The 562773-nt window shown below is 39.5% G+C and overlaps 18 protein-coding genes and 2 long non-coding RNA genes across 34 annotated transcripts in view; 10 read left to right on the forward strand and 10 right to left on the reverse strand.

Moving 5' to 3' along the window:
* gramd2b (GRAM domain containing 2B) overlaps positions 1-2923 on the reverse strand; it is a 12519-nt gene extending 9596 nt beyond the window's left edge. The window contains exons 1-3 of one of the 2 annotated variants that reach the window (XM_085178943.1): positions 2694-2916; positions 2001-2123; positions 329-416 (exon numbers count right to left, since the gene is read on the reverse strand). In XM_085178943.1, the coding sequence (XP_085035069.1) occupies positions 329-416; positions 2001-2123; positions 2694-2785 (303 nt within the window). In that variant the 5' untranslated portion in view covers positions 2786-2916. Of the gene's footprint in view, positions 1-328; positions 417-2000; positions 2124-2693 lie in introns of both variants that reach the window. The other variant, XM_085178944.1, reaches the window with a different exon arrangement.
* A 7539-nt stretch (positions 2924-10462) lies between these two features.
* Positions 10463-89703, forward strand: znf608 (zinc finger protein 608). Of its 3 annotated transcripts, none has more exons than XM_085179924.1 (9): positions 10465-11625; positions 46932-47202; positions 66127-66214; positions 71915-74354; positions 75296-75773; positions 77033-77109; positions 78744-78891; positions 80297-80353; positions 86734-89703. In XM_085179924.1, exons 1-9 carry the CDS (start codon positions 10711-10713, stop codon positions 86751-86753), a joined length of 4494 nt encoding a protein of 1497 aa, XP_085036050.1. In that variant the 5' UTR covers positions 10465-10710; the 3' UTR covers positions 86754-89703. The 3 variants fall into 3 exon arrangements, with proteins under 3 accessions (XP_085036051.1, XP_085036050.1, XP_085036049.1); XM_085179923.1 differs by having other exon boundaries at positions 10480-11625; positions 77033-77202; XM_085179925.1 differs by lacking the exons at positions 75296-75773; positions 77033-77109 and having other exon boundaries at positions 10463-11625.
* A 1634-nt stretch (positions 89704-91337) lies between these two features.
* On the forward strand, positions 91338-126774 carry cep120 (centrosomal protein 120). 3 transcript variants are annotated; one of them, XM_085179579.1, is made up of 21 exons: positions 91338-91988; positions 92869-93025; positions 94125-94239; positions 94334-94478; positions 98211-98359; positions 101753-101950; positions 102029-102253; positions 102544-102766; positions 102848-103037; positions 104678-104827; positions 106975-107157; positions 107237-107333; positions 107957-108133; positions 108270-108359; positions 108465-108557; positions 109489-109650; positions 109741-109863; positions 110422-110520; positions 123999-124144; positions 124695-124961; positions 125976-126774. In XM_085179579.1, the coding sequence occupies exons 1-20, from the start codon at positions 91940-91942 to the stop codon at positions 124909-124911; spliced, it is 2988 nt and encodes a 995-aa protein (XP_085035705.1). In that variant the 5' UTR covers positions 91338-91939; the 3' UTR covers positions 124912-124961; positions 125976-126774. The 3 variants fall into 3 exon arrangements, with proteins under 3 accessions (XP_085035705.1, XP_085035707.1, XP_085035706.1); XM_085179581.1 differs by having other exon boundaries at positions 102854-103037; XM_085179580.1 differs by having other exon boundaries at positions 102547-102766.
* Positions 126775-133696: 6922 nt separating this feature from the next.
* prdm6 (PR domain containing 6) lies at positions 133697-257064 on the reverse strand. 3 transcript variants are annotated; one of them, XM_085179585.1, is made up of 9 exons: positions 256665-257064; positions 254140-254885; positions 239822-239970; positions 238929-239087; positions 216950-217077; positions 176402-176526; positions 163185-163560; positions 147066-147242; positions 133697-137602 (listed from the first exon to the last, which is right to left on the reverse strand). In XM_085179585.1, exons 2-9 carry the CDS (start codon positions 254867-254869, stop codon positions 137488-137490), a joined length of 1959 nt encoding a protein of 652 aa, XP_085035711.1. In that variant the 5' UTR covers positions 254870-254885; positions 256665-257064; the 3' UTR covers positions 133697-137487. The 3 variants fall into 3 exon arrangements, with proteins under 3 accessions (XP_085035711.1, XP_085035710.1, XP_085035712.1); XM_085179584.1 differs by having other exon boundaries at positions 254140-254882; positions 256417-257063; XM_085179586.1 differs by having other exon boundaries at positions 147056-147242; positions 254140-254882; positions 256417-257063.
* Positions 180166-190573, forward strand: LOC146506263 (GTPase IMAP family member 8-like). Its single transcript, XM_085179582.1, has 4 exons — positions 180166-182805; positions 183291-183365; positions 183977-184030; positions 185168-190573. The coding sequence occupies exons 3-4, from the start codon at positions 184021-184023 to the stop codon at positions 187969-187971; spliced, it is 2814 nt and encodes a 937-aa protein (XP_085035708.1). The 5' UTR covers positions 180166-182805; positions 183291-183365; positions 183977-184020; the 3' UTR covers positions 187972-190573.
* Positions 190616-198669, forward strand: LOC146506264 (GTPase IMAP family member 8-like). The gene is made up of 3 exons (XM_085179577.1): positions 190616-190804; positions 191694-191755; positions 192933-198669. The coding sequence occupies exons 2-3, from the start codon at positions 191743-191745 to the stop codon at positions 195956-195958; spliced, it is 3039 nt and encodes a 1012-aa protein (XP_085035703.1). The 5' UTR covers positions 190616-190804; positions 191694-191742; the 3' UTR covers positions 195959-198669.
* LOC146506265 (GTPase IMAP family member 8-like) lies at positions 198789-205788 on the forward strand. The gene is made up of 2 exons (XM_085179588.1): positions 198789-203414; positions 204374-205788. Exon 2 carries the CDS (start codon positions 204589-204591, stop codon positions 205765-205767), a length of 1179 nt encoding a protein of 392 aa, XP_085035714.1. The 5' UTR covers positions 198789-203414; positions 204374-204588; the 3' UTR covers positions 205768-205788.
* Positions 205972-210854, forward strand: LOC146506266 (uncharacterized). Its single transcript, XM_085179583.1, has 2 exons — positions 205972-208191; positions 208716-210854. The coding sequence occupies exons 1-2, from the start codon at positions 208149-208151 to the stop codon at positions 210677-210679; spliced, it is 2007 nt and encodes a 668-aa protein (XP_085035709.1). The 5' UTR covers positions 205972-208148; the 3' UTR covers positions 210680-210854.
* A 9380-nt stretch (positions 257065-266444) lies between the features above and the next one.
* ppic (peptidylprolyl isomerase C) lies at positions 266445-274520 on the forward strand. The gene is made up of 6 exons (XM_085180777.1): positions 266445-266712; positions 268400-268513; positions 269907-270000; positions 270109-270176; positions 270294-270410; positions 272954-274520. Exons 1-6 carry the CDS (start codon positions 266608-266610, stop codon positions 273080-273082), a joined length of 627 nt encoding a protein of 208 aa, XP_085036903.1. The 5' UTR covers positions 266445-266607; the 3' UTR covers positions 273083-274520.
* Positions 270417-271097, forward strand: LOC146506268 (uncharacterized). Its single transcript, XR_014877270.1, has 2 exons — positions 270417-270881; positions 270914-271097. It is a non-coding gene; the product is annotated as an uncharacterized LOC146506268 (long non-coding RNA).
* A 70910-nt stretch (positions 274521-345430) lies between the features above and the next one.
* On the reverse strand, positions 345431-374324 carry snx2 (sorting nexin 2). Of its 3 annotated transcripts, XM_085180170.1 has the most exons (18): positions 374208-374324; positions 372589-372613; positions 372288-372471; positions 367543-367642; positions 367092-367252; positions 364908-364974; positions 364204-364247; positions 363732-363873; positions 362603-362681; positions 359657-359732; positions 357255-357368; positions 356499-356592; positions 356059-356264; positions 355496-355639; positions 350720-350731; positions 348785-348865; positions 348620-348691; positions 345431-348045 (listed from the first exon to the last, which is right to left on the reverse strand). In XM_085180170.1, the coding sequence occupies exons 3-18, from the start codon at positions 372384-372386 to the stop codon at positions 347995-347997; spliced, it is 1542 nt and encodes a 513-aa protein (XP_085036296.1). In that variant the 5' UTR covers positions 372387-372471; positions 372589-372613; positions 374208-374324; the 3' UTR covers positions 345431-347994. The 3 variants fall into 3 exon arrangements, with proteins under 3 accessions (XP_085036296.1, XP_085036295.1, XP_085036297.1); XM_085180169.1 differs by having other exon boundaries at positions 372288-372613; XM_085180171.1 differs by lacking the exon at positions 350720-350731 and having other exon boundaries at positions 372288-372613.
* rnf214 (ring finger protein 214) lies at positions 373409-377391 on the forward strand. Of its 2 annotated transcripts, XM_085180167.1 has the most exons (7): positions 373411-373531; positions 373620-373759; positions 374240-374469; positions 374583-374716; positions 375184-375412; positions 375505-375714; positions 376065-377391. In XM_085180167.1, the coding sequence occupies exons 2-7, from the start codon at positions 373630-373632 to the stop codon at positions 376887-376889; spliced, it is 1758 nt and encodes a 585-aa protein (XP_085036293.1). In that variant the 5' UTR covers positions 373411-373531; positions 373620-373629; the 3' UTR covers positions 376890-377391. The 2 variants fall into 2 exon arrangements, with proteins under 2 accessions (XP_085036292.1, XP_085036293.1); XM_085180166.1 differs by having other exon boundaries at positions 373409-373759.
* A 9264-nt stretch (positions 377392-386655) lies between these two features.
* Positions 386656-410188, reverse strand: sncaip (synuclein, alpha interacting protein). Its single transcript, XM_085180165.1, has 12 exons — positions 410015-410188; positions 402421-402508; positions 400999-401071; positions 400367-400920; positions 398397-398565; positions 398043-398314; positions 397762-397941; positions 396469-396582; positions 394979-395104; positions 394121-394290; positions 393427-393516; positions 386656-392720 (listed from the first exon to the last, which is right to left on the reverse strand). Exons 2-12 carry the CDS (start codon positions 402475-402477, stop codon positions 391730-391732), a joined length of 2796 nt encoding a protein of 931 aa, XP_085036291.1. The 5' UTR covers positions 402478-402508; positions 410015-410188; the 3' UTR covers positions 386656-391729.
* A 3824-nt stretch (positions 410189-414012) lies between these two features.
* Positions 414013-421199, reverse strand: lox (lysyl oxidase). Its single transcript, XM_085181313.1, has 7 exons — positions 420604-421199; positions 419898-420006; positions 418963-419094; positions 418662-418818; positions 417675-417770; positions 417400-417515; positions 414013-416164 (listed from the first exon to the last, which is right to left on the reverse strand). The coding sequence occupies exons 1-7, from the start codon at positions 421103-421105 to the stop codon at positions 416158-416160; spliced, it is 1119 nt and encodes a 372-aa protein (XP_085037439.1). The 5' UTR covers positions 421106-421199; the 3' UTR covers positions 414013-416157.
* Positions 421200-434038: 12839 nt separating this feature from the next.
* ddr2l (discoidin domain receptor family, member 2, like) lies at positions 434039-476602 on the reverse strand. 4 transcript variants are annotated; one of them, XM_085180437.1, is made up of 20 exons: positions 476173-476581; positions 452826-452924; positions 452545-452647; positions 452240-452309; positions 451011-451163; positions 447769-447916; positions 447297-447402; positions 447037-447217; positions 445762-446002; positions 444865-444942; positions 444488-444630; positions 443907-444018; positions 443617-443733; positions 442984-443058; positions 442331-442575; positions 441496-441623; positions 440815-441012; positions 440454-440688; positions 438402-438551; positions 434039-438133 (listed from the first exon to the last, which is right to left on the reverse strand). In XM_085180437.1, the coding sequence occupies exons 2-20, from the start codon at positions 452884-452886 to the stop codon at positions 437999-438001; spliced, it is 2679 nt and encodes an 892-aa protein (XP_085036563.1). In that variant the 5' UTR covers positions 452887-452924; positions 476173-476581; the 3' UTR covers positions 434039-437998. The 4 variants fall into 4 exon arrangements, with proteins under 4 accessions (XP_085036563.1, XP_085036564.1, XP_085036565.1 ...); XM_085180438.1 differs by lacking the exon at positions 476173-476581 and adding an exon at positions 455598-458937; XM_085180439.1 differs by lacking the exon at positions 442984-443058 and having other exon boundaries at positions 476173-476532.
* A 26147-nt stretch (positions 476603-502749) lies between these two features.
* Positions 502750-503983, reverse strand: ier3 (immediate early response 3). Its single transcript, XM_085180371.1, has one exon. The coding sequence runs from the start codon at positions 503918-503920 to the stop codon at positions 503225-503227; it is 696 nt and encodes a 231-aa protein (XP_085036497.1). The 5' UTR covers positions 503921-503983; the 3' UTR covers positions 502750-503224.
* Positions 503984-507979: 3996 nt separating this feature from the next.
* Positions 507980-520057, reverse strand: LOC146506275 (uncharacterized). Its single transcript, XR_014877216.1, has 2 exons — positions 511352-520057; positions 507980-511306 (listed from the first exon to the last, which is right to left on the reverse strand). It is a non-coding gene; the product is annotated as an uncharacterized LOC146506275 (long non-coding RNA).
* Positions 520058-521836: 1779 nt separating this feature from the next.
* LOC146506276 (uncharacterized) lies at positions 521837-536071 on the reverse strand. The gene is made up of 4 exons (XM_085180372.1): positions 533529-536071; positions 531998-532074; positions 530855-530974; positions 521837-529877 (listed from the first exon to the last, which is right to left on the reverse strand). Exons 1-4 carry the CDS (start codon positions 533762-533764, stop codon positions 529723-529725), a joined length of 588 nt encoding a protein of 195 aa, XP_085036498.1. The 5' UTR covers positions 533765-536071; the 3' UTR covers positions 521837-529722.
* A 4061-nt stretch (positions 536072-540132) lies between these two features.
* LOC146506277 (uncharacterized) lies at positions 540133-545251 on the reverse strand. Its single transcript, XM_085180370.1, has 2 exons — positions 544757-545251; positions 540133-544482 (listed from the first exon to the last, which is right to left on the reverse strand). The coding sequence occupies exon 2, from the start codon at positions 541431-541433 to the stop codon at positions 540306-540308; it is 1128 nt and encodes a 375-aa protein (XP_085036496.1). The 5' UTR covers positions 541434-544482; positions 544757-545251; the 3' UTR covers positions 540133-540305.
* Positions 545252-545343: 92 nt separating this feature from the next.
* On the forward strand, positions 545344-553412 carry LOC146506278 (uncharacterized). Of its 2 annotated transcripts, none has more exons than XM_085180368.1 (9): positions 545344-545543; positions 548117-548388; positions 548844-548997; positions 549104-549350; positions 549612-549700; positions 549885-550035; positions 551572-551732; positions 552094-552186; positions 553227-553412. In XM_085180368.1, the coding sequence occupies exons 1-9, from the start codon at positions 545461-545463 to the stop codon at positions 553366-553368; spliced, it is 1392 nt and encodes a 463-aa protein (XP_085036494.1). In that variant the 5' UTR covers positions 545344-545460; the 3' UTR covers positions 553369-553412. The 2 variants fall into 2 exon arrangements, with proteins under 2 accessions (XP_085036494.1, XP_085036495.1); XM_085180369.1 differs by having other exon boundaries at positions 551575-551732.
* The last annotated feature ends 9361 nt before the right edge of the window (positions 553413-562773 follow it).

Below are 562773 nucleotides of genomic sequence, written 5' to 3' on the forward strand. Positions count from 1 at the left end.
CATTGTCTTTGTGAACAAAATTTAAAGCAGCAATTCAGTGATGTAACTTTCATTCCTCACATTGGTTTGTGGCACCGTGTCAGAACACTGGATGTGTTAATGTTGGCATCATGAAGTAAAGGAAGGACCAATCAGAAGGAGGCCTGACCCACAAACTGTTTATAACCTGTTACATTTCTAAGATAATAAGGTTGCTTGGAAAAAAGCGAGTCAGCAGAAATTTTATCTGATATTACTCATTTGGAAACCAAGTGAGCGAGAATGGCCTACATGTAACATTTATAGGTGTAATAAAATATGCATCAGAGTTTACTTAATGACCTCTCACCTGGCTGTAGTGAGACTTCTTCCTCTCGATCTTGGAGTCTGGGTCTGTCTGCACCTGAGTCAGGAGAGAATGGTCGAAGGTCTTTGACCTGAGGACAGAGAGAACTTTCAGAGAGAGGATTTAACATATTACATAACCAATAAGACAGAAGATAAACAGAAGTCAGCAACCTTTGGTAAACTAATTTTAGTTTAGCAGCCTGCTGTCGATTCCTGACATCATACTTTTATGAAAACCAGGAAATATTCAAATAATTTTAGGCTGGAGAAAAAAAATGTTCTAACCAAAATATGAAGTTGAAATGATTAAGATTATGCTCTTTTTTTTTAAGGACAGCATTATAATTAAAGCTGGAGCAGATTAGCACCATCATATGACTCCTTAGTTCAAAAAATTGGATTTTCTTTGAATTTATGCTTTCAAAAAACCACAATTCAGAAGTCAATTTGTTCAAATGGTTCAAAACAACCTGCAGTCATTGTTCCACTGTTACACATTTTGAGGTTAGGGAAGATTGCTGCCTAAAATAGTGGGAAAGAGTCAAAGGTCAGATTATTATTCTGAACAATGAGGAACCTTCTGAGAGTCAGATCATGGTGAGATTAAAGGTTTCTGTGGGTGCTGAGCATGAAGTCAAACAACACTTTGTGGAAAACTGATCATTCATCAATCCATCAGTGCATTTTCTTGTTGTGGTTGCAGCAGGTTTAACAGGATATTCCAAATGGTCTCCAGCAACATTTTCCACTTCCTCCTGTGGGATCCCGAGAAGCTCTCAGGACAGATTAGATTATCGTTCTGGGTCCACCGCCACACCAACTTATTTCAGTCGTATCATTTATTCAGTCATTACCCAGAAGTCATGATCATACGTGAAGGTTGTAACATGAAATGATTGGTAAGGCAAAACCTTAATTTTCACACTTAACTGACTCATCACCACAATGATCTGGTACAACGCCTGCATTGCTGTGTACGCAGCAACATTCAGCATCTGACGCTCTGCTGTCCCATCACTCTTGTATAAGAGCCAGAATAATTAAACTCCCTGAATGGGGCAGCAAGTTCCTCCCGATCCAGAGTGAGAAATCTACTGTTTTCTTGATCAGCTGGATTGTAACACACAAAGTTAACACACCACAAGGATTACGATACATCAGTGTTTGTCCAAAAGAAAAGAAAAGAAAAGAAAAGAAAATCTTTATAGAAAACATCACACAAGATATAGAATTTACTCTAATCAGCAAAAGTCCCGTTTACTTTCAGAGGATAGAAAGTGTCTTGGAATTGCTTCTCAGGAGAGAACGAGGAGTGGACTGAGATATAACAGCATTGCAGAGGTCAAGAATGGAAAATGTGTTGTTTTCTGGTGAATCCCAGTTAACGAATAAGACCAAAAGGAGCAAATATTATACCATAATGTACCTTTAGTCGTGTCACAAGGTTATTTAACTCAACCTTGGACGTGGGTAACTATTTGTACTGTGGTTGTTTGAACCTTACAGACTTTGAACCTCTGGTGACCAAAGGGCAAGCTAAAATTTCAAGGTAAACCTAGATTCATAACTGGGCATATTTGGACCTAGCATGGCGTCTGAATTTCATATGCAACAATCTAAACAATACGAAGATATTTATGTATAAAAACCAGAGAAAAACGTTTGTAACTTACCTGACTAACACTGGCTTTCTCCTCCCTGTCAGCTCCTGCTGCTCCTGATCAGCAGCCTGCAGTGGCTCACTGCACATCCTGCTCAATCTTTGCTGCTCCTCTGCCACAGCTTCTGTATCTGAACTACACACGAAAGGAAAAAGGGAAATAAAACCCAAAATCATACTGTCCAAGAAAAGTGGGAATCAACACAACATGCAAAGATTTTTTTCTTAGTTTTTTTGTTTTGTTTTGTAACTCTCTGGAGTTTTATGTAAGTAAAAATCCTGCAATAGCACATCTTTCTTTCTTGTCCAGCTGCAATGCAAAAGCCAACCAATTAATAGATAAAGGAGAAGTCAAGAAACCCACCATGGTGTCAGTCAATCACGAATCCAACAGTTTGGTAAGTAAACATAAAGAATCCAGACAGCTAATTATGAATAAAAGTCAACCTTCATAAAATGTGCATCCCTCATTATGCATTTTTTTTCTCCTGTCTCCTGGGGACCTAAAGACTCCATATTCACCATGTGGTAAATTCACGACTGAATCATTTTAATTCATGCAATTCCAAAAGCTGACAAGCCAAGAAGATCTGTCAGTTAATCAGTCAGTAATCTGAGTGATTGTTCTGCTATTCAAAAAGACATGAGTACTGCTATAACTTTTTGTACTCTAGAGATGTTTTTGTTTTTACAGCCACAGACTCACTGAGAATCCCTTTCTTCATGCTTTGCAGCTCCTCTGCTACATTTCCTGGCGTCCTCCTGCGACGTCTGCTGGTTCCCACACTGTTCTGTCATTACGCTCGGCAGATATTTTCCAAGCAAACGCTCAGCTAGACGTCCCGACTGCTGCCGTGAGAACTGCAGCCTGATCCGCTGCTCCCTACACCTACCTGCTTGCCCGTCTGTGGGAGTGTCCTTTGGGCCCCTCGGTTTCACATGTCACAGCCAACCAGATCACAAAAGGGTGAAGTGTGTGTTTGTGTGTGTTCGAGATGTGCGCATTTGAACCTTTGATCAGTGACATTTTACTCGGCTTTGTTTGTGTTCCTAAACTTAAAATGGTCTCATAATCAATCTAGTTTTATTTACACAGGAACAAGACTTCTACCTTCCACTTCTGTCTAAACAGGGTGAAATCTGATCTGGTTCCCTTTGCTGAGGGGAAATGATTTCACGTGTTCAGCCTGTTGTATCCCCGTATCCCTGCCGACTTTCTTCATGTTGAAATGTGTATGTTTGTTTTCCAGTGGGGAATTAGATCGCTGCACGGAGAAGCCCCTTAAAGATTTAAGAAAAAGCTGGATTGGATTGCAATAAATAGACCCACATCTTAATTTCTATAATTTCTAATCCCATTTTTATCTCAGAAAATGTCCTGTTGGCATGATTTACTGCATTCAATCTTTAAAACATCTGTAGTTGCATGACGAAAAACGGCGGTTATGCAAGTAGTATTTGCACGGGCTGCATGCAGCCTGCACTCAAAACTACGTGTTGTTGCACAAACTGTAACTCATTACATTACAGTTAATCTGATTAAAGTGCTGGTAAGAAAAGAGGACCCAACAGTTCAGGTTCAGATGGTTTTTTTAACATGTTGATATCCTCACTCAGCCGGAGTGAGGATACACGATCCAGCTGTTGTTCTCGCAGTGTGTGTGTGTGTGTGCACGCACTGCAGTGTACGTGTGTAATGAGAGCTCTCAGCCAAGGATTGGTTGGTCATGAAAACAGTCTGTCTAAACACGTTTTAACAATACTTGTTTGGATTTAAAGTGTTTAGCTTATATATGATGCTGCACAGGAAATGTGCACCAATGACACCATTTTAATTATGGTAAATGGTAAAATGGCCTGTACTTGTATAGCGCTTTACTAGTCCCTAAGGACCCCAAAAATGCAAATCATCCACCCATTCACGCACACACTGGTGATGGCAAGCTACATTGTAGCCACAGCCACCCTGGGGCGCACTGACAGAGGCGAGGCTGCTGGACACTGGCGCCACCGGGCCCTCTGACCACAACCAGTAGGCAACGGGTGAAGTGTCTTGCCCAAGGACACAACGACCAAGACTGTCCAAGCTGGGGCTCGAACCGGCAACCTTCCAATTACAAGGCAAACTCCCAACTCTTGAGCCACAATCGCCCCGATAATTATGGCAGAAAATACTTCCTGTATGGAGCTAAAAGTGCAAGTAGCTTGGAGAAAGGACCAAAGTGGCTTCGGTCTTTAACATTTAATGTTTAAAAACACACGCACAAAAAACTAGACAATTCATAGTCAAAAAGCTTCAAGATGGTGTATAAAAATGTATGTTGAACAAATAAAGATGACTGGCTCTGGGGTGTCATACTCATCTCAAGTGGGCCAGACCATTAAACTGATGGTAAAATGACCTTTTTTGCATAAAGAAGTAAAAGTAACCATGCAGTTACAAAATGATGAACTGCCCTTAAAAAACAGTACGTGTCATTTCATGTACATTACTAAATAATTATTACATTTCGCTTTTGCTGATCCAAAGAATTTGTCAAGATCTAGAAAAATGTGAACTTGTGAAAATGTGAACTTGCAAGTATTCTTAAGTAGATCATTTGGAGGGCCAGCTGTGGCCCCTGGGCCATATTTTTGACACAGATAGACTGATCACAGTGGACGCTGTACCGGTCCGTCATGGTGAACAGGTGAGCAAGAGAGCTGAGTGTAAAAGCGAAGCTCTCGATTTACCAGTCGATCTGCGTCCCTACCCTCACCTGTGGTCACGAGCTGTGGGTAGTGACCAAAAGAATAAGATCCTGGGCAGAAATGAGCTTCCTCCGAATGGTGGCTGACATCTCCTTTGGAGATAGGGTGAAAATTTCAGCCATCCGGGAGGGGCTCAGAGTAGAGCAGCTGCTGCTCCACATCGAAAGGAGTCAGTTGAGGTGGTTCGGGCATCTGACAAGGATGCCTCCTGGGCGCCTCCTGGGTGAGGTGTTCCAGGCATGTCCCACCGGGAGGAGGCCCCGGGGCAGATTCAGGACACGCTGGAGATATTATATCACTCGGCTGGCCTGGGAAAACCTTGGTGTTCCCCCGGACAAGCTGGAGAAGGTGGCCGGGAAGAGGGAGGTATGGGCTTCTCTGCTTGGGCTGCTGCCCCTGCAACCCGCCCCCGGATAAAGTGAAGAAGATGGCTGAATGGATGGATGGATCAGTCTATCATTTGTGGGTTTTGATAATGTCTTGTTCCCCTGCATAACAAGGCGTTCTTACTTATTCTACAAGGATTTTTTTGTAATAAGATTGTCAGGAACATTTTCTCCATACTTAGGAATGCTCTGATTCTGAATTTAGATCAGATATGGGTCCAAAAGTGAATCAAAGACACATGGATCTAAAGGGCCAGTCTATTGTTTATATCAGGATGCATCCGTGCATTGGATGCTAACTGGAGAGCTACCATGGGTAACAGCAAAGTGTTACCATTTTATAAACAACGTTTTCTCTGTTTGTGCCACAAAATAATTTGAATTGAGTTGACAAGACTCCCCAGCTCAGAAATATTTTCCTTGGTGGTCATCATTGCTTTACCTGCGTCTCCTCAGCTCATTATCTAACCCAGTAAAGACTCTCACACTGAGCTGAAATAAATAAAAGAGGCGAATGACAACAACAAAAATCATTTATCTTGGTTCTATTTACAATTATTATTTCACTGATAAATACCATTTTAGTACATTACTTTTTGGATGTATTTATTTCTGAAACTTTATTAAAATCATATTTATGTCATGTCTTACAGAGAAAAGTCAGAGTGAGCAATACAGTCTTATTAGTTTAACACTGATAGTCTGAAGTAAAAACAACAACTCTGGACTCTCCAACAGTCCTATGAAGAACTGTTCGTCAGTCTGTTAGCAACTGCCAGATTTCTCCAACATTTGTTGTTGTGTCTTTCTATTTGTTGGCTTACAACTGACTTTAGCCCTCTTTAGGGAACGTACACACAGAAACAACGTGGTGCACTTTGAAATACAAACAGAGCTGAACTGTTTGCCAAGTGTTTTTTTCCCCCTGGGGTCTTTTAATAGCTGATTCAGCTTTTCCTTCATTTTTAAAAGAACTGATTACAAAGATAAGGTGAAGACAGTCTGTGATCCAAATGCTGACTTTCTCGCGAAACTCTCACGTGGCCCATGTCGTGGTATGAAATAACCAAAATTATCTGTTTTTGGTTTTTAGTACTTTTATGGCCAGTTTGGGCAGTTTGCTTCACATGAGCTGAGAAAATAATCTGCATACTGAGAGCACTGGATCAAAGGTGTGTAAACAGACAAGATGTCCTTTGAAATGCAAACATAAACCAAACGAACTGCAGGTTTAAAATGCTTATGCCTGATATTCCATATGAATTTTAACATAAAGTAACAAACTGATGTACCAAATACTGTATGTGTCAGTCAAATAATAATATTTAAAATGTTTTAAATAGTTTTGTATTCAACATGAAGTGTTTCAACTGCATTTATTCTCATTATGAAAAATTAAACAGGCTCAATTAGTTGTTACTAGTTTCTCTATTCTAAACTGTGATAATGTAACACAAAAAAAAATTGCCACTTTTTGGCGTTCCGACGCATTAGACACAATTATGAGATCTTTTTATTACATATCAGACTAAGTTTTTAGGCCTGCTGTTTACATTGGTGACTACTGGCATGACACACAGTTTGCCATCACTCAAGCTGTGTGCATAGACTGTAAATAAACAACAGCTTTAAGTGAGACTGGTTAGCGAGGTGTCATCTTGAAGCTGTGAGCTGAACAGTTTTTTTGCCATCACAGCCAAACTTTGCTTCCTGTTTAATATAACATTAAATTGGCGATCGTGGCTCAAGAGTTGGGAGTTTGCCTTGTAATCGGAAGGTTGCCGGTTCGAGCCCCGGCTTGGACAGTCTCGGTCGTTGTGTCCTTGGGCAAGACACTTCACCCGTTGCCTACTGGTGGTGGTCAGAGGGCCCGGTGGCGCCAGTGTCCGGCAGCCTCGCCTCTGTCAGTGCGCCCCAGAGTTGTTGCTGTGGCAACAACGTAGCTTGCCATCACCAGTGTGTGAATGGGTGGATGACTGGACGTGTAAAGCGCTTTGGGGTCCTTAGGGACTAGTAAAAGTGCTATACAAATACAGGCCGTTTACCATAATTAAATAAATTGAATATGCAGGTGGATGACATGCATGCATAGGTTTATGTGATGCTTTATTTATACATGTTTAGCCTGACCCCACAGTTTTGCAGCTGTCGCTGATAGAATCGCCGATGCTTTTTAAAAGATGGAAATTTAAAACAAAACAGCGTAGCCCTTAATGGGCTAAGATTACGAGCATAGATATAGAGGCATGACACCAATTTACATATCTGAGCAAATGTGGCTTGTTTTAAGTAAACAAGAGTAATAGTGAGTACTCCCAGCTGGATGTAGTGCAAACATCTGGGATGCTTTTGTTGCTGTTGTTGCTTCAAAATTTTACACTCCATAAAGAACTTTTTTTTTTTATCTCATGACACCCAGTTTCCTCTGCACCAAAGACAGGTGTGGACATCACACCTCTTCCTTTAATAGTGAGCAGTCTGTACTGAAGCTCTCAGGATCACCAAGTGACACTTGACAGGAGGCACAGCTGACTCTCGTCTCTGCATCATAAACTATTTATCACTGCTGTCTTCCAGTTCATGTTGTGTTGGATTCGATGGAGTGTACTCCATTCTTCCTCGGGTATACTGCAGGGCACAATGAGGTCAGATATGACATACCTGCTGGATCCCGGCAGGGATTTTATCTGCTGTCGGTCTATGCTTTGACACTGTTTGATTGATAGGCTTCCTTCTCCTGCAATCCTAAACTTTTTATCTCTGGTTACTGATTGACACACTCATAAATGTGTTTTGTACAAAATTTCACATTTCACGGGAGCACTCCAGCATTTTGCCAAATATATTTGTTTGTGCTCGCTCTCAGTCAGATTGCTTCATTTCTATTACTGGAAGCAGGTGCACACTGCAAATAAAGGAAGCCCGGTCTCATTTGCATGTTGTGTTATGCTTATTTAACGCATGTAGGAACAGAGCAGCATTTGTGCAAATATGGGGAAAAAACTTCAGGAATTTACATAAAGGAGTTTCTGCAGTGAAACCAAATTTGTCTTCGCCATAAACTGTAAAGGAAAGTTGATATACACCTAAGTATTCACCAGCTTTTGTCTTTTAAGTTCTCCGTTTTGAATTTGTGTTTCCCTTAATTTACATTTTGTCTTTACACACTTAATGCGTAAAGATTGTGTAACTCAAAACTGCTGTTCCACTCTCATTAACAGACACTGGCTATGAGTTTATCTTGTTTGATTGTTCAGATTTGCAGAGTACTATTTCTTAATCACAACCGATAGAAACATTAAAAAATATCTTCACACTAGAAGCACTGAGCAGAGTGACAATATTACTTGGACATACACACTTGTCATTCATGCCATTTCAGTCCTCCTCGGCCTCTTGATTCGTTCATTTATCTGTCAGTGAAGATGGTTTCACTTCCACACTGTGAAGGAAACACAGATGATGCTCATACATCATTCTTACGTCTCTAACATGTTGGGATGATGGAGGTTTTTATATAGTGCTAACTGCATGAAGTTATGATTGCTTTGGGTCTTTAAACCCTGTGAGTGTATTTGTGTGGTTTTTGTAACTAGTTTTGTTCATTTGGGTCTAAATGTGGCTATCCATCATTATATGATCGTTTTGAGTCTCTTTAATGTTATTTTGTTGTGTGTTTTTTTTTTTTTTTTTGGTTCAATGTCATATATATATATATATATTTTATATATATATATTTAAGGGCATTTTAAGCCTTCCCTTCAGAGTTTCACATTTCTTTGTGGTAATCTTAAACTATCTGATTAAGGTCTCTAATAGAGTCTCTTGGTGGTGTGAAGGGTCTTCTGTCCTGGCCAGGTCTGCTGTGTGTTTCCGCCTGTTTGTCCCTCTGTGCTGCCTTGCAGGTTTCTAGAAGCATAGTTAATCATAGCAATTGGAAACACCTGGACAGTCTCCCAGGAGCGTGTACGCTCTCTCTCCACTCACCCAGCGTTGTGCTATTTGTTTAGTTGGCTGTGGCTTGGTTATTTTAGTTTTTGCACCACACAACACCACACACCTAACATACAAATACTCATCCTCCTGACACGCTGTTAACACTGCCTCACACATCCCATAAAGATTATCACAGTTTCTGCTTCTTATAAATTAGAAAGTTCTAGTTAATTATGTGTCTCTTGCACCATTTCCCATGATTACAAAGGCTTTTCTGTGCTTACCATGAGTCTATTTGTGCTTAGTGTGCATGTGATTAGATCACTCTGCTCGCTGCAGAGCTGCAGAGCTCTTATCTTTGCTAGTTTTCATTGTGCTCTTGCAACGTGGCCTGGAATCATGCAACCTTAACTGAAGGTTATCTGGTGCACTGTAACAGATTTACTGTTAAACTCGGGTACATATGTTTTCAACTGTGGTGACAGTAAACAGCATTTGGGCAGAAGCTTCAAATAGCAAGGTATGTTTATGCAAAAGAAAGTCAAAGGCTTAGGCTTCACTGCTCTAAACACTCAATTTCAGTAATTTTTTTCTAATCGTAGGTCTGTGTGATGTCAAGCAGAGAGGGTTTTCTTTAACATGGTCATTGTTAAAGGCCATTGTTTGGGCCTGTTTGTGAAGGGCAGCCAATTAGAGGAATGTTACCTTAAAGAGAGAGTGGCTGTAAAGAGGCAGAAGCTGAAAAAAGGGGGGTTATTTCAGAAAGAGAATGAAGATAAAAAGTGTAATTTTAAAAAGTTAACAAGAATAACTTAGCAACAGTCTCAAAATGCAACCAAGCAATAATTTGGGCAGCTCTGCTAAAGCAGTCTCTAATAATAAACTTTAATTTCATACATAAAAGCTGAACATACAGAAACACTGGCCAGTTTTGATAAAAACAGCTTAAAAAATACTGATATTTGCCTTAAAAAGTGTTTTCTTTTTTAAACTGTCATAACTGCACTAAGTTATACTCTGTCATCATCTTTGTAGTCACTGAATTCAACAGCAATTCAAATTTTCTTTGAAGTTTAAATAACGGAATCATGCAAAGCAGCGATAGCAGTCCAAGAACAAAGACATCGAGCTGGAATTTAGTGGGCATGCAATCACTGACACTTGAGCTGATGCATAAACTATAAAACAAACACGGCAGCGCCCTCCTGCGGCCAACTAGTTGCATTTTCTGACAGTAATTAAGTGGCATCTGAGACATTGGGAAGAGGCATTCACAGTCGAAGGAAAACAAAACCATCTATTCTCTCTTTGAAAATAAACAGTAATATGCTACATATTCATATATTACTGGGGCATTTTATTGTTGGGATTGAAATAAACCTTCCAAATGTGACTTTATGAACTTTATTCGTATTGTTTATATTATTTTATGAAAACATAAGTGTTATTTGTGATTATCGTGTTTTACTGTGCTGCGGGTGATGACAGCTTCAGATATTGTGAGCTGTCATTCAGTCTGTGTGGTAGTTTGTGAAGGAGCGGGCCTGATGCTCCGGTGCTCTCCGCCACACTGCGGCTGGCTGGCGCTCTGACAATGACTTGCATGCTGATTATTGTGGAGATCGACAAAGGAGACAAGGAAACGAGGAGATGAACCGTTTCCTGAGAGCTGGGGAGAATGGAGGGCTGCTGACAGACTGCAAGGAGCTGTCACCCAACCACACCGCCGCCTTCTCCTCCTCTTCCTCCTCCTCTGTCTCCATCACCTCCTCCTCCTCCTCTTCCTTCAGTGCCGCTGGCTCAGCCGACAGACACGCGGCCCTGCCCTCGCTCCAGACCCGGACACCTGGCGGCGGCGGGTCGGAGCCGAGGAGATCCGCTCTTAAGCGTAAAGGAGTCGGCCGGGAGGGACGGGAGGAACCGGAGGCGGCTTCGGCGGATCACTCATCAGCGGCTGCTGTCGTGGTGCGAGGCGGCGGAGAAGCGTGCTTCGGGATCGGCAAGCAGCAGCAGCAGCAACAGCGTCGGGAGGCTCAAGGACGCAGCGTCGCTGGAGAAGGTCTGGAGATGATTTCAGCCGTCAGCAGAGAGACGGACGGTGGCGGCGGGAACGGAGTCTCCGAACTGACCGCTCCTTCTGCGTCATGCGCCAAAGGAAAGGAGGAGAGAAAGGGGAAGAACATGATCCGGGGCTGGAAGAGGGAGCGAGACAGGGAGAGGGACGCCGCTGCTCCTCCTGCCCGAACGAGGAAGGAGAAGCCCGGTGGTGATGGCTCGTCTCCTCCTCCTCCACCTCCTCCCTCCGTCTTCCTCCCGTCGTCCGCCCTGCCCGCTCCCGAGCATCATCTGTGCCGCGACGGCTCCGGACACTGCCTGTGCGCCGCTCCGGACTCCAGGCTCCCGGGAGATATCAGCAACGTAAACAATAACAACAATAGTAACGGTGCCGCCGCCGTCAGCACCGGGAAAACCGCGCTGGAGTGTGGAGTTAAAACCGGCGCTATTGTTGTGAGACGGCAGCAGGACGACACGCCGGCCGCCAAGAAGCACAGAGGAGCCGAGAAGGTGAGCCTGCTTTTATTGTCTGGGGGGGGAAACAACAATGCAACACGGCAACAAAAGAAGAAGCACACCTGCAGGAAGCTGCCTTTAATTTAGCCTAACGCGGAAATAAAAGGAGGGAGGCGGTCAGTCAGATGCAGGTGTAGAGGCCACAAAGGAGCAGCAGACACTCAGAATGGTTAAATGCTGCCACATGATATTTATTTGCCATTGTTGTTGCCCAGCTGGTGTCATTGTTCCCGCTCTCTGTGTCTGTGTTGATGTTTACCAGGCTGAGATTTCCTTTTTCTTTTTGGAGGGAAGATGAAGAAAAAAGGAGGAGGAGGAGGGAGGAAGCAGCAGCAGCAGCAGCAGTGTGTCCTCCATCTCCATCCTCCTCCTCCTCCTCTTTCTAGAGCCATTTAATCCAGTGCTCCTTGTTTTTCCTGGAGATTAGAGGAGAAGGCATGTGCATCAAGAACTCAGCAGTAAAGGGAATTAAAATGTGATGCTGTAATATAACAAAATGGCAAATGTCATTGTCCATCATGGTGAGAGCAACAACAAAGTCACATTATTTCATTCAAGTGGACTTATTATGCTTTTCACTATATCTGTCAGGTGTTGACTGCTTATATGCAAAAGTTTCAGATAATGACATCACTGTGTTTACAAGTAGCTCCTGTGAGCCAAGAGCTATAAATGCTGCATTTAAGATACTTTGTTTTACTGTTTCTGCATGATGTCATAAAGAAGGGTCCTTAATACCACTGATTTAGGCACACAAGCACAACTCACCTTCTGTTTCTGAAATGCAGCCAATCGGTTGAAAGTTGTCTTAAAGGGGGAGGGGCTAAAACAACTGGTTAAAGAAAAGGCATAGTATAAGATAAAGAAGGCTTAATTTAACCTTCCAGAAGCATGTCTTTAAGTCTGGCAGCTTCTAGGCAGCTATTGTAAAGCTTTATCTAAATCAACTTGAATTTCAGTGGTCACCTCAAGATAAAGCCTGCACGTCGCACCAGCTGTCAAATGTGATGGATAGAGCTTGAAGAAGTTCATTCATTTTACCTGAAAGTACTGGTTTTAAATAATCCTTCCCGGGTGCACCACCAACTTAGGAAAACACAGAATAAAAATTAGCCTTGCCTTGACATCCTCCTTTTTGTTTGCTTAATTCATTCAGGAAGACACTCAGGATATCAAATATAATCAGGCTTTAGAGCGAGGGTCACATCCTTTTAAAATAAGGCGTAAATACTGCGGGTTGACAGGTCGGATTGCTGAGGTTTAATGAGCCACTCCCGAGCCGGTACAGCGACCTAGCGGGAATGGTTGGGAAATCATTTTTTGGAGGGTTTTGAATAAGTCATCCAGCAGAGAGGAGATGGAGGGATGGGTGGAAAGGTAAGATGGGGACAGAGATGTCTGATAGAGAGGGAGGAATGGGATGTAACAGCAGAGGACATGCACTTAAAGACAAAGACACACAAAAGAAGCAGATGGAGTATCTCCAGAAGGTGTTTTTTTATTAGTTTTTTAGAAACATACATGCAGGATCAGCTTTATGAGGCAGGAAAAACTGAAGCTTCCTCCTGCTGCTGGCAGATGCTGTTGACAGGAGGAACGCTGGTCTGCACTGGCTGCTTTGTTTATTTGTTGATCTGAAGGATTCCCATTCAGCAGTGAAACACACACACACACACACACACACACACACACACACACACACACACACACACACACACACACACACACACACACACACACACAATCTGTGGAGGCTGTAAGTCATTTCCTGTTAACAAGAATCTGGACTCCACTCGGCAACTGTTGGGTGTCCTTTGATTATAGAGAGGCTAAAACCCTGAAAATTGGGCTAATTTGATATTATAATGGAAATCAATCAAGTTTATTTCCACGAATGGGTCTCTGTGGGTCATCCTGAGTTTGCACTCTCCACATCTGCTTTAGAGAATCAGGGAAATGAGAAAGTCACACTATGCACAAATTAGTCATATCATTAAGCACGTCTGACCTGTCGGGGCAGGGCCATTGGACCTCTGCTGGCACCGGATCCTTTGAGTCCTGCAGGTTGTAAGGTGGGGCCAATGCAGATCACGCTCACTGGGAATGGGATGTGAAGAGTGTGCAGCCAAACTGTATGTAAAGATGGACATAGCCACTGTGAGGTCACACATAAGTTCGCAAAGTCCTGTTACTGAAGCATTGAGCAGAGCATTTTCACTGTTCTGCGTGTGCTTCGGCTGGAGGTTTCATCCTGTTAAAAGGGAGTTTTTCCTTCCCACTGTCGCTAAGTGTTTATTGGAGTTTTCCCTGTATTATTTTCTCTGTCTTTGCCTTATAATATAAAGCACCTTGAGTTGAACTGAATTGGACCAAAGTAAATTTAATTATGATTGTGCATTTTTGATGGTGTGACTTGTCAATCATAAGATAAGAACATAGCTTCTGGTCCTACTAGACGCTAATGGTGGCAATAACATATAGAATAACATGACTGTAGTGATGTCACCCAGGAGTTCCTCATTTGAACTGACTTCATTTTTCTAGGACTGGAAAATAATGTCAACACAAGTGCTAAAAACTACAGTACCATTAATGGCCACTTGAGGCTTGCTCCGAAACAATCCATGCCCTCATTGACTTTCATTTGAAAATGAACCCAAAAAACACACATTCACAGCCTGATACAAAAACCGGTGTCAGCTTCTATGGATAACTTCCCCCTTCAGAAAACAGCCTATGGGTCATACATTTGGGTTTTGTTAAGGTTAAAAGTTAGGGACATGGACTATATGACTGGCAGATGTGCTGACACAGGTGGCTGTGTCTACTAGCTGTCTGTCAGGCCTCACTTCTGATTATTTGAGTCACTGGACTGGACTTCTTGACTGCATTTGTGTGGTTGGTGCCTTTGGAATCATTTTTGAAGCCTGCTGTGAGGTTTCCAATAATTGCTTTATGTTTTGTTTTGGGAATGCAATTTTATTAGTCTGATACTTCCAGCAGTACTTCTCAGCAGATATTTGTGTCTTTGCTTTGCATCCATACAGTTTGTGGATGCAGTTTGCTGCCCTATAAAGTTCCACCCTCTTATCCGACACCAACACAGCAGTGGGCCACACGTACAGCCTATAGATACTGAACTAAGCTTCAAGTCTGACATGATGGATTCCTTTGTGAGTCTTGTGTAAATTCAGCGGCCTTCTAATGATATGAACAAGCTGTCATTTATGTACTATTTTACAGTTTTGATTAAGAAGAAGTAAAAAAAAATTTCACCCAGGTGAAAATTTCACAAATTAAGCTAAAGGTGCTTAAGGGATTACAGACTGATTGCACAAGAGTTTCAAGGGTGTCTGCAAAGCTCAAATGCAATTATTCATTAAAATATAACTAACATGTGTTCTCACAGCTGTATGACAGATGACTGACGGTTTTCCCCTTAATGTCGTCTACATGAACCCTTCCTACACCTCAGTGGATGAATGCACCACTAGCTTCGGTGTCATCATGGTCTTTGCATATGAATTTAAAGCCGAACAAAAAAACACCACAGCCACTGCAGAAATATCCAGTTTCATTCACTGCAGTCCTCCTGCTCTGACATGTTTCCCTCACTTGAGCCCCACAAACTGAGCTTTTGACATCTGCGGCTTTTAAGTTTAGCCTTCAAATCAAATGTCTCCAGTATCTCGAGACTTGGTGTTTAATTATTACTCTGGAACCAAACACAGATTTTTGGGCTGCTGCACCTTTTGGAAGTTAATCTGGTTAAAATTAATGGAGGCACAATGAGAATGAATGATGTATGATGCATCTAATTTAAATGGAATCAAAATTGGATTAAATAGTTACGCCCTGCTGACGAGAACAACTGTGGAAACAGTGCGTACATGGAAGAGCTTGTACTTATGCATAGAGCTAATGAACTACAGTCAAATGGAAGAAGATTATACAGAACCATACATTATGAATGGTGACAGTACTGAAGAGCCTTCTTTTAAACTTGTTTTTGAAATATGAGTATTGCTGAAGATTTAATTAATTTAGTATTTTATTTTCTCTTCTCCAATTTAGAGCTGGCTGAATATCCTGGAGGTTTTTTCTGAGAATTTTTCAAAGTTCAATATTCTAACATAGCAACTGATATTTTCGTTTTTCTTTCAGACAAACGAAACATGAGCGGATTTCCTAAACCTTTGTCATGTGTAGTTATGCAGTAATCTATTAGATACAAACCTGACACTTTTCATAACAACTACACTGGAGAAAAGTTATTTATAAGGCTTTAAGGTAGGGTTGATTAATATGTGGCTGCAGACACAGGGAGCTGTAGCTAATAGCTATCTGGTAGATGTCCCATCCACCAGTGACTCTACTGGACCTCCTGCTCATGTTTATGCTTCTTTATGCAACTGTCTGATCAATAATAGAGCTTGTTGTCTGCTTAATTTTACAAACATATTGTACATGATGTTTTTAATTCAGTTTTAGGGTGTAGGATTCTAGTATTTTTTTTAGTCTTTTTCTTAGCTTACTAATTAGCAGGTATATAAGAATGCACATTGCTAGTTAGCTTAACACTTCACTCTCTGTCCAGTAGTCACTTTTGTCTCCAAACATCCTAACATGGTTGTGGTCTACACGACAATGTTGAGGTTCCAAAGTACAGAGTCCAGAAAATGATTGGTCTATAACAGCGGTCTCCAACCTTTTTTGCGCCACGGACCGGTTTACGCCCGACAATATTTTCATGGACCGGCCTTTAAGGTGTCGCGGATAAATACAACAAAACAAAACTAGTACCGGTGTTGTGCCAAAAAGTGATTGTCTGCCAAAAACTGATTTCCGGTATTTGCCAAAAACTGATTGCTCGTATTTAAATTGCTATAAGTAACTTGTTGGGCTATAATATATGAAACAGATGTCAAATGCATCCCTCATGGATGACATAAAGTCATCTTGAGCCACAAACAACATTCTTGTAACAAGGTAGAAGCCGCAATCAGTTTTTGGCAGTGACTTTTATATAACCTTTATTTATGCAGTTAAAAAAAATCTCATTAACATTAAAAATGTCTTTAGTAAGAGTAAGTTGGCCAAGAGAACAGCAGAAATGCCAGCAAATATTACAATAGTTCTGTAAAAATATTTTATGTAGGGATAAAGGACCGGATTGGTTATAATGTAAGTACAATAGCACAGAGTTGTAAAGATACTTGAAAAACGGAAATTTTTTTAATTCTCTATATAACCCCTTTGTAAACCCTGTTCACCGAAGTCTATTTACGAACATACGTAAAGATATTACACATAACAAATACACAGAAACATTGGAAATCAGTTTTTGGCAGACAATCACTTTTTGGCACAACACCGGTACCGAAAAAAAGAAAATTTACGTGAAAAGACCAAGGAAAACCGAGTAAACGATAAAAACAATAACAAAATAACGCTGAAAACTGATAAAAACCCTTAAAACCATACATTTCACACCTGAGCTTCAACTCTCGTGGCCCGGTACCAAACGACTCACGGACCGGTACCGGTCCGAGGCCCGGGGGTTGGGGACCGCTGGTTTATAATGTCTATAATGCTTATTAGCATCCACCACTCTTAAAAACTGCAATAGCTGGTAGAAACAAGATTCCATTCAGAGCTAAGTGATCATAAACTAAAGTATTACTTTGATAATCAATTGCCAATTTTGATGTGATGTTAGAGAAACATTAACCATCAAATGATCACTTTTACTCATCATCCTGAAGGGAACATAAATGCCAAAATTTATGGCTATTCTTCCTGTCATTAAAAAAAGAAAATCAGCACAAAGTCTCCAGAAACTACTAAGCTGAGAGTCCAAACCTCTCCAGCTTTTTATTAGCACTCATTTTATATAACATATTGTTAAACAAAGGTTTAAAAACCATGACAGCCCAAATATTTGAATCCTTTAGAAAAGAATCCCTCTCAGGTTGTCTGAGACTTTGGAAGAAATCTAAACCATACAGCATCATATTGATGACTAATCCTGTTTTGTGGATGGTCTCATCGCAGATATTCTCCAGGCAGAAATTTGGTCTGCTTTTTATGTCTATTTGCTGCCATACTATAGCATTTGTCTCTGCCCAATTGAGACGCTCAGCATGAAGTTTGATCACAAACAATTTAACACTTCACCAACGCTTTTGAGAGCGGCTTCTTTACTCTCACAGTTATAGCTGAGCTGCTTTGCTTTTTGCTTTTTCTGAAACTATTGGCATGCTACTACCTCACATCTTTAGATGTCATCCAGCTAGCTAACTTACTACTTATTCCGGCTCTGCTAAACCTCATAATGCATTAACGTTTTGGAGTTAAGCTGTTTCACAATTGTTTGCTTGCGGGAACTGAAAGAGCATTTGGACCCAGAAATGGCTAATGATAGACTTAACACCACGATGAGAGCGCAAGGAAACTGCAGAAACGTGATTCTTCCTTGGTGGAGCAGATATGTTGTACTGAATTTTGTGAGCGACAGACTGACTAACCGAGACCGTATCATAGCAAAAATTCTTGCAGAAAAATGCTCCAATTTACCTTCAAGAAGCTACCCTCTCGCTAAAATATAAATCTGATCTAGCCACACTGGCAGAAATAAAAGCAGTTCTGCTGCTGCTGCTGAGGCTCAGGCTGTCATCTGCATGACAATAAGATGCACTTGAGTTTCTCTGTGAATGACAGCGGCTGCTCTGCTATCACTATCTGTCTGTCAGTCTGGATCCCTGCAGGCTGAATGAGGATGAAACAAAAACACTCGGCTCCTGACGGATCCTATCGCCTAATATTGAATTCTGATCACCTTGCAGCAGCAGCATCAACGCACCCGCCAATATCCGGATATTCCATTTTCTTTTTTCAGAAGCATCATTTCCCGTTGTGCTGTAGTCGCAGCTTTTGAGTCGTCACGTTTACCTGGTGGGTTTTAACAGGTTTGTGCAGGCTTGGTCTCCGTGATGACGTTGACAGTGTTTAGTTTATTCAGGAGGAGTTGTAGTGTCGCATGTAAACAGCTGATCCAAAGCAAGCGAAGCAAGCATGATGAGGAGAGTGATGAGGAGAGGCCAATGTAGGGCAATGTTCCTCTTTAATGCACCATTTCTTCTTTCTCATCCGTGTACAAATAACCAGATCGCTTTGCCCAGCCAGCTTTTTACGGGTCCATTACGCACTTACTTGGCTTTTTAAGTTTTCAGCGTTTTAAGCTGAAATCCTCCAAAACTGCACCTTTAAGAGTGAGTGATTATGAAGGATAATAGGCTGAGACGCTTGATAAGTGTTTTTCTGACAAATAAAACTATTGTGCCGTGTTTCACTGCCTGAAAGCTTTCATGATGACAATGAATGTATTACATTTTCAGCTGTGGCATACATTTTATTAAATAGGTTGCATTAAGGCTGTAAAATCATAACCATGATTATTCTGGTCAGTAATCGTAATCTTGATTTTTCTCACTAAACATCATGCTTTTATTAAACATGAAACCTTTTCCTATCATTTCAGCTTAAACTGTATTATACTGTAAGGGATCCTGAGCTTTTTGGGAGAGGTGAAAGCAAACGACTCTAAAGGAAAAGGTTTTGTTAGTAGGGCTGGGCAGTCTGCCCGTAGGCCAATCATTCTTTTGTTGGCAGGGAGGACGTTGAGTTCTACTATCCACTTTACAAAACACACAGTGTGCTCAGTAACACATAGTTTAGTTTTTATTCTCACTTCTAGCATGAAGAGATGTCGATGCAGTGACGTACAACGATGAATGATTCAACCGACCTTAACTGGTAAACCGTACCACGTCATAATATTTGCTGGCTCTAAACACGTACTTCTACTAACACATTCATCACGTCCACATACAGCAAGTTTGACCATCATCGATCATCATCCACAACCCTTTCTATATATTTATATTTATATATAGGAAATGGAAAATAAACATAAAAGAATTCCAGCAAAATTATCTGTAAAACAAAAACAAAAGGTGTTTGAAAAGGAGCAGGAAGAAGCAGCGGCTTATCCAGACCTGCCCCAAAGTTTGCCAACAATTTCTTAATCCAATTGGTAACTATATATATGTACATATGTATAAACACACATCTGTGTACCTGTGCAGACAAATGCTCTCTCATATCAACAACATAACAATATTCTCATTCTGTACAATAGAACAGCTATATAGCTATATGCCCATCAAATATGTATTGCTTATATTTATTCTTATATTGTGCAATATTTTTACCTTTTTTGAAATTTGTTTGTTTAGCCACATTCCACAAACTGATATGTATGTGCTGTGAACACATGACTGCTTTATATTGCATTTTCCTCTCAGGTCATACGTGAGAGGAAAATGGTTTATTCTTAAATAAATTATTACTTGGAAGCATATTATTTCTTGCTTTTCCTGATACCAAACATTATGCATTATCCTTCTTGCTCTTTTTTTGCATTGTGCATAGAGAGAACTCTTGTGTTACCCCAGAGCACTGTTATTCTTATTATCTGTATCATTATCCTCCTTATTAGCTTTTTGAAAATAATACTAGTTAATTTAAAAAAAAAAGATTTTTTATCCTTTTGTTCTGTCTCTTCCACAATCCTTTGTGAATTAGCTTGACACCAGGTTAATGGTTTGTTTTTTCCTTTAATGCAAAACACTGAAGTTGTGCCAGGTTGTGTCCCACAGATACTCAAAAACACTGAAATACTGGACGCTGAGATTTAATGATTTAGTTTTGAGACTAACAGAGTTGCCATTTGGAGGGCTGGTGATGGAATAAGTTACAAGGTGGCCTGACAGCTGAATGCAGTGTCTGTTAGGTGGGACTGAGGTTTTCTATATATTTTAATTTATCATTTGTATGTGCTTTTTCTTTTTGTGGTATTTTTCTTCTAATCGGGTTAGATTAAGTTGCTAAAAACTACTTGGTTAAGTTTAGGAAAATTGCCTACATGTTAAAAATGTGTCAGGGGAGGAGTGAGGACCCAAAGACTGGATGAGCAAATAAATTGTGAGCGATGAAATATCAAACTCAAAACAAAAAACTGAATACAAAAATCCACAAGAGGAAAACAAAGATGAGCTGGTGAACACAAAACACAAACTGGCAACCAACACAAGGAAATGCAGCATTATAGAGCATGAATTATGGGAAGACAAAGACACAACATCATGGATGAGACAGAAGGCACACAGAGTGAATCACAACAGCAGCTGCCTCAATGCACTTTATATTGTAAGGTACAGACCTACAATAATAGAACCAGAATGACAATGAAACTCTAAAACACAACAAAACGTTGAGACTATGATAAAATCTGAATAATTACACACACCCCACTTTTCAGTTATTCATTTGTAAAAAATGTTTGGAATCATGTATGATTTTCGTTCCACTTCTCACGTGTGCACCACTTTGTGTTGGTCTTTCACGTGGAATTCCAATAAAATTGATTCATGTTTGTGGCTGTAATGTGACAAAATGTGGAAAAGGGGTCCGAATACTTTTGCAAGCCACTGTAAATTGTGGTACTTTTTGTGCAAATAAAAGCTCTAACTGCTGATTGTTTTTAGTATCAAGGGGTTATTTTCTGTCTTTTCTCGAAAAAGTTTACGAAGCATTTAAGGCCAGTGTTTTATTAGCCCTTGGTCTACCCCGACCTCCTCCCTATGCTGTCTTAGTGACTTTCGCTTTAACGTAACATTGTTTCAACATTTTCTCTTCTGAGGATTCCGTTTGAGTGGTTAAACCAAGAGAATAGCTAAAGTAGATTTTAAATCAAATAGATCGCTTCTAGAGCTTGGAACATCTTTTAACTATCAGCATGGAAAAGATAAAACTGAGCAGCAGCTGTGCAGGTTCACCACCTTACACCTGTAAGGCGCTAATGATGCTAAAAAGGGGGGAAAAGGTGTTAATGAGGACTGGAAGTGTTACAGTGTGATACAAAGAGAGAATCTGTCGTTTTTTCACTAGTGACAGTTATATAGCACTAAATAAAAATATTCACTTTTATTGGATAATTAAATTAATCGTCTCAAATATTTATTAGCATTTCTTTACCCTCTGCTGATCACTGACCGGACTTTATGATGGGCCCTGCTTTTTTTATTTATCATCACATAAAGGTCACCAGCTCTCAGCAGGATTCAAACTTGCGTCATACAGTATGTGTCCAGTTTTCACCCGAGGTTGATAATCAGCAGAGCTTTGATGTTGTTTATCCTTCCTTTTTCAAAGAATATTGGCTGGAGCCAGCATGGACACATAGTTGTCTAACAGCCAGCCAGATGTCTTTCCAAAAGACTGAACATGTTTTCTAAAGGCACGAAATGTCTGATTGTGAAGTCTTGATGTGGATTTCTAAAGGGTGGGAGGACAAACCACCAGGGATCTGACACGTGTTTGCTAAAATGTGCAAAGACTAAAATTCACAGCTGTTAAACTCTTGAGTTTTATTCCGGGAATGTTACAAGGAGGAAACACTGATATAAAAAGATGTCTGTGTAAAACAACGTCAGTGTTTAAAGCATTACAAACAGAAATCCATCATTTCCCACAGCGTTGGGGTACACATGTTGGTGGGCATTAAAAGACATGAAACCACACCTTTTCCAATGACTTATTAAGTAACACTTGACAATAAATAGAAAGATTATCAGCTGCCGCAGTGAGCTGATGGACTACAGCGATACCATCTTGGACTACAGACTCACAAGAAATAAATGGGCGACCCAATAAAGTCTTTGTGTGGAAAGGATGGCATTAACGCTGAATTCTGGGTGGGAAAACGCAAAAGACAACATTTTAATTCTTTTAAATATTTGTTGACATTGCTCTGGCTATGAAAATTAGCTTTGGTTAATGTGTTTAATATGGGCAGTGGTCAGAGTGATCAGGACACCAGTCAAGGTCATTTTTGACTTGCAGGATGGGATTTGTATTTCATTTAATCTACCTGACTCTAGTTTTATGTAGGCATCCCTGCATATAACCAACAATGTGTGCAGGTACATGCAGCACATACAGAATTTCATGAATGTGTGCAGAACAGCTACACCATCATCATCAGAGAAAGAGAGAATGGGGGTGTTTGTGTGTGTTGGGTTAATTTTGAATTCGAGCGTAATGCAAATGTGCATTTGCAGAGACAGGGTACTAATTTTTCGCCTCATCTTTTTGTTTAACTGGGTGTGTGTGTTTGGTGGTGAATGACTGCTGTGTGTGAGAAGAGGCATAACAAAGAGCAGAGACGAAGCAGACTGACAATAAGTAGAAGTACATGCCTAAAGGGGGAAAAAAAGGCATGATAGCGGCTTCTGCACAAAAGTAATGAACAAGAATTAAATTTACTGCATTAGTACACATCAAATGGTCTGATTGATAGCGCACCGCTTTAGGGAAACTGCAGAACAACCAAAATTATTGGGGTCAGTTTGGTAATTGCATGCAATCTATTTGTGATAATGCTGCAATTAACTGTGATAAACTGGTGAAAATCCCAAATCAGATGCCATCTGTTGCAAATCTGTAAAACTGTTGTCTTCTACATACAAAAAAGAAATCACATTAAACAGAAATTCACATTCATTTAGATTCAGAGTTCAGCGAGGACGCCACAGATTTCAAACAGAAATTCAGAAATCTCTTTACAAATAATGATGTAGTTGCTGTCGGATGGCAATTTAACCACAAAGTGACACAAATGCTCAGTAATGTTGCTTTTATATAAGAGTATAACCAGAATACATCCATTTGACAACCTGCTGAGTTGAGTCCCCTGTTGCAAAGAGACGTGTTGTGTTGCAGATGAGTTGCGCTTACTGCTGCAGACTGAGACTGTGCAAAATTTCATCATCGCCCATTTGTAGAAAAGACTTTGATATGTTCACCCTGTTGAGAAATATTTATTTTTCCTTCTTTTGTTGCGTAAAATCCAGCTGTAATTTCAGTGCTTTAGCAGAAAGCAGTACTGGCAGGAGAGTTTTACTTTGGTTTTGTGCGTTAGCTTCACGAGGCTGTGATTGACGGGAGACTATTGACTGAAAACATGGAAATCAGACAGGCAGAAGGCAGAAGAAGACCCCTTGTGAATATGAGGAAAATCTGAAGCTTTAGAAGCTTTTGAAAATAAGCGAGTGACCTTGGAATTCCTTTTTTTAAAATTTTGCTTTCTTTATTTAAACACATACTTACATTAGTATGCTTCAGTTCCACTCTCCAGCCTTAAGTTAGGTATATAATACAAAGGAGTTTAGCTGTCTAGTCCTTAAAAATATCAGCTTTTACCCGTAAAACATGGTGACTGTGAAACCACAAGAAACAAAACCCTCAGAGTCTAAATGAAAATGTTTTGTGTCAAATATTAAAAGCTATTTGAAATTAAAGGTTTGAGGTTTGAATCTGTTAGGCTGGAATAAATCAGTGAGAGTAAGAGTGGCAAAACCTGGAAGCATGTTTGAAATGTAACAAACATGTAGGCAGAGTCATCAGTGTCTTCAATAACGATAAATTAGCAAAGCTGCACTTTCATTAGATGTCATTATTATTATTCAACACCAAGCAAATGAGCATGTCAGCAGAACTAAACGGTTTTTGTTACGCACCCCAATCAGACATTAACGCACAACTCACACTGACACATTAGTACATTGATAACCTCTTTGCTTTCATTCTGTTTACTTAGGCTTCAGTTATGCAGGCCTACAGACCAGTCTGGTAACTACAATTTGCTTGGAAAACATTTATACTACCCAACAGCAAACACTTGCCAACTACTTGCTAAGTGGCAGTGAAATTGTGGGAAACTGTGCCTTTCTAAATGTGTTAATTTCAGGGTAAGGGAAAACATACTTTGAAAATGAATGGTCTCCATTTCCAGTTTGCTTTTTCAAGTTTAGCTACCCCTTAGAGTAGGGGTGTCAAACTCAAATACACAGTGGGCCAAAATTCAAAACTGGAACAAAGTCGCCGGCTAACATTAATATTTATTGGGAAACAAATCTTCCACCAGATATGAGAATAAATCTTTTCTTATGGACTCAAACAAATTTTGCTGAAAAACTGAATATGGAACAAGCAAAGTTTAATACTAAACAATATATATATTAGCTGTATAATACCAGTAGGCCAGCTCTAATAGTAATTTGGTATGGCTCCGCGGGCCAAATGTAATTAGGCTGCGGGCCAAATTTGGCCTGCAGGCCAGAGTTTGACACCTATGCCTTAGAGGTTAGTTAGCAAGTGTTTGCAGACAAGTTGTCATGCATGTGAACGACAGGAAGCTGCAACAATCTGCTATCAACCAAAGAAATCGCAAGGGAGTTATTAGTACAGCATCCTCTTAGTGACCAGGTTCACCGTAGAGCTGGCAACCTTTAGCAACCACTCACCAGCCAACACGGGATTTTCACCAGCATCCTGTGATTGAGGCATAACTTGTTGAACTTCCTCGTCAACTCCTTTAATTTCTATATTAACTTCTTTCCATCGAACAAGACAAGTTCAGGATCAAAAATAGGTCAGAAAATGGGGAATAATAATAATAAGCCCTGAGGCTTAGTTTTATTGGTTCAGTTTCTTTTCAAAATGTAAATATTTTATGGCACCTTTAAAATAAATGTGAAAAACGTTTTGTGGAGAAAGTCCTGTATGATTCAAAAAGATAATTTTAAAAGAAAACTTCCAGAACCACATCCAAAAGAATGGGTTCCTGGGATTGATTTACCCTTTAAATGTACATTTTATCCTCTAGATTTATTTATTTATTTATTACACATTTATTAGGCATTTAAAATATGATATTGTGGTCATATATCTGTTATGACTTTACATCCCCTATGACCGGCCAGAAACTGAGCTTTGGACAACGCAATATCATTGTGGTTACAATATGATGACAGAGGCGTCCATAGATCCACAAAGCCAGCACGCAGAGCCAGAGTGGAGAAGCTCCAGCAGTTTGTATTTTGTCTTGTTTATCACAGGCCATGACTTGTACTGCTGCATCTTATATCCTTGCCTCTAGCAAAAGGTAGTACATCGGTCTGTTAAACAAAGATCAACCCACAAGACTTGAATGCATGACTGCAAATAGAAAAACTGCATGATTTATGAGATTTAGGTGCCTTCGGTTCTTCTTTCGTACAACTCTGACTTTTTACACAAGGTCTATGAAAAAACGCAATTTCAGGAGTGTCACTTAAAAAAACAAACCAAAGCAAAGAATCACGATTTCACATGATTTTGTTTGCTGTATTGTTTTTATTGAAGCCTTACCTTTGCTTTAAGAACAACAAAACTGTTACTGTGAGCTCAAACTGTCAATCATTTTGCACAGCCGGGGTGCAGCTCCATCGCTGTCGTTACTGTGGGCATTACTGCAGACAGAAATTTGTGGAGTGATATCACAGCACATGTTTATTTGCTCTCCTTTCCCAACGAGAGAGGGTTGACAAAGATCATTGATCAGCTTGAATAAATATGTAATCAATCAAAGCTAGGTAAGTCTGACTACATGCCAATATTGGCTCAGTTTATCGGCATTTTGATTAATCAGCCTGATGCAGACCGAAGGAAAATGATTTTCTGTTTTACTTGATTGGACAGAAGCTTGAATAGAAGAGAAGGAGAGCAAGTGGACGAGCAAACGGCAGTGTGAAGGGTGTTTTTAGAACAGCTCATGTGGAGGCTGGACCGAGAGTCCATTAGCTATCAAAGTATCAGTGCCAACAGAGTGAAAAAGGCTTCATGGTATGACAGTACGCCCACGTGCTCTGCTCTGCAGGCTGGCAGGTTTTCCTTTGCATCCATTCATCAAAGCCTCCAAAGCCACAGGAAACACAGAAATAAAACAGCATCATAATCTCACCTCCCACCGTCTGTCATTACCTGAAAACTCGTCGAAGAATCACCTCACATCGTCTTCTTCTTCGCTTCCTTTCATATTTTATTTAACTGCAGCTTTCCTAAAACATCTTGTAGCGGCTGCACTCAGGGGGATGCTTCAGTCGCTCTTTGACTCAAGCAATGAGTGTCTCATATGTGCTCAAATCCAAATCAGATTAAAGCTGCTTTCATCTGACTCAAACAATATGATGGCAAATCAGGGGATGTGGTTTTTGGAGATGTGGTTTGTGTGCTCTTCCCTTTTTCTAGTCGTACATACTATGTAAAGAAAACGTCTTAAATGAGGTCAGCATATATACTAGTAATTTCCATCAAAAGGTCAGGCTTCAGACTGTTTCGGGCACTTTTTTTCTACTCTTGGCTCTCTATAAAGAGTGAATATCTCAGGCAAACAGATCCGGCTGTGAGCACAGAAGCCACACCCATCTGCTGCTCAAATCGTATGTTTACGAAGGGCAGCGAATCACAGCTCTGTGCTATGAAGCAGGATTTAAGGTTAAGCAGGGTAATGTCAACGTTATTGGTGTACATCACCACCAAAACAGGGCAGCTAGAATAGGCAAGTAGACTAACTACACTTAATGTCCCACTGGCTGCAGCTAAATTGCTTTTCATCTCTATTATGTGTTTATCTCACATAATATGCACAGCTGTACTTTTCTTTTCAGTCAAACAACATCAGTGAATGCTTCAACTGGACGTCTTTAAATTTCCTCCATCGCAATAATGGCAAAAACTGGGGTGCTCGTTTTCGGCTCAAACAGCTTCTCAAGTAGGGCTGCCACGATTAGTCGACTAGTCACGATTACATCGACTATCAAAATCGTCGACGACTGATTTAATAGTCTACGCGTCCTTTGAAGCTTTGTAAGATCACAAAAGACGCAGGAATAAGTAGTAGGATTTAAGAGTGTAATAACGGACTGAAACAGAAGATGGCAGCACTGCATGTACAAGGATGCCAGCTGCCGTTAAATCCCGAAGAAGAAGAATCTGTGTCCCAGAATTCATAGCGCAGCCCAGCTCTGTTTCCAACAATGGCGGCAGCTAGTTAGTTTTAATATTACTCTTATTATTCTTTCTGGGTCACAAAATAAACGTTTAACATATTTTCAGGCGAGAATGTAGCTGTGTAAACATCAAATATCTGCTCAGTTTATCAAGACACCACATATTTTCAAAAGCGCTCCGACGTTTTCGGAGACGTCTGTTACCCACTAGCTCGATAGCTAACCGGGGTTCAAGCCTCACTAGAGCCGTGAGAACATCGGACTCTCAGCAAATCGTTTTCAAACCCACCCCCGTCTTTGCTACTCAGGTTAAACATATATAAGTCACTTAGATAACTTAAAAATGTTATTGTTTGGCTTTTTTAGTATTTTATTTGTTCCTGAGTAAATCGGTTTGGCTGAGAGAAGTTATAGTTTTTACACAGCTGAATAAACCTCAAGCAGACAACTGATTATCAGACGTGTGAGATGCTCGAGAATTTACTCCGGTGTCCTGTTATATTTTAGATAGCAAGGAGTTTATTAAACTTCACAGAAACAATCTGCAAATTTCATTAAAATTTAATAAACTATCATCTTGTCTTTATTTTTAGTTAGCACATACCTTAAACACTTAAAGCTGTAAGCTAATGATAGTTATATAAGAGCAGATGCTGCTGGTGCAATAAGCTGGATGTTTTACATCCAATGGATGCATGATCTGATTAGTCGACTAATCACAAAAATAATCAGTGACTAGTCGACTATCAAAATAATCATTTGTGGCAGCCCTACTCTCAAAGCATGGCAATTATTACATCGGCTCCATCAAACCCTTTTGCTAAGAACCTTGACATTATTTGTGACCAACATTTGAATTTTGAAACTCACATCTCAAAGCTCATCCAGTCTTGCTTTTTTCATTTAAGAAACTCTGCATGAATCAAACCTTTGACACTCAGTAATGTGGAATTTTTAGTACACACTTTCATTTTCTCTCATCTTGATAACTGTTAGTAACTTTTTAAGTGCCTGTTTTAACTGGTCCAGAATGCAGCAGCTCAGCTGCATTAAAAACAAGCCAGCACACAACACATCACCCCAATTATCATTTCCCTTCATTTCTTTTTTCTAATTCATTTAAAAATGTTATTAATAACATGGCTCCAGTCTACACAGCAGACCTGCTCAGACCTTTTTCCATCAGTTAGCCTTCCTGGTCTGGTCTGATCAGGGTTTTTTAACTATTCCTTGCTCTAACCTTTTAAACCAGAGGCAATCACGCTTTTGAGGCTCCTGAACTTCTGAGCAGCCTGTCAGGTCAGCTCAATCAGTGGTCTGTATTAAATGACCACTGATTCAGCCAACCAGTGGTTGCCCATTATTTTTGGCTCTCGTTCTCCTAATGTGTGTTTGTATGTTTAGACACATGCACGTGTCTTTAATCTGTGCTTTTATTGAAACTGCGAAGCACTTGCACAAAATGTTATACAAATCATTTTAGTTAAACAAAACCACAATGTTCCTCTTACTGTAACTAACTCTTAAAAACACAAAATGCTGTGGATGCCAAAGGATATCATAGAAACCACCAGGATTATTCAACAGTTATATTTTTGTCGACTTGTTTATGCTCTACCATTGTGCTCTTTTTTTAATCCAGTGAACCACTATATTTATATCCTGTTACAGAGCTAACAAGATGTGTTTTATTGGTGTCTAAAGCACTAGATGTAATCCGCAGAGGCCTTTGATAGCTACATTAATGCAACAAAAGCAGTGTTAGTCTGTAAATTTCAGTCCAACAATAAAATGATAAATTGCACGCATCTGCAAATGCGGTAATTAATCTTCCTACTTGAAAACAGTGCGGTGGCCGTTGGATTTCCTTTAGTTCATATTTGCTTTTGCAATTCAAGGTTGGCAAGCCACATCTGGTTGTCACATGTGGGGTTGCCATGTTATTACAATCTCTTTTTTGAAAGGATAATAGCTCCCATGCACAGGCTGTTTACTGAGTTGGAAGTAATGGTTCACTGGCCAATCATCTTTGCCATCTTTAAGGTTTCACATTTCCCCCGATGGAGTCTCTCATCAGCCGTCACACTGAGAGCGTGTGATGTCTGCTTCACTTCAGATGCTTTATAATTACATCATTATGAAAACGCTGCTTGCAAACACTGCAACTCGGGGAGATTAATTTATGCAGAATTGTGCTAATGTAATTATTGTTAATGGTTGATTGTGCAGCAGCAGTGTTGAAGGAAAGAAAGAGGTTGAGATATTTTGGAGCAGGAGTTATTATAGCGGTGAGTAATGTCCATTGTTTTTCACTCGGTTGGTTTAAATGCCATTAGGGCTTGTCATTCAATAGGAAGGTAAGTGGTTTTTGTGTGCGTGTCTGCGTGTGTGTGTGCTGAAGAGGGACTGAAAAAGGAAGAGCTGAGATGAGCAAGGCTGGAGAGAGAAAATGGGAAAAATGGCTACTATTCGCGAAAACACACACACAGTCACGCGTGAAGCACAAACGCAAACACACACTCGATAAACCACAGATTGTCTACGCGCGCACACACACGCCTCCTCTTTCAGCAGCTTGACAATAAAGACAGAGATGATTTTTGTCTGCGAGGAAAAAAAACATCAGTGAGGCTGCTCACCGAGGGATTTAATATGAGGGGAGGAGGGAGAGGGGAGGAAGGACACAAAGAAAGCAGAGGAAAAGGAAGAAAAGAAAAAGGGATGAGAACGAAAAGGAGGTAAAGGAAAAAGGAGGATTGATGGATGGGCGGAAAAAGGAAAAGATGGAGGGATAATTGGATTGATTCAAATTCTTTTTGGCATTTTTGAAAAACCGCATTGCTCTGTGGGCGCTTAAAAATGCGATTCAAGATTCAGAGGAAAAAAGAAACATGAAAACCAAAGATGAAAAAATGTCTCTTTGTTTAATTATAGATTTTAGAGCGAGAATTAATGGAAAACTCAGTTGGCTCCCTTGACTCTCACCACCCAGCCTCCCTCTCCTGATTAATTTGGGTAAATCCAGCTCTGCATGCCAGTTAGGACAGCTATTTGTGATTCAACCTCGACACAAAGCTCCAGTGTGTCGGAGGAAACATTAAAGTTGAGTCTGCTTTATTTGAACTGCAGCAGATTTTTCTGCTTGCTTTCTCCTCTTCTCCTCCTCATCCTCTCCCTTTCACCAAAGTGGATTTAAAGGGTGAAATTGACACACGGCTTTTATTGAGATCCCTGAAGCCCCTGAAGCCTCTTTTACAAGAGGCAAGAACAATATAAATTTAGGCATAATCTCATAGAAATTTATTAAATTTGATTTGGGATTTTGATCGAATGAATCAAGTCATTTGATTTGATTCTGTGATGCTGTGATTGGCGTATTTCAAGAGGCGGCTGAGGTTGCGCAGGCCGTCCACTAATTGGAAGGCAGGTTGTTGAATCCCTGGCTTCTTCGGCCCACATGACGTGTCCTTGGGCGAGATAGTGAACCGTGTCTGATATGTATCGAAAGTGGTGCATTTATGCAATAAAATATATGTGGATTTGTGAACATGGTTTGCCGTGTTAAGCACTTTGTGTGCCTCATTTGCCTAGAAAAGCATCATTAAAATGCGATTATTTATCATTTGTTTCAAGTTTTACTTATAGATTACTGGATAATTGACTATCTTGATATCATCCCTCATGAGACAAACAATACAGTAAGGCTCAGGCAAGGATTATATCAGGGGTACCAGAAATAGGAGAGCAGGGGAAACGGGTAGGAGGCAGGATAAGGAGAACCTTCCTACCCCACCACAAACACACAAATCCCACAGTACCCACTAATCAGATGATCTGATGTAATCCAGCACTTGGAGATGGTGGTGAGGAAGAAATTCCTTTTAAACAGGAAGAAAACTGTGGCAAGGCAAAACACAAAAATGAATTACACGCAGGAGTGGCAAATAAACATAAGGGAGTGAAAGGAGAAGAGTGAAGGGTTAGAGAAGAAGTGCTCAGTGCACCATGGGAAGTCCCCCAGCTGCCTAAGTCTATAGAAGCATAACTACGGGATGGCTCAGGGTCACCTGATCCACGCCAGGTTTTATCAAATAGGAGGACTTAAAAGCAGAGATTCAGTTTGTCTCTTGAGTCCAAACTGGGAGATAGCTCTGCCTCCCATTCTACTCTTGGAAACTCAAGAAAACATGCAAGCGTGCAAGTTAGCAGTCTGAGAGAGGGGCGCAGTATTGGAATAGTCTTAAAATGAGTTTTAACATGCGATTTAAATTTATTACGTGACAGAAAGGAGATGAGTATAAATCTGGTAAAGAGTTTTAATAACACCCCAACAGTGTCAAATGTCACAAAATTAAAGGGGAATTGCTCTTTTTCAGATTTATGCATGACAGGTTAGCTTTTAGTGTTTGAAACATTCAGTTTAGTTTAATCTTTATTATCTTCAGTGTTAGTTTTTAGTCTTTTTAAGTATTATTGTGTAACTCCGAAATGACAACACAGGCACGGCTTCTTCAAGACGGGTGCTTCGCTGCATTTATTGAACGCCGTGAAAACTACAAACATAAAACACAAAGGCTTTAAGCGCTTCAGTCTATTAAAAGTAACACTTGTGCTTTAACAACAACAAATTACCTCGTGGCCGCCTGCCACTTCGGAGGTCTTAGAAGAATACCTTTACAGTCTTGTTCATTCTAAATTAAAACATAAAATAATTAGAACACCATACATTACAAATATTTACAATATTACAATACAGTTATGGCAAATGACAAATACCTTATACAGCTGGTAGACCAACCACTCAGGCCTTTGCAGATAGCTCGCTGAACTCCTTAGCGTGATTATTAAACGTGGGCTCACAGCCTATACTATCACGCCCAAACCTCGCGATAATAGCGGTGTAACAAAACTTGTTCTTTGTGACAAGATAAACACACCCTTACAATATTGACCACAGAAATGTACAAGCAAGAACATTTTAACTGCTGGAACCATCTATTAAACTTCTTTATACATAAGCCATTTCTGTGACACTTACATATTGTATTTATTGTATTAAAATAAGACATTTTTGAAAGCAGGTGTTATAGTTTTGTATCCAAAAGTCTCAAAAAACACGCCCGTCAGATCCTTATTAGGCAAACAATATGAAGGATATTTTCTCTATATTTTAATTTTGTTTCACTTACTTAGTTAACAAAGTCATTTCATTTAGTGTTCATTTTTTTTAAAAGTTTAATTTTTACTAAGTTTACTAAAATGTTTGTGCATACCTAGCTTTAGTTTTTAGCTTAGTTTTAGTTCACCATAATAACCTTGCACATTAACTGATCATGGACGTTAGCAGATATAAGTGTAATCAGTACTCTCTGAAATGTTGGCCTCTTGCTAACAGTCATCACAAAGCATTTTCTAAACCAGCTCAGGGTTTCAAGGCAACAGCATGTCACCTGAATCATTTCCTTTCTTCATAAAAGAGCCCAAAATATGAAACCTCATTGTTTTTGTGTCAGCTTTTTACCATTTCACGTCTCACTGTCACCTGCTTCCTTTCACAGAGTTGTACTGCAAGGCAAATTAAAGCATTAGGGTTAGGTATGTAGAGTTGAATCCTGAGTTTTCATTGTGATAAAAGTGTCTCTCTTCTTAACTTGCTAAATTATTATGCTAATTTATTTTGGTCATGTTACAAATAACAAGAGTTTTGGTTTAAAAAGCAGCTAGAAATGCCACTTTTAAAAAAAGATTATTTTATCAACCATCTGCTCAGCCTGTTGAGCCTACCTCGATAACAACAATGAAGGAAGCTGTGCAGTAACGGTTTGCATGACCGTGTCGAGAAAATTTGCATGTAGATAAAAATAAAAAATAAAAAATGTTTGTGTTTGGTCCTAATTTGATGCCAAGTTTGCTTTACAGAGCTGAATGACACTGAATCGATTATAGACTGAGTAATTGTTTAGTCTATATTTTACTATATTACACAAAATCTCTCAGACAACAGAATCTGTCTGTTTGTTTATTTCTTTGTCTGCAAACTCCTCCTAAACAGTCGGGAGTTGAGGAACCAAACTACGTCTCGAAGGCTCGTGTATCTGTATTACAGTATCAGATATAGATATCAGATATTATGAAGTCACCGTGTTGCCTATTGTGATCAATCAGTGGCTGCAGTGGAGTTTTTAAGTGAATATTTATGTTGCTTCACTCTCAGAGTGGAAACAGTTTGTCACCTTCAAGTTAAACATTTATAGATGTGGCATGCTGTGTCACATTTGTTAGAATGTGACACATTAGATGTCTGTGAAGGTTCTCAGTCATCCAGGTCATCGCAGTCAAAGGAGCTTGCAAAGAAAAGCGTCTGGACTTCTTTAAGTTGCTTGAAGACGTTTCACCTCTCATCCGAGAAGCTTCTTCAGTTCTAAGGTCAAATTAGAATTTATTAGAATATCTTATCAAGAATAATTCCTCATTTATATGCACAAAAATTTAATTATACAAGCAAAGTGAACAACTAACAATGCGCTAAAATGGTCACTTCTTAACATCTAAATAACATCTACCACCCACATTTTTTTTTTTTACCAACAATGTAAACACAAAAGGAATATTATAGCATGGTCATGCTATAATATGACCATGCTACCATGCTACAATGTAAACACAAAAGGAATATTATAGCATGGTCATGCTATGATATCATACAGAGTAGCCTTTAATATTTAATTTTAAAGTTTAAGGTACTCGTTGTCTCTGACTGGGTTCGTCTACAGTTTGTGGAACCAGCTAACTCAAAGCTCAACCCCAACTATGTGGAAGATGCTTCTTATTACAACCCTCTGGTAATCTCAAGATAGCAAATATTAAGAAGAAATAATAAGAAATGCTTAAACATCCCTTTTAATGGTTCGACACTGTCTGGTGATTTGAATCTGACTCTTAGAGGAAAAACGAGCATGGGCATCATCTGAAGGAAAGTGAGAACTAGAGAGACTTTGTGTTGTGCACAGCTCCAGGGTCCATGCATATTTTAGTGTTATTTGGATATACTTCGTGCTCCTGTGTGGATTAGTTCAAGCAGCAACACTCGGGCTTCGCTTTCTTTTTTTTTCATATTTTATTTATTTATTTATTTTGATCTTTGTTCTCTAAAGACACAGAAGGCATCACAGAAAAAGATACTGGGTACTTACGAAAAAACACAAGCGAAATCAGCACGTGCGGGAGCATGAGGCAGTGGCGGCGATGCAGTTTCAGTCAGTTCCTGGGAGGAGAACAAAGACTTAAGAATAGAAGAAAGGAACCGGAGTGGATTCACAACATAAAGTCTTCACAACCAATCAGCATCATGAGCGCAAGCCATTTCATCTACAGGTCAACGTGACTGCTGTCATCAACAATACTCTATCTTACTCTTTAATACAGAAACATCACACTTTTTAGAATTTCTTTGGACGCAATGATGCACTGCTATGCTGATTTTCAAGCACCGAGGCACATCCGCTGTCAACAAAAGGAGCAGCATATGTTTCTGTACCTTATTTTTAATTTACTTGCATTATGTTAACAGAACTCCGGGGTCAGAAAACCGAATGCCACACGAATGCCAGTTTTGGCATTGATGTGGCACTTCTCATCTCAAAGCACCACTTAAAGCACTCTCCACTACTAGACACGTTCAACATTTTCACGCACATATTCATACAGCACTTTATCCTTTGCACTTAAGTGTGTTATCGACCTTGCATTCATGTCCAGTTTTAAAAAATGCACACCTGAATTACTCAGAGGAAAGCCATGCATAGCTGCAATATGACTGCAGGAAGATGAACGCTTTATTCAAATGAAATTCACTTATTTTAAATGTAAAATGTTACAACTTTGACCTTGACACATTTAGCGTGACCCGTTACGCTCATTAGGTGATTGTTCTGTGTGAGTTTGATTAAATTCTGACCAATAGTGAATGCAGAGTAGTGAAGTGAAGGACAAATGAAGTGACGCTTCACTGTGGCATAAGCTCATTGATCTTTTGATGAATTAACAACAGGTAACAGATATGTCTGCATTTTCTATTTCCCAGAGGTACTGTATGTTGTTGTATTGTTTTTCTACTCTTAGTACTTTGGACGCAGGCTTTTACCACTATAGAGTCATTTTTTATATGCTGTTATGGAGCAAACCAAAAGCAAAGTCTGTCTAAAGCAGGGTTGGGCTGATTTAGATACAGTAAGTAAACTGCCACAGACTGAGCCAAGTGCAGAAATGTGTGAAAATCCATAAAACTTTGGCAGACAAGCTGGTGATGTAGAAAATGCCTAACTATTGTTTTGCTCGCCCCTAATCTGTTACTAAGTCCTATTTACAAAACTTGAACTTGTGCCTATTTAAGACAAAGAATATCTGAAGAGTCAATAAAATTAATTTGACTTTGACCTTGTAACAGACCATTTCCAAAGCGCCTCAGAATGCAGCTCTCCTCTCTCAAGAAACTCTGATATTACTGGACGAGTTTCTTATTTTTTGATTGCTTGATAAGTGTTTAATAACTCAACTTACAGAAAAGGCTACTGTAGGAACCTCTAGTCAAGATATGTCTGCATTTCTAGTTCCCAGAGTTGCTGAAATAATCCTGCCTGACAATAAAACATATACGTTTTGTATATAAAAATATATTTTTACATTCACACAGTTTTGCAAATTTTATGATACATGAAACAGTTTGTTTACAGTCATGTGAAAAATTCTGAGAGTTACTCAGGTGCTGCTAATCAAATGGACTAGATTAACTGATCATCAGCAATAGGGGTGCAACAATACTCGTATCGATATTGAACCGTTCGATACAGTGCTTTCGGTTCGGTATGCATATGTATGAACAATACAAAATTTTTAATTTATTTTACCAACTTTCCTTCTGATGATGCTGTCTGTGTTGAGAGCTCAGTGGATCTGCGCTCGACAGTGCAGCCTAGGCGGAGTAGTCGAACGCAGATTCACTGAGCGCAGGGCAAGCTAGCGAGACAGAAGTTAAGCTCCCCTTGCAATAGGGATGGGTACCGGTATCCGGTGCCATCATGGCACCGGTTCTGACATAAACGGTAGTAACCAGACCGAAAAGCAGCGCGCATTTCGGTGCTTTATTTCGGTGCTTTTGTTTCCTGAGCTGTGATACACTTTCTTCTTCCTTACATTTCTATTGGCGGTTGGCAAACAACTGAAAGGTGCATTACCGCCACCAACTGGTATGGAATGATACACTTTAGATTCTAGCCAATCATTTTACGTTTGGAGGATAGTAGGCGGGTCCAGGTACGTATGTTCTTTTAGAGCAGCGCTACAGATTAAAAATGCCCAAGGCAAAGCGGTCAAAAGTCTGGCTGTACTTCACAGCAAAAGATGCAAACTCAGCAGCCTGCAACAAGTGCTTTAAGCTGATACTGTCAAAGGAGGTCACACTTTAAATCCGATGAACCTAGCCCTGCCAGTGTAGCAGAAATGATGATGGCAGCAGCAGCCGTTCTTCTCTGCGTGAGTAGCTTAATGTTGTTCGTGTGTAATTTACGTTGAGTAAGCTAACCGGCGTTATTAAATTAATGCATGTAACGTGAACTAGCAAACACCATCATAGCTACATGCGGCTGTCTTCTTGTTTGATGGCAGATACTCCCTTCACCCTGGCCAAAAAGGCTAAAATGACCGAAGAAAAAGTGGAAAACAGCTAAACATGAGAGGTTTTTGGACAAAGTTTGTGTTTTTTCCATTGTTTAAGCACTGCTTCCAGCCCAGAGTGATACCATATATGCCCTATACCTGCAGAAAAGACTAACATTGTTATCTTTTTACAAAAAAACAGCTGAACATGAGAGGTTTTTGGACCAATTTTGTGTTTTCCATTCTTTAAGCACCGGTTTGGGCACCGTTTAAGCACCGGCACCGTTTCAAAAGTACCGGTTTGGCACCGGTATCGGATAAAACCTAAACGATACCCATCCCTACCTTGCAACATGGCAAATTGAACCTCCCCCACCCTAATTCAGATGTGGCGTTTGGAACTATTTTGGTCTTCATGTGAGGTATGACCCTGAAGGTAAGCGAGTCATGGATAAAACTAAAAGTATGTTGGATGTGCCACGCAGTAGCTCGTTAACGGAGATTTGCCGTGTTGTGGCGTTAACGTCATTTCAGATTAACGCTGACAGCACTAGTGGGAACACAACGAATATGACTGCACATTTACTCCGACATCATCCTAGTGCAAAGAAAAGTGGAAGCAGACAAAAACAACAAGCACGCATGCTACAAACTTTACCGGAGTCATTTAGACAGCCGTTAGCACATGATTCTCCTTATGGGGACCTGATATGTTTAATATGCTGCTGAGAATATAGCCCAGAAGAAGCGTATAGTATAGCTTTTATTTTGGAAAGAGACATTTCTCTGTAATAAACTCTCTTTTTTCCAAAGATGAGTGATTTCTCGATCAGATAGATTTATTTTTTTTATTACTTTGTTGTTTCAGCAACATTAAATTTAAAAACTGTACTTTTGAGTTAAAATATATATTTATAATTTTAATAAATGAGAAATTAAAAAGGCATGAATATTTTTTTGTATCGAAAAAATATCAAACCGTGACACCAAAGTATCGAACCGAACCGTGAATTTTGTGTATCGTTGCACCCCTAATCAGCAAGTGTGACCATTTCTGTAAAAGCAGAGGTTTTAACAGTTTGCTGTCAAATACCTTTAAAGAAGTGCAGCTCTAGAAAGACTGATGCATTAACACAACGCTTCAATCTTCTCACAAATGCACATCCCAGCAAATTTAACCCAAGGTCAGACCTAGCAATGCACCAAGAAACAATACAGGCCTCAGTTAGCATGTTAGCTGTTAAAGGTCATGACACTGCAATTAAAAAAAGACTGAACTACTATGGCCTGTTTTCAAAGGTTGTCAGGAGCTTTCAAAACAGACGTAGCAGCACGACTTAAGTCTGCAAAGTTGCATCTGAAAACAAACTACTAGACTTATAGAAAAATGTCTTTAGGACAGACAAAATTAAAGCGAAGATTTTTGAACAAACTGCCATATTTGGCAAAAGCCAAGTACAGGATATCAGCAAAAACACATCATACCAACTGTCAAGCATGGCGGTGGAAGGGTGATGATCTGGGCTTGCTTTCTAGCCACACGACCTTTGAAATTTTTAGTCGTCCATAAACTCCTCTGTACACTAAAGAAATTTGAGGCCATCTTTAAGACCAAAGATGGGAGAGACTGATTAGGTCATACAGAAAATGACTGTGTTGCTGCAAAAGGTGGTTCTATAAGCTGTTCCATTTCACAGATCCTATGAAAGCTTTTGTTTTCACATGAAAACCAGTGTTGTATTTTATGCCATTCTGCACTGTACTGGACGCAACTGTGTTAATGATATTACCGAGACATTTAAAAGGATCCCTGTTCAGTGCATTTAACAGATCAGGTTCTATGAACAGAACAATCATCTGACTAGAAAAATAAAGCAAAAGATAACCTGGTGTTTAATCTGGGAAATCACAGCAAAATCAGCTCATGACCTGAGCCGAGCCACAAACTAAGAAAGAGCCCTGAGTGAATTTTCATTATTATTTCATATTTAATTAATGACCTTATGTATGTATTTATTTATTCACTTAATCTTAGTGTACGGTATTTTTGAATAATACCAGCGCATTAAGTAATATCATTACAGATCATATGAAACTAAGCCAACCTGCGATTTAAACTGAAGCCTATATTTTTATTTAATAGATTCTCCTGTTCTGGTGTGTTATATTTGTGTGTGTGTTGAAGGATTTTTTTAATTAAGAAACAGTGTGAGAAAGGATAATTTGTTCGAAGCGTCTGACTCACAAGGGAGCAGGCCTGTGTTTTTATTGTTATTTTGCTGTGTGAGTCTGCAGCCTGGTCGACTGTAGCTGCCGTGTGATTTGCAACCAAGCGTTGTTATTCTGGGTATCTGAGGGAGGAAAAAAAGGCGTTAACGGCAGAACAGAAATCACCGGGGATCGTGATTCTTCTTTTATAGTTAATTTGCTTTGTGATTTGGTTGAAGAAGTCCTGTGTGGTCTTTGTCAGCAGCTGTGTGGGAGTTAACAGACGGTTTCAGAAAGCACAGAGGATTATCTGCCTTTTGTTTTATTGCTATTTTGCATGATAAATTTGCATTGTTTATCAAGGTTTTAACATAAATGCTGTGCAGTACGCAGCCGAAACAAAGCTTTTCATACTAGCTGGATTACAGATACTGCAAGGGACGCCAAGAAACTAAACAGGCAACTCAAGTGTTGGTGAGTTTCTTCTACTTATTAATCACTCGGGTAGTAAAGGAAGGACGAGTAATAAGTGTTTGTGCCACTTTAATATATGCATGTCACAGTTTGGCTCCATGTATCAGCCTTTGTCCTCAACAGTGTCCCGCTTCATGGAATAATCGATGTATATCACTGGGAACAGCAAACGCTAGATGATCAACCCAAAGGTTGAGGGAGAGCTAACAGGGCATTTCTCAAAGGAGCCAGCCCACCACGTTTCAAGTTTGTTTTCTAAACTAATAAAATATGTTTTGTTTTAAAATATTGTTAAATCTTCTAAAAGCAATCAGCAGACTCTTAAGAAAGAGGTGCGAGTGCTGCATCTCTGTATTATATTGAACAGATAATAAAAATATTTGTATATTTTTTAACATTATAATCTGGTTTCTTCTTATAATCATTGCCTTGTAATATTCATAGTAAACCATGGCTAACAATCCTTGAGTACCAAGGTTTACTGCTGCAGAAGCATGCGTAAAGTGATGATGAAAACAGCTCTGTTGATGAAGACACATTGATTACATTTTTTGACGTCTGCAATAGATAAAAGAAACTTTATAAGAATGAAAAACACAAAAGCAACAATTAAAACAGGCATAAATGGACCAAATCAGTCATTTTAGCCACTTAAATAGTTTCTATGTTCTTGTTTCTAATGTTAGTCTGAGAGACTGTGAAGGCTCTTGAGCAAATGGTGACGGTTAAAAAGACGAATACTTCTCAACATCTCAACATGGAGTTTCAACTTGGGAAAAATGTGTATTCCCTGAATCGTTGGTCAGTCGCTGCTGGTTATCTCCAGCTGTTGTAGTACCACAAACCTCCCGTTGGTATCTTTAGCCACTGGCAGATTGTCATGCTCATACATATTTTTTTCCACAACAGAGAGAGTTCGCCTTCATTTTGCTTTACCACTCCAACCAACACATTTCAGAAGCTTAACTTTGCTGGTGAATGATGTCCAGTGTTGGGAAGGTTACTTTTAAAATGTATTCCATTACAGATTACAGAATACATGCCCCAAAATGTATTCTGTAACGTATTCCGTTACGTTACTCAATGAGAGTAACGTATTCTGAATACTTAATATATTATTATGCTGTTTACAACTACGTGAATGTACTATTGCTGTGATTTATTACTGTTACTGAAGGTTCGCGGCTCCGAACCGTAGTAAAGGGACCTCTGACTAATACGGTGGGTTCTGTGTCGGGCTCGTAGCCGAAAACTAGCTATACTTTGTTGTGTGGGTCAACTTTGCTAGCGAGAGACAGAGAGAGGCGTTGAAAGGCTGCTCCAACAGAACTTATTGTTTCGGAGGAAAACACGAACACGGTGTACAGTCGAGTCTTAATAGCTTACTTACAACTGGGCTCGTCAGGCGCTCTTCTTGGCTGCAGTGGTTATTATTATATTTACATGCTTCCAGCTCCCGTTTTTGCTCGATGACAGCTCGTACTTTTCCTTTTTCTCCCTCCCTCGGTCACAGACACATAACGGGTATGGCAGTCCATTCTCCCTGCAGCACGGACTACACTGCCTATGATGCTACATTCTTTAGAGCTATACAGGTAGCATTCTGCCTATTAGCTTAGCACAACAACAACAAAAAGACGCTCTCTCACCTAGGAAACACGTAGAGAGAGAGCGTCACCCTGTAACCATGGCAACCGTAACGCTGCCGCCTGGAACAACAGAACGTAGCTGTCAAACAAAACCCAAACAGTCCTGACCCGCCACAATATGAAACAGGGAAGTACCGCCGTGTAATCCATCTATTTCAACAAAGTAACTGTATTCTAAATACCACCTTTTTAAACGGTAACTGTAACGGAATACAGTTACTCATATTTTGTATTTTAAATGCGTAACGGCGGTAGATGTATGCCGTTTCACAGTCCCACTAATGCTTGTCGAGTAGTTTGCAAACAAGCTGGCTTCTTCCATACAAACCATGTGGGACAAAGGTAACCTGCTAGCAACCAAAGCAATGATTCTAGTTTTTAGTGCAGAACCGTAATCTTGGAACCAGTTTCACTCTAGTGACTGGCAGTAACCCCCGGGTCTCTAGCCTTTACTGACTGAGGCCTAATTAAAAAGAGAACCTTTAATAAGGCCACTAATACTTTTTCACACTTTATCCCAAAGTATGAAATTCTTTTTATTTCTATTTCACATTTTTTACAATTAAATAACATTTTGTGAATTATAACCTTTGATTGATAATCAGGGAGACTATTTCCTTCAAACACTAATGATCATATTTGACTATGGATTTTGAAACCAGTAGTTTTTGGCCCTGATTCCAAAGTGAGTCTTTTAAAATTGAATATTTGCTGACATTCAGTCCACAGCGCTGGAGCTGCAACAATAAACTTGGCAGTATCGAAGTCTGCTGTAGAAGAAAAAGTAGAGGCATTTCTAAAAAAGGTGCAGGGCACCCTCGAGTCTTTTGTTTTTCTCTCTAAAGAAGTAAGAAAAATCTTCTCTTGTCAGATTTTAGAGAAACCTGCAAGGAACTGATTGATCTCCATAATAACACAACAGCAGCGGACCTCCTTTGTCTGGGAAACCAAACACTACAGAAAAGCTCCGTGTCAGACCTGACAAAGTGCTGCTGTTTTCTCGGGCACTTCCAGACGCAGCGTGGTGAAGAAGTTCTTTTGAGCGTTAAATCACTCAAGAATATCACGCAGTGAGATATCTGTCAAGCCCGTAATCTTTATTGAGTCATAATGGCGAGAAAAATCCTTCACTGCTGATTGCTGCAGCTCTCTCAGCAGAATTATTTCCCAGAGCTGCTGTAATTGGGACTATAATAAGTGGTGAAGATAAGAGAGGAGCTCTTAAAGGCACCGTTGACATGGGTTTCATTACATCGAACTATGGTGATGATAGTAGTTAAGATCACTCACAAGCCATGAACTTAAAAACATGTTCTTGGGTTTATGAAACATCACTGGAGCCTGGAATCAAAGAATGAATATGAAATGACTCGTAACATTTCACAAAAAATTAATGAGTTGTTTTTTTGAGTTTGAACTAATTTAATAATAATAATGGATTGCATTTATATAGCGCTTTTTGGGACCCCTCAAAGCGCTGTACAATTCCACTATTCATTCATTCTCACATTCACACACTGGTGGAGGCAGCTACAGTTGTAGCCACAGCTGCCCTGGGGCAGACTGACAGAGGCGAGGCTGCCATATCGCGCCATCGGCCCCTCTGGCCGTCACCAGTAGGCGGTAGGTGAAGTGTCTTGCCCAAGGACACAACGACCGAGACTGTCCGAGCCGGGGCTCAAACCGGCAACCTTCCGGTTACAAGACGAGCTGCCAACTCTTTGACAATTTAGTATTGATTAATATAGTGGGAAACAATGGTGATGTTGGCGTTTAACCAGACCTGAAAATAATCTTTTTCAGGTCACTGCAGAACTGGCAAAAGTGCAGAATTGTTACCTAAGTAGAATTATGATACATGTGTTAAAAAATACTCCTATTAAAGCTGAAGTACTCATTAAACTTCTTTATTCAAGTAAAAGTGAAAAAGCTCTGAAATATACCCAAAATAGTAAAAAGCAGCTCTTTGAAGGACATTTCTACCAGCTTTTTTTCGTGCCAAGCTAACTGAAGCTCTTGTTCTTTTAATTATATAATGATAAAATGCAGCAGTCCATGGGAATACAAACATTTTTTGTTTTTCTTTGCCTCTACACCTAAACAGAAAAAAAAGTCAAGGGTTAAAGTGGGATTTGGCACATGGGGGAACGCTAATATTGGTGACAATGGCTGAGTGTACGGAAAAGCACCACAAATCACAATAATTCCTGTTGTGAGGTCCAGTAGATTTCTTCTTGTACAGGTGATCAGCTGATCTTACACAACTTAATCCATTAGCTATCTTGGCTGATTTTCATCCCCTACACTGACAGACAGTTTGCTGCCTTTATATCAGCTTCAGTTCAAATTCATCTGTTCTGTACTTGATGTAACCTAATCTGACCATGAACATCACAGCCACCGTGCACCAGTCCAACACTTTATTGTAAATTTGCAAACAGTGCTGCAAACGAACCTGTTTATCCCGGGTTTTTTCATGGATTGCTTAAATAACATAAAGTTAATACCTCAGTTTGTTTCGAAGGACGTTTTGTGATATGAACAATACGCAACTATAAGTCATAGACAATCAACATGATGGCAACTAAGCTTGAAATTTCCAGTGTTTCAAATGCCGCTGATCAGTGCAGTCGTTTGTCCTGTCTTTTTTACATCTTTCTCCATCTCTGACTGGAGTTCTCTCAGTCTCAAGTACAGCAGCTATACTTTTAGCTAGTGACACACTGTGTGACACACTGCACAGAAAAACGTATTTATAATTGCCTGACATTTTAAAACATGTTACTCCCTTTATGCTCCCTCTTTTTCTGCAATTAGCAGACCTAAAAGAAACGGTTTTTGATTTTTTCAGCCCAATTTAAGACTTGAGTTCAGAGCTTTAAACGATGCATAGATTACATGTTACTGTTTCTTTCATCTGTTTGTATACAATAAGCCTTGGTGATGGATACACCAATAGGATTGTTTTTTCTGTGTTATTGTTCCTACATTTAGACTCATATTGGTTTGATGTTTGAATGTGCACAGTGATGTGAAATATAAACTTTCCTCAGATCCTTTAAACCCAAAGTAGGCTAAGAAGAAGACCTAAGAATATTGGTATTGTTCTAATGCATGCTGAGTGGTCATGAGGGCGCCCCCTCATGCTGCCACAGGTTTCTAAATGATAATTAAACATCAGAGGTGAAGTTAAAGCCCATCAGAAGCTTCAGTGTGTGTATAAGAAGCAGCTGGTTGATGTGGATGAAGGTGATGCTATTGGGAGAAAGCTGCTACAAGTTCTCTGCTGCCGTTCCCTTCATTCCTGAAATCTGAATAGCTGATACTGTATGTCATGATCCAAGCAGCCAGGAACACACAGGCACAAATGTAATCTTCAAAAAAATGGGTTTTATTATACCCCAAAAAGGACAAGATGGTTACAAAAATTCAAAATAACAAAAATAAAGCTTTTAAGAACCAAGTGGGCCCATAAAAGAGGTTAACTTAACAGAACGCTACTCAAAAGTCACTTAACAAAAACATAACTCAACAAACTGACCTGCCCAAATGAGAAACAGCTCCAGTTATATAGCAAATGAATAAACCATTATATACACCAAAGGTAAAAACTAAAGAGATAACAGCTAACCATCATTCAAGAAGAACCCCATTCCCCCTGCATGATCACAATAGATGGTCCAGTCCACTTTATTGGCTTCTGCATTTAAACCAGCTCCACCCTCAGCCTCCTCTTTCAGCCAAACCAGGACGGACTGGAGCGGGGGTCAGGTAACTCAGAAAGAGCAGAAATATAATCAATATAACATATACCTATATAAAATAACAAACAATGCAAAGCAAAGTCTATGCCACCATTTGGGCTATAGCTTAGTGCTGTCATGCATTACAGGTAAACTCAAAATATCAAATTAGTTAACTTATGATCACAGAAGCTTTAGAGCATAACGTAAACATAAGACAAAAGACCAAATGAATATTACCTAAGTATCTCAATTGTGTGGTTGCATGCAGCCATCACACTGTAAAATGGCACTATGTCTTTAATCCCTACAGGAAATTATTTTACTACAATCAAAACACTTAAAAACACCTGAAAAGAAATCCCTCTGCTATATCAAACCCTCATCTTGAACAGATGAAATTCACGTTTTTGTTCGACAGCTCCGTAATGTCAACCAGTGCTCCCAGTGACCCAGAGAGCAGGAGGACTCAAATACATTAAAATCTACAGACAATCTATAAATGTTAAAATATCTAATGTGTTCCTTTTAACCTTTTCACACACAAAAAGCTTGAAAGGGAGTGTTCCTCACAATTATGTCCACATTTAACATTGATTAATATTAAAATAGAACAAATCCGGTGTGCTGTGAATTTGAATCCAGCCCTCAAAGGGTCGATGATGTTGGTTACACTGACAGTTGTCACACAATGAATATTAATAAAGATTCTGAATATGTCATGTGTGATTTCCAAATATTTCTGAGCAGTTACTTTTGTCCTGATGCTGAGAGCGTGAAATAAACTCTCCTGCATCTCTCTCCGTCTCATTCTGCCTCCTTGTGTTTGCCGAAATGTTCGCACTGCTCCACAATTAGCAATTAGTGGGTGGATAGGCTACACGGATTGAGTGCAACATTAAATTGTCCCCTGCCCTGCTGGCCCCAGAAGCCACAGGGTCCAAGCACTTTCCTGGCAGAAACACTTCTTTTGTTGTTGTTATAATCACACTGAATGTATCCATTGTTATCTTCTTGCACTACTGTATTATTGTTCTGAGTCACTCTGTACAAAAGCGGAAGCTAATTATAATGTGCAGCTTCTGTGCGTGTATGCGTTAGCTGGAAACATTCATCCAAGCCTCTGCTCTCAAAAGCTGCTCAACGAGTGTGAAATGTTTGCATTTCACAAGGGTGAGGACTCCACCAGCCAGGAAAGAGAGATGAAGATGAATCAAACCAGACCGAGTGAGAAAAAATGATTTTTTTTAAAAGTCTGGATACAGTTGAGAGATGATTAGCTGACACTCAGTATTAGGAAGCTGGTAACTGCAGACTGAGGGTGGAATAATGAATAGTGTGACATTTGGAGAAAATGTCTCCTCTTCTAAAATGTCCTTCCGATTCTTGCCTCCATTATGCAGCATTATCCAACACTGAAATAATCATCTGTCAGCTGGATTCACTCCAGTAATAATAAAATGACTTTAATAATCCTTTTCCTTATTTTTCTGCTCATCTTTCTCTCCCATTAATTTCAGCAGAAGCGGAAGCTCAATCATGGAGATATATTTCATTAAATATATTGAAACTAAGCTGAGTGGCATAATCTGATCTTTAATGAATCCTCTTCTCTGCAGGTGGACCCCATGTTCACAGTCCCAGCTCCCCCAGCTCCAGGCCACCCCGGGGCCCCTGGATGCTCGCTGCCCTCGGCCCCCTCGTTTTCCCCTCCGTCCCTGCCCACCTCAAACCCTAAGCAGCTGGCGGTGAGGACGCGGTCCATCGGCACCAACACCCAGGATGGAGCTGCGTCAGGGGCGCTGGACGGTGATTCGGCCTGCTTGGGGCCCTGCCAACCTGGGACTAGCGTCAACCTGGAGGGTATCGTTTGGCACGAGACAGAGGAAGGTGAGCATTCTTCCTGAAACCTCACACTGGTGAACACACAATTTTAGCACATCAAGCATTAAAACCCAGGTTACGTTCAAGAATCTGCAGACTTATGGGGCTATTAAATACTCCTTTCTCCTTTTGTAGCAGTGGCTGCCTTGAAGGTAGAAAAACCATAAAAAAGAAAACATAATGGATACAGTGTTTGGCATTCAGTGTGTGTCGGAGCAGTAGTATTGTTCCAACCTTTATACCTTCCTCGCTGTGTTTTGATTTGACACAAGAAACAGTCTGAGGTAGAACAAAGTCATTTGTTGTGAATGGGTTTAAATAAGTAGAAATATGAAGAAAACCTCGTTTACAGTGAGTCAGAGCGTTTCCAGGAATGCACTGAATGACGGTGAGAATGTGAAGAGGCTAAAGTGTCAAGCACGGGCAAATGAAATACCTTTGCCATGCTTCAGTAGAATTTGAGATGCCTGAAACGCCCTGGCAGCTTTTCTGATCCTTAGCGAGACATGAGTTTACTTTGACAAGTGGAAAAGTCTAAACTCTCTTTCGGGGATGCTTTTCTTTTATTATCGTTTCCATTTGTTGCAGCTATCCTGCCTATTTAGTATCCAGTTTAAAGCATTCTTCGGAGGCAGGGTGGCCTCTTTACAAAAAAGGGGTTTATGCTTCCAGCAAATTGTTGTTTTAGTCTGTCTCATTAAAACTAAAGACGGCGTTTTCAGTGAGATATAGTCAATCACACTGTAACTGGAGACTCTTCATTTAAGGACCGTTTATACATTTCTGACAGCTCTAGGGAAACAGACTGTTTTTACTTAGAGCTGAGGAAATATTTCTACTTTTATTTATTGCTTTGGCTCGTTGGGATATTTAGTAATTCCATAATGAGTTCTTATCAGGAAAACACAGCACAACATAATGCAACTTTCAAGAGCGTTAATTATTTTATGGAGCTGGTCCAGTTATTATCAAGTGACCTTAATGTAAACGTGTGAGGTAAACGACGACCTTATTGGGTGGGTGAATGGATTTTTGCAACGTGGTGAAATCTGATTTGAAGAGAAGCTGATGTGACTGTGAGGTAGCTAATGCCTTTGGCACCAGGCGCTGATTTAATGTGACTGAAGGATCTGCGCTGTAGGGTTTGTGTGTTTAACTATCTGAGAAGATGTATTGGCTTATCAGTCATAGGTCATCATCCAGTAAGCATGTCTCTGGCTAATCCTTTCTGAAAATTAGCATGATCAAAATTTAGAAAACTGACTTTATTTGTAGTCACCAGGATCCAAAATGAGTCAGTAAGACTATAAACTCAGCAGGAAATGATTACTGAGGTACAATTTTTCTACAGACTTTGATAGACAGCTTCACTTTTTAGTCTCTGAAGCGATGTACAACTTCATCGCTCTATGACTCCAGCTCGATGAGTCCTTTTTTTTCGTTTGTTCAACATCCTCTTCTGAGAAAGCAAACAATAATTCTCCTGTGCTTTCAGCGTCTTTGCATCTCGGCTGTTGCATGAAATAATGCACCGTGTTCTGATTTGAGCAAAGATGGGAAACCATCAAGGTTTAAGCAATAAACGTATATTGCAATCCTTGCAATATAAGTTGGATTGTAAATAGGGGGCAGGGTTTAATAAGAATATTTTCTTCTTCCTGCTCCTTTTCACACATGGTTGCAGTGCTTTACTGATAGAAAGTGTGGTTGGTTTGTCTGAAAAAACTAACCGTGGAAACTGTTGTACTAAGTGTGAAATAAATAAATACAGTGGGGCAAAAAAGTATTTAGTCAGCCACCGATTGTGCAAGTTCCCCCACTTAAAATGATGACAGAGGTCAGTAATTTGCACCAGAGGTACACTTCAACTGTGAGAGACAGAATGTGAAAAAAAAATCCATGAATTCACATGGTAGGATTTGTAAAGAATTTATTCGTAAATCAGGGTGGAAAATAAGTATTTGATCAATAACAAAAATACAACTCAATACTTTGTAACATAACCTTTGTTGGCAATAACAGAGGTCAAATGTTTACTATAGGTCTTTACCAGGTTTGCACACACAGTAGCTGGTATTTTGGCCCATTCCTCCATGCAGATCTTCTCAAGAGCAGTGATGTTTTGGGGCTGTCGCCGAGCAACACGGACTTTCAACTCCCGCCACAGATTTTCTATGGGGTTGAGGTCTGGAGACTGGCTAGGCCACTCCAGGACTTTCAAATGCTTCTTACGGAGCCACTCCTTTGTTGCCCGGGCGGTGTGTTTTGGATCATTGTCATGTTGGAAGACCCAGCCTCGTTTCATCTTCAAAGTTCTCACTGATGGAAGGAGGTTTTGGCTCAAAATCTCACGATACTTGGCCCCATTCATTCTGTCCTTAACACGGATCAGTCGTCCTGTCCCCTTGGCAGAAAAACAGCCCCATAGCATGATGTTTCCACCCCCATGCTTCACAGTAGGTATGGTGTTCTTGGGATGCAACTCAGTATTCTTCTTCCTCCAAACACGACGAGTTGAGTTTATACCAAAAAGTTCCACTTTGGTTTCATCTGACCACATGACATTCTCCCAATCCTCTGCTGTATCATCCATGTGCTCTCTGGCAAACTTCAGACGGGCCTGGACATGCACTGGCTTCAGCAGCGGAACACGTCTGGCACTGCGGGATTTGATTCCCTGCCGTTGTAGTGTGTTACTGATGGTGACCTTTGTTACTTTGGTCCCAGCTCTCTGCAGGTCATTCACCAGGTCCCCCGTGTGGTTCTGGGATCTTTGCTCACCGTTCTCATGATCATTTTGACCCCACGGGATGAGATCTTGCGTGGAGCCCCAGATCGAGGGAGATTATCAGTGGTCTTGTATGTCTTCCATTTTCTGATGATTGCTCCCACAGTTGATTTTTTCACACCAAGCTGCTTGCCTATTGTAGATTCACTCTTCCCAGTCTGGTGCAGGTCTACAATTCTTTTCCTGGTGTCCTTCGAAAGCTCTTTGGTCTTGGCCATGGCGGAGTTTGGAGTCTGACTGGTTGAGGCTGTGGACAGGTGTCTTTTATACAGATGATGAGGTCAAACAGGTGCCATTCATACAGGTAACGAGTGGGGGACAGAAAAGCTTCTTACAGAAGACGTTACAGGTCTGTGAGAGCCAGGGATTTTCCTTGTTTGAGGTGACCAAATACTTATTTTCCACCCTGATTTACGAATAAATTCTTTACAAATCCTACCATGTGAATTCATGGATTTTTTTTTCACATTCTGTCTCTCACAGTTGAAGTGTACCTCTGGTGCAAATTACTGACCTCTGTCATCATTTTAAGTGGGGGAACTTGCACAATCGGTGGCTGACTAAATACTTTTTTGCCCCACTGTAAATGAAATGAAAGCATTAAACAATGAGGCAATTTGTTGGTCTGTGTGGATGCATCTGGTAAAGCCGTGGAGATAATGCAGCAGAGTGATGACACTGTGCCACAGAAAGGGATCGGGTTTAGAGAACGTGACATATCATGAAATGTCCTTCAAGTAAAACAATTTTGACACCCAGCAAACAGGGTCTAGCCCTAAAAAAATGTTTTTCAGTAAAAAAGAAAGCAAAGATCAGCGAGGTTTTCTTTGGTGTGTTTGTTTGTTTTTTGAACCAGCCGTCCACCGACAGCTTCTTGATGTTGTATGCACATCTGCACAGCTTGGCTTCTGTACTATGGGTGATGAGCCGGGCAGATAGGAGAAGTAGCAGGATTGCCTTCCACTGAAGCACAGACAGAACTGACAGCCCCAAGTCGCAGCTGAATTTTGGATGATTGATCTACATTAAAAAACTTTTACAGTCCCTGATTTCTCTAATATCTTGTAAAGATTTGGAGGTTGTTTCCCTTTTGTCACATGAAAAATTGAAAATTCAATTTACTTTGTTAAGCACCTTTCTGTTTTTTGGGGTGAAGCTTAAAACAAAATCAAAACCACTGCCAAGCCTACCAACCATATATTTGTACACCTAATATATCACCAATATTCTTCAGTGAGCTCTACAGTCTGCGCCCTGAAACCAGCAGTAGTAAATTTACATTTTTTGGCCTTTTATTTTCTTCTGTCTTGTACTTTCACATTTTACTGGATAATATATTTTAGATTACCTGGTTTATAGGCTCAGGGCTTCACCGCAATACACTGCATTCATTTTAGATTCTATTTTAGTGACTAAGATCTTATTCACAAGGCTCAAGCCTTTCATCGGCAACCCAGAAGAAACATTCCTTCATTTTCCAGCAGTAAAGATATTAATTTAAAATTATAAATATGTTTTCTGACAAAAGACATAAGAAACAGGCAGAAAAATGTCTGTAAATTTGCACCAGGAGAACTTCAGTGCTACAAATATGAGTTGCCGTTAAAACCCAAATTCCAAAAAGATGGGATGTTGTATAAAGGTAAATATAGTGTAATGAGGACTTTCATTGCATTATTATTATTTACATTTTATTCAGGGTCTCAACATTTTCAGAACCGGGGCTGTAAATCACCAAATATCAGTATTGATCAACTGCAGCCGTCTTTCTCTAACCTTAACGATGTGCACTTCCTCAATTTGGTCCTGTCACTGCAGATCAGATTTTATTTTAGCTTCTCCTTTTTACTTTCAGCCATCTTCGCAACCCACAGCCAGAACATCATCTGCCAATTCTTCCTCTTTGGAGTGAAAATATGCATATAAAAAAAGTTGAATATTTCAGCTGTTTGTGACCTGAAAAGATACGCTTGGCCCAAATAAAGCAGGCATTGCTACAATCTGTGTGGGTTTGAAAAACATATGTTACAAGAAAAAGTAGATGATAGTACTAATTTTTTATTATCCCAGACCTTTCAGTCCCACAAACAAAAATAACCGTGATTCTTTTCAAACAAGGCTGGACGTCCTCGTGAGAGCAGTTTTGGCGTTGCACCGTGCGCTCATGAGTCCAAATAACGCAGAACTAGAAACGCATCCAACACTACAAAATGATACCACGGGAGTGCTGGGCTGTAGATCAGACGGCCCGATGATTCACCCGCCGATTTCTACGCCACCGCACTTTGATAGGCCGTTAACGAGGACAGCATTCAGCACTGCAGCCTCTCAGCGGAGGTGTAATAACTTACTGCAGGCTTTTAATGAATAAATCCAATCTCTCACTGCCCATCTCGCTCTGCCAGCCGCTGGTCCTCTGAAGCTGAGTGTTGAGTTTGGCGTAGAAGTGCCCCAGTATTAATTAACTGGTGCTTTTCGCTTCTGCCCAGGAAAAAATAAAGAAGAAAATACAAACACAGTGCAGGGCAATATAACCCTGGCCAAGACTGCTGCTAAACAGGAAAGAGATGGAGACGAGAAAGAAAGTGAAAAATGCATCTCCCACTTCAGACTGTTTGTAACAGGGCCCAAAGAGGCAAAGTCAGAGAAAACAAACTGTAGATAAAACTTTTGAATACACTTAGATGTATCCTCGTGGATCTTGACGACCTCAAATAATTAAAAAGAAGGAACAAACTGCAGGTAAAAAATTAAAATGAAGCTTGAATGTTTTAGAAAAATGAGAAATCAGCGTTCAATCCTCCTCCAAGGCTGAGATGGGAGTGGGGGTGTGACACAGGCTGTATATAAAAACTGAATGTTAAAATTTAAGCCAATGTGGAAGTGCCATAAACCTGATTGTTTCTAATTGCCAATAGGAAGCAATTATGTTGTAGACATCTGTAGAAACCCAAATCTAGTTTGAACAAACGCTTTTCTGATGAGTTCATGTCTCTGTATTGAAACCAACATGATGTTCATTTTGTAAATTATTGTCCTCATTAGAATAAAGAAAGGAGAATCAGGACATAATTGTGTCCAAACTAAAACCCTCAACTTCAGGTTTCAAAGCTAACTAATGAGTGACAACATGTAGCTATGGGGTGTGTTAGAGTATTGAAAGAAATATCTAAGGTTTTCTTTTTTTAATTACATTTTTCCCAAGAAATGTAGGCCTTAATCAGTAGATATTGTAAACTTTACCTTATTTGCATATATGTTACCTTACTGAAGGAGAAAGCAACATCAGCTTCTTTGTGAACAGGAAATGAGTTTTCAGTATTAAAGGATATACAAAAATCAAGAAGCTAATTCAAACACGCAACACTACAGACGAAAACACTGTGATACAGACTCAACAATATTTAGTGTAGTACTGATCAGCTGATCTCAGTATGAGTCCACACCCATCATGGTTCAGCTGGTACACTTCTATAGTTCAAGCAGAGCCTGCTATGTAAACTGTGCATTTGCAAGCTGCTTTGCAACCCACTTTCACTCCAGCCTGTCTGATCTTCTTTTGACTATAAAGGTTCTACTTTGGTATTAAATGCTGTGATGTTACATGAATTTAGAGATGAACTCTGCAGACTTATCCTGAATAGTTTTTTTTCTCTGGTCAGCTGGTAATATCTCAAAATATTTTTCTGTAAACTGTTAAATTCTAAATTCCAAATATTTCTTCTCTCCAAAAGTGAATATTTGTGTATTTAATTATTTGTTTATCTTGACTGTTTAAAGGAAATCTGATCAATTTGAACCCTCTCAACAACTCACCAGCCCAGTGCAGTCTCTCCAGAACAACTTGGGAGTCAGCCCCTAATTTTTCTCATTTGTGATTAGCTCTCTAGCTTCAGCACAGTAGTGCGGTGGTTAGCACTGTTGCCTCACAACAAGAAGGTCGTGGGTTCAAATTCACCATCTGGCTGGTGTCATTCTTTGTGGAATTTGTGTGAATTTGCTCATTGATGTCAGTGTCTCAGGGATTAGCAAGCCTTTTCCAATTAAATTTTTTAAAAGAGTCTGAATTTTAAATTTGCTTTGTGCTCGTAAAATTCATGTTTTAATAAGGCAAAAATACTGTTACCGAGTTCACCACCAAAAGCTTTTGACTTCCCACCAATCTCGCACCGATTCTTCCCTGAGATACCCTGCTGAGTAGAAAACAAAGAAACAAACAAGAGTGACAACATCCTCCAGCCCGCCACCTTCCCCCACCCCCACCCCTCAGTGGAGGCACTAAATGAAAACATCAAAGCATTGTGTTTCCAGGTTTGTGCAAGTAAATAAATAGAAACAGCATCGGAGAGATGATGCGTTACGTTATTATATTAGGATAAAGTGAGTCACACACTCTAATGAGCAAATAAATAATGATATAGAGACATAAACTGCAGTATATCACCAGATAATAAATAATACACAGAGAGGGAAAAGGATGGAGGGTGGCTGCAAGAGGAAAGAAAAAGAGCAAGAAAATAGATTCGGTGCTCAGTCTGTCCCAACAGGCTGACAGATGGATGGATGGATGGAGCGAGAAGTGGGGAAATGGAAAGAGCTGTAGCAGAGGTTTAGTCTGTATTTTTAAACTACCGCAGGGATAAGAGGAGATGGAGAGGAATGTAAAGATGGAGGCAGGAGGAGACCGACAGAGGCACGAAGAAGAAGCCTTTCATCAGTGATGCAGACTGAAAGCGATGGACAATGTCAGAGTCAAAGAGAGAGACACAGAAAGACAAAGAGAGATAGTGTTTTTCTTCCTGCCGCTCAGGGAGTATTGTTCGGGAGGTGGAGTGATAACTGGAGCCCCCTCCTTGTGACGGCGGAGGGATACGGGAGGGAGAGATGCAGGTTGCATGTTAATTAAGCTGAATACTAATTGGAGAGACAGAAAGGAGGAGAAGAAGAGACCACCATTTCAGCTTCAACCCTCCTCCCCGTCTTCTTCCCTGTGGGGGACCAGACTCTGATGAGCGCTAATCAAACAGTGATTGGCTCGATTCTTAACTAAGCTGCACAAACTCCATGACTTCGGATCTCTCAGTCTGTCTGTCTGGATTCTAGACATTAAGTCAATTACAAGTACTGTAAATAATTATGCTCAGCAAGTGATTTGCATTTCAATGAACACACAAAATAATCACATGTAATAACAACTAAGTAGCTCCTTCATCTTATTGGCCATAAAATCTAACTATTAAAATTTATTTTAACACAAACACTGTTCCGATCTGGATGCTCATACTGATCGTGGTTAAAGTTTCAAATGATAACCTCATCATTTGATATCAGTGCATGTTCAGCTAATTCCTGTGAGCCAAAAGCATCACACTGCTCTTTTAATCTACTCTTTCTTGTGTTGGATGTCATTAAGGGTGGATATCCCATCCATCCATCCATTTATCCAAAATCTGGTCACATTCGCAGCAAGCTAAGTGGGGTGTTCCAAACATCTTTTTCCCCAGAAACACTTTCCAGTTCCTCCTGGCAGATCCCAAGTCATTCCCATGCCAAATGAGATGGGAAATCTCTCCAGTAAGTTCTGGTTCTGCACCAGGGACTCATCCCATAAGTTATGCCCAGAAAACTTCCAAAGGGAGGTGGCCATGAGGCATTATCCCTTCAGATAGCCAAGCTCCTCATCCCAAGTCTTATAGCCCTTTTCCACTAGTACCTACTTGGCTCGACTCAACTTGGTTTTGGTCGTTTCCATTATGATCGAGTACCCCCTAATGTGCGTGGAGTCATTGTAGCAACATGAAAGTCCTGTGATCGTTCGAATGTGAACTGAACACCACAACAATGGGGCGATATACCTGCTGCTCAGTGTATGGCTTTTTGTAAGACTCGAGGGCTACAGTGTTGTTTTTCTGTAGTCATTTCCCTTGTTGCCAGGTTCGAAAAATGGCGGTTTCGATTTTCGTGAAAGAGGCACTCTCATGACTCATCAAGTGGCACCACTGACTAACCTGCTGACATCACATTTTGGATCAGATCGCTTGGAACCCCGGCAGAGTTGGTATTAGAAAGTATCTGATACCAGGTACGGCCACCTAATTGAAAACCCTAAAAATTGAGTGCAGCCATGTTGAGCCGACCCGAGTAGTTACTAGTGGAAAAGGGCTATAAGAAAAACCCTAATAAGATTTAGGCTACGTCCACATGTACCTGGGTATTTTTGAAAACGCAGATTTTTCTATGCGTTTGCACCTTTCGTCCACACGTAAACGGCGTTTTCGGTCACTAAAAAAGGGAGATTTCTAAAAATTCTGGGCATGGTGGATATTTTCTAAAACTCTGCATTTACGTATGGACGAGGAAAACGGAGAAAACGCAGAAAACGCAGCGTCAAAGATGCGCGCCTTTTTTGACGTCACAGTGTGCGCCACGTTATTGTTTCGGTGAAATGAATTTCTACAATACTATTACTGTTAATTGTGCTCTCTGCAGTGTTTAAATGCTTACATATACACACACAGTTACGGTCCCTCCACACATACGACTCGGTTCTGCTTCTATGCCCCAGCTTTCTTTAATATTTCCCACAGAGGCTTCTAGACTTCTGATTGGCCAACATTTCTACACGGTTAGGAATATAGCGCCACCTGCTGCTTTGGCATGTTCCTAGCAGTGTTTTCCTTCATTTCTGCCTTTACGTGTGGACGGGATTATTTTTTTAAACGAAAACGGAAAATCTCCGTTTTCAAAAATACCCGTGTATGTGTGGACATAGCCTTAAATTCCAGTTTAAAGTCATGTTTTCATACACCCTAGATCGTTTTCAGTTCAGCTGCTATTTTTGGATAGCTTAACTGAAAACGACCACATGCAAATAGCACTCTGTGATTTCACCACAGACCTCAAACTTGTACAGACGAGAAACATCAACTTCCGTTTCAAACTGATCCGAATTTCATGTGGAAGATCGTCAAGTGATGAGCTTAGTCTTCAGCTACAGCCGAGCAGTTTGCAGTGGGAGAATCCACAGTTTCCAAGCCTGGAGGCAATGTGTCAGGTGATAAGTGAGACCAGGATAATACTCATCATTTTTTCAGCATTCAAGGGATCCTACACAGTTAATTCGCCCCTCAGGATGAGGCTGTCAAAGCAAAGTTTTACTGTAACATCCTGAGGTGTCTATAAGGGGACATTCAGAGGAAATGATCTGAACTGTGGCATCGCAATCTTTGCTTGACAGGTTTGCTCTCCTGCAATGTTCTTCAGGTACCAAAAATAAAAATCAAGTAATACGATCATTGTTTGGAAGCACTGGAGGAGACGCAGTGTCCATCACAGGGGCACTGATTTGATACAACTTTATTAGCACTGTTATTCTTTAACCTTATCTAAGCTGCTTTTGCTGACTAAGCAATTACACATATAGGACTCTGAACCTTCTTGTCTGCCATTATTCTAATAACCTCCTGACAAATCTGACTTGATACATAATTCCTCATTCTCTCAAAAATTCCCCTCCAAAATCTCACGAAGCAGTAATTAATCACGTTAATTTACCAGCACTTAAATGAGAAAGTGCCCATTTTATTGCTAAATACATGTGATTCTGTGGACTTCAGTGACTGTGACTGGCTCGGGTTTAAGGATTGCTGTTGACAGTGCTCACACAGCTGCAGAGGAGAAGTCGGGGGGATGCTTGCCGAGAGCTTAGAGCAAATCAGCAGAAAAATATGAAGCAGCAGCGACACAAACACAGGCGAGGCAGAGCTGGGTGATTCTGACAGCCTCGACAGACACTTAAACTGCACTCAGTGCAGTGTGGATGTCACATTTGGATGCAGCAGTGCAGCTCGAGCGTCTTTTTTCATTTCGTTTCACAGCAAAAGTAAATGCAGGTTCAGACTGCGAGGGAGAAAATGAACAGAGAGTCAATGCAGGGTCGGTGTGAACGAGGGAAAGACATTCATTTTTAATTTCTCCATTAAGATTTTGTTATTTTCAGCAGTGCAGAGGATAAAGAGAGGGCGCACGATGCGGAGAACATTTTCTTTTTCCCTGACTCATAACAAACAAACCCTGAAGTCCCTCAGATAGAGATGCTTGAATTCAGGGCCGTTTAGTTCAAGCACTACTCAGCCATTGCTCACTCTCTTTTAAAAAGCGGTTGCTTGTTTGTGCGAAGCCTCTGTGAAGCAGTAAAATTGAGTCAGGGCGTTTATTTCAATAAGTGTTAGAAACAGACTTTGAGGGATCTCGAATGCCACACAGGTTCTCTAATAGCAACAAAAACGCCCACGTTCATGACAGCGAGACACAAACTGACGACCTATTGAGTGTTTTGGCTTCTTCCCAAGAAGAGACTCGCTGACTAAAAATAGAAACGCTGTCACGTTTCAGCCCGAGCGAGGCTTCAGGGGGCACGAGAGTGAAGAGGAAAACCTCCTCTGCTGCACTTTGGACTTTGTTTCTACATATTTCATCTACTTCATCCTACATCTTGTACCCTTTTATCCTTGTCCAACTATTATTTAACCGTCAGTTTGTTTTACTGTCTGCTTGACTTGTTCTATTACTTTATTGCTCATTTCTTTATTGCAAGCAATGCAGCACTGAAGTAGATTTTTCACATCCACGTGGGCCTGCAATAAGATATCAAGAAATTCATGAAAGATTAAACTAGAAGTGACATTAGCTTTTTTAGATATGGTTTTAAAAAAGAAGATAATCTTTTGTTTTCCTTTGAGATTACAAAAGTATTTGCAATATTTCTTTTATTGGTTATCAGGAGCGGTACAAAATGTTGACGCAGCAGTATCGTATTGCTTACTCCTCCATTGTTCAAGCGCTCATCATCGTCATCATCAGGTCTCTTGCAGTGTATGTGTAGACTTGATGTGAGACGTGTTTCTACTGTAGATCATCCTGATGAGGATTGCAAGATCCACACCAAGGATCTATAAGTCATCAGCGCTAACGTTGGTCCATCGGGTGCATCGTGGTTGCTTCTGTTCATTGACTTCATGCTAATGACTTCATGCCTTCGTTTGCGCTGAGTACTTGAGAGCTGAATCCATCCAATCAGTCTCTGGAGATTTGTGGAATTTGGCATTTCAAACAGATTCCTCTTCCAATCTGACTCATTGTATCACTGTATGTAGCTGACTGACTGTCTTATAATGTACTGAGTAGAGGTGGGGATCACCATACATCCCACGATACGATATTATCACAATACTTAACGCACGATACGATATTATTGCGATTTTTAAAAAAAATATTTTGCGATATTCAGATTCTGTACATAAAGGTAAACTTTATCAATATTCATTTTCTCTAATATCAAAGTCTCACACTCAGTCTTTGTCTCATTTCAGTTTTATTGTTGACAAACTGAACGGTTTGTATTACAGTCTAGTCCAACTTAACTGAACGCAACCATCTGGTACAATTATAGCTATTCTGAACTATGCAGTTTATGAAAACTATGCAGCCCCTTCAGCAACTGAAGAATTTGAAAGTAAATTAAAACAAAATCTAATTTTACATTAAATAAAAAAGTTTTAATCTTAATTAAAATAAAACATGTCTTAAATTAAAATAAGTAAACTGTCATGTTTATTGCTGCCAATAACAAGTTAAACACATTTGGACAGTGAAGGAATGTCAGGATTCTTGCTCAGAAAAAGGATCAACATGCTCTGAAGTCAGAGCACAAAAACCTTTTTGTAACAAAATATCGATTTCTGCTGTCCCTGTATCGATACATTATTAGCAAACAAAATATCACGATACTACACAGTATCCATTTTTTCCCCCACCCCTAGTACTGAGTCACTATATTGTGATACAGTCGCATCATCACTGTATCGTGATGAGTAGCTGAGATTCTTGCTTCTGCTATTTAAAGTTACAAATTACCAAACCAGCTCATCACGGCTGTTTCTTGACTCCGAGGGCCGCTGCCTGCACATTACAGACATATACTGATTTACAGGAAAGCCCGTTTAAAATGTCTGTTTATGTTTTTAGGTCAAACAAAACCCTTTCTTTGTACACAGTATGCGTCAACCTCCCTGTATTGACCTCATCATCTCAGCTGTCTTATTAGTCAGACCAGCTGTCAGAGACCCTCTGACTTTTTATTTTGAAATTTGGCTCGAACGCCACCTTCTTGTCTTTGCGCACGGCTCGCTTTAATCAGTGCTCCTCAGCTGCACACCAGGGGCCAGATGTATAAATGATGCATACACACAAAAATCATGCAAATGCCATTTATATAATGCATAAACCGGTATTTATAAAAGAATGATGAGCAGCGAGGATGCACCCTGCAGGTAAGATAAGACAAAACCTGATAGAAAAATAATGTCTTGTGGTATTGTTTTACAGCTTACAGAGATATCTTTAAAATTTCATCCCAAAAGGTTCATTTATGAGCTTAATTTTTGTATGATGAATATCGCAGTCAAGTTCAGTCAATTTTATTTATGCAGCATTTAAAAAAAATAAATGAAGCATGAACTCAAAGTGCCTTTCAGTTGTTTCAGTAAAATCATAGCACAAGTCTCTGAGCCATTTTTCTATTTAGAGAGGGCGTCACATCCAGCTTGTAGCTGCTTTATTTACCACCGACTGTATTAAAGAAGATAAAAATAGCCTCTGTGATATTGCACATTTGAAAAGTCCCTTTTTTCACTGCTATTTTGGTGTTTTGAAGCCAGATGTGACAAACTAGAGATGGATCTGACTGAGAAAACAAGGAACACTTCACGCTAATGCAGCAGCTACCTGTCAGTCATGTGGTACAGCATACCCTGCTTTATTCTCCATTTTGACTATAACGGGGTCCCTAATTTTTAAATAAACATCGTGCTGTGTTAAATAAAACTTATTTAACTAAAACTAAGGACATAAACTTATTGGGAATATTTTTAATGTGGTCATTAATCAGGGAAAGCCAAAGGGTCATTTTCCTATAGCCTTTATGCCACCAGGCTAATATCTGCATCCACAGGAAACGCCCCCTGTTGGCCACTCAAAAGAGTGCAGGTGTAAGACTAGTGTTTTTAGGTAATGTTCCTTGTTGACGCCTGTGATTTGAAAACTGTGAAGCTTACACACATCTTGTTGGCGTCTTTGAGATGGCGTCAATTAGTTTGTTCAGTAAGTTCAGTAAATTTAAATATAATTAAGCCAGAAGTCAGTTATGTGAAAATACCTCCTGCTGCCAGTAATGGACGGTCCTGCTGTGCGTTTTTTATTGTGAATGTAAAATTGCCAGTTGTCCAGCCAGTGACAGTTTAGTCAGGTGGGAGCATATCAAACACTGGACCACTTCTTTACATTTTAGTCATTTTTTCTTTAATTTGAGTCTCATCTGCTGAGCCTATTTCAGGATATGCTTCATAAATGTATTATTGAGCACGATTCTGATGTTACATTTTGATAATTATGATAAAATAACTGTGTTCTGCTGTTGAAGAGAGTCGTCAGTGTTGCAAATTGGTTAAATTGCATGTCTTCTTGTCTTTTTCTCACTAACACAACTAATGAGTGGTGATGTGCCCTCAAACCATGTTGTTTTTGGGCTGTTTGTGTACATTTGTGATGAGAATTTAAATGAGGCTTATACATGTTGTCCTGCAGTTCTACAAATATTGACTTTTACGCAGCGGAGCCATGTGTATATGTAGCTTTATAACTCTATAATTTAAAAAGCTGCTTTACTGGTGAGAGCTTTATGCAGCTGCACCCCTGGGCCTTACACAGCTTCCAAAAACCCACACCTGGCCTCTAAATGAACTTTTAGTGACTGAACAGAATCAAGAGAGGATTTTATTTACAGCTATATCCAAACCTTTATAGTCTGAGAAGATACAGAGGCATACCGAGGAATGCACTCACCAAGCAGTTTCTCACATATTTGCAGTGGTTTGTTTCCAGTCCTCGGGGAGCATCTGCACTTGCATTACCTCCATTTGAGGCTCAAGACTGCAGAGAAAGAATCTCAGCTGGCAGTCGAAAACTAGTTTCAGTGTCATTATGCTGCACGGATAACAGACTGCGTTACATGAATACAAACCTTTCAGTGTTCAATAAGACTTGAAACTCGTCACTGACATAAAAAAATCATCGGGATAGTGTTTACATATCAGAAGCAGTGGGATTATTTTCGTCTATGAATTCAGTTTTTGTTTTTCTGGTTTTTTAACCAGAGGAATCGGCCCCCGCTGACCACTGTTTTTCCATCTTTGAACTCTTATTGCTAAACCATCTCTTATATACACCTTATTTCAGTGGGCTTGAGTCCAAGTGACTGTGGAGAAACGTCGGTATCGTCATTTGTAACAGCTGATAAATAAAAAACCCATCCATCCATCCTCCAGCTCATGGTTGTGAGGGTCGTGGAGTCTATCCCAGCTGTCACAGATAGCTACGTTGACTCCCCAAAGGACTTTTCTGAGTCTCTGTGAAATCTGCATGTAACATGCATCTTACGCATCACTCCAGTGCTCAGCTTAGCTGCCCAGCTTGTAGAACACACAGTCCACTTCCATGCCGAGTTGAACCCGAGAAGTGGGAGCGAGCTTTGCACAGTTTTTCTGGTAGTTGACCTTTTGTCTGCTCATATTTCCTGCATACATTACACATTGCCTGTACAGCAATGTAGCCAATTTGGGCAGGTATGTGGATGTTTGTATTTTGCTGACTGATGTCCATACTCAGTCGCTCGGATACAGCATTCTCCTGGGAGTTGGTGCTCACAGACCCAGGTCAGTCCCATTACTTCACAGAGAGTCCAGAGTTATGTCACAGCTATGTTTGTCAACCTGGCCTACCTTCAGTAGAGCAGTTGCAGAAAGGGAGGACACTCTATCGCTTGGCTAAACAAGAAAAGGAAGAACCATTGGAGACTTTAAGCGACACCGTGGTAGCAGGGATGTTTGATCGTTTCCACAAGGCTCTGCTGGCCATTAGAAGGTTCCTCACTTTTATGTGTAAATAAAAATAAAAAGTAAAAAAAGGAGAAGAGAAACACCCTTCAGCCATGGTAGATGTGTTAACATTGCATAGTTTGTCCACCAGAGGGCACTCTGTAACGTCCTGCAGGTTTTAGATCTCACCCTGGGTCTACACACCTGAATCAAATGATTAGTTCATTACCAGGCCTCTGGAGAACTTCAAGACAAGGGCTGTATCCCAATTCAGGGTCTGCTGCCTTAAAGTACGCAGCCTCAACGGTCCTCAAGGGCCGCGTACTTAAAGACCGCTAAGGCCGGAAGTGCGAGGCTTGTGAAATGGGACGGTCTAGCCTCCGTTGCGCTGCCCAGGTTGCCTAGCAACCATGATACTAACAGCTGGAAACGTTTCATACAGCTTTGTTTGACAGAAATGAAGGAGAAAATCTTTTGTTCATTTGTTTGTTTCTACATGAGCTTTGATCATTCTCTGTAAGATTAAGGTCAGCTATTGAACGGCGTATATTTTAAAGTAAAGGCTTTAAAACCAAGTTAGTACAAACGTCACTAATGTCACATAACTTTGCCGACATGTGGCCAACAGTAATGTTTTAATGATCTTCATTATTAAACATTTGCACATAAATAAGTGACATAATATTCAGTACTTACTTAAAGTTTACTCTTCGGGCGCCCCTCATCTGCCGTTTTTTTCGGCAAAAATATCCACACCCACCGCCGCGCTATGCATTCTGGGATATGTTGGGCCACGAAGTCTACACCACCACGTCCTTAAAATTCAGGGAAACGAAGGACTCATTTGAGGGCCGCATTTCGAGCAGCCTTCGAACTTGGACAGCCTTCGTCGCGTCGCTGTGACGTAATCGGCCTTAAAATGCGGCCTTTAAGGCTGCAGACGCTGAATTGGGATACAGCCATGTTGAGGAGGTAATTTAGCCATTCAAATCAGCTGTGATGGATCAAGGACACATGTAAAACCTGCAGGACACCGGCCCTCGAGGCCTGGGTTTGGACACCAATGCATTAAAGTTTTAGGAAAATCTGTTTCATGTGTCTGAAAGAAACAAAAAAAAAGAATCAGTCTTAAAACCCCCGTATTGGTCATGCTCTGATGTCTTTTTTTCCATTGCTCACTGTGAAATCAGCGGCATCTGAGCCAAATCTGAGCGTTTGCTCTCCTAAGAAGTCATTTAGAGACTGAGACCATGTCTAGAGAGCTTTCTCTCACAGGACTTCTGCTGATTGGAGTCTGAGTGCTCCTTGATGTATTGATCTTCCGTTGATGTGCTCTCTTTTATTGCTTTGAATCCAACTGCACAGTGTGAACACAAGAAGATAGAAAGAAGATAAACGTGTTCATAGTCATCTGAATGTCAAGATGAGAAGACCGGTTTTTACGACTGCCTTATACTGCATGAGCGAGATGATGGAGGCACACTACAGCTTTAGCAAAACAGTGAGCTTTTTATTGCAGCGTTGGATGTTTGTCTGCAACACTAAAAATGCTTGAAAAGTCATTTGGTGTAGTAGTCAGTCGAACAACCTCTGATAGAAACCACTGAATTTCTCATTTGAAAGCTGCTTCAATTGGAGGATACAACCTGAGGAAATCTGACTTTTATTACCAACGAGTTAATGTGGTCGATAACACTAATCTGTTTCATTTTACACGTCAGATCTCCTCGTGTTTTTAAACGTTCCTGCATTCCTAAACATTCCTTTTCCAGTTTGGCATGAAAATGAGACAGGACCTGGCTGAACAAAGTAGAAAATACATTTGATCAAAGCCTTGTTGGAGTATTTAAAGTGGAAATTATGAGGGTTTAGTTCTTGACTAATGAAATCCATCCAGTTCATTAAGTGGAGATTTTAACTGGAGATTTTAGGGCCTCTGCCTGATCACATCCACCTTCTTGGCTGCGTTTCCTGCCTCTCATTTATCTGCGAGAGTGTTCTGTGAAGGTGGCGGCTATCAGACGTAATTGAAGAGCGGGGAGTCGTGTGTTGCAGTCAAGCCTCGTTTTAAAGCTGTAATGCGTCCAAAATTTGATTTGCCTGGCGTTGCCGCTGGCGCATCACAAAACGGAGGTTAATGGTTTTCAAATGTCAGTCTGGGAGCGAGAGAGAGGAGAGAGGCATTTATTTCAGATGGCTAAAGCGTCTTCAGATTAGAGTTTAAACCTTGAAGACTAAATATTTCTTCCATACAAAAACCTGACAAGAATGTAAGACTGTATTTTGCCTCCGAGGATGTTCCTGAGTAATATCAGACCGAGTGATTTCACAGGCTGTAGCAAAACAACGTGAAGCACTTTGAAAACAATTCTTAAAAGCATGAACTCCGTCCTTCAGGTTGCCACGGCTTTTTATTTCCACACTATTAACTGCGGCTGTTCTCAGATGTCTGCTCATCGCAGCGATTTTTCTCTCCTCTAAAATGCGGTCTGCTCCATTTTATTGTTTCATCATTCATTACACGTTCGTCTTTAGATAAAAGCCAGAACAGAAAAATGAGAATTTCCGTGGCTCCACAGAGGGCCTGGAAAAGGGTGGAAAAAGGTGAACGCTTCTTTCAGACACAGTTGATATGCTGTAAAATCACTTCATCAGATCTTTTAACACACCTGTGTCACTGTTTGATATGTCGAATGTCTGTATAAAAATCACTTTTGAGATCTTATTTCCTCTAAATGTGTGCATGTGAGTGTGTATATTTCAGAACAGCGTTGTAGCTGAACACCCTTGTAAATTAAAGCCTTCGTTCCAGTCACATCTGGGTTTGATCTGGACTCGCTTTGGCAAGTACGACTTAGTTACAGCACTTGCAAATATTGTGTGAGCCAACAGTAATGAGGCGAGCATAACATAGTAACATGGGTTGTGACAATTGTGGTGTGTCACAACAGACTGAACATCTGGCGCGTGTAAAGTGTAACTGTGGCTGAGTCGAGGCAACAAGTCTCTCCCTGAGCCAGTGCAGTCAATCAAAGCCAAATGGGGTCCAAAAAAAACTGCAGATTTGCGACACTTTTGGGCCAAACAATTATTTTTATCTAGGATGCTGAGTGGGAGGGGTTGTGTTCTGAACTCTATGCCAAACTCTGATATATGGGCTTGTCAGTGAATCCAATGCTGACTGCCGTCCCTTTCCTCTGCGGCTGACAGGTGTGCTGGTGGTGAATGTGACGTGGAGGAAGAGAACCTACGTGGGAACTCTGTTAGACTGCACCAAACACGACTGGGCTCCTCCAAGGTAACATTTACTATTTACTTTCTTTCCTTGCCTCTATCCAGCACTGTAGACAGGCTATTGGGGTCCAGGCCCAGCCGAAAAGGTTGCTGTGCTCCTTCAGCAAAATTCTGCTGATCTACATACAGTGTTGGGGAGTAACGGAATACATGTACCGCCGTTACGTATTTAAAATACAAAATATGAGTAACTGTATTCCGTTACAGTTACCGTTTAAAAAGGTGGTATTTAGAATACAGTTACTTTGTTGAAATAAATGGATTACACGGCGGTACTTCCCTGTTTCATATTGTGGCGGGTCAGGCCTGTTTGGGTTTTGTTTGACAGCTACGTTCTGTTGTTCCAGGTGGCAGCGTTACGGTTGCCATGGTTACAGGGTGCCGCTCTCTCTCTGCGTGTTTCCTGGGTGAGAGAGGCCTTTTTGTTGTTGTTGTGCTAAGCTAATAGGCAGAATGCTACAGGTATAGCTCGAAAGAATGTAGCATCATGGGCAGTGTAGTCCGTGCTGCAGGGAGAATGGACTGCCATACCCGTTATGCGTCTGTGAGCGAGGGAGGGAGAAAAAGGAAAAGTACGAGCTGTCATCGAGCAAAAACGGGAGCTGGAAGCATGTAAATATAATAATAACCACTGCAGCCAAGAAGAGAGCCTGACGAGCCCAGTTGTAAGTAAGCTATTAAGACTCGACTGTACACCGTGTTCGTGTTTTCCTCCAAAAACAATAGGTTCTGTTGGAGCAGCCTTTCAACGCCTCTCTCTGTCTCTCGCTAGCAAAGTTGACCCAGACAACAAAGTAAAACTAGTTTTCGGCTACAAGCCGACACAGAACCCACCGTATTAGCCAGAGGTCCCTTTACTACGGTTCGGAGCCGCGAACCTTCAGTAACAGTAATAAATCACAGCAATAGTACATTCACGTAGTTGTAAACAGCATGATAATATATTAAGTAATCCAAAGTATTCAGAATATGTTACTCTCATTGAGTAACGTAACGGAATACGTTACAGAATACATTTTGGGGCATGTATTCTGTACTCTGTAATGGAATACATTTTAAAAGTAACCTTCCCAACACTGTCTACGTTATGGGGTGACTGTTGCTCAGGAGGTAGAGCAGGCTGGAAGGTTGGTGGTTTAATGCCTGGCTGCTCCACTCTGCATGCCAAAGCGCTTCTGGGCAAGATACTGAACACCAAGTTGCTCTCTGGAGTGCGAATGTGTGCGAATGTTAGATAGAACGCACTTAAGTGTGGGAAAAAAAGTGCTTGGGTGAATTAGGCCTGTTGCATAAAGTGCATTGAGTGCTCAATTACAGTAGAAAAGCAGTTGCTGCAGCTCAAGTTATTCAGTTAACAGCTTAGTGTTTTTGCAGCGACAGCGCTAACCAGCATGACTGAGGAGGACGCTGACTTTGGAGCAGATGGTCTTAGGCAAGAGATTTTGAGATGCACCCCTCTCATTGCTTCGGAGCTAAGAAGAGATCATTCATCAGCTTGTGAGGCTAGCTCTGAAGCATCATATCACTTAACAATTGCAAAACAAATGGAAACATGTTGAGAATATTCTGTATCTGTGAGGAAATGTATCTCCTGCTTTCTACACTTTGCAGTCTAAGAGAGATATTTTGCACTTTGTCTCTGTGGATACATTTCTGCATGAGCATACTGTGTGCGTTTGTTTGTGATGTGCTTTCAAGTAGCTTATTTATCCCTAACAACAGTAATTATAGTAGTCATGTGTATCTATTTGCTGCGTGTGGGAGTGTTTTAATGAAATAGCAAAGTGAGTTGATGTCTCCCTGTCAAAGTTCATATGCTCTGGTGCCGAGTCTTCCTCTAATATGTAAGACAAACTTTACTCACATTGAAACACACAAGACTAGTGGAGCTCAGACAAATCAACTGGGAGGTTTGGTTGGAGCTGCTGACCGCTATAAATCATGTCAGACCATTCTCCTTTCCAGGACTTATATCACATTAAATTTTATACTTCAGTTTGGTACTGGTCCCACGCCACGGTGCATTGTGTGGGTTGTTTGCAATGGCAGTGAATTGATTTTTCCAGAGAAAAGTTTCAGTAGTCTAGGCCAAAAAAAAAAGACAGACAGACAAAGAAAAAACTAATCAATGAAAAATGTGTTGGACCTTCTTTACTTTAAGTTTCTAAAAGATGGTTCCTTACTCAAGGATGGCATCTGTGGTGAAATAACTTTCATTAACATTTCAAAACTAGAAGTCAGGTGTTTAGGTGGAAGCTCATTTTGATCTGTCTTTCACTTTCACTTAGACAAAAAAGAAAGGTATTATTAAAGATTAAATAGAGAGCCTTGCCTGCTAATGTGGTGCTTAATACAGTCACCAGGAGGTTTTTGCAGCAGTTTTTTTCTCTGCGCTGAAGGTTATAGCAATCGTTTAGTTTGAATTTCGGTTTTCAAAACATCAATTTGGTTTGCTAAGTTGGGTTGTGAGCTTCGCAGTGTGTTTCTCTTATAAGCTCTCAGACATTTACTGTTGAAATCAGGCCCCAAGCAATTCATATTCCCACTGTAAACACACTTAAGGGCATACTGCTGCCTGGTTTATTTCCCTGTGTGATCCACCGCGTTTCGTTTTTATCATTTTATTGTTATTCTTATTGGCTTTTATTTGCTGCTGATTGTTTATTTGATTAACTGGAAAGAGCACCTATTTCTTCAAAGTGCTTTAATGTTGCTAAAATGATAAAAAGGCTCAATTGGCTTTGGGGCTGTCAGCTGTTGTGATGAGCTTTAACAAAAACGCTTTCCACTCTACATCTCAACCGTTTCATAAACGACGAGTGGTTTTTGTAATTGCTGAGTGGAAAATGTGACAGTCCCTCCTCGCTCCGATGAAACCTCTCAATTATCGGCCCTGTGTGTAAGTGATTGTTGTCATGGCAATTACTGCTTAATCTCAGAAAACGGGCACCAAATTCATTCGGGTTCTCATCAGTGTGGACGTCTGTCAATGGTGACCAAATGCGGATTTTGTTATATAATTCAGTGGAATAAAACCCCTTCCTCCTCTATGATTGATTCATCCATTTTTGAGTGAAAACGCAGCTGAAAGATTTAACTAAAATTGGCTGAAATATCAAAAATAAGTTTCAGATTATTAAAAAGTTGAGTGGTCGGAAAGCATCATCACTCAGTTGATTAAAAAAACACGTTTTAAATAGAAGAGATATCCTTGAAATGTCAAAGGAAAATGCATAAAATTTCAGTTGCATGTTCCGGCTGCTTCGGTGACATTCAGGGACACACTGATGGAGAAAAAAGCAATTACAAACATCACAGGAAATGTGAGATATCATCGTTTTAAAATCACAGAGGGAGACGAGAAAGTCTAGTCTCAACGTGCTCTGCAGTCCGTTCCATTAAGAAGGTGATTAATACCCCAAACTCTTTTTCCAAGGTCAGAATTTATTCACTGGGTATTTAACACAAATCAGTCCTGTGATAACGTGTCATAATTAATGCATTAGAAGGCCAGCCCCGATGCAAGGTTGAGAGTCCGGCGTCTAAAGCCAAGCTTTACACTGCGGATAAACATAAAGTGAGGCATTTTTCTCATCACAGCAGACAGGTTTTTGATATGAATAACAATATCCGAGTGTGGAAAAGCATCTCCAGTGTTAAGATGCTAGGCACCGAGGTAAACAGCATCAAAAGACTTCAAAGTAGAAGGGACGGCAAGTGAATACAAAATGTCTCCATATCAAATACAGAGATAACTGTGGATTGTACAGGATTTTTTTATGTTATCAAAAGAGGAGCAGGCTTTGTACAGAAAAAAGTCGATTTTTATGCCTGACGACTGGGTAAATTGGTTCAGATGAGCCTTGAATGGTAATATGTTATCTCATGGGGTCTCTGTCTGATTCTGGAGTTCAGTTTGGGTAACGATATGAACAAGCTGTTCTTGGTATAAAAAATGAAAACCTTTCAGGAACAAAAGCATGGACATGAAAAAGAGAATCTTGTTTTCAGCTTAGGATTTAAGGACGATGTCATGACCTCAACAATAAATAATGGAATACATATTCTACAAATACAACAACACTAGGGCTGTCCTGAATAGCATTCAGTTCGTTCAGTTTTGTTTATATAGCGCTAGTTTATAACAACAGTCACCTCAAGTCAGTGTTGTAGGGTAAAGACCCTACAGTATTAGATGGAAAACACCAACAATCAGAGGACAACCCCTCCTCATCCTCATTAGTAAGCACAGTATCTCGCAAAAGTTTTGCGAGATCTCCAGGAGGTCGAGACACGATGTGTCGGGAAAGCGGTGTTCCTCCCGGCTGTAGTAGGTCTCGACCTCCCGTTAGCTTCGAGATGGTGGGTGTCAGATCTCCGAAAACGTCGGAGCACTTTTGCAAATATCGATGTCTTGTAAGCCGAGCAGATATCTGACGTTTACACAACTACATTCACGTTTACACAACTACATTCACGTTTACACAACTACATTCACGCCTCAAAATAAAATTAAAATTTTATTTTGTTTATTTTGTGACCCAGAAAGAGTAATATTACAACTAAGTAGCTGCCGCCATTGTTGGAATTCAACTTTTGCGAGTTAGTTTTGCGAGATCTCGCAAAACTTTTGCGAGATCCGTCCATCTTAATTTTTTTTTCTCCCATGTCCCCTGCAGGGCTCCGTAAATTTCCTTGTGTGGAAGAGTAAAATCAAAGCAAACTGTTTGGAAGTACAATGTTGAAAGAATTCCACAACAACAATTAACAACAACAACTAAATTAACTAACCCAAATTGCACTTTCCACAGTTACTTTTTAAGTTGCCCAATCCCCCGCTCATTCTCCTATTTGTGTTTGTCTATTATTCAGAACTTAAAGACTTACCTTCTGGATAACCTTCCCTCTCTAACTCACACAAAGGCTGCTTTCGCAGAGCAGAATGAGTTTAATTATTTTTATGTATTTTGTGGCATCAGAGTGGGTTGTTTTTGGAAGTGCACACTGTCCTCTCAAATGTCTTATCTGATTTATTATTTGACACTATATTTTTTTGTTGTACTTAACATGCCCAAGATTACTCCAGTCAAATGATTTGAACTTTGGGACAAGTCAACCAGAAGTCCTTTTATCAGTCTTTCACATGACTGTCTAAAAATGTTGTCCCACTCTTTTTTACATCGTGGCTTCAGTTAATTGAGGTCTTAAAGTTCAGAGCCTTTCAGACTTGTCACAGTCTGGACTTTGAGTTGACCAATATAACACCTTGATTATTTAACATGTTAACAGAGACGTGTAGAAGTAGCTCTTGTCTTTTGGCAGTATTACATTGTCTGATCTTAGGGTGAATTTGCTGGAACATCCTTCTTTGGGACTTTCCCAGGAATGTTTTTCCATTTGTGAACAATCTTTCTTATGGTAGAATGATGGGCCTCAAATTGTTTGGGAATGGCCTTTTAACCATTTCCAGATTTATGGGCAATAACTGTTGGTTCTCAAAGATCTAAGATCAGCTGTAGAAGTCTTTTCTCGATTGAATTGTGTTATTACCCACCTCAAAATTGTCAGAACCTCTGCTTTTGTAGAGTTAGTCACGCTTAAAGATGATCAATTAATCAAGGGCTTTTGATTAATTGATTAGTATGACTGTTATTTGACCAAAGGGAATTTACTTAGTTCATTGTTTTTCTCCTCCTCTGTCTAGGTTTTGTGAATCACCCTCCAGTGACCCTGAGTTACCAGGTGGTCGTGGCCGGGGAAAGCGTATGCGAATTGCCATGGCCGATCGACCCTGTGTAGAGCCGACCCCTGCTGCCAAAGTCCGTGGTCTGTCTCAGCACAGGAGCCGCGGAGGTGGTGTGGCCGGAACAGCTGCACCTATCCACAGCAAAGGAAGAAGAGGCAGTCTTAACCTCATCAACAGCAACTGCCGAGCACCTCCTTCTTTCTTCACTGTGGAGGAGGTGAAACCAGCCTCTCTCTCATCTGGGAAGCGAAAGAACAAGCCACCATCTGACTTGGATCTCAGCCTGGTCTCCTCAGATGATGTTAAAAATGGCAATGGGAAGAGGATTCGTGCAAAATCCCGAAGCGCCCCGTCCACTCCACAGGGTAAATCTGACCCATCGTTTATGGATCCAGGAGGAGGCTGTGCTTCATCACCACCACCACCCATCCTCATTGACTGCCCCCACCCAAACTGCACTAAGCGCTATAAGCACATCAATGGCCTGCGCTACCACCAGACGCATGCACACCTGGAGGTTGAGGAGCAGCGGAAGCCTGAACTGGAACCCATGAAGGATGGAGAGAGCGAAGAACGGCTATCAGACTGCGAGGACAGCATCAGCAACATGACATATGACCTCTCAGAGACAAACAACAGCACTAATACCAACAGCTCCTCAAAGAAAAATGCTCCTCTGTATAAGGTGACCACAGTGGGGTCACCTAAAAACAGACGACTTCTTCTCAGTACCGACCACAGCCCCACAGCCAACTCCAAAACCAGAAGAACCTCACTGCTAAAAGATGGTCTAATTGATGACCTTAGCAATCTGCCAATCATATCTAACATGACTGTGGTCCTGGAGAACTGCATGGTCCCAGACAGGAACTCCTCAGTCGAGATGCCCAAACTGGAAGCTGAAGGTTTGATCGAGAAAAAGGGAAGTGCCTGTGATAAGGGCAAGAAGGCCAACGGGAAGGTAGAGAAGCTGTCCAAGTCAAGGACCAACCGGCCAATTGCTCCAGCCCCTGCTCCCCCTAAACTTATCGCCATACCCAACACAACATATCCATCCAGCACAGCAGATGCGGTTAACTCACAGCAGCCATCTCCTATCGCAGCTGTAGGCCTCACTAGTAAAAATCTTCCTTTGAAACCCATCAAGCCAAAGTTAAGCATTGTTGTAGAGCCAAGCCTGGTCAAAGCTACGCTGGTCAACTGCAAGGAGACCAGGAAAAAAGAAAAGCGGAGACTTAAAGACAAACATAACAAAGATGCAGTGAGAACACCTAATGGAGACAGCAGTGGGATAAAAATGGATGATGGTGTTGGGTCTAAAATTGGGGTGAAAGAGAATTCTGGAAGCCTTCTAAAGGAACACCTCAGCAAGCAGGATGTAATGAATGGACTCAGTGAGAGCCAAGAGAGCAGGATGGCCAGTATTCGTGCTGAGGCCGACAAGGTCTACACCTTTACTGACAATGCGCCCAGTCCCTCTATTGGTAGCTCATCCCGCCTTGATGCAAGTGGTAGTTGCCTGGGTACAGCAGACAGCAGCAGCAAGAATAACAGTCCCGCCTACTCTGACATCTCAGATGCTGCAGATGATGGGGGATCTTCCGAATGTCGGTCAGATGGAATCAGATCCAAGTCTGGCTCCTCGACTTCTTCCGAGGTGAGCTCCAACAGCAACCATAGTAACTCTGGTAAAACTCCACCCACAGCATGCACCCCGTCATCAAAAGACCCCCAGTCCCCGTACTACCACAGTTATGAGCCCTACTACCTGTCAGGATACATGCAGTCAGATAGGCAGAACAGCAGCAACATGACTTTCCACAAAAGCTCAGCCCACGACTGCAAGGGGAAAGACAGAAAAGAAGAGATGAAAGAGGATGATAAAAACTCCTCCCACGAGTTCTCTGATTCCAAGAAAGGTGACGGACCACCTCAGTCTCAGCTACAGCTGGCTATGAGTCAGACCCAGACAGCTTTGGCCCAGTCCCTATATTATGGCCAGTATTCAAGGGGACTGTACATGGACCAAAAACTGTTATTATCTTCCAAATGCTGTGACCAGACATCCAGTGCCAAGCAGAGGGCACAGACTGTGAGAGACGGTGAGGAAGTTAAACATATGGTTGGGTGTTCAGCTGGTGGACCCATGCTAGGTAAAGGTCCGGACGGTGCTAAAGGTTGCTGTGCCAAACCTGTCCTGTCCTATGTAGAGATGAGTGAGAGGGGAGAAAGGGGACAGAGCCTGGGCATAAAGGCAGTGCACGGTGGCATGGTGGACCAGCACCAGGTCTCAATGAAAGACTGTGATGACATCAAGTCACCCTCCTCTTCCTCTTCTTCATCACTCCACAACCCAAACAGTCAGACAGATCTGGACTCAAATGTTTCCTTTTCCAGTGTAAGTTTCTCCCTGTGTCTATAACCTGCCGCCGCCGCTGATGGTGTTGTTGGTGTGCTTTAATGACTGCTGTTGAGTGTCACAAAGAGATTAATCACACAGTGTGTACAGCTAAACCAATAGGTGCTAATAAAAAAAGACCATGTGGCTTCTGTGGTGGTGTAGCTCTACTTTGACATGCTACTTCGTTCAAAATTGTTTGATTTGATGGAGGCAAACGATTTTGATGTTTAGAGAGAGAATTACCACCTTAGCTGTAAAGAAGCTAAAAAAACCCCTTTCTAACCCATAAGCTTGTACAGATTTGTAACCCATGTCTTCTCACAATGCGATTAATCGCTGACTCTAGCCATGCTGATGTAAAAAAGAAAAACAAACAAAGGCTGTACAAATCGAGCGAAAGCTGCGTTGGGGAGGGTAGGTTCATTTTTTTTCTTGGCCTAAATTCTGCACTTGATCATGTGTGAGACGTGTCTTGATTCGTGTCATTGAGAGGGACGCCACAGTCTTCACATCCCACTTCTGAATGGCCGCCTGCTGTTGAAACGTCGTCATCCTTCATCAACATCACACCCAGAGCCAGTGATAGATGGTCTGTCTATGGCTCTGTTCACTCAGTGTTTCCTCTATAGTCATTCAGCAGCGGTGGGCCGCCGCAACAAGAAATTCTCCACCCAGGTTAAAAAGAAAATGTGCAATGAAAGTCATAAATTTGCTTTGCTTTTCCTCCAAAAATCCCAAGAGACAAAGAGATAACATTTAGACTTAATCCAAAAAAAGGCATTTAGTTTTAGCCCCTCGACTAGCCGTGTAAACACAAACTGGGACAGACGTGGACTGGAGTTGAACCAACCGCAAAATGACTCCCACCCACCACTGTTAACAAAGAATTATAGGGGAAACACTGCAAGTAGCACCAACACTTGTCCCCATCGATCTAGCCCTCAGACGGCCCCACCTGGGCTCACCGCCTCGCTCACAGCAAATACTCAGAGCTACAGAGTCAGCATGGGGAGGAGGCTGAGGAGGGCGAATCAGACAGTGGAAAAGAATGGGGAGCTACCATGGAGCCTGCCGGAGCCAAGATGACTTCAGGAGGAGGAGGTGGAGGAGAAAGAGGAGGAGTTGTGGGTGCAGATGCTAAAAAAGCCAGGGTCCATGCATCGCACGATCTCCCGCCTGCCATCGACACGGAGGATTCAGACAGGCTGGAAGGGCTGGATGATCAGGGCCAGGAGCCAATGGGAGGGCTGTCTGAGGAGTCACAAAGTGCCCGGGCGGCAGTTTCTCCTCCAATGACCCCTCAGCAGCCCTACATTCAGTACCAGCACTCCTCCTATCCACCCTACCTGGCAATGTGCGAGAGCAGTGGGGGCTCTTACAGAGGGGTGTCCCCAACCCTGGTCCACAATTACCCAGGTAAGACTCTGAGTGACGGTCGGAGTTAATGTTAGTAGTTCAACATTTTGGTAAATGTTTGGTAAATGTTGGTAAAAATAATCTAGGGAACTGTTAGCTATTTACCTCTGTTTCCACCATTTAGTCTCGGCTCAGCTAAGTCGTTTAGCTAAAGTTCTTGTTTACACTTATACTTGCGTATTCACATTAAAATACAGTAGAGTGCTACATCTGAAACATTCAGCGTCAAGTTTAAGCTGAAGCAATAACAAGAATTGATGTGCTAGTTGAAACTGAATCACTGAAAAGCTTTTAAATGAGTGAAGATGCATAGTTACATAGTATTAGCCATCATATGAGTTTTACCTGCTGTCATTGGCCATTCAGCAAATAAAATACCCTTCACTGATGACAGAGGCTGGTGTCACATCAGGTTTGTGCTCAATAACATCCTAAGATGAAGATGAGCTGACTATAAAACAGTCAAGCATTTCTTCTTTGTTCTCCTCACACAAAAAGAAGTGGGTTGCCTGTGCAGTCTGAAGTGCGTACACTTGCACACATCACATACGTTATGCAGTGCTCCGCTGCATATAGTCTAATCTCCCAACACTTTGTGAATACTGAGAATATCAGTGAACATAACTGAGCAATACATAAATTTGCTTCTCCGGTGAGTCACTCATTCTTCACTCACAGCTGATGACAGCTCAGCCTCAGCAGGATGGCTGGGGGTCCTTTGTCTGAAAGGATATTGTCACACAATGCTGCCCCCTATACTGGAGTATAAAAGGCAACTGCAACAGCAGGCCTTTACTTATGAAACTGAATTCACAACATAATCTCTCATATATATTGCGTCTGTTCATTCTCCTCGTTCATGTACAAAAAGATGAGTTTGCTTAACATGCAAAACTATATTAAGAAATTTTCTTGATTATTTTTGGCTTAGTTAACTCTTTAAAGCCTGAACCATGAAATAACTGTCAGAAAATTCAACGTTTTTGAGTATTTGGTGGCAAATTATAAATATATCAATTTGCATATATGAGTTTTAATAGTGTCATATAGCTACGTTGTGTATTTCTTAAAAATGTAAAGTGCAATTCATTTAGATTTATAATAAAGTTTAATAAGTGCAAGTATAAATATTATATATATCATGTTAAGTATTGCAAATGAATGTACTGGTTTGGAGTTGGTAATATAATTTGTATTTTTTTATAGATATGTAAAGTTACTGTGTGCCTGTTTCTTTGTTTCTGTGTTTGTGGTCATAGGTTTTCATTATCCTCTGTACGGTAAGACGGCAGGCAGGGAAGAGTCGGAGGTGACACCACCCGGCAGAGGAGGAGCGGTGAGCAGCAAGCAGAGCAGCGACTCATCCTCATCCTCAGCCATGGAGCTGCTGCAGCAGCAGAGCCATCAGTATCACGGAAAATCACCTGCTGTGAGAGGCTTTACTGCCACATCCACACTGCAGCTCACAGCGACACACTTCTGATGTTTGTTTTCCTTCACACGACACAGATCTGATATCTTCCTCAGACAGGAAAAACACCTCAGGGAAAGATAAAGATGGGGGTAAAAATGGTAGACTGCTTTGATTCCACTCTGCATTTAAAGCAGTCACTCATGAAGACCATCACATAACATCAGCGTGGCATAAACATGCCTTATAAACCCCTAAATAGGAAACTATTGTGATGACCTCAACACATACATGTGCAAAGAAAGTTTTAGGATTATTTTTAGAATCAGGTTATTGTTTTGTTTTTCCTTTGCAGACAAAGCAACAGAGAGTGAGAGGAAAAATATACTAAAAGCCCTGCATGTGGGTGTCCCGCAAATGATTTGGTTCGTAAAGACTGGACTTATTATATTAATAAAGTTCAGCCTGAAAGCCGGCAAAATGTTGACTGTATAAGTTAACTGTCTGATGGATTATATTTCTATTCCATTAAATGAGTGTTTAGATGTAAATGGTAAATGACCTGCATTTGTATAGCGCTTTTCTAGTCCCTAAGGACCCCAAAGCGCTTCACACTACATTCAGTCATCCACCCATTCACACACACATTCACACACTGGTGATGGCAAGCTACATTGTAGCCACAGCCACCCTGGGGCGCACTGACAGAGGCGAGGCTGCCGGACACTGGCGCCACCGGGCCCTCTGGCCACCACCAGTAGGCAAACATGGGGTTAGTATCTAGACATGGGCCCTAGACAGTTTTAGCCTTTGTGAAGTTTAACAGTTAAAGAAAAATAAAATAATTTAAATATTAGCACACTTACAAATCTCATTTTTTAACAAGTTTAAGGCGCATATATTAAAGCTTAAAGAACCAAAAATGTGTTACAGTAGCCTGCAGGTAACAGGAGAAAAGCAGGAATCAAGTTGCTTCTAACACAATGTACGCAACAAAACATGCACAACTTTTGACTTTATTTTCGACTTCAGACTGACACTAAAACCTATAGATGCTCCTCCTACATCATGGTTTGTGGTCCACAGGCTCTTCCAGGATTGGTAAGGGTATTTTGGCTAGTCTGTAAGTGGTGGCTGCTTATCTCATATATAACATCTCCCAACCTGAACTTGGATTTTACTCATTAGCTTCTTATTATAGGCCTGAATATGTGTGTATTTAAACACTGTCACCATGCAAACTTGTTAACAAAGGCATGACTGTTTCAGGATGTCTTGTCTTACATGGGTCACTTCAGAAGGCAGAAACAAACTTTTTGCTGTTCGCTGAAAAAATTATAGAGATACAATTTTGCAATTTTTTCTTAAGCTTGGCAAAATTGGCCAAGACGATTCTTGATTTGATTTTATCAATATAAAATAACTTCTCTTGGCATGATGTGAATGTAATAGATCAAAATAGTGATCACATCTAAAATCTTATGGGGACAGAAAAGTGAAAGGCACAGTGTAAGTGTGTGTGTGTATGTCTGTGTGTGCGTGCGTGTGTGTGTTTGTAGCCTGGTGAGAAGGGATCCCCCGAGGGAGAGAGAGAGACGGAGAGAGAGAGGAACCATGTGTCATTCGCCCGACACCTCCACACACACCATCACACACACCTGGGTATGAGCTACAATCTGATGTCAGGACAGTACGACATCTACCAAGGTATGAACCTGCAAAGCAAACGCAGACACTGTTTAGATAATGAGATATGCTATACAAAGTAACATGTTACTGGAATCACATTACATTTTTCTGTAACATAGTAATCACATTACAGTTATGGTGTTACTTGCATTAAGAAAGTTCTTCAGTTACCTACAGCAGCGGTCCCCAACCTTTTGTGCACCACGGACCGGTTTATGCCCGACAATATTTTCATGGACCGGCCTTTAAGGTGTCGCGGATAAATACAACAAAATAAAACTAGTACCGGTACCGAAAAAAAGAAGATTTATTCATAACACACATGAAAAGACCCAGGAAAACTGAGTAAACGATAAAAACGATAAAAACAATAACAAAATAACGCTGAAAACCGATAAAAACCCTGAAAACTATACATTTCACACCTGAGCCTCAACTCTCGTGGCCCGGTACCAAACGACTCACAGACCGGTACCGGTCCGAGGCCCGGGGGTTGGGGACCGCTGACCTACAGGATTGGTGGATTTCAAAATAAAAAAATCAAACGTGCATTTTCTTCCTGCACATGCTACAATTAGACGACTTCACACCATGTGCAGGGAGGCAAAAATTAGTTGAGCGGTTGCAAGTTTTCAGGAGTGGACACATCAATAATACTTCTACTCTAATTGCACAAAACGGGTGAGAAGCTAATATTAAAGTGGAAACAGACTAAAAAAACAAAAAAGCTGCTGCTAACGTGACTCCTTTTGCTGATTTTCAGCTTTGTTGTCAACCTGATGTTTGCTCTTAAACACTGAAAACACATCTTGTGTGTTTGTCCTGGTTAGGATAGAGATTTGTATCATTGTGTGGGGCTCTAGCCTAAAGTGAGATTTAAGCTTCTGTGATAAATCTGTGCCATAGATGCTCCACAACCACAAACCTTTCTGAATCCCTGTGCTTTAACTTACGCCATAACCTCACATGCATCTCCCTAGAAATGTAACAAGATGTCACATTAACAGAGATTGTAATCAACTGTGATTGGCTCATCCTGTAGACAATGGATCAATTCAAAGAGAGAATCTTCAGCACCAAGTAGTGTATTGGCAGTGGAACTGCAGAGCAATGCATGCACACAACACACACATGGTGGCAACAGTGTCGGCCACTTGAGTGTACTACGACGTAGGCTCTAAAAGACTTAAGTCACACATTACTCTCATACTGTTAATTGGTAATTATCTGACAGTGCATCTCAGGCCATGCAAAGCATACGTGATGTCACAAAGGAGAAGTATTAGATAAATGACTTTCCTCAGGTACCAGCTGAGGAATGTAGTTCATTACCTGTTTCAAAAAAGTAAAGCACTGTGTAATACATTACCAACATTGATCACAGCTGACTTTCTCTTCATGTTCCTATTCCTATGTTTTTAAGGGTTGAGCTCCAGGTCGCTGGTCTCCAGTCAGCAGGTGTCAGGGCACTCCTCAACTGGTACGTTTGAAACACACTGAAATTATGTTAAAGCTTCACTGGTTCCACCTGGGAAACCAGGGTAAATCTTTAATACATAGACTAGACATCTTTGTTGAGACTTCCTTGTACAGCTTTGATTGAAAAGGGTGGAGCAGCATGGACTCATTGTTGGGATACTGCTCTTTAGTCTCTACTTCACTGTCTTGAAAGATCCTGATATACTGCACGTATATTTATCGTTTCTGCCTGTTTTTATTGTTAGACTTTATATATTGCTTTAGTTCATTTTTTATTATTTCTTTTCATGTACAAGTTCTTAAAAGAAAGGTTTATGTCACCCTAATAAGGAGACAAATTAAGCACAACTGCTGCTTAGATTTTTAATGCAGATTGCCTTCAAATCATGGAAGCATTTTCTACGTTAGCTTGGATATTAATACTGTAAAAACTAGGCCCATTTTTGTATTAAAGTTCTGGCACACAGAGTACTGAAGTGGCCAGGGTGTTGTTTTACTGCTGAAATTACTCATCATTTATGTGCAGAATATCCTGTTCTGCTCTCAGTGTGGCTCACAGACTCATAAATTATCCACCAGGTTTTCATATCATGAAATGAATTGGCTAAAATTTTCTCTCATAAAATGCAAACTGAGAGCAAAACGAGCTGGACAATTGTCTCATTTTCATGCCGTCTGCCAGGTCAATAAATCTAATATCTGAAACTTCTCTGCTGGGAATAACAGCTCTCTGCTTATTCGACTGTGCGACACTCGTACCTCGTTGCTGAAATTATCCTCCAGTAGATCATTACCCTCTCTCCAGTGTTTTCCATATACTTTCATAAACCATATATCACCATGTTTGCTTAAAATTGTGAAATATTCCGGAGGGAACCTGACAGGCAGTTAAAAAGCTTAATGTGATGATTACAGTACTGCTGCAGAGACTGCAGTTGTCTATAAATGTAAATTGCTGTGAAATAGAGGAGATTAACAGCAGTGATGGCAACAGTGGAGGCACACAGCTGCAGAGAAATTAACAATATCCACGTTTCTCTGTAGAATCCAAAAACAGGAGCAATTTGTAATCTTCCTGGAGTGATATCTGCAGATCATGTACCAATTATCTCTGTTTTTCCTTCAGGTATTAAAGAGTTGTCTTACAAAAAAACTACTTGAAAGAACAAATAATAAAATGCCCCTTAAAAGAGATCCTATTTCGATTTTACTGGCTTTCTGTTATATAAATATACTGTTGCAAGGAGATCCTTAATATGGCCATCTCAAGCACATATGTCCCACCCACCTGATGTTTAAAACTTCTTTTTGTAAGTGGACAGTAATCAGGAGAAGGCTGGCTTAAATGTGCCTTTTCTAATCATCTTTTCAAGAATTTAGCAAAAAAGTTCCCGCCAGTATCGGCATCTTATCAAATGCTGTATTAAGTTGTATTGAGATATTTTCAGGATGTGTGCTCCTCGTTAATTTATTTTTAGCCGCTCCCACAGAAATGGGTGTTGCTTCAAGGTTACACTGACTCACGGTGCCATCTTGTGGTACAAATTGGTACTACATGAAAGTAGAGCACAGCCCCAGTTCAGCTTCAGTTGATATCTCTTCAGCATATATGTGTGCGGGTCATAAAGATGTAGCAGTTGAATCTTAATGTTCTTTTCAAAGCTTTAGTTAATTCTGAAAAGTTTGAAGTTGGTGTTAAGCACAAGAATTTACAATAAGTACCTTTAACGGGAGAGTCACCTTCAATGAACAGGAGTGAAAACATCTTAATGTCACACAGAGGATGAACTGAGAGGGCTGCATCAACGCCTGGTATAATTTAAATTTGATTAAACTAGGATTTTTTTTGAACCACGAACTAATAGTGACTCTATTAGCTTAGTGACTCTAAACAATCATAATCTGTCCTATTTATAGTTTACATGATTCAGTGTCCTCTGAGAGGAGGAAGAATTTTCATGGACTATAACAGCTATTCATGCAATGTTAGGGATATCATTAACATGAGATAACAACAAGTAGATGTAGCCAGTTTTATGATATGTTTACACATTAAGAAGCAGGTTGTCCACCCTGGTTCTTGAAAAACATGACAGAAAGCACAACAATTAGGGCTGCCACGATTAGTCGACTAGTCACGATTACGTCGACTATCAAAATCGTCAACGACTGATTTAATAGTCGACTCGTCGTTTGAAGCTTTGTAAGATCCCAAAAGACGCAGGAATAAGTAGTAGGATTTAAGAGTGTAATAACGGACTGAAACAGAAGATGGCAGCACTGCATGTACAAGGATGCCAGCTGCCGTTAAATCCCGAAGAAGAAGAAGTAGCTCTGTCCCAGAATTCATAGCGCAGCCATGCTCAGTTTCCAACAATGGCGGCAGCTAGTTAGTTTTAATATTACTCTTATTATTCTTTCTGGGTCACAAAATAAACGTTTAACATATTTTCAGGCGAGAATGTAGTTGTGTAAACCTCAAATATCTGCTCAGTTTATCAAGACACCACATATTTTCAAAAGCGCTCTGACGTTTTCGGAGACGTCTGTTACCCACTAGCTCGATAGCTAGCCGGGAGCAAGACTCACTAGAGACCTGAGAACACCGGACTCTCAGCAAATTGTTTTCAAACCCACCGCCGTCTTTCGCTATGTAGGTTAAACATATATAAGTCACTTAGATAACTTAAAAATGTTATTTTTTGACTTTTTTTAGTATTTTATTTGTTCCTGAGTGAATCGGTTTGGCTGAGATTAAAGTTATAGTTTTTACACAGCTGAATAAACCTCAAGCAGACAACTGATTATCAGAAGTGTGAGATGCTCGAGAATATACTCCGGTGTCCTGTTATATTTTAGATAGCAAGGAGTTTATTAAACTTCACCGAACAATCTGCAAATTTCATTAAAATTTAATAAACTATCATCTTGTCTTTATTTTTAGTTAGCACTAGGGTTGCCAACCGTCCCTTAAAAAACGGAATCGTCCCGTATTTAGAAACAAAAGTACACGTCCCGTATTGAGCTGAAAAGGGACGCACTTTGTCCCGTAATACAGTGAGAATCAAAAGTATTCTATAAGTTTTAATGTAATTAACGCTTTGTTTGAAAACATAATTCCCAGCCCCGCTCCTGCTTTGTGACCAATGAGCTGACAGCACACTTATGACAATTCGAGTATGACAATTCAGATTACCGCTCATCTCATTGGTTGAGGAAAGGTCGCTTGCGGAGAAAATACCGGAAGACAACAGATGACCACACCAAAAAGCATGGCCAACAGGGAAACAAACGCCGACACTGCGGTGCAAGTCTCAGACGACAGTGCACCTGAAGCTGGGAAACACTGTGCGATTTTCAAACTGCACGATTGGCTCGCATGGGTTAGAAGTTCGTAGGTGACGATGCAGGTCTCACACTATACCGCCCGATGCTCTGATGCGACCTGAGTCACACTGTGCCTCCATAAAATGAAGGTTATAACAGAAAATCTGTCGCTCGCTCTCCCTCTCTGTCTTTCACTCACACAGACACACACCACCATCAGCTTTGCTAAATTGCTAATGAAAAACATGATCAGGCAGCTGTGATTGAGCATGTAAATCCAACTATTTTCACGGTTGTTGTGGTCGTGATAATTTGGTGATGCCACATCGAAAAGGCTCGGATGAGCTTTCCAAAGTTCTACAAGTTGTGCCTCCATCGCTTGTGTCCAGATCACACGCTGCACAGCCGTGCTGCTCCGTCTTTTTCACCGACGTTTACGTGTTTGTGCGTGCTCAGTGTGAGCGGCTGCGGTGACACCCTCACGAGCGATTGATGAACGTGAGGTGTTAATCGCTTCTCGTTACCCCACGTATTAGTGATGTGCGATACCACTGATTTCCTTTCTGATCCGATACCAAGTAATATTCAGGGTGGTATCGACGATACTGATCCGATACTGATACTTTTACAAATCTTGTTTTATTTATTGTATCTCAAATTATAGCGTCATAATGATTACAGGACATCAGATTACTTGTTCTTATCACTTAATAGTGCAGAGTTCATCATATAGAAATAAAAAAAACTGAAGTTGTGCTATTTGGACACCTTGCCTGCCTGCAGCACTAAAGGACTCCGTGAGAGACGTTTGTCTCGCCCTAGCAGCACTTGTCCCTGTCCTCCCCTTCAGTTCACCTCAACATACGCTCGTCATATTCTGTGATATGATTTACTCTGAGGTGTTTGACAAGGTTAGTGATGTTGCCACAACCATACATGCCAAACCTCCCGATTTTTCCGGGAGAATACCGAATTTCAGTGCCCCTCCCAAAAATCTCCCGGAGCCACCATTCTCCCGAATTTCTCCCGATTTTCCAACTGTGACGTACTACCCGGCTTTCTTTAGACCGCGAAGGCCGGGTCCTCAGGTAGAAGCAGCCTCTGAATTTGGACACCCCCGCTGTTTCCAGGCCGGCCAATAATAACGATGACATTTAATGTATTTTATCCGATAAATAAACATTGTAAAATGTATTTATCCCCCCCACCCCCACCCTAACAGCCCTTTTGAATACCTCCCTAATTCTGAGGTCTCAAGGTTGGCAAGTATGGCCACAACACCTCACTCTTGGAGCACTTTTTTGCCACATGTATCCAAACCACGTCTCAGCTGTTTGTGGAGGTAAAATACGTCCGCACATGACTCCGATTACGCTCAGCCATTGTTGTGAGTGCGCACGCCAAGAGGCTGCGAGACATTTATACAGCCGTATTTCGCACATAATTATGAAAGGCGGAAGAGGAAGTAGTTCCTTTGAATGTAGACAATCCGAATGTTATAGTTTCTTTCCACTGTGTTCCTGTTAGTGATAAACTACAAATTTACTCGAAATTACTAAAATATCGATATTTTAATGTGAGAATCGATTCTAGAACATCAATGATTGGTATCGGAGGAATCGATATTTCAGGATCGATCTGCACATCACTACCACGTATACTACACGATGCACGATGAAGGCCAAAATCGGGCCGATCACCAAATTGGTCGCACGACTCAAAAATCGGCTCAAAATGGGCCAAAAATCGCAGAGTGTGAGCCCAGCATTAGACCAGCAATGTTTGTTCCTCTCAGAGAAAGAAAAAAGGCTTCAAAAGAACAGGGAGGAATGGGAAAAGGAAAACACCTATAAAGCGCACTGCACTGTGTGCCGGCGCACTTTTTCCATAGGCGTGCTTCTAATGGTGGGCACATGAAGAACAGGAGGGGCGTGAAAGCTCGGGGAACCCTTAACCAATTTTTGTCCACCAGGCCACGGCAGAAGCAGATATGGTAAACACTGGTTTGTTTGTTTTTAAACCCTCTGGTTAAGGTTAAAATGGGCATGTGCAGTGAATATCAGCGCTATGTGGCCAGAAGTGTGATAATATAATTTATTTTGTGTAATAAACAACTGCAAGGATATATTGCAACAAATAGATGAGTAATACATAAAAGTAATACATAGATGAATAATGATGATGAGTTATGATGCGTAATCATGGGAACAAGTGGGTTTACAAACGGGAGCAGAAGCTGAAATAATGCCTCTGCTGAAGCCAATTGCACTAAATGCACTAAATGTGAACTGTTACAAGAATATTTTTCTTTCTATTGTTTTCTATTAATTTATATAATTTTAGGTTAAGCAGGACAGAGTTCTTTTAAAGAAAGATTTACTTTTATTCTCAAAAGTTAAGCATGACAGGCTTCTGTTTAAGAAAGAGACCTGTTTTATTGTGTTAATGTTGTCATTTTGAGCTAAAAATAAAGGGCTAAATGATTTTTGTTTCCCATGTCTTGATATCACAAAGAATACGCATCTACTTAAATCAAATTCAAGTCAAATGGTTAAAAAAATAATTTCACACACAAAAAAAGAGCTAAAAAATTCACCACACTGGGAAGGGTGAAGACAACTGGGTCGCCCGGCCCTGGCCACGAGGTGTCCCTTATTTATTTCTCAGGGAGTTGGCAACCCTAGTTAGCACATACCTTAAACACTTAAAGCTGTAAGCTAATGATAGTTATATAACAGCAGATGCAGCTGGTGCAATAAGCTGTACGTTTTATGTCCAATGGATGATGATCTGATTAGTCGACTAATCGCAAAAATAATCGGTGACTAGTCGACTATCAAAATAATGTTTGTGGCAGCCCTAACAACAATGCTGCATTAATTTCAATCATAGCAGTTAATAGGCAGTGTTTGTAATTGAAATTGTGTTGTCACCTGAGTGAAATCTAAACAGGAGGCCTGACTGTTTTCACCCAGCACAGATGCATCTCTACTTCTGTTCAGCATAAATCCTAAGTGTGGTAAAGTTTACCTTTTTTTCCCCCTGTCTCCACAGACAGCGAAGGGAAGAAGTAGGACCATGTGACCACGTCTCACATGAGGAATGGCAGATTTATCAGACATCAATTCCATGGTGTTGAATAAGCTTCGCCTCGCTGAGAGGCAGAGAACAAAAAAGAAAAAAAAAATCCAGAAAAAAAAACTTCTTTCATTTCTTACTAATAAAAGAAGAACCACTTTTATAACTCATCACAGAGGAACTGATGAGCTGACAGCAGGACGGGAAGCAGGACCAGGACCTGTTTGAGGACGAACTACCTGTATAAATCCAGAATCACTGACTTTTAGAGCTTTTGGTTTTGCAGAGTTTTGACAGAAGCAGGCGGCATGTACGAAACAAAACATCCCAGAGCGCCGTGCACTCAGCCCAACCAGGGCTGTGGTACTTAACTTTAGAAATGCACAGTTATTGTCGTGTATTATGATGATGATATGACTGAATGTATTGATGATGACTTACACTTTACCACATTAGTGTGGATCTGTTTTTTTTTTTAATGGGACAAAAACAGCATTAGGAAGCTAAAAAGTCTATTATTATCCTTATTATTCTTATTATGATTATTGAAGTGGAAGTCCTCCTCCCTCCATAGTGCTGACGCTACATTTGTATTACTAACCTGTAACTTGAGCGTAACCATGTTGATTGTATTGTCTTTATGTGAGAGTAAACCTTCACATTGACCTGCCCAGTGCCATGTAGGAACCCAGTGGTGTATATATTCTGTACAGATTCATGGCAGAGCACTAACATGCTTTATCGTACACTATGTTGATCTCCATCAGCCGTGTATGGGAGCAGAGGGCAGAGCGGGGACGACCGGCAGGAACAGAGCCGCTGTTTATCTCGCTGACTTCAGTTTGTCTGCAGCACATGTGGCGATGTCATTGGTTAGACTGCATACGTGATGAATACAATCAGTTTGTGCTTCTTATGAGTGGCAGTGTGCCTGAGGGATGTTAGCATCTGTGAAATATCTTCACACCTACTGGATGCACTTTCATTATTTGCGTACAGATAGTTTTTCGGGTGTGCTATATTTAGGCCACTGTTGAGTGAAGTATAAGTAGCAGATGATTTCTTTTGAACGCATTGCAAATCTACATCTCATGCATCTGAGATTTGTACATCAGAGAAGGACATGGCCACTGTGACTTCCTTTACTTTTGAAGCCTCACCTTTACCATTTTGGTCCCCACCATGTTAGTCTGTTTGGAGTTCATATTTGGCCTCGGGAGTGGGGTGCTAAGTTATCAGCTAGCTAGTTACATCCATAGACTCTAACAGTGCAATGCACAGACACAGATATCTACTAATTAGTGCTATATAAGAGAAATTTACATAGCACTAATTACTAACTATAACTTAAGCACAATTTAATTTTTTTTGCACGAGCATGTCCTGCACAGCAGGTCATACAATGTAGAATGTATATAGAGTTTTGTTAAAAATGTTTCAAATGGCACCAACGGCACAAACACAGTTGAGAGAGGAGAAGAGGTGAAGGCTAGCAGACAGTGATCAGGTACAGCTACCTGGGTTGGCACACCTGCCCCCCTTAACAAAATCCAAAGCTGAGCAGAAAAATAGATTCATCCCTTATAGAGTTCTTATGAAAGAGCAGAATTAACTAATTTTATAGCTAATGTTTTTGCAGGAGCATTGATTTTTGGAGCTAGCCTCCAGCAGCTACTAGAAAGTTAGATGGACCCTGAGCATGCTTCAAAAAACAATTCAGCTTTTGAAAACACGATCCCTATATTACTCATAGCCGCTGCTAAACACTGTTGCTTTCGCTGGTTTTATCAGTCTGGCTTGCTCGTGCATGCAAAAACATGCATGCGATGCTGCTGTTGAATTGCAGCTCGCAGTCATGTCAAATACAGATTACTCTAAAAGTCTATAAATAGACTAAAAAATGCAAATTAGAACAGTTATAGTTTGATCTACTGTGAAAGATCATATGATATGTGACATGATACGTCTAATCTGATGAGCTCAAGTTAAACAGCTGGGGCTGGGGCTTATAAATTCTGTTGTTAAAACACCTCTCTGTGAAGGATAAGTCCAGTGAACGTTTTCCTTTCTAATGGAAATTATTTACAATAACCTCGAGGCTGCCTGAAACATGGTATTTTCACTCAGGTAAAATAGTGAGTTGATGGCAAAAAACCAAAAACAATAACTGGCACCGATTTGTTTATCAAAGGGAACGACTAGATGCAGACTGTGAACTTGGGGTTGACTTCTGTTTTATTGTTAATCTTTTGTTTTTTCACATTGTGCATTAAATCATTGACTTGCATGAGATTCTGCTCAGTTTCGATTACAACATTTTACCAGCTAAACAGTTTTTAGATGCATACAACAGAATATTTTAAGATTCTTGGGCTCTAGGAAAAAACTAGTTGGTTTGATTACAATATTTATTTTCAATGACATTTACAGTGATAGAAAAGTTGCCAGAAATATCTAATGAGATCAAATCTGCACTCAAATAATGAAAAGTGGATGCACACTGGAATGATCCTTTTGTTGAAATGCCCACATTTGTATTGTCAGTGATGACTGTGGGGACATACTGTATATGTGGAGTGCCACAATCCTTCGCCCTGCTCATGCTCTTGCTCCCATGCTTTCTACAAGTTAACTAGCTCACAGCAGAGTCCCTGATAGACACAAAGGTCTGACTTTACCATTGGTGTTGTACCACTGCCAGCTTAAATACGGTTCGGTAGATGCATGTATGTTTACGGATGATCCAAAATTTGTTAAAAACTCACTGGAGAACTACTGTCAGAGTCATAATGTTTATATCTGGCATATGTGCTTAAAAAAAGACCAACAGTAGACCTCTAATAGGCTGTTTCCGCAAATATAGTTTCAGGTTGTCAGTCAAGCAAATAATCCAAGGCTTATTTCACCAGCCCTCTGATCCAAAAGCCTCTGGATGGTCAGCTATTATCAATAGCCCCCATTTCAAGAGGATTATGGCCGAGAGTGAGGGCCAGTTAATAGTTTCGATATCAGCTACAGACCCCAAACAGTTCCAAGTATGACCAGTATGATCTCCAAATATTTGGAAGCACTGACTAATGACTATTGGTTTAGGCTAAAGACATGAGTAGCTCAATATCACAGTGCTGCAGTATGTGTATTTGTGTGTATTAATTAGACAATAGCCTTTATTTGAAAGGTGAATGAAATAGATCAAATATCACAGAAAATTGTAGATCACAAAGTAGACACAGCCATTAAATGGCCCCCCTATATAATTAACAGAATAATCATGTTTTAACAAATGAGTACTAAACAAACAATTGTGACTATAACCTCGCCAGGAAAGTGTGCACTGGGGTTATAACCCTACTGAACAGTAGGGGGCTTCCTTTTTGTATAATTGTATTTATTATAAATAACCTCTTGTGGCCCCTTGACTGACGACGTCATCCCAGTGGTCTACCTTGTCTATGAGTAGCTCTGCCTCACTCACAACACCTTACCTGCATAGTATCAGTGATCATTCTATTACTTGAATATAGTGCTATGAACTCTGTTTACAAGATGCTGTCAACTTTTGGGAGACACAGTGTTGTCTTTAAAAGGCTGCTTGGTATGTTCAAATCATCCACCCTGTATATCCAGTTATTCACACACTGAAAACGTACAAAAACATGAAACCTGCTGTTGCTTTTTTATACTGTATATGCCTTAATTCATATGTTTGGCAATCATGATTAAAGGATGTTTATATACATTTTTGGTTGGTGAAGGTTTTTTTTTGTTTGTTTGTTTGTTTCTTCAGGATATTTGTGTTTCAGCATGTTGACCATTGGCTTTTTAAATGTTTGAAAAATAACTACGTGAAAAACTGTTTTATGTGATGAAGTGTAACACCTTGCATATGACAGGCAAACATCTGTCCTCTGTAAGGTACAAGTGATTTATAGGGTCCTGTAGGAAAACGGTTAGAAGATGATACTAATATTAATAATACAAGAAAAAAAAAAATTCAGTTAATTCATATTAATGAACAATCTGTCAGTCATTCAAAATAATACATGATTATTTGACATGGTTGAATTTAGAAGTTCGGTTTAAGTGTGTTGCTCTTTGCTTACTTGATAGTAGTAATCAAGGTAATTAATACTAACTAAAATGAAAACTAGACTTGAAAAAAATAATTTAAAAAAAGATTTAAAAAAAATAAGTGAAACGATTTTGTGAACTTGCAAAAGTAACTTTGTTTAAATTCAGCATTAATGTTAATTAGGTTAAAAATTTGTTATCATAACCTACCTGAGGCCTTCATGTACGGTGGCCCTGAGAGGCCAAACGGACTGCAACTTAAAAAAACACCAGCAATAAGAAAAAAGGTTGCAAAAGCACACAAAACACAACGGAAATAGGAAAAACGACAATGGAAATAGGAAAACTGAAAGCAGTAATAATAAATTCCTGCAACTGGTCCATCGGGTTATTGTCTCCCCAGAAACACTTCCCTTGTGCTTTTGGAAGTCTGTTTTCTGTTTTCGCTTTTCCTATTTCCATTGTCGCTTTTGCAGCGGTTTTTTAAAAAAAACATTTTATTGCTGATGTTTTCTTAAGTTGCACTCCGTTTGGCCTCTCAGGGCCTCCATATTCATGGCTGTGGTCAACAAGGACTGTCAAAAACATCTTCTTCAGCACATTCCCTCCATGTGCTAACATAATGCTTTCAAAATTAACATTTTCAAACTATAGAAAGTAAATTTAAATAAGTAAACCCACACTGGAAGCTAAATGAAAATCAGTTATATTAGAATTAAAAAAAAATCTAAACTAAATTACAAAATACTCAGAAAACACAAAACTATAATAACTTTGGAAGTAATAGCAGACGTAGCAGTACTAGTGGTAGTAGTAGTAATAGTAGTAGTGGTTTACTTTTACTGCAGTTCCACCTCCAACCAGCATGAGGTGCTAAGAACTCGGGTGCCTTTATCATCACTTCCTCTTTGAAAACAAAATGGGTGGCGCCAAAGCTTGACAACAAAGCGGCTGTTTGCTGCCTGTAACGGTCGTACAGTTATTCTTTATGTAAACTACGTTTCTTTACCTTGACATCTTCGTCAAAATTCAGCTGAGCAGCGGCGGGAAGGAGAGTTTTCCCATTTTGAATAAAACTTTTTTTTCACTTCCCTGCTGTACAAATGTCAACATGGCTGCGAAGACTGACCAACTTCTCATCGTTTTGTCCATTCTGGAAGGTGAGCGATTTAAAGAGCTGGATATGTTTGCTTATACGTGACGTGTTTGAGTCGTTGGTACCACAACCGCAGCCGTTTAACGGGTGTTGTTAGTCCCATGGGGAAAAGCCGAACCTGTTGCTGCTGCAAGTGTTGGTGGCGATCTCAGGTCGGTGAATTAAATCCAGGCTGAGGAGGCATTAAGTGTTTGCTGTTCGAATGACACGCCCTAAGCTGGTGAAGCAGCTATTCCTGTCACAGACAGTATAGAAGCCACGTTAAATGTCATTTATGCTGAGAAAGCTTCTTACACCTATGACTTTCTATATCATCGTTGAATTTGCGAGTCATCACATTGTGTTGGTGTTTTGATGAATTTAGGCTTTCAGTGATAATGCATCAGTATTCTGATTTGTGACTCAGCACACAGCAGATGGGGTGTTGCACCTGGCCACCCCATGTGGGAGTTCACTGCTTTCTGTCTCTTGTCCACCTGTTTGGCCTTTGTTGGCCTTTATATGATTTCTTTAAACTATTCTTTTTACAAGGTGGAGTAGTTATACAGCATACATCTTTAGTGACATTCACAAACAACAATTGAATGCAAAAGTTTTAAATTATTTCGAATTAAAAGGCCAAATTTACCATGACATTAATGGCCAGCTCAATTAACGAATAAGTCATAGTCACATATTGATTTATACTGATGTCATGATCATTTAATACAGCTACTTAGACAGATGGTAAAAAGTAAATGGACTGATTCTTATATAGTGCTTCTCTACTGTGTACATCAAAACCTTTTGATGTACACAATAGAAAGTGGAGAATTGATCAGCATCTGTGTAACCAGTGTGTCGGAAACACAATTAGGAAAATAACACTTTGTGTCAATCCCTAGGTCGTCACTTCCCCAAGAGTCCTCGGCTCAGTCTGGTGGTTCAGGCGAGCTTTGATGGAGAGCAGCTGGCCACGGATCCTGTAGAGCACCGAGAGCAACCGCAGTTCAGCACCGAGCTGGCCTGGGAGCTTGACCGCAGGACGCTGCACCAGCACAGGTTAGATATCATGTGTTTTTGAAACTTTTTAATCACATCCTGGGCTCTATGAGCAATTTAATATTTTTGATCTCATGATACAGCTGTTATTTTCATCATATCTTTATACAAAAGGTCTTTGTCGTTGGATAAATTTTTCCAGCCCTGTCCATGTCTATCTTTTATATTGTCTGTTCTGTCAATACACACCTTGTCTCCACCCACTGTGTGTAGCTGCGATGCTTCTTTGCTACATGTTTGTAAACAGTGGAAACATAGCACATTCTACTGGATGTACTATGTGATGACGCGACTGTTTTTTTGAAAATTATGTTGAGGTTAAAGTTGTGGTCATCATGTAAAAATCTAATTATTATTATCTAATTATTTAATTAAGAACCACAAAATACTAATATTAGAACAATTTCCATTAAATTACAGTAGGCTGAAAAGATTGACTGTAGAGCTGCAACCGCATGCTTCCATAGACTGTATATAAAAGATGGACATAGCCAAGTACATGTAGAGTTACTTGGAACTGCAACCTTGGAAGAAAAAAACAACAACCAGGAACCATAAAAGGTTTTTGATGTCTGTACCTAACGCTCTGCCTCTTCACAACTGTACAGAGGCTGATTATTGTTATTAATTTTCCATAATTCACATGTTTGGACTTTCTTAAGACTTAAGTCAAAGAGGTTTCTGTTGAGCTGTAACAAATGTTTATTTGGCAACTTCATGATTCCCTGGTTATTTTCTCATTTAATCGTTTGGCTAATTATGTTTTGTCCTCGTTGCTCAATGTGTCTTTTTTCTTTTTTCTCCTCACCTCCCAAATTGTTACAATAGGTAGCTACTCCTCTCTGAGCATGGCCCTGGTGGAGGTCTTTTCCTGTTGAAAGGAAGTTCTTCCTTCCCTTTGTCCCCAGGTGTTCGATCACAGCAGTTTGTCTGACTGTTTGGATGTTCTTTATAATACTTTTGATTTGTTTGGCAGCTACCTTTTGAAGTATTACAGAAAACAAATTTTCTCTCAAACCACAAAAAAACTTTCTAAAGTAGGGTTGTGACAATGTTAGCCGAGTCACACTAATGCTTCTTGATGGCCTTGTCTCTTCAGACTGCAGCGAACTCCCATCAAGCTTCAGTGTTTTGCTGTTGACCCTGTCAGCAAGAAAAAAGAAAGCGTCGGCTACATTGTCCTTGACCTTCGATCAGTTCAGGAGGTCAAACAGGTGAACGTCTTCTCTATCTGTCTGCTCAAAGTTGCGCTGGTAGAAGATTCGATGTGCAGGGCTGATGTTCTGATAAATCTGTTGTGTGTATCAGGAGCCGCGCTGGTATCCACTGCTCAGCAGTAAGTACACCAAACAGAAACCTTCCCTTCTGCTCAGCATGGTGTTGGAGAATGACAACAAGCCCTCTGAACCTTCACCTGATAGGTTCAAAGCCAAGAAGGCCCCGCCCCGACAAGGTGAGCTCTCCCAGCTCTCTTTCTTTTGTTTTCACCTATTGTTGGTTTTATCTTTTCTCTATTTAACTGTATCACTTGTGTTTGATGGTGATGAGCTGGAACAGTCTACATTCTAATAAACAATTTTTCTTTCTGAAGTCCAGTCGGACTCTGTGCTGAGTCGTCACTGCTGTGCTATATTCCCGCCTTAAAGAAACTTAAAAGAATCAGGGCAAAAGACAAAGCTTGGGTTTTTTTTTCCTTTACCATCCTTCTATAAAGTTACTGCTTACTGTTTAGGTTTTGGTCACCCTTAAATATAAAGTGCGAGTAAGAAGAAAAAGGTCCAGATCTTGGCTCAGATGTAGAGAAAACACTGACTCATGTAAGAAGGGAGAATAGTGGGTTGGCAGCATACATGAGCCTAAATCCAGAGTTTTAATGTGTAAAATCCGCCTCTATTTAAACCGGGCATACTTTTAACCTCCTCCAGGGTTCTAGATGTGAAAAAAAAAAAATATTTTTAGAAATTCTTGTCTTTTTTTCTGACAATGACAGACAACTCCAGAGTTTTTATCCATCATTTTGACAGATTAGTGCACTGATGGTGGATGTGGTGTAACTTTTACTGACATTGTAAAGAACAGTGATCTGATGGTCTGTCTCTTTCATAACATAACATAGCATTAGTCATGTGTTATGTTAGTCATTACAGGGTCATAGCTGCAGAAGGAGCTCAGATCGTGGGATTTCCTTTCTGTGAAGTGAGAACTTGTAAGATCATAAAGTCGCACATTCAGAAAAATCTCATAATTTCTCTGGGAAAATATTCCCAGTCTATAAAGTTGAGCCTTGAGCTGAAGTTCACTTAGTTCATATTTGCCTGTTAAAGTGCACTGACAGGGCTTTGTGTTTCGGCTGTTACTGCAGGGGAAAAATCATAAGGGAGCACTCAGTCTATGTTTCTGTTTACGATTTACTTATGAGGGTGAAGAACTACTATTCTATTACTCATTACATTTAAAACAAATATAATATTTTCATTAACTCCTAAGACCCGAACTCTTCCACAGCATGCATTTTTAATTTCTCTTTGATATTTGGGCATATTGGGGCCCGATGAATGTAAAAACAAAGAATTACCAGATTTTTTTTTACCTTATTTTTGTTTTTAAGAAAAATAAGAGCCACATATGAGGATATTCGTTTAAAATTTTGATAGAACAGTAGCAGTATAATGTCCTCGTAAGTGGATATCAGGCCCTTGTAGAGCAAAATTGACTATTTTGGTCTAAATAACCCAAAATGTGATGTCCACATATGTGGACGCCAGGTCCTAGGAGGTTAAGATTATCACAGTTTATACTTAGTCTAAATGCTATGTGCCGCTTTTTCGCAAGATTGCATACACAAGTGGGTGATTCAGAAAATATTTTTACTGAGAATGGTTGCAGCTATTGATTATTTTACTAATCGAGTAATCAACTTATTATTCCGTCGATTAATCGAGAAGTCAGATAAGAAATGCTTTTGTTTTATTAATAAGAAATAATAAACATTCAAAAGACAAAAAGCACGTCTTTCAGAATGAACTTTTCATTGTTTTCTATTTTAGAAATGCTTTAAAGTTTAACTGCATATAACATCTGTCAGAAAAAATAAATCCTTTGATTGTATTTATGCGCCATATTAAAACGTAATTTAAAAAAAATAAAATATATAAATATTAGATATTTTGAATAAATAAATACTCTCAAGTGCAGTCAAAGCTAAATAAAATAAGATATGTAAGCAATTTGTACTCTTGCTTCTTGGAAGGTTTTATGACATTAATATGAGACAAGTTTTTGTGCTTTTGACAACAAGATAATGATGTAGACGTAATAATAATTCAGCGTTCTACGTAACAACCCTCAGGTCAGTGGTTCAGAGTTTATTGGTCCATGTACATTTTTATTGGCTTGTAGGGCGAAAAAAAGCTTTTATTTTTATAAATATGTTATATTCATTTTTCAAAATGTGAATGCAGTTTAATTAACACAGTATTTTGTATTATTTCATTTTCAATCTGAGGAATTGAAAATACCCCCCCGTAGACTCACCCCTGTGTGCTGCAGGCATCGCGCCACGTAAAATAAGACGTCTGTCGTCAGTCTTCAGGAAGCTGTGTAATTTAAACATCCTTTCAGACCAAGTTAACATTCTGCATATTTTAATACAACCTCTGGAGACTTATTGCAGATTTATTTGCTGTGTAAACCAAACGGCAGTGGATGGAGCAGCTACAAAGTTCTTCATGTCAGAGTTTGTTGACCAGGTGGTTTGATGAAGGACTTTAGCTTTTTCCCAGGGAAGGTTTTAATGGTAATTCCAGCATATTTTGGATGCTAGAAACACGTTTTCTTTCACTCAATCTGAGCTCACCTTCTCAGTCACGGTGGTGTGTGTGTATGTGACAGCATCATCATCACTGCTGTTGTTGTCTTATCAGTGTTTTTGTTGAAAAACTGGGGGCTACATGGGCTTAATGTTGTCAGATGTTTTATTCATGCGTTGCTCCTAAATAAGGTTCAGTTGCAGGTCTGTTTTTAGTAACAAATGTGAATGAAACGCTCGCCTGCTTATCGTTTAACACAACGGCGTGCTAAAGAGCCGTGCTTTTACCTAAGCATTTAGTTTATTGTTGCAGCCCAAACTCTGAGTCCTTTTTGCTGCCAAGTTACTGTAACAACCTGTTCTGACATCTCAGTTTGTACACTTCACATCTGAAAATGTGTCTGAGGTGAACATTGCTCGATTTAGAGTTAAACTTCTGTTCACACAGTTCCTGGTTTGCAGCCATGATGTCTTGCTTGTGGTTTTGTACAGTCTCACTTCAGGCTCAGCTCCGGTTCTTGTGTAAGCGTTGCTCTGCTACCAGCAAACATCGGAGAGGAATAATTGGTGGTTTCAGTGAATAAAAATAAAACTTGTGGTTTCTTCACATCTGCAACCTGTAAGATTTTTCAATTCAATTCAATTCAATTCAATTTTATTTATATAGCGCCAAATCACAACAAAAGTCGCCTCAAGGCGCTTCATAGATACAGAGAAAAACCCAACAATCATATGACCCCCTATGAGCAAGCACTTTGGCGACAGTGGGAAGGAAAAACTCCCTTTTAACAGGAAGAAACCTCCGGCAGAACCAGGCTCAGGGAGGGGCGGCCATCTGCTGCGACCGGTTGGGGTGAGAGAAGGAAGACAGGATAAAGACATGCTGTGGAAGAGAGACAGAGGTTAATAACAGATACGATTCAATGCAGAGAGGTCTGTTAATACATAGTGAGTGAGAAAGGTGACTGGAAAGGAAAAACTCAATGCATCATGGGAATCCCCCGGCAGCCTACATCTATTGCAGCATAACTAAGGGAGGATTCAGGGTCACCTGGTCCAGCCCTAACTATATGCTTTAGCAAAAAGGAAAGTTTTAAGCCTAATCTTAAAAGTAGAGATAGTGTCTGTCTCCCGAATCCAAACTGGAAGCTGGTTTCACAGAAGAGGGGCCTGAAAACTGAAGGCTCTGCCTCCCATTCTACTTTTAAATACTCTAGGAACAACAAGTAGGCCTGCAGAGCGAGAGCGAAGTGCTTTAATAGGGTGATATGGTACTACAAGGTCATTAAGATAAGATGGGGCCTGATTATTTAAGACCTTTTTGTTTTTGCTCTTTTATTTACTGCTTGTTTTGATCTCCTTGCTATGCTGGTGTAGGTTCCTCCTTGGTGACCGATCTCCTCCCAGAGAAGCTGGAGGCCACACTGATCCCAGACCAGGGATACCATCAAGTAGGGCCGGCAGATCTTTGCCCCGACATGTTTGTCCTTTCTGTCACCGTGGCCTTCGCAACCAAACTAGAGCAGGTAAAGACCGAACTCTGACCCTGATGCCTGACTGATCACGTCAGACCTAAATGTCGAATTGTTATTGCTTAAGATAATGTAGCCAAAGTGATGTCACACCCACGAATTTCCAGTATCTGGACTAAAGTTTGATAACAGAAAATGGAGAAACACTCTTTTTCTTGGCTCGCTCGTATGTTGTCACTGCTGCATGGGTTGTTTCTGTTTCCACGTGTCAGATAATGATGATAAACCCAGCTGACAGCATCCCCAGGCCTGCTATTTGGGGTCATCTAAAGGCACTCTGGGAGAAGCTGAGAAACGTATTAAAGAAATAAAAGCACAGCAGTTTTCTCAGAATGACTTCTAAAATATGGATGAAGAACATCACAGGTGGTTATTGTTGTTGAAACATTATTGCTTCATCTCTTAACTGCTCCTACAGGGACTGCCTCCTTTGGAGTGTCATAATAAGAGAGCAAAGACACTGAGTATCTCACTGCCAAATTAAACCAATCTCTTCTCCAACCATTGCATTTAGAATTGTTTTCACATTACACGCTGCGCAGCATTAGTTATAAATCTTAATTAATGTGTAGTTGGGGTGTTTTTATTTTATAGCTTAATGTGGCAGTAATTCTAATCTTGAATGTTTAGTATAACTATTAATTAATGTCATGCGTATATTAAACATACTAAAACTAATAAATAAATTGAAAAAACATGGCTGTGGTGTCAGGGGCCCAGATTAGCAGTTGCTTTTAAATGTAAAGCCAATCCCTGCTGGCCTACAGCCTCTCCCACAAGATGTCTGCAGGTGGCAATAAGAAACGAGGGAGAGCTGAAGCTGATAACCAAATGACGTCCCAGAAACCTGAAAGCAGAGCGGGTGAGAGAAAACAAAGGAACCTGGAGGCACCCATTAATTATCTCTCTACTGGTTCACCAATGGGAGCCATTTTCAATTATTTCATGCGCTGTAGATTTTTTGACCAAAAGCTCTGGTTTTTATAGCAAAAATAAAGGCAGAAAAGTAATCGTTTTATCCCCAGAAGCCAAAAATGTAATTAAATGGAAATCCAATTAGTCGACCAGCCCTGCAAAGTAGAAAGGAAGCGCTGCGTGGCTCTGATGGCTGATGTGCTCTTCAGTGAAACAGATAAAATAATATAAAAACAGAATTCAAGAAGTACTAGCAGTGATTCTCTATAAACAAATAAATGAGTGTCATATTGACAATAACTCACTGTTGAATAGACTAAATGTAATCAGATTTTTAATTTAAATTGACGACTGTGTTGCAGTGGTTTGCGCTTCTACATCAAGCAAGAGGACCATGGGTTCGAATCCAGCAGCTGTCTTTCTGTGTACAGTTTGCATGTTCTCTTTGTACTAGAGATGGACCGATCCGATATTACGTATCGGTATCGGTCTGATACTGACCCAAATTACTGGATCGGATATCGGCGAGAAATAAAAAATGTAATCCGATCCATTAAATATCAAAAAAGCACCTCAGAAAGCTTGCTACACGGCGTAACTCTGCTCATAACCGTAGCACGTCGCAGCAGTATGCATCACGTGATAGAGCAGCTGTGTGTATTTGTAGCGTCGCTACCAAACCAGCATTTCATCTCCGAGGAAGTTTTCCCAGAGAGAAGTAAAGCAAGTGTGTAAGTTCATCTCTGAATGTCTGTAAAGCATTCCCACCTTAAGCTTAACAACAGATATATGGAGCGACTGCCTCTCTCTCTCTCTCTCTCTCTCTCCTGCTGCTACTTCAATGTGAAACTGATCAATGATCAGCTGATCTGCTTTTCTGTCGCGAGTCCGTCTCTCTTCTTAGTTTTTGGCCCACTTCTCACCAGACAGAGGAAACCAGCGACTGAACAACAGCAGCACGTTTAAGCTTGATAAGCTGTTGTTAGAATTTATTTAATATTACTTTCTACACCAGGATCCTTTTCTATGCAGCTGACGGCTGGTAACTGTGCAGGGGCGGATCTAGCAAAGTTCAGCCAGGGGGGCAGATAGGGCATTAACAGGGAAAAGGGGGCACAAAGACATACTTTTCTTTCTTATTCTCATTTAAAATGTCTAGTTTTTAATAAATAATTATCTGACTCTTACACCCAAAGTTTTAATCTGATGTAAAATATATAGAAGTCCATTACTGTATATAGTAACTGTTAAGTCTAATATACCCTAGTAAGTTATACTACTTTTTCCTTTGGGAAGATACCATCTGTGCAGTCTGCAATTCTGTTGAAGAAAGATGTTGAATCTATTTAATTATTCTTGAAAAATAATTTATTTTTGTGCATTTTCACTCTGCATCAAATTAAATTTGATTACGTTGATTAAGCATCATGAGGTGGAGGGTGGTTCCCTATTTTTTTTTTTTTTTTTGCTGGGAGTTTGCAACCCTATTAGTTAGGTTGCTTAATATTTCTGCTAAGTACTCTTTAAAATACCAGAATAGGGAGGATGGAGTAGGTTTAAGTTTATTAGATTGATCAGTGTTGCTGAACTATGAAATATTTTGGGCGCAGTGTATTTTTTACATACAGGTATAACAGAATAGCTTTAGTGTTGTTATTTATTTAAACTTGAGTATAAACTTATACAAAATGCAGCAAGATATTAAAAAAAAACGTTTTATTGATTAAAAAACACACTATATCGGATTCATATCGGTATCGGCAGATATCCAAATTTATGATATCGGTATCGGACACAAAAAAGTGGTATCGTGCCATCTCTACTTTGTACCTCTCTGGCTTCTCTCTGGCTTCTCAGGCTTCCTCCCAGTCAAAACACATGACGTGATCCCAAATTGATCATAGGTGTCTCTTTGAGCCTGAAACTGTCCAGGGTGAATTCTGCCTCTTGCTGGATGACAGCTAATTTAGGCTTCTGCCCTCCACAACCTTGACTTGTTTAGCAAGAACCACCATGAGTGAAAGAAAGACTCTGGTCATTGAAATATATCTAGAGAAGTAAATCTTGAGAAATGTTCTGTAGCTGTTCAGCAGCTGCCCGTTTTCTCTGTCAGTGTACTTCAGGGTCACGCAACCGAGTCAAGTCGTTTGACTTTTGCTAACATTTTCTTAAAAACTGTATGTTTGAGTTAACTATCGATTAATTAAAAGTGAACTTCAAGTATTTATTCATATTTCACTTTAAATGAATGCTTTTTATGAAAATCTGCAGCTTCTGTGGGAGTTAAAATTGTTATAAAACAGTTCTTCAATAAAATAGTAAAATATATATAACTCTATAATGTTATCACACACATGCACACACTTGTATTTTACCATCATGCTGACTGAAACTGAAAAATCATCTTCACATGTACATGTAGACTTTAAAAGCGAATCCTTTAAAGCCAGAAATGTTTTTGTTTGGCTGTAGTTGGTCCCCAGCACCATGAAACTGTCAGCGGAGGGCTCAGAGTTCTTCTTCTACTATTCTTTACTGGGGAACGACATAACCAGCGAGCCTTTCCACAACCTCCTGAGTCCTGACTTTGAGCCAGAGCGCGCATCTGTGCGCATCCGCAGTAGCAAACAGATCCTCAAAGCCTTCCTGTCTCAGCAGCCCAGTTTACAGGTGAGTGCCTGACTGGGAGCTCCTTACTCCCAGTTGCCTGCTGTGTACCTGTATGTCTTAGTCCTTTCTCTTCCTCAGATCCACCTGTGCTGTGGGAATCACTCTTTGGGCAGCACTGACATTTCTCTCTCAGCTCTGGCTGGTATTTCCACGGATCTGGATAGCAAAGCAGCGACACTAGAGGGAGCCTTCCTCCTGCAGCCTCCGAAGCGAGTCAAGCAGACGCTGCCTGCTCTGCCCACCGACCTGCAGCCGACTCTGGGAGTGGCTGTAACCCTGAGGAGGGAGGAGGTCACGCTGCAGGTAAATGAAAACAAGTACTCAGAGTTTAATTTCTAAAACATTTATGATTGTGATGTTGTCAGCTCTAAATTACATGAGATGAATGAAGGATGAATCTTTGCACTCACAGCAATTTGGAGGGAGAGCAGAACTCTGCAAAGAGCCTCAGACTAGATTCCATGTGTTTTTTACCACTGTGGTTTTATAACTTTCTGATGCATTGGTTGTTTTTGTTATGCTTTATGATGGACCTGAGTTGTTGTCTGATTATCACACTACATGTCCTGCTGCATGGTCTTGTGTCCTTTCAGCAGTCTGTGGGGAATAAAGAGGCTAGTGGAGCGCTGTCTCCTGCTGTTCCTCCTGCTGAACAGAGACCTCGAAGCTCTTCTCCAGTCCATAAGCCTGCAGGGTCTCCTCCACATCCTGGTCCTCGCGGTCCTCCCCTCCCTCCTTCTTCATCTCATACAGAGAGCGAAGCAGAGAGTCTGCTGGATGAGCTCCGGCACGGCAGAGAGCCGACAGGATTGGCAGGTAGGACTTAAAATAAGCAGCTGTCATTTTCACACGAGAAGTTTGAAAGGTTTAGAGCTGAGTTTGTTCACTGGTGTCCAGCTACAGATTTGGAGGCTCCAGCATCGCTGCCCAGACAGCCTGAGGCTGCAGCGGATGGTGGAATGTCATCCGTCAGTGTTTCTGCTCCCAAAGTCTCCATCCCCCCCTCCGCTCATCACTACTGCTTCTCTCTGGACCTTCGCAGCCTGGGAAACCTCAGCTTACCCCACCCCATTGCTGCTACGCTCAGGTGAAACACTTTATCTGCTCTCAGCTGTCAGAATGCTGTGCAGAGATTTTAGGGAACTTTAGATGTTCACATTAATATCTGTCAAACACTCAGCAGCACTGAGCCTGAGTCAGGAGGAAGCATTTTAATTTCCATTCAGTTTTATTTACATGGTGCCAAGCATTAGAAATTGCAGCTTGTTTACAACAACAATTAAAAAAAATTAAGTCAATTGAATTGATAAGAATTTAGCGATTCTGATGCCATTATTGATATTACTTGTTAATTCATATCCTTATCGATTCTCACGGGGTTCTCATTGACTCTGCTTTGAGAGTCACCACCATCACTAAGCAAGATATCGAAGACATTCGATTCTTGCAAATTAATTGCATGCTGTGGGTCGAAGGTTTGTTCCTCTTTTTTCTGAGTCATTACTGGTTTTACTTAAGTATTTACTGGAGAAATTAATTAATTACACAATGTGATGCATTAGTTTCTTGTTTCTCCGTAAAGTCGCCTGAAATGCATTTTCTCATAGTTACATTTTACAATATACGGCAATAGGCCACACCCCAACATACCGGCACCTAATGCACTATCCTAATGAGCACACACATGATCTTTCTCTTAGTATGTAAGCACAACACCGGCAACACAAAACAAACATGAAAACCAGCACAAAGCGATCGCCACAGTGATTCTACTTTAGAAACATTAACAGGTAGAAACTGAGGCTGTAGCCTGAGTGGTCATCTATTTGTTAGCTGTTGAGGTTCAGAGTCTGGCTGCTTGACTGGGGCCTGCATTCACTCAGCTGTGGGGTCTTGGCTAGCTTAGTGTTAGCATGCTGTCTGTGCAAGTGCTTGTAAACAGCCAGATTCGTGTTAGCATCATAATGCAGTTGTTTCTGTCCTGGATGCAGTTTGCACTTTACCATCTCGCTCTAGTCTTTTTGACCAATTTTTAAAAAAATAAATGAAGCGGCCATATCCACGTTACAGACTATACCACTATTTCTCTTATCTGGCACACAAACTGAAATCAGCTGATTGTAGTGCATGTGGAACCGATAAGTGGAGTTGATAAGCAACCAGCCTAACAATTACAAGGAACTGAACTATTCCCATCCAGCATAACTAAAATTTCTGGGCCTAAAGTTGTTATTAATGAAATACACAAATTATTTGCATTAAGAACCTACAAATCCTGTCTGCCATGATTTCGTTCCCATATAAAAAACAAGCCCAGTTGCGACTTGCAATCATGCAATGCTATCAGTGCCATTAAACCTGTTTAAATGTAGTTTAAGATGTAAACTACCTGCTAAGTATCTTGAAAACTGGGTTAATGGGGCCAGTAACTAAGTACTTTTAGCGCTTTAAAGATCTGTATAGGTGTGGATGGTTAATTTATCTACTGTTCAACATAGAGGAAGTAGTTTTCCTGTATTTTACTCACAATCATCACTTCTAACAGTTTATTTTAACAAATCAGTTATAACAAACATGCCTTTAAAAAAATTATTATCCTAAGATTTCATGGACTTCTGTCTGGTGTTTGATTGAGATAATTTTCTATTTAGGAATCCATCCAAATATTTAGTGCAGTGGTTTTAATTTTATCTGTTCATTGATGGTTGTATATTTGTCACACTTCAGGTACTCCTACCAGTTCTTCGGCAGTGCTGCTCCGATCATGACCAACCCTCCTGTGGAGCTGCAGAGGAACACGGAGGTGTCTCTGCCTCAGTCCTACTGCGCCTTCGACTTTGCTGCCCTGCCGCAGCAGCTACAGGAAACCTTCAGCAGGTAGGGAAAAAAACTTCATTCTTCCATCAAAATTTAAAGGAGTGCAACTATTATAGCAACTGATGGACCCTGTTTTTAATATCACGCTTTAAACATATGGAAGGAGATCAAATGTTGATCGCAGTTAAATAATTCACTTTCATTCAGTATCAGTAAATATTATCAGGAAAAAAATATTCAGTGTAACTTACCTTGTATATTTATAAAGGTCCAGTGGTGATATTTTTAATGATAACATAGTAAAACATAAATAAGTGCAAAGAAACCATCTCACCTTCATACATTATTTAAACAAAGCTGAGCTGTCGGGTTTATTTTGTCCTCCTGCTTGAGCGATCAGCTCTCTGACTCTGTGTCAGCCAACAGGCACAAAACTCTTCTGATGGAAAAATAACTCCAGACCTATTATAATGGCAGCTCGAATTGTGTTTCCTTTTAGGTTATCATCTATAATTATCTTTTCCTTTTACTTCAAAGTTTGTGCTTTATGACAGTATAAATGACATAAATGGGTGAAAAATTAAAGGAAAAACCTGAACGATTGAACCCTTCAGTGATTTCCTTTCTCTTAGTTCTGCTGTTGAGAACATTTTGCTGTTATGTTTTGTGACACCTTTCAGGGAATGGTCACTGCAAATGAACATGATGCCCTTTTTTTTTATTTTTAAATCCTGTCCTGTCTGGCAGCTTTTGCAATCAGAGTTGTGATCTGAGTGCACTGTGGTGCCAAACACATTTTGCTTTTCCAAAAACAGCTATATAAAATCTTTATAGCCTCCTTGTGTTCATGTGAATCTTTTATCTGATTATTTATTCATTTCCTTTTGTGTTATTTCAGTTATTACATTATATGTGATGAAGTATGACAATGTGTAATTATGACAATGTGTAAGGTAGGACAGGGAAGGGGAAAATGTGTGTGTGTGTGTGGGGGGGGTATAATAATAGGATGGAGCACAAATAGAAATGAACAATGTATCGACACCTGCTGCACCTGTAAGAAAAACAAACATACAGCACCTGGAACACAAAAATGAGAAAATACACTAATCACCTGAGAGATGTTTATGTGTATTTGTCATGAATTGACTTGATAATGAGGGTGGGAAGCTGCAGTAACAACCCCACAAGAGCAACAGACAGATGGAGATGGAACCACGAAGACCCCGAAGAGTACTGAGGACCCAAGGCCACACATCACTGCGACATCCGCGCATCCATCCAAGGAGGAGAAGAATGGAGGCCCCAGATGGGGTGCCCACAGCCAAAGGGTGAGACTCCCAGAGGCAATAGGCAGTGGACCTGCTAGAGGCCGGCCACCCTGTTACAAGTTGATAACACAGCCACCCAGCACGCAGCAATCTCCCCCCCCACCAACGAGAACGACCAAGCTACCCTGACTCACGAAGGGAGCGGGCCAACGGCCACACCAGAGCATCCAGTCACGCAACCCGGAACCAACAAGCACCCACATCCCAGAGAGAGGCATAAGCGTCCAGCAGGGAGCGGTGACCATGTCCCACAGGGTCCGGGGCTCAGCCATGTACACACACACTCATAGACCACTCACTCACTGTCACATGCACACACGTTGACATCCCACCTTCGAGATGTCACCGATGACATCGCCCCGCACCAGCAGCAAACAGAAACACCATGCATGCTGGTAGTCACCTGGTTTTTCTTTCTTTCTTATTCTTAGAGGAAACATTTTGATCCTGATACATTGTTTCCATAGAATCAGATTGTATTTGTGGCAGTAGTGAGGCTGTGAGAAAGATGGCTCACTCGTACTTAAACTGGATTCATAAATAATGTTGTGAACAGACTTCAGCTCCACAGTTTTGAATTGCAGCTGGCGATAGTTGTCCTTGTTCTCTTATGACGCCTCATTGATCTCAGTGTAGCGGCACGAGCTCTCCTGCTACAGCTCATACTCCTGCAGCTTTGTACATGAATACCAGCTATGCTTGATGAGATGAGCTCCACTTTTTAAAGTGAACCGGTTGGTAACAAATGTCCTAAAAAGTGGTTTAATAAAACCACTAAAGAAAAAATGCAGGAATGTTCATTAGTTTGATGTTAGTTCAGAAGAAGTGTTAAAAAAGCAGCAGGGGGATTTCATGTGTTTTAACTGTGTGTTGTAGAGTTCCTCTGGTGGTGGAGGTTTGGCACAGAGATACAGCCAGCCGTGACCAGCTGATTGGACGAGCCTCCATCCAACTGTCTCAGCTGTTGAGCACTGAGAAGAGCAGATTCCTGGGATCAACTGGAGAGCAGTGCTGGAGACAGACTCACCTGGACAGGATCCCTGTGGTCCAAAAACACCGGTAGAAACCAGACTGACTGATGGATCACGTGATGATGATTAACCTCTGTTTAACAGCTGCATTTCTATCTGTCTCTCAGGCCTGGTGAGAAGGTGGCAGAGTTGGGTTACATGGCAACGCTAGAGGACCTGGGATTGGTTAAAGCCACAGAGGTCATTGTGTCTGACTCATCACAGGTGAGAGAGCAGCGCAAATAACAGCCGGTATGGTGCATCTTCCTTTCAACAAGATAAAGAACAAAAATATTCTGGATTTAGATGACCTAGGTGTGTTTTAGTCGATCCCTCCATGCAACATTTTTTACCATCAGTCAGACTGAAAACTGACTTCTTTTACTTGCTGCACCATCTGTGGTACAGAGTGCTATTCTATAAAAGCTGCTTTCAGTTCATAACTCTCCAACATGATACACGAAGTATTGGATGTGGAGTCACAGCTTTAGTTGATTTTATAAGGTTTAAATGATTTTTAAGCACGTCATCTACAATAAGTTCCTTTTAAAGAAACAGGATGTAAACCTTTGTTTCAAAGGATAAACTGAGTGCCAGGGTTTGAGAAATATGTTTTTAACTGAGTCATGTTCCAAAAATAAAACTATATAAACACTGGAGAGCTGGGAATATGTTCTGCTCTAAAAACAGCCTTTTTCTGTCCATGCTAGTTTTCTTTTAGAGATTTAAAAAAAAGTCCCCTGGTCTTTCTAGTCTTCTATCACCACGGATTACTTGGAGTAAAATGTTGTTTGTTTCTAGCTCAACTAGATCACTTTTGACATGTTTATTTTCCTACATATCTACAGAATGAAGTTGTACCTCGCTCGCAGCCATCCTTCCACCCCGCAGTGCCCAGACCTGCAGCTTCCAGCCTCCACACAGCGCCACTGGGTCCTACAGTCCCCAGAGAGACTCTGGAGTACCGCACAGCCCTGGAGCTGGAGATGTGGAAGGAGGAGCAGGAGGATCTGTTTGATGATCAGGTAACCACTAGCTCCATGCAGTTTATTGGATTCTTACGGCGCTCAGATATTTTCTTACTTTTGCCAAAAATTGAACAATTTCTTTCCCTGTAGGAGTCGACTATTATATAACGTTTATAAAATATGCTTGTTTTAGTTGAGGAAGAAGGAGCTGAGCCACATGCAGGCGTTAGCAGAAGAGTGGAGGAGGAGAGACCGAGAGAGAGAAGCTCTGGTCAAGAAGAAGGTGGAGAGTCTACACCCGCCTACACAAATTCACATATCAATATATGCTTAAGTTTTACTGAAAGGTCCCTCCTGCTCACTTCTCCACATCTGTGTGTGTTTGCAGGAGGTGGAGTACAACCTGCTGGAGGAGCAGCTTCAGAAGACTTTGTCTGATCTGGAGAAGAGAGAGAAACAGTTGGCTGAGGCTGAGCTGGAGGTCTGATGCTAGCTGATGACACAACATACAGTATCGTAATTAATATTGTAATTCTGTAAATGTGTGTTTTAGTGTGTTGTCAACAGTTAAGAATTGCTTGACAGAAGGAGGACTGTAGACAGAAAATTGATCATCAGACATCACATGAAGTGTTTGGATCATTGCATCATTCAGTAATTTATCAGCATCTGTCATCATCCATCACCTGAACCGCTTTATGACTTTTATGCCACACATTGTAGCACCATCTTGTGTGCAACGTTATATATAAAACCGATTCTTCATTCATTCCAAATGCTAATAGCTCACACTTCAAAAGCAACTATCAGTAAAACTGTACTTTTTGTAGTTCTTGTTTAACATAGACTAGAAATTATGTGGCCATTTCCAAAGTGTAATCTTGCCCCTTTATAGCAGGTTTTGTTATTATAGAAAATGTAAGCATAACAAAGACACTTCAATAAATCTAAAGATACAAGTGTATGTTTTAGATTTTTGGCTCTTTTAAAACACTTTTAGTCAGAACATCGGCTGTGCTGATGTTTAACATGTAGATTAAAGATGAAATGCTACACAGAAGTCTTCATTAAAGCTTCTCCACGGCTATTTTGACCATAGAATGAATGTAAAAGCCTTTTTCTTAACGTTTTTAGTATTATTATCAGAATAATAATTTTTTTCTGAGACCTCTTAAAGACCCCATTTAAGCAGACCCTTTGACTCTTGCAGTCAAAGTGTTCATTGGTAGATTGTAGATTTTAGCTCTCTGCGAAGTGTAATATCTATGTAATATAAATGTGAAATGCATGCAGTCTGCGTATATTTCACACATACAAAGGTAGAGGGAAGTGACCAGGCAGTGACATTCACTCAAGATTATAACTGACCAAACCGTTTCTCTACAGTAAAGTGAGTGCATCTCTGTTTTCAGACTCAGAGGCTGCAGAGGGAGCTGCGGGCCGAGCATGAGCTGACCCAGAGGGAACTGCAGGAGAGCAGCAGGCGACTGCGACAGGACTGCGACCACCGGGTGGCGCTAGAGAGAGAAAAAGTCCGACTGATGGAGGAGGAACGAGCCCGTTTACTGCAGCAGGTAGAGATCGAGGGTTAATCTGTTTGACTGATTCTGATTGTAAAGTAAAGTGACTTCTTCTATTCTTTTCTTTGTGCTCATGTTGTGCAGATTGCAGATGGTGAGTCTCGGTACAAACAGCTGGAGAAAGAGTTCCAGCTGTTCAGAGAACAACAGAACATCAGACCCGAGTTCAGACTGCAGTCAGAGATCAACCTGCTCACCCTAGAGAAGGTAAAGCAGCTGCTTTAGGAATAGTACTACCTGGAAAGACGGTACTCATTATAAGGAAATTAAAGTCAAAGTTACAGCAAAAGAATTAAGAAATAAAAAATTGACAGACCTTATTTGTACATCACCTTTCTGTGCAGGTTTCCAGGTTTTCTTCACAGATATACAATAAGCTGATGGGACAGAGCAAATGTAATATATTAAAATATTACAAGATGAAATTTAATGAAACTCACAGAAAATTACACAATTTGCACTCTACAGGTTAGTTAGTGAAATAAAGCAATATTAGAGAAAATGCTAAAAAAGCTGCTAAAAGTCTAAAATAATAAAAATTATTATACAACATGTAATACTACAATATTACATAAAACAGTGCTGTATAACCTTTTTAAGCTAAAAGGGTTAAATAACATTAATACATTTTTGCAATAATAACTCTAAAATAAGTAAAAATAAAGCAATACTGAAAGAAATAAACTAAAAATGAAAACAAAAAAAAAAATGCAACACAATAAATATGCTATTGAAAAAAGCACAAAAGGTGTTTTTCGTTGTCAGGTGGAGCTGGAGAGGAAGCTGGAGTCCGCCACTAAATCCAAGCTACACTACAAGCAGCAGTGGGGGCGTGCCTTAAAGGAGCTCGCTCGATTCAAACAGGTATGGTTCACCCATTCTTATAGGAGGTGTTTACTGCAGAGTGCTAAACTTTTATACCGGGGTTACAGATTTAAAGGATGGGTAGTCTTAACAATGCATGTTTGCATGTTAGTATGGGCTGTAAATGTATGTTCATACTAGTTGTCTAAGTATAAAAATATGGGCCAGTGGTTATTCCTGTTAAGTATGTAAATGTGTTTAAAAACTCATAACAAACCAAACATAAAAGGGATTTTTCAGCAAATTACAGTTACTTATTTTTGTTTTTAGAAAAGCGCAATAACATCTGAAGCTAAATGTTGCAAGTTGATATTCATAGACTATTCCAGTATGTAATGACATCAGTAACCAGATGGATGAAAACAAGAGTAGTAGTCCAGAATCTCCACAGAACAGGACAGAATGATGACAGCACTACCTGAAACTGACAAAAACAAAACCCAAACTTTACCATTAAAACAAAGCGAGTGAGAGGAGCTGACCTCGGACCGTCTTGACAGCGGTCATATTTCACAGCAGATAATTGTAGTTTTCCAGTGAGGGGATGCTGCAGGTTCAGATCTGCTGCTAGAGATGAGCTGACAGTGTTAGGACATGTAAGTGCTCTGTTTAAAGGCATAGAGTGAGCAGAGGAAACCAACCATAGCTCCACACACGTCACATCATACTGAGGATGCAGCAGCATGTAGATGTGTGATTGAGTTTTAAGGCAATTTAAAACTTACTGTAGACTTTATATTGCTGTCACCTTTTTTGGTGTTGTCTTTTTATTTCCTCAATCTAAACATGTTCTTTTTGAATGTGAGAGTGAATGTTTGGTTGCCATTCAGTGTGTTGTCCAAATGCTGCGACAGATTTCATCACCCTGCAGTTGGTCGCCAAGTTGAGTAATTCACTTTAGTTTAAAGTTTATAGCTTAAACATAATCTCAAAGCACTTTATATTGTAACATTAGGACCCTAAATAAAGCCCCAGATATTAGACGGAGAACCCCAGGAAGAAATTTCTATTAGAAACAGTCTCATTGAGCGGGAGTGACCATCGATGACCAGCTAGGGGGTAAAAAGAGGGGATAAAGGAGCGTAGAGAGATGACAAACAAAAAGGCCAGAACTTAAACTACAAGAGAAACTGGACAAAAGCTGAAGGTGTGCAAAGAGTGAAGAAGTAATGTTTGATGCATCGTGGGAAGTTACGTGAAAGCATCAACAGCAAAAGATGGAAATAGAAAAGCGGAATTCAGCTTTTGGTTAGTGACGTCTGCTGCTGCTCTACTCTAATAGGGACCATAACTTAAAAAATGACCATGACGTTGTATCTTATAAGGCATGAAAGCAGTCTTTTTGAAAACGGAGGAGTTGCTCTCTGCTGGTCATTAAAAAGATTTAAGGCACTTTCACGTTGCTACATGCATCTTTTACAGTATACAGTCTGTGGTCAGAGGCCCAAAAAGCATCAAAGTGTATATATCTATGCTGTTTGAGGATTAAGAGTGGATTTGTGTTGGTTTTGTGTCCTCACAAGTTTGGAAAGACACGTGTGTGTTTGTATGTCTGGAGGAGAAAGAAAACGGGAGGAGAACGAAGTGTGTTTTTACATCGGAGTCAAATATTTAGCAGAGTTGAAGTAGACAGCCATCAGTCATCCACCTATCTTTGTGAGGACTCTGATTCACATATAACTACTAAATGCCTAAACCTAATACCAACCCAAACCCTGAAACCAAACCCTTTGAAGGTCTGTCACAAAGTGAGTGAGCACGTCATCACTCCACAGGCCTACAACTGAAACTTGTCCTCACAAGGGTAGACGTTTACGTGCACACACACAGCACTAAGTGGGGCTTTAGTCAGACTAAGCCTAATGTAAACACACGCAGACGCACAGACCTTATCTGACAAACTAATAACTGTTACCGACATTAACCAGCTGGAAAACTGGACGGACATTTTTCCTCCCCCTCGCTCTCCGTCTCTCTTTCATTTTTCCTTTTTACAGCAGCCTCGCCTCTTTTGTTTCCTTCTGTCTCCTTTTTTTTCTTGTTTGACAGTTTCTCCTTCTCTTGCGCCTTCACTATTTATCACGTTCAAACTTCTTCCTCATTTTAGTTCTCCTTTCTTTTCTTAATTTTGGCATTTGACTTTCTTTGTAACCTTCACTCTTGCTTATTTTGCCTTCTTTCTCTTTTAGTTTCTTCGTCTGCCTCACGTATCTTTCCTTGTACCTCCTGTCTGCCTCCTTTTGGTTCGCCTTCCTTTTCGTTTCCCATCTTTGTTCTCACTTTTTTTTCTTTTGGTTTTTCCTCCCCATCCCTCCTTCCTCCCCTCTCTTAAGTGCCACATCATTGTAAAGAAAACACAGAGTGATTTATGCACCTCTAAGGGGGTTCAGCTCTGAGTGTCACCCCCCACCTATTAATCATTCCCTGGGTTTGTGTTGAGCAATAAGCTAGTCAGGCGCTAACTATTCAGATGTCACACTCTCGCTTTTTATAAAATATCAGGCCTGTGTTTACACGACCATCCGTCTTGGTGCGCCGCGGTTTTTAAAGCCGCCGCTTGTTTGGTTTTTCTCGGCCTCTCCTCGCCTATTTATTCTCTCCTCTCAGCGCCTCGCATGGCGTGCTGTTTAGCTCAAGTCAGATCATAAAAATTCTTGTCCAAGGAATAATGTGCTTTTCTACCCAGGAGGTGCAAGCGGCTGGAGAATTAATACCCACACAGGACTGTGGTTTTAGATCAGAGGGTCGGCCCCTGCCTTTTTGAATTCAAAATATTGGGACAAGGAGCTTAAGTTGGTCTTTTCAAAGAAAAAATACTAGGGCACAAAGAGATTAAAGTTTTGGGACGAGACGCTAAATGTGGTATTTTTAGAAGCTAGGTGTTGTGGGACAGAATTACACTTGGTCATTTTCTTGAAAAGAAAGAAGCAAAGACTTCTTGGCCAGTTTATTTCAGCAGATCCAGCAGTAACAAAGGCTTTGATACAAAATCCAAGTTTATGGAGGAAAGAAAAGGGGCTGTTGCTGTTCTGATGGAACTGAAGTCCACCATAGAAGTCAAATATAATCATAGGCCACAACATTAAAACCACCTGCCTGCGTCTGATGGACAAATTATGCAAAAGTGGGTTATTTTTAATGTCTTTTTTTTCCAGCATTTCTAGGCCACTCAAGTACATTTTGCTTCACATTTTAGCAGGTTTTGTTTTGTTTTGTCCCGAAGAATCTATTGTTTCTAGCTTTGGGTACCGCTCACATTTGAACTGCTACTGAGGCCGTTGCTGGAATTTGCAGATGGCCATTTTAAAAACCATGAATCTTATATTTTTAGAATTCAAGTAAATAATTGAATATATACAATTATTTATTGTTATTATTATTATTATTATTATTATTATTATTATTATTATTAAGGTACTTTTTGTACTTTTGTGAGCTTAAAATGATGTAAAACCTTGGGAAATTAATTGAAACTATAAACAGAATATAAAGAAATGCCCACTATGACTTTGTGTCAAAACATCAGTGTATTGTGATGAAGAGACATCAATTGAAGTTGAGAAAGATCCAGGTAAAAAGAAATATTAAAGGTTAAACGGAAGCATACGTTCGGAAATATTTCAGCGGTTTTTCTATAATCATACAGTCTGTTGTGTATCAGTTTTGCAGTCGTGTAAATCTACTTATATAAAAGTGCACATAATGTACTCAGTAGTGCAGTTTTTAGTACATTACATGTGGAGATTGCGCGTTCTCTCCAGATACTCCTACAGTCCAAAAAGATGTGTGCTTCTAAATTGGCTGTAAGCGTGAATGGTTGTCTGTCTCTCTGTGTTGGCCTGGTGACCTTTCCAGGGTGTACTCAACCCTTCGCCCTATGATACCAGAGACACGTTCTGACCCCCAACCACCCTGAGTTAGATAAGTGGGAAAAAAACTTGATGGATTAGTGTTTCATTCAAAATGTTGTGGACCACAAGAAGAACACAGGGTAGCATTATAGGGTATACATATACAGGGTAGAATTACTTGATTACAATGTGGCGATGCACAAACTTCTGTCACACAAGATAACATTCTTCACTCTTCTGGACCTTTTGAAGATGTAGCAGTAGAGTTGGAGTTGGTCAATACAGAGTATTTATTATTTTATTGATTTTAAGTGCAGCATCTTCCATGTGCCCACATACCTGCAAATGCTTTTTATCTTACCACGTAGAAAAATGCAATCCTGTTCCATGGGAAACCAAAGACTTCTGTGGCAAAGAGTCTGCCGGGGGTTAAGGTTTTATAACAGGTTGTTGAAGGTCCATACTGATCATTCTCTGCTTGGACCAGTTAACCTCGATCATGTCTTGGTTTCATTGGTCATGTGATCTTGCTGGTGAGTTCAGCTCCCCTCGGGGCTATCCAGACTAAAAGTGTCCTCTCTCATGACGCCGTGAGTGTGTTTGTATAAAACTGTCTGTCAAACAGCAGATGTAACATGTTGTCTGAGGGTATTTCAGTGTTACTGGTCTCAGTGGACACTCTGATGGTTCCCACTGGTCATTCCTGAAATATTATGGAGTCCCAGTGTGAGGGGTGTTGTCCCAGACAGCGAGGGTCAAAGGGTTTGATCGGTACTGAGAGATTTTAAGGAATATTACTCTACACATGATGAATTTTTCAATTTCTTCCACACAGTTGCTTTGCTGGATGGTTTTCAGGCCATCTGGAAGTAAAAACGAGGCTGAAAACACATAAGCAAAGCAGGAAAGACAAACAGTGGTAGTTCATAGAAGTTTAATATAAAGAGCCAAGCAGCTCCACTGGGAACCTGAATTTAACACAAATTGCAAACAGTTGGAATAGAAATGATGTTTTGACCACTCGTCGGTCAGAGAGCTGGTAATGAACATCAGTTATTTCTCAGGAACAGAAACCTCAAACAGAGCCAAAAGAATGTGTCAAACAATGAAAAATGGGAAAGACTCTACTATAACCATTGTTAATAAATGCTAAATTGACCGTTAATTAAACTTCAGTTGCCTCTCGCCCTGCGACAGCTGAGCTAGGCTTCGGTCCAGCCCCCCACCACAACTCTGAAATGGAGTAAGCTGTTAGGAAGCTGGTTGGATATTAACAGTGAAAATTGGTTTGTAGAGCATTTTCTGGATGGTTATTATAAAGCTGAGGCTGATTTTTTATCATTTTTGTTTTTTCTCTTGTCGTTTTCTTGCATTTCCACTCAGATAGGTTTAGTTTGGTTAAGTCCAGGAAAACATTGCTGTTTAAAGTTAAGTGCGCCTGGTTTTGCCCCAGGAATAGACTAGTGCTCTGTATTTGCCTTTGTGCACCAGGCATGCTTGAGGCAGGGTTGAGAAGACATGGGTGCACAAGCTTGTTTATTTCCATGCAGTAGTACAGAGATTCCCAGATGACAGAGGAAGATTTTGTGACAGTTGGTAAAGATGACTTTCTCAGATCATTTGAAAACCCTTCACGATCACTTTGTTTGCCACTTTGGCTTCTTGCTCTACAACAACACTGATGGGCTTGATTTTTATTTCTGGTCTTTACTGCAGTGAGTCTTAAGCTTAGGCCTGTTTTGACATCACAGTTTAGGTGAACGACTAATATGTCGGGCAGAGCTGCAGTTTTTAGTGATTGACATGGTTCAGAGTTGGTCTTACAAAAAGCCCAATCACAGCTTTACACACTCGTCTGCATGTTGTCACTGTTTGCGCCGTTCTTTCTTGAGCTCACTGTGGTGACTGAAGTTATAATATGCAAACAACCAATGTGAAACACTGTGAATTTGAAAGCTGATTTTGGTCAGATTATTGAGCTTTTGGTCCCATAATTTATTTTTAAACCATTTATTTTGTGTGTCGCTGCTTGTGGTAAAGATTGAACAAATAAGAACTTCAGCTTTAACTAGGTATCACAACTCCGATATTTCAGTGCTACTAATACATTGAAACTTCACTTCAAAGAGTGAATACAAACCCAGTTCTTAATGTTAAATGTTTCGGTCTCCATTATAGACGGACGACTTTCTTCAACTCTGCTCCTGCAGCTTTTATCTCCTGCTTATTGGTCTTAAACCTCCACTCTGCATGTCCCTGCAGCCTGAACATACGGACCTTAACCCTTCAAACACAGCAGATATAACAGAGCTGCAGGGATGTTTAACCCTCTGTTGCAAAGATCTCATCTGCTCAGTGCTACATTTAATTAGTGAGATTGAAAAGCCTGCAAACATTACACTATTTAGGCTGCTGGTTGTTAGGGGTGGGGGGAAAAATCGATACTGTGTGGTATCGTGATATTTTGTTTGCTAATAATGTATGGATACAGGGACAGCAGAAATCGATATTTTGTTACAAAAAAGGTTTTTGTGCTCTGACTTCAGAGCATGTTGATCCTTTTTCTGAGCAAGAATCCTGACATTCCTTCACTGTCCAAATGTGTTTAACTTTTTTTTGGCAGCAATAAACATGACGGTTTACTTATTTTAATTTAAGACATGTTTTATTTTAATTAAGTTTAAAACTTTTTTATTTAATGTAAAATTAAATTTTGTTTTAATTGACTTTCAAATTCTTCAGTTGCTGAAGGGGCTGCATAGTTTTCATAAACTGCATAGTTCAGAATAGCTATAATTGTACCAGATGGTTGCGTTCAGTTAAGTTGGACTAGACTGTAATACAAACCGTTCAGTTTGTCAACAATAAAACTGAAATGAGAGAAAGACTGAGTGTGAGACTTTGATATTAGATAAAATGAATATTGATAAAGTTTACCTTTATGTACAGAATCTGAATATCACAAAATATTTTAGAAAATTGCAATAATATCGTATCGTGCGTTAAGTATTGTGACAATATCGTATCGTGGGATGTATGGTGATTCCCACCTCTACTGGTTGTGATATTGACTTAATAATTATATCAGTATGATGGTAAGAGTTCTCAAGATGAAATTGATGACTACAACTTGTTGATCCGTCTCTATATTCAAAAACATTTTATTCCAGTTTTATTTCCTAAAATTGGCAAATTTCTCATCAGTCCACTTCTTGAATAAATAAAACTTGCTGATATATATTTTTTTCATGTGAGGAAATGGTAAATGGCCTGTACTTGTATAGCGAGTTGCACATTTTCTAAAAACATCTGTGAGTCCTTATTACTTAAACTCCACTTTGTTTTTCTCCAGACGGCCAAAATGTGGGTTAAGTGATTTACAAAACTGCTCTTGTGTGTGAAGCTCACCCAGCTTCTTATGGAAACCAGAGATTTTGTATATGAAGCTAGGAACCCTCGTTTATCTCTAATCATCCTCATTTCCTTTGTGTTTTATCCGTCATGTCTCTAAACAAGCTCACAGAGCGCTGGTGAAAAACTCCCCCTGAACTCCCACAGGTGGCGAGCTGCTCAGAAAACTTCATGTGATTATAGAAAAGTGTGTCCACATGTAAGCGATGGGATGAAAGTGTTTGTACGAGGCATCCCCCCACCCAGCTGCTCAAGACTTCTGACAGTACAGGCGAGTAATGGAGGGTCAGACAGCGGGGGAGGAGAAGTCATTCTCGGAGCGTCCATCCCAGAAACCAGCATCCAGCCTGGTCTTCATCTCCAGGCTCACAGCCGTTGATAAAGGAGCAGTGAAGGCTGGATGTTGTGGTTCACAGTGGTCGTGGATGTCGTTTTATCTCAGTTTATATTTTCGGTCTGTTTAAACATTTCATTTGAATGTGTTTCAGGAATCAGGAACTTAAGATGGATGCTCTTTTATTCAAACAGTCTGATATAATAGACACAGCTATCTATTCAGAGTACCACTAATGTTGAAAAATGAAAAATAGGCCAATACAACATCTATGAAACTGGAAATTCCAAGTCCAACTTTCTTTCTGTTGTGATTTTTGATTGTTTGACTTTTTGTGATTTGAACCACACCAGTGGGCTTCACATGCTAGATGCTCTACACAAGATGCTTGTAGTCTCTCGATTACATCAAAGGATGTAAAAAGGCCCCAGGAGGAGGCTTCAGGGCAGACTCGGGACACGCTGCAGAGATTACAACTCTCGGCTGGCCTGGGAACGCCTTGGTGTTCCCCCGGACACGCTGCAGGAGGTGGCCGGGGAGAGGGAGGTCTGTGCTTGAGCAGTAAGGTCGTGTTTATACACCACGGACAAGCAGTTGTGCCTATTATATTTTATTAAATGCACCTGAAGGTCGTAGTTGATGCATCATAGATAAATGACCAGTCACAAAAAAAACTTGAAGAGCAGAGTGAAGTCCACTTGGACGCTTGCATATTCATGGAAAAATATAAATATTATCGCTGCATGATTGTGGATTTTGGAGTAATATTATCTGCAAAGAGATGCCACTTCTGAGTAGAGGCTGAGATTAATTTCATTAATTTAATCGCTTTTGGTGACTGAAGCTTTTTTATTTCTTTTTTTATTTAATGAACAATACCAAAAACTTCCAAAAATTGGCATTTGCCCCTAGAGTCAAAGCATACCTTGAGCTTTCTTCTACATGGGTTTTGTTAAGTGAAGTTTCTCCTTTGGTTACCTCAGCTGATGCGAAGATTTTCATTGGGATTAGAAATGAGTTTAACAGAAAGATAGATGGACAGATCAAATCAACAAGACATCAGGACAGCAGAGTGAACGGGAAGGTTTACAAGATGGTAGCGAGACCTGCTATGATGCATAAACGACAGGAAGTCGAGCTGCAGGTGGGAGAAGTTGAAGATGCTTAGATTTTCACTGGGAGTGACCCAAAGGGACAAGATTAGAATATCAGAGGGACAGCTCAGGTTGAGGTTTGAGGGGCATGTTTGGACATGTGCAGAGGAGGGATGGTGGCTATATTGGGGAAAGAGTGTTGAAGACGGCTCTGCCAGGTTGGAGGAAAAAAGGAAGACCACAGAGAAGTTCATGGATGTCGTGAAGGAGGACATGATAGTTGTTGTGATCGGGTTGGGTGCTAAGGATAGGGCGAGATGAAGGGAGATGATCTGCTGTGGCAACCTCTAACGGGAGCTGAACAGAAAAAGGAACCAACGGAATAATTTTATACAGATTATTTTCTTTTCATAATTGGTGGAAGCCAAGATCAGATTAATTGTGTTGCCTTATATTTAGTTTACAATCCGTGGCCACTGGTCCCCCTTCATCCAGAACCATGTCTGTCCTGTCAAATACACTTCTCAGGTAGGTGACCACATTTTGTTAGAACTGTCCATGTGGTTATTTTGATGCTGTCAGCTGTGATTCAGAGCCTAACTGTGTAATATCTGCTTCAGAGTCCTGACTTTTAGCTACTTTTCTCGGTGCCCCCCGTTCCTCCTACCCCCCTGTTGAGGCCTCGGTATCACCTCGTCCTCTGATTGTTTCAGGACTCGGCCTCAGGTTGTCCTTGGCAGCGGGCACTAGAGAAAATGTTTAGCCTGTTTGTTTTTCTAGTAATTAGCCCTAAAACGGCCTGTAATACAGACTGTTAATGGTCCACAGAGAGCTGAGCCTGTGTCAACACACGTGTGTGTGTGTGTGAGTGTGTGAGAGAGAGATGGTGTGTTTTTTCTGTGAGGAGGCGATCAGCCGTGTGAAAGTGGAAGCTTTCTGTGTGTGTGTAATGTGAAAATGTTGGTTTTCCCATCCAGAATGAGCCGGCTGCTCGATCTGCTCTCTATCAGCCGAGCGCACAGACAGATTCCAGCCTCTCCGATCACCTCCCCACTGCCGGCACTCTGCTGCTCGCACTCTTCCTCATTATTGCGCCGTCAGCTGAGTATGGGATGGTAACGTTGCTCAGCCTATTAAAGATATTTTAACAACTGCTTTTAGTGGTTAAATTTAGAGGATCGCCTTCGACCTTTCATGCGCCTTCTCCATGAGATCATGGTCAATCTGCACTGTAACTAATGGATACTAAGAAAATAAAGCTGCAGTTAGTCAGTAAATCCATTAGCTCATCAATGGAAAGTTATTGTCCATTATTTTGATACATGATTACATATTAACCGTCAAGCTTTTGTTCCCATTTTACAATTCCTCTCAACTTTCTGCTTTTTGGGCCTCATTTCTGTAAATTTAAAGACTTTTGGAGTTTGTTCTCTAAAAATGTAAACTGTCGTCGTCCAACGGAAAAACCAAAACCTCACACCAGACTCCAGTGAAACTCTTTCTGCTGGGGAAAAACAAAAGAGTTCATAGTTTGAGTGCATCAAAAACAAAGTGCTTAACCATCACGTAACCACACACTGCCATTCGCTTTAGGGAGAATTAACAATTGTCAACGTTTGCTGCTTTTATTTGCCTGTCAATTATGATCAATTTAATATTTCGGAAGTTAGACAAAACAGCTTTCACTGTTTTCATAGACCTTTGATCCATCTGTTGTCTGAACAGCTGATCTGATTCAGGGCTGCAGTGAGATGGAGCCTGTCCCAGCTCATTTTGGCAAGCTTGGTCAGAGATGCAGGGTAAACCCTGGACAGATTGCCGGCCCTTCGTAGGCCGAACACAGAGAAACATTCTGGTTCACATTCATGCCTACAGTCAATTTTGAATCAGCGATTAATCAAATGTGCCGATCTGTGGATAGTGGGAGGCAGCTGTCATACCCAGAGAGAGCAGGGAGGTGCAGCAAGAACATTAAGCTATTTATTTAAAAATATTTTTAAAAAAATCAGTTACATAATAAATCAACATATTTTTTAGTTTAAGCTGTTAAAGAGAGCATCTCAGTTTTTTCATGATAAGAAAAAAGAAGGCCCCCACCCCCACCCCCCCAAAAAACAAAAACCCCCAAAGTGTTAATTGTCATAACTTCCTACTGTTTGTTTGCTGTTCAGCCATCAGATATTAAATATTTTGGTCTGTTTGTCAGACAGTGGACAACCTCCAGATCTTCAGCACAGCATGAAGATAAGAAACAAGTTACCACATAAAGCTAAAAAGCACATAAAGCTGCCATAAACCAAAACCAGTGGCCAAGTGACTTAAAACCTTTGTGCTGAAGCCCAGACAAACTTCATCCTGCAAGTAACCCAAAAAAACCTAAAACCCAATTGGTTGATTTGATTAATTGTTTACCTGTTAGTAAAACATGTAATATTTTGATATTAAGTGCTGCCATTCTTGATCCTGACATATGACAGATTAAATATTTTGGACTGTTTTTCAGACAAAATATTTCTACTTTAAGAAATTCCTGCATTTTTTGGTCTCACATTCTGTTAATGTCACTGAAGCTGCTGGTCAGCTTGCCTCTGTGTTTTATGCAATCCCTTCAATATTTCAGTTCTTTAAATAATTTTAAAAACCAATGTGCCAAATATTCAGCTTTTTCTGTCTTTTATAATGAAATAAATTATTTTCAAATTCAAATTTTACTTGTCACACACACAACCCTACACAGTATGATATGAGGTGAAATGCTTGTAGCTGTGCAATGCCCGACCATTAAATGACAGTGGTTTTACAGTATTTACAATTTACAGGTTATACAAAATTTACAGATTTAACTTAGAAATTTACAGTAAAAAAATGTGCAAATAGCAGAAAGAGATTATAAGTTATAGGAAGTGTGCATGAATAAAAACCAGAGTGCGTGTGGTGATGTGATGTGTGTGAGAGTCCAGTCCTGCACCTGGTTCAGGGCCCAAATAGCCTGGGGGAAGAAGCTCCTCCTCATTCTCTCTGTTTTGGCCTTAAGGGAGCGGAAGCGCTTCCCAGACCTCAACAGTGAGAAGAGTCCATTGTTGGGATGGGAGAGGTCCATCATAATCTTCCTAAAAATCTTCCTATTTGTTTAGATTTTGCAAATGCAACTTTGCAAGCAAAACATTAGACATGAGAAGAATGTCACAGCTGAGTAGCTGCTAACCACAGCCCTGTTTTCAAAGGAAAAGGGCAAATATTAGATGTTTCTAAATGACTCATTACTCTTTAGTTCATTCAGTTTAATTTAAATCTTTAAATTTGTTTTTGGACTTTTACACAGATCAGACTTCACTGCTGGATGTTTTACAGACCAAACAACAATCACATGATCATGAAATTAGTCATCAGATTAATTAATACATTTAAAAAATGGTTTAACTGATTAATTAACTATAACTTTAAACCTTCAGCGGTAACTAATTACCAAACATGAGAATTTACTTTAACCACTTTTCTGGATCATCATTTCTAACCACATAATTCGTTCTCAAATTTGCTTAATAACAAAAATAAGTGTTAGCGGCAGCCCTCGACTGGGGTTATGAGTGATTTTGATGACTTGCTGACCCTCTGCTAGTGCTGGAAACATTCACACAGGGTTCACGTGTAGCCAGATATTTGTCACTTTTAACGGTGACAGTCAGAATAATGAGAAATACCCCAGTAACTGTTTTCACCAATCACTACATAGAACGTGAGCTGCAATGATTAGCCAATCGATGATTCATCGGCAGTTGTTTTCATATTTAGTCAACGTTTTCGGTCATTTTTAATAAACTGAAAGTAAAAAATTCTCCCAGTGAGCTTTTCTGCTTCTCTTGGTCTCATGTAATATTTGTCTAATTTAAAAGTAAAAAGATATTTGGTAACATCACTTTATGCTTTTGTATGTTCAGATTTCGCATTGTTTTTCTCCCATTTTATTATTTTATTGACCAAAAAAGACTTTGTACTTTTTTAATCTAGATTATTTGATCATTTCTTTACATTTAATTAAGTCTTAAATACCGTTTGAAAGTGTGAGGTTTTCACACACATGCTCTTTTTATCCCTTCTCGTAGGCAGTAGGTTCATATGTTGGATTCATGTCATCACCTTCAATCTTTTATGTTCTTATATCAGATTTTTTTTTGCAGGTTGTTGGATGTATAACCTGCAGCCTTTAAATAATAACTCTTTAAATTTATAATTAAAGGTCTGAAGGAACGCCACATTTGTTTTCTCCCTTCAGACAGTTTTGTTGATTTATGAGCGTCCAGCTGACTCGGCTCAGATTGCTGTTCGGGACGGTTTTGGGAACTCTGAGCTGGAGGCCCGAGCAGCTGAGAGAAATACGGCTTTTGGACATTTTTTTTATTAAGTTTCCTTTGAGTTCTCACCGCGTTGCTGTTGGTCTCCGTGTGAATTCTCTCGAAGCCCTGCGGCATTTTTCTCAGGCCAGCTTTATGAAAATGTGAAACCAGACAAATTTATCACCACAGTGCTCTGTGTGCAATTTGGAAAAACACTTTCTTGGCATCTGAACTCACACAATTCAGCGCACGGGTCAGAGGTTTATTTTCAAATATTCTCAGTTCAGATCTGATCAGTTGACCAGTGCTCGAATGCCAAGGTTCAAGTCAAACGTGTTGGAAGTCACAGTGAAGATCTTGAGGTTACTTGAGGCGAAAGAGAACCTGATTCTGCTCACATTTAACGAACATTCACAGCTTCATAGTTCCTCTTGTTTTGTTTTGTTTTTTGCAGCGGGAGCAGGAAAACGCCATGACGCGTCTGAAGAAACAACAGGCTGAGCTCGAAGCCATGAGGCTGCGTTACCTAGCAACAGAGGAGAAGGAGGCGGTCCGACAGGACAGACAGGAGCTGGACAGCATCAGGAACGAGCTCAACAGGTGATGGTGATGATCAAGTTCAACAGACTCGGGGTGTCTTTCTGTTACGTGGCTGCACTTATCCCAACATCAGCAACCGCAAAGTGGTCGCAAAAATCAGCTCGGCCAACCCAGAGTTTCCCGATCTAGCTGTGAGCACGCTCACACAAAACAGTTGAAACATCATAGAGAATGACAGGAGTAAAGCTGTCTGCACGCTTAAGACTGGAAATGCCTCTGTAGACAAAATTCACTATAAGCCAGCAAACAGCTGTGAGCAATTACTTTTTTTAATTACAGCCAACAGGAAAAAAAATAAAGTTGCACCTAAAACATGAATGATTAAAATTCAGCTTCTTATTTACACTACTTTCCAGAGGACTGATGCATCCTTTGGCAGTAGCTTTTTCTCGTCTTGAACATAAAAGTTCTGCAAATCTGCAGCATAAGTTACCATGGCAACGTGCCTCATTTGTAATAATAAAATCTGAGCGTTGAACCTGAAAGTATATTGCCCCAAACCCTGCTTCACAGTACAGACTCCTGCAAGGCATTTTGTTTTCTTCAACAGGTTAAAACAGCAAGATGACAGATTATGCCCCACCCCCTCTGTGCTTGACCCCGCCCCCGGTCTGGCTCTGAGCGAGAGCGCCGAGGAGCACCTGAGCCGTCTGTTGGAAGAGAGAGACGCGTTGCTAAGGACTGGAGTTTATACCCACGAAGACCGAATCATCGCCGAGCTCAACAGGCAGATACAGGAAGCCATGACGGACAGAGGGAAGCTCTGACCGCTGCTGCAGCCGTCCAATCAGAGTCTGAGTCACACCTGAGGCTGCAGGTAAATCGGCTACCTGTTTGAATTCAGTTCGAAACCTGAGTCCGATTTGATATTTTTGGAAAATACTACAACAGCTTTTCATGATTTACAGTTCAAAGTAATCCCTGTAACCCGCATCCCCTCGGCTCACCTGAAACGCGCTGTTTTAGCTCCTCCCCTTTCAGGACCACCCTCACTTTCAGACACACACGGGCGAAGCAGAGCCTGAGGGCTCCAACCGACCACAGACCACGTCAGTCTGAAAGATGTTTATTCAGCAGATCCCGACTGCTGAATAAACATCTTTCCTCTGTGCTGCACAATCAGGCGTTAAATTTTTCATTATTATGGTATTCGTGTATAACATATAAATAATTAATGTTAACCTAGACCTTTGTGCATTCGTGCAGATCTGTGCTGTGTTACATTTTGATTAAATGTAAAACAGTTTGCCTCTGTATTTATCACATAAAGCAATGAGACGTGCACAATGGTCCTTATAAGACAATTACCGAGCAGCGGGGACATTTTTAAAGTAAATGCAGCATATTATTGAATTATTGCGCTCTCTGTAAGTATTTTTATTTTTTAAACAAGGCCTTGAGCCTCCTGTGCTGGCAGTGATATGTCACATGTACCTTAATCATGGAGTTTAATGTAGTAAAGTTCGATATCAGCAGCGTCTATATGGAAAAAGGCAGCTTTCCTACGATTGGCTTTCACTTTAACGCAAAGATCAACAGCATGTAGCTTCTATGGCTTCTGTGTCTGAGATAACTGTATTAGGGATACCGCCTCTCTGTGACATCATACAGAGCAAGCAGTAAAAAAAAACCCTGTGATATTAAGTATTCAGAGCAGTCAGAGGTTTTAGCCCACAGAGAGTACTTGTACATGCACTGACCTCCTTATTTAAAATTTTTACCAACCTCATTATGAACGTGCACCAATAGAATAGATATGATAGAAAATACAGCTACTTAGAACCTGAATGAGATCTTTTTCTCATGTGCGCCAAAATCTGTCTCCAAACAGAACTCAAGAGCATGATGGTGGATGAACTCTCCCGGAGTCCTGAAGCTTCGACAGCGTCTGTTACATAAATCGACCTCTATTTAAAATCTGTGTTTATCTGTGAACGAGTGAGTGTTGTATAAAAACTCAGAGTTTTGCTTTTAAAGCATCATCCTGCTGATTTTCAGTGTTTTACCTTTAAAATGACAAATGCATAACGTTCAAGGACACTGCAACATTCACTGAGTGTCTGTTAGTGTATTAACTGTGTAAATAGACTCGTCCTACATTTATTGTGTCAGTGAACGCACCACAGACTCAAACAATAATTAGTTAATTGTTCGATTTCTTCCTTTATTTCATGTTTTGTGAATATCTGAAAAAGATACTTGGTTTAGTTTAGCAGAGGATCAGGAAAACTTCCTTTTTTTTCACTCCATGCAGATAAATTTATTTTGTTGAAGTTATTATGCTCATTTTTACATAATGGCTGCTTAGGAAGCAGAGATTAAATTATAATATAATAAAAACTAACTTTTGGATCTTGTTAAAATCAACAAGATTGGACGTTTCTTTACTAAAAACAGGAAACCAGCAGAGTGATCCTTGAGAGCCTGAAGCATTACTGAGTAAATGATCTTTTAAGTTATTAGAGACTCTGATGAGCCTGTGTGCAGTGTTGATGAGTTTTTCCGTCTGACAGCAGGTGGCGCTGTAGCCTCAGAAACTCTCCTGCAAACACTGAGATCTAATTTATTTTTTAATGATCAGAGATGACTGATCTGTGTGCACGTGTGGAATAAATTATTTTGAGAGAAAAGCTGCTGTGTGTCTTTCATTAGTGTTTTTTAAAGAGCAGATCAGTATGTTTACTCATCATTAAAAATGTTAAATTCTCATGAAACCGTTAAATAAATTCATTTCTCTGTTCGCCAGTAAATGTAAATATGAGAATATTTCATTGGAGTCTTGAATGTGATTTTATTCTAAACCAAATGAGGAGGAAGATGATTTAAAAATGAATCTATAACTGCTGTTGCTTATTGGACTGTTTGGAGCTTAAGTACTCGAGTAACTGAGTGAGGTCATTTATGATCCTAGCTGCACACTTCCATGTGCCATCGGGATATTTCCTACAATCCATCCAATTGATTATTAAACTGTAAGTTTCTGTTAATTACAGCTGTTAGAATTCTTTTTTTAAAAGCAGTAAATATAAAAGAGTAAATCCTAAAAATGCAAAACACTTTTAGGTCCAAAGTGAAATGAAACAAAAGCTGAAGGTGGACTGCGCTGAGCAGACAGATGACATGTGTTATAACATGTAGAACATGTTCTCTCCGACACGCAGATGCATTAGTGTGTGCTGACGGTGAGCAGATGTTCCAGCTCATCCATGCAGACGAGGACGAGAGGAAGACGTAAAGAAAAAGTCGAGTGAAAAAATGTTGATGTTTAAAGCGAAATCCTTTCAAGTCTTGTCGGCTTTCTGCGTTTTTACCTCCAGCTTTTAAAACTTCAGTTCAATTTGCTGCATAACAAGGATGTAAAATGATGCTCAGATGTCACTGTTTTTATTCTAAAAGATGTTTTTACTTGATAAGTTTCCAAAGAAAGCCAGAAGCAGCTGTGATGCAAAAGTGATGTTATTTACAAACTGAGTTGGCACCTCTTCTCTTTTTGATTCTTTTCATATCAGACATCATTGTGTCATAATTACACCCAATGAGACAATTGAAACAAGAGGACTTTGAACTGAAACAATGGAAAGGATGATCCAACTCCTTCAAGTCTGTTTCAAGGGATGGCGGTTGTTTCCAGTTGTCTTTTTGTGTCTAAATTTTTGGAGCAAGTACAACCAAAATGGAAAAAAAATCGGGTTTTAAAATCAAAACATACGGACAGAAGACTCAAAGAAAAATGCTTTTGAAAACAGAAAATGCAACAAAACAAATGAAAAGCAGTCAGTGTTTACAAGAGTGGGACAGATGAAATGAGATTCACATACAGCCTTTAATTATTTTCTTCCTTTTTTTTAAGCCAGAATGTTCACTTATTAACCCTCTGAAGTCGTCATCAGTGACAACCTGAATCCAATAACCTGAACTCTAAAATCTAGGCAATCAGAACCTGTCATTTTTGGTTTCACTAAATTGTCCTGCCTTTGCAAACAGCCAACAAAGAAAAGTGTCAGTGGAAATGCAGCACAACAAATGCACCTTACACTTTTGCTCCTAAAAGTCCATTTAGTCTTCCTTCAAAATATAGGGTTAGGGGTATAACAAAAGTAGGACTGTGTTAGCTGCTGCTAGCTGAATGGTCAACCTTCAAATATTGTGATTCCATTTTTGCCAGATGTTGGATATTGGAAAGTCTCAAAAGCCATTCACTGATGTCAGCGGGTCATTTTTAAAATGTTCTGCTGCTACTTTGTAGTGACTCACAGAAAGTCTTTGATACAACAGATTTTCAGAGTGTTCAAGAAACTTGTGAAGTACAGGATTGGAGCTATGGCTCGCATGTGGATGAAAAGCAACATGGAACAGACACCAGAGAATTAATGATACAGTTAATAGTCAAAGGCCATTTAAAGTAATGATACTATAATTTTATCATTTAATATTCTTAGGAATGGTTTTAATTATTGTATCTTCTTTTATATATTTTCTTTCCAAGTAAACATATTTATTGTAATTTCTTATCCTTGTATATTGTGGATATAAAAGCCCAACTAGTCACAAGGGTTGGAAATTACGAATAGCTATACAATCTGTGCAACATACCACTTTTATTGCACTGCATTGCATTGTCTCTATCAAATAACATTTAAACTGTGATAATTAGTAACAGTAATTTACTCTCTTATTTCTTTCGTACAAACGATTCAAATTTATTTTGTTCTGGGAAAAGTCAATAGTCAATATATGTCCCTACCCTCACCTATCGTCGTGCGCTCTGGGTAGTGACCAAAAGAATGATGGAGATTGTAGATACAAACGACCAGTAGGGGAAATGATCTTCATCCAAAGATCCTCCTGTCAGGATCCTCCTCCATCCTGTCAGATGGAGAAGGATCATTCAGGAGCCATATAACCACCTCTCCACCGCACTGAAAGGAGCTAGTTGAGATGCTTTGGTCACCTGACCTCCTGGATGAGGTGTTCGGGACATGTCCCATCAGGAGGAGGCCCAGAGTAGAGCCTTGATTCTTGCTGGTTATCTGCCAACATCTCAAATTTCTTCAGCAAGAGTCAAATCTGTCTTGCACACAAGTTTATTCATGTTGTGCATTTTAGCATTTTAACATTAGAGTCTATGGGGATCGTCTCACTTTTGCAGTCAGCCTCTCGTGGCCATTAGAGGAACTGCAGTTTGGGGGACATTTCCAGCCTTGAAGGTTGCTGATCGTCTTTTGAGCAGAACGTTGCTCTGTGCTGAGATAAATCTCATCAGCTTCACCTGACAGCGGGTTTAATGTTGTGGCTGCCGTGCACAAACGGACTCTTTCATGTGATATATCTGAAGCTGTGGTCGGGTTACCAGCAGACACATTTTCTCACAGTGAAACTTTCTCCTCCAACATGTTTCCAATTAAAACTTAAGAAGAAAAAAAACTCCAAAGCTTGATGTCTAATTGGTTTTGAAAGTGCAACCTCTACTCTGCTTAATATGCTCCCAGTCTTCCGAACAGGAAATTCCACTCAAAGCAAAGCATTATAACCATTACACCCATTACACACACACACGGTGGGGGAAACCCCATTCTCTGAAGTCTTCTTCTCTTGTATCTGCCACTGTGGAGTACAACCGAGCTGACCCACAGTGTTTGTTCTAAAGTGTGTGTTTTAGTTCCCATTAGCCATACTGTCGTTATTATTATGTTTCTGTTAATCCACCAGTATGTGCGAGCTCTGAAACTGAATTTGCAACTTTACTTATTCATGAATGAACAGTTACTTTTAGTGTTTGACCTGATTGATGATTGATTAACGTTTGACTTCTCGGTGTCCAGGATGTCGGCTCAAATTTGGACATTTAGTTCAGTGAATGTAATTTTTAGTTTTACATTTAAAAAAAAAAAAAACGCTGAACAAGTACAGTTTGTCTGGAGAGGTTGCCAGTAAGAAGAAAGCTGCTTCCCTTTATAAAGAACACGGCAGTATAGCTTCAGTTTGCAAAGTCTCATCTGCAGAAACCACCAAACGTCTGCAACAGTCCATTGGACTGATGAGACCAAAGTGGAGATCTTTGGCTATAATGCTCAGTGCCGCAAACAAAACACAGCATATCAGCACAAACCATCATCATCATCTCTGAATCACTGTGGGGGACGGGTGATGATGCGGGCTTGTTCTGCAGCCACATGACCTGTGCACCTTGCAGCCATTGAGTTGACCATGAACTTCTCTGTAAGTGTTTTAGAGAATGCCATTTCTAACAAACGAAGCTTGGCTGACAATGGGTCAAGCAACAGGATATTACCCGTTACAGTTAAGCACAGAAATCTACAAAATGACTGAAAATAAAAAGAATCAAGTTGTTCAGTGGGACAGACCTCAACCCGATCAAAATGCTGTGATGGGACCTCAAGAGAATGGGCTGTTAGCAAAATGAGTCACAAAGCAAACCAGATTGTCATTTGATTGCATTAAAAATACTCCAAAATGAATCAACAGCACAAACCTGGTTTAAAAGTCCAATTCAGTCACTCACTTAGCAAACACGAAGCGCTAGCAGCTGCAGCTACATGTCTCAGCATTCACCTGCCTGTCAAAGAGGACACGCCCCTAAACTTAAAACTGGACATTTATGACAGGAGTCTGTGGAGATGGACTCTCTTTGGGAGTCTAAGCCAGCGGTCTCCAGCCTTTTTTGCGCCATGGACCGGTTTACGCCCGACAATATTTTCACGGACCAGCCTTTAAGGTGTCGCGGATAAATACAACAAAATAAAACTAGTACCGGTACCGAAAAAAAGAAGATTTATTCATAACACACGTGAAAAGACCAAGGAAAACAGAGTTAATGATAAAAACGATAACAAAATAACGCTGAAAACCGATAAAACCCCTGAAAACCATACATTTCACACCTGAGCCTCAACTCTCGTGGCCCGGTACCAAACGACTCACGGACCGGTACTGGTCCGAGGCCCGGGGGTTGGGGACCGCTGGTCTAAGCCCCTGTTAGAGCACCTTTGGTTTTCCAGCCCTGAAGGTTGTGATGCCTAAACCTGCAATGCTTAGATCCTGTTTTGTAGTTTAGTGTTTTTATTTTCTTCAGTGTTGTTTTTTGGTAGTTTTCTCTCTGTTTGTTACATGTTTTGTTTATTATCATTTTATAATAAAAAAAAAAGTTTAATATTATTACCTTGTAATAGTAAAGTTTCATTATTGCTCATTAAGTTATTCTTGGGTCACAGTAACCTGATTTCTATAAGTACTCTGTTTATGGTCTAATTTACATCCTGTTGTACATTAACAACTTTTTCTCTTCATTTCAACTAATTTCAAAATGAGCGATTGCTATAATTATTGTGCAATTTTCCTTTTTTCTGATTTTCCTCATTGCATAATCTGGATTCTCTTTCAGCTGATGTTTTAAATTATTTAGGTTGAGGTCATAAATCAGGCATTCTTGTCTTTTTTTCCTCTTCCTGGGAATTTAATGTCTTTGTTCATTTTTCACTTGTTCAAACAAATGAAACTGAACAGTTTTCCTTCTCTCTCGTCTCTCAGTCAGCAGTTTCTATATGTTTGTTTTTCTTCCTTCACACTAACTGCTTCTAATTAAAACTATCGCTGCCATAATCTCATTACGTGTAATCTAATCTTGACTCACTCATGTGTCTGTCAGACATTTAGAAAGTGGGGGGGGGAAAAAACTTCTCGTTGTGGGATCATTTGTTTGGCTTCGGAGTTTGGATCAGTTTCCCACGGTGAAAAAAAACCCCTGTGAGTGATGTCTGAAGGCTCGCCTTGTGTTTGTTTTGGTAAAATTTTGTTGAATCCTCACAGGAATAATTTCAGAAATCAGACTGGAAAGTTTGAAAATGCAGCTTGCAGACTGACAGAGAGGAGGTCAAGGCAGGGCTGTGTGTGTTACACCTTATTAGCAGTAAGTAGAGGCAGCTGGTGATTGAGGGATGGACCATCCTGTGTGACAAGAAGATAAAATATTTAAGCCGTGTGAAGGTGAAAAACTTCAGGGAAATCATTTAAAAATGGAATTTAGGAACAGGGATCGTTTTAATCTGATTAATATCTGATTCTCGTCTGATCAGCACCTCTGTGACCACTTAAGGGTTTGACAGTGACAACTGACAGCACCAATACATGTAGGGTAAACACCAAAGACTGTATATAAAAGATGGCTGGGGTCTTCGTGATGTAACCCTTTTCTTTCTAGATACATTTTGAAGGCTCAATGTTACCATCATGACCACTGATCGTGCTGTTTTTGGGAGTTGTAAGTGATCATATTTGTTAGATACAGTAAAAAACTTTTCAGCTAATGATAGCAAGCTAATAACACCTTCAGTCATTTTTTTTACATTGCTAAAGCTACTTTCATAAACAATTTAAATTTAATTAATGGAAAAGAGAATTTTCCCCATCAAGGACAAACTTTTTGGACTCCTTCACAAGTAAATCATCTGTAAATATAATGTAGCAGCAATAAATCCAGATGGATGAGTTATAAAAAAGACAACAAAGAAATTCTATAACGAAGATGTTACAAGAGGCTAAAATCATTTTCATATCAGACCAGTTATTTCTGCTCTATAACAGGACATTTGGAGAGACTCACTTCTGGAAAGAGCCTTTAAGCCAAGTCGGCTCACAGTAGTAATATTTTCTGTGCAGAGATGAAAGCGGTGTCAATTTTTGTTGTAAACAAGACAAATTTCAAGTTCAACAAATTGCCGTGGACATAAAAGTGGTTACATTTTTCTGTCATCACCAGAAAGTTAATGTCGTGCAGGTGATTTCAGCAAACAATGTAAGACAATAAGATCACAGAGAGCATCATGGGTAAGAATCAAAAGTGGATGTCAGCTTTATTTTCCTCTGGAACAACGTCTTTTTGCTATTTGAGCTCATTTTGTCAATCTTTTTAAAAAATGGGAATGGGAGAAGGGAGGGGAGCTGAGGGAATCATGCAAACAAGATTGAGCTGAAATTGGAGACTTTCTGTTTGACATTACAGAGCAAATGATTATCATCATCATCATCATCAGAGGCCCCTTTTTTTCTCAGGTTATAGTGTTAAAGTCCGGCTTCTGGATTCTGAACAAGAAGTGAGTTTGGTCAAAGTTTCACTTTAGTCCCAACTGATCCATAGTTTGCATCTTTCTATATACATCGTTGGATCGAGCTGCATTCTGAGTAAAGAGATATTTCTCTCAGGTGCAAAACTGTTTTACTTTTAAGAACACAAACGAGTCTGTAAGAGTTTGAGGAGCACCTCTGTCCAGATGCTCGACTGCCCAAACATCTGGATTTATTATCTTTATTGCAGAGGCTGGAGGCTGCCAGTTGCTAGGTGAAGTTGGATGCTAACAGCTAATCCTCCTCATTGCTTTGGTCACTAGCAGGTTGCTTCTGTTGCCTGCAGTTTGCACTGAAGATGTGTCTGTAAACACAGTTGCCAATCGGTAGTGAAAGAAATAGAGCCATTCACCTGCAAAAATAACAGTTTTCACCTTTGGAAATATGCCGTGTCAGCACTAATTTCATGGGTTTCTTTTCTAGTTTCTGGTTTGCATCACGCCTTTTGGTTTTCTGCACAATTTACAGCTGAGAGCAGTAACCTGATAGAGGCCAGAGGAATCCCAAAGACGTGTTTGGTGTAGCAATGTCCACCAACCAGTGTGGGATTTTTCTTTGGTAACCTGTGGTTTCCAGGTGGATTCTCACTGGTTTCTAGGCCTGTGTGACTTTAGCGATGATTCTGTCGTCAGCCTTCACCAACTGGTTGGGGAATAAACATTTTTCCAATTTCTCCAGGCCTGTGTGAGGTCTAAAGGTGCTCCTGACCTCTCTGAGACACGCATGTGATAAAAAATAAAATAGTTTCCCTGCAGTGAAACGTCTGTTTGAGTTTTGGTTTGGACAGCAGAGTTACATCCACTCGGCCGGTCTTTGGAAAGAGAAGCTACAGTTTTCAGATTATTATCATTATTAAAGCTTTTTTAACGCTCAGGCACAAAAACCTATTTGGTGTTCATCTGGTATTAAATGTGCTTTTTTACCCTCAGTCGTTTTAATAGAAAGTGAATCGTTATGACACAGAACTATTTACACATCTGAGATCTGAGTGGATTCAAACTTGCATCGCGTAGCAAATATACTCTACCAGACAACATGATAAACTATTCTTCAAAACCCAAAATTTGTTAACATGTTTGTGCCTCATCTGAGATTAAAAAAAAAACAACCCATGAACTTAAGAAATGTTTAGCATACGAAAAAGAAAATAAACACATGCTGTCAACTTCATATTGAAACTTTTTAAAAAATGATTATTTCATCAAGAAAAAAGAAATTTCAAGAAATCACATCCATCATCTCTGCACTGTTTCCCTCCTTTCTTCATCATCTCTAATATTAAATTATAAACATTTTAAAACAAAAGTGCCTGAAGCATGATATGAGGAAAAAGATAAATATAATTTGTTTCCTTTGTCCTTTCTTTTTTTTTTTGTCTGTTTTTTGTTTTGTTTTTGTTTTTTTACAGTACATACTCTTTGTATTGTGTTCATTTTGTGATGTAAAACTCGAGCGTCATCCTCAGACGTTCGAGTCGTTGCTCGGTGTTTGCTTTGGTCGCGCCCTCCTTTGGCATCACTGTTGCAAAAAGAAAAAAAAAAAGAAGTAAAGCTACAGACAGACCATTAGTCTTAATATTTTTGGTATTTCATTGTTATTGTCCCGGTTTCAGGAAAGAGTTTTCTTTGGAGGGAACCCTGTTGTGGATTCCAAAACGTCCCCAATAAATATTCAAAAGTTTGTTAGTCCGACTCCTCCGTCTGAATCTCTGCTGAGAAAAAAAGAAGGAAAGAAAAGAGATCTTTGGTTTGGTTGAATCAGGAGTTTCTCCAGCAGGATGAATGTGGCTTGAATGCTGCTCCTCTCCAGAATTCTCAGTCAGTCAAGTCAAAAGTGTAAACAGTCAGACAAACGTTCACACCAAGACAGATAAAGCTGAAAAAAGTCTTAAGTAAAGACCCCCATCCACACAAAAACATCGGGAAAGCATGAAATCTGTTCCCTCTCTTCCTGTGTGCTTTAATAAAGAGCATTCAGTTTGTTTGCAGAGACATGTGACCTCTACTGTGTGTTTTCAGAAACACTGGACATATCCTGATATAAATCTGGTGACAGTTAAAATAACTGTTTTTTTAATGGTCACCTGACACTGCATCACTCAGCAGAGAGAGAGGCCCAAAAATGAGCCCTACTAAAAAGCAATAGTTGGTATTTATTCGGGAACCAACACATTTAACTCCCTCTGCTGGCATCAGCTAAGACCTCCAGGGAAAACCATCCCGATCCACAATCAGCTACAAAGTGAGGATCTGATATTAGGAGCTGGTTATTTATCATATACTGACTCTTCTTCCCATCATCAAAAAAAGTCTGCAATGGTCACGGCAGACAGCACCTGCTCCCTGAGCCAGAGGTGTTTTTCCTGTTTAAAGGGAGTTTTTCCTTCCCACTGTTGCCTTTCTCATAGGGATCATCTGATTGTTGGGGTGTTCTCTGTATTATTTTAGGATCTGTACCTTACAATATAAAGCGCTTTGATGCAACTTTTGTTATGATTTGGTGCTAAATAAATAAAACGGAACTGAATTAAAAAGCCGTATCGTGTCCATTAAAATGGGCCGATCTATTCAGCTAATAGATGAAGGAAGCTAACAATGACTGGTGGAGAGTTTGGACATAAATGCCACAACCAGCAGCTTTTCTCTGTGTGTTTGCAAGTTTTTTACTTCAACTGCAGTCAGGTGGGTCAACACTAAGGGTGCAACGATACTCTTATCGATATTGAACCGTTCGATACAGTGCTTTCGGTTCGGTACGCATATGTATGAACAATACAAAATTTTTAATTTATTTTATCAACTTTCCTTCTGAAGATGCTGTCTGTGTTGAGCGCTCAGTGGATCTGCGCTCGACAGTGCAGCCTAGGCGGAGTAGTCGAACGCAGATTCACTGAGCGCAGGGCAAGCTAGCGAGACAGAAGTTAAGCTCTCCTTGCAACATGGCAAATTGAACCTCCCCCACCCTAATTCAGATGTAGCGTTTGGAACTATTTTGGTTTTCATGTGACGTATGACCCTGAAGGTAAGCGCCTCATGGACAAAAGTAAAACAGTATGTTGGATGTGCCAGCAATGCTCAATTACATTGGTGGGAACTAGTGCGTTAGCACAGTTAGCTCGCCCCACGCACGGGGCGATCCGCAGTAGCTTGTTAACGGAGATTTGCCGTGTTGTGGCGTTAACGTCATTTCAGATTAACGCTGACAGCACTAGTGGGAACACAACGAATATGACTGCACATTTACTCTGACATCATCCTAGTGCAAAGACAAGTGGAAGCAGACAAAAACAACAAGCACGCATGCTGCAAGCTTTACCCGAGTCATTTAGACAGCCGTTAGCACATGATTCTCCTTATGGGGACCTGATATGTTTAATATGCTGCTGAGAATATAGCCCAGAAGAAGCGTATAGTATAGCTTTTATTTTGGAAAGAGCCATTTCTCTGTAATAAACTCTCTTTTTCCAAAGATGAGTGGAGAGAGATGTATTTTTTTTATTACTTTGTTGTTTCAGCAACATTAAATTTAAAAACTGTACTTTTGAGTTAAAACATATATTTATAATTTTAATAAATGAGAAATTAAAAAGGCATCAACATTTTTTTGTATCGAAAAAATATCGAACCGTGACACCAAAGTATCGAACCAAACCGAACCGTGAATTTTGTGTATCGTTGCACCCCTAGTCAACACGACTGAAAAGTTAAAACAACCATGACACTTCCTCTCGTGTTGTTTGGTTTAAAGCTTGTTGGAAAGCTGTTATTGCATTACTGTGGTAACTTAAGGTGTTGTCATCAACTTAAAAGCAAGGAAAGGTGAAACAAATGTGATTGTAAATAACACCAAAGTGACTCTCACACTACACTGAAATGATACTTGCCCAAATAAATTAACCATACATTCCCGTTTTGTTGTTTATCCCTGGAAACTCCTGGAATTTGCAAACTTTATTTTTAATCCACACGTTTAATTTAGTGCAGGTTGGACCCAATTAACACAGTGATGCTCCTCAGCTTTATTTCTGGAAAACTGAATTAGGATTAATATAATGTGAGGGTCTTTTTTGTGGCACAAAGCACCAATGATATAAAAAACATAAGTCTTGGTGTGGATGGAGGTCCAAAACTGAAGAAAGAGTCACATTTTCATATTGAACTGTCTTAATGTGGACGTGGTCTCAGTCGGGAAACAGTCGGGGGTTAATCCACCTCGATGGACTCGCTGGTCTCGTTCACGGGTTTGCACTCGTTGGGAAGTCGCTGATGGCGGCTGAGCTGAGTGGCCTGTGTGAAGCTGCGGTCGCAACGCTCGCACCTGACGCACAAACAGAAAGACGCACAAAAGACGGCGATTAGAGAAGCCTGAACAGAGCTGAGGAGAAATACACTTTAAAAGGCAAAACCTTAACATCTGCTGACGCACATGTACACAATCACGCGCACACACACACCTCCCTGTTAACCCTAATATCCAGTGACAGTATAAAGTGTGTGTGAGGCTCAGCGGAGCAGCAAGCTGTAATTGTTGCCCTGATCCTCACAACCTGACCGACAAATTACACACAGTCCACCTGTCAATAATCTATCAGGCGGGCTGAGGAGGGTATTCCCATCTCACACACTTTAACACACACTCAGATATATCCAGGCCCGATACGGCAGTGTCACTGTCACTTTCAATAGAAGTAAAGAAGAGAGGGAGCTTTTAGTGTGCGCTGGAGGGGGTTAGGGGGTAATTTAAATGTATATAAATGTGTGTGTGTGGGGGGAGGCTCTTCAAAGAGAAAGCTGTGTGGAGATATTGGACTTAACAGCCCTGAAACAAGACTAACGTGCTCTCGGATAGATAGATAGGTTGAAGGGGAGGGAGGAGGTGTTAGACACAGGAGGGGAAACAGTGTGGACTGGACAGCGGTCGTTAGGAAGCTCTTTAACCAGAGCTTTTCCTCAGTAAACCTCATAAACACGACACAGTTTTGTGATACAGCTTCTGCCACTACATTCATCACAGGGCCTGACTTTCTGTCTCGGACATACGGTGATCACTGCCTCCATAAGCTGGCAGCAGGATTATTGGATGCAGGGTTGCTCAACTATAGCAAAAAACACTCATTATTTAGGTCAATATTTATAATAATGAACTGATCAGGTTATTTATTCCTTAAGCTTTGTGCATTTGCTGAACTTTTTAAAAGAGTATTTATCAGAAATTACATATAAAAGATGGATGTAGCCACAGTGAAGTCAGCCGGTGTGTTTGTGTTGAAGTCAGTTCACAGCTAAGACACTTGTAAGCTGGATGGGTGCAGCGCACAAAGCGACAGCATCAGCATTATTGCCTCCGAAATGTTACTAAACCCACAAACTCTGTCATGATGTCTGGTTCAGTGGCTTGACTGCTGCCTGTGTCAACATCCTTTCAATTCAAGTTGCCACAAGCATCAGTGAAATCCAGGTTAAAAAAGAAGAAGAAGAAGAAGAACTAAAGAAAAACCTTATTGAGCCCATTCAGTTATTAAAGCTTTCTCCTTCTGTGAAGGTGGACAGTTTAAAAATGAAGTCTTTAATGATTATCTCACTTATGGCCTCAGCTTCAACTGAAGTATTTCTCAATTTCCGAACAGGGAACGCAGGGACGACATGGGTGTTCAACCATCTAGCGTTGACACCATTAATGTGGTGGAACTGCCAAGAAGAGCAGGACAGGTTAACTGAACTGATGTCTGACGACGGGTCGCATTTGTAGCTTTTTGGATTTGGTGGTTTTATGGTTGCTCTAATTCAAATCAAATGTTTTTAAATGTGTTATTTAAACGGTGTAATTTTAGATAATGTTGCTGATCTGACTGACCACTGTAAACCGAATTTCATCCTACTATTTTGAATAGATTACTGTCAAACATGTTGCTCATGGGCAAAGCTTAACCTTAAGGTCTCAGAGAGAAGCATTTACCATGAAGGATCCTGTACTTTGCATTCAGTTTTATTCCAAAACATCTGCAACAGCTGAGACCTGAACTGGTTCTCCCTGTAACGGCAACCTTCGGTCCTTCTTTGCCGTTTCTGCAGGACGTAAAGTTTCTGACTCGTGCTGTTGTTATGTAGCTTGGATGCCTTCCGGTAGCAAAAATGAGGCGAAGGAAAAAAGGGGCAAAACATTTATTTTCCATATAAATCGAAAGGTACAAAACAAATGCCTCTGGTGAGAGCTCCGTTTACATTCCCTTTATGTTACAACAAAAAATAACATTAAAACGGCGACGGTCAGAAAACTGTTGCTCCACGTCCTGCTTGCTTACCTAACCTTTTACCCACACCCCTCCGCATGCGGGCCAAATAAACTCCACCTTTACGACATCTATCAACACTTTACAACAACAGACTAACAAAGCACGATTAATTTATGGAGCACAGCCGATTACATTATAACATAAAATGATCAAGATTATAATAGAAACTTAAAGATCATGACAAATACTTAAATATGGCATGATGTAACTGAGTAAAATATTTGCCTGGACTTGGCTCCAACACTCCCCATTTTTTTGACACATTTTGTAAAAGCAGCTCTAGATTGAAAGTACATTAAAACAATGAAGCTTATTAAACACGTTTTCAGTGGGTTCCACCTATCTTAATCTGTTTGGGTCCCTGTGATGTAAATTTCAGCATCAGTCAGAGCGTGCAGCGGTCTGCACAGACATCCACCCGCTTGCCTGTTTTCATGTGTCCAGCTGTCTGAATCGATGTCCACAACCATTTATAATCCAGGTTCGGGCAGTTTGCGTTGACACACGTGTAGGGAGACAACGCTGCAGCGACTTCTGCCTTCTCATTACTTTGTCTGTCACTCTTAAATAACCAGTTTCTTTAAAAAAAATAAACACAAACTTCTGTTTAAGCTTCACCAAAATTAGTTTGACAGAAACTGTTAGTTCGCCCCATCACATCACAGGATATGAATGTTTTTCTGTGATCACATGAATTTAAAGAAGTCCTATATGTTTATATATATTACATATACGTGTGTGCGTGAGGACCAGACTTTGAGCTGATGGATCTGAAATGATTCTCATTTTCTAAATTTTCTTGCAGCACAAGAAAAAGAAAACAGACTGCTCTGCCATTAAGGTGGATGTTCCTGCTGTCATTCGTCTGTAAATTTACAAAACCACAACAGCTACGGACTTCAAAGCTCCTCTGAAGCTTCTCTGTCACAGCGACTTATCCAGGCACGAAGACGGCTGTCCTGCACAACAAAGAGCAGAGCTGAAACGAGGCAGCTGCGGGCCGCTGGCTATCGACCAGCGGGCGTCTGTTAGCGGCCGCCGCCTCCATTTCTCAGCAGGGAAAAATAATGTTGAGCTGTTGTCCTGACAAAATGACAGAGGCCGCTTTAATCACTTTCCCTCAAGGATCAGTGAAGTTTCAGCTCACCTCTTATCTTAATCTCATCTGTACGGATGTGGATCGAGTGCGAGATAAACAAGTACAGACTGTGTTCAGTCACAGACTGATAGAAGCTGAAGGGCTAGAAGAAGTACAGACGAAGTCTTCATTTACAACAACGTTCACATTTACTTCCGAAGCACCGAGACCGAGCAGTTCAGACAAACTCTGACCACACCTTTACTTCAAAATCAAAGGCTGTGTTTGTGGGAAACGTGCAACTCTGGTTAGTGAGATCTCTTTCCTGAAGGAATATTTTTGAAAATAAATCATGATCTAACCATGCATTCATGTGGTGTTGGATTAACTGGAAAAGAGAATTTCCCACTGGGGAAAATCCACATGAACACCACCTTAAAGTTGGAACACTAACTGGGAAAGTCTGAGAGATTGTTGTTGAGCTTTTGCAGTCACACATTAAAACATGGAGGATGAAAGACAATATTTTGTTGAGTGCAAGAAACTTTTTCAATTATTGGTGCAAAACGCTCAAAACCTGTTTGGGCAGCACCATCGAAATGGAATTTCATTCTAATGGACACAACTGCAATAATATCTGCATGTGGAGAATTGTGTTTTAAAAATGTGTTGATTTTGTCCCAAAATAAGTTGTATCATCTTCTCTGTTTTGAAGAATTTCTCCAGAGTTGGGGATGATTACACTCAAACCTTCGCAACCTACACACAAGGTACCCTTAGGTTTAAATATCTTGACATGTCTGCTGTGGCAATAATACACACGGTTTAAGTAGACTTAAAGTATGCAGAGTGAGCCAGGAGGTGACGTCCTGCTGTTGCAGCGTCAAATCACTGCCTTCAAAGAAAAAAAAAAAGCATTAATTGATGCATTGAGAATCAGGAGGGGCTAGAAGTACCTTTACATCTTTACATCCATTCAATGTAAATGCTTTGCGGACTTCTGTGAAATTTCAAAGTTCAGTCTCCCTCGAGTCTATCCATCATTTTATGAACCTTCTACTTGGAAAGGTAGCTACATTTGATCTGAAATGCCCTCTGTAGCAGCGCTCCCCAAGCCACGCGTTTAATGTCAGACAATATTTTCACGAACTGGCCTTTAAGGTGTCGCGGATAAATACAACAAAATAAAATGATACGACCAAGACAAAAACGGTGGTGTTTTGTAAATATAATAATAAATGCAAATTCACTGTGTAATTGTGTAACTTTATTAGCAGCGTCCTGAGAGTAACATCCTCCTCTCTGCCCCTTAATGGTCGCTGTGGTAACGCGTAAATATTTCTTTCAAAATAAGACACACAAAGCTACGGAGCCCCGCAGGGGACATGGGAGAAAAAAAAATTAAGACGGAGTCTTAAGACTAAGGATTAAGACTCGCAAAGGTTTTGCGAGATCTCGCAAAAGTTTTAGCCGCATTCTTCGGAGGCTGCCAGCTCAAAGCCGACCGGGAGGTCGAGGCACGATGTGCCGGGAAAGCGGTGTTCCTCCTGGCTGTAGTAGGTCTCGACCTCCCGTTAGCTTTGAGCTAGTGGGTGTCAGATCTCCGAAAAAGTCGGAGCACTTTTGCAAATATCTGATGTCTTGTAAACCGAGCAGATATCTGACGTTTACACAACTAGATTCACGCCTCAAAATATCTTAAAAGTTTATTTTGTGACCCAGAAAGAGTAATATTACAACTAAATAGCTTCCGCCATTGTTGGAATTCAACTTTTGCGAGATCTCGCAAAAGTTTTGCGAGATCTCGCAAAAGTCCGTCTTAATTTTTTTTTCTCCCATGTCCCCTGCGGGGCTCCGTACAAAGCGCATGAAAATATATAGGAAATTTATTCAGAACACGGGAAAAGACCCAGGGAAACTGAGTTAACAATAAAAACCCTGAAAATCATAAATTTCACACCCGAGTCTCGCGGCCCGGAACCAAACAACTCGTCCGTGGCCCGGGGTTGGGGACCGCTGCTCTGTGTCACAGTCCTGAGTCTGGCGACTCATTGTTTATGTTTATTATTATTCTTTGATTCAGTTAGTTTCTGCTTAGTTTAGTTTAGTTAGTTTCTTATACTTTAGTAATTTTTAGATCTCAGGTTTTGTTACTGTCCTTCTCTTGTGTTCCATGTGTCACATCAAGTCATGTCAAGTGTTATTGTCTGTTTTTTCCCAGTCTCCATATTCATGCACCTCCCGTGTCTCCCCAGTCAGTCATGTCTCCGTGTCGCACTTTGTTACTCTTGTCTCTGTGCTCCATGTTCTCTCCGTCTTCCCTGTCAGCCGTGTCTCCTTGTCAAGTCTGCGTTCCCGTGCCTGTGTTCAGTATTTCCTGTTTTACTTTGACAGTCTGGTGTTCGGTGTTTTCAGCTTTGCTTCCGCCCTTTCTCGTTTGGTCAGATTAGCCCCAGCTGTGTCTCACTCCTGTTTCCCATTCCCTCGATACTCCCTGGTGTATTTAAGCCCTGTGTTTTCCTCTGTCCGTTGTCACGTCTCCTGTTTAAAGTGCTTTATAAATAATATTGAATTGGATTGGATTAGATTGGATAGCTATCTAGTTTCCAGTTTAGGTTAAGTTTCTGTGAGTTTTGGGTTTTGTTTGATTTCTCCTACAGTGCAATAAAGCTGCTTTTTTATTTCATCTGCATTTGGGTCCTTCATCCTGCCTGCCACACAGCGCTGCGTGACAAATAGATTCAACAAATGTTTAAAGAAACATTGAAAAAATGTTTAGTTTTCCTAATTTATTACAAGAGGTAATGACTCCACCAGCATCTACTACACAAAAGCATAATCTCTGTGTGCTGGCTATAGAAAAAGGCATTTGTTAGTCCTAAAAAGCATAGTACATATTAGTGTTTTGGGTTTTTTGTCAGTGTTCGCTCACTCTGATTGCTGTCTCTATGCAGCTTCACAGTAATAGGATCATAAATATAATGCACTAAGTCAAACAACTTTCTTTGGTCTCCAGGATGACATTTAAAGCTAAGACGTTGCTTCTCTGAACAAAATACAGAAGAACAAAAAGCGGAGCCGAGAAAACAGCAGCATGCTTTGACAGCCTGCACAGTCCAGTGAGCATCAGCACCGAAAAGCTGCCGACCACACAGAATCGCGGCCTCCGTCTCCTCAGCGGGAAAATAAAGTTGAGCGTTTTCCTCCTGACAAAGTGACAGTGGCAGCTTTAATCTATCCGCCGCACCGTCCGAAAGGAGATAACTCCCCGAGGCCATCGATCCGCTAAAGATTTCTGACGCACGTCCGTGATTGTCTTTGTCCCGCTCTGCCTCCACCGAGACTCTGAAGTGCTGATGAAAAGGTTCGGGGGTTTCCTCTGATTGCTTATTAAGAATGCTGATTTGGTTTAACTGAATTTAATCGCCACCGCTTGTCGTTTCACTTTTTACACCATGATCTCTTGTTCCTCCTTGCTCTCTCTCACTCATCCTTCTCGCCTCTTCGCTCACCACGTCAATGATGACTTTGGATTTCTCTGATTGCTTATTAGGAAGGTTAATTCGATTCTACCCCCGTGTTCCCCTGATGCCAGTCCTTTAGATTTTGCACAACTCAAACATCTTATTTTGCTTTCTTCACTTTCTTTTATGTCTCTTACTCTTTGGCCCTTCTGGCCTCCACTTGAATGCTGACCTCTTGGTCCACTGGAGGAATCCTTATTGTCCTCTGTTGCTGATTAGATGACAGGATGACAACAACAGCATCCAGAAGCCTCGAATTGCAGCGTGGCATGCCCTCTAATTATATTAGCCTTAACCAGCAGAAGAAAATGGAAATGAGTGTGGGGAGATTCATTACCAGGCTGCTAACAGATCCTGTATTTACACTGGACAATCTGCTGATGCCCTCTGATTTACAATGAGGAACAAACAAGAGAATTTCCTCATAGTTTAACGTTACAGGCAGCCAACAGTAAGGAATCAAAGGTCAGAGGTCACAGCAGACATGATGGAAGTGAATGGAAGCAAATATTATCACAAATCATGAATAATAGAAAAGTGATTGAGAAAGTACTAAGGGATATAAAAGCAGTTTGCAAATGACTCTTATTATGATTTTGTTTTTTAGGACCAGAGCTAAATTTAGAGCTGAAGACCAAAAAGAAAAATGTAGACAACAAATCAACTGGTTTCTAAACTTCTGAAGTGTTTGGTAGTTTCAGAGAAAATGTGTTAGCCACCATCATGTTTGATTTTTGGAGGCAGAAGTGATGCGTTTGGATGGAGTGCTAACTTATCAGCTAACGCTAACTAGTTTGGCGAGCAAGCTGGATGTAAGTGTGTAATGCACAGACAGATATCGGCGTATTAGTGCTTCTTATTAGTGCATCTTAGATGGTCTTTTCTCATATTTAAACTCCAGTGTCTCCTTCACATACCTTTAGATCAGGGGAGGGGAACTCAAGCCCTCAAGGGCCGGTGTTCTGCAGATTTTAGACGTGTCCTTGATCCAAATGGCTAAATTAGCTCCTCAACATGTCTTGAAGTTCTCCAGAGGCCTGGTAATGAACTAATCATTTGATTCAGGTGTGTTGACCCAGGGTGAGATCTAAAGCCTGCAGGACACCGGCCCTTGAGGCCTGGATTTCCTCACCCCTGCTTTAGTTGGTCAGTCCTGGTATGTTAACAGCTGCCAAAGTAAAACTGTGACTCAGTTGGAATATTTACCTGTAGATAATCTGAATGGCCACTCTAGAACCTGCAGCACCATTGGAGGACGTGTTGATGTGTCTCTCCAATATTCAAGAACAAGAACCTGAGTTCCCGCTGCTTTAGTGCATATTATTTATTAATTTATTTACTAAAGCATATCTGTGTACATCTGTTGACAACAATGAAATCCCAACCCATTTGCTACCATTTTATATTTTTTTTTCTTTTGTGCAAGCTAAAACCTTCAGGACTTCAAGCCCTCGGTGGCTCACTTTAGTTTTCTTATGGTGACGTAATTAGCAATGCTAATGAGAGAAAGCGTTGGTTTCAGGAGTGCTGGGGGAAATTGATTCAGCATGCAGACAAAGCAGATGTGACACTCTTTAAAAACATATTAATCATTTTATGATTCTACAAATTTGATGTCAATGACATGAAATCATTCCATTGATCTGTATCAGACTCATATGGGAATATACACCATGATTGCTTTTATTACTGATTTAAAAACCTGAATAATTTACAAGCTGGTGTAACAAAATATTTAGATTCACAGTTTATTCTAGTACCTGCTGTTAGAGAAGTTCGGTCAGAGCTTTATTTGGTCTAAATCGTCCTCTGCTGTACCAACATGGGTCGCTGTTGATAATTACCAGTTTATGGGAACATCTATTGCCCTCCACATTAAAAACAATCCATGGTGCCTTTGACATTTTGAGCGGTTTAGCGGATCCCTGAGCGTTATATTGTCCTCTGTGCAGTTTATTCAATGACCTCAAAGACATAATTATGAGAGACACAGAAAGACAGAGACAGCGCTCAAAGATATGGAAGTGAAATTATTGGTGTCAAAAGTATAATTTTCAGGAGAGGAAAAACTTATTTGGGACAAAGTCACCCAATATATCTAAAGGTGAGACTTGCTTCTAGGGATGCACCAATACCGATACTGGTATTGGGTATCGGGGCCGATACTGTAAAATGTGTGTGTACTCATACTCGTAAAAGTTAACCGATACCATGAACCGATACCAACTTATTTCATTAATCAGAGGGTGGCTTGTCATTTCTGTTGTAGTTTTTTAGATTGGCCACTAGGGGGCCAATTATTATTTTATTTATTATTTATTTTATAATTTTTTATATTTTATTATTTATATAATAATAATTATTTTGTTTGTTTACAATATGGACACTCTGCAATAATTTAAAAGTTTATTTTATTCGCAAACCGAATTTGTATTTATTTTATTCCAAACAGAAGTGTTTATTTATTATTCTGAAAGCTCAAGACAATAGTTCAGTGATATTTTGTTAAATTACAATGTGGAGACTGCAATAATTTAACAGAAGTGCTTATTTTTCACTTGAAATTGTTTTGTGGTTATTTTTATTAAGATTTTATTTTTTATCGGCAGGGAATATAATAAAACCTGTCTTCCAATTAATTGTATTTGTGTGTGTGTGTGTGTGTGTGTGTGGTAGAAGTATCGTTTTTTGTACTCTGTATCGGCAAGTACTCAGATCCAAGTATCGGTATCGTATCGGTTTGAAAAAATTGGTATCGTTGCATCCCTAATTTTGGTGGTGACAGTTAAGAGCAAGTCGAGTGGTATTGTGGGTTGTTTGTTGCAACAGGTGGCAGGTAAGGTGGGTGGATTTTATGGGTGTTTGGGGGTACTCACTGTTACTTACTTGAACGGCTTCTCTCCTGTGTGTGTGCGGATGTGGTTGTTGAGCGTCGTGGCGCCAGCGAAGGCCCGGCCGCAGTATCCACATTTGAAAGGTCGGTCGCTGGAGTGCGTCACTACATGGTTCCTCAACTCTGACGGCTGAGAGAAGGACTGGGAGCAGTGGCCACACTGGTATGGTCTGAGGACAAAGAGAGTCGGATGAAAGAAGAAAACAGAAGGTGTGTGCGTGCGGGGATGGCTTAAATATTCTCCCTGCAGGGGTCTGATTTAATAACGAATAAGTACAATAAAACAAGTGTAAAGAAAACTTTTACATTAAGATAACAGCACGCTATGTATTTTTGTTGTTGTTGTTCTTTTTATGGATGTTGCTGAAATGAAAGGCACTGCCTTAAATTTGCATTCTTTCTAACTGTCAGCAGGGGGCACCATTTGTAGTTGCACAAAGAGGACTGCTACTAGTGCTCACTTTATCGAAAATAAATTTAGAATATTATTGTAAAAGGCGAGATTTTAAACTAGTGATTGAGGCGAGGTCATAGAGGATGTGAGCTGAAGCTTAATTTTCTCATAGACTTCTACACATTCACATCCTCTTCAGTTACCCGAGATGTCTCCCCCTACTGGCCATGATGTTACTTACCCTTAGGTCTATTGGTAAGATCTTATTTTATTTTGTCAGCTCTGTTATTATTATTATTTGTGACTCTTGTGCTCCATGTATTAATTTACCACGACATGAAAATTCATCAAAAAAAGAATTATTCCCCATGAAAATTGTTCATTTTTATGGGTTTGTTCCACCTTTTCTGTTGTTCTATTATCACAAAGAAACAATGATGCACAGATGAATTTTTCTGGGTGCTTGTAACTGGAGTGGAGCAACGTGAATTAACACAAAATGAAAATTTGGAGACATTTTGTTTACATACAGAGAAACATGAGCCTGCACACATTACAGCTCACTAAAAAGCAATACATATGGTCTATAAACACACGCAAACAGGGGGCGGGGGAAGTCGGACACTGCTCCGGTAACCATGGCAGCCTGACCCTCATCAACAATGCAGGCCTAGATCATGACTGGACCATTTATCATGGTGTGTGTGTGTGTGTGTGTGTGTGAAGAATAGCAGTTACACAGAATGAGATAGAGACAGTAAGAGAACAAGAAAAGAAGAGATATATTAGGTTATTGTGTGTCAGTGTGTGTGTGTGTTTGGCCCAAATGGGAGTTAAACAAACAACCAAACAGAAGCTGTGTGTCTGCTAATAGAGTGTCCTGCTTCCATACAGCAGCAGATCTAATCTCACACTCCTTCCATTCGCTGAGCCGAACACGCAGCCAGCTGTGAACATTATCGAGGTATTTTGTTTTCACTTACAGGACACTTCAGCCTCTGCTCATATCTTGCATCTCCTCTTTCTTTTTTCCCCATTATCATTTTCAGGTTCTGTGTGCAAACCTCTGTTTCCCACATACAGACTTTACTTAGGCAGCCAGCCCAAGCATATATGTTGATGCTTTTCTTTATTATCTTTTTGAGAGGATCATTTAGTACTGCTCAACCCTCTGCTAAACAAACTCACATGTTTTCCTTACAGGCCACATTACTATCTGTGTAGATTTCTCGATATCATTTAGCTACGTCTTCAGAGAGGATCTCATCGTCCACCTCCCTGATGGCAGCAGTCCCTTCATCTAATCTGAAAACTTACTGAAGTGGAGAGTCAGTCTAACCAGAACACAGCAGCTGATTATATTGGTCCAATATACATTTATCAGTAGGTATTTTGAAATGTCACTATTTACAGAGCAGAGACTTGTAGCAGTAGTATTTCACATGCCTTTTTCCTCCCACAGTTTGGTTTGCATATTGCATTCCAGTTTTATGGACTGCTTGTTTAAAATCACTAAAATTGCCGAGTGAGACCTGAAACAAAACCAAGCTTCGAGGCACTCCATGGCTTTGACACAGCACCGCAGGAGGATGTGGGGTTAAAGTACATAGAAAGTCAGTTAGTGGCGTGTATCAGTCAGTGTGTATTGATGAGCCGGGAGCTCTGAGGTGATTAGCTGCCGTGTGTCTTCTGTCAGTCACATTAACGACCTCAGGAGTACACTGAGGATCTCGTTTTTAAAGCTGCTTTAAAGACAGGGATCAGGGACGCTCTGGTGATTACCATTGGTACTTTATCTGCTACCTACGGCCAGAGATGGGCAGTAACACGTTAAAGGTAATGCGTTACTGTAATCTGATTACTTTTTTCAAGTAACAAGTAAAGTAAGGGATTACTGTCGCAAAAAAGTAATTCGATTACTGTTACTTTCCCTAATATGGAGTGCGGGAGAGAGTACGACCATGCAGTGTTTAAAGCTTGGAAGCACTTACATTACTTCGAGTTTGATTCCATGAAAAGTGACAAAAACATCAGCGTCCAATGAAAATTTCCTTCTACAGAGAAAAATTAAACTTCTAATCTGAGCAGGCACGTAGCACGCCGCCACAGGAATGTGAAATTTACAGAGAAACCCCCGGATCACTGACATGACTGCTGCGGCACTGGGCAAACCTCCACCTGCCTCACAGGACTCAGTGCTGCTGGATCTTTGAATGTATTTATGTGTGTTTTACTTGCATCTATTTGAAAGAGTGAGTGTAAACACAAAACACTTGATTTTATATGACGGATTATGCAGAAAAAATTGAATTGGGCTGAAAGGGTCTATGCTTTATTATGCATTTAGGTTGTGTGTCATGTTTTTGAAAAGTATCTAAGTAATAAAGTAACAAATTCCTTTTCAAAAATAAATAATCAGCAAAGTAATGGGATTACTTTCTTTGAGAAGTAATCAATAATTAGTAACTAATTACTATTTTCAAGTAACTTGACCAACACTGCCTACGGCCAGTTTAAAATCACCAGTTAATCAGGCAATCGTGGAATACACTGCAAATGGATTTGCAGCTCTCTCAGCTGATTTCGCTGAGAGGTGTCCTTCTTCTGTGGTTTCTTTCTTCCTCTTTTTCTCAAATTTATGGATTAATGTAGTTTATTTTATCCTTTTATGAACCAGGCTTTTAGACCTCTCTGAGACACACTTTGATTTCTTGTCTTTATCTCTCTGTAGTCCAAAAACACCTCATCAGACTTGTATATCCATCCATCTTCGACCACTTATTCAGGGCAGCAGTCTAAGCAGTGAACCCCAGACTGCCCTCGCCCCCTCCACGTCTTCCAGCTCATTCAGGGAGCACACCAAGTTTATTCAAGACAGCTCAGAGACATAACCTCTCTGGTGAGTCCTGGGGCTGCCCCTGGTTCTCCTCCATGCCCGAAACACCTCACCTATGAGGCACTAAAATCGGTTGGCTCAACCACCTTAAGTGGCTCCTTTCAGTGGAGGAGGAGTATCTCTGAAGGAGATCCCCTTCATGATTTCCCCCTGGTAGGATCTCCCAAGGCAAATTGGACCTGGGTGAGGAACCAGACAATGAGAAATTCTGACAACCGCTATGATGACTAAAAAAAAACCCCTCAAAAATCAAGGGTCCAGTTTACACTGTCCAGACAAGGTCACCAGAAGTAGAGGCTGAAGGTGCGAGCCTCTGGTGGCCCGATCCAACTAGGCTTAGCCTGAAAACCTACATAAATATATAGAAGCCGCCAGGGAGGGCTTGAAAAGTGTTTAGTCATGAAGGAAATGGAAAAATGATAGTTTTTTGTTTTTCTTTTCATATGGGTCACTTGGTTCTGTATTACTGTGTAAGCTGTTAAACTGACAGGATAAACTCCCATGTGCTGCCTGAAAATAAAGTGATTTTCATTCTGAAACTAATAAGACAAAACTCTGACATCAGTTCCTTACAAATGGGCAAATACCCCAGAACTAGAATAAAACAAATAGACCAACATCTTCACCACTCTAATAAATCACAAACACCCACAATACCCCGAGACGATGTAGACACACACACACACACACACACACACACACACACACAGGAAAGTAATAAGAGTAAAATAGTGTAATATAAAATCGAAAAATTCTCACTTGCAGTTTTCCACATAAAAGGCGTCTCGCCGTGGGGGTCGGTTCATTTATCAGCCGGCCGGTCTATAAGTTCACGCCTCAGTGGGCCGCACCACTATTTATTAGGTGGGTTTTCTATGAAGAGCTGCATTGATTGTGAATAGTTTAAGTTGATGAATGTGTGGATATTATTTATTAAGGCAGCAGGCCGGGAGATTAATGCCCGGTTATTGTTTATTACAGGGAGGAGTGGAGGAGGAGGAGGTGAAGCATAAACACCTCTATCATGCACATAAACACACATGGACACGCAGGTATGTGCATATGCAACCAAAATATGGGAACAGACAGGCACATGCAAATACGATCATTTATGCATAAATTACAGCACATACTGTACGGTCTGGGTTTTATACCAGAAACACTGAACTTCTTTAACATGAAACACAGGGGTGTGCGGATAACACAGAGAGGGGAAAAGCTTTAGGAAACTTTAGTTTTTAACAGATTTCACTGGTGAATGTGACACTGAGCACTGAAATGCAATACAGATAATATTTCAAAATATCAAGGTTTTACCTGGCTTTCAATGGGTCTAGGTCTGCCTATAACTGCCTTTAACTAGGTCTGCCTATAGTTAAAACAAGTAGTCTGTGTTTCCACGTTTAAAATGACCCTTTTCCTGTCAATTTCATAATGAAATGTAGCTAGCAAGCTTTCTACTCTTGCTGAAGTAATTAAGAAAAGTGATAGATTGACATTTTTTGCATGCGGGATAAATCCTAATTAACTCCCCAAATAAGTTCCCAGAGGACTGTTACTGAAACGGCACATAAAATTTGTTTAGAAGGGGAAACAAATTTCAAACAAATTGTTTTACATTTTAGAATAAACTCATATTTTGATGGAAAAATACGTTCTAGGCAAAACTGAGAGTCATTCTAAAACCATTTTAAACCCAAAGTCAAAAAGCATGGGGAGAAAATATTCTCACAAAATAGGGTTGAACTCATCTTTATGACTCAGTGACTCAGATCATGTTCATATTATCAAATCAAAGCACTAGATGTCAAACATATGACACATCATCTCCATTTTCGGGATGCTCCTCGTGACTATTTTACTAACAAACAGGATTTTAAAAAAGTCTAAAAGTAAGAAAACACTAATGAGGAGAAGTGGAAAGTGTATCATGGGGTCTACAGCAGCATAACTAAGTGAGGCTCAGGGTCAGCCGATCAAGCTCTAACTATAAGCTTTATGACAAAGGAAATCTTAAACAAAGACATGGTCTGTCTCTTGAATCAAAACTGGGAGCTGATATTACAGATATTACAGCCTGATAGCTGAATCCCTGCCTTCCATTCTACTTTAAGAAACTCTAGAAACCACAAGTAAGTCTGCAGTCTGAGACTGATATGTCTACTTGGATATACATCATAACATCATAGATGGAGCCTAATAATTATGTGACAAGAAGGATTTACAATTTGGTAACAAAACACATTTTAAATGTTGCCAATGCCTGAGAAGTCCAACCTTTATATACAGTCTATGTAAACAGTTGGACATGCTTTTTACAAATATGAGACATTTTGACTGAGTAATATTTTCACAATTTTTATGTTTTCCAAATAGTGTTCATTATAATTTGTCAGAAGCCTAAGCTCATGTGTCAAAAAAATAGACACACTGGAGAGCATTTGACATTTATGTTAAAAAATTCCTTATTTTACTGTCAAATTAATGAATTAATTTGGTATTAATTCTTGTAAGAAGTCGTTATTTCAGTCTTTTCTTCATCTTTCTTACAGCTAATCTCATGAATCTCTCCCCGTTTCTCTTTTTATTGCTACAAACGAAGCTGCTCCATTTGGACTGCTGGCTAACTGTATCACGTCTCTCTCGGTGGCCGTTAGCATCAAGTCGTTACTCAGTCCGATTGTGTCGACAGCACAGACAGCCAAATATGTCTAGAATCAACAACGCAACAAGTTAATAAAAACACCAAATGGACAAGTTAAGAATGCTTAGTTTGGATACTCGATGAGAGCAACATCAGCTGCTGTGTTTTTCACGCTTAGCTTAGCCTGTGTGTGTATGTGAGATCTGTAAAATTAGCCATTTTCAACACATCCATGTAATACGGTTCAGGACAATAAACCTCGTGTCAGCTTTCAACACAACATGTGGTAGGAACAACAGAGTCAGAGTCAACATGTCGCTGTGTCCACACCTTTAACACATGAGCTGATGAAAGAGGCAGTGTGTGTGTGAGAGACCCGACTGCATGCCGACCAGACCTCACTACTGAGACTACATGGGAATGAAACGTTCTGGCTCGCATACATGTTTTCATGGCATCAGAGAGAGGTCAGAGGTCAAGAAGGTGGACAGGAGAATGGAAAGTAAGAGCGTTGCCGATCAGATCTCTCGTAGACTGGAGGGAAAAACATTTAAACGGTTTGTGGTGAAGTGGGAACTTCACACGACGACAAAAACATGTAAATGACTGCTCTACTGCAAGACAGCAGGCAGTGAAATTATGGGCTCAAATTGTGGTCATAAATATTGTGAATTGAGTTTTGTAACCTCGTAAACCAAAATATCTGAAAATTTTACATTTGTGCATCTATTTGTATGTTTGTAAAACATATTTACACAAGTTGCTTTTTTTTGTTAAGGTCACGTTCGCTCGCTTGCGTGTGAAATATTCATGACCACAATTTGAGCCCAGACAAAAAGTCTGTCCATCATATTGCTTGTACAGATTACTATGAAACAAGGGCCTGTGGGTTAGAGTTTTCCCTTGTGACTTCAAAATAAAAGCCTGGGTAAATATAATCACTAAGACTCTAGACAACCTGAAGTTTGCAGTAGCGGTGGAAAAAACTTACAAAAACACTATTTGAAAGTCTATTTTCTAATCAGTTTGTAACATTTTCTTTGTCATTTTTAAAAAATGTACAGATGTTGTAACATCTGTAGAAATTGTAAGATTTTCAAATGTATGATCAGTTGCCATTTAAGGCTCAAAAAGTGAGTTCATCCAAAAAAAACCCAAAACCAAACACAATGCATCATTAGCATTACCAGGGGTGCAGCTGGTCTGACTGACAGGTGGATGTTCTGCTTTGACTGTAGGTTTCACCTCCACTAATTGGAGTCAGTGAACTGGACCTTTTCACCGTGTCTCTGCTGCTGCTCCTGCTGCTTTTGGACCTTCTTCAATAGAATTATCTTAGAGTTTGTGCTGTTTTATAGCAGTAGTTTGCAGGTATGCATTTGTGAGTTGCACTCATGCAGTTTCTGGATGTGAGCAAACAAAGTGAGCGTGACAAGTGTTAGCGTGTAAGCTTATTTTTACAGAAGGACAAACATATCTGCTTCTAGATTTAATAAAAACAATATTTAACCACTACATTTCTGACAGCATCACATTCATATTTTTATGTGTTTGGGGGTTAAATCGGTTGCTTCTAGATGATGTTTTCATTTTCTGAGCTTTTAATTTGATTTAGGACCTTAGTGACTCAGTGAATATGTGTGTGTGTGTGTGTGTTTATTTGCAGCGTGCAGTGATGCAGAGTGAAGTGTGTCGATTGACCCGCATGGACTCAGTCTAATCCATATGGAGTTATATCTGTGCTGTGAGGACGTCTCCTCTGTCTGCCTCATATGAAGACATTATTCCCTTGAGACCAGCAGCTATAAATCACTGCTCCCACATCGTCAATACAGAATCAATGGCCCTCTGAACACACATAAAAATATGTATGTATGTGAGTGGAGCACGGACATCCTAGCACAAACAAAATCACCGGAAGACAACCGTGAACACACACAACTCCTTCTTTTATGTGCTGTTTTTTATCCTCCAGTATCCATGTCTTTTTGTTTCTCTCTGTCTTTTCTTTTTCTTTCAAACCTTATTGACTGATCTATTAGAGCAGAAAGCTCACATAATGTCCTCTCATCAGCTAGCTGTACTCATCAAACCAACCTCATAAAGAAAACTAAGCCAATATTGTGTCATTGTAGATAATGCCTTTTGTGTCTTTTGTCTGTTTTTGTGTGTATGTGGTCAGGGGGTACTGAACATACATTATCGGTATTGTAGTTTAAAAGGAAAACATAGTTATTAAGAAGATCTACTGATGGGTCCCAAACAACACTGGGTGATTTTACCAATTTACCATTTTCTGTTTATACTCAATAATGGATTTCCCGCCATTGTAATATCTGCAGTAAATGTCAGCTTTGAATGTGCATTTTGCAACTTTTTTCACTGATGCATTTATGATCACGCCCTGAATGAACAGACCAATTTTATGTTAAAGACTCAGGATTGACGTGTATGAGTGTTTGTTTTCTCTCAGCAGTCTTTAAGTCTGACGTCATTAGCCGTGTCTGGGCCCAAATCCGCTGCAGGTCCATAAGTCAACGATCACTGCGGGATCGCTGAGAGTTGAAAAACTGTCCAAATTCTTTCATCTGTAATAAAATTATCAGTGTGGCTGCTCTACCAGTTGTAACAATTAAGTTTAACATCCAGGCATCCATGGAAATCGAATTTATTATCTCTCTGTAGTTAGAAGTTAGCAGGGAGGTAGCTCGCTAGTTTCCATCTAAATGTAATATACCATGTCCTGACTGAAGGATTTCTGAAACAAATTAAGATGTACAGCTGTACAGCTCTGCTATCACTTCCGACATAAATGAAGACAGGAAAGTAAACAGCAGTGGCGTTTGTAGGGTTACTGAAGTTTGGCTAACTGGTATAGAACGATGTGCTACGTAATCGGTGGCGACACAGCTAGCATAACATAAACAGTGAAGCTGGAGGATGAACGTTAACTTTTTTCCTCCACTCGATAAAAGTTAATGTAAGGATTCTTGATGGTCATGTGCACAATCACATGACCACGTTTACTGTGTTTGTAGTGTGTAGTTAATGTGTTGTCTTGTGTAGTTAGTGTGTAGTGTTGTGGATAGTTTTGTGTTGTGTGTCAAAACAAGACTGAAGACTGCTGTCTTCAGGTAGAAACAGGAGTGATACACCTGCTGTCAGACCTGTAGGCTGTGATTTTCTCCTTTATAGTGGACAGAAATGATTTTTTTGGAGTGGCACAAATAATTTGTGTGGCATCTTATTTAATGCAGAACACCTGATTGTTATGTAAATAGTTTGAAATGGTTATAACAAAGGGTAAAAGGTAAATGGCTGCAAATAACTTTGTTTGCAAAACTTGTGCATAGGATTTTAAAATTGACAATTTATATTTGCATTTAAAGTTATGAAATATGATTCAATAAACAAGTTTGTGGTTGTTACAGTAAAAAATATTACTTTTTCTACTCGGATTTTATGTTTTTTGTCTGATTTTAGGTCAATTGTGTTAATACAGTATATCAAAATGAAAACATAACTGTAAATTCAGACACGTGAGGTTGTGCTGAAAAGAATGACATCAATTTTCAACACCAGTTTGTAAAGGTATGTAGAGGAAACATCAAAAATAGTTAAAAATGGCCATTTATAACCTGGACCCCAGAAGGTTAAACATTTTTTTAAAGTAACGCAATAGTTACTTTTCAAGTAATTAATTACTTTTAGAATCTTGCAACTCAGTTACTAACTCAGTTACTTTTTTGAAGAAGTAACTAGTAACAATAATTACTTTTTCAAAGTAACTTGCCCAACACTGGTCACATCCAAGCTAATGCTATTGTCATTATTCAGGTAGTATTCAACATAGTGATACATGACAGAGCAACTTAATTGTGCAAGGCAGTCGTGTGCATGTCTCAGCAATGTTTTTGTCAATGCCAGCTGACAAATGTGAGCAGCGGTTTACTGACTGCAGTTCACTTAACAGCCACGGGTTTCATTTATATGATGGTCTGAGGGTACCCTGAGCTTTCTGCTTCGGTTTTCAGAAATGGTGGCTGAAAATGTCCCAGGCCTCTAAGCACTGTAATATGACCAAACTACATTAAACAAATAAAAGCGATTACGGATAAGCACATGGGAACGTTGGTTCATTTTAAACTGGAAAAAGTAAAACCACCTGAGACTTGAGAGTCTAAAATTTGCTCCAGTGTGCTCTGCCAGCCCACAGAGCTTCACTTACTGATACTAAACAAAACCCACTCGCATGCAGATGCAAAACAAAGTAGGTGTTTATTATAATGGCAAACATGACAGATAAAAATAGACTTTGAAGAAATTTCTACAAGCCCGTCCATCACAGTGATGAATCATTATCCTGCGGCTACACATTGAAAAAAGAAAAAAGCTATTTTTCAACACATCTGCATGTCCAGCAGGGACAACACACATCTGTGTTAGTGTTAAATGCAAATATGTCTTCACTGCCGGGTGATAAATCTCCTAAATGTCAACTGTTTAGTAACACAAAGGAACAGCCTCGTTATAGACTGGCATGCAAACATTTTGAGTTAATTGTGTTTTGAGAATTTTCTCAGCTCACAGAGCAGCAAGTGAGACCCAGCTGAAAACATGAACAAGTGTGTTGGTTTTAACACTGATAAATCCATTACACTTCTACAAAACATCTCTGAGCATTGCTACAGCATCAGATTCTTCAAGACACAACTAAGTTTTAAACGTGTAACCAGTTACAGTCCAGAGGTTTTATATTTATATTTAATTCACAGAGAAACACTTTCAGATGTTAATTACCACCACTGGTCCACTCCCCCCAATGCTCCCAGTGAGCTATGGTTTACTCCACTAAGATAAAGGAGTGCAAAATATAATTAATTAACTCCATCACGTGTCCCTCACCATCTAGCATTTTGACCTGTAGCTGATGACAGTAATACTTGTTTTGCTTACAACAAGCTGGAGAACCAACTGCCAAGTTGATTAGTTCTAACCAGAACCTGACGCAAGCAGAGAACTGGTTTGATGCTGCACAGCAGAGCAAGGACTATTTACACCAAGATAGTGGAGGCGGAGTCTGTCCATAGGATGACGAGCTTAGAGGAATGGTAGCTGATTATTGCTCCATTTTGTATTGGGATGGTATTATTCTATAATAATTATTTATTCAAAATGTGTACTACTCAAACAATGTTAGTGTTGGGAAGAGTTTAATTAGATCATTAGAGAAAGGTGATTGGACAAAACAGCAGAAGCTTAATGCAATGAAAAGTGACAGATGAAGCTCCGAGAATTAAGGCCAAACACAGGCTGATATATTAATGAAGAATAGTCTACCAGAGTGCTAATGTAAAGTCAGTGGCAGGTTTCCCAAACTGTGGGGCAGGCCCCACTAACAGGACTTTAAATCATTGCAAATTGGGTTTGGCTGACCAGGAACAGAGTGTGGGGGTAAAATTTCAAAAGATTACAAACTGATTGTTAATGCTTTGGTGATCTTTATTTTACTAAAATTGAACATTTTTATTTTTGATTTGCAAAAATTTTAGCTATTGAGTATGCTGGTTGGGTATCCCAGAAAAATGTTATTGTCTGTAAAATCAGCACATTTACGTCAAAAATATTTGAAACGCTTATGTTTTTACCATTAAATTAAAAAAAAAAAAAAAATACATTTGTAATCCTAAAAAAATGGTAAGACAAAATAACACATTTTGGATTATTTTGGGGTTAAGCTAAATGAAGCCACCAAAAAAGGAGGAGCTTGGGTGGAGGTGGGTTGGTTAAGGCTAAATTTTGTATTTTAAGTAAGCTATATTGGATATGTCGACGATTATCAGAGCCATCAGTTGACCTGGACTGACATTTGATCAACATTAACATCAAATATAATATATAAAATACATAAATAAAAATCAAATCAAGTGGGAATTAGGGTTTGCCATATATACTTGTACATATGATAAACACGATGATTAAAAATGAAATATTGCTGTCATATTTATATTTTTCCTTTGGGATGCATGTCGGTGTAAAACAGACGTAACAGGTGCTAAAAAAAAAAATCACTATTTGATTAGCCTGTAACACCCAACCCATCAAAAAACAGCCTGAAAATTCTTATGTTTTTGGAACTGAGATGTTTATTAACCCTTATAACAAAATTCACAAAAGCTTTATTGCTATATCATGTTGTTAATGATATATTTATTATATATTTTTTGTATCACATTTGATACATTGGGCATCTTTGGCAACTTTTTGTTAACAACAATGTTAATTTTAGACAAAAAAAGAGTTTTGTTCATAACATTGTGAAATTATGACAAGCATCAATCATGTTGATGAGCTAGAGGTCTCAGAAACTCATGTATCAAATATGATGCAAAAGCATTATAGGGTTAATAATCAAGTGGAGAATATAATATCATGATGTCCCTCCCCAGTGGTATTATAATCAAGGAAAAAAAATATCTAACACGATTAATGTCTAGGAAAACTTCTCGCTCTATCAGTTATCTCGGTTCAGGGTTTTTCGGCTTTTCCACTGAGAAACATTAAACCTTAGAACATTTAAATGCCTCAATGCTCTCATTATTGTAGCGCTTACGTGAGTAATGGAGAATTTTAAATGTTTAACTGGGCTGCTGGAAAGCCGGAGAAATCAGGCCAAACCACCAACAAGGGATTGTTAGATGCCAGAAACAAATGACAGAAATTAAAATTTAATTCCTCCATAAAGTCGGGCTCTGTGATGATACACTTTCAATCGGCTGTAAACCTTCTGTCCTCCGATATACAAGCGTGATTGTGTCCATATACAAATACAGGCCTTACTCATAAACAACATCAGCCACCAGAATGAGACCTGAATCGTGAACTGTGGAGATCAAAGTGCTTAGCAAAAATATCCAACTTTCCCTAAAAGCACTAATGACTCTTTTAAACACCAGTATGGTAAACACATCAATCATAAAAGCAGTGGTTATTAATTTAGTCCATTGCTGTGGTTTACACTGCACTGCTTTTGTAATATGTCAAGGCTATAAGTGGAAACGCAGGCCATTTATGATCTGATTTTTTCCTGATTCATCACTCATTGCCATCACAAAACTTAAACAGTATCCTGTATCTCGACACCAGTTTAAAGCTGAATCGAAAGCACTTCCAAGGCCTCGCTGACATAAACAAACTGCTCCTCTGATGATGGATTCTGTTGAAATGACACACAGAGGGGGAAAAAAATGACAGAGAAGAAGAAAAAGTTCAGGAAAAGAAACAGTCAGCAGAAAAAAGCAAACCGGAAAGAGATGGAGCTCAGAGGAGGTGTGCAGTGTTTTTTCTTTCCCTTTTTTTTAGGCTGATATAAAGAGCCATCAGTCTTCAGCTCCAAATGTTCCCATCAAGTAAACATCAATAAATATGTATGAAGGGGGAGAGGGAGGCCAGGAGAAAGTGAGGGAAGCTGTTAGAAATCAAAGTGAGAGATGAGCTTTTATTACTAGTGAAACCATACTGGAAGAAGAAACTAAACCTTACCATACTGGTAGTAGAATCTAAAGACTCAAATCTGCAGAGGAAAAACAGAAATCTGTAACTTACCAATCAAATATGCATCTGTCATTGGTGGCTTTGTCAACATCAAAGTCAACTCTGTTGTCATTACATCGATACTGATAATTTGCTTTTTTTTTGAGGCAACGAGTTTCCATAATTATTAAAAGTTAAAACTATCAAATTCAACAGTGTTTGAATGTTGTTAGGGCAGTACAGCTGTTGCACCAGATGGTGGATTTAAAACAGGGACCTTCTTGCTGTGAGGTGCAATGATCAGCACTGTGTTGTCTCCCAACAAGAAGGTCCCGGGTTAAATTCCAACATCTGGCCAGAGGTTTTCTGTGTGTTTAGGTTGTTTCCAGGTACTTCGGCTCCTCTCCGCAGACCAAAGATATTTAGTTAGTGGAGTTAAATTATGATTCTAAATTGGCTGTAGGTGTGAATGTCAGTATGAATGGCCCTGTAGGTTGTACCCCAACTCATGGTCTATGATAGCTGGGATAGTCCCCCTGCAACCCTGAATTGAATAAGTGGACAAAAATGGATGGATGCTGTTAAACTTCATTTCAGAAGCTAACATTTTAATCAAATCGATATTTAATCAAACATTTTACTCTTCCCTACAACTTGCCTTAACCCTACAACACTAACATGAGTTTTGTAACACTATCACTTTTTAGTGTTCTACGTTTAATCTTGGATATTTGATGTCAATGAAAAATTTCACACATGGGGTATATTGAGTGCTTGTTTACACTTTAAAGACCTTTACAGGATGTAAGAAACTAATACCAGTTTTGCATTATCAGCATGTCATGACTTGTAGGGATAGTGGTAGTTCATAGAGCGCATTTTTGTGAAACACCTGGCCAAACAGAGCCCACAGTGATACACTATGATGACTTATGAGTTTGTGTCCAACAGAAGCTTTTCTGATTTGCTTTACTTTCCATTATCACAACTTCATTCATGTTATGAACTTAAATATAAAAGATAAGAGATGAGATAAGATAAGCTTCGTTGTCCTCGTAAGCACAAACATGCAATGGAACTGGAAGCACTGCTGAAATCATTCTACTTCAATGAAAGAGTAATAAAATATAAAAATAAAGTAATAATTACATAGCTAATAATCCTAATGACAGCAGCTTTGACAATGGCACAGGTAGAAAGCAGAATAGATAATATTTAGAGGTAGTTTAGCTATTGCACTTTGCACTTAAGGGGGATATTGGAAATGTTCAGTGAATGCTTAGAGTTTAATTTGGGTGTTGAATAGCCTGATGGCCCAAGAAGCTATTCTTTAGTCTTCTGGTACTGCTTTTAGAAGGTGGCAAACTAAAGAGCTGACGGCCAGGGTGAGAGTGAACCTCTTAAACATACAGATTGACAACTCTTGTCCTTTGTACAATGAAGAATGGTGCAGCAGAAAAACATAAATGTCATCATTTGACGCATATAATAGTCTGGTTAGGTGCAACTTTAAGAAAAAGATTAGTGCTTATGTTGGGGCATGACTTTGCCTCATGGGCATACTGGTATAATGCCAGTTCACCTGAACGGTACAGTATGGCCTTGGAGGTCCAGGACTGTTTCTGTTTGGCTTGTTCAGCTGAATTTTATCTGCTCCTCTGTCCCATAAAACCTTCCTATTGACAGGCAGCTCCCCATCGACTCTCCCTCCCTCCTCCATATCCAGCCCACATTTTTCTTCCCTATGAGTATTAGTTTATTGAATAAGTGGCATCTGTTTTCCTGGCCCCGTCACCGTAAGGCGAGGTATTTCTCAGTGACGCACAGCGCTGATTTATACGCCGCTCTGACTCTCCCCACAAAAATAAAGCTAAGCAAAAAATTTCCAATACATCCTGTGTCCCCCCCTATGCACACACATACACACACTCCACGCATGCTGTATATAATTAACTTGGCAGATGTTATACACACTCAAACACTTTTACACACTCTTCACTCTCATCCCCAAACTCCCACTTTCTGTCACACACAAATAGTGCCATGATGGAACAACGAGAGTCATAAATCACAGCAAACGCATCAGATTTGCCGGCTTCCTCTAGGAAAACAGCAACAACTATCTGACACTTTGTCACTTTGAGGGTCCTATTCTTTTTCTTTTTATAGTATTCTACACTATAATACAAAAGACATTGATGTGGTGAAGTGTCATCTTTGTGCCAGAAAAGTATTTCTTTTCAAGCTGCCAGTAGGTACAGACCAAAATCTCGAAGGCAAATTCTTGACTAAAAATGGCGTTTCTGGACATATGAGCACTTGGCACTTGCTACTTATGTTGTTTATACACGTTATCTCTAGATCATGCTTTGTTTACAGTTAAAATCTTCGCCTTTATTCATTTAAAACTCATTTTAAATTATGCCAAAGTCCTTCTACCTTCTTTAAGGGCTTTGGTACAACACAGTTGCTTACAATGTTGATTGTAAGCTATCAAAAGATTTTGATCCCCTGAGGTTTCAAACATAAAGAAAAGTTTTTGGAGTCATTCTCAAACCAACACTGTGTCCATTTAGTGTCAGTTTATCCTGCATTACAACAGCCTTGAGACAAACTGTCAAGCATCTAAAACCACTGTGTCTCACCGGTCAGGATTTTGTGGACAGACATGCATCTGGAGCAGGATCCTCTGGGTGAAGGTCTTGAAGCACTGGCCACATTTCCACAGGTGCCAGTCGCTGAACTCACTGCTAAGCTGGCTGGTGGATGTGGGACTTGCCAGGACTCTCTGGTTCTTTGACCCCAACTGGCCAAAACTGGAGTCCGATTGAACCCCAACCTTATCCAACAGGGAGAAACTCCGAGGGCAGGGGGAGTGGGGGAAGACCATGGAGCGCATGAGGGTGGAGGACGGAGTGGAGGACGATGAAGAGGACGAGGAAGAGGGTTTGCCGTTTTTGCTGAAGGACTGGAGGGATTCCTGCCTCGTCATGGCCTCCACCACTGTGGCTGGGACATTTACTGGACACAAGAAAGACAGAAATGATTTGGGTTTAAGTAGAAACAAGAGAGTCCAACAACTGCCAACAACTGAGGAAAATGATGCAAGTTAATGATGATAAAGATTTTCTTTAAAATTTTGACTTGGAAGAATAGCTGGAAGGCACTCAGAAGACTAGCAATGCTAACATGGACTGTTAAAGTTTTCAAAACTGCAGCACAGGGTCAAACAAGGGTGCAAGATTGGAAAAATATTCTTGGCCTGAACACAAACAAATGGATGAAACCATTTATTCTTTCAGGTGGCCCTTAATGATATCTGTCCCAATAGGTTGGATTGTTGTCAGTGGGCTGGGCTTAATAGATAAAAGTATGGTTTAGCTGTTTTGATGGGAGGAAAGGAAAGCCAGAACTTTATTGTCCTAACTGAGACCAGAGCCGGCTGACCAGCCCGGGGCAAACTGCAGCTCCTGGTATCAATGAATGGAATTATGGGAATTATGTTAGTACAGCAACTCACTGTTTTCCTCTCAGGGAAGACAGAAAGCTGCAAAAGCTACGTTTTAGGGTCAAAAAATGGACCTCCAGCATGATGCAGCATGATGCAGATGAGTTTTAATTTACAGAACTACTAACATTTCTACTTTAAACTTTGCTTTCATCCCAGAGACTCGAACATTCTAAAATGTTCCCTTCACTAGTTCACTGTTAAATCCAGAATTAAATCTACCAGTCTTTTTCATATAAAAAGTTATCATATCTGAAAGATCTCATAGTCTTATACTGTCCCAATAAAGCATTTTGTTCTCAGACTGCAGCCTTACTTTTGGTACCTAGTTTGTAACAGAAGAATGGGACAACAAGCTTTTAGCTATCATGAAGTTCTCCCACAGAACCATCTCCAAGTTTAAATTTAGGAGACAGACACCCTCTTTACTTTAGAGATTATACTCAAAACTTTCCTTTTTAAGAAGGCTTACTGTTAGTGCTGGTTGAGTTGATATTGAAGCATCCTTTAGTTGTGCTCCTATAGACTCAAACTGCTGTGGGACTTCCCATAATACACTTAGCACTTCTCCCACACCCTTCCCTTTTTACTGTTGCCTATCATTAACTTTGTCTACTCTCTGCCATAATTGCCTTCAGAGCAGAGGTGAGCAACTTATTTATTGTTTTATAGAAACTCACACAGATTTAGATCAAATAAGCAAAGGGCCCTAGAATAGAATAGAATAGAATAGCCTTTATTGTCATTGTACAAAGTACAACAAAATTGGAGTGCCACTCCCTTGGTGCAAAATGCAATAATAAATATAAATGTAAAATATAAAAAGTACAATAAAACAACCGAAGTACTCAGACAATAATAAGTACGATACATACAGGATAGCAGCATAATATAATGATAGTATGAATAGCAGCATAATATAGTGACAATGGCAAGTGTGGTATAGTTAAGCAGGTTCAATTGTTTTGTGCTTATTTACTACGGTGATAGCTCTGGGAAAGAAGCTGGGTTAAGGGTGAGAGTAGTCCTTAATGATATTGTCAGCTCTGCTGAGGTATCGAGAGTTTGCAATGGCCTCCAGACTGGGCAGAGAGCAGCCGGTGATCTTCTGGGCTGTGTTGATGACCCTCTGCAGTACTTTCCTGTCTGCAACTGAGCACCCTGCATACCATGACCATGACCAGAGTCATATTGCTAGCACTAGCATGCTAATAATTGCAACCATGGTTGCAGGTTACAATGAAAATAATACATTCTATGCAAAAAAGCTACCTCAACATTTGTATCGTGACATTTTTCGGTTATACTACATAAGTGTGTCACTTGAATTGAGATTCCTTACTATAACAAGGCCTCTTCTTGATTTTGTGGGGTTTGTTTGGTTTTACCTTTACCTTTTTCTGGTCAGACTGACCAGACTCGTGGGCCAGTTCTGGTCATTGGAGCTTTTTTTCTGATGTTGTTGGGCCCTTATGTTACAGTACAAAATGATTGCTTTGACATGACTGCTATATGGTGCTATATAAATAACACTGAATTGAATTGAATACAGTAAGTGCTTCAGAGAGAAAAAAAAATGAACACAGGAGCTGGCATAATAAATCCATTAGACCGATAGGAAAAACAGATTCTGGATAAAGTGTTGCTGGTGAATACAACAGTCAACTACAATGAGATTAACAGGAAAAAACACATTATATAAAAGTGTGTAAATTAGATTTTGGTTGATGCCAGCTGTCCTCACTTGACCCAGAAGTCAGCTGTGTTCTGTTTCGTGGTCAGACCAACTGACAGACCTGGAGTCCATAACCCTTCATCATGTTTGAAATTGCATTAAGGGGGTTGATTTACTTTAACTCACTGTGGAGGGTTTTGCTTTTCATTCTGTAAAACTGGTTTGCTTGGGAAAACTTGGCATGCAGACTGGGAGGAAGGAAAACTATTGCACAAGTTATTTTACATCCTTAAACTTAACCAGACAAACCAGTAGATGCTCATAACGTGTTATTTAAGAAGACAAATAGCTTATTTTGTGACTTCTTTAGTTAGACTCATTTGGGTAATTTGTGAGTCCATTTTGTTATTATTATTCTTGGGTACATTTTTCCTTCTCTACCCACGCACTAATGCATAAACGACACTTCTGGCTTTCTTAGTTTTCCTGAATTTCTTCACATCATTTTGATTGCATCATTTTACATGAGTAAACACCCCTCTCTCTGAGATCTGCTGCTTCAGTCGTCATAACCATTTTCCATCCCTCATCAGCTCACCTCTGCCATCAGGCCACCAGGCTCGATTGATCCTCTAATAACCTGATGAGGAGATAATTACACCATTTGTAAGTTACCCGATGGTGTTATTGACGCCCGCGTTATACGCCGCTCGCCCACACTTAATTCATTTTGCAACCAACATTGCATATACAAAAAATGCAGGTCAATACGGTTTGGATTGCGTATGAAATGCATCATCAAAATGAGAGAATTATGCAGATGCAGCTGGCAACATTGCAGAGTTTGTATTTTCTTTCTTTATGAGGGGTGTGTTCTCTCCTACATGCCCCTCATAAAGATACAAATGGAGGAGATGCTGGTCTTCATCGCACAGAACAGAGTTTTAAAAGCAACTTCTGACACCTAAACTTGGAGTTTCATCCTCCTCTGTATTGTCTGCCTATCCATCAGTTCTGTGTATTCATTCAAACATTTTTCCATGTCATCTTCATTACGAGAACCATCTGAGGCCCTCTCCTCATCCTGTCCTCTTTTCCCCCTTTTTGTATCTCTCTATTTGTCATTCAGTTTTACAGCACTCAAAATGTATTATATATAGAAGTTCCCCAAAAATCAAAACTGCCCCCACAACCAAAAAAAAAAATCACGACACTCATTTGTCAAAAGAGTTGGTGTTATCTGTTTGTAAATGTAAATGCAATCTATTTGTGGAACTATGGTGCTTAACAGTGATATAGTTGCTCTATTAAAGGATGAACTGATGTGTCCATATTCTTAGATAACAAATTAGACCATCTTATTTTGTAAACCTTCACCAGTCTATTTGAGATGGATTGCAGTCACTCCAAGTAAGACCCCAATTGTTTGGCGACAATATCCCTCCCACCAAGGGCCTATCCAATTACCATACGTTAAGGTTGTTCCGCCATCCTTTGGGTCACCAGAACTACTTGCTCTTGGTAGTTGGCAACAACAACAACAAAAAAAAAAAGGAAAAACACTGAGCAACCATTGTTTATTGTGATCAAACTATGAAAGGACTCTTTATTTTGATCACAAGAGTTTCACTTCCTGCAGACCAATTAGATTGTCCAAGTTGTCCAGCGCCTCCAGGACGGCATAATTACAACCAACGTCATATGTGCCATTGTAAGTAGGTATGCTGTGTCTCTCAGCATAGTGTCAAGACTTAGAAGGAGATTCCAGAAGATGGGCGGCTAACATGTGGAGAGTTGGCAGGGCCATAGATTGCCAACAAATTGCAGTCAATCTGTCTGTATTAATCAGTGGAAGGACAATTATTTGGAAACTTTCACCAATGCATTTGAGTGTAAATACAGTCAAGTCTGAGTCTTTGGGGACAGGCTGCCTGCTATCTGCGAGGCATCTGAGAAGGATTGCACTCCACAGACCATTGCCTTCTCCTTATCCGTCTCAACTGACTGTTCTCTGGTTTTGTTTTTTAATCAGTGTCCTTCTCATGACTGGTAACATGAGACAGTGACTGGAGGCCATTCAGGTCCTCCAATAGTTAAGCTCCTCCACGGTAACCACACGTGCTGCCACAAGAAGATGTGTTATGTCTCCCAGTATAGTCTACAGAATGAGGAGATACCAGGAGATGGGCTGTCAACATGTGGATAGTTGGACAGGGCCATAGAATTGAATATTCTTAGCAGAAGGACGGTTATCTGTTCCTTTGTGCAAGGAGGAACAGGCGGAGCACTGTTACAGCCCTACAAAATGACCTCTGGGGGCTACTTGACTTCATTAGGGTGTCATGAGAGACCAACATCCATGGATTTACATGAAACAAGTTAAAAATAATATGAATATGCTTCAGTCTTGTACATTTCAATCATACTGAATTAGCAGGAAGTTTGACTCTTGAGAGGCCACCGTTCGTCTCAGAGTGTCTTCCTCTCTTTACAGGAATGAAGTACAGTTCTGATTATGTTGCCAAATCTTTGCTGGGTAATCAATAACCATAACGTTACAGCGATTATAAAGTTTCATAAAATCAATGGAGGCAATTATAAGACTGGTAATAATAATACGTCACATAAAGAAGAGAAGTACGGAGGAGTTTACTGCAGAGGTGGACAAAATCAAAATCATTCTTCCCTCTCCTTTCTTTTCTTCAATCTTTTGCTTCTTTGACTCCTCCAATTTCCCTCTCAATTCATCTATTTTCCTCTGTTTTTTCCATCATTTCTCACAGTTCTAGAGGATGAAGGGAAGTTGAAAAACTAAATAAAGAGCAGGAGCAAAGAAAAGAAAGATAAAGCAGAGTCTTTCTGAGATGTTTCCTCGTCTGCTGGTGCATATGTTGCTGTGGAGCGTCAAGCCGACAGGCTGTGATTGGATGGAACATGTATGAGTAAACAACCATGGGGTGTGTGTGTTTTCTTTGTTGTGTGGTTTGGATCTTGATTCATCTTTAATGTGTCTGTGAGTGTTTGAGCTCTGCACATAAGCAAGAGTATAGAGAAACGTGCGTTTAATGGTATGTGCGTGTTTCCTGTTGTTTGTTGTTTGCCTTTGTGTATATGACTTTACTTTAAGGGGTCCTATGATGTTTTTATTTATTTTCTGTACTACTGTTACATACTGTGGTGAACGCTCATATTTAACATGGACAGAGTTCCAAATAGTGATCAGTAGCACGTGTAACGCATTGCAAAGTAACACGTTACTGTAATCACACTACATTTTACAAAAATGCAGTTAATATACTAGATTCAGAAATCACAATACAGTTAAAATTATGTTATTACTTGGTTTACAAAGGGTCTTAGGTTATCTGCACTGCAACTGGAAATAATGAAAGAAAAAAAACATCACATGCATTTTCCTTCCTGCACACTTCACCTACAAACAGCTGATTTCAGTTTGTGTGCAGGGAGGAGGAAAATAGTGGATCAGTGTGCCGCTTTTTTGAGGAGAGGAGATATGGATATAATTTTTATGTGCGTAATAGTAAAATTAGGACAGAAATAACTACATTATACTGCTAACACAACACTGCCTCTCTGCAAGAATATGCACAGATAGCATGCTAGCACAGAGCTAGCCAAGAACCCAGAGTGATGTTGTAGCTGAGTGTATGCCGACCAGTCCAGAGCCTGATCTTCAGCAGGTAAATAAGGCAGTGATGAGCAGCCAGGCTTGCAGCCAATTCTGCCCGTGCATGCTTTGAAAGTAGAGTCACTGTGGAAGATCGGTTTGAAGTCTCTTTGGATTGTTGTCAGCTTTGCATTTTTGTTGGTTTTATGTTCATACGGAGACAGCAACAGAACGACTGTATGTGTGTCCTACTGTAGCCTCAGGTTTATATAACGACCTGATAATTGTGTGGCAGTGCATTTCAGGTCATGTTATGGGATAGCACAAAAGTAACATAATGCCTTCTTTCTCTAACATATAATTAAGTAACATGCTGCACTGGTTTCAGGAAAAGTAACAAGTAGTGTCTAATCCAAGACTTGTTTGTAGCAATGAGCCCAACACTGATAACGAGGACAGAGTATGTATGAGTCAGTCAACTCAGATTGCTCTAAACAGTTTTAGACGTTTTTTTCCTGCTCTTTGATATGTATTACGTCAATAAGAGGGGATGTCCTTATATGGTCACCACTTTTAAGAGTTTGAACACTATTGTACCCAAACACAGCAGATAGAGCTGCAGGACAATATGACTGCACTGGACATTTCCCAGTCTTATTGTGTTCAGGCAGCCTTTGGAGCATTAATAAAGGTCAAAACTTTAAATGTCTGTTCCACTGAGGACAGCCTACTGTCTCCAGTGCAGTGTTTTGACGTCACAGTTGTCCTTTGTGGGTACAATTACAAGATAACAATGCCACAGAAACTAACTGCTCCAATGCAGTTAGAAGCAAAATGTCTTTAATTTGGAGCAGAACTGCTGCTTTTCATGTTTGTACAAAAGAAGCTTAATCTAATTTCATTTAATTTTCATGTGAACAAACTTTTTTCACTGCAGGGTGGAACAAAAGCAAATCCTCCGGTATTTGTTTGTGCGATGCCAGGGTGTGTATGTGTGTGTATGGATGTGTGTTTGGTACATCTGGACTGTTGAGGACCAGATGCCTTCACATGAATAGAAACCATTCAAAGGTCTCAATTGTCATCCCGTAAATGCTGACAGTAAATGGTCCATGTCAAACCGTGAACACAGAAGAGGATTTTTTAATTTTATGCACTTCATTTATACTAATTAAGTCACTCTAATTAGCAGAAACATATTTCTGTATAACACAATTTAACAACGTTGCTGACTATGTTTTTCAGACTGTTCATAGAGCTGAATTAACACCTCATCTCTAAATCTGATACTATTTCAATAAAACCTGAACAAATAACACCGTGGCTTTTGCAGGGCTTTTGAATTTAACTCATTTCATAAATCTGAGGGCATCATGTGAATAAATTAATGAGGAATCTGAGTCTGAAACAACCTTGGAAATAATGTTTTTGTTGTCCTAAAACTAATACATGTTTCTCATAAATGAATCCCATTTTCTTTCAGTATTCATATTATTTTTATTTAATATTTAATGAAAATCTGAATTTTTTGGAACAAGACAAATTTTCTTATATGTAAAATCCATACATGCATAATTCTCCTGCTTCCTTCTCCAACTCACTTCGCCCAGTGTTGCCAACTTAGCGACTTTGTCACTATATTTAGCGAGTTTTCAGACCCCCTTAGCGACTTTTTTGTCTAAAAAGTGACTAGCGACAAATCTGGCAACTTTTTCTGGTGTTATTGGAGACTTATGACTTTTTACGTGAAAGCACGTATCGCTCTTACTGTCAACAAGCAGAGGATGCTACTGTTAACAATGTTATAGTTAAAAATATTCTTCTTTTACTGTTACTTTTTGTGGATCACAAGGTTTAAAACTACTTAAACACACACACACACATAAAGAGTGCCTATTTTGGGTCACTTTTGCCAGTACCAAGCCTGGATAAAGGAGGAGGGTTGGAATTGTGACATTAAAAAAATAATTGCTTAAAGAAATTAAATTTTAGTTCTAAATATATTCAAAATGCATTTAGGGTGTTCTTTACTGACTTTGTGTCTCTTCCACGATGTTATTTCTCTCTCTCCTAAAGCGTCAGTTAAAATTACATAAGCATGACCAATTATGCAAATTAGGTGATGACATCATTTTGTGACTTCTAGTGACTTTTAGGATAGCCAATAGCGATTTTCCTTCCCGAGGAGTTGGCAACACTGCCTTTGCCTACCAATCAGGCTTAAACTTCTCTATGTGTTTGTTAAAATGTCTTAATAATAATAATAATAATAATAATACATTTTATTTGAAAGCGCCTTTCAAAACACTCATGGTCGCTGTACGCTGTACACGCAACATAAAAGCAAGAAGTTTACAGAATCATAAAAGCATAAGACATAAACAAATAAAATAGGAGAGTGGAAAGGTTATGTGGGATAAGCTATTTTGTACAAGTGGGTTTTGAGTTTGGACTAAAGAGAGAGAAGGAAGAGATGTTTCTTAAATCAGGAGGTAGGGAATTCCAGAGTCGTGGAGCAGAGCAGCTGAAAGCCCGGCTCCCCATGGTTGCAAGACGGGGGGAAGGGACAGAGAGTGAAAGGGAAGAAGAAGATGTGAGAGATGTGAGACAACGAGATGGGGCGGTGATCTTAACCAGGTCAGAGAGATATGGAGGAGAGAGATGATGAATAGCCTCAAATGTGTACAAGAGTATTTTGAAATTGATGCGATATTTGACCGGGAGCCAATGAAGCTGCTGCAGGACAGGAGTGATGTGGTGGGCAGAAGGGGTCCTGGTGATGATACGGGCAGCAGAGTTCTGGACGTGTTGGAGCTTGTGGGTGGATTTTTGAGTAAGACCAAAAAGAAGTGAATTACAATAATCAATCCGGGATATCCGGGTCTTATATATTATCAGAATTTAAAAGACCATCCTGAACAGATGGCCAGAACAATAAAAGTCAGGTTGTTTGCCTGAGGCTCCCTAAAGCCTGCGTTACTCGGCTGCAGACACGAAAAGCTGGAGACCTGACGGTGGAGTGGGGTCTGCTTGAAAAGTCTCCATGAACTAGTCAACATAGTCATAAAAAGAACAACAGTCAGGCTCGTGGATGTCCACGAGTCTAAAATCCGCTTCACATTTTTCACTCAGTTGTTCACAAAGTGGGATGAAACGTTCATATCTTCAGTGCACAATTCCTCCTTCAAACCACGGGGATAATGGTCTTTAGTTTCTTTCTCCCCCCTCTGTCTCTTTTCTATCCATTCTCTCTTTTTCTCTGTCACTAATTTGTTTTTGTTTACATCTCCTCCAGTTTTCTGCTCAGTCAGCCTGTTTATATCTGTTCCATTTAAACATTTTTTTCTCCTGTGGATTTGACAGAGCAAGCCCCTGCAGGGGGATAAAAACAAACTTTGACCAAAAAAACCCTCCAAAAAACCAAACATGAAAAAAGATTTTTAATCTGTGGAATCTAAATTGAATTGAATTGAATTAGAGGCTCGTCTTTCACAGAGTCGCAGTGAAATGAGATCGTGCTGTTGATTGCAAATTAGAGACGTTTGGCCACAAACTGGTTTTACAGATGGAACAAGTCTTTTACATGCCATCGTTCATCATGGCGGGACTGTGGCAGCAAACTGCAAACGCACACAGTTGTATTACTTGTGTTTACAAAGACCTAAGCTGCCTATGCATTATTTTTAATTTCACCTAATTTAATCAAAACTCAGACATGAAACCTTTTAAGTATTTTAGTAAAATGCATGAAATAACTGGCTAGTATTTGCCCAAAAAAAGCACCTATAAAATGAGGATGGGTGTTGAAGTTTTTCTTGACTTTATTATAATCGTCAATTTTGCTTTTTGATGAATTCTTGTATTGATTCCTGAGCAGTTTCGTGCGTTTGTAGGAAAAGTAGATCTGTAGAAACAGAAACGAGGCTTGAATATGATTCAGCAGGGTTTTTCCTGGCCCACAATGGCCATTTGTGGACTAACTACATGCCAGTAAGCATGACTCTTGCATATAGTAAAGGATCTGAGTCACTGCTACCTTCTTGATAAACATCTGTTCCAATGAGTTCGAAAGGATAGACACAAGTGTCTACATAAGAGGCAGGTGTAACAAACAAAACTAATGATCTCAACAAACACTTATGTAGTGACGGGAACTAAAGCAAAGAGAGGCAAACAAGGAAAGGCCATTACCAAAATAAAACAGGAAGTGGAAATAAAAGAAGACAAGGAAACTAAGACAAACAAATAGTAAGAAAAAAGGAAAGAGTTATCAAAGACACAAGGTTAAAGCTAAATATAAAGCGCCTCGGGGGAATGATCCAAAAGATACTGAAACAATGACATAAACCCAATACTGTAACAATATTTATGCTTTTTCTTGATAATATGGCGATAATATTAATACATGCACTTGTGCTTTGAGTGAATAAAACCTATAAAAATGGATAGTAAGGATTTCTTCGTAACACTGTCAGGGAGAGGGGATTTTTCACAGTTCTAACAAAAACAAAATCCTGCAAAGGTGTGCAACAGCTCCTTTGGTATGAGTTTAACATCATTGTTTTGCAATGTTAAGGGAAACGCCTACACTGATAAAAGACACTGATAAGCTTGGAGACAGACAATTACAAAAGAGTGACTATGTGGAACAGGTTCTCAACTGGTCCTGGTTCTCATGTTTTTGTGCAACAATTCCTCACAGTGTTTTCTTATCTCATGGGGGAGAGGTGAACTTTTGATAAAATGGTGTTCTGCTGCTGCTAAAAACACAAGATTTGGATAACAAGAATATTTAAATTACAATATATAACCTTTACTCTGAAGGCAAACACCCTCCACTTTGGAGACCACTCTTCCACTTTTCTGAGTTTCACTGCTACTCGCCAAGTGGTTTGAAGTAGTTGTTGCGTAGGTGCAGATCAGTCAGTGCCCCTGCCCTGAGCTATCCCTCAGGGCAGGGGCTCTGACTGATCTGCACCCACGGCTCAGTAGGTAGAGTGGTTGCCCCATGATTGGAAGGTTGTGGGTTCGACTCCACTGAACGGCTACCCTGAGGTACCCCTGGGCACTCCCTACACACTGCTCCCCGGGCACTGCTTCACTAGGTGAATGGGTTAAATGCAGAGGAGTAATTTCCCCCTGGGGAACAGGTGTGTCATGCATGCATGACAGGTGTGTTTACCAGGTAGCTTTTTTTCACTAAACACCTGTTACTGGTCTTTAAAAAGATTGTTTTTTATTTCTGCATTTGGTTGAAAATAACCGTGAGCTGGTCGTTTATGGTGCTTAGTTCATAGCTTTCAGGATTGCCGGATCTTTGCTTTTGTATTCACACTATGTTTGTGCTTTACTTTTATATTCTGGTTTTTGTTGGTGCTAAGATTTATTTATATCTGTTTCTTTGTGCCTAGATTTTACTTAGCCTCCCCAGTATCTCCTGGTATCGATGTCAAGTGTTTGTCTCTCTGTTTCCCTGCTATGTTATTTCCTGTTTTATTTTGATACTCTGTCTCTTGTACCTTTTCTTTAGTTTTACTTTACTTCCATTCCCATGCTTTCTTTGAAGCTTATAAACTTTGTTCTTCCATGTCTGTTTTTGGATTGTGTTTCCTGATGGACTTTAGACTTTCTTGGAACTGGGTTCTTTACTATGAAGCAAGTTCAGCTTACCCAGGGTATCATTCTGTTATCTGGATTCACTAACTCTAACACTGGCAATAGAGATAAATGGTTACACGAAGTTGGTTATCAACTGGCTAAGTTAACCCAGGATTTCTTATGTGCATAAATAAAATAAAATAGTAATAAATACCTGTAAAGAATATAAAATCCACATTGTAACAGTATAATAATGCTGCAGGAAACTGTTAGTCTAGTAATTTAGTGCACAGAGTGGTAAAATAAACATTTTAATTCCAGGTAATTCATTTAGTGCGTGCTCAGTGCTCAGTGCTGCTATTTATTTCTAAGGTGAAGGCTGCGTATAAAGGTTACTGGGCCACAGCTGTGCCATGCTTTATTCAATGTTTTTAGCACAAATAAAAAGTATACCCCAGTACACAATCTAAATTGCGCCTAAATAACAGACAGTGTAAACCTGGCCCTGCTACGCACTTTTAAATCGCAACTCAAAACACGACCTGCTCCCAGCTGTTTCAGTTGTTACCTTTTCAGCTGCAGATTTAGTGCTATTCAAGAGTTTGACACTACTGGTTAAATATAAAAACAAATTCAATATGAGGTCAGTAAAAGTAAAGAGTAGGTGCTAGTAGTATATTAATGCGTATAGAACTACATTAATTTTCTGTTGTCAACAAAAGAACAGCTGACCTCTGATCGTTGAACCTAACCTGCTCTGGAGTAGAGAGCGCTTTAGAAATGTGGGTTTTCAAAGAAGAAAACAATGAGAGTCTTGATGGAAAACATCCTTAGTTTCATTTGACTTAAGGACAGGAAAATAGGCAAGTGTGTCAACACTAACCCACAGTGTGGCCACATTTTAGCAAATAAAAGACCTGCCCCAGTCCTGTTTTGGCTGGCTTGGTTTTTCAGACAAATAAATCCTTTTTTTTTTTTTTCTTTCTTTTTTTTTAAGAAAATGCATTTGTATCATTGTTTTTGTGGCAGGCCAAAAGATTTCCTCCAGTTTAAATACTGACAGTAATAAAAGTTGAGGAATGGCCAAAGAAAACAGCTGATTTTAAATGCAGGCAGGCCAGTTTTCAGGGCAGAGGTTTGGCTTATGTTCGGACGTGTCAGACATTTAGATATCATAGTCAAATTTACATCTGAGTCCATTTTTAGTGCTTGAGTTTAACATAGGGCAGCTGAAGAAGGTGAACCTATTGCTCCTAGGAAACAGATGACCTTTAAACACATTTTCTTAACTATGTAAATAATGTTGTACTTCAACAAACTTGGAAGGTGTGACCTAACAAAGTTTGGACAGAAAAACACATTCAGTAAATGTCTTCTTGTTTTGTTTGTGTACATATATGTACATATACATACACTAGACAGGTCAACTTAGATTATTGGGACATTTTCTCACAGTTTTCATCCTGGGCGATGCACTGCAGCGGGATACCGAAGAACGAGGTGTAGGAGTCGTTGTACCAAACCAGCAGCTCTGTTCCTCTGGGGATGTCCATACATGCTCTGTAGAAGATGCAGGATCTATAATACAGACACAGGCATTTTTAGTTTGAAAAGTGCATTAAAAGTAAACTTCACCACTCTCGCTGGTCATGTATGGACATTTGATGAGGACTTGTCACTTTTAAATTACAATACTGGGTAGACATTTAGTGCAGTTTATTTATTTATTTATCCCAACGTGAAGTGACATTTCATGGGAGTTGCAGGGAGTGCATAATTCAGGCATTCATCCTGAAAAAATAAGGTGTTTTACCTGAGAAGAGCTGAAGGAAAACCAAAATATTCTCTAGCTGAATCGAAGTTAAGAAATAAACACTAAATTGATAAATGTAACCATTTTGATATATAAACAGCTTCATTTATTGGCAAACCTGAGAACTGATTTGTGGATAAAGTGTGATGTTTCAAATATATATAATTGAGCTTTGCAAGAAAATTACAATTTAAAAAAATAAAGACTACCTTTGAACAAATAAAACTATAAAAACTTTAAAGTTATGAACACACAAAAAACACACCAAACTATATGCAAATGAACACAGATATCCACATTATATGCATTAGAATATTGAGGTCAACAGTGGTTCAGTTAAAACAAACAAACAAGCAAACAAAAAACTTTAAGAGTAATAATGCTGAACAAAAGTGAAAAGCATTAATGTTAATCTATCCCTCTGTGGATCGGCACCCTACAGGTTACAGATCAGGTCACTGAGGTCGCCTCCCAGCAGCTTCTCTCTGTCCCAACCTCACATAAAAAAACTAAAGGCGTGCAGGCTTTCTGTTATTGCCAAAGCCTCTGGAATAGTTTGCAATTACACAAAGTCCACAAAGACTCACCTGTTGCTGTTTACTTTGAGTCAAGTCTGAGGTGTCTCATCATTTTTCTCAAGCTGAGTATTGTTTCTACAGACTTTTTATTCACTGATTTTTTAAAATGAATATGATTTTAACATTGCCAGCAATCAGTGCAAAGATTTCTTTCAATCTATACGTGTTCATCTGCACCATAGAGCGCAGCTTATCTGCAGTGTGTCTCTTTTCAATATGGGACTCAAGCGACCTCCAACGTCCTACATGCTGAACACAGGTTTCAACAAAGGGTGCAGTTAAATCCATGACTTCTTGCAAAAGCAACATCAGTATATTTATGGAGGAATGTTTAGATTTCTGCCTTAAAATGTGGCTGGAATCCGAATGTGATCATTCAGAGTAAATTTCTGTGTGTGGACAGCAACAGGTTTGTCATTTTTCCCGGTTAATCACAATATCATCACAAACAGATTGGACGTAACTGCCAACTTTACCACATTCAGTCACAACGTGATAACAGACTGATGCTGTCTTATCACAGTTTATCACCACTTTGACCAAGGTTATTATCGTTAATGAAAACTAACGAAATAACGAAAACTAGAAGTGAAAAAACATTTTCGTTAACGGAAATAAAAATAAAAACAAAAAAAGGAAAACTAACTAAAACTATAATGAGTGTTCACAAAACTAACTAAAATTAACTGAATTTATAGCAAAAATGTGTTTAGTTTTCATTGATGTGTGCGTGTCATACAATAGTCAAGGGTGAAAATGAAGTTTAGTTTCCAGATTTTTTTCTTGCTGTGTCTCATTATGCCAGCAGGTGGCAGCACGTTAGTCGAGTCGTCTGTGTTGCTGCTCCGTCCACGCGCAGAATCATGTCAGGAAAAGTCGGGAGCCAGAGTCCAATTTGGGATTACTTTGAATATGACTGTGTTTTGGATAAAGCAAGTGTCTTGTAGTGGAAACAGACAAATTATGAGGGACATTTCTAAAGGGAAAAAATCCCACAAACCTTAAAGTGCACTTGAAAAGCTCACACAAGAAGACTAACCTAGCTTACCTTGAGAAGGTAAGGGAGCACACTCAACCCTCATCCCCAGAAAACAGAAGCTAACCCCAGGCAAGGCAGCGTGATGCATCCCGAGACAACAGGACGGGGATATCTACACAACTGTGAGTCAATTTCCTTCAAAAAGTTTATCAATTCACTTGAACCAAAATTACGAACACCCAGTGCTGCGAGAGTTAATAGTCTCATTGGGGCCAAGATATACATTTTATAGTTGCCTGATATCAATGGTTGTTCATCTGCCTTTATTTATTTATTTATTTATTTAAAGAACCCATAGGTGGGAATGTGAGTTGTCTGTCTCTGCATGTTAGCCCTGCGACAGACAGGCGACCTGTCCAGGGTGCAGTATGGTAGCTGGAATAGCAACATACCCAAGGATGAGCAGAAGAGAATGACTGATATGATGAAACTGTTAAAACTTGTTACACTTAATTATTGCAAACACAACTAAAACTATAACTGAAACTAATCAAAACTAAACTGAAACTAAGGATTTTCAAAAAAATAAAAACTAAACTAAAGTAGCAAACAATTGGTAAAAACTAATTAAAACGATATAAAATTGAAAATCTGAAGTCAAAACTAAATAAAAATAAAAACTAATGAAAATCGCAAAACTATTAAAACCCTGACCTTGACACACCAAATATCTTTAAAGATGTGGTCGCAGACCTTTCCATAACTTTGGTTGTGCAGAAGTCTTCAAGCAGTGGTGTGACTCTAGCATTAACTGTGTGCTGACTCTGGAGAGTGAAGGCCATTGTATGTACCTGGTTAAGAGGAACCCACCCTGAGGAGAGGTTTATATAGACTGCAGAGGTTTATATATAAAAACATACAGAGACAGCCACAGACCATTAAGTGTAAAGCACATCTTAAACATATTTTTTTTTTATAGGTACAGACCGCTGGACTTCTGGAAGGAAATAACTTAATTTTCCCTGCAAGGAGCCATGTAATTTTACTCTTTACCTAGAAGTGAAGCAGCACCAAAGCTCTTCAAAACAATAAAGAAAAGACGTCGAAGATAAATGCATGCCTGATTTATATTATTTATTTATGTGTGGATAACAACTTTGATGAAAATATTGAACAAACTGTCCTTAAACCCTACTTCGGATAAAAACAGTCCTGGAAACAAGATGATGTGAGGTGGTTGGTGACTCTTTCCAGGTCTGATTTTACAAAAGCTTCCCATCTGATAACAGCTTAATTTCACATCGGACCAAATCCAAATGATTTATGGGAAATATCTGGTGTCTCTCACTCTGTTCAGACCAACTAATGACCAGGATATTGTTCAAACATGCAGCAACTGAGCTGTCGGTTCCCGGGTCACACCACCGCTAAAACAAACACCTCATCCACCCAAAAACATCTTTGTAACAACATGAGCGAAATCCACATTCAAAACCACATTTTCATACCCAGACTATTTTAAAACACTTTCCCACATGTTTTTCTCCCACCGGGGCCGTACAGTGTCAGACAGACCAGATTGTAACAGAGGTCACAGGTTCAACTCCCTCACGACTCCCTTGTTTTGTTTTGTTTTTGCCAAAGTGCCTTTGAGCCAGAAAACTTAGTCTGTGCAAACAGCTTGTGACAACCACTTAAAGTGAAATTAAATTTAATACAAACCAGAACTCCTTTTTTAAAATTTTTTTTAAATAATGTATTCATTTTAGATTGTTTTTTGTATCTTGAAGGAGACATCAGTTCTCCTGAAAGTATCTATAGAAAGATACTCACAATCAGAATTTAGGCAACTTTATTTTTTCTGGTCAAGTGACTCTCTGGGGAAAAGAGGGTTGAACAAACAATGAGAGTTGGAGAATTTAAGGAGGACAAACATTAAAGCAGAAACACACACACAAAAAAAAGTTAAAGATGATACAAAGCAAAATCAGACAGGCAGGAGAGGGAGGTGGGAGTCAGCCAGTGACATTATGCTTAATTAATTAAGTTACGACACATAAAACTAACATATTAAAAGGGAGGAAATGGAAGAAAATGTAAAAATCAAACATAGAGACAAACAAATTAAAAGGAGGACTTAGAAATACAGAAATATACGTTACATTTGCACTTAACATTGGGGGAGACAAAAATAACAGAAAACAGAAGCATCATAAATCTCTTTAAAATGGTCTTCCTCTCAGATTCATCAGTTTATGTTGTCTGAAAAGATTTATATGATTTTTTACAACATAAGATACTGAAACACACTGATGGCAACAATAACATCTAGAGCTCCCATGAGCACCATGCATTCCTGCAAAAGTTGCACAATTTGAATGCATGATAACACTCAGCACAGCAATACTTTATTTTAGTTTAATAGTAGTAGTACCCCGGCTCCGTCCCCCAAAGACACATTTGTAGCTGTAGTAGTCTAATTTGTAAAAAAACAAAAGAAAATACAAATATTACTACAAATATTAACAATAATTTTTAAATTCCATCTATCTCATTTACAAAATAATTACCCAGTAAGCATTTCAAAGACGCCTATCAAGTGGCAAGATGTGCGTTTAGAAAGATTTTTATAGGACTACAATAATTAAATTCACTTCGGTTTATTAACAGTGCACACACTCTATTTATATTACAACACCTTTCCCATTGTCTACAGTGATTTACTATTATCAACTGACACTGAGGGATTGAAATGGACCTTCCAGGTTACGTGAGTACTAAAAGATCTGCTTATGTAAATGTTCATGACTATGATAACAGGAATGAGGCATTTCCCTCTTGTAATGTGTTATAATGTCAGAGAGGAGTTAATGAAGCCAGACAAGTCCTGAAGATCTGCGTTTAAGAATGTGTGTGTTTTATTAATTCTTTCCACACAGTGAGAGGAGTAAGGTGTTTTTGGATCCATGTGAAAACACAGCTAGGAGGGACCAGGTTATAAATCAAACACACCCAATGACCTCCCAGGAAAAAAAGGAGAAAGAGGGGTGCACAAACACGCAGAAGCTTGTATGCATTGAAACAAATGTATGTATTGAAAACATGCGTATTGAACACATGCCACTACTTTCAGGTGGGGCTGTGTTATAAATCAAACACGCCCAACAGGCTGCGGTATGAAAAATAAAAACCCCTGCTGCCTTACAGCAGCCGACAGAGTTCAAAACGATTCGTCTGGCAGATCAGTGGGGCAGCATCGTCAAGCGTCTGATCTTCTTCTGTTGTCTGTTTTCATAGAAAGCAAAAGTAAAAGCTTTATAATCAGGTTTTCAATAATAACACATGCCAGTCCATGTGCGCGGTTCAGGATTATAAATCACACAACTCCAACACCTCACAAGGAGTGCGAATGTGTCTACATTTGCTTGAATGTGTTAAACCATTCGAGCCGACAAAATGTCATAAAGTCATGACTTCAGACTGAGTCTAAAGGGTCAAAGACCGACTTGTAACTCGAGAATCTCGAGCACGAACATGAAGGCAGGAATCCTGCTCAGTTGCCTCATCAGTCTTTTCAGATAAAAGCCTGTTTGTCTTAGAAGAGGATAATTTGAAAGCATCTCCAGGAACTCAACAAGGAAGTGAACTCATGTCCTGACACACCTTTTTTTAAAAATAGATAGAGGTTATTAAATGTGTGGTTTGATAATGTGGACATGTCTTAGCTTGGATCAGTATTACCAGTTTTTCCAGCCCTGCACCATGCAAGCCCATTAAGCTAATTTTAGACTCTGCTGTGTTTTTAATGGAAGGGCCCTAAAGTTGGAGTTTCACTTCAGTCTTGTTTTTCTGATGGGAATCTAGCTAAACCCAATATATTACTATAAACAGAGACATTTTAAGAGACAGGCATGGTGCTCAATGATACATGACTTTTCTGAAAGAGCAGCACTGGTGGTAGAAGAATAATGCCCAGTAGAAATTAGATTTGACTGGTAATTCTGCACACAAAGTGTTTAGATTTTCATGACCAAGATCAAGTTAAAGTTATTTTAGATAATGCTTTAAAACAGATGTCCAAATAAGTGTCTATTCAGGATTTCTGCTCAATGGGAAGACTTTCTTATAACATACAGTAGACATGTTAAGTTTACAACTTTCACTACATGTTTTTTCAGTCGCACGTTAGCATTTGACTTTTGAATCTATCAGGAAGATGTTAGTCACTTGGCCCAAGGCTCTTTATAATACTGTGTCAGTAAAGTATTAGATATAAGAATGTATTGCTGTAAACATAATTGAAACTGAGCGGCTGATGGGAACCCTGGCAGGGTGTCAGGTTTCTGTTGTCAGGCTGAACAAAAACATTTCATACTTTTTGGAATTTGGCAGGCGTTTGTCAGTGCACGTATCCTGCCGTTTAGTTCTCACACAAACTCTTCCTTGACATTATTCTATTTTGAAGCAGCTCTCCTATCTGGTATCTGGTAAGTATAAAACAGAATATCTGTGTTTAAATGCATATTGTTTGTGTATATCTGCAATCCAAATCTTGTTTAGTCATACGTAACTTTCAGACAACTGGAAAGAAAGTGTGTCGTAAAGCACTTTTGTGGGGTCAAATAAATACCTGCTGCATATTTAGTGACAAAAAAAAACATAACTTACATAGGTCTATGGTGATGTCATGTTTAGAAGTAATGATTATTTTCCAATAAAAATGTACAAAACTCTGTAAAATACATTTTTAAATCCAGTTTGTATTTCTGTCTATATTCTATTTCTACAGAGGGGTTAGTTCATAGATTAGTAAGACCTAATGTAATGCATATTTGTAAATTTTTGAATACATTTGCAAATTTAGCATTATCAAACATGAAACTTTAGTAAAATAAAAAAAAAAAAAGTTGTCTCTTTTTTCATTATTTTGATTCAACATATACTATGTTCATCCTGGTTTCCTTAAAAACAGACAAAGCGACATGACGGTGACTTCAACCAAAAATATGACAGAATGATGTTCCAGTAAAATATACCACAGCCTCAGGTAAGTGCAGCAGATTTTTACCTTGCGAAGCAAATTCAGTATTCAGCACGGAAGCTGTAATTTGGAATTTTTGTTTGCATTATAAATTAAATATTTGTTTGTTATCACAGTTTCTGTCAAGTTAAAGTTTGCAGAAAGTAAAAATGTTGATACTCGTGCACTTGTTGAGTGTAATGATTTTGAATTATTTCATGTATGTGTTTAAGTTATATGTTTATTGTATTTTATAGTATGGCTTGGTGCATAGTAGTTGATACTTTGGCTACTATTACTCACTATTCCACATAAAAGTGTAAATGTTTCTTTTTCTTTACAGCTCAGGTGAATAATGCCATTCTATATTTGGCGACATCTATGTTTAAATTCTATACATTCCTATCTTGAATGGTTAAACATGTGAACATCTTATCCTTAATTACATTTGTTTATGAAACAGTTTTTTTTTTGAGAAACAAATTCTTCTCCTTATACTATTTACTTCTGAACATTTGTGCTTCTAGTAGGAAAATATTTTAGCTATATTGCTTGCAGTAATGAAACAATGAATTAATTTTGCTTTTAATCTGAACTGAACTCTTCATAATTGTATTTAATTTTTTCAAATTTAACAGACACTGAACTGAACTTCTGTGTGGTGGAGTTTTATTTGCACAAGATGGCAACTGGTAGGTCCAGATGATTTTTGTGTGCAAGAAGAACATAGGTCACATAAAGAAGAATAAAGGCAGCTCTCTCTCTCTCTCTCACACACACACACACACACACACACACACACACACACACACGAAGAGAGAGACAGAGTATGCATTGTATGCAAACGGCTACTAAACAGACATCATAATTCGTCATACAATGAGAACAGGACAAATCAACAATTGACACTGACTAATTAATATTATATTATTGTATATATTGTTTGGAGTTTAGTCTGTTACTGTTGCTATTTTTACCATTTCTTCTTGGAGGAACTGTAACTCACATCATTTCCTTAGGGATTAAGAAAGTATCCTGATTCTTAATGTTTTAGGATACAGGACCTGCCATTATCCAATGACACATCTGCTTACCTGTATCTTTTGCTCGTTTCTCCTTGTAGGAGTCATAATTAAATGTATTGAATTTTAATGATCACTGGGTTTTCATTTGTTTGGTTGCTATGGTGATGTGTAATGGGAGTCACGTGGGTGCTAGCGGCGACATTAAGAGGGCGTTGTCAGTCTGTCGTAGTATAGAGCCTGTGATGTTTTAAGAGTTTGAATCGCGAACCGATCACATTGCTCTGTAAACTTTTCAAGCACTTTAATAAACAAGCGAGCAATTCCACCTCTCGCATTATTGCTAAAGTTGGCAAATCCTTAAAGGCAAATAGGCAGGCTCAGTCCCCGGCCTCTACTCCTCTTCTTTTCTCTTTTTTTAGAGTTTAAAAACGGGTTGTGTGTGAGACTTTAAATCAACGAGAGTTGGAGAGAAAATAGAGAAAATGTACACTCTAACCTTGGCCTGTGTTACCATAAAATACGACAAGAGGTTCGTGTTCTTATAATATGAAGTTCCTTGACAACTGTTTTGATTTGGCGCCTAATCAATAAAATCAAATTGAATTAAACTGAATAAAGAGCAGACAAATGATCTACAATAGTGTATTCTGCAGCACACAAAGCATTACTCTTTCCTGGGATAATAGCAATCCTGTTCTAATCTTGATATTAATAGAGAAGGGCTGATAATTTCCTGTTATAAAATTGCAGCAATATGTAATGACTTTGTTTTCTTTTTTTGTCCTCTGTTTTTGTCTTTTACAGTATCTGAACTCAGAATTGTGATTCTTGGAAAAAACAATGACGATAAGACAACGCTGAGCACTTTCATCAGTGAAAGATATGTCTGTCCTTATCAAAAGACAAACAAGCAGTTTACTGAAATTAGAGGAGCGTGGAGGAGAACTCCATTCACTTTATTGAAAACATCAAATATCTTCATTGTGCCTGAAAGAGTGCGATATGAGATAAAAATGTGTATCGCACACTGCCAACCCGGACCAAATGTTCTGCTGCTGCTAGTTAATCCTTTGGATTTCACCGAGGACGATAGACAAAAAATGAAGTTCATCGTGAGTTTCTTTGGACGAGATGCTTTTAAACACTCATTGGTCATCACAACACGTAATGACTGGCGAGGGAATTCCTCAGTGAACCAACTCGTCCAAGACTGCAGACAAAGACAGCACAAAATCAGGCTTGATGAAAAATATTGTCCTGAACACGATCTTCAAGAACTGATGAAACAAATGGAGAAAATAGTAAGTGATAACAGAGGGTATTTAACTTTTACTGAAGACGCTGATCCCATTGTGGTGCCTGCAACTACAAAATCCCCTCTAAACCTGATTCTGTGTGGGAGAAATGAAAGCTTGAAAACTTCAGCTGTTAATGCCATTCTGGGACAAAGAAAATGTATTTCATCTAAGAGCTCATCAGAGCTGACCAAACACCAGGCAGAGGTTTGTGGCCGTCGTGTTTCTGTGCTGGAGCTGCCTACTTTGCACGGAAAATCTAAAGAGATGGCGAAGAATGAATCGCACAAGTGTGTCTCTCTCTGTGAACCTGAGGGTGTCCACGCCTTCATGCTGGTCCTTCCACTGGACCATCCTACTGATGGAGACAAGAAAGAACTGGAAGCCATCAAGAATACTTTCAAGAGTGCGATCGATAAGTTCACTGTCTTGCTTTTTATTGTTGAAAATCCAAATCTTGACCAGTCTTCAGCAGTGGAGAAGATTCTAAAGGACAACAAAGACATCCAAGACCTCTATAGGCGCTGCGGTAAACACATCGTTTTTGACATTCAGGATACGCATCAAGTCGCTGATTTGTTGCGTACCGTGGAAACAATGAAAACTGTCGGTTGCAGAAGCTTCACAAAAGATATGTTTCCAAAACCTCCACTGAAACCAGTTTCAAGACATGTATCCCTTTTAGAGCCAGAAAATTATAGACATCGCTGGACACCACCTATTAGGATGGTGCAAAGCAGAGAGCCTCTCAGGATGGTGCTGATTGGGAAAACTGGTTCTGGGAAGAGTGCCACTGGAAACACCATGCTGGGCAAACAGTGCTTTTATTCAAAAGTCTGTCTGAAGTCTGTGACAAGTGTTTGTCAGAAAGAAACAGGAGTGATTGACGGGCGCCCTGTCGTCGTGGTTGACACGCCCGGCTTGTTTGACACGATTTTGTCCACTAAAGAAGTTCAACAAGAGCTTGTTAAATGTATCAGCTTACTGGCTCCTGGACCTCATGTGTTCTTACTGGTGGTGCAGATTGGTCGCTTTACAAAGGAAGAAAAAGATACCGTGGAGCTCATCCAAAACTTTTTTGGTGAGAAGACAAAGGACTATATTATTGTCATATTCACCAGAGGAGATGATCTTCGAGATCAAACATTTGAGAGTTATATAAAAGAAGACAGCGAAGGATTATTAAAAAAAATGTCAGCTGATTGTGCAGGGCGATACCATGTCTTCAATAACAACGATCATAACAATCGTTCTCAAGTCAGTCAGCTTCTGACCACAATTGAATTGATGGTGAGGAAGAATGGTGGTGGCTACTACACCTCAGAGATGTTTCAAGAAGCAGAGGCAGCAATACAGATGGAAATGCAGAAGATCATGAAAGACAAAGCAAGAACGATAGAGAGTGAAAAGAGGGCTCTTATAAGAAAATATGAGGAGGAAATGCAAGTGAAGAGGAACACGTTAACACACCTAACAGCCAAATTTGAAGAAAAAATAAAAGCAAACGAAGCCCAGGTAGCCAAAGAAATGGAGGGTCGCTTTAAGAAACAGCAGGGAAATATGAATAGAGAAAGAAAAAAGAGAGAAGAAGAAGAGACTGCTATAAAATTGGAGGAGAAGAACCAAATTTATAAGTGGGATAAAGAAGGTGAAGCTCTGCAGAAAGAAATACAAAGACAAGTGATTCCTGATGGGATTTTATTACAGAACAGAGAAATAATACAAAAAGAAAGAAAGGCTTGGGAAGAGGAAAGAAGAGCATGCTGGGACAAACAATTTTTTGAGGAGGAAGAGAGATTTTGGGAGGAACAGAGACGACTTAAAAAGCTCAGAGAGGAATCTATGCAGGAACTAGAGAGATATGAAATCGAAAGAAGACAAGAGGAAAGACAACTGGAAGAAAACTGTAGGAAGAAAGTCGAAGACATGATGAGGAAACATGAAGAGGAGGCCAGAAAACAAGCTGAAGAATGCAATGAATTCAGACAGAGATTTAACCAGGATATATCAGCTGAGATGGAAAAACATAGAAATGAAACAGAAGATTTGAGGCAGTGTCAACAAAACCAAAATGACTTCATGATAAGGCAGCTCAGGAGAAAAAAGGCCTATGACAAAGACTTCAACAAGCTGCAGAAAAGACAACAAATTCAAATGACTAACCTAAAACAATCAAGTTTGCACTTTGACAGTAAAGAGCAGCTAAACAAGCATATTGATGAGCTGAAGAAAGTGCATCAAGAGGAGATAAATGAGTGGATTCAGGAACATGTGAAGAAAGCCACACAAAATAGCGCTTGTAGAATTTTATGAGAAGTTTTTGCGTTTCAGTGTTGTTCAGTTTTTCAGTGTTAGATGTATTATATGTAAAGTCTGTATAAATAAAGGGATCACCATAGGTAATGGGTTTTGCACATGCAGGTCAGAGTAGCTGTAAAAGAGAGCCAGGATGGCAAGTTTCACTTTGTAGACATTTTTGGATTTCTTTTCTTTTTTGCCATTCGACACAGGTCAAATGAAGTTTACTTAAAAGCATAACTCTGTTAATATATATGTATTATTTTAAGACAGATTGGAAAAGTAAGATGTAGAATTGCTGACAAAGCACATTTATTTTTATTTCACAGGGAGCCTTTTATTCTTGAAAATTTTGACTCCAGTGATACATTTATGTACAAAAATAGGCAGAGACTGCAACAACACTTTTGAAAAAATATTGTTCTTATTTTCTTATATTTTCTCTTATATTCATATTATTAATCACCACGGACGATCTGATATCTTTGTGTTGGTGTTGTTCCCACATCATCATAATAAATGTTGTTCCAGGTTCAACATTGCAAGTGACCAATCACATTGTTGTGACGTCGCCCTTTTGTGCCTTAAAAAAATCTACTTCACTTGCGAGGAGAGAAACTTCGCTTCTGTCCGCCGATCCAGGAACTTGAATTCTTTGCATTTCAGGATACTTTTCTTTAATAAACGGTAAACATTATACATATTGTCCTTACAGAGGCGGTTTCTCTTCTAGCAAGTGAAGAAGATTTTTTGAAGGCGTTTGTTTTTTTCGAGGTCGCGGATGACCTCAGGAGAAGGCGATTGGTCACTTGCAATGTTGAACCTGGAACAACATTATTTATGATGACGAGGGAACGACACCAACACGAGGATATCAGATCGTCCAATCACTGGCAGAGAAAGCATGTCTTACACTGCAGTGCCAATCAGCTGGAGATTGATACCTGTCACTTTGTTAAATTGGTCATAAAGAGGTGAAAATAAATAAGTAATGGTGCTGCACAGAAAACCACTTTGTGATTATTGATTTTACTTTTTAGTAGGTGTTTCTAGCAGATTGCCCTAGTTGAGCTCTGCACCAAAGGACAGCTAGGACGAGGACGGAACATGTATGTGTGTCAGCTCTGTTGACTGTCAACATACTTTGACACAACAAACTTTACTTCAGTGTGTTATTACACTGACTTCTTCTTTTTGGCACACTCCTTATAAATGTTCTGGTTGCTTGTTTTGTTGTCTGTTATTATCAGCTTATTATTCATATGTAAATCTTCACTTTAAATCTCAATAGAATATGCTACACAAATTAAGCTTGACTGATTAAGAAAAAAAAATCTTTACAGAAGTGAACATAAACATTAGAGTCCAGTTTGAGACTTTTCTCCGATTGACACTTCATTACAGTAGGTCAGAGTTTTACTGCGTCCTTGTATATTTTTACTGCACAGTAACTTTATATACTGCCAGGTAGGTTTGTGTATCACAAAGAAAAATAATTTATTAGCAGATTTGACATTAATGGATGAATATGATCTTATACCTAAACAATAACTAACCGTAGGAGACTAAAAGAAGAAAAAAGTACTATGTTACATTCCACCACTTTCTGATAACGCAGAACATTGTCAGATTGAAAGGAAAGGGTTGGGCAGGTGCATAGTTTGACAAGGTGTTTCATGTTTCAGGCAACATTACTGAAGAGAGAGAGAGGGGAGGGGGGGGCAGGTTGGGTGCTGCCAAAGTTTGTTTTACCTTCAGGGAACCACACCACTTTACTTGTTGAGTCAAAATCGAAACAAAACGAATCATACTACAGATGTCACTAGCAAACAGGAAATGTCACCTGAACATGCTTTTTTTTTTTTTTTTTGCTTTGTTGCAAAATTTCTGTAAGCCAACAGGAAATGCTGAGAACAAGTCCAACAACTAACGACATGCTGCAGAAACCTACAAATCACTGACAGTGACACCCAGGAAGACGAGTCTGTGTTTCAAATACATTTTGATATATATCCTTAATGGATAATAATAAAATACCTTAGGTCAGTGAGAAGGGTTAAACTCTTTTATTTGAACTGAAGTACACTCAAAAAACTGGTACAATATGAGTGCATACATGGGATTATTATTTTGTTCCAGTTACACACAGATAAATGGCCTGCCTGCCTGCATTTGTGTAGTGCTTTACTTAGTCCCCAAGGACCCCAAAGCGCTTTACACTACATTCAGTCATCCACCCATTCACACATACATTCACACACTGGTGATGGCAAGCTACATTGTAGCCACAGCTGCCCTGGGGCGCACTGACAGAGGTGCCGGACTCTCGCGCCACCGGGCCCTCTGACCCAAAGTATAGTTAATTGTATACGGCAACCTGTTTAGGTTTCTACTAATTAAATATAAATTGGTGTATGAAGTCTCAGCTTCAGTCTCAGTATTTTTTTGCCCATTTGAAGCTGTGCTTTTAGAAATAGTTTCACAACAGCAGCAACATATCTTGACTGTTTGCATGTTTCAGATTTAATCCCAACATTTCATTCTCATTTCACACTAAAGTTATGAACATCCTCCTGTGGACAGGTTATACTAGTTTTTAGAGCCCCAAACATTTGCCTTATGGTTGTGGAAGAACTTGAAAAATAAGTGTAGAGAGAACAAGTAAAGTCACAGTCATAAAAATCCAGTAGCTGTTTCCTTGACGTACCACAGTTGTCAGTCATCGTTATAGGTTAAGTCGTCTGTCTGTCATAATAAACACAGCTCCGCCTTAGTGAAGTACGTGAGCTGCTTTCCTTTTAGGGTGCTACCTTCATTATTAGCTTTGACACCATGAGGAAGTCATCTGGTGAGTACTTACATTAAAGTATATTTAACAAAAATTCAAAATACATGGACGTATGTGGAGTTCAAATGGTTATCCTTAAACTGTAAAGAGACCAAAACAACAACAACAACCTTTTAATTGTATTTTTGCTTAGGTATAAAACTAATATTACCACATGCTCTGACAAAGGGACAATTTCAGTGCAGCATCTTTAAGTATGTCAATGCAATTCGACTCAAAATGTAATTTACATATATTTAGGTTATTTATGCTGAAGCCATTTAAGTCAGAGATTATTAATTGAACTGTATTCATCATATACATGTACTAATGCTTAATTATTGCATTTGCCAAGATACGACAGAAATATAGTTTTATGCCAGAACACTTTATGTATTATCTAAGAATACATTTTACATTATTTGAACACTTGTTAGCTTCTTCTTGTGTGACAAAGTCAGCTGATTTAAAGAAAAAAACTGCTCCATCCCACCGAACAAAAGGAGAGATACCTTAGACACACCCTGTTAAATGAGTCTAATAAGTCAGTGAGCAGATACAGAAGGACCTCTAATTCAAACTCTAATCAAATTAATGTCTTTAGTTCACGGTTCTGAAAAGCTCTGAAAAATTGTAGAAAACACTCCCATAAATACCATAGGTAGACACTCCTGTTTCATAAGATTGTATCTGCTGAGTGTATATATACACACACATACATACATACATATATATATATATATATATATATATATATATATATATACATATATATATATATATATGTACATATATATATATATATATATATATATATATATATATATACATATATATATATATATATATATATATTGTGTCACAAGTTCATTGTTAATCCCTTGTTGTTGCTTTAATTTAACCCCAACAGATTCCAACATTTTGTCCAGCTGAAGTTTCCAGGTCAAAAAGGCGAAAACATGACAGCACGTGGTGAGTCCAGCAGATGGCCAAAAATATCCCTGCATTCAGGATGGTTGCTATTTGAGAAATTAAATACAAGCTAGCAACACTTAAAGATGTTTAAGTAACAGATCCATGAGTTTGAATATTTATTAAACACTGAAAGACTTCCCAAAAGAGTTGAAAGACGTTGACATCTTTCATTCCACACATTATCCAAGTAGCAAGTAGTTCACAGGAAAGTCATTCACCAGGAATGTGAGCTTACAGGTATTTTTGGACCACCAAAAGACACTTTACTGTGTGTATGTGTGTGTGTGTGTGTGCGTGCGTGCGTGCGTGTGTGTGTGTGTGTGTGTGTGTGTGTGTGTGTGTGTGTGTGCGCATTATGTTTAGCAGCTCTTTTTTTCCCTGATGATCCTTGTTTTTTTTTCACCAGAACCCTCTGAACTTTTCAATTCTGTTTTATTTATATAGCACTAAATTATAAAAACAATGTCCTAATAGCGCCTTATATTGTAAGGTAAAGACAGCGAAACAGAAACCAAACAAGCAGATGACCCGCTATGAGCAAACACTTGGGTGTCAGTGGGAAGGAAAAACTCCCTTACAATACAAAGAAACTCCCTTACAATACAAAGAAACTGCCAAAAGGACCGGCTCAGGGAGGGGCGGCCATCTGCCACGACTGGGTGGGGGTGAGTGGAGGAAGACAGGACAAAGACATGTTGTGGAAGAGAGTCCGAGATCAATAATAACTATTGATTACAATATAGAGTGGTGGCAACCTTACTGTCCCACAGAGCAATAGGTATCTATGGAGTGTTATCCATGGGTTAAATTTGATCATCAATTAAATCTTTGTAAACCTAGTAACGGTCATTGAAACGTGGGTTGTGTTTACTGTACAGAAAAAAACAATCATGTATTGCTGTTATTTAGACATCTGCAAACACATCTTTTCAACATCTTATCACCGTGCATTTGCCATGTTGGGATTTTTCATGACTAGCTGCAATTAATTAAAAAAAATGAAAACCTTAAAGTGACACCAAATGCAGATACAGACTTAACAAATGCAAGCCCCTATCATTAAACAGCTTCACTAGATCAATGCAAGACAAAAACACAAAATTAAAAGACAACTGTGACACTAAGCAAATTGGAACAATATGGCATTTAATATGTCTTTTGTGTTTTTCTACAGCATCTCAATTCAGGATTGTCATATTTGGGAAGAATGATAATGAAAAGACTGCACTAAGCAACTTCATCACAGGGAAAAAGAATCCTATTCGTTTAACATTATCGAAGAAATCTATAGCCCAAGGAGAATGGAGAAAAATACCTGTAACAGTGGCAAAAACCACAGACCTCTTCAGTCTGCCCGCGGAAAAAGTGAAACTTGAAATGAAGAAGTGTGTGGCCAGTTGCCCCCCTGGACCAAATGTTCTCCTGCTCGTACTCAATCCTTCTGATTTCACTGAGGATGACAGACGCACACTGAAGTCCATCCTGTGCTTGTTTGGTGGTGATGCCTTTAAATACTCTATGGTCATCACAACACAAAAGGGTGAAGCAAAGAATACAGCAATAGATCAGTTTATCCAGAACTGCAGAATGATGCATTACACACTTGACTTTGACAAAAAAGACTTTTGTGACTCAGATCGTGAAACACTGATGGGAGAGATGGAAAAAATTGTGGCTTACAACAGGGGAGGACATTTGAACTTTACAGAGACTGCTGACCTAGTAGAAGAACCACAAGAAGAATCTGGACATGGAACTGAAGAGCCTCAAATTCCTAATCTAAGGTCTTCTTTGAATTTGGAACTGTATGATAAGGAAAACCTGCAAAGTCCACGTTTAATTCCTCCTTTAAACCCGGAACAGAATGAAAACCCTCAGGCCAGTACGGAAGTACCTCAAAGCCAAAAACTAAAACCTTTGAATTTGGTGCTGTTTGGGAGATTTGGAGTTGGCAAAACTTCAGCTGCAAATGCCATCCTGGGAGAAAGAAAAGTAGAATCTGAATCATCTCAGTGTATTAAAAATGAGGCTGCGGTGTGCGGTCGTCTGGTTTCACTAGTGGAGCTGCCTGCTCTCTGTGGAAAACCTCAGGAGAAAACAAAGAAGGAAGCATTCAAGAGTATTTCCCTCTGTGATCCAGAGGGTGTCCATGCCTTCATCTTGGTTCTACCGCTGGATCCTCCAACCAGTGAAGACAAGAAAGAGGTGAAGACTATCAAAGATACACTGAGATCCCAAATTGACAACTACACCATGATTCTTTTTACTGTGGAGTCAGATCCTACACACCCAGATGTTGTTAACTATGTAAAAACTAATAGAGAAATCCAAGAACTTGTTCAGAGCTTTTTTGGCCGATACATTGTCTTCAACATCAATGACCAAGAGCAGATCCCTCAGTTATTGGATGCTGTAGAAAAGATGAAAGGTAAGGCATCAACAGGCTTCAAAATAACAATGATTCCAAGACCTCGCCAAAGACATTCACAGCTCGGATTGAAACCTGAAGTAATGTCTGAACTGAATAAGAAGATACATTTTGAAAAAAATATGAAAAAAGAACAAATTCCGAAAAAAGAACAAATTCCGAAAAAAGAACAAATTCCGAAAAAAGAACAAATTCCGAAAAATGGACAAATTCCACAAAAAGAAATTCAGAATCATCTCAGAATCGTGTTGATTGGTAAGACTGGAAGTGGAAAAAGTGCCACTGCAAACACCATATTGGGAAGGGACTGCTTCGACTCGAAAGCCAGTATGAAATCAGTAACCAAGCTCTGCCAAAAGGAAACAACAGAGATTAATGGGCGCCCTGTTGTTGTGGTGGACACACCTGGTTTATTCGACACAAGTCTGTCCAACGATGATGTTAAACAGGAACTCGTGAAATGCGTCACAATGTTGGCTCCTGGACCTCATGTGTTCTTACTCGTCCTGCAGGTCGGTCGTTTTACAGAGGAGGAAAAAAGAACTGTGGAGCTCATCCAAAACTTTTTTGGCAAGAATTCAAATGACTTCATCATTATCTTATTCACCAGAGGAGATGACCTAAAAAATCAAACATTTGAGAGTTATATAGAAGAAGACACAGAAGGATTCCTAAAAAAGCTGACAGCTGATTGTGGAGGACGATACCATGTGTTCAATAACAATGATCCAAGGAACCACTCTCAAGTCAGTCAGCTGCTCACCAAGATTGAGTCAATGGTGAAGAAAAATGGTGGCGGCTACTACACCTCAGAGATGTTCAAAGAGGCAGAGGCAGCAATTCAGAAGGAAATGCAGAAGATTATGAAGAAGAAAGAAGAAGAGATAGAAAGACAGAAGAAGGACCTTGAGAAAGAACATGAAAAGAAACTCCAAGAGGCACAGCTAAAAATTCAACAAGAAAGAGCTGCAAGAGAAAAAGCATTGCAAGAGAAGGAAGAATTCATTAAGAAAGAGGAGGAGGAGAAGAAAAGGATGGAGGAAAAGAGAGCAGAAGAGGAAAAAGAGAGGAAACGGAGGGAAGAAATTCAGCAACAACAGTGGGTACAGAAAGAGAAAGAAATTAGGTCCAAACCAGAAGAAGCTACATATGTAAACCAAAGGAGCAAAGAAATACAAAAAGAAAGAGAGGCTTGGGAGAACGAACAAAAAGAGTGGGAGAAAAAACGACTTCGAGAAGAACAACTGAGACTGAAGGAGCAAGCACGACTGAAAAAACTCAGAGCTGAATATGAGCAAGAAAAAAAAGAACATGAATGCAGAAGAAAAGAAGAGGATCGACTCAGAAAAGAACAGGAGGAAAAAGAATGGAGAGAATTGCAACAAAACTTAGAAAAGCAAGTGGAGGAGATGAGGAGGAAAAATCAAGAGGAAGCCAGAAAACAAGCAGAGGACTTAAATGAATTCAGACAGAGATACACCACTGACTTTGCAGTTGTGGTAGCTAAGCATGAAAGGGAAGTTGAGAATATGAAACTAAAGCAACAAAAAACCAACGACTTAATGATTCAACAGTTGCGCAGGAACAAGGCATATCAAAAGGACTTTGACCTAATGAAGATGAGACAAGAAGAAGAAATGAGCGAGCTCAAACGGTATATTCCAGAGCAAAAACAAATTGATGAACTACAGAAAGCTCACGACGAAGAAATAAATGATTGGATCCAGGAACACGTGAGGAAAGCCACAGAAAAAAACTGTTCCATCTTATGACTTTTTACATTGATATGCTGATATGATGACACTTTAGTGATGATTACTTGGATGTGAGCAACATTTGAAGTTATCACATCAATGAGTGTTTAATGGAGGCCATTTCCTTTGAAAGAAAAGAAAAAGAAAACAAGTTTCCATATGTACGTTTCTACATATAAACATAGTCATTGTCAGTGTCCCACATTAAAACCTCATGATGAATATAGATTTCCTAATTGCTAAGAAATGGTTTGCAGTAGAGATGAAAACGGCCTTTGACATATTTTTTTTTCTTGTGTAAGCATATAAAGAAACCACTCACTATGGAACACACAAGGATGAGCAATATGTAAAAAGATTTAATGTAGGCACTGTGCTTTTAGCTTTGACCAATAATTAAGTCGTTTGGTTTGTTTCTGGTTGGACTAACATTACATCACATATGACTTAATTTCCTTTTTGTGCTTACGGTAAAGCACTCCTGTGCTGCTAGAAAGTTCTATAGCTATCCGGTTGTTAAGTCTGACGTCACTAGCTGTGTCTGGGCATAAAATCCGCTGCAGGTCCATATATCAAACGATCACTATGGCATTACTGAGAGTTGAAAAACTGTCTAAAGTCTTTCATCTTTAATAAAATGATCAGCGTTCTGCTCTACCAGGTGTAACAATTGAGTTTACCATCCAAGCATCCATGAAAACTTAATTTATGACATTTAACGGAGTTAGAAGTTAGCAGGAAGTTAGCTCGCTAGCTTCTATCTAAATACAATATAGCATATCCTGGCTGCGGGGTTTTGGAAACAAATTAAAACGTACAGCTCTGTTATCACTTCCAACATAAATGAAGACAGAAAACTAAACACCAGTGACGTTTGTAGGGTTACTGAAGTTTGGCTAGCTGGTATATAATGATGTGCTACGTGACCGCTAGCGACACAGCTATGTTAGCATAATATAAACAAGCTAACTTTTTTCCACTCGATAAAAGTTAACGTGAGGGTTCTCGGTGGTCAGGAACAAATGTAATCGCATGGCAGGATGCTGTAAAAGGACCAAACTTCAGCCAGGAGAACAACTGAGATAATCCATCCACAATACGAGGTTAGTCATTCATATACTGCTGCATGGGCTGGGCTGTAGTTACATCCTAAGGTTTTAAAAACTGATCTTAAATAAATGATTAGCAGTAATAAAAGCAGAGGGAGGTCAACAGTGATCACTGACTGTTTTAGGAGCTTTTCGAGATTAAATAGAAGAAAATATATAATATTAAACACGTTAACAACACAAAAGCCATATTAAACGCAGACTACTTTAGGCCCGGAAGTAGGATTCGTCACATCATCACTTAACGACCGGATAGAGCTGTAGGCGAACACAGTCACTGTTTCAGTACATTTCAGTCTCCAGGGAAAGGAATAGGCTTAAGTTTGGAACACTTGTGTTAAATGTGACTTACTTAAAAGCCAGATTTTGAACATATCATACTGGTACAATTCTCTTCTCTGATTTTAGGTAAAGTTTGTGAACAGTTTCGGGGGTTAGCACTGTACTGCATACTCAGTATAACTGAGAAACAACCTAAATGTATAATTAGATTTAGGTTGTTCCTTTTGTTTAGTGACTACTTAATATGTTAGCAATTGAGTTTACATCAAAAACAGACTATAGGCATTGTTCTTTACATCACTTAAAAGAACCAATGGACAAGCAGAGTTATAAAATGAAGCCCCATAAAGTATGGGGTTTTGGGACACTTTGTTACTACACCTAAGCCAGTTCTCAGGGAAAGTAACTCAACTCTGCAGATAATGAAGATCTTTAGATCCATTCAAAAAGTGCACAAAAACACAATTTTTCCTTAGATGAACAGCTGTACAGACCTGTTGGTACAATATGTCCAGTACTTTACTTTATAGGTGTTCACTTAAAAGATCACTTCAAAAAACCATCAACAAAGTTTAGTGCATACTTAGTATCTCCCAATGATTGCTTTTTGGTCAGGGTTGCTCCTGTAAAGACATATTTTTGGCAATATTTAGCCAAAGTAAAAGGACAGTTAAGAATATTGTAATAAAATATTTTTTATTTGACCTGCTTTATTACTTAGGCTTGATCTACTCACGCCAATACCATCTCCATTTTAATTTGTCTACCACCAGTTGGCAGCAAAGTCCTAATATTACAGGACTCAGTAGGAATGGTAATAATTGATGTGGCAGAGTTGGTTTATTCACAAGAATCATTACCCATAAAAACAGAAGTGGGGTCAACCGGAAAGAGTGCATAACAATGTTGGGAGCTATAGTAAGATAAAAGTTAGTGTTCCTAACACAGTAAATATAGAACGTGCTTGATTTTAAGTTCGTTCTTAAAAGATCATATTCCCAGTTTATTCCCATAAAATGCGAATGCAAAGTAAAAAAAACAAACAAAACAAAAACCAAGGTTAATTTCCTTTATAGAATCTAGATATAGATATAATTTGTGCAGTGTGAAACAATATCCAGCACTTACCCCAGACAACCTAAAGCTAAATAAAAGCTTTATAATAGGTGGTTACACCCATTAAAAAGTCCTTCTACAAGCAAGTGTTGCCACATGGCAGCTATAACAGTAATTTTAATGACCACTGGGACATAGATATACACCACAACTTCAGAATACCAAGAATGCTACATATCTCATTTTTGCTATTAAGGATTTCTATAAAATTATATTCTCAAACTTTTTTGTGTGATGTGTCACTCTTTTTTATTAAGTCTATGAGCTTTATTGGCTCAATTGCCCACTTTGTGTTATAATGGCAAACTGCTTGTAAAGCATCACATGGTTTTGATTTCTAAAGTCAAGGCATTCAGTACATATGGTGGACTGTTTGTGGGTGTTGCGCTGATGTGCATAAAGGAATGTGATAAGACCGAGTTTCATTTTTACGATTTGTCCGCTGGTCTGACAACTCACAGAGATGAAAGACAAATGTTTAGTGATCTGATAATATTACTTCTCTAGTAGCAAAAGGGCAACTTTGTTCAGTGCTGGCATTAAATAAGAGATAGGATGTAGTGACTCACAAGGAAGTAGTCAACACATTCATTATAAATTTTATCTCAAGGCTAATACCTGAAAGACTCAGCTGAGATATTCAGGATATTAGTGATAGGATATTAGTCCTGGGTGATTAAAGGAAGAAAAGAGTACTTCACAAGTTTAAAAGCATGAACGCACTAAAAATAAAACCAATGGTAACAACAAATTAATGGACATTCGGGTTACATGGTTATATATTGTCCTAACAAATATCGCAAATAAGTAGTCAAGTGGTTACATGTTTCCAAAAACATCATTTGCAACAAAATGTAAGCTCAAATGAATTCATTTATAATTAGTTTTGTTGACTGACTGCATGATAATATCACAATGTCACTCACAGGACATCAGTAATGAGCAATATGTCAGTAATGTTGTTTCTCAGTCAACCATAGCCATTTCATTGCTGTAATAGCTGAACAGAGCACTCCTTTCAAACTCTCCTGATAAAGGTTTTTTCAGCTGACCTGTTTTCAGTTTGGGTTTTTAGTTCCAGTGTTGAACTTTGACAATAACATTTTCATCTTGTGAACCTTTTAATTATTGCAACAAGTCCTAAGTAGGCCTGTAACTTCAAACACTGCTCACTGACTACCACAGATACTGATATACTCAGATGTTCTCCAATCCACGCCCAATAAACAAGAGTGGTATAAAATATCATAAATGAATTCGGGTCAATTCGTATAATCCAAAAGTTTTTGTACACTCTCAACAACATGACAAAAGAAAAATGGAACTGAAGAGGAAACACTATTAAGACAAAAGTACTGGGCCACCTAAATATTATACCTACATACTAACTGCTGTTAATTTCACAAGTTACTTTACTTTATGTGATCTGCTACTTTGTGGCTGAGTTACTGTAGTTGCTTCCACTTGACCATTTATAATACCACTTATAACGGATTGTGGGATATCTAGGAGGGCATACATTTTACATAAACTAAACTGTTGATGCTCAAATTCAGTGAGGTCTTTAGAACAACCCTATTCCTTAACCCTAGACTACTATTCAACAATGTTTGTGAAGATTGCTTGATGCTTGAAGTGCTTAATTCCATACACACATGGCAACATAATGATAAACACCTAAATTCAAAGATTAAACGATATGACACCAATGCTTTTAATATTATAGTGTATATTACACCCATAAATCCAAGTAATGTAATGTGCATTAACTGTGAATTACTTTTGGCCGTTTATTTATTATTTAATACAAAATAATTTTAGCAGGACTTTCCAACTCCTATGGGTCAAATTATTTTTAACTAGGAAACAGTTGTGGTAGTAAAAGTATGAACGAAATCAAATGATGATACACACAGATTTACAAAGTATCATTTGGTTGAAAGAATGGTTCGCTGAATTAAATGGCAGAGCTGTATCAATTTAGAAACCAAAACCAGTTCAAATCTCTGTAGTATCTTATCACAGTTAAATCATGGCACCCAGATGTGGGTGGCATGCCAGGTTAAGGCATGTTTTTATAATGATAGCTGGTTCTGAGGTCTGGCTCTGTGTGTGTTTGGCTGCAAACTGGATACTTCTGAAGCACTGGTGGAGAAGAGGTCACTGCAGATTATTTTGTAGACCCTCTGCAGTTCCTACCGAACGGGGAGTGAAGCCCCTTCTCTCACAGACTCCCCGACTGATTCAGCTTTGCTTTACATTCATCAGGTTTTGTATCAATTCAGTTCATCCGACAGTAAAACCATCTATATGAATGTGTTCTAGTCTAGTGTTCTGAGGCAAATTTGACCTTCACAAGTATTTGCTCCCTAAAATCCTAAAACTTTATCGATTTTCTGTAAATATAAACCAAGTTAAATGGTTGCTGTTTTGACACACTAGTGTAGATTCAGTTGAAAACACAAAAAATACAGGACATTAACCACATTTGAGATGTTTTAGAAAAAGAACATTTTTAGAACACCTTTCTTAGAACTCTTGATCTTACAGCGCGCATGGTATTTTACCGATGGACCAAAATCTACAGATTTCAGTTTTCTTCCCTTCAGTTAGACAAGTTAAGCCCCTTTTTTGGCCCATGGTTTGCTCATTGCCCTGGGTAGCAAGTGAAGCACTCTCAATAATATTTTAGTAAACATTTGCTAGCTGTAAGCCAGAGTGGCGACGTGACTCGAGCTGACACTCATCAAACAGGAAACAGTCATCAGTGATTGGAGTCTTAGATAAGACCTTTACATGTCCTGTATGTTTTAGTTTATCAAGACTCACTCGGTGGATGGAGCCTTTATGATAGATTTCAACTGAAAGAAAAATTCTTTATGCTAAGATGCAACAGAGCATAAACAATGCAGAGAATACTCTAACTCTATCAGATATAGCCTTTACATTGCTGTCATACTTGTACAGGGCAACACCTCCCAATTCTGTTAATAAAAGGTACTTTCGAGTGATCTGATTCAGTTTGGATCTGCAAAGGAACATTTAAAACCGCTGAGGACGATCAGCAGTTTCACCCGGTAAGTACATTCACAAAGAGTAAAGGCAATAAATATAAAAACCTATAACTGCATCTGTTCTCGGTCTTGTAGGTCATGGTAGATCTGTAATTGTGCTACAAAAAGAGTGTGGTCTTAAATAGATTAGTCACAACTGTGTATATTAATTAAGTGTATGACAGCAATGCAGGTAAGTTAAAGTACTGCATTTTGTATATATTCATATTATACTTTGGGGTGAATGTTCTACAACATGCAGTGTTGGGAAGGTTACTTTTAAAATGTATTCCATTACAGATTACAGAATACATGCCCCAAAATGTATTCTGTAACGTATTCCGTTACGTTACTCAATGAGAGTAACGTATTCTGAATACTTTGGATTACTTAATATATTATCATGCTGTTTACAACTACATGAATGTACTATTGCTGTGATTTATTACTGTTACTGAAGGTCCGCGGCTCCGAACCGTAGTAAAGGGACCTCTGGCTAATACGGTGGGTTCTGCGTCGGGCTCGTAGCTGAAAACTAGCTTTACTTTGTTGTCTGGGTCACTTTGCTAGCGAGAGACAGAGAGAGGCGTTGAAAGGCTGCTCCAACAGAACTTATTGTTTTTGAAGGAAAACACGAACACGGTGTACAGTCGAGTCTTAATAGCTTACTTACAACTGGGCTCGTCAGGCACTCTTCTTGGCTGCAGTGGTTATTATTATATTTACATGCTTCCAGCTCCCGTTTTTGCTCGATGACAGCTCGTACTTTTCCTTTTTCTCCCTCCCTCGCTCACAGACACATAACGTGTATGGCAGTCCATTCTCCCTGCAGCACGGACTACACTGCCTATGATGCTACATTCTTTCGAGCTATACCGGTAGCATTCTGCCTATTAGCTTAGCACAACAACAACAACAAAAAGTCGCTCTCTCACCCAGGAAACACACAGAGAGAGAGCGTCACCATGTAACCACGGCAACCGTAACGCTGCCACCTGGAACAACAGAACGTAGCTGTCAAACAAAACCCAAACAGGCCTGACCCGCGACAATATGAAACAGGGAAGTACCGCCGTGTAATCCATTTATTTCAACAAAGTAACTGTATTCTAAATACCACCTTTTTAAACGGTAACTGTAATGGAATACAGTTACTCATATTTTGTATTTTAAATACGTAACGGCGGTACATGTATTCCGTTACTCCCCAACACCGACAACATGATACGAGCAATACCAGACATGTCAGTTTTTAAATCCTATTTACAAAGAAGCTGACTTTAATTCTCCAAGCTGAATTTACATATAAAGTTCACCAGTACAAATAAATAATTTAGATTTACTTTATTTATTTTCATAATTCAACTTTAGTTGGAAGCCTTTTGATACCAAACTGTTCTGATGATTGTTTGCATTTTTTAAACATCCATTTTTTATACAACTGCCAGTTCTGCCTTATAATATTATTGCAGTCACTGACAGACCTTTACCACACCACTATACTGCACTATACTACATATACAACACATTATCAGGTCTTGTCAAAACTTTTTGTAGTGACACTATGCAATTATTAAATAAAACATATATTTTGTACTCCAGTACCTGAGCCATTATTATCAAATCTGATAAGGAGAATATTTGAAGCCATGCTATCCACAGGCTGATCCTATAGTGCCAATGATATTGCACTTATTCTACCTGCTCCAGTGGCATCATATCCACCACACGATAGAGCCCACTGGAGTTTTAAGGTTTCTTCTAAAGGTCCATGAATTCAGATTCTTTTTGTCTGATGGTTTATTATTAGATGGCAACTTTCTCTTCTTTTTTCTTTCATCCAACAGACACCAACCAATTCCTCATATTTCTATCACAGTGGCACTATGGCATCACAACCTCTTTCATCACGCGGTGAGTCTGGCGAGATTTATCAGAACATAACACAGATACCAAGACAGAAAGAATGCAAGTATCTGAGCATGACGAGGACAGCTAAAATCCAGGTTAAGCCCAGTGCTATGCAAAAGTCACAAAAAATAAGGATGTGTTAGGGAGGATAAAGGTGACAAAGAAAATTATTAACAGAACCAGAAGCCACGTTTACTCCCGTCAACACTCTTAGAATGACAGTTAGATACACTAGTTATGTTGGGAGTAGGGACAGTTATGACTTTACCCAAACCCAGGGCTGGACTGGTAATCTTGCATACGCATAAGTTTCGTCAGGAAGAAGTGGCGGAGAGGGGGAGCTGGAAAACAAAATGAAAACAATAAAAAGAAACTAAAAATCGGTGCAGCTAATTGTAGTACTAGCAAGAACTAGTAACAAAGCTTTGTGGAGAAGTGAGGAAGAAATCAAGGAATGTGAAATTCACAGGGTAAGACAACGATGAAGGGACATAATGGGATTAAAAAATGCTAGGACCAATTTTCTGACCCAGTCCAACCCTGACCAAAACACATGAACATCCGAATCTAGAAACAATAAACTTTGAAGCTGTTTGACACTTATCCCGAACATGTTACATGTTTCTAATTTACAAACTAAAGGACAATTACTACAGCTATAAAAAGCATCAACTCTCCCCACATTTCTTAAATGTGCCCCCTTGTGCATTAGTGAGACATACAAGCAGCTTTTGCACATTATCATTTGATGCACCAAAAATGTAAAAAGGCCGGTGTTCACACCTTCACAATGGTTTTGGGGAGAAGGATAAGAGAGTTTAAAAAGATTATTTGAACACTTCCCAGTAAAGAGTAGATATTTTTTTTACAAATAATTAAAAAAAATGTTATAAAAGAATAAAAGATATAAATATGTATGTATGTGCTGGAAAACATGTAATAATTTTTTTGTTGATTTACAGCATACGAACTTCGGATTCTGGTTTTTGGAAAGACTTAAAGTAAAAAATCAATTCTAACCAACTTCATCACTGGGAAAAAAGATTTGACTGGGGATATTTTGCAAAAGGTGTCCCCATCCACTACAGTCACTCAAGGACAGTATAGGAAAACACGCCTAACAATAGTGAAAACTTCAGATGTCTTCAGTTTAGCTGGAGAGAACGTGAAGCATGAAATGAAGAAGTGTGTGGCTCTTTGCCCCCCTGAACCAAATGTTCTGCTCCTGTTAGTAAAGCCTTCTGAATTCAGTGAAGAAGACAGACAAAAACTAAAGCTCATCCTAAGATTCTTTGGTCAAGATGCTTTTAAATATGCAATGGTCATTTTGACACATAGTGAGGAGAAAACAACTTCAGCTGTGGATCGACTCATACAGGACTGTAGACAAAGGCAGCAGAGAATCAACTTTGACAAAAAAGATCTGCCAGAAAAGGATCTTCAAGAACTCATGGAAAAGATGGAGAGCATAGTGAATGAAAACAGAGGAGGCTATCTAAACAGAGGTGAAGAAGCTGACACCACAACTTTTAAACCACCTCTTAACCTGGTATTGTGTGGGACATATGAAGTTCTGAAGAGTTCAGCAGCCAATGCCATTGTAGGAAAACACCAGTTTGGTAAACCTGCTGACTCCTCAGAATGTGTTAAGAAGGAGACACAGGTGTGTGGACGTTTAGTGTCCCTGGTGGAGATGCCTGCTTTGTATGGAAAATCTTCTGAGGCAATAAAGAGCTGCAAAAAGCAATGTGTTTCTCTCTGGAATCCCGAAGGTGTCCATGCCTTTATCCTGGTCCTTCCTGTGGGCCCCCTCAGTGACGAAAACAAGCGAGAGTTCGAGATCATCCAGAATGAATTTGGATCTCAGGTCATCAACTTCACCATGATTCTTTTTGCAGTGGAATCAGATCCCACAGAACCAGTTGTTGTCAACTTTGTTAGTGAAAACAGAAACATCCAGGAGCTCTGTCAGAGGTGTGGAGGACGAAACATCATCTTCAACATCAAAGACAAGCAGCAGGTCTCTGAGGTGTTGCACACTGTGGAGAAGATGACAGCTATGGGATCTAAGTGCTTCACAAGACAAATGCTTGTTGAGCCTCGATTCTTTAAACTCAAAGGAAACCCTTCACAGAAGACAGAATCCTTTGATAATCCCAACCACAGCCCAGATGCTCTCCGGATAGTGATGATTGGGAAGACTGGCTGTGGGAAGAGTGCAACTGGAAACACCATTTTATATACATTTTATATACTATACCCTCCCAGTGTTTCACAGGCTTTTCAGCATTTTGTTCAGCAAACTTTAAACGTGCTTCTGTATGCTTTTTTTGGACAATGGAGTCTTGTGTGGTGAGCATGCATAGAGGCTATGCGGCTGTGCATTACCCTAGAAATATTTACTTAGAAAACAGATGATGTGTTCAATACTTATTTTACCCGTTGTACTGAACCATTTCTATGCCTATTTTGATGAGTCTCAGCATAGAGACTGGCATTGAAACTTCACACCAGATAAACATTAAGGCAGGGAAGAGGATTAGGGTGGGGGGGGGCACATCTTATTTTTTCCCCTTTTCCACAAGTGCAAGTGAAAGTGAAAATGCCACTGGCACAGTCACATGCTACTCCTTACCACGCACATCTTAACCACCTAGCTTTCATTTCTCTTTTGTAATGAGTTAAAACTTCAAAGACTGTTTAAAATTAAATATTGCACTGTACTGTTGTCAGTGATATGTCAGTTATTTAATACTTACAATCTGATGTGAATAATGTATTTTATATTTTCAGTTTGTAAAACAAACAAAACTGTCCTGTTGACATAGGTGTGGTCCCAGACTCACTGTGGTTCAAAACACAAGATGTTATCATGTGACTGAAAACATAATCTACTCTGTTTTTTTAGCAGATGTTTGTATTTTATGAGAAGTTCGAATTGTTTGGTTATTTTATTTCTGTAACTATAAGTAACAAAAAGGTTTTTGACACATATCTAAATACACTCTAAATCTTTAATATTATATTAAAAACTCATATAAAAAGTCAAAGATTTGCAATGAAATGAGCTCACTTTAGACAAGCTTTTTAAAAGTAACGCCCTGTGCAGGAGGAGCTTCAACCAAGAAATTGCCAATTCAACCAAATTGCTTTCAGATTTGTTTTTCTTTTCTGATCTGCATCTTTTTCTTTCTCTTTGACCTTATGCGCTGTAAGGACTACCACAACAATCTTCACCTGGTGAGTTCCTCAAGATGAAAAAATCCAGTAAATCTCAGCAGGAAATACTATAAATAGTATAAACTATATATAACTATTTTATAGTAAAATGTTTAACTAGATCAAACGTGCTAACTGGAAAAGGAATATACATATTTCTAATTTGGGGGGATCAGTGTGTTTAGAGAACTCAGTCTTACAAATGATTGCTTTTTTTTGGTCAGTTGGTTATCTAAGAATATCAATTGTGATTGGTCTATTTCATTAAAATGTTTAGTATACAGAACTTGATTTTCTCAGCCAGAAGTTTTCTTATCTACTCCAATAAAAAAATGATCATTTCATTCTTGTTTCTGCAAATGAACTTCACTGTTTAACAATGATAAATATGCTATCTAACTGATAATGAGTGAAAACTTTTTTGGTGACAAATCTGAAATATTAATAGGCATATACAAGCATATGTAAAGGTAATACGCATATAAAAAGCATATATAAAGATAAGTTGAAAGTGCAAGTAAATGCAGAAAATGCCACTGCCACAGTCACATGCTACTCCTTACCACGCACATCTTAACCACCTAGCTTTCATTTCTCTTTTACAAATGAGTTAAAATTTCAAAGACTGTTTAAAATTAAATATTGCACTGTACTGTTGTCAGTGATATGTCAGTTATTTAATACTTACAATCTGATGTGGATAATGTATTTTATATTTTCAGTTTGTAAAACAAACAAAACTGTCCAGTTGACATCTGTGTGGTCCCAGACTCACCGTGGTTCAACACACAAGATGTTATCATGTGACTGAAAACATAATCTACTCTGTTTTTTTTATTATTTGTTTATGAGAAGATTGAATTGTTTGGTTATTTTATTTCTGTAACTATAAGTAACAAAAAGGTTTTTGACACATATCTAAATACGCTCTAAACCTTTAATATTAAATTGAGAACTCATGTAAAAAGTCAAAGATTTGGGGTGGGGTGCTTTACTGAGCTTCAGGTCCTGGAAGGGTAATACAGTTTGAAGCTGGAGGATCTCTATATGAATATCAAATAAGGCTCATACAAGCTAGGTCCCTTAACTTTTGGTAGCTGTTGAAAGGACAGAAATACCAGTACTACTTTACTTTACTTACATTATTACTTCAACACAAAGTCAGGGCTGACCCGGGACCATTGCTGTGAGTCACACTGTGCAGCATAAAGACCCTTTCACAGCGGACGCGGCATGCGCTGCAAACTGCTAAGAGCTAAGGATCCAAAATTTGTTGCGCTGGTCGCTGCACTCTGTCATTTCTTTGCAGCACCTCTGGGTGTGCTAGATGCGCCTGCTCCTTGTCGTTTCAAAACATGTATATCTCTGACTTTATATCCTCTACAAGAGTTTGTGTTGTATTATGTTCAAATCTTTAATAAAAACATATATCGCTAAGGATTCACAGTCTGAAGTTACTGGAATAAATACACCATACTGTTTTTCACAGAATATATATATAGATCCAGAATATCGCTTATGGCCGCTGCTGTCTGCTGTAATGGAAGACCAATAATGTCAGGTAAGTATACATGAATCTTATATGCTGAAATCCTGTCTTGTGCACTATTTCCATAACTAAAAGGCTTTGCTGGCTCACATCTCACAGTATTTCTAATCACAGCAAGAAGATGAAGAAACTAAGTATTATAAAGGATTATTGCCTGTATTATTAAAGATGTTATCTTGTTGTAATGGTGATGAACAATAAAATACACCTATGCATACAGGGATATTTTTGAAAATCGTTACAGGCAAACCAAGAAAATTCAATTAAAAGCTTTAAAATTAAGCCCCGAAACTATTACTGCTAATTTATGAAGTTGATATATGTCAAAATAAATACATTTTAGTTTTAGCCACTTTAAAAAGAGCAGTAAATAACATAATCTTAATTTGAAATGTGCTTTTTAATTAGACTTTTCATTCACTTGTCATTCAAGAACTATGAAAGGCCCTAACCTGCATCCAGAGGGCTAAATGAATAAGCTGTGATACAGTAATATTCTTCAGTAATATTTTTTGGTTGGCTTTTTTTTTTTGCAGGCTCTGAGCTGAACATTGTGCTACTTGGAGGTACTGACTGGGACGAGACAGTACTAGGCAACTTGATTATATGCAGCAAAGCTTTTCAACATTCAATACTGTTTAAAGACAAGAAGTGTGTGCACGCACATGGAGAATGGAAAGGAACATTATTAACAGTAGTGAAAACCCCAGATATTTTTGATCTTCAATTCTTATCAGTGACAAAAGAAATGGACAGCCTGATGAGTCTTTGCACACCTGGACCAACTGTGATACTAGTGATAGTGAAACCTTCCGATTTCACTGAGGAGAAACGGCTGGCACTAAAGGCAATTCTAACCTTGTTTGGTCACGATGGTTTACACCACTCAATGGTGATCATAACACAAAAACAAAATAAGCTAAATTTAAATTCTCCTACGCATAAATTAATTCAAGACTGCAATCAAAGGCAACATGAGATCCAACTTGATAGAAATTATCTATTTAATAATAAAAGACGTCAAGAACTGATGGAAAAGATAGAAACTATGCTCACTGATAACAGGACAACAGCAAGTGATTACTGCCTGCAAACTGTGCTTTCCCAAGAAGAAAGAAACATACAGATGGAAGAAAGCTCTAGAAAAATAACAAAACTGGATGGTGAAACAAAGAAAAATGAAGAATGGCCGGAAAAAGACAAATATATGAAATATGTTGCACTAGAAATAGCCAATCAAATTAAAAGAGAACAGGATGATAAGCAGCAAGCAGAGCTACAGAAAGACTACCTAAAGTATGTCCGTCTCTCACTCAAGGATTATGCATTAAAACTCAAAGAACTGGTGAAAACTAAGGAAGAAGATCAAGAAAGCATGAAATTGACAGACGAGTGTGACAAAATAGAAGACCTCAATAAAAAGCATTCAAAGCAGATTGCAGATCTGAAACATGAGCACAGTGAATATATAGAAGATCTCAAAAAGAAACATAAGGAAGAACTAATGTATAATAAAAATGAGCACAGTGAAAAAATAAAGAATCTCACAGAAGACCATATCAAAGAAAAAATGGCTCTGAAACATGTGTATGAGCACAAAATATTTTATCTGAAGATAAATCGCTTAGAGGACCTAACACAGCTGCTGCAGAAAAACATTGAAACAGTAGCACATCTAAAGCAAGAGCTGGATGATTGTGAATCAGCCATCCTCGATCTGAAGCAAACGCATGATAAGAGCATTGCAGATATTACACAAGAGAATGACAAGAAAATGGCTAATATAAAGGAAGAACACATCAAAGAGATCAACAATTTGAAGAAAGAGTGTGAAGTAATAAAGCTAAACCAAAAATATGAACATACAGTACAGGAACTGATAAAGCAGTACGAAGACAAAATAAAGCAGCTAAAGGATGATCATGAAGACAGCACCGGATTTTTGAGCATAAGTTCAAATATAGCGATGTTAATTAATAACCTACTGCAAGGTCATGGCAACAGAATATCACAAGCTGCCCAAGATTATATTAACAAAATATCGAAGCAACAAAAGGATGATGAAATAATGAACTTAAGAAAGGAATATGATGAAAAGATCCATAAACAAGATATGGAAAATGAAGCCAAAATAAAGAATCTGAAGGAAAACAATGACAAAGAAAAGATGGATATAAAACAGGAGTATGAGAAAAAAATAAGAAATCTGAAAAAGGATCATATCAAAGAAATGAGAGATCTGAAAGAAGAGTATGAAAACAAAATGGCTTCACAAAAACAAGATCTCAAGAAAGAATATGACAACAAGATAATAAATTTAAGTAAAGAAAATGATGAGAGGATACAAGACCAGAAGAAAAAATATGTACAGCAAATTAAAGATCAACGGGAGGACTATGAAGACAAATTGAATACTCAAAAACAAGAATATGATCAGAAACTAAGTGCTCAAACAACAAGAGCACCAAGAAAAACTAAATGCTCAAAAACAAGAGCATGAAGACAGACTTTCAACTCTGAAACAAGAGCACCAAGACAAACTGAATGCTCAACAACAAGAGCATGATAGAAACTAAAAGCTCAACAACAAGAGCATGAAGACAAATTGAATACTCAAAAACAAGAATATGATCAGAAACTAAGAGCTCAACAACAAGAGCATGAAGACAGACTGAATACTCAAAAACAAGAATATGATCAGAAACTAAGTGCTCAACAACAAGAGCATGAAGACAAACTTTCAACTCTGCAGCAAGAGCACCAAGACAAACTGAATACTCAAAAACAAGAATATGATCAGAAACTAAAAGCTCAACAACAAGAGCATGAAGACAAACTGAATGCTCAAAAACAAGAGCATGAAGACAAACTTTCAACTCTGAAGGAAGAGCACCAAGACAAATTGAATACTCAAAAAAAAGAATATGATCAGAAACTAAGAGCTCAACAACAAGAGCATGAAGACAAATTGAATACTCAAAAAAAAGAATATGATCAGAAACTAAGTGCTCAACAACAAGAGCATGAAGACAAACTGAATGCTCAAAAAAAAGAATATGATCAGAAACTAAGTGCTCAACAACAAGAGCATGAAGACAAACTGAATGCTCAAAAACAAGAATATGATCAGAAACTAAGAGCTCAACAACAAGAGCATGAAGACAAACTTTCAACTCTGAAGCAAGAGCACCAAGACAAACTAAATGTTCAAAAATAAGAGCATGAAGACAGACTTTCAACTCTGAAGGAAGAGCACCAAGACAAATTGAATACTCAAAAACAAGAATATGATCAGAAACTAAGTGCTCAACAACAAGAGCATGAAGACAAACTGAATGCTCAAAAACAAGAGCATGAAGACAAACTTTCAACTCTGAAGCAAGAGCACCAAGACAAACTAAATGTTCAAAAATAAGAGCATGAAGACAGACTTTCAACTCTGAAGGAAGAGCACCAAGACAAATTGAATACTCAAAAACAAGAATATGATCAGAAACTAAAAGCTCAACAACAAGAGCATGAAGACAAACTGAATGCTCAAAAACAAGAGCATGAAGACAAACTTTCAACTCTGAAGCAAGAGCACCAAGACAAATTGAATACTCAAAAACAAGAATATGATCAGAAACTAAGAGCTCAACAACAAGAGCATGAAGACAAACTTTCAACTCTGAAGCAAGAGCACCAAGACAAACTGAATACAAAACTAAGAGCTCAACAACAAGAATATGATGTGAAAATGAAAAGCCTGTGTCAAGAGCATAATGACAGACTAAAGTATATCAGGCAAATACACAATGAGGAAATCAAAGCTCTGACAAAACACAATGTATTGCAAGGGGGTATAGCGTTTATAAGTTTCTTATTATTTTTACTTCAATGTTTAACATTAGCTTTTCAGAAATGATGCAGCTTGTGAGGAAGCTATAAATTATTCCAACAGTACACAGTGTGTGAGAAACAGTTTGTATGTACAGGTACTTACATGTTAATTGATTCTGTACCCTTCTCTCACAGTAAGCGTTTATTTGACTAAAGGTTTTAACGTAAATGTTTAGGATTGAGATATTTAAATGTGCTACATGTACTTTGGTCACTGTTTGGTTTTGTCTTTCCTTACAAATGCAGACTTTTGCATAATGATTAAATAATATAATATACTGAATATGACGAAAATATTGTTGTGAGCACAGAAGCATTTGTGCATGGCGTCAACTTTTTAAAGTTGGTTTGCCAACACTGCAAAGATTGCAAAGTTTTATTTCTCTTTTTTCTGTTTGACAGTTGATTAAAATGTGCCATTAGTCAATTTGCAAATAAAAGGCTGTAAAATGATTTGATATTATTAAAGCATACTTTTAGTGTAAGTCTCATAACCGTTCTCATATACTGACCAAATGCAATTTTAACCCCAGGGGTCCTAAACAAAACAACTTTAGACAAAAATCTAACAATAAAGCTACCTTCATCCCATTAAATACTTTTTTTACTCTTTTTACAAAGAGATTTTGCATAATTTCATATTAGGAAGTCCCAATTGCCAGTCTTGGTAGCCGGGGATCAGTCCGCCAGGGTCTCCGCTCCTGCCACGGCCCAGCACACAATGCACCCGACCCCCACGGTGCCTCCTGTGGGTGGTGGGCCTCCAGGAAGATGGGCCTGTAGTGACGAATTTCTGTTCCAAGCTTTGAAAAAATATTTTTTCCACACCTTAATGTGAGCTGTCCAGATTTATTTCTGACTCGTACATACAAACAAACGATGTCACGGTCAAAAAACTATTTGCTGCTACAGCGCACATTTCCATTGCCGTCCTGGCTCATTCTAACTTGCTACCACACATGCGTTGTAATGTTTTCTTACCCGACACAAATTAAACGCGCAACATATATTCTCTAACAACATATTATACAAAATCAAACATGTAACATAATAACTGAAACTGTATGAAAAATATTTCTCGATAGATTGGCTCTAACAGGGCCCATGTCCCTTTTCGGGCTGTGCCCAGCCAGGCCCCATGGACTAAGGCCCAGCCACCAGACGCTCGCCCTCGCGCTGCCTCCCAAGGCCTGGCTCCAGGGCGGGGCCCCGGTAACCCTATCAAGGTGAACTGTTCCCTTGGTTTTCCGCTCATAGGGGTCTTCTGAATTGCTCTTTGTCTGGTCCCTCAGACCATGTTTCCTCTCAAATTTTTTCAGGGAAATCTCTGATGGTCAGGTTGACATTTGATGAATTGACATGGAATGACTGATTTACACATGACACAAAAAGAGATGTACTGATATATGTATACACCCCTACTAAAACCAAAAGCTGATTAGCAGACAGAACAACAACTGAAATAACATTTAAGCTTCCTTAATGAATTAATAATAAAAATTGAAAAAAAAATTCCCAAACTTTCATTTCTATTTTGCTTATAAGAAGTTGGAAAAACTGTATGAAATGAAATATAGCACACTAGTTCTCACCAGGTAAGTGTGCCTGACTGATAAGAAGCGAAAGGGAAAGTTTGTTTTGAATCATCTATGAAATATTGGACACTTATTTAGCAAAAAAAAATTGAGCTTTGGGGATTTTATGATCAAAAAGCAAGTATAACAGATGAATAAGGTGTAACATTTCTATTTTTATGTATAAATCCCAAGACGTTTCTAGGTTTCAAAATTCTAAAACTACAGTGACGTTTAGACTTTCTTGTATTTTTGCCTCTATACACCACCACAATTCATTTTAAGTTAAACAGTCAAAATGAGATTACCAAAAAGCACCACTGAACGACACAGGAAATCCTGTCCATGGACTTCTCCCTGTACAACTCCTCCATCTAATACACTGTAAACACTGTAATATTTACACCCTTTTTGCACACGCTCTACAGTAAAATAGCAAATGACAAAGTTCACCGGTTAGAGTCAAATGTCAACCATATATATTCACCACTGTAATAGTCTCATGTCTGTAAAATTCTTTGTCAATATTCTTGATATTTATAATTGAGCAATTTGTATATATTAGTGCAATTTCTTAAATTTGTAAACTATTAACATATTGTATTATTTAATTAGTTTAGTCTGATACTGTTACTGTTTGCTTAGGCTGCTGCCCCCGCGACCCGGCCCCGGATAAAGCGGATGAAGATGGATGGATGATACTGTTACTGTCTTGGAGCAACTGTAACCCACATCATTTCCTTAGGGATTAATAAAGGATTCTGATGATTCTGAAAATGTGATTAAAATGCAGACTTTCAGCTTTAATTTGAGGAGTTTAACTAAAAGTATTGCATCTGCAGTTTGGGAATTACAGCAGGGTTTTGTTGTTGTTGTTGTTGTTTTTAAATATAGTCCCCCATTCTCAGAGGCTCAAAATTAAATGGATTTACTGACATAATTTTAAATATCAGGATTTTTTCTTATACTTTGATACAGTGGAGGGGCCAGTTTGATTGAGCGGCCTTCTCCCCGGCAATCAATTTGGTCATTCTTTACATTTTTGCTAGCTTTCTAAAGGGATTATTTTTGTTTTTCAACCTAATCATATGGAGGGTTTTATTTGCATCATTTGTTACAAAATAATTAATGAGAGAACAAGTCTCATCTGATCAGGAAACTGTTTGAGCCTCTGGAAATGGGGGACAATGTATGAAAATGGCTATAATTACAAATTCTAAGGCCTTAAATTCGAAGTTAAATGCAAATTGTACTTTCATATGAACCAGTGGATCTCAGAGCAACAATCTAGTTCTTTTTCTCCTTTGCTCTCGAAAGATGCTTCGGACACAGTCTCTGGTTCAAGAGTGGCCTGTGTCAAAGAGGCTGAGATTTCCAATGTCTCATCCACTCAATTTTACTTAAATGCAGCATTATAAATGTAACAAAATAAGAGAGAATAATCATTCTGTAATGAGTCTGAATAAGAAAAGTCCAATAGTATCACAAGCTGGAGTCTTTTTTACAAAGGTCACGATGTACAGTAAAACAGTAGAAAATAGGAAGCAAGCAACTGCAGTCATGTGCGTCGAGGGTGATTTCAACAGGGATGTGTGTGTCTGTGTGTGTCTGTGTGTGTCTGTGTGTCTGTGTGTCTGTGTGTCTGTGTGGGTGGGTGGGTGGGTGGGTGGGTGTTTTCCTCCCTTCCTCAATCCACTCTGAGACTTACCCCAAACCGCATCCTCAATTCGCACTCACGCTACCTAGCATTATCTACTAGAAATGGCATCAAACCTAAAAGAAGATGTGGTCTCAGCTAGAGAATGGGATTTACATGGCTGTCTTTTCTCTGCTCATCTTGCCATGTTGGCTTGAAGCAATGAGGCATTTGGGGGGTGTTGTACTGAGTCACTGCTTCCACAGTTGGGCAAACATTTTGTTTAAAGGACAAAATGTGCATAGCTCTTCCTCTACAAACCCCCAAGGTACAATGTGTACACTAACACGATTGCCATATCATGACAGCACATTTTACAACTCTAATAAAATGGCACATGAAGTAGTATGTGGCTTACTGCCTTACCTGGATACAATTTTATGCCACTGCAACTGCACTGCAAACCCTTCTGATTTCAGATGAATAAACTAGTCTTCATTCTTATTTTTCTCTTTTAAAATCGATATTGCAGTGGCATACACTTACTTTCACAGAAAAGCTGGCAAAGTCAAAGACCAAACAAACTAACTCAATCACTCAAACCACATCACAAATAAATGAGTCTAAAGCATGCCATTTGTGGTGCCATTAATTCAAGTTTCTCTCTGGTATAATGCTACTCTTGGCCTAGTTGAAGAAATGTTATCATTATTTTTTTTTTGTAACTAAAGAAAAAAGAATTAATGCTCTAGTAATCTCTGTGATTTTTCTAGCTAACAGCGACTGGTGGTTGTGAAGATATTTTTATTTCTTCCTTTAGTAAAAGTACTGATATCTCAATCTGAAAAGACTCCATTATAGATTATTATAATTCCTACTTTTAAAACTTGACAACTGTGTGAACATTAACAGCATATTTTACAGAATATATGAAAAATACAACTACTTATTGTATAAGAAAACCTCTATCTATCATTATCGAGGTAGTTGCATATAAGGCAATGAGTATGCTCTATAAAATGTATAACGTGCTTGTCCTGTGAGGCTATAGCATTTCATGAGCTAAAAAACTAGCCCTCCAACATAATTAAGAAATCTGTTTTAAAAAAAGGAAAGGAAAACTCAAAGTGGTGTGTTTAGCAAAGCTTGTTTACTTCAACACATAAGGTCAACAAAGTGTTTCTTGAAGTGTTTTTTTTTTTTAAAGGTTGGTGGAGGCTGCATATGTTGAACTTGCTTGTTTTATCAAACCTAGCATGAAATTAGGTTATTGTTCCTTCACCATATGTGAACATTTCCTTGCTAGCATGCTAACGAAGTTGCTATTTCACATTACTCCACTGCACATGTGAAAGCGTTGTGCAAATTATTTCCAAGAGATTACTTACCTTGTGAGATGATAAATTGGAGTGTAATTTACTTTATGCATTTTTAATGCTACTTCTTACATGTTTAGTTTGCATACACTGCTAGAGCCCACTGCCAGGCAATTAAACAATCGGGCGTGTTCGTAGCCAAATCAAATTTTACATGGAACCAGTCAGAACAACTTGCCTTTGTTTTAAGTGACCCAATGCAAACAAACCACTGTAGAAGTAACATTGTGAATTGTTTGTGTGCAAGTATACAGTGTGGATAATAAACACATAAAATGTGAGAAAAGAAGACCTTCTCCTACCTGTACTGTACAACCATCATGTTCTGCTCCCCACAGTGTCTCGCACAGCGAATATACCTCATCCAGCTGGATTTACTGGGATCATTACCATCGATAAAGTGCTGTAATGTTCCCTCTGAATCGTAGATCTGGAAAACACAAATGATCAGAGTTGAAAACAAAGGGCTTGTTGTGATTAATTCAGGATAGTATTGATATAGCTGAAAAAGGCAACCTTCAGATTTAGATATCTATTGAATTATTTTACTTTGAGCGACTAACAAGTCAAAGATGTTTGCTCATTTTCTAAACTGACAATGAAACAAACCTCAATTAAGAATGGCAGGAAAATGGCAAAGAAATACAATGTTTGTAACATATTATAATGTCATAGCTCAGTGGTCTGTATCTGTATCTTTACCATTAAAATCTATTTGTATCTATTGTTATCTATAGTTTTAAATCAAAAGAAAAGTATAATAAATTATATTAGTTATAGTTTTAGTCAACAGACAACACACTAGTGGAATTGGGATGTTTATATTGACTGAGTGTTGTACCGTTACAAGGTATTGTGGTCATTTGGTAATTTTTTCTGAGGTTCTGTTCAACATTTCCACCAACAAATAACTAGTTTAGTTCATTTAAAACACTATAGTTTAGCTGAGACTATCAATATTTTTAACTAACAACTGAAATTACTGAATTCACTCTGGAAACCAATGCAAACTTAGACTGTACTGGATGTAAACTTAAAGGCAAAAGTTAAAAATTACTTAAAAAATACAAAACTAAAATTCAGACAGGAAGACAATGTTTCTGTTGCTCTGCCAAGCTCCAAAAGAATTGCAAAGTAGCCAATATAAAAGATTGATGATGTAAAACAATCTGCAGCCACAAGGTGAATAAAAAGTCTTGCAAAAGAGACTAAGAAAAGTCAGAATCTACACAAATCTCTGCTCTGATTTGCCAGGAAGTCTCAAAGATTTAAAATGGACTTTTTTTAGGAGATTTCCTCCAACGTTTAGGATTGCATTTGTCATGATGCTGGAAGTTGCAGATTAATTTGTGAAGCTAAAAATATATGACTTTTTTCTAAATAAGATTTAGTTCCACTATAGTTATACCCAGAGTTTAGGTTAAATGAGTACTTGTAAAACTACAAGAGGTGTAAGGATATTTATGGTAAATCAAAGCCAAACGTTTTAGTTTTTGGAGATTTAAAGTGCGATGACGTACCAGCCTCTTTTCATAAGAATGAACCCTTGCAACTGAAAACGATATTGAGTTGTGCACTTGCAGCTCAGACAAATAACTTAATTTGATTTGAAATATTTTAAACAAGCTTTTGCAACTACTCATTAGGCTCTTATCCACAGTCAGCTGGAGCTGTGATGATTACAGCCTGCTGGGCGTTAAACGTTACACAGACCTGATTTACACCTGCTTAAAAGCCTTACAGCTCTGTCTGCCAGCTTTAACATCGAGGCCTAAAATACTTTTTCACAGCAACAGTGGAAGGCTGCACATCTAATAAGAAAAATGGAGCTGAAACGTAAACCAAACAAGGGTCCATTAAGAGGAAGAAGCAGCTTGCTTTTTTTCCCCGTTGCTCCTGGCTCAAAGATGAGATCTCTCAGTCTGTTCCCCTAAAGAAAACCACAAGTCCTACTTTTAAACGGAAAACGTTAAAATGAAATGTTTGAACTGGTGGGAAATTTGCTGATCACATTCCCCAGAGATTTAATGTTTCTTGTATTTATAATGACCCAGTGACCTCTAGTGCCACCCTCAGGCTCAAGGATTTCATTCTCTATTCAAGCTTTCAGTTCCTTCAACAACAGATCTTTTTGTAGCATGGAGCGTCTGAAGTTATCATTTTACATTGATTTGAGAATGTGTAACTTAAAGGATCACTAGTATTACTGGACCGATGTAAATTGTATATGAGAAGATGACATCTAGATATCTGCTGCAAAGGCAACAGGGATGAGACAATTAAAAATGAGTAAATAAATCAACAGAAATCTGAAGAGTGCACAGCTAATAGTGATCATAAGCACTTAAAAGGAGTCGATCTCCCTTAGCCTCCGTCTGTGTGTGTGTTCATTATTAATCCATCCCTCCGTCCATCCGTGGTAAAGATGCAGTGTGACTGTATTGAAGCGGCGTTGTGGTGTGTTTATAAGGTGATGACCTGAGCCAATAGCCTGCCTCTCTGCTGTCCATACGGCCAACAAACAATCAATGCAGTAAATGACTGTGAGAATCAGAGGAAACAGCTTCATTTATTATTCTCTGTATGTAAGCACTTTACTATCTGTCGCTGTTGGACTGCCTGCACACTCTCCTGCCTTTATGCGAATCTTTGTCCATTTCACATAAACTACTTTATATGATTAAGTGTACATTTTTTTCTAGGTTGTTTATCTTGTGGCCTGAAACTCTTTCCACGTTTTCTCTGTTTTACATAATTAAGACACAAAAACTTCCAAATTAGCTTTTTTGTGCTATGTACAAAGATGTTGAGTTTTCTATGATAAATACTATTTAATTTATGCAGTAAACCTTCACATGAGAAGCTGGTGAAAAAAAACAATCTATGATTAACACAGTTAAGTAAACAGACTGCATATAAAGACTGTGAGAGGCATGATGGCTTTGCCCATTTGTTTGGGGGCATTTTATAGCCTCATTCTCATATTTTTTGGGTGGGAGGGGGTGGGTGGGTTCAGGGGGTGGAGGAGGTTACTATAATTAAACAGAAATGGTTAGTTACCAACTTTGGTGAGCTCGGTTAGCACGCTGCATTCATAAACTATATGAGTGCAATGCAGAGACATAGACACCTGCTATTTACTGCCAAGTTGCATCCCAAAAATCGTTTTTAGTTCATGCACTATAATGTGAAAATGTTTACTTCTGCTGGATATTTATAATATGGGAACGTATAAGAATGAGCTCACCTTGGAGTCAGCCTCAAGTGGACATTAGAGGAACTGCAGTTTCTGGCACATTTTTTTTTCTTTTGTTTTTCCCCTTTTGATTTTTTTTTTTAAATTCCAGGAGGTAGCCACTCAGTAAAGTTTGTTTTGTTTTGTTTTAAATAAATGAGGGCTCATAATTATTGTCTACAGCAACATTTCTCCTGGGGATGACTGATGAGGTAAAATGGTAAATGGTAAATGGCCTGTGTTTGTATAAATGTATAGCGCTTTACTCAGTCCCTAAGGACCCCAAAGCGCTTTACACTACATTCAGTCATCCACACATTCACACACTGGTGATGGCAGCTACATTGTAGCCACAGCCACCCTGGGGCGCACTGACAGAGGCGAGGCTGCCGGACACAGGCGCCACCGGGCCCTCTGACCACCACCAGTAGGCAACGGGTGAAGTGTCAGCGACCGAGACTGTCCGAGCTGGGGCTCGAACCGGAAACCTTCTGATTACAAGACGAACTGCCAACTCTTGTGCTTTATTTATAATTATGCAGCATCATGGAGATTAGAAACATTAGATATTTCAGTCACTTCCAAATATCACTGTTCTGTTCTACTCAGAACTTTACTTGTTAATTTTTTTTAACATTTAGATTTTCCAAAATAGTTTTAAAAAATTTAACCTGCTGGCTCCACATTCACCGTGTACAGTAGAGAATGAGTGTCATTAAAAGTATTTTTTTATGATATTTTTGTGTTTTGTGGGGTTTTTAATCTTGTTTCAGATAATGACAAACAACAATGACGTATCCAGCGCATTTGTTTTTCCTAAAGCTTTAAAAATGCACAAAGCAAAATATACAGGAAAGTACTTCAGAAAATATATTAAAACTTGTTTCAGTATTAGTCCTCTGCATGCGATGATCCAATGGTGTCGTGCACTGTAGGATTAACAGCACTCTAGTCTGACTCTTGGTAAAACTGACCGATTAGCTGAATTCTATTTTTTGCTTTCATAGACTTTTAATTTTTGTTTTCCTTTTGTAATTTGTGTCCTTGCCTCATTGAAGCATTCTGAATTTCCTGAAATGGTTTTAGCATCCAGTCGCGTGCTGTGCTCACTTTTCTTTTTAATAGTAAAACATATTTAAAAGTTATTTACGTACATTTAAATTGTACCATTTCTTGTCACGAATCTGTGCTGATTTAAAGTTTTACCCTTGGTATTATATTATGTCACTTTCTCATTGGCAGGGCCACCGTTTGCTGAGTTTGCATATGACATCTGAAGCTCCAGTGAACTTGGGCCTCTCAGACCAGCAGCTGGTTTCTAGCTCGATGCTGTTCTGTCAAAGACATTTTGGCCGCCTGTGTTTATCAAATCTATCGCTACAAAATTCCAGCCATGAGATAAACGGCCAAAGAGAAAATGTTGTTTAGCTGAACAGACAGAAAATGTTGCAAACATTGCCAGGCTGCCGGATTGGCTTCACGGCTCCAGCTGTCATTTTTCCATCTGAGCACAACAGTCGTCACAAAACGAGACTTTTTTTTCTCCGTAGCTTCAGTCTGTTAAAGCTAAGTAAATTCTCCTTGTTTGACCCTCGGGACAGATGACCCTTACAGCAGCACACTGGTTTATTTTCTCACACTCAGACCACACATAATACACACTATAAGTGTTGCTTCTGCTGGAAGCGCAGTGTCTTGGGAGCTTTATTCAAAGAAACTGCAATGACTAACACATCATTTCATCTTTGTTTAATCTACTAAATAATTCTATGTAGTTTATAAAACAGTAGAAAAAATTCACACCACATCATATCCACACTTGTCTTCTTTTTCCCAACACAGCAAAGCTTTCCATTTTACTCCCATGTATAAATCTGCAGACGCCGGAGTTTGACAGCTTTTCATCACAATTATAACATTTTAAGATTTTATCTTTCAATTCTGGTAAAAATCCTGACAATATTGAGAAAGCCATGCACAACACACTTTCATGTGGTAAAGCACTATGCTCTGACAATACACTTAAAGGTACTTATTTAAAATTACCCTCTTTCACCACCAAGAAATTACATTTTACATATAGGTATGCAGTATGAAGACATTTCCTCCCTTTAAGGTTTTAGATTAATAATGTAACAAATACGCCGCAGCTCTAATGCAGCTTCATCTGATCTCTTCAACACAACACATTTGACATTTATCAGTTAGTGGTTGTTTTGTTAATACCTTTAGTTAATGTTGCACAGAGTGCTGCCGAGGAACACGTTACTACATGTGCAAGCTGTGGCGTAAAATCCACTTTCAGACATTTCTACTACTATTTCACAATATTGTTTAGAGAAGGATCGTTCAGATCTGCTCCTTACTTTGAGTATTGGATGTTTTCTGTCCTTATTACTGTGGAAAGTGTGGCAAGTTACATAAAGTCAAGCAAAATGGATTATTTAGTTTTAACTTTTCAATAGAGCTGAAGTGGAGGGTGAGAGAGCCTAATCCATCTGCATCCGCCTCTTTGGCTTTACAAGAACCAGAAAACTGGAGGTAAGAGGGGAGAATAACACACTCTCACACACACACACACACACACACACACACACACACACACCTACACACACACACACACACACACGTGCAGACACAGAAACCAGTGACAGCTTGTGTGTCTTTTTAAGAGAGTGGATTACAGCTCTCTCTTTCAGTCATTGATCTCTGCTGTCAGGTCTTCACTTACTGCTCTGTCACTGTCCACACACACACACACACACACACACACACACACACACACACACACACACACACACACACACACACACACACACACCAGGCTATACTAAATAGACACTCTTACTTGTTACCCTGGAGCATGGATGTATGTAGCTTTCATAGATTAAATATTTAATAATTAATTTTTGCTTTCGAGCTTAGGAATTTGAATTTGGACGTATTTGTGATTGATGGCTGTTAATGAGGGACCTGCACAGCCTCAATCAACACCCTGGAATGCACACATACACACACACACACACACACACACACACACACACACACACACACACAGAAGGAGAGACTACAATTTACCAACAGTGTTTTGACCTTCTGACCTAATTACAGAGAGTAAATCTTCTCCTTGTCTGGGCCAAGAGCAGAGATACTCTGTGATGTGTGTGTGTGTTTACAGACAGGAATGCATTTCAGCTATCAGTTAAAAACACTTAGCTGTCGCTCTGAACCTACACTGGCATGTAAATGGCCACTTCGCCATCAGACGACGATATGAGTGAGACAAGTGTGTGCGTGCGTTAAATGCATTTATCACTTTGTGTGTGTCAGTAAGTCACTAATGCAGCTGTGAGTTATCATTTCTGAAGGCGTTACGACACTTCCTCTATCACACACACACACACAAACAAGCATATGGGAGTGTGTTTGAAGCTTTTATCTTAACAGAGAACAGTTTTGTTTGTTATGAAATGAAGTTAATATTAGGTGATATTTGGTGTGACAGTTCAGTTTTTCCATCTTCAGTATGTCAAGACACACACACACACACACACACACACACACACCCCAAGTGTCAACAGACTTGTCTGAAATCTCTCTGCAAAACAGCAAAAACTGTTTTATAACGGACCCTGTATATGTAATAAGTATACGAATCAAAAACAAAAACATACTTGTAACTAATTAAAACCCCTGGAACTGGATAATTAATACCATAACCTTTGTGTTCTTAAAGGTCTTGGGGGAAAAAAGGGTGGAAGACTGACTTCAGGAGTGAATATGATTGCTGGGGGGAAGACTTTTGCATCTTAACAATGTTAGATTTCTTTGAAAATGTAAATGTTCTATTTAGGCCCCAAAACACTGCAAAAAAAAGGGGAAAAAACCCCCAAAACAAACACAAACACACTTGAAACATAAATTTCTTTGTTACTCAAAGTAAGCAACGTGTGTGTTACACTCAAAATGAACACTACCATTTTATGGTGTTAAATGATGTGTAAAAAAAAGTTAGGGTTAAGGTCGGGGTTAGAGTGCTGCTCACAGCATGAAAAGAAATAAAATTCAAAGATGAGGGTCCTAAACAATTTCCTTAACACCATCTTACAACATAACCCTCTTTGGGGGCACTTTATCTATATTTAGGATTTAAGATCTTTTAATATATTAATATATGTATTTAATTCCAGTTGAATAACTGAGTTTGAATCATTTTTAATTGATTTTTTTTTTGTCAAAAGTAAAAAGCAATGACCAATATTTACTGTATGTCCTGAAAGTAGTAGTAAAAATGTAAAAGTTAAAATAAAAAGGTGCAGTTTCTCTGCTGTGAGTTGATCTTGTCCTGCACTTGGGGCTAACTCCAAAAGTGAGTTAGTCTCCATTGACTTTCATGTTAAAATGTGCAAAATTAATACAGAAATAAAAGTGCTTACAGTTATTATTATGGTCTTTACAACTAATTTCCCCCCTTTATAACAACTGAGTCCATCTCACCTATTAACCCTTTAAGACCTACCATAGAACCAAGTCCGCTAGAGCTTACTTTATATTTTTACATGCTGTAGTGCCATTTTTGGGAGCATTTCAAGTTGCTATACATCAATACAACTGTTATAGCCCATATTTTAATAATATGTATGCATTAAGTCCATAGTAACTACATTAATTGCAAAGAAGTGCAATAAACTACAAAAAAATTGAAAATCGTTTTTGTTTTTTTACATATATTTCTACTTGGAGAAATTTAAGACGCTTATCCCTCAAAACTTTAAATACAAAAAAGTTGCAAAAAATAGCTTACAACAACAGGAAATTTATTTTGAGTGTCTTCATAGTTTTATTTTTGAGATACACCAATTTTTATATACTGCAGGAAAAACGAATAACAATCCTATGATGCAAATTTGCAAAGAAAACAGCATGTGCATAAAAAAACTATTTTAAGCAGTGCAATTTGAGTTCTAAGCATCCCAGCAACTATTCAGAAAAGCATAAAGTCAAACATGACTTATAAAAACACCAGTATAGGCTTTTAAGGCCTACAAGTAAAAAACTACATTTTCCGCGAAAATGATGTCACTTCCGGTTTCAGGCAGGTAATGGCGGACATGCAATCATTCGGGCTGACGTCTGTTTCAATGTGGGAAGTGTTACAAACAGCTGATCAGATCGGCAAAGCGTGTTTCTGGAATATTATGTTTTTGTTCCTGCAAGCGCTTTTTATGCAATATTTGCAAAGCTATATGTGGAAGGAAACCATGACCGAGGACAAGCTGATGGCATAAGATGTAAGTACAACTCCTCCGGTTTCATATGCAAAAATTATTGCGCTAGCTTACGTGGTTCCGGTTCTACAGGGATTTAAAAATAGTTATGCAAAACAGAGCGTGCCGCTCCGACCGGCTTTAAAGGGTTAAAGGGCAATTTTTTTTAATAACCCAACCATTTCAAACTTATGAAGGCTTAAGGTCACAGGTGTGATCCCTGTGACTGACCTATGCGTTGCATCCACAGCTTTTATGACATCCCATTCTAAACAGATCCCTCCCTTGGCAGCTCTAACAGCTTCCATTATTCTGAGAAGGCTTTGCACAAGATTTCAAGCAGCGTTTGTGGAAACTTTTGCCTGTTCATCCAGAAGAACATTTTTAGGGTCAGAGTTCAGGGCTCTATGCAGGTCGGTCCAGTTTTTCCACACTAAAGTTATCCAGCATGCCTTTATGGAACTTGTTTTGTGAACTGGGGCACAGTCATCCTGGAAGAGAAAAGGGCCTTTCCCAAACTGTTCCCACAAAAATGGAAGCATAGAATTTTCCAAATTGTTTCTGGTGAGCTGAACCATTAAGAATTCCCTTCACTGGCGCTAAGAACGCCAGGCCAAAACCCTGAATGATCAGGGTAGCCCAACTTTTGTCTTTATGGTGCATCAGCTAGGCCTCATCTCCACTGTGTGCTGTTGGTTCATTTTGGAACATTTTAAATACAATTATCTGACAAATAATATGGCATAATGCATCATATCGCCCACCCAGGAAGTTTGTGGGGGGTTTCTGTGAATAAATTCCTAGTATTTTTGTTAATTAGCATCAATTAACAGGAAATCATCTGTAAGTAACCAGCCAAGCATACTAGCAGTAGCTGACTGAACAACTTAATATGCTACCATCTAATCCTTATATGCTATGCTAACTTCTAGCTCCAAAAAAACCCAATATGGTGGTGGTAAAAACAGAGGCTTCAAAAGAAAGGGACCCCCAGACACACAATGGCTGATTCTACTTTTTATTTCATAATACACACACACAAAACACTATGTAGGTTTTTGGGTTTTTTTGCAAACCTGCAAAGTTGAAGTAACTGCAAGTCACAAAATATAATCGTGGTATTTATAGCTGAAAACAATAAATCACAGATTTCCCTCTGAGGGGTTTTCCAGACTGTAAATCACACAACAAATCTGCCCTCAGACCCTTCATGCAGAATTAATGACTGTGCAATAAGTTTTAATACTTTTGTTTTGATGCACGATCTATCACACAGGTAAGGAAATCCCAGAAAGGTGTATATATATATATGAGTGACAAAGCAGTTCTCCCAGTGAAAATACTACAGCCAGATGAACAGACTTCCTGGGATGTTATATGGATAATGAACCAGCTTAACCTGTAAGTTTCCAAAAGCTTTCAAATCAAAACTACACTGTGTGTAATTTAACGTCATTTGTAATAATTGAACTAAAACATGAGAAAGCTTACATGCTAATAAGTATGTAGTCTTGATATGGTAACATTAAACCACAAACGCTCTTCTTTTATTCAGAACTCAACCACATGCTTTTCTTATCAGCTGACCACATCTGTCAGCTGTTATAAAAGACAAACATCAGCCACGGAAAAAGTCAGCCTCTCCACCCTCTTCTTCTTCTTCTTGTATTAAACGCACCGTTTTCTTCTTCTCGTTCTTCTTTTTCAGTCCAAATCCTGTAAAACTGTTCCTGAGAGCGGATCAATGCTTGCACACTTCACTTTTACAGCTAATCAATGATTATCCGCTAATTCCACTGTTATCTGCTCTCTTCATCTGCCTCCTCCTCCTCCCTGTTATCTTACCATGTCTCCTCCTCCTCTGTCCTCACTCACACTGCTCTCCTTCACCTCTTCCTCCTTTTTCTAATCTTACTATAAAAGATCTCTGCATTCACAACTTGCACAATTGACTTGATTACAGGACTGTGGGGCCACGTTTGCAGTGGTTTTGTATCTCTTTTGTCATTTTTGTGTCTTTGTGGTCATTTAACCTCTCTATTTGACTATTTTTCTGTCACTTTGTGGCAATTTTATTCATCTTTGTGTTCACTTGTTTTTCTATGGTGATTTCTGATCTTTATATAGCCATTTTATGTGTTCGTGGTCATTTTTGAGTCTCTGCCATCATTTTGTTTCTCTTCATGTTCACTTTGTGCCCCTTTGTGGCCATGTCTGTGTCTCAGTAGTCATTTAAGACCTCTGGTAAATTTTTGCTTCTCTTTGCGCTCATTTTGTGTTTCTTTGTGGTCAGCTGTGTTCGTGCAGGCCTTCAGTAGCCCTACATTGTCATTATCTTTGTCTTTATGGTCATTTTGACTCTATTCATATTCCTTTAGTATCTTTTTTTAGTCATTTATTCATTGCTGCTTTGCAATTGTTTTGAATCTCTTTGCCTTGATCTCTTTTTTCTCAACCTTAGACAACACGTCCCATAAGGGTAGTATTCATATCTGTAGACATTTGATTCTCCTCGTTATTGTCACTCTGTTAAATCTTCCATAGCCACATGATTTATTCAGCCTGCCAAAAATAAATGGAAGGTTAAATAAAGCCACAGTCCTGCTTATTCACCCAATCTGACACACTGCTATTCAATCGTTCAGTTTCTTTAAAAACACAACATGTCGCTGAGGGGTCCATTTTTCAGCACTAAGCCTTATAAACTGTGCTGCCATTGCTGCCATCACCACCGCTGCCATCGTGCCCAAGAGCAACAGTCTGGGCCTCTGCACGCAGCCAGAGCAGCCTCACCATCTGAAACTGTGTTTTCAGCAAGCAGCGAGCAGAGTCATAAATCTGAGGGCTAATAATCGTTCAGAGAAACGGATAATATTTGGATAACCGACCCTGATTCACCTCAACGTCAACAGCAGAAAGTTCTTGTCTGACAGCGGAGGTGCTGCTTTCTCACACAACAGTAAGAAGCAGAGGGGGGCAGCAGCCCACCACCCAAAAGGACAGAGACCACCACCCATCAGAACACCTTTGTCTGTGCTGCAGTCCATGGCACAACTCAGCTCCTTCCAACAGTCCTGTTGACCCAAATTAGCCAAACCATAGCTCATCTCCAGCAGCTCTTCATCATGCTTAGGTCTGACTTCATTTTACTTTTTTAGCAATTTTTTAAAACAATTTGAGTTGACTAATGATTCTTTAAATGTAGTTTTAAATGTGACTCGCAGTCTTAAGTGTTTTGAGTGGTCAGTGAGACTGGAAAAGTGCTCGATATAGATGCTTAAAGGCTTCTGCAGAAATGTGACAACCAAGAAAACTGCAATAACTTCAATAAGGAATCTGCTTTTGTACTTTTAAACTTTAAAGTTTTGGCTCTAAAAAAAAGCTCTCGCCTCTTTTACGCCAACTTGTTGCCATTTCTGCCTCTTTGCCTTTTAAGAGCCACCCTCCATATTTGCAGGTTTAAGAGCGAATTTTTAATGGGCAAAATATGTGGGCTGCATCTGCCAATCATTGGTAAATTTATTGCAGTAGCCCCTCACTTAGACGTGGTTTCAAAGCGTCCAAATTTAGGACCATTTATTTTGTTTGCAATGTGTGAAACGGGGTTTAGATTGAGCATCGTCTGCATCAGTGGAAAAGACGTAAACAAGAGTAGCAGTTCCACATTCCATACTAATGTGGGGCATAATCGCTGCATTCACTGGATCCATTCCTTCAAGGTCAAGAGTTCAGGTTTTTCTTTTAATTTGTCAAAAGTCTGTGTTTGTATGTTTTAGCCTGAAACTTTCTAATCAGACAGAAACAATAATTTTAGAATGAGTCAGTTTTTCCATGCACACCATGACACTTTTTTTTCTTTAGCTATTATTATGACAGAACAGGAACGCCGGGAGAGAGCAGGGGAAGACATGCAGTAAATGGCCCAGGGTGGATATGAACCCAGGCCTTATGGCATCTGGGTCACCAGCTCAACTAGGTGGGATAGAACAGCACCCACAACAGACGAGTTCAAGCTTAAAGCCCTATTTATTAAAACTAAAAAAAAGACATTATTTATATCATCCACGCCTCATTATTCCAGGCCTTCAGTTATATTCAAGTCACCTATCAAATCTCAATGATCAAGCCAAGTCAAACCTTTGTATAATCACAATCTTGTGACTGCTTTGTTGGATAAAAGTCATTTATAAAATCAGCACAAACACAAAATTTTGAAAGTTGCCAAATTTCAAACACACCAATGTATTTGGCCAGGCTAACAAGCATGCTAACATTTTGGCCTTGTGGCCTTCAGAGCATGAACTGCTTGCTCTCGTCACTGTGCCACTCTGATTTCGTCTCACCCCTGAAAGTCTGATAGCTCGACCACCAAGGCAAAAATCGGGAAAGCTAAAATTGTCTTTTTGGATAATAATATTGAGAGATTGGTGGTGATTTCCCTCATCAGATTTCTGAGATTTGCATACCATTTTCTTTTCTGTTTTTATAAATGCTTTTTCACACTTTGCGTCATTTCCACTCTGTCTTTTCTATCATTTCTTCTCTCGTCTTCTTCCTATAAAGCCCTTCTGTTTTCCAAAGAGCTAGATTAATAAAGTTCAATCCTCCCTTCAGCAGCTGTCTTCAAGACCCAACCCAGAAGACTGCCTATTGCACATTATGAGGCTGCTTCAGCATCCAGCTGACCCATCTGTAGCCATGACCCACACCCTCTGCTCTGATGCTACTGACCACTGACAGAAAATCCCAGCGTAACTGAGCTATTTAGAGGATTTAAAAACTTTCCAGTAAATTGAAACTGTTTTACTTGTTTTTAGTTCCAAACTGAACAACAATCTCTCACTTCCTTCAGGGCATTTCTAAAAAATGTTTTTCCCGACACAAATCATTTGACACAAATCATAAAACTGAAAATGAACAAAAAATGTTGTGAAAAAACAGGAACGCAGCCAGTTTGATGATTTCGAGCAACCACCAATTACTAATAAAATCATAGGGATAGTTGTGGAGAAGGCAGACATGCGTGCACACACACACACACACACACACACACACACACACACACTGGAGAAAAGAATGCAGAATCGTATATCTTGGGATTATTTTCGCTTTAAATCTTTCTGGTGAGATTAGATAAGAACACATGGCTAGCTTACCTAGCATGGACTCCAGGATAACTTGTTAGCTCAAAAATTTATCTGACACAGAGCAGACACATTGCACACTGGTGCTTTGTTCGATGGTTTTTAAACACTGACCAGTGCTTTCTTTGACAGACAGGTGGGTGATAGCAGAGGCAGCTATAGCTGCTAGCTGTCTGCTGGGGTTCCCCTCCACTAATTGGAGTCACTGAACTGGACCTCTTGGTCAAGTTTGGGCTGCTGGTGTCTTTGAGTATTTTTAACACAATTATCTGACAAATAATATGACTTTGTGTGTTTAAACATAAGAACAAACCACCGCAGAGTTCACGAACCCATGAATAGAGTCACAGTGGTCTGTTCATTTGTACAGCTGATGTGCACAACACAACAATATAAAATTAGATAACCTATACACATAATAATAATAATAATTTAGAAAAAACCCCACATTATCTCATCAATCAATTCTAACCATTAGGAAGGTGAGAATAAAGAAAGTCAGTGTTTGCAGAGTAATATATAAAAAGGATCTTAAGTGTTTTCAGTGTTGGTAACACTGAAAAAACAGAGTCTGCATTAAATTTCAGATTTGTTTTCACAAAGTACTAAATTATAGTTATAATTTAAACCATATAATCATACAATACTGCCTGAGGTGAGCTGAAAGAAACGATAAATGACTGTGGGTACTACAATGAACTTCAAACATTGGCTGAAACATGTGGTATGAAGAGAGTGGACATGTTTGTACTATAGCTCAGCACAGCAGGTGAAGCCTCCACAGAAACCAGCACAGGAGAGGAAACAACCAGCGGCTCTGACACTGGAAAAACACTCTGATCAAACATGCTGCTGGATTATGAAGAGACTATATACATGTACACACACACACACGCACACACACAATGTTTTTCTAACATGTAGGTCTGGGTGGAAAACCCCAGTCTTTGTTCTTGAACCCCTGCTGTTACCATGCCTACAGGGTAAAGTCATGCAGAGCAAGAAATGAACTGAGTTAACCCGACTCGCCGAGTGGGTTTAACCAAACAGCACCAGGCTGAGTGGTGGTTTATAACAGCCACAGTTTGACCTGCAAGGCAAATGATTCCCCGAGGTTTGAAAGAGTTTTTAACTCAGAAATGACAAAAGAAGAGCATGAAGATGGGCAGGAGAAAAATTCGAGAAAGGTCTCTGGACAAAGTTTGGTTTGGGTTTATATAGCAATGGATGGGAAATGGTATCAGATGATGATGCAAATGCACCTTCCAAATAAATTCCATCATTTGATACGTCCAAGAAAAAAGTGATGCAATACCAAATGACATAGAGGCTGTATTGTACAGATGTACAGAAATAAATACAAACATGTCTTAAATTTTCTAGCTTGTCCGTTAGCATGCCTTCGGCACAAAAAAACAGTCTACAGACCAATACAAATGGTAAATGGCCTGTATTTGTATAGCGCTTTACTTAGTCCCTAAGGACCCCAAAGCGTTTACACTACATTCAGTCATTCACCCATTCACACACACACTGGTGATGGCAAGCTACATTGTAGCCACAGCTGCCCTGGGGCGCACTGACAGTGGCGCTAGAGTTTAAACTTAAACCCAGTTGGAGGACTGTGGATTCTGCTGAATTTTGACTGGATCCGGAAGAAGGCAGAAGAAACAAAGCAGGTGTCCTCAGTCATGCTAGCAACTCCAAGAGGTTTCATTGGGAGCATGGATGCATAGATTAGTGCTAACATCACATCAAAGTAGTACTATTCTACCACCACGCTTTTATATTCCTGGATATACTGGGGTAGCTTTGCATGATTCACAGCTCAAAATAGTCCCTGTTGATCTTATACGAGCCCTGATGCAGCTTTTCAGTTCAAAATGAGTTGTTTTAGCTCCTCCCTCCTCTTCTCCTTTAAGGCTATCTTCCCTTTGACTCAGCTTTCTTACAGCTTTCCTATTGGCTGGTCTTCACAAACAGAAGGTTTGTAGTCTGCTCACAACTTGAGCTCAAGACCAGTTTGGTTCACATTTCACACCCTGTTGGGCATCTTGGGTACCCTCTAGAACTGTGTGCCCAAGATGACCCTATTAGGTATATCCCAGCCATCCATGGGATATAGCTAATACAGCTTTAAGTGTCGTCTCTCTATATGATATCACAGAGAGACAGAAATAGAAAAAAAAAACAACTTGGGAAAACTGGGTAGTAAGAGCAGCAACCTGATATTCTGGCTCACAGAGATAAGTTGTGCAAGGGACTTTATCCACCAACTCCTACAATTCAAAAAGAAATCAGGACCCTTATAAATATGTGCCTCTTGCTTGCTAAACGTCTAATTGCATTGTATTGGAGAAAAATTGATAGAGCAAAACTGGGGCATTGGTTACGGGACATGTCCTCATCTCTGTCTATGGAAAAGATAACCTATATTTTGAAAGGGAAGAAGGAGCTGTTTGAAATTGTCTGGAAACCTTTTATATTAAACTTGGAAGGAGCGAACGTTTCACAAGTGTTGGTGGAAAAGGGGAACCTGGAGTCACATAATTTGGAGAGACATAACGTGATATAACTATGAGGGATATGGTGGAATGATACTTTGTATAGTTCATTAGTTCTTCTGCTTTTTTTGTTTTGTTTTGGGGGTTTTTTTGGGGGTGGGGGGGGTTGTTTTTTGTTTTTTGTTTTTTTCTTGATGAATATTCTGTCATATTTCTGTATACGATTTATTTGACCTGTATTTTATGTGTTCTAAAAACTCAACAAACATATTGTTGCAACAGAGATAAGCTGTGCATACACTGGCCTCATTGTTTGAAACTTTGTCCATATTGTGAGCATCCAACACTGGAGCAGTTTAAGTAACAAAAAATAAGGAAAAGTCTCCAAAAAAAAGTGTATATGGACACAGAAGCTCTCATCAATCAGAGAAACACCAGTTTTGTACATTTCCTTTTTAAAGTTTTGTCTATATTTATATAACAATAATTTGTTGTTCATTTATTAAATCTAATTTTTTTTACTGAATTCTAAGTTGGAGGAATGCTACTGTCATTATCAATACACATAATAACTGGCTTTAATCATTGGGTGATTGTTTGAGGAATTAATGTCACATCATGGCTTAAAAAAAAAAAAGATTTTGTAGTCTGTCGAGTGCCCAAAAATCCAGTGATATTGACTTTATGGTTTATGGTTTATGTGGAAAATTATTTCAGGGCTTTAAGACTTTGTTCCTGCCATCTATCTGACGTCATATTATCAGTGTGAACGTTTCTTCTTTATTAATAAATTCCAATGATAAAAACGTACTTGCCTCACTGAAATCCAAACAACACGAAAACCACCTTATGGAATTTGCCATAAACCATTTCTGATTATGTAATCAAAGCGATGACGTCAAAGGCGATCAGGCCCTTTAATAAAACCCAGAATATATAAACATGAAATAATGACATCAGTCAAGAAAACATTACAAAGCCTTTACTGGATGCTGTGACCACAAACCACTAAAAACATAAAGTCAATGGGAATTCTGCACTGATGGACGGACAGGAAAACACAAACGGACAGACTGACAGCCAGGAACAGACAAAGAAAACAGCCTCATGATGCAAAAAGCCAAGATGCCAACAGGCATTCGGAATTTTCTGAATCCTCATGTGTCCCATCAACATCCCACACTAACAAAATATTTTGCCTCAAACTGAGCAGCTCCAGTTTTTCTTTCTCTGCGGCTCTGAAGTTATGATGTTTGGGCCATATTCACTGACTCGGCGCTGACAGCTCATCTAGTCTCTGATCTGTCCAAAAAGAAAACTCCTGTAAAACCCCAGAGGACGAGGTCAGAGGACGGCGCTCGTGTTTTCACTGCACATTCTTTTCAATCAGAGCGTACTCGAGGTTCAGATAGAGAGGTCGCCGGTTCGAGTCGAGAATGAGAACCTGTCACGCTTTCCCTCAAAAAGAAACTGAAACTCAAATTAGGAATATTTGGATGTGTATGAGATTTTCCACTGCTACTTCCAGGATTGTAACAGGATCTTCTTACTAGAACTTCTTACTAAATCACCTGCAAACAATCTAACGTTCTGCTGTAGCCACAAATAGACAAATTTGTAGGAAGATTTTACATTTAACTTCATTCATACCTTTTGGCTTTATAGTTTTTCTGTTTAATGTTTCCAGATATTTGAAAACACTTTAAAAAAACACTTAAAAAAAGGGTGGAGCCAGTTACTGGGTCTCCAATAACTGGGTGGATGTTCAGAAGCCAATAAAGCAATTTAATACCAGTTTTAATAAATAAACACATAAATAAACAATAAAAACAAGCTGGAGTGAACCAAGACTTTCTCCCTGGGTTATGGCATTAGTCCTGTCCTTCCTTCCTATCCCTTTTTTCCTTCCTTCCTTCCTTCCTTTCCCTGTCCTTTTCAGTCTGTCACACCTTTCATTATCCCTTTCTTTCCTTTTCCATCTTCTTTGTACACTTTATTTATCCTTTCCCCACTTCCTGCCTTCCTTCCTTCTCGCCTTTCTTCATTTCTCTCTGCTTTCCATCAGTTATAGCAGCGGTCCCCTGGAGTCATTTGGTACCGGGCCATGTGAGTTGAGGCTTGGGTGTGAAATTTATGGTTTTCAGGGTTCTTATCGGTTTTTAATCATTATTTTTTATTGTTTTTATCGTTAACTGGGTTTCCCTGGGTCTTTTCCCGTGTGACTTTTTTTGGTACCGGTACTGGTTTTATTTTGTTGTATTTATCTGCGACACCTTAAAGGCCGGTCCGTGAAAACATTGTTGGACATAAACTGATCCGTGGCTCAAAAAAGGTTGGGGACCGCTGACTTAGAGCACTTATTCATTGCTTTTTCTGGCTTTTTCCTTCACCTTCCATCTTACCATCTTTTCACCTCCATCTGACTCTTCCTCCCTTTTCACTTTTTGCATCCAACAAGCAGAAAGGACTTTCTGAAGTTTTAATTAACTCTGTGAATATATTTAAAAATCTATTTATCTATAATAGCATAAATCAGTGAATCAGCATTTTCAGAAAGCTCAAGGTAAGAAATTAGAAAAACTGGACTGTGGGAACTGCTTAACCTACTCAGTATTTATTTTACCTAATTGATTAACTCATCAATGTAGCCCTAAACTAAACTTTATTACAAAAATTACATTTACATCAAGATAAAGTTCGGTTTTAGCGCTCTGCTCCTGACTTCTCTGCCACAGCGCTGGAGTAGGGAGTGATGAAGCTGCCGGTCAGATAGTTCAAGAATTATTCCACCATAAAGTTGGACTCCAGCACTGAGCTCTGCCTCGGAGGGGATCGATTTGTCGAGCAGTAAAATACTGCCGCTCCAGAAAACCCTCCGCTGTTCCACTCAGACGTAACGGTAAGTGTCTTAATTAAAACCGGCTCTTCTAGGATGCCATAGACAACATGACACCAGCTCCCTGATTGGCTATAGGACAAGCATCTCTTCCTGTTTTGGGAGGCGTCAATAAGTGAGTTTAACAACCAGTGAGTTTTAATGGAATCTGTGTGTAAAGCTCCTTCATCAATAGGCCTAATGGCCAGTCGTAGCCTGGCAGCTGGTAATCTGCCGGTTAGAGCTGGGTTATCTGACCAGACCAATTTCTTCAGGGTTAGTGAGTTTAAAAAGCTGGTTTCAGACCCCCTGGAGGGTCACTGAGAGTTTGTGCCAGGTCCAAATAATGAACTGCAGCAGCAAAACAAAAATTACATCCAGGATATTCTTACAGCTTAGCGCCAGAATATTCAGTTTCTACACTTTGTGTTGTAGATTTCATTTTAAATAGGCAAATTGTCTCAGATTGTCAGTTTTAATTAGCCTTAATATGCAACTAGAACAGGACCATTTAAACTAACTATTTAAAATCACCTGTGTTCATTATTCATGCCTATCTTATCGAAACAGCATTTTGAGACAGTAATCCATGCCTTTGTTACTTCTAGGCTGGATTATTGTAACGCACTTTATTTTGGGGTTAGTGATGCGTCCATTAGGCGCCTGCAGGTTGTGCAAAATGCTGCAGCACGTCTTTTAACTGGAACAAAAAAGTCTGAGCACATTACCCCAATTTTAATTTCACTCCACTGGCTACCTGTACATTTTAGGATTGTTTTTAAAATTCTCTTATTTGCTTTTAAATCTCTTAATGGCCTGGCCCCCCCCCCCCACCTCTCGGAGCTACTACAACCATATACACCTGCCCGTTCCCTTAGGTCCGCCAATCAGCAGCTCCTTAAGGTACCGAAAACTAAGTATAAATTTAAAGGTGATCGTGCTTTTGCTGTAGTTGCTCCAAAGTTGTGGAATGATCTGCCCTTGCATGTTAGGCAGGCCTCTTCTCTTTCTGAATTTAAAAGACTTCTTAAAACATATTTATTCGCTGAAACCTTTGGCATTGATTAGAGGGGTTGACTCAATTTGTTTTAACATGTTTCAATTTATTTTAGTTTTTTAGTTATTTATTTTATCTTATCTTATCTCATTTTAATTTTTCTTTACTTATGTTATTAGCATATACAGCACTTTGTGAACTCTGGTTTTATGTTAAAGTGCTTTATAAATAAAGGTGGTATGGTATGGTATTCATGCTGCACATCGGGACAAAAACAAACTCTTGAAGTCTCCACAATCTTTACCTGATCACAGAAGTGTATAACTGTAGACACCAGACCAGCCCAGGCGTCAGGGACAACAGATATAATATTGATATTATGTTCCTGCCTTGGCGTAGATTCACAAAGGCATTCGATGGCGCGCTGAGTACAAAGATACACTTGTTTATAGTTGTCCAAAAAGCCAGTAACTACTCAACAGGAAGCGATGGCATCCAATTGTTGAAATAGAGTAGTTCACATATTTATGAAACTGCCCCCTGGTGACGATAAACAGCTACAACAAGCAGACAAGGCTTGGCAAAGCTCTACCAAAAGCATAGCATGTAAAAGGGGAGGTGTAGTAGATGGGTTAGAAAATGACCTGCAGACATGGTGGTCATAAATAAGTTTGCTGCTGTCTGTCACTTGGCAGATTAGCTCTTGCAGGTCATACTGTTGGAACATAACAGAATTAACTGCAGCTTCACTTTGGGTTCAACAGGAGTTAACATGTGAAAGTAAAATCTGCTCAGTGATTGTCTGCATCAGATAAACTCATAAAAACATGTCGTCAGTTTAATCCTCATCACTTTCATGTTCTTTTTTCCCCCCAAGCAAAGACCTGGTGCTCCTGCCGGACTTGGCTGATCATGTCTTCTGTGCCCCCTAACCTCTGACCTGTGATCCTCTACAGCCTCCTACCACCACGACCAGAAGCCCCTCTCCACCCACGCCCACGTCCTCCTCCTCCACCTCCTGTCCCGCTGCAGTCAACAGCAGAGAGACTGATGTCCGGTCAACCGACGTCTGACTGACCTTTACCAGCTCAGCCACACGGGACTCATCTATCTCTGTGTCTCCCTGCATGCCTCAGTCCACCCTCCCTCGCTCTCGCTAATGCTAATGCAGCTGTTTATAACTGCCACATTGACTTTCTCCTGCCACTGTATGTAAATACAATCTGCTCTGATCAATGGACTGAGAGGTGACATGACGCTGACCACAAGCACACACGCACAGAAAAAGATCCACACAAACAGGCAGACACACAACTAAGTGCAAAACGCGAGAACAGGATGAAATTTAAAAACCTATTATTTGTTGAATTAGTATCAGTTTTCCCCTGCAGAATACAACAGGAAATCCAAATGATGCAAATAATACAATTACTGCCGGGGTCTTGAATAAGAAGCCTAAAATAAATGAATTTGTCTAACAATTCAAGTTAGTTAATTTAACATTTTAACAAAAGGAAGTCTGGTCCTCATGCCCTTATTTCAAACTATGTGACTGATGTGTATTTGACCACACAGAAACTCTCTTTTAAAAACCAGCTGAGTCTTTCCAGGTATAGAAAGACAGAGAGAATTCAATTTGTAGACATCGTAACGTAAAAACGCACATAACATAACCCCCTTCTATATACTTCCATCATGTGATAACATTGATAATGTGATGCTAAAACCAGTGTTATAGTCACAGATAAACATGAGGACATCCCTGTACTCTCCAAATGTCCGCAAGAGACTACGCTTTATTCCACCAATTGCCCATACATCATACAAGCAGACTCCAAGTGCACATGAAGAACGTATAACAGGCGCTTGACTACGGTTTCATGGTTTTTTCACATGTATGTCAGGATACAAGTATAACCTAAGAGTACCTCCAGCATCTAGCTAGCTGTTTGTTGTTTTCCATTTCCTCACTGCACTGCTCAAACTCGATTTAATGAGCTAACCACCTGTAAAAATGCACCATTAATTCCCGGGTAAATAAGCAAAAAGCAACCCCAGTAATGTTATTGATCTCAATTCGAAGATACATTTCAAAATGTGTCTTTACCAGCCAAAAATAATTAATCTTCCTCGTATGGGTTTTGATTCCTGTGCATCGGAGCAGCCATGAATCTTTTTGGAAGGATTTAATGACACTTATTGCACAAATGCACAAAGCCATGAGGCAATCGCATAGATATAAAGCTCTCCCCTCCTTACCTCCCACAGGTGTCGGGTGTTCCTGACCACTCCAGACTGCACTTTTTCCAGCATCAGGGGGACTCCTTGAAACGGGCCAATCCAGGTTCCCTGAGGGATCCTCTGAGCTGCACAGATGCCGTAACCCAGACCAGGAACTGTGCTGGTGCACAGACACACCTGCACACAGAGGTCAAAACAACGTGACACCAGCAGCTGCAGTCAGCTAAAGGTGAGACGTGTGTAGTTTGTTCTGTAGAAGAATTTACTTACAAACTGTAGCTGTGATTTATCATATCATGGTCTTACAGCAGCCTACTTATCAGACATGCATCACCCAGTGGAAGAACTAGTTTCATAGTATTTGTATAGTTTTATTTATTTATCTATCGTGTGTGTTTGTTTTTTTTACTAAGCTATACTGACACCTCAATTCATCAACCAAAATGACCCACACCTGCTTGAGCCCAGTTACTGTGATTGACATTGTGTGTGGCCAATAAAAAATAAGCATCCCTCGGGCTTGGACCAGTTGGATACCTGGAAGTAGAGATGAACGGACTTCACCCAGATACAAAGCAGAGGTAGTCATGATGAAGGTAGAGAGCAATGGAAAGATAACCAATAGGGGAATGATGGGCTTACTATGTAGATGTTATGATTATTAAGCTTTTAAAGCTTTTTGGTGGTGTCAAATTAGTAGATAAAGATATTAAATGTTGCTACCAAGTGGGTGCACAATGAGGTACATTTATATGATTACCATTAAATATAATTTTGCAGGCACTACATTGAATTTAACTATTTTTCAATAGATAATGAACCACTCAAATATCAGAGAAGAAAGGGGGATTTTACTTGCTCTGAACCGAACTGTTTTTAGTTAGAGGCTGTATTTAGGAAGTGGGGGTCACCTCTCTGGGCAGGTCTCTCAGCCAATCAGGGATGTCTGGTAGGGTGACAGGCGCTGCCGTGCTGCTGGTGCCGACGAGCCGGCGCAGAGAGTGAAGAGGGCCGTGCATCGGACACTCACCGTTCCTGTTGTCTGCACACATGTCACAACCTGGCGAGGAAAGAGAGACTTTTTAACGTCAGCAGATGGAAAACTGAAAACAAAACAACATAACATAACATAACTGAAGACATTTGTTTTAAGCATGATGAAACTCATTTTTAAAAGGGCAAAAAGTGTTGTTTGGGTCCTGGCTGCGGGCTTTCAAGTGTTTACACATGTGTACTCTGTCTTCATTTGGAGATCAACGCACTTATGAACTGTTGTAACCTTATGACAACTTGTGTTCCCAGACTTTTAATTAATACAAGAGCATGAAAAATGTGTTGCTTTTGGCACAAAATGTCAAAATCATTTCTCACTGAAGTTAAACTCACTTGTGCTCGCTCACTCCTTTAAATGAATATTTTTAATGTTTTGCAGTTTTCTAGTGTTTATTATTTATTGTTGAAAAGAGATGATTTATTTTGAAAATCTAGGAAGTTCCCTGGAATTTCCTTTCAAAATGTATTGGAGTTTTTGTTTTGATAGCATAACAAAATTTCAAAACTCCGATTTCTATGTGAACCTTCTGCTTTAATAACTGTATGAATGCATTTTATCCATTTGGATTGTTTATGCAGAATTCCATTAAAAACCTGCAAATTCCATTTTGAAAACACCAATTAAAACGTTTTAACTGGAAATGTGACTGAATGCTGGCACAGTTATACAGATTTTGTACTGATATATGCTTTTTATTAATTACCAGCTATTTAAAAAAGTCCCAAATCTCCAAATTGCAGTTCATTATGATGTAAGTGGATGAAAAACTGACATATCTTTTTGTATTTTTACTTGTAACTACACGACTGGAAGAAAATCCACAAAGCAGTCATTGCAAATCTAATCTGGAATCTTTATGTAACAGTAAATAAACAGTTTTAGAGTCAAAATTGAGGCACGAATGATTAAATCTTTCTAAGAAGTGGTTAATCCTTCAGACTGAATGAAAAACTGAAACTGAAGAAAAAGCAAAAGAGGAATAAAAAGCAGGAGCCCTGATGAAGCCCAAATGAGGGAAAAAAGTCTTCTCCTCTGTGTTTTTCCAGGTTAAATGTGGCAAAGAGCGTATAGCTGGGAGTTAGCGAGTGTCAACATTTACTCAGAGATGCAGTCTGACAGTAATGGATGTTAATTGACTGTAGCAACATAATGAGAGATTATTATCTGCGCAGAAAACTCCCACAGAACAGAGCGGCTGAGAGGAACAGGATGTTAATGTTGTTTTTCTTCTGTCTTTCCCAAAATTAAATATCCGTCATTTGATCGACTGACGGCTGCTTTTACACCATGATGGATTGAAGTTAATTAAACCATATTATGGTCATTTATAAAGCAAAAAATGTAACTCTGGGTCACGGTCCAGTAAATGGGAAAAATTCTCCAGGATCCTTGATTATTAAAACGAGATAAAATAAAAACGTCACTTTTATTTCAGCTCAGGGGTAAAAGTAAAGTCTGCGACAACGAGAAACACCACAGAGCAGCCACTTAAGATATTTCCTCTCATGACTGCTTCATTCATGTGGGTAAACAAACAAACCAAAGAAAACAAAAGAAATAACTAAGTAAATACATGTGTGTGTGTAGGAGTCCCGACGCATGAGCCAACAAAAGCTCAAAGCGGAGCTTTGACAAACAGAATAACTGAAGCAGGGAGAAGAAAGATTAAATCTAGATCGCATGGAAAAATGAGAGGATTTTAATAAGGTGCAGCAGCTAATGTTTGGACATAGAGTATGTCTTCATCAGCATGTGAGGAGGCAGGGGGCATGTGGATGTTTAAACTTTTACCCAAAGAAATACTGAACGCTAAGAAGACATGTGGAATAAAAGAAGAAAAGAAAAGCATCTTGATTTTTTTAGGGTACAAAGAGATCCCAGAGGCCCAGGATTGGAGCTCTGGTCTTCACCTGGAACAAAAAGAAGAAAAACACAAACACAAACATGAACTTGAAGACCCAAAGACAAAAAAGTACCGAAAGGAAACACAAATGTGAGCACTCTCTGGTTTAATTTATTTTAAATTTCAGCTCCCCTCATAGTGTTAGTAGAAGAGAGGATGGAGAGTTGAGTTAACAGTTGTGCAAGCTGTTGCCTGAGAGTGCATGGGAGACACACAAACCCATCCATCCCTTTCATCTTCTACTACTTATCAAGCCACAGGGCAACAGTCTAAGCAGAGACGCCTAGTTCCCCACTAACCTCCTTCAGCTCTTCCATGGGGATACAGAAGTGTGTTACCCTTACACGCAATAGATATAAGGGTCTGCTCCAAAGGTCCTGCTAGGAGATGTCCAGAGGGTAAACTATCTAAACAATAGGCTAATAAAATACTATAAATTTTCTCGCTGTACATCAACTATATTATTTTTCGGTCCAAGTGACCAAAATATTTTTGCACCCAGATGTAAATATGTTGATTTCTGCTGTAAAACGTAAAAGATTTATTATGTGAGTCTGTGGAGATCAACTTGCTTCTAGAGCGAGCCTCCAGTGGCCAATCTAGGAACTTCAGCTTCTGCCACTTCCTCACTGGCTTCATTTTTCAGACCCAGAGTTTGTTCCTTGCTTTAAACATGCAAAAGGTCCCAGAGACAGAAGCAGACGTAAATCTACTGGGGTGCACTGGCCCAAACCTGGGTGCTGAAACTGAACCAGGCCTGTAAGTTGCACATCTGGCCACCATTGTAAGTGCTACATCCATCTGACTGTTAGAAACACAAAGAGTTTGAGGCAACCTCCAGATTCAAGCTTGTGATCATATAAATCTGATGATAAATATCACTGGTTCTCAAGTTTGTGGTGTTCCAGTTTAAGCACGTGAGAGGATCCTTCAGAGGTTTGTTGTATTTAAGTTGAAGTTACCCAGGTTTATATTTCATATGTGTGTGTGTGTGTGTGTGCGTGCGTGCGTGTGTGGTTTCTGGAATAAAAACATCATAAGAGAAACCACAACAATAAACAACAATGCTTTGGCTGAATAGGCCTTTATGTCATCTTTGCAAGCTGTCAGTCCTGCACGGCTGTCGATATCTTTAAGAATTAAAAAAAAAAACAAAACTAATACATATAATAAAACAAATTTATATGCTCACGCTACATTGGATGTTTCTATCTGAAGCACACAAATGAGCCACATTTTACCAACGAGTCTATCAAAACACATCAAATCCCTGGACTTTCTGCTTCGACACTGAAATAACAAATGTAAAGCATATTTACACGTTAACTGAAACATACAATCCCAAACATCTCCATCAAACAGAGATCAAACAAACTATGAGCCAGGTCATCAGTTAACCCCTCAGGGGAGCCGATGGACTCCTGACATGTGTGCACACGCTGAAAGAGAAGAGACTGTGGTTTATGAATCTATGAACTGCAAACCTTCTTTACAGAAACAATTCAGCTTTATATCGAGATAGCAGGGAAACTAATAACTAGGGATGGGTATCGTTTAGGTTTTATCCGATACCGGTGCCAAACCGGTACTTTTGAAACGGTGCCGGTGCTTAAACGGTGCCCAAACCGGTGCTTAAAGAATGGAAAACACAAAATTGGTCCAAAAACCTCTCATGTTCAGCTGTTTTTTTGTAAAAAGATAACAATGTTAGTCTTTTCTGCAGGTATAGGGCATATATGGTATCACTCTGGGCTGGAAGCAGTGCTTAAACAATGGAAAAAACACAAACTTTGTCCAAAAACCTCTCATGTTTAGCTGTTTTCCACTTTTTCTTCGGTCATTTTAGCCTTTTTGGCCAGGGTGAAGGAAGTATCTACCATCAAACAAGAAGACAGCCGCATGTAGCTATGATGGTGTTTGCTAGTTCACGTTACATGCATTAATTTAATAACGCGGTTAGCTTACTCAACGTAAATTACACACGAACAACATTAAGCTACTCACGCAGAGAAGAACGGCTGCTGCTGCCATCATCATTTCTGCTACACTGGCAGGGCTAGGTTCATCGGATTTAAAGTGTGACCTCCTTTGACAGTATCAGCTTAAAGCACTTGTTGCAGCTGCTGAGTTTGCATCTTTTGCTGTGAAGTACAGCCAGACTTTTGACCGCTTCGCCTTGGGCATTTTTAATCTGTAGCTCTGCTCTAAAAGAACGTATGTACCTGGACCCGCCTACTATCCTCGAAACGTAAAATGATTGGCTAGAATCTAAAGTGTATCATTCCATACCAGTTGGTGGCGGTAATGCACCTTTCAGTTGTTTGCCAACCGCCAATAGAAATGTAAGGAAGAAGAAAGTGTACCACAGCTGAGGAAAAAAAAGCACCGAAATAAAGCACCGAAATAAAGCACCGAAATGCGCGCTGCTTTTCGGTCTGGTTACTACCGTTTATGTCAGAACCGGTGCCATGATGGCACCGGATACCGGTACCCATCCCTACTAATAACACTACTGGAACTACTTTAATGGGCTATAATTGTGTCTTATCTATACTTTTTTCCTATTACTTATCATTAACACATACTTTTACATGTAAGTAACTTTATAATTGATTCATAAACACATAAAAAAATCCCAATCCTGTTGTAATGTATACTAGTCAAATCTAATTATACATAAAAAGTAATAAAACTAAGATTTTAATTTTTTCATGTTAAATATTACAGGATATGCTGTGCGTTAATACACTAGAACCAATCCTTTTTGGACAGCGAAGACCATTGTGGAGATGCACAGTTCCACACTTAAAGAAAATTAAAGAAAGCATAACAGCGCTAACACTGAATACAGACTGTCAAGCAAGATGGTGGAGGGGTGAGGATTTTGGGTCGTTTGACGCTGCAGTCATTGAGTAATAAAATACTCAAGTCAAATAAGAGGCCATCTGTCTGAAAGCTAATGAAAGTAGGAAATTAGGATTGATGTGCTTCATCCTAAGCACAGCAGCAAGTCTACAGCAGACTGGCTGAATGAAAGGATGTGAAGGGACTGTCATAAACAAACAGTGTTGGGAAGGTTACTTTTAAAATGTATTCCATTACAGAATACAGAATACATGCCCCAAAATGTATTCTGTAACGTTACGTTACTCAATGAGAGTAACGTATTCTGAATACTTTGGATTACTTAATATATTATCATGCTGTTTACAACTACGTGAATGTACTATTGCTGTGATTTATTACTGTTACTGAAGGTCCGCGGCTCCGAACCGTAGTAAAGGGACCTCTGGCTAATACGGTGGGTTCGGTGTTGGGCTCGTAGCCGAAAAATAGCTTTAAGTTGTTGTCTGGGTCAAGTTTGCTTGCGAGAAACAGAGAGAGGCGTTGAAAGGCTGCTGCAACGGAGCTTATTGTTTTTGGAGGAAAACACGAACACGGTGTACAGTCGAGTCTTAATAGCTTACTTACAACTGGGCTCGTCAGGCACTCTTCTTGGCTGCAGTGGTTATTATTATATTTACATGCTTCCAGCTCCCGTTTTTGCTCGATGACAGCTCGTACTTTTCCTTTTTCTCCCTCCCTCGCTCACAGATACATAACGTGTATGGCAGTCCATTCTCCCTGCAGCACGGACTACACTGCCTATGATGCTACATTCTTTAGAGCTATACCTGTAGCATTCTGCCTATTAGCTTAGCACAACAACAAAAAAGGCCTCTCTCACCCAGGAAACACGCAGAGAGAGAGCGTCACCCTGTAACCATGGCAACCGTAACGCTGTCGCCTGGAACAACAGAACGTAGCTGTCAAACAAAACCCAAACAGTCCTGACCTGCGACAATATGAAACAGGGAAGTACCGCCGTGTAATCCATTTATTTCAACAAAGTAACTGTATTCTAAATACCACCTTTTTAAACGGTAACTGTAACGGAATACAGTTACTCATAATTTGTATTTTAAATACGTAAAGGCGGTACATGTATTCCGTTACTCCCCAACACTGTAAACAAATGCCCACAATGAATGAAAGCAACACCGTAAAAAGTTGGACCATTGCTCCACAATGATGTGAATACTGATAAAGTCACATGGGAAAATAGTACTACAAGTTATTGCCAGTAAATGTGGTTCTACAAGCTATGTATGTTTGTTTTCACGACTGCATGTCTTTTTCACATGACTGTATGCAACACACACAAAGACGCATGCTCATATTAAATGTGACAAAGATGTAATGCGGTCAGAATATGTGTGAATATCCTTGTAAGCCAAAAGCTCAGACTTCAGACTGCTCTAAAGGCTCAATTCTGTATGATGACATGAAGATATCCCCAATATGTCATCTGAGACACTAAAGCTCCTTGACCGTAAGACCTTGTTTTTATGAACGTGACCCAATCAAAAGAAAGTTAGCTGAAAGGGGGAGGAGCTAACATTGTTTGTCTTGACAGATGATTGGTGATAATATCACCAGATGCACCAAGGTCCAGAATGAGATAAAGATTGTTTATTTTAAATAGAGTCCAAGAACACAGATCCCCCTTTAATTTGACTCTGTTGTTATCACTACTGAGACTACGTCTGATACTGCTGCTAATTCACTGCACACAGGAGCAGACTTAAATCTGTAAAAGTGTCATTGGTGAACATATCTTCTGTTTCTTCTCTATCCTTCACTCCTCTCTTCCTCTCTTCCAGACTGATGAACTGGCTGTGAACTTGTTATGGCATGCTCTCCTTGCTACCCATCATTCAACCTCAGTATTCTGTTGCATCCATCGCCAGTGTTTAGACAGCTCCGCTCTGCCTCTGAGCCCCGAGCTCCTTCCAGTGAAAATGGCTACAGGCACTTCTTATTCTGCTGCTTTATGAAGTGTTTTATTCTCATAAAACAGATATTTTAAATAAGTGTGTTTGACTTTGATATCTCTTATCTCTTTATTATCTCTTTAAACTCCACGCCGAGTTATTAATCTGCTCCATTTACCATTTACGTCTTAGTAACAAGCATTTTCGTGTTTTGAAACTTTAAGGTGCCTCTTTCAGTCTCCACAGTTTTTCTTATGTCACTCTGATCTTCAGCAATAACTGTAAGAGTAATATACACTTTGTGTTATTTCCTGACTTTCTGCCATTACAAGCATCAAAGAGCATGAAATCTGAGTTTTGATGACTTCTCTTTGGCAAAATCATCACATTTGATAACAGCTGTGGACGTTAATAGCACAGCTGTGAGTCCAGAGGAGATGGGACCACACAGTGAGGCTTCTACTTACTTCTTCTACGACCAGAACTATACTGCTACACTTTTTAGCTCTCAGTTATCCTCTTTAGGTTAGAAGGAAGTGGTTATAGAAGCAGATATTTCTCTCAGGATTTTGCTTTGAGACTATAGATATTAAGTGGACACAAAAATACATTCTGTAGTTTACTCATGTCTGCTGTTACATGTGTAAAACACTTTTTTGTTAGCTATATCAACTGTCATGTGGAGTTTGTGGTGAGTCTTCTGCCTCCTAGTGGTCATAAATTAGATGGTGTAGCTTTAATCTATTACATCAAAGTGAACTGCACACATATATCCTGCAGCATCTTTAATATCAAGCCAGAAATACCTTCTTAAAGCAAAGGCATGCATTGAGTGTCTAATAGTTTGTCTTAATTGTCTAGATCAGGGGTCGGCAACCTGTGGCTCTTTAGTCCTTATACTGCGGCTCCGTGTGGTTTGGGAAAATAAATTAGAAGTATTTAGCTGAAGTGTATTTTATTTATGTTCGTTCTTTTTTAACTTGTAGTTCTAAATTGGAAGATTATTGTGATATTGAAATATAAAAATACAATTCTATTCTTTTATTTTTTCATCGCTCAAAATAAGCGTCACACTCATGGAAGCCGGTGTACCCGCCGAAACGCCGTGCATTTATCGAGACTTTCGACCCCAGGTAGGCCAATTATGGATCTTCGGATCCACATTATGTCAGCAGCTCCACCATGAACTATGTTAAAGACAAACACGCTCACGCCTCACAGATGACAGCTTACAGTCCTGCGTAAAGATGAGCCCCGATTTGCAGACGCTGTGCGCAGAGGTGCCATTGTAAACATATCACAGCTGACCCGACGATGTTTGCATGAACATGCTTTTCAGCATCTCTTTATTGACCACTTTTCACACACGGTTGCTGTACGCATACAGCCGGCTGTAGCTTTGAAGCTCACAGCCCGACACACACCAACACAACAGCATAGATCGCACAGACGTTAAGGCGGCGAGGCGCAATTGCGGGTGATGCTCAGGTGCGTCCACCTCCCCTGCAGTGGCGCTGCAGACCACGCCCCGCCACACACATTAACCAGGTAAAATACATATTTAGGCAGAATTTTGCAAATATCTATTTTTCATCTTTTAGCAGCATAGTGCTTTTTTCCAATTATTTTTTAAAAGTCAGGTCAAGGCTCCAAAAGCCCAAAGACGATATAACAGTTTTTGTTTGCTACATGGATCATTTTAGTTCAGCTTTCCTTTTGTTCTATTTCTTTAAGAGTTCAAAATGTGTTAATTACATAAATAAAATGTAATTTTCTCTGTAGCACTTCATGGATTTCATAAGCAACACACTTTAGTTGTTCACACAAAGCATAAAGATAAAAAACAATATATACAGTGTTATCTTCATTTTAGATGTCAAAATGTATTTGCGGCTCCCAGTGTTTTTGTTTGCGTGGAAACCGGGTCCAAATGGCTCTTTGAATGTGAAAGGTTGCTGACCCCCGGTCTAGATGGTATATAAGAGGTCAATGCATTCACTGTGACATCACCTATTACTTTCCAAACTCTATATATGAAACCTCTACACTAACGTTGTCTCCACCACCATCTTGTTTTTAAGCCGGAAGTGATATTTTGGGTAAACAGGTGTGCTAATTTACGAGCTAATGCTATTTCACTCACCGACCTGTATTGACTGTACAGCCATCTGTCTTATCAGATTAAGAAAACAGAGAGTGAGTCAACAGTTCATTTTGTTTTTAATGTGTATTATAACTTTATTAAAGTAAAAGACGTCCTTTGGTAGAGGCAGAGTCCACTTAAAAACTAATAGTTGCTGTGTTAGGGACAAATTCAGACTCCACAGTCAGCATTTGCTCAAAGAGTGAGGTTTATAAGTGAATAAATATATATTTCTGTAACATATTCAGTATTCTTGAGCTTGTTCTTCCACCTCGTAGTGGTCAGAAATCATTGTGGACATCTTAAAAACACAATTAGGTAGAAAAACCTTTTCCTGTTTTTGGTTCTCCTTTTAAAATAAAAATAAAAATGCTTGTACAATCATAAAATATATACATAAAAACTATTCACATTCTGTGATTCTTTTATTTTTCTTTTCTCAGAACCATTTAAAAGACAGAGGTGTCGTCCTGTGTCCAGTCTGGGAGGTCTACACTTTATGTGTATACATGTTAAACATAACAGGCTTGACTGCCGTACTGTAACTATGAATTTCATAAATGCAATTATTTATTTTTCTCAACTTGAATTACATCGATAGCAGAATATCAAGGTCTTTAAATGATTTTCTAAGACAGGTCTGGTTTAAATCTTTCAACCCTCTTTATTTCCACGATTGATCATAATCAGGAAAATCAGCTCTGTGAGGTCTTTCTGAGCAACATCAGCTCTTACGCAGAGAATAATTGTATCTGGAGCTCTGTAATATGATGGCTTTTTGTTTTTTGTAGGAGGAACACATATCAAACACAGGAAATACTGTCATGGTTTAATATTAAACATGTCAACAAACCATGACATGTTTAGATTTTAAATATTTAATGAAAACCACAATCTTTTACTAACATGCATGATTCTGAATCCTTCTCCCTGCATCGATGTAACCAGATGAGACATAATCCAGGCAGCAGACACAGCATGCTGCCTTTAAAATGCGATCGCAGCATCAGTCAGAACTCTATGCATGTGATTTTTCAAGAATTGGATTTGCACCGAGCATACGTGACAGAGCGTACGCACCTCGTCTTTACAGAAGGTTTGGATTTCATTTCAAGCCTCTCATTAGCACTTAAAGACAGTAAACAACAACTTGACCTGCAAGCTTGTCGGTATAGTTTGTGTGCTAAAGTTGTTTTGAGTGACTCCACACAAACTGAACGAGGCTGAAAACCAACATACAAGCAGTCAGAGGTCTGTGTGTGTGTTCAGCCGTTATTAAATTACTGTAAAACTGTCAGCTGGTATTAACTCCAGATGTAACTCGGAAGAACTGATCTGTGTTTCCTATCAAAGCAGAATGCATCCCAGCTGGCTGATAACTTCCAGCCATACGTTTTGCTGTTGGGAAATCGACATAAAGCTTGAAAATTTATGTATGTATTTATTGAACATCAAATTCCAGCCTCTTTATGTTTTCTTTCGGTTTGTTTTTCCACTTCTGCTCAGTCACATAAAACTGATGCGAACATAGATGACTTAAACATCTAAAGGACTGGGGAAATATGGCTGCAATTTAATTTGATTTTCAAATTATTAAATTAATAACTAAAAATGTATATATTTAGGCAATAAACCAAAGGAACTAATTGTGTGCTAATCCGCCAGCATAGGTAAGTCTGCTTGATTTATCTGTATTTTTAGCTTGTAATAGCAGCAACAGATGGAAGAATTTGTCATTTATTGATCATTTTTTAATCTAGAAGTAGCCACGAATCTGTGAATACTAACATTGTGATTTTTAAATACAAATGAGTCACAATCATTTGTCATCTAACAAACTCACAGATTTTGGAGCATTTAAAGAACTCGGTTTTCTCACCACGAGTAGTTTTACTCAGTCTGTTGAAAAAAACAAAAAAAAATCTCTTTGGAAAATATTTTTATAAAGTCTTAAAAACTACCTCGAATGATGTCACAAAGGCATCCTCATGTTTATCCTGGGTTAGAAGCTTCTAACAGAAAGCTCATGTAACAAAAGCGGACTGTGATGGGCTAATGAGAGGTTGTTCCATGGCATAATGGCAAATGTGGGATCCAGTGATGCTGGACTTTGAGTTACACCAAAGATTGATCTGTGAAAGCTTTAAACTGTTTTAATAATTATTTAATTTAATAATCATTCAGTGTTTGGAGAAAAAAAAACATATTTTGACTAATCAATCAATTAGAAAATAGTGAAAAAAAACCCAACAAAAAACAAGTGACCCTCTCTTCTTACATGTAAGAGGTAAACATTTGCAGTTTTCCTCTCTCAAAAAACAAAATAGTGACATAATAATTTATGTCACTCAACTAATCATTGCAGTCAATCATTTTAATAAAAACTTCATTTATTTTAAACTGTATCAACATATCAGCTAGACCTTCAGTCAGTCCCGTATTCTGTTGGTGGATGCTTTTTACATTTACTCTTCTATTAGTGCGAGAGAGAAACAAACATTCTACATTTTTGAAAATATTTATCTAAAGACGTGAGAGCCCTAAAAAAACCAAGTGTGAAAATCAGTGCCATAAATATTCAGACAGAACCTGTTAGCATAGCAAAGAAGGAAAAATGACTTGCAGTTATTGAACTTAAATAAAAATAAAAATAATAAAAAATACCCCCCCCCCCACACACACCCACATTAAATAAGTAAAAACGTAAATGGATAATAATTAACTATCATCATCATCATCATCATTATTATTATTATTATTATTATTATTATTATTATTATTATTATTATTATTATTATTATTATTATTATTACTGTAATTAATAATCGAGCTGTGACAGTGACACATGAAGGAGTGCGTATGTGACTGCTTTATCTACACCCCCACTCCACCCACTCAAGCACACACACACACCCAGGAGACCTCAATACGACCGTGTTGGGATGATAAATAGCGGGCCGGTAGGTCGGTGGATCGATCCCCCCTCCTCCTCTCTCACTCTCTCCCTCTCTCTCCCCTCCACAAACACAAAACTATATACGGCAATTAATTCCTGCTTGTCCCTCCATCCCTCATCGGCCCTGCCGGCGCGTATCGACTCAGATTACTGCTGATGGTCCGTTTTATCACCGCGGAATATACGCGCTCACACACACACACACACAATCTGCGTGCTGTTTAGGATCGCTGCCATAACGCCTGAAAGCAGAAGCGGCGGAGATGAATCCCGAGGTTACGGCACAGACGCCAAAGCGCCAGATTACAGGATTATTACAGCAGAACGAGACAGCGCGGTGACGCTGCAGCAGCAGAGAGCACGAAGTTTAACGTTTAAAGCAAAACAGAAATAAAATGAAGTCCTCGTTATTCTCCTGCAAATTCTGAACACTTTAAAAAACCCAATGAGATCCGACTGAAATTATGATGGATCACGGTGCAGCCACTTTAAAATCACCTTTTTTCTGTGGGAATGTTCAGGAAGTCGGAGATTAAAGTAATCAAAAACGGACCTTTTTTAAAGCAGTGAGCGACAAATTCCTCCATAATGTTATAAATGTTGTGAGGACATTAAAATAAAACTGCGCGATAGCAAAATAATAAGAATCGGGCAAATAAATTATTAAATTACAATAATAAATAAATTCTGACTGTAATGTTAAACTAATGGCAAACAATGCGATTTCAAAAACTTAAATTACGCTTGAACATCTGTTCAGTTCAGGATTTAACTCACTCGGTCAAAGTTAGATTATATTCAGAGGGTAACGTCACAACAGAAAACTGAATCACTGATATATATGAAATTAGAAGCATTTTTCTGGGTATTTAAGTGATTTCCTGGGGTAGATGTCAAACTTTCCGAAACTTTAAATCAATCTCCACGTGCACAGCGGCTGTTTACAGCGCTGAGCCTCCACCTGGAAGTATGCGTGTGTGTTTCTTTTAACGGGACGTCCCGACAAACTGAAGAAACGCACCTCTAGGCCAGACTGGCGAGATTTACACCGGCGTGTTCGTGCGTCTTTTACGCATGACAGCGCCTCGTCGATATCTGTGTAAACGTGTGCGAGGATTCACAGCCGATATCGAAGCTGGAGTTTAGTCGGCTTTAGAGTGAAAAATATCCGTTTTTAAGGCGGATGAAGGTTGTCTTTTTTCGAAGAACAGAAAAAAGTAAAAGTGAAACACAATTAAAACTAAATAAAACTAAGAAAAAAAATCTCTAAATGTTTCTATTTTTTAATATAAAATTTTATTACTTTTCGGGAAACAATCCGCAGCTTTGACCGGATTGAAATGACAGCGCACTCTAATAAACACCCTTAAATGGTGCGTGAAGGCCGACAGGTGCAGAGAAAAGAGGCGTTTGTATTTTAACACAAGATCTAAATGGACTCTGGTTAATATTAACTGTGAGCTGCAGGACTGCTGCTGTCTGAGAGCGTGATCCCGGGCCAGGCTGCTGACCTTTGACCTTTGACCCTCCAAGCCAACCACTATCCTCTTCTTCCAGCTCCTACTGTCCAGCACAGCAGCTGTCAAACCAACTGTAACCTCTCACACAAGTGCTGCACGACACGCTTTAAAACTGCAGTGAATGCAATTAAATCTTACATTAGTTAAATCATGTTAGATTTGCTCGTAAACTTAAGTTACAAGTTTAGTGCACTTTAATGACCAAATAAATCTGAAATTATGTGCAGTTTAAGGAGTGAATCACATGTCGAGTGATGGAGGAGATTTAAATCATTTTGTTGTGTATAAATTATTGTAATTTTAAGAGGTTGTTTAGGTGGAAACCGATGCTGGCAGCATGCCACATATGTGTGTATTTTGAAAGAAACGCAGCAAAACAAAAGAGAAAATTATTGTGGTCAAAAAGAGCAGACGTTATGTGTTAATTTATCTTTAAGATTAAAAAAATATATATTTTAAAAGATTAGTTATAACTTTTCAAAAACTAATAAAGAAATTTTTTGCAGTAATAATACATAAATATTCATGGGAAATTAGAGAAATAAGCAATTTTTTAAAATAAAAAATTATAATTAGCAACACTCAGTGGTTAAACATTTTATTAAAAATATGTTATTTTAGTTGTAATAATAGGATTTAAAAAACACCTGAAACGCTGAGCAGACGATTTTAAGCCCGACAGAAACACTGCAGTGTGATTATAAGTACTTGACAGTTAAACACTGAGTACACCACAAGGTCAAAGGTCATGGTCGAGCGCCACAGAAGGATTGTTAGAAGTGAAGATTACAGGATTGCTTCTCTAAATAAAGCGTGTGTGTCAGTGTGTGTGTACATACGGTTGTTGAGCTCTCCCGTGTGGTTGCTCAGCGGGATGATCTCCATCCTCTGCTGTCCGTACAGATAGTAGTCCAGCTCCTCTGCCGTCAGCTTGAACCTCGTCACGGTCCCTTTGCCGCCCTCCTCGCTGCCTCCTCCGCTGCTGCTGCTCTTCACGCTGGACGACACCACTCCAACCCCCACCCCTCCGCAGCTCTGCTCTTTGGCCTGATGGAGGAGCCCAGCTGCTGGGTTGAGCCCCTGCGGGTTCTCTGGAGGGACCACCACCACTAGGTCTCCTCCTCCGCCTCCTCCTGGTCCTCCTCCTCCTCCTCCAGGACCTCCAGGTCCAGCGCACACTGGGGCCAATGCCTGCCCAAAAAGTGCGATCTGCTGGGGCACAGGCAGCTGGGAGAGCCCTGCGTTGGTGGAAATGGAGATGGAGGTGGACGGAGTGAGGGCTGCGGCTGCTGCTGCTGCTGCTGCGGCTGCTGCTGCTGCTGCTGAAGAAGAAGCTGCTGAAGAGGAGGACGTGGAAGAAGAAGTGCAGTGCGTGGAAGCCAGGAGGTGGCTATGCAGGCGGGACGGGCGCACGGTGTCAATAGGGATGGAGAGACGGTCAGGTGGGGGCGGCGGAGGAGCCAGAGGAGCTTTTAGCTGAGCCTGAGGGAACAGCTGCTGCCAGTGCTGCAGGTAGGACGGGTCCACCTTAAGGAAGGCCGAACCGCTCGGGTCGCCCGGCTTCAGCATGGCTGTCCACTGACTGCTGGGAGGAAACATCAGAGAGAGAGCGGCATCGATCATCAGGATCAAAAAACATATAGAAACATTCAAGAGGTCAAAACATGAAGCGCTGAACATGCAGGGGCTCCAGTTTGTTCACTTCAAACACGAGAAATACAACAAGTGTCAGATTCACTACAGACAATTTTTTTTAATTGTGTGTTTAATAAATTTTAAAACATATTTAACAACTTTGGTGAGACATTTATGACTTTTTAAAAGATAAAATCGGTGCCTTAAGTTACTGCATTTTTACATAAATCAGTTTTCAGGGACTTAAGAGAGAGCTCGACTCCAGAACTCAACTGATGACCGATGTGTTTGCTGGATTTTTTTTTCTGCAGAATTCAGTCTCATTGCTCATTTCAAAATCTACAACAGATCACACCTGATTCACACTTTTTTTTTTCTTTTTGCCAGAAAGCGTTTTGTTTCAAACAATTTCTTTTGTGAGGATTCATCCAAAATTACATTTGTGTTAAATTTGTGAGCACATTAAACATCAGCTTGCTGATCGATAATGTTTTTTTTTTCTTTACTTTTTTTTCCTTTTTCTTGCGTTTTGTAAAAATTGTAAATGTAAAATGGTGCAAATTGCATTGAAATGTTTTAGGTATTAAGTCTAAAATGACAATCATCATTACATGTAGTCTGAGATTTTTTAATCTATAAATTTACAAAACAGGTGTTTCACTTTTCTACAACTTTGATTGCAAACCAAATCTCAAATAAATATGTTTCACAGTCTGGCTCCTGCTCTCCTTTCAGTCACCTTAATGTGTTTTTAGGCTTCAAACAAGCTATAAAAGGATAAAATCCGATACAAAATTCCAAATTTAAATTTACATCCGTGTTTATAATTAAAAAAGAGTGAGAGGGTCATGCTTCAGATGTTTTAGGTGATCTTGCTGAGTTTGTTCAGTCTTAAATACTCCACTGGTTCAACCTGAAGCCTTTCGCAGAGGAATTTCAAAGGTGGATGTCGACTCTGGTGTGTTTTTTGTTTTAAAAAAAGAAAGAAAAGAAAATCTGCAGATCTAAATTCCAGAGGTAAGAATGAGGTACGATTCTACACATCTTAAGAAGACATTATTAGAAAGTAGAAAGAGTTTTTATAGTGCTGAATATTGGCGAATATTAAAAATAGGAAACAATTACGTCCACTGAAATGAGGAGACGTAAACGATGTACAAATAAAATAATCTTCTGTATGACTTGAAATAAAATGATCTTATAACTGAATTGTTTGCCTCTATTTGCAGTTTTTATTTTTCTTCTACCTTCTTTTTAAAACTCGTGACGGATTAAGTCTCACCAACCAAATAAAAGCACTCAGATTGGAACGTAAACTTCGAACACCAATAAAACATCAAATATAAACTGACTTCTGCCTCCTTCCTCTGCTCCGCTGTCTCTGTCTCGGATGGTTTGTTTTAGCGCGGATTTTACGCACACCGAGCGCAAAAAAAAAAAAACGCGTTAGAAAAGCCAACAAAAGCCGTTAACGCACTCACGTTCACACTTCCGAGTAGTTTACAGTGTAAACCAGTTCGTGATGAATAGTTTCATCTGAGTAAGTGAGCAGATGATCCGGATAAGTCCCTGGAAGCTCGGCGATCTCGCGTGCTGATCGAGTCCAAGCAGAGGCAGCGCTCGGCGGGCAGAGACGCGGAGAGGCTCCGATAGGTTTTGCTTGGAGTTCCCTTTGATGTTTTCCCTTTCTTTTTATAACGTGAAAGTTGGCAAAGCAGCAAAGCCTTACAGTTATCAGAGTGTGTGCGGCTCCTGGGCGCCGATTTCCGGGCAGCGGTGGAAGGTTTGTCCCTCCTCCGGGCTGCGGTGAACCATCGAGAGGAGCGACAGTCCGCTGCGTCCAGCGCGTCTCCGGAGCCAGAACTACCGGAGAGTGTTCTACACGAGTCTCTCTCTCCCACCCCCTCTCTCTCCACTTCCATTCACTTATCCTCTCTCCTCCTCTCTCTCCGCTTTTCTCCATAGTCTCTCTCTCTCTCTTTCTCCCTCAAATTCACACGTATCCTTTCTCTCTCACTTCTCTTTTCTCCATCCTCCTTTTTCTCCAAACACTCAGTTTTTACTATCTCCCTCCTTTCCCCCCTTTTATTTCTTTCATGTCTTCTTTACAGCGCTTTGCTTCAGACTGGACTCTTTTTACTTCATTCAAATGATCTTTATTGACACTATGAACAAATGCCAATATGGTGAAAGCAGCACTGGCTACACGCAAACCTCTCTCATGTGTCTATCAAAGGTTGCTGGTGATTTGTAGTAAATCAGTTTAGCACACCTTTCTGTGCTAAAGATTTGTGTTTGTACAACTAAGCAATTTTTCTTTAAATCAGTTCAGTTTGGTTCATCAAACCAGAGGTAACTGAAAGTTTTTCAAATATCAGTTCGGTACATATACTTTGTTACCCCTAGAGGTCATAACACCCAGTAACCCTAATAAAGAAATGCTGTTGGTTCACTAATGTCACTCAAAGCTGACAGAGCAGAATCATTCCACTTCAGTGCCCAGCAGATTGTTCTTGATGTACAGAATCACAAAAGATTTATAGTTTTTCCAAAAACAGTACAGATAATGACTAAGTCATGCTAAAGTTGAGCAACATCTTTGCAAATAGGAAAAAATAACTTTCTGGTGACTGGATTTATTCTTTTTTTGCAAGTAGTGTCGGCGACCAACTAGTACCCCAGAGGTGAAAGGTGCTGCATGCTCAGCCTCTGGGGGACCGCAACATGATTACACAGGTCACCTGGTGGGAGGCAAACTGCCATTCTACAGCAACTACTCTTTGTGGAAGAAGTTCAGAATTATAGAGTTTTAACTCTATGGGGTTCTAGCTAGATTATGAACATCAGTAGTGAAAGCGAATTTCTGAATTTTTGTGTATGTAGACATCAGCAGACTTGTGCTTTTAACAAATCTGCTACTAATGAGGTTTCACCGCAGCAATGGAGGCTATGTCTACAACCTGGATTCTCTATGTAGACAAGCAATCACATCCATAACCACAAGAGGTCTCTTCTCAGGAAAGATTTTTTTTAAATTCGTAAAGTTATTGAGCTTCTTGTCAGTTATTTTTCATTCTCCTCATTCATCCACCGAAAAACTTTCAACAATCTAAAATCTTGTTTTTCTGATATTTATTTTTATTTCTGATCTTATAGGTGGTCATTCTGCCAGTTCAAATCGCTCAGCTTTCATCCACTGTGTGTCTGTGTAATGTATGTATGTGTATGTATGTGCGTGTGTGTGTGTGCGCACGTGTGTACGAGTGAAGATAAGACAGATTACAGCCGAGCTCATTGTGTTTTGGGTCTGACTTGTTATCCATGACCCCAAGCTTTCCCACCCGTCTGCTTCACAAACACGCACACGCACGCACACACACACCTACACACATGTAAAGCATACAGTATGTGTGTGTACATCAGTCATTGTAAGCTGCTGTGGATAAGAACAGCTAAGAATCAGCTAAATGCCTGAAAATGTAAATGTGTGTGTGTGTGAATGAGTGTGTGTTGTTATGACTGGCGTCGCCCTGACAGGACCCATTTGTCATCCTCGAGACCTCTGGTGGATTGATAACGAACAAAAACACAAACATAAGCGTCTGAAAATGAACTCTTGTCGGCTTAAAGTGACTTTTTCAGCACGGAGGAATGTGGAGCGGCAACAGCCCGTCTGATTGGCTGAAGCACAAGTTCAGGGTCGACAGTAGCCAGCAGGGAAGCACAGGGTTGGTAGTTCAAATCTAGGGTCTTCTTACATGTAATTTTTCACCTCCAAGGATGTGGGTTCTTATTGTTAGGAGATTGTTGTTTTTTTAACGTGCACTCAAAAAAGCAATTTTAATCACAACATCAGTAAAAATGTCCTTGTACGGTTGGTTGTTCAATTTGATGAAAAAGGAATATTTTTTTAACAGTGAAGGAAGCCAGCAGCGCTGCAGCCCAATCCCACATCTTTACTTCCTTTTTCAGTGATTTGTGTGTCTTATTCTAAGGAATTAGCTGTTAGTCACTGCTGAAGAGTCAAATCGCTGGCATGACACTTCCTTTTAGATCTAAGGCTTTTCTTTTTTTAGCATCCATCCACAAATGAACAATACCGATGAATTTTTAGTGCTGAGTTTTAATAAAACGAAGAAATCCATAAAGCTGGGAAAAAACAACCTGAGCATTATTGTTTATATTTCAGTGACTTTTTAGACTTCCTGCTCCTGGCAAAAACTATACAACTATACTAGTGAACAAAAAATATTTGGTGCATTTTACATTTTGAGTTTAACTGCTGGCCAAAAATGTCATGATTGAACTTATAATAGTTAATATTAGTTTTACACTTACAGATTAATTGGTTCAACGTTAATAAACTACATTTTACAATGCTAGCACTCGTCTCAGATTTGTTTTTATTTTATACAACAATAACAATGCACAAATCTATAAAATTAAAACTCCACATTCCTATTGGAGAATTTAAACACCTCATAGTTGCTTAGGCGAGAAATTCTTGTCATTCAGTTTTCTTTCTTATCTATATAAAAGTAAATAACTGCAGCCACAAATCAACATCAGCTGAGTTCTTCAGTCTATGAGCTAAACTTCCTTTGCTACACTGAGCAGGAAATTGCGCCCTCTACCAAATATGTTTATTTTGGTCCTAGCTTACTTCGCCACTAAATAATTGTCTGGGACAAAAAGAGCCCAGTGTGAGGAAAACTAAGCCCCAAATGCACCGTTAAAGACGTCAGAGATGATCTGAAAGTTCACTTTACTATTTTTTTCTCATGTTCCTTACGTTCTGTTATGAATTATTGTAAGAATTTGTAATTTATCATAACACTTTACATTTAAATGCTGGCTTCCTCTTCACTGTGCTCGCTGTGTACAATAGTCAAAGAGCTACACTTTGTGCATTTGTTCATCATAGTTTTTCGCCCTCTTGTGTGTACAGACTGTTGACTGACAATATATTGTTTTAACTTGTTCATAAACATTACCCATGATAAGATAAGGGAGGTATTTCAATGTGAGATTAGAAGATTAGCACATTAATAACACACCACTTCAGTCATGTTTTGGTTGTCATACTGAGGTCGTTTGTGGTGTTAAATAAGAAAAACTTAAAAAAAACCCATACAAAATAATGGTAAATGTGAATATTATTCCTACTAACACTTGTTATTGTCATTGTCAACTGTTTAATTTCATCTTTGAAAATGAATTTTTAGCATTTATTTTTCATCCAGTTATGATATTGTAACACCATTCACTGGATCAAATTCATAATATTTAATATAAAGGTCTTTTTTAACATCAGCATGACTCCCACTTTAAGCTGAACTGAAGCTGCGGTGTTTGTTTTCATCATTACAAATGTAAGATTGAAGCAAATGTTCCCTAACCAGCAGATATAAATGATAAATTCATGGTGCTTTTTATTCTAAATGTACATTTCTTATATTTCTTCTCCATCACCATCATTTTTAGTTCATAGTTTTGATTCGTCTCCATAATGCCGCGGGGGATTTTCCATTCCAGACAGAATGCATAAAGAAAGAAAAGAAAAGGGGGGAAAACAGAGCAGGAGTAGAATTAGGTGTTTTCATCCATTGATTAATGACTTTCTAAAGCAAAGCACATCGAAAGGAGCCGGACGATCAATAAATTAACTGCCCAAATTCATCATTTTCTACAACAAAAGCTAATTATTTAGACGGCTGCAGGAAAGGAAAAAACACAATATAAACAAGAGTTCATTTAGCAAAGCTGTGTATTCCTGCATGTGAGAACATTGCAGGAATGCAAGAGGAGTTTCATTTTCAACAGCGACATGGACGCAGTTTAACTTTAGATTACAATTATTTAAAAAACATTCAAACTCAGATATGGCTGTACAATAACTATGCGCAGTATATATATAAAGGATAAAAGATAAGTGTAAATAGAACCGATACAAATGAGTGGCAGCAGACCTCGGACGAGAATCATCCTATGAATGTAGCCATCCATGGAAAAAATGAAAACTGTCTACTGCAGTTACCTCCTTTGATTCTCATGCTGTACTTTTGATTGTCGATGTATTTTATTTATTTATTATTATTTATTATTATTATTATTTATTATTTATTTTATTTATTCATGTATTTATTTATTTATTGAGTTGTTGTTTTCTCCTTGGCACACGGGTACATCTTAGGCCCCTGAGGGTTCTCATCTATATCAGAAGTTCTGACATCATCTTGTTACCTAGCAACCACCTAGCAATGAGCTAAAATGGCCCATTTCCTGCATTTATTCAGCTATAACCTCATAAAAGCAGTGTATCATTTTTATTTCTTAACAATAACATCTAATTTTTAAAACTCCTCTCAGTGCGATTAAGTATATTAATTTGCCAACAGCACAAACAGGCCAAGCAATACTGCACGAGTGTTTTTGGAAAAAAAGATTGCTTACAATGAGATGTTTGAAATTAATGAAGTGCATAAGAGTCTTCTCGTGTATACGGTACAGTCCCTGATGCCAGTGAATATAACTTACACCACTGATATGTTGATATAATGGCATAACTACATGCAATAATATATATTGTCTTTAAATATAAAGTTGCTTCCAGATAGCAGACTTCATGGTAAAATGGCCACATGAGGACATCCTCGTATAGATTTTACACGATATTTTATCTACTGTGTTACTAACGAGGTTTCCTGAAGTGATGGAGTCGTCAGCCTGAATTCTCTATGTAGACACGTAATCACATTTATGACCACAAGAGGTCTCTTCTCAAGGAAGATAAAAACATTTTTAGTTTTTAGTTTGTTTGTTTTTTTTAGAGTTTTTGAGCTTCTGTTCCTCCTGTTGAAGGTGAGCTCAGTTGTCACTCCTTTTGCTCTTCAAGCACAGTTTTTAACCCCATCAGGATCGGACACAGTGTCACCCACGTCGACTTACATGCTGTTCATTATGTGCATGCACATTATGCATGCAAGCAAGGTTGGAAATCCTTTTGTGTAGGCTCTACGCAGGCAAATAGACCAGTCGTACCATAAATTCTACATTTGCCCCTCCTGAAAACTGAACTCAACGCAGAACTGCCTTAAACATGTTTCTTTCTAATGGACAGTTGAAGATCCTTCTGGTAACAGAAACTCCAAGAGAAAACCCAAATATTCACTTGACTTATGACCTCAATAAAGATTCTTCTGTTTATAAACCACCAAGAGGGAAGATAGTTTCTTTGAAAATGTGTTTAATTAGATCTATGCATGTTACACATGGGTTCATAAAATAGTTATATTTATTTCAGATTTGATGTATTTGGGTTAAAACTGTGTTAATTTAGTTCAAGCTGTAAAACAGCTGCAAGAATTCAGCTGAAATAAAAACAATTTTATTGAACAACCTAATTTATCAAAATAGCACCAAATGACAGTATGACAGGTCAACATAGCTTTTGATTCTGAAAGTGAAGCCAACACTAAAATGGCTAGCAGGGGCCAACATGGCTTTTTAGCAGTTGTATCATTTTTATGGGAAACGTGGCCTCAGGTTTCTTGCTCTGTGAATAGAACAATGTGTCAATTTTCTAATTTATGGTCATTATTAGAATCAGAAAGGAGAATTATTGAGGTTATGCTAATTGGCTACACATTGACTTACTTCCCATTAGTCAGCAAACATGGGGTGTCCTTGGTTTCATAGTCAGCTTCACACCTCACACGTGAAGTCTAGTTTGGTCATCCTTTATATTGCCTATGAGTACTAATATGAAAGACTACAGCACAATGCAAAATGAAGGTCCCAAACTGCTGCCAGGAACACCTAGTAGTCTAAAAAAACAAAACAAAACAGTGTTTTAATAGAAACACTATTAATAGAGGGGATTTTTTGTGCCCCAGGCTGGTATGGAAGTCCCAAAAGGATTTTCCCACTGTTGAATTATTCCCAATAAAATTGACCTCAGGTTTTGCTTTACAAGTAAAACGTCAATCCAACAAGTTTTCAAGTATCAGACAATTATTTCAGTTGACTTAGTTTCACTTAAAGGAAGTCAGAGTATGACTAATACTCAAGCTCTATGGGTTCCATTTCAACCCATCAGTGACAGAGAGAAATCAGACAAAATGATCAACAAATCAAATCTTGATTTGTTGATAAAAATGATCATCTAATTTACTTGTAATTAATATGGCTACGAATCACTCTTGTGGCCATTAAAGTCTGGAGATGTTTACAGGGTTCGCTTCCACTATTGGTTGATTGAAGCCCTACTGGTTTAAATGCATGGGGCCAATTAGTACACAAGTGGTGTTAATTCAATTAAAATGTTTGTAGTTACGCTGTGCAGCACACACACACATGCATAAATACATGACTAGGCTGCTGTGACCTTGGTATAAACCCACATGTAAACACACAGGTTTAAAGCGGTGTCACTTTCATTTACATAGGAGCATGTTGTTAAGGTCCTGCTTTGACATTCAATTAAAACGTTTACATTTCTGCTTAATTAATTCGGCGGATGGCGGCAGGAAAAGACGAATGGACGGGCTGCTTTGACAGGAGGCCGATAACCGTGTGTGTATGTGTGTGTGTGTCCCTGCTGTGGTGTTAAGGTCACGGCAGGCTGACTATTATAATTCATCTCTATAGACATGTATTCAGCGGGGACTTATATTCTCTTTTTCAGCTTTATTTCCTGCAGCTGAAGCCAAGCCCGAGCAGACCTGAGGTGTTTTTAATGCAGTAAAGTATTTTAAAGATAAAATACTCTGCTGTATGGACTTCATTATCCTTCATTTAGTGTTAGAAACAAGCCACTGCACCTTATAGATCACTGCTGGAAAATGCACCTCTTTGTCAATTAGTAAAGAAAAATATAATCCTCTGAGCTACAGAATCTTTTTTCCCTGTTTTGAGGTATTATTATTCTCATTGGAAAATAGTAGCATGTGTCTTTATATTTTTTTATTCTGTATATTAGACAATCTTACAGAAGCATATATAATTCATCTATTCTTTAACATACTTAAAGAGCCCTGCATAATTTCCATAAAACTTTTATTATTAATGACACACATAGCAAAGTGAACTTAAGTGAGAAATAAGATGCTCACTATAATATGTGCTATATGTCATGTGTCTGCACTGTATACATGATTATCATAGAAATGGACATGCCAGTGTCACCTGTGTCAAATATACAGTGGGGCAAAAAAGTATTTAGTCAGCCACCGATTGTGCAAGTTCCCCCACTTAAAATGATGACAGAGGTCAGTAATTTGCACCAGAGGTACACTTCAACTGTGAGAGACAGAATGTGAAAAAAAAATCCATTAATTCACATGGTAGGATTTGTAAAGAATTTATTCGTAAATCAGGGTGGAAAATAAGTATTTGGTCAATAACAAAAATACAACTCAATACTTTGCAACATAACCTTTGTTGGCAATAACAGAGGTCAAACGTTTACTATAGGTCTTTACCAGGTTTGCACACACAGTAGCTGGTATTTTGGCCCATTCCTCCATGCAGATCTTCTCAAGAGCAGTGATGTTTTGGGGCTGTCGCCGAGCAACACGGACTTTCAACTCCCGCCACAGATTTTCTATGGGGTTGAGGTCTGGAGACTGGCTAGGCCACTCCAGGACTTTCAAATGCTTCTTACGGAGCCACTCCTTTGTTGCCCGGGCGGTGTGTTTTGGATCATTGTCATGTTGGAAGACCCAGCCTCGTTTCATCTTCAAAGTTCTCACTGATGGAAGGAGGTTTTGGCTCAAAATCTCGATACTTGGCCCCATTCATTCTGTCCTTAACACGGATCAGTCGTCCTGTCCCCTTGGCAGAAAAACAGCCCCATAGCATGATGTTTCCACCCCCATGCTTCACAGTAGGTATGGTGTTCTTGGGATGCAACTCAGTATTCTTCTTCCTCCAAACACGACGAGTTGAGTTTATACCAAAAAGTTCTACTTTGGTTTCATCTGACCACATGACATTCTCCCAATCCTCTGCTGTATCATCCATGTGCTCTCTGGCAAACTTCAGACGGGCCTGGACATGCACTGGCTTCAGCAGCGGAACACGTCTGGCACTGCGGGATTTGATTCCCTGCCGTTGTAGTGTGTTACTGATGGTGACCTTTGTTACGTTGGTCCCAGCTCTCTGCAGGTCATTCACCAGGTCCCCCCGTGTGGTTCTGGGATCTTTGCTCACCGTTCTCATGATCATTTTGACCCCACGGGATGAGATCTTGCGTGGAGCCCCAGATCGAGGGAGATTATCAGTGGTCTTGTATGTCTTCCATTTTCTGATGATTGCTCCCACAGTTGATTTTTTCACACCAAGCTGCTTGCCTATTGTAGATTCACTCTTCCCAGTCTGGTGCAGGTCTACAATTCTTTTCCTGGTGTCCTTCGAAAGCTCTTTGGTCTTGGCCATGGCGGAGTTTGGAGTCTGACTGGTTGAGGCTGTGGACAGGTGTCTTTTATACAGATGATGAGGTCAAACAGGTGCCATTCATACAGGTAACGAGTGGGGGACAGAAAAGCTTCTTACAGAAGACGTTACAGGTCTGTGAGAGCCAGGGATTTTCCTTGTTTGAGGTGACCAAATACTTATTTTCCACCCTGATTTACGAATAAATTCTTTACAAATCCGACCATGTGAATTCATGGATTTTTTTTTCACATTCTGTCTCTCACAGTTGAAGTGTACCTCTGGTGCAAATTACTGACCTCTGTCATCATTTTAAGTGGGGGAACTTGCACAATCGGTGGCTGACTAAATACTTTTTTGCCCCACTGTATGGTGCATGCAGATATACGTTATAGCTAGTTGGCTTTTATGGTATCTGACGAAGAAATCAAAGGGATACTGCACCCTAACACAATAGCACTAATTACTTACAAGGTAACTTTGCACTTACGTTTACCCCGCTTTGTTGTTTATTTTACTTTAAATGGGACCAACATTTACAATTTGAACATATTTCTGTATTGACGAAAGGTTTGAAACTAGCGATTGACACCACAAACTCATCATGAAAGTGTTTTCTGAAGTCACAGGTGGGAAAGGCTGGCAGTGAAAGAAAACTCATCTCCTGTTGGTCAACAGAAAGAATACATGTTTACATTGCCTTTACTACTCAAACACAGAGGCTTCATCCATCTTTTATATACAGTCTATCACTAATATAAGCACAGATTTTTATTACAGATGGCAAAATACAATCCTGACAAGATAACATTTTTGCTGTTTTGAAATCTGTGTAACACCCAGTGGAGGATTTGACTACACATGTACACTGACAAACAACTTTCCGATCACAAGTCATTAGCCAGTATGCATACTCTGCATTATCCTCCTTCATGACACTATATCATCATAAACTATAATCATCAAAATTTCTCAAGTCTTAACATTTATTTTCTCTGCTATTCTTGTTTCCTCTTCAGTCTCGTCTTTTCCTTTCACTCTGTCTGCTCTCTCTCCCTCTCAGTAGGCAGGTCTTTGGTCCAGACTCAGCCCACAGGGGGGAGTGGTCTTATGATGTAGCCGGGTTATGAGCGCCGTTCCCCGGCCAGCCTTCCAGCTGTGACTTGCTGTGACTGCCTCTTTATCCTCTCGCCCTTTCTGCGGTTCTCGCAGCAGGGGCCTGTCTCCGCTAATCAAAGATGGAGCTCCGGACGAGCCTCCCCGCTCTCCTCTTCCTCTCTGCCGTCGTCCTGCAGTCGGTGTCCGGCGCAGTTTCACGGACAGGACCGAAAGTCACAGAGAAGGTGGGTGCCGATATTTTGCCGCATTTATTTGCATTAATCCAAAACCGCGCAGGCTTCTTTTCCGCGTGCTCGATCTGCATCTTCTCGTGGGTTCACGGCGATCCCGCAGAAGTGCTGTACTACAGGAAGGGCACGCGCGCACAGGTCACCCGGAGTGCGAGGGGAGACGTGTCCGGTAACGATAGGAGGCCAAGGCTTCTGTCTCCGTGATTCTTCGAGAATATGTGGGACACACACGCAGCTGTATACGTGTCAATTGAGATTAACTTAATGCGCAATGCGTTTGTCCGCAGGCGAACACACGCGCACACTCTTAGATAAATGTGACCTCCTTACTCTGAGGCTGTAATAAACATGCACAAACACTGAAAAGGCATGAGCCACTCAACATCTGCAAAAGCCATCTGTTAAACTCACATTCAGCCACATTCCTGCTTTTACTTTGAAATTCATTTAAACATGGAGCTCGTGCATGAAAGTGTATAAAGAGAAATCACCAGTGATTTTCAATAAAATTACCCGTATATCACCCGGCATGCCTTTTGGCAATTTTTTGACTACAGGATTATTCTCTTTTTTGCATTTACAGTTGCATCTACATACATCAGATTTCTTACATAAGGAACATTTGGTCTCTAAGTGTCTTTAGCTTTTCTGGCACCATGTTGGTATTGGCTAACCTCTCAAAAAAGCTTGATATACTTGGGTTGAGGCCTGTTGACATCTTGCACAGATACAGGCAGCACTTCTTTTCTTTATTTGGTTTCTTCTCAGTTTTCACCCTTGTTAACCTCTTTAGTGTCAATTGTAACCTTTGATGTTACATACTCTTTCAATTCTCACCATACACCAGGTGTGCCAAGGAGTGGATTTGTTATTATTATTATTATTATTATTATTATTATTATTATTATTATTAAGATGGAAAAGCTGCATAAAACCCAGACCTGAACTTTCAGAACCATTTTGCAAACACTGTGTTAACATATGTGGAGCTCAAACCCTGGTGTACTCTAAGGTGATGTTAAGGACCTTCTTTGAACAGCCATGAGATCCTGTCTTGACATTATAGCTGTTGTATTTCTTTTATACTGTGCTTAAAGGGTGCGTAGCTCTAATTAAACCACACATTTCTGTGATATGATGTTCTAAAGTAGGAGCTCTGGTCAGTTTTTGGAGCCACAGAAACCTGATACTTAAATGCAACAGAGATGGCAGAGGGAAACTGACTCCCTATTACGGCTGATACGGCCTCTGGTTGCAAAGGAAAAGTAGCACGCTTACATATAGACACAGAGGATGAGTGCTCAGTATAAACTCAGAGTTAAGTTTGCATAAGAGCATGGAAGTGTCTTTTGACTAAATTAATGTTGACATCCATGTGCTACATGAAGTTTTATCTGAACCTCTCCGGCTTATCAGATGGAGATGAGTCCTTTGGCGTCATGTTTACAAGTGGTCCTACTATTTGCAACAGTGGGATGTATCTTGAAAGTGTGTACAAGAGGAATGGCACTGGATGACGACTTGCTTGGTTTTCTCTTTTCACAGAAGCTTAGTTCGCCATCACATGTCTAGAAAAGCACATGGCTGCAGTACATGTGTGAAATGATGGCCATTAGTGAGCTGATTGGATGACAATACGTTGTATGACGCTTTATTAAATGACAGCTGTTTTGTTTTCCAGGTATTTTTTGACATAACGGTGGGAGGTCATGAGGTGGGGCGGATCGTCATTGGTCTGTTTGGAGAGGTCGTCCCTCTAACAGTGAATAACTTTGTCGCACTGGCAACTGGAGAGGTAGGATGATGTTGGACAAATACACATTTCCACGCACACTCATGTGATTATGGTAGATATTCAGCAGCCACTTCAACTGATACACCTTGCTAGTACTGGGTTGGAACCTCTTTTGCCTTCAGAACTTCCCGAATCCCTTGTGGCAAAGATTCAACAAGGTGCTGGAAACATTCCTCAGAGATCTTGGTTCATATTGCCATGACAGTTTCATCCTTGATTTGAGTTTTCCATTCCACCACATCCTAAAGGTGGTCTGTTGGACTGACATCTGGTGACCTTTGAGTGAATTCATTCTCATGACCAAGAGAACAGTTTAAGATGATCTTAGCTTTCTACCCTGTTGGAAGCAGCCATCAGAAAATGGGTGGACTGTGGTCAGCAACAATACTCTGTGTTGTGGCTGTGGTGTTAAAACAAGTGCTCAGTTTGTATTGGGGGGGAAAGTATGCCAAGAAAATATTCCCCCACACCATTAAACTGCCACAATCAACCTGAACTGTTGATACAAGGTACATCCAAATATTGTAGCAGAAACCAAGACTTATTTAAGCAGGCAATATTTTCCAACATTGGAAAATACAATGGCCATGAAAACAAACTGTGGCCATTGAATCCTGCGTGGTCTTCTGCTGCTGTAGCCCATCTGCTTCAAGGTTCAGCAATCTGTAAATTCAGAGATGCTCTTCTGCATACCTTGGTTAGCTATTCGAGTTACTGTTGCCTTTCCATCAGCTTGAAGGTGTCTGGCTATTCTCCTCTGAAATCTGGCATCTAAAAGGCCTTTTTGCCCAAAACTGCCGCTCACTAGATATTTTCTCTTTAAACACTGGAAATGATTTGGCAGAAACAACCCAGTAGACCAAAATACTCCAGTACAACGCAGACAACCATGCCACATTCACTGAAAGCAGCTTTCTTCCTCATTCAGTTGCTCTGATCTAAATGAGCTGCTGTCACGAGACTGGCAGATGAAATATGTGTATTAGCAAGTATTCAACAGGTGTAGCTAATTAAATAATCAGTGAATGTGCATAATCTTTACAAATTAATGTGTCAAATACAACATGCATGTGAATAGACAAACAGATGAAAACACACACTTAAAATTTAACGGTAGTGATGGCGATTAAATGTAGCCATCATCATAACCACAACATGTCAGTCAGAAAGTTAGAAATTAGCGTTGACATTGTTTCCAAGGTTACTTGTACAACATGTTTATATTTTAAGTTCTATATAACGTTTGGGACATACAAATGTATCCACAGGTGGAAAAATCTAGTTTTCACATCGATCACTTCTTTTTTTTGTTTTGCAGTTTCATAATTGTGTATCACTCTTGATGCACAGTGGTCTTTGTGTTGCAGCATTATGTTTTTACATGTCTCTGCAGAAAGGTTATGGGTACAAAGGGACGAAGTTCCACAGAGTCATCAAGGATTTTATGATCCAAGGAGGAGATTTTACATCTGGTGATGGGACTGGAGGTGGGAATGAAAGACAAAGTAGTACCTACACATTCAATTTAAACCTTTTTTTCATTTTAGGAAAAAAATCCACCACAGCTTAACTGAATCTCCTTTTTTTAAATCTAGGTCACAGCATTTATGGAACGACTTTTGCAGATGAGAACTTCAAACTGAAGCACCTTGGAGCAAGCTGGGTGAGCACACTCTCACTAGCAATTCATGTATTGGAGAATAAGGTAGTTGACTCAAACCTAAATATGACAAGTGATGACATGACGTAACAAAGAGTTGTGTGTGTAATTGTGTACCAGGTGAGCATGGCAAATGCTGGGCCAGACACCAATGGGTCCCAGTTCTTCATCCTAGCTTCCAAAGCTCCGTGGCTGGATGGGAAACATGTGGTTTTTGGCAAAGTCCTGGATGGGATGGTGGGTGGAACTTAAGATTTTGTTTCCATTAATCTTTTTCTTACATCTGGTTGCAGGGGAGAAGGTGTGGGTTTATTTGTGCAAATGTGTCCTGACTGTGAAATAATCTGTTAACAGCCTACAGGGTGAGCGGTGTGATTCACAAGTGGACCTCTGAGCAGAATCTCAAAAAACTTCAGAGATGCATAAAATGACCTCAGTGACAGCAGAGAACTAAAAACAATCCAAAGAGAAAATTAAAACAAAGCCAGAACAAATTAAGCATAAAATATATGAACAGAAATAGAGATGGGAAACTGTCAGATTGCCAACCAACCAATATTACACGCTGAAATGTTTTTCTTTTCTTTTTATGGTCATCGTTGCGCCTCTTAGATGGACCTAAAATGTTGTCCAGACTTTAATTTGTAATTGGCAAAAAAAAAAAAGCCTAATAATAATTGAATGGGTGGAAAAAGGCAGAAGCAAGGTGTCGACTAACATCGCCTGCGAAGAACCACGAGTAATTAGCAGTCCCATTCAAACATGTCAAAACATAAACAATTCAGCTGAATGAGCCATAAATGGAGATCAAAATAAGAATGACCAGCAAGATGAAAAATCACACTAAAGAGAAGCATTTGCATGTAATGCACAAAACTCCAAATTAATACAAATTGCACCTAAGAGACATTAAACAGCTGCATATCCTCGCAAAACTGGACCATCCTACTTAAAAGGAGAGCTGGGGTAGGCATTTTCCTGTCTGCTCAGAGGGCTCATAAAGTTCTGTTTCCTTCTCCCTTTTTTATTTATTTTTCTATTTTTAAAGGAGAGTACTGATGTTTGAATAATATTAGCTGAATACAGCGGGCATGGGAGGACTGGTTTTCAGGAAGCTCGAAGACTCTTCACTGAGAGCTAATGAGTTACTAAATGTACAAACTATTAAAGAAAGTAAGCTCACATTTAATTCTCTTAGTCCTTGTATTTGTTCTGAAAGGTCTGCCACAGGCAAACTAGTTTCTTGTATAGATTCAGGAACTCCACCCGTACAGGAAATAATCCAGACTTGGGCTGCATTCAGCAGGAGCAAAACTTGGCAAAGCATTAAATCAAGGACAAGGAAGCAACAAGAGAGATGAGCACAGGTATGCAAAGGCTATAGCTAGGGAAGGTCAGTATTAGCAATGTTCTGAGCTGTGGGGACTCAGCAGAGGGCAGGAAACTATTACTTAGGTTTCTAAAATTTACTGGGCTTTCTCTGAGAGTGTAGTAAAGTCAAAGTGCTGAGAAAATAATAAGTGTACTGTAACAAGGGACAGATTAAGATAAGTACTACACGTGGAAGTGGAAAACATGTTTTAATTTGGCAGGTTTTGTTCATCATTATCAGACTGAATCTGTCCTGGGTAGAAGAAGGTAGGAAAGGAAGAACATTTTCTAATCGTGTGCTGTAAAGGATTTCTGATTTTAGAGATATTATGCAAACAGAAGAAAGAAGTCCTACTTGTTTGTTTAATATGTGCATTGAAGGACATTTCCTGGTCAAAAATGACTCCAAGGTTCCTCACGGTAGTACTGGAGGCCAAGGTAATGCCTTTCGAAGTAAAAATATGGTTAGATACTATATTTCTACAATCTTTAAGGCCGAGTACAATAACCTCAGTTTTATCTGAATTAAGAAGCATGAAGTTAGCGGCCATCCAGGTCTTTATGTCTTTAAGACATTCCTGCAGTTTAACTAATTGGTGTGTGTTATGATCACATTGGAGTATATTAGATGGATATGATTCAAACCACTGCAGCGCAGTACCTGTAATACCTACAGCATGCTGTAATCACTGTAATAAAATATAATGATCAGCGCTGAGGTCCACTGTCAGAGGCCATAAGAAGATAATTTATAACCTTCACTAAAGTTGTTTCTGTGATGAGCTCTGAAACCTGACTGAAACTCTTCAAATAAGCCTCTGCAGATGATCTGTTAGCTGTTTGACAACTGCTCTTTCATAAAGTTTTGGGATAAAAGGAAGGTTGGCGATTGGCTGCACCAAAAATCTTCTAGTGATTGCTTTGATTCCTATCAGATTTCTGCATTTATCTGTGGTTTTTTATTTTTGGCTGCAAATACTTGCTAATTAATAGCATAAATGTGACAAAGTGTGAGAATATTTGCCTTCAAAGTAAAAGTTGTTTTAACCCCACAGCCAGTATGTTTAAAAAGGTGCAATTTCCGGTTTGGATTGTACTTTCCATAGTTTTATTAAAGCTCCTGAGAATAGCAAGACATTGTTTGCAAGTCCATCACTTGCATTCCAACTAAGAACACAAGAATTAGGGAATGTCCGTTTTTTTTCCCCCTCACAGCCTGTGGTTACCAGATGGTCAAACGCTAGTTTTAAGACCTGTGTGAATGGGACTTTAACGACTTGATCTGTTGTTACGTGTTTAGTGGAAATACTGCACTGCATGTTAAAGGTGACACCTAAAACAAACTGATGTGTGATTCACTGTCACTAAAATAAAGTATCTAACCTGCTTCTGTGGATCTCCTTTTGCAGGCTGTGGTTCACACCATTGAGCTTCAGGACACCAACGACAGGAACCTGCCATACACAGAGTGTGTGATCGTCAACAGTGGCAGGATCCCCGTTAAAGAGCCCTTCGTAGTGGAGGTGGAGGGCTGGTAGTTGCCAATGGTGCAAGACTGTCTGTAGGAGAAATATAGTAGAAAATACTATACACTAGTGATTAATCATTAGTCCTACTGAAAGCGTGCCAATTATTATTATTTATTTTTTTTAAATATTCCTTTCGTATGTTAACATGCTCTTTCTGGGGTGCTAGCATGTTGGATTGGGTACTTTTTAACACACTTATAACTAAAAAAGTCTGAAAATTTCACCAAGCAAGCTCATACGATGCTAACTGGGAACATATTAACTCACAAGCTAATGTTTACATGCTAACATACACCAGTGGCTAATGTTAACTAAGAGGTACTATACATGTTAAGTATTGTAATTCTTAACATGTATAGTAATAATGAGCTTGCTAATGCTACCTTGCTAGCATTTAGCAATTGTGGGTCAAGTAGTTAAAGCAGATCGTGACTTCTGATTGATTTCCATTGTATGCAGATGTAATAAAAATTGGAAATTTCTATTAAGTTATTAACAGAAATTGTTACAGTAGCTAAATAACAGGTATTAACTTACTGAGAAAACAGGAAAACGGTTCAAAAGAAGGTGTTAAACCTGGATGCCAATGTACAGGTTCAAATATTAGTATTAGCATTGTATTAGTATTAATTGGTATTAATATTAATATTAATTTGTCATTCTTAGACCATCAAATGGAAGCTTTACATTTCTGAAATGACCCATTTCAAAGTCGTGGCAGGGAAAAGGAAAAACATATCAAAACCTCAAAACACAAAGTCTTTAACAGAGGAGTCGTGGCAGTGGGTGAGTCGATGTGTTCAGTATTTATCAGGTTCACTGTGGTAAATGCTAATGGTGTTACACATTAGTATACTTCAATACTTTACGTGGATGATGCCAGTTAGTATCATCTAGTATTAGTAACAAATAATGAAGACACTGTGTAATCTGCCGTCAGAAACACTTATGTAGCATTTGTTGCCAAATCATTCTTTCTTTGCCAAATGCACTTCCTATGCATCTATTTGATAAATATCAGAATTTTAAAATCCGTTAACATGCATATGCAAAAAATATGTAGCACATGTCAAGTGCCAAATAATGTTTTTTTTGTTTTTTTTAACATTGCATCACTGTAAACATAGAGTTTGCATTGTGCTTGGGAATACATTATGCACCATATCATGTTTGCAGAAACTACAGCACAAACTGCACAGGATGAAATGGTTCAAAAATTGCGAAAATGAGTTCTGTACGGACGGTTTTCAGTGACGTTGGTTGTAATGTTGTTGTAATGACCCCAAAACTGTCATGGTAACATACTGTAGAACATATTCGTGTGCCACTGCAGCTAATACAACATTTAAACCTCTTTAAGAAACATTTTTTTTCCTTTATTTCAGCAACAATAAAGGAAAGTGCCAATGAGTATGTTTTCTACAATAAAAATGTTATTCCAAAACAACCAGAACTAGTCTTTATATTTGTTGTTACTTCTTGTGTCTCTGGCTTTTCACCATTCACCTACCCTGAGCCATCAGCTGATCCTCTAAATTCAGGTAGCTGTGCTGATAAATTCTGTGTCATATCAAGTGGAACAATTGAGAAGCCACTAAATTATAATAAAATTAACATTATAGACACTACATTGTAAATCACATTTTGGGTTTTTTGTAAGCCCCTAACATAAATGACTGTTTAGGTGGTTTTTGACTAGGGCTGGGTATCGTCACTGATTTCTAGAATCGATTCAATTCCGATTCACAAGGTCCCGAATCGATTCGATCCACGATTCGATTTAATTCGATTCGATTCACTTCGATTTGAATCTGGGAAATTTTGACAGTCAGAAATATTATAATTCAGATCAGTACATTTACATATTTTTGTATCTATAAAAAGGAAGCTGACACACGCAAGACTTTATCAAAGGTGTGAGCATCACAGCAGATGCCTTTGTGTCAAAGTAGCTGAGGATAAAACACAGAAAAACATGAAGGTGATTTTCCTGACCTGGGATTTTATAAAAATATTCTGCAGTACATCAAAAACGAAAGAAAACCATTAATCAACATATGAACATTACCTCTGAAGTTACAGCGGTTTTATTAGAGACACGGCTGAGCGTTTTGCATTTTGCATAATTTTAAAAACTTTAAATTTGTTCAGTATTGAACGGCAGAAATTAGGTTTTCTTTTCGGAAGTATATAAAACGAAAAAAAAACGTCGGCCGACAGCGCTGTAAACAACGGTAGACTTGTGCGTAACAAGCAAGCGAATAATGCAGAAAACAGTACAGAGAGAGAGAGAGAGAGAGAGCTGTGGTGAAGCAAAACAGTAAAAGTAAGAGTGAATACATGACAATGTTTTTGTGAAGCGTAGTTTGGATCTTCTTTTGCTGCTGGTTCGGTCAATATTGTTTGGAGAGACATCAAACTAACAGCTTCAGAATCAGCGCATTAAGGGCGTGAACACAAAGCGCTGAACCGCCGACAGATCAGAATCAGAGAGCTGTCGGCTTTCAGCCCCGACCGTGAGAAAGGTGACATCTCACTGATTCTGATCCGCGGGTCGCGCTGTGTGTTTAAGTCTTTGTGCAGAATCCGTGTTCCTGCTCTCATTTACTGTCTTAGCTGTTTGGTGGTTGTTGAAATTTTGTGAGATTTCACCAGAGATTCTGGCATTTCGGGCAAAATAAATTTATATTAAAAAATCGATTCAGGATTTTAATGAATCGATTTTACGTTATCCAAGCCAGAATCGATTTTAATGATAAATCGATTATAAAAACCCACCCCTATTTTTGACACATGCTACGAACACGACCCCCTAAATTATACAACAATATACCTCCTACAAGCAGTAAAAGCATAAAAGTCCCCTTTTAATAACTGTAATTCGGATTAAATATGCTTATCTCATATGGATTCTGATGTGGTGAATTTTCATATGACAATGAAAATGGCTTATTGCTTGCTGCACTGGGCTCTTACCAACATCTGCACAGATGTTGGTAAGAGCCCATTCAATCCACACATGCCCATATATTAAGTTGTGAAACAATGAGAAATGACACAGAAGAAGTATTGAACACATGGAGAAAGGCAGGTGCAAAAAGGTATGGAAAGTCACGACACTAGCCAAAGTCTATCAGTAATTAGAAAGCAATCCTGCCACTTTGCATAAATTAATATCAGCTGGTTCAGTCCCAACTGATGGCCTATAAATAGATGTCACACATAAAAACTGAGCTCAAGACCTTCACAGCCTTATTTTTGCAAAACACCTGATTGTGACTGACACTGATTACAGAAGATTTTCCAGTGAGAACTGTTGGTGCCATAATCCGGAAGTGGAAAGACCATCATTTCACCATGAACCGGCCACGACCAGGTGCTTTTCACAAGATTTCAGACAGAGTAGGGAAAATAATTATCAGAAGAATTGTCCGAGAGCCAAAGGTCACTTGTGGGGAGCTATAGCAAAATCTGAAATCATCAGGTACAATTATTTCAAAGAAAACAATAGGTAATGCACAGCCCATAGCCTCTATGCACGCTCACCGTGCAAGACTCAATTGCTGAAGAAAAAGCATACTGAAGCACGTTTAAAGTGCATTTAGACAAGCCTGTAAAAACTGGGAGAAGACAGTAGATACGCCATGTTTGGAGGTCAAAAGGTATCTCACCTTAAAAACATCATACCGAGAGTGAAGTTTAGAGGTGGGAACGTCATCATGTACGGCTGTTTTGCCAGGAAATGGCACAAGCACGCTTCATATAATTGATATAATTGTGCTGTATATTAAACCCTACGGGTGGCTGTTTGAGGAGCGTTGCAGTTAAATGGTGTAATTATAGTTGGTAAAAGGTGAAGCTGCAGCGGAAGGCCGAGAGCTGACAGCTGATCTCTCAGCGCTGACACAAAACTGCTGCTAATGAGAACTACAGCGGGTGATTTGTTTTCCCCTGTTCTACAACATACACACATACACACACTGATACAAACAGATAAACACACACACGCACACACACACACGCAGGGGGGAAAACATCTTCGAACACAAAGGTCAAAATGGAGCAGAAATCTCTGGAGGAAGACAGGAAGTCGACAGAAAACAATGAAATATATCACAGCCGTCTGCCCAAAGCCTCCCGCCTTCTGAAAAGTCAGACCTTCACAAATGAACAAAATAAGAAAATAATTTCACTGACACCTGTTTATTACAGAGCAGCTAAAGAGGAACAGAGTATGGGAGAGGTATTTAAATAATCAGAAAGGTCGTTGGTTTGTTTGTCTGCTCAGATTGTTCACATTCATTTCCTGTCATGTTTCTGGTTTTTTCATTTGATTCTAAATGTCATTAAACCTACACGTTTTATCTCGCCACGATTCAACAGTTACTGTAATAGATTACGTCTAAAATTAACTAAAATTACTGCTTAAACATGACACCAAAGATTAATTTCTTTGAGCTGTGGGATATTGGATATTTTGTCATAGAGAAACATATTTTTGTGATTTCTTACAATTTTTCATCTACCTCATTCTTTCTAATTTCCTGGTTTTGAACTTCAAATCAGCTGTAAGTGGTGTAAAATTGTTTCAATTGTTACGTAACAGATCTTACGGCCTCATTGTGTTTCTGAGATTATGTGCTGCTTGGACTATTCTTTGGTTTCTTTGGTTTCTTTGCTCAAATTCTGTGGTCTGCTAAAATTGTCAAGCAGAGAGCAATGAGAGGCCAGAGTGTTGTTGGATGATCTGATATCGTCGTGTTGGTGTTGTCCCCAGATCATCATGAAAATGTTGTTCCAGGTCCAACATTGCAAGTGACCAATCACATTGTTGTGACGTTATTCTTTTGCGCGCCAACCCATTCGTGCATTTATGAAATTCCAATGTTGCAAGGACAATATCAGTTCCGCTTACCGTTTATTAAAGGGTTAGGGTCAGGGTCAGGGTTAGGGTCCGTTGATCAGCGGACAGAGGCGGTTTCTCGCAGCTTAAGTACAGTTTTTTGTTTTACAGTGGTTTTTCCCGAAGTCGCAAAAGTATGACGTCACAACATCCTGATTGGTCACTTGCAATGTTGATCCTGGAACAACCTTTAGTATGATGATCTGGGAACAACACCAACACGACGATATCAGATCGTGCGAGTGTTTTTAGAGACCACAGCAACAAGAAGAAACGAGGACTATCCTCTGATTGCAAAAACAAATCAGACTGTATCACGGTCCCTGCAATTACCCTGCTTCAGTCAAAGTTTTTGCTTTGATTTATCACCTTGGTGAAAACTTCTTGATGAACTTATGGTTTCAGTCTTTTTTATATAATCTGATTAATTTGAACCTGGTTGATTTTCTAAATTATAATCCCATTAAGAGGTAAATTAAACATTACAGAACTACTTCACATCTGGAGTCTAAAAAACTGCCTGGTTGAAATAATGGTGGTCGTGTTTTTTTTCTATGTGTACTGCATGTCTTATTTTGTCCATTTGTTATGAATTCATGAGTAGTTTTGAATGATTTAAATTTGAGGACATGTAAATCCTGGCTTCAAGCTTCCATTCTTTTATGTTTTCAGTACTTAGTCACGCTGCTACAGTGAATATCAAGCTGTAAAGATGACTAATAAAGAAATTGTGGAAACTTAGACGTGCCTTAAGATTCACTTAGGACATCCAAACCTTCATTCATCTCATAATTCTTAAACGATCATCTGTAGATGCTTAATTGTATGTGATCACAAAGTTGCGGCAAAAAGTTTTCCATTTGAAACCAGTTAAAACAACTTTTGGAATTTAGAAACCAACTGTTCTGACCTGCAACTCACTGTCAGTGAATTAAAGGTAAATAGAGACATTTAAAATAATCTGTTTTAAAGGTTTGAAAGCTACTATGTGCTAATAAAATAAATAAGGGCTCTGCTCATAGCCTGTAAGACTGGAAGCTTATTTTAGATGTAATATAAACTCACTCAGAAATGTCATTTTTTGATCCTGTTACTTTCCTCTCTCTGAAACTTCTCAGCTGAGTCTATATTTCCTAGCTGGGGTTGTTTTATTTTTCCACAGGAACACCAGGTGAGACGACGGACAGATGGACAAACTACCACCTTAAACATCCACCACCTCCACATCGGCACGCCGTGGAGAAACCCCTTTCTGTTTGTCAGCCGATATAACAAGACTGTCTGAACCCGGCGAAGGAGCCGAGAGCCGGAGATGGAGGGGGGGTTTAGGAGGACGGAGGAGAGAAACAAAACACGATAGAGAGACACAGAGGGAAAGAGACGGAGAGGCAGAGGACAGAGAGAGAGAAAGTGGTGGTAGGTTTTTAAATGGTCCAGAGGGATACGTGTCGAGGAGGAGGAGGAGGAGGGGAACGAGGGGATGCTCCCACAGTGACTGCTAGTTGTTATATTGGGGATCTGTTAGTGGATCAATGAAAAAAGAAAGAAAGAAAAGAGAAAGAGGGAGGGAGGCTGCGTGGAAGGATGACAGGCCTCATTACCACCAAACCTCAGACAGTGATGCCTCTGTGTGTGTGTGTGTTTCTAGTGGTTTTGTGTGCACATTTTTACATGTATACTGTGTGTATCCCTGTGCTGAGAGAACCCCATTTACATGCATGTGAGTGTGTTTGTCTCTTCTTTCTACCTCTGTATAATCCAGTGTGTGTGTGAGTGTGCGAGAGTGTGTGTGTGTGTGTGCGTTCACTCCCAGTGGGCCTCTGTAGGAGAAGCAGAGGATGATGGGACAGAGTTGTTTAAAGGTCAGCTGCAAACACATCATCAGACAGAGAGAGTTGCTCTGAGAACTAACAGCTAACCTGCGCACAACCAACACCCAACCCCAAATTAAACTACCCACAACAGCTTATACACAACTGTGAGGCTGTATTCAGGCTGTTATCTAAGAATAATTATTATATTTTTTCTTATTTTTATATTTTATTAAACAATTCCTGTTGGTAATAATGCAAAAAAATATACAATTGAAAAAGTATGTTATCACCATTTTTTCCCTCTACAGAGGATAATATAACACCATTAAGTCAGATGTCTTCTCAATCAGTGTGCAACAATATTTGCCACCATGAGATAGCAGTAATTTTTTAAAGACCTATGTGTGTGTTACGGGGTTGGCATGTTTACAGTAGCATAAATCGCTGACTTGTCAGCCAGGAGACCTTTGTGTTTTGCACTTTGCTTTCTTTTCTGTTTTGTTTTTCATTTCACCTATTGGTTAGTTTTCAGTAATAGAACTCCTCCGTTTGGGTTAAGAAAAAGATTTGACCTAAAATATGCCCCTAGCAGTGACCCTGCTCTTTGACAGATCTCTGGAGTGGCAATCCTCCCGACAAATGCCATAGCTCGGTGTGTTCGAGCACAGATGCCAAAAGACGTGAACACCAGCCACACCGCTGATCGAGGTAGGAGAATGGGCCCTCCTGTAAGGTCTTTACTTTATACTGGGATTTTTATAAAAAAGAAAAGGTGTCCTTCGGGTTGGTGCCTTGACATATTGGTAGTGGACACAAAACTCACAACCCGACCCTCCGTACAGTTTGTGGACTTATGTTGCTCTCTGAAGCAGAGCCAGTTTTTGGGTATGTCCGCAATAATTGCTCCTCACACTGTTCGGGTTTCTACTGTGTAAACTAAGTGAGCAAAGTAATTCTCACATTTTTTATTAACTTCAGTTTCTACAAAATCAATTCCAAAAATCTTTGGGAAATAGTCTTCAGTAAAACAATCTACAGTTTGAACTCAAACCTTTCAGCCTTTTGAAGTGAAATGTACTCTTTTCTAAAGCTCTTTAAGTTATAAAGGACATGAGATTTTTTTTAGAGCTATTTATTACTGGAGAAGTGCATTTTGAGGCCAGTGAAGTCATAAACAGGAGTCAAGCAAAGCCTGAAGTGTCCCAGGTGTAAATGGTGATCATAAAGAAGGAAATATTATACTCGTTTTAGACTAATTGTTCTTCTCGGACATTACTTTGCATTATTTACAATTACAGTTTTCTGCTTTTATTTTTTATTTTCTGCAATATTTGCTTTATACTGGGGCTAGGTGTACCCATAGACAATAAAAGCTGGATGGAGCTTCAAGTGAATCCAACCTGCAGAGCCTCTATTCTGTCTAATGGCCAGCAGCAGGCAGTTCCTCTGGTAGCAAAACCCTTTTGGTTGTCTGTAGAAAAGGGTGAACTCCCTTCATCTGTGACTAGGGATGCACCGATACCGGGGCCAATACTGTAAAATGTGTGTGTACTCATACTCGTAAAAGTTGACCGATACCATGAACCGATACTAACTTATTTCATTAATCAGAGGGTGGCTTGTCATTTTTGTTGTAGTCTTTTAGATTGGCCACTAGGGGGACATCCCGCGCTAAACAGGCACAAGGTTAGACGAGTCAGACACTCTGCAACAATTTAAAAGTTTATTTTATTCTCAAACCTAATTTGTATTTATTTTATTCCAAACAGAAGTGTTTATTTATTATTCTGAAAGCTCGAGACAGTGCCAATAGTTCAGTGATATTTTGTTAAATTACAATGTGGAGACTCAATAATTTAACAGAAGTGCTTATTTTTCACTTGAAATTTTTTTGTGGTCATTTTTATTAAGATATTATTTATTATCGGCAGAGAATAAAATAAAACCTGTCTTCCAATTCATTGCATTTGTGTGTGTGTGGTAGAAGTATCGGTTTTTGTACTCTGTATCGGCAAGTACTCAGATCCAAGTATCGGTATTGTATCGGTTTGAAAAAATTGGTATCGTTGCATCCCTATCTGTGACCCCTGTTAGCACTTTCCTGATGACTTTCTGGGCTCAGTCCCCAGTTTTAAGTGATAGTGAATAAAACTGTGACCATATTAAGGATATCTCCTTTAATTGACACCATACTGAGCCATCTATAAAAAGCTAACATTAAACACTAACATTAGAATTAGAAAATTTTGCAATGCCTAATATGACAGGATATATTATTTTTGTGAGTACATCCGAAACACACTAGATTCAGTCTTGAGTAGAAGTCCAGAGTTTTCAAATCTACAGGTTTGTTCGAACGAAAACATAATAACTAACCGTCATGTTCTTTCCTCACCTTTACCTATACAGGCCCACATTTTCAATACTCTTAACATGTGCAGAGGAGTCTCACACTCCCCTCCATCCTCCTTTAAAGCGACAGCTTCCTTCTTTCCCCCACCTCATCCTTCCTTCTCATCTCTGACTTCAATTAGAGGCAGGAATAATCATATTGACAGGGCTGACAGGTCGGGGCAGGAGAGCGGGAACGTGAATAGTCACATGTCTCAAAGGCAGAACGAGCCGGAGGAGGAGGAGGAGGATGGGCGGTCAGTTATATCAGTGTGTCTTATTGTAGCTTTGATATTATGGCAATGACACACAGTCAATTCAAATTCAGAATCGCTGGGGCCACCAGTTCTAGTAAATGCCCAGGAATTAGTCTGCTGACATTTCTACCAGTCACTTTGACATCTAACACTGTAGAACTGAGCAGACTGAGACTGCCGCTGAACCAAATTACATATCGACACACATGGACTGAGAGACTTCATGCTTGATATCAGCTGCCTGTAAAATTATAGAGATAATCACGAAGTTGTTGGATAGATCATTCATCTTGAAGTCAGCGAGTTACTTGAATTGGTTTTTGGTAAAAGTCCCACCTGTGGCATAGCCCCCCATTTTCAGATGCTCAAAAGTAATTGGAATATATTTAATCAGGAAAGGTGTTTAGTGTGTTTTTTCATGTTATTTAGATTTTGCTTCATTTCCTTGCACACACATATATGTGTACGTGTACATGTATAGGCAGGTATATATATTGATTTGATTGTTTTATATGTCCAAAATGAAAAGTTGTCATCCTCGTCGTCAGACCTAACCCAATAACCCGAAACTTTTATTCTTATCTAATCTTATCTTATTAAGATAACATAAAAAAAGCCTGTACATACTTATAGTTATAGAATATTCATAACATACTTCATACCATGTACATTATAACATACCATAATAGACCCATTTCTGTAACATACTTACATATCTATATTATTGCTAATATATATATTGTAATATATCTATATCACGGCTAAAGCACTTCTGGATGGATGCAAACTGCATTTCGTTGCCCTGTACCTGTGCATGTGCAATGACAATAAAGTTGAATTCTATTCTATTCTATTTTAAAATAAGATTTTTAAAAACTCTGTGGGACCTGAACTGTTTTCAATTATGTGAGTAATGAAAAGATTCCTTTTGCTTATAAATGTGGATCTTTTCTCTCTTTACAAACTGAAAATCTTTGATTGCAATATCATTCTGATGAAGAATGCAATAAACAAAACAAAAATGGGAAAATGTGCAGATTAATAGGTAATGTGTCTTGAATATTTCACATATATGGGGAGAATGCTTGTTTAAAATTTTACCAAAACTTGCATTTACCAAAAAAAACCCAAAAAAAAAAAAAAAAAACGTTGTTTCAATTTTGAGAGGATTTACAGTTTAAAGTTTCTTCTTTATCTTCGTGCATACATTTGTGTATTACATTTCTTTAACTGTAGTGTGTCTTGTGGGAAGGTTAATGTAAAACTAATTTCTTCTCGCTTAACTGTGTGCATCAATTCTCCTGTGATCTTTGTCCCATTTAAATTCAGCCGTGTATTAAAAGCTTATTTTCCTCTGCTTCTTTCTTACGAACGCTATTGCATTAAACCCAAATTTCTCTCTCTGTATGCATTTTGTCATTAACACCTAATTGTCCAGTAATTTTGCTCCCATCTGTACGCGGCCCTGCGTTGAAAGCCTCATTCTGCCTCCACTTCTTTCACCACCCACACATATTAAAAGCTATTTCCCGACTCTGTTTCTGTCTTAACTACATGCACTCCATCATTAAAAGCTAATTTTCTGACAGCCTCGCTCCCATTTATATGCATTGCTGCGTCGAAGCCTAATTTTTCTACTTTCTCTACACCTCCTCTCCTCCCGAGCTCCATCAGTCGGTGGGAGCCGGCCGGGGAAATCGTTAGAGCGCCTTCTCTTTAAATTGGGGAGGTGGACGGCAGGTGAACATCGCATTGATCGCCCTCTCAAGGCCTCATTCTCCCCCCTTCATCCCTCTCTTGCACATCCCTCACCACCAATTGTCTGGCCTTTACTTCCCCCCTCCTCCCTCATCACATCACCACCAATTGCTGGCCATTTTCTCTTTCCCTCCATCTCTTCCTTCTTCTTTTCTTCAGATGCTCGCGGAGCTCACAAATTTACAAGAGAGAGTTAAGGGGAGGGTTTGTGGGGGGTATTGCTTTCTATCTGTCTAACAGCCACCATCATGGGGCGGAAAACAGAGATATGGGATGGGGTGGGGTGGGCGGTTAGATGGGCCAGGGCAGCAGGGGGTTATGGGACAGAGATGGTGGGTGGCGTGGGAGGAGGGAGGGGCCGGTGTAAACATAGTGATGATTTCCCCTGAGTTTCGTTCATCCAGACCAATGAGGAGGGAGGGAGAGGGAGAGAGAGAGAGAGAGAGAGCAGCTGCTGTCCTGTCACCACTGGCAAGTACAGTTGTGGTGACACCTCCTCCACCTCCTCCACCTTCTCCTCCTCCTCTTCATCCTTAAAACAACCAAGAAAAGAGAGGGATGGTGCAAGAAAATCGAAATGCTGACACACACACACACGCACACACACGAACGCCAAACAACCTCAGCGGGCTCCTCTCATCGTCCAATTAGAGTCCTAACTGAGAGGAGAGAAGAGGAGAGTTTCCTCTGTCAGACATTGTTTTATTTAAAGTGCTCTTGTTTTTCCAGGTTTTTTCCTTTAGTTGTTTTGAGTGAAAAGCTTTCGGATGTTCGGACCATTCTTTAACTCATTAAGTCCATTTTTTTTAAAGACCTGGGGTCAAACAAGACACATTAGCATCCCTGTTCTGTAACTCGGTGTTAGCTTCACACACACATCAAAATGTTTGTACTGGCTGTTCGTAGGCATCACAGAATGGTACATCAGATGTTGCCTCCTCCTCCCACAAGGGCTCTTTTGGCTTCTGGATTGGCTTTATGTCTCCACACCTGACTTTACCAGGAAGCTTTCCTATTCCTGATGACTTTGAGGTGTTGAGCTGTTGGGGTGGTAATGAAACCACTACCATACTTTGCTCTACCACCATGATATTGTCACCTAATCAGATCTCCTCAGAGTAGCTTCTGTCAACCATAAAGGCCAGATCAATGAAGTAAATGGTTTCTTAAATGCTTAAACGGCTGTCCTTCTAGTAGGTTCTCCATCTTTCCAGAGGACTTCTTAATATCTGATAAGAAGAGTGCTGGGTTTGTGGTCACCTTCCTCACAAGGGCCTTTCTTCCACAGTTACTCAGTTATTCTTCCCAGAGTCCTGGCGGCCTTTAGATTCTTCAGAGTTGGAGGCCGGGGAACACTGAAAACTTTTGGAAGCTTTTATACTTTTGTCATGATCCGTCTCGTGACAGTCTTAAGTGATCTTGTGTGATAATCTTAGATAATAATTGGTCTGACTTTGTGGTTTGGTCTTTGTTCAGACATGGAGTGTAGATCGAGTGTTCTTACACAGCACAGATGCTGGCTTTTCTAAACTATACATAAAATTAATTTCACAGACTTTTAGAGCAAATAATATTAACCGGACTCCAATTTCAAGCCACAGGAAGGGGTTTAAAACCTGTGTAAAAGAAACAAAGAAATCCTTCCTAAATCTACTACTTCTTATCCAGGTCCTGATTTCATGGGGGCCAGTCTAAGGAGGCCATGTAATGTAATGTCTCCAGCCTCACCGGAGTCTACTCTGGGATCTGCCATCCTGCCGCGGCGTCTGCATTCGTGTGGTCAAAAAATGTACACATTTAGTGTGCAGAGAAGAACAAAGGCATGCAGCAGAGTTGAGGGAATTTGTAATGAATCTTTCTCTGCAGACGCCTCGGGAATTTACAAGAGAACTCTGCTTTACATTAATTCAATGTATGTAAAAAAGAAAAGAAAACCTAATGTGCCACCCTCGACCCTGCACAGGCATTAACAAGTGATATGAACAGGACTCTGGAAATGGTCCAGAGTCCTGAGACAAACTTAATATAGACATAACATTCATTTAAATTGAAATTAAATAGGTCTTCTTGTGCTTATAAAATCAAAAAACTTTTTGCATTGCACCTTATCTACATTAGTATTAAGCTTCAGTAATAATAACACTATAAGCAGTTAGTCAATATGTAATTTAGATGTATATTGGTACTAGTAGATGCAATAAAATAAATGTAGAAGTAATTCCATCTGGAAAAGTGTTACCACTGCATATTGATACTCACAGCAGCAGTTGTCGTAGCTGTTACAGGTATGCTATATAATTAGGTTAACCCTCGATGTAGTAAGAGTCATTTTTACTAAACTCTCCATTTTCTCTCTCTCCTCCTCATGTGTCCTTTCTTCTCCTCTTTCTTTGCTCCTCACCCTCCCTCACCCTTCTGTGCTCTCCCTCTGAAACTAATTAGCAGTGAAGGCCGGAGCAGAGGGAGGAGCAAGGGAGGGAGAGATGAAGAACGAGAAGGGGACTGAGAAACCAGAGGAGGAAGATGAAAAAAGATACTAAAAGTGGAAAAAAGATCCATATTAGATGGCTTGAGCCCTGGTTCATCCTGAGAGCTGTAAACAGCCTCTTTCGACGTGTTCTTGACAACTGTGCTGCTCACGTGCTAAACTTAGAATTGCTTTAAGATGTCCGTCACCTTATCCGTTGAAAGCAATTTCAGTTTTCATGTTTCGTGCTTAACAAAGCCAGCAGGAAGAAAAATGTTACTGTTAAACTCCCATGGGTCAAATTTGGAGAATAGGGACAAACAAGCTAAAGGTCTTTAACGCTGTGTATGATGCACTTCAGTTAACAGATCGAGCATCGTACTACTGTAAAACTGTCACACCTATAAAAAGAGACAGTTAAAAAAACAAACAAAGGCCCATATTACTTGTCACATAGTTATATTTTATTGTTTGTGAAACTGACGCCACAAACACAGAGTCCAGTTTAGTAACTTGAATTAGTGGAGGCGATGGCTAGCTCCTTGAGCCATCTGTGTAGGTGCACCTGTCAAAGCAAAGCAGCCAAAAAAGGATTATTTATCCATTCAGCCACTATACAGTTGTTATAAAGGGGCGATGAAACTAACAAGAGCAAAACCATATTTTGGTGCAGCTGTACACATGTGGATTTTTCAAACAGTTACACTTGATGTTAGCACGAAAGCTATTTTAAGATTACTTTTGGAGTTAACGTGGCGACAGGTCAAGGTCAACGAGTATTTTGTGGTACAGCCAGCATGAAACCGGCACACATTACCTAAACTCATATAGTCACAAACAAGAAAAACAAGAGCGCATCACTGCAGTTTCTTATTCAAAACAATAATAGCAGACGTAACAAAGGAATACCTAAATTTATTAGTCCTGAACTGTGGAAATTTGTATCTGTGACCAGATGGAAGCAGCTCAAAGGGTGACACGAAACAGCAAATACCTCAAAAGTCCATCTAAAACAATACGTTCTTTGATTTTGATTTTTTGATTTTATTGATTAGCATTCAAATATCTCAATGAATACAGAACAAAGATCTACCACAAAGCAAGAAAGCATGAGACAAGGCTAATCAAAAGGTATTGGCTGAAGAATTTGCTTATTACGCCAACCCTTTTAACAAAAGATATTTTTGCATGCAGCTCCTGTACACGGGGCTCGAAGCAAAGAATAAAACAAACAAACAGACAAACAAACAAAAAGCTTTCCACCTTAGATAAGTATACATCAAAGCAAAACAATCAAGAGTTTCAGTATTATTATTTTTGCTCTTTTCATTCTTGATTTATATATTTTTCTAATACTCTATTTTTAAACATGTTTTTAAACAAGGAAAATGAATATGAGTCATATTGACTCTCTCTGACTTTGAACGTTCTCATCTCAACACGTAACATACGGACCCTATGTGACAAATCATCGGTATGTTATGCATTGGGATGAGAATGCTCTGTTTAAAATGGTTCCTGTCACTTTGAACCATGCATTCACACACCCTGAAGTTTTTTTTTTTGTTTGTTTTTAATGTTAAGGAAGTCCTACCAACTGATAAACGTGAAGGCAGGTAGGTGAGCGACATCTGCATAGCATTGGAAAGGTGTGCAGTATTTCCTCAAGAAGGCATTATGTGAGAAGTATGGGTCCTAACACAGAACCAAGGGGAACTCCATGATTAACTTTTGCGTAGAAGGAAGACTTAACAATAATAATGGATTGGATTTATATAGCACTTTTCAAGGCACCCAAAGCGCTTTACAATGCCACTATTCATTCACTCTCTGGTGGAGGCAAGCTACGGTTGTAGCCACAGCTGCCCTGGGGCAGACTGACAGAAGCGAGGCTGCCATATTGCGCTATCGGCCCCTCTGGCCAACACCAGTAGGCAGTAAGGTAAAGTGTCTTGCCCAAGGACACAACGACCAGGACAGAGAGCCCAGGAATTGAACCGGCGACCTTCTGGTTACAGATACGCTTCCCAACCCCCTGAGCGGTCGCCCCGTTAACATGTGTGCGAACAAACTGCAACCTGTCCGATTAAATCATAACAATAGCCTCCTGAGAACCAGCCTTCATTTATGTCCTCTGTAATGGACATTTGTTTTTGGTCTATATCTTTTGACTTTTTGAGTGACCCTACTAAGTCCTGATGTACTAAATAGAGAACATCCTTGAGTTTCCATTGATATCTCGTGTGTTTGGGTGGCCTTTTTAGCTCCAAAGAGGAAGGAAATCACAAAAAAAGCTCATTGGGTTGATTCTTTTCTCCTCAGTTCTCAGGAGGATATGTCCACCTTCCCACGCCAGTGCTGTATTCCTTTTGAATTCACCTGGACTTGCTGGTATGGTAGTAATTCAAGTTAGGAACGCTTGTTTATCTGTCAGCGTGTTGAAAGTTAGAAAGTTCCTACCTCCCACATCAGCAGAGAAAAGAATAAAACAGACTAAAATAGGCTCTGGTCTCATTGCATCTCTTCTCCCCACTTAAAGCTTATTTTTCTGTCAGTAAACAGCTGATGGGCTGTGTAAAGCTACAGCTGATCAATAACATTATGCAAAGCGCGAGAAAATATATAAAGAGAAATGCTGGAGAGGAAGAAGAAGAGGAGGGATGAAGTTGAAAGGAAATCAATCCATGAAGCATTTTAAACCCCGCGTCTGGTCATATATGTATACTTAATTTTGTTTATGCACGTCGGGTGTCAGCGAGAATGCAAATAAGCATCAAAACAGGCTCTTTGCTACTTTCTGTCAAGTTTGGCTATTTTATTTCTGTTATCTAACCACGGAGCAGTAAAACAACAGTTCCTTATATCGGATCTGATTCTTCATGCCTGCATTTCTCACTCACAGAAAGAAGCAACAAAGCTTTCTTTGACAATAGTGACAGACAGGAAACATGAGGAGGCAGTTATGTAACAAGCTGCTCTAACAGTGCTGTAAATCTGCTAGCATTGGGGACAGTTGAAAAAAACGTATATATGGCTTAATCTTGTTCATGTTATGCTGGAGCATGAAGACTCTGATGAAGTTTACTTCTATGATGAATATCTCATAAAGTTTGAAGAATTTTGAGTTTATAAAGTATCACTTCATAAACTGAAGTGATACGTCTTTACAGTTGTAGTGGGGAAGAAGTTGATGCAAACCAAAAGCTGATGGCTGAAAAATGATGCAAACTTGGAAGAGAAAAAATGAAAGATAACTCCCCCTCCATCACAACTACACAGAGGGAAATTCATTAATAACTCACATATTCAAATTAATCGTAAGTAGAAGCATGGCTGCACTTAGCAACTGGTGGGTGTAGACACTGGCCACTTTAGCTGCTTGTTGTTCTTTTAGTGTTGCTAAAATAAGTTTTTGGTGCATTTTTGTTAAGTAAAATTCTAACTAGCACTAGCTGATAACTTAACTGTCCACCCACTTGTCCACCGCCCATTGGTCCATTCTGCAGCCTCATTTTTGCTAACAAATGTTAGTTTATTAAAGCCAGAAATTACATATTAGCACAAGAGGGAATAATACGTTAGCAGCTCGCTAGCTTGGTTAGCAAGCTGCGTTCATAAACAAAATGGTTGTGATAAACAGGCAGATACGTGCTAAATAGCAGATTAAAAACATACTAGAATTTCACTAACCCTAACTGAAGCACAAACTTGTCCATCTGTACCACACCACAAGCCATAATGAAGCTTACTGTATGTGTAAGTTCAGTAAGGAAGCGCCGTCCCTGCTTTCCTGGGTGTTGAACTGCTAGTCTATTCTTTACATCCTGACATTATTGCTCTAGTCCAATCATTTTCTTACTTACTTTCTCCACCTTCAGTCTCCATTCTGATTGTTTAAACTCTCAGTGCTCTTCTGTCATTCTGCCTTTGAGACTCTCATTTGTGCAACATGCCTCCTCTGCGTCTTTACCCCATCCTGGTCACTTGGAGCTTCAACTTCATTTTCACCCCACCCGTGTCTAGATGTTGGGGGATTCTGTCCTAATTCATATCACTGCTTGGATTCCATTCTGCTCTGAAGGGTCATTAGTCTAATCTAGTCTAATTGCCAGGTAGCAAACGATTTCTTCTTATTGAAACATTAGTCAGATAATCTATTAAAATGTTTCAGAAAGCATTAACAGCACAAAAATAAAAGGACGGTCGACCTCAGTGACTCAAATTATTGAAGATGAGGCCTAGAAGACAAATAGTGTTATAGCTGTGTTCTCCTGCCAATCAATGCAGTCATACCACGCACTCTAGTAGCCAGCTGCATGAGTCAGTAGACACAGGTTAGCCAACCCTTGGCAGGTTAGTAGGGAAAAAGTTTTGTTCCCATACTAGTTGGTGAGTAATTGTTAGAGGTTGTTTGCAGGTACCAGGTGAAACTGGTCAAAAACTCCATCAAATACCTCCTTGCAGCTTGTAGACGGCTACAGTCAACCATAGTTTGGATGGAAGACTGGCGAAATTTCCCAGTTTCTGGCTTCTGTCACTTTTTTTACTTCTTCAGTATAATTCTTCGCTACAAATTGGTGACTAGTTGCAAATTTTGAAGCAAATACGGTTGACCACAGCAATCTGGAAGTGACCAGAGCAATCACAGGGATGTTTTTGATGTAGGACTCTTACTGGTGGGGTGGTTGCATATCAGGAGATAAAACAGGTCATCCTGTAATTGGAAGGTTGGTAGTGTAATCTCTGGTTGCTCCTGTCTGCATACGAAATATCCATGGTCAACGTTCTAACCCCAGGTTGCCCTCCGATGCATCCACTGGAGTGTGAATGTGTGTGAATGTTAGATAGTATGAATATCTAAATGCATTTAAATTGGGCGCTCATGTAGAGCAGAAAAGTTTCTCCCACTGGAAACGCTACGTCCAGATGAACAGAATCAGCTTTTTGGGACTTCTTTACCTGGATGATTGAGCATGCATCAAGACACTATATAAGAACTATTCTATTTTTCCATTGCAACCACTTTCACCCAATAAAAACCAGCAACCTTCAGTAACCACTCACCAACTGATCAGTACACACTTCCTGAGTCCACAACCAGCCTTTTGGTCTGTGTGACTGTGGTCAGTAAGAGAAACCAAAACTGTTTTGTGTACTGGGCCATAAACATGTTTATTTCATTCTGCCAAATTGTGTATGTTTCTGTTCCGTGTCCTGTGTACTGTTTGTTTGTATATTTGTCTTTTTGGCTGCTGTTACAACCAAATTTCCCCTTGTGGGATAATTAAAGGATTATTCTATTCTATTCTATTCCATTCTTCTTCAGGGTTGGTTAAAAAAAACCCTCTGGTGGCCATGTGAGGAACTGCAGTTTTTAGCACCTTAATGTTGGTTTAAGTGTGCAACATGGTCACTTCAGGTTTTTGGATGATGGATGGACTTTTAAGTTTCAGCTGCTGTTGTTTTTAATGAGACCTTCACGATGTCTCAGCTGTTTCTATGTCTTTGATACTGGCTTGTTAAAACTGAAACCACCTACAGAGAGAGAGAAGATTTTTTTGTAAGATGATGGAGCTCTCTCTTCTCCCCCCCTCTCAGTGGGATGGATGGATTTTTCGTCCTCCTCCATCTCTCTTATTGTTTTCACACACCAGTAGGACGAGATGCTCCACTGAATGGCCTTAACACCCCGCGGACACGTGTGTGTATGTGTGTGTGTGTTGGTATTGCTGATGTTATGGGGACATTTATATATTTACTGTGTACACTGTATTTCATTTTGAGGGTAAAAAGCAGGTCTACATGAGCTAGATCACTGTCATTGTTATTTTTTTAAAGACATTTTTGTATCAAGACTTGGTTTCGAGTTCAGTTTAAATCACCTGGGAACAAGTGGAAGTCAATGTAATGTCCTCTGAAGTGAAGGAAAATCTACTTTGGGTGTGTCTTTGTGATCTTTACTCACAGCTGGAGGTCTGAAGATCGAACACACACACACACACACACACATTTTAATGCACTTTACTGGCATGATTGTTAAAGAGAAACAGGAAATGTGAACACACACACACAGACACATGCGAAGTGATAAATGCAACGCTGGCAGCAGATCAATGATACCAAACTTTGGTTGAGCAAACAGCGATCCATAAAGAGGACTAATGCTTGTTTTTCTATCACTCCATCTTTACTTTTATTTGTCTTTCTCAGCAGTCAGTCGTTGTCTTTCAAATCACCCTGACTCTCTTTTTCTACATGTCCTACATGTCTTCTTGAAATGTTCTCTTTTTGTACTTATAATCATGTAAAATCCTGTATTTGCTGCTGATGTTCTTTTAGTGCGTCTTTTGTTGGTCTGTTCTTACTCTCTTCTTTTCTTAAAATATTTTATATTTACATTTGTGTGTGAATCCTTCAAATTTTAAGAATAAATGCAAAATTGAGGCTTATATTGTAATTTAAATGACCATGAAAATAAATGAAATCCATATTAAAGAGGTTTAAAATAATCTGCAAACACAAAAGATAATATTTATGTCCATTATCTTGATTTCTAAACTATAAACAAAAGAAGGGGAAACAACAAAACTTGCTTTTTCCCAAAGCAGCAGAAAGACATTTCATCTTAGGTTTTCCGAGAATCTCCCAAATTTAACATTCTTAAATTCCAAACAGTCATCATTAAATCTCTGTCTGCTCTAATTTTCCTGTAGTTTCTCTCCAAGTGAATCCATCCATCCATTGTGTTCTCGCGACCTCCACCCTCTGTTCTTCCCCTTATTTTCTGCTTTGATGACTCTGTCCACCCTTGAAAGTAAAACCAATGTGATGGAGCTTCAAAAGGGACATCTTCCACTTTTTTTGCCCTCACTTCCCCTTCCTTCCTTCCTTCCTTCCTTCCTTCCTTTTCCTTTCTTCACGTCTCTCCTTTCTTTTATCTTCCCTTTCATCCCTTTTTCTTTTTCATTCACACCCCCAATTCCCTCCCACCCATCTAACCCACCCCTGTGGCCATTTCTTCCTATTTTCTCTTTTATTGTCCTCGTAATGTCTTCTCCTGTCCTCTTCCCATTCCTTCTTTATCACTCCTAACTCCAGATACTGCACTTCATAATGTTTCACACCCTTTTTTCTTTCAGTTTAAATCATCTTCTGCTCCCTTTTGCTTCACTTGTCCCTTTATGTCTTTTCCGCTACACATAATTTTTCCTCTTCACCTTTCCCTTTCATCCCAGTTTCTACATCTTTTATTCCCCTTCTATCTCTTTTCCTGTCCTCCCTTCCTAGTTTCCTCTTTCATCTTCCTTCCTCCTCCTACCTCCGTCCGTCAGATATTGTTTAAAAAGCGGAGCTGCAGTTTGATGGTTAAAACGCTGGCAAATCGATACCTTCACACATGACAGAACGCCGGCAGACGACAGGATGGCGGGCGAGTGAGGAAGGGAAGAACAGACAGCGAGAGAGAGACTGAGGAGGAGGAGGGAAAAATAACAAGCTGACAACGAGGAGGCCCTTATTTCCACAAGCTGAGATGGATGGATAGCAGGGGGACGAGTGTGTGTGTGTATCTTTAGTCTTCCTCTTGTTTCAGTCTATTACTTTTTATCTTTTCTTGGTTCCCTGGCGACACCTTCTCCGCTCTGTCTCTTTTGCTGTCTTTCTTTTCTTTCTTTCGGACTTTATCCCTTCATCTGTCTCTTGCGCTCTTTTCCTCCTCTTCATCACTGTTTTTTGTTCTGATTGTCATCCATTACTCCTCACATTTTTTCTTAATACTTGCTTTTCTTTTCCGTGCCTTCATTTTCAGCTTTTCATTCTTATTAATTCTTATTAAATCTATAGCCTATCAATTTGGGGATTTTTTTCTCTCACCTATATTGTTGGGCTGTCTAAATGACAGATAGAAGAAAAATAAACACTCCAAATTAAAGAAGATAACCTGAAAACTGCTGAAGATACCATGTATGTAATGTTTTCTGTGCTTTATTAACCTCATAACCTCCATCATAACCCTGCCTGTGAGGTGGGGCCATATAGGCATTCTGTCATAATGCGTTCACTTGAGAATACCATGGGCATTAAAATTCCATATGAAGCTGTTGACGTGAACTGATCCCTAATCCTTATCCTCAAATTGTCGGCCTTGTGGATGTTAAGTGGTTAACATAGTGCAAACCTTTATATGTCAGACTTACATAGTGTATATAATGTTTCCTGTCCACAATAAAAATGGACTACCTATTGATTTAAATTCTCCTCAGCAGAATTATACATAAAGTTCCATCCAGCAGGAAACAAAGTCAAACTCGTGTGCAGTCCTGGTAGATCAGGTTATCTCAGCTTATCAAGCTCACATCAGCTGATGGTTCGGTGGATACCCTTCCATACATTAAATTTTACCTTTAGCATAGCTCCAACAGCTGTAGGTCTGCAAGCCACTTTGCAGCCCACCTACACTCCAGCTCATATTTTCCCTGCTATTGTAATCAGTGCCATGATGATGCCTTCTCTGTTGTGTGCTGGAATCTTTCTGCTGCTCTTCCCTCCCCTGGTTTTCCATATATGTGCACACAGAAGGGCTTCGAGGTCCTAGAACAGAGGCGTGCCACAAATAAACTGTAAGATACTGCAGATAGAAATCACAGTCCTTTAAGTGTGTTGATTGCCACTAATAACATTTTCTGGTTGTTATGTAGGGAATGGTAGGGTAAAAATCATGATTTAAAGTTGGCTGATCTGACATTTGCGATGATCCTCTTGTGCAGCGGTCTCCAACCTTTTTTGCGTCACGGACCGGTTTATGCCCAACAATATTTTCACGGACCGGCCTTTAAGGTGTTGTGGATAAATAGAGTAAAATAAAACTACCGGTACCGAAAAAAAAGAAGATTTATTCATAACACATGTGAAAAGACCAAGGAAAACAGAGTTAACGATCCAAACGATAACAAAATAACGCTGAAAACCGCTAAAAACCCTGAAAACCATACATTTCACACCTGAGCCTCAACTCTCGCGGCCCGGTACCGGTCTGAGGCCCGGGGGCTGCTCTTGTGGACATCTGGACTGTTTCCAGAGTATGTGCTTTTGTTCCCGCTGTATCCTGTTGTTGGCACAGTTTGGACTGATGTTTAAATTTGTCCTTCTATCTGGCCAACTTAAGAATATTTTTTTGAAAATTAAATTGTCCAGCTTTAAATCAGGTAATGTTTATTGCTACTAAGATTTTGAAATTGTTTTTCTTTAAATGATGTGAAATCAGTTTAATAGAGACCAGATTGAAGCTTTTCACCTTTGACAGTTTTTCTCAATCAATTTGTCTCAATTCTCAAAGCAAAAAGTTGTTCTTACCAATCTTCATGCAGTTCTCAAAACTCTTAAGGCATTTTTCATAACACAGAGTCACCTGTGCAAAAAGACACCGCAACAATAAAAAACAATCAAAAACAATCAAAAACAAAAGTGTGATGAATAAACAAATAAACCTTTCACCACCCTTTAAAGACTGAGTCATCAAAATGTTTTTTCTTTCTCAAAACCTCACTGACGAGTTCACATAATTTAGAGTAAAACAATTTCAGAAACAACAATTAAATGTGAAGGAATTTTTTTTAAACGTTATGAAATTAATGAAATGGAAAAAAGCAAAATAATGATCATTAAACTAAATGGATCAGATCTGAGAATCTGAGAACATAGCACCAACTACTGTATAGTCCAAAAAAGTCACACTACACATTCAGCAGCCACTTTATTAGGTACACCTGTTCCACTGTCACAGTAATCCAAATATCTAATCAGCCTTTCACATCAGCAGCGACTCAAACCATTTAGGTACGTAAATCACCTGCTGAAGTTCAAACCGAGCACCGAATAAGGAAGAAAGATGCCTGAACGTGGCTTGGTGTTGATGTCAGACGGGCTGGTGTGAGTATTTCAGACATTGTTGATGTACTGATATTTTTCCATATAACCATCTCAGGGTTTGGTGTAAATGAGAAAATATCCAGTGAGCAGCAGTTCTCTGGGTGAAAATAGCTTGTTGATGTCAGAAGTCAGAGGAGAATGGCCAGAGTACTTCGAGTTGTATGGAAGGCAAGAAAAACTCACCCAACAACTCATTACAAACACGCCATACAGCAGAGCATCTCTGAAAAGACAACAAATCTGACCTTGAAGCATATGAGCTATAGCAGCACATGACCACACCTGTGGGGCCACACCTGTCAACGGAGGCTAAGTTTCGCATAGACTCACCAAAATTAGACAGCAGAAGACTGAAAAACACTGTGATGGTCTCCACTGTCACCAGATCTGAGTCCACTGGAGCATCCTTGGGATGTGCTTAAGAGAGAAATTTGGGTGAGCGGCTCTGGCACAACAGTGAAAATCTGTATTTCAGTGCGTTATTGTATTTGCTCTTTTACACATATTTGAACAAAACTTGAAGTAACTAGACTGAAAACACTGCAATGCAGAACAGTTTTTGGGAAGATGAGCAATCTAGAGCTGTGACTGAATAAAGTACAAAGTGCTTTGATGAGTTGTCAGATTCAAGCGAGAAGTGCATAACAAATTTCCCACCTGTGGGACTAATAAAGGTCATCGTATCTTAATGGAGGAAATCTGTTACTGATTTGAGAACTGCATTAAGAGTAGTGAGAATGACTTTTCTGCTGCGAGAATTGAGCCAAAACTGTAATTCCAGCCTCTGTACTGTTATTGAATCCATCGCCATTTTTATAGCTTGCAGAGGGCAGCACATTCGGTGAAGTGACGGCATGGGTCTACTGCATTTTCCAACGGGCTTGGATAGCTGTGAGGATGTAATTTAAACCCTAATTTGTAGACTTGATTAGATGGAAGTGAAATAGCTGGTTGAATGTTTCTCCTAAATTCTCCAGACCATCTCTTTTCCACAAACACGAGAATTTTCATTTTGATCTTGCAGTTTTGAAGATATTTCTGAAATGGGGATTTTAAACATTTTTATTAGGTGGAAATACCATAACACAGTTCATATTTTTTCTGTATGTGAAGGTGACAGAACAAAACAAAAGATAAAAAAAAATATGAAAATACGTAAATATAAAAACAGTTGTTTGAAGGAGAAAAAAGGAAATGACAGGAGAAGGGACAAACACTGAGAAAGAAGGGGGTGCATAGAGGGAAAGAGATGAAAAATAGAAAAAGAGAAAACGGGAGCGAGCTGATTAACCCTTTCTCCAGCTATTTGACAAATGAATAAAATCAACAGGAGCCGCACTGCATTTATCACTGCTGAAACACACACTCACACACACAATCACACACACAGGGGGCCCCAGAAATAACTAGTTTCTGCTAATAAACCCAACTAGCATGCCAGGACACATTACTCTGTCATAGGCCACACACACACACATCCATCTTCTGCAAAGAGGGCAAGAGAGAGAGTGTCGGGCGGGCGATCGAGCTCCACTACACAGGCGGGAGTGATAGGGACATTTGTTAAGGATGTGGTCCGTTCAATAGCAGTCATAGACCACCGCCGTCACTTTAAGGCCTCATCCATCTCCACCACCCTGCTTTTTTTTTTTTTTTTAAATAAAAAGCCTTTGTGAGGAAATATGACTTCCTATTTTTATTGTTTCATCATTTGTTAAAGGGCTCGTCGGCAGCCGGGTGACCGGATGCGTGTCTCTCTAACGGCCACGAGGCGTCAATAATTTGCTGCCGCCGCCTCAGAGTGGATCTGTGCGGAGCGAGGAGGCCGATCACAGGTCAGGGCTGGATCTGAAGAACAAATCCATCCAGCTTGTTAGCTGAAAGCCACTTCTCTGCTGCTCTGATCCCAAATGTGTGTTCAATGTTCAGACCAGAGACCATTTATATATCTGGAGCAGTGTCAGATATCACACATTTAAATTATAAACTTCACCATTCGTAGTGTGAACTTTTAGACTAACCATAAGCAGCACTTTATGTATAATTAATGTCACAGTGTAACAGCAGTACTTGTCTATTCCCATAATCTAGGTTTTAATTAAAGCCTCTGTGATAAATATTTTTATAGCAATGAATTAAATTAGTGTGCGATGTGAACTGAGGAAACTACTCTGATTTTTTTAAAAAGCTAGCTGCGGCTAACTCCCCCAAAAAACACTAAAAATAACAAAGACTTTTAAATCCTAAAATCACAAAAACATCAACATCAAACAACATCAACAAATGTGAAAACACAACAACAAAACAGAAAATATCACAGGAAATAGTTCGACGTTATCTTAACTCTGTTTTAGCTCCGATTTGGTCTCCACCAACTCATAAACTCATAGCTGGTCATTGACAATCACTGACAATGACAAACATACACTGTACAATTATCTGGAAACAGCACATAAATAAACAGACACACCAACATAATAAATACATACACAACTCCCTGTTGAAATAATCAAGTTATAGTTGGTCTTGGCTTCAACGTTTAAGTAGCTGTGATTCATTTTTTTCAGGGCGGGGCTATTTTTCCTTTGTTGTTTTTATTTCTAATAAATTGGAGCTCCTTTGTGAGAAAATTGTTGTTTTTACATTTGAGGAAGACATTGTTAAGCTGTCACAGTCTACACTAAAACAACAAAGTCAAACCAAAGGAACATGAATCACTAGCCTGGAGGACAGAACATAAAACATGCTAAATGTTAGGCCATCCATCCACCCCAACCTCCTCCCTATCCCCACCTTGCTGCTAGTTAGCAACGTCACCTAACGTCCCCCTTTGTTACCAACAACAGTCACAGCAGCAGCTTTGAAATGTGTTTATAAGACCTGATAAACTGATGAAACAAATCATACATCAGCTATTTTCTGAACAGGAGTTTTCTGAGCAACACAGGAACTCATAAAATATCCAAGAGAAAAGTAAAAAGTTGACCCACAAAAGAAATGGACTCAGTTAAAAAGAATCACTTACCTTTGACCTCTTTTAGATATCTAAAAAGGTTTCATCTTTGGAAATATCCATTTTACAGGATTGATGATTTTTAGCAGCTCATTAGATCTTTATATTTGTTTTGTCAATATTCACAACAGCTGGAACTATATTATTTCTGAATGCCCTTTCACTCAGACAGTGGGGCCACTTGGTACTTAGCAGAATGTTATTCTTCTATTCTGAAAGAGGAAACGACTTTTTATTTAAGACAATATTTAAGAAAAATCATGATGTTGAAAGCTCAGGGGAAGTGGACATTAGTTTAAAGTGTTTTTAAACGGCTGTTTGTTGGTGGTCCGACCCTGACAATCCTTTATAAATAAAAACAAGTAAAGCCCTTTTGGTTCACCGTGGTTCACAGGGTTTTGTTGGTTTTTCTGCTGGTTTGTGTAACGGGCTCTCAGACACATCCATCACTGCTCACAGTCACAGCGCGCCTAACGTTGGCAATCTGCAGCTAACACGCCCTCACACCACAAGGTCAATTAGCCTGACCCGGCTAATTACACAGCCGGTCAGCTGGTGCGTGCACACACACACTTGAACGTGTTCACACATAAGCACAAAGACCTTCATGTATTTCAGGACACACACACACACACACACAGGTCCATTAGCACTATGTGTTGGCCCAAATGAAGACCAATGGCCAGGCAGCTTTAATCTGCTGCTCCTAATGAGGAAACAGAGGAAATAAAACAAGGCTAAATGATGATACAACTCTCCTTCAACTGTTTGTGTTTGTGCACGCTCGCCCCAGTAAAACACTCAGCAATTCTCCAATCTGATGTTCAGGTTTGCTTGAAGCTGATTTCAGACCACAGCAGTGACCACAGAAGGAAAACGATGCAGGAGATAAAGTTACCGTACGAGTCAGACTGGATGCAGCATGCAGCAGTGGTGCAAAGAGGTGCATTTGCACCATGAGTCTTTTACTCCACTGTGTTTCTTCATCTTTAGCCACTAGATTTTTGCAGATTCCGATAAAGAAAAGAAACTATTAACTCATCACTAAATGTAGAAGCTAATGAGCAAGATAAAGTCAAATGAGAACAGCTCATTAATATATTGCAAAGATAGTTAGAATTTAACTACTATAGTTTAATATAGACCTGTATTCATAATTAACTAAGTTTTAATGTATTCAAATGGCAACTTTCTGACAGGCTTTCTGTTGTTATAAAACGCTTGTTATAATGTGAAGGTAATGCTACAGGTTTTAAAGGTTTTGTGCAGATAATAGGTGCAATAGGAACAATCACTGACAACTTTGACGGTGATTTTGTTATCTTGCCTCTGAGCTTTTACATAAACCTCTGTTTTGTTGATTTTCTGCAGTTCTTTGAGTTCAGTACAAATCATAAAGATTTCACTAGGACTTCTGGTAAGATTTCAAAATCCATCCAAACAGTGAACAGTTCATTTTTGGTACAAAATATAAACAGTAAATGAACAGTAAATTAAATCAAACACTTAGGAGAAGGTAAAATAATGTAATTAGCTTAATTTGATAATAATCCTGTAATTGAATTGACATTATTTGGAAATATGCTATTCCTAATAGAAGTCTCAGTTATTGTTGAGTTTCTTGTCTGTTGGGTTTTTTGGCTTTTCTCAGTGGCTTGTGTAAGCTCAAACTTCACATAGATGAGAAAAAACCCTAATAAAAAAGAGAGAAACAAAACAAACAAACAAATTAAAACAAAACAAAACAGGTCGCTACAATGCAAAGTAAGATCTAGCAGGCTGAGTAAAACCTAAATAATGTAATTCACATTCAACCAAAATATTAACAAGAGGGTGTTTTTCAAACAACTCAACACACACACACACACCCACACACACACCCACACACACACAGTTTCCAGAAAGTGAAGGCAATCCAGAGAAAGAGGAAGGAATTATTTTTTCTTTATTAAGAGAGCTGCTTTCCTCCGGGACAACAAACACAACACACATTAATCTACCTGCTACTGCTGCGTTTGTGTATGTGTGTGTGTGTGTGTGCGTGTGTTTGTGTCTGAGAGGTTGAGTCTCAGGAGTTTTGGCTGTTGCAGAAACGGCGTATTGGCTCTCTCCTCAGCACAAAGACTAATTACTCCGAGTGACGTGGTGGCTGCACTCAAGCAAACACACACTCACGCACACAAACACACACAAACACACATCTCAGTGAGTCAACAGGTGTGTCGCGCTGCTGCAAGTTGTGGAAACATTGCAGCAGAGAAAAGCAGACACACAAAGAAAGCAAATTTCAGCTTTGTGTGCATTAAATTGTAAAACAGGTTTCCTGTCTTTTCACATGCAAACTGCATTATAAGCCATATTATAGACACCATTAGTGACAATGAGACACATTTAGCACTATCCCCACCAGTGACAAAATATCCCAGCGTGTTCAACACCAATCCTTCCACATCGCATGTGTTGATCTCAAGGCTGAAAAGCCTTCAGGGAGCTTCAGCAAAAATTATTTGCTTCCATATTAGCACCTCTTAAAAGTATTTTATTTGAGTAAATGAGTATCCTTACATACAACCTGCTAAAAGATCAGGCCATATCACATCGTAAAGAACTTTTGGGATGTAGGATCCCTACACAGCACTTTATTAGTTTCACTTTTAAGATTAGGCTCAAACAGTTGGTTTTTAGCTATAGTTTCCATTAGTTATGCTCAGGCTCAGGCTGCTGGGGAAAGTCCTGGTTTTGTTGAAGGTCTCTTCCTGTTAAAAGGGAGTTCTTGCTCCCCAACATCACCATTTGCTTCTCAGACGTGATCATCTCAACGTTTGCTTTGATATTGCACAATTTTTATTATGTAAAGCACTTTTTAAAAAAACGTAACACTAAAGATATTTATTACAAACTTCATATAACTGAATAAGTTGCTCAAATTGACTCTGACAGATAGTACACTCGATATTTGTGTGTCAATCATTACAAGGCCTCACTCACCAAGGCTGGAAACCCAGAAAGCGAAAAAATAGAAATGGAAAGAATGAAAAACACATTTTAAAAGTATAAAACAGAGAATGCAACGTCAAAAGACAGAGACATAGCTGTATGTACAGAAAGAACAGACAGAAGGAAAGGTGAAATGAACCAAAGCAGAGGGGAGAAAAGAGAAGAGGAAGACGAAAATGAACCCAAGCAGATAAAGTGGAGGGAATTAGACACACATACAAGCACACACACATCGCGGAGTAAATCGAGCGAAACAGTGATGGATTTCAGTTATTAGCCAATCAGAAAGATGGATGGCGCCGCGCTCCGTCCAATCAACATCATCATCTAGATCCAGTTAGCAGATAGCGCCTCGCCGCTAATCAACTTATTAAAGTTCCTGATAATATCGCCGCAGAATAATCTCACACGCGGGCGCACACAAACACCGGCTGAGGAGTGGAGAGTCGATAAAATCACTTGAGGCGAGGGCGAGCGCAGAGGTAAGTAATGACGCTGGAGGTCATTAATATTATTTAACACCTGCAGGCACAAACACTAATGAAGAAGAAAAACTGGACCGCCCGCTTCCTGCTGCCTCGTCCTCTGGCTGTGAAGAGAGAAAGAGGGTGTGTTTTATTTTATGTATCTCAGGTATACCACACATGTCGGTTTGAAGGGTTTCTTCATGCTTAAAATAAAAACAAAATTAAGCACCTAGCCATGTAGTCTGCCTTTACAAATATCTGTGAAAGACAACACTGCTGCAACAAGTCAGTTCATGAACTTTCCCTTCTAGATCTTTCTCCATGGATTGTAAGGTGCATTTTTGCAAAGCAGAACCATTTAGGAACCAAAGCAACTCAGCCACAAAGTGGTAGATGTAAAGCAGGGTCGCTCAGTGCGGCAAAAAGTGCTTAAAAGTTGACAAGGTTCTGATTAATCACTAACTGCAGCACAAAAAAACTTAACATCAGCACAAAAACTGTGAACCAGGAGCTTCGTGGCCTGAGATTTCATGACTAAGCACCTCCAGAAGGTGTAATGTCTGCGTGCCCAGGACTGTCCATACAGTGTATTTTTAAAAAAATATGTGTAAATAACTGATTACCATTCTGCTCACTGTTACCACATAACAACATGCAAAAATGATCTAAAAACACTTTTTTAGACCTCGTTTCCTTGTTTTCAAAACAAGATTTTGAAAGATTTTATAATGAGTTGGGAAATGTACAATTTTAAAAATTATACCTAACTCAGTATGAAATGGTTAAAGCTTAATGGCATGGTTTAGGTTATATAAAAATTCACCTGCAGTTTGCAGTGCCCATTTATTTTTCTCAGATGTTACCACTCGACTTTGTTTGGCATATTTATTTGGTACTATAATTATTCCAGCAACAAAGCACCTTTTTCTAAATTCATATGGGAACTCGTATGTCTTCACACAGACTTAGAGAATTGTACATAAACCATTCAACATTATTGCTTTATATACACTTGTCCAAATATTTAAATAAAAAAACATTTGAGAGTGGTTTAATCGCTACCTCGGCCAAAAAGAAATTATCTCTTAAAGAGGCACTCATTTCACTGGAAGGGTCAGGGTTCAAAGGTCACATGAAGCCTTTTTGATTCAACAAGGAGGAACAGAAAGAACGGAAACTGCAACCAAGCAGCTCTGGAACAATGCAAAGCACTTGAAAACAGACAGGACGATGACGGTGTACCTTCTCACTGTCAACGCTGTTTAATCTGAATAGATGAGCTGCTATTAGTGTTAAAAAGGAAAATAGAAAAAACAGCTTTTCTACTCATTAAAGAGACTCCTAATTGAGTATCAATTCTACTTCAATGAGTCCTTGTGTTTTGGCTCTTCTGCTGGACGTCTAGGCTCTGGGAGAGGATGTTTGATTTCCATACAGATCGAACCCTGAGAACTGGCTGTGTTGGACATATTTGAGAAGCTGAAGTCTGACAGGAAACATACATTTACTACAATATACTGTTTTGAAAACATAAAGTAAAATTAATACAAACAGTACAAACTCCAAAAAGTACGTACAAACTCCAAAAGCACGTACAAACTCCAAAGACACGTACAAACTCCAAAGACACGTACAAACTCCAAAAGCACGTACAAACTCCAAAAGCACGTACAAACACCAAAGCACATACAAACTCCAAAAAGACGTACAAACACCAAAGCACATACAAACTCCAAAAAGCACGTACAAACTCCAAAGACACGTACAAACTCCAAAAACACGTACAAACACCAAAGCACATACAAACTCCAAAAAGCACGTACAAACACCAAAGCACATACAAACTCCAAAAAGCACGTACAAACTCCAAAAACACGTACAAACTCCAAAGCACATACAAACTCCAAAAAGCACGTACAAACTCCAAAGACACGTACAAACTCCAAAGACACGTACAAACTCCAAAGACACGTACAAACTCCAAAAGCACGTACAAACTCCAAAAACACGTACAAACACCAAAGCACATACAAACTCCAAAAAGCACGTACAAACTCCAAAGACACGTACAAACTCCAAAGACACGTACAAACTCCAAAAAGCACGTACAAACTCCAAAGCACATACAAACTCCAAAAAGTACGTACAAACTCCAAAACATAGCCGAAGTGCTCCAGGACACTAGGGGCAGTGTTGAGCACTGTTGAGCTCCATAAATGGCAAGTTTGTTGCAAACACATGGAGTTGGATACCAGCTGAAAACACCTGCAAGGATAGAACAACCACACTTTATAAGAAAGGTAATTTGCAAAGTATTGTTTGTTTGATTTGTTTTTAATTACTATGAACGCTTGGTTTATGGTGCAGTCTAATCTGACCTAAGCTCACAGTCAGTGTGCTTTGCCCAGAGAGAAGCTTAACACTGCCCCTAGCCTGCTGGAGCACTTCCGTTGTGTTTTGGAGTTTGTAGGTGCTTTGTCTCTAGGGGCCACCGTACATTCTTTTGTCCCTACCCACAGCTCGTGACCATGGGTAAAGGTATGCCCCAGTAAATCAACAGATTCCATGTATGTAAGTAAGTAAATAAGTAAAATGTATTTATATAGCACTTTTCACAGATAAAATCACAAAGTGCTTCACAATAAAAACTGAAATATAAATAATAATATAAAACAATGAGAAAATTAATTAAAAGCTTGTTTGTACAGAAATGTCTTCAGCTGCTTTTTAAAAGAGTCAATGGAGTCTAGACAGCGTAAAGACAACAGAAGACAGTTCCACAGCCTTGGTGCCAGTGCCTGAAAAGCCCGATCCCAACGTGTTTTGAACCTAGTATGTGAGACCAACAGTAACTTCTGACCTGAAGACCTCCATGTCACTACAGATGCTCTACCATGTTGTATGCCAATCTCCCAGTCCATTCTTCCCCTAGCTGTGGACAAGACCCTGAGATATTTGAACTCATCCACTAGCAGAAAGTCCTCCCTAACCAGGGAAGGGCACTTCAGCCTTTTCCAGCAGAGAACCACGGCCTCAGATTTGGAGGTGCTAATTCTCAGCTAAGCCCCTTTGCATTTGGCTGCAAACTGTGAGAGTTTGAGGTCATCGCTAAGTGAAACAAGTGAGATGAGATTCTGAAGCCGGTGAACTCAACTGTCCATAAAAGTTATGAACAAAATCTGTGTTATGGACATTCTGCATGCGCCTCACCAGTTGGCATGGACTTATCTGTTAAGGTAGAAAAATGTGTTTGCATTTTTTACATTTAGTATTTACATGTTATATGCATATATATGCAACTTCCAAACGAGTAATGATAATCTGTTGAATCTACCTCTGGGGTTTCCCACATTTACCTCTGCTAACTTCAAACTTCTGCTTTCTGATGGGGCAGAATGAATGATGTGGGCTAGGAGAAAAGGTGTTGTTAATAAAGCTAGTCATTTTCATTCTACTACTTTTTGTAGTCACAAAGTCACAAAAAACACAGAATATAAAGTCAACATTTCATGGAAAAACAAAAAACAAGGGTTTTTTTGTCAGTGATGGTGACCCTTCTTTGCATATTGAAGTGATGTCCTTCAGTAGCTATCGGTCTAACTTTACAGTTTTTGGTTAAAGAATAAGAATAAATAATTCCCCAAATCTTATCTTCTTTAAAAGAGCCACATTAGACATTATCCACATTCTTCACAGACACACACACACACACACACACACAGTCTCCCAACATGTCATCCATTTACTAATGGAGATAGTTGGGATTTGATCCAGGTCAGCATGGAGGACAAAAAGGTTAGGAGCGATGGCTGTGTCACTGCCCAGCAGGCTGACGTCGACAGCCATCACACTGGGAAAATGACTGTCACATTACTGTCACATACCTGAACCTTCCCCTGTGCGTGTGTGTGTGTCAGACATTGACGTGGGGGGGTCAGGATCCTGGTGTGACCCCTTAGCTGGATCGATAGCCAGCCCATCAGAGCTGACAGATGGCAAACCTGAGCCTGACTCTCCACCAGAGAATTTCTGCCACATCCGGCCACTGACAGACAGCGAACGCACCACAATGCCCCGCCCCCCTGCAGCACCATACCTGCCTAAGAGTCATTCTGCTTTCAGACCAGCTGTGAAAACATCTGTTTATCACTTTATATAGTCTGAATCTGTTGCTATGTTTAAAAAAAAATGTGATTTGTATTTTATTTTGTTATTTGTTAATAAAATCTTGTCAGAGGATATCTTAAAAATCTTGTAGTTTTAGAATTAATTTTAAAAACTTAAAAAAAACCAAAACACACTGATCTGTCCCTCCAAATTAAAAGCAGCCTTGCTGTGTGGAGTATTTGTGGCCTACTGCTTGTTATTTTTATGACTTTTGTCACCATGGCACATTTCCCCATTGTTGTCTTTCTTTTTTTGGTCATATCCCACCCCTCTGTGGTCATTTCCCATGTATATATGTCACTCTGTCTGGCCATTTGCTGTGTTTCTTATCGTTATCTGGAGAATTATGGTCATTTCGTGTCTTGTTGTTGCCTTTTTTGGTGTTTGTTTTGCATCTATTGGTTCTTATTTGAGTATTTGCAGTCAGTGTACTTTGTATTTGGGTTTGTGTGGGTTTTTTTGAAGCTGTTTATCAGCTTTTGTCATCTCCTTATAAGAATTTATTGTCATTCACCGGTCATTTTCATTTTTATTTTGTTGGTCTCACTCTCTGTGTTTGTGTTGCTTTTCAGTCAATGTACCTCTCCTTGTAGTCATTTCATTTCATTTTTCAGCAGTTCAGTCAGTGTTCTTTATTTTTCAATGTTTGTCCCTTCAAAGCATTTTTTCATCTGTTATGATTTAGAATCTTATTTTTGGAAGTTTGTGTTTTTGTTGTTGTCAGTTTGTTTCTGCCATGACTCACTGAGATCATCTTGCATTTCAGTAAAGATCACTGGTATTATTTTATTTCAGCAGTGTTTTTGTGTATCTTTGGGGCCATTGTGTCAGTTTGTCATCATTGTGCGTGCTTTTCAGTGTGCCTTATGTCTCTTCAAATTAATTTTCTTTTATACATTTTTGTCTTTTAGTGGTTGTGGTGAATATTTGAGGGGGTTTTCTTCCGTTTTGGGTGTTTTTGCAGTCATTTCATATCTGTTTTCCCATATGGAAAAGAAATAGTAAAAACATATATGATTTACTCATGAAAGTGGCCACTTTCTCATTACTTTCATATATTTTTTTAGTAAGTATCCAAAACATACAAGTTTCATTATATAATTTTTCAAGGGATCTTATATGTGTTTTCACTCTTGTATGCTTTTCATACAAGTTTCATACAAGACAGATACAAACTTTATAAGATTTATATATATCTTTTCCATATGGGTTTGGTCATTTTATGATTTTATGATTTTTGTTTGCGCGTTTACAATTTTTTTCTGCATGTTTGTCCTTATTTTGAAACTCACTTGTTAGCTCCTTTCTGTGCTGTCAGTCATCCATCCTGTCTGAGCGAGTGAGGATTAGTTTTTCTGTCTGAGCTACTTGAAAAGACAATTCACGACAAATATCAGCTAAAGCAACCCTTCACGCTGAGATATACAGCTCCTGACCAACACACACATTTACACACACAAGCACACACAGAGGATGGAGTGTGCTGTGGTTGATGTGTGAGGCTCATTAACACCATTGTCTCTGTAAGGAATGGTGGACACAACAACAACAACAGTAATAACGACAGCTACATCCATCCTGTGTGAGGATTTACACACTCGCCGTTTGAACCGCTGCCTTATTTTTAACTTTCAGCCAGCTGCACCGTCTGCCAGCGTTTTAGCCTCCTTAACAATTTCTGCTCTTTGTTGTTTCTTGTTATTTTCTTTAAACTGCATTGTTCATTAAAACGCATCGGTCTCATCTTTTTTTATATTCAAATTACGTTTTCAATGTTTTACTTTTTTTAAGATCATAATTAATTAATAAAAGGAAAAGTGATAATAGGATACAATTTTAAAATATATCTGGCTTTGTATCAAGAAAAATATAAGGTAATTGATAGAAACTCCATATCTTATTTAGGTTTGAGGTAGACGGTGTTACACATCATTTTGATCAGAAATAATAAAGCGTACTCACCCAGATAACAGCAGAAACATGGAGCCATCACTCAGAGTCTGACAGAGCAAATTTTTTCCCCCCAGATTATCTAAATAACTTCATTTGGAGGTCAAAATCAAAGTGACCCGAGCGAGACCCAAGTGTCAAGGCCTTCCCCCACAAAAAAATGACCTTGTAGGATTTATCACTTGCATTTTACTGTTAGTTGATCTCAAGCGGTCGAGATGAAGACGATGAAATGAAGATGATGAAACTGCAGAATGTAATATCTCGGGAGAAGGGATTAGAATATTGAAACATTCCCAAACATTTCATTGACATGCTTCAAAATCCAGGTAGCAATTGTCCATCTTCCAAAGTGATCTGTTATCGTTCCTTAACAAAATGGAAAAACACTAGATATTAATTTCTACTTTAATAAAACTACTTTACAAACAGTATTTTTAAATTTGTGTGTTTTTCTGAAAACAATACCTTATTTTTTCTTCTTGATCCTTCGTTAAAACATATATTTGTTTTTGTTTTTGTGGTTTTACTTTGTAGAAATGAAAGCATAAAATACTGGTTAAAATATCAACTCTAAAATAAAATAAAACACAGTCACTGAAATTCGGAAAATAAAATAATCACAATGTAACGCATTGTCATCAGTTGTATCTATCCAATATCTAGTGAGCATGAGCAGCGTGTACTGGACGCCTCCCACAGGCCTTACACCACTCTGATGATGACCCTCGACATGCTCCACTGAGAAGATGGGGTCAAAGGTCAACATCAAAGCCAAGAAGGCTAGTGTGCGTGTGTAGAGTATTCAGTGGAGTAGTGAAGGGGGAGCATCGATGAAGATTCAAACTTCCCCAACAGAACATTGTAAGATTTTGTTCTTTCAGACTGCTAAAACCTGTGACCCCTGCAGGAGGGAAGAAAACTGACGAAACATAACAATCTGCATCTTCTCTCTGGAAGCAATGCTTAACTGGGAATAATTATTATTTCAGAATTTTGATTTCAATTCTGGTTTTCTTCATTTTTCAGAATTGTCACTTTTTTATGTTTGGAGCTGTTTGTACATTGCATTTATGAAAATTTAAAAAAAAAGGGTCAAATAAATCCATCAATTTGTTATTTTGTGTTTTAATGCCCAAATTCATCTGATTTAAATATTGTATGATGGGAATTCTAGTGACAAAAAGAGAATGGACTGTTTTTTGTACTCTGCTTCAAACTGCTTCATGATTTATTCGCCCAAGCACTTTTTAAAATAAACATTTGCACACATTTAAACTCTCGGGAAAAATTCAAGAGTAAGTTGGGGTTCAGTATCTTAGGATACTTTGGCACGCAGCCTTTAGCAGCCAGGGACTGAACCATCAACTTTCCAATTAGTAGATGACCTGCTCTGCCTCCTGAATGACAGCTATCCCACAAAGTAAAAGTAAAAATGGAGAAAAGCTGCAAAGCACTGAATGGAATTTACCAAATTCTGTGTTAAAGATAGGCTTAAGATGGAAAATAATCTAGAAGTGTAAAACGAATAATGATTAGTGATAATAATCACCAAAACCCCATAATTAAAGATTAAAGTGAGTACAGAGGTAAAACCACCAAATGGGTTAATTTTATAAAAGTCGATTTTATAATGTGTATTTTTGGGGGTTATTCGCTCTTGCAGAGTTTGACTGCTCTTAAAACATCTTGTTTCTAACACTGTTTTTTTTCTCTCTCTCCAATTCCCTTGTCCCCCACCCCTATAAAAAATACTCCCACCATCTCCTCCATCTTTCCTCCCTCCCAGACTTTGCTGCTTCTAAAAATAAGAGTTTCTGGCCTCCCCTTCTGCTCCTCTGCCACCCCCCATCCTTAACCCCGTCCTGGTCTGCAGCTGATCTTCCTCGGCCGGACCCTCAGGTACCGGGCTAACCGGACGCCGAGGCTGAGGCATGCATCACTGTCAAGCTAAATGTAGAATCAGCATTTCTGAGCCCGCCAAACCTCCGGCTGGGCCTAACCCTTACCTGGTCAGTCCAGGGGAGACGCCGCGGCCCCTGAAGGCTCCGCACTGCCCCGGTATTGATTTCTTTCTTTTACGGCAGAAACAAAGAGACTTTCTCTGTTACATGATATATCATAATCACGTCATTTGTAGCTTTGAGTCCACAGATGTACTAGAAACAGGCCAACATTACAGAGAGAAAGAAAGAGACCTAGATAAAGAGGTCTGACCTGTCTCGAGGTAAAAAACTAATTGTAGCATCAGAATTTCTGCTCTATTTCTTTGAGCTTTCTTCTCGGCTTTAGTTGTATGTGTAGTTGAGACCAAACTTTATAGTATTGTCTCAAAGGATCTGGATTAAAGCACACTAATTATAATGTTTTTGTAAAATTAATAGTGTTAGAATTTAAAATAGAGACTGAGGAGCACAGAGCTGGAACAAGCTTGTTCGAGCTCTCAAGTTAAACGTTCACATTCTGGTGTTAGTTTAACCCTGGACACCAGCACAAAGCATCCTGACCCTCTGAATTATACATCACTTAAAAAAAACCTCACAATTCAAACTGTTTAATTCATTTTTACAGACCAACTGCACAACAAAGGTTCTTTACTTTGGAAGCTAAACTGTTGGATGTAAAGACATCAAAACTCTTTCTTTCAAACTTTTGGTTTTATTTTAAATGAGTCAGTCCTCATACACTCCCCTGTTAAAATAACCAGCTTCAGAAAATAATGAAACTTGTTCACAATCTGACAGAAAAGTGTTTCAAACCCAGTGTTTGAAGGCCGGATCTTTCAATCCTCACTCTGTATCTCACTATGCAAAGCACCCTTTAGCATGACCAGTCATGGAAGCTCCACTGCCACTATTATAAGGGGGTTCCTCAACCCCCTTATAATAGCCCCTGGCCCCGCACCAGCCATTCTCACCTTCTCCTCTGTGAAGATCATACGAGCTCCTCAACGGTTCTGGACCAGGATGATGAGCTTTAGTAGTTTTGGCTACTGGATCCTCTCGGGTGAACAGCAGTGGTGGCGTGGTTAAGGACGTCATGTCCTGCTCTTGCCCAGTCACTTGTGGCTCAACTTGGGGAAATACAAGTTTCTGAAGCCTTGCTGGGAGACTGGCGAGCACTACCGCATAATGTCCAGCAGGATCTGGGAACAACATTTGTGAGTGGATTTCCCCTCTAAAGCCAATTCAGAGAATCCAGCTCATCTGCTTACTGGGGGGACATTTAATGTGGCGTATCATGAAGCCTCTTTGTTTAAATTATTTCAGCTTCAAAATCTTTCGGCATTATAAAGCATCTATGGCACATTCCATTTTTTAAAAAAAAAAAGTCCTTATAAGATCCACAATCTACCACAATCCAGAAGGTGGACTTGAATATTAAGTCTATTTTGCAAATTTTGGTCATTCTAAGCATTATCACTAAGTTCACAGTCTAATGACTTATAACTGACAAGTTGTTACCCAAGTCAGATTGATTCCTTGTTCATTTGGTTTCAAAACACCAAGATAGCAACGAGTAAAATGCTCATTCTGAAGTTTTAAAATATGACTTCATACACGAATGTGTGAATTTACAGTAGCTACGTCCATTTTTATGCTCTCCAACGCTGCATGCTGACCAGTCTTGGGTGTTGTACTGTAATCACATTACATTTTTAAGTAAATACTTAATTACTGTAATTACTGTGCTAGATTCTGTATTCTTTGCAGCTAATGGAAGAACTTTATCTGTTATCTGTGCAGATAGAAAGAAAAAAACATCAGACATGTTTGCTTTTTAAAACCAATAGAAAGATCTCATGTGTGTCCTCATTAGGATGTTGATTTTTTTGGGTTTGTGGGAAAATATAAACAAGTTTATATTGTTTACTGGTAATTATGTCACAGTGTGTTTTGGGTAATTTTACAGAGTACGATAAATTAATGTAACAAGTAGTGTAACAAATTACTTTCTTCGGCAAGTAATTAAGTAACATACTCTTTGTAATACGTTACTCTTCTTGAGTAATGACCACAACACTGACTGACATTTGGTTGTCTATTGTTGCTGGCATAGTTGTCATAGCAACAGCAATCGATAAGAGATGAGTAAGCTAACAGAGAGTTTAGCAGCTAACGTGAACCAAGCTAGCTTCCTGTTGCTAAAAACAACTTTTTAGTAATTATCAACTTCTTCGTCCTTTCACCACTAAACAACATCTGTACATTAACTTCACAGTTTCAGGATATATCCATAATGTGATTTCATTGACTAGAGGTAATGTTGGACCTTTCTTATTGAATACAATTTTACTGCCTTTTCTCAACTTTTCAGAAGCAAGTCAACAAATCCACTACTCGTTGTAGCAACGTTTAGCATCACATCACTCACAGCAACTAAGAGCTGAGACCATTTAAGCTTGAAATGGATACTTGAATCCTCCCTAACATGTTGATGTCTTCTGCGCGGGTCAGCTAAAGACCATATTATTATTTTAAATCATTGTTTTGAAAACTTCAAGAAGTTCAAGTTCAGTTTTTCTAAGCAGCTTAAACTTTGACTTTAAAGCTGTTTTCAGAGTAACACTAGCTCTTGTTATCACAGAGGGCTGATACCATGAAAACTCTTTAAATAGATCATTACTCAGAGAGGTATGCTGGGGGGGGGGGGGGGGGGGGGGGGCAGTTAAAGAATCACTGTTAATATTCTGCCTGATGACAAATACCTCTAAATTTTTTGTTTAATGCATATTTTGGCAATGCGGGACAAAGTTGCTGACACCTTGCCTCCCCGTCTCCATTTATAGATTACATTTACTTTAAACCTTAAGTCCAAACAGCAGCTTCTTCATCATAATTGCAATGACCAAATAGAGAAAAAAATCTTTCTTTACTCTCCTGATGGATTCAGCTGTGTAAAAATGTCCAAGTACAATATTACAACCAGGTTTTTCTTTTTTCATCCAAAGCAGAAATACATGAGCGCATACCAGTAAAAACACACGCACGCAGTCATGACCGTGATGTCTTTTTGCCAGAGTGTCATGCTCAAGAATATGATGGATGGTTTCCAAACAAAAACAGAGTTTGAGGAGCGCGCAGCAGAGAGACTACGAGCTGATGATGGATGGATCAGTCAGCTGCATTGCCTTGCCACAGCACACAGTGCTCACAGCACAACACATCATGCCACCCCACAAAAAAAATAGAGAAGAAATCACCAGTTTTGGCAGGAAACACCCCTCCTCCTCCACACACACACACACAAACACACAGACTACAAAATGACCTCGCATAGACTTTTTTTAAAATACACAAACTCAGAGTACTGCATGTGGTGTGTTTACTGTACGACGCCAAGCGTGAAAATTTAATATCCGTTCAGGTGACAGAAAACCAAAAATCCCCCAGACAGCATCAAAGTTGAGCTTTAACATCAGTGTTTTTGGTCAAACATATGAACTCCTGAGGAGGTCACGCTGCCTGCTGCTCTGCAAACTCAACTTTAATGGAGGCTGAAGGCTTTCACTGAGGCTACAGTGGATTCTGGGAGACACACAGAGCATCTCAGTCCTAAGAAAAACATTGATGATGCAGGCACCTAAAATTAAGTTTAAAGCCAATGTCTCTGCATAAACGAATCATTAAAGCTTAATGCTTTATTAAGCAAATTCACGGCACCACTCGATCTGTCCTGTAATTAACACATGCTTTTCATACATCATGAGTAGATCTGATCTCAACCTGCCACCATACAGAAAATGGAAGGCTTAGGGTAGCAGTGCAAACTTTGTGATGGCTCTATTCTACGAGCAGACATAAAATTACTACACTATGTACACATTTAAGGAGGAAGTGGCCCGACGTGGCCTGGGTGTGAAAGGTGACCTATATTATGCATTGTTTCCTGTCCCACAGTTGTATTCATGGACTCTAGTAGAGTGCCTTTGCATGATTCAGAGTTCAAAAAGTTCCTTTTTATCTTTTACAGTGTCTTGGTGCACGCCCACAGTCCATCCTTTATCTGAAACAAGCTGTTTTTGTTCTTTTCCCTTTAACACTTTAAAGCCGGTCGGAGCAGCACGCTCCGTTTTGCGTAACTATTTTTAAATCGCGGTAGCACTGCAACCAAGTAAGCTAGCGCAATAATTTTTTTGTACTTAGCTAGTTGTACTTACATCTTATGCCATCAGCTTGTCCTAGGTCACAGTTTCCTTCCACATATAGCTTTGCAAAAACTGCATGAAAAGCACTTGTAGCAACAAAAACATAATATTCCAGAAATACGCTTTGCCGATCCATCAGCTGTTTGTAACACTTCCTACATCCATCAGCGTGAACTATCGCATGTCCACCATGACCTGCCCGAAACCAGAAGTGACATCATTTTGCAGAAATGTAGTTTTTTTACCATCAGGACCTTATGAGCCTATACTGGTGTTTTTAAAAGTTATGTTTGACTTTATGACTTTCTGTGTCGTTTCTGGGATGCTTAGGACTCATATTGCACTGCTGGAAATAGTTTATTTTGATGCACATGCTGGTTTTTTTTGCAAATTTGCATTATAATATTTATTTTCGTTTTTCCTGCAGTATATAAAAATTGGTTTATTTCAAAAGTAAAACTATGAAGACACTTAAAAAAATTTTCCTGTGGTTGGAAACTATTTTGATCAACTTTTTTATATTTACAGTTTTGAGGGATAAGTGGTAAATGGTAAATGGACTGGTTCTTATATAGCGCTTTTCTACTCTTCTGAGCACTCAAAGCGCTTTACACAACTTGTGCATTCACCCATTCACACCCATTCGCACAAGCACATTTCTCTAGGTGCTTTCTAGATAACATTCACACACATTCATACTCCGATGGATGCATCGGAGAGCAATTTGGGGTTAGTATCTTGCCCAAGGATATTTGGCATGCAGACTAGGGGAAGCCAGGAATCGAACCACCAACCTTCCGATCAGTAGATGACCTGCTCTCCCACCTGAGCTACAGCCACCCCATAAGCCTCTTAAATTTCTCTAACTAGAAATATATGTTAAAAAAACAAAAACGATTTTCAATTTTTTTGTAGTTTATTGCACTTTTTTGCAATTAATGTAATTACTATGCACTTAATGCATACATATTATTAAAATTTAGACTGTAATGGTTGTATTGATGTATATCAACTTGAAGTGCTCCCAAAAATGGCTCTACAGCATGTAAAAATATAATACAAGCTCTGGCGGACTTGGTTCTATGGTAGATCTTAAAGGGTTAAGTCAGTTACAACCCCAACTCCAAAAAGTTGGGACACTGTGTCAAATATTCATTAAAAAAATAATGCAATGATTTACAGATGCCAGAAATCCAAATCTTATTCACAATATAACGTAGGAGACATCAAATGTTTAAAATGACAAAATGTACCTTTTTAAGAAGAATATGAGTTTATAGCACCCCGTCTTCTTTTAACAACAGTCCATAAACTTCTGGGAACTGAGGAGACCAGCTGGTGGACCTCTGGGGCTGGAATGTCATCCCATTCTTACCTAATATAAGATTCTAGCTGTTTAACAGTCCAAAGTCTTCTTCACTGATGCTGTCTAAGCTGAGTTTCAAATTTTTATTTGTACAAACACAGAACAGTTTTCCACTTTGCTCAGTGAAATTTAAATTAGCTTTGGCTCAGAGAGGGTGATGTTTACATATGGCTTCTTTTTTGCACAGTAGTTTCAAGCTGCGTTTGGGGACAACACAGCAAACTGTGTTTACAGACAGTCATTTCTGGAGGTTTTCCTGAGACCATGCACTAATTTCCATGTACTGTATATGTTAAGATGTCCAAAGTCTTTGCAGTTCGAGATTGGTGAACCTCTGCCCATCTGCACGTCTAAGATACTGTGTCCCTTTACGTCATTCGTTTTTATAACCAATCATAATACTGACCTGTTGCCAGTTAGCTGAATTGCTTCCTAAATGTTCCTCCAGCTGTTTCTTACTTTTCCAACTTTATTTTCCCCTATAACAACGTTTTTAAGAAGTGTTGCTGTCAAAATGAGATATTTTTCATGAAATGTAAAATTCACATTTTATTCAGAAAGTTCTATTCTGAATAAAATGTGGCTTTATGAGACTTTATCAGACATTGTACACAGCATCCAAACTTCTTTGTCAGCCCCTCATAAACAACAGGTTGGAACAGCAGGTAGTTAGGACTTCTGTGCTCACAACTAGAGCTCTGTGCCTGAAGTCTTGATTGTAGTTCATTGTGGACATGGATACAGGTAGCTGGAGACCTGATGGCTGAGCAGTCCTTCTCATTATACTTCTTACGGGGCGATCGTGGCTCAAGAGTTCGCCTTGTAATCAGAAGGTTCGAGCCCTGGCTTGGACAGTATCGGTCGTTGTGTCCTTGGGCAAGACGCTTCACCCGTTGCCTACTGGTGGTGGTCAGAGAGCGCGGTGGCGCCAGTGTCCGGCAGCCTCGCCTCTGTCAGTGCGCCTCAGGGTGGCTGTGGCTACACCAGTGTGTGAATGTGTGGATGACTGAATGTGTAAAGCGCTTTGGGGTCCTTAGGGACTAATAAAGCGCTATACAAATACAGGCCATTTACCATTTAAAGTCTGCTTGAGATCTGCTGCCTTGGGTGGATGCGTAGATGGTGAATAATGTAAATTCTCCTCTGACGAGTCTGCATGATCACAAAAACGGGCACACACATAGATGTCTGCACAGATCCTGATAAAATTAGTGTCACCTACACCCACAGTGAACCTTATCGGACTTGGATATGTGGAAATGATAATCAGTGCTCAATATGACCATATTAAGAATACGCTCTCTCTAAGATGTCACGCAGAGTAGAAATAAACTGTCAGGAACTGAGTGATTACAGCAGCTTTTGGCTCAAAACACAAAATAAAGATAGCGGGTCAAGTTTGAAAAGATTCATAGAGTCTATTCTGTTCATTTTAATGAAAAACATCTTCATTTTGAAGTAAAAATCACTATAATCCTTGACTTTGATGCCTGCGTGTGCGTGTTGGCTCTGAAATCAGAAATGTCATTAGCAACGGAGCCTAAGGCCAGCTGAACACTGGGTAATACCTGTCACAGAGCGTCAGGGGAAAACACATTTGGTTGTTGAGCAGAGCGACTCTGACTCACTTATAATCAATACGAGCAGATCCCGGCGCCCCGCGTCCCTCAGAGGCTCCAGCATTTACATTTTGATTCGGGCTCTCGATGAGAAGAGGAGGGAGTCATCAGAATAAAAAAGGTTAACTCTGCAGCCTTTTAACTCTCCTCCTCCTCCTCCCACCACAGAGCAGCTCAGAAGATGAAGGCGGGTTGGATCTTCCTCACAGGCTGGTAGCAGCAGCAGGAAGCATACAGAGATGCCACGGAGCATCAGAGCCAGTTTGCCTTCGACTCTCCGACAAGTCTGAAGCACTTCTGCTGATCTGTGCCCCGCTGATGGCTTGTCAATATATGGATCCCCCATCCCCCCGCTCTCTAATTCAGTGAAAAAAATCTAGTTTTCCATTAGTCTCTGCCTCGCCAACGTTACCCCGAGCTTCTCCACCTGTAATTATTAAAGGCAGATTCCCTGAAAGCAATCAGCCCGCCGCCATTTGTATCTTTGAAATCTTAATAAGCCGAAGGGATGGAAGGGAAGGTGAACAGAAATAAAAAGAAATGGAAGAAGTAATGAGAGGGAAGGTGATAGGAAAAAGTAAAGTGGAGAGGAGATGAAGGAAATAAAAGGATGAGTTAGGGGAGAAAGAAAAAGTTTGCAAGTGACGAACAAAAGGAACGACAAATGGGAAAACAATGAAGAAGCAAATGAAGCACCAACGAAGGAAAAGAAAAGGAGACAAGGAAGAGGGTGGAGAGGAAAAGGAGAAGGGAGACAAGGTCATACCAGAGGATATGGAAGAAGAAAAGAGGAGACTAGAAATGAGAAGAGAATGTTTTGAGGTGGAAGAACAGAAGGTGGAGAGAAAGAGATAAGGAGAAAAGAGGAGGAGGAGAAACCAGAGACACAGGATGAGGTACTGAGTTATAGAGAAAGTTTAGAGCTGACAGGAGGAAATAAGAGAAGGTGTAAGATGACAAACTAGAAGAGGAAGAAGGCTAAAGTAGAGAAGGAAGGGGAAAATATAACAAAGTTGGGGAATGAGAGGACATAAAAAGAGAAGATGAGAAAAGTTGAAGAAGGGACAGAAAGAAAGAAGAGATGAAGATGCAATGTTCAAGTGGATAAAATGATGTTAGCCCAGCATCAGGCCGGTGACCTGTCCAAGGTGTATCCCACCTCTGACCCTATGGAAGCTGGGACAGGCTTCAGCATCTGGATTATGAGGTCTTTGTTACTATTTTCTCTCTCTTTGCTCTTTTTGCTTTTTTCCTAATTTGCTGTTTCTCAGTTTTATGCTCTAGCAGATGGAGGTGAACTTTACCGAGGGCTCTTTCCCCATTCACATTCTGTCAGGATACAACGAACAAACTTTGTAGAAAAGGTCTTTCTCTTGCTTTTTTTTTCAGATTCCTTTATCTTCAGAAATATCTGACAGACAATGGTACGTGCAGAAGCACCAAATTAAAAGTAGTTACTGGCAAACAAAGATCATCTGTGATAATGCTTAGTTCTGATTCTCTTGGGTCTGATTTTTGACAGCCTTTAACCTTTCTAGTACAACCTGAACATGAGCAGACGGGCCTATTTGAGGACAGGAAAGGTAATTATACTAGTGTTACGTGTCCTGCCTGCTGCTCGCTCTAACAAAACAACAGCCACAATGTACCCACATTGTAGACTGTATACAAAATTAATCAGCAAAGTATTTACTGAGGCCACAGATAAAGTGAGTAGTAGCATAATCCTTCCACAGACTTCCAATGTTGGGGAGTAACGGAATACATGTACCGCCGTTACGTATTTAAAATACAAAATACGAGTAACTGTATTCCGTTACAGTTACCGTTTAAAAAGGTGGTATTTAGAATACAGTTACTTTGTTGAAATAAATGGATTACACGGCGGTACTTTCCTGTTTCATATTGTCACGGGTCAGGACTGTTTGGGTTTTGTTTGACAGCTACGTTCTGTTGTTCCAGGCGACAGCATTACGGTTGCCATGGTTACAGGGTGACGCTCTCTCTGCGTGTTTCCTGGGTGAGAGAGCGCCTTTTTGTTGTTGTTGTGCTAAGCTAATAGGCAGAATGCTACAGGTATAAAGAAATGTAGCATCATAGGCAGTGTAGTCCGTGCTGCAGGGAGAATGGACTGCCGTACCCGTTATGTGTCTGTGAGCGAGGGAGGGAGAAAAAGGAAAAGTACGAGCTGTCATCGAGCAAAAACGGGAGCTGGAAGCATGTAAATATAATAATAACCACTGCAGCCAAGAAGAGTGCCTGACGAGCCCAGTTGTAAGTAAGCTATTAAGACTCGACTGTACACCGTGTTCGTGTTTTCCTCCAAAAACAATAAGTTCTGTTGGAGCAGCCTTTCAATGCCTCTCTCTGTCTCTGCTAGCAAAGTGACCCAGACAACAAAGTAAAGCTAGTTTTCGGCTACGAGCCCGACACGAACCCGCCGTATTAGTCAGAGGTCCCTTTACTACGGTTCGGAGCCGCGGACCTTCAGTAACAGTAATAAATCACAGCAATAGTACATTCATGTAGTTGTAAACAGCATGATAATATATTAAGTAATCCAAAGTATTCAGAATACGTTACTCTCATTGAGTAACGTAACGGAATACGTTACAGAATACATTTTGGGGCATGTATTCTGTAATCTGTAATGGAATACATTTTAAAAGTAACCTTCCCAACACTGCAGACTTCTAACTAATCAGACTTCTTTTTGTAGTCAGAGGTGTTGCCCCCTGCTGGCCATTTTTGTGATTGGTAAATTTACTTAGTTACTCAAGTTCTTCTTCGGCTCCACTTCACCTACCTGGTACCCTGTTTTTATGGCAGCATAGTGAAAGTGAGGCTTACAGGCAGCCGATCTGCTTTTTGAATTGATTGTAAAATGTTGTGGCTCTAGAGTAACTTGCCTAAATAAATTCAATTAACATTTATTTGCCGTGTCAAACATTACCTGCGTCTTTAGGTTCGGGTGATCAGTGTCATTTTCTTGGCTTGACACACATTTTTCTTGTGAGGTAAATATGAACCTGGGGAAAATGTAAGAGCACGCTTTTGTGGGACTTGCATATGTAGTTTTCTGTGTGACTTTTGTTAGCGGTGTTTTATATTGTTCGTGGAGTTGGTTTATTTCTCCTTTCACCATCTTAACAGTCAGAACTTAAATCTTTTTTCTGACTTTGGTGCTTCTCTGTGTAGAAAGAGATGAACTTTACCAAGTGTCCTTTCACATCCTCATCTTGTCAGGACGGAGGGAGAAAACTTTGATGGAAAAGGTCTCCCTCTCCATCTCTCTCTCTGTCGGCCTTCTGAGAAATGAGGCCTTCACCCCATTTATTGCTGAGCTGCGGCGTTTTCAAGTGGCGGGGCCCGACAGGAAAAGTGTCAGGCCAGTTTCTGACATGAATTTGCATCCCTCAATGACGGGTGACAGCACTGAAAGGCCAGGAGAAAACCGGCGCATCGATTGATTCGTGGAAACTATTCAAAGAAACAGATGAGCTGAAGGACCAGAGGGCTTCTCACACCTCCCTTCCATCCCTCCATCCCTGCAAACCACCACTTGCTTTAAAGAACAGAACTTCATTAAATTGTGCCACTCGGTGTTTGTATCACGGTGCGGAGGGGGAGTTGTGGCGGGGATGCGTGCGGGGGCGTTGAAGGATCAGAGCTTTGCCACAGAAGAGCTATTAACTCGACCCCGTCATCAGTGCTGGTCTCCTGCATACGAAAGTAGCAGGTTGTCACAGTGCGTCCCCACAACGAGAACACCGGGAGCAGTGCCAGGTAATGAGGGAGCACACACACAAACACGCTCAGATGTATACATACAGTCAAGAGCGCACACACATATAAGCGCAAGCATGCTAGTAGACAGAAAATACTGCAAAAGAAAAAAGTACAACACATATGTCTGAAAATTGGAAGGGAAGAGCTATTTTACTTTAGCAACACTGAAAAATGCAGATGACAGCAGCAGAGTCTGAGTAAGCGTTACACTTTTGGTGTTATTTGAAATAAAGGCAATTAATAAAAATGTAGGTATTGTGTGTACTGAGTGTTTGAGGTAGTTTAAGCACCTGCTGTTGGTAGTCTACCAGGCAAAGCCAAACGATAAGAGACCCTGAGGGGAAATGTTGCACCAGTTTTTCTAGAACTGGCTCCAGGATGAGCTGGAGGAAATCACAAAGAGCAGAGGAAGAGAGGCATTAACAAAGTCTAAAGGATTTTGTCTTTCCTTGATTAACATGAATAAGAAGTACAGATTCTTTGAAGCACAATTATTCCTGTTGGCTTCGAGTAATTATAAGTAATCTTATTGTTCTTTAAGCCTTAAAATAATCCCAAAACAGGGCACCTAAGTCAATTTTGATTGAGCCAATATCACTTTTGGAAATAAGCTTTTTGTTCTTTACTTCTTCTCAGGCTGTTTAACACCACCTGGGCTGCAGCTGAAAGAATACACACCATGAAAAAGGATGTGGGAAACACATTTAATGGAATAGAAAAACCACGATGATAGTCCGATGGACCCATGATGCTGATAAATCTGTTAACTCGCACAGTGGGTTTTGTGCAGGATTATATATATGCTTTGTTAGTAATGGCACTTTTCAGTACACATATGTATGTATACAGTATTCATACTATTTATCTTATATAGCATTTTTATAAGTGAAAATAAAAGATATGACATAGGGTTACACAGGATAACGTCTGTGCTTCCAGAGCCAAGATTGGTACAAAACTATAACAAATATGGTGAGAGGGTATCCCTTCAGATGAAAGAGTGCGTCAGTGCGAAGTGAGTACCTGCATTTATAGGCAGGAGCAGTACAGGTAGCTGAAGTAAATGAAAAAACAAACAAACAGTTAATTAATTCTGAAATTTGATAATTGGATGTAGCGCTCATGAACCAATAAGAAAAAAAAGAGAACAAAAATGTACAAAACAACAGCATATGAAAACCCCGTATACAGAGACACACACATGCGCACACGCACGCACGCACGCACGCACACACACACACACACACACACACAGGAATGGCTGGACTGACAGAGCCAGCTGTGCTCTCTCACTCTTCAATTAATTCTCTCTGCCGCTTTGACCTTTTCCTTCGACAGAAACAAAGAAACTAGATGCTACTCCAGTTGTCGCTCACACACACACACACGCGCACGCACACACACGCACGTGTGTGCACATATGCAAAAAAAGACAGAGACACAGACACTAATATAAAGAAAATGATGCCTAAACTTATAAAATTTGGAAATTCTGACATACTATTCATAATCTTTAATGTGTTTACAGATGTTTAAAGTTTTGAAATGACTGCTGTGTTTGGTGATTAATCTCAAAGCCCAGATCTCCACTAAATTAACTAAATAAACCAGGTTTCAACAAGTTTTAAGAAGATAATTTCAACCCCAGAGAGTCTCTTGCATGGGTGTTGTAGCACTTCGTGAAGGCTTCAGATTAGGCGTGCAGTGCTGACCACATTCATTTGGTCACGTATCCCAGTGTTTTAAGTTCTTTGTTGAACATCATCTTTTTGAACTTGAAAATGCAGATTATTGCCTGATAATAATCAGCAACCCAAGACATTCATGGATGACAACAAAGTCCCAGCTTTGTCATCTATTTCTGCTTTTGATATATGAGCAGACAGATGTGCTTACACTTGATACTGTTTGCAGCACTGTGTAAGCTGAAGACGTGTGTTTTTTCTTGCGTAGACAGTCCAATTTGTCTGAGACAGGATGTGCTTCTGGGCTCCCTGCCCGAAACAGTAACACAACAGCTTCTGCCAGTTAAAAATATAAAACGTCTTCCAAATTTTATTAATCACTGATTTAAAAAGAGGACTCATTACAAAAAGTGATGAAACTAAGTTCAGACAGGAAGTTATTCAAAAGGACAGTTGGACATTTATCAATTAAATGCATTAATTATGTTTATTTGTTTAAAAGTTCAAGTCAAAAGCTGACAATTACCCAGTCAGTATCATTGGTTGCAAGCAACTGCAACGGAGTGCAATGGATTCCTTATGTACTGGACAGTGCAACTAAATAAAAATGACAATTGAGTAATATAGGTTTTAACCAAACCTGATCTAACAAACGTCAGGTACAGTGGGGCAAAAAAGTATTTAGTCAGCCACCGATTGTGCAAGTTCCCCCACTTAAAATGATGACAGAGGTCAGTAATTTGCACCAGAGGTACACTTCAACTGTGAGAGACAGAATGTGAAAAAAAAATCCATGAATTCACATGGTAGGATTTGTAAAGAATTTATTCGTAAATCAGGGTGGAAAATAAGTATTTGGTCACCTCAAACAAGGAAAATCCCTGGCTCTCACAGACCTGTAACGTCTTCTGTAAGAAGCTTTTCTGTCCCCCACTCGTTACCTGTATGAATGGCACCTGTTTGACCTCATCATCTGTATAAAAGACACCTGTCCACAGCCTCAACCAGTCAGACTCCAAACTCCGCCATGGCCAAGACCAAAGAGCTTTCGAAGGACACCAGGAAAAGAATTGTAGACCTGCACCAGACTGGGAAGAGTGAATCTACAATAGGCAAGCAGCTTGGTGTGAAAAAATCAACTGTGGGAGCAATCATCAGAAAATGGAAGACATACAAGACCACTGATAATCTCCCTCGATCTGGGGCTCCATGCAAGATCTCATCCCGTGGGGTCAAAATGATCATGAGAACGGTGAGCAAAGATCCCAGAACCACACGGGGGGACCTGGTGAATGACCTGCAGAGAGCTGGGACCAAAGTAACAAAGGTCACCATCAGTAACACACTACAACGGCAGGGAATCAAATCCCGCAGTGCCAGACGTGTTCCGCTGCTGAAGCCAGTGCATGTCCAGGCCCGTCTGAAGTTTGCCAGAGAGCACATGGATGATACAGCAGAGGATTGGGAGAATGTCATGTGGTCAGATGAAACCAAAGTAGAACTTTTTGGTATAAACTCAACTCGTCGTGTTTGGAGGAAGAAGAATACTGAGTTGCATCCCAAGAACACCATACCTACTGTGAAGCATGGGGGTGGAAACATCATGCTATGGGGCTGTTTTTCTGCCAAGGGGACAGGACGACTGATCCGTGTTAAGGACAGAATGAATGGGGCCAAGTATCGTGAGATTTTGAGCCAAAACCTCCTTCCATCAGTGAGAACTTTGAAGATGAAACGAGGCTGGGTCTTCCAACATGACAATGATCCAAAACACACCGCCCGGGCAACAAAGGAGTGGCTCCGTAAGAAGCATTTGAAAGTCCTGGAGTGGCCTAGCCAGTCTCCAGACCTCAACCCCATAGAAAATCTGTGGCGGGAGTTGAAAGTCCGTGTTGCTCGGCGACAGCCCCAAAACATCACTGCTCTTGAGAAGATCTGCATGGAGGAATGGGCCAAAATACCAGCTACTGTGTGTGCAAACCTGGTAATGACCTATAGTAAACATTTGACCTCTGTTATTGCCAACAAAGGTTATGTTACAAAGTATTGAGTTGTATTTTTGTTATTGACCAAATACTTATTTTCCACCCTGATTTACGAATAAATTCTTTACAAATCCTACCATGTGAATTCATGGATTTTTTTTTCACATTCTGTCTCTCACAGTTGAAGTGTACCTCTGGTGCAAATTACTGACCTCTGTCATCATTTTAAGTGGGGGAACTTGCACAATCGGTGGCTGACTAAATACTTTTTTGCCCCACTGTATGTTAGACCATGATAGGTGGGAAACAAACTTAAAACTAGTGTTTTGCAATTTAAAATACTAACAAAGTGTCATTCCTACTGCTGATCCCACTCAAAAGCCCACTGTAAAGCTGTAAGATTGAACATTACCTATAGACTGTAAAGAAAGATGGCAGTGGCTTCTGGGTCTAAAATGTTCAGCCAATGGAGAAAAACCTTGAAGCTGCATTCCTTCTAATGGCCAGCAGGGGACAGCTACTATAGCTGCAAACAGAAGCTGCTCTCTTCTGTTTCCCTTCACCCCCAACCAGTCAAACCAGTCACCTCCCTAAACTTAGTTCTGAGTTTTATTTTCTTAAAAGGGAGTTTTTCCTCCCCACTTTTGCTTGATTGTAAGGAGTCATGTGATCATTGGGGTTTCTTTCTTGGGTCTTTACCTTAGAACATAAAGTACCTTGAGGTGACCTTTGTTATTAGGTGGAACCATATAAATTGATTTGAAATGAATTTAACTAAACTAAGTGTATCTCTACAGGGAGTCACATTTACTGTACAGCTGCCGAAACATCTCTTAATTAAGATAATAATCTTAATTAATTACCTGGGCCTTACTTCACCCTTGATTTTATGATGTCTGATGCTAATTTCAAGTCTTATGTAAAAAGCTTCCAAATGTTTCAAAATTTCAGTCTAAATCCAAAAATGATGATGCCACTAATTTTCTAACTCCTAAACTCCTACATAACCGTTTACACAGTTACTATAATTTTCTAATTAGTTTTGATTTTCATTTTATTTTGAGTTTTAATTTGTTTGTTTGTTTAGTGTAGTTACAGTTATGTATCCAAAGTGGGTTTGCTCATTTCAAATATTTTTTTACTGTCATTTTCTAGTTTTCGTATTATTTCAGTTAACAAAATTATTTTATCACACGCATATTAACTTTTTAACTTAACAAATTAAAATAACCTGGGAGTGCTCAGGGAAATATACCCTACTTTTTGTTCAAGTGAATAAAAATATGTAAATATAGTCTGACAGACTCATTGTTAAAAAGCACTAAGCTGCTGTTAAAGCTAACATGAATTTTTTTACAGTGCAGTCTCTCAGCCAGTCAGTCAGCAGCTGTGCAGCGCTGTCACACTTCATCAAAGCTCCATCACCAATGATAATGTGACCTGGCCGACTCAGCACCACTGCTCCCCGCTGCCCAGAATATTGGCAAGTGTCAGATAGCCAATAGATTTATGTATGCAAATCAGCCCGGTCGATACGTTCTGCCACGGCCCGAGATCTACAACCGCACCGCATCGCCTGGAATATTTCCTGTCAAATAAAATCCACTGGCAGAGCACAGGGAGGGAAAAAAAACTTAATATGAAAGGAAAAATGATTTGAAGAAGAGGAGAGGAAAAGTGGAGTTATAATGAAGAAGGCTTGCTGTCAAGGTGACGGCAGACGGCCAATCATCAGAGAGAATAAATCAGTGCAGGGTTGTCATTGGAGGAGAGAAGAGCAGCCAGGAGACATAAGAGGAGGTTTTACTCTGTCACAGTCCAATTACATCTATTATGTCAAAATGTTTCATTTAGCAGATCTGTTTTTATGACATGTCACACATGTTTGAAAGCAACACCTCAAGGAAAAAAAGCTAAAAAGAAATTAATCGTTTCTATTTAAGAATACAACACACTTAAAATGTCACCATGGTTAACATATCTGCCTGATAAATATTGCTTAGTTTGAAATACTGCGTTCACGACATGTAAAGTTAAATTTAAAAATTCTATTTTTTCCTACTTAATCTTTAGAATCTGCAATTGCTAGGATGGTTTTTTTTGGAAAACAAAGAATAAAAAATCATATATATTTAACACTGACTTTTAGAGAATATCTATCCTTACTGTCCGTATAATAAATGATTTACAAACATTTGAACATGAAAGCCTAAAATATACTGAAAATATCCAATCATGAGAAATACAGAGAAATTGAAATTTTAAACTTTGAGGATTGATACCATTACATTTTTGACCAGGATATGTCTTCAATGCACATATTAAACAAATACGTAAGACTGCGTTCTTCCATTTGCGTAACATCTCTAAAATTAGAAATATCCTGTCTCAGAGTGACGCTGAAAAACTCGTTTATGCATTTATTACTTCCAGGCTGGACTACTGCAATTCATTATTATCAGGATGTCCAAAAAACTCACTGAAAAGCCTTCAGTTAATCCAAAATGCTGCAGCAAGAGTACTGACAGGGACTAGAAAGAGAGAGCATATTTCTCCTGTTTTGGCTTCCCTTCATTGGCTTCCTGTTAAATCCAGAATTGAATTCAAAATCCTGCTCCTCACATACAAGGTCTTAAATAATCAGGCCCCATCTTATCTTAATGACCTTGTAGTACCATATCACCCTATTAGAGCACTTCGCTCCCACTCTGCAGGCCTACTTGTTGTTCCTAGAGTATTTAAAAGTAGAATGGGAGGGAGAGCCTTCAGTTTTCAGGCCCCTCTTCTGTGGAACCAGCTTCCAGTTTGGATTCGGGAGACAGACACTATCTCTACTTTTAAGATTAGGCTTAAAACTTTCCTTTTTGCTAAAGCATATAGTTAGGGCTGGACCAGGTGACCCTGAATCCTCCCTTAGTTATGCTGCAATAGATGTAGGCTGCCGGGGGATTCCCATGATGCATTGAGTTTTTCTTCTCTCACCCACTGTGTTAATAGACCTCTCTGCATTGAATCATACTTGTTATTAACCTCTGTCTCTCTTCCACAGCATGTCTTTATCCTGTCTTCCTTCTCTCTCCTCAACCGGTCGCAGCAGATGGCCCCGCCCCTCCCTGAGCCTGGTTCTGCCAGAGGTTTCTTCCTGAGGGAGTTTTTCCTTCCCACTGTCGCCAAAGTGCTTGCTCATAGGGGGTCATATGATTGTTGGGTTTTTCTGTGTATCTATTATTGTAGGGTCTAGCTTACAATATAAACCACCATGAAGTGACTGTTGTTTTGATTTGGCGCTGTATAAATAAAATTGAATTGAACTGAACTGAATGTGGAATACATCCATATATTCTTTAAATTCCTTTATAGAAAATCTTGTGGATAATTTTATAGTTTGTAGAATTTAAAAATGTAATGAATTAATAGTTGCCGGAAAATATTTTCACACAATGATTTTCAAAAAAACTACCTGATGCCAACACATAACAATGCAATGAATTAAGAGCATTAAAAATATTCTGTAATACTGAGCAATTGAGTTACTCATTTTGTTAAAATGACACTGTATGTTTAACTGATTTAAGTGATTTAAACCCAAAGGGGATTTTACGTTTAACTTATATTATGACATTTTATCTTCTAGCATATCATCACACACACCGTGGAGTGCATTAAGCATTTGCTAGAACAGTGATCTATGCCATGCTCACGGGCACGTGTTTTATTCCTCCCTGCTCTGACATTTTTTAAGGTTTATGATTTAAATTGCAAACTACAAAAAATACAAAATAAGACAATTATGACAGACTAGATTCAATATTAGAATTAAAAATGCACTGAATAGGTTTGGTTCATTTTTTTGTAATTTTGACTGTGACATTATGTTGTTACAGAGCATTTCAGGAAATATGTTTCACAGTTTTATGTGAGCAACTCCAGCAGAGCAAGCAGAGCATCCCACTCCTCCATCACCTTCTTCAGCATCCAGAAGGCCAGACTAAGCACAAGGAGGAGGGTCGGGTGGAGCAGACAAGGAGGAGGGGAGGGATCGTGTCGGATGCCTGTCGGCGTGGCAACAACTGTGGTGTCACCGCCTCTCCCCGTGGGAACCGCCCGTCAAACGGAAAGGTTGTGCCACATCTGCATAATCATTACCACAGCGACAGAAAGTCATTGCGGGAAACAATCAATGTTGTTTTAAGGGACCCAAAAAAAACAGAAAGAGAGAAAAAAAGAGTTGAAGTGTCTTAAAGAAGATCTAGTGTCTCAGACTGCCGAACGGCAGCGCTGGCAGTTTTACCGGAAGCTCTGAGTCTCTGAGGTTTTTGGAGACAAACAGTTGGAACCTGTTTTTCAGGAAAACACAAAGAGTGAATCAGGGGTGAGGTCTGCCAAACACACTGAAGAAATGCAGCAGTTAGCTACCACTGCTGTGGCTGTACATTTTTGTTTTGTAGTGCAGTTTTTCTGGTTATGTGTGAAGTTAGAAAACACACAGTTGCTGTTAGAGGTGGGAATCACCATACATCCCACGATACGATATTATCATAATACTTAACGCACGATACGATATTATTGCAATTTTTAAAATATTTTGCGATATTCAGATTCTGTACATAAAGGTAAACTTTATCAATATTCATTTTATCTAATATCAAAGTCTCACACTCAGTCTTTCTCTCATTTCAGTTTTATTGTTGACAAACTGAACGGTTTGTATTACAGTCTAGTCCAACTTAACTGAATCAACCATCTGGTACAATTATAGCTATTCTGAACTATGCAATTTATGAAAACTATGCAGCCCCTTCAGCAACTGAAGAATTTGAAAGTAAATTAAAACAAAATATAATTTTACATTAAATAAAAAAGTTTTAAACTTAATTAAAATAAAACATGTCTTAAATTAAAATAAGTAAACTGTCATGTTTATTGCTGCCAAAAAAAAAAAGTTAAACACATTTGGACAGTGAAGGAATGTCAGAACTCTTGCTCAGAAAGAGTTCCAGTCCACAAAAACCTTTTTTGTAACAAAATATCGATTTCTGCTGTCCCTGTATCGATACATTATTAGCAAACAAAATATCACGATACTACACAGTATCGATTTTTCCCCCACCCCTAGTTACTGTCCAACACATTTCTTTCTATAATGAAAAATTAGGATAAAAGTTTAAAACTGTGTCCAAACTCTGCCCACTATCAGTGGAGTTGTTTCCACAGGCAGACTTTGCTATGAACACTCAAACACATATATTTGGTAACTTATTTTAGATTTTCTTTTTGCAGATAAGTTTGTGTGGTGTGGCTGAGATGCATTATCTTGCTGCAGGCGGGCACTTGGTCTGCAGCATTGTTTAGACGGTGTTCGCTCGCTCGCTCTGTGGTATAGTATCGCTTCCTGTTCCTGCTCAAACACAGTGGTGTTTCTGAGTAGCTTATTTGCTTAGCAGTTTAATTAACAACTTTTAAATACATTCTTTTTTCACAGTATAATCTTCACGTGCTTCATCCGAAGCACACTTTCTGTGTACTCACTACCTAATTTATAGTATTCACTCACTGTCTCTGTACTGTTTCGCTAGCTTAGCTCGTAGCCGACCCGTTAGCACCATGGCTACTTCACCTGTCCCTTCTGCACTTTCTTGCTCATTGTGTCAGATGTTTAGTTACTCCTCGGCCTCCTTTAGCAGTAATGATATCTGTAACAAATGTAGCATATTTGCAGCTCTGGAGGCCAGGATTACTGAATTGGAGACTCGGCTTTGCACCCTGCTCTCACCCTTAGCTAGCCAGGCCCCTGTAGCTGGTGCAGCCGAAGATAGCGTAGGCCCCGCTAGCTGTTCCCCGGCAGACCCCAAGCAGCTGGGGAAAGGCTGGGTAACGGTGAGAAGGAAGCGTAGTCCTAAACAGAAGCCCCAGGTACACCACCAACCCGTTCATGTGTCTAACCGTTTTTCCCCACTCGGTGACACACCCGCCGGGGGTCAAACTCTGGTAATTGGTGACTCTGTTCTCAGACATGTGAAGCTAGAGACACCGGCAACCATAGTCAATTGTCTTCCAGGGGCCAGAGCAGGCGACATTGAAGGAAATTTAAAACTGCTGGCTAAGGGTAAACGTAAATTCAATAAAATCATAATTCACGTCGGCAGTAATGACACCCGGTTACGCCAATCGGAGGTCACTAAAATTAATATTGAATCGGTGTGTAACTTTGCCAAAACAATGTCGGACTCTGTAGTTTTCTCTGGTCCCCTCCCCAATCAGACCAGGAGTGACATGTTTAGCCGCATGTTCTCCTTAAATTGCTGGCTGTCTGAGTGGTGTCCCAGAAACGATGTGGGCTTCATAGATAATTGGCAAACCTTCTGGAGGAAACCTGGTCTTGTTAGGAGAGATGGCATCCATCCCACTTTGGATGGAGCAGCTCTCATTTCTAGAAATATCGACAAATTTATTAAACCCCTCAAAACATGACTATCCAGAGTTGGGACCAGGAAGCAGAGTTGCAGTCTTACACGCCTCTCTGCAGCTTCTCTCCTCCTGCTACCCACCCAAAAACCCATCTCCATAGAGACTGTGTCTGCTTCCAAAAAGACAAAAAACAAACTAAAAACCAGCAACAAACAACTTAAACAATCACAAAGAAAGAACAATACAGTATCCACATCTGAACCAAAGAGTAAAACAGTGAAATGTGGATTATTAAATATTAGGTCTCTCTCCTCCAAGTCTCTGTTAGTACATGACTTAATAATTGATCAACAAATTGATTTACTCTGCCTTACAGAAACCTGGTTGCAGCAGGATGATTATGTTAGTTTAAATGAATCAACACCCCCGAGTCATTCTAACTACCAGAAATCTCGAAGCACAGGTCGAGGGGGTGGTGTGGCAGCAATTTTTCACACCAGTCTATTAATTAATGAAAGACCAAGACAGACTTTTAATTCATTTGAAAGCCTGATGCTTAGCATTGTCCACCCCAGCTGTGAAACTCAGAAACCAGTCTTACTTGTTATCATCTATCGTCCACCTGGGCCTTACACAGAGTTTCTGTCTGATTTCTCAGACTTTATATCTAATTTAGTTCTGAGCTCAGATAAAATAATTATTGTGGGTGATTTTAACATCCATGTAGATGCTAAAAATGACAGCCTCAACATGGCATTTAATCTGTTGTTAGACTCAATTGGTTTCTCTCAAAATGTAAAAGAACCCACCCACCACTTTAATCACACTCTAGATCTTGTTTTAACATATGGCATAGAAACTGAACATTTAACAGTGTTTCCTGAAAACCCTGTCCTGTCTGATCATTTCTTGATAACATTTACATTTACAATAATTGATTACACAGCAGTGGAGAGTGGACTTTATCAAAGTAGATGTCTTTCTGAAAGCGCTGTAACTAAGTTTAAGAATATAATCCAGCCACTGTTATCATCGTCAATGCCCTGTACCAACACAGAGCAGAGCAGCTATCTGAACGCTACCCCAACAGAGGTCGATTATCTTGTTAATAATTTCACCTCCTCACTACGTACGACTCTGGATACTGTAGCTCCAGTGAAAACTAAGGTCTCTAATCAGAAGTACCTGACCCCGTGGTATAATTCTCAAACACGTACCCTAAAGCAGATGACTCGTAATCTGGAGAGGAAATGGCGTGTCACAAATTTAGAGGATCATCATTTAGCCTGGAGAAATAGTTTGTTGCTTTATAAGAAAGCCCTCCGCAAAGCCAGAACAGCTTACTACTCATCACTGATTGAAGAAAATAAGAACAACCCCAGGTTTCTCTTCAGCACTGTAGCCAGGCTGACAAAAAGTCAGAGCTCTTTTGAGCCAACCATCCCTTTAACGTTAACTAGTGATGACTTCATGAACTTCTTCACAAATAAAATTTTTATCATTAGAGAAAAAATTGCCAATAATCATCCCACAGATGTAATATTATCTACAGCTACTCTTAGTTTCATTGATGTTAAGTTAGACTCTTTTTTTCCAATCGATCTTTCTGAGTTAACTTCAATAATTACTTCCTCCAAACCATCAACGTGTCTTTTAGACCCCATTCCTACAAAACTGCTCAAAGAAGTCCTGCCATTGATTAATTCTTCGATCTTATATATGATCAACCTATCTCTAATAATCGGCTATGTACCACAGGCCTTCAAGGTGGCTGCAGTTAAACCTTTACTCAAAAAGCCATCTCTAGACCCAGCAGTCTTAGCTAATTATAGGCCAATCTCCAACCTTCCTTTCATATCAAAAATCCTTGAAAGAGTAGTTGTCAAACAGCTAACAGATCATCTGCAGAGGAATGGTTTATTTGAAGAGTTTCAGTCAGGTTTCAGAGTTCATCACAGCACAGAAACAGCTTTATTGAAGGTTACAAATGATCTTCTTATGGCCTCTGACAGTGGACTCATCTCTGTGCTTGTCCTTCTTGACCTTAGTGCAGCATTCGATACTGTTGACCATAATATTCTATTAGAGCGATTAGAACATGCTGTAGGTATTACAGGTATTGCACTGCAGTGGTTTGTATCATATCTATCTAATAGACTCCAATTTGTGCATGTAAATGGAGAGTCCTCTTCACACACTGAGGTTAATTATGGAGTTCCACAGGGTTCGGTGCTAGGACCAATTCTGTTTACATTATACATGCTTCCCCTAGGCAGCATCATTAGAAGACATAGCATACATTTTCACTGCTATGCAGATGACACCCAGCTCTATCTGTCCATGAAGCCAGATAACACACACCAATTAGTTAAACTGCAGGAATGTCTTAAAGACATAAAGACTTGGATGGCCACTAACTTTCTGCTTCTTAACTCAGATAAAACTGAGGTCATTGTACTCGGCGCTGAAAAGCTTAGAAATATGGTATCTAACCAGATTCTTACTCTGGATGGCATTACCTTGGCCTCCAGTAACACTGTGAGGAACCTTGGAGTCATTTTTGACCAGGATATGTCCTTCAACGCACATATTAAACAAATATGTAAGACTGCGTTCTTCCATTTGCGCAACATCTCTAAAATTAGAAATATCCTGTCTCAGAGTGACGCTGAAAAACTAGTTCATGCATTTATTACTTCCAGGCTAGACTACTGCAATTCATTATTATCAGGATGTCCAAAAAACTCACTGAAAAGCCTTCAGTTAATCCAAAATGCTGCAGCAAGAGTACTGACAGGGACTAGAAGGAGAGAGCATATTTCTCCTGTTTTGGCTTCCCTTCATTGGCTTCCTGTTAAATCCAGAATTGAATTCAAAATCCTGCTCCTCACATACAAGGTCTTAAATAATCAGGCCCCATCTTATCTTAATGACCTTGTAGTACCATATCACCCTATTAGAGCACTTCGCTCCCGCTCTGCAGGCCTACTTGTTGTTCCTAGAGTATTTAAAAGTAGAATGGGAGGGAGAGCCTTCAGTTTTCAGGCCCCTCTTCTGTGGAACCAGCTTCCAGTTTGGATTCAGGAGACAGACACTATCTCTACTTTTAAGATTAGGCTTAAAACCTTCCTTTTTGCTAAAGCATATAGTTAGGGCTGGACCAGGTGACCCTGAATCCTCCCTTAGTTATGCTGCAATAGATGTAGGCTGCCGGGGGATTCCCATGATGCATTGAGTTTTTCCTTTCCAGTCACCTTTCTCACTCACTATGTATTAACAGACCTCTCTGTATTGAATCGTATCTGTTATTAATCTCTGTCTCTCTTCCACAGCATGTCTTTATCCTGTCTTCCTTCTCTCACCCCAACCGGTCGTAGCAGATGGCCGCCCCTCCCTGAGCCTGGTTCTGCCGGAGGTTTCTTCCTGTTAAAAGGGAGTTTTTCCTTCCCACTGTCGCCAAAGTGCTTGCTCATAGGGGGTCATATGATTGTTGGGCTTTTCTCTGTATCTATGAAGCGCCTTGAGGCGACATTTGTTGTGATTTGGCGCTATATAAATAAAATTGAATTGAATTGAATTGAATTGAATTGAATTGGTGCACTCTGGTATTAGTGTATTATGTACCAGCAAGGGATGCATATTTGTATTTAGCTCAGTCTTTTGAATTTCCTCTGGTAATCCTTTCTTATGTCTGGACTTGTATGAAACTGATTTGAACAACAAGTTAAAAGCCTTTAAAACTTTAGCGATGTTTCAGTTTATGCTGCTAATTTTTTTATTAATTAAGATTTTTGTTTTTATGCAGAGACCAAAGTGAAGCAAAGTCAAATCCCTTGTTTGTGTGCCAAATAAAGATGATTCTGTTTCTAATAAGTTGCTTCTGCAACCATCTGATTATGTGTCTGGTGACTTTTAAAGGCAAGCAACATCTAGCAGTTGTGTGAATATGTGCAATTAAAGTTTGTGCTGGTGCTGTCACCTTTATTTAAGGTGGAATATAAGTGCGAAGTAAGACAAAGAAGAACAAGAAAAGAGAAAGGAGGATGAGAACAAGAACCGATCTGTGACAAGACAGAGGAAATGAAGAGAAAAGACAAAAAGAAGAAGATGAAAGAAGAGCAAAGAAAGAAGTAAAAAGGAGACTAACGGAAAAGGAAAGTGATGAAGAAGCAAAGGAAAGGAGAGGAGGGAAGGAGTGCAAAGGAGGGGAGAGAGGGTCCTCCACTATCAGCAGATAAGAGGCAGAAATGGATGAATTCTATTGGCCGGCGAACCTCTTCCAGTCTCTTATCTGCTCGCCTTCATGAACTCAGGACACATTTCATAGAAATTTGCGAAATCAGGAAAGCTGGGTATCGTGTCATCTATCACAGGGCGACGCTAGCCCATACATCCTCCCAGCTTCACAGTAAAAGCCACAATTGACACTCTTTTTTAGGTTTGTTAACAATTACATGCTGCAGTCTCTACAAAGTGGCTTTGGGCTTGTTGTTTTCAAGGTCAAATAAACTTGGCTGAGTTTCAGGTTGAGAAATTTGTTCATAATTCACCCTGGAGCTAAAAAAAAACACTAATTACATCCTTTTTATTGAAATGTCTGATTATTGTTAGTTCTGATCAGGTTTTAAGTGTCAAGTTAAATTATATATGACAGATGGAATAGGACAAAGAGCAGAGAAATGTTGTCAAAGTCTTGAAGCACTTACCATCAGCTGATCGACAAACGCACGACCAGTGTGTGAATACAGAGAGTGTTCAGAGAGAGACAGATATACATGCAAGACTGTTGTCAAGAGAATAAAAAACATAAGGGGAAAAAAAACAAAGAAAAGAGCAAGAATGCAAAGAGATTCCAGCATTTTCCTATTTTTTCCATCTCCATCTGCACTTGAATAATTGAGAATTTCCATAGACTATATTTAAAAGATGGAAGGAGCTAGGGTACCACCCCCCTCTGATGTGTAGGTTTTAATAATAATAATAACTTTATTTATAAAGCGCTTTCAAACAAAGTGCTGTACAACTATTTGAAAGTAAAAAGATAAAAAATAAAAATGAAATAAAAATAAAAGCGATAGATAGCAATACAGGTAAAAGACACAATACAAGTTAAAAACAGTAAAAATTTAAAAACTAAAAGCCATAGAATTAAGACTTGTAAGATAAGGTGAACAAATGTGTCTTCAGCTTAGTTTTAAAAACCTCCACAGAGCAGCCTGCCTAACATCTTGAGGGAGGTTGTTCCACAGAAACGGGGCACGAAAAGAAAAAGCTCTCCAATAGTCTTTTTTCTGGCTCTAGGAACCTTTAGAAGGCCAGAGTCCTGAGATCGGAGAGCACGGGATGGAACGTAAAGATGTAAAAGGTTGGAGAGGTATGAAGGTGCCAGTCCATTTAAAGCCTTGTAGGTGAGCAGCAGGACCTTAAAATCTGCTCGAACCTGACAAGGTAGCCAATGCAGAGATCTCAGAACAGGGGTAATGTGCTCAAATTTCCCAGTTCTTGTTAAAATGCGAGCAGCTGCATTTTGCACCATCTGTAGACCTCTAAAACATTTCTTTACAAGCACACCTTAACCTTGTGGTCATTACCATCCTGTTTTCTCCCAGCAGAAGTTAACATATTTTGATGAGAGGCTAATGTTAGTAGGCTTGATTAGGCCACTGCACCCATAAACTACACAGGTGCAAAGCACAGACACATGACTCGTAATGAGTGTTAAGTAAGAGGCTCCATCAGCCAAAACTAGAGCACAAACTTAATTCTTTTAATTATTGTTATTCTTTGAAAACAGTCGACAATACCACAAACACAGTTGAGAGGTCCAGTTCAGTGAAGCTGATTTGCGGTGACACGTAACACCACATATTATGAGACATCAAGCTCACAATAATTTTTAAGTAGAATTTACACAGGCGAGTTCAGAGTTTGACAGTTGGTGATTTCTAATATATCTTTTTCTGCCATATAATAAAGCTGATTTTAAACCCAAAACTCATTGGGACATACAGTATGCCTACTTGATTGAGTCATTTGGATAAAAATTTGGAAAAAAACAGCTTTACTCATCGATCTTCCAGGTCAGTGATGCATTCACATAAACTTGGAATCAGTCCTTTAAAAATACATCAAAGCAGCTTCCAGTTTGTACAAGCCGCCATGTTTCTCTTGCCATCTTGAATACAGTGGCCAAGACAGTGTTTATGTATGTGACCAGAGACCAGCCACGTACTACTGTAGTACACCTATAAGTTACTTTTACTTTCAAAATCCCAAATACCTCTTTCAATCTGTGAGCATTTAACATTCGCACATGTATATTTTCATCATCTCTTTGTCCTCCTGCACTCCTGCTCCTTCATTTCTGCCTCTTGATAAACTGGAACCTTGCTTTTTTTTCTTTTTTTTTTTACTCAACACCACACTGCTGGACCTCAGTTGCAAGGCCACAAGTCCTTACAAAAGATTTATATCAGAAATTTAACTTGAATTTTTGTGATTTTAAGAGACCTTAGGAAGATAAAGTGCCACTGCAACAGGAAGTGAAATTAGTCAATTGTCTCATGGGAATACAGAAATCCATTCAGTGTCTTTAGTGCTTTAAAATATGCTGCCTCTTAGTTTTAAGACCAGCTGGATGACTCCAAAGTAACCTCAGGAAACTATTCTGAGGTATGACTTAAGCTTGAGCCTCACTGAGGGTGGCACTTCGAGAGAAAGCACAACTACTTTCTTTTGTTTCAACATAATAGATTGTAATCATTGAACATATCCATAACCCTTTAAAGCCGGTCGGAGCAGCACGCTCTGTTTTGCATAACTATTTTTAAATCCCGGTAGCTCTGCAACCACCTAAACTAGCGCAATATTTTTTTTTGCATAAGAAACCGGAGGAGTTGTACTTACATCTTATGCCATCAGCTTGTCCTCAGTCACGGTTTCCTTCCACATATAGCTTTGCAAAAACTGCATAAAAAGCGCTTGCAGCAACAAAAACATAATATTCCAGAAACACGCTTTGCCGATCCGATCAGGTGTTCATAACACTTCCTATGTTGGAATAGACGTCAGCGTGAACTTTCGCACATCCGCCATTACTTGCCCGAAACCGGAAATGACGTCATTCTTGCGGATATGTAGTTTTTTTTACCATCAGGGCCTCATGAGCCTAGACTGGTGTTTTTAAAAGTTATATTTGACTTTATGACTTTCTGTGTCGTTTCTGGGATGCTTAGGACTCATATTGCACTGCTGGAAATAGTTTATTTTGATGCATATGCTGCTTTTTTGCAAATTTGCATTATAATATTTATTTTCGTTTTTCCTGCAGTATATGAAAATTGGTATATTTCAAAAATAAAACTATGAAGACACTCAAAATAAATTTCCTGTGGTGGGAAACTATTTTGTGCAACTTTTTTTGTATTTACAGTTTTGAGGGATAAGCCTCTTAACTAGAAATATATGTTTTAAAAAAAACAAAAACGATTTTCAATTTTTTTGTAGTTTATTGGACTTTTTTGCAATTTATGTAATTACTATGCACTTAATGCATACATATTATTAAAATTTGGGCTATAATGGTTGTATTGATGTATAGCAACTTGAAATGCTCCCAAAAATGGCACTACAACATGTAAAAATATAATATAAGCTCTGGTGGACTTGGTTCTATGGTAGGTCTTAAAGAGTTAAAGAATATGTGAAAAGTAAAAGAGTAAATAATATTTAGTTGACAAATATAAACTTTCCAAGTTGGAAATATCGATATATACAAATCCAACAACCGCTCAATTGCCATTTTTTAAAATAATTTATTTTTTTTACTGAAACATAGTTTCTTAGCCCCATGTGGGTCTGGACCCATGTGAATCAAAGAGTTTGTATAAAGTAGGCTATATCTGTGCTTTCAACATCCAACTGAGGACTGAAATTCTACATTTCTCGCACATCTAACTGTGAGTGTTTTCTGTGTTACCAGTAAAGTTTGAATTAAGTCCTATATGGTCTCACAGATGTGTGTGTGTGTGTGTGTGTGTGTGTGGCAGTTCTGTGCATGACAAACTGGTCCAATTTCAAGCGTGTCGCGGCGCCTGGCTGATATTTGTCTCGCTGGTGTTGTTGTTGTGGCCCTTCCTTACTTCCACCACCTCCTCCGCTTCTTTTTTAGTTTCCCCTCAGATTTGAATCGGCACGAGGGCCTCGGTCCGTTCCCCCTCTGACAGCGCAGAAATAATTACAGTACAGCCTTCCCCACAAGCTCGCTGTTATATTAGCCCTCTTATCAGGCTGCTGAGGGGGGTAGTTGATCAACTAAGGTCACTGTATCCTGACCACAGCACAACAGCTACACCGCTATTTGGAGATATGATAAATAAAAGGCGGGGGTGAGGCCGCAACAACACTCTTATCTGCTTCTGAGTGCTTTTTGTTCCATTCTCTTCCCTCCTTGCACCTCGTCTGTGTGGTTGTCCCTCGGGGGGCAGCTGGAGTTGGCACAGGAGAGAATATGGAAACCTGCGACGCTGTGACGATTTAGTGCAGCTGATTAGCTGAAAAAATAAATTCCCCTGCACAGTTTTAAAGTTGCACTTGTAGGTTTACATACACGGCCTTTTATTTATTTCCTAACCCTGTTAGATAACATGCGAGGTTAGGAGGGGAGGCCCGTTCTTTGTAAACGCAGTTACATTATTCTGAAAACGGGTCGTAGACAGCAGCACGGGTGTGAGCGCAGATAATAGATGCACCTACATTATCCTGAAGTGGTGGGGAAATTGAGGGGTTAGGAGGGTGAGCACAACAGATGTGCCTACATTATTCTAAGGCCAGATTGATAGCGACGGGGGTCGAGGCGGGGAGTGTGAAAAGAAATACATCTACATTATTCTAGAGTCATGTGAGAGCGAGAGGTTAGCGTGAGCAAGGAAAACAGATGCAGACGCATTATTCTGGAGTCGGGGTGAAATTTCTAGAGGTGGAGGTGAAGCTGGAAAACTGGATGAACCATTACTCTTCAGGCAAATTGATAGTGGGAAGGTTAAGCATGCAGGTTTACCTGCATTATTCTCAAGCTGAGAGAAGAGCTCCGAGGGAAACCACACAGCAGTGGTTCCACTGGTTTTACTGCAGCCAAACTTGACGTGACACCGCTGAGCGACAGCCACAAATCACCGCTACATACTGCCTCCAAAATCACATCAATCCCAGTAGACCCCCATGTTAAAGTGCCGAAGTTTCCATCACACTAGCATGTCCAGTAAAATTGTCATCAAGGTTTAGAGTTTTGAATTATTAAGGGTGTGGCTACATGAGGAGACCACTGAATGCTGAAACAAATAACTATAGGTAGGTCGCATCTCCACTAATTAAGCTCATTAAGGAATCATCAGGAATGTTTTACTGTGTTTGTTTTTGCCTTTGGGGGCATTTTAATGCAAATACAGTTGTGGTCAAATTACTATACAGCTAATATGTATAATCGGATTTATGACTTAAAATTAGAGCCGGATGGTGTACTTGCAGTGCTAGGCTGCTCCCTAACCTCATTGGCGCTCAGACGTCCTCTTCAGAAAGCCTTAATGTTTGGCATGATTGTAGCTAAAAGACTTATTCTTAGAGCCTGGAAATCACCATCTCCTCCATTGTTCAGGGTTTGGCTACGTGAGATGATTGCTTGTTTGTATATTGAAGAGGTTCGTTATCGTTTGGCTGACACCCATTTTAAGTTTGTCGAAATCTGGGGCCCTTTTCTCAATCATATTAATGGGAATTTAACATAAACTTTAACCCATTTGACTGCACTTTGTGTTTGTGTGAAACTGCACCTCTGCCGGACCCTGATTCCTTCCTGGACTTGTTTCCCACATCTTCTGGTCTTGGTGAACTCTCTGTTGCCCTGTCTAAACTCACACAGAAGATCATCTTTTTTGGACAGTGGTGTTTCTTTTGAACTTTTGATTTGTACTGGCTAACTGGTGTATTTTTATTTATTTATTTTGTTTTTATTTTTTTCCTTTTCTTTCCTGTTTTCCTGTTTGGGGTCTTTTTTTGTTGTGTTTGGTTTCTGTTTTTTCTTTTTTTTTCTGTGCTTAAATGTTATTGTTTTTGAATCTTATGTCCTTTGTCTGGTGTGACGTTATGTAACTTTGAACTTAAAATCTTATAAATAAACTTTTTTTTTTTTAAAAATTACTATACAGCATCTTTACCAACCGTTTTAAAAAACAACAACAAAAATACTAGTTGGGAACCTAAATTTGAATTGGTTTTAGAATTTTTCCTAATACATACAGGCTCAAATATACACATCCATTCATTTAAATCTTTGGATTTTTGTTTAAGCTTCTACAAAGTATTTCAACTTGACCAAGCCAAGAGCTATTTACATCTCATCAGTGATCATTATAGACTACAAGAACAGTGTACCAGCTTTTGAGTATGGTGGTGGTAGCTTCATGTTCTTCTGCTAGTGGTACTGATACAAAGTAGATGGAATAATGGAGGAGGGCCACCTCCAAATTTTTCAACTTTATTTAAATTGTCTAGAAGAACAATGATCCCAACACAAATCAAAACGGAGTGGATTAGAGATGAATGTGTGGATTAGAGAAAATCTCAAATAAATTCAGACATACACCTGGTTTATTAAAGATATATGTCGTGTAATCATTCCACCCTGGGGGGGAAAAACAGTTAAAAGAAATCATTAAAAGTCCCAAATTACATGTCATGTGTATGGAAACAGACATCTCGCTCTGGGGTCAGCTATAGACAATCCACGTGAGAAGTCTGAGATTAATTTTTGATGGTGACATTTTAAACATCTTTTATTTTGCTCTGATTTTTAGATACACTGTATCAACAAAAGCATTGTGTCTCTTGACTTATAATTTAATCTGAAGTATCTCATCTGTCTCTTAATCTTTCAGTTCGCATGTTTTCGGTTTCCTTTCTTTCATGAGTGTATAAGGTTGGGCACATAGCCGTACAGTCTGCTTTTATAAACATTTGTAAAACAATGGGTCATTTTAAAGAGTTCACTAAATTTGACCATGGGATGCCACAGAAGTCAGTTCACGGAATTTCTTCCTTCTAGATATCCATGATCAAATGTGTTATCAGTGAGCATCGGAAGTGTTTGGCAGCCACGGCAAAGGGCAGGCCACGCAAAGTTAGCGCTGGGGTTCGTAGTGTCACCGATGCTCGGCTGGCTCAGTAACTGCAGATTTCCAACCTACTTTTGCATTAACATCAGTACAAAGACTGTGCATCAGGAGCTTCATAGCATGGGTTTCCATGGCTGAGCAGGTTCTGTAGGAGTAATGCATAGATGGCCCGGTCCTTTTGTCTATATAGTGCAATTAAATGTAAACAAGCAAGATGCACGGGCGTTACTTCACCATCCTGTTCAGATGTAATCGCTTCTGGCTCCAAGAATGAGGCAGTTCATACTACAGTAGGCGTCTTTTGCTATCACTCACTCACACACACAATCAAAAGGTGATAACACAGCCAACCATGTTATCACAGCTGGTAATTCTTTTTAAAAGATAACCTTATGTCAAACAAAAGCTGAAATGAATGAAAACACCACTTACACTCACTTAGACAGAGTGGGTGTAAATATTTGCTATGGCGTCTCTTAATATAGTCAAGTGTGAATTTGTTTGCCCTCTGCCAAAACCTGAAAGCTGAATATGACAGCTAGTCAATCCTGTCACAGCCGCGATGCAAAGTACCGCACAGCCCACTTTGTGATATCACTCTCCCTCTGTGCTCAGTCTGTTCTGTATAAGCAGAGCTGGCGTGAAGCCTCCTGACAGGCTGCGTGAATCGTTTTCAGTCTCGGCATCCTGATTATCACTTCGAGCTTCTGAGAAAAACAACGGTTTGGATGAAAAAAACAGAGGCGGAGGAGAGAAACACACGTAACAGAGGACAGCTGAGCTGAGAATGTAGGAAAGGACACGATCCAAAATCACTGGAATCACCTTTTGCTACCGCAGCATTAATGAGCTTCATAAAGATAATGGCAACAGTTTAATTTAGCACTTTTTTAGTACTTTAGTCATTTGTGTCTGAGAACGGTGTAAATGTTAATCTAGAAAAAGGCCGCAGTAGACGAAACTCCAGTAACAATTAATGACTCCTGATTAGCACTGACATTGGGTTTTTGTTAAATTAGCCCTTTATTAGACAGGAAACTATTTATGGTAACATGATTTTCAATATAACAAGTAAAAAAAATTACAGAAAAAAAGTCTTGTATCATCCAATAACCTAATTTATTAGTATTTGTGAATGTGTGAAGTTCAACTTTCTAAAAAATAAATAAATCTAGTTTTTACATTGTGACATTTTTTACTTTATGCATTACAAAATTTACTCTTTGTTACTTTAGTCTACTACATTTTTCTTCATGTAATATCAAACCTAAATACCTTACACTCACAACAATCTAGTTAGTATAGCTCACCTGTTAAGTAACTATGCCCACTTACAAGAGGTACGGATATTTTTGTCACAGTATTATAGGATTTAAACACTGGAATGAAAAACACGTTCTTTCATTCAATAAACTATATGTTATATGCAATAAAAACTATATTTAATTACATTTAGCAAACATTTGATGAATATTTGGCAAAATATTTATCTGGAAACTTGTTGTGGTTCCAGATGTTGATCTCTGACAAAACACACTGAGAACCATGTATGTGAAAGAGAATTTGGAGTGAGAAGCAGTGGTCGAGGTATATAACAGGGTATTCAACTAACCTTGATTTAAAGTTATTTTACATATATTTACATATTTTACAAAATGTGAGACTTACATTTTCTTATATTTAATGCACACTAACTGCAGTTTTGATTTACAGTACAGTATTTACAGTATTTGGATGTATAGAATATGCTGTGAAAACTGAGAAACTTCAAACTTGGTTTGAATGACCTCTTTAAGTTTGATTTAAATATACTTATCTAAAGTCATTAGGAAAAAACACATGAAACACAAAAGCTCATAATAATGATAATCTTACTGTAATTTAATAATATATAATAATCTTACTGAATCAATTAACCTCAGTTTATTATCTGACCTATACTGTTTGTTATACAATCACAGCAGTAAGCTTTTACAAGCCTTACAATAAGTTAAAGCCTAGGTTTACTTTAAAAATGAAAATAAACTGATGCTTAACCAATCAGAAGATAAATAATTGAAACCCAGTCCAACCGTGGATGAGATACATTCCTTTATTGTACTCAAACGTTTGCTCTGTCACACTTCAGGAATGTCACATCAAAACCAAAATGGCTTAAAAAAAATCTCAGCAGATAAAGCATTTCATCATCAGTGAAAAAAACAAAAACTAAACAAAAACTAAAATCAAATAAAGTTCTCAACCATTGCACATCATTTGGTGGCAGGAAATGAGGAACAAAACATGAACAAAAGCACAACAATCAACATAGTTTTGTAGAATTTAAGACTGAGGAGTAATGTGGGCTGAGCACCAAAAGAAAAGTCAAAATCAAAAGTAATTCCAGTTTTACGTTCTGCTTGTATCAAATAAGCTAAAATATCTGATTTGTAGATTTTATGACAGACGTTGGACAGCAAAGTGTTCTTTGAATTCAACAAAAAATAAAATCAAGGTCATATTCTGCAGGATTTTGAAGTCGTCACCTTAATTAACAAAGAGTAAAAAATAAATCTCACAGTCTGAGGCTGATCTCTGGACGGACACCTACTCAGTCAGCTGACAAAGTCTCACCTCCACCAGGCCTGAAACTACTCAGACGCTCCGAACTTCAGATTTATTATCATTCCCTAAAGGAAATCCTTCATCTGTAATGAAGAGCTTGGAACACCACAAGCTTCCAAAACTCAGAAATACTAACAAGCAGTTTCTGATTGATTTAATCAGTTCTTGTTAAATTTAAAACTCAAAACCTTAAAGTCTCCTCTCTGCGCTGAACATGAGCAGCAGGAAGAAAGCCACCAAGGCCCAGTTCACACTGAAGCTTCATTAGGTACTAATTAACCGCATATTAAGCATGATTTCACAGAGATAGAGAAAATCTGCCACAGAGGGGCATTCTCGCATTATCGTTTATTCGTATAATGATTTCAAGTCGTAAGAAAATCAACATTCACATTTTTTTATGGCTACTAATGTTTCATTCGAAATTGCAGCTCTTGTAGATTCACATTAGAATTGGGAGAAGCAAAAGAAAACTAATTTTCTCAGAAGTTTGAATTAGTAAGTTGAAATTTTCAGATAATCTGAAATTTTTTGGCCAAGAAATTTGGTAAATTTGTCATGAAAAGGTGGAAAATATTAAAAGAAGAAAGTGTTTTTTATGTCACAGTGTCCACTGAAGCGTATTAGTCTATTCATATTCAAAAGGGTTTCAAACTAACTGCCCAAAAAAACTGTCTAAAAGTTTTTGTTCAGAAACTTCCATCCATAATTTCTCGAGAACAGCAATGAACCAAACCGGCATGTGAGAGTCTTCCTTCTCTGCTCTTGTTGGCTCAGAGAGGACAGAAACAGAAAATGTTGCCTTCACTTACGATCATACAGCAACAAAAACACAGGCTCTTGTTCTGAAAGGAATGAGAGGAAGTGAAAGAACAGGTGGCAGGAGGTAACAAGACACAATACACAAACGCGATGCAGTCGGTCGTCCTTGATCACGTACTCTGGATCGGTTTCACAGCTCATGATCCAAACTCCAAAATAAAAGCACATATTCTGACTCAGCAGTTTGAACTGTTTAAAAAAACAGGTAAAAACTTCCTTCAGTAAAATAAACTGGTGACTTAAACTGGATGAAATCTAACTGGCGATAAGGTAAGCTGGGCATAGGGGTCCTGTTTGTTTTTCCCCACAGGTCACTGGGAATGGCAGATTAAAGTTGGAGGTGCAGAAATCCTAACATCCTTAACTGCCAGCACTCGTGGGTAGTAGAAAACCAGAAAAGAAATGAAATGTAAATTTCTTAATTTAACTAAAGACACAATATTTCGGTTGAGAGGATCAAAACGCTTTCTTCAAAGAAACTGTTCTTATGAATTCCTTTTTTCAAAATTGCCAATTTATTTTTCATTTATTTATTTATTTATTTATTTATTTATTTAAGGGAATATCTTGTTTTATCAGTTCAAATCTTTAACATATGTGAATTACGTTCCACATTTTTAAGGTGGAAACATGCCTTCAAATGCTAAGCTTATGGAGAAAAAAAACTTTCTTTAGTTAAAAGTTTGAGTATTGATCATTATTGTGTAAAAAGCCCTTAAATAGCTTTCTGCAATCACCTTTTTCCTCATGCACAACGAGGAAAGAAACAAAATCAACCAGAATGTTTAAAAAAAAAAAAGAAAAAAGAAAGAAAGAAAAGAAAGTTCACCAGGGCCATAACCCGTGCTGCGTTCACATTATTACGAAAACACGACTTTCCAACCCAAAGAATCGCTCCCTGCAGATTTTAGACTTCATAAAAATGAATAAGGGAACTCAGAAATCAGTTTTGGTGTATCAGCATTCCTAAGGTATTATTCTAAATGTTCCAAAGCCTCAGTCGTGACATGAACGCAGCACAGCGAGGAAGGGGGGGGGGGGGGGGGGGGGGAGTTAAACATCGCGATAATCAGATTTCAGCTGATTTGCTGCCTCACTTCTCTTCTTTACTCTGATCTTAATAAGGAGGAGCAGGAAGGACCCAGGAGGACATGTGCATTATGGGTAGTGTAGTTTGACCAGAGCCAGTCAGGACTGTCCGTGAGTAGATCGGATTCTATGAGATTGCCTTGGCTTCAGGTAAGAAAGCCTCCCAGTATTTTATCAGCTGAAAGAGGAAAAAAAGTGAAGAAATATTCAGTTAGGAGACAAACGTGCATTTTATGCATTTTCTTTCATTTTTATGGAAAACTTGTTCGTTCCATTCACACTATATGGAAGCCTGTAGGTGCCAGTTTTGTTGTTTTGGTTTTGGGTTGTAATTTCCTTACTTTTAACTGCATAACTGTTCCCAAAATAACAGTTAAAATGGAGACAAGTGCTAAATATTTGTATAAAGTATACAACTACTTATATTCTAAATTAGAATCCATGTTTTTAATCTTTTTTGGTCAAATAAAAGGCACCAAAATTTATAGCTTGACATCAGTCCTCAGATATGCAATTTATTTTATCTCATATTCTAAATATGTAATTACTTTTTCTGAAAAAGTGCAATTTTCAGACAGTTTTTACACAAAAAATATGCATTTTGTTCAAATGAAAATGAAACATTTTTTAATTTTCATATCAATGAAAATGAAAATGAAAAGTTTAACACAAAAGTTTTTTTTTAATTTAAAGTTTAGCATTTCGAGAGTATTTTAGTTATGATGAAAAATGTCACTAACAGTTTTGTTTACCTGCTGTTGTGTCTGAACCAGAGACTCCAGGTATTTGATAATGATTGTTTTAAAGTCCTTCACTCTCTCTTTCTGTTAGAAAATGACATAAAAAGTATATTTATTTGCCCACCTCATTTCATCATTTAACAGTTCACCGACTCATAGTCACATTCACCCACGCACCTCAAACCTGCTGACTTCTTTGCGGATGGTTTTGGAAATCTGCTCAAAATCTCTCTCGCCCTGCTGGACCTTCCCTTCCAGCTGAAACACACATGCATACAAAAAAGGGAAAAGGGAAAAGGGAAAATTCTACATTTAGAATATTTCTGTAATTCTAAATTTCATTGTCATATTTTAGAAACATTGCTGGTTATTATTAAGTGTTTAATGCCTTTCTGCAAAAGTGCAGCTTTAAACTGCATCATAATTAGTATTATTCTAGATGACTGATTTTACATGCCAGTTTAAATAAGAAAAAAACAATATGACAATACCAATCAGTAATTACTGATGTTGTTACTGATAGTTTGAAGTTTACAGACATATTTTAACCAAAAAAATTTCAGATTTGACTTATGTGCATCTGTAACTTGTATGTATCTTAAGCATGAAATTTGAAAATGCCCACTTTGTCTATTAAACTCCTGCTGGAAAAGCTGGAACAGAAACAATATTCTGAAGTAAATCCAACTGGGACTTGATTTGGAATGGGATCTATGATTTGGAATGGGATCTATCACAGGAAAGGTTGTGAGCATATTTGACACATTGCAAATACCTGAACACTGATTATGTCAGTAACAGGTTCACCTACACGATATTTTTCACGCCAACATTTCTGCGCCCTGAATATAACAGGAAGAACTATTTAGTCGTACATAAACGAAAGTGTTGTATACAAACTAGTTTCCTTTGTGTTAATGTTTGTTGTTGTTGTGATTCAGTTACCAGCAAAGGTGAAAGGTGAGTTTAGTTAAAGTGAAGTAAAAAAAAGAAAAAAAAGAATTAAGAACACAAAATAATGTTTAAATGAATGACTGACTGTGAAAATATATTTTTTATATACATTTTAAGCTAATACAGGAAACAAATTAATGTCATACTTTTATTTTTCATCCTGATCTTTGATCCGGTGCTCAAAAAGAAGACTTTAGCATTTTATTTGTTTTCGTAAAGAGCTTAGACCTAAATCACATTTCCCTGTTAAGAACTGACTCAGCAGAGCTGACTTTTATACTTTACATGTTTTTTTATTAAGGTTACTAATATTTAATTAACAGACAGTTGTAGTTCAGTAAGTCTTTAAAAAGGATAAAACAACAATGAAACTTAACTAAATTATTATGTGTTATGTGGTCAAGAAAACAAACTATGGTGTAAGCTGTGAGGATGCTTATAAAGACTTTGATTAGATCAGCGATTCCCAACCTTCCTGCCGGATGTACCCGTTAGATAAGGTCGCAAATATTCTCATTTAATTCAATTGAAACTGAATACTAACACCACTAATTATATAAAAGCCAGATTTCGATGATATTTTTCAGACAACTGAACATTCAGTCTGTAATTCATAGCTTGCTTTCATATAAATAAGGCACTTTGTCCCAGCTAGCATTGTTTATTTGAATAATTAATAAGGTACTTTTGGCTTTTTATTTGATTTAGCTACCATTTTTTCCTGTATGCTTAACATTTAATCCACACTTAAGTTGGGCATTCTCAGTCTCAATAGCTGCAGATGGCTCAAATCACCAAAGCTAACCTGATCTGTGGTACAAGCGTGTCTGGTTGGGTATCACTAGACTACTCGATGTCACATGAAAGAGTTTGTCCATTCACTGAAAGGTTTGAGTCAACATTTGGTCCCAAAGAGAGAAACTTTAAACTGGTTCAAAGCCTGATGGCTGTAAGAAAACTCCTCAGATTGACGGTCTGATTCATGTGACGGGCCATAACAGCAAAACAGAAAAAAGGGGTAACATGACAATATGCCACAAATGAATACTGATAAATATGAGAACTAAACAGCAAAGAGAAGCAACTCAAAGGTGTGAAGCAGGCGGTCGGGCAAGTGAACACAGAGATGGATGGACAGACAGACAGGGCAGGTCCTACCTCCTCAATCTCCTGGTTGCAGGAAGGCATGGCAGGAAAAATGCAACAAAAGTTAAGAGGCAGGGAAAAAAATGCTCAGAGCTTCCAAAATCATAGAGGAAGATCCAGAGACATGAGCAAAAACACCGAGGAGAAATGCAGGCACTGAAAGGAAAGGAAATCCTCCCTCCAACACAAAATAAAAATGCTGAGCATGTCGTTACATAATTTATCAACTTATGTCTAGTTAGATAGTTGCAGATTTAATTAAACACTTTGATCATGTTACTGTATTTTCATACGTCTCGCTCGTGATTTTATCTAATGTGACACATTCATTGAAAAATCTAAAGTATTTTAAGGACTGAAATATTCAGATGGCTCTAAAACATAAATCTGTGTGTTCATTATGATGATGTTAGCCTAACTTAGCATAAAGACTGGAAGGAGGAGCAAAAAGTTCACTAATTAACATGTAATTTTAAAAGTGTAATCAGTGTATAAAATATTTCTAATGTAATACAAAACAGCTTTTATTGTTCTAGAAAACATCCGTCCATCCACCAGACATTCACTAACATCCTAAATTTTTTCTTTTAAATGCTTTGAATACTTGTGATGTCTTTTTTGCCAGTTTTTGTTGTACTGCTCCAGCAGGCAAATGGCCAAAATGACATCATCATAAAAGATCAGTAGTAAACATGATGACAAAAAGGTTTAAACATTTCTGGCTTCTTCTAGATTAGCTTTTCATGACTCATAGTTTAAAATAATCTTCATCTTGGGGGGTGCATTGTGTTCCAGCGTACCCGCTAACTATCTGAAACAAGTTTTGGGCCCTCCCCTTTAAGGACACCCTTCGTTTAAACCAACTTTTGAACGACTGCCCCAAACAAACCAAAGGTCTGAACAGCAGGTTGGTGAGGGCTCTTTGTGCCCGAGATGACCGTATATGGGATATCTGCGCTCACTGACACCATTAAGAGCCAAGACAGATTAGCGCGGTGTGAAGCCTGAGCTTTTGGCTCACAGGGATTTTGCCCATATACTGACCTCATTTGAAACTTGAGCATGCACCACTGTAACAGCATATATGTCTCAGGAAATAAGAAAAACATGTAGCCTCTCCATCTAGAAAGTTTTTGTGTTGAATATGTAGCCAAATCCTCTTGAAAAGGCCCATCCTAATTATTTTTGTATGCAAACTAAATTAGTATAAAATATCTCTCTCTATATAAATATAGAGAGAGAAATAAAGATGAAGTCTTGGATTTTAAGTTGTTGGAAGGAATGGTTTCCTTCCTGTTTTTCTCTGTTTTACAAGAAAAATAAGTGTTAAATTAAATGCATATCATTTTTAATGTACATGGGTTTGTGTAGATGGACTTGGTGAAGATGTCTGCAGACAGGTGTAGACATGAGAGTACAGAGAGGAAGGATTTTGTCTCCACTATTTATGTAATCTGGTTACTTTATTCCTTAACTGTAGTTACTCAAACAAACCAAAAATAATCTGATATAAAACTGGGGAAAAATAAAACAATCAGTAAGCACCACAACCTCAGAAGAGGCATTTTTAAAAGAGTAAAACGATCCTACAGAACTTAATTTAGACCCAGGTCCCTCTGGTCCCTGTAGTGCAAACACAAGCAGAACGAGTGAGTTCCTTAAAAGGCTCTCGTACCACGGCTGGAAAAGATGAAGAGTGAGCGTCTTTCACCGAGAATGGTTTCTAAATACGAAGCTTCTGATCTCATCTAGTGAAGAAAGGAAATCACCACCAAAAAAAAATGAATCTATATATAATATAATTTTGTTTTAGCTGTAATGTGTTAAACATCACACCGGATGAAGACTAATTTCTTATAAAACAACATCAAGTTTCCTAAACTGAAGAAAGCCCTTAATCGAAAAATTGAAAAGTCTGTTAAAATATCCTGTTAATTTGGAAATGAACTAATTAATTATTTCAGGTTAATTATTAGTAATTGTGTCCCCAAAATTTTCCTTCATGCTCTTTTTTTTTTCTTTACCTTTAAATAATAAGGATCAAATGTTGTTAAGCATAAAAATGATCAAACCATTCATGCAACTCTTTAAAAAAAAGACAAATTAATTAGAAAGAATAAAAGCTTTTTTAAAAAATGGGAATAAAATGACTCAGAAATGATCATTTGTGTTATAAAATAATAATTGAGTGTGGAAAAAAAATGTGTTGGTGCAAAAAAAAGATTATTTAGATTATTTTAGGAAAAAACTCTCAACAGACTCCTGATTCACAGACTCTGATAGTTATTTCAGTGTGTTGCCCACAGGGGGCAGTGTGGGTTAAAAATCTGACTGTTCACCAAAGACTAGTCCACATCTCTGTGACAGAGGAAACTTCAGCCCAAAATAACACCAATTATACATAATTTTCATAGTTGATTTTCATCTACTGAGTCATACTGACATTAAATAGACTCCTGTATCATAGCACACTATTAATGTGGCCATAAATGTACAAGAAAGCTTTTATTGCTACATCCACTGTGCATCCTTTTTCCAGGAAAACTTATGATGACATTCAGGTTTGAAGTTAATTCTGTGTGTTAGAATAAAGAAGCCAAGTGGAATATAAACAAAACAAACCGCTGAAGGAGTGAGAGGAAGTAGAAGTGCAGTAAGAAATCTTGGTCAAAATTAACACACATGGGGGCAACTTTTATCAGACTCTGTTTAGGTCAAACAGCATTCAGTTATGGATATAAAGACCCAGTCATGAGCTATTAAACCATAACCTCTGATATACTGCATTTCTTTTTGTGTGATTATTCATCTTGATCTGCAATATGGAGGTTCAGCTCCGTCATAGCTTTTAAAAACAACTTCCTTTCACTCTGACATTATATTAAAAAAACCAATATGATTCACTTTGTGTTGATTGTTCACGACAGCTGTTGTTTTTAATGGATAGCAGTAAAGTAGAGACCCATTAAGCTCCACAGTCAACTTCCTTCCTTATGTAATCTTTCAGAAATGTTTCTTCCACATCACTAATGCTGCAAGCATGGGCACAGAGAAATACACAAATTACAAAAAACTAATAGAAACTTAAAAATAAATAAATAAATATTTACTAAAAAAAACAAAAGAAAAAAAAAAGGACATCCCTGATTTTAAGTTCTCTTTAAATGAAGCGCTGGGATTGGATAAAACAGATTTACCTAAAATCCAGCAGAGCTCAGTCAACATTTAACATGATGTGTGCAGCGGTGGTTGAGCAGCAGCGGTTCAGCAGCAGCAGCGTGCTGTAAAACTCTTTTTCTGGACTTTAGAAAAAGCTCGTGTGTGTTTTCTGTTGGCTGTTGTCAAAGCGTGAACCAAAACCCGACTCCTGACAGGCGGCAAAACTCTCGTCGGCTCCAAATAAATGTTGGTTGTAACTCTACTGCGATCTGTCCTCGTCTGCAGCTTCTGACAGCCTCCCCCACCTCACCCAAAAAACTCCCCCCTTTCTCCACCCAAAACCCCACATCTGACAGCTGCTCGGCTCTAATGCGCAGACCCCCCCCCTCCGACCGTCTCTGTTTGTGTGTGTGTGTGAGCTGAATCCTGACAGACAGCACGGAGGATGAATTTGTGTGGTGACAGCTTCAACAGACGCTCTAATAAAGTACTTTTCTGTTCTCTTCTGCTCTTGTTTGTCGTACCGAGTTCAAGTGAAGTCTGCGGACGAAAAGAAAAAAATGTTTTCACATGAATGAACCGTGAAGGTGCATTTATTCGACCTGACCGGGCATCCCATCAGAAACAAAACCACAGAGAGAGGAGAGTCTCTCCTGAACGACACTATATGTTTTTATCATACTCGGAAGGGTTTCAGAGTAAAAACCCAACCTTAGAAAGTAATTAGACGGGAATTTTGTCCAGGTGGAATAAAGATGGCAATATGAGATCAGAGGAAAAAAAAGCGAGCAATATAAATAAAATTTTAAAAAATTATGTGTGTCGTGTTTACATTTTGGAAACTAGACGGAATTATTAGAGGGTGACGCATCAGAGGCCTTGACTGACAGCGAGGATGTTAAAACGACGCTCCTGTGCAGGCAGCTCACCAACTACAGAAAACAGAGCTAACAGTATCATAAAAGCTATCAGTCTTTTGGGAGAAGCTGGCTAATGATAAGGTGGTGCCAGGTAAGACAGAGGAATTTGGAAATCAAGCATTTCCTCTGAAATTTGGCTTCAAGCGAGTGCTGCGTCTGAATCAAAAGCAGCAAGACCAACAGCTGGACGGCGATTAAGCGTTCGGCAAAGTGACAGAAAAAAGAAGTGAACAAAACGGGTTGATTTAAAAGAAATAAAAAAGCCACATAAATTTCATAAATTGTAAGATTACCCAAAACACAGCTGATCTAACTTTGACACAGAGTCTGCAACAGGTGGATGTTGCTGCTTTAACCCCCCAAACACAATGAAATGTCTTACTTTTTTAATATTATAACCAAATTCAGATTATTTGCTGAAAGTTCTAATATGTAAAGTAGAGTTGTGACTAATGCACAAAAAGTGCCTTTGTGTGGCAAAACAAAGATGTCAGATGACACGGTGTGGGTGTGGGTGTGCTTTCAAACTCTGAATTCTGAAAATCATTGCATAAAAAAACAAAAAACAAAACAAAAGCAACAGTTTTGATGACCAGATGAGCAAAAATATCAAAAATGGGATGATCCCGTGTGTTCTAATGGGATATTTTGTCATTTCTATCATAGTAAATGTTATTTTTGGTGATGTTTCACAAAACGACCGTCTTACCTCTTTGATCTCGTCTTTGGCCTGCTGCAGTTTGTCTGGTTTGTTGGTGAACTGCAGTTTGGCTTCAGCTTCCCGTTTCTTCTGCAGCAACATCTGACTGTCCTGCCACTTCTGCCACGTCTTCATACGGTGATCAAACACACCCTGAGCAAACACACACACACTTATTGTAATTTCTGTACTTAAAACCATCAAAAATTAACAAAAGCTCTCAAAAGAACATGAAGAAACAACTGCTGTGACCAACAAGTCTGTAATGTGAATTAGTCTAAAACCCATTTGTACCACAAGATGGCGCAGTGCTGTAACCTTTATGCAGCCAGGTCATTAAGAACACATTCTTATTTGTAACGATGAAAAAATGAAAAGCTTATTGAAGAAAATAAGCTAAAAAACAAACAAAAAAATGTCACTTTCTATCGTTTTATCCTCCATTTATCAGACATACAGTCTTGAGCTACATCTGGTCGCTCAGATGTAGTTCTATGCTTCTTAGCTCCAGCACGTCCTGATTAACCTCTCATTCGTTTGTAGTGGAAACCTTCAGCAGTCGTGAGTGGTACCTTCACGGCGGTGAGCAGGCGGACGTAGTCACCCAGCAGCTCGGAGAAAAGGTAGAAGTCAGCGTTGGCCTGGTCCTGGTGCAGCTGATCGATCTTCTCCTCCACCTCAGCCAGCTGGGACAGAGCCCGAGACAAAGCTGTGTGGTCCTCGCTGTTCCCCAACATGGCCGCCGACTTGGCAAACTGCGCCGTGTTCACGGATAGCTCTGGAGGGGAGCGAGAGGAGGACTTTAAGAGTCAGCCACTTTACAGGGTCTCTACTCACAAGCAGAGGAAGAGTTCGGACATTTTATCAGAACTTTTAATTTAACTTCTATGTTAAAAACTTTCTTGTTTTCTTTTGTTGGGCTTAATACAGTTTTCAGCCTCAGGATAGACTCAGGATAAGATAAGAAGACAGTGTCAAAGAGAACATTTGTTTTGGTAAACACTAAGCGTACCTTTCCTGTGACAGACCAGAGACTCCACGCTGGTGTGAAGTTTCCTCAACTGAACGTCCAGATTCTCAAAATGCTGCTGCTTCTCCTCAAACCACTGACACAAACACAGACACACCCAGCCATGAAAACAGTCTTCATTTATCCAGTGTTCCCATCTGATTTTCATTCCTTACTCTTATCTTTCCTACTTTATTTCCCTTTTCTTGTCACTTTCACCTCCGCCCCCATTTCCAATTCTTTGCTCATCCAGCTGTTTCTTTCCTTCCTTATTTCATTTTCCTGCTTTGCTTTACATTCATTCCTTCCTTCCCCCAGCTCCGCCCCACTTCCAGATTTCTTTTGCGTTTCCTTCCTTTATTTTTCTCAATCTTCTGTCTTTTTGTCCTTCCTGTCCCTCCTTAAGTTACTAGCTCACTACCATCTGTTTATACTTCCTTCTTTCTCCCTCCTCCATCTTTTCCCTATTCATTTCTACCCACACCTTATATTTTAAAATGCATTTCTTTTATTATCACTTCCCATTTTGGTCCCTCCTTCTCATTTCACCCTTCTTAATCTTTTTTCATTCCTCATTTTCAGTAGTACCTCTCCACACTCTTTATTAGTCCTTATTCCCCCACTCCAGTTTCTTCTTTCCTTCCTTCATTATCTTTTTCCTTTCTTTTCTCTCTTCCTTATATTCTCCCATCTTTCTGTACATCCTTCAGTCTCTCTATTCATCCCTCCTTCGCCCCTTCCTCTCTATTCGTCACTCACAGCATCGGACTCGTTCATCTTGATGGTCATCTTGTTGACTGCATCTGCCGCCTTGTTGACCATTCGCAGAAGTCCGGCGCTGCTCAGAGCTTGAGTGCTGACAGCCCGCGGCAACTACACAACAAGCAAACAAACACAGGTTCTAATTACCTTTATATTTATTTGGCTCATTTCTTCATACATTTCAGCTTATTCCTGCTTTCCGTTCGTCTCATCCTTACTGCATATGTTGCGTTTAATAGCCGTCTCTTTGATGTTGATTGTTTCCACCTTCCTGGTCACTTTGTTCCTTGAGTTTTTTCCCCTGCTACTTTTCACTTCCTATTGTTTCTCGTTCCGTCTTTCGCTCCAAACATCTGTGGTCTTTTCTCCTTTCCTCTCTGATTGTCTTGTCTACCACATTTTAGCTACAAACAGGTTTAATGCAGCTTCTTTATGTGCTGATCGTCTTTTACGGCTACAAAAACCATCACAGAATCCATTGCATCAGAATGAAAAAGCTGGGACACCCATTTGAAAACAGCCTCATTTTTCTTCATTCTGGAAAAGTTTACTTTTTCCGGACATACAGGGTTTTCCTGTGACGGTTTACTCCCCCCACTCCAATCTCATTTAGCAGGAGCGGCAGCAGCCGGAGGACGGCGGCGTCCCCGGGGCCCTCGGTTAAGGGGGGACGAGGGTAAATGAGTTGAGGTGGGAGGTGAAAATAGCTTTCAATTGCAGCTCGGTGCCATTCACCCCCTCCCTCCACCTCTCCCTCCTCTGGTTGTGTTTCATTAAGCGGGCCAGACGGACCGACACGCTCGGTCAAGCGTCCGAGCAATTCACCTGTTAAATCTGTGACACAAAGCCATTTATTCTGGACCCAACGACTGCAGCTGTATCACAACACAATCCCACCAACAGTCAGGTGGGGAGCAGGGGAGGAGAGGAGGGAGCGGGGCGGGGGTAGGATAGTTTGAATCTGATGTTGCAGAGGATTTAGTCGGAGTGGACAATAAAACAAGGAAACAGAAAACGCCGCGGGCTGTTAAGCCTCGAGGCAGTTTTTGGAAAGCTCGGTTCACAGCAGCGGCTCTGGGCTTCGACCTGGTCGGGACATTTTGCCACTGTCCTCACAGGCAGAACCAAAATAGTACCCTGACCTTTCAACTATGGTCATCCTGTAGCTCTGCTTCTAGCAGGCCTATGGACATTCAGATAAACAACCTTTATGGGGAACTTGTTAGGCAAATTGTTGTGGCTCAATAGCACCCCCTACGGGTCATATTACTAATGATGCAAAAACAAAAATTTGGATTAATTAAATTACACACAAACAGTATAAAGAGGTGTGGACTGGGACAAGTCGGCCCACCATGATCGGTCGAAACAGTGCAGATGGCCCAGTTAAATGTGCAAAAATCTAAAAATTATAACAAATGAAACTATATAAATAAAACCATATGCATCCAAATTATGCACATGTTTTAATTTGTTTGATTATTGATTATTGATGACTTCAGCCAATGAGAGTGAACTGGACCTCTGTACTGTGTTTGTGCTGTTGGTGGATTTTGTTGAGTGAAAGTATTCTGTTATGTACTTTGCACTAATTAGCAGATATCGGTGTAATGCACCTGCACAGTGCATGGAAACAACTTGGTAACCAAGCTGGCTAATGGTGTGAGATAACCTTGAATTAAAATCAAGACTTCTTTAACCAGTTAGTGACATCACGGTGGCTAAAACCATCTTTTCTATACAGTCTATGTTTACTATTCTGCCGTCTCCAGCTTTAGAGTGATGCAGCATAGACATCTTTAAGAGCTGGGTATCGATACTCAGCTCCAGCTACTCATAGAGGTTGCTGTACTAAAGTTTTCTCTCAAATAAGGTTTAGTGTGGAAGTGCTCGCCGTTTTTAATGCATGAAATACCATCTCTTGTTTGTCTGGAACGTAAATGGACAAACACTTGTGTGGAGAAATAAATTGATTTTTCAGCTCACCTGTTTCAAAAGTTTCACCGCAAACAAACTGCATGTTATAGCTGAACGTACTGCTCAGAGTTTTAACTCGGTTTTTAGCGTTAAAGTAAAAATTAAACTCCAGAAATAGAACAGACAAAAGCAGGAATGAGGTCCGACTCCAGGTTTGCAGGTTGTGTTGATTTTCTGCAGTGGAGCGTTGAAGCAGTTTCTAAATAATGATGCAGACTGGTGCGCACCGTTACATTCAAAAGACACTGGGCTGCAGGAAGTGCTGCTGTTAAAACTACATCAGCTCAGTAGGGAAAAGTGGAAGCGCAGAGATGTGATGATAATGAACAAGTTTGCTGAGGTTTGTCGGAGGTCCTGCCTGCACTGACTGACGCTGATGAGTCCAACATCTCCAAGCAAAAGGTGTAATTTCTCTTATTTACCTCTGAGCTCTCCAGGAATTGCAGAACGTCAGGATCCTTCAGCAGGATGGGATGCTTCACCGTTCTCATCAAATATCTGAAAACAAGAAGAAATATGAATCAGAAGATAAACTTTTCTTTTTATGAAGTTTAGTTTCCGGTGCCATCCCAGATGACATTGAGTAATCAGCTTCTTCTTTGACACGATTGGCTGGTGTTTAAACTCATTATTTTGCAATTCTCAGCTCTGTTTTTATACGTGACATTCAAGGAGCTCGAATTAAAGAAAAGCACTGCCTTATGCAATGAATTCAAAACAGACCACTGGAGTTTTACACATTTTCTGATCTGACCACTGCTGTGAAATACTTATATTTGATGATGCTTCTGATATTACAACTCTAAATCATGGGCAGCTTATAGGTCAAGAACTGGCAGGATCATCAAGCTTGCAACGTTTGCATTTCAGTCTGGATTTTCGAATATTGTCTTAAAATCTATATTATAAGTCGGGGTTGTCACAGTATCAGACTTTTACTACAAATCACCGTTCCTAAAAAGGTATAAAGTTAAAAAGAAAAGCGTCAAACTGCAGGGAGTCAATCAGACCGGTGACAAACTCATGTCAGCGAACAGTGGTGCATGTTTAAGGAGTCAGCTCGAATGCTCAGAAAGCAGGCGAGAGAGGAAGAGCAACAGCAGCAAGAAAAGGCAAGAAAATTTTAAATGAAGAATGAACACCTCAGCAGTCTCCGGAGCTTTATTCAACAATGTCACAGTACACCAACTCACTGAGTGGGCTTGTTCTGGGAAGTGAATCTTCCCAGTGGTGTGAGAGAAGCTGCAGCCGCCAGAGAATAATAAATGATTTTAGTAATTATGGCTCTTCTTTAGTCATCTTTAAAGTGTGGCTGCAAACTTAACGTCAGTTAAACTTAAGAGATATCAATCTGCCCCTCATTTGTTGCAAATGATAGTGACAACAGGTGTGCCGGAGAGGCAACAAGAAAACCCCCAGAAGGGGAACGGTTCTGCAGGTGGTGGGCACAGACTCTTATCCCTCCTTATTTTCTCCACTTTTGCTTTTTGCTAGTGTCCTTGTCATTACTGGTAGCTTGAGACGGGTCTGCCACCCATTCTGGTTTCTCATGTAGACCATCTTTTCATCTATTTGTTACACTTCTCGACTCTCTTATTAACTGATGCCACACCTGACCTTGAGAAATGTCTGATCCAATAATGCTAAACAGGCTTTACTTTTTCGGCACCACAGTACAAAGTCCATGTCATGTCCAACTGAGCCCATGTGAGACTAGCAAAGGTGCTAGCTCTAGACGGGCAGCAGCCCTCACAGGGTGCTAATCTTTGGGCTCTGAAAGCAACACGAGTGCATGATTTAATGAGCTAAATTTATTCTACAAAGAGAGGTATTTAACATTTTCAGCACATCGACGATGGCTTCTATTCTGCCGTCGGACTCTTTAATCCTCCAAAAGTTTACAATTCTGAAGACACCCCTCCCCCTTCTCCCAGTTTCTGCCTAGATGTTAAAATCAATTCATTGTTGGTTTGGTGTTTGCACAGCATTTGCTTTTGGAGGGGAAAAAAGTGTTTTCAAACAACGTATACTTGTTTTTAACTTTAAAAATTCTATTAATGTGATCTTATTAACTGTGTGTGTGTGTGTGTGTGTGTGTGTGTGTGTGTGTGTGTGTGTCCATCAAGGTGGAGTTCTGAGCAGCAGCTCTGAGCTCCATCAGCTGTCACTGGCTGACCTTCCTGTCAATCAAACGGCATCAGTAAATGGCAGCAGAATGTCAGCCCCGCCCCACCCGTCCTCCCTCCACCTTACTGCTCAGCATTCAACATAACACACACAAACACACAAACACAAAGATGGATGTTTTGATAATGATGCACCTAATATTTGTGGTTTAACCATCATTTATTTACAGTCTGAAAACACTAACGGCTGCATTCAGTTTAGCAGCTTAAGGTTCAGGCAAAAAGGTCTGATTTCCACTTTTGATACAACAGTTCTGCAGTTCTTTTTTTTTACATTTCCAAGTCATTTTCTTTCTATTTGTCTATCAGTAAACCCCGGTTAAGGTAGCTCTGTTTCTCTCACATTTTTAGACTTTTGAAACACCACACAGATTATAATTAAATACCTATTTCATCATCATTCTGGGTGAACAATGACGGAAAACAAACTGTGCAGCTGTACATAACAATAACTCTGATATAAATAAAAATGTAGCACATCTACCGCAAATACAAAATATCCAGAAAGAGACTAAAAGCATCCACAAAAAATTGCAACTGTATTGAATTAACTTGATATTTCTGATACAGTCCCGATCAATTGTTTAAGACCACTTGAATAATGGAAAAAAAGTCATATTTTGCATGGTTGGGTTGTAACAAGATTCCAAGTAGAGCTCCAACATGCAACAAGAAGAAATGGGAGTGTGACAAAACATTTTTTGAGCATGCAATTTATTGAAAATAACCCTTAAACTGAAACAGGCTGATCAAAGGTTTAGGACTGCATATCTTTAAGAGGCCAAATCTATGCAAAAATGTGGATTCATTGTCATTTTCTGTCAGGTCAGGTCAGGTTAGGTTGTTTAATAATTTAATCTATATTTATCCTCAAATATTCTTGACTTTCTAACACATTAAAAACACAAAAAAAGGAAAACAAACAGCTTTTAGCAGCTGATGTGCATTTTTAGACCTCCATTAGTGTTTGAGAGCATCAGAGATAATTGATCTAAAACTGCTCCCAACGTTACACCATCACCACATGATGATGATACAATGCAAATGTGGGCTGTGATGATTCATATTTCCCAGTAATCTGATTTCTATAGATAATAACCCAGAAAATGCTCGCTAGCAGGTCACTCATCACACACAAACGCTCATTTTTCATGTTACATGTCTGAGGACAATCTTTCATACCTCTCGAGTGCCGACCTTCTCTTCTCTACAAACTCGTTGGATGACTGGTCCTCCTTCCCCACCTTCACCTTTGTCATCCCTGCACAAGAGAAGCTCATTAACATACCTGAACAACAAACAGGTTAAGGACGGGACATGTACATGAACACATGCATGCATATGTTGTCAGTTTTCTCACAGCCTCCTCATGCTTGTAGTCTTTTCCTCTCTGACATGTTGTTTTTCAGTGTATTAATTAAAAATTAAAAACATGTAAGTGAATATTTTGCATTAATACATGAAATTCCTGTAAACATTTTACATATTAAACTTTATATATTAATAACATTATGACAATAAATTACTATTTATTTAAAGTAATATCTTTATATATTAATAGCAGTGTTATGGACCACATGCTCTTTCATGTGCTCATTATACAGATCTACTGTCCTTTGCAAAATTAAATGGTTGGCTAGCTAGATGTATTTAAGGATATTTTTAATACAGATAATCATGCTCCAGGCAGCACAGATACATTTGTGTGTCTAGTGGTTCAGGGTGCAGTTCACAGGGTGGTCCCTGACAGTTAATTTGGGGCTTTATCTCAGTGCAGTTTAACTCTGGGCAGCCCACATTATCTGGATACGAACCCTCTGACAGGTGTGACAGAAAAGCATTGTTAAGTATAGACACTTTGGACAGCGTCATAATTGTAAATTGCCAAAATAGATTTGAAATGAACCAATCCAGACGCGGTTAAACAGCAGACCTTCAACTTGAAGTCACAGGGTTGGAATTTCAGACATTCGTATGGACAGTTCTGTATTTTCAGGGGTTCAAGGTAAATTCAATAAATCATAGATTGGTTTCTTTTCACATAATAAGTTAAAATTGTTACACTTCTCAAACATTTATGCACTTCGCTGTAAATGGTTGGTGAGGAGGACCCAAATGCTCTGTTCTTAGTGAGGCTGAGGGATGAGTATCACGTCCCAGTGCTGTGACTAATGACTGATTTGCTTCATCTGTGCAGGTCTTAGATTGCAGTTAAAATGAAGTTAATGAAGAGATTTTTTTATTGCTTTTGCAGATACTGAAATCTGCCCAGGAGTCGAGCAGGTGCAGATGTCGCGCTGCATTTACTCACCTACGATGCTTTTCTCCGGTGCAGGGGGGACGATGTAGCCTATGTGCAGGTACTTGGAGGCCAGTTTACTGTGCAGACCCAGAAAGTCACTGAAACGCCTTTTTACAGCAAACTCATCTCGCTTAAACAAGGACATGGAGGTCTGAACGAGCGACATGAAAGGAAAGACAGAGAACGATAAATTATGAGTAGAAGAAAACAACGTCTGAAATATGGCTTTCAGCCATCGCTGCTTTTAGGAAGAGTTAATTTAATGAATACATTTTGTAAAAATATAATAAAAAAAAATTGGATTTTTTGATTAGTAAAATGTTTTTCTCCTAGCTAAAGATAACTGAACATTAAAGCAATGTTTAAAAAGAGAATGATAAGTCCCCCTTGCTATACCACCTTTATGTTAGAAATATAAATTACAAAAATAAATGTTAAACAAAAATCAACATTATATGAATATGTTGTATAATAATCTCACCTTGGTCGTCACTTTGTAGGCCATATATGCATTCATCCCATCACCTGGAACACACAGAAAGCTGATTCACACTAAAATAATTACTCTAATTACTCAATTTCCTCACTAGTATTTACACAAACCAGTGAAACACACACACACACATATTGTGTCACTCTTAAAGAAGTAATTATACACCAAGACAAATATCTGACTGATGTAACAGGAATACACTCTGATCAGATGCCAGACTAGTTAAACTGGTTTCATGTGTTTCCTTGCGGTGATAGACAAGCATCAGCAATTTACTGTTTAATGTTCCTTGTTTGACCTTTATATTTATTTAAAGGGACTGTGCCTGTTGAATAACTAATGACAGAGTTTGTTCAGGGCTCTAGCAGGGCTGCAAAGCTCCAGTGCTAATGCTTAGTGTAATAATTCCCTGCATGATGACCAAGATTGTGACTAAGCAGACTGTTGGTGTCTACTCTGCATTTTTCTTCATCTCCCAATTTGTGGTGGAAGCTGATGAAAACAGAAGAAGCTGATGTGAAACGGAGGAGAGGAAATGCAACAGAGTAACAGGGGCTGATGGGAAATGTAGGCTTAGTGAGTGAGAGAACAGTCTCGTAATGCTGCCACTAAAATCTGTTGCATTTCTGGCTCTGGGAAGCATCTCGGAGATCTTTGCATGGATATGTCATGATGTGAAGCCATGTACTCACCAACTTTCTCTGGGTCAGACACCGATATATGAATGTCAAAAGAATCTCCGCCCTCCTCTTCTTCAATCTACAGAAAATAGGAGCAAAACGTTTCCCAATCTTATTCCTCCAGGGAAATTGTGTTAGTGTCTGACATCGGCACAACAGCAAGATGAATATTTAATGAAGACAACAGGGAAAAAATGCACTTTGTATATTTAGCAACTGATGTCCTTTAGCTACTAACCGATAATATTACAATAGAAATGTGAATCACATCTAAAGTTATAAAGTGTAATCTGAGACTTTTTCAAAACAACATTTTTGATTAATTTATTTTTTAGACTCCACTCAACACTCAAGTATATGTGTGAACAATTCCCCATTCAGCAGGGATTTCTTTACTTTCTGCCAAATACTTTTTCCAAATAAATGCATGTTTTCTTTAAGAAAGGATGAAAAAAGTACTACACCTTCCAAAACAGAAGGAATGCAAGCTGACCAATAAATGTAAGTTATGAAACAATGATTCCAATTTTAATTTTTAGCACCTTTCATGCAAAGTAACCCAAGTGGTTTACAGATAAAGAAATCAACAATACAATAAAACATTAAAATCCTCACCATTCAAACTCAAAATGCAATTAAAATACAACAAGGAGGCCATTCCACACTTCAGTGCCATTAAATTCAAGAGTAAGGCAGTATAATCAAAGAGGCATTGTTGGTACATAAACTGAAAGGCAACTGCTGACAAAGGAAGCTCCTACTTCACTGAAGGCTTTATAAGCGAGTAATTGGAGTTCGAAGTATAGCAGGATTTTGAATTAACGCCAACCGTCAGCATTCTTAAGGTGTCAAGTACAAAGTGAGCTGCAGTAACCTAAGTCACTTGTAAAAGTATGCGTCAGCATTTCAGCAACACTGGAGTTAAAAATTGTCTCATGTTTCAAAGTCATTTTTGTCACCGTATTAAAATGTCTAATAAAATTCAGGTCAGAGTCTAAAAATGTTACCAGATCTGGACCTTGTGCTTTCAGACAGAGCAGCTGCTTCAGTCTCTGCCTTTCTGGTATTTTAATTCCACATGTAAGACCTCTCTTTATGTTCATGACGTTATAAAACATTTTTACGTATACAAGCAGCAGAAATATCTGACAATATTAGACGTAATAATGTTGCTGAACACATACAATGAAAAGAGAAAAGGGCCGAGAATACTTCCTTGAGGAACACCATATTCAGTGTCACATTAACCTCTGAAACTAGTCAGGCTCTACACCAGCGGTCCCCAACCCCCGGGCCTCGGACCGGTACCGGTCCGTGAGTAGTTTGGTACCGGGCCGCGAGAGTTGAGGCTCAGGTGTGAAATGTATGGTTTTCAGGGTTTTTATCGGTTTTCAGCGTTATTTTGTTATCGTTTTTATCGTTTACTCGGTTTTCCTGGGTCTTTTCACATGTGTTATGAATAAATCTTCTTTTTTTCTCCGGTACCGGTACTAGTTTTATTTTGTTCTATTTATCCGCAACACCTTAAAGACCAGTCCATGAAAGTATTGTCGGGCATAAACCGGTTCGTGGCGCAAAAAAGGTTGGAGACTGCTGCTCTACACCACATATCACAATATTTATATTTCTCCAGCACTTATAGTCATCTCGATAAGCCAAAAAGATGCAATTTAAATTTGTCAAAGTAAAATAATTTAAACCTGTGCTAAACCTCTGACAGTCTACCAACCCACTGAGAGTATACCTGCCTCTTGCCATAAAACAGTTATTAAATCCGGTAGTTATTACACACAATTTGGAAATCCTTTGTTGAGATAACAAAGAAACATTCAAGAAGTTAAACGACCTGCGGGCCTTTATAATTTGAAGATAAAAAATGTGTTAAAATAAGCCTTTCAGAAAATGCATTCGCTCTAGAACAAAGAAACAAATTTATAAGAAGAAGAAAATAGAATAGAATTATGTTACAATAATAGAAGAAGAAGAATAGAATAAATTATGTCACAGATGTTGTAATGTTTTTGTTCTTTTAAGTCTCAAACTCATGAGACTGAAATGAATCTAAATTAAAATTAAATGTAGGAACTAAATTTTTGCTCCAATTTGGAAATACACAAATACACAAGCACTTTGTTTAAGAAAGACTTTAGAGGAACTGCTATTACAGTATTAAAAGCCAGTTTTGAGTGGCGTTACCTCATCGAATGAGGAGTGTGTGAACATGTCGTCGTGGGTGTGGCCAATGCGAGGGGTGATGACGGACGTGGGAGGGGTGATGGGGGTGATGGCGGGCGATGGGCCATCGGACAGCAGAACGTCTCTCTCTGGACTGTCCAACGAAACCTCCTCTGTCGCTTCTATAACACCACAGAGACACAACAGGAAGTCACTGAGACTGTGTGATTCAGGCTTCATACTTCCAATGACTCATCATCTGTTTTCACTCTAATGGAACCATAATTTGCTAAATGAATATCATTCTGTATTCAGCAAGACGGGAATCCAGCTCATCAAAAGCTCATCGGGAACAACTTTATTGAGGTCACAGACGGTGAACAGTGAGGTCCTTTTTGCATAGATTTCTGTCCTTCTCTTTGTAGTCACTGGAGGTTAATTTTAATGTGAAAGTGAGTTTGTGGATTCCTACCTGCAAACAGATCCTCTGGATCGTCATCAAAGAGCGAGTCTTGCTTGGGTCCATTTGAGTTGGTGCTGATGTCCTCAGCAGTTAAACTGGCTGGTTGTGACTGCACATTAACACAGATGCAAAAAAGTGTGAGATCTTCTGCAACAAGGAACAAAGGAGCTTTGACCTGATGATAAATTATATCAAGTACTAATTCTGTGCAAATTGACATCTTATTGTGCAGAGATTTGAATTATTTACCATTTCATGCCTTGCTTCCTTTCGTCACCTATTGATTTTGGAAGACTGAAAATCTATCATTGATATTTCAGTTAAATAAATACTTTATTAAGTAGTTTAAAATGTCTCGAAGTAGCACAACAAAACTGTTTTGTCTGTTTTCTTCTAAATCTCCGCTTCTACAATCAGACTTCATATTAACTCATAAGAACCCAGGGTCACACGTGTGTCATCGCCTCTTCACACATCGAGGAAAGTTCCTGTTAAAGTTCCAACTTTGACTGTCCTGAAGTTTTCCTGACAATAAAAATGGGTTTGGGCTCTAATGGGTTAATATGTATCTGTTAAAAGGTGACTAATGCAGGCACAGCAGAAATCTCAACAGCCTACATCTGTGTAGCAGAAACCACTGAATTCCTCTTAAAACTGAAGCTGGAGTTTGCACTTTACTCCACATTGTTTCACTTCCAGCAAACTTCTGAGCTCCACAGAACCTGAGCGTCATTTTCACGTCACAGCAGACTGACTCAAATTTAAGTTCTTTCCTGCCAGCGCGGAAGAAAAGTGGAAGGAGAGCAGCTGCCACATCTGCACAGAAGCTGTGCGGACTCGACATATTCCACAGAAGAAGCAAAGCAAAGAAAAAAAAGAGAAAAAAGAAAGGTTCCAGCAGTGTGTGTCATCCATCCTGCTGAACCACAGGACTTCCTGCCTGGGCCAGCTGCTCCACAAACACTGAAGGTAAAACTGATCGATCAGCAGCACCAACAAAGGCTGAACAGGCTGCCTGCTCCAGAGAAACGAGAGACTTCAAAGATTAGAAATGACTCATGCCTCACTACAGACATCACAAGGACTTCAGGGAAATGGGCTACACCATCACTGAATCTGATATCTTGGATTCTGCAAATACTGAGTACTGATTTGATAGCAGTGTCAAATTAATAAGCTCTATTCCTCACAGTGATGAACTGACTGGCGGTCATTTCTTTATGCGGTCATCAGCTTTCCATCCCTCTTTTGTTCTACTCAAGAACCATTTACCTGCACGCAACCAGAGTGTGCTCAAACGTGATTGTTCAGACAACAAGAAGACACCAACAATCCTGACTGCAGACTCTACATATTCATATGCAGTCTTCTGACACTTCCGTTGCTTTTTCAGGGAAGAAGAAAGTGATTCTCAGTGACCTAAACACACTCCTTTCCCAGCATAAACTGTCAACTGCACAGTTGACAGTTTATGAATCACTTGTGTAGAGTGTGTCGCAACTTTATTGCTTTAGGAGTGGAGATTATTTTATGTGCAGGTTTCCAAGTTTAACGCCTGATCTCTAACACGCTGATGAACTGTGAGGCTTTAAACAAACTTTGAGGAAAATCACAGGAAACTGATGGATAATTCATGAAAACAAAACTAACCGCTGATCTGGACCCTGAATTAAAATCAAATGTGAAACTTACAACAAATATGACTCAAATGTGATCGTTAAAGGGCCTCAATTTACTAGAAACTACAAGAAAACAGGCTAGAGAAAAGGTTCAGATTAATTAGGTTTAATTGAGGCACTGTTGCCTCACAGCAAGAAGATCCAGAGTTCGACTCCCCCTCGAGGGTCTACCTCGCCTCTCTGCCTGTGGTAGCAGGGATAGGCTCCAGGCCCCCCACAAAGTTGGATTGGTAGTTTAATCAAATGCCAATGTGGGCGACAACATCGAGCTGTCTCTGTGAGGGCTGTTCTGATTGGCTGGTTATCTGGGTGGCAGATGGAGCTTTCTCTGGTCAGTGTGGTGGTAAAATACTGAATGAACCACACCTGTACAAACTGAGAACTCAGCTGGACTCCCTGAAAGAGAGAAGTGGGAAGAACGAACGAAGGAGAGTTTTTAGCTGAGAGGACAGAAAGAGGAGAGTGTGGAGGCAGGAGGAGGAAATGAGTGATGATAACGAGGAGCTTCCTCCCTCCTTACTCAGCAAGCAAAGAGGGGTCAGAGGAAACACCACGCGCACACAAACACAGCAGAGCAGCTGCTTCCATTCAACAACTAGTGTTTCAAACTTGCACATTTCCAACAAAACTGTGAGGCTTTAAACAAACTTTGAGGAAAATCACAGGAAACTGATGGATAATTCATGAAAACAAAACTAAACGCTGATCTGGACCCTGAATTAAAATCAAATGTGAAACTTACAAAAAATATGAATCAAATGTAATCGTTAAAGGGCCTCAATTTACTAGAAACTACAAGAAAACAGAAGAGCAAAACCTGCAGCACAAAAACGTGAAAATTATAGTTTCAGTCAACATCTTTCTAAAACTAAAACCAAGTGTAACCAGGGGTGGGTTTTCTGAAGAACTGTTAGGCTGGATCGCAGTCGTTTAAGGAAGGGGGAAATGATAATAGGAGGAAATACATAGTGGATTATGATCAGAAACACACAAGAGAGAATATGCTTCACCTTCCTGCAAACCAAAAACAAAAGAGGGAAAGAGGAGGAGTTAAAACTTTAGTGGTCACTCTGTCAGTTTACTAGTCCTTCTGAAGAAACATGTGGGCCATGAAACTGTACCCAGGCTGCTAAGATGGGAAGTGCAGAAGTGCACAACACACACACACACACACACACACACACACACACACACACACACACACACACACACACACACACACACACTGAAGAGTGCTGTTGTGACACTCAAAAAGGCAATCATCACCGGGAAGAAAAACCAGAGTGCTGACATGACAAAAAGAGGCCTGTTTAAGAGAACCTGTGTGTGTGTGTGTGTGTGTGTGTGTGTGTGTGTGTTTGCACTTTCCTGCTGCAGGTTGGTAACTTTGTTTCTGATTTGAGGTTCCAACACTATGAAAAGCTCCTGTTTTTCTATATGCAAATTCTTTAACATCATTTGTAATTTGTTTTATTTACCTCTTAATCATAGAACATGAGAATATAAATTGCTCCTTCATTCGTTTTTCTGCACCGGCCTGTTTCTATTTAGGCTGAAACACGAACCACAGTGGGTCTGGTTGGTCAAAAATGGTCAGAAAGATGGTATAAAGAACACATCAACAAATGTAAAAGCTGAAAAAAAGCTCTCTCATGCATGCAGCAACCTCTGGGAACAGGAGGTGCCAAAATCTGTAATTCCTCAAAGGGCCACTTGGTGCTTGTCAATACCCAACTTTTTTCCCCCCATGATCATGAAGTTAATAAGGGCACGGCCACTTTCACTGACACAAGAAGCTTTAGCTAACTGAACTGGACCTCTCGATCAAGTTGATGCTGGTGACCTCTTGGGCATTTTTATGCAATTATCTGAAACATAATATGGTCTGTTGTGTGGCACACACACAGGAAGCTTTTGCTTCAGTTTGTTTTTAAAAATACTTTAAGCTAACCAAGCTTCCTACTATTAGCTGGTATGTTGCACATCACCCGCTCATCCAAATACGTCCACTTGTGCCTCCAAAAACCTGACATGGTTGTGGCCAAAATGCAAAAAGTGAGGCTTCAAAATGGCAAGGTCTCACATGATGTCATCTTTCATTTACAGTCTATGCTTTTAATGCCATTACGAATGTTTGTGCTGCAGCTTTGTTGAGCTCCTTTTAAAAACAAACATTTTAACACTAAAAAGAAAATTAAATGATTCTGTTTTCAAACAAATCTAGTCAACACTAAAACACAGAAATGTTCAGCTTGCTGTCATGTACTGTATCCAACCTTTAAGTCTAAGAAGCTGCAGACAGCAAATATTTGACAGTAATTACTCTCTGGATATTCCACTGATCAAACAAAAGGCTGGAAAAATGACCACTAATGCAATTTAAATCTTATCAAAGCCAAGCCCTATACAACAAACTAGTTCAGCATTAGTAAAACTGCCGTTTTACATATTATTACTCAACATTTTGACCTTGATATTTCTTCTACTTTTGTTTGTTTTGAGTATCTTCGGTGTCCCTTCACTTTGTCAAAAAACCATAATCTGCCTGCTGGATTTTCTGGGCTGCTTTCACCAGTATATTTACATAATTTTGACAAATAATAATATCAAACTTTAACCACTGTCTTTAATCAGCTCAGATACACAAACACAAAGAAACAAAGAACAAAGAAACTTTAATCTGCTAAATTATTGTTTTTCCGTTTTTCCCAATCCGCCTTGAATGTATCATTTACACCTGTGTGACTGTCACCTGACTGCAAGCAAACACACCTCCATTGCGCTTTTTCTCAGCCCAAATAGACCTTATCGGCTCCTGTAACAGTGGCTTAGAAGGCCACCGTTTGGTGTATCAACACCCCGCATTTTTAGCCGTTTTCCTGAATGATGACAGTGCAAAGATGTATGCAATAGAAGCCTCCACACACGCCAAACTTCATTCAAAAATTAAGCGATTTTAAGGTGTCCAGCCTGCCTGCTGCCCCTCCTCTAAGTTTCCATCTGTTGTCAGCTGGAGGCATCACGCCCTGCCTGCCACAGCTCCCCTTCGGCCTCCCCTCATCACCTCCTCCTCACCTCCTGTGTTGTGGCCGGCTCCGGGAACAGTTCCTCCCCGTCCTCCAGCTCATGGAAGTCGGTCTGCTCCGGTGGAGCGTCCCTGGCTGTATCCGCCATATCCGTCTTCTGTTTCTGCAGTTTATTGTGGTGATGATGGCTAGCAGCTAGCTAACAGACACACACACAGCCCTAAAACAGTCGACTGACAGGGCGAGAGGAGGAGGAGCGGGGAGTCAGGAGGTTTTCCCAGTTCGTCATGTGACCAATAAAAGGAATCCCTATGGGAACCAGAGTGGCACGGAAAGAGAAGAGGACTCACTCCGCCACGAGTTCGTGGAACCTCTCTGCGAAAATACAAAACATAAATTGAAAGAAAAATACCTTTTCTTTAAGGTTTATTTTTATCATTATTTAATTTAACAGAGTATAGTAAATAATGTATTGAAAATTATAATAAGTAGAAAAAGTAAATATTTAAAATGGACGGATTTTAGTTCATTTAAAGAAGAAAGAAAAACCGAATTAAACTGAAATATATAAGCTAACAGTAGAAAACTACAGATGTGATTTAGTAATTTATGGTATTTTTTTCTTTAAAGATCATTTAGAAAAAAATGCAATTAAAAAGAAATGAACTGCTTTTAAAAATGGTTTTATATAAAATAATTATGCACTATTATAACCATTGTATGTGCGCAGAGGTTTGACGCTTGCTAAGTGCTGCTAAATATATAAAAATGAAAATTTTAGAGTGTACAGATAAATACTTAATTACATCAACTAGTCAGGGGAAAAATAAAGAAATAATTTGCGACTTTATTCTTTTAAAAAACATCCAAGTTGAGCATCTAGTGATTTATTCCTTTTTTAAATGTATTTTTGTTATTTAAACAATATTATATTTTCTTATATTTTAAAAATAACAATGTAGCAAATAACAGTTCTAATTATTATGAATTTATTCCTTACAAAGTCACCAGCTTTACATTTCAATTCTGCCACTCCTGTCGCATCTATGTAGTTGTAGTTTTTCTATATGTCCCTGTGCAAATTAATAAATAAATAAATATTTCTACCTAATTATATACCTACATAGAAGATCTTTGTTTTGGAGCCCCTGGACTGATGAAGCGTTTCAGCCGGAATACATTTAGAGGTGCACACATTCGTAGCTGGCGGCAGGTGTAAACAGGATCTTAACGGCAGCTGATATCGCCGAAGTTTTATTTTTAAAGAGCCTTTTTGGAGCTCACTACGTTGTTGTAAGTTCGCTCGGTGTTTACAGAACACGTAACGTTTGTGTCAAGTTAGAAAAGCGAATCCAAAAGACTTTAAGTTTCGTTTTTGTAGTTCTTTTAGCATGGATGCTAGCGCGGAAACGGCTATTGAGGGTTCAGACGATAAAGCGGAAGACCATCATGTAATACAGGATGGAGACCCTGACCTGGACCTGGACCTTGAACTGGATTTCGCCAAAATGGGAGTGACAGGTAAAGCGCCGGAATTTTACAATGACAGCTGAACAGTGAAGAATACCCGGTGGAGCTTAACAACATCTGGTGTCGTGTTTTCTAGATGAAAGGGGAATTTGAGAAGTCTGCACATAGTGGTCTTTGATAGACTCAAATAATGTGGTCCAGATAAGAGAAAATGCAGTGAACTCGCTGTTAAAGAGTTTTTGTAGCTAGAAATGGTGATTTATGAATGTGAAATCTAGTTTTAAGCTCTATAAAGCTGTAAATTCACTGTGTTTTTACTTGTAGACAAAACATTTTATTAAACAGAAACTGTATTTCACAGGCTGTTTAGTTGCTGTACCAGGTCTGTTAAGTGTGGCGTGGCAGTTTGGCAATTTACAAAAATGCAATAGATTTTAGAAACCATAAACTGCTTTTTAAACTCCTTAAAGTCTCACTGTTACCATAACTACTTCTGTACCTAATAAGTTGTTTCCTTGTTGTCTTTTGTAGATCTGAAGCACAGAGCTCAGGCTGTGCAGACAGACAGCATGACAGCAGAGTCCAGTGTCAGCACAGAGCCCGACTGGGAGAGTCACGTGGCGGCCGTGTTTCAGTACACCTCCACCCTGATGGAGCAGTGTGACAAACTATTGAAAAAACAGGATCAGGAAGAGGTGGAACACGAGAAGTACAAACAACAGCTGCAGAAAAGAAAGGAGGAGGCCACTCGGCAACACCAGGTGAGACACCACAAACACACAGCTATGCAATGCATGCATGTGTTTATGGTTCTGAATCTCTTGTGGGATTGACCACTGTGTGTGTGTGTGTGTGTGTGTGTGTGTGTGTTCAGGGTCTACTGGAAAAACTGGAGTCTCTGCGAGTGAAACTGCAGCTGAACAACTCCAAGGCCACCAGGAAGAACTTCTTAGGCAAGAAAGCAGAGATGACCACTGAGAAAAACAGAGCAGAGGAGGAGAAGAACAGGTAAGACTTAAACCATATTCCCAACAAAACAAATTCTGTTCACTTTGTATCGCTGCATTGTGATCATAGACTGTACATTAAAGATGCCTGTAGTTAAGATGATGTTAGACCTGAACACCTAAGTTTGCCTCGAGAACAAGCTAACATACAAGCTTAAAATTGATACCATAGGTGCATCTACTTAAAATGTTGGACGAGTTGGAGTGACCTCGACCTCAAGGTTGAGAGGACAACATATGATTACAGTGATATATCTGTGATATGGCAATATCGGTAGGCTGAAGTGAGGTTCTAAAATCGCAGCTAAGGTCACACTTTTATAAAACCTAAGATAACGCCTTAATTCCTTTTGACAGAAAATTAAAGAAACTAGAATATATTAAAATTTTAAAAAGAGGAATTTGTTACAAAATAATTTTCTGCTTGCTAACTCTGCTCTTCTCTTTTCATCTTCCTCTGGCTATCAGGCTGGCCAAAGAGCTGGAGGAGGGTGAGAAAAAGCTGACAGCGCTTACAGAGGAGCAAAGCGAGGAACAACGGAGGTGGCAGGAAGAGCTGGAGGAGCTGAGGCAGGAGATGGAGGGAGTGAGGAAGGAAGCACAGGAAGCTCAGCTTCGGGCCTTGCAGGACGAGATCGCAGCTGTGGAGAAGCAGAGAGACGTAGCCATGGCTCGCATTGAGGCCTGGCTGAAAGAGGTTTAGACCCCAGTTCTAGATAAACAAATCCTAATCTGTCAGCCACCTTCTTTATATAAGTCATGATAATCGTGAGACTGATTATGTCCTAGGTGGGGCAATACCTGAACGCACTCAGGGTGGAGTTTCCACAGCAGTATTCTCTTGAGAGACAGAAGTGGGAGAAGAAAGAAGCGTTGGTCAGGAGGAACCAAGCTGAGCTCCAAAGTCGCTTCCAGGAGGTTCTGCAGCAGCTTCACCAGGGGCGAGAGTTGGAGTCCCTCCCTAGGATCAATGTGCCTTCTTTACCGCAGGTTCCCATGGTGAGAGACTCAAGCGAATTCAATGAAATAAATATACTACTAAATGTACCACATTGTATCAACTTGAGGCTTTAATTTCCCTCTTTATTTACTTTACTTTGTATTAGTTCCCATATTTGTTCACCTTTTTAAATCTTTATTTCTGTTTCGTCATGATAGAAAGGGTTTAGAGACTCGTTTTCACCTTGTGTTTTCGTGTCCATCCCACTCTCCCATCTATGTTATCAGATTTCTCTATTTCTATTTCTCTTTGTTCCTTTGTGAAAGATACTGATAAATGCTACATATGCTCCTTCATAGACGACTGCTTGTCATCAGCTCTGTTAGTAACTACGTGTTTTCTCAAACAGGCTGAGCTGCGATTCGATCAGGTGATGCAGTCACTGGTTCAGCCACACATCATGGCCCCGCCTCTTTCAAACCCAGCTCATCGACCCTTCCAACAGCAGAGGCACCCACAGTATTACCAACAGCAGCAGCAGCACCATCACCCTCACCCGCACCATCCCCAGTACCGTGCCCCTTACCACCACCCCCCACCCCAGCAATACTTCCAACCCTCCCCATCATTGCAGGACCAGCCTCCACCTCAGTTCCAGCCTCCCCCTCAGCTTCTGCCTCACATCAGAGGCCCAGTGAGGGTGACTCCTCCTCCTAGTCTGTCCCCCTCTCCCCCCTTTCAGGCCACCCACCCCGTAGCTCCTTCCCCACCACCCCACGCTGTAGCTACTACTGCAGCTTCCTCTGCACCGGCAGGCAAACTGGACAAAGTCCTGGAGAAGCTCGGTGCGAGGTTCCCACAATGCAACAGGGCTCAGCTGACGTCTCTGCTCCAGCAGGTGAAAAGCTCTCGTGGTACCTTGGCCGGCATGTCCATGGAGGAAGTCATCGAGCAGGTTGGCTTCAGGCTGGCCCAAAACGAGAGGTCAGCCCTGGGGCCCATTAGCCGGCCCACTCCCCCAGGCCCCATCCAGAGGCCGACGAATCCCATTCAGAGAGCAGCACCAAGTGGACACGCTGCCGGGCCCCGTAAACTCTGCCTGATGTGCCAGAACCATGTGGACCCAGAAAGCCGCCACCCACTGAGCTGCTCTCACACCATCCACAAAGACTGTATCCAGGTGTGGCTGCAGTCCAGCAAAAACAACTCCTGCCCCTTCTGTCCAGCAAAGTGACAGAGATGACAGTCAGCTGTGACTCCAAATATTAGTTATGTTATTATAGTGTTATGATATATTCAGTGTTTAATTAGTTGTCTGGATTTTTTGGATTGTCTCTGTTTACTGCAAACTGAAATATCAACGGACTATTAGAGCATATGTTAGCAAAGTTTAGCATGTAGCTGAGTAATCTGTAGTGTTTTGACTGCTAATACACTGGATTTCACTGGGTGAATTTTTTAAATACTGAAGTTTGGGTTACAGAAACGAGTTTGACTACAAAGCCTTAAAAATCAAGTTAGTCTTCTCAGTGTCTGTAATGTTATTCTGCCACAGGAGGAAAAATACAACTGCCTACAACTCTGAATCACACTGATCTGTAGGTCTTAATAAATAAGGAAGAATTAATTTGAGATCTTTGTGCTTTTCATCACACCATCATCAACATTGGGTCAGCATAAGGTTAATGTAACAACAATCTTTGTGAATGCTGTCAATAATTTGCCCCACATATAATTTTAGAATATTTTAACTCCGTTAGTTACTTTTTTGAAGAAGTAACTATAACTACTTTTTCAAAGTAACTTGTCCAACACTGATCTCAAACATAAAAAAACAGTAATAAATTAAGAAATTACTATTTTCACTAGTATCACTATTTTAAATGGTTCCTTTGTGGGTCTGCAGTTCATAGTCATAACTCCAGAGGCTCCTATTAAAGATGGGCTGTATCAGTTTAAAACTACTTTTATCTCTGCAGGCTGGTTTTAGAGTGTGCGTGTTTTTGTTTCGGTGTTATAGATCGCGTGAGTGTCTCCACGGTGCAGAGGTATTAGTGATGGTCTGCTGTGTCTCCAGTGAATCCTGTGACAACTCTAATTTTGGTGTGATTTACAGACCGCTGGACAAACAAGCATCATTACCGCAGCCTGTAAACTCGGACCCGACCGACTGCTCCCAAACTGTGGTCTGGGGACTCTCCAGGGTCCCTAAGAGGCTCCCGGAGGACCCCTCAGCAAAATGAGAGAGTTTTATTTGACTATTATTTCATTCAGGAGGAGATAACGGAATGAGTGAGAATGAGCGATCAGAGGTTTGGGTCTGAGTACATGACGGACTGAAGTTTTTACAGTGTGAGAGCCCACGCTGTGATCCACGGCGAGTATTTAAAGGAAAACTGAGCCATAAAACACACTACTAAAAACCAGCTGCTGGAGGGGTTTTTTTTTATGCATTTTACAGCAAAAAAAAAAATCATTTGTATCAAGTCAAGCTTTTCTATAATTGAGCCCTTAGAGTGTTATTTTCTTAAAAGAGGTGAACTTGTTTGGAGGAAAGCTTATTGTTGTTGACTCCAGTGTAGCTAACCAACATTATTTTATGTTACTTTTTGAAACAACTGATTTAAGTCTTGATAGAACGACATCATGATTTTTGTTGCAGCGTTGGGATGAAGAAAGGTCACATGATTCGAATCACATGAATGAACAGCAGGCTCTTGAAGTTCATGTTTTACTCTCACAACATGCCACATAAAGTAAAATAAATGATACAGACATTCGTTTTCATATCTTAGTGAGGACACCTCACTGACAATGCTTTCCCTAGCCGCTTACCCTAACCATCAAACACGAATGCCTAATCCTAACCCTCAGCCTAAACCTAACCTAATTGTAACCCTGACACTAAAACCACATTTTGAACCTCAAAAATGCCTCCAAACTCGTAGGGACAGGCATTTTTTAAGTGGCTGTTGGTCCCCACAAGTATAGTAGCATCCTAATTTTCTTTCCTTGCAAAGACGTCTAAACATATAGACACACACACCCTGCTACTACTATTATGACTGGATCAGTTGTGGGTCAATGACACCCATGAATGTCCAAGGATACAAACCCCCACTAGGGGTTAAACATCTGGAACTCTCCACATTCTGTTTTTAGAACCAAAGAAGCATCTCAGATGAGAGCCATGACTGTCTGAGAGGTGAAACGTCATCAAGAACCTAAAGAAGAACAGTTGACTCTTTTCTGTCAAGATCTCTAGAAAACAAGAGATCTTCAGCCAGCTGACCCAACATTAATAAAGCATTATACAAGCGTTTACCTCCTAGGAGTAACAGAAAACAAATGGCAGCTCGCCTCCACTTACTCTTTCTAGACCCAGATCAAAGCAAAGTTTAAAACAATCAGTGGTGTGGCTGGTTGGATAAAGAGCTACAAATAAACGTCCATAGATTGGACCCTTCTTGTCTCATTGAAGCCAATAATTTATATGCTGTAGTCCTGAAATGCCAGTCCCAGCCTGGCTCCTGCACAGTCCAGTTGGCATGCCTTCGCCCCATGCACTGCAGACGTCATCATGATAGGAAACAGCAGTTATGTAAAATCAAACAATAGGACAGCCATAACTCTTCTGTTTATGTTAATTATACGCTCTACTAGGATCCATGCAGTCAAATGCTGGAAAATCGAATGAATGGAGGTTCACAGTGCCATTAGATAATGAGGCAAATCATACTATAAAAGCAAGCCAAGATATTCCCAAGGCAAATAAATGGCAACAGTAGAGCTTAAGTTTCAGTGACTGAAGACAAAACTGAAAGCAAACATCAAATCAACCAGCTGCTGAAGGTCCTGCAGTAAAGGTAGTAAAAAATAAATAAATAAATCATTAAAAAAACAAAAAAACAAAACAAAAACAAAACAGGGTCATGTCCAAATACTTAGAGACTCAACTGCATCTGTTACTGTAAAAAGAATAACGACGTGACTGTTGTAAATGCTTGGATCATGTAAATTCATTATCCTAATCTTAATAATGAAAAATTAGTATGGAGGTTCATATTTGGAGTTTCCATCGCGTTTTATTCTAGAAACATCAGGGAAAAGTGTATTTTTAGTAGTGCACATACAATTTTAAAGCTCTGAGATTTTTATCACACAGGTCTCGTGTGTGTGTGCGCGCGCACGCGATGCTGATGTGACATTTGAGATTCTGTCTTCAGAGAACAGAAATACTCGGATGCTCTCTCGTGTTAAAACAGATAAATGTTAACGAGATGTTCCCTCTGTGGCTATTTCACGTCTGTGTGCGGAGGGAAAAGCAGCTGTTTATTAAAGAACCTCTCAGCTGAAAGCCTCTCGCTTCCACAACATTTTAGAAACTGGGAGGTGGGGGGAAAATCAATCATCTCTTTGGATGTAACACTCGCGTGTTTCTGACATTTTACAGAACATCATCAACGATCGCCTCGTCGTCTCCGGGGTCACAAACTGTTTGTGCACAGGGAAGGAAACTGAGCCCACTGTCAATTATAGAGGCAAAAAAAAAAGAAGATTAAAATAAGACACCGGTTTACTGCAGGTTATTCGGGATACTTGCTCCCAGCGAGCCGGTTCTCCGGGGACAAACAGTCTGCAGGCCGAACAAACACTTTAACAAGGTGCCGCTGCTGTTTTCATGCTCAGAATCAACAAAATCGACTGCGTGAGAGAGGAGGTAAATGCCAAACGGCTGCTGAAGAGCGAAACTGCCGCTGGGGGTCAGTTTGCTTCTGCAGCGGCTTAAACTCTGCAATGCTGCCCCCAGCTGGCCTGCAGGGGGACTGCATGTCAGCTGACCCGAGCCCCGGTTCACTCGTTTTCCAGATAAAATATAATGATGAGTAATATACAGAAGAAAAAAAATATATATAAATGAAATACAATCAAAGATTTGTTGGAGTTAAAAATTGAAATTGAAATTAAAATTTAAATAATAACTTGCCCGCTATTTTTTCTTCCTGGTAGTTTCTTTTATTTGCTGTAATTCGTGTCCATGTTTGTGCCAGGGTAATTATAATCACTGGAAAATATCTGAACTGGTTCACAGGCTTTCAGCACTTCATCACATTCATCCTTAAACATTAGCCACTGACACCAGTAAACATTATATATGTGTTGATATCAGTCAAAAAGGCTGATATCCGTGAACATCAGCAGTGATAACTACAATTAGAATTTCAAGACTGAAAAAAAAGTCATCATTTTTAAGAAAGACTTAAATAAAGAAACAGAAAAAGGTCTACAACCACCTGTTTTGGTTTCCTTAACCTTTTAAACTCAGATTGTTTAATTTTTATATTAAATTGCATTAAAACAATGTAATAGATCCCATGATTAATAAAAAGCACATAAAAATGCAAACAATGAGGAAAAAACAAATACTGATAGACCTGCAAGAATCATTTTCTCCTGTCATTTTGTGATGAAGACTTCTGTCTTTTCTTTCTTTGAGCTCTTGTAGCTTCCTCAGTTTAAAGCCTTGTTGTAATTTAACTATAACATATGGCAGCTCTCAGCTGGGAGTCCCGTTATCTCTCTGAATGATGATGTTTTTTTGCATCTGCCAATATCAAAGCTGAATCATAAATGCTGCGCTCACAATATAAACCCTGAACTTCACTAACAGGCTGAACTATCGCACTGTAGATCACATGTCCAAAGACATAAAGGTGACAGTAAAATGATTTGAAGAACATAAATGAGTGAAACGCAATAAAACTAAGAAGGTCACTATTTACATTTTTTAAAAGTGAATTTAATCTTTTTAATTTTTACATTAGGTACACAGATTTGTTTTGCAGCAGCTTGTACCAAGCTGACTGATCCACCACACACCAGACCTTGTGTAAGCCAGCACTGCTCAGATGAAACAACGTGTTATTAAAAGGCAAAATCTAAGTAAAGGCTCTGTCTGTATCCGTGCAGACCTAGAACAACGAAGGTTTGACCTGAACTAAATGCACCTGTTGTTGAACCACTTCCTGTCACACCAAGCTTCAGGCTCATCTCTGGTTTGGGTCCTGTCATTCATCTGTCTGTGCATTTCATGTGTTTCAGTGTGATGCATTAAACATGTTTTCTGCCCTACATGCAAAGATTCATTTGGTTGCTCGTTCCACTTTTAGATAAAAGCCTGAAGCAACTCTAATGATCGTCTTAACAGTGTAAGATCACACTTAATACAAAACACATGGCACAGAGTGCATATACAAGATAGACTAGCATTGTGAGCCATTGGTTTGGCATTTTGGACGCTTCCACGTTGGATTTTGTGCAACCATATGTGGATGAGAGTTAATCAGCTAATGCTAACAAGCTAACAGCTAATGCTATCATAAACAAGTGCATTAGCCACATTTCTAGTAATCAGTGAAGAAAAATAAATAAAATAGTAGCATTTATCTTACTAAAAGTAAATCATAAGCTTTTTAAAATCTTTTTACTACCTGAAAAGGCATATTTTATGTCAGCATAATGTGATTAAAATGCTTGAAAAGGCAGCAAGAGCACAAATTCTGTCTGTGTTAGATTGTTGTACTAGGAGCTAAGCACGCTTTGTAATGCTGTGCTAATGCTGTGAAGATTAACTCCCTTTTGAGGCTATTATTGGAACTCTAGTGTTTGGCACGTCCATGCTGGCTTAATCTTTCAACTCCTAAAGTTGCCAGTTGATGAAAAGGCATTTGAGTTGTTTGAGGTTGGATGGTGAATGGAAGGCTATAGTCCTGACAGGGGTGAAGTGTCAACCAGCCTCTAAAAAGCCTTATAAGGACACGCATATAAAGACAAGGGGAAAAAAGGACATGAGAACACAGGGGAACACTTGAGCTCCATATATTGATGGAAAACCTTTGAAGAAAAGGCAACAAACATGAGCTAAATATACACATGTGAATAACTTTGTTGTGGTCATGAGAAAAGATCCAACTGCAAACAGAAAAGTAGCTCAGAATTCCTGGGTGTGTGAAAAACTAACTCAAAATAAATACCACACAATGAAGGCAGAGGGGAAAAACCTCAAAAATGGGAAAATATGACAAATCCAAGCAACAGAAAGGCACAAAAGGGTCTAGCCTTCAAAGTAAAACAGGAAGTAAACTGAAAGAGGGCCCAAGCCCAGCGAGACAGACAGCACAGTGAAAAAAGGAAAACACAAGAAGAACCCAAGAATCAATAAATCTTCTCTCTGCTTTTTATCCACACATGTAAAATCAGCTGTCAGAAACCCTGGCAGTGATTTTGGATCCTAATCTCATCTCACCCAGCTGTGCTTCGACCACCTCAGGAATATTGTAAGAATCCTTTCAAAATTAAGTTTTAATGACACTCAGGCCACCATTCATGCTTTCACGTCCTCTCATTTAGATTACTCTAATGGCTATAAATCAGAAAACATTCAATCGACTTAAGATCGTACAAAATGCTGCAGCAAGGCTTATTACAAGAGCCAAGACACCAGTTTTAATGCCTCTACACTGGCCGTTCATAATCGATTTTAAGATTTCACTTATGACTCTTAAAGCCTTTTAATAGTCTTGTCTCAGGATATACACTAGAACTGCTTCTCCTGTACCAACCAATTCACAGCCTCAGATCCTCAGGCAGAAACCTGTTAACTGGTCTCACATCACACTTAAGGACAAAAGCTGATCGAGTCTGATTGTCTGATTTACAATTTCCTCTTTTAGTCATTGTTTCTGTGAAGCACTTTGTAATGCAGGTTGTGAAATGTGCCATACAGATGGACCTTATTATTATATTATATAACACTAAGGCTAACAGCAACATTAGTCATATCTATAATGCAATATAAAAAACATGACAGCAGATCTCCTGCTCAGCACCTTTTGGGTTAACTGGGTTCTGTCTAGGCCACTTTTAGGCTTATGCAGAACTCTTTGTCACAAATCTGCACTTTTTGATATCAACAGTTTCACATTTGTTAAGGATTGAAGGACACTGAAAATCTGAAGACAGCTTAAGGCCAAGTTTGGCTGTTGGTAAGGCTACAAAGCGACACGACGCTCTGTTGTGTTCTCATTTAAGCTAAAATGCAAATGCTGAGTTTGATCTGCATGTAAATGACGCCTCGTGTCCGTCTGAAGGCCGCTGTGGAAGACGAATGGTGTTTATCAGCCAGTCTGGAATCAGCGCTTGGCGCCTTGCACAGGACGCCATCTAATTACCTTTTTTCTTAAAGGTTGTATTTATTAGAATCCATCATCGCTGTCGTTACATCAATTAATGCCGTTGATGGGCTGAGGAATTGTCACCCTCTGCCCTCGTCTTCCTCACCCTCACCCCCTCGCATTCCCTCCATCCTTCACAGGCAGAAGAACCTCCTCTCTTCTCTTTGGCATTAAAGGCCTGTCATCCCAGCATGCCACGGGGCCCCCGACCATAGCCCAGCGGTGTCAATTAAATTTGATTGACTGAGTAAAAGAAGCACACAAATAAGCCAAAACAACAGACACAAAAATCTATACATGACTCCTGCAGCCCCCCACCCTCTCCGGCCCTCCGCCCCGGCTGTCAAATCAAGAGCTTGTCTCGTCTGTTTTCGTGGCGTGTGCCGTGGACGTCCACCGCAAGACAACTGCTACTCTGTGTGTGTGCGTGTGTGTGTGTGAAGGCGTCAGCGTTGGCCAAATGCACCGCTTGTCCCGCCCACCCCTTAAACACCCCCCCCCCTCACCCAAACACCCCCAGCCCCTCCCCTTCCATCCACACAGAGTGATCCAATTAGTGGTTCTGGAACCTCGTCCACACTGCACAGTGGAGGCCCCTGGGTATTGACTCAAACTGTTGTCCAATAAATGAGGTCTAATTTATCAGTTTAACTTCATCCCCCCACCCCACTCCAACCCCTCGAAGAAAAGGAGCGAAGAGAAAGAGTAGAGGGTGGGGGGAAAAAAGGAAAACAAATAGCTTTCATTTTTTGTTGCATGAACAGGCGAGGAGCGTTTGGGAAAAAAAATCCCAATAAATCCTGCATTCCTCACATATCACGCCCTCTCATCTCTCCTTGTTGTTTTGCTAATTGTCAGCCTGTGAGCTCATGTTTCATATTCACTGCGATGATTGAGGGACGCTATTAGAGCAAACCCCATTAGGCTCCGTGGGGAAGCGGCTGACCCTGCGTGGGAACCATCAAAGACCAATTTGCTACCCAAACACCATAAATCCTGCCCTGTTAAGTGACTGTTTTTGATGCTGCTGAAGCGCGCAGAAATAAATATACGCTTTGTTATGTATTGTCCATTAAATTACCAGTGAGCACAATTCACACATGACATCCATCTTGGTCAGCCGTGGTCAAAAGTGGGGTCCTGGGACCTGCGGAGGACCTCTGATGGTGCTGGAGGACGGCTCAGTGACGGCTTCATTTATTGTTCAAGAAGAAGAAGGAGGCTGCAAAAGTTGGGAAGTTTTGTCAGATTAACAGAGACCATCAAAATAAGGCTGAACAAAGTTTATTCTCCAGAATCGTAAAGTCAGGACTTCTCAGCAAAGCTCTGAAGTACAATCGTGTCACAGTGTCCTCCCCTGCAGGACATACCCAAAGCATCTCAGGGTTCTACCCTGAGCCCCTTTCAAATGACCAAACTCTTCAGCCAATTTCTAAGGTTTGAGTCCAGGTTCCCCTAAATAGAATCAGAGTTCCAAAAAAGTTGGGATATAAAATGTAAAAACAGAATGCAATGATTTGCAAATCTCAAACAGGTATATTATTTTCAGAATAAAACATGGTAAACATATCAAATGCTTAAACTGAGAAAAAACAAACAGATTTGAGACAAAAAAATGAGTTCGATTTGATGGAAGTACCACATCACAAAACTCATGTTTACCAGTGCTTTCTGACCTCAACTCTTTTAACAACAGTCAGTAAATGTCTGGAGCAAATATCCCTCTAAAACCTGTGTATACCTTTCAGCATTGCCTTTCAGATGTGCAAACAGCTAACTCTATAGGCACTAATGTACCTCCATACCATCAGAGATACAGGCGTTTGAACTGAGAGTGTTGAGAACAAGCCAGATGATCTTTCAGATTTCAATCCACCTGATCACAGAACAGTTTGCTGGTTGTTCTCACATTTTAAATGAGCTTTGGCCCAGAGTAGAAGCAGCGTTTTCACATTTACACTGAAGGGCACAGCAAACTGTGTCAACAGACAATCATTTCTAGAAGCTTTCCTGAGCCCATGGTGCGATTTCATGGCAGAACCACGCTCATTTTTAATGCAGCACCTCCAATATAGTTTCGGTCCTGTCTCTTGCACACGGTGAATTCCAGATTGGTGAAACTCTTCCTGTCTAAGACGCTCTTTTTATTCCCAATCACCTTACTAACCTGTTGCCAATTAACCTAAGTAGAAATAAAACGTTCCTTCAGCTGTTTTATTTTAGCACCACTTACTTTTCCAGGCATTTGTTGCCCTTTTTCAACTTTTTAAAGATGTGCTGCTGCCATCAAATCCAAAATGAGCTAATATTTTTCATGAAACCGTAAAATGTGTCAGTTTGAACATCTGATATGTTTTCTGTGTCCTATTGTGAATAAAGTTTAGTTTACAAGATTTGCACATTATTACGCAGCACCCCAGCTATGTGGAACTGGGCTTCTACACTTATTAGAAAACAGAATCAGTGACATGAAAGACAGGAAGTGATTTTAGTTTTAAGTAGATCTACAGTTTAAGAGAAGCGACTAAAGGAACTGAAAAAGGTTTCTGGCATAAACGTATCCCTTTTCTTTAGTCATTTGATAAAACATGAAAAAGCCAGTTAATGACTGTTAAATGAAGCAGTAAGTTAATATCTACATAAGAGTTCAGGTGTCTCTATGATACAGGGAAGCTAATATTTATGAAATATTGCTCTGATAACGGGGATCAAAAAAGAGGAACATTATTCATCCCACCATTGTGAGCAATTAGACCCGACACCACCTGGAAGTCCAGAAATAAAGTTTATTTCAGTTCGTCTTCAGCCTTCACAACAATTTAAATAGAAGACAGAAGACGTCCGTCTCTGTACACATTGGTTAGTAAAAAAAAAAATCTAAACTGATACTGATACTGCGTCTCATTTTATTGTTTTTCGTTCTTTGCATTGAGAGGAAACATCCAAGTCGATGCAGCAACAGTAACCGTGCTTTTAAAGAGTTCATTAGAAGCACAAAAGTTCAGTTTGTCTCCCTTCTCTTGTCCTGAGGGAGTGCCTACAAAGAAAATGCTCCAGATAAAAACAATCTTTAACACAGCCGGCCCCGCCAAGAGAACACTGATTGTTTGGCAACGAGCAATATTTTGAGGCAATGGAAGCTGAAACATTTCCCTGCAACCTGCTCCACCCATATGGAAAAGATATATATAAATCTTATAAAGTTTGTATCTGTCTTGTGTGAAACTTGTATGAAAAGCATACAAGAGTAAAAACAGATATAAGATCCCTTGAAAAATTATATAATGAAACTTGTATGTTTTGGATACTTACTAAAACAATATATGAAAGTAATGAGAAAGTGGCCACTTTCATGAGTAAATCATGTAAGCCTTATATGATATACTCATTAAAGTGGCCACTTTCATGAGTTAAGTCATATAAGTTTTTACTATTTCTTTTCCATATGGGCAGGTATAACTGTCCTAAAGGCCTGCAGCGTGTTCATATTTTCCCAGGAATTTTTTGTTAAAGGAAATTGATATTTTTTGATATAATTTTAAAAGTCTGAAATTCAAAATGACCTAAAAAAATCTGAGTATTTAATCTGATAATTCCACATTAAAAATGCCAGAATCAGCTTAGTTTATATACAATAACTTTGGCATTTCACAATGAAGACATGATTCATTCACTGCACCTTCATACTATGATTTTTTTCTTACAGACCTTCTAAGTAGACTTTACAGACTCTCAGGTTCAGCAGCTGGCTGCACAAAATTTCAGATGAGAAAATTAATTAAAATGAAAACACTTCATATCCTCACAGAAAAAAAACGGTGACACTTGGAGTTGGTTTAAAACGGATGTAAAATTTGGTTGCAGTTTTTAACAAAGTTCAAGATTGTGTTTTAGTCCTGAAAATTTCAGGTGTCCATCTGCTGAACTCCTGAAGTAATGAAGGACAAATAAGGCAATTTAAAAAGCACCAACCCTGTATGCTTCAGAGGCCTGGAATTCAGAGTTTTCACAGTATTATGGTAAAATTTTGCATGACTTCAGTTATGCTAAAGTTACTGTATAAAAACAAAAGATTAAAAAATTATTTTCTTATAATTAGTATCAAATTACTAATTATAATTTGGCAGGAAAGCATGAACGTTATGTTGAATCTTTGGGAATGATTACAGACCTTTAAATACAAAAAGGCCATATTTTCCCCAGCTGCTTTAGCTCCTTTGAGGCAACTTTCTGAAAACCTGAAGGTATGATCAGCAGGTTGGTGCGGCTGTCGAAATGACTGAATTAGGGATCTGCTGTGTCTGACGTCCCAACAATAGGAAAAACAACCCTGTAGGACAACGGGGTGTTTAGGGGAGTCTAAAGCCTGGGCTTCAGGGATTACTTGTACATACAGTGACCTAATTACTTGAAACTCTGCTTAATGTGAGCATCCACCACTGTAATTGTATGTATACGACAGAAAAGAAGTAAATGCATAACAGGTCCCATTTAAAGCCAAATCTGACTGTTTCTTTAAGCCGAATGACACCTTGTTTTTTCCAGTGTGCTCACTGGAAGGGGTGTGAAGCAAGCATGGGAACCTTTATGTCCTGAGTAACAGTAAAGTTTTAACCTTGTCACACCTCCTTTACACTTAACTGTCTAAATTTAGCAATTAAACAGTGAAGAGTGAGATATTTGGGAAATATCAATTCAGATAAATATTAAATGGGGGAAAAAATAAAAACATGAAGAGACTCTGTACGCATAGTCCCCAGACTTAATCATCCAATCAGAGGCAAAGTGCACAGAGATGACAAACTAAAATGTTGGACTGATCCTTTAACAGATCAGGACTAGATGCAGGTAAATCCTCCCGAGCCCCACTGCCTCAGATACCCACCAACTACCGCAGCCCACCACACACAGCGAGTGTGCAAAGCCAGAGGAATAGAAAACTGCAAAAAGGTGACTGTAAACCATCTGAAACTGCAGTGCAGAATGATACTGACTCAAACTGCAAAACATATACAGGAATGTGAATTAAAAACTCGAGAATAAATCCAACCACGGTGAAACATCAGTAACAGTAATTGAATGAACATAAACATGCGTTTAAAACATAACAGACGTGATCCAGTTTTTCCCACAGCTTTTAAAAAACTGGGGCTGTAATCTGTTCCGCTTTTCATGCAATCGGACAGCAAGTATAACAAAAGCCTTTAGAGGGCGCTAGTGAGGCTCTAGAGGCTGTGTCAAACATTAAAGGTTTAGAAAATTACAAATCATTTTTGGATTACAAGAAAGCGCCACAAAACGTTCCACCACTTAGGAATGCCTCAGTTAGTCCTGCTTCATATTGTTATCTTTGATATATGCTGCGACTTAGAGCTGGGCAGCATAGTTGGAGCCATTTATGCTGATGATAATTCTTCTATGCAATAAAATCATTTGATCTATAAAACACCAAACAGCAAAAAAAAACAAAACAAAAATACCCAGCAACATCTTGCATTTGCATTTATACATTTATACCAATGTAAAGCCACATTTTTAATGCAGTAATGTTCCTGGGAGCTATACACCTTGTCAGTTATTCTACAAAATGTAGTTTCAGGGAGACCGTTTAAAACCTAAAAACAAAGCTGAGGTTTCTGCACAACACAAATGGACGTTTCTCAACTAAAGAGCACAATCTGTAATTGCATAAGGGATTAGTCATGGTAGTGCATGGTCAGTGGTTCCAGCCAGCTACATCGAACCACTGAGAATCATCTACAGTATGTTTGTATGGCAAAGTGGAAGCAGAAGTGGACAGGGCTTAATCTTTTAAGGTGGGGTTACAGTCCTGAGTGTTGTTAATTGTTTGACTATACGCTCACTTTTTAATCTATATATTTTTATGTTTTTGATTTTTTTATATTAACCCGACAACGTGGGTCTGCTAATAGTAAGTCAATGATTTTATAAATGTCTGGCTTGTATTTGCCAAGTATTTCCAGAGCGTGGTGGAAACTTGAAAAGTTTAGACATATAAGCAAGAGTTCTGATAAATTAAGGTGGAAATGTGGCTCGTGATAAATAAAGTCTCCCATCTTAAACACTGAACCAGAAAATATTGCAGTATTGAAAAAAATGGATATGAGTATCAGATTACAGCCTCAGTCTTCGTGTTTCAAGCTTTGAGAAAGTTTGTAAAACTTCAATCTCACAAAAGATATATAAAAAAAAAAAAAAGGAAAAAAGGAAAAAGCTTAAACGTTTTCTTTTCCCACTTCATCGTTCATATGCTCAGCCAGTTTATCAGCTGCTGTAGAAGGTGCATCTTTAAACCTCCCAGTCTCAAAAAGACATCAAACTACTAATTTCTACTTCATGCCATAGACGATAAAATCAAAATTAAAAAGTTGAATATAATGTAAAAAAAACAAAACCACATAATTAAATACTAATATATACAGTGGTTTTTAAAAATTTGTTGTTGTGCTGCTGCACGTTAGAAATGTGCATGATTATAACCACATAAAAAAATTTTAATCATATAACTGTGTGTAAACATAAATATTAATATTCCTAAGTTCGTCTTTAGTGTTGATCAGAGCACAGTAACAGTGGCAGAGATACAGGAACTCCAAACCTCCATTTAGAAAATGTTTACACTTTTTGTGCAACAAAATAAAACAAAACAAACAAAAAAAAAGGAAAAATGCATGAAAAGCTGAAATATGGAGAAGTGAGGTTTCCGTAGGACATCAGCTACCACAGCATCATCATCATCAGCCCATCAAATAATACAAATCCTTCAGAGAACTTAAGACATGAAACAGTTTGTTTTAGTCAAATCAAAAGCTAAACATCTGAGACAATGAACATGAGAAACTTCAGTTACATTCTAACTAGTTGTTGTTTTTATAAGTTGTTTATATCTTTATACAGTGTCTGTTCAAAACAACAGTCATCTAAAGGCGCTTTTATTGTAAGTTACATACTACATTATTAGAGAGAGAACTGCAACAATCACACAATCACCTATAAGGAGAACTTGGTGACAACGGGGAGAATGAACTCCTTTTTAACAGGAAGAGACCTCTAGCTGTTAGGGTTGGGCTGCATTTAGTGTGACTGGGTGGATGGTGGAGCAAAAGGGAAGAGAGTAAAGATGGACACAGAGAGGCTACAAACAACAAGAGAGCAACAGTTGCACATATAAGAATAAAAAGAAGTGAAGTAGAAGAGCTCAGTGCAGCCTGAACCTATAGCAGCATAAAAGGATGTTTCAGGGTCACCTCATCCAACCATAAGTAAAAGCTTTATTACAAAGGAAATTTTAGAAGTGGACAGTTCAGTTCAGGGTGTCTGTCTCCTGAATCCAAACTGGGAGCTAATTCTTTAGCCCGATAGCCGAATTCTCCAGCTTTCATTCTACTTTTTGAAACTTTTACTACGAGGTCTTTAAGGTATGATGGCACCTGATCATTCTGGACTTTCTATGTAAGGATGAAGATTTTAAAAAAATACATTCTGGATTTAACAGGGAGCCCATGAAGTTGAGCCAATTTGGGAGAAATATGCTCTCTCTTTTTAGTCCCCTTAATCCTCTTACTGTTGCGTGGTGATCACTTGGGATCAACTGAAGGCTTTTCAGGGACCTCTTAAGACATTACCACTGGAACATGTAAGGTCTGCCTATCAAGAAGCATTTTTATGTCCAGTGTCACTATTTGTGGTCAGTTTTCTGTAATGTCTCACACAAATTATGTAAATTAATTTACGTTTCTCATGTTCTGCCTCGTACTGTTTGCTCTTGATTGCTTTCTGTTCATTATGCGCTTTCTGCCCTTCAGTAAGAACTAGCTGGTTAAACGTTACTGGTTTTGCTCTTGCCCTTGGCTCCGCCTCCTGGGCTGCTTTTACTCTCCGACTTCCTGCCAGATGAGTTCTGCATGGTGGACACTTTAACCGCAGAACCCGACTGACCACCACCGTTGTTGTTATTATGGTTTGAGTTTCCGCTCAGTGTCTCCATGATGGAGCGGAACGTCCCGAAAGGCCGCTTGCTTTCAGAACTTCCTGTTGGAGTCCTCTCCTTCCCTTGATGCACTTTTGTTGGCTCGGCCTCCTGACTGGAGCTCTTGTGCACCTGCTCATCGAATGTAACCCTCAGTTTGAGGTTCTGGGATGTCTTCCTGCGAGACGAGGGAGACTTCAGGGCACTCTTGGGGCTGGTTGCGACTTTCTGGCCATTGGTGGCATCCTGGTCCCCTGGAACGTCTGGGGTTTTGCCATCTGTGGCTTCAGGGTCACTGGAGGTGGGGGACGGGTTGTAGCCAATGCTATCTACTGACTTTGATCCACTGAGAGAAAATGCCAGCTTCCTCTCAACTGTGGAAGATGATGATGAGGGGAGGTGCTTTTTCATCATTAGTTGGAGGTGATTTGACACTGGTTCCTCCTCTGTGATTGGCAAGTGGGATGGCCTATCAGGTCGTAGTGTGTTTGAGGGTGGAGCTCCCTGATTCTTGCCCTCTTCTGGTGGATAACCATCTGAATCGGATTCGCTTAAGGAACGCTGCATGATCTGTTTGAGTCTTGCTAGTTTGAGCTCTCTCCTCTCCACCAGCCCAATTCTACGGCCCCCAGGAGCCCCAGGGCCTTCTCTGCTCATACCACCTGCAGGAGGCGGTCTTTCTCTAGGACAGAGTGTCTCCGACATGTCCTTCCCCAGGAGCTGCCGCAGCACAGAGTCTGGACCCACCCCTCCCTGACGAACCAACCAGTGACCGTCACCAGGAGTCCCCTCAGCAGTCAACATCATCTCTTGCCACGCCTCCACAGAGGGTTGATGGGAGCTGCAGCGCAGACAGGGAGACAGAGATCATGCTCCATGTTCATATTTTCCCCCCATGTGGACTTACTATTTCTACTACCACCATTTCCTTTAATAAACAGTAATCAATACATTTTGCTACCAAAGTAACAGATAAACTTTAACACTGTCTGTACAAATACTGATGTGTATTTAAGACCCATTTGAAATTGTAAAACACATTTTTGAAAAGCTGAGACACTGCATTGCATTTTTTTTACAATACTGTCCAATGGACCATACTGTAATAATAATGTCAGAATAGTTTGCCAAGTGCGGCCAAACATGCACATGAAAAATAATATTTTAACGGTTTAGTATTTCTACCTTTGGTTAGCGATAAACTACTTATTCACATCCCTAGTACAGACACACCACTCAACAGTAAAACGCAGCCTTTTTATTTAAGCAGTGTGTTGCTCAGCTGTTACCTGCTAGATCTGTTGGAATCATTAGCAACGATTTCTGTTTGTTTGGCATGACCTAAGGCACACGTCTATGTTTTTCAAGTTATTGTGGTCCCTCACCAAGCTCTGAGAAAACTGCTGCTTTGTCAGTTTACCAGCTCTGACTCATTAAGCAGATCTTAGCTTCCACATCTTGACTTCTTTTATTAGATGATTAACTTTCATCTGTATGGCTTTTACATACCGAGTGTGTGTGTGTGTGTGTTAGGATAAGCCTGTTACCTGGGTGATCTGGACGGTGTCCCCTCTGCCTTGTTGGGCTCCATCAGTCTCTGCAGCTGTTTCTGTAAGGCCATTCTCTCTGACGCCTGTCTACATGACAAACACGCAACACATATGACAGATCTAACACTGAGACAGCTCCTGTGTTTTTCCAAGAACATTGAAGTCTGAATTCTGTCTGTTTCAAAACAATTACACAAACAGATTTCATGATGCAAATAATTAATAAAAGATATCCCACAAAGACACAAATAGCTCTTTTCTACTAGTACCCACTCATCTTGGCTCAGCTTGACTTGGCTCGGTTTTTAGGGTTATCTATTAGATAGCAGTACCTGGTATCAGGTACTTTTTTAGTACTTGCTCAGCTGGGGTTCGATGTGAGCTGAGTCTATGTGAAAATGTGACGTCGACAGGCAGCATGCCACCGATTAACCAATCAATGATGAGTCATGAGAGAAAAATCCAAACCGCCATTTTTAAAAATGGCCCTGGATAGTTTCCAGCATCCCTGAAGAAGTTTTTAAAGAAGTTTAAAAAAAATGGACGGCTGGGTCTTTTCCAAAGAATTATTATTAATGACCACCAGTGGTGATGATGTTCTCATCTCATGTGATAAGCTGAACATTTTGGGGCTATGACATACTAATGATAATACTACAATTCTAAACTATGCAAAAACACATCAACTTACTCATTGAGCTGCTTGGTGAGCTTAACAACCTGCGAGGCCAGCGACATGCAGGTTTCCACTACAACCAGGTAGCGGGCGCAAGTGGTGTGTCCCTGCCGCTCGGCACTCTGGGAAGGCCGCTCCCCCTGCTGGTTCTGGAATGTCACATTGGAGCCGTACTCCACCAGAGTCTGGATAAACAAACACAAACCTTTCACAGTTCTGAGCTCTAGCCCTCAAGTTTCAGACGTTTCAGAGAAGCAGCAATCTCATTTAAACCATATCATTAGTTATCAGTATTTTGATTGTCAGCCTGGGCTAGCCAGCAGGAAGCAGACAAGACTAATAATATCCGCCCTTCCTTCAGCAGGGTGCGCCACCTACAGAGAAAATACCCCTCAGCCTCTATTGTAGGAAAATAAGCGAAAAGTGTAAAACCTAACACTTGTAATAAATCAGTGTTGTGTCAGGTTAAGTAAGAGAAAAAGGAACTAACCAGAATGTTGCAGCGAGCATTTAACCTTTTACTCTACAGAAGCGTGATGGATGGTGATAAAGTGATAAATCTCAGAGCAAAGAAACAATATTTAGGAACAGGAAAAAAAAGGTTAAAGATAGCTGAACTTTTTAAAAACACCATGAAGGACACATCACCAGAGAAACAGATGAATAAAGACAAAGCATTAGCTGCTCTGAGACAATAAACAATATGACCAACTCTCCACCTGCCGCAGGTCGAGGTTAGAGCTCAAGTCATTCAGTCCACACAGATTCTGACAGCAGGCGGACTAACAGCAGAACCAGCTGTATATTTATGGGAGCAAAACATCCAGTGATGTAAATCTTGAAGGTATATCACAGACTTAAACATCAGGTTACCTGTATACAGCTGAGGTGACCATACTGAGCTGCTATGTGGACTGCAGTGTTTCCGTTCTGGTCGACTTCATCCAGAGAGATCGCCTGTTCCTGCATGAACTGAAGCAACCACAGCAACACCTTCTCCTGAAGGGAGAGATGGCATATCCATTAAAACAATATAACTGAATGTTCATCGTCTTATTGGATCAGTGAAATGAGTTAGAGTAACCATGATAATGTGTCATTATTTGTTAATGATAGTTAAAAGCAGCAATAAATTCTCATAATAAAGTTTAACAGTTCATGTGATTCAAGCATTTCATTTTAGCTTTTACACTAAACCTCGGTGTCGTATTTGACAGCTCGATGTCGCTCGAGCAGCACTCTAAGCAGCTGGTCTGAAACTGTTTTTATCATTTACGGAATATTTCTAAACTCAGACTAATGGTATCAAAGCTTGAACTTGAGATGATTATTCATGCTTTTATTTCTTCTCGTTTAGACTATTGTAACGGCCTTTTTACTTGTTTTAACAAATCAGCCTTAAATCGTCTTCAGACTGTGCAGAATGCTGCAGCACGTCTCTTAACAGGCACCAAGAGAAGATCACATATCACTCCAGTCTTGGCCTCCCTTCACTGGTTGCCTGTAAATTTTAGGTTTCATTTTAAAATTTTAGTTCTAACCTTTAGGGCCCTACATGGTCAAGCTCCGCAATATTTATCTGACCTGCTGAAACCATATACATCTTCTCGGGCTTTAAGGTCATTAGATCAGGGACTGCTGGTGGTACCGCGCACTCGTTTTAAAACTCGTGGTGATTGGGCCTTTCAGACGGTGGCACCGCGGTTGTGGAATTCTCTCCCGCTGTCTCTTCGCTGCACGGACTCCATTGATTCTTTTAAGAAACAGCTGAAGACATTTTTATTTAGAAAAGCATTTGATTAATTTCTTCTTATGCTGTTTTTATAGTTTTATTGTTTTACATTGTTTTATTTACTGTTATATTGTTTTTATATTCCCATTTCCTGTGTTGTAAAGCACTTTGTGATTTTTATCTGTGAAAAGCGCTACATAAATAAATTTTACTTTACTATTTTACTAGAATATCAACACCAAAAATATGCCAGGTTAAGTTATTAAGATGCACAGTTATCCCTTATGTTATGTGCAAGTTGTCCCTTGCACAGCGGCTTTACGTTACTCCTATTTCATAGGATGGGTTAAATAAAGTGAATGAATTTTCCTAATGGTAATAATAAAAGCTAACTTAAAAATAACACGAATTAAACTTACGCTAAGTAAACAGACAAACAATCTGATTTGTTTATTGACTGCTGTGCCACACACTTGGAAATCACAGATGTCACGAGCAAATTATAAATTACCGATATATCCACCTACTGACTTGTAGCGAATGAAAACACTCAATGCGTAATGTGGAAAAAATAAAATCGACTGCTCTCATCACCTGCATGTGTGTGTTTATGTGCACGTGTGTGTATTACCTGTCCGTATCGGGCCGCGTAGTGGATCAAACTGGGATGTTCTCTGGTGCAGCTCAGCTCGGCAATGGCTTCTGTCTCACTTACCATCCACCTCACGCACTCCAGATGACCATTCTACAACAAACACGCACTCATGTTTCAATCACTTCGAGCCATATCAGCCGGTGCATGTCCAAACTGCAATGTGACCATGTGCTTCTTTGAAAAAAAGCTACCGAATGTTCTTCATGTGGGCAACAACTTCACCTAAAATAATAGTTTTTCTAGGAGTAAGAACGGGGCTGGCACAATTTATTTCTTATAGAGTGTTACAGTGAGAAAAGACAGCTTCCTAAAATGTCACAACATGATTCTTGTGATATTTTCCAGAAAGGAATCATTGCTATGAACTTATTTGGGTCTTTAGATCCAAACTGTTATGTACTACTGATATGTGGCCTAAAAAGTAGCCAAGTTCCCACAATGAGTCAGTGAAAAGATTTATGCCCGTGCAACGTGAGTAATACGACTACATTCATTTAACATACTTCAGCCTGGACCAGGTGGCTGGAAATCTGTCGTCCTGTTAATCTAAGCGTATAAACAACAGTCTTGTTAATAACAACCAATCAGGAATCAGCAAACAGCTGCAGAGCTTGTCTCCAGATAACACACTTCCCTTCTGGCAGCCAATCAAGAGCCTAGTTTCCACTACAGGGCTGCCAAAGCAGGACCTGCTCATATTTGCGGCATTTAACTTCTTTCTTTCTAACATCCTGCGGCTGCCAATAGAGCTGGAGTAAATGTTTACCTAATTTTATCAGAAACCTCCATCTTATTATTACAGTATGACCTCACTGACCAGCTGTCAGTTACCAATCAAATGTCTGCATACCCTTGTTAGCTTACAGATGTTTTTTTCTACTTTCAGGAGGACTAATACTTTGACCTGCAGGTACGAACAGTGGGAATTTGAAGACTTAAAGGGTAGAGAGGCACATTACATTCACATCAAGCAGGGTAGATGCATAGCTAAAATAAGGCTGAAGCTGCATAAACACATTTTTTACACTTTTGTTGGGCTTTACCTGACAAACAAGATACTGCAGTTAATGTGTGTAACATGCATGATGACATGCTGAATGCCAACACTGCTGGGTGACCCTGAACACACCACACAGTGGGGTGCCAGTACTCTAGCTTGATGTAATTCAAAGTTGTCTTCTCAATGTCATTAAAGCAGAATCTCTGCCAGCACTTGAATACAAACATGTTACTTTGGAGACATACACCCAGTCTAACACTGAAGTTCACCTTGACCCCCAGACCAGCGGGGGTGAGCTGCTGGTTGTTGCGCTCATTGAGACAATCCTCCCCCATCAAAGATGTGAGATGCTGCAGACAGTCGGCGTGGCCCTGAGAGGCCGAGATGTGGAGCAGGTTGTTTCCATCCTCGTCTCTGATCAGCTCCAGATTATCAGCTGCCAGGTGAGGCTGCACAAGGAGGACAAAGAGGAGAAAACACAGAGGTTGTAAAGTGTAAAGGGCGACGGGGTGATGAGGAGAAGGATGACAAAATATGATGAAATACGCACCAGCAATGAGATCTGTCCTTCTCTAACGATGTTAATGATGTTCTGGTTCTTCTTGGATTCCTCGTCTACTTCCCCTCCTGCTCCACCACTCCCTCCAAACCCCCTTGACCCACCTCCCACTCCTCCTGATGCAGAAGCCCGGGATTTGGAGCTGTCCTGCCTGCTCACGCTGCCCCCTGGCAGAGGGAAAATTAGTCCCGGGCCCCCTGGAGGGTCCACACTTGGTCTCTGGCTCTGAGAGTCTGGATAGACCCGTGCAGACAGCAGTTTGTCTGAAAATCAAGTCATGTCTTTATATGTATATATATGTTAGCACAGAAGAACAGAACAGATGACAGTACATTTATTTAATACCTGCATCAGAGAAAGAAGAGAGAGAGGAGGAGCAGCTAAGGAGGCCAGAAGACATCTCTGGCTGGTAACCTCCTCCTCCACCTGGGGATCGGTGGAGGTGGTGGAGGTCTGGATCCATTGATTTGGACTTCCTCAGGTCAGACCACTTCACTGGTGACAGAACGCAATACTGCAGAAAACACCAAGTGAGCTTTTAGTTTAAGTGAGAAAATTACAGTCACAGTTATATTGGAGTCTGCAGAGGGTCCCAGTGCGGTGGAAGACATCATGCCTCGTCCCTGTACCAAAGACGCCACATCCCAGTGGCCCCCAGGATTACAGGCCTGTGGCACTGACCTCCCATATCATGAAGACCCTGGAAAGACTCATCCTGGACCAGCTCCAACCCATAGTCAGACCACATCAGGATCCCCTTCAATTGGCTTACCAGCCCCGACTTGGAACTGAGGACGCCATCATCTACCTGCTCAATCGTGTCTACACCCATCTGGACCAGCAGGAGAGCACTGTGAGGGTCATGTTTTTTGACTTCAAAAAACAGCCTGGTGGTGCATTCAACACCACCAGGCTGACTCTCCTGGGTGATAAGCTAACAGCGATGCAGGTGGATGCTTCTCTGTGTCCTGTTGATTACCTGACAGGAAGACCACAATACGTGTGTCTTCCACATTGTGATGGTAATTAGCAACACAGGGGCACCACAAGGGACCGTCCTCCCCCCCTTCCTCTTCACCCTCTACACCACAGACTTCAGCCACTGCACAGAGACCTGCCATATTCAGAGGTTTTCTGATGGCTCTGTGGTGGTTGGGTTGGATCAGCGGGGGTGATCAGTCAGAGTACCGGGCTGTGGTCGACTCCTTTGTCACGTGGTGCGAGCAGAATCATCTGCAGCTCAACGTGGCAAAGATCAAAGAATTGATTGTGGATTATAGGAAGACCAGGAAATCCACGGGGTCAGCGTGGACATTGTGACATTGACTATAGATACATTGGAGTACACATAGACAATAAACTGGACTGGGTCAAAAACACTACTGCACTTTACAGGAAGGGCCAGTGTCGTCTCTATTTTCTGAGGCAGCTGAGGTCCTTCAACATCTGTCGGGCAATGCTCAAGATTTTCTATGAGTCTGCTGTGGCCAGAGCTATCCTCTATGCTGTTGCATGCTGGGGCAGCAGGTTGAGCATTGCTGATGCCAACAGACTCAATAAACTGATCCACAAGGCCAGTAATGTTGTGGGTATGGAGCTTGACTCTCTTAAAGTGGTGTCAGAGAGGTGAATGTTGTCCAAGATAAAGACAATGTTGGACAATACCTCCCACCCGCTCCATGACATACTGGCTAGCCACAGGAGCACGTTCAGTGAGAGACTGAGATTACCAAAAAGCGCCACTGAACAACACAGGAAATCATTCCTGCCTGTGTCCATCTCCCTGTACAACTCCTCCATCTAACACACTGTAAACACTGCAATAGTTACATCTTTTTGCACACACTCTTTTCTTACTCAGTACTGTTGCTGTCAATTTTCTTGATATTTATTTATATTCACATCTGTCAACCCCAGATACTTATTATTTGGTGATTTGTATATATTGTGCTATTCCTTATATCTTAACATACTGTAGAATCTTGAATAGTCTAGGATTAATAACATATGCTGATTCTGATTATACTTATATACATTTCTCTGCTACTGATAAACATCAGTGGTTCAAATATTGTGCCCTTTTCTGCTTATGATTACTTCACCGTGTACTTCAAATATTAAACAAGATGGTTATTGAAAATGAAAACAGGCACAAAAACATTTGACATTAAAAGATAACTTTAGCTTCATCCACATTAGCTTCACTTTAAAAAATGGTAGCTATATTTATTTGTTTATGTATATGTTTAAGTCTGGACAGAGGCACTGTAAATACAAACAGAAATATGAAGCATAAAAGATGCTGGCTGACTCACCTGAGTTTGTGAGCTACTACTGCTGCCCAGGCTCAGAGGCTCATTGTGGGTTAAAGTGGAGTTCTTCAGCCCTCCTCCCCGATTCCTCTCCAGTGTGCCTCCACCTATGTTGCTCCCCGTCACTGACCGCTTGTCGTGGGGAACACGGGGCAGCGTGGACATCTGCTGAGTGGACTTGATATAAGGCACATCCAGGATCTCATCCATGTCCAGGTCATAGTGCTCCAGTTCCCCAAACAAAGCCTGGGGGTTGTTGCTCCCTCCAACAACACCAACACTGCTGCCCAGGCTCTTAGCCTTTCCCCCCTGCCCGTCAGAGGAGGCATTAGTCTGTTTGTCAGGGTCATCCTTACTACTCTCAACTGGCTCCCCCAGAACCAGCCCCTGACCTTGGACTTTACCATCGGTCTCTGCGTCAGTGGTTTCTGGTTGGTGCTTAAGAGGTGAGACCCTCTTCACCGGCCGGAACTTACTGTGAACCTCAGCAATGCCTGTGGGTTTGATTCCCCCGCCGCTGTGGGAGGACACACTGCGGCTCCAATTGATGGCTGGAGCTGCAGGAGGACAGGATGATCAGAGATCTGATCTAAACTGTTTCAAGCCTAACTGTAATTATATTATTGTTAAGTTACCTTGCCTCTCCTCTGCCTGACCATCGCTTCTCCTGGACAGCTCAGGGATGCTCTTCAGAGACGTGACAGAATACTGTAGGAGGATGAGGAAAGATTAAAAAAAAAGAAGAAAAGACAGAAAATTGTACGCAGCAGTCCAGCAGCTGTGCAAGGAAGTTATATTTAGATATTAGCCAATTACTTTAAGTACTGACAGATTGTGACTTGAAGCAGTTACAGCTGTGTAATTTCAAACTCCTTCCTACGCAGACCCAAAGCCAAGAAAATCTGTCCAAATCCTTCCGTCATGAAAGTTAACAGAATAAAAAAAATGCACTGACTAAATGCGACCAAGAACAGAGCAGTTCGAGGCCACCTTGACTGCACGATGCTACAGTCAAGGCCACCTGTATCATCCCAGCCATCCAAAATTGATACAATGCTATGGGCTGGCTAATTTATTTTATTTTATTTTCCTATTTATCAGATAGATAAAACAGGTCCTGCCATTTAGCCTTAGGGTTAGTGTGCATGGCTGATTTATACTGTAACTTAGAGGATCCCTGATCCATGCCTTTGCCACTGCCCTAAAAGCCTACATCCTGTGGAACCTGTGCAATGATCACTAACAGCTGTCTGCAGCTGGCTGTGTCTGAGCATCTCTGACTTTAACCTGATCTGTTTTCTGTGGTGTGTCAGTTGGTTATCAGCTTCAGCTCTTCATCACTTTTTATCTGAGGTTACTGCCTTAGTCTGCTGCTGGCACCATCTGCACAGACACGGTCTGGTTATATGTGGACAATCCAGGCCCAAGTGAACCTCTAATGTATTTACTAGCACATCATATGTCAATTGACACTCACTGGTAGTCTCTTGAGTTGCTCATCTGAAAATCTATCGTTTTCTTGCCCATTTCATGTTGTCATTAGTCATTTCACCCACAGCTGTTTGAAGTTGCCAAATATCATTCACTTTTTACAGTCTCTCAATGCCACGTCCCTGCAAATTGCTTCCAGTGTGCATGTAACTTAACTCTCTGTTGAACTCCAGCACTGCCAACATTTTTTTTAATCTATTTGCCTTTCATTTAAACTGTTGTTTTTTTAAGTTCCTGCAAAAGTACACATTTTTTATAAAGTTCACCAAATGCGGATGATTTTAAGTGAATCAACAGTCATGCTAACCATTGATCAAAATAATAATCTTTTTTAAGCACTGAGCAACCATAAATATGCTTATTGCAAAGTTAGCATTATTTACATAGCTGTGTGTAAACTGAAGGGTGGTAGTGAATATCATCTTCTTGAGCTCCAGAGATACGCAAAGACTGAAGTAGCAAAGACTATATTCTGTTAGCTGCGTACAACCCCATCAAACTTTACTGGTGATGAAGATGCAGCTGGTAGCTGTGCCCCTGTGGGCAGCTTGTCATATCATACTGACCACTGAATCATCAGAGAAGTCGATCTCATCCAGGTCGAGGTATTCAGGAGCCTCCATCTTCACACCACATCATCAGCCTCACAACCAGCTGCAGACAAAAAGGCAAGATGTCAATGTGTGACTATAAAAGCACTAACAAAGCAACAGGATATCACTAATGGTTTCCCTCTGCTCATCAGCATCAACATTCAAAGTCAATAGACAGTTTTGTGTTTCTGTGTTTGATGAATGTTTGACTCATTGTTTTTGGTTTAGCTGAGCCAATTAAAAAAGTCCAGTTTTTAAATTTATTGGGACAATTTGTAAAGAAAAAAAAAAGGTAGACTTGGGTTTGACTGGTAATTATTCCTCACGCTTATCTTTTTTTTTTTTTTTTGGGGTGGGGGGTGGGGGGGTGGGGGTTGCATTACATACAAATCAGGACAATAAAAGCCACAACCTTCTTTGCCTAGCTTTTTTTATTTAGCAGCATTTAAATCATGAAAATGAAAAAAAAAAAACCTCTGGGAATTACTGCTGCAGTGATATGATCAGCGGGGATAAAACACAGGAAGTAGCTGCAGGAAACAGTTTGGCTGAAAATGTGCATTGAAGTGCTTTTTGATTATCTTTTTCTAACTGATATGACAAATTTCTGCACCGGGAACAAAGTCACAGAACAAATAACAAAGTCACTTCTATTTTAAGGAGAATTTTCTCTTTCACCCACCAAGAAAGGGCTAAAAGGGATTATTTGAAGCAAATCAAATCCTCTTCTACTGGGTAATGCCGCACATTTAAAACTGTCTAAAGCCCTAACTGTCAACTGCACAATCTGACTGAGCAGTTGTGATCAAAGGCAACAAACAGCAGGATAATCAGGACTAATCACAGAGCAGCGTGACTTGTACCATGAGCACGCAACCTCAACAAACACAAGAGCAAGAAGCTCCCTGGCAACAAAAGCCAAACTCTGAAACAAGAAACAGAAAAAAACAAATCTGTCAAATCTGAAAGTTTTCACTATTTTTTTGTACAATAACTTTAGGCTATCTAATGAAGCTATGCAAAATTTTACTCCCGCATTAGGAAACTTTTCCGCTTTACATGGCCTCTGAGTACATAGGAATTTATTTTTAAAATGCCTAAACTTTCCAACATTTTTGTGTCCTCTTAACATCATAGGTAGAGGATAACCACATGACAATTTCAGGGATGATAAACACATGTAAGCTGCATGCCTTCATTCATTGCTTTGTAAAGTGTGAGACGAACTGCAAATGAGGCATTTCGCATTCAAAACAAAAGTTGGACTTGCATGCAGACGTAAAAAAATACATGTGAAACTCTGCTTTGTAACTATCCCCACTAGTGAAGACTGTCATTTCCAAAACCCTGCCACCCCCACCCCCCCGCTCGCGCTCCGCAGCGCTGTTGAAAAGGCTGTGGAAGTCCCTGTATTAAGCACGTAAAACTGTGGCACAAAAATCACCAAACTGGGACCACCACAGACTGTTTTCCTTCGTGGTGATGCTGGCATGTAAAAGGGCATTTATTCCCTTCAAGGACCTGAAGCTCCATAAAGCACCCCTCCAACAGCCAAACCCATCTGTTCTCTGATTGGATAGTTAAATTTGTGATTGACATGACATTGGCCAATCAGATGAAAGGAAGAAAAGTAGGGTCAAAATGTGTACTTTTTGCACACATACAAATTCTTTTTACACATACAAATCTTTTTTACAAGTACAAAATATTTATGACCACAATTTGAGCCCATAAATATCACCTGATGACTACATGAAACCTCCAGTAACCACTCACAACCTGTGGTTACCAGGGGATCACTGACTAATCATTGGGCCTGCATGAATGTGGCTGATTGTGGGCAAGTATAGTTTTCACAGCAACTTTTAGCAACCACTCTGGAACTGGTCATAGGGTTGTCAACTGGTCTCTAGGCTGGTGTGACTAAGGCCTAAGATGGCTAATGAGGTTTCCAACTATTACTTTTGTTCATTAATCAATTTACATACTAACTCTATAAAAGTCTCCAGAGCCCACAGGGATGTTTCCAAATTACTTCTTTTGTCAGAGGGAGAGAGAATGTGAAAACACATATTGAACAGATTCCATTTACATGACAGCACAGAAAAACTCAACAATCACATCCGCACTGTTTCTAGTTAAGATCCTGCAAGGAAAGAGAAGACACGTCCTCAGCTCGTGTCATTCATCAGTGTCATTCTCTTTCTTTGAAAATCCGGCTGTTTTTTGAGTTCAGAGCTCATAACAACGATCAGATCAAAGATGAAACTGGCGTTGAAAGCTCTTCATAGAAACCAAACTCACAGACTAGTTTCGGGTATTTAGTAAATTACTTTAAAGCTCTATTTGTCACGACTGGGGCAGCAGCCGTGTGATGAGTGGAAAGGAGGACTCAAATGCAGCACTTACTAAGATGTGAGGGTGGTTTATTAAGAATACAGAACACAAAGTGGGGGATGGCAAAACAGAACTAAGGATAAACTAAATTGGGAGAAACTAAACCATAGAATAGCAAACCTGAACACAAAGGGAGGACAGCAGAGAGAGCACACAGAGGATTCAAGGAGTAATGCAGAGAAACACAGGTAAAGAACACAGACGCCGCGATAAGGAACAGAGGCAGACACACACTATAAATACACAGAGGGACACTGGGAAATCACACACAGGTGGGGGACACAGCTGGACCTGATTATCCTGATGAGACAGAGGACAGTAACACCAGGGACCAACAGAGGGAGCACCAACCCAGAAACCCAGTATCCAAAACACAAACCATCCCAAAACAGCCCACAAATAATAATAATAACAACAACAACAAATACACCAAACACAAAATCACTGATTCACGGACTCAGGACCATGACACTATTAGCATATTTTTATAATAACACTTGAGGCCATTTTAATTCTATGTTTCCCACTTACAAAATAACTACCAAAAACTGCCAAAAAGTGAAAAATATACTTCTTAGAATTGAAAATAAGATGTGCTGAAGAAAAGATGAGACATCAAAAGATAGACACATTATACAGAGAAGGAGATTTCGCTAAACACCCAGTGGCCCACTCCTTCACATAAATAGCCAAACAGCAATAGAAAGTCGATGTTGCCATGTTGTGTGGCACATGTATACTGTTGAGGTTCAGTTTCAGCTGCATGGGAGTGGGTGTATCTCTCTCTCTTTATTGTAAAGATGGAGGTAAATACACTTCTTGAAATGTTCCTTGGCTTATTATTGAGTTCCTGCCCCTTTGTATCCCATGGTCCATGTTCACCTGAACCTCATATAGATTTTCTTAAAAAGTAAAGTTTTAAGAATAATTTTAAAGTAAAAAAAAAAAAAGACTGTTTTATTTAGCTGATAATATTTAGCAATATTGCATAGAGGAAAGATGACAGTCCTATATACGATTTCAGTGTGCAACTTAAAGAACATACGCATGGTCAAAAATGACTCACATTACAACAGGAGGACACAATAATGCCACCCAGAGTATCAGGTTAGACACAGGCTTTCTGAATTTTTTAGGGCCAAATAGAGTGACCTCAGTTTTGTTCGAGTTTTGAAGTTGAAAATTAAGAGTCACACTGCCCTTTATGTCTCCAAGACATGCCTGTAGCTTCAGTAATTGATTTTTTCCCCCTGACTTAATAGTTAAAGAAAATCAGGTATTATCTGTATAGTAATAGAAATGTATCCATGTATAACTGCATTGCTCTCTGCACTACATGAAACCCTATAGAAGTCATGACTCCATCTTTTGTATGAGAGGAAAAAAACCTCCAAGTTTACATAAAGAAACTGGAACTGGACAAATATGATTTAAAGCAGCACAGCAGATTTCTAGCTTCATCCTTCTCATCTGAAGCAGCGTGCCATTCGTTCAGTGCTTTATTACTTGCAAGTGGGATGGGAAGCTATTTTTCTTTACCTCATTCTCAAACAAAGTAAACATTTTCTGTGTTTGTTTATTTAACATCTTATTTGGCTATAGGTGGAATTTTATACACACAAGACCGATGAAATGTATGCACATTTAGAAAGAGGCTTCAAAACAGCTACAATAAATCCCAAATTGTTACAAAGGTGGCTGTAAAAAAAGCAGCAAGATTTCTTTGTAGACTAAATTTGTGCTGATGTTAAAAAATATCTATACACACAAATTAGAAATAAAAAATGAAAATGAAAAAAACTGACTGCTCGTTATCCCCATTATTTGCAAGAAATCTGCAGCATAATCAGTGATGGAAGTATTAGTCATGAGAGGATCACAAGAACCTAAAATAACACCATGGCCACAGTGGAGTCAGACTGTGAGACCTCTCACGTCATCAGGTGGTGTACCTACAATAAGATCCAGATGTTCTGAGGGAACATTTCATTTCTTTGGCCCTTTCTTTCGGGATCATGGTGCCTGTTGATGTGAGATCACTTACAGCTATCTACATTTAGAACCAAACTGAAAAATCGTCAATTTTCTCACATATATAAGTTACTGTGTGCCGCTGTGCCATACCTCGCCTTAAAGAAGCTTTAACCTCTACTCTACCACCTAACTTTCTCATCTTTGATTACTAACATTTTTTTCTTTGTACACTGCTTTCAGAGAAAAATAAAGCAAGAAGTAATTTAAAATTCATATGGTCCTTTTTCAAGGCAATAATAGAAATGTGTCTGTTTTTCTGGCCACACATTAAGACTACGCTTAGAGATTTCTTTATGTTTTGAGAAGAACAAACGTCCCGTCATGGAAGTCCAAGATGTTCAGAAAGCAACAAACTGGTGCGTCCGTGTAAGACTGGAGCTGTTTTCAGACTGCGTGGGAGTCAACGGGTCAAAATAAAAAACCCTCTGATTGCAGCTTTGAGAAAGAGTCGAGCCTGCATATCCTTGATAACAACAGTTTAGGCTTCGAAACCCGACATCAAAAATAACATAGAACTTTTAAAGAAAAGAATAGGAAGGAGGACAACGTCTGCTCACTCTGTTTATGTGAAAAGCTGACGAGTCCAAATCCTTCCAGGCAGCAAGACACAAAAATAATCAGAGATGAAGCGTTGTTTTGGAGGAAAGAAAAGAAACAAGGATGGGAGTTTATTCTTTCCTCAAAGTGTAATTAGAAATTTACTGCATGCTACTTCGCATTTCCCATGGAAATCAGTGAAACTAAAATCCACCTTCCATCATCTCAAAGTCTCCCTTATTTACATGTTTTGACTTGTTTGTTGAACTGGTGTAAAAATAGAAATGGAAGCAGTGATCTAACGATCACTGGGAGCAGGGAGTGCACACAGCACCTCTAAAACCCTGAACTCCTTGTGAGGTTAGTTGGGTTCAAGCGCCACTGTCAGCTGAGCCCTGCCAAACACAGGTTGCAAGATAAAGCTGTAAATCAGACAGAATTGAAACCTGGAGTTTCTTCAGAGCTCACCAAGTTAAATCTACATGTGTAACCGGTGTGATTCTGCGTTGTGTTTGATAAAAAAGGTAAAAGAAAGAAAGACCTCCAAGTAAATAATTTGCCCACTCCAGCTCCTCTCCCACAGGGGAATTGTAGAAAAGGCTGGCATTTATTTTTACATTAAACATAAAGTATACACGTAACATATTTGACATAAGATAAAACAAAACAAAAAAAACATGAAATCCGACATACCTGATAAATATTTTGCCCACTCCAGCTCCTACGACCAAATACAAACAGTGGGGAAGAGGGTTAGCTCAACCCACCACAACTTCCAAGCTAGCAAGGAGCTAGCATTTATGGCGCCTAAAACACATTTATGATACACACATACTACACACTTATAACATCTAACAAAAACAGGCTTAATAATGACAATAATTGAACTAAAATCGCAATCAGAAACATCCAGGTGGCTAAATATGCATTATATGTGTGTTTTAAAGTGTTGGAAAGAAATGACACCCACCTCTCCCACAGGGGAATTGTAGAAAAGGGGAGAGGCAAAAGGGGTACACTGTATTTATAGGATTGCACCGAAGAAAAGAATGAGGAGGGGCTCTAACTGATAATGAACATAACTACAGGCTTGGAGGTCCTAAAAGTCAGGTATAAAAGGAACGGTTTTGGGGTTTAGAACACATTTTGGGTAATTACAGTAGAAAACCTGCACTGACAAAAGAAACTGCAATGATAGCCACAGCATATAACAATAACTCCCATGACACAACTGACTAAATGGATGCTACCCGGGGAGACAATGAGCAGTAGAAAATAGAAAATAGATGATAGATTACCCAATTAAAGAGGAACAGCTAATATGAGCACCCTATTTTTATTCTTGGGCTTGGCATCATTCACAGTTCATTATTTATCTTTATCAGGGCATCCAGTTCATCTTCTCTCACTCAAACAAGCAGCTTAAAATCCTCCACTTTTAAGCTAACTTTCTTCTGATTGTCTGCCTGTCACCAGCAGAAACAGTCGGTAAGTGAGGCTTCTGTACTTAGAACCCTCATTGACATTATGTGCCAGTTTTCAACCAGTGCTCCCCTGGGACTGCTGTGGTTACAGGAGCCATTCAGCTCCTCAACCAGTGTTTGCACCAGAGAAATAAAAGCTACTTTCAAGTAGCCTCGCATGTTTGATTTGACAGGTGGTTACTTTACCTATTCTGGTCTTAATATAAGTTGGAAGCAGTCTGATAGATAACAGATATTTTTTCCAGTAAAAACTGAGGAAATTTATCAAAGATCTGCAGATTTCAACACAAGAAGATTGTCTGCACACTTTAAGTGTAACAAACCAAGACTTCTGCTCAACAACTGTATTACACGTTGTACAGAAACGGCATTAAATAAGAAATCAGATCAATGAAAACAGCAGGTTGCATTCCAACACAAAAGCTTTAAAAGATGCCAATATCGAGAAAGATTCATTTGAAATACAGATTAACTCAAAATGTGCATGTAATTAGCGAAAAATCACTACCGTGAGGTTTTTGTTTTGATAAATATCATTATAGAATTTATGTTACAAAGACAAAAATAAGACAAAACTCAAATTAACATCTGAGATCAGTGTTTAGGTGATTCCTGCTTCATTTTCCTCTATACCCAAAAGGAATACTTCGCACTAGACAAGATTTAAACCAATCAGAAAGCACTACTTGCGCACTTTAAATGACTAAAAGTAATGTACATGTAGTATGGCAACACTTTAAAAGCAGATAAAAGTAAAATACGAGAAATATTTGACTTTATTTAAAGGGACAGTTAGTATGAAGCAGACTTAAAAAGGCCAACAGAGCCCTGTGCTTTCTGCTTTATAAATGACAACAAAGGATGGGAGTCGAGTGTGCTCCTATGATTCTTGCTGACAGCTTGTTTAATCCTCGGATACCTGCTCAAGCAGCAGGAGGCTAATCAGTTAAGCTAGCTAGCTAATCAGCATCTAAAGAAGCTAATGTGGAAGCTAACAGGCTAGCCAGGCTGGCAGTTGGAAAATTGGGTCAAAGAGAAAGCTCAGGTAAATGATAAGGCGGTCGGAATTAGGAGCCGTTAGCTCTCGGTTAACGGACAGTTTTCAGACACGGTACCTTTCGGAAGTCAGGCAGCCGAGGGGGGTTAGCCGGTTTGAGGAGCTGGTTGCTGCTAGTGGTAACGCTAGCTGGATGGTTGTTGGATCCAGCTGTTTTTTTCCCTTCTGTCGCCTCTCTGTCTTGAAAAGCACAAAGACTTTGACATATGGGCAGCACAAAGCGCCGGAAACAGCGTGAGCGCTCACTCTGAGGAAATTTCCCAAGACCACATAGTGTGGAGAAAAGAAAAATTTCACTTTCTTTTTGCTTTTTTAGGCTAAATAAAGCAAAAATAAATAAATAAATAATAAAAAATTAAATAAATAAATGAATAATTTGTGTTTGTTTTCTTTTAATATTGTTGTGCAGCGGGGTAGCTTATTCACTAAGGTGCAAAGCAAGAATAATACACATTTTCAAAAGAATTTGAAATAATATCTAAGAAATTTCATAGCATTGAAAATAATGTCAAACATTTTTTTATTTATAAACAAGAGTTTACAAAAAGTGTTTTTTAGTAAACGTAGAGTAGGTAGTAAAGCAGGTAAACGTATTAAGATCCCAAGTCCCCCCAAAAACACAAGAACAAAAGACAAACCCCACATAAACAACATGATTAAAATGAAAAGCACAGCGAAATTACCATAATAATAATGTTATCAATAAACAAAATAATAAGTGAAATAAGTGGGGAACAATCCTAGGATGACTGAGTTAGGTCAGGGTTTGAACAGAGAAGTTTGCCTTTGAGTTTTAAGCAAAAGGGACTGAGTGACAGAAACTGCTAAAAGCTGGAGACAAAATATAGACTTAAAAGACTGATATATAATATATTATAGGGTTGATTGTCAGAGGCTTTAATTCAGTGTTTCACATGTAGAAACAAAGAAATTGAAATTGAAGCAGGGGGGATGTGTTGTTGCTGTTTTTCTTTCCTTTGGACCATTTTGAGGTCCAACAAGTGCAATTTGAACAGTCAAAGCTATGTATCTATGTAACTGAGAAAGAGTGGAGCTGGACAAGCCTATATCGAGTTACATTAGCCACACTGAGAGGCTTTGACAACTGTTTAAAAGTCCTTTATAGAAATGCGAAGATAAAATTGTAGATAATACATCAAACAAATATTATTAATTGTTCTAATAATGGTAATAATGAATCTTCAACTTTGTTACACAAATTTAATTAATAAAACTGGAGACGAATAATGTGCAAAAATGTGACCTTTATTTGATTTTTTGACCAGATGTGTCCACTTCTTATATTTAAATAGTATTATATAGAAATTTATTTTACAACAAGAAAAATAAGAAAGAAAGAAAAGGACAATGATGAGTTAAAGTTAGCATTTACAGAAATGCAGAAACATCAAGTTCACACAACACACAGACTGTTCCCAATGCTCTTAAAATAACCATATTTTTCTTACCTTTCAAACCTGCCTATGTAAACACCGCTTTTAATTTTTTAAATTTCTGACTATTAATATCTAGTATCCTAATAATGAACTTATTTTAATAACCGGGGCTATTATTAAAGTAGTAAGTGGAGCACCGAGTCTGTCTTATGCTCAGTCTCTCGGTGTCTTTTTCCTGCTGGTAACTGAGGCGTTGTTTCAATAGACGATCTTCGATGAAGGCAGCAGCGCAGACGAAGGAAATGAAGTCCGTTATATGGATCCGTTATCCTTAGAATAAAGACCACACTGAAATCCTGAATGGGCTTTTCATTATAAACGTAATTATATGATTATATAGAATCATAAGAGCAGTTCTTATTGTTATGTTTCATTTCATGTTAAACTAATATTCTTAAATCTATATTTTAATTATTTTAAACGTCTCCCTTTTCATGAATCTTAACGTTTGGCTGAAACAATGAAGATTAAAAAAAAAATAGCCTAAATATTTCAATTTTGCATAAACATTTTAAAGTGTTCTTCACCCTCTCCCAGCCTGAACAAGAGCTTTTTTCTGTTATCATTTTGAGCACAAATATTAATACAAGTTCACAAATGGTCTGTTTGGCACGAAAAATTAGATATACTAAAGAAAAATGTCCTTTTTACGCTAAATAGTGAGCGAAAGATAATTTATTTACCCGACCGCAATGATTTAAAACAAACTTCCAAATTTAGTGGTTTCTTTGTCAGCATCCTGGATCTGTCTTCTAAAATGAGCCATTTGACATCACATACACAGTTACATAACTTTTAGTCGCAGAAGCTACTCCACAGATGGGATATAAATGTTAGGTTGTGTTTCCGTGTTTCCATAATAACAGCCTGTAAACCTCTGCTTTACTATACGAGGCATCGGCAGCTCATTTTAACCTCAACACTGACATCTAGTGTCGCAGGAAAGAAAGAATGAACTGCAGTTTGAATGCTGATAGCTGAACGTTTTGAGCTGAAATGAAATAATTGCTGAATGTTAAGTTAAAAATGTTGAATGAGCTGAAAAAGGCGGAATCATTCACCTGAAGGCTAGAGTGCAGAACTGTTAAAAATCTAAAGTGCACATGCAATTTTCCAAGTTTGGAAAGTAGCTAAACATCCTTAAAATCTAAAAAAGCTGAGTAATGACAAATAAATAAATAAATAAATAAATAAATAAATAAATAAATAAGTCAGCATTCACACTAAATAGTACCATAATATATATAAAAATAATGAGTGATTATATTGTTTATTATTTGCTAAAATGTCTAATAAAGAAATAATCCATAGATTCTTTGTTTTTGTTTTCATTTAACAATAAAAAACATTAATCATTAAAAATGAAGACAATCTACCCAGATAAATAAATAAATATTTGAAACAATCTAAATACCGGACAGGTTGTTTTGGGTGTCAATGACATAATTTTAAGCACAAAAGGTTTTCCTCAGGTAAAGGCTCGGTGTGACAAGAATACCAAGTAGAAGATAATACTCAGATTACACTTTTATTACTCTTTATACCCGCTTCTTTCCAGTACGTGGCAGTAATACTGTGCCACATAGTTTGTATTTCATCCTCGTCTCTTTAAGCTTTCTTTTCTCTCATTTCTGTCCCTTCATCTGTTAAACGAGAGTTCTTCCTTCCCGCCATCACCAACGGCTTCCTCACAGAGGACCATCTGAATGTTAAACTTATTCTCAATATTGTAGGTCTTTTTATTGTAATATAAATAATAATAATAATAATAATGTGACTGTTCTTGTGAATTGTTGCTATATATGTCACCCAATGGTTAGCAAGTTGCATCAATGTACTGTATAGATGCATCACACTTACACAAATATGTGCTTAATGGAACCAAGCTGCAATCATGGGAGTGAAAAGTGAAGGCAACAGAGAACTGTTAAAAGCTGCCGTCCCTGTAATGGCTACTATAATGAACATACAAAAGTAAATCAATCATCAGAAACTATTTTTGTTAAAATGCCCAGTTTTACAGGGTGTGTACACGTGTCCTATCACTGGCAGCTGTAGCAATGTTTGGATTTTTAAAGTAACTGACTAACATGAATGGTTTTTTATTTAAGGAGTTTGTGCTTCAGTTTTGGTGCATGAAATGTCTGTATTTTATTCCTCTTTTGCTTAGCACAAGTTAGTGGGTATCTGTGTGTTTGTAGATCACCCGTGCAGTTTTTGGGTGCAGATTCCTAAGCAAGCTTGCTAGTTGCTAACGTTGCATTCCACTGTGTTGTTCAAATATGGTTGCTTTTGATTAAAAAAACAACAACACACAAAACCAAAGAAAAACATTGTGGCGGTGCATGAACCTGGATTGTACCTTAGAGCTTATGGAAGAAACTATCTATCTAGACTGATAACATTATTTTTTATCCTGTAATGCTGGCCTGGGGATTTATTAGCAGTGACTCACTTTTGGAGTCAGCCTCAAATGGACATTTGCTTCGTTTTCCAGCCCCAGAAGCTACTGCTTGAACGGTAAATGACTGGTATGTAGCACCTTTCTACCTAATTTTGCGTTTTGCACTGCAAGTCTCAAAAAACTCTCATGTTCAGCTGTTTTTTTTTTTGTAAAAAGATAACAATGTTAGCCTTTTCTGCAGCTATAGGGCATATATGGTATCACTCTTGGCTGGAAGCAGTGCTTAAACAATGGAAAAAACCCAAATTTGTCCAAAAACCTCTCATGTTTAGCTGTTTTCCACTCTTTCTTTGGTCATTTTAGCCTTTTTGGCCAGGGTGAAGGGAGTATCTGCCATCAAACAAGAAGACAGTCGCATGTAGCTACGATGATGTTTGCTAGTTCACCTTACATGCATTAATGTAATAACGTGGTTACACTACTCAACGTAAATTACACACGAACAACATTAAGCTACCGATGTCGCTAACTCCGGGTCCGATAACAGGCACCACACCTGCAGTAGATGTGCTCGATGTGAGATCTCACAGCAAGCTATCAAATACGGCGCATTTCTCGGTTTAAAAAAAAACCCGCTATGCGTCGCCAGGTGTTTCATCTGATTCGAGGTGTTACCTCCTTTGCACAGTATCACAGTATCTACAGCACTTGCTGCAGGCTGCTGAGTTTGCATCTTTTGCTGTGAAGCACAGCCAGACTTTTGACCGCTTCGCCTTGGGCATTTTTAATCTGTAGCTCTGCTCTAAAAGAACGTACGTACCTGGACCCGCCTACTATCCTCGGAAACTAAAATGATTGGCTGGAATCCAAAGTGTATCATTCCATACCAGTTGGTGGCGGTAATGCACCTTTCAGTTGTTTGCCAACCGCCAATACAAATGTAAGGAAGAAGAAAGTGTATCACAGCTCAGGAAAAAAAAAGCACCGAAATGTGCGCTGCTTTTCGGTCTGGTTACTACCGTTTATGTCACCGGATACCGGTACCCATCCCTACTTTTATCTATACTTAAGGACATTTATCTAACGTTGGCATACACACTGTGATGGATGTATCAGGGGCAACCTGCCCAAGGAAGATCCATCGACCTTCTGATTGGTTGACAGCCTGCTCTACCAGCTGAGCCGCAGCTGCCGGTGGACACGGTGAAAACTCACATTAAAACAGACAAATGTTAACACGAATGACTTCACATTCAAGCAAACTTTATTAGTGTGATATGAAGCAGAAATGTAGGATGATAGCATGAGACATGAGCTTGGCCTATACACAGCTCTGCAGGTATGTGTGGTTACAGGTCATCAGGCACACACACTGTGTACTGTGTTTACACAGTTAACACACACAAACACACACACACACTTACTCACTTGTAAAGGATTTACAGGCAGGATTTTTTTTGTTCATTTTTTAAATTCGTAAACACAAAGTGCAAACTTTATATATTTTAGCACCAAAACTCAAAAATCTAGTCTATAGCACCAAAAAAGCATATTAAATCGTACAGGATACTTTAAAAATGAAATGTCCATTATTTTTTAAAAATGCCAAGAAACTGTCATCAAAATGTGTTTAAAGTTTCAAACATTAAATTAATACTAAAGGTAAAAATCTTATTGAGAAGCAGTCTATAGAAGCGCAGAGAGAGCATGCGTGTCTGTATGCAGTCACAAAATAAATTCTTTTGCCCCACTCACATGAAATCGTTTTTTGCAGTTTAAAATAGAAAAAGCTCACGAGGTCATGAGAAAACTAAATTAAAAAAGAAAAAACATGATATAAAGGCAAATAAATTCATAGTCAATCCTGCCCTGAAATTATTTAGGCTAAAAAAGTGTATCTAATGGCTTTTGGGTAAAAATTAGCTTCTTTAAACAAACTTTTATGTTGGATATAAAAACTAAATGTGCAAAGTAAGAAAAAAAAAAAGAAACCAGTAACTCCAACTGTCAGATACATGTAGTAGTATGGAAGCAAAAACTACAACGTCTCTCTCAATATAGAAATAAAGGACACATGTAATGAATCAGAACTGCTCTGAATTATTTTCCATCTCTGGTTTGGATCCATCATAAATCGATCATCTACCCCAGTAACTCAAAAAGACTAAAATATTAATCAGCATATCGTCCCTATTTCAGGTATTTCTATGTCCTGAGTATTTTTTATTGTGTATATTTGAATCATCTGACTCACATGTGAACAAACTGTAAGTTTAACTCCTGTGCAGCTCTGTATGCGTCTTCTATGTTCGTCTTCAGGCTCATATCCGGGGATTCGCCTCAATAGCTGCAAAAAGCAAAGCAAAAGTACTGATGATTGATAGATAGTTGGTTCCAGTCATTCTGAATTCATAAATTAGATAAAAGCTAAAGAGAAACATCCCGTATTTTCACTCAGAGAAGTAAAATTCAGTTTACTGTTCTGTCAGCGAAGTGGATGTGTTCCCCAGAACAAAGTCAGGAAATAAGGTGGAACTCCACAGGTTGAAACAACATAAAGAATCACAACAAATGTTGATCTTTTTTACTACTTAGACAAATCAGCTGATTAATAAATCTGCAGTTGCACCTTTTACATGTGATCATCAATCACAGGACACAGTTACACCTGTGTCCAGTAACACACAGTAACAGTTACACAGTTACTTCCTTTCCTTTATACCTGAAAGGAAGTCTTCACTTTCTAGTTTTGGAAAATCTATAACAAAAAATCAGTAATCAGTACAGAATTTATGTCTGTAACTGAATCTTTTCTCAGGTGTAGAAGGAGCTGTTTCACAAAGCAGCACAGGTTAGTGAGTTACCCACTCTCTGTCTGGGCTTTACCAGGATATACTGTAATGCAATGATGTAATGGTTAGGACTATCGCTTCAAAGGGAGAGGGTTCTTGGTTTCAACATGCTGGTCAGCTGGAGTCTTTCTGTAAGAAGCTTGCATGCTCTCCCTGTGCCTGCATGGGTTCTCTCCAGGTATTTTTGGTTGCCTCCCACAGTCCAAAGCTATTCAAGTTAATGTCACCACAGAAAAATCTTCATCTCATCCTCTTCCTAGCATCCCCCTCTGCCACACTGCTCTTCTACATATCCTTCTTAGTAGTCTTCCACTTTTCCTCCTCCCTGACAGCTCCATATTTAGCTCCTCTCTCCAGTATATCAGCTATCCCTCTTCTGCACATGTCCACATCATCTTAGCCTTGCCTCTCTAACGTTGTGTCCAAATTGCTCAACCTGCTCTATCCCTCTGATATACTCATTCCTAATCCCGTCCATCCAGCTGTCTCCCAGTGAAGCATCTTCATGTCTGCCACCTCCACCTCGGCCTCCTGTCTTTTTGTTAGTGCCACCATCTCCAGACAGAATATCACAGCAGGTCTCGCTAACACCTAATGACGTCCTTCTGTTAAAATGCATCAGCTGATTTCCTTTTGACGGTAATCACATGGTTCTATGGCTGTTCATCTATTTCACAGCTTCACCAAATCAGCCTGAATTAACAGTAAAGGAAACGTAGAGGTTTCTCACGCTGTCACGGTGCATCCGGACACGTGTGCAGAGGTGCCGGTGTACTGAACATCGCATCGAGCGACGTTGTTGTTGAAGTTGGACTCTGGAACCTGCTGTCTGGGGTTTACTGTCACCTGACAGGAAAAGACAGTGTAAACAGGTGAAAAATATATGACTAAATCAACAACATTTGGCAAAACTTTACTATTTTCAATCTTTAACAACTCAATAATAGATTGTTTTGTATTTTAAAAAGGCACAGAACGGCCAAAACCATGACATGTGAATCAGACCTTCAGGATGTACTTTCCAGGAGAGACGTCAGTGATGTCAATCCACTGACAGTCGATGTCAGCATTGTAGGTGTCATAGCAACCTGGACTCAAACCCTATTAGAAAAACAAAGGGGAAAAAACTCCACATTAACACAGTCCTGTGAACTTAATATAAACATTCACAACACAATTTTAAGACATTTTGTTGAGGCTTATGAGTAACTTCAATAAGGGATAGATGTATTCATTCATCTGGCTGCATTTGTGGGTGTTTGGACTGCTAATCTATTCTTTGCATCACTTTAAATGCTGTCAAACTTAATTCTTTCATCATCACCAGTTATTATCCTGCCTCCCCATGTGAGCCGATCAGCCCTGGATGTGCTACAAATCTCAGTCTTCTTCCATCATTCTGCCTTTCAAACTCCACCTGGCGGTCCTGCCCTACGTCCCACTGTTGCTGGAGTCTGTTTTGCAATGTAGCTTAATTGCAGTCAAGCTGTCAAATAGTTTATTAGTCAGACCGAATGAAAATTAATGTGCTAAATAATGAATTGCTAAATATATATAATTAATGGTTGTAAGAGACATGGCTCTTATAGAATAAAAACCTGTGCTGTCTACAGTCTGTGAGCTCAGAAATCATCTAGTTTCAGGCCCTAAACTAGGCTACATATTTTTAAGCAAGAGTACTTTTTCTTTGTTCCTTTTAATATTAAGATTTTTAAAATATTGATTTCTTCTTCTTTTTTTTTTGTAAAAAAAATGGCATCAATGAGTTTTCAGCTTTCAGGAACCAGGAAAAAAGTTGCTTTAGCTGAAACTAAGAACTGCTTCATAAGATAGTATCCCACCAAAAGTACTCATTATACAGTACTCTGTCATATTTATAAAAGATATGACGTCTACAAGTCAGGTTATTGTTTTTCTCTTTAATAGTAGTATAGAAGTAATCCAATGTATAAATGAATTTACTTCAGTATTGTCCCCAATGTGTTTTTGTACCTGAGTGTGTGAGGTGCAGGCGAAGCGGCGATAGTATCCTGGATCACAGGAGGTGTCCTCCAGACAGAAGCTGGCCTTGTGACCCTCAGCCACTTGACTATAAGTTCGGAAATCCAGCAGCTCGTACAGGCTGAACTCGTCCATGCTGTGGAAGTGACTGAATAACACCACAATAAAGTCACGGTGTGGCAGTAAACTACCAAATAACTGGGACAGTAAGTCCAGGAACAATACTGGGATAATAAATGTATACCAACGTGAATCTCTAAACCACGTTAAACTTTTTCATCTGGCAACCTACTTATGACAGCTGTGCCACTCCCAGGCATATCGAGGTTTGCTGGGCAGGAAGTCGGCCGTTCCCTGGTTCTTCACCCTCTGAGGAAACCTCAGTAAAACTCTGGTGTCATAATCCTGAGAATAACGAGAAGACCTAGAGGAGGAGAGATGATGGCAAGAGACAAGCTCAAAGTCAAGTCTTCAGTTTGAATGAATAAAAGAGGGAATTCTGCACAAACACTGAGTCTTGTGTCCATCACTGAAATGGAAATGAGTATATGAGAATTCAGTAGATGATGTATGTTCCATGTAAAGTATGTTATTATTATCTATCTATCTATCTATCTATCTATCTATCTATCTATCTATCTATCTATCTATCTATCTATCTATCTATCTATTTTTAAAAAAAAAAAAAAAAAAAAAAATATATATATATATATATATATATATATATATATATATATATATATATATATATATATATATCTGCTTAACACGTTTTATATTTATTTAAGTCTGTGTCTTACTATGTAAAAAACAAACTTGTGTGTATATGCTGACTTCTGCACACCAGGGGGCGCTGCTGAACGAACCTGCAGTAAGTTGTCAGCTTCCTTCACTGAGCTCCTGGATTTTGGTCAGTCCTAGCTTCACATTTTTATGTCATACACAGAAATGATCTCAATGGGAGTAAAAAAGGACACCAGCATTTGTCTGACTGTGCAGCTAGTTATTAGTGAAGACATCTGTCCTTTTATACTGTTTCACATCTGAAACTAAAAAAGCTATTTTGTCCATTCACACATTAGTTTTTCGTTCAATCAGTCACTCATACTCACATCAAAGTGAAGCTACAGCTGATTGGTGAATTTTAAAACGCACAGTGTGAAAATAAAATATATCCGATAACAGGCAGCAGAACCGAGGCCTGCAGTCAGCTGTGTGTTATCTTACGTGGCAAGGCAGTTCTCCTCTGCAGCACAGCGCAGGTTGTACATGGGCACTCTCTGGACGTAGGTAGCGAGCTGGATGTAGTATGGATCAGGAACCAGATCAGGGAGTCCTGCAAACAAGACACAGCAGATTTATACTGTTTTCGTCCCTTTTCACTTTCACTCACATGACATTATGACATCAGAAAGTAAAACCTTTAAACTAAACTTTAAAAGTGACACCTTGGCTCAGTATACTACTGAGATACCGTGTAGTTTAACATGTAGATCTAAGGTGAAAGCCAGCAACATTTAGCTTTAAGATCAGCCCCTTAAGGCATATTATAAATGTCCTTAGGAAAAACTTATAAACTGGTCGTGCCAAATAGTGTTACAGGATCTTTACACTGAAACACCTGCAGGCATTGTGTACATGGAGGAAGGCTGTAGAAACTGCAAATCTACCTTATTTCAAGTCAACATTTAAAGGGTTATTGGTTGAGCATGAACACTGAGCCTATAAAAAGCTGCATGTAGACAAAATAACATGAGGTTATGAGCTTAACACAAGCGATACGAGGTGTTTAAATATATGGTAAGCTCACAGTCTTATGAAAAAAAAAAACCTTCAGAGCTTTTGTGTAATTTTACTGATTTTAATCATGCCAGCTTGTTTTCTGATGGTTTGTCAGTGACGTCCTAATGAATAAACAAGCTAGTTTTCTTACCATTCTGGTGGTAGCTGGTGCCATAACCGGGTCGGGGTTGAACCCGAGGTCTAGGTCTGTAGTACGAGTTGTAGTAGTTATAGTAAGGGTCATAGTTGGAAGGCTTGTACGGGTTGTAGGGATCATCTCCCACCATCACGTCCTCCCGTCCAACCGCGCCGGAGTCAGGTCGCTGCCGCCGCTGGTGCGTCATGGCGCGTAATTGCGCCGAGCTGCTGGCAGCAGGGACCCTCGGGGAGCCCCGGGCTGTATCGTTAGAACTGCTGAGGACAACCACGGGGTTCCCCTGGCCGGGTGATCCGCTTTGCCTCCTTGCGGAGGGCCTGTACTGAGAGCCACGGCTCAGGATGCTGAAAACCTGCCCGTTATGTTGCCATGTCAACCCCCGACGAAGTGCATCAGCAGCAGGACCTTCCTGGGCGCGAGCTCCATCCAGAAAAGCACAGAGGAAACAAATGTGTGCAAAAGAAATCAGCAAAACGATGGGGGAGAGCTCCTTCATTATTAATAGTAAATCTCTTGAGTTTTTAATGAGAGTTGCTCTTTTTCCAGCCACACAGCTGCTGATTCAAGGACTTCCTCTCAAATGTTTGAGCGCAACTTCTCCTGAGAGAGAGGGAGAGGGAGGGAGAGAGAGGGAGAGGTGGTTTAAGTTTAAGTATCAGATGTGGCTTCAGACTCTCATTTGGTGTAATTGTAACTTCTTTACTCTCTCTTCAACTCAAAAAATAAAAAAGCATACAGTTGAAACTGAGTTTTGTAGATGTCCAATAAGTTTCCCAGCAGTCTCCAACTGTGTGCTATCAAATGGGAATTATTTTTTACCAAGTTCACAAGTGCACTGTAGAAATTAGAGTTAAAGTCAGTCCCTTCCACTGCAAGTACAATCTCACAAAAGTACCCTGGGAGCCAGTTACTGGACCTCACCGTAACTACATGTACCTTTTTGCAAGTTTATGTTTTAAAGTAGCCAAAGTTGCATATTGACACCATGTCCGATAGAGTTTAAGGTGTGATAACAGCTTAGCTAAGTATAAAAAGAAATCAGGTGAAATATGCATTTTTCTCTAAAATATTAAGCTTTTACTGTATTTTCTTGTAAGTTAACTGAATGTATTTCATGCATTCTGTCAGGTTTGTGTTATGTTTATCTTTCTTTCCTAATTGCAGTATGAGGAAGAATTTAGCACTGACATTTCACAGCAAGAAGGTTTTGGGTTTGACAGTATGAGGCCTCCGTTCTCCCTGTTGTAGCAACTGTTTAGTCTCTCAGTCTAAACACATGCATATTACATTAATTGGTGCTTCTAAAACTGGTCATAAGTGCAGAAATAATAAAGCTTTGAGTGTTTTTTAAGGTTAGAGGACTACCGTACAATGAATTATTAATAGTTCTTAAGTTTGATGACTTTTTAAAATGTCCAGTTTGGTGCTATTACATCAAGATGAAAAAATGTTAGTAGAGGTTCACGAACAGTCTATGTAAGGCACAAACTACAAGGGTACAGAGGCAGTACCTTAGAGGTTATGATACCAATGACAAGCCTTTGTGCTGCTGAAAGTACAGTACTGCATTTAGAGACTTTACAAAAAAATACAGATGCTCTCTGTCTCTTTCACACACACACAATGTGAAGTTTGTCTTGGTTTACATGTTTAAAAGAGGCTCCTGATCTTTACACTAAACATGTGGAAGGCTCGACCAGCAGTTTCACACATTGTCCTATTTGTTTTCATTGAGGCTTTTTCTCCAGGCCTCACAGTTATAGTTCATATCCCAGCCAAACCCAAACTGCAGATGCAGCTCAGGAGCACCAGATATCACGAAACTGCAGCTTTACCCAAATGTAGCAAATGAAAAATATCATCAGGGGAGATTTGTGATTTAAAATGGATCATGACAGCAATGCATGAAAACCTTTAAATTCCAGATTTCAATGCTGTGGATGGATTTCTCCATGAAGCGTGGTAAAGTAATTTGGACTGTGATTCAGAAAGTTTGATGTTTATGCACAAGAAAACAAGAAAGCAAACCGCTGCATGTCAGAAGGAGTTGGTTTGAGACATTTCGAAACCAAAATCGTATCAAGCTTTACTAGAAAAGACGGCACCAAAAACAGCTCCTTCTTTTTCACTTTTAAATTCCAGGCTATTGTCTCCTCTTCACAGGATGAGGCGTAATTAGGGTGATGCTTTGCCTTCATAGCAGTCCTGTCTCAGTCGAATTATGTCTGTGGCCAGAGCTGCTCAATTTTACTCAGAGACCTAAAGATACTGATTTCTGACTCACTATTGCTTTAGTGTGTCCACCCTTCATTTAAAAAGAAGAAAAAAGACCTCTCAGGGTAAAAAAGGAGTCCAGTATGCTCCAGTTTTCCAATTATTCGTGGCCCAAAACTAGAGGCTTATATTTTGTGGGTATTTATGGTATTAAAAATACATATATCATATTTTTTTAACATATTTTTAATCATAATAAGGTGTGCTCCAGTGACTCGACACCTACAGGTTTTGTCTGGCTTTATTGGAAAATAATAAGCTCCTCTCATGCTGAGTGCTCAGGATGCTTTAAAAAAAAAGCTGAAATTGAAGCACTTACCAACTGAGAGGTTTCCTCCTCTGAGTGCACAGTAAAACACAACCTGCCACCCACAGAGCCACAGCTCCTTCCCTTTAAACCAATCCAGATAAATCACTTCAAATGCTTTAGATTACACTATACATTTTCTGTTTAACATGTCAGTGAGTTAAGTTTCCAGCCAGAGATAGCGGTCTTTCACGGTAACACTTTAAGGAGAACCTAACCTGCATCCTTACCTTGGTCCTTGTATATTTCCTCTAATGAGATGGTAAAAAATCTGCTTGCTGTTGTCTGAGACCTTGAAAATGTTGTTTACAGTTTGTTGTCCTTGTTTTCATGTCGCTTAATGTGCAAAGTACTTATTTTGGTGTCCACAGTTTGATAATGAACCTGTTCATTGTTCCCTGGAGGAACAGTGGAGCATCTGCAAATGATCAGCTGCTTCATCTACTGTAATGACAGGAGTCTCACCAGCTCTGCAGTCATTGTTTGGAAGAAGCTCAGAGAAGGAACATAGATTTTAATTATGTTGGTACCCAGAAACTGTCTCAAGACTAATCAGCAGTGTTGGTCAAGTTACTTGAAAAAAGTAATCAGTAACTAATTACTGATTACTTCCCCCAAAAAGCAATCCCGTTACTTTACTGATTACTTATTTTCAAAAGTAATTAATTACTTAGTTACTTAGTTACTTTTTAAAAACACGATTTACAACCTGAATAGGTGATAAAGCGATAGATCTTTCAGCCCAATTCTACTTTTTCTACATAATCCATCATACAAAATGTAATCAAATGGAAAAGTCTCTTTTTAAAACTTGTTTTATTAGTTTTAATCTTTTAACTTCATGCATCAAGCAAAAATTTAATTATATGCAACATTCACTGACTGGAAGAAATTAGTTTAATATTTAAACCTATTTTCTGCACATTCCAGCACATAAAATATATGTGCGTTACGCGTTATTGCCCATCTCTGGTAATCAGTGCTCAAAATGTTAAGTATATTTCTCTCTCAGTTCCTAATTTATTCCTTTTAACTGATTAATTCCTGTTAATACTGATACCTAAAACTGGCACTGAAATTGTCCAATCAACATGTTTGTTTGTTTGTGAAGAAAACCCTGTTCAGCAATGTTAATTCAGGGCTTCAGATGGTAAAGCTTGGGGATTTGCCATATGCATTTAAATGAATAAGCAATGAAATGATGATCTATTTATAAAGAAATAAATGGGGGAAAGACACAAAGACCGCTGAACTGAACATTGAGTGCAATCCTTATGTAATGTGTGACACACTCATGGTAGAAGAAGTGGGGTAAAGTAAAGAGAAAAAAATCTAAACAAGCTCATTATCAAGCACTATGAATTTCACATTGTTGATGGGGTTGATCTACTTTCTACAAAGGTTTGCTCCAAGCCCCGCCCATATTACAAGGCAGGTACTTTTTGCTCATTACCTCAGGACATGTATAAAGTTGCAGGCAGTACAAAAGCAGCACTCCAAGCTTGTGCAACTAAAATCAACCCATTCAGCTCTTGTGGTTGCCACTTTTTTTTCTTTCTGGCTTCAAATATCAGACACAGTAGACTAGAAGGTGAAAACATAACTTTATAACTACCTGCTGCCTGTAGGTTCTTTTACTTCTCAATGAAATGCTTCATGGCCTTGCAGCAGCCTGCTTGTCTGACTTGCTTCCTCCAGGACTTGGAGCGGTCGTAGACTTTGTTTGATTTATCTGTGGTTTGTAACAGAAATATGATGCAATGTAAATACTGCTGTTATATTGTTGTAATTATGCATTTTTGACTACATGTGAAATGTGTTCTTGTCTTGTCTGCTGCAGAGTTTATCTGCACAGGAAAACAAATATTTAGAATATTTCTCTAAGAAATCATCAATCTACACCAGATATGCATGAAAATCACACTGATTCCTTTTGTCTTAAAGTCAAAGAACCACACCAGGTTGAGTTGGGGGGTTGTGTTGGAGCAGAAATGCTTTTGCATGGTGTTTTGGCGAGTAGCTGCAGGTAGCCGCTTCAGCCACAAACACGTGTACAAATTTTAACTGATTCCTTCACTGCTAAAGGAAAAAGTGAACTGCCTGAACAAGAGCTGCTTTTTACAACATTTGTGTGAAGATCAAAGGAGGGCGGATTTTATCACAGCTCACTGCACTTCCCTTTCAGCAATACAAGGCTGTTCCCAATGAGAAGCAGGTGTCGGCCTGATCTGAGCACTTTAAACAGCTTCATAATGAGGGCTGGCTACCTGGAGGGTGCCTACTGCACACGGGACACGTAACAACCCATGGAAACCAGGAACAATAGCAGTACCTTCATCATTACAAACATCATCATCACCTTTGGTATGTGTAGAAAACAGTGGATGAAACAAGAGATCGGTAACAAAGCCACGAAATTGAAAAAAACAACAACATATGAATGATTGTGTTGTCAGCTCCCCGTCTTAAACCACGTTTAAGGTTTGATGTTAGTCAGTGGCACACCTGCATTCAACAACTTAGACATGTGAGGCACGTGACAGCACTTCATTCTAACCATGTGTTAAACTACAGTAGAGGGTCTCAAATGTCTTTTGGCACCCACTTCAGAAGTAAGGTCACGCCTAGCACCCCATGGTAGATTTCTTTAAAGAATCAATTTAAGATGAAGTACAAAAGCATTACCAATCCCTCGTTTGTGTATTTTTTCCAATAGAAACCATATTCATGAGACTTTGGGTGGCAGTAAGCTGCAGTGTGCATGGCTGAATGGGTTAAAAACATTCTTATTTAGCTGGTCAGTACAAAGCTGCAGTTACATCCCTCCATCAATTTAGTGTGAAAACACTGATTATATCACAACAGATACATACACAAGCTTGTGTGTCACAATTTAACATGTGATATTTAAACAACCAAAAAAAGAGACTTTCTGAAAAATCACTCTTAATCATCAGAATAAAATTTAAAAAAAAATGTTATAATGATTCATTAAAAGAAAAAGTGTTTCTTTCACCCTGAAAGGGAGGCTTCAGCTGCTAACGTGTTAGTATGACTTTCTGCGAGTTGAGCTGGTTGAGTCAGTGGCTAATGCTGCTGTTCCAAAAGTGTCATCAAATAATTGGTGACAAATTAAATTTGGATGAATTAAAAAAAAAGTGGTTGTCTAATTGCAGCTTTGTGGGTTTTATTTCCAGCCCCAGCACATGCCATCCATCCATAGGTCAAGAAACCAAACAGTAGGTTTCCCCCGGTGTGTGTATGTGTGTGTGTGTCTACTGATTATGGTTAAAAGACAACAAGTCAACAGGTGAAGCTGTAAATCAGTCAGGCCTTCAGACACTCTTTCACTGTGATCTTTATTGTATTTGTCTGTAGTTATTTCCATCTTTGTCCTCTAAATTTTATTTAATTTAAATGAATCCCTACGAATTTTTGAGGGTAAATAATGGAAATTTGAAAAAGCTACCATGCTACCAAAACCAAAAAATGTTATATAAAAGGTGAAAAATTTGGAATCAAAATATAGGCAGTTAACTAGTCTTCCCATCCATCCATCCATCCATCCATCCATCCATCCATCCATCCATCCAACCAGAGCATTGCTTTCACTTCATTGCTGCTGATCTGCTTGTAAAGTTGCTGAGAAACTCATGAAAAACACATCAACTAGCTGGCCCCTTCCTCTAACCCTGAGGTCAAACTGCTGGGGGACACATAGCACCCATAAACAGCAGAGCGTGGGGGTTGTCATTTCTGTGCAGTTACTTTGACGAGAGAACCTGTCAATCAACCTGTATGGGCAGGTTGTTGGCACTGCTACTTTCATCTGGTGGTCTCTGCTCTCCATGTACAGTTCAGTATCTGCCACCTGCTCGCTTGTAGTAATCTGATTGTTACACTCAAACAGTGACCTCTAGAAAAGCTCCATTTTACAGTTGACTGATGTAAAACATTGACAAATAAAACAAAACAAAACAAATCAAAGCAAAAGGCTTTTGTAAAATTCCTCAGAGCACTAACTGTGTCAAAACCCCTGAGAGCAGTTCTAGAGGTGGAAATATCAGTTAACACTCCCAAAGTAACAAACATTTAAAATATAAATCATTCAATTTTAAATAATATTAATAATACACCAAGACCTTAATCTTGAGCGTGATTTGACCCATTTAGGACCAATTTGCTGGTTCCTTCTTTCCATCCTTCTTATTCTGTGGTCTTTCCTATTATAACTCCTGCAGGGACCCCGTTTCCTGACACGAACCATTAAATCTTTAATCGACACAAACTAATGAGGCTTTATTCAGCCAGATGTTTGAACTCGAAAACAATTATTATTTTCCGGATTCTTAGGGTCTCAAGATATATTTATTTTTGGCAAAATAAGAATTAAAACCGAGTTCTTAAAATGGCACATGGGCACTTACCTGCATCAAAATACAACAGTGGCATTATTTAATGAATGACCCAAATCCTTTATCTGTGCACACAAGGCTTAACATTCCTCCGTGTATCATATTTTATTCAGTTACTGATTAAAGATTGTGCTGTTGCTTCGATTCATTCATGACTGGATCATAGCATCCTGCTGTTTGCCCCGTAGGAGCTGTGAGAGTTTATACAGACATCCAGATTCTTCCACGAGTGAACATAATGCAAAAACCAGTAGAAGAGTTCTGGTTTTATAACTATTTATGTTTAACTGATGTAGATTACATCAATTTACCTGCAAATTTAAATATAAAGGTTTTTGGATGGGACTGATGAAAGGATCTATTTATTTAGAAGCAAATCAAAATTTGGGAGCCAGAAAAATGGAAAACTGAGAAACAGAAGGGAGATTAAATGACAACCTACCAAAGACTGAGGGTTCAGTGGAAAAGCTAAAAAAAATTACTCCCTACAACATTTTCCTTGTTACCTTTTTTTCACCACAGTAGAAAACTTTATGAGGTGAAGAAAGGTGGGAAGAAGAATCAGTAAGGAGAAGCAAGAGACTCCATAGTGTAGTGGTTTACACATTCTCCTTAAAACTGTAAGGTTTGGTTTGGTCCGATTATAGATGGAGACCCAAATCCCATTTGGGGTTTTGTCAGGAAGTTTATCTGGTGTAAATCTGTGCCGAGGTGCTTGCTGTTTGAGCTCTTGGGATTAAGGGAGCAGCTGAAAGTAGCAGAGTCATGGAAATGCACGGGTAACATAAGGTTCCAGTCATACAGGCCTAGAGACCATCTGGTAACCACAGATCACTATGGAAAAATGTGGATTTTTCAGACAGTCTGCAAAATGTTGGTGGCAGTCTCAAGGTGAAATAGGTACACAGTGCTGCACCTGTCAAGGTGTGTACTGTGGCAGGATACGGACCCAAACGCAGGACTTGGACATAGAATGAAACTTAAAGGCATTTCCATTCCCTCGTCACCGGGGAGTGATGAGGGAATGGAAAACAGGAGGGAAGCACAGCTGGGGCTAATCTGACATAATGAGACAAGGAAACAAAGCAGAATACACTGATAATAGGACACAGACTGTCAAAGTAAAGCAGGAAGCACAAAGCATTCATAAAGACCGAGACGTGGAAACATGACAGACTCTGGAACAGAAGGAACATGAATCAACAAGACGTGGGACACATGCAAGAGACAGAAAAGAATGAACATCCAGCATAAGGAGAACAGAATTAAACCTCCACCAAGAACAGATGAGGCACAGAAACCTAGAAACCAGGAACTATAAATATAATACAAATAGAAAACCACAATTTAAAGAGTATAACTTAACCAAAAACACAAACACTGGGTCAGAGAGTTCGGTGTTCGGTGCCGTGACGGCATCGTAAATTGTTTTGATTGTTCTGGTCACTGGCAGATTGCTGCGGTCGCCCATAGTTTGTATTAAATACTAACATCGTTTGCCGTTACACTTAGACAGGTGGAACATATGGAAATGGAACATATAAGAATGAAGGATGACAACTATAAATCATGAATAAATACAACTACTTCAAATGCTGTTGTGTTTAACTATTTCTTTAAATTCAACCAGGTTAATAATTTACTGTGCAGATTCTTGTTGACACGTTTTGTGTTGTGTTTTTTATCTCTATGGTTACGAGAAGACACAACACATGTTCACACAGTACTTCACTCTATTTTACTCTGTTTTCTATTCTACTTAATCTATTCACTTTAAATGTTTTATCCACAACTCATATTCATTAACCCATATTTTCTTCACAACTGAAAAAGTGAATCAAATTTGGGTTCAAGTGAGAAAATGTAGAATTTTAAAGTTTAGGGGGCAAAACATCTCAAAAAGTTGGATGTAGGTCAACAAAATGCTGGAAAAATTAATGATACTTGGTAAGTTTTTCTTTTCAGCAGAATCCAGAATTTAGAACTAAGTTAATAAAAAACTTTGTGGAGAGCCACTAAATTATCTTTATGGCTTAGATAGAGATTATTAATGTTGCACAATTAGGCTTTATGTCTTGATTGGGCAAAAACAGACATTGTGTCATGTTCCTGGGTCTGTTGACCCAGCGTTTTAAGTTTTAGTTTATTTGGATGTTGTTTATGTTTAAGTTCATTAGATTAGCGAAGTTCATTTGGTTATTAGACTCCTTGTGTTTTCTTCCCCTGTATTTAAGTTTCCCTCACCCTTTGTGTTTCATGCTGCGTGTCTTATGTTATCAAGTTTGTATTATCATGTCTGTCTCGTGTTTCCTGTTTTATTTTGAAGGAGTCGTGTGTTCTTTGTTCATTGTATTTAGTTTCACTTCCCTTGTCCTGTCATTAGGCTCATGTCAGTCAGCTGTTCCTCCATGTGTTCCCACTTCCCCTGATCACCTCCTGTGTATTTAAGTCCTCTGTTTTCAGTGTGTCATTGTCAGGTCGTCTGTTGTCCACGCCATGCCTCCTATGCCATGCCTCCTATGCCATGCCTCCTATGCCATGCCTCCTATGCCATGCCTCCTATGCCATGCCTCCTATGCCATGCCTCCTATGCCATGCCTCCTATGCCATGCCTCCTATGCCATGCCATGCTTCCAAGTTTCTTGTCTAGGTTTTTCTTATTGTTTGTTTAGATTTCCCAGTTTAGGTTTGTGTTAATTTTGCTTCAGTTTGACCTTCCCCTTTGTTTGTACCTTTTTAACCAGCCATATTAAACGGCTCACTTTTTGTTAACATTTCAAGTTCTGTTCCTTGGAGTCTGCGTTTTGGGTCCTTTTGTCAACCCCTACAGTCGGCTCTCGCCAGACTGTGACACATTGTTCACGGATTTGATCGGTTGATTGTTTTTTGTTTTTTTGTTAATGAAGACAAATTCTTAAGCAGCCTTTAAACTAAGTCAAAACCATAGTCATTCAGCAGTAACGACTGTGGTTATAATTTTGCTCTAACTTCCTTTGTAAACCTTTTCTGAACTTCCAAATGTTTGCGTACTCCATTTGCTAATTGTCATTCGGTCACTGACGGCCTTTAAAGTGAAAGGAAAGTAAATGTTTAAAAATGAAATGGCTGAAGCTGTTCTCAGTCCTTCATGAAGCTTTTGGTGTACGTGACAGCTCTCACACTAAAGGGACAAAAATAGTCCCTACTGTGACCAGACCTACTCGCACATTTGGAAGGACAGCAGGGAGCAGAGCACCAACAATTACAGCCAGGTTGGGTTTGGCTGGATCTACTCTAGCATCATACCACTTGTATAAAAGCTGTTGTCACCTTGCCCAGTGTTGTGTAAACCTTCACACGTGTGGAAGGCTTTTAGTGCTTTCTCAAACTCACAGCACATTTTTAGACTGTCAATTTATCAACCAAGAGACATTTACACTTCATACCTACAGAGAGACATGGCAACTTTAAACAAACTTCCATCAAAGTAAAACCTGCGCCGTGCTTTTTGGCTGTGAACCACTCTTATGAAATCTGCCGGCACTGAGCCCACACATGCAGGCAAACCTCTGCCTTTGGCTTCTTTGCCAAATTTAGGACAGTTACAAAATCTGTGAATGTCAGGATTCCTGCAGAGTTCATGAGCAACCTGCAAAGGTTTTATAACACTTCTCTTTCATTATTCAATTCGTGCAGTTACTACGGAAACTCACTGATTGGTTATGATGCATGATGAATCCTAGATACAAAAGAAACATCTCAACTAAAAGAGACCAAAACCCAATTTCAGAAAAGTTGCAATGTTGAGTAAAATGGAAATAAAAACCCAATGAGATGACTTGCAAATCTCATAAACTCATATTTTATTCACAATTGAACATGGAAAACATATCAAATGTTTCAAATGAGAAAACTAAAACAAGTCATTTTAAATTTGATGGCAGCAATCCCTATTTTTTTATTTTTTTTAAAGTCAAATGGGGCATCAGAAGGCTAGAAAAGGGGGAAAAAAGATCATCTTTAGGGAGGCATCGTTTCTCAGAAGTAGAGATAAGCCGAGGTTCACCAATCTGTAAAAAAAAAAAAAAAAACAGCATCTACTTAGTCTGTGCAACAATTTCAGAATATTGTTCCATCCATCCATCCATTCGCTTCCGCTTATCCTTTTCAGGGTCGCGGGGGGCGCTGGAGCCTATCCCAGCTGTCATAGGGCGAGAGGCGGGGTACACCCTGGACAGGTCGCCAGTCTGTCGCAGGGCCAACACACAGGGACAGACAACCATTTGCACTCACATTCATTCGCACATTCACACCTAGTGGCAATTTGGATTATCCAATTAACCTATCCCCACAAGCTGCATGTCTTTGGATGGTGGGAGGAAGCCGGAGTACCCGGAGGGAACCCACGCAAACATGGGGAGAACATGCAAACTCCACACAGAAAGACCCCGGCCTGATGTTGGAATTGAACTCAGGACCTTCTTGCTGTGCGGCAACAGTGCTAACCACCGTGCTGCCTTTGTTTGAATTGCCTTTGAATATTGTTCCCAAGTGTAAAATTGATTTTGAATATCTAATATCTACAGTACATAATATCATTAAGAGATTAAGAGAATCTGGAGAAATCTCTGTGTGCTAGAGACAAGGCCAAAAATCAGTATTGGATGTTTGTAATCTTTAGAACTGCAGGGGGCACTGCATTGAAAACAGGGATGCATCTGTCATGGAAATCACTGCATGCTCAGGAAAACTTCCATAAATCATCGTCTGTGAGTATGTGAACACAGTTCCCCGTTCCAGTCCTAAAATCCAGGTTTAAGTGCTACCATGCAAAGAAGAAGCAATATCTGAAAACAGAAACGGTGGCGTCTTTAAAATTGACTCATTAAAATGGACTGAGGCAAAGTGGAAAAGCTGTTCTGTAGTCAGAGAAATCCAAATGGGAAAGCTGTTTGATTTCTGATGGTATGAGGTTGCATTAGTGCCTATACTGGTGGTTTGCACACATTAAAAGGCATCATCAATGCTGAAAGGTATATACAAGATTTAGAGCAACATATGTTTCCATCCAGATGATGTCTTATTCCAGGGATGTCCTTGCATATTTAAACATGACAACACTAAACCGCACACAGCACCTATAGTAGAAGAAGTAGTAGAAGAGTCCAGGTACTAAACTGGCCTGCCTGCAGTCCAAACCTTTTGCCAACTGAAAACCTTTACGAGGTTAACACATTACGAGAGAGGGTGTTTGTCTCCCGAATCCAAACTGAGAGTTAGCGCCACAAATGAGAGGCATGAAAGCTCCTATTCTACTTTTAAATATCCCAGTAATGCAGTACTTAAGGTCTTTAAGACAAGATGAGGCCTGATTATTCAAGACCTTGTTTATGAAGAGAAGGATTTAATTCAATTCTACATTGAACAGGGAGCGAGTGATGCAACAATCTAAAGCATATAGTTAGGGCTGGACCAGGTGACCCTGAATCCTCCCTTAGTTATGCTGCAATAGACTTGGGCTGCTGGGGATTCCCATGATGCATTGAGTTTTCCTTTCCAGTCACCTTTCTCACTCACTATGTGTTAACAGACCTCTCTGCATTGAATCATATCTGTTATTAACCTCTGTCTCTCTTCCACAGCATGTCTTTATCCTGTCTTCCTTCTCTCACCCCAACCGGTCGCAGCAGATGGCCCCGCCCCTCCCTGAGCCTGGTTCTGCCGGAGGTTTCTTCCTGTTAAAAGGGAGTTTTTCCTTCCCACTGTCGCCAAAGTGCTTGCTCATAGGGGGTCATATGATTGTTGGGTTTTTCTCCGTATCTATGAAGCGCCTTGAGGCGACTTTTGTTGTGATTTGGCGCTATATAAATAAAATTGAATTGAATTGAATTAACTAATAATGTAACCCACATATAAGGCTGTAGGAGCAGCTTTACAGTTTGGTAAACCCACGGTTACTCTAGACATATTTTCCTGACGAGGCAGAGACCAAAGTAGAGCTTAAAGAGCCTGAAATTTGTCATTTTTAATCATTGGCTGTTACGTTTTATTACCAGTGCCTTAATTCACAAAAACATTCCTGCCCACCACGGACCCTCTTGTTGTATTGGATCCCTTCTAACTTTATTTTTCTTGGAAAACAACCAAAAAGGTGTAAATCCTCACAGAACATTCAAACTTGAAACAAAAGGCATAAAAATGTGCAGAAATCAGGCCTTCAGTGTTCCTTCAGAACAACAAAGCTTCTCTAGGACTCATTTCCACATATAGGCTGTCCAGTGTGTTTTAAATCTCTCTGCTGCCCCCTGCTGTACAGAACATCGACGTGGTCTAGACTGAAAACTGTAACGTCAACTGTTGAAAAGCTTAGATTTCAATTTGCAGTGTTTTCTCTACTCATGAAAAAAACCCAAACAAACATATAAACAAAGACAAAAAAACAAACAAACCCATCTTTGACACATTTACTGTTTATTATAGGAAAACAAACCAAAGTGAGATAAAGTACAGAGTGAAAACCACTTGGGACCAGAGAACACCAAGCTTCCTCCTCCCAATATATTAATATAAACAGCTACTAGCCTATGTACAATATGTGTCTGAAACATACTGAAGATGGGAGCAAAGATTAAACAGTGTGGATGAGAAATTACTGTGAACAGGGAAACAAAACAGAACATCTTGTTCAGAAAAATGTCCACAAATGCTGAATCCTTGTGTAAAAAAAAAAAAAAAGGGGGAAAACAAACAGAAATAGCTATAAATTCAGATAGACAATTAATTATTAATAAAAATTACCACACCTAATCTGCATTCACACACTGAGATATTATAGACCAATTATACTGTACACTATCAAACTAAAATATTTCTCAAATGGAACCAAAACAAAATACACAGGCTCACTGTAGCAAAGGACTCTGGGAGATTGAGTTTAGTGGTTTCCTTCTGTCCATCTTTCCTCTTGCCTTGAAAACAACAACAACAACAAAACCCAACTCCCTCTTTTGCTTAGTTAACATAATTTGGCACAACCGAGCAAATCCAGTTAACCACTTTAACCTCAACTAGCTCCCAGTGCTCGAGGGAATGTTGAAAAGACTCACTCAGTATCTCACTTTCTCTTAAACACTCGCACAAACACGCTGAAAGAAATGTAAGATACAGTACAGATAACAAAACACTACTGTAACAACAACAAAACACAGAAAAATGTACACAAAAATCGACATGTTTGGTCTTTCTCCGTTTGCGCCGTTTTTAATTTTACACGATTTGTTCTGAGGGAGGATTTAAAATACTGCAAATGTGTACTGCATACAAATAATACACACAGACATTAACTGAGTGACCTAAACAGTAAAAAAAAACAGACATTAAATTATGCTTTACCACCTTTATACATTAGACAAGAACTCTGAAAACAGACACATCAGAAGTTTATTGAGTCATGTTAAAATGGATGGTGCAGGAAGCATGGAGACAAAGCGGCTCTTGCTACTACTAACATGATAGCCACTATCAGCATCACTTGAGTTAGTTAGTCAAAAGGCTGCACCGTCCGCTACCATCCACAGACTGTAGAAAAGACAGAAAGAGTCTCTGTGTCTGACACAGAAGGACACAGAAGTACCTCAAACCTCCCATTTGTCTAATCGCCAGCCAGAAACTCCATTAGTGGCAAAAAGAGTCTGATTGTACAGAAGTCTATGAGAATCTCTCTTCAGCTAACTTCATTTGTGAAGTAAAGACTTTCCCAGGTAGTTTATAGTCTTATTCAATAGTTTCTAGTCTGACCTAATTCAGCACAACTTTTCTTTTGTAAACTACGGTTCATTTAGAGTTAACTGGACTTAAAGCAGAGTATGCTTTGCTTATGCGAATGGGCCTTCCTTATGACCCATCCCTCAGTTTCATAGTCAGATCCATCCCTCCCTTGTCAGGTTGTGCAAAATACTGACTGGCTATGGTCACCTATCTATATGAATCTGTATGGCCTTATATCTGTAACTGCTTAAATCGTCGCACTGTCGACATGAACTTCCTTATCGGTTATAAATTTTTAATCTTGCAAGAAGGAAGGTGAGGACTGATACTTGGATCAAAGTTAATGCCAACACTTTGAAGATGAGACAGAATCATGAAAATTCCAACGCTCGTATCGTTTGTCAGTTTTGGCTGAAGCTGAAATCATCGTGAAACATTCGGACGTGAAACATTTATTGTTTTGTTTTATTACTCCTAAGACATCCTGACAGAAGAACAATGAATCCAATCTACAGTCTGCATCGATCCAGCATTAGTTCTGTAAATGAGACTCATCTGAATGCTATGCAAAACAAAGTCAGAATGAATGAATTGCTTTTTAAACATAAAAATCTTTGTGGTTGTTTCAGTAAAGGTGCTGCAGTGATTGGATGCAGTGACTTCTCTGATGCCTGTTAAGTGGCCCCCATGTAAAACATACACTGATAGCTAACACTGATCACCTGACCAGCGCTCCTTTGAATATGAACCGTGTAATCAGATCCTCTGAGCTGAAACATTAGTCTTTACACCTACATTTGATTAAATATAACTTCAGGAACAGGCTCCGCTAACGACAAACTAAACTAAAATGGTACAATCTGCCACAGGGTTATTCCACTACACAGGGTCAGAAAATGAACTATTATTGCAGAGCGCTCTTCGGTTAAATACCTGCTCAGTGTTGGAAGCACTTAAAACATTTTTTAGCTACAACCAGTGGTGACAGACAAATGGCTTTTTCCCAGTTTCCTGCTTTGCCTGGTTGGAAATCCAGCCTTCAGTCTATCAGCTTTCACTGATCAGTGAACCTTGTTCTAACGCAGTAGTTTGGGAACTCACAGCCCCAAATGTAGATGGTACATTAAGTCAAGACAAAATGCTTTGTCTGGAGTTCAAATCCTAGCAAATTCAGACTACAGAAGACTAGACATATCAAATGGTGAGACATCTACATGTGCAGCAATGCAGTAAGTATCACTGCAGTTTATTTCTGTGAATAAAACCGACTACATGAAGCCAGAGCAGAGCTTAACGCCTTCAGCTTTGTGAGTTCGAATAAGGAGATATGCAAGGTGCATTCATAAAGTTCCACAATGGCCATCAAAAATCAAAAAGGATACCTGTTTTAAATCTCCCCACAGATGGCCTGCCTAAGCAGGGCTCACAACTATCAGATTTGCATTTGTGTGTCACTGACGTGTGCGACCAATGAACCTGAATTTCATTTTGAGAGGACAAACCAAGTGCTGAGTGAAAATCCTGCTTTTTTTAATTTTTTGCGTGCTGCTGTGCACTAAACTCTGGTGCCCACGTTTAAATCAGGTATGCTTTTTGATTTTTTTTTATCCACAAAATGTATATTTCGCAGGTCCCCAAAGACAAACACCGACAGGTTAAATGACACCTTGGTATTCGACACTTGGTTAATCTCCCTGTGACCAGCATCTGAGGTTCAGGCGTCCATGACCTTTCCCTCTGGTACCGATTTTGCTACATATGCAAAGCACTTTGAATAAAAGGATCATAAATTTTGACCATCATGCCCATCTTCACAAAGATGCTTACAATTCTGTTTTTATTTTAAAACTGCATTTCAACATTTTTTTTTTGTCTCTTAGGGAACAAAAGTGGCTTTAAGTTCTTTTTTTTTCAAAATTTCCCACAGATACCCACCGACTGATTTTCAGTCTGTGAGCCACACAGGTTTCTTCAGCTTCTTGGCACCGCGACGTGAACCTCAGCTGACCAACATTCATATCCACAAAAAAAAAAAAAAAAAAAAAGACCAACGATTGTGAAACTCCACAAAACAACAAAATTATAAAATAGAATAAATCTAAAAAATAAAATCCTACACTAAAATCTGACCCTATAGCCCTAGCTCCAGTGTGGATTAATATATGAACATGAATAACTGAGAGACACAGACACAGTGCTTTACAATAATAATAATAATAATGATAATAATAATAATAAAAACCCACAGGGAAAGGAGAAACTACAAGGACTATCCAGTTTTTTGTAATCTCTAAAAGTCAAAGAGAAGGAAACAAATGGTTTAAGGCAACTTTTGGCACAAACAAGTCAAAAGGCTTGGGGTAAAGCGGCTGTAAAACAACAGAAGAAGCTATGAAACTGCCAATGGTTTGTTCACTATGGACCAAAAGGTCTGAAGCTTGCGATATTTTCTCCTCTGAGCTGACTAGTCATGTCTCCCTCCATCATCACCTGGTCTTTCAGAAAAGGGAGTCGCTAGTGCCGCGAAGCAAACCAACAATCCCTCTGCACTGTAATCCCAGTCCTCTGTGCTCTTGTGTCAGTCTGTCTTCTTATAAGAGTCCCACCGCCACGGAAATCCCAACCGGCAGATCCCAGCAGCCTCGACTCACTGGTTGACGTGGGGCTTCAGGGCTTGGTAAAGTCCCTCGAAGGTGGGTCGGTCAGGGATATCGCGACTCCAGCAACGCATCATCAGCTCAAAGAGAGAAGGTGGGCAGAGTGGAGGGGCATAGAGGAAGATCTAGTGAGGGACACGGGAGAATTAGAGTGATGACAGATTCCAGTGATTTGTTAAAAAAGACAAATGTTGAGTTAGGTTTAGTAGCCCCGCAAATTTATCCTGCAGGCACTTACGAGCGTCCTGATTTCCAGGTTTGTAAAGACTGCTATGAGCTGTCTTGGATCCAGTTGCAATTAAATTAAATGTTTGCGGTTTTACTCTCAGGTAGGCAAAATGATTTGTTACAGAAGGTAATAATCTCTGACTCTGACTCTGTGTTTCGCCTCACCTGTCTGCCCTGGTTCCTGAAGAACTCGCCAGTGTTCTCTATGACCTGTTCATCAGACAGCAGGCTGTAGGGCTGCTCCTTACACAGAGTGAAGATCTCCCACAGGGTGACTCCAAAGGCCCACACGTCACTGGCTGTGGTGAATTTACCCTGAGGAGAATAATCACACCTGAAAGTTTAACACTCTTTAACACTTTTTCAATAACTCTCTGAAGACAGCTGCTGATGAAATGTTGATTGCGATGCTTTGTGAGACTTACAAAAAAAATACAATACGATAAAAACGTATGATAAAAGCTTCTGCTTTAGACCTGGTTTGGGTCAGCTTGGATCCATCGTTTTTTCGCTTAACTTTACAGCTGCAAAAGACATTAAACTTATGCAACCACATTCATAATGCAGAACAGGAAAGTTATTGAAAGAAAACACTGCAGCAAAAATGATCTTTCATTGTTTTAGTGTGCAAACCGCTACTGGTGCTTCCCCTGGAGGGCAGGAAGCTTTTGAAGAACTCTTAGATAAACTTTCTTTAGTGAAACATTTTGCATTTGCATTTATGCATCGAGCAATTTTAAAGAAAAGCAACTGTAAAGAGTTTGTTATTTGTTTTGTGGAAAACTGTTTTACTGCTTTCAGCTTTTTAAAAAAGAAGATGTGAGGGGAACGTACATGTTTTTTATAAGTCGCTGAACTGATCCAGGCAAATGTTCGCAGGGTTTGAATACAATTACAAGCCTATAAACTTCTGGACATTAACTCTGAACTTTTAGCTCTTCTTCTTTTGAATATTAAAGACTCTAACATTTATAGACTACCAGTCATTTGAAAAAGACTATTTATAGTATTGCATAGAGTCTGGCTTGGCTGGTAGTATGTGTGAAGTATTGGGGGTTAAATAGGCTAAGTAGCATTATTATTATTATTTATTAGTCCTTTATTTATCCAGGTAAAAAATCTCATTGAGATTAAAAATCTCATTTCCAAGAGAGACCTGGCATCATAGCAACAAAAGTCAAAGTACATGTACCACACAAGTGCATAACATTTAAAACAAATACAATATCCTGTACGAACATGTGAAAAATATGCAAAAAATAATATAAAATAAAAAATAAATAAATAAATAAATAAAATAATACAAAAAAAAATAAAATAAATAAAATAAAATAAAATAAAATTAAAGTAAAATAAAAATATACAATAATATCTGACCACTTATTTACCAGCAGATGTTTTCCCAGTTTGGAAAAAAAAGAACTAAGAACTTCAACAGTGGGCTAAAATTCCTCCACAATTATGTTAGACTAATAAAGTCATACAGCAAAAAATTACTGATAGTTATTTCTGCTAAAGTCCCGTACCAGCAGACTGAGAGACAGCTTTTTCCATCAGGCCATCAGACTGCTGAACACTTCACCTCCACTACTGGAACTTCAACATTATGCACTCCACACTGTACATTAATGCCACTGTTTTGCACAATATCCAACTACAAACCTCTGTATATTTTATTTTATTGTTTACTCTATTTAATTTGTAAAATATGTATACACACACACGTAGAAAAACATATTTAGTATACACATCCAGTAATGCATACACTATTATATATTGTACATATATTTATTAGTCTCAGATTTAGCCATTCTTATATTTTGCTTGTTTTACGTTATTGTATTTTTGCACAACTCTGTTGCTTGTGAAGCTCGCACACAAGAATTTCACTCACATGTACTGTACCAGTGTACCTGCACATGTGATGTGACAATAAAAGTGATTTGATTTGATTTAAAGATGGTTCTTCAAGCTACTGAATCATGATTAGTGCTCATAGACAGAATCCTGTGAAAACGTATCAACTTATCTCATATGACAGCAGCTCTCAGCTCTCTAATACAGAGGAAAGTATCATCAGGGTAACATTCATTCAAGTATCTGAAGATTTTTAATGCAGCAGAATAACTGCAGAACTTCCACCAAAAAGTAACACATTACAGAGGTGTAAAGTTTAAAGATCGTATCTTAAATCAACTCCCTTCCTCCAAACCTTACCAGCAAGATGCTCTCCCAGGCCATCCATCGTATGGGCAGCACCGCCCGGCCCTGGATACGGTAGTAGTCGCTGCTGTACAGGTTTCGGCTCATACCGAAGTCGGCAATCTTGATGGTGAGGCGGCGGTCCAGCAGGCAGTTTCTTGTGGCCAGGTCACGGTGCACAAAGTTCAGAGATGCCAAGTACTTCATCCCCGACGAGATCTGCACCGCCATATGGAGGAGGTCAGACAGGCTGAAGTGGAGAAGCAGAAAGCGATTCGAAGTGGTGAGAATCAAAAGTGCACTGACAAGATCGTTTAGAAACCTGACGGTCGATTGTTTTCATGTATGACCTGTGCGAACTGTGTGCATGGTTAACCTGACTGAAGGGATGTTGTTGGCATGTGTTAGAGTGCTCTCGATCTCCCGCTGCGACAGGAACATGTTGAGGTCTCCGTTCTCCATGTACTCAGTAACCATGCACAGCGGGTCGGACGACACACACACACACAGCAGTCGGATGATGTTGGGGTCATTCAGACGAGACATAATCTTTATTTCCTTCAGGAAGTCGTTCCTGATCGACGGACAGATAAAGGAGAGGAAGCATTTCCAGATCTGTTTACAGGTATCTATTTCTCAGTGTTACAGTGAAGCCTGATGCACAGATCTTATTTGTTCCTGCACATCCCTTGAAGCTCTTACACCAGTTTATCCTAATATATTCTCATCTACGGAGTCAAGTGCTGCTCTCACTTCAAATAACAGTCTTGTAAAGACAAACATGGTAGGAGGGCTTTCTCTGCAAAAATTAGTCAACCAGGAAATGCCGTTTGGAGCTTTCGGTCCTGCACGTTATTCATTTGACTAGTTATGGACTATATTTTTGTTTTTAGTATATAAATAGTGAAAAATTCTCATCATATGAACACATTAAAGCAATGAATACACTGATTTTAACCAATATATGCTCTCCAGGGGATGAACCTTTAACCACCTCAGCTCCAAATTTATATAGTATGACATTGCCGCGATTCATATACACACTCATAAAGAGTACCTGGCTTGGCTGGTAGCGTCGGCCCTCAGCTGTTTAACAGCCACAAGCACGGAGTGACCGTCTCGGTCAGGGAGGGGCGAGCCTTCCCCAAGAAATTCTGGGAGTCCCTCAGCCTCACACAGGTGGACCTGCCAGGGAAGAAGATGAAATAGGGATGAAATAAGATTTTTCCAGGATAACTTTGCAGTAGGGATGCACCGATACCGATACTGGTATCGGGTATCGGGGCCGATACTGTAAAATGTGTGTGTACTCATACTCGTAAAAGTTAACCGATACCAACTTATTTCATTAATCAGAGGGTGGCTTGTCATTTCTGTTGTAGTTTTTTAGATTGGCCACTAGGGGGCCAATTATTATTTTATTTATTATTTATTTTATAATAATTATTTTGTTTGTTTGTTTACAATATGGACACTCTGCAATAATTTAAAAGTTTAATTTATTCGCAAACCTAATTTCTATTTATTTTATTCCAAACAGAAGTGTTTATTTATTATTCTGAAAGCTCGAGACAGTGCCAATAGTTCAGTGATATTTTGTTAAATTACAATGTGGAGACTCTGCAATAATTTAACAGAAGTGCTTATTTTTCACTTGAAATTTTTTTGTGGTCATTTTTATTAAGATTTTATTTTTTATTGGCAGGGAATATAATAAAACCTGTCTTCCAATTAATTGCATTTGTGTGTGTGTGTGTGTGTGGTAGAAGTATCGTTTTTTGTACTCTGTATCGGCAAGTACTCAGATCCAAGTATCGGTATCGTATCGGTTTGAAAAAATTGGTATCGTTGCGTCCCTACTTTGCAGCCCAGGAAACCTCCCACGAGCTCACCTCGCCAAACTGCCCCTCCCCCAGCTTCTCCCTGAAGATCAGCTGTTGCCGAGGAAACTCGGCAGCGGAGATGTCCTTCCTGGTGAGAGAGTCCACGGTGAGGGCGGGGACGGCGTACATGTTGCTGCCAGTGACGCCCTGCAGCCGCACGATGTCCGTCTCAGCGTAGTGTGGCGCATTGCTGTGGAAACACTGGTGCGGCGTGCACTGGGTGATGTCTGGCTCGGCGTAGCCACCTCCACATGCTGTTGGAAAGACAAGCGCTTGTTTAATTAATGTCTAATATAAATAAAAAATGAAGTGAAGCTTACTGAAAAGTACCAACAGCACAAGATTATAGTAAAAACGTTAAATTACTGTTAATTTCTAGTTTTCTATCCAAAGTAAAAGCAGTACATCTTCATCATTTTACTTGTACCATTAATCTACTTGCTGACTGAAGTTTTACTAGTTTGAATTTGTTTTTTCAATCCAGGATATCCCAACCTCTCAGGGTTAGGTCGCCTCCAGTAGGTCATGAGAGGTCATAAGATGATTCATAGAAGGAAAAGAATTGAAAAATAAAAATAAAATAAAATTCCAAACTTCACTTGATTTCACTTAAGTATATGTGATCTGATTAACTGCACGAAGTCACACCTTTCAACTCTTACCACGAAGCCATCCTGATGTCATATGACAGGAAGTCAGCAGGAGGAGGTCATAGAGAGGACTACCAAGGAGGAGAGCTGGAAGAAGAGGAAACTTGGAAAAGAGGCGTAGAGAGCCGAGAGAAAAAGGAGAGAAGCACTGCAGGATAAGTATGAATGAGCATGCATGTTCAACTTCATCTGGGAAACTTAAATAGAGAGAAAAGGGAGAAAAAAAGAGCTTATTTAACACATTCTGAAGTAAATAAACTGGAGAGAAACAGGTTGAGGAGCTGTTAATGAGTGACAGAAGATCAGAACTTTGATGGATGCTTGAAGTTTGTAGAGTTTGTTTGAAATTACTGACATCGCCACCAGGAGGCAGCAGTCTCTCTTATTGAAAGGCTTTCCACCTTTTTTCCTCTACAGCTGTGATTAATCATGTCATATTGGATAGATCTGGAACATCTCTGAGGCATCGGTGATTCTTAACACAAATTCCGACTACAAGCCTAAACGCACGGTTATGAAACGGTCACTCAAAGACAAACGTCATGACGCAGCGTTCGAAGGACTTTCTGCTATTTCTCAACTTGTGTCTTTTTCACTAATTCTTAAATGAACGCCTGCATCGACTTCATCGTTGAAGGTGTTTACCAGATGCCTCTGCGCTCTGTGACAGCTCTGGAAGTTTGTTTCTCAGCACCGCTGGGTTCTGGTACTGAGGGTCCAACAGGAAAAGTCTCTCATAGTGAGGGTCAGCGTTCACGGGACCTGAGGAAAACAGCAGGAATCAGTCAAGGATAAATGTACACAGAGAGATTTTCTTTAGAATATCTCTCCTACAAACACAAAATTTAACACCTTAACTTTCACCAATTCTTTCTGCATGAATAATAATGGCAATCAAAGGCATGTTTTAAACGATACAAGGAAAAGAAGAGTACCAGTCGGGGCGCGTCCAGAGCGCGGGGGTACAGGTGGAGTCTGTAAGATGATGGTGTCACTGCAGGACGACAGCCGGACCGTCACCTCCTCATCAAGAATCCGACGTGGACCCTAGATTAGGATGGAAGAAAGAGAAAAAATGGGGTCACAGATGCCTGTAAAGAGTCAGTCAGTTCATTCTTTAATCTGATTTATTGCTTAATAGTCCTGATTTAGCCACAAACATAAGCTATAATCTTATTTCCTAAAAAGAAAAAGAAATGCCTCCTATCTCCCAAGTGAGTTTGGGATCTAAACTGCAGCTTTTAACCTCTTTTTGAAAATCAAAACAAATTTGTGAGGTGACTTAAAGACCATAAAATGGAAGCGGGGACCTCCTGGTGGACATCTATTAGGAAACGGTTTGCATTTCAGCAGAGAATGCAGCTGTTTACAGGAACACTTTTTAAAACCTTAAGTGACTACAGCTTCTTTAACACCAACAGACATGACAGGAAGTTAACAAAATAAAGGTACTTTATTAAGAAACCCCCACTTCCACTCAGAAAAACAAAGGTAATTCATTTATTTGTATCCTCACCTTCTCTAATACCTTGCAGACGTACTGACACCATAGGATGAGGAAGATGATGATGACCAACAAAAGGATGATGGTTACCAGGCAGCCGATAAGGATGGGTGTTTTCCCATCATCTGGTGTGGCACTAGCTGATGGAGCAGCGGCTGAGAAGAAAGGTTAGAATACCATATACCAAAGATTTTATCATTTGTTTCTGCAAATACATTTGTTAGTGGGCTCCACTAAGTATGACAGAAATGCTAAAAAAGATAAATGTCCTGAAAAATTAAGAAAAAGGCAAAAAAATTGACCTGAGCACAAACTGACAAAACAGCGCCCTCTATCTGTCGCAGTTTTGAAGTGGCGACTTTAAAACGTGAAACAATTAATTGTCCCACCTGTCTTCTGTGCAGGTGTTGTGATGGTGTCCTTAGTGGGTAGAGGAGATGTCACTTGGGTCAGGAATATGGTATCCACTGAAAAACAAAAACCAGGAAGTTACTTAGGCTATGTTCACACTGCAGGTCTTGATGCTCAATTCAGATTTTTTGATCAAATCCAATTTTTTTTGTCTGCTCGTTCACACTACAAATAAAATGCGACAGCAAACGCGCTCTAGTGTGAACCCTCAAAGCGGCCCGCATGCGCAAAAGAAGACGTCACACACAACGCGCTCTGTTTAGACCCAGAGCAAACAGTATTGTTTGACTGATGGCCTTAATATAAAGACTTCGGACTTTACGTTTCCCAAATTTTGCTTTAAGTTATTTTGTTATTTACATAATAATGTAGATAACCTAATAATGATCCTTATTGCTGTTTTAGAGGAGCGCTGCTTCAAAGGATAGCTGCAGATTTCTGTCAGAATCTGCAGATTATGCAGTACAAATAAAATGTTCACGTTTCTCCAACGTTGTCTTCCCAACAGTTTCACTGACATCTACATTGGATGGCCAGGAAGCGTTCGCGATGTCTTCTCCTGAGCTGATAATTGGCGTTTGTCTTGTGTCGGTGACGTAAAAGACGGATTTAATGCGACATGACCGTTCACACAGCAGTTGCTTTCTAAAACATCGGATATGTATCGGATTCAGTACCACATACAAAAGTGACCCAGATCGGATTTGAAAATATCGGATTTGTGCCGTTCACACTGTCATAGCATGATCGGATATGGGTCGTATAGGGTCAAAAAAATCGGATTTGATGCGCTTTCGCCTCCAGTGTGAACGTAGCCTTATTTTTCCTTCTTTTACTGTTCTGCACTTTTGTTTGCACGTGCGTGTGTTTGTTACCTGACTGAAAGGAAATCTCGCTGAACATCATCCAGACGTCAGCAAAGTAAAAGCGGCAGCGGAGGGATTTGGCAGTGCGGTGGTTCAGATCCACAGTGACGTAGCGAGCGCTCGGATTCCGGTCATCCAGCACCGTCCTGAACTCCACAGGCTCCGCCTCCCATACAAAGTGGGGCTTAAACCAACAGGAGACCGAGGAGAAGATCTTCACATCGCGGGAGAACATGTTGTTACTGTGGACCTGGATGGAGAATGAAAGTAAGACTAAGTAGAAGAACATCTGCTATTGTTTGTAAAGCGTGAGGGAGTTCCACGGGGATCTAAAGATCATTTATAATGGACTCAGACAAAGTGGCAAAGATGGCACAGTAGGAGGAGATGCTAGCAGCTGCTGATGCGTGACTTAAAAGTAAACACATGACTCCTCTGAACATTGCTGGAGCACTTGCTCGCTGCGCATATTACAGGAAGAGCAAATGCTGGACGGAAAGTACGTTTGCAGTTAAATCAGTTACACAGTGATGAAGGAGAGCTGTAAGCAACTGGTTAAAAAGCTTGACCAGATATAAAGGTAGGCAGAAAATACTTTTCAATCTGTTTTATTATGTGACAATACTGTGCATGCTCCTGAAAACATACAAAGTTAAGTTACTTTTGTTAGGAAGAAGTTAAAACACGACCTAAGCTCCCACTTGGGTTTGCACTAATAAATGCTGCTGCCTGGAAGCTTTGATCACTTATAACACATTGTTCAACATTTTTACACACACACACACACACACACACACACACACACTCATTTTCATATGTTAGTGAGGACATCTCATTGACATAATGCTTTCCCTAGCCACTTACCCTAAGCTTAACCATCACAAATGAATGCCTAACCCTCAGTCTAAAACTAACCATAACCTAATTGTAACGCTGACACTAAAACCACATTTTGAATCTCCAAAATGCCTTCAAACTCGTGGGGACAGGCATTTTGTCCCCTAAGTGACTGCTGGCCCCCACAAGTATAGTAGCATGCAATTTACTGTCCTCACAAAGATGTTTAAAAATGTCCCCTGCCATCAGCCTAGGCTGACGCTGACATGGTTCCGAGCAAACTAGAGAAACCCGACACCGGATCTGAACCAGAGGCAATTTTTAGGCTCTGAGTAAGTCTGGTAATTGCAAAAGCAGATGTAAAAGTGCTGTCAACCACTCCTGCTATGACAAAGTTTGTGGTGAGTTCATAGTCCTGATGAGGTAGAGGAAGCAAAAATGAAAAACCTTCATCGAGGTGAAGTTTCTCTGCCTGTCGAACACGAACTCCATCTCCACGTGTTCCAGCGAGTCGTTCTTCCAGCCCAGGTAGTCGTAGCCAGGCCACACGCTGTACTCGTGGGTCCGTGTGAAGTCATCTTGGCCGATCACGCCGTCCGTCAGCTGACCCAGGCCGCCGAAAAGCTTCCTATCGGATGACAAAGGAGTCAGTAAACAGGAAACGCTGACATGTGATGTGTGCGCGAGTGCAGCAAAGAGAGACCCACCCCCTTTCGTGTACTCCATCATATGTGGAGTCATTGAGGTTGGCGATGGGATAACCCGGCGGTTGCATCCGCTGACCCTCTGGAGCGCTGTAGGATATCAGCCCATCTGAAACCATGAGGAGTGGAAACTTAAAGGTGCAGTTCATCCCATTTCACTGTTATCTCACCACGATAAGATCCCACAGCTGCACTCAGAACAGCAAACTTTCAACCTTCATGACAACAGTGTGACGATCGCACTCGTATCATTCAAAGTCCTGTTTTTGCTCGATATAAGGATCTGATAAACAGCAGTGTTTGTTAAATAAAAGTGTTGCTTGTGGATGAAAAACGGTTGTTTATGGACATTAAAAGCTTTTATGTTGACATGAAGAGGTTTACTTGTCTCTGAGGAAGCGTAAACAGTCTCTAATGGCAGTTGAGCTGACGAAAACGCACATTAACAAGGAAACGGTGTGTTTATGTGTCCTACCGTCCCATGAACAGCCGTACAGCTCCACTCTCATGCAGACGGTGGTGGACAGTCTGGTCACGGGGAGCAGCCGGACGTAGCGGGTGACTATCGGAGGGCGGAGGTCCTTTATGACAGAGGTGTAGGCGTCTTTGTTTCCCTCAATAATCTATACACAGATATCAGGGATACAAAGAAGACCATCACACCAGAAAGATTAAACCCCTGGAACATCTGTTCAATCAGTAAGTTAATAGTGTTGTTACAAGTTGTCATGTGACATGTTTTGACTTTATAGCCATCTTTATACAGTCCATTGATTTTCAGAGAACTGCTTGACAAACAGTGTCCTGGCCAGGTGAGGCCTGTGCCCTCATTATTCAGTGTAGGGCTGCCACAATTAGTCGACTAATCTCGATTACGTCGACTATCAAAATCGTCGACGACTGATTTAATAGTCGACGCGTCGTTTGAAGCTTTGTAAGATCCCAAAAGACGCAGGAATAAGTAGCAGGATTTAAGAGTGTAATAACGGACTGAAACAGAAGATGGCAGCACTGCATGTACAAGGATGCCAGCTGCCGTTAAACCCCGAAGAAGAAGAAGCTGTATTCCAGAATTCATAGCATGGCCCTGCTCAGTTTCCAACAATGGCAGCAGCTAGTTAGTTTTAATATTACTGTTATTATTCTTTCTAGGTCACAAAATAAACGTTTAACGTGTTTTCAGGCGAGAATGTAGCTGTGTAAACCTCAAATATCTGCTTAGTTTATCAAGACACCACATATTTTCAAAAGCGCTCCGACGTTTTCGGAGACGTCTGTTACCCACTAGCTCGATAGCTAGCCGGGGGCAAGGCTCACTAGAGCTGTGAGAACACCGGACTCCCGCAAATCGTTTTCAAACCCACCGCCGTCTTTCGCTACTCAGGTTAAACATGATATATGAGTCACTTAGATAACTTAAAAATGTTATTGTTTGGCTTTTTTCAGTATTTTATTTGTTCCTGAGTAAAACGGCTGAGTTTATTAAACTCCACCGAAACAATCTGCACATTTAATTAAAATTTAATAAACTACCATCTTGTCTTTATTTTTAGTTAGCACATACCTTAAACACTTAAAGCTGTAATCTAATGATAGTTATATAACAGCAGATGCTGCTGGTGCAATAAGTTGTCTGTATTACGTCCAATGGATGCATGATCTGATTAGTCGACTAATCGCAAAAATAATCGGTGACTAGTCGACTATCAAAATAATCGTTTGTGGCAGCCCTAATTCAGTGACAAATGAACCAGACAAGAGATCTGGAGTTGATTCCAAGTGTTGAACTTGTATGTGGAAGGTGTGCATTGGAACTCCCAAAGAGACATTGGTGCAAGTGAAGGAGGGAAATTTTAGGCTGAAAAACAAACAAACAATAAAACTATTAAAGCAATACGTTCCCACTCCCAAAGTGTAACATTTTATGCTAGGTGACAAATAGTCGGTATATTACCATTTCAGCCACCCAACGCTATATTACGAGTTCGGAAAATGAGAACCGTTGGAACGAATCCACACATGTACGTTTATTTTACTTAAATTGCTTTGGAAAACACTATCTAACACGATTAAGGTGTTGGTTACGATTAGGGATAAGGTTAGGGTTAGGGCTGGAATACACGGCTGGAACATGTCTTACCGTGGGAGCGTCATTCTATTCGATTTCATCCACAATCCAGCGCGTAGCATGGGAACGCAGAAGGTCACCTTTCGCATTCCCATGGAACACCTCGGGACTTGACAAATCGTCGGTATATTAGGCATTGGGAGTGAGAATGGGCTGATTAAAGAGATAGAAACGTTGCTATCTAGCCACTTTTATAGGTTTTGTGTTACTTTTGTTAAATCCCTTGATTTAGACCTGAAGGTGTGCATTTCAGTCACATTTTGATTGCTTGATTAAAATCCACTGTGATGGTGTCTAGAGGAAAATTTGTTCCAATATGTGACAATAGGGAGTTAAATATGCTGCAATATTAGAGAGAGAGCCCCAGTGAGCAAACAACCTGCTATGAGCAGCGCTTGGCAATAGAGACCACAGACAAAATCAAGATCAGGGAGGGGCAGCGACCAATATTGGTGCATCTGATATCCCTGTGTTGGTGTTTTTTCTGCATCATCATAACAATGTGTGTCCAGGATCAACATTGAAAGTGACCAGTCACATTGTTGTGATGTCACAGCTTTGTATTATGGGGTAAAAAAGAAAAAAAAAGGCTATGTTTATAAGAAACGCTCTGTTTTCTTTATTAATCTATACAATCTAATAAAAATATTATCAAGTTAGCTTCCGTTAGCCAAATTTAGTTTGCTCATGTAAGTTTGCTAGTGATACTTTTAAAATAATTAACTAACTTCTTGGCCAGTGCAAACTGAAAGCTGATTGGTCAGTTGCAACGTAGATCCTGGACCAACATTATTATAATGATGCAGGGAAATCTCTTTAAAAAGACAAGAAAAGCTATGCTAATCAAATACAAAATGACTGCAAACACACCCTAAATGACCAGAATTATCGAACAAAGTGACAAAACCCACGAAAACAATCACAAATAGATGCAAAAGGACGGTGAGGATGATGCCAAATTTATGTTCACAAGAAAATAATATATTTTTTTTAATATTCACTGCCTCTCACACAGTGCCCCTGCAGAACTGCACGTGTAGAAATAAGCAGCCGAACATTCACAGCAAAGAAGACAAGCTTGAGAGTTTCTGCTGACGGCATGAATCAGTTACTCCTCAGCGGATGTTTCCGGGCTTCATTTCCTAAAGTGAAAAAAAGCGCCCTGAGAAATTTGGAATGTGAATCTTTGTGCTGCTGGGCACAAAATAACCAGAAATCTGCACAGACTCTGGGAAGTTCCCCGTGTGAATGTGAGGGAGGAGCCTCAGATCAAAAACACGATTCTGGTATTTTAAATTGTTCTAACAGTGTTGCGCAGCCGCGGGGACCTCGAATGCCAACAGGAAGCTGGAGTGTAAATGTAATTTCCTCTGATATGAATATGAATGACCAGAAGCAGCTTAGAGTGAAAAACGAGAGGAAAAAATTCCTGTTCGTTTCTTTTTTTCTTCCTCTTTCTCCAGTCTTCCCTCCATCAGTCCTCACGTATTTCCTCCTATTCTTCCTTCGGCTCAGACCCTTCTCATGTCCCATTTTTCAGTCTGTTTCCTCTCATCAAGTCCTTTTTGTAAGATATTTGGGTCACTCACCTCGTTCCCCTGCCGATTCCTCCAGGACTTCCACAGCTTGCCGTCCCTGCTGTAGTTTACGCGATACTCTCGGGCAAACTCATTCCCAGAGTTCCTGATATATCGTCCCTGAGTACCAATAACTGTCAGAAAGGTGAGTCTGCCAAGATCCACCTAAAAAGAAAATTCCAGCAAAAGGCTTTCGGTCAAATCATGACACATGCGAGTAACCTAAAAACCAAAGGCTGCATTTAAAGATAATATTGTATCATTAACGTGGGAAAATGGTTCACCCCAAAACTATAGAGGCAAGCCGTCCACACATCTGGTTGTTAATCCTGCAATTTTAATGTCAAGAGGCATGCAGCTTCCAAATACGAGATGCATTCGAGTCAGAGATCTATAACAGGCTTCAAAGTTGTTTTTTATCGTGAGCTGAGTGTTTGCAGCGTCTCAGGACTTTTGTTGCATTTCTACAGAAATCGGCCCATAAACTGTAAAAACTAAAGATGCTCTGTGTGCCTTTACTCAACAGTGTGCACACAAAAACCTCTGCAACATCACAAAATTATTTTCAGGTTTTAGATTTTTTAATTACTTTCCTCATTTTAACATATTAAACGTATGTCAATATACCGATATTAAAGCGATTTAAACAGATGTGAAGTGTAAGAATGTCTGAATCACATAAATATGCAGCTCATGTGCCACTGAGGATTTTCCATACAGTCTTTGATGTCCACAGATGACTGTGACTCAGATTCTCTCCTTTGATATTTAAATACCTACAGCTTCACACTGCAGCGTTCACACATGTGGCGCAGTATCGATACCACCAACTTTATTAAAAGATCGCTCAGTTCTGAAGGTACGTATTTCTTTGTGTTCCACTCGTCCCACAAGTCAGCTGTTATACACAGATTTAGCCAGTTTGTAATAACACAGCCTTATCTGGGCAACACACGAGCTCCTAGATTTATCCAAAGAATAACTTTGTAGACCACACACAGACTTCACCTTTAAATCAGAATGTACTGAATTTAGCTGCTTTGCAAAGCACTTAAATATTGTGTTACACTGAAACCTCAGATTCTGATCCACTGTGATCTTTTCACCCGTTCTCATCTTACACTGACTGCGCAGCGCCACTCTCTCCTGCATGCACGACACCTTCTTACTTATGGAGTAGAACTTAGCCACATAACAAATGCAGGTACCCGGACATGACTGAGCACGCTTCAGACACAAACCTCGAGGTACTGACTGACTGATGGCAGCGCTGCAGGACACCAGGCGCCGTCTCCCTCCTCACGATTCAACCTGCACACACACACACAAACACACAAACACATAAACCACACTTGCACAAGTTTAACCAAAACATGCAGTTCTAAAATCTTCAAATTTTTATTTACCTTCATTCTAAAGCATATTTAATCGATTGTGTATCTCACAATTCCATTTCAGGTTTTTCTTTTTTTCTTTATTCAAGAGTTAAAAACAATAAAAGACACTTTTTTAAAACCAGTCGACTTAACCTTTAAGCCACACTGACCTGGCGTACTGTGGTCCTGTTGTTTCGTGCCATTGGCTGGATGCTTTGAGCGCATCATCTTTGATCCGTCTATCCTCCATGCCCAAGGGGTAGCGACAGTGTGCTGGGAAAACACATTCACAATTTTATTTTTATGTGTTTTGCAAGGACGGATTTTAGACCTCTACAAATGAAACATTTTATTGAGGTGTAACTGTTTAAATTGGCTCGTTGCAGAGGACGGATTTAGATTTCAAATCAAGATGGGGTAAAATGGGGTTTGTGTGTGTGCGCCTGTGTACCGGGATCAATCTGTCCGATGGCTGCTGTAGCTTGAAGGATCAGCAGCAAGAAGAGGTGCATGATGGTCCGCCGATCACACCAACACACACGCTACATCTCTGCGAGACACAGAAAAAAACAACATGAACATCTGCAGCTGACAGCGAATGACGGCTCAGGCAACAAGGGAATAAAGTGTAACAGTAACCATTGTTTTCTGGAAACCCATCCCTCTATTTTCTTCATTTTATCCAATTCAGGGTTGTAGTCGGGCTGGAGCTTATTCCCCGGACAGGCCGCCAATCACATCGAGACAGACAACCATTTACACCTATAGCCAATTAAGAATACCCAGCTAACCTAACGAGGATGTCTTTTGACAGTGGGAGGAAGCCAGGAGTGCGTGTAAAGAACTCATTCCAAAACAGGAAAAGCGCTAACCACTGCAGCACCACGTTGACTTCTTTTGGGAAATATCTTTGCAATTTTTGCACATTTTTAGGAAAATTATGAGGAAAGTTTCAGTAAACTGACCCATAAAATACAGCGTTATTTTGTCTTTCAGTTGACATGCCAATTTGCACATATGCAAAGACTATTACTGCCATTGTAAAATAAAAAAGGTCCTATAAACACATAACTAGAATAGATGTTTAAGTCTTTGATTTTGCCCGCCATCGTCACCCACAGTTGACAATCATAGTACATGAACAAATTTTTGATGTCTCCTGTGTGATGATACATTTTTGAAGAATTCTACTTTTTGCTGCTCCTATCTTTATTCCCTCCTTAAAATGATTTATTCCCTCTAATCCCATTTTATCCAGCAACATATTTTCATCTGTTTCTAATTAATCTACGTTTAAAGAATCATTCTACGGTTTACTATAAAATCTAAAGAGTCTTTTCCAGCTATCATATCCCTCATTTGAGGCTTGAATAGACGTGAATCCCTCATTCAAGCAGAACTCTGGAGATTCAGGTGTTCGATTGTGCACATTAAGAGTAATTTAACTGATTATCTGACATTAAAACATTGAAAACTGCAATTTCCTCCAAACAAAACAAATAAAATCTTTGTTTTTGCTGTAGGAAGTCGACTGTCTTCAGCGGTCACTGTTTTACACAACTGCAGCAGGATGGATGGACGAGGAGGAGTCTGAATGACTCCTACCATCATTTACGAGAGGACTGTGCGTGTGTGTGTTTGATTTCACAATGTTATTGCTGTTGGAGCGGAGTAGTTTATAAACACTGGACGCAAACAGCATCCCACTCACAGAGGTTACGCAACACTAAAGAACACACACGTACATACACACGCACACGAACACACCCATATTGTTGCACACAAAGCATTTCAAGCATAAATACATAGACACGTATAGAAAAACTACAACCGCTGTCTACTCGTATTGTCTTGTTCTCTACATTCACTCTCTGTAAAGCTCTCGGGGTCAGAACAGCTGGGCAGGCGAGAAAGACGGGGTGATAGAGAGACAGGAGGACGGAAAAAGAAAATGGACAGGAAGAAAGACAAAGAGAGGAAGAAAGAACGGAGACAGCGGTTTGAGGCCGAGGGCCGATAAGAAAATGAAGAAAAGGAGAGAGACACAAAGAGAGGAGGAGGAGGGAGGGAGGTGAGCAAGGTGGGGAGGACAACAATGGGTGGAAGGGAGAAGCAAAGAGAAAGAGGACAGCGTTAAAGTCAAACACGAACTTCCAGGTTTTTTAAACTCTTTTGGGATCAGAGCGGAATTTGACCCTGATGCTAACCCAGTAAAGGTGACAGAAATGAGCCAATCAACAGCTCAACAAATCATTTCACACACTTTAACTTTTCATTTTAATAATATGTCTTTCTTGCAGATTTGAAGCCAAAATAACTGAAATTTATATAGTTTTTTAAATTTAACCTCCTAGGACCTGGCATCCACATATGTGGAAATCACATTTTGGGTTGTCTAGACCAGCGGTCCCCAACCTTTTTTGGGCCACGGACCGGTTTATGTCCGACACTATTTTCACACACCGGCCTTTAAGGTGTCGCAGATAAATACAACACAATAAACCCAGTACTGGTACCAAAAAATAAGATTAATTCGTAACACACAAGAAAAGAGCCAGGGAAACAGAGTTAACGATAAAAACAATTTAAAAAATATCACTAAAAACCGATAAAACCCCTAAAAACCATAAATTTTACACCTGTGCCCGAACTCGTGGGCCCAGTACTAAACGACGGACCACTGGTCTAGACCAAAATACTAAATTTTGCTCTACAAGGGCCTAATATCCACTGCCGAGGACACTATACTACCACTGTTCTATCAAAATTTAAAGCGAATGTCCTCATATGTCGATCTAATTTTTCTCAGAAACAAAAATGAGGTAAAAAGAAAACAAAATCAGGTAATTCTTTGTTTTTACTTTCATCAGGTCCCAAGAGAAACTGAAAATGCATGCCATGAGAGAGTTCACGTCTTAGGAGGTTAAAAGTAAAAAAGAAACTAAACTCCATCTGCACAACAATCACAGTGGCTCTGTCTGACTTGAGACCAGGTGGAGACACAAACCTCTCTTGCAGCACAGTTCTGGTACCAGACCTCACTTATAAAATATAAAAAGTTACTGTAGTTAAGTTTAGTTTCTCCTTTTTTTGTCAAAGCCACAGGGAGCTTCAGATTCAAGACCCTCTACTCTACAATGAAATGAAAAACACAAAGAAGAATCACGTCTGATGCGTCCACTTTGTGTCGTGATGACTTCAACAGGCAAAACCTGAAACTGACCATAAATCAAAACCTTTGCTGTCTGTCCTTGTGGCAAACATCCAGCTCAGCGCTAACAGGAGTTAAAGACGGGAAGCATTGCCATCTTGACATGGATGTGAATGTTTCGGTCTGCAGACACAACAGGCTGCAGCAGCTGATTGCAGCCCGCTTCAGACAGACTTACATGTTTTTCTTCACATACTGATTGTTCTTAAATACCAGAGAATCCAGTCTGTTCCTGAAACAATCCTTCTCCCTCTCTCGCTCTCTTTTTTTCCCTAATGAATAACTCCCTGCTCTGCCTTCAGGAAGTGAGTTCATTCACTTTAGCCGAGCTGAAGAAGAAGTGGTTCACGTTTGTTTTCTAGCAACGACTGGGGGAGAAGGAGGGAGTTTTATGTAATGCGTTGGCTGAACCTCAGATTCCTGCCCTGTTGCTCATCTCTACAGCAAAATCACATGACGAGAGTGTGAGAGAGGGGGGGAGAGAAAATAACAGAGAGAAAAAGACAGTAAAAGAGATAAAGAGAAGTCAGAGAGAAACAAAAAAGTAACCCCTGGAAGAATCTAATGAAGACCGATATTGAGCTGTTTTTGTAACAAATAAGTGATGAAAAAAATTCAGCTTCATTATAAGCAAATTATAAATAACTTCCTGGAGTATTTCTTGACCTCTCGAGCCACCATGACAAACAGACCGTTTCGTTTTTTCAGGCTTGCTATAAATAAACCAGATTTCTGGAAATGAAATCGCTATAAAACAACTTTGGGGCATCAAGCCTTGCAATCACATGCCTTACCAAAGTGTGCACATTATGTAACCAGGTCCTGCTCTCTAAACAACACAGGAGATTGTTTGTCAGTGTCTATGCATCATCCGCTTCTTTGTTTAGATCCGAACTACTTTAAAGGTCTGTGTTCGCTTTAGACCACTGTTCTAGATGAGTGTGCAACATGAGCGATACAGTAAATGGGTCAATTGTGGACTTGGCAAAGCGCCTTTTGTGTTTTTTTCAAACTTCTCTGCTGCTGAGAGCAGCATAAATCAAGTTTAGGGTTAGCTCAAGCAGGCTACAAAGTCCAGAAAATCGCAGCAGATCAGCTGGGATCAGCCTACATTACCCGATCACTTTACTGATACTGCTCTATGGATCCAATTGGCGAATCTCATCTAAATCGCTCTAGCATGTCCACAGCTGATGCAGATCTGCATCCTGTTTTCAATGACATTCACTATCTATAAAATACTTTTGCCACTTTTACTTTTAAAGGAGCAGCAGGGAGACACAAAAGAACCATCACAATTAAAAGATGACTTAAAATCACAGTCAGTATCTCACAATGGGACAAAGGCTAGGGAGCAAAGGTGTATTTTTAAATGAGATTTTAAGTCTGCCTGGTGTGCAGTGGCAAATTGTGCCACAAATGAAAAAAGCAACTGTCACGTCTGAGTTTTCTCTTCAGAATCTTCAAAAGTATCTGGTCCGCTGACCTGACCGAACGAAGACATGTGGGTCCAGCAATTTACACAGATAAGAGACTTAAAAAAATAAATTCAGTTTGATTCAGTTCAATTTCAAATAATATTTGAGTGGAGAGCCGACAACAATCATCTCTGTGGACGAACTTCCTTTTAAAGAGGAAGAAACGTCTGGCAGACGAGGCTCGGGGAGGGGCAGCCATCTGTCTCGACCCGCTGGGGTTTGAGGGGAAAGAGACGGGAAAAAAACAGGAGCATAGAGAGATCACACACAACAAACAAAATGAAAAAAGAAAAACACTGCAGGAAAGAGCAGACAAACGTTACTAACATGCAATAGTTGTACAATAAATGCAATGCCAGTGAAAAGAGGTGAGAGGAGAAGAAATGTTCAGTGCATCCTGGGAAAGTCCCCCAGCAGTCTGAGCCGACAGCAGCACAACTAAGTGATGGTTCAAGGTAACCAGTCCTAACTATACGCTTTATCCAAAAAGAACATTTAAAGCGCTCTTAACAGTAGAGAGGGTGTCTGTCTCTGAGTGCACACTGGGAGCTGGTTCCACAGGAGAGGGGCTGGATTCTGCTTCCCATTCTTCTTTTGGAAACTCTAGGAGCCACAAGTTATTGATGCCTGACCTGTTCTGTAGAGGGGTCTTGCTGCTGCTTTTCCAGAGCAGAGCCTTACTGCCAAATATAAATTATTGCAGATGGAAATAACAACCTTCTTTTGACCAAAAACCTCCGAACAGTAAATCTGCAGCACTGACAGAAAGCACAAATGGGTTTAGCAGGTCTGTGTACCCACCTGACTGTAACAGAAAACAGAGATCAAAACTGACACCATCACAAAGCCTAAAAAGAACATGATCGAAACTAGTGAAAGGAAATTTACGCATTTAAAAAACTGGATTCATTAAATAGTTTGATATTTTTTTAAAAGCATTTCCATTCTGCATCAATACAGAGATTAATGTGTAATAAATTAACACACAATATAGCTGAAGATAGTTTGCATCAAACAAGTATGTTATCATAAAAGAAAAGTACAGAAAGACTAGTTTTGTTCAGCGCACTCTGGTCTGTGGGGCATTTATTCAATAACTTTAAATCTTATTAAAATCAGAGTCACATTATATGGAAGCATACAAAACTGTCTTTGTTTCAATTATGCAGAACTTGCACTTTGAGATTCTCTGCCTAGCCCAGCTATGTGTGCTTTAAACGATTAGATCACTGCTTAGTCACAGTCACTCTGACAAACCATTGTTTGAACATGGGTGTTTCCAGTGTAGAAAACATTGTGCAGGATGCTCAGGCTCATGTCCAGCTTATGTGCACTTTTGCATTACATGAAAAATGACAATGTTATTTTGTAACGAATAAACTATAGATATATAGAAGAATAGCTATGTACTCAGACCCTTTGCTATCAGTACAAAAGTTCAGCATAAAAATAGATTTAAAGTAGGGCTGCCACAAACGATTATTTTGATAGTCGACTAGTCACTGATTATTTTTGCAATTAGTCGACTAATCAGATCATGCATCCATTGGACATAAAACGTACAGCTTATTGCACCAGCATGCATCTGCTCTTATATAACTATCATTAGCTTACAGCTTTAAGTGTTTAAGGTATGTGCTAACTAAAAAGAAAGACAAGATGATAGTTTATTAAATTTTGATAAAATTTGCAGATTGTTTCGGTGAAGTTTAATAAACTCCTTGCTATCTAAAATATAACGGGACACCGGAGTATATTCTTGAGCATCTCACACTTCTGATAATCAGTTGTCTGCTTGACATTTATTCAGCTATGTAAAAACTATAACTTTAATCTCAGCCAAACCAATTTACTCAGGAACAAATAAAATACTGAAAAAAGCCAAACAATAACATTTGTAAGTTATCTAAGTGACTTATATATATTTAACCTGAGTAGCGAAAGACGTGGTGGGTTTGAAAACGATTTGTCGGGAGTCCGGTGTTCTCAGCGGCTGTAGTGAGCCTAGCCCTCGGCTAGCTATCAAGCTAGTGGGCAGTGTTGGGAAGGTTACTTTTAAAATGTATTCCATTACAGAATACAGAATACATGCCCCAAAATGTATTCTGTAACGTATTCCGTTACGTTACTCAATGAGAGTAACGTATTCTGAATACTTTGGATTACTTAATATATTATCATGCTGTTTACAACTACGTGAATGAACTATTGCTGTGATTTATTACTGTTACTGAAGGTCCGCGGCTCCGAACCGTAGTAAAGGGACCTCTGGCTAATACGGTGGGTTCTGTGTCGGGCTCGTAGCCGAAAACTAGCTTTACTTTGTTGTCTGGGTCAACTTTGCTTGCGAGAGACAGAGAGAGGCGTTGAAAGGCTGCTCCAACGGAACTTATTGTTTTTGGAGGAAAACACGAACACGGTGTACAGTCGAGTCTTAATAGCTTACTTACAACTGGGCTCGTCAGGCACACTTCTTGGCTGCAGTGGTTATTATTATATTTGCATGCTTCCAGCTCGATGACAGCTCGTACTTTTCCTTTTTCTCCCTCCCTCGCTCACAGACACATAACGGGTATGGCAGTCCATTCTCCCTGCAGCACGGACTACACTGCCTATGATGCTACATTCTTTAGAGCTATAGCGGTAGCATTCTGTCTATTAGCTTAGCTCAACAACAACAGGCGCTCTCTCACCCAGGAAACACGCAGAGAGAGAGCGTCACCCTGTAACCATGGCAACCGTAACGCTGCCGCCTGGAACAACAGAACGTAGCTGTCAAACAAACCCAAACAATCCTGACCCGCGACAATATGAAACAGGGAAGTACCGCCGTGTAATCCATTTATTTCAACAAAGTAACTGTATTCTAAATACCACCTTTTTAAACGGTAACTGTAACGGAATACAGTTACTCATATTTTGTATTTTAAATACGTAACGGCGGTACATGTATTCCGTTACTCCCCAACACTGCTAGTGGGTAACGGACGTCTCCGAAAACGTTGGAGCGCTTTTGAAAATATGTGGTGTCTAGATAAACTGAGCAGATATTTGAGGTTTACACAGCTACATTCTCGCCTGAAAATATGTTAAACGTTTATTTTGTGACCGAGAAAGAATAATATGAGTAATATTAAAACTAACTAGCTGCCGCCATTGTTGTAAACTGAGCTGGGCTGCTTCTGGGACACAGCCTCTTCTTCTTCGGGGTTTAACAGCAGCTGGCATCCTTGTACATGCAGTGCTGCCATCTTCTGTTTCAGTCCGTTATTACACTCTTAAATCCTACTACTTAGTCGACGTAATCATGATTAGTCGACTAATCGTGGCAGCCCTAATTTAAAGTACTGCATTTTTTGCACTATAAGGTGCAGTTAGAATTGTATTTTTAAAATGTATTTTTACTTAAACAAGCAGCTGTTTTTTTATGCAAATTTCTTGCTGACAGTTTAACCAAAAGGGCCGACATATCCTGAGCATAACCATGTATAATATCCACAAAACTTAAAAAGAGGATATACACATGCAATATGGCAATATTATGTTGAAACACAGTACGTATCACTCCGCGAGGCTCCTGACTACAGTAGCCATAATGCTCCAAAAATCCATCAAGCGGTGCACCTTGTAGCTTATATATATTTTTACATGTTGTAGTGCCATTTTTGGGAGCATTTCAAGTTGCTATACATCAATACAACCATTACAGCCTAAATTTTAATAATATGTATGCATTAAGTGCATAGTAATTACATAAATTGCAAAAAAGTGCAATAAACTACAAAAAAATTGAAAATCGTTTTTGTTTTTTTAACATATATTTCTAGTTAGAGAAATTTAAGAGGCTTATCCCTCAAAACTGTAAATACAAAAAAGTTGCACAAAATAGTTTCCCAGCACAGGAAATTTATTTTGAGTGTCTTCATAGTTTTATTTTTGAAATACACCAATTTTTATATACTGCAGGAAAAACGAAAATAAATATTATAATGCAAATTTGCAAAAAAACTGCATATGAATCAAAATAAACTATTTCCAGCAGTGCAATATGAGTCCTAAGCATCCCAGAAACGACACAGAAAGTCATAAAGCTAAACATAACTTTTAAAAACACCAGTCTAGGCTCATGAGGCCCTGATGGTAAAAAACTACATTTCCGCGAAAATGACATCACTTCCGGTTTCGGGCAGGTCATGGCGGACGTGCGATAGTTCGCGCTGACGTCTATTCCAACGTAGGAAGTGTTATGAACAGCTGATCGGATCGGCAAAGCGTGTTTCTGGAATATTATGTTTTTGTTGCTGCAAGTGCTTTTTATGCAGTTTTTGCAAAGCTATATGTGGAAGGAAACCGTGACCTAGGACAAGCTGATGGCATAAGATGTAAGTACAACTCCTCCGGTTTCATATGCAAAAAAAATTATTGCGCTAGCTCACGTGGTTGCAGTGCTACCGGGATTTAAAAATAGTTACGCAAAACGGAGCGTGCCCACTCTGACTGGCTTTAAAGGGTTAATGCACCTTATAATCCATATAATCCTTATGTATGAAAAGAGACCCGTTCATCGACAGTGCACCTTATGGTCCCAAAAATACGGTAACTAAAGTAAAAATATTATCCTCATTTCCAGTGGTTTTGGGCATTGGCATTTACAGTTCACACACTACACCATGATTGCTAAAGCCACAGTTCAGAAAAGTAGTAAACATTTTTAATGCAAACGTGACCAACAGGTGTTTAAAAAGCTTCAAATGTCAGCCACGTGGGAATGGGATTTTATAAAGTAACTGGAAGCACTCAAAGGAAAAAGAAACGATCATCAGTTTAAACCAGTATGAAAAAGTTAACTGCCGCCAAAAATAGTCACAAAATACTAACAAACTACAATTATGTTCACACATGGGCATGGCCATTAGAACGCATTCATACCTTTACTTTTACTTCAAGTACATTTTCCTTATTATACAGAGTAAACCGTCATTGTCCTTCTCTAATTCCCCTTACTTACCTCCTCTCTCCCTATTTTTCTTTTCCTCTCCCTCTGTCCCTCATTTCTCCCTCCTCCCGTCAGAACAAACTGAAGCCAAAAGCCTCAACATTCCAAACATTCAACGCAACCCAGACCTCTCTCTCTCGCTCTCTTTGTGTCTTTCTCTCCTTCTGTGTCTCTCGCTCGCACAAACACACAGGAATCCACATGCCTTTCTCCAAGGCTCTCTCTCTCTCGCTTACAGCTACACACAGGAATCTACATCTCTCTCTCTCTCTCTCTGGTTGATGGGGTGAATGAGAGAGTTCACTGAGAGCAAAACTGAACAGACCCGTGGAGAACACAATAGAAACCATTAGTAACAAACACTGACCTAAAATTATCTGTTGTTAAGCCTGACTTCACTTTAGGGAAAAGGGATCTTTGAGCAAGACTTTATTATAAACCAATCAAAAACACACACACACATATTCCAGGTGATACCACAATCCCACTCTTCTGTCAAGGACTATGGACACAATGTTTTAATTGTCTTTATGATGAGTTTCTGTAGCCTTTAAATGCATAAATGTGTTAATTAAAAAAGATTTTTTTCAATTGTGTTTGTTTCTATGAATCCCAGAGCCATGTTAGCTGGTCTGTATCGCTCTCCATCGAATCGCCATTCTAATGAACAAAAACATCTTTCTGTGTATTCTCACGAGCACTATATTATGTACCCATGTTCAACTGCTTGCTTATGCACATTTCTAATTTGCCAATTACATGGAACCAAGTCAATGCATTTAAGATCTGCTGAAGCTCAAAACAAGTATCAGACCGAGGAAAAAAAACGTTTGGCAAGACTCTGAACGCAGCATGGTTGTTGGTTGGTGCTGCATATTTCAAAACTTCTGATCTACTGGGATTTTCCCACACAACCATCTCTAAGGTATGCAAGAAAGTATCTCTGAATGTGCAACACATTGAACCTTAAAGCAGATGGGCTACATTAGCAGAAGACCACAAAAACAGAAACAATGGAAGTAGAGACTGATGTATATACTGATATAGGATTTTTAAGACCAATACTCATACCGATATTTGGTGATTCAAAAATCTGACATGTCATTCAAAACACAAGTTGCCAGTAGGAAAGTTACCTGTGGACAGTGTTGGGGAGTAACGGAAAACATGTACCGCCGTTACATATTTAAAATACAAAATATGAGTAACTGTATTCTGTTACAGTTACCGTTTAAAAAGGTGCTATTTAGAATACAGTTACTTTGTTGAAATAAATGGATTACACGGCGGTACTTCCCTGTTTCATATTGTCGCGGGTCAGGACTGTTTGGGTTTTGTTTGACAGCTACGTTCTGTTGTTCCAGGCGGCAGCGTTACGGTTGCCATGGTTACAGGGTGACACTCTCTCTCTGCGTGTTTCCTGGGTGAGAGAGCGACTTTTTGTTGTTGTTGCGCTAAGCTAATAGGCAGAATGCTACCGGTATAGCTCTAAAGAATGTAGCATCATAGGCAGTGTAGTCCGTGCTGCAGGGAGAATGGACTGCCATACCCGTTATGTGTCTGTGAGCGAGGGAGGGAGAAAAAGTACGAGTTGTCATCGAGCAAAAACGGGAGCTGGAATCATGTAAATATAATAATAACCACTGCAGCCAAGAAGAGTGTCTGACGAGCCCAGTTGTAAGTAAGCTATTAAGACTCGACTGTACACCGTGTTCGTGTTTTCCTCCGAAACAATAAGTTCCGTTGGAGCAGCCTTTCAACGCCTCTCTCTGTCTCTCGCTAGCAAAGTTGACCCAGACAACAAAGTAAAGCTAGTTTTCGGCTACGAGCCCGACACAGAACCCACCGTATTAGCCAGAGGTCCCTTTACTACAGTTCGGAGCCGCGGACCTTCAGTAACAGTAATAAATCACAGCAATAGTACATTCATGTAGTTGTAAACAGCATGATAATATATTAAGTAATCCAAAGTATTCAGAATACGTTACTCTCATCGAGTAATGTAACGGAATACATTACAGAATACATTTTGGGGCATGTATTCTGTATTCTGTAATGGAATACATTTTAAAAGTAACCTTCCCAACACTGCCTGTGGAACATTAAAACTCATGACATGCCTGAAGGGCATTTCTCCTTTAGCTTTTAATTGGCCATTAAAATGCCAATACCATATTGATATAGCAGTCAGGGTCTAAACAGAAGTTTGGAAAAAATGTTGCCTGGTCTGATGCTTCTCAATTATTGCTGCGACATTCTGACATGGTCAAAATTTGGTGTAAACAACATGAAAGCATGAATTCATCTTCTCCTGCATCAACAGTATAATGGTTTGAGTGATACTTTCCATTTTTTAGCATCCTTTAGGTCCCTTAGTACCACTTTAGCATGGTATGAACACCACAGCCTATATGAGTATTCTCCTAATGGCTGCTTTAGCCAGGATAATGTGCCATGTCACAAAGCTTAAATCATGTCAAACTGGTTTCTTGAAATAAGCCAGTGATTTGTAGTAGCTGGTAATCAAATGGCCTCCACAGTCACCAGATCTCCAGCAGAGCACCTTTGGGATGTATTGGAATGGGAGCTTTGCATCATGTATGTGCAACTGACAAATCTGTAGCAGCTGTGCGATGCTATCAAGTCAATATGAATCAAAATCTGCAGTAAAGCCTTTCTGTCACTGTAGCAATGTCTGCCTGATTATGCAACACAATAAATGAGGCTGCGCTCACACAATCATAGAGGCCTGTCGGGTCCAGATTGTAATGGAACACACCATCAAGTTGTTAGACGGTAAAGACTCCCAGCTGCTTATCAACAGAAACAACAGAGCAACTGCACGAGAAATAAAACTTCCATAATTAGACTCGTGAAGAGATTCTCTTATCAAAACCGTACCACACGACCGAGAGCAGCCAAATTCAGATGTGTGCTCACCGTCAAAACATTTTGCGCCAACCTTCTTCCCAGTGTTTTCCTTCAAATAGCGCTGTAGACATATCGAAAGCCAAAAGAGTTTTTTTTTTCATCTGTTTGTGGGTTGTGATAAACATAGACTCATGGCCATCCATAAAACCCTCGCTTTAGGCTACATTCACAGAAAATCTGTCGCTTTTATTTTCTATCCACAGCAGTGAGTTAAGTTTGGTGATACTCAGGTCACAAGATGTCTAGACTTCAAGTTCAAACTGGGCTAAAACACACACACACACACAAAAGAAGCTATACACAGCTTTCACAGTGCTGACCATGCTGTGCAAATCAACTGTAAAATCTGTGGAGTCCTTTCTTAACTTCATTTCATACAGCACAGCTATGAGCAGAAACAGTGTCTCTTCAGTCTGTGCAAAACCTTGTGGTCATTTATTGTTGTCTGCTATAGACTGCTGTCTCCGTTCAGCGCTTTGAGCTCCACGTTTATGTTCTTTTATTAACTTTTCTCACGGAGTAAAACTGCTCTTGGGAGTCAGAAAAACGTTTAAGATGCAAATGTAACCCTGGAGCAGGTGATGGTTGCGAGGTCTGAACTCGAGCCGAGAAGCAGCTGGTTTAGAAAAAGCTGCTGGCATTTGAAGAATGTGAGGAGCGCTTGATTTAACATGTAAAGCTTTGAACTGACAGCAAAGACCAAAGCCAAGTTAAACACAATTAAATACACCGAAAAGTATGAATGGGGGACGTGCTAAGCCTAAAACTGGGAAATTCCTGCTAACTCCAAATTTCAAAGACACATTTCACCTGATCTTAACTGATTTGCTAACATCACCTCTGGAAATGTTTGCATTCAAGAGTCACATAGTTTTAATTAGAGCTAAAAAGTGTGTTAAATGTGCAGCTGATGCCAGGAAATGAAAGCAAAGACCAAAATTGGGTCTTTTTTCTTATCTTTACACATCTTGTGACATCTGAAATTTTCCTTCTAACTTCTGGGTTGAGAACCAAAGAGGTAACGAGTCCCAAAAAGAAAGGCCCATGCATGCAGGCCTCGAGATCTCCTTGCAAGACAAAATCCTCACAACCTGCAATAACAGATAAACGATTTTACCACTAATAGAAAACACATAAAGTTACTTTTACTGGTATTGGGAATAAGCCCAACTGTATTTTAAACACATGTAGTATCCACCAAGAAATTGACGATAGATGCAGCCCTGTGATTGGCAAATATTCAAACCTTCTGCAAGACGCATTTTATTGACAATATTTGTAGTACATCTTCCTTTTAAGTGTTTCGTCTAGCATTGCTGAGTAACTGCTAAAACTTTCAGTGAGTAAACCATCACAGTTTTCAAACAGTTACTCAGAACTGGCCTTGAAGCAGTTCTGAGTAAAAGATTACATAAAACTCTTCAATGTTTTGTTTTGCAAGTGTTGCTTCATTCACGTCTTATTTCTAATTGATTCAGTGCTGCTCTTCTGGAAATCAGATGGAGAATTTGTAACTACTCTGATATCAAAATGTCACTCAAGACTCTGTTGCTTAAGTCTGAATACAAACCCTGGAGACACGACAAAACACGTGCAAGCAAGCACACACCTGGAGCCATTTAAAACACACTCGGGACCATACATCCTTAAAGCACTGCAGGTTTATACACATGCATGCACCTACATGCAAGCAGTACACACACACAGATATACACACGCAGGTATGCAGGGTATCATAATTCTGTCAGGAGTGGTTGGAGGTGGAGGGAGCAGCCGACTCATCTCTCTCAGGAGGCTCAGTGAAGTTATCACTGAGCAGACCGAAGTTGACGCTGAAGAACTGTAAACTAAAATCTGTTTCTGACATCAAACGGCATTATTCACGACCCCTGTCACTTTAAAAACGGCCACTGTTTGGTTTTTGATACCCAACAGTTTACTGTTTGCACAATTCTACAGCACAGAGTACATTAACTTTAATGTGACGGTCCGGGCAGATGACAGAACGAGGTCTCGTTCAGCACACGTGGACTGCAGACATCCCAGGATGCACTTGGTGAGATGCAGAGTAAATCCAGTCTGTCACCAGATGATTACACAGACCACAGAGTTGCATGAGCTAAAGATCAACTGGCATATTCAAGTGCTGAAGTAAATCTGGCATTCATTTGCTTTATTTCATCCATTACTGGTGATAAAAACTCACCGGGGGCCTGTGCTAACAAGCAAATTCAACATACCCAGTACAGCCCTTCCTCGGTTGCTTTTACTGACCCTAACACTAAAAACCAGGTTTAGCAGTCACATGAAAGTGGTTAGGAACTCAGATAAATACAGATAAACCATTCAAGTCAACCTTAACCCTTCAAAAGAAAGAGGCCGTGTTGTCAGCACATAACCAGTCGCAAACTTGTACAGATCCATGTGTAGCAGCACGGCATTCAAAGCCATGAAAGTAAGGTGTCACAAGAAAGAAAAACGCAGCCTATCTAAGATCTGACTTCAGTTTAACTGACACATTGCTTGTATTAAGGTAGCTATTCTCATGGAGTGCAAGACAATGTTCCCTTGTCTTCTTCAAGCTCCACTTCCTGATGTTTTAAACCAGCTGTGAGCAAGTACAAAAAAAAAAAAACAATTTGAAAAAGTCTGTAGGTTGACTTACTCATTTTAACTGTTCACTCAACAGGGGGAAACTGCAATGAGTCAAGTTGTTCCTGAGAATCTATACTCCTTATGGATGATTATCACGGAACGTAAGACTTCAGACATTCTTTAAAAACTACGTAATCTCTCACTACACGGGACGGGGATTTTTCAGGAATGGTTGATGCTGTTTTCTGGAGAAGTGATGGCTCAGCAGGTGGTGGTTATTATGGGGATAAACCCTAGTAAGACTTGAATAAAAACTCAGGAGAACTGAAAAAGAGTGACTTGACTGTTGAATATACCTATCTGCATATTTACCAGCTTGACTTGCATGCATGGGCAGGAGAGAAATTTCTTAATGAGCCAAAAAGCTATAAACCAACAGCTAACATCCCAAAGTGCATTCAGGGCATCTTTGGATTCAAACCAAACCCTTCTGCAAATCCACTCAGCAGACTCATAAATGTGCAGTTCAACTCATCTTATAGACTTTTAGCAAAAGTACAGCAGCACTGATTTAGTACATTGTAAAAAATGCACAAAAACAAGTTATTTTTTTATACACATAAGTATAGGTATTGATTCTTTAATTTGATTACCAGAAGATGTAATACACCAAAATGGAGTGTACTAACAAACTACTAATTTACCTGTCTGATACTAAGGAGCAATACAGGAGCCTATGGCATGGTAATCAATTGGACTAATAGATTAGATCAATTCAATTCAATTCTATTCAATTTTATTTATATAGCGCCAAATCACAACAAAAGTCGCCTCAAGGCGCTTCATAGATACAGAGAAAAACCCAACAATCATATGACCCCCTATGAGCAAGCACTTTGGCGACAGTGGGAAGGAAAAACTCCCTTTTAACAGGAAGAAACCTCCGGCAGAACCAGGCTCAGGGAGGGGCGGTGCCATCTGCTGCGACCGGTTGGGGTGAGAGAAGAAAGACAGGATAAAAGACATGCTGTGGAAGAGAGACAGAGGTTAATAACAGATATGATTCAATGCAGAGAGGTCTGTTAACACATAGTGAGTGAGAAAGGTGACTGGAAAGGAAAAACTCAATGCATCATGGGAATCCCCCGGCAGCCTACATCTATTGCAGCATAACTAAGGGAGGATTCAGGGTCACCTGGTCCAGCCCTAACTATAAGCTTTAGCAAAAAGGAAAGTTTTAAGCCTAATCTTAAAAGTAGAGATAGTGTCTGTCTCCCGAATCCAAACTGGAAGCTGGTTCCATCAACCAATTACCAACCCACTTGTCACAAATCGGCTGAAAGAATCCAAACCAAAATCCAAAAAGGTGTCTCAGGGTGGGTCGTCAACAATTGGTCTAATTGATTAGTGCTGGTCAAATAAAGGAGATTCAATGTTACGCCATTTTTTAAAACTTTTATGTTACTTTTTTTAAAGATGTGCTGTGTCTTCAGTTCGGCAAATTCACTATACTACTGTAGCTTCGGACTGACTAAAAACGATGCGATCCCTGCAAAACATGCAACATCAACAGGGGTAGAAATGCCGGTTGTGTTTCATATCGACTTTAGAAAGAATTCTCATCAAGTTTGTGGCAACAATCAGATAGATGCAACTACAAAAAACAAGATGCTACAAATAATTAAAATCAGCGTGCTCGACAAAATGCAAGGGACACTTACCTCATATTATCTGGATTTAGTTAACAAAGCTACACAGGAAGGTTTAAACGATCACTGAAGAGGGGAAGTCAGGAAAGGTCTGTCCTGATCGTAATCAGTCTCATAGTCACCATAAGGAGGGTGTGATACATCACTGAGGATTGTTCACCCTTTCCTCACCCCGCAGGACTAGCAAAGGTGTCAATGATCTTACTGGAAGTAAACGGGTGGGAATATGACCGCCACATTAACCACAACTGAAACAAAACACATTCAGTAACTAGTGACTTCACATGATTCTCCAGCAAACTTTTCAGCGGCAAGTCGTTCATTTGGAAATTGAAGCTTGTAAAATAACAATGTTTTTATGTGGGTACTTTGCAGCAACAGTTAAACCAGCCATTAACCTCTTAAGCCCCAAGCCTAACTGATCTCCTGCCTTTTGCCCCCGTATCAGGGGGCGTTGGGGCTTAAGAGGTTAAGGACTGTTATGAGAGAGTTACTTGAAAATGATTGAGCAAGAAATGGATCCCACACTGCAAGAAATATGAATAAAAGCTGTGAATGGGAGTGTCAGCGGTTGAAAAGTCCTTCTATAAGACTTCTAATAATGCAGAGTAGCTACACAGAGTATTTGACAGTGCAGCGACAAGTTGTTTTTCTTATTTTAAAACCAGATAAGACTCAGTCTCAGAGCAGACAGTACACAAACCACCAGAGCATCCCTTTGGTAATTTACAGAAATGTAATTTTAATAAAGTTCTGATAGACACGGACGATTTCAGTCTGTATCATCTTCTCTCAGCAGCTGCCATGTTGGCCGTTCTTCTTCTGCTCTTCATGTGCCTTGCACAGATCCACTCTAACAGATCCTCCTTGTGGTTTCTTAAGGGTTTAATGAGCTGCTGGCTGCAGCCTGGCTGGTGGAAACTCAATACACTTAAACATGGGCTCCTTTAAACTTATCTGTAATCTGTTCCTTCGGCTCCAACCGCAGCTACTATCTGCACACGTTTCTCCAAAAACTATTGTGGAAGTTTCCTGTAAGTGTGTTTTTCAGTGCGTCTGTGGTGGGATTTCTATAAAAAGGCTTTACGTGAATGTCGTAATAATACCTGACGGGAAGGTCGAAGAATTTATGTGGTAACTTAATGAGCTGAAGTTAAATTACTTTGGATAACTTTTTCTAAACTTGTGAAAGATTTAGTTGGGCGAAGGATGATATATCATATTATATATTATAGCATTCAGCAAGATACAATCTGATAAAAAGTTCAATTTTTTCCTAGATTCCCACAGATAGATGGCTTTATTGGCTCCAGATTGAGCTGGATAGATTTTAGAAGAGATGCGACTCCAATGCCGTGCATATTGTAAGTCTGATGATCCTTTATGAGAAAGCCAAAGCGTTCATCGAGATTCTTGAAGATGGTTTGACGTCATCTTGTTAATGTTCAGCTCAAAGCCAGGCTCAGAGTGCAGAGAGGCCAAAGCATTAAAACAAAGACTATTTGGCTGTAAAGTGACTATCCCCTGCTTTCTATCAACACATCGACGGTGTAGGTTACCGCGCCAAGGTTTACAGACATCAGTGCATATGCAGATAAAAGAAAGTCTGAGCAGCATCTCTCTGCTTTCTCTTTAGCCCTTTCCGCCAGTGGCTTGTTGCCACTCAGAGTCCAACTACACACTTCCCATCTGGGGACTCTCAGACAGTATCAATTCTTTCTCTGTAGCAAAACTGTAAAAGCAAACATGCTACATCTTTTAGCATGAATGTGAATCGCTTTGGCTCAGCACCAATATCTTCTTTAAAAAAGGGAAATAAAAATTGAAAAGAGAGGAAAATGGTCATTACCAACAGATAGACCAAAATAGATACCCGGACTTGCTATTTAAATGTTTTTAACACCTTAACACCTTCTCACGTTTGACTGAAAACACAAGGTTTCATGACTCAAACAATGCAAACCGATTTAAGATCCTTACTTTGTAACAAGGCTCTGTACATAGGAAATATCTGCATTTTCGTACTTTTTTCCCTCTTTTTTGGTGCCCTTTGTTGACTCACAATGGAGCAAAGAATAATAAAGGTTAGTTTACGATTGCGCTCATAAGATGAGCTTGTCTTTGGTGTTTCTTTTGACACCCAAGAAACAGTTTTTCCTGGAAACAATTAGATTTGACTTTTGTCACAGTTTTACACAGAGCTAAGGTACAGACTTCTGCATCAATGCTCCCTCAGTGTTTTCCCACACTTCACTATATTAACAGCCACCCGAGTATACTTGGCAACTAATTTAAGCAGTTTCTTTGTATACAAAGGGAGAACAAATACGTTTGAAAGTTCAGCTGCTGGTAAACAACTAGCCACGGTCTCACTGCACAGACATGCCTCTATGCCAAGCTCACCAAGATTGCAGAGCAAAACCGAGAGCTGTAGTACAAGACGGAGGAGTTGGAGAGACTCACTGGAGAGGCACCAGGTTACATTGCTATCTGTTACTTCCCTGTCACAAAGAACGTGGCCAGTGTAACATTTGCAGAGTCCTTTCTGCTAGAAAAGAAATCTAAATCGGTGAAGAACGCCGCAACATCAATATTTCTTGAGAAATTTGGCTCTCGCCAAATATTTTCCCAGTTAACAGAGTTAAAAAACTCTTACATGTGGAGACTACAAAACTTTTACAGGTCTTTATCTCAGTTGACTTTTTTTCCACCTCCCCAAGAATGCGAATCACCTCAGTATCATGTGATTTAAGGTGACGGTTTAGGCATCATGAGCTTATGATGACAGCAGTAGCGGCGCAAGATCGGATCCTGCTTGTTATATTCTCGGCTGCTGCTACACTCAAACATGACCTATACTTCTTTAATAAGAGTAATATACTGCACAGTTGGTATAAGAATCATCAAGTTGAGCAGAGTGAAGCGCCTTTCATTGCTTTTCTTTGCGAGTGAGCTGAGGTGTCAGCTCTCACAGTGTGAGCCAAACACTGAGCTCCTGCTGTTGTGCAATCACTCTCTCGATGTAGCTCCAGGCTGCTCTCAGAGTCTCTTCAAGAAACAACAGATCAACTTTTTTACCATCTCGCGTCATAAACACGAAGCCATTTAAATACCTGCAGGGGTCGGATAGTCACTGATTCAACTCCAGGCTGATAGAAATAACCTTGTTCTTTGTTTGGGGGTGGGGTACTTCTCACTGTTAATTACTTTTTAGAGAAATCGCTTTATCTACAAAATGTCAGAAAACAGTGTCTCCGTTTGTGTCTAAGTGTCCTAAAATATCAGTTCACTGTAATCTAAACAGCACGTTCTCTCATTAGAGAAGCTGGAAGCAGAGACTGCGTCACATTGTTGGTCGATAAGTAGTTTCCAAATAAACCACTTGTATTATTTACTGTTAGTCACAGATAATCACAAACTGGCAGTATTTAAATCCCTTTCTCACAGTGGGCTCAACTTAAGCCTGTATAATTTATAACATTTGTTGTAAGTCAGGCTGATGAAGTGAGCTTTGCTTTAAGTACCATAACTAACCAAGCTGTGCTCAAGATGAGTATTAAACGTTAGTGTCAAACCTTTGTGGTCTCCTTCTTTGCAGTTTGCTGGTTATTTATTGGTTTGCTGATCATTACACTGATTTGGGGACTTTTAAAGGGAGTCCGATTTTATGACTTTGCTCCCTTTCAAGAGCTTTTCAGCAGAATATTTCAGACAATAGAAAGTTTAGTTAGTATCAGTAAATGAAGGCATAGATAAATAGTCTGTATTTTAGGCGTTTAGCATCAGTGTACCTAAAAAAAAAATGCAAAGAAAAAGTTGCTTCGTTAATATTTTGACTCAAATTTTGGAAACTTGTGCAATGTGTCTGTGAGCTGAACAGCTCTATTTTTCCACTACAAAGTAGGTTGGTGATATAGGTTTTTACTTGCCTGTTTGTTAGAAGGATTACTCAAAAAGGATGGATGGATTTCTTTCTTCTTCTTCAGAGGTGGGGTTTGGCCCAGCTTAGGGCAGATTAACTTTTGGACTTGTTCCAGATCTACTCATTTTTGAAAGGTTCCTTTACTGCTGAGAGATAAAGCAAATTTAATAACGGGACAAATCAAACTGAAAAAACAAAACAAAAACTGGGACACATCATCTTGATGAGCTCGAGAAAATCTCATAAACTACCTCCAGATCCTTCTGGACTCGGTTCATGCATGGTGTGGAGGGGATTTTCAGCCTTGCACTGCTCTCCTCTTTCTTGTATTCTGTACTCTCTTATTATTCCAAACATCGGCTGTTGGGGAAATGCATCTAAAGCTCACGCTTATCGAATTTCTAAATCTACATCAAACTAAACTGTCAACAGATGTTCTTCTGCTAAACCCTCAAATGTCTCTTAAGTTTAGATGCTTACACATCCCCGGCAATAGCACAGCTTAGATATTATGAAAGCCTGGAATTATTTGCAGGCAGGGAACATATAAAATATGTGTCGGATGACTAAAAGAGAGCTGTTAACAACTTAAAAATTTGAAAGTAAAAAAGTTACAGCCATAACTGATGTGAAAACCATGTTTTTTTCCATTACAACTGTGTCAATATTGGTCAAGAAGACTTTTGACCACTGTGCTGAGCCTGGCACCACTGACTCAGTGTTTAAGACTGTCGCCTGACAGCAAGAGGGTCCTGGGTTCAAACCAACCAGGGCAGGGCCTTTGAGTGGGCAGTATGCATGTTCTTCCTGTGGTTTTCTCTGGAAGCGCCAGTTTCTCCTGCCCTACTGCCATTGAAAAACATGCTGCCTGTGTGAGCCAGTAACACACCCACAAAACATGATTCTTAATATTAAGACCTCTTCCTGGTTAAAGGAATAAGATAACAGCGCAGTAAATAAGAACACCGTGACCTTGATTTATTAATTTTCAACATTAAGTGGCAAAAATACTTGGTAAATGTAGTATCATCATCATTTTTGTCCACAACCTGCATGTTTTTGGTCATATTTGTCCATTTATGTTTGCATTCTGCTTTTGCATATATTTACTTTTGAGCCACAGATGAAATAAGGTTCGATGATGATCATAGCGATACGGAAAACAAACGTACTGGGGTTTGCACTTCAAGGTCTGCTGCTGTGAGCCATAAGTTCATCCTTGTAACGTGAGCTGACTCAGTGCTGAACATGAAAATAAACCAAACACGATCCCACTGCAGGTGAAGAGGTCAGCAGCAGCATGCACACATGGAAATACACTACACGCAAAGCTTATAATAACACGGCAGACTACGAACTTTTACACCAAAGTTCTGTAGACGCAGATCTGCACGCAGGACTCTCACAATGCAACCGGAAGTCCTGCTCTCTGATTGGCAAATCCTATGTGTGCTCACTTGAAGCAGTTAACAAGCTGTTCTAAATTAAACGGCAACAGTACCTGCTTCAGTGTGCCGTCTGACTGGTGACATTAACTTACTGTAAACTGCAAACACGTGCAATGTCTTTGCACACAAACATGATAATGAGCTCTCTCTTTACACGATAACAACACAGCCACAGCAGTTCACAGTAAAATAGACAGAAGACCTCCTGTATTTAAGCACTGTGATTTATGCTCATTTGGTGTAAATGCCTGGCTTTGATTAACTCTTCACTTTGGTGCTAAACCTGTTACACATTGTTCCTTTAAAAGGCTTCACAGCTTCTGCCATTAAAGGACTTTTCTAGCTCAGTAATGCATCTGCATATATATTATCAACACAAACACAAACTAATGCACAGCGAGCTGTTCTGCACTAGTCTGCATCCTGCAATACTTTACTTCAGTCAACACAAATTGCGCATCCCCATCAACAGCCTATAGAACTTTACCATTTACTCCACTGAAGGGTAAGGAGTCGTTAACTGGTGCTGCAGGGATGCTGGTGCCAGAAGGTTTTTGGTATTTTTTTTCGCTATCAACAAGTCGTTTGCACCACTGGTTGGTATTTCGCATTAGACCAGTAACATATTTTAGCCCTGGGGTCCCCTCACCCCTATAGAGTGTGCTAGTACAATTTATAAACATCTAGAACCAGATGAGGTCCGAACACGAATCTACAAGTGAGCCGTGAAGTTGGTCAGTTTGTTTAAAAAAAGCTATCACTAAAGAAGTCATCAGTCATCATCCAGGTTAAAACTCCTTCAGTATGTGTGAAGCAACCTGTTGTCAAATCATTGTGAATATTTGAAAACGCAACAATATAAAAAGATGTAATGAATAAGTTTTTAACCACATCAGAAGACAACAATCGAGCCCCCCTACAGTGCATGGTGTTAAACATAATCTGGAAGAGGGATGATTGTGAAACAGGAACTATACTTCTATCGCCTTCTCTTTTAGGGAAAAAAACATTTCTATACCTTGAAACTTGAAACACATCATGACCAACTGAACTAAAACATCTAACCTTGTGGGCTTTTTCCAACATCGTACTTTTCATCTTCGAGTTTTACCTTAAACAGTTTAGTTTTGCCTTTATGTCCTAAAAGATTAATAGTAATTCACTGACTATTTTATTTCCTACACATTTTTCTACAGTATTCCCAGGATTTTCAAACTCCTCCTCTCTGCAAACCTAATCACACCTTTGTTTTCTGACATGTCTCTTGTTCGGACGGTAAATTAGTAAATATTTGCAGCTGGTTGCATGTTCATGTCTTGATTATTTTTCCTGCATCTTTCTCAATACAACAAAGAAGAGATGTGATGTCCCATCTCATCTAGGCCTCGAAGTAAAGAATCTGATTTCTGCCCTGTTACCATCATGCACTTTCATCATCACGAGTTTTCCCGCAGCGTGGATCCTCCGCTCTGTCCTTTCAAACCCACAGAGAGTGTCAGCTGTTTTACCTGTCCGCAGTTTCCCTCCGGGTCCACACCAGCAGCGAGCCTCTCTCCGCTTCGATTCGTTTTTCTCGGAGTGCAGTCCGGCTCCTCTTGAGTTTGTTGTCGGAGACAGACGTAGGAGCTCACAGGATCATGGTGGACAAAACTAACGGTGGCTTTACCTCCCCGATGCTTCACTTACGCGACTTTTTACTTTACTTCTTTTGCTCTTATTCTACTTTTAACGCAGCAGTTTGTTGAAAGAAGAAGACATACACCAAGGAGAGAGGGACAGAAAAAAAGTTTCTGTGTATTTACATCACATCCCGTTTCCGAAGAGGCGGAGGAGGAGGAGGCGGAGGAGGAGGAGGAAGGCAATGAGCCCCCTGAGTGTCTGACATCTGAGCCTGGAGGACATGCGCACAAGAGCCCTATGAAGGGGACTATGGAGGGAAGATAGGGCTTTTACATCAACGTGATGTGCAACGTGTTATTATCATAGTACTTACACAGAGCTGCACTTTCAGCTAGTTGCTGTTGAATAGCCCCATATTTAGCGGCACAATGGCTACTGAATGTCGCTAAATTACGCTTAATTCACTGTTCAGTCGCACATTAAAAACCTTACAGATCCATTCATTTGATTTATTGATTTTTAAACGCTTGAAAACAAATGAAGTTCAGGAACCAGTTAAAAAACTGCCTTAAATTACTACATGACATGCATTAGATTATAAGTACTTCATGGTTTTCTCCCCTAGTTACATTTACTTGAACATTGCTGGACTTACTGTTTGAAGAAAACATTTTAGTTTACACTAAATAAAGGATAATTAATCATTTAACAATCTTCACCTTAAAAACGTTTACTTTTCTGTTCATTTGGATTTAATATTCAGACTGGTAGTTGCAAGACTTTTGCTGATAAACACCCCGATTTTAAACTTTCAAAAGTCTCAAATATGCTCTAATATTCTTGGAAGTCGTTCTTAATCAGGAGCATTTTACTAATGCAGCTGGATTTTTGAAGTTAATATAAGCTATTAGCCCAATATTGAACGGTTTAGTGAAAGGGGACATACCATTGTTTACTTATTGTATTCAGTTGTTTTATCATTTTATTTATAATTGCACCAACCGTGGAATGTGTGCTTTTTTTCAGTCTGACTATTTTGGCTTTTATGGTCTTGTACTGCCTTCATGAGGGTAACGGCTGAAACAGGGGATGTGCTGCGTGGGATGTTCCCTTCAGGATACTGTGGGCTTTGCTGTTACAGAGCTCCTGTAAGGACAGGAGTGCACCGCCGAGGACCTTCTGTGCTGTGCTGATGATGACACAGCCCAGAAGACCATCGGCTTTGATCATCATGGATCCTGTTCCCAGTTTAATGACAAAGGTTGTTACTCTCAACTCAAATGCTGTGTGGTTTGAAACCATTACAATGTCTGAAAAGAAATATCTAGACAGTCTTGTGAGAACAGCAAAGATCATTGTTGCCACCCTCTCTCCCATGCTAGAGATCTTTAACCACCACTACATCTGCAGGGCTTCCATCATCATCCAGGACACCCTCACACCCTTATTATAGCCTGTTTTCCTTCCTACCATCAGGGATAAGATATAGAAGACGAACCAAAACCAAAAACCTTGCGGTTCCTCAACAGCTTCATACCTCAAGCTGTGAAGCTGTGAGAATCTTGACCGTTCTTGCCCCCCATCTCCGTTCACAGAAGCATTTTATATCTGAGTGGACTCTGTGACCCACCTGTGCCTCACAACTTTGCAGCACTTAAAAAACAAAGTTGAATCTTTTTTATGTTAAACATGCAAAGTAAGTTGTTATCCTACATAAGGACTGTATTTTAACAAACATATGCAGTTATTCTAAAACCACTGTGTGTGTGTGTGTGTGTGTGTGTGTGTGTGTGTGTGTGTGTGTGTGTGTGTGTCTGTCTTTTAGCCAGCAGGTGGAAGCAGAGGCCTGCTTATCAGCATCAGCAAACGTACTGAACTTTTAAAATTGTTACAATTGTTACATTGTTACAAGTGGAAGCCTCTCATTGGACAATATTCTATTCAATCTTGAACAATACACACAGAAAAGGTCAAATGTGCACACATATCATGAAGCAGGAAAGAGAAACACACAAGGGAAAAATGAGTTAAAAATACAGTTAGAAAGATTTTTGTTGAAATGTTTCTTAAAGAAAATAAATATATAATTGGTAAAAATCTGTGTATTACGTGCTCGCAGGTATATGATGCATGTTTCCATTAAAAAATGACATAATTTACACTAAATCCAGCACATTGGGAAGTTAGGACATTACGTTTTTTCATCATCTTTGCATAACAAAACTTCCATATAAACATTTAATTGTCAGCAAATAGTTTAATGTTATTTTGAGCTTTTTTGTTGAGTAATTTATTAAAGAATACAACTTTTTTTTTTTTAGGTCTTTATAACTTATGGATACAAAAATCGTCTGTAGGTTATATTTTATTCTCTCCATTGCTCGTCTTTCACATCCAGCTGGGGGAGCTGCTGCTTGTTTTTCATTATTTTCCTTAAACTCGTGTTTTGCATTACTTCACACATCACTTCCTCCCTGTGGGTCACCCGGTGTTGACAAGAGTTCCCTCAGTGTGGCGTGACGTAAGAGCTGTGTACACTACAACAAAGATGGCAATTAGAGGGGAATCCGCCACACACTCACACATTATCCTGTTTCTGTCACTTCAGGGGACATTCGCTTACATTAAGGTGAATTCTCTTAACCTTATACTTAAACCTTACAGTCATGCATTTATAATATAATATATTAAATATTGAATGTAATGTCTACGCAACAAAAGTTTGTTATGTAGACATGGTTTTGTCTCTGTAAATATGTCACAATGTGTGACAATGGGTGTGAACTTTTTTTTTCTGATCAAATTCTTAATAAACTAGAAACTAAATTCTCCCCTCTTTTGGTCTTTACCATTAAATTGATTATATTTCCACCCAGTTCATATTAACAAGGTAATACATATTTAAATGCTTAAATCCCAAAACAAACCATGTAACAATGTAAATTCTTATTCAGAGGAAGTATTCACTGTTATGAGTGACAAAAAAACCCCACATTATTCACAGTTTCCTCATAGTGAAGCTCATCCTGATGACACGCAGAGTAAGGAGGGACCTCTTAGTCTCACATTCATGAGCTTCCTAGTCTATGTGAATTATGTTTCATTTACAACATAAATCTACTTGTTCTTATTTATGAGTAAAACAAAAAATTTCAATCCAACATATCACTAAAAATCACTGATTTTGTGACTCGGGTGCAACAACTGATCGATGACTCTTCTGGCTGTACAAGATAGGAGTGTATGATTTCCTGATGATGTGAAGGAGGATAAATCAGGGTGTGATTTATGGAGGGTCTTTCTATGACTTCTTGTCTCAATGCAAGCCGATATATGATGAATGGGTCTCTCAGGGGCAAGTCCAAAAATGTAAATTTGATTAGGAAAACATTCAGTTGTGTTTTTGATAGAAAGCTGTTATTTTGTTTTGGACATGCTCTCATGATTTGACGTGTGAGGCAACAGCTTCCTGTATTTCAATGCTTCTGCAGCTTCTTTTATGGGAATTTATGTTTAACTACAATTCCAACATTTGTTGCTGTTGCAATGTTATATGCGTATAAAATATTGCAATTGTGATATTGTTTTGCACTACCATATATCTACTTGTAAGAGTGGTAAATGGACTGATTCTTGTATAGAGCTTTTCTACTCTCCTGGAGTACTCAAAGTGCTGTATACAACATGCCTCATTCGCCATTTACACCCACTCATACATGCACTTATAAACTCAAGTGCAATCTAACCCACATTCACACTCTGATTAACGCATCGGAGAGCCACTTGGGGTTAGTAGCTTACATGCTGGGGAAGACAAGGATCGAACCACCAACCTTCCAATCAGTAGCTGGTCTGCTCTACCCCTGCTCTACAGTTACGAAATAACAGCTTCCTCATATTTTCTTGGACCCATAGGCAAGAGACAGACTGAAACCGGAGTCCAGGTGATGACAGAAACTCCTCTAACTCATCCACAGCGAGCAGGAAATGCCAAACAGCTGTTAATAACCACAACTTAGCAGAGCCGCCTTCATCTTACTGTCTAAACATTTACTTGCTCTGACTCATGCATGTAAACTTTCCCAAATCTGGCTGTAGGAGCAACTCGGTCCTCCATGCAGTAAAACATTATCGTCATTACTTGTTTGTTTCATCACGAGTTTACTCCTCCCCCTCAAATTTAAGAGTCCATCCAGTGCAAGTCATGCTAATGGCCTCAGCTCGGTCTCACAGCTGCAGACAGGAAACACTCACAATTTCCACAGTTAAGACTGATGGGCATGTTTCCTGTACTTTCTAAGTCAAATTCATATTTGCTGCATTTTGGCTTGTTGTGTATCTTATTCTTATCACCATCTTGTTAGCCCAAAAAAAATTCCTTAACAGCTATTTTTAATGTATGAGCACCTTTATAATTGCGACAGCTTGGGAAAATTAAGTTTATATAGGCATTTTCACATCACTTCATTAAAGGTTAGAATCAGAAATAAAACAATTATCAATTAAATTAATTAATACAAAAAGTTTTAATTAGAAGGTAATTTTTCACAGAACAAAATTAGTTTTGCACTTTTTAAACTTTCTTTTGCTCATACATGAACTACAATGAATAAAAAAACATTACAAGAAAGAAAAGGAAACAAAGTTAGTTGAGCTCTGTTTAACAACAACATTAGAAACTTGTTAAGTATGACCACATGCTGGTGTCATTCTCGTCAGGTTATCTAACAGATGGTCACAGTCCAGCTCGCTGTCGACTGACACAGTTCTTGTCCTTGTTTCTGGTCCTCGCACAAAGGCAGAATTCATGCTGGAGAGGAACAAATGTTCCAGTTTTTCAGTAAAACGGTGTATGAACCTAAAAGTGTTTGAATAAATAGACACCATCAGAGGAATACGAGATGTTTTGTCTAATTCTGCTTGCATGTTACTTTGATGCACAAGATGTCCTTTCAGTTTGGTGCCTCCCTTTAGCAGATTGGTGGTCCAGCAGAATATTGGTCATATCTTCTTCGGACATTTATTTTTTGCACCTGGGTTTGACTTTTTTTTTTCTTCTTAAGTGCACCGATTTGTTTTGTTTTCACTCTTTGTACTTTTTCTACATAAAAAAGACCACTTGGGAATCATAGCAGCTTGAAATACAAATCTATGCTAAATGTTATCTGTCTGTAAGTCCTGGAACTAGGGATGCAACGATACCAATTTTTACAAACCGATACAATACCGATACTTGGATCTGAGTACTTGCCGATACAGAGTACAAAAACAGATACTTCTACCACACACACACACACGCAATGAATTGGAAGACAGGTTTTATTTTATTCTCTGCCGATAAAAAATAAAATCTTAATAAAAATGACCACAAAAAAAATTTCAAGTGAAAAATAAGCACTTCTGTTAAATTATTGCAGAGTCTCCACATTGTAATTTAACAAAATATCACTGAACTATTGGCACTGTCTCGAGCTTTCAGAATAATAAATAAACACTTCTGTTTGGAATAAAATAAATACAAATTAGGTTTGAGAATAAAATAAACTTTTAAATTATTGCAGAGTGTCCATATTGTAAACAAACAAACAAAATAACGAAAGTATTTGGCATTGACAAACTCCTCATCTGCCCGTGGATCATCAGTCTACTGGGCCGTTAAACCAAGGACTGACATTGTGCACACACTGCTTGTCTTTACCTCTTCAGAAAGTTTTGGCACCATTATCTCCCTGATGTGTGGGCGGTTGGGAATTTCATATCGTGGCTCGAGTATGCTGAGAAGACGGTGCAATCCTATGTTTTCCACCACCGGCATTGGCTGGTCATCCAGAGCGATAAAATGAGTCAGAGCCTCTGTTATTTAAACTGCCTGTGGATTTTCTCTTGACATTTTTCATCGCTTTTCCAAAACCTGAGTTAAAGTTGGCTGTTCCGGTCCACACTGCTGACATTTTGTTTAGCCTAGCTACAGCAGCCTCCAGTTTCTCTTTTTTTTTTCTGGAGCCGCCAGTCTCACTCGCCTAACCTTGTGCCTGTTTAGCGCGGGATGTCCCCCTAGTGGCCAATCTAAAAAACTACAACAGAAATGACATGCCACCCTCTGATTAATGAAATAAGTTAGTATCGGTTCGTGGTATCGGTTAACTTTTACGAGTATGAGTACGCACACATTTTACAGTATCGGCCCCGATACCGATACCAGTATCGGTGCATCCCTACCTGGAACAAATTTGTGTATGTGGATATGTTCACGCTAATGATAAAATTAAAATTATTTGGACTCACGTGGACCCTGCTCTTTTAATTCAGTCACATCAGCGCAAACACAGCTATTTAAATTGGTCATCTATATCATTAAAACACTAAATGAGAGAAACGTTGATGGTACTTATGTGTACTTTGTACTATTGTAGGGTCGCTACCTTAAAATATAAAGCGCCTTAAAGTGACTGCTGTGCTATATAAATACATTTGAATTGAACTTTGACATGCACCAACCACATCCCAGCAATCCCAGTAGTGAAGTTTGCATCATCTAATGCCTTAAGACGCCAATGCATTAACCCAGTCTTTAAGTTCCCAATATGCCAGTCTAACTAAGCGTGCAGGAAAAACCCAATTGTCACAGATCACCCAACAGCTGATTCAAAAGAAGTCTTCAATTTCTGTGAGATATAAGTCAGTTTTTATGTTATCCCTCAAGGCGCTTTATATTGTGAGGTAAGACTCTATAATATTAACAGAAACCTCAGCAATCAGATCAGCCAAAGACAACAGGATACTGCCTATATGTTGAAGCTATTTCAGTGTTAGAAGAGGAAACACATGAAACCAGTGTTTTATTTGCCTTAATGGAGATGCAAGTGGAAATTAAATACTGATTCATTCATGGCGACCTGATTAATTTACTCTACTGTTTACTTTCAATTAAATTCAGCTTACTCCAAATAACTGAAGATTAATGATTTTTTTTAAACATTGTTGAGTATCTTTCAATAAAACAAAAAACATGATTACATTCACCTTTGGATTTTCCAAGATGCAGCCACCCACAATCTAAAGTGTCTATTTAAAAAAACAACTGTTTAGTCATCCCCATATCTCCTGATAAAAACAAGGAGGAGGACAGAGTGCTTATTTTTGGGTTATCAGCCAGGAGACTCCGAGCAGTAGTCGTCACTAACGGATGCATGAGAGCGTCCTGTGGTTTCATTGACTAAATTACGACACACTCTTATCCTCGTGAAAACAAACTTATTGTGATTCATTCAGAAAAACAGAAGCAGAGTGGAGGAAGAGTAGGAGGTCAGACAAAAGCTATCTGGACACATTGCAGTTGCCTGCTGTCACACATGAAGCATGTGGCTTAATAACATCAGTTAACATCAAAAGCATAAGACGATCCATAAAACAATGTGATGGATTAGAAACCGAAAAACAAACAAACAATAAGTTCAAACAAAAGTTCAAAACTTTTGCCTAATCATAATTTTGAGTGGGTTTTATCTGTTTTGTAAAACTGATGTTATTCACTTTTTATACCTTTAGAACTTCTCCTCCTAATAACAGTTACGTTCACATGGTTAAAAAAAAAAAAAAAACACACACCCTATTCTCATTTAGGTACAAAAGGTATTATAAAGATTAGATAAACTATTGTCCACAGCCTAATCCCATTGTCTGTCTATGCTAAGGCATGAGAAAGAAACTCTTAAATGACGCTACCTGTGTGAATTAAACCCTAAACCTACGTGTATCATTAACAATGCGAATACACTTTGTCTCATATCATGTGATGTCACTTTTATGACAGCTAAGCATTCCTATTCTATTCTGGGTTTCAGAGGTTTTTTTGTTGTTTAATTATTTGAGTTTTCTTTATTTGTGGCAATTCTCCCAGAATCCCACACTGTGCGAGTGTCAATGAAAAAGGTGAAAAAAGCAACTCCAAAACTTCCCATTTCCAACCTGTGGCTCTGCTCCCGTGAAACACACTCCGGTGCCAAACACACAAAACACAAATTGGTGACCCCACAGTCCCTTCCAGAGGGAGTTTTTCAAACTATAGCTATCACGGCAGTCCTGATCAGTTTGACTCAACCACACTCTTAAATAGGGCGCTCTAAACAAGGCCATCACCTGCAGCTGACGATGGCTGATGAGCGGCAGGTGTGGCAGCTTCCAGCGCAGGAACACTTCCGGGTTGCAATCCCTCTGCAACCCAAAACATCCGGGAGTACGAACGTAAATAAACACACACGGGGAGACAAGAGGAAAAAGGAGAGAGAGCAACCAAAGCACTGCACATGGAACTTAAACATAACTACAGAAATACATGAGCCCGCGGTCCCTAGACACAGGCCATGGCAGACTGCTTGGTTTAAACATTTTCTAGGCTGTTGAGTAGATCAGAGACAAATGTAAGGACTGTCAAAATGTCAAAAAAGGGTAAATAAAAAAAATCCAAAACATTCATCAGACACGAAAGGCCAAATAGCTTTGTTATTCCTACACTATAACAAGATCCACACGTGTGAAGAGAGATAAAATGGTAAAGAACACAATTAGAAATGTGTGTCATTATGTGACCCTGCAGTGCTAAAACAAATGGAAAATAAAATATTACCTTTGCAGGGTGATAAAATTACAGAAATCATAAGAATAAATTATCAATGTTTGTACAAAGTGTGGTAAATGGCCTGTATTTGTATAGCGCTTTTTACTAGTCCCCCCAAGGGACCCCAAAGAGCTTTACACACCCAGTCATCCACCCATTCACACACTGGTGGAGGCAAGCTACAATTGTAGCCACAGCTGCACTGGGGCAGACTGACAGAAGCGAGGCTGCCATCAGCCAACACCAGTAGGCGGTAGGTGAAGTGTCTTGCCCAAGGACACAACGACAGAGACTGTCTGAGCCGGGGCTCGAACCGGCAACCTTCGTTCCGGTTAGCTAAGGAGATACATGCAGACGCATGCACTCTTAGAAAGGATGATTAAAAAATGACACAAAACATGTGTTACTTAATTATTAATGAGTTAATTTAACGTATCATGTGCAAATTTAAAACGCGTAAAAAAGTCAACACACTTGATATGTTACACAGTTCGACACATTTTGTGTGTTATTTTTAAAATCTAGCAACAGCAGGACCTAAAAAGTTCAGTATTTATGTATTGGCCTGTTTTTAGTCAACTAAATTATACAGTAACTATTATATTCTAACTATTTAAACTGAATGAAATAAATATCCAGTTATTGGTCATTTTCACACCCTAACACTCATAATTTTCATTATTTTTAATTTTACTATAAAATGAAACAAGTTTAAATACACGTGGTGGAAAATTAATCAAATTCTGTTCAGCAACATGAAATACTAGTGGCGGGAAGGTGGCGGTCTTTCTTCGCCTGGAATACTCTCAGACCCTACAGTAAGTATTTGTTACTAGCTTAGCTTGATGTAATGAAAATATGTCAGCTTTGCGGAAACATTTGAAACTTGGAGTTTTTAGAAAGATTATTTTTATTTGAGAAGTTTTGAGTTTGAGCACAGTTAAGCTAAATAGCTAGCTAACCTTAAAATAGCAGTCGATGCTAACATACAATATCCTTCTCTTAACTTTTACTCAACGTTTAGCATTTTTGTGCATATGGTACTTTTAAGTGTTTGTTTAAAATGCTTTGTAAAGCCTCTGGCGCAAATTTAATATTCAAATAGCACTGAAGTGGTTATATGTTAATTGCTGACTGGCAGGCTATTCTATACTTTTCTCTTGGCAACCCACATTCCTGCAGGAATCTGTCTCTCTTTGTTGGCCCTGTGGCAGACTGGCAACCTGTTCAGGGTGTGTCCACTGCATCTCGTCCTGTGAAACTGGGACAGGCTCTAGCTCCACCGCAACCCTGAACTGAATAAAGTGGTAGAAAGTGAATGAACAGATGGATCTGAGTCTGATCTGAACTGTAGTTTCATTTTGAAAGAAACCTACCTGCTGATGAAACCCATCCCACGTTTGCTTCCAAGAACTGCACCAAAGAGTTTTTGTGTTTCATTGAGTTCTTTGAACTGAACGTCAGATATGTCTGAGCTTGTTTTTATCCTCCTGTCTCCTGAATTTCCGAAGCTTCCCACCACTTCTGATGTTATGTCTCTGATCTGATTCCAGTAAGATCCAAATTTGCCTTCAGCTTGCTGACTCCGGCAAACATGCAATAATAATGTCAGTTTAAGCGAGTTACTTGTCTTCCTTGGAACCCTTAAAATCCCCCAAGAGGTCACTTACGTTAAAAATAAATCTGACAAAATTTAAGCTGAGCTTTAAATCTTAACTTGAAATGTAGACGATAATATAATAAAGGTATTACAAATTGTTATTTACAGATTTACATTTCAACATTTCAACTTCTAAACGTGTATTTTACTATGATTCTTCCTTCTTAGTTTAAATAATTTCAAAGCTCTATGACAGTAATCCCTGCCTTGACTCTTACACTGTCAGTTTTTTTAAATTTTAAAATACACAAGATAGTAAAACAATCAAGGACAGTCATATAAAAAAATTAAATAACTGCAAAAAACAAAACATATAAGTAGGTTAGGATCTCAAAAACCCATGTATCAAATGTGACACCCTTGTCAATAGGAAAACCTGGTCATTTCTATTATGAAATATTCACTAATAACTTGGGGGGAATTATCTCCGACACAACATTAAATGACATCCTCCGGATTTCCAAATGTTGTGGTTTTAAACCTTTGAACTGTTGCTGGTGAATGAAATCATCTCCAGCTTCACATTTTACAGTGAATCCAAAGCTGAATGTGTGACCCTTCAGTCACTGAGTTTATGGTGCTCTACATGTCTGATCGTCTCTGAGTCACTGCCAACATTCCTCTGAGTGATGCTTTTTCAGAGGAGCAAAGTTCTTGAAACTTCACAAATAGTCTACCAGGAAGGATAGAAATCTTCATTGTGTTTACAGAAAGTCGTTTGAGCACATGACAGTTACAACATGTCTAAAAATAGTTCATTGGCGAGAGCCATGATGGTGGCAAAACATACACATAGGACTGTAAAAGTAATCGTTTATTTGGCTTATTTTATAAATCAAATCAATACAGTGGCAAATTTATAATGACAGGTAAAAAATACATTTGTAATAGAAGTTTATACTACTACTACTACTACTACTACTACTACTACTAATAATAATAATAATACGAAGAATTTGTTCTGAAATTGCAATGAACCCAAAGATGTCTGATACAAATACACATTTACTGGTTTTATTGGATAGTCATATTTTGGATTCAAATCCAAATTCTACTATCATCAGAAGTTTGGAGAAAATATTATGATAGTTCAAAACATAAATAAACAGAAACAAATAAATGAAATAATACAGTGATTCACAAAAAGACACTTGTTCAAAAGATTTTTATTTTATTCCTGTTTTCATTTGTGCTTTTCTTTGTTCGCAAAAGGTGCGCTGGAGGTCAAAAAACGAGAAGGAAGAGTTGCAGCCGTCTTTATTTCAAAGTGTCTTTCCATTACAGAGGGAAGCTCCTCTCTTACCTTGCAAGATTAGAGATTGCAGTGTGGAACCACCCATTGCAATGAATACCTTAAATAGTATAAACATATTTTGCATAACAATGAACTGAATAATGTTATCATAGCCATAGCAAGATCAGCGAGTCACATTTCAGCACTTTTCTCCTTACAATAGGTGCTGCCATATGACAGAAACACTGGAGTGCTCCCCACTGCTCTGAGAAAATGTTAACATCAGTGTTGGCGTTTTCACCACTGCTTTTTTTTGCCAATGACCATATTTAGATAAAAAGCTTGACGGCTAAGCTAGCTGCTAATACTAGCAAACTTGTTTAGCAAGACACATATCTGCTAAGAAACAAACTAAGTGCACACAGTTTGGTCCTCCTGTGCAGAGAGGGTTAGTCTCCGAGCACTCCAGCTTCCTGCCACAGTTCAAAGGTTAAATGATGATGTGAGGCATGGATAGACTGGCGACCTGTTCAGGGTGTATCGTGTCCTTTGACCTATGACATTTGTGAGAGGCTTTAACTCTCTGGATTGGATAAGTGACAATAAAAAAGATGGCTGGATTCATCATATTGCCTTCTCTTCACTGGCTCCCTTTTAAACCCAGAATCACATTTAAAATCATTCTCCTCACATACAAGGTCTTAAATAAACTCATCCTATGACTTTTGTTATATTAAAGACCTTAGAGCTCTTCGCTCTAAGACTGTTCGCTTCCTTGTGGTTCCTAGGGTGTTTAAGAGTAGAATGGGAGGCAGAGCCTTCAGATTTTAGGCCCTTCTTCTGTGGACCCAGCTCCCAGTTTGGATTTGGGAGACAGACACCCTCTCTTCATTTAAGATTAGGCTTAAAGTTTCCTTTTTGTTAAAGAATATAGTTAGGGCTGGATCAAGAGACACTGAATCCTCCGTTAGTTATGCTTCAATAGGCCTGGGCTGCTAATCGCTTCCCATGATGCACTGAATATTTCTTCACCTTTTTTCAATCACTGTATTTATACACTCTCTAGTCTATCTTTTGTCCTGTCTTCCTCCCCTCATATGGCACTTTAAAAAAAAAGGATTTATCACAATTTTTAAAAATGGAGTTGTATTATGGGAAACAAATTTTTATTAAATGGCATTGCTTTATTATGCAAATATTGCTTAGCACAGCTTGTCCAAAATAAATTTCCCATGTGGGATAATAAAGTTTGTTCTTAATCTTTTATTGAATTAAATTGAACTGAACTGGTCGGATGGATGGACCAAAGTCATTTTTTGTTCTACGTATTAAACACATGCATTTTAACATGAGGTTTTAAAGAAGACGTGGCCATTTTTGGTACTATACCCTACTGCAGTAGACTGTACATTAGAATGGACATTTTACAGCTAACATTATCATATGATTTGTAGGGATAGTATGAATATTATGATGTTAGGGTTTTGTAATGATTCTATTGATAACAGTGTGTTTTTTAAATTTTGTATTTAATGCATGTTATCTTCTTTGTACCTTTGTTATCAAATTCTGGTCACTTCTCTGTGGAAGAAAAGAAAGTCTGTACAGGTTTTTCATATCTCTGAACTTGAAACATGAAAAATTTTATGGCTGAAAACCGGAAAGAAATGGAGCAGATAAAAGGCTCGGATGTGACTCAGGTGTGTGAAAAGATGCATCAGTCTGACGTCATGCTTTTGGAACTGCAACTCCACAAGAAAGATGTGGCAGGATAAAGGAATCGAACTACCTAGAAATGCATGATTCACCTGAGCAATTGAGAAAAGCTCTAAACTGGCACAGTTGTCAGTTCCCATCCCTAACTCTTAGGTTTCTGACCTAAGTAAAAATATACAGTAACAAAATTATACAGAGGAAATTAATAAAGATACAATGTTACTTCAAGGTAACATGCAGTATATTTTGTAACAACTTTAAATTAAATACAATTAACAATGAAACATTCCTCCTTTCTAAATGTGGATACATTTCTGACAAGTTTTCCCTGGAGGAAGATCGCAGAGCTGAACTGTGTGAGGAAGACAAAAAAAGAGTCATGTGCCGTGAATCACATGACTGATATTTTTATACAGCACATTTCTACTCTTTTATGTGAACTAAAGGCCATGGGGCTTCGCTTCAATATTACATTATTATTGATCAGATAAGACTCAAAAATTATATTTAAAATGTGGGAAACACCGTTAGAGCGATATTTCTTTAAGGAGATGTAATGTCCTTTTTTTCTTTTCTTTTTTTTAAATTCCAAGAGGCGTGACTCTCTTGTGCAACCCACATGGGATATTCAGATGCACGAAGCTCAAGTTTCAGGATTCATAACCATGTTGCTAGGTATACCCTACTGTTGTTGTTACTCAGTTTTCAGTACCTAACAATGTATAATTGTGCATCCCGGTCCAAAACAAGATGCTTTGGCAGATATCAAGACCAAGCCTGTTTGAGAGGGTGATAAAGCCTGCATAAAGAAGTGGGAGAGGTGGAATAGGTATTCCAAGCTCATTCTAATTCCTGCTGCATCGAATGCTGCACTTATGTCATAGCTGCTAGAATCTCGCAGACACACCCAAGCTGTCCTTTGATGTCAGTGCAGTGACGCAATACTGAGACAATTCTGTCCCTCATGTTGTTAAAGGATGGCATCACACGTTTTTTTTTTTCAACCATGTAAATTGGAGACACATTAACATTAATGTTGCTGTAATCCTGTGAAACCAGTCGCTGTTGCGTTCAGGTGTGTTGCACTGAATGACATCAGGCTGCACCCTCTTTTGTTGTTTCATAAATGCCGCCGCACCGTCATGGTGGCACAGAACGTGCAGCATTGCTACACTCATGACTGAGGTATGATGGTGACATTTCAGATTGAATGGGGTGCAGATTAAATCTCTTGCCTGACTGGTCAGTAACACTGTCAAATGATATTGGTGAGAAAGTGGGAGGTGTGGGAAATATCAAATTAGCAACATCACAAAGTTCACAGTACAGGTGTCTGATGATTCTGCACCCCGCAGCCCCCCCTCAACCAGGTGGAGCTGCATTTAAGTGCAGAGTCATACTTCCAGAGGCCTGTCAGATGGACCGTGGGTGTTCCCCACCTCGGAAATACCTCAAATTGTTTTCTAATCTTGGATTTATGCAGCTTAGTTATGAGCTTTAAAAATAAACGAAGGATTTAAAGGAGCGGTTACTCAACATGAAGGATTGCTGCTTAAGAATACAATATCATCATGCATAAAACAGTAAAAGTTTTAACTAACAATGACAGAAATTTCCAGCAGAAAGAAGAAAAGAAAAATACTTTTTGGATTAAATGTTTCTTCCTGAATTTTTAGAGTAAGTTCTGTCATTGTGAGTTAGCCTGGTATTAGTTATTTTGGATCATATCTTTACAAAAGTAAAATTGAAAGAAGGAAAATTGTGAGAAATTATCTTGATGTTCTCCAGAAAATATCACAAACGAATCAGGATTCAGTTCAGAGCATAGTGTCAGGATATCTGCAGTAAGCTGAGACTGAAGAAGTCACTTGGATGAGGGACGAAACGTTTCTCCCACTGAAAACGCTGCGTCCAGATGAACAGAATCAACTTTTGGGGATAATGTCGGGATAGTTTTCAGCCTCTGTGAAGATATTTGGTCTTTGTACATAAAAACACTCTGTGCTGTCATCCCTGCTGGACAGCATCTCCCACCCAATGCAGAAGACTGAGAGAACTGAGCAGCTCCTTCAGCGGCAGGTTGCAGCACCCATGATGTGGGACAGAGAGACTCCGCAGGTCTTTCCTTCCATCTGCTGTCTCAACAAAGTTGACCACACACATTCTACTGTATATAGTATTTTATTCTATTTTATATAGTATGTTATTCTTTTTATCTTATTCTAGTTTTCCTTATTTTTGCTGCTGTAACTTTGTATTGTCCACTTTCTGCTGCGACACAACAAATTTCCCATGTGTGGGACCTGCTGTATTATTCTTAATGCAGCAGGGTCAAATGTACTTGTTAAGCATAATAAATATCACCTAGTAAAACATACATTATCATCAAAATATAATTAAGAATACAGTTTATCTTTTTTCTGTTTCTTTTACCTGCAGCTAAATATAACTAGGAATAATTATAGAGGCCTTACTTGCATCAGTAACTATTTATAGCTGAGTGTTTCTTATACCTGTGACATTTACAGGTGAGTGCTTTGAATGCCTGTGAGTCACTCTGGACAATAAACTGAGCCTTGATCACGACAAAGGTTGTGCAGTGACATAAACCCTGACAAAAAACCTGTGAACAAAGACTCACTGTGAAAAATCAAAGCACTTTGTGTTGCTCCACACCTTCTCTGCTGTGGAAGTAATTTGCAACCCACTCTCCTCTATTGTCCCCCATTCATAGTACGTTAACTCCCTCCAATAGCAAATTATCTGTGACACGCAAGTGAATGGAATTACAGACCTTGCCATCCCTAACCCTCTAGATGTCATGCAAGCAATCATGCAGAGAGCACGTATACACCACTGAGGGCTCCAGGCACCCATCAATTCATTTTTAATACAAATAGGGCCTGGGCATGCCAGGGCCGCTGCCACCCCACCTCCTACACCTCTACAGCCAACTCCCATCATAACATCATTGAACAAAACACTGTAATGAAAGTATGTGTACTTTAGCATGTTCTTAGAAAGGGAAAAAGGTAAATAATTATAAGACAAAAATGTGTCCTGATCAGTGTTGGGCAAGTTACTTTGAAAAAGTAATTAGTTATAATTACTAGTTACTTCTTAAAAAAAGTAACTGAGTCAGTAACTGAGTTACAAGATTCTAAAAGTAATTAACTACTTGAAAAGTAACTATTGTGTTATTTTAAAAAAAAGTTTAACCCTCTGGGGTCCAGGTTATAATTGGCCATTTTTAACTACTTTTGATGTTTCCTCTACGTTTCACCTTTAAAAACTGTTTATTTGCCTTGTTTGGTGTTATTCTTTTCAGCACAACCTAACGTGTCCTAATTTACAGTTATGTTTTCATTTTGACATACTGTATTAACGCAATTGATCTAAAATCAGACAAAAAACATAAAATCCGAGTAGAAAAAGTAATATTTTTTACTGTAACAACCGCAAACATGTTTAATCATCATCATATTTCATAAATTTAATTCAAATATAAATTGTCAATTTTAAAATCATAGGCACAAGTTTTGCAAACAACAAAGTTATTTGCAGCCATTTACCTTTTACCCCAATCAGGTGTTCTGCATTCAATAAATATTTCTGTTCACTATAAAGGAGAACATCACAGCCTGATACCTGCAGGTCTGACAGCAGCAGGTGTATCACTCCTGTTTCTACCTGGAGACAGCAGTCACCTTATTGTTCTGACACACAACACAACACACTAACTACACAAGACAACACATTAACTACACACTACAAACACGCTAAACGTCACAAATCTCAAAACTTTTTCTGCTCTCCCTCTCTCTCGCTGTCACTCCTAAAACTTCCCCGTCTTCCTAAACAACCGAATGTCATGTTGTCATATCATTTTTTGATTGGTCGACATGGTGCATTTTTCCATCAACACGAACGGGCTAGTTTTTGTTTTGTTTTTTAATTTTTTGGTCATAAGCAGAGAGTGCTTGCTAGCGCTGTCCTTAGACAGTAAACAAAACTATTGAGGAAAAATATATATAAATATATATTGTTTATCATGACTCTGGTGTTACGTGGCCTATTGACACAATTCAAAAACTGGTATATATCACCTTGTTGCTTTGGCATCTTTAAGTGGTCATGTGATTGGCTTACCACGACTACTTTATTCTTCCTCAGCCAAACAGCAGCACTCATGCAATTGTTTTGCCCCCTTAGCTCCAGGTGTTGTGCCAACAAGTGATCATCAGGCAGAAAGTGATTGCCGTCCGCGGGAGCGCGCGCAGCTGCTTAAAGCTGTAGCGCCCAGATTACTTACAGCTACTTCCGGCAACTGATATAAAATGCGGTAAGCTGAACACAGCTGCAACCGTCTGTTTGTTGAAAAATAGCAACGCGACCGCACCGCATTTTCTTGTTAGTAACGGTAACGGCGTTGTAACGATAGAAATAGTAATTAGTCAGATTACTCGTTACTGAAAAAAGTAACGGCGTTAGTAATGCCGTTACTTGTAACGCCGTTACTTGTAACGCCTTTATTCCCATCACTGGTCCTGATGTATTTGTATCATTTTACAAGTAGTATTTTTTGAAAGAATTATTAACCTCTTTGGTGTCTGGTGTCTTTTAAGTTTACTTGATGATATAACTCTCCCAAGCTCTCCACATAGAGAACTACTTTTGTTTTATACTGCTGGTGTTGAAGACCTTTTGCAATAAAATAAGTATTAAGGACTTTCCCTTTCATGATGCTTCTTCACCCTAACGCTGACCCATCGCGTGATATCGAAATCTACTTAGTAAGATTTTTCTTTCCGGTTGAAACGTCACTATTGACCAAAATTTGTTGAGAAATCCTGACTTGGTCTTCTGCTTCCGCTCTGATACAGCCGGGGAATCTCCCACTGAATACTTGTCTTCCCTTTTTTTTTTTTTCTTTACCCTACCCTGTCCTTTCCTCCACTCTTCTCTCTCTGTAAGATCTCAGTGCTCACCCTGCCCCTCCTTTCCGCTCCACTCCAGTTCAAACCGGTAGGTTTTTCGATACTTCCTACCACTGTGACTCATTGTGTTGGTATGGAGGGAAAAAAGGGAAGTGTAGGAGGACAGCCTTCTTTTCTTTAACCCCTGTAATCATGCTCAGCTCCTTCTTTGAAGTAAACAGTAAATCATTTAGAGGGTGAAATTATGACACAAGTCAAGAAAAAAATGGCAAAATGAACAAAAGCAATACAAAAATAATATATTAGAGTTGCAGCAACTGATGCACAAGTTTACATTTATGTATATTAGGTGATTTCTTTGGGTATAATTTCTGTAATTGCTAAGTGGTTTCATCAGGAAGACATTCTTCTTGGTGAAACCCATTGGACATTACAGGATATTACATAAATTTGGCGGGAAATGCTCTAAATAATGCAAAGTCTTAAGTGAATGGATAGTTTCAGCAGTATATCATGAAGCATCCTCAGACTGTGTGAAAGCTGTTGTTTTTAAGGGGGTATAGGTCTATTTTTTTCAACAGATTACATCTCAGGAGTATTTCACAAAGTCCCACGAGACTGTGCTAAACAGCTGAAAACTCTCAAAACTTTAAACATGCTTTTTCCTGCAAATAAAGATTTCCTGTAAAGATTTCTGTAAAAAAAAGAAAAGAAAAGAAAAAAGTTTTCAAGCACGAGATGAAACGCTCTCGCTGACTGCCGCTGAAATAAGATGGATAAAGTGTGTTTGGTTGTTTATGGAGTGATCACGCGGTTAAGTTCAGAGTTTCCACCGAGGCCAATGCTTCATCCACATGTGTCATTCTATGTATTTGTATGTGTGTGTCTGTGTTGCTGTTTATTGCACATTTATTGCGCGTGGGCTGTTGGCAAACGTGTGCGTGTGAGCGTCTGCTGAGATGTAAACAGTAGATTTTGTGGAGACATGCGATGCGATTGAGTTGTTATCTTATGTGGGTGAACCTCAGCAGATACGACCCATTAGTCAGACAGTCCCCAGTCAGAAGAACTGCAATAAGAACCACAGCAGGAGTAACAATACATCACGATGACTCAGCTGAAACAAACAAAACAGCTCTCAGTAGATCCGTTTACATGCAGTTCTTCCATATGTGCTCATTCAGCTGGTCATAGAGATGTCACACGTCATTTGCAAGCATCTCATGAAAAGTTTTGATCTTCTTTTTGATATTTACTTTCAGGAATCTTTTCATTTTCGTCATTTCTTTCTTGCATCAATGCCTAAAACAAACTTTTTTTTTAGTTTTGAGACTTTGTTAGTTTTATAGATATTGCAGTACTAATGTTGATGCAATCGAACATTTTATAGGATATTTGGTAAAATGGTAAATGGCCTGTATTTGTATAGCGCTTTACTAGTCCCTAAGGACCCCAAAGCGCTTTACACAACCAGTCATCCACCCATTCACACACACATATTCGCACACTGGTGATGGCAGCTACAGTGTAGCGACAGCCACCCTGGGGCGCACTGACAGAGGTGAGGCTGCCGGACACTGGTGCCACCGGGCCCTCTGACCACCACCAGTAGGTAATGGGTGAAGTGTCTTGCCCAAGGACACAACGACCGAGACTGTCCAAGCCAGGGCTCAAACTGGCAACCTTCCGATTACAAGGTGAACTCCCAACTCTTGAGCCACAATCGCCCCACAAAGTTTAAAAACTTTTAGGCTTTTAAAATGTATTGAGTGCTGTACTGGGCTGTTGTAGTTGACAGGTGAGAAGGTGTGAATGCCAGCTGATGATTTACCTGTCAACTACACTTCTGTCTACATCTATGACACAAGCAGCTCTTGGAAACATGGTGAGGAGTTTGGTCATTCATGAAGATCAGACAATGGATGACAGGACAAAACTGTCTCTGTGCTGAATGTATGCCAATTACAAAACAACATTTAAGTAATAAACAATGGTTTATATAATGTTGATATTACGGTGCTTCTCACTGAAATGAAGTGCAACCAGCTCCTGGTTAAGGAAACTTTCTTTTTTACTATTTACTGTCTGAAGCGCCAGCTGTTAGTGTCTCTTTTTCCTCATATTACATTTTTAGTGACAGTTATTGTAGCTTGTGTTTATGCTCTATATCGAACTGAAGGTTGTCATCTGGCCAAGAGCAGAGTGTTACTGCAGCTACAGGACTGCCTAACTGTCAACTGTCACAAATCTACAATTGTTTAATCCCGATGATCCTGAGCAGCTTGCTTCACGTTGTCAGAGATGTAGCTCAACTACTTCAGGGAAATAAGTCACGCACTCAGACTCATTTATAAATGAACCTCGGGCACTGACTCCAGAGTGCACCTCGTTCTAGGCTATTATTTAGATTTGTCAGATTTAAACAAATATAGAGTACAAAGAATTTTGTTGTATTTATTTAATGTTTAATAGATAACACTTAAAGTTGGACCATCAATCGTCCTTCATCATCAATGACTTTAACGGTTTACCGACAGTTAAACAGGGGAAAGAGCTGCCACTAAATTGCAAAACTTGATATGAAACTATGTCATAAGTCAGTGTCTTATCAGGCTGCAAGTTCAGACATAAAGTCATACTTTGGTGGGTAAACAGAACCTTGGCTGCACTTTTCCACAACTATTTTTAGAGCTCAGGTCAAAATTCTTCACACAAAAAAAATCACAGAGTTATAGATGTTGGCACGGTTCTGTTATGGGAGTCTTGTTTTCCTTGAAGGACCTTTAATGGAAAGACAATGAAGCCAAAGATCAGAGCAGGCATTAATGGCAATAGATATACTGAGACACAACACCAAGGAGCGGTGGCTTATAGATACACAGCAACTGTAGGCAGGCTAAAGCAGTTTATGTCGTACCTTATATACAAGTAGGGTGTATAGAAATATATCAGCTGGTGCTGAGATAAGCTGATCTGCTGGAATTTCAGTTAGAACTAATTTAGAAATGTTCAATAAATGCTGACCTCAGACGTCGAGCCTGTTTTGGAAGCAAATAACTGGAAAAACGTTGTCTTTTGAACAAACACAGGTCAACAGAGTGTAGACAACAAGCCAGAGGAAGCTTTGATTTAGATGATTACTGACACATGACATAATAATAAGTAAAGCAGGGGTGTCAAACTCAAATACACAGTGGGCCAAAATTCAAAACTGGAACTAACGTTAATATTTATTGAAAAAAAAATCTTCCCCTATAAGAATGAATCTTTTCTTATGGACAGGTTTTGCTGAAAAACTGAATATGGAACAAGCAAAGCTTAATACTAAACAATATATATATTAGCTGTATAATACCAGTAGGCCAGCTCTAACAGTAATTTGGTATGGCTTCATGGGCCAAATGTAATTAGGCTGCGGGCCAAATTTGGCCCGCGGGCCAGAGTTTGACGCCTTTGAAGTAAAGTGTTTGTCTTTTCATCTACAGCACTGTGTAAACGTCACGAGCCACACCTCAAGTCCTTAATCTTTCTTTGCTTGCTTGTACTTGATGTAGCCTTCGGGAATAGTTCTCCAGGCTTTCTAACGATATTCCAAAGTTCTTCTTTAACTGTTGGCTTCCTTTTGTTTTGTTCTCTGTCAAGAAGATCCCACACTGCTACAATAATGCTGATTTTCAGGCTTTCAGATTTTCAGGCTTTTTTTTTTCAGGCAACAAGAAATAACCCCTGAACCTAAAAAAGCTAAACAAAACATTTTTTTTCAACAAGAAAAACTAAACTGAACTGGAACAAACCCAATCTGGAAAGTAACTGAGACCAAAGTTAGACTAAGACATTAAAAAACAAAAAAAAGAAACCTACATACTGGAACAAACCAAACAAATTCTGGATCAATATCCTGCTCATCTGTAAAATCTTTCCTGCGATGTAACTTTTGCTGACCAAAAGACTGACCACTGAAAAACAGAACTAAGAAATTTGTGGGGACTTTCCACAGCAGCTCTGACTGGGTAAAACCGACGAGGCAGTGAGATGTGGGCATGTTCACACTGGTCTGGTCTCCAAGCATCTTGTTATTATGCATTATGCAACATTTGAACACAGAGCTGCACATGGACAAATCTGGAGGAGAGGAGCCTTTGTTGCTTCTCATAGGTTACTTAGAAAATCATATATAGCAAGTTGATAAAAAAAAAAAAATGCAAACATCAGCAATTATTTCAGTTACATTAGAGAGATTTTTGGTTTAATTTAGGATCAAAGCGTTTGATAAAATGATTGTGAATATTTGGTACAGTCAGTGCAGAAGAAGAGCTTTATAATAATTTTGACAGACTGAATGTTGGCCTGTATGTTTCCATTTGTGGGAGGAGCTTTTTTTTTGAAAATCTTAGCTCGGGAACCTCATTGGTCGAGACACTTGGAGATTATATTTCACTCTGGTTTGGTTCCACTGAGCAACTTCCAGGAAAGCTGACTGACCTCAGCTTTTACTGCTCTGAAACATTACATCAGAGTTTTTTTTTTTTTTTTTAATTTATTTTTCCAAATAATCTGACCATCCTGTTAGAGGATCAGTGAGTAAACCAAAGTTTTTTTCATGTGCAAAACTAAAGAGTCAAAAAATTGGCTTTATTTCATCCATCCAGCCATAGATTTTCTTAACAGCTTATCTAGTCAAAGGTCACTTGAGTCCATCCCAGCTGTCATACGGTGAGGGAGGGTACACCCCGGAGAGATCACCAGTTCATCCCAGGGCAAGCTTCGTTCCAAATAGCCAACATTTGTCTGAGCACAAGTGCCTTTGTGCATTAAAGTTGTAACTTACATGAACTGTAGAATAATGATGTTTAATTAAGTTAATAAAGGAGAAACTCAGCATGGCAAATACACATAGAAAGGCTTAATGGGAGGCTAAACTTTAAAACTGAAATCATAATCCTAAAGATATTTGTCAAAAAAGTGAATTAACTGCATCATTTCTAAACCAGGTCAGCCACAGTCTGGAAAACCATTGGCTGGTCTGCTAGTACAGGGATTCTGGTCAATCAGAATTATGGATACTGGATCTGAATCCTGTCCACTCATTATTGTTTCTAAATGCAAACAAACTAAAAAAGACTAATTATCCCTCCATTCATTTCATCCACTTTTACAGGTTCCAGCAGTAGCAACAGTAGTCTAGGTAGATCTCCTCTCTGTGTTGACACAGACGGATTCTTGGCCCAGCCAAGAGACGGAATTTCTCTAACATGTCCCAGAGGTCTTCCTCACATGACGTAATAGTGAAACATCCAGGAAACATCGTAGTCAGATCACCTCAGCTTTCTCCTTCTGTAGAGGAGCAGTGACTCTGAATGGCTAAGTTCCCCACCCATCCCTAAAGGAGAGCCTAGAAAGCCTTCAGAGAAAACTCAGTTACACTCCTCTTTTCCTTTCGGTTAACACCCATGGCTTGAGATGAAAGTAGGAACATAAACTGACCAGAAAATAAACTCTCTCTATACACCATGACAGTGGCAGAATGTCTACATAATAGTTTTCAATCTGCTACACTCTCCTGTCTGTAACAAGACCTCTAGATATGTGAAATGTTACACTTGAAGGTAGGCAAAGGCATGAACATCCACCTGAGCTCAAGGGTTAGAATAAAATATTTACTGTTTGAGGCTCACCTTCATTGGATTCACTGGGTTCAGGGACCATTATACCAAAGTTATGCCATTCTACTATGCAAACCTAACTTACTGATCAAAACCCCTTGGAACATAAAAACTCACTTTTCCTGAAATATCCACTTTGACTTTCACGGCTTGCTTTCCGTTTGACCAACAACTCTGAACCAGATCAGGCCGTACACTAAACAGGAAGTGAGTCATTGTTTTGCGTCTGTGGCTGAACATCCTCGCAACTCTACTGTATATGTGATGTGTTTGGTTGACTTGGCTTGAGGAAGCAGTGTTTTTACTGTACATCCATAACGATTCTTCAGTAGATGTTTTTTATCCGGTGTTGCAACAGACTTTTCTCAACACGTGTAAAAACACAGATGGTGCAGCAGGTGCTGTGCAAAATACCGATCTGTTGGAGATAGAAGAAGCAACTTCATAGTTTACATGCTACGCTCTCTGCTTCTTTAGACCACATAGGTTAAACATGGTACAGGCCTTTCATCATTTTAATCTCTAAATGATTTGGAGAAGATTTTGGAGACAGTGCTGTGGTCAGATGAAACCAAAACTGAGTATTTGGGCATCAGCTCTACCTGCCGTGTTTGGAGGAAGAGAAATGCTGACTATGACCCAAAGAACACCATCCCCACAGTCAGGCACAGAGTTGGAGACATTATGATTGGGGCTTTTTATCTGCTAAGCGTATAGGAGGACTTTACCTCGGGTGATGGGCGAAGCTATGTATTGTAAAACCTTGGACGAGAAACTCCTTTCCTCAGCCAGAACACTGAAGATAGTTGGGTCTTCCAGAATGGCAATGACCCAAAACATGTCACCAAAGAAAGAAAAGACATGTTAAATAATTATCTCCACACTTTACAACTTTATAGAATTTTTAGATAAATGTTATTTAATCATTGCGTCAGCAGTGGCCTTTTGGACGACTCCAGAGTCAGAATTTGACACGGGTTTCTGTTCTGCCCTGATTACATCTTATGTGTTAATAAGAAAAATAAGTAGCTATGGGAACTGTATGGCTAATGCAGAGATGTGCCAAAAAAAAAAAAAAAAAAAAAAAGTGAAAAGGACAAGGACAAGAGAGAGTGATGGAACAAGAAGAGAAATATATATTTTATATTAATACACAGAAAAACTGAAAAACTACTTGGGTTCAAACACATTTGTTGTACTTATCGTTATCTGATGCTTTAGTTTTGGATGTTAATACAGGCACAAATCTGCTCTTTCAGATATTGTTGAGTCAAAATGGTGATTAAATGTACAGTTCTTCAGCTTGAGATTTATAAGCAGAAATCAGATCTGTATTACATTTAGTACCTACATTATATCAACACGCATGAACAAATATCTAACAATACCAGAGTTAATGTGCTGGTTTATTTTCACACAGACGTTTAAAAATGCCATTTGTTTCACACCTGAAATATTCTTACAGTGTCCTACAGATTCTCAGGGTCCTCCACCCCGTGCTTGTCATACTTGTCATATTACGATTTTTACCTGTGTGTTACAGAACTGTGTCAACATAGCAACCTCCAATATCAAACATCAACAGATCTTCCCCAGGTGCCTCCAGGCGATGGTAGCCCTAAGCTGGCGGAAGTAGCATGAAGTCATATAAAGTATAACATTATTGAAGCATATCATCAATAAGAATGAATAATCTCAACACTCTACTGTGTGTGCAACTGAAATGCATTGCGGCATATTAATCATTACAATAACAACGTACTGGGAAGGGTTTTCAGACACGACTCATTGTTGCTGTGATGTAACATGAAGCTGGAACTACTCATGACTCAGCAGTCTTCTGAAGGCTGGAGAGATAAAGCATGAAAAAAAGGGAAAGTGGGGAAAGCATTTTCTTTTCCCCCTTAAAGTCTGCAGAAATCACTCTGGACTGAATCTAAAATCTCAAACACCCTTTAGTCTCTAACGTATCTGCCCATTAACAGAATTTTAGATGCAGCTGCTGAATGATAAACGTGTGTTGCTCTAACTGTATCTGATTCTGCAGACACAAGAACATGAATGTGGCACCCATACTACTGGAAGCCTTACAAATGTAAGCACACTGTGCTTACAAGTCATGTTCTTCCACACCATACTGGGAAAAAGAATTCCTTTATGGTCTTTTGTCTCCTAATTCAGGCAATGACACTCTTAGCGCCTTAGCATCTATGAAGTTAAAACCAAAGCAGCCTTTGTGTTTTAAAGTGTATATGTGCTGATTTTACTTTTCCCCCTTTCACTTATCCCAGAATCTGGATCAGACTCAATATTTCTGCATTTGTCCTTGCAGCTAAAAAAGGAGATTTTCTACTGAGTGGTTGAATGCACTGCATCCCGTGAGTTTGTTATTCATATATAAAGTGCAATGTGATAGAGCCTTAAAAGGTTTGAAAAATGACTGACTTTGATGTAGTTTTCAAACTCGATGGGTGTAAATGGACTATGCAAATGATGCATATCTGCAGACTATGATCCTGTGCAGACTGTAAGATATTCAACATCTTGTAAACTACACATGCAACATGTGTTTAGAGAAATAAAAATACCCAATAAACAGCATTTAGTGTGCTTCAGTAAAAAGGCAGGAAACAGGAACTTCTTTTAGACAATTTTTTTATTAAAATTATTATTAAATAAATAGCAAATAATATAATAAATAACTAAATAAAACATATATACAACAACAACAACAGCAGTGTCAGTATCGTTTAACTGGCCTATAGTAGTGACAGTTTTCCTTGACAAAATTAAACATGTAAAACATTCACTTTGCCAGCAGGCCTATAATGCCGTTAGAGAAAAGTTCAAGTTTTTCTTAAAATCAAGTTTCAGTTCTTGTCAGTATTCACAGTTCCTTGATTCTTTCGAGTGTTGTCTCATTTCTTGCTAATAGTCCTGCTCGGCTTTGAGCGAGACTTGTTAGCCGGCGCATGGAGCTCCTTTCCCGGCTACACCGCGCAGGGCGCACCGCTCTTCTCCAAAAACTACTCAGGATCAGCTCCTACTCGGTTCGGGTTAGGACCCAGTAGCCCTGTCTGGGGCGGTTTACAGTGAAACCAGTCCTGATAGTTTTAGTTGTCGCTGCCCAGCCTGTGGTAGACCAGCAGTGCCACCATGCTTTTCCCGGCGCTCTGCTCGAAGGACCGGCTGGTGTCTGTCTCTTGGCCGGGCTGGGAGCAGGTGGGGTTCGGGATTATCTGCTCGTTGGATGATCCGCCGTCCTCACAGCTGCTCGGCGTGGCTGACATCAGTTCGGGTTTGGCGCACAGGTCGGAGAGCTGGCAAGCCTGCTCCTCCGCTGACTGGAAGGAGAAACCCTGGTAGTCGCCGATCGGGCTCTCGGTGTTTCCCAGCGCCGTCTCTGTGCAAGGATCTTCGGTGTAGATCTGCCACAGCACCACAAGGCACAGGATGACCAGCCAGCGCTTGGCCTGGCTTTTCTCTGGAGGAGGAAGGTGCATGCGGACTTTAGCGGGGTACATGACCCGGGTGCAGCGCTTCTTCGGCCGGATGGGCACGTAGGAGCGCACGGCGGTTGCCTGAGCCGGGACCCGCTCAAAGGTAAAAACCTCCGGCTCCCTGCTTCGGCTCGTCATCCTGCATGAGGCGAATCTCTCCCGCTCAACAGTCAGAGTCGTGCTGTTTGACCGTGTGTACATTTTCTCGTAGTTTTGAGTCGCTTTCTCTAGGATTTCTTTGTTTCGCTTGCTCGTAGTTTGCTGCAAGTCAGATATACTCCAGTCGCCAAGACCTCCAGATTTATACATTCGAAACCCAGGTTGTTCACTTTAACCACGCCTTTCTACACCGCAAGCCACTCCCTGTATTGCACAAGTGAGGAAAAAAAAAAACTTTTAAAATTTTTTTTATATGTCGTATGCGCCAAAGCTCTGACCGAGCAGGCTGCGGATGGAAGCTGAATCACCAGGGCTTGGTAGAATGACTACATTCTACATTCCCCACATTAAAAGACTATTCAGTATTTGAACCAATCAAATGAGCGAATTTAATCTTAATTGTATTTTAAATCACTTAAAATTATAATATGAATATAATGCTAAATATAAATGTTGATCATTTAATTTGTGGATTTTTAAAATATTGGTTTAATGATAAACCACTAAACTGTCATATATTGTTGTTAGATGTAAAATAAAAAGTTTTTTTTTCCCCCCAGAATTAAAACAAAAACCCCTATTTTCATCAACAAAGTCACACGTTTTTGGTTGTTGGACACTTTATAAAATTGAACCTTCACATGGTACTCACATGATATCCTGAAATCTTTGGGGAGAGCCCCAAGGTTTCAGTTTACTCTAAACACTTTACGCTCTACAGTATGTTGTCAGCAACATGTGACAGTTATGTTAGTGGAAACTTCCATCAAATAAACATGAGGATGTTATTCTTATTGAGCCCTCAAACTCGAACCGAGAAAGGGGAATGAATGGCTGAATGTGAAAATGTGAAAAATATTATTTTAATGTGTGCCATGTAGATTATGAAAAGGGGGGGAAACAGACTAACGGGGGGAAAAACAAATGCAACTTCCTTCCCACACCTTGAGTGACACACACACATTTCATGCCAAAGAGTGAAAACATATCCTGCTGTGATTAAAACTGTAATTTACGTAAACGTAAATGCCACTTCTCTAACCTCTACTTTGAAATAAAAATAAAAATGATTCATGTTCGGTCAGACACTTCTTTTTTTCCTTAGGAAATCCTCCATAATCCAAATTACATTGTTACAGCTAAATGACTTCTCCAAATGCTGACCTGGAAACAGTGAGGCTGACTACAGTAACTTTGCTGTGGCAGCTTATTTGCATGCAGAAGAACAAGGCTTCATACAAACTCAAAGAACAAATAACAACAAATAACAAAGATTTTGGCCTTTTGTTCTGTTCAGTTCCAGCTTAAATTTAAATTCAAGTGAAAGTTGAATATGACAGAAAGGAAAACCAGAGAGAGGCCACGAACTCCAGTTTGTGATCACTGTATTCACACATAACAATCACCAGTATGAGCAAAAATCATTGTCTGTTGCTTTGCGTAATGCTATGCCCAGCATGCACTTCACATGAACAAAAATCAATACAAACAAATACAAATATGTAGCCAAAGAGTCTGCCAGCACTGGACGGAGTACACAAACGTGAAATACAAAGGCCAGCATGCTTTTTTCTCTCTCTCTGCACACTAGTTACACAGCGTTGTGCACTCCCCAAACTGGCCGGCTGCTGGGAGTGCACATGGGCTTTTTTAGGCCAAGTCAAACGTCCACGATAGCCTTGTGCTTGTGCAGACACTCCAAGCTTATGTTGATGTCTTAATGTAGGCCTTGGTTTCCAGCAGACTACTGCAGGCGAACCAGGGAGAGTGATTAGCAAACACAAATCTGCTGTGTTAGGCTCATCTCGCTGGCATCCTTCTCTGAAGTAATCACACTACATCAGCTGTGTTCTGAACAAGCCCTGCTGCCACATGATCAAATCATCCTTTGGTCTTGTGTTTTCTTCATGTGTTTGAGAGAACAGAAAAATTGTCAAATCAAAACTAGGATCGGAGCATAAGACATGTTTGAAAACGTCACTCAGAAGTTTTATTCTACCCTGTGCTTCCCTAAAACAGATATTGACGGAGGGGAGTTTTGATGTGTTTTCCAACATGTGATTTTTGTCACCCTGAGCTGTGGGTCATTCTAAGTGGTGAAATTATGTTATGCTGTTAGAGTAGTCCACACTCTGAGAGATAGATCTAGTGTGTAACTTTGTAAAAACTGTGTTGTTGTTGTTGAGGCTGAGTTGTTCTGATTGCTGATTTGTGACTATATTTTGAGACTGTGAGAAATCTGGATATTAATACTACAAGCAGATATATTCTGTTTTTTCTTATGGCCAGTTCATTAGGTACTCATGCTCAATTGTTTGTTAATGCAAATATCTAATCAGCCAATCACATTTACCACATAGACATGGTGAAGACAACCTGCTGAACTGCTTGTCTACTGGAGTTATCACATACAACCATATCTTCGGTTTACAGAAAAAGGCTCATAAAAGAGAAAATATACAGTTTGTGGGAGGAAATGGTCAGAGGAGAATGGCCAGACTGCTTCCACCTCATAAGAGGCAGCATTAATTGAAATTGTATCCAATTCAGGATCAAAGGGAGGCTGGAGCTTATCCCAGCTGCCATAGGGTGAGAGCGAGGGTACACAAGATCACCAGTCTGTCCCAGAGCTGACACAGAGTGACAGGCAACCATTCATATCCACATTCACACCTATAGGCAGTTTAGGATAACCAGTTAACCTAACCCTGCTGACGGCATGTCTTTCAACTGTGGGAGGAAGCCAGAGTATCAGATAACCCACGCAAACATGGGGAGAACATGCAAACTCCACTATTGCCACTTCCTGTGAGGCAACAGTGCAAACCACCAGTGCCACTGACATAACAATTTGCACAATATTGCTAAAATTAGCAACACCCTGAAAAATCTTCTTTTGTTCCAAAACACTGCAGTGAGAGTACTATCTGGATGTAGAAAGCTTATTTCTACTACGTTAGTTTCTCTTCATTGGTTCCCTGTTAAATTCAGAATTACACTTAAAATCCTTCTCCTCACATACAGTACAGAGATCATCATATCATATCATAGGACCTTTTCATCCTAACAGAGCACTTTCCTCTCAGACTGCAGGTTGATTTGTGTTGAATGGGAGGCAGACACCCTTTACGATTAAGCTTAAAACTTTCCTTTTTAATGAAAGCATAGGGTTAGAGTTGGATCCCCTGCTGGAGGCTTTGCATTTCTTCTTCAATGATTTCTTTTCGCCCCTTCCTGAGCCTGGTTCTGCTGAGTATTTCGTTTCCCCTGTTGCCAAGTGCTTGCTTATAGGGGGTCATCTCATCGCTGGGGGTTCCTTCTAACATTGTAAGGTCTTTAACTGACATTGTGAAGTGTTATGATGCGACTATAGTTGTGAATTGGCATTAGATAAATAGAATTGAAATGGAACTGAGTAAAATCTCTTATACAGCTGAGGTATGCAGAAGACAATCTCTGAATGCACAACACGTTGAACCTTGAAGCAGTTGGGTACAGCAGCAGAAGACCACGCTCCTGTTAGCTAAGAACAGGAAACTGAGGCTGCAGTTTGAATGAAGCCTCAGTTTCCAAAACTCAGGATTCAGCCTACCTTGTACCAACAGTTCACGCTGCTTGGCGGTGCAACGTGTGGAGCCCTTAGTATCAGTTAAGCATTGTTTAAATACCGCAGCCTATTGTTGACCATGTCCACCTCTTTAATATCACAGTGAACCCATATTCAGGTGGCTGATTTCAGCAGGATAACATGCTATGACAGGAAGCTCAAATCATGTATAACTAGTTCCTTGAACATGACAAAGAGTTCACTCTACTCAAATACATTCTACACAGTAATCAGATCTCAATCCATTAGAACAACTTTGGAATATAGAGCAACGGGATATTTGCATGATGAAGATAAATCTGCAGCAACTATGTGAAGCAGTCTTATCAATATGGACCAAAATCTTTGAGGCAGCAGATTATGATCTATGTCACAAAGAGTTAAGGTAGTTCTAAAGGCAAAAGGCAACCAACCCGGTACTAATAAGTCATCCAAATCAGCTTCATTTGCTCATTTCATTCAGGGTTTTTCAAGAAAGTCAAAAAAAATAATAAAATAAATAAACTTGGTTTTTGAGTCAAAGTGTAATGTATAAAACTGTCTTAAATGGTCAATAGAAACTGTAAAAAAAATCAAATCAAATATTTTTTTCTGCTTTCGTCTACATGCATAACTCATGCCTTTTCAAATGAAAACTTTGTATATTTACGGCCTTTGTAAAGTCAGCAGTTCTCTGGAAGTGGATTGCATCAACCTGCAGTTTCACTGTACACTGCCAGATTATCTTTTAGCATAGCTGCCCAGCCCAGTAGGGAATTCCACTTTCTTTCACAATCTAATCCATATTCAGCTTCGCAAAAAGTAAGGGTTTATAAAATTCAAATGTGAGCTGTTTATTTTCTGTTTGTAGTTTCAGATTTGGCTCCTTCTATTTGAAACCTGCAACAAAATCTTTCCTACACTCTGGTTGAGTCTCAGTATTTTAATTTTAAAACTCCTGTAATTCCTGTCCACTGTTACAGAGGTTAGATGCTGATTTGTGCACAGACTGGGGGATTTAACATTAATCACCATGTTTTATTAATAAATTAAGGGAGAGTTTATATTTATAAGGCGTCAGCTTAGCTCTAATGCAGCCTGGAAAATGTATTTCGACCTCAAGGCTAAATCTGTTCTTCTGTTTTCAGGTTTTTCACCAGACTTTTCAACCTACCTGCAGATTAACCACCGATCTTGGCTGATGAAGGGCTTCAGCATGTTTGGAAACTGGACGCTTCAAACAAAGGGTATGTTCAACCACTAAAATGCTGCCAACTATGTCATAGGATGATTAGCCTGATGTGTTCAATCAATGAAACACCATTAACAGTTGTGCTTCAGCATAAAAAACAAAAAAAAAACAAACCTTGCTCATCGACTTCCACAGAACAGTTTTAGATGAGCTTTAGGTATTCAGAACATCTACCATATAAACACTTGGCATTCACAGCATAGCTTTACAGTTTCCAATCCATTTCTTGTCGAAAGTGTTTAATGAGGCTTTGTTCACGGCTCTGTGCAGGCCAGCTTTTCTACACAAAACCTAAAGTAGCTTGAAAGACTAAGGGGGGAATTGTTCTTACTAACTGGCACTATCAAAATGATGCCAAATTAGCAATTAGCAACGCTTGCTTACAATTTTAACTTTGAAACGTAATAAAACATATCACAGTGGAAGAGGCTATAATCGTGTGTGTATAGACCTGACCGGGTTAGGAATTTGAGGACAGAGTGCAGCTTTCTAAGCAAATAGTGGTAAATAGGTCATGAGCAGTAGCAGATTTTTACACCAATGCAACCAGTGCCACTGGGCTTGGAACCAACAGGGGTGTACAGTAACAAGACAGTGAAAGCTGAGCTGAAAGTCAACAATAACAGGTAAGAAAGTCAAAACGAGATGGAATCAAAGTGCCTTGCTATTTTGACTTTTCTCTTCTTTTTTCTTCTTACAGGTGCAGCTGGGATTTCAAACCACAATGTTTAGTAGAAAACCTAAAAAAGTGTGTCTGAGGTACTTCAAAGCACATGCATTCATTTAGGTACTTCACATCTAGGTCATTTCACTCAGGGAAGTTGAGGTTGACGATTCAAGGAGACAATCTCTTTGATAATAATCATTGTTTGAAGGTTTCTTATTGTTTACAGCTAAATCGCCAACCATTTACAGGGAAAAAGAAATCTCTTCCTCCACCTACTCCCACGTACAGTTGGCAAAGGACTGAGAGAGATGACTTCAGCCTTTGTTTCACACGGCTGGTTTGTGATATAATCCAGAGATTATCTTTTTCGAAAGAAACTAGATCATGAGGTTTACGTGCATTTTTCCCAGGATTTGACATTGCCTCAAAAATGAGGAAGAAACAAACTGACAACATAATGAAATGAATAACAAGAAGTATTGTGCAACTTTATTCCCATCTGTGTGTATTGTTTGAGCAGTTTTGGATATAGTTTTAGTATGACATTAGCAAACATCCATGGAGGATGTGCAAAAATACTTTAAATGGTGCAGATTTCTTTGCAGATTTCATTTTTATCTTCCTCGTTTCCATCAATTTCTCCAGTCCAGAATCACAATAGGTATATTATTTCTTCTACTGCATAAGGAAGTAGTAGGTTAAGGCTGTGACACAGTTTGTGCCCCATGTTGGCGTTTTGCTTTTATACTTTTTATTTTTATTCACTCTTTGGGTAGATGTAGAAAGTTTTTCAACCTTTTCCTGTTTTAAGATGCCCACTAACAATGCAAAAACTTACAAAAAGGTTGCTAAAGTATTACTCAAATGAGTCCTGCACAATTGTCCCTAACAAGGAACACAAAAAAGCTTTGTGTTTCTAACCTAACCCTTCTTGACTGTAACTGTAACTCTGGTTTTTCAGAATCACCCATTTTAATTAAATAACACTGGACAAAACTAGATTTTTTTGTAAAAAAATAGGAAGAAGAATTTGATTTATTTTCTGTCTCTGCTTTTAAATAAGCCAGAATACTAATTTTAAATGCCAAATCAAAATTTTCAAGGCCAGGGCATCGATACCACCAAAAATAAACTAAACCAACTATAAAGCACCTAAACTTGTTTCTTTACTGAAAAGTGTTTAGATCTATTTTGACTTATTTTGTCTTTAATTTAACAGACGTGAACATTGCAGATTTGTGTAATCATCTTCAGTATAACGTGAACAGTCAGACCACAGTATGATTATGATTAGGTTAGCTCTGCTTTTCACAATCTGACATCGTAGTGATTTTTTCCTTGTTTTTTTAAAATGGATTTTTTTGATGTTGTGTAACCTGCACCTGCAAAGGAAGCCAATGGTGCCCTGTTACTTTGGCTATATCACTCATTGGTTTTATCTTATTTGAATTTGTCTGGCAGCCAAGATGCCTGTCCTGTGTTGTAGATAAAACAAAAGCAATGGAAAAACTTGTTATCATGTCTGCTCCCAAGCACACTAGGATCACCTTTAAGCACCTGAAGATTGCACAACAAAAAAGGCCTCAGCAAGAGGACTTTGTTTGTTGTACTTACAGTAGGATGCAAAAGTTTGGGCAACCTTGTTAATAGTTATTATTTTCCTGTATAAATTGTTGGTTGTTACAATAAAAAATGTCAGTTAAATATATCATATAGGAGACACACACAGTGATATTTGAGAAGTGAAATGAAGTTTATTGGATTTACAGAAAGTGTGCAATAATCGTTTAAACAAAATCAGGCAGGTGCATAAATTTGGGCACTGTTGTCATTTTATTGATTCCAAAACCTTTAGAACTAATTATTGGACCTAAAATTGGCTTGGTAAGCTCAGTGACCCCTGACCTACATACACAGGTGAATCCAATAATGAGAAAGAGTATTTAAGGGGGTCAATTGTAAGTTTCCCTCCTCTTTTAATTTTCTCCGAAGAGTAGCAACATGGGGGTCTCAAAACAACTCTCAAATGACCTGAAGACAAAGATTGTTCACCATCATGGTTTAGGGGAAGGATACAGAAAGCTCAGAGATTTAAGCTGTCTGTTTCCACAGTTAGGAACATATTGAGAAAATGAAAGACCACAGGCTCAGTTCAAGTTGAGGCTCAAAGTGGCAGAGCAAGAAAAATCTCGGATACACAGAAGCGACGAATGGTGAGAACAGTCAGAGTCAACCCACAGACCAGCACCAAAGACCTACAACATCATCTTGCAGCAGATGGAGTCACTGTGCATCGTGCATCCATTCGGCGCACTTTACACAAGGAGATGCTGTATGCGAGAGTGACGCAGAGGAAGCCTTTTCTCTGCCCACAGCACAAACAGAGCCGCTTGAGGTTTGCTAAAGCAATTTTGGACAAGCCAGCTTCATTCTGGAATAAGGTGCTGTGGACTGATGAAACTAAAACTGAGTTATTTGGACATAACAAGGGGTGTTATGCATGAAGGAAAAAGAACACAGCATTCCAAGAAAAACACCTGCTACCTACAGTAAAATATGGTGGTGGTTCCATCATGCTGTGGGGCTGTGTGGCCAGTGCAGGGACTGGGAATCTTGTCAAAGTTGAGGGACTCATGGATTCCACTCAGTATCAGCAGATTCTGGAGACCAATGTCCAGGAATCAGTGACAAAGCTGAAGCTGCGCCGGGGCTGGATCTTTCAACAAGACAACGACCTGAAAAACTGCTCAAAATCCACAAAGGCTTTCATGCAGAGGAACCTGAATGAACTAGAGATGTTTTGTAAAGAGGAATGGTCCAAAATACCTTCAACCATAATCCAGACTCTCATTGGAAGCTACAGGAAGCGTTTAGAGGCTGTAATTTCTGCAAAATGTGGATCTACTAAATATTGATTTCCTTTCTTTTTTTGTGGTGCCCAAATTTATGCACCTGCCTGATTTTGTTTAAACAATTATTGCACACTTTCTGTAAATCCAATAAACTTCATTTCACTTCTCAAATATCACTGTGTGTGTCTCCTATATGATATATTTAACTGACAATTGTTATTGTAACAACCAACAATTTATACAGGAAAATAATAACTATTAACAAGGTTGCCCAAACTTTTGCATCCCACTGTATATATGTACATATATATATATACCTGCAATCTGTTGAACATGAGAAAGATTTAATCTAAAGTGGCTCATTTTTTGTGCCTAATTTCTACACAAGGTGAAGAAATCATGGTGGCTGCATCAGTGACAGACCTGACTGACTCTGCATGTCTGAACAATAGTATGGACACAGGCAACAGCTACTGGATCTGTAGGATCTGTAGCTGGATCCCCCACAAAACAGATACTTTAAACACTCGATGGCATGATAAAGCCAATGACCACAGAGGTAATCCCAGCCCAAGTGACCATCGCTGACGGGGTGCCAGTGTAAATGCGAATGTTGTTTCTGGCTGATGGTCACACAGAGCCAAGAATGTACCGTATACTGACTTGTGTCAGCATAACCGCCAGTGTGGCAAAGACGATAATTCCCAAGCTGTGATAGACAAAGAGAGGATGATGATCATGGTGATGCATAGACTGTCTGAAGCAAGAGACTGTTTAACAATAATCATGCTGTGGTCTAAACTTTTACTGTGTATGATGCTGAAGATCCTTTGGCCTTTTAGCTCATTTAGAATTATTACAGAATTAATTTAGCATTGGACATTTTGTAACATTCACAATGGCAACTGCACAGGCGTCATGGATAATGGCCTGTTTATGCAAAGTAGGTTGATTCTGTTCATCTACATGTAACATTTTTAATGGGAAAAACATTTCACCACTCATCTAAGTGACTTCTTAGATACAAAGCACTTCAATAATTTGCCAAAAGAAATCAAATAAAAAGTAAAAAAAACCAAACAAACACAATGAATATGACTATCAGGTTTCAGCATCGGCTCCGAGTATGTCAGGACTAAAGGACATTTCTGGCTCTCTTTTAAGATATTAACTAGCTTGCCATAGCAGGCCAATCGTTGGGTCTCTAACTAATCTAACATGTCTAGGACAAACTTTAACCCTAATGTTTATTGGAAGTTAAAATAAGTGGTGAAAGTGAGAAGATTTTAGCAGCTAACCAGACCAAACAGGGAATGCAAAAGATACGTTTTTACAGTTAATCATCTAGGTCAAAATTAATATTTGATTGTGCCAGCACTTCTCTACTGTGTCCTAATGTAGACCATCACACTTTTAACTGATTTAATTATGTTGTTCAAAAAAGGTTTACATGAGACATTTTTAGAAAAGATGCCACTAAAGATTTAAATCTGGGTTAGAAACTTATGATAGATCCTGAAATATTCTTTATGAACCATCTCACTCTTCTTTTATTTAAAAGGGAAACAGACTGCTATTTCATTTTTTATGTTTTTATGGGTTTACTCCACTATATTAAGCCCATTTGCTTTAATAGATGTACCTTGTCTTGCCTCGTCTTGCATACTGGCATTTTTTATTCCTGCATTGGCAAACTGTGTGGGCAGGAAACTATTTGCACCAACACTCCCAACAACTTGATTATAGCTTCCATTCATTACTGCCTGCACTTTCCACGTGCAGTATCAGTATACACGTGGCTGAAGCCAATTAATCATCACAGATTCCCATCAGTATTACCTTGAAGTGGCTGTAACTTCCTCTTCGAAACTGAAAAATGCCTGGATTGTCTTCACAGTATTCCTTTCATTGCAATTATGCAGTCATCACCCACATGAAACAAAGCACGACTAAAAGTAATGTGAGAGTTGTTCAACTGTCAGCGAAATTGACAGTTGCACAACTCAGACATTTAGGGTGGTTGGCAATATGAGTTGTAAACGCCTTCATATTTAGGGTCAAGACATCTTGGAAACACAAAATATTTGAAGGTACTTTATGAATTCATGCAGGAACTGCTAAATGACACGGATAATGATATGGATTTCGATTGCGATATTTTCATAATTCAGCGCTCAAACATGCTGTCACATTTTCTCACGGTTTCAGTCTCAGCAGACGTCTAAAACTTGTTCTGTACACTTCCTGCATGTTTCAAATACGTTTGATTCCTTTGCTTTTGTTCAACTATGATCTTTGGTTGGAAAAAATCAAAAGAACTTTATGCATCTTAGGCATCAAAAGCATTAGAAGCATCTGAAGCATTGATCTATCAGAAACTGAGAACACCATTAGTATTACGTCACACCGACATATTTGTACTTACTGCAACCTAAACCTGATTCTGCACTTTCATTTTCCAGTCAGTCCCAAAACATTTGACTATACTGGGATTAATTTATAAGAGGAGCCTGTGCAAGAACTTACTGTTTTACCCATGTCTTTGTGATTTAATGTAATTGACTGAAGGTGTATAAATATCTTTGGGAGTACAGATATCCACTTATAATTAAATTCTACTGTAGGGTGTACCTTGATTTTGCGCAATCGATTGAATTAGCAAGAGCCAATAGACAACTGATGAACCTGTGTCCTTATTGCAAAATGCCTGAAACACAAAGGAAAACACTCAGACAAGCAGTGGGAACCTTGACCGAATGTCTGAGTGAATAGACGATAACATGGCTGAGAGATGTGTCACAACAAGTTTCACCTTTTTCATCAGCAGGGTGTGAGATTCCTAAACACATTCATGCTGTCAGAATCTTCTGGACCAGTCTTTCCAAATACAGCATGCGATGAGGCAAGCCACTGGTCGTCTGATGAACTGTTCACTAACAGCAAAAATGACTGAAATTAGACCTCATACAGAAATATCTTGGTGGCCAGTGGGCTGGTCCGGCTCTCTGCCCCATACTCAGTGTTCTGTGTCTGTGGGTTGGTGGGTTTATCCACAGAGGCATATTATGTTTAAGAGACATGCAGATCTTGAGGAGTTTGAAATTGTAGACTGAGGCACAGTTTGAGAAACAGTGTTTATTTCAGAAAACTCAGGTATTATGTCAGAGAAAATCCTGAAAAACTGTGAACCTGAGCACCCAAAGAGCCACTTTTATGTAGTTAGAATGGAAAAGTAAGATTAAAGTAACATCAGATTTGTTTAATAGGTACTACATGCAAGATCTGATCAAAAGTCTCCTGGACTCAACCCATACGACTCAACATTATTTCAATTTTGGCTGATCTCCCCTTCAAGGTCGTCTTCGTGTGCACCGCTGAGCAGATCCCTCCATGGCTGCTGTTGTTTGTATCCTCCTTGAAAGTCCTGTTATTACCGCTTTTCTTTTAGCTGTGATCTTTACATTGGGTGTTAGCATTGTTTAGTGCTAAAAACCAGGATTATGAACTTCAGATTGATCCTCTAGGATGCAACTGGAGTCCACTTGGAGTTTTGGTGTAACATCACTGAAGTGAGAACATCTAGCTGAAGCAGCCTGAAACCCTGTGCCGCTAACAAGAGTTCCCTTTCCTCCATTTCCAAAGCATGAAATTGAAGTTGAAGGATACACTCGATGACACAGTTACATTTCAGAGTCATAAAGAGCAGGACTTCTATGCTATCTGCTATATGCTTGTTCTGCTGTACTGTGGGTTGTTTTTAGTCAGGTGTGATGTCATTTCCTGTCTTTTCAGTAAATTATGGTTTCCTCTGTGACTCTTTTTGAATACAGTGTCAAATAATCAAATGAACTGAAACATCAAGAACATCCTGCTCAAGAAATGTATGATTAAAAATGATGAATGGTTGCTTACTTTTTGTTTTTTAAAGCGAATATATTATCTCTAAATCAATCTTTCTCTATTCTTTCTCTGCGTCAGTATACAAGGCTAGTCACCAGTGTGATCAGTGATAAATAAATACAAACATACAGAAGTTCCTTTTTTCGCAGTAAAAGTAAACTCATTCATCTTGACTTCTTAAGCCAAAGTTGTGTAACAATTGTGTACGTGCAGTTTCATCACTGACACCAACTCAGATTCTCAAGAACCGAATGATTCATAGAGCATCTAGAATTGATGGATGGATGAAAGGGAGAGCAAATGCTCAGACACACAGCTTTTAAATACTCCAGGAAATCTATCCAGATCTAGGTGATCAATTACACTGAATAACTTTGTGTACCAGGAACCCGAAAAGGCAACAAAGACAAACTGGCAGAAACATGCAGCATTTCCAGCAAACGCATAGCCCACAGCTAAATCTCATCCACCTGTGGATGCTTCACTCTGTCTTGTTGCATTTGCAAGCCACACAAAATGTCTGCAAGGGTGTCATCTGCCCTGAGCTGTACTTTAAAGTGGACATGAAACACATTGGAGCCCTCAAGCACATCCAAACAGTTACAATATAACAAGTTAATACATGCACATCACATTGCAAACATACCTACTTACATTCTTATCGCTTACTTAGCTTCTTACAGATGCATGATAGGAAATTCTTACTTCTATCAGCGGGTCTGCAGCAAAAACAAATTAATATCTGCAACAATCAGGAGCCCCCAGTGCCTTGTTTTTTTGTAAACTTTATTTCCTCATGTCTAGTTAAAGATTCTGATCTCACTAAGAGGAGTATCACAATGACAAACCACCAGATTACTGCCTGGTGCTTTCCATCTCTTAAAGCGTGACTGTTCCTGCGCCTTACATGGCAGCTCCTTTTGTACGCGTTTTCTTATATTACGAGGTAAAAAAAACAAAAACACAATTTTACTTTGTTTCTGACAACAAATAATGCTCAATCTGTTAGTTCAACAGACTGCTGTAAATTTGCATAAAAATGCGCATGTCATTATTTTTAGTTAAATGTAATTCAACAATCATGTGAAGAGGTTTTATATTACAAGGCAAACATGATCAAACACTTGGATAGAACAACTGTCTTTCAACAGTCAGTGACCTCCACCAGAGCCTGGCTTAGTGAGGAGGCACATCTGCTGAGACCAGGTGAGCAAAAGGCGAAGAGAAAAAAAGAGGAACATAGAGACCCTGGTCTTTCCTTGTAAGCAGACAAACAGGACAAACTGCCTGCAAGCTGAAAAAGCTAGATGACATACAAATAAGAAAAAGGCACAAAAACACCTGGGTTTTCCTAAGCTCAGCAGAGTCCTGTGCAGCTGTTTACACGGCATTGCAATCACAGAGCTAACAGAGACGTATCGTGTTTTGTGCTAAATTGCTAACGTATGAAAGTTAAACCTCAACGATGGCTGACTAAAAACTTGAAAATGTGTTTTAAAGATCATTTCATTGTCTGCTCAGACTATGGCTGTATCCCAATTCAGAGTCTGCAGCCTTAAAGTACGCAGCCTCAACGATCCTCAAGGGCCGCGTACTTAAAGACCGCTAAGGCCGGAAGTGCGAGGCTTGTGAAATGGGACGGTCTAGCCTCCGTTGCGCTGCCCAGGTTGCCTAGCAACCATGATACTAACAGCTGGAAACGTTTCATACAGCTTTGTTTGACAGAAATGAAGGAGAAAATCTTTTGTTCATTTGTTTGTTTGTTTCTACATGAGCTTTGATCATTCTCTGATTAAGCTCAGCTATTGAACGGCGTATATTTTAAAGTAAAGGCTTTAAAACCAAGTTAGTACAAACGTCACTAATGTCACATAACTTTGCCGACATGTGGCCAACAGTAATGTTTTAATGTTCTTCGTTATTAAACATTTGCACATAAATAAGTGACATAATATTCAGTACTTAGTTTACTAAGTTACTCTTCGGGCGCCCCTCATCAGCCGTTTTTTTCGGCAAAATTATCCACACCCACCACCGTGCTATGCATTCTGGGATATGTTGGGCCACGAAGTCTACACCGCCGTCCTTAAAATTCAGGGAAATGAAGGACGCATTTGAGGGCCGCATTTCGAGCAGCCTTCGAATTGGGACAGCCTGTGATGTAATCGGCCTTAAAATGCGGCCTTTAAGGCTGCAGACCCTGAATTGGGATACAGCTCATGTGAGGTTGTGGAAAACCAGACTCGGATTAAATTTAATGAACTTGAATGCTTTGAAGACAAAATCCCACAAAAGTTCCCGTCTTCACTCAGGTCACTGAAGAAGCGATTACTTTATTCTATTTTTTTTATTACATTTGGTAGCCATCTATGCAGTAAATGGGGTTTTGATCATTTTAGAAAGAGGTGAAAAAGTCAGAAATATTTTTTCTCCGTAAGCTTCCTTTGACTCAGTAATGTAATGTCTTTTCCACCCTGACAGTAACACTGCTGTGCAAAACCTCCCACCTACTATTCAAATCGTCTGCTGCTCATGTTTTATTTCCGACTGAGATGACCACACAGCTCTGTCTGCTGTCTGAACTCTTTGGCGGTGTTTACATATTTCCACTTTTACTGTAAAATATGACCCAGCGAAGAACAAAAGCTTTTTCTTCTTTAAACAGTTTTGTTTGCAGTGTCGACCACATGTTTCTTTTAATGTCTGCTCGTGCTTTCTCATTGTGTTTTCTTTGTTTCTGACCCTTTAAACCAGGAATCGTGGTCACTCTGCACACACATCACATTATCCGTCATTTTCTCCAATCACATATCCGTCAGACTGACCATGTGGGTCACTGTGATGCAGTAATTCCGATCAAAGACGCTTCTAATTGACACTGCTCCCCCCCGTTACTGGCGTGCTGCCATGTGAACTGGCCTACGTGCCGGACCGAGCAGCGTCCAGGCGACAGCCGGCTGCAGGGGGAGGAAGGGGTGCATTAGCACACAACCCCTTTTTACTGTAGCTCTAACAACAAAACGAATTCAACGGATAAATCCAGTATATTTCAGCCTAGGCTGTTTCCCATGAATGGGTCTATTGTGACTACTGTACTGCTGACTTTGCAATCGTCACCTCCTGTCTAGAAATTTTGGGGATTCCAGCAACAGGGCATCCTCCAGTTACCGACACTGCTTCTGTCATCACTTTTGTCTGCTTAATCCCATAAATCCATCTTTTCAGGGCAGCATCGTAGCACGAAGTAAAAATATTTGATCTTTCTTGAACAACTCACTCAAGTATGCTCATCTTCTTTCTGAGGATTTGTGTATTGCAAGTTTGCTACGAAATTTAAATCTGTGAAGCGAGACATAAATTGCAAGAGAATGCATTTAGTGAAAAGCGTGCACACTGATGATAAACTTTATGAAAAAACACTTTAAAATGTATTATTGGTAATAGTATGAAACAATCTCTCTGTTCCTTAAAGTGTTACGTTTGGACTGTTTTAAAGCCAAAAAGGAAGCATCAAATCTTTTTTGTGTGTTTGTTTGTTTGTTTGCTTTTTTCTCTTGATCTGATTGGATGAGCACGTGTGAGAGGGAAGAAAGACTGGGGCCGGGGGGGCCTCAGCGAGCTCTGAGTAACCTGCTCTCCGAGTAACCATCATTAACACAAATACCCAGACTCATCATAGCTAGAAAAACGATGATGCTGCTGTGTCACTCATCCCCCCCCCCCCCCCCCCTTTTCCTGTAACTGCTGGACTAACATCAGCACCTGGAAACTTTCAGAGGTGTCTACACTTAGGCAGAAGTTTGATCATACACAGTGACAAAAAGATTCCTTCTAGGAAAATGTAGCTAAATGTAGATGAATTTCTCACTGTCAGGAAACAAAGACAGTTCAGAAGAAATTATGACTGTAGTCGTTTTAAAATAGAGTTACTGACATCCTTGAAGAGATATAATATTATTTTGTAGTTGTATGAACAATCTTTCAGTTCTCCACAGCAGCTACCTGACTTTCCAGGAAAAACTGTACAAAGCTTTTCTTTTTTTTTTTTTTTTTTTTTTTTTTTTTTTCCGCCTGTCCCATTTGGTTCTTTAGCCGTCAGAATTGTTGTCTGAAGACCAACAAGGATACCCAATGGATTTATTTTGCCAAATGGATCATCATGGCATTGCCGTATTGGTCCATTTGATCGACCTTTGTTTTTATTATTTATTTTATTTTCAGTTGTTACAGACGGGACAGACATGAGTGAGGGATAGGAAAGGGAGAAAGAAAGAGGAAGGAAAAGAAAAACAGAAGGGGAGAGGGACAGTGAGAAAGGGGGGAAGAAAAAACATCTCCGGGATCACCTGTTGAGAGAAAAAGAATAGAAAACAAGCAAAAAAAAAAACAAAACAATGCAACATACTATACACAACACCATCGCATTAATCTAGCTAAGTGTAAACAGCAGTAAATACTAAATATTGAATGTTGTTGTGCAGCACGCAGGACAGACAGCGCACAATGTGCTTTGAAGTAGCAGCCAAGAAAGGTGTGATTTAAGTCTACGAACAGTGAACACCCGTGTGCACACCTGTGTGGATCGGCGCGCTTGTATTCAAATGGTTTCCCCATGTAATGGTCTGCTAGAGGATGTAGAGAGCCATAGCCCCGTCCCCCAGGGCATGAAGCAGGCATGGAGGAGATCCAGGCCCCAGACATCCAGAGGCCCCAGAGTGCATGTACAAAGCTTTTCAATAGTATAGCAGCTGTATATATATATGTATGTATGTACATATATATAGATAGATAGTAGGGGTGCAACGATACACAAAATTCACGGTTCAGTTCGGTTCGATACTTTGGTGTCACGGTTCGATGTTTTTTCGATACAAAAAAAATGTTCATGCCTTTTTAATTTGCCATTTATTAAAATTATAAATATATATTTTAACTCAAAAGTACAGTTTTTAAGTTTAATGTTGCTGAAACAACAAAGTAATAAAAAAATAAATATATCTGATTGAGAAATCACTCATCTTTGGAAAAGAGAGTTTATTACAGAGAAATGTCTCTTTCCAAAATAAAAGCTATACTATACGCTTCTTCTGGGCTATATTCTCAGCAGCATATTAAACATATCAGGTCCCCATAAGGAGAATCATGTGCTAACGGCTGTCTAAATGACTCGGGTAAAGTTTGTAGCATGCGTGCTTGTTGTTTTTGTCTGCTTCCGCTTGTCTTTGCACTAGGATGATGTCGGAGTAAATGTGCAGTCATATTCGTTGTGTTCCCACTAGTGCTGTCAGCGTTAATCTCGTTGAAATGACGTTAACGCCACAACACGGCAAATCTCCGTTAACGAGCTACCGCGGATCGCCCTGTGCGTGGGGCTGGACGGCAACACGTTGAAGAGCTAACTGCGCTAACACACTAGTTCCCACCCATGTAATTGAGCATTGCTGGCACATCCAACATACTGTTTTACTTTTGTCAATGACGCGCTTACCTTCAGGGTCATACTTCACATGAAAACCAAAATAGTTCCAAATGCCAGATCTGAATGAGGGTGGGGGAGGTTCAATTTGCCATGTAGCTTCTGTCTCGCTAGCTTGCCCTGCGCTCAGTGAATCTGCGTTTGACTACTCCGCCTAGGCTGCACTGTCGAGCACAGATCCACTGAGCGCTCAACACAGACAGCATCGTCAGAAGGAAAGTTGATAAAATAAATTAAAAATTTTGTATTGTTCGATACATATGCATACCGAACCAAAAGCACTGTATCGAACGTTCCAATATTGATACGAGTATCGTTGCACCCCTAATAGATAGATATATAGATAGATAGATAGATAGATAGATAGATAGATAGATAGATTCCAAACCAACAGATCAAATGAGTTTCTCCTTTCGAAAGCTGCAGAGAATAGAAGCAGCCACTCTTCATCACCTTCATAAACCTTACAGCAGGGACAGCCGCTTCTAGAGCCTCTGCAAGATTGGTTGGCAAACCAGCTACTCAACTTCATCAAGTGGAAAACTTCAGACAAGTTCGTTATCTACAGTTGAGTGAAAGAGGGCCACGTCTTTGCACCAACAGGACAAACTGGTACAAGGTATACCAACGAAAAAATGACAGACTAATGACAGACTATATCAAGATCGAGTATTCTCCTGTAAGACAGCGAAACCTGAACACTGATACGACAGAAACTGAAGTTCAGCACTTTCCATATGTGCTGCTGCAAGCATGTATTGAACATTACAGGGCAGAAAAAATTGCTTAACTACACCGGAGTGTAAGTATTCAGCACCCTGCTGAAACAGAGGTGTGCTGGCTCAGGCATGTAGTGACAATGGATGATGGCTGTACTCCCAAGCATCTCCTCTATGGAGCTGGCATAGACAAAATGTTCCAAAGGCAAACCTCAGATACGGTGCAAAGATTTCTGCAAGGGAGATGTGAAGGTGATGTGCATCTGAACAACTTGGCCAATCAGCTAGGTAGGTAAAAGAGAAATAGTACACCACAGACACATCTCTACAGGAAAGCAGAAAACGGGACTCGAGTCTGTCTTTAAAGAAGACTGTTCTGAGTCTGACTACTTGGGACATGCTTTGGCAACCTGTTTACTTATTTATTATTTTGCTAACAGTGTGTCATGCTGATGTAATTTCCTATTATACAGAAATACTAAATTTGAATGACTGGCTGAATGAGGGAATATGAGAAGAACATTTCATTTCGTTATGTTAAAATACCAATTACCCATTTGTATTGTTCTGTTTGATTACAGCCCCCTCATGATATTACAAGACCTTTTAGTAGAATCCTGCAGCTCTTCTTGGCTTTCTGACAAACTCAAATCCCTTTACTTACTATCAACATGGTTAATAGGATGGTTGCAGATAGCTTTCATCAAAGGATTTCCCCAACAGGAAAAACATGAGAGTTTATGAGATAATCGTGATTATTTCTGAAAAGAGTCATTCATACACAAACGTGCAAAAACCCCCCAGAAAGAAAACCAGGAAGAGGAAAATATGTTTTGCATGCATCCTTACTAGAATTACTGTGTGCTTCTATTAGTTCTGGGCATTAATACTCCCACAGGGACACAGGCATTAACATGCGAAACAAATATTTTCCGTAAATAAAGGGAAAACCCCACAGGTGAAAAACACGGATGCCCCCCCAAAAATAAAATGTGGCTTATCTAATGGCCACTTGAAGGCTCCTGAGGTGAGTTAGTCGCTACATAATCTCATGTTAAAATGCTCTTTGTTTACTTTATAGTACAAATAAACACGTGTACAGCCGGGTCCACAAATGCGTGTGGTCTTAATGGAGATTTTCTCCACTCACAACAAATGTCAGATATGTTAATTGAGAACCACACAATGAGAAAAGTTCAGTAAACTAAAGCCAAATCAAGGTTTAAAGTCAACAAATCAGAAATAGAGTCCAGGTTTTACAGAGAAGAGTTACCTACTGCATTTATTATTATCTCTAGTGTCTAAAAAAGCTTCCTGTTCTGATCTGATAACCTTTCTGTGTTTATATTCCTCGTACAATAGGGGGGGTTCCTTCTCTCGGTTAAGGTTGTCTGCCAGACAATGTGAGCAGTGTCATTGTTGGCTGATTGACAGCAAAATCTTCACACAGCCTATTTTTAGTTGACGAGCTTGCAAATTGCAAAGCTTCTGTCGGTCACAGAGATTAAAAGTTGACAACAATTTCCTGTGTCACGGTGAACTGCCATGGGCCCAGTGCACACGTGTGCATAATCTTTGCACACGTGTGCATTCTTGTTTTCTGTTGCACTTCATGTTGAACGGTTTTACGAGTGCCACTGGACTTTTTAAGCAACGTCTGCAAACTTTGGTAAACTAGATCCAATAAAATGATGTGTCCCACATGAGGTGGGGCATGTGGTCACCCTACTTTGCTGGGTTGGATCAGACTCTGTACACTGGAGTCACCTCCACTTCACATAATGTATATCCTGTCCACAAGAGATGTTCCAATGGATGACGGAAAAACTTCTGCATATTGGCTATTGCCTCACTAATGTGTATGTGTGTCATATTCCATTTTTCCTGGGCCATCTGTGATGAGTTGATCCAACCTTGCATTTCATTCCATCTTTAGTCTGAGAAAATTCCTTGGTGTAAATGTGAATGTGGGTGGTTATTAGGGATGGGTATCGTTTAGGTTTTATCCGATACCGGTGCCAAACCGGTACTTTTGAAACGGTGCCGGTGCTTAAACGGTGCTCAAACCGGTGCTTAAAGAATGGAGAACACAAAATTGGTCCAAAAACCTCTCATGTTCAGCTGTTTGTTTGTTTTTTTTAAAGATAACAATGTTAGCCTTTTCTGCAGCTATAGGGCATATATGGTATCACTCTGGGCTGGAAGCAGTGCTTAAACAATGGATAAAACACAAACTTTGTCCAAAAACCTCTCATGTTTAACTGTTTTCCACTTTTTCTTTGGTCATTTTAGCCTTTTTAACCAGGGTGAAGGGAGTATCTGCCATCAAACAAGAAGACAGCCGCATGTAGCTATGATGATGTTTGCTAGTTTACCTTACATGCATTAATGTGGTTAGCTTACTCAACGTAAATTACACACGAACAACATTAAGCTACTCACGCAGAGATGAATGGCTACTGCTGCATCATCATCCTTCATCATTTCTGCTACACTGGCAGGGCTAGGGGCCAGGACTCTCCTCTTCGGGTTTTTGGGGGATGTCGCTAACTCCGGGTCCGATAACAGGCACCACACCCGCAGTAGATGTGCTCGGTGTGAGGTCTCGCAGCAAGCTATCAAATACGGCAAAACCCGCTATGCGTCACCAGGTCGGGTTTGAGGTGTTACCTCCTTTGACAGTATCACAGTATCACCTTAAAGCACTTGTTGCAGGCTGCTGAGTTTGCATATTTTGCTGTGAAGTACAGCCAGACTTTTGACCACTTTGCCTTGGGCATTTTTAATCTGTAGCTCTGCTCTAAAAGAACGTACGTACCTGGGCCCGCCTACTATCCCCGGAAACGTAAAATGATTGGCTAGAATCTAAAGCGTATCATTCCATACCAGTTGGTGGTGGTAATGCACCTTTCAGTTGTTTGCCAACCACCAATACAAATGTAAGAAAGAAGAAAGTGTATCACAGCTCAGGAAAAAAAAGCATCGAAATAAAACACCGAAATGTGCGCTGCTTTTCGGTCTGGTTACCACTGTTTATGTCAGAACCGGTGCCATCATGGCACCGAATACCGGTACCCATCCCTAGTGGTTATCTGTGTCTCTTTGTTAGCCCTATGATCGACTGATGACCTGTCCAGGGTGTATCTTGGAAAAAGATGGATATATGAGCAGATGAATGGACACTCCCTTCCTCCGGGCCTGCATGGTTATTTTATCTAGACTGGATCAGAGGAATGCCCTTCGGGATGCTCTCTTGGCGATTTCCACAGAAAATATGCAAATTTTAAAACACCAAAACCAGAAACCAGGCTCAGCATAGAGATAAGATGCTCCCAAATTTTGCAACCTTACTGAAAAAATAAGGCACCGTGTGAACTCACTGTAAATATCACAGATTTTATTTTGTTTTTCTTTCATCAAATGGGTAAATAGGGCAAAGGAGATGAGAGGAGCAATGTTACAGCAGTTTCCTTTACCGGAGTCTGACCAACTTACTAAGTGTATGTCATCTGTGCCTTAATGTGACACTGTGGGAACCAAATGAACGTCAAGACACAGTCATACACCTGTGCGCTCACCTGCACACACCTGCAGTAAATATTTTGTTGCTCTTAGGACATCTGTGAATCATATATACACAACAGTCAACAAACACACACACACACTTCAATTCAATTCAATTCAATTCAATTCAGTTTTATTTATATAGCACCAATTCACAACAGCAGTCGCCTCAAGGCCCTTTATATTGTACAGTAGATCATACAATAATAGATACAGAGAAAAACCCAACAATCATATGACCCCCTATGTGCAAGCACTTTGGCGACAGCCGGAAGGAAACACACAAACACACACACACACACACACACACACACACACACACACACACACACTCTTGGCATCACTGACAGAAACCGACATTCCAGCTCATCAAACTGTCATCCTGCTCTGAGGTGACGCCATGTCTTCTTCTTCTTCTTTTTTAAAAGGCTTTAACTTTTAATGACCTCAGTAGTCACTCACAGTGCTATAGCTGAATCTATCACCTCAGCCTTTAGCCACATCTCTGTGTGCTCGTCTGTCTAAATATGGCTCTGTTTAGCTCAGTCATGCCAGCTGAGTGAGGTTTTACAGCTCCATTGAGGTCATAAGCTAGTAAAACACCTGTGACAAAAATGTCACATGTCAATGTTTAATGAGTCTATTGATAGTTACTTACAGCTTGCCATGTTCCTCTTTGTTTCGTCTTTGAGATTACGTCACATGACCTCATCAATAAGCTTGAGTGTACAATTTGTGAAAGATTTTTTGTCCTCTCTGTAAACATCAAACACGAACACACTATGTAAGTGTATGCTATGATAGTTTATGATGCTAGTGAATTTATTAAATGTATGTCCGGTCTTATCTAAACAAAACAAATTGTACTTTTACAATTTCACACAGAGCACTAGACCTGCTCTGCTTTTCCATGTCTTTCATCTATATACCGTTACAATGGTAGGTGTTCATACTCAACCTGACCAAGTTTCACATAACAAGGTCAGTGTATATACAAATACTCTGTATGAGCCAAAAGCTCAGGCTTCAGATTACACGCCTGGTTTCAGACAGTTTTTTCTTGCTCTTCACATCACTGACAGGGGATGATGTTAATGTGGGAATCTCAGTCGTTTGAACACTATAACATGAAAAAGGTATTTCAACAGGTGACCTTCTTTTACACTTGACAAAGCGATTAGACTCAATGTGTCTGTATTTCCTCAAAGGCTGTTTGGATATCTTACATTTTGTTCCTGTTAAAGGTGCCAAATAAAATCAGCAACAAAACACATCTGCAGCAGTCACACAGGCACACTGACTCACTCAGCGCGTCTTGTTTATATGATTTATGGTATATTGTGGTAAATGCTGGCAGACTGGGGTAGACCTGCAGCACAGACTTGATGCGATTATTAGCTGCAGGGGGTTATAAATGCATTTGTGCACTGGTATACATGCTCTACGATCTGCTACTCCAAACCGACGGTGTGTCGACCTGCTGACGTGAGGTGGTGCACATGCTCATATTGCTGAATGAGCTCATGCACTCACTAATTTTATGAGATCGAATGCAGAGACATGTAAAACAGCAAGACACAAATGCTAAATATTACGAGTCCATACTGACATCATCTTCTTGAGGCAGATGTCTTCTTTCGGTCGTTTCTTCTGACTACTAATGTTTTGAATGTCTAGACTGCTATGTGACGGTTTATGATGGTTTTCGTGTTATTTGTGCTGTTAAGTTATCGTTGATGTCCCCAGTCACATAGAATCTCTTTCAAATTCAAATTCAAATTCAAATTTTATTTGTCACACACACACAACCATACACAGTATGACATGGGGCTGAAATGCTTGTAGCTGTACAATGCCCGACCATTAAATGACAGAAAAAAAAGTTTAACAGTATTTACAATTTACAGGTTACTGCAAAATTTACAAATTAACTTAGAAATTTACAGTAAAAAATGTGCAAATAGCAGAAAGAATTATCAAGATTATAAATTATAGGAATTATAGGATTATAGGAAATGTGTGGTGGTGCGTGTGGTGATCTGATGTGTGGGAGAGTCCAGTCTTATAGTGATGTGTGTGGGAGAGTCCAGTCCTACACCTGGTTCAGGGCCCGAATAGCCTGGGGGAAGAAGCTCCTCCTCATTCTCTCTGTTTTGGCCTTAAGGGAGCGGAAGCGCTTCCCAGACCTCAACAGTGAGAAGAGTCCATTGTTGGGATGGGAGAGGTCCATCATAATCTTCCTAGCTTTGGACTTGCACCGCTTGGTGTAGATGGACAGCAGGTCAGGGAGCTCTGATTGAATGATGCGTTTGGCTGAGCGCACCACTCTTTGCAGATCTCGTCTGTCCTGCTCTTCTTGGAAAGAAGTTTAATATCATAAAATTACAATTCATTACCTTTTCTAAGCTAAATGATTAAACATAACACATTTGCTTTAATTAAATGGTAAATGGTATGTATTTGTATAGTGCTTATACAAATACCCTAAGGACCCCAAAGCGCTTTACACTACATTCAGTCATCCACCCATTCACACACACATTCACACCAATTAGGATTTTAAAACTGCTTTTTGCATAAAGCTTTGCACAAATATTTGCATTTACGCTCTTTATTTTATTTAATTTTAGCCGTTTTCTCTGTGCCACTGGCCAGTTTTTGTTTCTCTAGCATAATCTTCCAGTCTAAAGTTCAAAAGGTAATCTAAGAAAATGCAGAATATAAATTACATATAACGACATCAACACCGTATCAGAGAAATCAGCTGGTGTTACAACTCAACACAAGTAGACATACCGGGCATGTGTCAACACATCTACTTTCTCACAGTGATACCAGCCAGTCGCATATTACACCTGACAATCTCAGACTTGTGTGTGTTTGTTATGGCAGCCTGCGTGGGCTGATTGAGGGATTACCCATGAGTCAGTGACTCAAAGACCCCTGTGCTCACAGTAAACACCCCACAGGCATTGCTCAGTTTACCTCACATAGCAGTTAGAGTGAAGGTTGGTTTGAAAATGCCTCTTGCAACAATGATCAGTTTCGGAGCAGAGAACAGGTCAAACCAGAAACTTGTCATCATACAAAGAGTTATTACTGCACACCAGTGGTGAAACAAGCACTCACATACTTTTAGTCACATACATTGACTAAAAAAATACATCATCTTTTAAGCATAACACTAACAGAAAAAGGTACTGTAAGGCATGGTCGTATTTATGGAGGCATTTGCATAAACAATTTATTCTTTATTTTAAAAAAGCAGATGATACGTGTTAAAATGAGTGTAGCAAACAAAGTGCTGCTATATAAAAATACACTCTCTGAATAAATATGTACTTTTTACCACAGGGTTACACACTCAGACAGAAATATTCACAAAATAGTTACATTTATTTGAAATGTTAAAATGTAAGCCTTTGACTGAACATTATTATTTACTATAGGCCATCCTGTGCCTTTGCCGGGCACTACTGATTTGCTTCAAGTTTTTGTGCCACATTGTACACCATGTAAGCTCAGGCCTTTCTCATTTCTGTTTCTCTTCTGGTGACATCTGTTTCATGCTTTCGTCCTTCTCCACATTTCCTTGTTTGTAATGTGGTCACACCAGTTTAACTTTGAGATCTGCCTGACACATCTTCAGTGGAAAATATTACCCTTCTTATCAGTTTTGACTGAACTCATCCACGTTTCACTGTCCCACATAATTGCTGTTGTCGAGCTGGAGTGTCATCTCAGTGGCGGTGGCAGAACAGGTGAAGCACATTCTTTGGAAACCACCACTGTCCATCCCCAATCAAACATGTAGAAATGTTTTTAAGAGGAAACCATCTCCACACAGTATTCGAACTTAACCTTGTCTGTGTGGCTTTTCCTCTCTTTTACCCTTTTCTCATTCACCATGTTCGCATTTAGTGGCTTTGTCCTCCATCATGCCACCACACACTCCACCTGTGTCTCTGATCCTCGATCCACTGTTTGAATCCTCCAGGGCTCCTCCCCTGTCCATCCTTGGGATGTGCCCAGGCTCCCATCACCAGCCTCAAGTTGACACACTGCTGGATCTGCACATTGGCTCTCAATTACTGTAAAAAAGAAGTTTTTGTTTCATATAAAGAGAGTATTGTATGTTAACACTTAATTATTGATCAAAAGAGGAACAGTGTATTTGCCAAAATCTTGTGAATCCACAGAATGACAATTTTAAATTCAAATTCAAAGAACAAAGTTCAACTAAAGTTCAACACATTCTATAAATGCATATTTAAGTTTGCAGTATTTGGTGTTTATTTAAGTTCTGGTTCTGTCCCAAGATTACAAAATTTTGGGAAGATGTTCATTTAGTTATAGGTAAAATTCTGGGTTATGCTGTATCTAAGACTTGTACATTATTATACTTTGATGTCATGACGGGAAATGTGATGAAAGAATATAGATACATATTGAAAATTATGCTTGCTGCCTGTAAAAAGGCAATTACAAAAAAATGGAACAAGATAGACCCACAATCACAGGACGAATGGATCAAAATTATAGATGAAATACAAACCATGGAACAATTGACCTACAGAATAAGGACTCGGGAAGATCAATACCATAAAAAGTGGGAGAAATGGACTGAGTACATAAACCTAACAGGATAAAGACCAACACATTGATAATGAGAAATGATCAAACTGTAGAAACAAGGAGATCCAACATGTTTTTTTTTTGTTTGTTTGTTATCCTACTTGTTGTATTTATCTTTTTGTTGTTGTTGTTGTTGTTGTTGTTTTGTTGTTACCCCCCTACTCCCCTGTATAGTGTTTAAAGAAAAACAATAAAAAGAAAGTTTAAAAAAAATGCATATTTAAATTCCCCTTATTTGTGGTTGAAACATGTATGGACATCTTGTATAAAATAGCTATTTAGCCATAAACCCGTAACTACCCTTCACCCAGACACGAGTAATCAAATCATCATCAAATTCAGTCATAAAGGAGACTTTGCAGTGACTTCTGAAAGATAAAGATATTAACGTAATGATTCATTTATCAGTGCGTGTCAGTGTACTCAAACTAACCTGTGCAGGTGTGTGGCTCCTCTGTGTAGATCTGCAGGAAGACGAGCACAGACAGGAACAGAAGACAGCGACAGGCCTTGTCAGGAGCTTCCCTGAGTGGGGGCCTCCTGCTCTGAAAGGCTGGATACAGGACCCGACGGGGACGGCGAAACCGAGTTGGAGAGGGAGGTGGAGAGGAAGAGTAGGATGTTGTCAGGGTACTGGATTCTTCCAGAGGCCCCAGGGCAACAGGCACAGGTTTGTAGCAGGAAGAGAAAGGCATTGTCGACCCTTAAGGTTCTTCTTTGTCCTGCTAGTCTTATGTTTCAGCTTCTCTGTGCTTTGGTATTCTGATCTTAATACCTTTATATTATTATCAGGAAGTCTCTGTTATAAACAGCTCCTGCTTCTCTTTGTCAGACTTCAAATAGTTTTTGCACGCAGCATATGCATCTGTTTTGCCCTATCTATCTTCATCACCAGTCTGGTTCTAGGTCTGAGTTTGAAGCACACACTCTTTAAATATGTGCAGAGTAGGTGTTGTCAGTCTGCCTTTGGCCAGTTGGACGCCACCCACCTCGGGAATTATTGTTGTTAGGAGTTAAGATTATTTTTGGATGCACGCAAACTCCTTTCCCCCCCAAGGAAGCTTTTCTGCCTCCTCCTCCCTACAAATCCCTGCTGTAGGGAAAATCCATGGTGCAGCTGCATTACCACCTCAAGCCAGAAGGCAAAGTTGAGGATTGCTGGCTCAGTTAAGTACTCTCCATCATCACCATTCTGCCATGAAGTTTAATGAAATGTGTCTAACAGTGTCTTGTTGATAATACGTTTGACTGGGGCCTTACACACGGAACATTTTTACTCACGGACTCAACAGGTCCACGTATAACGCCACAATTCCTTAGAAGGAACTTTATTTTTCAGAAGGATTTTTATTTTTGGGTTTTACATATCATCCCTGGCTGATATGTTCCTTCAGCAGCACAAGCAAAACACCCTCTGGAGCTCCAACTAACTGATTTTTATCAAATAAAAGTAGATTCAAGTCATGTTTTATGGTCAGCCTCTGCAATAAAGGTGAATGCCACAGATAAAGTTGCACAGTAGACAAGGACACAATTCTAGCTAGAGCTCAAAGAGTAAAGCTACAGGTTTCCTCACCTCTCCTTGCGTGTGGGCTGAACTTGTGTCTTCCCAGTCTCTCCTCAGGCTTTGACCACAGAAATTTGCTGAACTTTCTGGAATGTTTTCAGGGTGCTTTGATTAGTTTCTTGTCTGTATTTTTGCACGCGACACACAGTATATCATCAAATGCATTACAGTAAAGCTGCAGAGTCATTTATCCCAAAGTGCTGCATGCAACAGGCAGTGAGTGGACACCGACTGTCATGCAGTGGTTCCACTAATTTTGACATTAAAAGTCACATGTACTCAGTGTTGGGAAGGTTACTTTTAAAATGTATTCCATTACAGAATACAGAATACATGCCCCAAAATGTATTCTGTAACGTATTCCGTTGCGGTACTCGATGAGAGTAACGTATTCTGAATACTTTGGATTACTTAATATATTATCATGCTGTTTACAACTACGTGAATGTACTATTGCTGTGATTTATTACTGTTACTGAAGGTCCGCGGCTCCGAACCGTAGTAAAGGGACCTCTGACTAATACGGTGGGTTCTGTGTTGGGCTCGTAGCCGAAAACTAGCTTTACTTTGTTGTCTGGGTCAACTTTGCTAGCGAGAGACAGAGAGAGGCGTTGAAAGGCTGCTCCAAAGGAACTTATGTTTTTGGAGGAAAACACGAACACGGCTACAGTCGAGTCTTAATAGCTTACTTACAACTGGGCTCGTCAGGCACTCTTCTTGGCTGCAGTGGTTATTATTATATTTACATGCTTCCAGCTCCTGTTTTTGCTCGATGACAGCTCGTACTTTTCCTTTTTCTCCCTCCCTCGCTCACAGACACATAACGGGTATGGCAGTCCATTCTCCCTGCAGCACGGACTACACTGCCTATGATGCTACATTCTTTAGAGCTATACCTGTAGCATTCTGCCTATTAGCTTAGCACAACAACAACAGGCGCTCTCTCACCCAGGAAACACGCAGAGAGAGAGCGGCACCCTGTAACCATGGCAACCGTAACGCTGCCGCCTGGAACAACAGAACGTAGCTGTCAAACAAAACCCAAACAGGCCTGACCCGCCACAATATGAAACAGGGAAGTACCGCCGTACTGTGGTATTCTAGGTGGTATTCTAAATACCACCTTTTTAAACGGTAACTGTAATGGAATACAGTTAGTCACATTTTGTATTTTTAAATACGTAACGGCGGTACATGTATTCCGTTACTCCCCAACACTGCATGTACTTGAAAGGCTGCTGTAAGAAAGACAGACTTTTTGCTTTTCTCTTCATTTCCAGCTTCTTTGTGTGCTGTTAAAACTCGCAAACAGTTAAATCTTAAGTTGCCTCACAGAGCATCAAATCCTTCAAACATTTCATAATCCATATGTTCTTATTTATCTGCTTCTCCAGTCAAGATTGTATTGATTACTGTTTTCTGTATTATGATGAATCAAACAAATTCGCAAAGGCTCTTAAGTGACGACTTTGTATTTGCAGTTGACATGTATTAGATAGCAAACCTAATAACTCAATAAAAGTATGTTATAAATCATTACCCCATGTCTGTGTCAGGAGTGTCGTGTGTGGAGGCGAGGAAGTGACCCAAACGCAGGACTCGTGGATAGTGAAGAACTGAAGATGGTTTATTATGAATCATGGATGAACAGGGCAGGAACGAAGGACTGACTGGCTGAAACACTGGATGGATGACTGACTGACTGACTGACTGACTGACTGGACTGGACTGGACTGAACTGAACTGAACTGAACTGAACTGAACTGAACTGAACATACATACGGAGAGACGACATTAACATCAATGACACGACAGTGAACGAGTAGAAACAGAGGGCTTAAATACACAGACTGATGAGGATGATAATGAGAGACCGGTGAGTACACAGCTGAACATAATCTGGCTAATGACACGAGACGAGCTGACACAGGAAAAGCAGGAAGTGAGAACATGGAAGTGGCAACATAACCTAAATGTGACAAAACTGAAAACACCAGGAACCCTGACAGTCTGCAGTGACCTATTGATTAAATCATGACTCATGTTTCAACTTGTTTCTGTCTTAGCAAATTACTACTACTACTACTAATAATAATATAGCTTGGTGGCATGTCATAATAGGCCAAGGCATTCATCTGTGCATGGCTATAATACTTGGACTTGGTGCTCAGAGGTTAGGAACGGAATTTCTTCATGAGGGGCAAAGAGGAAATTATTTAAAATGTTTAAAATATCTATAATATAGATGTGAAACTCTTTTCTGCATTGTGTTGGACCATTTGATTCCTAGTTGGGTCATCAAAGAGACAAATCTACGAGTTTTCAGCTCCTAAATGTGCTGGTCTTCTTTTGGGTTCTTTTGATAAGCTGTAGTTAAACAAAAACATGTTTTGATGTTACTGTTATGGTTTTGAACTAATCGCTCATTTTGAACAAATCGCAATTTTAAATGAACATTTTATATCATAAATTCTTAAAATTACTCAAACCATGACACATAATCAATCTTGTATTTTGGAGTATTTATTGGAGTTTTAATCTGTTTATTTAGTATGTTAATTATATATAGTTTGGGTTTAGTATGTCAAAATCAATGTGTGGTCAACGCATCCTCAGTAGCATCCATTGTTTCAACTTTCCAGTTTTAAAAGCTTGAGATAAGCAGGGGTAGGCAACTCCTGTCCTGCAGGTTTTAGATCCCACCCTGGGTTAACACACCTGAATCAAATGATTAGTTCATTACCAGACCTCTGGAGAGCTTCAAGAAATGCTGAGGAGTCATTTAGCCCTTTAAATCAGCTGTGATGGATCATGGACACATCTAAAACCTCCAGGACACCGACACTCGAGGCCTGGAGTTGCCTACCCCTGCGCTATGCAATCAGAAGAAATACTTTCCAAGCTTGGAAAAAGGGTAAATCTGAGGAGCACTTGAGTGTAAGCTGTGATTCACTTAGGGAGTGTCAGTGGTTCAAGCCCTGACCAAAGGGAACAAATATTTCACTCAAGTATTGTCCTTTAGCCTATTTATATTAAGACTCATGTAATCTTTCTGTCCCCACCCAAAGCTCATGTTTGATCCACAAAGAAAGTGAAAAGGATATAAAAGACAAAAGAAGAAAAATACTGTTGAAATCCTTTTGCTGTGGTTGCAGTTAGTTGCATCAATTTTAGACTGACAATAAAAAGCAACAAAGATGCAAGATGTTAACACACTCAGCTGATCCCACAGACCACAACTGTTCAATAACTGTTAACATTAGGGTAAAATAATATAAAAATACATTTATAAATATTATTTTACAATAAACACTGTAATAAAACCAACACCTGCATAAGTAGATAAAAAAATGTAACAGCTTTTGTCGTCAGCATTGTTTAGTGTGCGCAGGAACGCAGCGTATAACAAAGCTCATGTGCACGCGTTGTGCTTTGGAAGCATTAACGTCACTCTTTTGTTCACATAATATACCAAGTAAAACATTCTGAATGGTTCACACGTCACACAGTTGTGTGAACGCACACTACTGTGACAAATTTAGTGTTTTACTAAAAACAAGAAGCACAAACACAAACCTTCAGCAAAGCAGGTCAACTCTGGACAGAAGTTACTTTTAAGGGACTAGTACTACACTTTGTGTATATACATTTTATTTTCTTAGGGTTTTTTTTTAAGTGTACTTAGTACAGAAAAAATCCAATGAGGCTAGATGTTGAAACATAATTGATAATAGGTATTGATTTGTTAATAACTGGACATAATAACTTGAGGTTGTGATATATTATTATAGGCAGCTTGTTCTCTTTCTCTTAAAAACACTTTCCTTAAAGATGTAACACATTTTAAGGTCAACGTGAATGTTAATCATCGCGTTCTCCTAGTTCAGATATAAACTTATACAGAAACCTTACTCAGCACTGTGCAAATGAAAGGAAATGATTCAGACTCTGCAGGACAGGTACTGGCATGGCTTTGCCGAGTCTGGTACACCATGCTCGTCCTTTTGTCTTAAAATGAAAAGGTAAATGGGTGAAATTAATGTTAATTGCAAAGACTCCTTAGTTACATGTTTTGGAAAATTACATGTGCACAGCAAATTCAAAAGTGTTAAATGTTTTGGTGTTAGTAGTCTTAGAGTTAATTTTACTCTAAGTAGAGTCACATTCTTTTAATGTAACTCTGAGGTGTAAAATGATAGTAGTTAAAATCGAGTGTTAAATATGAGTGTTTCTATTTCAAATCTGGAGGTGTTACAATGGAAACATTAACTCTTGACCTCTTAACTCCTACAGGGGCTATGACACTAATAGAGTAAATTCACAGACTCCGCCCCCAGCACGGCTCCAATCGAAGCTGAAGTGAAGCCGTTTCAGAACATTTTGCTCTACATATTTGAGTTGTTTGCCATGCTTGGTAAGTCATGTTTTCAAAGATTGTTTCAATTATTGTTATTAGCTTTTACTTCTGTGGCTCTTTGGAGTTGAGACAAAGCTGTGTGAAAGGCATTAGCCATGTTGCTCGCTGATAGCATAATATTCTGTTTTAGCTAGCTGAAAGGTATTGTTTGCGGGCAAATACCACAGCCTTGAAAAAAAGCTTGCATGTGAATTTTCAGTCAAATTTCTTGGTCAAATACACTTAAAACAATGTCTAGAATGTGAAATGTTGATATAATGATGCTACTTGAAGCCTGAAAACGATCTCCCATAAAAAACGAGCAAACAGCAGTAGCAGATGTCCCGAGTCCCGACTGAGTTCTATGTTAGCATTTAGATCCCTCCAGAGTTTTGTGCACACGGTTTAGGTAAAAATGAAAAAGGTTGAGGTTTTACATTTAGTTCAGTATTACCTGTTGCCTGTGTCCTTGTCTGTTGGGAAAATACTTTACACAAGTAATGGCTCAAAAAGGAGTCCTTTTTCTTTTTTTTACTGTGCTTCAATTGATTTGTGCCATTAATTAGTGTCAACTAATTTTTATTCAATCTCCACATAGGATATGCTTGTGAAGATGGAATATGGGGGAGAGCAGAAGTGCGTTGAAGTTCCACAAAGTGATGAATGAAGGACAATGATGAGAATGCTGTTATTTGCATTTACCAGCTCACCTATGTCAGACCTTTTGATAAACGAAATTCTAATGAAAGTGAGAACATGTACACTGTTACATCTTTAGAAAATGTTTTGAAATTGTGGTGCACAGTTCAGAATAAATGTTTTTCAAAAACCAGTGCGTCTTTTTAGTAAATGTTTATTTCCAAAAGAAATTTCTAGAAGTTCAAAACAGTAAAATTCCCGCTTTTTAGAATTAATTAGAAGATAACTCTTACGTAGTTAAACTAAAATACTCTTTGAGAGTTAATATATAAACTCTTAACACCAAGTGTTAAATTATCAACTCCAGACAGATTTGGTGTTTAACACTAAATCAGAGTTAACATACCAACTCTCCAAAAAGAGTTATATTAACACTCTCTGGTGTGGACCCATATAGACACTTTAAAAGTGTTGAAATCAAATCTGACAGTGTTAATTTGGACATGCTGGATTTGCTGTGTGGGTATAAAACAAAGAGAAAAGCAGAAACCAATAAAATCACATTAAATTGGACTTTCTATTGTTCTGTATTCATGTTCTGTTTCTTATGTTATATCATGGCTTTTTTGTTGTCTGAAAAAGGGCAAAATGTGATTTATTTGTATTTGAAGTTTAAAAGAAATAAACTTTAAGCGTCAGAGCCACAATAATTTTGATTTAAAAGTAATAGAATTGTGACACAGCAGGATTAAACAATTTAGAAAATGGGATCTTTATCATAACCTAGTATCTAACAAGGCATAAATTTATCGTGAGTCATTCAAGGGTTTGTTTGTTTTGTTTTTTCAAATTACTGAAAGTGTCGTGATTCAAGGAGCTTTCTGCTTAAAAAAAACAAACAAGTTCTGGTAAAAACTGCGTTCGTTTTTTTTAATTTAACTTTGTAACGCTAAAATGCGAAAGAAGGATGACGTGTAGGAGATGCCCCCATCGTACGCTCAAACGCTCTCGCCCTCAAGGCTAAACCCACCGGAGGAGATTTAATGCCTCACATCCTTTACCACAAATACATCATTTTTATGATAAAGCACGCTTACAAGTGAATACTAAAACTCGGTTGCCTAATAGCATATTCTTCAGCGCAGGAAGACACAGGCACGCATTCCAAAGATTCCACTCCATGCAGGTGGTTTGCCTAGGAAAAGGGATCCTGGTGCGGTGGGATTACCAGAAAGTCTTTGTGTATCAGAGGGGATGCGATTGGCACAGACAACCAATACTTCCTCCCCTTCATTCTTATTTTAATCCTCCATGTTTGTCAGCAGCCCTAATGCTGTTTGATGCTTCAGACTCAGCTACACATCGTTTCTACTGGCACGGAGACAGAATACCTATCTCCTGGTTCATACCTGCGAGAAAAAGGCTCGGCCTTTGGGCTGCAGGAAACAAAAGGTTAAGGCAGGTTAGCGCTTGAAAAAAAGTTATTACAGCCTAATGCTACAGACAAATATTTCCCTGAGCAGTAATCACAGCAGCTAACACCCTGCCCAAAGAATTCAGCTTCATTATTTAGCTTTTGTTTCGAAAGAGGGAAATTCCAGTTTCAATTCATCTAAATTGTCAAATGGGCCTCGTTCCAACTCTTCTTATAATTGGTTTAAAATGTAGGTGGATAATAACTTCATCCAACAATATTATGGTTTGAATATCAGGACATTTCTACCTCCTGTAAATGAAACCCTCTCAATTTAGCAGCCTAACCAATTTACCTAACCAATTTGAGCTAAGTTTTATCCCTCCGACCACTGAAGCCATGTAAAACAAAGAGAGGCATCCAAAAAAATAATTATAAAGCACGCACAGCCTACTTTGATCTTAAGGGGGGCTGGACCAGTGAAACTCTCCTTTCTGTAAGTGTAAAGAAGTTTAACTATGCATTTATTCCCTGAGATATATTACAGTACGGTACACCTCAGTGTTTCTGCATGATAAATGTGTAAATTCAATTTAAAAGTTCTGTTTCTCATTGCCCAGTTGTTTATCTGTTACTTAATTACTTCGGTGGGATATGCATGGCCACGAGGGAAGTCTTTTTTGGTAGGAAAAGTTATAAATCATATGCAAATACAGTTAAAATTCCAAGATTTTGTCACGTCCGGTGTGGCAGACGTGTGGAATAGGAGCTAGGACCCAAAAGGCGGCATCTGGTGCAGATGAGTATTTATTTACAAAAGAAAATACAACAGCAATGGCGTGGGTGAAGGTGTAACAGAAAAACCTAAACTGGGCAAACTAACAAAACAAACCAGAAACGTAGATGCAGGGAGGTTCGGGGAAATACATACGGAGAGCCGCAGGGAGACCGAGGGGAAACAACACAGACGAACCAGCACAAGGACGAGGTAACACACCCTATAAATACACACGGCAGGAATCAGGGAATGGGAAACAGGAGGGGAACACACCTGGAAGACATCACAGCTGACGAGGCCGGGGAAACGTAAACAGAATACACTGACATAAGACACAGACTTTCACAATAAAAACAGGAACTTACACATGAAAGGACACAGACTAAGAAATGCGGACTAGATACAGGAACACACGGGCAGAACAGAGTAAACACTAAACAGGAAGAACAGAACCAATAATCACACTAATAGAAAACATAAAACGCTGGGTCAAAAGGACCCAGGACCATGACAGATTTATACCTTTACTCCTTTACATTTTCCAAAGCTGGAAATGTGAGTGGGCCAGATTGGAGTCTTTGCCGGGTCAATTTTGGTCCCAGGGTCTGTTTGATGGCCGTGGTCTGAACCCAACTGGTTCTCACAAAGATAACTGCAACATTATTACTGTGGTGTGATTAGGGAACATCTGTAAACAGTCGCTACAAATAAGAACAATTCACACTCTCACCAAACATGTAGATTGCATCCTTTTTATAAGCAGGGCATGTGAGAGATGGGCCTACTTTACATGTACTTTACATTACAGAGTGCACCTTTATTTACAACATTTTCCTGCAGTGAATAACTTGAAAATATTGTAATTATTGTGAGAACATCTAAATGTTTCTGAGCTGAGATAAGCGAGCAGCATTCTAGTCAAAGGAGCTTGCAAAGAAAGGCGTCTGGACTTCTTTAAGTTACTTGAAGACGTTTCACCTCTCATCCGAGAGGCTTCTTCAGTTCTAAGGTCAAATGGTGGAGAGTCCCAGATATAACCCTAGTGGGAGTTTCCCCCCACAGAGGGACAAAAGGACCCCCTGATGATCCTCTAATCGCCTGAGCCAAGGTGTGGAACTGGGTGTGGGTCCCAATCAGCCAGAGTTTCGGGTGATTTCATTGTGAAACCTGGCCCCACCTTATCATGCGAATTCCTGAGGTCAGATGGCCCAGGATGTGAGTGGGCCTTAAGGCGTCTGGGAAGGGATCTCAAAACTGGATTATAGATGGCAGAGAGTTGGTTTCGTAAACCACCGCCTCTGTTCAAAGATGGTCGCTCACAGTGGACATAGATGGCTTCTTTCACTCCTCTTTCAAACCATCTGTCCTCTCTGTCCAAAATGTGAACATTGGCATCCTCGAAAGAGTGTCCTTTATCCTTAAGATGCAGATGGACAGCTGAATCTTGTCCTGTGGAGGTCGCTCTTCTGTGTTGTGCCATGCGCTTGTGAAGTGGCTGTTTGGTCTCTCCAATGTAGAAGTCTGGGCATTCCTCGCTGCACTGTACGGCATACACCACATTGTTAAGTCTGTGTTTTGGCGTTTTGTCTTTCGGGTGAACCAGTTTTTGTCTGAGTGTGTTGCTGGGTCTGAAGTACACCGGGATGTCACGCTTGGAGAAAACCCTCCTGAGTTTCTCTGATACACCGGCTACATAGGGGATGACAATGTTGTTGCGCCTGTCCTTCTTATCCTCCCTCGCTGGTGTCTGATCTTCTTTTCTGTGCCTCTTTGCTGACTTTAAAAACGCCCATTTAGGATAGCCGCACGTTTTGAGTGCTTCCTTTACATGTGTGTGTTCCTTCTTTTTCCCTTCAGGCTTAGAGGGAACATGTTCTGCCCGGTGGTGTAGGGTCCTAATTACTCCAAGTTTGTGTTCCAGAGGGTGATGGGAGTCAAACAGGAGGTACTGGTCCGTGTGTGTGGGCTTCCGGTAAACTTCGATGTTGAGGTTGCCATTCTCTTCAATGTGCACAGCGCAGTCCAGGAAAGGCAAACAGTCATCCTTCGTGTCTTCCCTGGTGAACTTGATGTTTTTATCCACAGCGTTGATGTGCGCAGTGAAGGATTCCACTTCTTGTGTCTTGATTTTGACCCAGGTGTCGTCTACATATCTGTACCAGTGGCTGGGTACTGTTCCTTTGAAAGAGCCAAGAGCCTTCCTTTCCACTTCCTCCATGTAAAGGTTGGCTACAATAGGTGACACGGGGGAGCATTCTAATATTCTAATATCCGAGCAGCATTCTAATATCCTAACAACATCAGTGGCATTCAGGATGTTGTAAATGCTGATGGTCAGGTGTAATTTGAGTTGGTAAGTGGTTTCTAAAGGTTTTGTTCTTCTTTGTCGTGGCAGTTAAAAGGTATCCGTTCATATTTGTTCCAAAAGCACAACCTGTAATTTGAAGGCTAATAATAATAATCGCAGCACCAAGTGGAATTTATCAGTGAACACACTGTGTTGTGGCGAATCCACTTAGCCAAAAAAATGGATCGGACATCAGTTGTAGAAACGATAGTCTTTATATAAGGCTTCAAAAAGGTGAATGTACAACAAATAAACTTCTCGACATCAGAGCAACATATGATGGCTTCCCGAAACTTTCTTTGCTAGCTAAAAACCCAGAGTAACTTTCGTCTACCACAAAGGATTCTGGGAAACGCAGTTTTCTAATGAAAATACCTTTTAAATGCTCCCGTTTAACAGAAAATTAAATCTATAATTAACAGCTCTCACTAAACATGTGAATAACACTTAAATCACTTACAAAATAACCAAAATGCTGTTATCAAACAATACACTGCAATAAAGTTACAACACACTGGGTTTCAATTGAACAGCCTGTCCGTATTTGACTTTATGGTGTTATGACAACTGATGAATGCTCCACCTCCACCACCTGCCACTCTTTAAATTTGCAAACATCCACCACAATCCTCTAGAACAATTCCTAAAGGTTTTTTAGTTTAAAGTAATTTAATAAAATTCTACTTTAGAGAGTTAGATAACCCATGGCCTCATGCTTTAAAGCAGTGTGATTGGATTTACTAGGAAAAGTAAACTGAAAACATAAATGAGGCATGTTGTGTTATGTCTGATGGCGCTGACTTTCCATCTGTCGCCAGGTAAAACTGTGTTACTACAGCAAGCTAATGAGCCAGTCTCATGCGCTTCATGTCTTTAAATCTCTTTGTAATATTGTCAGCCAGTCAACACAAAATATGTGAGACTAACTGGAGGAGGAGCAGAAGCTGATTGCTGTGTTCAGCAACACTTGGTGTGCTTTTAGCTTTAATTACCGGCTGCCATGACAACTGGGAAACAAACAGGTAGCATATTCAGACACAGATTGGTAAAAACCTTGTTTAAGCAGCTATTTCGATGCGTGCCTCTCCCGTGCTCTGCAGCCCGAGGCCTGCAGCAGATTTCGTTCTCGTCTCTCATTCTTTTTATCTGTTGTTGCTGCAACTAGGACACAAACTCTAATGTTAATAGGACAGGGTTAAGGTTTAGGTGCTCTTACTGTGGCAAAGTTCAGGAGTAGTCAAGAATTAAAATATTGGTAATCAAAAGGACAAGGGGAGAGGTATAAAGCTGGTTGTTGTAGCCAAAGATGGTTTGGGACCAGCAAATACCAGAAAACAAAAAATCTTAAACATGGAGACATAACTGTCACTGCAGACAGTCCTGGCTAAAGGTTTTAATATTGTGAGATATGACAAGGCATTACATGCAAGGATAATGAAGATTTTTGTATGTTTTCTGTACGTGTGTGTTTGCTCGACTCACATTAAGTTTAATATGCAAATATTCAGTGATTATTTGCCAAGAGGAAGAACTCAAAAAGCTTTTTGCATCTTGCTGGAATAATTGACATCTTATAATTTATTGGAAAAAAAAAGAATGAACCTTTTCTGAGAGTTTGATTTGTCTAAAGTTTCTTTGAAATATCTTAGTGCTAAAGTTGTAGTTTTTCGCAAAAGGAAAAGATATTTTTAGAAAATGAACTCACGACACGTGTCGTGAGAGCTGAATGTCTTAACCTCCACACCCTCACTTTCCACCACGAGCTGTTTTGTCTCTCTGCTCATGTCTTCCACCATCTAATCCTTTCCCAGTGAGGAAACATATCCGTCTCACTTTTCGTGCAAAGAGCACATTATTTGTATTTTGAGGGCATCGTCCTCCCAGGGGCCGATGCAACAGAGGAAAACAGACAATAACACAGAGACAGCTGAGTTACAGTATGCCGGCCTCGGGCTGAATATCTGTGGGTGGTGGAGGTAGCGTGCAGGACACTTCACAGGTTATGACAATGTGCATAGGAGAAACCTCAGCAATGAAAATGATTGACTGTACCTGAAGGTATGCAAACACAGGTGTACGCTGGGTTTGAACTCCTGTTCGAGTCACACGCAGCTAACCAAACATTTTACTTTTATAAGGTCTGACTGAATATTGGAATTGGTATTTTTACTTTGTGCCAAAAGAAAGATCGTGCTCAAGCTTCAGAAACTGAAAACACATAATTAGTTCTAAATAATATAATTAGATATAATTAGTTTGCCCAGCTGTGGTTGTCATATTGTAACGTAGCTACCGAGGTCTGTTATTTAATTAAGTAGTAAGTAGTAGTCTTCATATTAGGATTTTTATGAGACTTCACGCTTCGTTACATAGAAACTTGCAAACATCACATTCACTTTTTAAAATGTACGCCTACTGTTTCCTGCAAAAGACCTTTGTAGATCAAGGTTATTATAGTTTACCAACTGAAATAATTTTGTAAAACTAACTAAAACAAAATCATATCACCAAAAAAATCAATTACCCTAAGTTTTAGTATTTGTTAATTTTGACTTCGGATGTCTACAAGCTTGTGAGTCAACTTCAAAAACTAAATGAAGACTAAATATTTTCAAACACACTGGAAACATAACCTGAAAGCAAGAAATGAAATAAAATTAGACTGAATCAAAATCACAAATTCAAACAAGTGATATATATAAAAAAAAAAAAAGAATAAAGTAAATGAATCATTGAGATCAACTTGGTTTTGTGAACGTTGTGTGTCTGTTTGAGACCAAACACAGTAATTAGAGAAACATTTTGGTTTGGCAGCCACATGTTCAGGGAGCACCTCTATTTGCAGGTATTAATAGATCCGTGGGTTGGACGACTCTCGTGGTGCGTCTTTTGTGTTGAGGGAGAGTCGATTTTGTCAGAACTGAAGAAGAGGAAAGAAAAAAACTGATAAAACCTTCTGAAGTCTTCATGTAACCTTTCATCAACCTCTGCTCTCTGTACAAAAGGTGAACAATGCAGTAAAACTGTCAAGGCTAAATTATACACACACATATTCAGTGGCAGTGAAGTGTTAACTCCTTCCTCTGTTGCGATGCATCTGCTGTGACTGCATAATTTGAAGGTGTAGTTACGCTTTAAAAGCCCACAAATGTAAGCCTCTTGATAGTCAGAGACCATGCGTTTGTGTTCTTTACCTCACAGAGCAGCACTGAGCTTTTGTCATGGGGAGTAATGCGATCAAACCCAGAGCAGACTGACTGTCAGCCAACAGACAAGCATGTACAGCTCTGCCTGAGAGGTGCTGTGTTTCCTCTGCATATGCAAGGTGGCTCTGTAGACAGATAAGAAGCTCAGGAGCATGAAAACTAAGGGCAGTAAACAGTGATCAGTTAGTGATTATAAGTGTTTATAAAACCATACAATTAGTAATTAGATGCTTCAGGATAATCCCAATACATATAAACAATGATATAAATGACTAAACTAAACTAAAAAAAAATCCTAAAATATAATATATAAAATAAAGCAGTTATTGTTATCACAATAACTGTATAACTGGGCATTGTTGCTATAATTGCTAGATTTCCTTTCAGATAATTCATTAATCTCATTAATGTGACGACTAAATTTGTAAACTGAAAATCAACTTTGCAAATAAACAAACAAAAAACAAACTGAAGTCTTAAATGAACCATAACAACCAGCAGACTATATATACATTTGCATTTATAGCAAATACACGAAGTGGTGAATATTTCAAGCGGTCCCTGAATGCAGCGTATCCTGGCAACAACTAACATCGTTTCTCTGTGCTATTTGAAAATGTGCCGTTAAAGCAGTGGAGATAAAACACAACACCAACAAGTTTATCGGAAAAAAGGCGGAAAAATCGGCAACTATGGCAGATGAGACAGTTCCTAATGACAGAGACAGGGCTTTGTATTTGACACAAATTCAGTTCTTAGATAAGGAGCTGCAAAGGTAAGAAACTGTTGCACTATAGCTGCTCCTGTGTTGGGTAAACGACTTTTAATATAACACAAAAATGTCCCAAAACTTTTAAACACGTGATTATAGAACAACTTCATAGGTTACATGTATCTGTGTGTGCTTCATCAGCTTTTGGATCAAATGGCAGCTATGTTGTGACTGACTGCTTTTATCTTGAAGGTTTCTACAGTACCGGTGTCGTGCCAAACTAGGTATCCCCGACAGAATTTGTTTCCCCTCCGTCGGGAGCACACGCTGGACTGTCCAAATCACGGACAAACAGTATCCCACATTGTTGATTTTTAGTTTACAAACACTTCTTATAATGACTAACTACTCCTGACATTTTTGAGATGTTAGCTCTTTATACAACGAAGTTATAGTGGGATACAAATAATATCAGGCTGATCCTGCCACAATTTGTTCCCCCTGTGTAAATCACGGACAGTGTTGGGGAGTAACGGAATACATGTACCGCCGTTACGTATTTAAAATACAAAATAAGAGTAACTGTATTCCGTTACAGTTACCGTTTAAAAAGGTGGTATTTAGAATACAGTTACTTTGTTGAAATAAATGGATTACACTTCCCTGTTTCATATTGTGGCGGGTCAGGCCTGTTTGGGTTTTGTTTGACAGCTACGTTCTGTTGTTCCAGGCGGCAGCGTTACGGTTGCCATGGTTACAGGGTTACGCTCTCTCTCTGCGTGTTTCCTGGGTGAGAGAGCGCCTGTTGTTGTTGTGCTAAGCTAATAGGCAGAATGCTACCGGTATAGCTCTAAAGAATGTAGCATCATAGGCAGTGTAGTCCGTGCTGCAGGGAGAATGGACTGCCATACACGTTATGTGTCTGTGAGCGAGGGAGGGAGAAAAAGGAAAAGTACGAGCTGTCATCGAGCAAAAACGGGAGCTGGAAGCATGTAAATATAATAATAACCACTGCAGCCAAGAAGAGTGCCTGACGAGCCCAGTTGTAAGTAAGCTATTAAGACTCGACTGTACACCGTGTTCGTGTTTTCCTCCAAAACCAATAAGTTCCGTTAGAGCAGCCTTTCAACGCCTCTCTCTGTCTCTCGCAAGCAAAGTTGACCCAGACAACAAAGTAAAGCTAGTTTTCGGCTACAGGTTGACACAGAACCCGCCGTATTAGCCAGAGGTCCTTTACTACGGTTCGGAGCCGCGGACCTTCAGTAACAGTAATAAATCACAGCAATAGTACATTCATGTAGTTGTAAACAGCATGATAATATATTGAGTAATCCAAAGTATTCAGAATACGTTACTCTCATTGAGTAACGTAACGGAATACGTTACAGAATACATTTTGGGGCATGTATTCTGTATTCTGTAATGGAATACATTTTAAAAGTAACCTTCCCAACACAACACCCAACAGTATCCCACATTGCTGATTTTTCGTTCACAAACACTTCTTATTATGAGGCATTACTCCTGAAACTTTGGAGGATTTAGCTCTTTATATAGTAAAGTTACAGGAGAATAAAAATAGTTATCAGCCAAAATGTTAATGGTTTATTAAAATAATCCCATCTGATACCCCGTGAGCAATAAATATATAATTTTCTGTTGTAACCCTCAAACTGAATGGTAATGTAACGATACTAATTTTTCACTTTTTCACAAAATGAAAACATCAGCACTTCCTGCGTGCTCCCAGCACAGGGGAAACACATTCTGTCGGGGATACCTACTTTGGCACGACACCGGCTACAAATAACACGGTCCCTAACTGCTATGCAATTCTTCTTACATGTGATTTTAAAAAAATCTGAAAAACATTCAATTAAATGAAATAGTGACAACAAACAGCCTCAAATCCATAATTTAATTATGAAAGCTAAAAATTCTATTTACTGTAAAAATATAGAAGAATAACTGTAGCTGACCTGGGTTTGAATCCTCCGTCTGAATCTGAGCCCATACTTTCCTTACGATCTTTACCTCAGGTGTAAATTAACAAAGGAAGCAACATTACAATCTTTTTTCAGAAACAGAGTCAAGAACTTGAAACTTTCTTCAGTGTGGCAATGACATAGCATTTATGCATAAAATAACAAGCAAAGTTTCTGTATCACCATCTGAATATGATTAGACCTACGTGCAAATTCCAAAGACAATACAACACATATTTCACAACAACAAAACTTAACAGCTACATTTGCTATAAATGCAGTCCATCAGCAGAGACTCTATATCTCTTACCGGATACTGTAAATAAAAGAATTAGTGAAAACATGGCGCTTCCAGATTATTTTAAAGCAAAACTCTGAACATGACATGATCCAGACCAGGTTATCTGTTCAGCAGAAGTTACAATGGCAAAAAGAAAACAATCTTTCAGACTCTAGGCTCAACTCACCTCCTTAACCTGTTAACCTCACCTCACCCCTCTGTAAGGACCAAGTAAATGTATTATTTCTTCCTCAATTATAAAATCTTAAAACTTCCTTTTTCACTATTCTGATGTACCAGCTACAGCAGTTTCAGCTCAGCATTTCATATTAGATTCATAACTTCTAAACCCATATGTCCTTTTCTTGCAGGTGTCAGCTCAGATGTGACGAGCTGAAGAAACTGATAGATGACCTCAAATTTTGGTATGGAGCAATGGGGAGGGACAGGGACGATATATGTAATTACCTGACAGACTCCTCAAATGCAGTAGAGAAAAAGGTTGCGGAGCTGAGGAAGGTGTTGGAGCATCAGCAGCAAGCTGACGAAAAGGAAACCGATAAGCTCAAGCTGCGTCTCAACCAGCAGAAGGAGGAGCTACAGAAGGAAGTGGACACACTCATGTCAAAGAACACGTCGCAAAGTGAGATAGACGCTGAGTCAGATCATTTATTATTTTTCATCATCTTGTGTTTGTTCGTTTCGGTTAAGTCAGCTGGTCTAAACATGGGGCAGAAGTTGGAGAGACACACCACCACATGCCCACAGGTACAAGAAGAGCACACAAGGCCCAGCCAGTCGGGAGTTTGAAACCAGGAACCTTCTCACTAAGAGGCAACAGTGCTAATGAGCTAGCTGCTGCACCACTGTGCACATTTATAGCCAAACCAGGAGAAAATATATTAATTTGATTGTGGGTTGAACCTTAAAATTGCTGTTTTAATTTTTGTGTCTGCCTTTTTGAGAGATTTGCAAAAACATCATAACCACAGTCTCCAAACCATGATTTTTGCAAAACCGTTGTTGAGACCGTGTGAAGCTTACACTGAGATGTTTCTTGCTTCCTGTTTTCATTTGCACCTCCTTTCCACCACTCAGAGGAGAAGCTGGACCAGCAGCAGAAGGAGAGGGGGAGGATGACAGAGCGACTGGCCTACGTGGAGTTTATTGAGAAGCAGCTGTACACTACGAGGGAAGAATATGAAGCTGCCATCGCCAAACTGCAGAAACAATTGGATTTACATTGGGCAAAGTAAGATCTAGTGCAGAGTTAAATTCAAGCTACAGTTATAACTGCAGGAGCAGTTGTTCCCTCTGGATGCCGGGTCGACTTACTGACCCCTGTTCTCCAACAACAGAGTGTTTCAAGACTGTGAGAAACAAGTGTGGAGCTCCATCAAAAATCAAGTTTCAGCAAATGTTGAGGAGGAGAAGATTCAGCACGCAGAGGTGCTTAAAAAAGTCAAGGAGCTTACAGCAGAGAGCTTTAAACTCTTGAAAGAGAAATCCATCCTGCAATGCCAAGAGAGTGAAGTCTGTCTTGAAGTACAAAACATGAAGAGGGACAGCCACGCAGCTAGCCAGGACATCATCCAACTCAAGGAGGTACGATGTCTGCATAGAAGGGACATAAATGTGCCTGAGTAATTCCTAGAGGTAGTGGTAGCTTGTATTGGTACATCTGCCTTCTGTTTAAAAAGTTGATGTTACATTACTACATGCAACATACAAGTCTTATTACTTTTTATTATTCTGTAGAATGAGTCGTGTGGGAAGATATGCATTGCCTTAAAATATTGTAACACTATTTTAACTGATAACTCGTTTTCATTTTTCATGTCTCCACATTTATCACCTGATTTACAGAAAGAAGAGCACCTGTCGAAGAAGTGCCAGCAGCTCAAGGTTCGGCTGAATAACTACAGCCTCTTGCTGGCCAAGAAACAGGACCTCAGGTCTTTACTTCTTTACTTTTTGTTTATTTCTGTTTCTCCAAGATTATTTTTTTTAACTTCCTGATAGTAGCAACATACAAAAGCTTTAATAGAGACGTTAACAGAGACAGCTTCTCTACAGTCAGATGCTCTACCACTGAGCCATACCCACATTGGGTCAACTTTTATTCTGTTATAATTTCAGACAGCAGCTGAACTTGGATTCTGAAGTGTGCAGTCAAAAGAAAGCTGAGGCAGCTCAGCTGGAGGCCGAGCTCCAGGAGGAGATGAGTAGGAGGAGGCAACTCAAGGCAGACATGGAGAAAGCAACAAACATTCTGAGACGTGCTGTGATGGTAAGAACACAGCCTGACAATAACTATGGCCTTTAGCCATTTGATTGCAGCCACAGCATATTATAATGTTCGCATGGGAGATAGTTCTGTGCTTGGTGGTCCAGTTTGATTGGTATTAATTGAAGACTGCTGGAAATCCTCCTTATGTTCTGCTATTGAGACAGGCATCCAAGAAACCAGGTATCCAGATATTCCACAACAGGTAAAACTCTGGCATGAAGCTATAAACATTAATTCAATAATTCAATAACAATAAAGATGGTATCGTGAAACAGTTATTCTGTGTGTGATACGTTAGATTAGGGGTAGGGAACTCCAGGCCTCGAGGGCCGGTGTCCTGCAGGTTTTAGATGTGTCCTTGATCCAACACAGCTCATTTAAATGGCTAAATTACCTCCCCAACATGTCTTGAAGTTCTCCAGATGTCTGATAATGAACTAATCTTTTGATTCAGATGTGTTGACCCAGGGTGAGATCTAAAACCTGCAGGACACCGGCCCTTGAGGCCTGGAGTTCCTCACCCCTGCATTAGATCATCTAATCATCTATAAATAGATTGTTATTGTTGTGCTCCTGAGTCTTTGACCAAGGTTTTTGAGATTGTTGGACTCTGAGTTTTGTTACTGATGTTTCTAGTTTTTGGTTCTTGTCTGCTCCCTTTTTCGTGTCAAGTCTGTCTTTGTCTCATTTCTGTGTTCAGTCTTTAGCATCTCCTGGTGTCGTCTGGCTGATTGCTGTGTTTTGACCTTTTGTCTTCTCAGTCTGTCTGATTACTCCCCAGTGTCAAGTTCACGTGTCTTAGTCTGAGTCTCAGTGTGCATTATTCCCTGTTTCAGTTTGTTATTCCTTGTCTCGTGTGCGTATGTTCAGTTCTGCTTCCCCTTTCTCATTAGTTAGATTTTGTTAACCTGTGTTCCCAGGTGTTTTCCAGCACCCTGATTATCTCATGTGTATTTAAGCCCCTAGTTTTCTTCACTTTGTTGTGATTTCTCCTCATATGTGTATCCCTGTTTGTCAGTCTTCTCCAGCTCTGCTCTATGTTTGCTACTTGTCAGCTAATAAATCTGAGTTTTCAGATAAGTCCGCCTGCCGAGCTATGCATTTGGGTCCACACTCTGTTTGCTACACATTGTGGCGAGACTGAAAAAAGCCCCTAAAATGGCAAAAGCAGGAATTTGTTGCAAGTTCGTTTACTTCTATTCACATTAACCTCGTTCATTTTAGGTGAAATGTTGAGCCACTGTATTGATTATTGTTTTGCAAGAGGCAAAATTTCATATAAATCTTTCACCTAACTAAGATGTAATTTGCCAACTACTGGTGAGTGCTTTGATTTTTTCTGAACACAAAAAGAAACTCAAAATGATAACACTTTCACATTAGGTGGTCTAGGATGAAGTGAACACTATTAACTGATTAGCCTTATTGTCTTTTAACGCTATAGTATTATGAGAACAAAATATTCTTTTGTGACTTACCTGCTAATGCGTACACTGTCTCATCCACCGAGATAATGGTTTTGTTCTCTGTCCTCAGAAGGGCTTAGAGAAATTCTCTGAGGCTCAGGAGAAGATCCAAAAGCTGCGTGAGATCCTGGAAAGCAACACATCCCATGGAACAGAGTCCGCTCTTTATACTTCCCCAGAGAAGAGCAGTCGAGGGCAGAAACTGCAGACATCTGGCCCCAGAACAGTCAGGTGCTTGGAAACACTTTGCCCGGTTTGTGTATGTTAGTGTAATGAGTCGTGAAAATGGTGGTCTGATATCTGCTGAAAGCTGCCAGGTTCTTCACAGCAGCGAACTGGATCTTTGCCCGACTGAGGCCCATGAGAGCCAGATTATCTCCCAGTTGGCCTCAAAATAGTCAAAAAACAATGTACGCCTCTATAAATAAGCCTTTGCTTAGTTGCTGTGACTTTTGTTTTGGTTTCAAAAACACCATGATATGTTTTTTTTTCTCAAAAAGAAAAGAAAAAGTGCTAAGGTAAAGAAGAAAATGATAACACGCAAAAAAATGTTAATTAATAACAACAGTCCTGTCGTTCCATTTGTCCTCAGCCCAGAGACTTTGAACCTTGGCACAGATCCACTGTTTTTGTTGAGCCGCTACAGGCCGGGCGATCTTGGCTTCTTACCTCGACCCAGATGGAGGTACGTCTCTGGTGCAGGACATCAGTCCACCAGCAGCCAGCTGCCACTGGCTTACAGTGTATTAGATGGAGGAGTTGTACAGGGAGATGGCCACAGCAACATGTGATGGAGTGGGTGGGAGGTATTATTCAGGCACGATCTGATATCCTCGTGTTGGTGTTGTTCCCAGATCATCATACTAAATGTTGTTCCAGGATCAACATTGCAAGTGACCAATCAGAATGTTGTGACGTCATACTTTTGTGACTTCGGGAAAAACCGGCGTAAAACAAAAAACTGTACTTAAGCTGCGAGAAACCGCCTTTGTCCGCCGATCAACGGACCCTAACCCTGACCCTAACCCTTTAATAAACGCTAAGCAGAATTGATATTGTCCTTGCAACACTGGAATTTCATAAATGCACGAATGGGTTGGTGCGCAAAAGAATAACGTCACAACAATGTGATTGGTCACTTGCAATGTTGAACCTGGAACAACATTTTCATGATGATCTGGGAACAACACCAACACGACGATATCAGATCATCCATTATTCAGCATTGTCTTTATCTTGGACAACATTCGACACCACCCTAAGGGAATCCAGCTCCATCCTCACAACATTACTGGCCAATCAGTTTATTGAGTCTTTTTTTGGTATCTGCGACACTGAACCTGCTCCCACAGCATGCAACAGCATAGAGAATAGCACTAGCCACGACTCAAAGAAAATCCTGAGCATTGTCAGACAGATGTTGAAGGACCTCAGCTGCCTCAGGAAATAGAGACGACTCATCATCATTGATCAGCAGGCCGTTTGCTGAGAAAAAACTCTTACGAAAGGGAATAAAGTGGAGCATTAGGGAGTTCAACATCCTCAGTATGATTTTGGAGTGGGTAGAGGACAAAAACAAAAGTAAAAGGAGTGTGAGATTAATTAGGTTGTTGGTTGTGATGTCAGTTCTCAATAATATTGTTGTGCTCCTAAGAATTAGAAGTGCTAAAAAAGAAACTGTGCGGTTGGATTTTGTTTCATTATGCTTCTTTATAAATCTCTCAGGAAACCCGGCTGTCGCAAGGCATCGATCGCAGCCTCTGATGACAGGTCTAACCCATCTGACCTGGCTTCTCGGGACACTCATGCAGAAGCAGCACCCTCCACCTCCACCAGTCTGCTGAACCCAAATCCAGCAAGAAAATAAAAAAACTTGCATTTCCTCTAAATGCTGATGTATTTGTCTACAAACATACTGACTTGAGAGCACGTTTAAGCATTTAACACGTCCACATCTGTATGTCAGGTCATGTCCACATAATGAAGCAAATCCAGGATGATTTGAAGGCCCTTCGACTTGACCTTGAGCAGGCAAGAACCATTGCCTTAGATTGAAAAGCGTGGAAGACAATCGTTGGTCAAGCAAGAGAACCTGCGGCACCTACAGCAGCGTACTGGTTGCGCGGCCGACCACCGCCGCTGGTCGCCCGCTAAAGGACAAGAGAGAGAGAAGAGATGTCCACATAAAGAAAAACATCAGCGTTTAAAAATTTGTGTTCGTCTCAGGAATTATTAATGATTAAAGTTTTATTCCCACACGAGTCATAATCTATAAGGTATAGTCATCATCCAAATCTGACAATTAAACCTCAATGTTGAAGTTTTAATCATACTGGTGTGTATGTACGACAGCCCACATGAGCTGATAGTTCAGACGACAACCTGTCTGTTCTATTAAAAATCTCACATGGTGTACACTGTTTAAGCTATTTTGGCCTGCATACATTTGCTGCGACCTCTGCAAGTACCTCCATTTATTTTTTTCGCCAAAGTGCGATTTCACGACTGGATAAAATGCACGCAGCCTCAGATTTCACCAAAAAAAATTCCTAGGTGACTCTGAGTGCACAGGAAAGCACATTGAACGGTCAGCAGCAGTGAGTGTTGGCGAGTGATGCAACATGACGTAGCAGCAGTGTTACAGCTGTATGTGTGAGTCTGTTGACTTAGGTCAAACAGGAAGTTGAGGCCAGCCTGGAATACCCATACTCACACACATACACACACACGTACACAAGTCATGAGGCTCCGATACACTTGTGGGTTTTACAAGCTTTTCTGTAGCACACTTAGACATAATTAATAGCATAGACATCTGTTTTTAATAAACTGGCTCAACAGTGTTTTTCCTGCAGAGGGTCACTCTCCCCTCACAGTTACATTCACCACTCTGGATCCAAAAGCCAGAGCATTTTACGCAGTATGAGTTTATTATGATTCACACACAGTTTTCATGGGAATAGACAGTCGTAACTACAATAAAACAGAGTTTTAAAATCTTTAAAAAAAACCTGGAAAATATATGTGAAATAAAATATATTTCTTCCGGCGCCCCCTGTGTGTGGCAGCCTGTTACAGCAGCTCGTTCTGAGTTAACTTATATATATAATAAGTAAAACCATACATTGCACAAATGTTTGCTTCTGTTACATCGGTGTATTTATGAATTTGCTTATTTTCTGACAGAGGTCGGAAAAAACTTTCTTTAGCTTGAGTAAGGGCATAATTTTACTTTTTCTGGATCTCAAACCCAAGTTTTCTTTATTTTCACTAATATTGAAACTACAATATGACTGGCACAACCACACCCAAGCATGGATCTTGAACACTCCCAACAACAACAGGTAAAGGTGCCTCCATGACTGCTAAAAAATAATGAGTAAACTGCCCAAATAAGCCGCATGTCTGTGTGTCAGGGCTCTGTGTGCGGGCAGGTGGAGATGTGGATCCAAGTGCAGGACTCTTGAGACGGAAATATAACTGAAAACCACAGCTTTATTGCTGCCACCAACAAAACAGAAACCAAACATGAAAACACTAACTGGAACACACAGGCAGGATCTGAGGGTACAACGTGAGACTGGGTTGAGGACAACACAGGGCTAATATACACAGGGTGGTAATCAGGGAATGGGTAACAGGAGGGAGACACAGCTGGGAGAGATCAGGGCTAACGAGACAGGGGGAGCTAAGCTGCACACACTAACATAAGACAAAGACTTTCACAATAAAACAGGAAACAAGAAACCACTAAACAAAGATGCAGACACGACACTGAGAGACAGACTAGACACTGAACAGAAATACACATGAGAACTGGTCCCTCACCAAGAATAACAGAAACAGATCTATAATGATAATAATAATAATAAACAAAGCACCAGAACATCAGAAAACAATCCATAATGCAAAAATAAACCAAAATATAAGAAACTCAAAATGCTGGGTCAACACTGACTCAGAACCGTAACACTGTGCTTCACCACAGTTTTTCTTTAGCACAAACTCAATGAAATTGAAGTCTGTTTTATTATATAGCACCAAATCAAAGCAACGGTTGCCTCAAGAGAGTTTAGATTATAAGGTAAACACAGTACAATCATTCAGAGAAATTCCCTAGATTGAAACAATCCACTTTGAGCAAACACTTGGCGACAGTGGGAAGGAAAATCTCCCTTTTTACAGGAAGAAACTGCCTGCAGAACAAGGCTCAGGGAGGGTCAGCCATGTGCAGCGACTGGTTGGGTGGTGGGGGTGCTCACATTTTAATGAAGATTGTGCACGAGACACAGGGGACTGTAGACACGAGGACAGTCACAACCTGGTGTCCATATGACCAGGAAGGGTTGTGCATTAATCATCAGATGATTAAGGGGACAAATTAGTTTAGAAATTTGAATCAACATCTGACTATGTGGGTTTTTTTCCCTGCAAGTCAGATCTGATCAAACCACAGGTTTACTCTTTAATTGTTCAGACTCTAAATGAAAGGCTATCAGTGATACCCACTTTTCTTAACCTTAACTTTGAATCCTACTTATTTGGTAATAGTTAATAAAGCAAATCACGTTGCTGAAAACACGTCATTTACGAAATTTCAAAACTAATTTAAGCGTTTATGCAATAGAACTCTGATGGATCCAATGCCAAAGGATTAGTTAATTGTATCCAATTACACAGAATATTAACTATAACGTAACAAAAGCAGTTTTCTCCTTTGTGGAGCTCCCATTAGTGGCATCCGACCTGTTCTTTCTGAGGAAAACCAGACTAGCTGACCATCCAGTCCCGCCCACGTGCCCACGTACACCATGGAATCCTGGGAAAGAGGCAAATCATCATGAGACAATGCGGATGTTCTTCCGTCCTTCGTCAACAACAAGCCTTCTATCATACAAACAAAATGTGTGTGTGTGTGTGTGTGTTGGGCAGAAAAATGAAAGTGTTCTGAATGAGGTCAACGCACCAAAGAAATGCTGCTGTCCTCTCCTGTCCTCGCTTACAGAAAATGTCAGACTGTTCCAGGAGCTACTGAGTGAAATGGTTATTTCTTTATTATATGGGTCTTTATATTGAAGGCAAAAGCTTTTTATTGTAATTTTATTTGTAGAACTTTTTTCTCTTTTTTGCACATTTGTGTCTGCTGTACTTGTGTCTGAGGAATGAAAGAAAGAAGTTGGAAAAAATGAAATGTTGGATGCAAAATGTTACTACAAAGGTTCAGATGTCGACGCTTAAAATCTTTTGTTTTCACGTCCAGCTCCTCTCTACTACAAGCTCTACGAGATGTTACATTGCGAACAAAGCCTCATACATCAGTTTTGTCTCTACAGCTTTTCTATTTGGTTAAACTTGTGTCAACTTGAACCCAACCGAAAACCCTGGCCCTGAACCAACATGGACTGATGGTGACCTGGTTCGCTTCCTCCTGCAGTTCCTTTGAAATTCCTTGAGAAAATTGTTACTGATGTCATCCCTCTTGGTTGGACAGTCATTAACGAGGTGTTGAAATGTGCATCACAGCAGATTTTTCGTGTGAGTCTGATTAAATACGTGCAATCACTTATTATTACTTATTTTTGCTTCTCTGCTTGCGTGGTTTATTACCTTCTCTCCTTTCTGTCTTCCCCTATGTGACCCAAAGATCAATCTCAGTGCACTGTCATCAAGGATATCTCATTTCTAGGATGAAAGAGGAACTAGGAGTGAAGATGCACAGACGTATCCTTCACAGAAGTCTACTTACTAAGACTTAGTCTTTTACTAAGAAATTGCAACACAACAGGAACACATGAATGAATATACTTAAATACCTAAGAATGATGCGTCACCTTCTGAATACAGTTAAAGATAAAAAGTTTAAATGTTTAATTGACATTTCTTAAAGGTGATCTCTACAAAAGCATGGCTATTTAACTTAATTATACTTGTTGCTTCAGTTCCTCTCTCCTTGCGTCTCCGCATAAGGTAAGTAGGTAAAGAAAGGACTGAGAAATGTGATGGGTCTGATTATATACCTCTGCATCATGCATTCTGAAGTGCATTCCAGCTCATCCTCACCACATTTCATGTTATTCCTTTTGTTGTTCTCTTTTTTGATAGTAAGTGCTTTGGATCACCATCATTCACCGTGTCAGGCCATGACACGTCACAGGAAAAGTGATAGCGACCTCTGCTGGTTCAGACCTTTGACCAAATGAGCTGATGCTGTAGAGCTCAGGGTAGCGAAAGGGCTTGGAGCACCGACCTGGATTTAGTTGATCTTATGTTTCTGGGATTTTTTCCCCCTTTAGATCTTGCGAGACTCACAGGTGGACACTTCCCTCGGATACTTTGAGGCAAATCTGTGCAGGATGACTGGTCTCTAAGGCTACAAGGTTGTTTCATTGTTCATGGTGTTTTTAAGGTGTGTGCACTGATATCAAGCACACACCCACCCACACAATCATAAAGGACATATTACAGACATTGCAGCCGACTCACAGTGAGAAACTATTTTGTTTCACATCAAGTGTTTGAGTGGAGACTTTTCAAACAATCAACCCTGATAAGATGTCCTGAGCAGGTGATTGCTTCAGATTTTTAAAGCTTTGTTTCAACTTTAAGCTATTTCAGCCATGAAAGTGTAAGAGAGGTGGAAGAACTGTAAAGCTGATTTTTGCACTTGAACAACGTTTTTAATGCTGTGAAATCTGGATTATTTATTAATTATGTAGAATTTTATGTGATTCAGTCATGGCCAGTTCATCAACAACCACTAATTAAGCTAACATGCATGCCTTTGGACTGTGGGAGGAAGTCAAAGTGCCTAAAGGAGGCACAGGGAAAATACCACAGAAACCCACTTCTTTCACACTGGGTTCATTTTTCAGCCCTGGAGGCACCCTTGTGGTTTGAAGTTACCTCTTTAATTCCAGCCCACACAGGTGATTCTCAAGAAATCATGTAAGGGGTTTACTTTTCAAATATTCCTCTGAAAATGAGAGAGATACATTTATTCTGAGATGAGTGGGAAAATTATATAACAATGGAAAACTTTCAAAGGAACCAGAAGGGATGGCTTCAAATGATTTAGGAGGAACTAGACAACAAATGAATCCTCAGGTGCACAGGACTTCTGTCTCCTCCTGGGGTCAAACAGAAGATCTCTAGCATGTAAACCGCAACACTATGGCCCCACTAATCTACTGAATGAGTAAGATTTGATTTCTCCTTTTTCCTAAATAAAAAATAATTTAACTTTTTCACGTGCAATTTATATATATTTTTAGTCTGTAAATAAGGCTGTGTGTACATGGTATCTTTGCCTCTGCACATTTAATCAGAGAATCTTTCCCAACCAGGTCATTTTCATCAGTGACCTGATCACTTTTCCACATATGTGGAAACCAACATATCAATGAAACATGTGACTCTTTCTCTCTTGTATGTGGCCCAATACATATTGTGTGTTAGTACTATGCCTACTTTATAACTGACATATCTGTCCTGTAAGGTAGATTTCTGATCCAGGTGATGTGTAACAGCCTCTTTAGGCACAAATCTTACTTCATATGTTGGTGCTACAGCTCCACCTGCCGAATCCAACAGGTACAACAATAAAGTGGATTATTAGTATGGGTTAATTTTCATTCAAAATGGCGTAATAAATTCAGATTTAAAATAAGAACCGATCAAGAGTAGACAGTTACTTCCGATTACAAGTAGAAGAATAATAAAACAGTTCACCCTTAGCAGAGTTATGAAAATGGAAACTGTCCAAAGAAGCCAAAATCGATTTTAGTACCAGAGTGTAAACATGTTTTTTGGGGGGGAAAGAGACTGGAATTCATTGTATCAAGTTGTCATCTATCAAAAACTAGACTAACATGCAAGTCTTTGGAATGTGGGAGGTAAAGAAACCAGAGACAGCACAGAGGAAACATGCCAACTCTACACGGCGGTAATTTTTGGTCCTTTGGCAATGGAAGCTCTGCAGGCAGGCGAACCTCATGGTTTGATGTTACCTTTTTAATTTCAGGCCACGCAGATGATTCTGAAGAAATTGAGCAACATGGTCTAGGTTTACGTTTCAAATATTCCTCTTGAAATTATAACAACAGAAAAGTATACATCTGATCTTTCCAGCTGCCCAGTTTTCCAGCCACATAACTGACTACAGATAAAAATATGAACTGCTCTATTTATGCGTTTTAAAACTTTATTGCTCTGTTCAGAAGTCATCTTTTTTTGTAAATCTTTTTAATACATGTAAGGTAAGATTACTTTACAGAGTATTACTGTAAAGAAACGCCTTAAAAAGACAACCATGTCATTTTCTTTGGTGCCTTAGACATTGAAGTGAACTGAATTGAAATGACAACATAAATAATTCAGCGCTTCAAGTTAACATCAGTAAATGTTTTTAAAATTGACACCCTGATTTTTGAATAAATACGTTTTATTTGTTATTCAGTTTAAATCCTGTGCTGTCATGTAACCGGCTCTCCAAACACACATGAGAACAAACTGATTTCAAGGGGGAAAAAAAATGCTCAAATTTTAAAAAGTTATTTTTTTTTCATGCATTAGCTCCTTAGTCATTTTATGACAAGATGGATGGTGTCATTATATTTTAGTATACTTTTGAACTGAGGAAAATAAAGAGTATTTTACTTACCAATGTTGTGTACTAAACACAAATTAATTTAAAAAGTTTCAATTTGAGTTTCAATTTAAATTTGCCAAAGATTTTGAGCAAATGTTGTATTAGGTCATAATTGTAAGGTTAAGGATATAAAGAAGTACATTTAATGAGTTAAAGTGAAAGGAATTGCCTGTAATATAAACAGAACTTTGGATTTTTATATTAATGGAAAATTTCTGTTAATGATACAAAAAAAATATACTGTGAATAAATGGGATTTTCCGTTTTATAGCTGAAGGTAATGTCCATAAATAGTACATAGTATACTGTAAATGTACAGAATTTTCCATTTTATCATTTATGGAAAAGTCTGTTAACTTCCTTAAACTGAACAAACAAACAATAAGGAAAATCATTCAAACTTCTGGGGTGTGTGAGCAACACTTTGGTTCACTATTCCATGATGTAGAAGGCCTTGATTTTATTTAAGTTTTCAAATTCAAGTAATTCAAGTATTTAAAAGTGTAAAAAGGGAGTTCAAGTGTGAATCAAAGTAAAATAAAATTTCAGGTCAAAAAATATACATAAATCAAGTTGCTGGGCTAAAACAATTCATCACTGAAATTATGTTCACTGCTGTCTTGGCAAATATCATTGGAACACATTGTGCTGCTCCACTTCTGATATATTAATGAGACAATACTCTATTTTTGGGAGGCTACAGGATATTCTGGATAGAAAAGGTGAAAAGAGGAGCAGGAAGACCGGCCAACAAGGACACAGTGGCTTCTTGTTTAGACATAAACTTTACTTTATATGATGCTATTGCTCCACCTGCCATAGCCAGCCAGCAGGTACCATCAGAGAGATTAATTTAATTTGAAAGTGGTTTTCAGTTGATACAGTCCAAGCTTGATACAAACGCAATAAAAAACAAACCAAGCACCATTTTGTATTTAAAATAATATAATAAATACATAATAAGGACAATGACAAATTAAAAACAAAGAAATTTATTTTAGTATCACAAAAAAAAATGATATTGCAAGCTTTCCCTAAAGAGTTACATAAAATATATAAAATCATTTATTTTTCACTTTACCATTTAATCACAAAAGAACCTGAAAGACTTTTCTCGTGCATTAAAAAAAAAACAAAAAAAAACAAACAAACAAACAAAAAAAAACCCAACAACAACAACCAACCAACCAAACACAAACAGGAAAATAGGATGGTAAACTTTGAAATATATTCACGCTGTCAGTCATAAACAACTGTTCGAATCTGCAGTTAAAACTTGGTTTTTGGGTATACATTTTAGAAGGCATGGCCGAAGGAGGAAGCAAAGAAAAAAAAAAAAAAAAAGGAAAAGAAGCAGCAGGATTTTCATCTTTGATTTGCAAGTCAAAATAGTTTTACAACAGGTGTTGATTGATGCCAGAGGTGTAGATTAATATAATAGCAACTGGAGTGAGAATCTGCAGTATTGGAGCAAATATTTTGTATATTGGGGCAACATTCACCAGACATCCCACAGCTCAGCCGCTTGCTGAATGTAACAGAATATGACATGCAAACCAAAGTTCACACATTTAAAGGCGATTTTACCCACATACCCCCGTTTTGCCTTTTCAAAAACGAGCTGCATATCCTTGGATAATTTATAACAGTTTAGTTCATAGTACTCACAGCATAGAAAAACATATATGCATTAAAAAAAAAAAAAAATTCCTTGTCAAAGAGGAGAAGAGTTAACTGGATATAGATCTAAAACTAAATGGATAAGCCTTCAAGTCAGTCCATTGTGGCTATGAAGAATTAAGCAGCAGATATCTCGAACCCTAGACATATTAAAGTAAAACTACGTGCATGGAAAACCCTACAGTGGCGATGCTGAAAACACAAAAATGATCCAGCATCTATGAAAATGCAATGTGCGCAAATTGCGGTTCAGGTGATTTGCATGAAACCCAAGCTGCAGCTCCAACTAAATGAAACCTGTTGTTAGCAAAACGCGTATGAATCAAACGTGCAACATTCACACTTCAGGTTTCACCTTTTTAAAGTGCTCAAAGTTTCCCGGGGGGGGGGGGGGGGGGGGGGGGGGGGGTGCTGCAAAAATAAATCAACACGTACACAGAGCAGAACAAGGAAGAAGGCAATAGCTTATGGTAAGTTTAAAGAATCTCATAGTTAAAGTCAGGCAACCAGACCAAAACTATAATAATATAATAATAAGTCTATAATAAAGGCTCTAACTTATTAAATGATAGTAACAAAATTGCAAAACAATTATTTTTAGCAGTTAAATGTAAGCCATGAAGACTTTTACATGCATTTTGAACCTGACAACCAGTTTTTGCTCTTAGTGCGTCATCCCTCATCTTTAATATAAAGCTTTTTTTAAAACATCAACACAAAGATTTGCAAAAACGCTACAATGAAAATCAACTGGATCTACTTTCTTTCCCACTACTGTCTTTTCTTGACCATTTTATGGCTTGAACAACAAGATGTTATGTTAATTAACTTATCAACAGCAAGCTGATCATGTACAGCCTTTGGCACAGGGGAGGCAGATAAAAGTGCATTGATAGTTTGTAAAACTAAGGAATAAAACAAGAAGAGATACCTGGGCAGTTATTA

This window comes from Neolamprologus multifasciatus, chromosome 12 (assembly GCF_963576455.1).
Source record: "Neolamprologus multifasciatus chromosome 12, fNeoMul1.2, whole genome shotgun sequence".
NCBI classification, from domain to species: domain Eukaryota; kingdom Metazoa; phylum Chordata; class Actinopteri; order Cichliformes; family Cichlidae; genus Neolamprologus; species Neolamprologus multifasciatus.

Excerpts from the sequence above, each read along its gene's own strand:
- znf608 (XM_085179923.1), top strand. The coding sequence starts at position 10,711 with ATGAACCGTTTCCTGAGAGCTGGGGAGAATGGAGGGCTGCTGACAGAC. Across the intron at positions 66,215-71,914 it reads CACGACTGGGCTCCTCCAAG|GTTTTGTGAATCACCCTCCA; the intron begins GTAACATTTACT and ends TCCTCTGTCTAG. Across the intron at positions 77,203-78,743 it reads ATCACGGAAAATCACCTGCT|CCTGGTGAGAAGGGATCCCC; the intron begins GTGAGAGGCTTT and ends GTGTGTTTGTAG.
- cep120 (XM_085179579.1), top strand. The coding sequence starts at position 91,940 with ATGGCTGCGAAGACTGACCAACTTCTCATCGTTTTGTCCATTCTGGAA. Across the intron at positions 101,951-102,028 it reads CTCAGCAGCCCAGTTTACAG|ATCCACCTGTGCTGTGGGAA; the intron begins GTGAGTGCCTGA and ends TCTCTTCCTCAG. Across the intron at positions 124,145-124,694 it reads ATCAGGAACGAGCTCAACAG|GTTAAAACAGCAAGATGACA; the intron begins GTGATGGTGATG and ends TTTCTTCAACAG.
- LOC146506265 (XM_085179588.1), top strand. The coding sequence starts at position 204,589 with ATGAAGAAGTGTGTGGCTCTTTGCCCCCCTGAACCAAATGTTCTGCTC.
- LOC146506266 (XM_085179583.1), top strand. The coding sequence starts at position 208,149 with ATGGCCGCTGCTGTCTGCTGTAATGGAAGACCAATAATGTCAG. Across the intron at positions 208,192-208,715 it reads TGGAAGACCAATAATGTCAG|GCTCTGAGCTGAACATTGTG; the intron begins GTAAGTATACAT and ends TTTTTTTTGCAG.
- prdm6 (XM_085179585.1), bottom strand. The coding sequence starts at position 254,869 with ATGCTGAAGCCGGGCGACCCGAGCGGTTCGGCCTTCCTTAAGGTGGAC. Across the intron at positions 217,078-238,928 it reads ACACCCGACACCTGTGGGAG|ATCTACGATTCAGAGGGAAC; the intron begins GTAAGGAGGGGA and ends TGTGTTTTCCAG. Across the intron at positions 163,561-176,401 it reads CATCGCCCAGGATGAAAACT|TAAATGTCCCAGCCACAGTG; the intron begins GTGAGAAAATGT and ends TCTTGTGTCCAG.
- ppic (XM_085180777.1), top strand. The coding sequence starts at position 266,608 with ATGGAGCTCCGGACGAGCCTCCCCGCTCTCCTCTTCCTCTCTGCCGTC. Across the intron at positions 270,177-270,293 it reads AGCACCTTGGAGCAAGCTGG|GTGAGCATGGCAAATGCTGG; the intron begins GTGAGCACACTC and ends ATTGTGTACCAG. Across the intron at positions 270,411-272,953 it reads GCAAAGTCCTGGATGGGATG|GCTGTGGTTCACACCATTGA; the intron begins GTGGGTGGAACT and ends CTCCTTTTGCAG.
- snx2 (XM_085180170.1), bottom strand. The coding sequence starts at position 372,386 with ATGGCGGATACAGCCAGGGACGCTCCACCGGAGCAGACCGACTTCCAT. Across the intron at positions 359,733-362,602 it reads AGAAGGTCGGCACTCGAGAG|ATATTTGATGAGAACGGTGA; the intron begins GTATGAAAGATT and ends TCTTGTTTTCAG. Across the intron at positions 348,692-348,784 it reads AAGAAGTCAGCAGGTTTGAG|AAAGAGAGAGTGAAGGACTT; the intron begins GTGCGTGGGTGA and ends ATTTTCTAACAG.
- rnf214 (XM_085180166.1), top strand. The coding sequence starts at position 373,630 with ATGGATGCTAGCGCGGAAACGGCTATTGAGGGTTCAGACGATAAAGCG. Across the intron at positions 374,470-374,582 it reads AGGCCACTCGGCAACACCAG|GGTCTACTGGAAAAACTGGA; the intron begins GTGAGACACCAC and ends GTGTGTGTTCAG. Across the intron at positions 375,413-375,504 it reads TTGAGGCCTGGCTGAAAGAG|GTGGGGCAATACCTGAACGC; the intron begins GTTTAGACCCCA and ends ATTATGTCCTAG.
- sncaip (XM_085180165.1), bottom strand. The coding sequence starts at position 402,477 with ATGGAGGCTCCTGAATACCTCGACCTGGATGAGATCGACTTCTCTGAT. Across the intron at positions 401,072-402,420 it reads ACTTCTCTGATGATTCAGTG|TATTCTGTCACGTCTCTGAA; the intron begins GTCAGTATGATA and ends ATCCTCCTACAG. Across the intron at positions 400,921-400,998 it reads TCAGGCAGAGGAGAGGCAAG|CTCCAGCCATCAATTGGAGC; the intron begins GTAACTTAACAA and ends GTCCTCCTGCAG.
- lox (XM_085181313.1), bottom strand. The coding sequence starts at position 421,105 with ATGAAGGAGCTCTCCCCCATCGTTTTGCTGATTTCTTTTGCACACATT. Across the intron at positions 418,819-418,962 it reads GAGTGGCACAGCTGTCATAA|TCACTTCCACAGCATGGACG; the intron begins GTAGGTTGCCAG and ends GGTGTTATTCAG. Across the intron at positions 417,516-417,674 it reads CTGGAAAGTACATCCTGAAG|GTGACAGTAAACCCCAGACA; the intron begins GTCTGATTCACA and ends TTTTCCTGTCAG.
- ddr2l (XM_085180437.1), bottom strand. The coding sequence starts at position 452,886 with ATGCACCTCTTCTTGCTGCTGATCCTTCAAGCTACAGCAGCCATCGGA. Across the intron at positions 441,013-441,495 it reads GACGCTACCAGCCAAGCCAG|GAACGACTTCCTGAAGGAAA; the intron begins GTACTCTTTATG and ends TCCGTCGATCAG. Across the intron at positions 438,552-440,453 it reads CCTGGGAGAGCATCTTGCTG|GGTAAATTCACCACAGCCAG; the intron begins GTAAGGTTTGGA and ends TATTCTCCTCAG.
- ier3 (XM_085180371.1), bottom strand. The coding sequence starts at position 503,920 with ATGTATAAATCTGGAGGTCTTGGCGACTGGAGTATATCTGACTTGCAG.
- LOC146506276 (XM_085180372.1), bottom strand. The coding sequence starts at position 533,764 with ATGTTCAGTTCAGTTCAGTTCAGTTCAGTTCAGTTCAGTTCAGTCCAG. Across the intron at positions 530,975-531,997 it reads CAGCCCACACGCAAGGAGAG|CCTTTCAGAGCAGGAGGCCC; the intron begins GTGAGGAAACCT and ends TCCTGTATCCAG. Across the intron at positions 529,878-530,854 it reads GGAGCCACACACCTGCACAG|TAATTGAGAGCCAATGTGCA; the intron begins GTTAGTTTGAGT and ends TCTTTTTTACAG.
- LOC146506277 (XM_085180370.1), bottom strand. The coding sequence starts at position 541,433 with ATGGAGGAAGTGGAAAGGAAGGCTCTTGGCTCTTTCAAAGGAACAGTA.
- LOC146506278 (XM_085180368.1), top strand. The coding sequence starts at position 545,461 with ATGGCAGATGAGACAGTTCCTAATGACAGAGACAGGGCTTTGTATTTG. Across the intron at positions 550,036-551,571 it reads TTCTGAGACGTGCTGTGATG|AAGGGCTTAGAGAAATTCTC; the intron begins GTAAGAACACAG and ends CTCTGTCCTCAG. Across the intron at positions 551,733-552,093 it reads TCTGGCCCCAGAACAGTCAG|CCCAGAGACTTTGAACCTTG; the intron begins GTGCTTGGAAAC and ends ATTTGTCCTCAG.